The sequence below is a fragment of the Musca autumnalis genome, unplaced genomic scaffold (genome assembly GCF_047663935.1).
Source record: "Musca autumnalis isolate F117 unplaced genomic scaffold, ASM4766393v1 scaffold_1, whole genome shotgun sequence".
Classification (NCBI taxonomy): Eukaryota; Metazoa; Arthropoda; class Insecta; order Diptera; family Muscidae; genus Musca; species Musca autumnalis.
The window spans coordinates 114898217-115474932 of NW_027411644.1; the positions used below are offsets into that span (position 1 = coordinate 114898217).

Here is a 576716-nt window from a genome sequence, read left to right on the forward strand (position 1 = left end):
TTAAAATTTTAGCTAAAATCCTCAATATAACGAAAATTGGGAGGTACTGCTGTCGTACAGCCCGGATTGGGGATCCAATGACTTCATTCCAGCACATCAAGAAAAAAGGCGTGGTCAACGATTTTTGTTGCCTGAAGATGCTGTAAAGCGTTCAAAAACATGTTTTGGAGGTGTCTCAATTGAAGTGGAAAAAGTGCTTCGCCAATAGGTTTGAGCGAACGAGAAAGTGAATAAATCATGGTGGAGACTACTAAAGAAAAGAATAAAATCGTTTTTGATGGTAATTATTCGCGTTTTTATTGTTAGGCCAAATAGTTATCGTTCAGCCCTCGTAATATATAGGTACATCCATATTTCAAATATACATATGTAAGTATATGAAAAATGTATTGATGTAATTACCAATATTAAATGCCATTTCGTTTTTGTGCAATAAAATATTTCCATTCACCTTTTTTAATCAATTATAACTAGACATCGGATTTTTGCATATTTTTGAAAATTATATTGCAAATAATTCCTTTATTAAACAATAGAAGCTGGAGCTTTGTACGTATTATTGATTATTTTCAATATTCCATCGAATTTGTATCACTGGAACGATATAAATTTATATAATAACGAAGTTACAATCGGTTGAAATTTCAAAAATATACAAAAATCCGATGTCTAATTATAACACATCCAATATTAACATTTATTGGATATTTAATTTACTAAAAAGCAGCATTTCGTTAAGAAAACACAAAACACTGATTTATTCACACACTTTACCGTCTTTACTCAACGATTGTGTTCAGAAAACTGAAATAAAATAATTCATACCATTTGTTTTCTTTTCCTCTTCGCTTGCTAGGTTCGTTAGCTGAAACAAACATATAAAAATAATTCTTGGAGAAAAATTCGCAACAATAACAACGCAGGAAACAAATGCGTTTGCCATACACGCCACCAAAGAAAAACAAACTTTTTTACCCTCCCTTCGCTTCTGCGTCTTCTATGGCACCATACACACAGCTCTTTAATGTAAAACAGCGTTCCGCAGCCGCGAGAGCCCTGTTGTTTCTCTTTTCGAAAAAAAGTCGTCACTCCACCTATAAAAAATATGTTGGTACCCAAACAAATACATTGAGATATGTTACAAAATGTTGCAAGCATATATTTGCTTGGACCAGATATAAACCGTGAAAATTGAAAATAAATTTTACACTTGGAAAGCACAAAATAAAAACACTTCTAAACAAATATTTGTAACATATATTTTTTCTGCGTGTAAAAGAAAACGCATATATATTTATCAATAAGTCAGGGTCTCAATAAACTTTCATTGCGAACGAACATCAACTTAGGTCCACATTTTGGTATAACCCACATTCTAGAATCCCACATGTGGTTTATCTCTCACATAATTTACACTTTTACATAATTAACTATAGGATACGTTGAGAAGTTTCTACCCACCGTGTTATATAAAAGATTTAGTTGCTTGCAAAATGAAGCCTAAAACAAACTGCAGTTCAAAAACATTGTACAACTTGTTTGCTTTTCTCATCAATGTTGTTGTTGGTGGTGGCAATGACTGCTTGACTCTACCGTTGCAGCAAAAAAATAATATTTTATGCTGTTGCTGCTGATATTTGTAAAAGTTAAGGTTTTCGTTAGACACTTAACTTCGACTTCTACACCATCTTCAGCAAAAACACAGTCGGTCGGTCTTTGTTCGATTGCAGCAAAGTTTTCGATATTATTTACATTTGCCACTGCAACTGGAAAAGTCACACTACCCCACCAAGAGAAGGAAGAAAAGTTGTACCTTTCCACAAATAACGAAAGAAAAGAAGCAAACAATCTGCACAACGCATTCACATCGGATGCAATAACTTTCTGTGATTTCTCTATGGCCGTAGTTCTATGACGATGCTTGTTGTACCAGGCAGGGATGACTTGGATGCTCTACTAGAGATGTCTGTTGCCTGAGCTGTAATGCTGTGCCGTTCTCCGTTACGACGAGTCTGTTTACCTTACTTGCGATCTAAACAGCATTATTGCTCGTGGTCGTGGTTAAGTGCTTTTGTACTATCTCCACTGGCATTGAGAGTGTGTGGTGGGGGTACAAGTATGAACGTAACATAGAGTACTAAAGCGTAAGCGTATATTCGTACGTACTATCGATGTTCAAGCAAGAGCGTGGTGGTTTTCAGTACGTACTGCTGTTTGATATATAGGGTGAAAGTTTTACTTTTTTTCATTGCGACCGCCGCCGCAGCAGTGTTGTTTGTTGCTGTTGTCATGGTTGGTAAGTACCACTCTGACTTTTGTAGACAAGATCTTTTTTCTTCTTTTTCGTAATACTTCTGTGCATACCAGTCTGATTGACGGTCTGTATGCCTGTTTGTCTTTTGGTGGTTATAACTTTGGGTATCCCACACCAAAACTTCCAAGCAATCTTTATGCGACTGAAGAGGGCTACCTTCATGTGGCTCCCTAGACGAGGTAATACAGTCATAATAATGCCTTTAACTGTTTTTGTTTTGTTGCGCTTACCCAGCAAACACAATGTCGGACGTCCGACGCGTCTGCTCAAAGTCGGAAGTTTATTCCGAGGCGTCTGACCGACTTCGGTCCGAACTCTGTCCGACTAGTCTGACGAACTTTTTCTGTCCTCCCTCTCCCTCTCTGAAGGAAATTTTTCTATTTTCTCTTGTGCCGCTTTGGCAAAATTAAGTGTAAATAAGCAGAGAGAAAAGAATTGTACATGTTTCGCTCGCACATTGTAAATGTGTAATTGTTGATGTGCCGACATTGATGCAGTACGAAGAAAAATTGAGTGCTCGGGTTTTAATTTCTGTATCGGAGAACAAATTTGGTTTATTTTTGTTATTCGTGTTGATGCATGATAGTGTTTAAATGTTATTCATAGAGATCGGTTGCATACATATTTCTTTATTTTTGTGAAGTTAATGAAAGTAAAGATTTTCTTCGTCAAACTTCAACCCTATGTTTTATATTTGCATATGGCCAAAGTTAAGTTTATTAACACTTTTATGTGTATGAACATTTTTTGCATGTGAAGACATGTATTTCCACAGATCGTGTTGGCGAATTTGTTGTTCTCCACAGTTTGTTAATATGACATTAAAACCTTTAATATGTTTATAGTAGATAAACTTTTATAGGATTTGGATATTTCTTAACTAAAACACTTTCGAATTTCATAAGATTTTACTTCCGAATTCGGACCGATAGCTGTCCGAAAGTCGGTAAATACATCAGAAATTTATACGATAGTTCATCAGAGTTCGGACCGAATTCGGTCCGAAAGTCGGCTAAAACATCCGATTTTCATCCGAATTTCGGTCAGAGAACACGTCAACCACGCCATATGACTTTCGGTCAGAGTTCGGACCGAATTCGGATCCGAACTCGGACGTTTCATCCGACTTTCGGACCGAATTCGGTCCGAACTCTGATGTTTTTTCCGATTTTGGTTTGCTGGGTAGTTATGTTTTCAATTGTGTGTGTGGATGTTTGTACGTTTTTGTTTTCATTTGTGTTTTGCGCCTGTGTTGGTAGTTTTTGGTAACATTGATTTGTTTTTGTTTTGTTCGTTGTTTGTTTTTGTATTGGAAATAGAATTTTTCTTTTTATTCTATTCTTTATGACGATGGTGCGAGAGATGAAACCACTGCTGTGCATTGTCTTGGTGAAATGGGTTTTTATGGAAAGCTTCTTTCTTTCTATGCTGTAAAGTAGCTTTGTTTTCTATAACCGTATCGAAATAATCAAACATGGTTTCTGCTATTAAGAATTCAATGGAAATTCCAACAAAAACGGAATCTAAACGAAATGCATTTTTTGGTAATTAAAGTTTGAAACCTCCAAAAATGTTCTGTTGGTTGATAGTGTAAAACGTAGTAGAGCTATTAAAACGAAAACAAAAGACTTAAGACAGCAACTTGTAACGGAGAATTCTTTTTAATTAAAGAATCAATGAGTTGAATTTTTGTGAACATTTTTATAATTCAATTTGTTGTTGTTGTTTGGAAATACTTGTTGCACATCAGGGTGTGACCTGAGCGGTATTGCATGCATTAGCACTCCTCATGTGTAATTGTAATAGGTAGACTTACGTGTTACACTACTGATCAACTCAAAATAGTTGGTTTTAAGATTAGCTCTGCTAGAACCAATGCTCGAACAGTAGTAAGAGATGTACACGGAGGAAAGAAACGGCCTCTCTAACATATGTCCCAAACATATTTACAGCAAATATATATATATATATATATATATATATATTTGCAACGGTCCCAAACATGATATATGTTTGGGTCCCGCAAACAAATATATATTTGGGTGCAAACAAATATATTTTTGGGTGCAAACAAATATAAATACAAACCCAAAAGCCACAAAAAACATACAGACACATTTATAAATGGTGGTGGTTTTTCTTTTATTAGAAATACCAAACACAAAAGCGACAACAGACGCAAACCAATCACATATATTAATTATAAAATATAGAAACATCGTTGTACGCTTCTTGTTAGTTGTGCAATAAAACACATTCTCCTCAAAATTGAAATCATCAACGGGAAATCAGCATCTCGAATCAAAAGATTATATAATATTATACATTATTACATTATATAATAAATATTATATAATAAATATATTACATATGTAATAAATGGGTACATCCATATTTCAAATATATGCATGTATTTGAAAATCGTATTAATGTTATTACCAATATTAAATGCGATTTCTTCTTTATGCAATAAAATATTTCCATTCACCTTTTTGATTCAATTACGATACGAGAGTTATCGTACGCATGGTGCCATAGAGGTTTTTACAGCTTTCGAGCTATTTTTTTCAGGAAGTATTACTTGCCCCTGAAAAAACTTGCACCGCAGTAATGGGGGCGGCTAATACAAGTTGTTACAACAAAAATCAAAGAGATTCGAAAGCAGGCCTTAAACTGAATTTTTCCGTGTGGGAGGTACCTGAATGCGTTGACATATCGCCGGTGTCATGTTTAAGTGTTCCATACGCCATTTTCCCGTTTTGAGATAATCGCATTTTAATGTTTGCGTCACAACTGCTTGGAACTGACTGAAGAAAATATTTATATATGTTTACCTGTTAAGGCGATGATGATTATATGTTTTAATTTTGTTATTTTTCTCTTTCGAGACGAGCTGATTCATCAGAAGTTTTTTGTAAATGAAAAAGAATGTCAGAGAAATTGTCATCACAAACCACTACACTACATGTTTCGCACTTTGGTGAGAAGTGCTCAACAGGTGTATCTTGTGCGGCAATCTGACTATGTCTCTACCCTAAATTTTTCCTTCTATATATCGTCTGCTCCGTCGGAAGAGGTCGTAGATCCCTCTCAATAAATTTTTCAGGAGAAAGAAAAAACATTCCAGCTCTGTCTGTATTAAAGATTTTATTATGGTGGTAAAGGCAGTATTTTTCGTTTATTTATTCCGCTTACGTTACGTTACCTGGTTTCATTGGTGGTAAAGCAAATCTTCGGACGTATCGACTATGTAATGGCTTCTCTGTTCTAGAACTTATCGTTTTTCAAATGCAAATGTGTTTTGTACATTTACGCGCATACTTGGCCACAGAAATGTATTTTCTTCACGACAAACGCTTTTTTGCGCTGCCTCTGAAGTTATGAGTTTTTTTTGATATGTTTACAAGGACGTGGCACAGAGGGGAAATTTGTGTTAAAAGTTGATCAAAAGCCCTAGAAAGCTTATTTATAGTCGGATTGATATAAAATTTTGCACAAATCATATCTTCTGTACAAGGATTAATCCTACAGAAAATAATGAAAATCGGTCCAGATTTGGATGCAGCTTCCATATATATTTGCATCTGATATGAGATAAAAATGCACCAAAATCACGAAATTTTACACATGCAACCTGAACTAGCCTAAAAAAACATTGAACCTATTTTCAAACAAATCGGTACAGATGTATATATAGTCCCATATACATATATTTCATTCCAAATTTTATTTTTTGAAACTTAATTAAATTAATTTTTTCTCAATTCACCTGAGAAAAGCCGTGAATGTTTCTGAATAATGCAAACATATTTGATAGATGTTGGTTTAGTCTGATAAATAAGAGTCCCGGTTATAAGGCGGAACAAAATTTAGAGTGAGTAAACCTTGAAATTCCATAAAAAAATATTTCATATTTTAGTTGAGAAAAATTAGATTTTTTCGGAATGGCGCAAATATGCGCAATTTTTTATGATTGAATCTGATATTTGAGACTCAAGCGCATAAAACATTAGAAGAAACTATGGTCGGGAAACGACGGGGAAATAGACTTTTTCACTATTGAAATTGTAGTAATCTTAAAAATTATCATAAAAATGTTTCATAAAGAGGATATGTATCACCATTATTAAAGAGCAAAGATGTAAAATCAATCTGAAAATTTTAAATGCTAATCTTGTTCGGAGACTGTACAAAAACAATAAATCTTGAAAAATATAAATTTTCGCCAAAATAATGTCAATTTAATGTTCATCTAATTTCTTAGTTTTCGAAAATTTACTTTTTGTTTTCAGTATGGCTGAGTTCAATCGATTGCTGCGTTGGATTGGTTAATCTTACAACGTCGAGGATGGTTATAGCAAATGTAGAAAAGAGTCTGGTTACGGTTTATCAAAATTTTTTTCATAAAATCACTATTTTCATATTTTGAGTTTTGAGCAACTTTAGGCCTATGTTTCCCCTCTGTGCGTGGGTTCAAATCGCAGCCGGGCTCAGCCTGTTTTTTATTTTTTGAAATTTTGCCTGTAAGGGCGAAGATCATTTTTAATGATTTTTTATTACCTAAATGCGTTCAAAAGTTATGGTATATTACAACAATTCGCGAGTTACAATACCCCATACCTCAGTTTCAACATAAGTAAATTTTCTACAAAAAGGCCGATATACCCTCAACCTGTGTGAATTGAAACACTTCTTCCCCACAAAATCTTATGTATTAAAGAGGTTTTCAGAATTTTGGGCGTATCAACTTGTTGACAAAAATATAGATTTGGTTTAAAGCTGAAAAGTTTTGCGGGGAAGATATCAAAAGCAATGGACCGACATAGCCCATTTTGGGAGTGGGTCTTATTATGAGTCATTCCTCTCGATAGACATTGTGCCCACCAGGCTTTTCAGATGATCACCATATATTATAGAAACATTGTCTTGCCCACGCAAAACACTAGGTGTACCTTCCGTAAAAATTGCCAAAGGATCCTCGAATAAAAATGTTAAACATTTGTGTGGGTGTCACCCCAAGGTGTGGACAAAATATTTCGCTCCGTTTACGAGGTAGCGTACCATTTTAGCGGAAGGAGTGGACCTATGAGCACCACCTTCGAATTTCATCAAATATTCGAAGAAATATTACGATATGCAAAGTGTAGACCAACTCAGTATTCGGCTCGAGAGTTGTCCGTTTTTTTCACCTTACGGGTAATTTTCTGAAAGAAGTATGGACTTGCCACTCAAAAACTTGTACCATCGTAATAGGGACCTTAAGTCCAAACGATTCGAGAGGAGGTCCTAAACTGCACTTTTCCAAAATTTTATGTGGGAGGTACTCGAAAGTGTTTTCATATGTATATGTTCCAAATTAGTACACGCAGAAAAATATATGTTAGAAATATGTTTGGATCCAAACAAATATTTGTTTGGGACTGATTGCAAACAAATATATGTTTGGATCCAAACATAATTTGTTTGTGTCCAAACAAATATATGTTTGCAACATTTTGTAACATATCTCAATTTAATATATTTGGGTACCAACATATTTTTTATGTTCGAACATATTTTTTATGGGTGGAGAGGATTTTTGCGAAAGAGAGTAACAACAGGGCTCTCGCAGCTCCGGAAAGCTGGTTTATAATAAAGAGCTGTGTGCAAGGTGTGATGCGTAAAACACGTGTGTTTCGTGCTTTGTTGTTGTTAACCAAAGTAGCAAGCGAAGAGAAAAAGAAAAAATTGGTATTAATTTTGTTGGTCTTTTTCGTCAGTGTTCTAGAGAACATCGCTGAGTAAAGGCGGTAAAATGAGTGTATAAAACAGTGTTTTGTCTTTTCTTAAAGAAATTGTGCTTTTTAGTAAACTAAATATTCAATACATTTTATAATTGAATCAAAAAAGTGAATGGAAATCTTTTATTATAATAATAATGGTTCCACAACCATCCCAGGTGGGACAGGGGAGAAATCTTTTATTGGACAAGGAAAAAATCGCATTTAATGTTGGTAATTACATCAATACATTTTTCCTTTACATACATACATACATATGTATATTTGCAATGTGGATGTACCTATTTATTACATTATATAACCATTAGATTCCAGATGCCGATTTCCCGCTGATGATTTCAACTTTGAAGAAAATGTGTTTTATTTCACAACTAAGAAGAACGATGTTTCTATATAATTTTTTTCTTTTTAAAAGTGCGACTTTTTTTAATTTATTTCATTTAGTTTTCCTTTTATTAAAGTGTGTTATGCATTTCCTTGGAATTTTGTGTGTACCTTTTTGTCTTTGTTGCTTTGCTTTTTTTCTATGCCCTTTAATAAAACACCCCCATTTATAAATGTGTTTACATGTTAGAAATACCCAGTGAGCGCTTGCTGAGAGCAAGTGAGCATACATTTCAATGTATTTCACATTGACATTTACGCTCCCTTGCTCTCAGAAAGCGCCCACTGGTGCATGTGTTTGATTTTTTTGTGGCTTTTGGGTTTGTATTTGTTTGCACCCAAACATATAATTTGTTTGCAGGACCCAAACATATGTTATGTTTGGGACTGCTTGCAAACAAATATATGTTTGCTGCAAAATATGTTTGGGACATATGTTAGAGAGGCCATTTTTTCTGTGAGTAGAAATATCACGATGTGCAAAGTATGGATCAAATCGGTTACTGCCTTCGAGAGTTATCGTGCGCATCATTTCAGCGAAAAGTTTTGAACTTGTGTGGGGGAGGATCCTGTAGAAGTGGACCGATATGGCCTATCCTAGAACTTGATTTAAGTTTCGACAAAATATTACGACTGCCAAATTTTAGACCAAATCAGTTTAGCCGTTGAAGTGTTATCGTGCACATGTTGCACAACGGGATTTTACTCATCTTATCTTAGTTTCGCTTATAGGACAAATGTTTCCTAGATTAAGTAAGTAAACAATTTAAGATGCATTCTGGTAACGGTTAAGGCACTATGAACCCTGAAAAAAAATGATGATCGGACATCTGTCATGTTTAACCGCATTGATATAACAGGTCCAAACATATACGCATGTTATTTGAACTGACAATTTTACGTCGTTTGGGATCGAGGAGGTGCTGCCACAGTTGGCGATGATTGATGTTGCAGATGATATGTGAGAAGCAAAATTATCAGCACTTGGATGTGACGAAAATTTAATGATGATGTTGAAACAGGTGAATGAAACAACATGTCGTTATCAAGCCTAGTAGAGATAAAACCCGTTTTTGTTTCAGGCAAGACAGAAAAACACCGATTTGTTCTAAACTTTTACATCATAATATTATTCAAATATTTATCAAGTCCGAATAAAGGCTTCATAGGCCCACTCCTTCTTATTACATGTACAAGTTTGTAGTTCCTGACATTATTACCCTAAAACTCTTGAACCCCTACAGTCAGCAACTGACATGACTGGTAAGCAAGATAACTTTTGAATGATGTAGGGGACTTTGTCGCAAAAATTTGCCTATCGTTATCTTCCCCACAAAGGTGTAACATTTTGATTTAAGAAAAGTTAAATGCTATAGTTTTTTTTTTTATTTTGTCCAGATACAGATACCCTATACCATGCTGTCGTAAGGGATATTATGAATATTATGTCTTTGTGCGTTTGTATGTAACATGGAAAAGGGAATAATATAGACACGTCAGTCCGTGTATTTTTGTAATCACAGCACAAACACGCTACGCATGCTAATTTACCGAATTATATTGAAATAAGTCGAGATATGGATATATCTCCCATATATAGTTTCGTCCGATTTGAGGTATTTGACACGCTCTGTATGTCCAATTTCAATGACATTTCGAACGGATGGAATTTGGTCTAGAAATAAATGTGCCAAATTATATTGAAATCGGTTCAGATTTGGATAAAGCTCCCATATATATTTTCGGCCAATTTGATATATTTGATGCACTAATTTTGATGAAGCTTAGAAAATATGACGTAATATGGTTTAGAAAAAATTTCTCGGCAGTAGCAAGTAAGATTTGGCTATTGTGCCATTTTATTTAACATTTGATATTGATACATACCTGTTCGGAGAGGTTACTTCCTATTTTTACTGAGGACTGAAAGACAATGGACCTAAAAAGTGAGGTAGGAAATACGTATTTTTGAATTGTCAAGCATAAAGTCGATAAAAAGTTGTCATTAAAACTCATTACGATGGGTCCGCAACGCGGACCAGGGTATGTTAGTTTGTTAATAAATCAAGGAAAATAGTCAATCTAGAGCTTTTCTTACACAAATTATGGATAAAATACAATAAAACATCGAGTTTTTCGCGCTAGATCTTCATTTTTTCCCACTGTGGGTGGGATTGGATTTGTGGCATCTTCGTCGTTTTCTTTAGTGGATACCAACAGTTTGAAAAGTGTTATTTGTTTATCTGTTACCAGAATAACTTGCGCGTCTTTACAGGAGGATGTGCTTGCTTTGGCATCACTTTGATGTTTCACTCTTTGGATGCATTTTTGGATTTCATTCTGGTTTCTTTTTTCACACTCTCGCTTTTCTATTTCACTCTTTTCCTGCTGAAAATGCGTTTCACCTATCTCCTTTTCTCTCGAACGCTACACCACATTCTTCTCTCTTGGGTTGGTATACACGTACATACGTACATATATGTTTTGCGTCTATTTGCACAGAGCGGCAACATTTGCTCACTGTGCTGATATACTATAGGGCCCATGAGTGCTTTCATTAAGATACTGTGGCTATCTATCTAATTTCAGTTTACCGATGTCTGCTCGTAATTTATTTAGTACGCTTAATCGCGGGCATTCCTTAGCTGCAACAAAGTCGATGTTTGCTCTTCGGAACGATCGTACACCTAAAACCGTGATGAATGTCTTCTATCTATCACCACGTGATCAATTTTGTTTCTTGTTTTTATCCTTAACCTTTAGGCCAAAATGGGCTTCATCGAAATGATGGTTTTAGACCCCAAGTATGTTTGGACGAATTTCATTTCCGATAATATGATGTCGATTTTGCAATGTCCGTCCGTCAGTCCGGCTGGCTGGCTGGCTGGAGCGCACAAAAACTCTAGAAAAAATCAACCGATTCGGTCCAAATTTTGGCTTTCATAAGATTTTGTCCCAACTTAGTTTAAGTTTTAAGTATGTTTGGACGAATTTCGTTTCCGATAATATGATGTCGATTTTGCAATGTCCGTCCGTCAGTCCGGCTGGCTGGAGCGCACAAAAACTCTAGAAAAAATCAACCGATTCGGTCCAAATTTTGGCTTTCATAATATTTTGTCCCAACTTAGTTTAAGTTCGAAGATGGGTCATGTCAGTCCACTCCTTCGGTCACCTCTTCCACAAAAGTTCAAAAATGTTCGTTAAAATTGTGCGCACGATATCTCGGTATTTTGGTGATTTCAGGTACAATTTTTGACCAAACTACCTGCAATTTTACATTTAAGTTTCCCAGTGATCACAAAACATTTCCACCAAAAACCTTCAACATAGGTCCATGTTTTGGTATAGTCCCTGTAACGCGGTTTTCTCGTCGGCTGGGGTAACTTCAGTCGCGTCCAGGGCCTCAATTAGGAACCACTAAACCTTACGAAATGAAAAGACCAGTATACTCCCTTTCCTGTGAGCTAAATCGAGATTTATTGATTAAATAATAACTTACAATCTATTTGTGTTTAAATGCGATAAGAATGAATAACATGGGTATATATTTGGATTAATAGTTTGCGTAAGTTTTATGCAGACTCGCTGGGGTTTGGCAGCTGAAGAGGTCGTGTTGAATTAGCGGGTTCTTCTTCGGGGAAAACGCTGTTGTTTGTGTTCGGGTGTGAATGATGTATTCGGTGTTCGGCTGCAGATGATCGGAAAGACGATGTATTCGGTGTTCGGCTGCAGACGATCGGAAGACGATGAATTCAGTGTTCGGCTGCAGATGAGCGGGAAGACGATGTGTTTGGTGTTTGGCTGCAGATGATCGGGAAGACGATGAGCTCGGCTGTTGATGTTCGGGAACACGGCGTTCGGGTGTTAGTCTAGGACTACGGTCTAGTTTCTACAGTGTACTACTATTACTCAAACAGTGGAACAGATGACCCGAAGGCCCTTTAGAACTAAAAACCCCGAAGGTCCATTGCCGAATGGAACAGAACTGAAAACCCTAAGGTCCAGTGCCGAATGGAACAGATGACCTGAAGGCCCTGTAGAACTGAAAACTCCGAAGGTCCAGTGCCGAATGGAACCGATGACCCGAAGACCCTGTAGAACTGAAAAACCCGAAGGTCCAGTGCAATTTATTAGGCACCACAATTTAATGGGTAGATTCCCAAAAGTATTCCCAACTCGGTAACACCAAGGTGTACGTTGGCGGATTTCGAACAGCCTTAAGTTCCAACCCGTGTAGCTAACTCCCAGCAGTAGCCAGCTCGCCATCACCAACCAACTCTGAAATATATGAGTGACTCGAGGTATGAAGTGAATGCGAATTATTCGCCCTAAGCACTGACTACGATGGTTGGAAAAATACACTGGAGTTAAATTTACCAATGTGTGGCCTGTTATACCACTAGTGTCAGGAAGAGACAATGTATGGTGGAGTGTTGTCAAAGCGCTGTTTACCCATGACTGTAAGGGGTTTCTTGGTAGTAGTTGTTGTGTTATGAATGTTATCTATTGTCACGTTACACCCCCATATGACGGTACCTCACGAGTTTTGGTATTTTGAGGATTTAAGCTAAATTTTTTTTAGCGAACTATCTATAATTTGACATTTGAGGTTCCCAGTGGTGACAAGACGTCCCCACCAAATATTATAACGATAGGTCCCTGTTTTGTTATAGCCCCCATATAACGGCTCCTACCAATTTTTGGCATTTTGGGGATTTTAGTTTAAATTTTTAAACGAACTAGCGATAATTTGCCGTTTGATGTTCCTAGCGGTCATAACACCTCTCCTCTCAATACACCTCTGAAAATTGTCAATACAGGTCTATGTTTTTGGTATAAGCCCCCATATAAAGGTACCTCCCGATATTAGGTGTTTTGGGGATTCTATAAAATTTTTTTATCGAACTGCCTGCAGTTTGACATTTGACCAAAAATTGTCAACATAGATCCATGCTTTTTATTGCTCCGATTTTAGGTATTTGGACAATTTCAACCATATGCTTTCACCGAATTATCTGTAATTTGACGTTTGAGTTTCCCAATGGTCACAGAACTTCTCCACCAAAAATTATCAACATTGGTCCATGTTTTGATATAGCCCGATATAAAGTTACTACCCGATTTAAGGTTTTTGAGGAGTATAGCTGCATTTGCACGGAACTATCTGTGATTCGACATTTGAGGTTCTCAGTGGTCACAAAACTTCTCCACCAAAAATGTTCAACATAGATCCACACTTTGATGTAGCCCCATATAAAAGTGCCGGCCGATTTAGATGCATTTTTACCTTATAATATATAATATTTCCACCAAAAATTGTGGACAGGAAAGAAACGAATATTCCGTATTTATTATAAGAATATTTTATGGTGGAGGGTATACAAAGTTTGGCCCGACCGAACTTAACTTTTTTTACAGGTTTTTAATATCGCGGGAAGGAAAACGTTCATGTGTTTCTTCTAAAAGCTCGTAAAATAGTAAGTGGAGACCAGATATTTTAAGCTCCGACCAACTACAAACCCGCAACCAAAGTCTAGCTTCATATCATGGTATGAACCAGGACTGTTCCTTGGTATCTGTCATTCCTTATGTCACCCAATGACGACACTTTACAACAATATGTATTTAGGAAGTGTAGTTTAACCTTACATTGAAGGATTTTAAAATCGAACACAGGTATTCAGTGGCAAAATGTGCCCACTAACTTTTGCACTATGTTGGTGACCAGTGATTTATGGGCATTGTAGAAAGTACATATATCAACTTTTATACTTGATATGCGGATTCTGTACGTCTTAATTTTACACATGGCACATTAGATTGGTATAAAGATCCTTAAGTAATTAGTGATTTAAATAGAAGATATTTGTTATTAACAGCAGAAGGGAGAACTGTTTCCCAAAATTCCCCACCGCTTATATAGGGTGTACATTTACTCCCAAATAACACGTCTGTCAAAACATGAGCAAACTGCAGTGGTTTTCGAGTCTATACGACACAAAAAAATAAACTAAAATTTTTCTGTTGTATATTTAGGTATAATATGGTTCAGATATTGAGGACTTATTTTTATATTTCAAAATGTCATAAAATTTAAATTTGTTTTATTTTATCCCAAACTTAATTTTAGTCACTCCATCGACTGACCTACATCTGTGACATAAAAACTTACTTTCATTTTTCTTTAGAGAACCGCAAGAAACAGGTTTGTCTTTTTTATTAGCACTCTGATTCAAATTTTTGGTTATCACTTATTCAGCTAACAAATCTAACAAATCATATTGACAATAATAGCACCCACTCGTTACTCTGCCAGCTGTTGATGACAATGTTTGAGGAAAAATTCTTATTATTGACAAATTGACAACCAATCTTTGAAATTGTATCTTACAACCTTATTCTATAGAATTTTCCTATTCAAATACATTTCAAATTTATTAAATGTTGAATATGAATAACGGCAATTTTGTAATTAGGACACTCAATCAATCATTGAATTAATCCGTTAATTCTAAAAGAAAGAGGGAAATGCAATGCCATAGAAAATAATGTCATTGAGGGAGTGGTATTTTCTTCCCTAATTTTACCAAGAAGTTATTTGGTTCTATTCAAATAAATGTATCCCAGACATGACCATTCATTGTAGCCGAAATATGGGAACAGCAGATGATGACAAGACACTTCTGTGAGCCACACACAAAATCTCATACGAAAAACTACATCACAGAGTTATGCCAAACGATTGCTTCATCAATAAAAAATGCTGCTGGGGTTATCTGTCCATAAAATCTGACAAAGAATGAAGAATGAAGGGGATGGGCTGCAGGGGAAATAGTAACAAAAAAGAAATGTTATAATATTCATTTATTTGTTTTAAGGAAGTTTATAACAAGAACTGATAACTCTACACTCTCCAAAATGCCTTACCAAAACCAATCAAACCAACAACATCAGCAGCAAAAAATACAACAACAAAACGCTATAAAAAGAAACAAACTCTACCTTTTATTTAGCTCCACACAAACACACACACAGAAATATTGTAGCAAGTCATGCCAAGAGATCGAGTTCGAGATGGTAACGGTGATGGTGATGGCGATGATGACGATGGAGCTACAGATGAAGATGGCCATGCTTGTAGACAAAAATACTATTGTTGTTGTTGCTGCTGTTGTTGCCTGCCAATGCTCAATATGCTTGATGATGATTAATATAGCTGCTATAAAGCGAAATTAAAGATCAGAAGAAAAAGAAAACAACAACTAAAACATTTTCACTTTTTAACAGCAACAACAATAACATTCGACAAAAAAAACATACCAACTTGGGGAAAAAAGACAAGACCAGAATGAAATGAAATGAAAGAAATACTACATAAATTAAGCACCCAACTGAAACAAAAAAAAAACTCCAACTAAAAATAGCAACAAAAATCCGAAATTTAACAATCCATAATACAGAAGAGAATAAAAAGAAAGAATTTCTCATTAGTCGTAAATGAAAAGAATTACACAAATTTATGAAATAAGTTAACAACTTTGCCTTAAAGAAATGGGAAGCAATGTTGTGGTTTTAGGCCAGCTTTGTTAATTATTTTCTAAAGAATTGGAAACGACTTTTGTGGAACTACAACAACAGAAATTAATGGAAACGGAAAGTGACTTTAAAATTTGAATTACAGGTACATACCTGTGAACAGTCAACTAAGTGTGACTAAATCGAAAAAATAAAAATTTCAATAGTATTAATATTTCCAGATTGTTTTTGATTCAAATGTTACTAACTTATGACTATATTAAGATAAATTCTTAACTATGGGGTTCTGGTTTGATGGAATGTACTTAGCCCTATGGGTCATAGAACTACATTTTTACGCTGCAATACTACGACAAACTGCAATACTAACAAGATAAAAAGAAAATGAAACAGTAACAGGAATAGTGGACTTGGATGAACAGATCTTTCCCTAGAAAAAAGTTATATCGTTTTAATTGGAATCATAAGGACTAGCTTCTACAAACATTTTAAAACAATCCTCGAATAGTCTTGAAACTGCACTTGATTACTGTTTAAGATATATATTACGATGTGGAAAGGTTGGACCAATGTCAGTCACTTCGATCAATAGTTTTCGTACCCACTACCAAGCATTTTAACTGGTCACCATAGCACCACTTGACCAAAAATCATTAAAGTTAAAAATTTTGTGCTGCGTTACGTAAAACTATTTTAAAAGTTTTGTTAGTTTATTTTATTTGAAATATTGACCCAAAATAAATGATTGATTTATATAGAGATTGATTTATATACAAGTTTGAAATTTGGAACAGAGTATAAAATATTACAGATCCGCCCGGTATTTTGAAGTTTTTAATTAAACTCTCCAACAGAATTGACGCAATAACTAAAAACTTTTTCAAATTAATCTCTTAGCTCTTATTTGGCATTTTGGGTTCTAATTCCCGCAGAGAGTTGCTAATACAGATCCACGTTTTCGATATCGAAAGCTTTTCAGTATTATTTTTAAAAATATCGTCTGTAATATGGATTTTGGAAATCCTTTTGGTGCAAAATAGATCCACGTTTGATCTATCGCGAGATGTCGAGATCGCGAATATGTCGAATACAGTGTTTTAATGTGGTGGAGGATATAAACAGTTTGTAGTTGAAAAATGGTAAATGGTATATGGCTATCTGCGAAAAACTTTTAGTGCAAAAGCGTTTTGCGGTGCCAACGATAGCTCGAAAACGGATGGGCCCATCTTCGTATATTTTTGTGTGCGTTTTTAAGAACCTAAAAATCTTGTCTTTAAGCCAAACAGAATTTGTATTTCTATCTTACTTGTACTAGTAGATGTTTATGAACTCAATGACATTAAAAACATTCCAAGGATTATGTCCAAAGATTAATCACTTTTGTCGGCACAGCGGAGTGAAACTTATGAAAATTCATAACTTTTGTTTTCCAGAAAACAAGTATAAGTATCAATCGGGTTTGCCGACAGAGATATACACACAGCCTGTGTGAGTTGATACTTCTATCTATAGACATATCGTATACGGGCATAACCTAAAGATTGTGTACTCAGAGAATTTCGAGGCCTTTTCTAGACGTATAAACTTTCCGAAAAAAGATCGCCCACGACATCAAGCATATAGGCCTGATGGACTTAGCCACCCGTGAAACGTAGCATAATGGTTGGATGATGTGTGCGACTTCAGTAGACACCTAATATTTCAATGTACCTCTTAGGTCATAACATCTCAACTCAAAGAGAATTAATTAAACACAAGCTTTCATTTGAAATTTCCAAAAATAAAAATTATTTTAGAGAAAAAACGTAAAAAAAGTTTAAGAGAGCTCAAAAAATTGTATCGGCCCCCTGGCCCCTAACCCTCCCCCCTTGCGTACGCACCATAGGATTTTTTATTTTTTGGAGCATTGACAGAACGCTGTAAACAGAACCACAAAGACTATCTTCGATAAAGATGTCAAAACAATCATTCAACTTCTTTGAAGGGAAAATTTTTAATGCGTTCTGAAGGAGATAGCTAAAGGTTTCGTCCGATATAAAATATATATAAATTCTGCGATATAAATAATGTAAATTGTCCGATATAAAATTGTGCGAACGATAACTCTTGATGGGAGTGACCCATTTGGTCCATACTTTACCCATCCTAATATATCTACCAGATATAGATCAGGTTCAAATATGGACTATATTTGTCAACTACTTCGGGCACAATAAGATCTCTTTTAGATCTGTTCTCAAATCACATTGATTTTAGTTGAAGCATACTTCTTGAGAAGATGGGCAATACCGGTCCACAGCATCCGGTACTTCCCCCCAATACTTAAAAAATTTCACTAAAATGGTATGCACGATATCTCTTGAACGGGGCAAAAAATTTGGTGCAAACATTGGATCTCCTAATATTTTGTCCAAATTTAGTTTAACTTCTGAAATGGCCCATATCGCTCCTCTCTTTACGATACTTCCCTCACATTTGTGTTTAAGTGCAGTTTAGGGTCTGTTCGAAGATCCTTTGGACATGTTTACCGATGCTGTTCGGTGTGGTCCTGTTTAAAGCGATATTATGTTTTCTGTGGACAAGTCCTTGCTTTCTGGTATACTGGCCCAAAAGTTATACGATGACCCACTGATACTGGGCGCGATATCTATCGAAAAGATATGACTCCAGTCGGTCCATTCTTTCTCCTCCCCCGCAACACTTTTGTACTTTATTCCTAATCCACATTTTTGTCGGCAAAAAGGGCCACAAAAATTCTGAAAAGACCTTAATGCATTCGATCTGTCCGTAGATAAAAGTTTCAATTCACATAGGCTAATTGATACTTTTTTACTTGTTTTTTATACCCTATACCACAATGTTTAAAAGGGTATTATAAGTTTGTTTTGGTAAAAATTCATGTAACACCGCGAAATATTCGTCGGAGACCCCCAATGTGGTATACCAATCTTCATATCTCGACGAGATAAAGCGATTTTGAGATGTGTGTCCGTCCGTCAGTCCGTCCGTCCGTCCGTCTGTCCATTATAAATTGTAAACACGCTCCAGGCCGCAATTATGGACCGATCATCACGAAATTTTGTATGGAGGTCAGGTTCAGATCAGAATAGATCCCTATTCTTATTGGTGATGAAATATTTAGCGGGTGAAATGGACCAAAAACATAATATTTATCCAATTTTCTAGCGGCTCTGTAGGTCTCAATAATAGTCCGATCAACGCGTAATTTTAAATAAGGTAAGAGTATATCACAAAGGAGAAGCTTGCAATTGGGATGGCGATAGGATAATATTTAGAGGGTTAAATGGACCAAAACTTTTGTGTGTAAATTGTGAAAATTTTAAATATACAGCTTATATCTTAATTCCTGGAAGTGACATTCCGGACAAGTGAGATATACTTGAAAGTGGAACGCTTGACCTTTCAATTGATGGAGTGCATGATCAGATAACAGAGTTACAGCCTAATATATTCCGTTATTTGTTTGTAGTGTATTAATAAACTCGCTAGAAGTCGCAATTATACATCAATAGTCACGAAATTTTGCAACGGGTAAGAGTATAGGCCGAACAAGATGCCTACAATTTTGAATGATGATCTGATATTCTTTAGCGGGTGAAATGGACCATTACTTTTGTAAGAAATATAAAAATTTTATTTTTGCTCGATATGTTAATTCCTTGAGGACATATATATTTCGCAAAGTAGCCTACATATGGGAAAAAACTACTGACCTATCCTCTGATGTAAATTGCAATAAAGTGTTTGCTATATAACGGCCCTACTGCCTAATATATAATGGGTTCTGTGTAGAGAACCACATTTTTATCCCATGCTACATATTGTCTCTCCAAAGGTGTATGTAACAACTCGAAATATTCGTCCTAGACCCCATATTTGGTACGCCAAAATTCATATCTTGACGAGATAAAGCAATTTAGCGATGTCCATTAAAAATTGTAAACAAGCTTTAGGCCGCAATTATTGACCGATTGTAACGATTTTTTTAAGGAGGTTTGTTTTTGGCCAGAATAGAAATGATAAGTTTTTGGTGATGATCGTGAAATGTTCAGGGAATGAAATGGACCAAAAACAAAATTTTAACCAATTTTGTAACGGCTCTGTAGGTCAAAATAATAACCCGCAAAATTTTGAACAAAGTTTGAGTTTATGATGAAGAAGAAGCGTACAAACCAACGTGAAGATCAGATAATACTTAGCGGGTTAAATTGACTGAAACTTTTGTGTGAAATTGGTAAAAATTTCAATAACGTAGCGGTTAAACAACGGAAGTAGTAGCACTACATAAGTGGGTTTCATTACATTTTAGTTTGTGTGAACTAAATTTTCCTTTCCTGCTACAAAAATGTCTTTGTCATGCTAGATAACTTTTTGGTTTTGGTCATAAGTATTATACATTACATCTGTGACATTTGATAATTATATTTTCACAATCATTGAAAATAAGTTCCGTAGAGAGCGATTGTCTAGGGATAGTGGTATAGAGTATCCCATGGTCGGCTCCATCCGACTATAGACTTTTCTTACTTGTTTTTTTTTTTTTTATTTTAGTTCAGATTACTTCATATTTCAGAATATAACAAGTTCGGCCCGTCAAACTTAAAGTTTTTGCTTGTAGTAGACGTCGTGCTGTAAATAGTGGTAATAATAATTGTTCCAAAAACATCCCAGATGGGACAAGGGATACTTCTCTCATATCAATGAGTGCACCCCGATTCACAATTTATCGCCGAGTCCGGTCTGTCTTAAGACACCACTTGTAGAGAAGATTTACATGGCTGAAATACTCAGGAAATGTCGTCAACATTACTGAGGGGTATTTTTTAATAGTAGTATACATAGGAATAACCTTCTTGGAGTACTGGTTTGGAATTTGCATACTGGACTTCGCAGCTTCCATTGCTAGTGCATGTACATTAGACCCAAAAAAAAAAAATAAAATCCTCACCCTCCAAATTTGTTCAGGTGATCCAAAAATTGTTTGGCGATCGGTAAACATTTACACGTGCCTCCTAATTTATATGAGGACAAAGAGTTACCTTTGTGACGTTTTTATTGTCCAATCGATGAGAAAATGTTAACAGTTCATTATTGTGACTATATAACGTTAACCGATGAATCAAATGAAAAAATTGTGGGCGATCATTTAATAAAAAAATTTTGATTTTTGGGACAGTTTAATGTACATGAGTATTTTGGATAAGGGTTAGATTCTACCATCTAAAGGTTGGGAAATTTCAAAATTCTCAATCCGAATTTTTATACCGTCAAGCTTATGGCTAATGAGGGTATTGTGAAATAGTATATTTCATGCGGACAAAAATGTTCCTCATCCATATAATGGATTTAGATCCCACATCTTTTATGATCAGTTCGCTTTCAGCCAATTTATAATCGATATGGCAATGCCCGACCGTCCGTTTCTCTAGATCACGATAACTCACGAACTAACTAGTAACCGATTAGTTCCAAAATTAATAAATCAAAGTGTGTATTTTTTTTTAAGTTATGGAAAATTAACTATATTCTGACAGCATAGCATATGTCTTATAATTCTTTTTCCGGTTCAGACTCATTTGAACGAACATACGAACGTAACAGTTTTCAAAACAAAATTCGATTTTTAATCCTGTTTTCCTCTGTTCTGGACCATAGATACTAAACCGTTCAAAATTCAAGCCAATCAACAACTTTCTAGGAATGGTATGACATTACGGTCAAATTTTTAGGTACCCATAATCACCGACTTGGGAAAAATGACGAGATATGTTTTTTCTGTGTTTGGTCCTCATAAAAGTTGGAAAATTTTGGCTTAACTGCAGGTTAATGTCACTTCTCAGATCATGGTGAGTTTTAAGACCGTGAGTACTTCAGGAGATATGGGCCCCGAAATTTTCCAAAAATCCTACGGGCACCAACCACACAAAAAATAAGAAAATTAGCTCAAAATTATTGAACATATGTATGTAGTTTAAGGTCAAGGTAAAACGTGTATTCAAGAAATTATCGAAAATTATACTTTAAATCGTGAAATAATCGGATAGTATGGCTAAATTTTTGATAATAATGTTAGTCGCCTCTCACAAAAACAAGAGGCAGAAAAGTAAATTCTTAGTAGATTTCAATTTATTAATAGCAAAGCTTATTCTTAAACTGATTTTCAGGTAAAACAATTAAAGCCAAATACTTCCGTTCCAATGTAATAAGCTATTATCTGTTCCGTTAATGAATGACCACATGCTTACTTATCTATCTTCGAAATAGGTCAGAAGAAAACAGCATCCTAAGAATAACAAAAATTAGGTCAGGCATTCACGAAGCTTTCGTTTTTGACATGATCTCCAAATGCGTTCAGCGGAGTGCCTTCTAAAAGAATTAGAAATCTTTTGAAAAAGAAAAAAAAAACAGAAAACTCAATGGGGGAGGGTAAAACAAAATGCAGTTGAAAATGTTTGTGGGCCGGTTGTGTTGTTGTTCTTGTGTTGGCAGTAATCTCATTAATGCTGAAAAAAACTTTCGATTGTAGGCCTCATTCTTGTTGTCTCTGTTGGTGTTTACACCATTACTGGTTAACATTCACACACACACACACACCGAGTCCCTAAGTAAACTTGATTCATATATTCTTCTCGTGGTGTCAGAGAATGCAGAGGTTAGGTTGCCTATGGGTTGTTGTTACTGCCTGTGTGTGTTAACCAAAAAATCTCTGTATTTTCTTTTCTTATTTATTGGGCCTCCAAAAAAATTGTTCTTTCATTCCACTTCGTTATTAGTTTGGGTAAATATGGAATTAGGTCATGAGTTGAGGAAAACTCTTTCTTTTCTTTTGCTTTTCTTCTTCATCTTCTGGTTCTTTGTGGCAGCAGCACCAGCTGGCTATATGGTGTGCTACGACGGTATAACCGCTAACACTAAATAATGGGCTCAACCCAAGATTCTTAAATTGTAAAATTTAATTTGCCTTAATGTCAGAGTTTTTTTTCTTTTTGGTGTTTTACTCCCCTTGAACTGCATCATGTTCTTGTTGCCTTACTTTTCATTTCGTCGTTAGTCGCCTAAAAAAGCTTTACATATTAAAGGCCAAATTGTTGTTACTATTTATAGTTGTTGCTGTATGACTTTGCAAAGTAATTCATTAAACCGTTGATCTTCAACATTTTCAGCTGTTGTTGCTGCTGCTGCTACAGTAACAAAAAAACACAACAATAGCAAAAACATGGTGTAAATTATTATTAATGATGTACACCTTTGACTTCAAGCCCTTGGTAACAACTCTTGATTTTGTTTTCTGTTTTGCCCGAAGGGAGTGAAGTGTAAGAATTTTTACAACTTTCACAGAGTTAACCGGAAAGAATTTGTTTGTCATTCGTTTCGACCAAGGGAACCGTCAACTACAGGAGAAGATATGATGCTGAATTAACTGTATGAATTAATTTTTAAGTATTTGAACTAAAAATGAATTTAAACGAAAGACTTAAGACGGAAACTTTGAAGAGAAAATAAATCCTTTTCAACTCGACGTTTTTATTCTCTTCACCATGTCTATAGAAATAAAAATCGACATTGATTTCATACCACCAAAAATTTCTTAATCTGTAATAGCAGTACCTCGCGGTGACCTACAGAAACTTTGATATATGCCTTTTTAAGTAGAGACCATTCACAAACTGTCAGATCTGTGTAGAAGTTGTCACATTGCCCTTCTCAATAATCCAACAAAAATTAATTTTTTGTTTTGCCTTATTAAAGCGAAGGTCATTTTTAGAGTGATATTTGAATTAATTTCATCAACCCTTTGCAATGACATTATCATTACGACGAGAGTTTTAACAACGTTTGTTGTGATTTCGAGTCTCCGACAACAACAAGCCTATTTTAAATAATTAATCTTATATATTTAGAAAAAAATGTGTATAAATAAAAACACAAAATTGATCTTTATTGGATCGATGGAATAATAAGATCGGATCTTTCACGACTTCCTTTGCATTGGTTTAAATGCTAATGAAAAGATCGGATCTTTCACGACTTCGTTTGAACCAATGCAAAAGATGCCATGAAATCACGTCATTGCGTGGAACCCCTTCCTTCAAATTTTGCTGGGTTATATCACAAACATTCGAAAATTGTATATTGAAATTATTTTACTTTAATGTTAGTTATTTAATTCCAAACCTTTCCTATAGTCCGACATGGCTGCTAACCCTATTTTTTAATGCTTTATTAAAAATACTAAGGCAACTTTTTTTACCTTTATTTTTATTTGTCCTTCTGTATCAGGAGATTTTTATCATCATCGGAATCGTTGACAAGTTGACGGTGGCTTAGAACGCTAAGACGCCGGCAACTGTGTCACTTGGTTGTCGGAGTCCCAGGTTCGAATCACAGCCTAGCTCATGCTAAAATCATTTTTTGTTTTGCCTTATTAAAGCGAAGGTCATTTTTAGAGTGATATTTGAATTAATTATTTTTCGAGTTGAGCTGTTATAACCTAAGAGGTACATTGACAAATTAGGAATCCACCGAAGCCTCAATGTACCTCTTAGGTTATAAGTTATGGTCATAAGTCAAGACATCCTCCTTTGTGGGGGATAAAGTCCAAAACTCTATTCGCCTCACAGCATCATCTAACATATATATGTTCCCATACACATCCCCGAAGGGAGGCTTATCTCATATCAGTTAGTGCAGGCCGATTCATATTAGTTCAATGATATGTGACTTAGTCCGAACGGCGAGTTTTGCTTGCCTGGAATACTCTGGAAATGTCGCCTACATTACACTTAGCGGTATCTCCCACCGTTGGAAAGTATGATGTCTTTGACCGGCCTGGAAATTGAACCACAGACCTTATGAGTGCAAGGCGGGCGTTCTTACCATAGCACCCACATCATCATCTCCCGCTTCTGGCTGCGATATTTGTCCCGGTCCACACTAGAGTAAATTTCATTAAAAAATTTCATGAAATTAGGTGTTCTTAGGCCGAATTCATCATTACAGCAATTTCATGATTTTTCTCTACTATGGAACTCGATCTAGAGACGCATAATTTCATGTTAAAATTTCAGTGAAATTACTCTAGTGTGGCCCAAGACTTTCAAAGCTTTGATAACCAGCATTACGTTTAGCACAGCCTACGGAGTGATTTTGACGATCTATGCAGTGCGTTGTACACTTATTTCTTATTACCAATATATAATTTGAGGTCTTAGCACCCAACTTTTAAGGACTTCATTGTGATAAAGCCGTTCTCTGTGTGCTACTCAATGTTCCTCTTCCATCGTGATTGGTAGTCAAGAATTACTTCGAGATATTTTGCTTTTCTGTGTAACGTGACAATATGATCACGTACATATTACAAATACTGAAACAACACGTTAGGCAAGGAGGAATTCCATTTCAGTGCCATGTTACAACAATCATTGCCATTGCCTACAACAAATAATTCTCATGTACTTCATAACTCAATTAACTCAAATATTTCACAATTGGAGGTTGATGGTGAGCAGGGAGTTAGCAACATGGGTTGGGACAAAAAGCAGTTCTTAATCCGCCAGAATACACCTCCGTGTCATAGCGTTGAGAATTCTTTTTAAGAATTGCCCATTCATTTGTAGCGGCTGATACATAAACAAGGCTTTCAGGTCAGCTGTTCCACTCACAATTGGGGTCAGTAGTTCCACAGGACCTTCGTGTCTGCTGTTCCGTATCTAGAAATCAGTAGCACATGGTAGAAACTAGACCCTAGCTCACCTTAGCTCTAGATTAACACCCGAACTCTGAATACATCGTGTACCCGAACTTCTACAGCCGGACGCTGAACACATTGTGTTCGTGCTCACGAACATCTATAGCCGAACGTCTAACACACCGTGTTCCCGATCATCTACAGCTTAACGCTCAACACATCGTGTTCCCGAATATATACAACCGAACACTTCGTATTCCCGAACATCTATACCCAAACGCCGTATACATCGTACTTCCGATCTTTTACAGCCGAACGCCGAGCTCATCATGTTCCCGATTATTTACTCCCGAGCATTAAATATCTCGTTTCCCCCACCAACTACCCCTGAACGTCGACCGCTAACAATAGATCACATTTACCGTTTTTCGACAAACTGTCATTCCGAATATCTTCGAACCATCAACCCTCCAGGTTTCCGATTATATACAAACCTTCATGAAGTTCCCGATCATATACAAATCCTTCAGCAACCACCTATCTTACCGAGCCGCTGATTGCTAGCAATAGATCACATTTACTGTTTTTCGACAAACTGTCTTACCGACTATCTTCGAACGATCAACCCTCCAGGTTTCCGATTATATACAAACCTTCATGAAGTTCCCGATCATCTACAAATCGTTCAGCAACCACCTATCTTACAGAGCCGCTGGAGAAAATACATATTGCTTCCGACGAAACCTAATCTATACCCATTGAATACATTCTTATTGCATTTAAACACAAGCAGATTGTAAACTAGTGTTTAATCAATAAAGAATCCGATTTATGCTATTTCTGCTTCTTGTTAAAAGTATGTGTTTAGTTTTTGTCGGATTTACAGCAAGTCCGTATAATTTGGCCCATCTGCACAAAGAGCGTCATGAATGAGCTCAAATTGAATGTTGAAACAAATTTTCCACGTATAAGGATGACTCATAAGCAACGATCCTGTTTTCCAGATCTTCGTTTATTTATAAGAGCCGAAGCAGTTGTAAAAGTACTTCGCCTTGAGGTAAAGGAAATTTTTTCACGTTGCTTTTGACTGCAGTCTTGCCAATATCTTCGGAATCCTTACGACAATCCTTATTGTATCATGAACTTTTAAAATATTGTTACGAATGTAACTGGTAGATTTAAGTTCATTTAGATGAATTTCTGTTAGTTTAAGAATTTGAATTGTAACGTAAATCTTTATTAAGCATTCAGTTTATTTGTATCAGTTTTGCAACAACAACTACTGTATAAAATTTACTACCATCATGAAATTATCTCTTTCACTAACTACTTTGCTATTGTTTTTGTTTGTTTTCATCATTTATTTTTAGTGTAAATCAGTGCCGACCAAGAAGAGTGAAGCCACAAATGTGAATGTATTCAAAACATTGGCAATTTATGACAGTGTGTTAATAAGCTTGCATGCTCTTCCTTTACATTCGGATCGTATGTGTGTGAATTGCCGAAAATCTTCGTAACCACCCAGCAAACCAAAGTTGGAAGAAGCATCCGAGTGCGGATGCGAGTTCGGTTCGAACTCTGACCGAAAGTCATATGGCGTGGTTGACGTGTTCTCTGACCGAAATTCGGATGAAAATCGGAGGTTTTTTCAGACTTTCGGACCGAATTCTGATGAATTATCGTATGAATTTCTGATTTATTAACCAACGTTCGAACAGATATCGGCCCGAATTCGGAAGTAAAATCTTATGAAATTCGGAGGTTTTGGACGACTTTAGGCCCGAATTCGTTCCGAAGTCTGATGAACTATCGTATGAATTTCTTATTTATTTACCAGCATTCGACCAGAATTTGTTTTTATTATTAAAAAATGTTGAAGCTACAAAGTTAATTCATGAAAACTTAAAATCCTTGCATATAAATGTTTGTTTATCTACTATAAACATATTAAAGGCTTTAATATCATCTTAGGCTGTGTTAAATGTTTGTGCGCGACTTGGTACAAAAAACCAACTGTGAGAACAACAAATTCATCAATAGGATCTGTGAAATATATGAAACAATTGTTATTAAGATATGAAAAAACACATGTCTTTACATGCAAAAGTTGATGCACCTAAAAGTATAGAAACTTAAATTTGGCAATATACATACATATATAAAACATGTGACTTTCCACGGAATAGTGTTGAAGTTTGACGAAGAAAATCTTTACTTTCATTAACTTCATAAAAATAAACAAATATGTATACAACCGTTCAATATGAATGATCTTTAAACACTATCATGCATCAACACGCATGACAAAAATAAACCAAAATTTTTCTCCGATACAGAAATAAAACCCAAGCACTCAATTTTTCGTTCGTACTTCAGCAACGTCGGCACATCAACAATTACACATTCTCGCTACAGGAAATCAAATTTGTCCGTAATATGCGAGCGAAATATGTACAATTCCTTTCTCTCCCCTTATTTACACTGAATTTTGCCAAAGCAGCCCAAGAGAAAATAAAAAAAAAATCCCTTCGGAGAGATGGCGGAAGAAGCTAGTCAGACTAGTCGGACAGAGTTCGGACCGAAGTCGGTCAGACGCGTCGGAAAAAACTTCCGACTTTGAGCAGACGCGTCGGACGTCCGACATTGTGTTTGCTGGGCAGCGACTAATGGCTGTTCGGCACTGGTGTAAATAAACCTTCTTCATTGTGACATCATTAATTTTACCCCATTTGTTGTTTACATGCATCCCTTTGTTTGAATGTGTGTATGTATATTTGCGAATCAGCTAGCATGTCGCGGAACATTCTAATTCTACATAAAGAATACTAGAACAATCTGTGAATCGGCGAGCGAGTACAAATACGGGAAAGTATGGGTGTAAATCAGAACGCGAGTGGCATCTAAGAGTAAACTGAATAGAGTAAAGCTGTGTGCTTACTAGAGTTAAGCTGTGTGCTTAGTAGAGAAATATAATCTTGCGTGAAAAAGTAAATAACGTCAATAAATTTTTGTAGAGTCGTAATCTAAACGAACCCTCTTATTAATATTTGGTACAATTCATATCGGGGAATAAAACAACATTTACACAGAGCTAAGTAAAACCTTGATTCGGTAGCATTATGATATTTGGTACAAAAGTATTGATTTAGCGCCAGTTTGAATGGCGAGGGCTATTATTTGCCAACGCGCTTCCACATAATCGGGATAAGGAGTTCCTCCTCCTTATGAGTAAGAAGAATAAGATGAGATGAGTAAGGTAGCGTTCTGGTATATGTTGTGATTACAGTTTTTTTCCTGCCTGTGTTAGATCGGTTTTTGGCGCCTCACGGGTACGTAACTTGGCTGGTACATGGAAGTTGTACTAATCGATATTTACTTCTCAGATCAATCGGAATTTTAACATGATACGAGGGCGGTTCGAAAACTTCTTAGCCTATCAATGAAAGAGAATAGTTAGTTTTTCAAAAATATTTTTATTTTTCAATATAATCTCCTGAAACTTCAATACACTTAGTCCAACGCTTTTCTAGCAACTCTATCCCTTGATTAAAATAGTTTTCCTCAAGGTCTTCAAAATAGTGGTTTACAACTGTAATTGCATCTTCATTTGAGGTAAAACGCTTGCCAGCAAGGAATTTTTTAGATTTGGGAACAAGTTAAAGTCGCTGGGAGCTAAATCAGGAGAATAAGGTGGGTGGTCAAGCAACTCGTACTTTAATTCGTTGATTTTAGCCATTGTTAAAACACTCTTGTGCGCTGGTGCGTTGTCTTGGTGAACAATTGTTTTTTTGTGTTGTAAGCCAGGACGTTTTTCTCGAATTTGTACATTTAATTGATCCAAAAGGTTGTAATAGTACTCTGAATTTATTGTTTTACCCTTTTGCAGATAGTCAATCAATAAAATACCTTTGAAGTCGCAAGAAACCGTTGCCATAAACTTACCAGCCGATTGAATTGTTTTTGCCTTCTTTGGGGCACTTCCTCCAGCTTCAGTCCATTGTTTGGATTGTTCTTTTGTCTCTGGAGTATAGTGGTGGATCCATGTCTCATCAACCGTTATGAAACGACGCTTAAAATCCATTTTATTTCGCTTACAACGATCCAAACAAGCTTGAGAAATTTTCATTCTTATGCGTTTTTGATCGACTGTTAACAAATGCGGCACCCATCTTGCAGAAAGCTTTTTCATCTGTAGTTCTTCATGCAAAATTAAATGGACTCGATCATTTGAGATGCCCATGATATTAGCAATTTCACGCACTTTTATTCGTCGATCATTTAATACCATATCATCCACTTTGGCTACAATTTCTGTTGTTGTTGCTGTTTTTGGACGTCCACTACGTGGTGCATCTTCAATGCTTGTACGACCACGTTTAAATTCAGCAACCCAATTTGTTACTGTTGCATATGAAGAAGCACTTTCACCTAACATATTCACCATATCATTATGAATTTCTTGTCCCGATAAACCTTTTTTATGTAAATATTTAATGACAACACGCATTTCTAATTTTTCCATTGTAAAAAAATTGCGGATGCGTCTTTTTTGAACACCTGTTTCTATATGAAGGAGTTGCCAGATCGAAACAAAATTTAACATGTGTTCATAACAGAGATGGAAGTTTCCAAAACACTTAACTTTTTTCTGTTTATACGGCGCTTTTTGTGCTAGGCTAAGAAGTTTCCGAACTGCCCTCGTAAATCTGATCTCTGGTTGCTTGATCTGGCGACTACCAAGAAAACTTGTGTATTTGGAGGTGTTTTTGTATTGTTCAGAACCATACTTTTTGTAACATAGGCATGACGGGGAATAGGTGTCTGAGTTCGAGTCTCATTTTTAACGGTGGTTAGAATTCCTAAGCTTTCAAGTCCCGGACACATCCTTCAATGGACACATCCTTTCTTCCTGAACAAATCCTTCAAGCCAATGTCAGCGCAGTATTGGGTTAAGTTGCCTATTCGACACGTTATTTTGGATAACTACGGTTTACATAAAATTTCCCATATGTACGGAATTATCATATCATATGTATGAAAGTTATGATTTTTTCCTAGAACGAACCATTGTGTAATTTATATGTGCCTTTTAGGGGGAGTATGCCCATTAGGGTTATGACCTTTTGACCTGTTTTCTCGAAAATGATTTCCTGTAGCGAGAATCAATGAACTTTTGCATATTAATGCCTAAAATAACTTCCCAGCAAATTTTGAAGAAAGGGGTTCCATGCGATGACGTGTTTTCATGGCATCATTTGCATTGGTTCAAACAAAGTCGTGAAAGATCCAACCTTTTCATTAGCATTTGAACTAATGCAAAGGAAGGTGTGAAAGATCCAATCTTTTCATTAGCATTTGAACCTATGCAAAGGAAGTCGTGAAAGATCCGATCTTTTCATCAGCATTTGAACCCATTCCATCGATCCAATAGAGATGAATTTTGTGTTTTTATTTATACACATTTTTCAAAATATGTATATAAGATTAATTATTTAAAATAGGCTTGATGTTGTCGGAGACACGAAATTACAACCAACGTTGTTAAAACTCTCGTCGTTATGATAATGTCATTGCAAAGTGTTGGTGAAAATGATATGTCAAAGCATTGGTGTAAATGACATGGTTTGGATCCAAAAATGAATAGCATCTTTTGGGGTCCACGCTCATATAAAATTCATCGATGAAGATGCTAAAAAGATGACATGCCAGATCACTTGCACCCATGATTGAATGGCATCTTTGGCATCGAACATTTTGCTGGAGTGAAATTTCATTCCATTGAAGTAGTAAAAATGGTCAGGTGCAAACCCTTTTGATTTTTTTAAAACTAGCGGACCCGGCGAACTTCGTCTCGCTATTAAGGAATAAAATTTCATACAAAAACTCAATTTTCGATTTTTCCAATTTTCCGACTTTTCCAGAGAGATTTTTCAAAATTTTCTTCCGTAAAGACCTTCTCCTCGAAAATACGAATAACTGACAAAAAATTTTACAGAAATCGGCCTAGCCGTTCTCATTTTATGAATTACTATACATTTTTTACACCATTTTTATATATATAAGATACTATTAAATGGAAAAAAATGTTCTCAAAAATATTGACTATAATAACTTTTATTCCATTTAAATATGGAAAAAGGTCCCGCATAAACCACTTTTAATTTATATCATATATGAAATAAATTAATATGATATAAACTGATATATATGTAATTATATGATGTTACATTTAGTGAGAAAAAAAAGATTATGCCATTTTGGATATGTCGTGTGGCTCTATAGCTTATTTTCAGTTATATATCTTCCCAGCAAAATGTTCGATGCCAAAGATGACATTCAATCATGGGTGCAAGTGATCTAGCATGTCATCTTTTTAGCATCTTCATCGATGAATTTTATATGAGCGTGGACCCCAAAAGATGACGTTCTTTTCTGGACCCTAAGCATGTCATTTTAACCAATGCGTTGACATGTCATTTCCACCAATGATTTGACATGTCATTTTCACCAATGCTTTGACACGTCATTTTCACCAACCCCTTGGCATGAAATTTTCATGTCTTGTTTGGAAAATGGAAATGCTGTATTGAAATATGGTTTTCATGAAAAACAAAACTCTTTATTAATTCAAACGAATTCATGAAATAACTACAATTAATTTATCAGTTTAGTTTTTCAAAAGTTTACATCCAAAATTGCAATGTAATCACCACCGCTGCAACGCAAAAGATTACTTCCTCCGTTCTCCGCAACTGATATTCTTTCATCTTACAAAAGGTTTTTTTCAATTATCTTCCCATCACCAGTTCAGATTTCAACATGGACTCCAAATGCACTCCTTTAAGTATTTTTATTTCGTAAATTACTTTTATTTTATAATTTTGTTATTTTATAACAACATTTTGGTAATTTATACTCTTTTGTTTAGTGACGGAAATATGTAGGGATCTACAACCCGGCTTGCTTTAGGGATCTCTAAGAACAAAATGTAACGAACGGGGAGGAGAGACTTTTTATGGAAAATACCATTTATCCTTAATTAATTTATTTTTAATTGTTTCTTTCAAAAAGTAGTCTCTTCTTTATTTTCAGATTCTTGTTCCTTTTCGTTTCGGACTTTTTTTTCAAATTCCAAGAAGCGCGATTTGATTGATTTCATTCTATGTCAAATTTAGAACAGACAAGGGAACTTTTAAAATAGCAATGTGTGCAGTCCGATTCTATTTTTAGCTCGATGGTTGGAACTTCATATAATACCAATTGTTTAGAAGTTTTAGTTGTTTGATATACAGGAAATGTAAGACAACATCACGACGACAGTTCTAACAACTTTGGTCTGTTCCAGAAACTGCAAGAATCTACTTATTTTTACTACGATAACAATTTTTCCTTTATGTTATCGGAAAAAATAGTAAAAATTAGTAGATTTTTGCAGTACTGGAACATACCAAAATGAAAATAAACAGGTGTGTAAATAAAAACACAAACATCATCTCTATTGGATCGATGGAATGGGTACAAATGCTGATGAAAAGATCGGATCTTTCACGACTTCCTTTGCATTGGTTCAAATCCTAATGAAAAGATCGGATCTTTCACGACTTCCTTTGAACCAATGCAAAAGATGACATGAAATCACGTCATCGAAAAGAACCCCTTCCGTCAAATTTTGCTGGGTTCTTACAGTGAAATCAAAATTTTGTCTAAAAAGATCAGAAACATTTCCAAATGATTTTGTGCGTGAGCTTATTAATCGAATTACTTTATAATTAAGATTTTATCTAATCTTAGGTAAAAACGCATAAAATATGATACAGGGATGCGTGGTTGTAAAAAAAGTCATAACCCTAATGCACATAGTCAGCCCATCCAGCCAAAATGACCGATGAAAACGTCTATTTTGACAGTGCTAACAAGGAAATGTTATTTTATTCAGAGAAAATAGAAGTGACGTGCACTAATTGATATGAGAGGTGTCTTCCCATATCCCTTCGGGATATTCCTGGCACTGATAACTTCCATGGTTAATTAGAACGAACTACTATATTTGATACCCTATGTAAACGCTTTGAGCCGACATGTGGGCATTATCGCCAAATCCATCTCACTTATCTTTCGTTATCTTAAAGAAACGAAAATACACTACTTAACAAATTGCTTTAGAATATGGCCTAATTTTATGGCCAATAGAAATATTCATGTCGCCTATTGTGACAAAAATTTGAACAAAAAGAAATTACCAAAAATAAATTAAGAAAAAAAATCAGCTAAATAGACAGGCACATGATTTGATTTCAATCAAAGCAATTAGAATTCAAAAGGCAAGTTTTTTTTCTCGTCTTTTCTTTTGATTGACAGCCACAAAAAATAGTTTCATTTCATTTTTTTCATTCAATACAAAAACCACTAACAAGGGCTTGGATGGTGCAAAAGGTATGACCAGACAGCCGAAGAAGGAGGAGGTGAAATGAGACATGCTTAACAGCAAACATGAAATGAAATTGGAAAGTGTTTAAAATAAGAAATGTTTTGTCCAAAAAATGGGCCTCTTTAGTTCTTGATCACCAACGGCAGCTATGCCTATGAAAGCCACCACAAACACACTCAAAACAACCACAATCATCATACACAAGCTATCCTCTTTCTGCTTTTAGGCCTAATAATTTTAACAGAAAAAACCCACACACAAAAGAACAACAAAAATGTACTAAAAGGGGCAGCGGCAGCACCAGCACGTCCAGCACCAGTGGCCATCTGAAATTTAACAACAAATACAACAACAAGAATACCATTGAAAGCTTATTTTCACATACAAGAGATTGGTACGACTGGTCTCACGTAAGCCGACGCGAAAGTCCAACAAAAACTAAAGAAAACACCAACAACAACTACCACACAGTCCAATCCTAAAGTACAAACAGAAAAAATCTTAAAATTCACATACATACATACACACACACTCGTTAGCTCTATCACTCTGACTCAGTTTGCTGGCTAAAATCGAAACATGAAACATTCTGATTGTATAGACAGACGGCCACAAAAGACGACCAAACACCATTACCAAAAATTAGGTCAATTTCTCTGCTAGCCTCGACTGAGCAAGCTCTGTCGGCCAACAACAACTGGTTTCTTGAACAACAAGTCAGAAAGCAAGAAACCTCTTTGGAATACTTAAGCATCCGCGTCCACTTGCACTTTCTTTTTATGCCCCTTTCCACACAGCACACACCTCGCTGTAGCGCACAAGTTCTACCCTTCAAACAGTAATAATAACAATAAACAGAGAGACAGGCAGATAGACACACACATACATAGTCATACATATATAGCACTTTATGTATGGCTTGGACGACTGAGAACCTGAACAGCAAGCAAACAAGTTAACAAGTTTAAGCCGTCTGCGATTCGGTATAACAGCTCAGGTTTTTTTGAATGCGTCACTGTTCTCAGCACACAGCATGGAATATGACGTTGAAAATTCAACTCACTCCACTCTCGTTCGCACACATTCAGAAAGGTGTTTTTTGGTCTTGCTTGAATGAGAGAATTTTCTTTTTAGAATTCTAAAAGAAGAATAAAAGTTTTATTTTTATTGTTACTCAGCAGGGCATTTCGTTTTATACTTCCCACCTTATAAATTTTTTTTGATGGCGGGGAACATTTAATGTTTAGAACATAGCTCGGTATTGCTATTCGCTGTTACGGTTCTGATTTTATTCTAAAGAGTTAAAGTAAATTGAAAATTGTTCGATGGAGTTTAATTAAAATATCCCAAGACGTGGGCCAATATTGACAATTCACAGCAAGAAGGGTTTTCACAACAAATCGGTGGGAATCGTTTAATGAGGGTCGACAGACATCTGCAACCATAAGAAGTATTTAATCAAAGTTTTGGTAACTCAGAAAAATTGGTTTGGGCGGATGAATTCGAAAATTATAAATGAAATATTTCGACTTTTTTTTATGAAAAAAATTAATTATTTTATTCTTAATTCAAAATATTTATGTTTTAATTCGAATAATTCCATATGAATTTCGAATTATTCTACTTGTAATTAGAAAAAAATTATTTCTAATTACAAATCCCTTGAGCTATGGAAAATTCCCTTTACGAGTATTCGGACCCTGTAGATTAATAGAAGAACAAAAACAAATAAGAAAAGCGTTAAGTTCGGCCGGGCCGAACTTTTTATACCCTCCACCACGAACTGTATTGATGTGAATACAAACAATTAGTTTAGTTTCGTTTTATTAAAGGAGTAGTACATGTATCTCAACTGATAATAGTCTTGAGATATCATTTTTCATATCATTTTTCATAATCATTTTTGTTCTTTCCAAAACATGGACCAATATTTACAATTTTCCGAATTGAGCGAAATATATAAAATTGTGCAATACCGACTAGATCTAAACCTGGATATTCTGGATTTGGATAGTTAACAACATCGGGAGCACCGTTCTATGGAGGCTGTATAAAACGTTGACCTGTACCGATAAATTTCTGGAGGAAAGTTTCGTAACTCCAGCGAAGACTAAATACCAAATTTCACTTATTCCCGTTGAATAATGTGGCTAAAACGTTCAAAATACCGAAAATTGGGAGGGACCTTTCTATGGAAACATGGAAACAATACCGGAACATGGAACAATACCGGAAATTTTCAGGTGGAAAGTTTTATACAGCCAACGGACTGTTAAATATCATCCGTTTCGATGGGAACTACGCTTCTGTGGGGGTTATTTGAAGGAAAGGGCTTATACTGATAATTTTCTTCTGCAATATTTTATATACTCATGGCAGTCATATCGGTGGTATATTGAGGCCACAACTTTCAAAATACCTTAAATCGGGAGGTGCAGTACTATGGGGGCTACTTGAGGACGTCGACCTATACCGAAAAATTTCAGGTGGAACGTTTTATACCCTCAACGAAGACTAAGTACCAACTTGCAGCCATTTCGGTGTTATAATGAGGCTAAAAACTTCAATATACCGAAAATTCGGATATACCGTTCTATGGAGGGTACATCAAAACGTAGACAAATTTCTGAGGGAAATTTTTGTAGCCCAGAAAAAGACTAAATACAAAATTTCAGCCACTTCGGTGGAATAATGAGGCTAAAACCTTCAAAATACTGAAAATCGTGCGGTACCGTTTTATGGGAGCTATATGAAGACCTATACCGACCAATTTCAGATGAAAAGTTTTATACGAAGACTATGTACCAAATTTTAGCCATTTCGGTGTTATAATGAGGCTAAACCCTTCAATATACCGAAAATTCGGATATACCGTTCTATGGGGGGTACATCAAAACGTGGACCGATACCGATACATTTCTGGGAGAAAGTTTTGCATCCCAAAGGAGGACGAAATATCAAATTTCAGCCATTTTGGTAGGATAATATAGCTAAAACCTTCAAAAATACCGAAAATTGGGAAATATCGTCCTGTGGGGGCTATATGAGGGCGTGGACCTATACCGACAAATTTCTGGGGGAAAGTTGTATACCCTTAACGAAAACTTACTACCACATTTCAGTCATTTCGGTGGGATATTGGGGTCACAACCTTCGAAATACCGAAAATCAGGATGTATCGTTCTATGGGGGCTATATGAAGACGTGGACCTTTACCGACAAATTTCCGCTGGAAAGTTGTATACCCCCAACGAAGACTAAATACCAAAGTTCAGCCATTTCGGTAGAATATTGTGCCACAACCTTCAAAATACCGAAAATAGGAAATTGTCGTTCTATGGGGCTATATTAAGGCGTGGACCTGTACCGACAAGTTTCTGGCGGAAGTTTTATACCCACAACATATACTAAATACCAAATATCAACCATTTCTGAGGAATATTGAGGCAACAAACTTCAAAACACCGAAAATTGGGAGGTAAGTTTTTTGGGGGCTATATAAAAGCGTGGACCTACATATACAAACAAATTTCATATGGAACGTTAAGTAAGGAGATATCGTCCTATGGGGGCTATATCAAAACGTGGACCTATATAAACATTTTATGATACAAATGTTTCTTAGCCTCTGGAAATACAACCGATTCTGTAGTCAAATGAGACTAATACATTCAAAATATCTTAAAGTGATGCTTAGTACATATGGGCGTAATAGGGGGGCTATACCAAAACGTGGACCTATATAAACAATCTTTGGTAGAAATGTTTTTTAGCCTCGGGAGACACAAGATACCAAATTACAACCAATTCGGTGGTAAAATGGGACAAATATCTTAAAAATTCCTTAATACGACGACGCGTCAGGCGTCACTTTGTATGGGAGCTATACGAAAACGTGGACCTACATAGCCCGCTTTCAATACCAAAAGTCATACGTACATATAATAGATTCTACCAAAATTTCATCCACCTACTTCAATCCGTTCGGACGCTAGAGCGATTTCCACAGGCGGACCTGGCTATATCGATGTAGTGGGGTCTAAAATGATTATTTCGAGTAGTTACAAACGGAATGGCAAACTTAATACCCCCCCCCCATCTTATGGTGGTGGGTATAAAAAGAGAAGAAATGTCGACGATGTAATGCTTAAGTGCTCTATACGCCATTTTCCCATTTTGAGATAATCGTATTTTAATATTTGCGTAACAAGTGGTGACTGAAGAAAATATTTATATTAGTGACATGAATTATTAATAACAGTATATGGAACATCTTTGCAAAAATTTAGAGGAATATCTCTTAGCATACTATTGTTTGGAGGCGTCGATTTGAAGACATAAAATCGTCAAGATCATTTTTTTTACAGTTTGTTCTCGGGTTTTGGTCTTTAAGCCGAAATCGATTAACTTTATCAACTGCTCAGTAGTGCGATTCTCTAACACATTTTTTGAGTTACCGACAAAAATCGGTAAAATTAAAAAGCAAAATTATGAATGAAAAGTTCAAATAAAAGTTGACAACATTCTTGCTATCGGTAGAACTTTACGACTACTTTTTATTCGTCGCTAACTTACCGAAAAACATCGGTAATTACCGAAATTGTAAGCATTTTAATTTTAACGACAATTGTCGCTAACTCTAAAATTGAGTTAGAGAATCGCACTACAGGTCCATAAACAACAAACTATTAAAAAGGAAAACAAGGAAATTTGAACGGTTTGGTATTTACAGACCCAAACTGCAAACAATTAGAAAAAGTCAATTTTTGACCCTGGAGAACCGTTCCTAGAAAGTTTATATTATTAAAGTTCATCTTATGTACATTTTTATACCCTCCACCATATGGAGGTTATAATGAAATTTGTCATTCCGTTTGTAACACATCGAAATATTCGTCGGAGACCCTATAAAGTATATATATTATTGATCAGCATAAAATTCTATGTCGATTTGACCATGTCCGTCTGTCCGTCCGTCAGTCCGTCCGTCTGTCTGTCTGTTGAAATCAAGATACAGCTCGCAATTTTAAAGATAGAGAGTCAAAATTTGGTACAGAAGTTTTTATTACTTGCAGGATGGTTGGTATTGAAAATGGGATATATCGGTCCACGTTTTGATATAGCCCCCATAGAACGGTACCTCCCGATTTTCGGTATTTTTAAGGTTTTAGCTTCATTATCCTACCAAAATGGCTGAAATTTGGTACGTAGTCTTCTTTAGGGGTATACAACTTTCCCCCAGAATTTTGTTGGTATCGGTCCACACCTTCATATAGCCCCCATAGAACGGTACCTCCCGATTTTCGGTATTTTGAAGGTTTTAGCTTCATTATCCTACCAAAATGGCTGAAATTTGGTACGTAGTCTTCTTTAGGGGTATAAAACTTTCCCCCAGAATTTTGTTGGTATCGGTCCACACCTTCATATAGCCCCCATAGAACGGTACCTTCCGATTTTCGGTATTTTAAAGGTTTTAGCTTCATTATCCTACCAAAATGGCTGAAATTTGGTACGTAGTCTTCTTTAGGGGTATAAAACTTTCCCCCAGAATTTTGTTGGTATCGGTCCACACCTTCATATAGCCCCCATAGAACGGTACCTCCCGATTTTCGGTATTTTGAAGGTTTTAGCTTCATTATCACACCGAAATTGCTGAAATTTGGTATTTAGACTTCGTTGGGGGTACTCAAACTCCCCTTTAAATTTTTCGGTATAGGTCCACGACTTCATATAGCCCCATGGAAAGGTACCTCCCGATTTTTCATATTTTGAAGGTTGTGTCTTCAATATTCCACCAAAATGGCTAAAATTTGGTATTTAGTCTTCAATGTGATATAAAACTGTTCGTCAGAAATATGTCTGTACAGGTCCACGCATTCATATTGCCCCATTTCTGACTAACATTCGTCGGTATAGGTCCACGTTTCGATATAGCCCCCATAGAACGGTACCTCCCGATTTTCGTAATACTGAAGATTGTGACGTCAATATCCAACCGAAATGGCTGAAATTCGTTATTTCGTCTTCCAAGAGTTATAAAATATTCCAGAAGAGTACTAGAAGCGTACTTCTTGATTTTCGGTATTTTTTTAAGTTTTAGTCACATTCTCTTACCGAAATATAGGAAATTTGGTATTTAGTCTTCTTTGAGCCTAAAAACGTTCCGTCAGAAATTTGTCGGTATAGATCGACGTTTTGAAATAGCCCATATAGAATGGTGCCTAACATTGTTTCACCGAAATTGCTGAAATTTAGTATTAAGTCTTCTTCATACCCGAAAGGAAACTAATTATTCCATTTTACTTCAATACATCTTGTGGTGGAGGGTATAACAAGTTCGGCCCGGCCGAACTTAACACCGTTTTTACTTGTTTAGTTTTAAATTCTTGAATTCTTGGTCTAGAATTGAAGAAAAATAAAAAAAAACAAATTTTAAAGTGTTTATGCACGCAGAAAAATATATTCTAAATAATATGACTGACTTTCTTTAAAACAAGCCTCAGCCTATGTGAATTGAAACTTTCATATACGGACAGATCGACACAATTGTTGAACTTTCGTGGGGGAGGTACCATAAGTAGAAGACCGATATCGGTCATTTTAGAAATTAAACTAAATTTTGACAAAATATTAGGATATCCAATGTTTGGACCAATCTGGTTCAAGGGATATCGTGCATACCAATTTAGTGCCATTTTTTAAATATTGGAGGGAAGTGCAGGATGTTGTTGCCAATCTTTGAACTGAAACTAAGTTTTGACACCTTTTTGGGCTGAAAAGGCATTCACCGTCGTATTTGAGCAGCGAATGCAAGTTGCTTCAACAGAAATCAAGGTGATTCGAGAGCAGATCTTAAAGTGAACTTGTCCGACATTTTGTGTGGGAGGTTCCCGAAGGAGTGGACAAATATAGTCCATATTCAAACCTGATATACATATGGTAGATATAATAGGATGTGCAAAGTATGGATCAATTCGGTCACTTCCTTCAAGAGTTATCGTGTGCACAATTTTTCCGAATATTTTTGAACTTTTGTTGGGGAGGTAGCTGAAGGAGTGGACCGATATGGCTTATCTTCGAACTTATACTAAGTTTGGACAAAATATTACTAAGGCCAAATTTTGGACCGAATCGGCTCATCCGTTCGAGAGTTATCTTGAGCTCCAACCACTACACAGCGTGTCATAGGGGTATTTTGCAACTTTTTGGCTAATTGCTCAGGAAGTATGGACTTGCCCCCAGATGAAACTTGTACCGTCGTATGGGGGCGGTGAATACAAGTTGCAACTACAAAAATCACAGCGATTCGAGAGCAGGCCCTAAACTGAACTTTTCCGAAATTTTGTGTGGGAGGTCCCCGAAGGAGTGGACCGATTGTGTCCATATTGAAACTTCACCTAAGTCTGGTAGAAATTTCATGATGTGCAAAGTATGGACCAAATCGGTTACTTCCTTCAAGAGGTATTCATGGGGGAGGTACCGGAATGAGTGGGCATAACCCATCTTCCAGCTTAAACTAAGTTTGGACAAAATATTACGAAAGCCAAACTTTGGACCAAATCGGCTCATCCGTTCGAGAGTTATCGTGCGCACCAGCCAGACGGACAGACGGACGGACATTGCTAAATCGACTCCAAAATGTCTAAAACACATTTCGCCCGAACATACTTGGGGTCTAAAACCATTATTTCGATGAGGCACATTTCGCCCGTTGAAAGTGTATATACCCTCGTTAGCATAAATGCTGAGGGTATAAAAAGAAGAATTATATTGGCCAACAGATTCTACTTTGGCTTAAGTAAGCAGTTTAAGAACAAAGCCACATCTCGTCAAGGAAAAATAATGCTTTACAAAACACTGATACTACCCTTGCTGATGTATGGTTCCGAAGCCTGGGTACTTGCGCAAGCAGACAAGGCAGTGCTTGGTGTGTTTGAGAGAAAAATTCTTCGAAGGATCTGTGGACCAATCTGCGTTGACGGTGAATATCGACGTCGTATGACCACGAGCTGTATCTGCTATACAACGACATCCGTATAGATAAACGTATCGAGATGCAACGATTGCGTTGGCTAGGCCATATCATAAGAATGAACGATGATGAACCCGCTAAAAAGGCGTATAAATACGTGCCACATGGCAGGCCTAAGCTTGGATGTAGCAAACAAGTGGATGAAGAGATAAAAAGGCTCGGTATTCCAGAAAGCGAAGCAACAAATATAGAGAATTGGAGATCTTTTCTTAGTTCGGCTAATGGAACAAATGTTCTGTAATGGACCAGCTAAGTAAGTATTATTAGGTATGAAATTTATTTAGTAGACCTCGTATAGTAAAGTTAGCTTTGCTATTCCAATAATACAATATACAAATGGAATAATTCGAATTTCAAATAAAATAACTCAAACAAATGGAATAGTTTGAATTACAAATGGAACAATTCGAATTACGAAAAGAATAATTCGAATTACAAATAGAATAATTTGAAATGGAATAATTTGAATTACTTATGGAATAATTCGAATGATAAATGGGATTATTCGAATTACAAGTAGAATAATTCGAATTACAAACGGAATTCTCGAATTACAAATGAAATGTTACGAGTTACAAATAGAATTCTCGAATTACAATTAAAATAATTCGAATTAAATCTTGGCTGAAGTACTCATAAAATATCGCCTACATTACACCTGGTCAGGGATTGAACCGAAGAACTTCTGAGTACAAAGCGGACGTGCATACCACTGCACGTCATTGGCTTGAGGCTTTCGAGGCATTACATTACTTCATTGTATTGTTATTTGCATGAATTAAACAAATTGGAATTTTCTATTATGATTTGAAAACTTTTCTATCTTGATTGAGACATTTTGTAGCATATAAGGTAAGTGTAAATGTTCTTTACAAACAAATCAAAGCGATAAAGAAATCCACTTATGTATACTCGTATGTTATACACCAAACTCTCGCTTTGCGTTGTTTACGAAGTTGCGTCGTTGCTTAGTTAATACCAATTTTCATTATGTGCATTCGATTTTCGATGTTGCATCGTTTTCAGTTTGAGTGTCTAATTTTTGTATACACTCCACCATAGTATGGAAGATATATTATGTTTGTTTTTCCTTTTGAAACGCTTTGAAATAATCATTTGCGACCCCATAAAGTATATATATTCTTGATTCATAATAGTGGTGAAAATCGAATTTTCAGTGATTGGTATAGAAACGAGTTAAAAAGAATCGGTCTTTAAAAAGAAACAACATCTCCCTTGATGAATAAGTATAGTCCTTTCCTTAAAGGAATTTTGAACAGCCAAAAGCTTAAGCACCTGGGTAGTGGTGTATGGTATCACATGGTCGCCTTAGATGTGAATACCTTCCTCAAAAGTGTGTAGTTGTCACAAAAGCCCCCAAACTTTGTAAGCAAAGATTAAGTTTGAATATATACCACATACGAGTACGCAAAATGCGCATAGTTGCTTCTCATTTATGTAATTTTTATAGTAAAAGTTCTAGCAAAAAGGTTGGCGCTTGTGGTCAAATATTGGAGCTTTTTCTCAGGTGACACCACGTAAGTATGTGTTCACTTTAGGTGAAACAGATCAGGGTCGTTCCTTAGCATCTCACACACCATACTTCACCCAATTCCCTAATCAACCAGAGTGAATACAAATTTTTACCTCTTCCAAAAACAAACACAAAAATAACAATGTATGATTTGAGTGAGTCAAGTAGAGTCATAGAGTAGAGAACCATACACATATAAATAATATATTTTATACCCTTACGTTTATGGCTAAATGCTATTATACAGTTTAGTATGAATGATAAAGTATAAATACGTAAATTGTTTAAGCTTAAAGCCAGATATTATTATACCCTCAGCCTTTAGGCTAAAGAGGGTATTTACACTTTGAGACATAAAAAAATGTGCCTCATCGAAATAATGGTTTTAGACCCCAAGTATGTTTGTACGATATCCGTTTCAGACAATTTTGAGTAGATCTAGCAATGTCTGTCTGGCTGGCTGGTGCGCACGATAACTCTCGAACGGATCAATCGATTCCGTTCAAATTTTGGGTATCAAAATATTTTGTCCAGATTTGATTTAAGTTCGAAGATGGGCCATATAGGTCCACTCCTTCCGGTACCTCCCCCACAAAAGTTCGAAAATGTTCGGAAAATTTCTGCGAACGATAACTCTTGAAGGGAGTAACCGATTTGGTCCATACTTTGCCAATCGTGAAATGTGTACCAGACTTAGATATGGTTTCAATATGGAATCAATCGGTCCACTCCTTCGGATACCTCCCACACAAAATTTCGGAAAAGATCAGTTTAGGACCAGCTCTCGAAGTCCATACTTCCTGAGAAAATAGCCTGAAAGATGCAAAAAGCCCCTATGGCACCGTGTGTAATGGCTGGAGCTAGAGATAACTCTCGAACGGATGAGCCGATTGGGTCCAAAATTTGGCTTTCGTAACATTTTGTCCAAACTTAGTTTAAGTTCGAAAATGGGTTGTATCGGTCCACTCCTTCCGGTACCTCCCCCACAAAAGTTCGAAAATATTCGGAAAATTTGTGCGCACTTGAAGGGAGTAACCGATGTGGTCCATACTGTGCACATCGTGAAATTTCTACCAGACTTAGATGAGGTTCCAATAAGGACTCAATCGGTCCACTCCTTCGGGTACCTCCCACACAAAATTTCGGAAAAGATCAGTTTAGGACCAGCTCTCGAAGTCCATACTTCCTGAGAAAATAGCCTGAAAGATGCAAAAAGCCCCTATGGCACCGTGTGTAATGGCTGGAGCTAGAGATAACTCTCGAAAGCATTTGCCGATTCCGTCCAAAATTTGGCCTTCGTAATATTTTGTCCAAACATAGTTTAAATTCGAAGATAAGCTACTCCTTCAGGTACCTCCCATACTTAACTTCAAAAATGTTCGGAAAATTTGTGCCCACAATAACTCTTGAAGGGAGTGACCGATGTAATCCATACTTTGCACATCCTAATATATTTTCCAGATATAAATCAGGTTCGAATATGGACTATATTTGTCTGCTACCTCGGGTACCTCCCACACAAAATTTCGGAAAAGTTCACTTTAAGACCTGCTCTCGAAACACTTTGATTTTTGTTGAGGCGATTTGCATTCGCTACCTTCATTACGACGCTAAAAATTTTTCAGGGACAAGTCTATATTTCTTGGGAAAACAGCCCGAAAGGTGTAAAAAACCCCTATGTCACCGTGGGGGTCGGAGAGCACGATAGCTCTTGAACTGTTCAACCGATTTGGTCTTCGTCATATTATATCCAAACTTAGTTTCATGGGCAATACCGGTCCACAACTTCTCCCCAATATTTAAAAATGTCACTAAAATGCTAGGACGATATCACCTGAATCGGGCAACCAATTTGGTCCAACCTTTGGACCTCCTAATATTTTGTCAAAATTTAGTTTAACTTCTAAAATGGCCCACATCCGTCCTCCCTAAGGGTACCTCCCCCACAAAAGTTCGAAAATGTTCGGAAAATTTCTGCGAGCGATAACTCTTGAAGGGAGTAACCGATTTGGTCCATACTTTGCCAATCGTGAAATGTGTACCAGACTTAGATATGGTTTCAATATGGAATCAATCGGTCCACTCCTTCGGATACGTCCCACACACAATTTCGGAAAAGTTCAGTTCAGGGCCATCTCTCGAAACGCTTTGATTTTTATTTTAGCAACTTGTATTCACTGCCCTCCATACGACGATACAAGTTTCATCAGGGGCAAGTCCATACTTCCTGAGAAAATAGCCTGAAAAGTGCCAAAAACCCCTATGACACCGTGTGAGTGGTTGGAGCGCAAGATAACTCTCGGCCCAAAATTTGGCCTTAGTAATATTTTTCGAAACATTGTTTAAGTTTGAAGATAAGGCATAGCGGTCCACTCCTTCAGGTACCTCCCCAACAAAAGTTCAAAAATGTTGGGAAAAATTGTTCGTACCGTAACTTTTGAAGGGAGTGGCCAAATTGGTCTATACTTTACACATCCTAATATATCTACCAGATATAGATCAGGTTCAAATATAAACGATATTTGTACACTCCATCCGGTAACTCCCACACAAAATTTCGGATAAGTTCACTTTAAGACCTGATATCGAATCACTTTGATTTTTGTTGAAGCAACTTGCATTCGCTGCCTCAATTACGATGGTGAAAGTTTTTTAGGGGCAAGTCCATACTTCTTGAACAAACAGCCCGAAGAGTGTTACAGAAAATATGATAGAACTGCACTATAACCATCTACAATAACAGGAGTTTGGTAATAATTCGAACGAATTTAAGTTCGAATCGTTTTAGAGAAACAGCAGCCCATTATAGAAATTCAAATAACAATAATGTTTGTAAATAGTAGAGGAACTCATTTTTGATTTAGACCACCGTTTTAAACAGTTTCTAATATACCTTTATAATATTGATTCAGCTCTGCTATTTCCATTATTTAAAACATCAAAAAAAAAAAAAATTCTTTTTATTTTTAGGTTAATTTAAATGCCCTACGGGTAGTCTATGGGTTAAAAGTAATACTAATGGTAATATCGAAAGCATACTTCTAGGCGCTCTCGTGAAATATTTATATACATTTTATGTTTACACAAAATGTTGAAATATGTTGTTTTAACATGAAAATGCAACATGTTTATTCTAATCTACAACTTTGAAAATGTATACAACTAAAAGCAAATTTATAGAAAATAAAGCGTAATAGCACTGGTCAAGAAAATAAAAAGTGAACTGTTTGCTCCGATTTTGTTTGTATCTTGAATTGTTCATGAGTGCCAAATCCGACAAAAGTTTTGTCAGGGTCAACATCTCAACAATGACCACCCAATACTAAATTTCCACACGATCGGAGAAGTGCTTTGAAATGGATTAAGTAATAGCGCCTGATTTCCTTGAGCTGTTGGATCTTTATGTCAGGAAGCATGGACTTGCCCACGAAATACCAAACGATCATCGAACAGCCTTAAAACGACAGGTGGTGTGCAATATATACCTTCTTGAAACTTAATGTACATTTGGTAAATATTTTGCGATGTGCAAAGTTTCGGTTAAATCAGATTTTCAATTCATAGATTATTGTGCACATCAGCAAGGGCGTAGCCATGATCTAAATTAGGGGGGGGGCTAAGTTCTTGTTTTTCGTAATATGCATATATTATAGGTACAAAATGTAGAAACCTTTATTTGGATACTTACCTAATAATTAATTAATACTCGTTGTTATGAAAATATTTTTAATTAAGATAAACAAAAAATGAATTTTATTGGCAAAGGTTTAAGATTTAAAATTAACGGATTCGTGTAATTCATTATATATATATATACTAACAAACGCCTCGGATTTTCTGCAAATTTTTCCTTCTCAATCATCATTCGGTTTTCATTAACAAATTTTTTGTGCACGCTCATCAGGCATAGTCCGGAAATCCTATCCTCTCCAGTTGTGCTCCTCAACCACGTTTAACTCTACGAAGTGTACTAAATGAACGCTCCACAGTCGCTGTTGTACATGGTAAAACACTCAGAATAGAATGTATTTATGTATCGTAGGGAGAAATTAGTTTGTGTCATTAAATAGGTCAATAACTTCAACACCTTTCAAGTCTTGCTCGTACAATTTATTTTTTTCCAGAGATTGTACCAAATAATCAATTCACCTTCGATATTTAGGCCATACATCTGTTAGAAATGCTTAGAGTTATTATGTACCTAGAACATAGAACATTTAATCATATACAATGGGTGCAATCTAGATAATGCAAATGAAAATCGTAGTTGAAACGATGTTGTTAGTGAATCCAGATACGGTAGTGAATCCAGAGCGTCGCCAGTGAATCCATTAGCTGCTGGTGGATTACTTCTGTTCTTCTGTTTTTCAGCTAAACGGGGCAGAGACAATTCTACTCCTAATTCGTTTGAAATCATTCGCGATTTGCCAATCAATTCCTCTGCGATTCCTTCTGCATTTATCCGATCACTTTGAAGCACACACAAAATGTTTTCAATGTACTGACCAACCGCAATGAAGTCTATTGACTTTGTTTGCAAAATGTTTGCTGTAGGTTTCAGCAAAACAGATTATTTTGCAATTGTCGTTAAACCTATGATGAACACTGGTCTTGTAACCGCAGGATAAAACTGGTAAGCTGTCGTTCTTGTGCTAGAGTTTCCCTCTATTGACAGCTTGTCTAAAGCATTGACAATATCAGTAAAATTTTTAAAAAATTTTCTAATGGCTTTGTACTTTTCAGACCATCTTGTTTCACACAAACGGGACGTATTAGGAGCATAATTCCTACGCGTTGTCGATTCTCGGAAAAAGTTAATAAATTGTAGAAACAGTATTTCTTATTTCTGGAACCGCGTTTACGTCATTTACAACAGGATTCAGCTTGTGGCTAGCGCAATCGAAGTATTGTGCGCGAGTATATTTTTTTCTTAAATGGCTTGTACTCCGCCTTCTTCACCTGCCATTGTAGAGCAGCCATCGAAGCCAAATCAATCCGCTGTTCATCAAAAATGTTTCTATTTATGCAGCAATGGTACATGCGTCTTGTGATGTAAGCTCTGTAAATCCTACTAACTCTTCTCTTATTTTACCCTCTGTGTTATCGTAAAAGCGCAAACTAATTGAAAGCTGCTCTTTCCCGGATATATCAGCAGTTTCATCTGCTAATACGGAATAAGCAACTGCTTTTTTACGTCGGATATTATATGACCTTTAATAACTTCCCCGGCAATTTTTATTAACTCATTTTGAATTTGAGGTGAAGTGTAAATTACATTCCGGCGGCATTTTTATACCCTCAGCATTTATGCTAACGAGGGTATATACACTTTCATACGGGCAAAATGTGCCTCATCGAAATAATGGTTTTAGACCCCAAGTACGTTTGGACGAAATCTGTTTCAGACAATTTGCAGTTGATTTAGTCATGTCCGTCGGACTGTCTGTCTGGCTGGCTGGTGCGCACGATAACTCTCGAACGGAAAAGATCAGTTTAGGACCAGCTCTCGAATCGCTTCGGTTTTTGTTGTAGCATCTTGTATTCACGCCCCCCATACGACGGTACAAGTTTTATCTGGGGCAAGTCCATACTTCCTGAGAAAATAGCCTGAAAGATGCAAAAAGCCCCTATGGCACCGTGTGTAATGGTTGGAGCTGATTCGGTCCAAAATTTGGCCTTCGTAATATTTTGTCCAAACATAGTTTAAATTCGAAGATAAGCTACTCCTTCAGGTACCTCCTCTACAAAACTTCAAAAATGTTCGGAAAATTTGTGCCCACGATAACTCTTGAAGGGAGTGACCGATGTAATCCATACTTTGCACATCCTAATATATTTTCCAGATATAGATCAGGTTCGAATATGGACTATATTTGTCTACTACCTCGGGTACCTCCCACACAAAATTTCGGATAAGTTCACTTTAAGACCTATTCTCGAAACACTTTGATTTTTGTTGAGGCGATTTGCATTCGCTACCTTCATTACGACGCTAAAAATTTGTCAGGGACAAGTCTATATTTCTTGGGAAAACAGCCCGAAAGGTGTAAAAAACCCCTATGCCACCTGGGGGTCGGAGAGCACGATAGCTCTTGAACTGTTCAACCGATTTGGTCCAACATTTGGTCTTCGTCATATTATATCCAAACTTAGTTTCATGGGCAATACCGGTCCACAACTTCTCCCCAATATTTAAAAATGTCACTAAAATGCTAGGACGATATCACCTGAATGGGGCAACCAATTTGGTCCAACCTTTGGACCTCCTAACATTTTGTCAAAATTTAGTTTAACTTCTAAAATGGCCCACATCCGTCCTCCCTAAGGGTACCTCCCCCACAAAAGTTCAACATTAGTGCAGTTAATTCCTAATCCATATTTTTGTCGGCAAGTTCAAATGTCCAAAAAGGGCCACAAAATTCCGAAGAGACCTTAAATACATTCGATCTGTCCGTAGGTGAAAGTTTCACTTCACATTGGCTGAGGGTATATATCTGTCGGCAAAGCCGACTGGCACTATTTTACTTGTTCTATATGGGTTTTCAATAGTGTCGCATGTCCTCAGGTTTATTAAATCTAATAGCACGCCTGCATCTTGTTCCTTGCTCCTGAATGGCATATCGTTAGTTCCGCAAAATATAACGCATGAAATAATCGATGACATTATACTTCTAATATCTTCTTTAATTTTTGGTGACAGTTTTGTAATTGCACATCTATAGACACATCGTAAATAAAAGCCTTTGCTGCAACGGATGCAATCAGGTGAAGACTTTCTAGCATTCGTGGATATTTTTATATCTTGAAAAAATGCCGGATCATAAATGAACCCAATACTCCTCGGATAGTTCCAGGTACTGGTGGAAACAATACAGAGTACTTGCAATAGTGTTGGGCAATCTCGTTCATTGAGCGGATCGATCTTTTTCATTCCGTTCACCAAAAAGATCCGGGTTGTTCACTTCGTTCGTTGGCTCTTTTTCGTTCAACAATACATTTGACTGTATTATTTTCTTTTGAAGTCGTTCGTTCTCTGCTGCATATGACTCCGTGGTTCTTTTCACCGAATCGTTCTTTTGAAAATGTTCGTCCACGAACATTTATGTTACTTGCTTGTTTGTGTGCTAATGGGGGTAGTTTTGTTTCTGAACGTAGTGGTGGTGGTTTTGATATGAAAGAACCAGATGAACGAATGATGCAAAAGAAAGATATGATCGAGATGTGTTACTGAATGAGGTGAGTTACTGAGCGAGAGTAGCTCTCTGAATCATTGTGTGTTTTGTGTGGAAATTGTGCTGCCTGCGCTAACGCAGCGTTTGTTTTATAGTTTGGCTGCCAAACCAATGCTGCTAATTTTGTAAGCAGCAATGACTCGGTCATCGGGGATCTAAATGAACGATATAAAAGAATGAGCTGGATACGGATCCGTTCGTTCTTTTCACGGAATCGTTCCTTTGAGCCGGTTCGTTCATGAACGACACAACTCTAACTTGCAAAGAGCACCTTTTAAAAGCTTAGAATAGACTAACCACGGCGCATATTGGTCTAGCCAAGCATAGTTGAATTTTCTTTGTACACTTTATGCATCACTTTGAAGATCATACTTTGCATCAGGAACCCATGGTGGGAGAAGAATATCCCTTCTCTTTTCAGCTGACAGTTGATAACTTCGTCCAACATAACCACGTCATTCTTTATAGTCAGTATGATTTTTTTTTGGCATGTGGGTTAGGCCGTTTTGGCGCTGAACGCCTCATATAAGAGTAACCAAAGAAACAGCTCCTAGAAATGCTTTCTTTGATACCCCATATAATCCGAACAACCGTGTTTTCAAAACTAATAAATTAGCTGTTTTAATAAAATATTAAAAGCAAAAAAAGGTATTAAAAACAAGTGAGAAAGTAGCTGTCAGCTGTGCATCTGACAAAAAAGAATAAACAAGCATAATAATATATCGTATCGTATATAAAATATGTGACAAGTCATTGACATATAGATTCTATCCATTTTAGTATGTGCCAGAATGCACATTATCTTTGGAAGTATGGTCTTACTCTGGAAAATCTATCCGAAAACTTTTGGTTCAGAAAACTTCAAGGCAGTCCTTAAATGGGACTTAAAAATGTAAAAACAAGTAGGTAAGTATCAGTTAGCTGTGCCGACTGAGATATATCTGACGTCTTTATGGGTATTTTTGAGTTTTTGGGCCAATTTCTCACGAATTATGGATTTGCACCCAAAAAATTTTACCTAGTTAAGACGGCCAAATATACAACACGTTGCCAAAAAAATTAAAAAAGGATCCATGACGAGGCCTTAAACTGCACTCTTACCAAACTTTGTGTGAGAGGTAGCCAAGTGTGGTCCGATGTAGTCAGTTTCTTCCTTCGAGGGTTATATAGTCTATATTCCAACGTTATGAAATAACACGAGAGTTTTCACAGCTACAACATTTTCAAGCAAAATGGTGAAACCTAAGAAAACCCTTATAAAAGTGACCTTTAACCTCGATTTATGTAAATATCCCTCCGGCGATTACTTTTGTTTTTTCTCATCTGTGAACATTGTAGTTTTAGAATTCGCAATAACTTTCCAGGTGTAAACACTTTCTATTTAAAGTTAGTTAAGGCGCACCGATTGAAAATGTGTCCCACGGAAATAACGGTTTAAGATCCCAAGGATGTTCGGACGTAATCCCTATTTGAAGTCGACAACTCTCGAACGAATTAACCGATTTGGTCCATGTAATATCTTGTCCCAACTTAGATCAAGTTTAATGATTGGTGTTTAATGACGTTTTGAATTTTTGCAAAAGGTTCCCTTGTGGTCCCTATTACAACAGTTCTTATTTCCGCAGATAGTGACCCAAAAACTCTGTAACAATCTGAAGGGTTTAGAAACCCATTTTGCCGAAACTTCCAAATATACATCAAGTAGATTGTCTATATCGGCAAACAATTTCCCCTTATTTGCAGTTCTAAGGACTTTTATATCGAAGTTCGTCCTTGTGATTCTGATTTCAATTATATAATATAATTTTTGTGAGCAGAAAAAATCCAACGGTGACCAAGTAAAATGGATGTTTGACACGATAACTATCGAAAGGAATGACCCCCCAAAGGCGGACTATGGCGGTGCAATCTTCACGTACCTTCGCTGCAAAGTTTTACACTTATCGATTTTATTAGAAAGACGTCCGCAATTATTTGGAACGTCCAAAATCGTTAGGAAAACAGCCGGAAAGTACCAAAAATTCTTATATTTTACTCGGCATGTTTATACTTCCTTCCCTATAATAGCCAGACAATTCTTAAAACCCCCTAGATACATAATTTTTGGGGAAAAGGAATTCGGTTGTATAGCCGATCTGTGCATAAATAAAAGTCACAACACGAGTATTAATACAGATTTAGGGTATATCTCTGTCGGCAAAGCCGACCGATTCCTTTTTATTAAACGTTTACGATAAACCTGTCATGAAAGCTAATTTCAAGTTTTTATATTTTTAATTTACCTTGGTTTCTAAATTAAAGCCCCTTTGTACCAGGAAATAGTACAGATTTTTTTTTTAATTAATTTCTCGTTGGAATCGAGCTTAATGACCGTTTATTTTTGCAAGTGGAAACGAAAAGCCGAAGATTCGAATCCACACAACCACTACTATGTGACATGTTTCGCCGTTGGTAGAGCGGCTCATCAGACATATCGGCTGTGGAGTGGCTTCTCTGTAATCGGACTTTTCTTTTTTAAATGCAATTTTTGTTTTTTACAACAACAATGCGTATTTGCCCATTTAGTTGTGCTTTTATAAAAAAGGGCTTAGCACTGCCTTTGAAAGTAATGAGTTAGGTTCTGAACGCTAACACGCCGTGACAACACAATTTTACTTGTGTCTTTCAAGGATGTGGTTTTAAACCCCAACCTGGCTCAGCTGATTTTTTTTTTTTATTTGAAAATTTTGCCTATTAGGGCGAAGATCATCTATATATATAAAAATGGTGTAAAAAATGTATAGTAATTCATAAAATGAGAACGGCTAGGCCGATTTCTGTAAAATTTTTTGTCAGTTATTCGTATTTTCGAGGAGAAGGTCTTTACGGAAGAAAATTTTGGAAAATCTCTCTGGAAAAGTCGGAAAATTGGAAAAATCGGAAAAATTGGAAATAGCGAGACGAAGTTCGCCGGGTCCGCTAGTTTTTAATATTAATTTAATTGTATCAGCTATCCCAATAAAAACGCCACCAGTGTTCTATTTGAGAAACACTGCCACTGTTTGTATGGTTGGTTATGGCTGTGACAAGCTACCAACAACATTTTTGTTATGTTGCCTTCGTTGAAATTTAACGACACATAACAGTGGAAAAGGTTTGATTTGTTTTGCAAACACTTTTGCCGGGGTTGTGTGAGTTTCCCAAAGAAAAACTTCTAATTGAAGTTTTTTCTTTGTTCACCGTTGTACTTCTAGCTGACGATTGATGTTTGGGTATAAAAAGTTTTTTTGAAGAGGTCATTGAAAAATAACAAGGGAATCGAAACTAGTCTTCTCTGCCTTACCCCTTAGCGAACAATGCCAAACTTTTTCCAGTAATAAACTAGTTTTTTTATATTAAAACAACAACAATGGAATTAAGTCAGACTATTTTGAAAAAAAACCAAAATTAATTCTAATTAATTTCTCGTTGGAATCGAGCTTAATGACCGTTTATTATTAAAATTTATATTAAAAATGATCTTCGCCGTAATAGGCTAAATTTTCAAAGTACAGATTTTCATTGGTTTTTGGTAAAAAGTACTGTTTCATGAAGTTTTTGTATGATTTCAGTAAAATGATTCTTTATAATATTTTTCTGTTTATCTTGTATTACACCTCGCAGAAAAATATATGTAAGAAATATGTTTGGATCCAAACAAATATTTGTTTGGGACTGGTTGCAAACAAATATATGTTTATACACACCAAACAAATATATGTTTGCAAGATTTTGTAACATATCTAAATTATATTTGTTTGGGTACCAACATATTTTTTTTGTTAGAACATATTTTTTATGGGTGGAGAGAGGTTTTTTGTCAAAGAACGTAACAACAGGGCTCTCGCGGCTACGGAATGCTGTTTTATAATAAAGAGCTGTGTGTATGGTGTAACAGGAGACAATACAATCATAGCAACCGAATAGGATAAAAAAATGATATTATGTTGTTCCTTTTTCTTCACTTTCATAAATACAATCGTAGAGTTAAGAAGGTAAAGTGAGTGAGTGTTTTGTGTTTTTTTTTTTAAGAAGTGGTGATTTCTAGTAAATTCAATGCCCAATAAATTTTATAATTTGAAGTTTTGTAATTGAATCAAAAAGGTGAATGGAAATATTTTATTGGACAAGGAAGAAATCGCATTTAATATTGTTATTACATTAATACATTTTTCATATACATACATACATATCTATATTTGAAATATGAATGTACCCAATAGAAAGTGTCTTCGAGACAACATTGATGAATCGTGCACGACATACCCAATTCGTTCACGACTCTTTGCAGACAGCCCTTTGGGATTGTTGACGACATTTTCACACAAGTGTCCGCCTATTCATGCACGACAACTTGGGCGACAGGGTAAGCGAAGTTGTCGTCGGTGACAATGTACATGACACTGTCTTGCAGATAGTCGTTGATGACAGTTTTAAAGACACTGTCTTGCAGATAGTCGTTGATGACAGTTTTAAAGACACTGTCTTGCAGATAGTCGTTGATGACAACTTTACAGACACTGTCGTGCAATAAGTCGTTGACGACAGTTTTAAAGACACTGTCTTGCAATAAGTCGTTGACGACAGTTTTAAAGACACTGTCATGCAATGAGTCGTTGACGACATAATGCCTTACAATGCCATCTATTTTCTCTTCAGTGATAAATAACCGCAGTTCCTCCAATAAGCCCATTTAAAAAGAAAAGAAACAATTTTTTTGAATATATAATAATGCATATATAATTAAAGTAAATAAAGTAAATTCAAACATTGTATTTTTCAAAGAGTATATAATTAATAATAATTAAAATGATAACATAGTTATAATAAAAATTAAAACAAATAGTAATAATTATAAAATTGGAAATATTTTTCAATTTTTGTTTTCTATTTATCGTAATTTAAAAGTCGGATGGAAGTGCTAGGAACATTTAAGTTTTCTTCCCTCAGCATTGCCAATATATCATCTCCCAAACTTCTAAATACGTTGTGCTTCAAAAAAAATCACTCAATTTATCACGCAGTGTTGGCTGGAATTGGGAACTTTCGTCACAAACAGGCAAATCTTCAAGGAATGGTTCAAACTGGGAATTTTCGTTGTAAACTGGCAAAACTTCAACATTATTATTGTCCTCTGCTTGATAGAAGTCTTTTTGATTAAATTGTTTTCCTCGATGTCTTTTCAAATAATCCAGACTTTTTCGAGAAATTTCTCGCCGCAAAGATCTTTTAGATGTCATAATGAAATGTTGTAAATATTATTTAGTTTTACTTACGTTCTTTTATAATCTGTATATTTATTCACTTTTATTTATATAAACACACGTTTAATATGTATATTCAATAGCTTATTTGAAGGCAAGAACCGAATTGAAAATAACAAAAAAATAGTTTTAATTTTCTATTAATATTGCATAGCATGCTGCTTTCATACAGTTTTGAATTGGAATCGTTTTTTGTTTTGCACGACACATTGCAAGACAATGTCTTGCAAATTGTCACCTATTCGTCATAAAAATGGTAACAAATTTAAAAGTTCGCTTTTTTGTAAAATTTCTTGGGTTCTTTGCCAAGACACACTGCAAGACATTGTCATTCAACTTGTCGTTCATGACAATTTCGGAAATTTCGTTAACGAATCGTGCACGAATATGTCTTCGAAGACTCGATTTTCTAAGGGGTATTTACTCATTATACAGTGGTGTGAAAAATAATAAGGACAGTGTCATTCACAACTTTTGGTCGCTCCTAAAATGTGTAAAATGGAAGAATTTGCGATGGAAATTTGTTTTTGATGGAAATAAGTTTTTATACAAAACAAATATTTTTCGTAAAATCCGTGATTTCTGCTGTGAAAAATAATAAGGACAGTTTTTCGTTTTAGTAAAAAAAATTAATATTATTTTTTTGTGATTCTGTCCTGTAAGTAAAAGTTTAAAATGAATTAATTTCTATTCATTAAATGTTGAATCTACCGGTATTTTTTAGTTTCTCTTTTCAAATATGGGTAAAAAATACGCATTGTTATCACGCTACTCGTGAAATCATTTAATGTTTACATAAAGAAGGAAATTCATACAGAAAAAGCTTCGAATCTTTAAAAACAATGGTGGAGGATGCAGCTAAGTGAACTTCAAAAATAAAAGTCGTAGCAGAAATCCAAAAATTGCACCTGTAATAATAAATGCGTTATTCGATGATTAGAAAATATCCTTTTACCACATCTTTACAAATAAAAAACTACTTAAATATTAATTTTGACGCATCAACAACTCCTAAAACACACTGTGGTGGCCACATTAGAGCTCACAGTGTCAGAAAAGTATCATTTTAATCGAAAAATTATACACTTCCCACGTAGTGGTGTAGGGTATAAAAATATTCAGCAAATAATACAGGTTGCTAGAAATCGCATCGCTTGGTCTAAGAAAAATTGCGTACCATTCTTTGGTCTGATGAAACTAAGAATAATTTTTTTGGTTCCGATAGAGGAGTTTATCAGGGCTGAAGACCTAAAAATCAATAATATAACCCAAAATATAATCTGAAGGCGTCTAAATATGGCAGAGGTAACAGCATGGTGTGGGGCTCATTTTCTTACTATGCTGTGGGGCCTCTATACAGTATTCAAAGTGTTTTTGAAATCGCCAGATTACATTGAAATTTTGAAAAATATAATTCTTCCGTATCCTAAAGGGGGTGTGCCTCTCAAATGAGTCTTCAGCAAGGTTAATGACCCAAAAATGATGGCAAAATGAAAAAAGGTGTTCCAGGATAATTAAGTTAAGTTGTTAGAATGGCCCATACAATCCCTTGATTTGAACCCGATTGAAAAATGTTGTGGAATGAAGTTAAAAAATCAAGCAGTGTCCATCAAATTATGGCGACCTTTGGCAACTTATACAGGTTGCGTAGGACGCGATACCAGTGGAGAAGTGCCAAAATTTGGTAGACTCGATGCCCAGACGATGCGCTTCCGTTTTAGAAAACAAAGGATCGTCTACAAAGTATTAATGACACTGAAACACTTTATCTACCATTATTTAGTAAAAACCTGCATTAATTCCTTTCAAGTTTGGTCCTTATTAAAAGATGTCATGAAGTGTCCTTATTATTTTTCACACACCAAACTACGACAATTCGTATAAAATATAAAAGATAAATAAAATATGGTTACAAGCAATCAAAATATTTGTATAATACTTTTCTTAACATTTTAAGAAAACAATAAATTTTATAAACTAATGTAATTTTAACTTTTTTAGTCAGTTTTCAATGTAATCTTGTTTATGGATTGAAGTGTCCTTATTATTTTTCACACCACTGTATAATCATTTGATTCCAGACGCCGGGATGATGATTTTAACTTTGAGAAAAATGTACCTTAATTCACAACTAAGGAGAAGCGTTCAACGATGTTTCTATATAATTTTTTTCTCTTCAAAAGTGTGGCTTTTTATAAATTATTTCATTTAGTTTTTTATTAAAGTCGGTTATGTATTTCATTGGAATTTTTTATGTACCTATGTATGTGTCTGTTGTTGCTTTTGTTTGGTATTTCTATGCCTTTAAATAAACCACCACCATTTATAAATGTGTGTATATGTTAGAGATAGCCAGTGAGCGCTTACTGAGAGCAAGTGAGCATACCTTTCGATGTGTTTTACATTGAAATTTACGCTCCCTTGCTCTCAGTAAGCGCCCACTGATGCATGTGTTTGTTTTTTTTTGTGGCTTTTGAGTTTGTATTTGGATCTATGCACGAAGGAAAAAAGGCCACTCTAGCATATGTCGCAAGCATATTTTGCAGCAAACATATAATTTGTTTCCACCCAAACATATAATTTGTTTGCACCCAAACATACATATATTTGTTTGCACTCAAACCTACATATATTTGTTTGCAGGACCCAAACATATGTTATGAATGCAAACAAATATATGTTTTCTGCAAAATATGTTTGCGACATTTGCTAGAGAGGCCTTTTTTCCTCCGTGCATATATCCATATAATCTGAAATAATTTTTACGGTAGTATGCAGAATGGATTCCATTGAGAAATATTGTAATTTTTCGAAAGAAGATTAATTATGGCTGTGCATAAGAGTGACCCAAAAACACAAAATTTCTTTTTTTTAAAAACTCTTTGATTGATCTCCATTTGATCCAAAAATCTTGGCGATCGGTTAACATTAACCCGTGCGAACTTAGCGATCTTTGTTTCCATAGTAATTTGTATGGGGCTAAATGTGCATTTCACGAAAATTCTCCAAAGCTGTAATTATGGTCCAATCGATGAAGAAACTTTCTCATTTCATTGTTGTGGCTAAAAACCGATTTCCACAAAAATGTGTGATGATCGGTTAACGATAACCCGAGCCCCCTGACCGATCTTTACTACATAACCACTTCATAATTTTTTGTGGTAAGTATAGTCTCGATAATCAGGACACTCGTTAATCCGGACAACGCGCTAATCCGGACACTAAAATTATTTGCTCTATAGACCCTATAATCCGGACACCGAACAATTTTTTTACCACGATAATCCGGACACTCATATGTATATTTTTACCCTTAAAATTTGCAGTTTGCACATAATTTGATCATTCTAATTACGAATTCCGAGCAACAACGTCGAATCTCGATACCGAAATTAATTGTGGGAAAAATAAGAAATTATCCAAAAATTATATTTAAATATGAGAGAGATGACAACAAGAAAAGAAAATTGTAACTTGAGCTGTTAAGGCCTCGGTGCATAAGAATATACAATACAAATTAAAGAATAATTATTTATTATTTCTTTTATTATACCCTACACCACTATGTGGAAAGGGTATTATAAGTTTGTTTTGGGAAAAATTCATGTAACACCGCGAAATATTCGTCGGAGACCCCCAATGTGGTATACCAATCTTCATATCTCGACGAGATAAAGCGATTTTGAGATGTGTGTCCGTCCGTCCGTGTGTCCGTCTGTCCATTATAAATTGTAATCAAACTCCAGGCCGCAATTATGGACCGATCATCACGAAATTTGGTATGGAGGTCGGTTTCACATCAGAATAGATCGCTATTTTAATTGGTGATAATCGTGAAATATTTAGCGGGTGAAATGGACCAAAAAAATAATTTTTATCCGATTTTGTAGCTGCTCTGTAGGTCGCAATAATAGTCCGATCGCATCGAAATTTTAAATAAGGTAAGAGTATATGACAAAGAAGAAGTTTGCAATTTGAGATGGCGATCAGATAATATTTAGAGGGTTAAATGGACCAAAACATTTGTGTGAAAATTGTGAAAATTTTTAATAAACAGCTTATATCTTTGTTCCTGAAAGACACATTCCCTACTCGTGTGTTATATTTGGAAGACGATCTCTTGGCCTTTCAATTGATGTCAATTATGTTGATATACGTGATCAGATAACAGAGTTACAGCCTAATATATCCAGTTTTTTTGTTTGTAGTGTAATCATAAAACCGCTAGAGGTCGCAATTATAGCTCAATAGTCAAGAGTTTAAATTGAAGAAAATGCCTATAATTTTACATGATGATCTGATATTATTTAGCGGTTAACATACACCATTACTTTTGTATGAAATATATACAAATTTTATTTTTGGTCCATATTTTCATTCCTGGAGGGCATATACCGGCAAAGTAGCCTACATATGGAATAATAACTACTGACCTTTCCCATAACGCAAATTGCAAAAATGTGTCTACTAGATAGCGGGCCTACTGCCTAATATATAATGTGTTTTGTGTAGAGAACCACAATTGTGGTTGTGTGTGTCTCATCGAAATATTGGTTTTAGACCCCAAGTATATTTGGACGAAATTAGTTTCAGACAATTTGGAGTCTAATTAGCGCTGTCCGTTCATCTGTCTCTCTTAATGTCTAACTGGTTGGTGCGCACGATAACTCTCGAACGGATCTACCGATTAGAACCAAATTTTATACAACGTAATATTTTACCCAAACTTTGTTTAAGTTCGAATGTAGGCTATGTCGGTCCACATCTCCCCCAAAAAAGTTCAAAATTGGTTTCGAAAAATTGTGTGAACGATAACTGGCGAAGTAAGCAATCGATTTGCTCCAAACTTTCCATATATTATTATTCCTTCCAGGTATAGATCTGATAAGACTATATCGGTCCACACCTTAGGGTACCTCCCACACAAAATTCGGAAAAGGGAAATTTAAGAGTCCTCTCGAATCGCTTTGAATTTTTTTTAGCAGATTGTTCTTGCGCCGCAAATCCGCAAGTTAACTCTCAAGTGGATTTTCTGATTGGTGGAAACTTTACACATCGTATTATTTCATACAGTCATGTGTCAGGTCGGAATATGGACTATATCGGTCTGTCCTTCGAGTACCTCCCACACAAAATTTGGGAAAAGTGCAGTTTGAGGACCCGTATCGGATATATTATTTTCTTTATTTTGAAGAAGGTTCTTTTTACAGTCCCTTTTCTGGTCCTTTTCCTGGGGTAAGTCATACTTAATGAGATAACAGTCCAGAAGTTCCAAAAACCCCAGCCGGCTCCAACTAAAATTACAAATCTGAACAAACAATTCTCAAATATTTCCAAAAATCAGAATTTAGCTTATTAAAATTGATTTGGTATAGCCCCATATTACGATATCTACAGATTTCACGTATTTTGAAGTAAACTCTTGTTACAAAATAAATATATTTTTAGAGGCTGAAGGTATATCACCGTTAGCGCAGTCTTCTTTAATGTATAATTGAATATGAATAATTTTGGGATTTATAAATTTGCTTGCGTCCAAAATTTTTGAATTTCTATTCATTGCTAGTTATTTCTACCGGTATAAAATATATTTTTGATATCACAATATATGCCCACAATGAACTATTTTCGAAGCATATGTGAGGTACATGGTCACAATTTTCGGACGATAGATCTTAAATAAAGTCGCAATTTTCCCAATTATCAAATATACCAAATTGCATGGTATATACATTTACTTATTTTAGGTTTTTCCAAAAAGGAACCAGATATTCAAACACAATTTGAAGATGTAGCAGGAGGGGCCAATCAATGTGAATTTTCCAATTTTCGATTTAGAAATTTATAATTTATATTTTTTTCCACAAATATCCCAGTAAACACAAGGGAGGCTTCTCTTATATCAATACATTCATATTATGTTATAGATATGTGACCTAGTTTTTATCGCCGAGTCCGAGCGGCGTGTCCTAAGTTGCCACTTGTAGAGACGTTTTTCATGGCTGAAATACTCAGGCCGTGCCACCGTAGACAATTTGATGGGAATCGAACCCGGACATTCAGCGTGCAAGGCGGTTGCACATAGCTAATTCCTACAGGTTGTGGTGTAGGGTACCAAATGGTCGGCCCTGTCCGACTATAGCCTTTGCTTACTTGTTTTTATTATGTCCGAATTGATGCAAAGCAAGAAAGCTAGGCGACGAGACTTTCTAGGTACCGAGGCTTTTAGTGATCGAAAACTCCAAGATGTCTTAAAATTTGATTTTTTTTTCAATTGAAATGCTTGACAAAGTAAATTGTTTCGAAAAGTCCTTTGTTAAAGAAGACAAACTTTTCATACTGGAAAATACATTTTCTAACAATCTTCTTGAGAGTCTTGAGAGGAATATACATATCGCTCATTTACTCAGAGAGTGGCATAATTCAAAATATGCGTTTTTGGAGTTTGATATTTCTGATTTTAAAGATATTAAGACAAAAACTTATAGGTATTGCGTTTATCTCAAAACGGGTTTTTTGTGGAGATGCGACACACTTTGAGTAAATGAACAATATGTTGCCGACATGAACAAATTGCTATAGGATATTGCCAAAAGACGTTAGTCCCAATAAACAATTCAGTATTGTGTTAATGACTAAATGGTTTTGATGATGACAGTGTGGAAAGGAGATAGATAATGATAAAAATGAAAACATATGCGTTTCATTTATGTCGAAACCTGAATACATATTAGAATATATATATTCCCGTATACAAAAGTGTTAAAACTTTTCACATTTATATAAGTAAGAGTAGTAAATTTTTTATGTTTAAAATCAAATTTAAGATAAATTATACATTTATTTTTATTAACTCCTATATCAAATAATATGTTTTCTTCAATAAAAGGTTTTTTATGAGATGATTTAAATATAAAATGATGTATTTAGTTGCTACTCTGTAATCCGGAGAATTCGGTAATCCGGACATCGGGAAAACACATGTTGTTCGGATTATCGAGACTATACTGTATTTATTTTTTATCTGCAACAGTGAACTAGTAATTTTTTTCATTGATTGAAAAATAATTACGGCCTTCAGAGAATTTTCGTGAAAATGTCCCTTTGGCCTCATACAAATTACTAAGGAAACAAAGATCGCTAGAACGGGACGAGTTAACGTTAACCGATCGCCATAAAAATTCATATAAAAGGTTTTTGGATCAAATTGAAAAAAATTAAGGAAGTAGGATTTTGTGCTTTTAATTCATGGTACCGAAAAAATGCTTTTCCTTATGGGGAACGTAGTATCTCACAATTTTGTAAGTAACATCTACCTAATCTACACCATTATTGAGGTCTTTAATTTTTATTGTCAAAGATATTTCTCAGTGAAATTACTTTTTTTCAAAATAAGTGTAATTTTTCTAATTGGTTCACAAGTAGTTTTTCAATGAATTAATAGAATTTAAATTAATTTATCAAATTCAGAAATAACGACATAAGATATTTCGATCAATAACATTTGCTTGACAATGGAAACCGAAATCAATACAGAAAGGAGACATTTCAATAATAGCAACAACAACAACGGGAACAGATACAAATTCTTTTTTCTTTAGTCCAATGTACAATTGGCATTCTTGTGGCACTAGACCCCCTTCTAAATTAATCACTTCCGATATGAGGAAAAACCGATTCACTCGACTATTTTTAAAACGGGCAACGAACATAAAAAATCATTACATCCACCGAAGAATGCTGTGAATGCGGTGCTAAAATTAAATTCCCCCCAAAGACAACAAATCAATTGAACAAAAAAGGTAAAATTTTGTAACAAAAGATAGCGGTGTTCGGCAAGCTGCTGCTTCTTCTTCGTCTTCTTTCACACAGCCAAATTGAATAGCAACAAAAGAACAACAACAACAGCAGCAGCAAAACAGAAATGCAATTAAACAATTGAGATTAACACAAAGAAAAGAAAGGCAGATTACAAAAACCGCAAAGAAGACATTTACAAAGGCACTGCGTCAAGACATTTGTTATTCGAAATTTGTTCTGAAATAAATGGCCAACAAATGCAACATGTGGCATGGACCAACCAAACAAACCAGCCAACAAATCCCACATTACAATGAGTAGAAGGCCTCCCATCATCATCAGCGCATTCAAGTTTCGCAACTACTTTGTGCAACAATTTGTCATATTTGAAGTGACATCGGGAGAATGTGTTCGAAGAAGCATAGACCCGACACATTTATGCTGCGACAGAGCATCAGAACAATCTGCTGTTGCCGAAGAAAAGATGATACATCAGTGATGATATTCATCATTCGCATGGGGAATAGGCCAACCTTGATGTTGATTTATTAACAACTCAACAAATAATTCCCATCGCAAGAATCACGCACACACACGCACATTGATGAAATATTGTTTGTTAGGGTAGACAATATACATACACAAGTAATATAATTGTAATAATGTGTGTATACCAAATATTACACTTATTTATTTTGTAATCATTCAAGAGAATGCATCAGGAATCTACTCCAATCTCCAATCTTTTTTCTATAAAAACACCACTTAAATTTTTTATAACATCAGACTAAAGAGGGTATATATGGAGATTTCTGAGTGAAATCGGGCAGTTTTTCAAACAGTGGTTTTTGATTTCCTTTATTTTTTGCGTAGTGATGCCGCTCACCATCAAAACATTTCAGTATATTTTTATTTTTTTTCTTTTTTTACTAAGAGTTCCAGAGTTAGCACGACTTAAAAATGTCGAATTCTGCACAAACTACACGCAGAGAAGAGATATTGTAGGGGCAATCATATTCTTGGAACAAAATAGTGTATTTTAAAAATCTGAAAATATATATTGTTACTCCAACAATATATATTGTGTCATTATGGTTCCTGACACAAAATATGTGGTTATAGATTTTGTTAGGTTACTTCTCAATAAAAACTCTTAAAATTGTGGAAGTTTGGTTTGAGGAAATAAATAATCTTTATATATAAAACTCAATTGTCGTTTGTTGGTAATTGAATCAGTTGAAAACGGCTGGAGCGATTTGGATAATTTTTTGTGGAAATGTTAGTCATAGTCCAGTTTAGGTTTTTATGCAAAGAAAAATTGGCCACGCCCACTTTTATAAATATGTTGTATCTACGAAACTACTTAACAGATTTTCCTGAAATTTTCAGGGAACGTAGAGTGATGGCCCCCGGTTAAAATAGGCTACATATTTGGTTGAATTTTGGATTGGGCGGGGTACCTCCTCTATGCCCTATTTTTGTAAAAATGCAATATTTGCAACAATTGAATCGATTTTCCTGAAACTTTCAGCGAATGTACAGGGTTGGTCCCCGATTAAAATAGGCTACACATTTTTGGACTTTCGGATCAGGCGGGAGGTACCCGCCTATGCCCTATTTTTGTAAAAATGCAATATTTGCAACAAATACGAATGTATCGGTTTCGGAATTTATTTGCGAGTCAATGGCGATTGTGTCTCCAACCTTACGTACTTAGTTTGGGACTTAAGATCCGACCACGCCCACTTTCTAATTAGGTTATATCTACAAAACTACTGTAGGGATTTTCAAGGAAATCGCGATTAGTCTAAACTTTTAAATCTTTAAATATAAAAATCAAATGTCGTTCGTTGGTCATGGCATCAGTTGAGAACGGCTGGACCGATTTCGATATTTTTTTCTGTAAAATGTGCACCATCACCCGATTTGGGTTTTTATGCAAAGAAAATTTACGACCACTTTTTCAATTTTTATCATTTCTACAAGAACTACTGAACCGATTTTCCTGAAATTTCCATGAAATGTACAAGTATGGCCCTCGCTTAAAATAGGGGGCGGGGTACTTCCCCTTTTTTAAAAATGTTATATTTACAATAATTACGAATGTATCTATTTCGGAAGACCTTACCCACTTTTTTAGAATCTAATGACTTGACCACGCCCACTTTTTAAAATATGTTACATCTGCAAAACTACTGAACCGATTTTCCTGAAAATGTCAGGGAATGTACGGGCATATTTTCTTGAATTTTGAAGGGGGCATATTTAAAAAAACGCCTTACCTTTATGAATAAAAATCAAATGCTGTCATAACCCAACTTAGGTTTTTTGGAAAGAAAAGTTTACCACGCCTACCGAAAACAGGTTACATATTTTATTGAATTCCAGAGGGAGCGTGGTACCTCCCCTATGCGATATTTTTAAAAAACGTTATATTTGCAAAAATTATGCATGTTTCGGATTAAAAATTTACGGATTAATCTACTATCTAGGTACTTCTTTGGGTCCTATAGGCCCGACCATGCCTGTTTTTTTTTAATATGTCATAACCACAAAATTTGCGACAAAAGCTCAATGTTTGCCGTTGTGATGTATATTTTATGAATTTCGGAAGAGGTGGGGTACCTTCCCCATGCCTTTCTGTTAAACGCTATACATATAAGCCAAACGTGTGATTATATCGGTTTCAGCATAAATTTTGGTAGGCAATGAAGTTTTGTGCACCCTAGGTACATATTTGGAGCCAAAATACCGGACCAGGCCTACTTTTTTTTAATATGGTATATCTTAAAAACTTATGATCAAGCCCACTCTTTTCAAAACATTATTTTTCCAAAACTACTGAACCTAATATTCAGAAAATGTTCAGGAATGTCCCGTGGTCCAAAATGCTATATATTTGTAGACGAATTTCGGGGCCTATTACTTTATAATCTCTATATTTGCTAAACTTATGAGTGCATCGGGTTGCAAATTAGTTCCCCGATCAAGAAAAACTATACATTTACAAATTTACTTGAATGGTGAGGATCAACGGTCCATCAGCCATAAAAAGCTGAAACATATAAGTCTCAATAAGCGGGAGAATTCGATTTAACGATTTTTTTAATTTTTATAATTAGATCGCTTTAGGATAAAGACAGGGACATGGACGATAATAAATCCTAAAAAGCATAAATTGGCGAAAAAATCCGACAAAGTCCGTATGAGAAAATAAAGGCTGCAGACAAAAAATTCTTTTCGGTTTGACAATGGAGCGAAAAAGTGAGGTAGAAAATACCTATTTTTGAATTGTCAAGCATAAAATCGATAAAAAGTTGTCATTAAAACTCATTACGACGGGCCAGCAACGCGGACCGGGGTCTGCTAGTAAATATAAAAATATTGATGTTTACAACAAATTTTTCGTTATATCTGTGATTTTCTATAAATGGTGCGGCTCTGATGTAGAGCTGGTAGAAAATCGATAGCACAGTCGATAATATCGATTATTTTTTAAAAATTTAATACCGACAAACAGTTTTGTCTATCGATTTTATAGGAGTAAAAACCCCTATCCTAAAACCTATTGAAATTAAACGGCTTTTTGGTTTTGTAGATGTGAGAAAGTAAGTTTGTAGTCACACGTACAAATTTTTTGGAAAAGTAAATTGTATTTTTGTGTATTTTTATAAAATAAAAGCAATTATTTTTTTCTCTTTTATATTTCTTTGAAGAACTTTTGCAAAATATCAACAAAAGTATAGACATTTCCGCCATTTTTATTTCCAAATTAATGGTTATAACAAATTAGCGATAATATCGATAGCTATCAATTGGTCGAAATGACATATCGAAAATATCTAATGTTGGGAATATCGATAGTTTGCCAGCTCTCAATATTAATTAAAATGCTCCTTTCAGATCCTTAGTTAGATATCTGTATCTGTATCAGTTACCAGGTCCCTTCATCATATATGCCAGAGAATGTGCCTGCGCCACACCCTTAAGTCTGGTGTTTATACCCTGGTAAAATTTTCGGAGTTCGATATCGATAGCTATCGATTGTTCCAAATGAAATATCGAACATATCTATTGTTGGGCATATCAATAGTTTGCCAGATCTCGATACCAATAGATTGATAAAATGCTCCTTCCAGATCATTAGTTGGATATCTGTATCAGTTACCAGGTCCCTTCATCATATATGCCGGAGAATGTGTCTGCGCCACACCCTTAAGTCTGGTGTTTATACTCTGGTTAAATTTTCGGAGTTCGATATCGATAGCTATCGATTGTTCCAAATGAAATATCGAACATATCTATTGTTGGGCATATCGATAGTTTACCAGCTTTCGATACCAATAGATTGATAAAATGCTCCTTGCAGATCATTAGTTGGATATCTGTATCAGTTACCAGGTCCCTTCATCATATACATATGCCGGAGAATGTGCCTGCGCCATACCCTTAAGTCTGGTGTTTATACTCTGGTAAAATTTTCGGACTTCATTCTGACTCCTGAACATCCTTAAATTTCTCACGCTCACGTTCTCCTGCTCTATTATTCAGAAAATACGCTTTTCCTCTTTAATCTTCTTCCGATATTTTTCCTCGGCGCTTTGTGTTGCTACTGACTGCAGGGTTGATCTGTATGCCGCGTTCTTTTCTTCGGTAGCCTGACGACACTCCTGATCGTACCATGGATTTTTAGGTGGTGGTTTTGGCAGCCAAGTATAGATTTTTGAACGGAGTAGGCTTGTGCTATCTTAGGCAGCAACGCTCCTTGGCGACTGCAAGGAAATGTTCCGAATCGATGTTCGCTCCTCGTATCGACAGGATATCCAACACTCCGTCTATCACAACATGATCGATATGGTTTCTGGTTTACTCTGGTTTTACTGGGGACGTGACCTTGTATATGTCTAGTTGTTGGAACCCGGTGCTGCTCTGTACCATTTTTTTGCCGCAGGGACTAAACCGTAGGACCAATTTTAGTATTAAAGTCTCTTAAAAACAATCTTAATGCCATGGTCAAAGCTGCGGCCTTCGGTCGGGGCATGGGCACAGATGAGACTGATAAGACGATAATATCAGTTTTGTACTTACGAAATACATCCGCCAGTGCGGAAAGTTCACCTACTATACAAAGAGTCCTGACATTCTAGGTGGAGTTTCGCAGATCATGGTCCTTTAAAAGTTTGAGAGGGTCGACAACTTTATAAGAACTTGTTTTTCTTTTCTTTGTTTTTCATAGTAGGATTTATCGTTAATATGATTGGGCAGTTCCCCGGGTGACGCCACGGGGAGGTCTGTGTCCAAAGAGGAGATGGATGATGGACCAAAAGGAAAAGAGGGCCCTGGGCTTTGTCATGTTAAAGCCGGTCATGACCGTTATTTGGTATCTCACACCCTCTATGCCACCATAAAGTTTACCATCACCAAAATTTTCTAGACAATTCTTAAAATGCAGTTAAGGTTATATTTTGATCTTTTGAGGGCGAACTAGCCGAAGAAGTTTTCCGATATAGTCAATCATAGAGCTTAATCTAAGGAAATGTTTAAGATTGGACTTACGTTTGTCCCTCCTTAGAATAGTTATTTGTTTATAACTTTTTGGCGATTTTTTTTCCGGATGTATGAGCTTGCCCGCAAACATTTTCATTGTTGTAGTCAGGATTGCAAGAATTACTTTCTGTAAAAATGATGAACAATCTTCATCATTCACACATGTGCCATTAAAGTGCACATACGTATGTGAACTTTTAATTTTCGTGAAGTGGAACCATTAGAAAAGGGGCCAAAATAGACTATCTAGTAGGACCGGATCCATTACATTAAGGTCCACGATGGTCTGTATCTTGGAACTTAATATATGTTTGGAAGAAATATTACAATGTGAAAATGTTGTATTTAATCGATTACTCTATTCGAGATTTATCATGCTCAGCTGACTTTTTATTTATATTAATTCCAAATTTTCGAAATCAAATCGGGTCTTGACATTATTTCCATGAGACACATTTCTCGTTGTATACCATAAAGGCCAGTTTGAAGTTTAACCCCCAGTTTTTGTAAAAACTTTTATTCTTTTCACACGAATTGTCAAATTTTGTAGATCGATTTACTCGCTTTAGCGCAAATGTAGAGCGCTGATTTTTAAATGAGGAATCCTTAACGATATATGGAACGGGTATACGAAAAATTAGATGTGTATGCCATCTGGGGGCTGAGCTATGAATACCTAAATTATTACGAATTTAGACGAACGAACAAAAATAAGTTACAAAAACTGGGGGTTACTCCTGATAAAAATAATTGGTTTTCATTCTGACTCGAGTACAGCCGTAGTTTTTCACTGACACATTTTTTGTGTTCTCTTCCCCTGTCTCATTTTCTCATTCGCACTTTATGTTGCTACTGGCTGCCGGATTGCACCGTTTGTCGCGATTCTTCGATAGACTTTCTACATTAGCGATGATAATACATGTTTTATATGGTGGTTTTTGGTACCCAAATATAAATTTTCTGAAAATTTGGAGGAACATTTTATGGTACTGGAATAAGAACTGTAAACATTTATACAAAGGCACCCCCGTTGTTACACCTGTTCGTAATAAAAACTGCAACCCTGTTCGTACGTATTTTACATCTGTGAGTTAAGACAAATGCTAACAGAATGCCACAAGTGTCTGTTGTTGTTGCTGCTGTTCAAATGGCAACAATTTGCGTTGTTCATTGCGTGTTGTCAACTCTAAAATAAAACAGCCAACGATAGAAGAAAGGCAGAAGAAAAAACAAGCGCAGCAATAACAACAAATGCGCCCAACTATCTACTAACTCTACCGCGCTCTACCGCCAACATCAGCTAATGAACAACAAAATTTCCATTGTTCGCGCCGTGAGGCGATGCACAATGCAAAAAACGACAACATCAAGTGCAAATCGGTCCTTCTAAGGTTCGTTTCTATTTAAAGCTCATTTGTATTTTTTATTGTCTTTGAGAGGCATTTTTCCTTCTTGTTCTTCTTCTTTTCGCCATCACATTGGCGCAAATCTCTCGGTTAAATTGGCTTGCAGTGAGAAATCACACTAATATTGCATTACTTCGGTAAATTTCAACGAACTATACAAATTTATCTTCGTATTTATACGAATTAAAGAGTTCAACAACAGTAACTGAGAGAAAGTGTCCCCCAGATTTGTATTTGTTGCTCACAATTTATATCGAAGTTTGATCGATCGATCGATTTAAAACATTTCATTTCAGCTATTCAACGAAAATGTCATTGTATTGATGTTTTATCAATGATTTTTGTCTTATATGCTCTCATTTAGATGTTCTAATTACTCTTCATCTTTTTGATTACAAAGAGCTAATTTCATTTGCTATTAAAAAATAAAATAAAAATCTGTAGTTAATTACCCTACCTGAGCAACAGCTTTGTGATCGAATTTTATGAATAGTTGAGCTAAATTTATCACTAGGATTCATTTATATTTTCTTTTGGAAAAAATATATTCAAATGACTAATGTTTTTTAGTCATCCGTTAATAAAAATTTATTATCGGATTTAAGGTAGAATTAGACGTGACATAGCCACAACGTCATAACCATAGAAAATCAAAACCCAATTGGTTTCTTATGGTTATGGTTATGGCTTTATGTTAAGTTACTACTAATCGAATACATTGATTACCATAGGTTTGGTTCAATCAGCTGATTGGTTATTCTACCTTTACTTCAATATCTTATGGATGCAACCAAGGTGTAGTTGGGTTCAAAGCAAAAGTAATGTGAAAATATCAACTGTCAAACGTAAACAAGTTGCTTATCCTTAGAAATTTTCACTCAAAAGATATTGCTTGTAGGAATCGGCGAACTGTATATAAACTCATTTCATCATTTCGAAAAGTAGTGATACAAAACCAAGTAAGAAAGGGGTATTTTAGAAAGATCAGACTACGGGATACGCTACATCACTTCTCCAGGACATGACCTTTCGCTCTACGTTCTCGACACATCTGAAAATGTCATCAATGTAAATAGTTCTGGATTCCCAATCCCAATTTCTCCATCCTACGGCAAAACCACGTTATAAACTTTAAACAGTATTTACTAAAATGGCACGCCGAAAATAATATATTGAAAGTATCACCACACAAAAGACTGGGAGAGACTATTAAGGACATACAGAGTTTCTTTTATGTGGCATAAAATATTGATATATTTCAAAGTCTAATCGTAACTTTCGAATTTGGAGTATTTAAAAGGTCACAAGGTCATATTTTTGATTTATGTATGAAAACTAAAGTGTTTGAATGGTCCTTAAGAAAAGGATCGGTTACTGAAAAAACCTTGAATTTGTCCCGTTGTTTCTTCTATTGTTATAGTCACTCACATGTTACACCCTACACCACTACGTGTTCACGCAGTAAGTTTGCGTTTTTGACCATATTTTAGAAACAATAGTAACTACCGACATTTGACTTGGGTTAAACTTTGTTTTTATACCCTACAACACTATGTGTGTAACATGTCGAAATAATGGTCGTAGACCTATACTTATGCATACCAAAATGAATGTCTCGACGAGCTGAATCGATCTGGCTGTTTATGTCCGTACGTCCATCTAAACCTTGTAATTATGCTAACGTTGAACGTTTTGTTCTTATGGAAATATCTCCGCTTCTAGTAGGGGTATTCCAAAAGGAAAGCCCGTCAGTGGAAGAAAAACATCACCTTTACAATAACACTATGCAACACTGAAAATGCAAACAACTTCTAGTGTGCATTTTTTGATAGTACATATATAGACTACAAAAACCCTAGTAGGGTTTTGTCCTGTCAGATCCAGTTCGTATTTTATGGCCGCATCTAAACCGGGCTAAAATTACACTTTTTTGCATTTATCGGGCCTTTATCTCAGAAACGATTAGGAATTTGGTCTTGCTGTCTTAGGCAATATTGTAGCCCTGAACTAGTAGAACTTATCCTTTGAACCGACCATATAGGAAAAACTCCATCAAAATCTATAAAATATTATCTTTTTCTTACTTTTTTGGCTCGAGGTCAGAGAGAAATAAAAACAAAAATTTTGTTTTTATTTTTAAGATTTTTTTATTATTTTGCCAATATTTCGACCATAATCTATGGTCATCATCAGGGCGTTTTGACTTTAAAAGAAAAACAAAGATACAAATATATAAATATTTAGCAAAAATATTTGTACACTGTAGAATAATTACATTTGTTGTTTTCTTTCTTGCACTACATTCCACGTCTCGATCTTGTTCGAGTTCAGAATTCAACTAACTAACTTTTTGATGTTTTTCAATTATGCTTCTGTATATCTGCGCACAGTGTTCGGTGTCCGTTTTGTAATTGATGCGCTTTTCTGCAGGAATATTTATGATATGTAGCATTTCTAACATATATCTCCGTTTATAATTATTTTCCTGCGTTAGGATTTGAACTTCTTTAAAGTTGGGCGTGTGTCCAGTTAAGGAACAGTGAGCTGCTAAAGCAGTTTTTTGTTCCATAGGTTTATTTTTGGCTCTCTGGTCGGATTTATGGCCACTTAGCCTAGTCTTTAGTTTGCTTTTTGTAGTACCAACATATGCCTTGTGGCATATGTTGGACTCGTTACCATTACAGCTGATTTTATAAACAACATTTGATTTGTCGTCACGAGGAATTTTCGATTTTGTCCGGCTGAAGAAATTATTATTGGTGTTATAGTTCTTTAAAGCTAGTTGATATTGGTCCGAATTGTAAAGGTTTGATTTAGAAAAACGTTCAGAAAAGCCAGGGACGTATGTGGACCTTTTATATATTTTTTCTTGTTTTGGTTCTGTATTCTGAATTTTGCTAGACGTTGCATGTTTCAGCAGTTGATTTATTGTTTTGATGGGGAAATCGTTCATCTTCAGGATTCTTCTGACGTCATTTTTGTTTTTTGAATGGAACTTTTTGTCGCTGATTTGAAAGACTCGCCGAATAAAATTTGTTGCGGTATTGATTTTGATGCGACGAGGATGTTTTGAGTAGTAATTGATGAGGCGTCCTGACGCGGTAGGCTTTTGATACCAATCTAATAGCAAAGAGTTACCTTGCCTATGTATCATTGAGTCAAGGTACGGCAAGTTATTGTTAATTTCACATTCCATTGTGAACTTTAGTTGCGTATTGTACGCGTTTAATGCTTTAAGTGTATTGTCTATTTCGTCGTTTTTTATAATGCAAAATATGTCGTCGACATATTTCGTCAATAGTCGTGGTTTCACAGTCAATTTTCCAATTGTTTCATCGAGTAAGTTCTCCATGACTATGTCGGCTATCACCGGCGAAATCGGTGAACCCATCGGCATCCCCTTTCTTTGTTCATATACTTTATCCTTATACAAAAAATATCGTGCGTCTTTGATGCACATAGTCAAAATATCGATGAATAGATTCAAAGGAATGTTGGTATGTTCCTTGATTATATCCCATTTTTCTTTTATAGTGTTGATGGCTAAGTTCACAGGCACACTTGGAAAGAGAGATATGACGTCGAACGATATGAGCATTTCTTCTTTGCCTATGCGTTGATTATTGATCCTGGTTTTGAATTCTATTGCGTCTCTTATGTTGTACTTGGAGTCTTTTGTAAGAACTTTAAGTATTGAAGCTATGTATTTCGACAGTTCATATGTCGGTGAGTTCGTGAAAGAACATATTGGTCGCAAGGGGATTCCTTCTTTATGGATCTTTGGAAGTCCATAGATTTTGGGTGGCACTGAAGTCTTGTTTAATAGCTTGTTTTTTTCAAAGTCGGTTATTATTTTCAAATTGAATAATTGCATTATTAACTTATTGCATTTATCTTGAAGTCTTGTTGTTGGATCTTTGTTAATTCGTCTGTATGTGTATAAATCCGAAAGTATTGCATTCATTTTCGCTTCATATTCACTCTTTAGCATAGCTACTGTCTTACTACCCTTGTCTGAGTTCAGAATTAGAATATGTTTATTTTCCCTCAGGTATTTCGTTGTCTGTCCCACTGTGTCTATGGTGTAGCGATCTCTTTTGTCCACGCCCAACTTTAAAGAAGTTCAAATCCTAACGCAGGAAAATAATTATAAACGGAGATATATGTTAGAAATGCTACATATCATAAATATTCCTGCAGAAAAGCGCATCAATTACAAAACGGACACCGAACACTGTGCGCAGATATACAGAAGCATAATTGAAAAACATCAAAAAGTTAGTTAGTTGAATTCTGAACTCGAACAAGATCGAGACGTGGAATGTAGTGCAAGAAAGAAAACAACAAATGTAATTATTCTACAGTGTACAAATATTTTTGCTAAATATTTATATATTTGTATCTTTGTTTTTCTTTTAAAGTCAAAACGCCCTGATGATGACCATAGATTATGGTCGAAATATTGGCAAAATAATAAAAAAATCTTAAAAATAAAAACAAAATTTTTGTTTTTATTTCTCTCTGACCTCGAGCCAAAAAAGTAAGAAAAAGATAATAAAAGTCCAAAGGTCAACAATAATTATTACAAGAATCTATAAAATATAGAAAATTGTACATAATTGCTGATATTCTGGTCAGTATCGGCTAAACTATTGGGAGTTGAACCAAGTAACCTTTTGCAAAAACCTTCCAAATAATGTTCTCAACAATTCTTTAGAACATTCTGAAACTCTAAAATGCTTACTTCATGTTGTTTCAGCAGTATTTTGTATCATATCTTTTACAACACGTATTTCAAACACAGTTCACACCAACAGTTTATTCTCGCATTTCGGATTTCACTACATTATTGACATTTTTATTAAATGGTCGTTGAAAAATGTGCTGAAAACAACGGCATAGAGGCATTTTACAATGACATGTTCTGAAGAGTTGTGTATTACATCCCAGGGAATATTTTTGCAAAAGAAAATATTCAGAAAAAATTAACGGTTTTGGAGATACGGTGTGAAATGTATAAAAATTGAGGAATTTTTGCTTATATTTTGAAATTTGAGGCAATAAATGTAGTTTTTCGAGTTCATTATTTCTCCAAATATTTTATTCCTGTTCTTATCTACAAATTTGCTTCAGAGGTCAGAAGAAGATTCGCATTGGTTTCTTTCTGAGTTTCTTTCAAAACTCAATATTTAAGCAGGTTTAGATGGGGCCATAAAATCCGAGCTGGATCTGACACAACAAACCCCAACTAGGGTTTCTTGTCGTTTGAGTCTGTACTTTCAAAAAAATCCTCAGTTCGAATTGTTTGCACAAGATCACCTTAAAAATGTTGCACAGTGTAATGCAAAATAGATTCGTGTACATCCCACTTTTCCATTTTTTGGTTTGAATTGTATTGACGAATATTCCAGGTTTTGTCAATAAAAGTGACCTACATAATATGTATATTATACATATTAATGAAGACATTATGAACTATAAATTGGGAAAAGTTGTAAAATTCCACAATTTGTAATTTGTGGAATTTTATTAATTATTTTGGTTTAAGTAGCCCTACGTCATTTGGTACAAAAGCCAGGCTGATAACTTTTGTATCTCCATAAAAGAAATGTTTATCAGTGAAAAGCTTATACACAGGGGTAGTGGTGTAGGGTATCACATAGTCGGTCCGTCCCTACTATAGCCTTTGCTTACTTGTTTTTTTTTTAAGTTTGTCGATGTACCTACCAACAACTAGCATTAATGTTATAAGGATATAAAAAAAAACATATTTAATATGGAAATGGTGAAAACTGAAAATTTTGTTGTACTAATACCTATTTTAATTTGTATTTATTTTTATTTGGTACTTTTCGTACACCTGGGTATAAGCTTCAAAACATTACCTTCTTATATCAACCCTATATACCAAGCGGGATTCTCATTTCCAGCTCTATAGCTTCGTTCCCGTACTTTTTAATAGTAAAACTCGTAAAAGAGAGAACTGCAAAACATTTGTTCTCAAACACAAGTTTTTTTTAAATAGTTCGGGAACAGAAAAATGGAAAATACGTCAAAAAACTGGAACAAATGTCAAAGTCGGCGTATCAGCCAATCAGACGCCGGCAACCATGATATTATTTTTTTTACTCGCCCAAATTTGTCGGGTAAAAAGTTTTTAAAGAGAGCGTCATTCAGCGCCATTTTTGTTTAAAGAGAAGTGAACATTTTACAACTTTTTTGTGTACGGGAACGGTTTCTCGGGTAAAATGTGTAAAAGTCGTAAAAATTGTAAAAACTTTTCAGTTCTGGAACAAAGCTTATATGTTCCCCCAAAATCAATATTTAGTATTTTATATATAAATACATACATACGTACAAATTCCCGAAGCCTTTGCACATTTTTTTAAAATTCCAGCTAACCCCTTTCAACGATAACAAATTGCACCAAATTCTGTAACATTTAGTACATTTCATAGTATGTATTTCCATATCTTAACCCACACACCAGCAACGATTCTAAGTACAAATTTTAAAATTCCAGCTCTGTTACTACACCCGATACCAAATTAAAAAAGATTAAATTAAAAATATTAATTCCACATCTCAGGATTCCAGCTCTATTTGTTCGTCCAATATCAAATTGTACAATTTAGTACTTTTCGTACACATAAGTACGATTTTCCTTTACTTCAACTTCAACAGTAAACTTAATTCCAAATAACAGGAGTCCATGACCAAAAAGAATAGTTCCTCAATAGTCGAACTGTCAACAATATGATCACACGAAATCATATTATCGCAAAAAGGCTGTGTGTGTCAAGTGTGCAGGTAACCATGAAACCAAAATGTGCCAACGGAAAAATTAGGCTGATGACTAGACATCGGATTTTGCATATTTGCATATTTTTTATTAATAAAGACACGAAAATTCTGATTGGACCAAAATTCGTTTTGAAGAAAACTGAATGCAATGACAGGCTCATATTTTTAATTTTTTTGCATATTTTGCATATGCACAAAATATGCAAAAAATATGCAAAATATGCAAAAAATATGCAAAATATGCAAAAAATATGCAAAATATGCAAAAAATATGCAAAATATGCAACTAATTTTTTTGACGAAAATCGTCAAATTAAATTTGGAAAGTCATCAAAAAGTGTTCTAAATTAAGTTTATTGTCGTTAAACGTCGATTTCTTAGCAGATTATTATGTTATTAATTATTATTCCGCCACAGCAATAAATCTTGACTAAAAGACTTAGGAAATTTTCTATAACCCAGCCTTCTTGGTACAACATAAGTTGCTTTCTAATACAAATTTGTCCAAAAACGCAATCAGAAATGTCAAAATGAACGTATCCAAATATGTTGATAGTTTCTGCTCGGCCAAATTGTCTGACAGAATAACAAATGAGCTAGAAATTAAGACTAAGGGCCATTATTATATGTGTTCTTTAACTATCTGATGGATTTGAAAACGCAAAATAAACCAATTTGGAGGCATTAAAAATATAATTTTCACATTGAAAGTTAATGCTAAGAAGCTCCTTCTTGAAATTCAACCATCACTTTTAACTTTAAGTTAAGCGGAACGCTCTAAATCTGTTCGGTAAATCCAAAATATAACAAAAGAAGACTTGTAATAATGGGGGTAAGACAATATTGAATATAACATAAAATCTTTCATATTTTACTAAAAACATATAACATATAAAAACATATACAGGGCAATCATGAATATTTCCCTCCGAATTTTCCGCACGGAAAATAATTTTAGAAAGTGAAACAATCAATATTTGTTAAAAGTTGAAAGCTACTAGATTCGCTTCATGATGGCATATTCTAGTCGAATCGACAAAAATATTCCCTTTTTGCCCAAAAAATATGGAAACAAATTGTGATATTTGGGAAAGGAAACAATTTATGCACGGAATTTTTATTCATGATTGCACTGATAACTATATTTTAATACCCTAAGGGTATTATGTCTTAGTGAATGAGTTTGCAACATGCAAAAAGAAACGAAATAGATTCACAGTTCCTTTTGATTATCTGCATAGATTCGCACTTATCCATCTGGCCAGGTCTTTTTCAAAACAAAGTACAGGTCACATTTATAGACCAATTCGCATAAAAATTGGAGATTTTTTGGCCCTAGGGCGAACCCTGTTTATTTTGGTAAGAATCGATTCAGATTTGGATATTGCACCCATATACACAGTATAATCTCGATAATCCCTACACCACAGGTTTCGGCGGTGTCCGAATTATCAAATTGTCCGGATTAACGAATAGTAAAGAAAATAAATTATTTTCTATGATTAAATAACTCGTGGTAGTTATATAATACTCTACGTGCTCTAAGTGTTAAAAATAGTGAGATTTTTCTATACGACAAGCCGGACATTTTTATTGGCATTGCCCGTATTTGTTCCTTTCCTTTCCTTGAAATCTTTGCCTTTTAGGTGTATAGTGCCTTTGGCAACTTTAATGACAATATTGCGGCGAAAATTTTTCTTAATATATTTATTTATATCCTAGACAACAAGGTGTTATATCCTTGTACTCGACAATTTTTTCTAAATGTTTCTGAAAAAATTTTTACAGCAACTCCTCCATTAAACAACTTTCCAAATTCGAAACATTTGTAATAATTAGTTCAAATTATCAAGTACACGGTCAGGTATAAATTAATTAATTGTATAATTTCTTTTCGACTGTGTTATCAAAATTGTTTTCCTGTAGCAGGAATGAAAGAACTATATTTTTTTAGCATTCCAAATGCTTTTCTAGCAGAAATATGTGAGTGGTTTTGCCACATTAAAGATAATTCCAAGGGTTTGATTTATTACTACTACCAAGCTATTGTGTGGTTTTTCTGAGTGATGTCATTTTGCACTAATCATTTGGTGTTCTTCACATCAATTTTATCTACATCCCACTTTAAATAGAATTTGTTGTTTTTAAAAATTTTAAGCTGAAATTATTTTACAACAATAAAATAATACACATCTCAACAAAACTGCCAAAAGTGAATCTAAAAATAATGCATTACTTTTCGCAGAGGAGTGAACATTTCCCAATTCTGCATTAAGCGGTTGTATGCTTACAATATGCATATACAATTATGTATTTTTAGTGCATTAAACTAAAACCATGTCATCAATATTAAAGCGGCAGTTACAGCATTTTTCCAAAGAAGCTTTTTAACCACAAATATAGGACTAAACACTATAAAATATATTCGAATCTAATATGTGGATATTCAAAACGTATACTTCCAATTATAGTTATATTCCAGAACCTGGAATCGTAAATGGTACTTTAGTACTTTTTCCCATTTTGCGCTAAAAAACGAACCCTTTTTCCAAAAACTAGAAAAAATTGCGCTTTTATCTAAACAAAAATAGCGATGACTAACTCTAGCTCCTTTGTTTTTCTGCTAGACAATTTTCACCATATTTGGACATGTTGATTTTGACATTTCTGACTGAGTTTTTGAAATTTTTCCATTATCTATCTACATTTGTATAGGAAGCAAATTATGTTGTAATAGGAATGCTGGGTTATTTGACATTTTCTCACCTTGTGAAAACTGATTAAAGTCTTGTTAGTCTAGATTTATTGCTGTGGCGGAATATCTGGAGAGTCTCAATAACATAATAATCTGCAAACAACTATGTTAAACGTCAAAAAACTTAATTTAGAATGCTTTTTTGATGATTTTCAAAATTTAATTGACGATTTTTGTCAAAAAAACCCTTGCATATTTAGCATATTTTTTGCATATTTTGCATATTTTTTGCATATATTTTGCATATTTTTTGCATATATTTTGCATATTTTTTGCATATATTTTGCATATTTTTTGCATATTTTTTGCATATTTTTGATATGACCCCAAATATCGAAAAATTGACCCTCAAAACGCCTAGATACAAAATTTGAGTCCAATCGGATAAGAAATAAAAAACATGCTAAAATCCGATGTCTACTGATGACGTAAAATGTGCAATGGTAACCATCCGGTAATTTGCAAAGGATTTCAGTGTATAAACAGATATACAGTCAACATTATCCCACTCTTAGGAGAAACCAAAAAAGCCAACAGAATGAACCTGAATCTATTTCCAATCCATCGCAACGCACTGAAAATATTTCATATTCAAATGCAGCCAGAAGTACAATTAAAACTCAACATCAAAATACGGAAAATCAATCATATACACCTACAAAAGTGACTGAAATTCATTCCATGCTGAATAGCCTCAACACGATAATGCAACAAATGACAAAACTCATTGTAAGCATCACTCAAAAAATTTCCGATATTTAAAGGGAGTTACTAAAAATAGTTTTCCGGAATGCAAACGGCTTATCGCAGCATTCCTTAGAATTGAACAATTTTCTTTTATCCAATCAAGTTGATATATTACTGATATCAGAGACACATTTTTCCATTCCAAAGTACAGATTTTACCACGTCATGCATCCAAGTAGACGTGGTGGATCTGGAATCTTAATAAATGAATCCATAAATTATCACCAAGGCACGCCATACAGGCTACTAACATTATTGTGCAAAGTCTGCATGGTCCACTTACAGTGTCTTCACTATACAACCTTTCAAGACATAATATAAAGAGGAACAATCTATTAGTTACTTCAAAACTCTTGGGAATAAATTCATAGCATGCGGAGATTATAACGCAAAACACACACAATGGGGATCGCGACTTACCACCCCAAAGGGTAGGCATTTTAACTGACCCTTTGGCATTGCATTTTAACTAACCCTTTGGGGTAGAATAGGAGGCAGTCCAAAGCACGTGTTTTGATACAGGCATTCTGCGGAAATTGTGCAAGCCATTACAAAATATGCCAGAACAAATAAAATGCATTATTTGTGTAAAACAAAAATATTAAGAACTTTATTACATTAACACAAATTATGAAAATTCTCCATTGAATTCAATCGCAAACATGTGTGTTTCCTCCGCTCTCCATTTGTTCCAAGCTGAACTGTTTTTGCTTCATTTGCTAAATGCGTTGTCTTCCCATCACCAGTTAAGATTTCGACATGTACTCCAACAGCACTCCATTCGGAAATTTTCTTCTCTTGAGTTACCGGAAAAATGTTCACAAATGAAATATTATTTAGATTGTATTAACAAATGTTTGAAAATGTTAACACGCTTATCTCTTATTGGAAAATGTATGCCGCTGCCTGTAGAGATGTACAAACTGATTTATGTACATGTAGGGATCTCTAACAACTGCTAATAATATGTAGTGAACGGAGTGCCTATTTCACGACTCCGTTTGGACTGCATCCTGCTGTTAAATTGTGAGGAATTGGAGTGCCTTTTTCACGACTCCGCTGAACTGCATCCGGATGTTGTTAAAATGTGACAAGTGGATGTGATTCTTTGGATTGCCTTTTTCACGACTCCGGTTGAACTGCATAAAAACATGCCGTGACAGAACTAGTCCACATTGCACTACTTCCAATTTATTTTGCTGGGTTGTACAATGCCATAACAGATCTAAATCTAAGAACTATTTCACCTCACTCTCCCACTTTCTGGCCCACTGACCTTAACAAAGCTCCTGATCTTATTGATTTTTGTATCTCAAAGGGGATCCCGTTATCATAAGAAACTTGCTTCACTACTCATGACTTGTCTTCTGATCACTCACCCGTTTTCTTAACGTTGCATTCAAAACACATCATGAATGATGAAAAATGTAAATTACATAACAAAAAATTCAATTGGCATTACTTTCGATTCCAAATACGTAATTCTGTCAATCTTAAAGTATCTCTGAAAACCGAGAATGAAATCACAGAGGGTGTCGAACACTTAGCGCAAGTTATACAGAGCGCTTCATGGAACTCAACCCCTAAATTAAGCTTCCAAAACCCCCCATCTGTACCAAATCTAGTGCGGAAAAACATACCTGAAAAAAGAAAAGCCCGAAAGCGATGGCAACAGGCTAAATCTCCTGAGGACAAAACACCGGTCCTACGAAGTCTACAGATTATTCTCTATGGAAGATAACAAAAAAGGTTAAACATCAGACCAAAACAAATTATCTAATTCGTAAATCAGACAACAGTTAGACCAAAAGTAATTCAGAAAAGGCCACTACATTTTCCTGGATACGACCTGATTACTCCTAAGATTCTGAATGAACTCCCGCAAGAAGGTATAAATCTGATTACTTATATCTTCAACGCATGTTTAACTCGTAATTTTGTTCCGCCACAATGGAAAGTGGCACAAATTTCTATGATTCAGAAACCTGGTAAACCGGCCGATAAAGTGAAATCATATCGGCCTATAAGTTTATTACCAATTCTTTCAAAAGTCCTAGAATCACTGTTCCTTAAAAGATTAATGCCCATTATAGATGCCAAAAATCTAATTCCTCCCAATCAATTTGGGTTCCGAAAAAAACCACGGAACGATTGAGCAGATTCATCGCTTAGTTGAAACGATAAACGATGCATTTGAATCAAAGAAATAATGTACCTCTGCGTTTCTAGACATCTCACAAGTATTTGTTTGCTTTTCTAATGTTATTCATGTTGCAAAATTTTAATATAAACACAATTTTTTTAATAAAGCGTAATTTTTATACATTGAGTGCTTTATTCAAAATCCAGTGAAGATTTGCTAGCTTGGCCGACTTGTCCGATTACAGAGGCTGCGGTACGGAGACTTTTGTTTTGGAATGAGTTGTCCTATCTATATTGGAATTTGATATATGTTTTTAAGAACAATTTTATCCAAATCGGTTCGATTGTTATCATGAGCACGGGTCATAGACTGATTTATGGTAATTACCTCAGGATTTATGCACTTGCCAAAAATATACCATGGTAAAAGATGGTAGGATACACAACAGAATTTTAACTCGTTGTTGGAGGTATACGAAGGAGTGAGCCGATTTAGTTTATATTTAAAGCTGAGTTTTGTCTTGAAGGGAAAAATGTTTAATTTCTGAGGGGGAGGTACACGAAGGAGTAGACCAATAAGTCCCACTTTGCACTTCATCTAAGTTTTGACAACATATTACGATTTGGGACTTAACATCCATACACACGGACAGGGCTAAGTCTACTCCAAATTATCTGAAACGGATTTAGTGCAAACAAACTTAATTCCAACTCCATTACTTCGAATCTTCATAGTCGATTTGTTTCCTACCAACTATTTTTCGCAAAGCCTCATTTTGGAATGACATCCTCTTTTGGGAACAATATTTCATAGAGAAGCCCTAAAATCGTTCACGAAATCGGCACTAAGTTAGCGTGAAGTAAGGTTTTTGATTTGATACCGATTTCGTATCCCTATAAAGGACTTATTGCAGCTTGTTTAATATAAGCTCAGGGATAAAAACACTGTTTATGGAATTTCCAAAATACAAGATAGGTTGTGTAAACTTTAATAAATGTTTTCTGCTTGCACCCAATTTATAAGAAAACAAGTAAGAAATCCCTGGACAATCTCTCCACGGAACTTCTTTTCAATGATTGTGAAAATTTAATTATCAAATATCAGAGATGTAATGAATAATACTTATGACCAAAACCAAAAAGTTATCTAGCATGACAAAGACATTTTTGTAGCAGGAAAGGAAAATTTAGTTCACACAAACTAAAATGTAATGAAACCCACTTATGTAGTACTACTACTTCAGTTGTTTAACCGCTACGTTATTGCAATTTTTACCAATTTCACACAAAAGTTTCAGTCCATTTAACCCGCTAAGTATTATCTGATCTTCACGTTGGTTTGTACGCTTCTTCTTCATCATAAACTCAAACTTTGTTTAAAATTTTGCGGGTTATTATTTTGACCTACAGAGGCGCTACAAAATTGGTTAAAATTTTGTTTTTGGTCCATTTCATCCCCTGGACATTTTACGATCATCACCAAAAACTAATCATTTCTATTCTGGCCCGAACAAAACCTCCTTAAAAAATTCGTTACAATCGGTCCATAATTGCGGCTGTAAGCTTGTTTACAACTTTTAATGGACGGACACACATCGCTAAATCGCTTTATCTCGTCGAGATATGAATTTTGGCATACAAAATAAGGGGTCTAGGACGAATATTTCGTGGTGTTACATAAACTTTTTAAAAATGTGGTTCTCTACACAGAACCCATTATATTAGGCAGTAGGCCCGTTATCTAGCAAACACTTTATTGCAATTTACATCAGAGGAAAGGTCAGTAGTTTTTTTTCCATGTGTAGGCTACTTTGCGAAATATATATGTCCTCAAGGAATTAAAATATCGACCAAAAATAAATTTTTTTTATTTTTCATACAAAAGTAATGGTCCATTTCACCCGCTAAAGAATATCAGATCATCATTCAAAATTGTAGGCATCTTTTTCGACCTATGTTCTTACCCGGTGCAAAATATCTTGACTATTGATGTATAATTGCGACTTCTAGCGAGTTTATTATTACACTACAAACAAATAACGGAATATATTAGGCTGTAACTCTGTTATCTGATCATGCACACCAACATAATTGGCATCAATTGAAAGGTCAAGCGTTCCACTTTCAAGTATATCTCACTTGTCCGGAATGTCACTTCCAGGAATTAAGATATAAGCTGTATATCCGATAACATAAAGGAAAAAGTTGTTATCGTAGTAAAAAGTAGTAGCTTCTTGCAAGTTCTGGAACATGCATTTTGAGTTTTTGTTGGTGTCCAAATATAAAAACAAATATTACTTTGTACTCATTACAAAAAAAAAAAAAAAATCAAAAATATTTTTATGAATATGTTTGATGAAGGATGTAAAATTTTTTATCGCCAAAAAATTTTAATCATAGATTCATGTGATTTAAGATTAGAAACGAAATACTGATTTCGATATACTTTAAATACGAGAATATTGAATATCAAAATATACTGTGTGTAGGGTATGTCATGCCTTTTGTCCCATTAGCATGTTGAACATATTTGGATCGGTTGCAATTATTGGCGTTAACTAATTTAATCAATTATTTTCGTTCGTTTAAAAATACAAACACACAAACACTGCAATTCATATCGGCGACAACGACAATGAGATAGAGAATTTTGGCTATTGTTTGCCTATGATGGTCGTTGTGATGGTCATGTGTGTTTTTTGAATTGAAAATTGTCAATGTGTATGTGTTAAATCAAATGAGAATTTTCTTTAATTAAATTAAAGTATGTGTGATAAAGATACTAAAGGGGAAATGGCGATGTATTGGTGTCCGCAATGTGAAAATGTATTGTTTATTTTGAGAATTAATTGCGCGTAGAGGTAAATGGCCAAGAATAAAACGGCTCTTATAAAGGCTAAACATCTTTAGAGTGAATCTATTTGTTGTTGAGTGTAGACGGCAACAAGGATCCTTATTCCAACGATCGATTCTAACAGAAAGCAAAGAATTTCTTAAACACATTTCCTTTTTTCTGTTGGCCGAAAAGGTGGATATCAACAAAGAAATTTAAAAGGATTAATTCGAGTGTGGTGAAAAGGATATTACAAGAAAATAAAATAAAGATAAATGGACTGAAAAAAAAACAAAAAATGTGAAAAAATAAGAAAGTGAACAAATCGAAAAAAGCTATATTTAAACAAAATTAGATTAAAAATAATTTATTTGGGACTATTAACATTTATAGCCAATACAAAGTGATCTATTGAGAACTTTGAACTTTACAAAATGTGTATCAAATTACTTAAGTGTTTTAATGGAATGTGTCTTATGCAACCAGCCAACAAATTGATAATAATTTGAACATAACCTATGACAAGATTATGTGGAAGGAAATTACAAAGAATTTAAAATCAAAAAATTAAAAATCAATTACAACCGAAAAAAAGTTGAGAAAAATATTGTACAAAATATTGGATAATAAAAAAAGTAATTTTTAAATCACATCGGATGCTTTGGAATACCAACCAAACTACATTGGCCTTTGATAATTTTGTTCCAATCATTTTACAGTTAATTTAAAAATATTTTGAAATTATAATATTTCTTTCACGGGTAAAGTTTTGAAAAAAAATCGTTCATTTAAAATGATGAAAGGGAAAAACAAAGATTCAATCTTAAACTTTTGTCAATTAAAAAGTTTTTTACATTAAAATTAAAACTGAATGATTTTTTGCAACATTTGAAAATTTATTAAAAAAATACTTTAAATCAAATTGATGACATGTAATTGGATAAAAAAATATATTTCCTAAAAATATTATATAAGACTACACAAGCGAATCTCCTTGAAATTTGATACACATTTTGAAGAAATAGTAGTTCAACATTATAGATTTTAGACTGAAGAAGTTATTATTAAAATACCCGGCGCAAAACCAAAAATATTGATATTCTTTTTATTTCAAAATTGTTAAAATATATTTATGTTGTCGGGCACCATAGAATGGTCACTTAGTTTACTCTCCAAATTTGATTCCTGTGACCATAATATTCTGAATTCGTATATAATAGGATACAATTTAGTCTCAATATCAATGTCCATCCGGCAGTATTTTCTGGGTCTAATTAATATGTTTCATTGGTACAAATTCTGTAACAAAATCTAATACAAGAAAGCCGCTGAATCATATCAAAATTATTGATATTGGAAAATAAAACCACTGTGCTGAAATTTTAATGAGTAGAAATCGTTAGAAAAGGAATTATAATCTTGAAAACGATACATGGAATACATGATAATGCTAGAATTTAGAATCATATTTTTTGATGGAATTTACCTCATTAAATACCCCACTTAAAGGGAGCTAAAGAAAATATTTAATTAACATCGGCAAAAATTTTAGCAAACCCCCTCAAAATGTCACTAATAAGCTCGAAGTAAAAAAACTAGCCAATTTCGGTACAAATAGGTACAAATAGGCCAATATACCTCACTATCAATCCCAAATTTATTGAAGCATTTAAGAAAATCAAAAACTGTCAAACATAAATATATCATTCACAATAATTGTATTGGGGTTTGTGTCAAAGATAAGTCTGATCATGTATTGGCAACGCGTAAAGAACAGATTTGCATTAGCGCTCTTTGCCATCATAATTGCTCTATGTTAGATTATTTGAGGGTATATTTTTATAAATTTAACTTCAAATAGATCAAAGTGATGATGATTATCTCGATAATAAACTCAAGTGTAAACGTCTTACTTCTATTATCATGACAAATATAACAATAATGTAAACGTACTATAAACTGATAAATACCAACAACTACCTTTTCACCACACCGTCAAATCGTTTCTAAACTTATCTTAATCATAATAATTTTCTCTCTTTCACTCTCCCACTCTTTTTCACCCCGAAATATGCAGACACTCTAAACTACTGCCAAAATGTGTGATGATGATGCTGGTGCTTTGGTCATTGACAACGGTTCGGGTATGTGCAAAGCTGGCTTCGCCGGTGATGATGCTCCCCGTGCTGTATTCCCCTCAATTGTTGGCCGTCCCCGTCATCAAGGTGTAATGGTCGGTATGGGTCAAAAGGATTCCTATGTTGGTGATGAAGCTCAGAGCAAACGTGGTATTCTCACACTGAAATATCCCATTGAACACGGTATCATCACCAATTGGGATGATATGGAAAAGATCTGGCATCACACCTTCTACAATGAGTTGCGTGTTGCCCCCGAAGAACATCCAGTATTATTGACTGAGGCCCCATTGAATCCCAAGGCCAATCGTGAGAAGATGACTCAAATTATGTTTGAGACCTTCAACTCGCCAGCAATGTATGTTGCCATCCAGGCTGTATTGTCTCTCTATGCTTCCGGTCGTACCACTGGTATTGTCTTGGACTCTGGTGATGGTGTTTCCCACACTGTACCCATCTATGAAGGTTTTGCCTTGCCACATGCCATCCTCCGTTTGGACTTGGCTGGCCGTGATTTGACCGACTACTTGATGAAGATCTTGACTGAACGTGGCTACTCTTTCACCACCACTGCTGAACGTGAAATCGTCCGTGATATCAAGGAAAAGTTGTGCTATGTCGCTTTGGACTTTGAACAGGAAATGGCCACTGCTGCTGCCTCCACCTCATTGGAGAAGTCCTATGAATTGCCCGACGGTCAAGTCATCACCATTGGCAATGAACGTTTCCGTTGCCCAGAAGCCCTCTTCCAACCCTCATTCTTGGGCATGGAATCTAGCGGTATCCACGAGACTGTCTACAACTCCATCATGAAGTGCGATGTCGACATCCGTAAGGACTTGTATGCCAACTCTGTATTGTCCGGTGGTACCACCATGTACCCTGGTATTGCTGATCGTATGCAAAAGGAAATCACTGCCTTGGCCCCATCCACCATTAAGATTAAGATCATTGCTCCACCTGAAAGAAAGTACTCCGTATGGATCGGTGGTTCCATCTTGGCTTCATTGTCCACTTTCCAACAGATGTGGATCTCGAAGCAAGAATACGATGAATCCGGCCCTGGCATTGTTCACCGCAAGTGCTTCTAAGTCTTTTCGCCCGCAAAAGATTTCGACAAGCTCGCCTAGCCAAGACCACAACCTCAATAAGTTTATTTATACGCTATTAATATTATTATTATTTATATATTTCAATAACATCAAGAATAATAACAACAACATCAGTAACAACTACAACACCAACAACAACATTCAACCACCATCTAAACCAACAACAACAAGAAAAAGAACAACAGCACACATCCACTTAATCTTTTTTAGTTTTATTTTAATGGGGAAATCTATCCCAAACCAATACCAAAAAACCAAAACAACAACAAGAAGAACAACAACAAAGCACCAACATCAGTTACAAATTTTAACGAAATTTAACATTTTTTACTTTTAACCACAAAAATGTTTTCATTTGCTTTTTTAATAACGAAGATCCCCCACCAAGATTGGTTCAACCACAACAAGGTGTGTGGGGAAGTTGTGTCTGCAGCCTCACATACTTAGCCATGGCTAACTCCACTGTCCAGCGGTGGTGTCGGTTTCAGTGGTCATTTATTGGCTGGACATGATAACCCCTAGCCCTTGTCTTCGTCGTTGATCCAACCCCAAGCGGGGGATGAGTTGTCTAAAGTGTTTCATTTTAATTAAGGAGATTTTACATGTTTTTATTTTTTTCATAAACTATTTTGAATACTTAAGAAGATCATCTTTGGAGAAATAACTAAAACAAAACCAACAAAAAATCTAAATAAATAAAATAAAAAAGACATAAAACAAGTGCAAATTGTGATTGCTTTAATCGAATGAAGACAAGAAAGAAAAAACCTAAAAAGACAAAAAAAAAATATTTAAATGTTATTTTTTTACTGCGAAGAAACTTCCTTTTTCCCATTGGCAAATTTTCTGTTTTAATAATTTTTTTCGTGATGAACTTAAATTCATTATTTAGTTTTAAGTGAAACTATTTTGTTTCTGTTTTTGTAAATGTTAATTTTCTATTAAATTAATTAATTTAAAATAACAATTGAATTTGTTAAAACTTTTGCTTATTGGGATGAGGAAGTTTGGTGGTTTAGTTCTTCACAAATATGAATATATTTAGGGTGGGCAATGTAATTCATATTCCAATTCTTATTGTGTCTCCTCTCCTAACAATGGCGGAAATGAATTTGAGTATTTGACAAAACTATATTGAATTCCTTTGGAATGATTGTCCCATTTTTATTAATTTTATTGTAAAATGTTTTCCACTTGAGTATCTTTGTTTTCCACTTCGTTTCACATTTCATTTATTTCTGACTATCAGTAATTTTCATTTATATTCAGGTATCCCTTTTAGACCCGATATGATTATACCCTCAGGATTTATGTTAACAAGGGTATATACCCTTTTATGCGGGCAAAATGTGCCTCACCAAAATTATGGTTTTAAACCCCAAGTATTTTTGGACGAAATCCGTTTCAGACAATTTGGAATAAATTTAATCATGTCCGTCCGTCTGTCTGTTTGGCTGGTACGGATCAACCGATTCGAACAAAATTTTGTACTTCTTAATATTTTGCCTAAGCTTAGTTTAAGTTTGAAGATGGTCCACCATATCGGTCCACTCCTCCAGGTACCTCACCCAAAAAAGTCCGGAAAAATTGTGGGCACCATAACTCTTGAAGGGAGTAATCGATTTGGTGCATACTTTGCACATCGTCAAATTTTTACCGGCCATAGATGAGGTTTCAACTCATTCGGGTACCTCTCACACAAAATTTCGGATAAGTTCAGTTTAGGATCTGCTCTCGAATCTCTTTGATTTTTTTTTGTAAAAACTATCATTTGTGGCCCCCATTACGATGGTACAAGTTTTTTCATGGGCAAGTCCATACTTCCTGAGAAAATAGCCTGAAAGTTGTAAGAAACCCTGTGACACCATTGTAGTGGTTGTAGCGCAGGATAACTCTCAAACGGATCTGCCGATTCGGTCCAAATTTTAGCCATCGTAATAATTTTTCCGAACTTAGTTTAACTTCGAAGATGAGCCATATCGGTCCACTCTTTCAAGTACTTCGCCCACAAAAATTCAAAACTTTTCACTAAAATTGTGTGGACGGTGACTCTCGAAGTAACCGATTTGGTCTATACTTTGCACATTGTTCGAATATGGACTGTATACTAGGCCGGGGCGATTTGAAAACCTTAATGAACCCTTCGCGTTTCTGATAACTGGGATTGAACTGAGCAAAAAAGTCTACTGGACCATATGTCTGCAATGAAAATCGAGCCTCCAGATTTTGACTTTAAGTTTTTTATCTAAGTTTTGTTGACATCTTGGCATATAACAGCCAAACCATTGAGATTTTCGAGCCAACACAAAGACAAAAATTGCAACCAAGACAGTAATTAAGAACTCTCTAATACATCGCAAAAGCATTGGAACGCTTTTTCAGGTAGTTTTTGTCTTTAGAAGGTGCAAACTTCTCGGAAAATGTCCATAAATGACACTGTGCTACAAAAGTTGACCAGAAAAATATTCAAGCGTTCTGATACAAAATTCCATCGTGTTGGGATCCATGCAGAACGAAAATGCCTTTAGTTCGTTTGGGCGCTTCGTTTTATTTTTTTATAACGGTAAAAGTAGTGAAAATCTGGGTTTCTTACATTTTCAAATTTAAACGGGCACCCCTGACCGTCATAAATATTTTAAAAATGCATAGTTATTGCCATTTTAAAAATTGAGTACCTCGTCAACTGACTAGGGATATACATAGCATCACTTTCTGAGTCGATTTATGCATGTCCGTCCGTCCGCTCGCAACATACAGGTCGCATTTGTTGACCGATTTCGCTGAAAATTGGGGAATAAAATTTTTTTGCCGTTCGAAGTTCGAAGATGGGCTATATCGGTCCAAGTTTTGGTATAGCCCCCATATAACGGTACCTCCGATTTAAGGTATTTTAAGGATCTTAGCCGCATTTGTTGCCCAAACCAGCTGAAATTTTACATTTGAGGTTCCCAATGGCCGCGAAATTGCTCCACTAAAAATTGTCAAGATAGGTCCGCGGTTCGGTATAGTCCCCATATAACGATACCTCCCGATTTAAGGTATTTTATGGATCTTAGCCACATTTTTTGCCCAAACTAGCTGAAATTTTACATTTGAGGTTCTCAATGACCGCGAAATTGCTCCACTAAAAATTGTCAAGAGGTCCACAGTTCGGTATAGTCCCCATATAACGATACCTCCCGATTTAAGGTATTTGAGGGATCTTAGCCACATTTTTTGCTTGAACTAGCTGAAATTTTACATATGTGGTTCCCAGTGGCCACGAAATTTCGCCACTTAAATTGAGCCAAATTATATCGAAATCGGTTCAGATTTGGATATAGCTCCCATATATATGTTCGCCCGATTTCACGTATTTGCTGCACCAAACACGCTATATACGTCCGATTTTGATGAAATTTGGAATGTTTAACTGAATTCGGTCTAGAAATAAGTGTGCCAAATTATATCGAAATCCGTTCAGATTTGGATATAGCTCCCATATATATTTTCGGCCGATTTCACGTATTTTCTGTACCAAACACGCTATATATTTCCGATGTCGATGAAATTTGGAATGTGTGACCGAATTCAGTCTAGAAATAAATGTGCCAAATTATATCGAAATCGGTTCAGATTTGGATATAGCACCCATATATATTTGCGGCCGATTTCGTGTATTTTCAGCTCCAAACACGATATATAAGTCCGATTTCAATGATATTTGGAATGTGTGACTGAATTCGGTCTGGAAATAAATGTGCCAAATTATATCAAAATCGGTTAAGATCTGGATATAGCTCCGATTTATATTTTACATATTCACAGTGGTGTAGGGTATTATATAGTCGGCCTCGCCCGACTTTGATCCTTTCCTTACTGGTTTTATATTATTTTTAGAGGTATGTACGGACTCGAATACGAATAGATATGGAATTATAGCTGGCAAACCATCAATATTCCCAAAATTAGATATTTTCGATATAATATTGTAAAATATCGATTGCTATCGATATTATCGTTAAGTTGTCAACACCATTAATTTGGAGATGAAAATGGCGGAAATGTCAATGCTTTTCTGACATTTTGCACAAGTAGTTCACAGAAATGTAAATGAGAATAAACAATTGTTTTTATTTTATAAAAATATTAAAAAAATGCATTTTACTTTTCCGAAAAATGTGTACGTGTAACTACGGACTTACTTTCTCACACACAAAAAACCAAAAAGCAGCGAAATTTCTATTTATTTCAATGAATTTTAGGTTGCGGATTTTTGTTCCGATAATATCGATAGGCAAAACTATCTACCGATATTTAATTTTTATAAAATAATCGATTTTATTGATAGTGCCATCGATTTTTGCCAGCTCTATATGGAATGTTGTTAGCGATTTATGCATAGATTTTCTCATAAAAACAAATAAGACATTTTTAAACATTTTATCTTATATGAGAATAAAAACCGCTATAACTTTTGCGAGCATCGAGCAATTTTGTGAACCCGAACGGGTTCACCTCTATAGCCTCTATAACAAAATTCGTAGATGTGGTCGCAAAAAATTTTAAATTTTTTCAAATGGAATACTAAATACCATTGCAGTGCGTTACAAACCGAAAAAACAAATTAATATACCCTCCATACTATGGTGGAAGATATAAAAATATAGTTTTACTTTATCAATGAAACTTTTTTTCTTGCTGAATTGCAATATGTATGTATTTTATAAAGATTGATCTCACCGGAAATAAAGAAAACAACAAATGTCTGCAGTATGCCTTAAAGTATACTACACAAATTTTGTTATTCAAATTGTTTTTGAGCACGGAAATCCATAAAACAAAACGACATGTTGAAATGTTAAACTACAATTTCGATACTGTCAATATTTTCAACCCATAGTTGGTGGCCGCAGGGTTTTTGCAGTTTTAGGCTAATTATCTCAGTGAGTATGGGCTTACCCTTGATATAAATTATACTGTCGTTATATGAACCGCGAGTACTACCTGTTGTAAAAATTGCAAAAATGATTTAATTGTGAAAGAAATATTACTATACGCAAAGGTTAGACTATCGACTAATCATTGCTTCCGATAGTTATCGTGCCAATCAGGCACTTTAGTTGGTCACCGTGGATTAGAGATTTTAAACCATTATCTCAGGAATCATGGACTTGTTCACGAGAAGTACTCTCGGTAAAAAATACAAACGATCCCCTACCAGCCCTTAAACTGTACTTAAACAAAATAGTTAATTTTTGTGAGTGAGATAACTTCCGTGTGGAGTTATTTTTTTTTCTTTTCTCTCCCATCGGACGCCTCCCCAGGTGGTGGATAGGGGAACGCTGATCAGATATGGCGGGTACCGCAAAAATAAAATATGCGGGGCGAACCAAAAGAAAAAAAAAACGCAGCGTCTGATCAACAGTTGGCGGCGGCAAACAGCGTCTGAACTCCAGGAGGAGCGGCTGAATATGTAGAAGGAAAACTATAAACCTTCCAGATGGCAAGGGGAACCCGCTGAAGTACCTCTCTCCCTAAAAACTATACAATTATCTATTATGAATGATGAAATAAATACACGGCCCTTAGTCTCCGGCAACACAAGGGTGCTAAGAATCCCCGGAGGTAAAAAACAACATTTAAGAATTGCTACATGGAATGTAAGGAGTCTCTATGAAGCAGGAAAACTAGCCAACACTATTATGGAAATGAACAGATTAAACATCGATATACTCCGAATAAGTGAGACCTGGTGGCCACAAAGCGGCGAATTTAGCTCCCAAAACATGAAAATATACTTCTCTGGCAACTCCAGCGAAAATCACAGAAACGGTGTCGGGATTATAGTAAAAAGTAACATAGCGCAATGCGTTAAGGGTTCTATCTTCAAATCGGATCGGACTATGCTACTTAAAATTAAATGTAAACCAATTGACATGAACATAATCCAAGTATACGCACCTACTGCGGACAAAGGTAATCATGAAATTGAAGCTTTTTACGAGGAAATTGAAGACTTACTAATAATGACAAAGAGGCACGAAATTACAATAATTCAAGGCGATTTTAACGCTAAAATAGGAGCAGAAAAGTGCCAAGGCGTAACAGGAAACTATGGCCTAGGCGAAAGAAATGACAGGGGCGATAGACTAATTCAGTTCTGTCAAGAACATAAAATGATGGTAACAAACACAATGTTCTGCCTTCCCCCAAGACGACTATATACATGGAAATCGCCACAGGATAGAAGGGACAATATTGTGAGAAACCAAATAGATTTTATATTAATTAATGCCAGATTCGGATCCTCGATTAAGAAATGCTCAACATATCCAGGCGCTGATGTTCCTTCAGATCACAATCTTCTGATGATGCAGTTGCGCACAAAAATTGTTGCAAATAGAAAAAAGAATATCCGTCGTAAACTCAATGTGGCAAAACTTGAAAATACCACCTTGAAAGCAAATCTTCGAGATAATATAAATCTAGAACTAAGAAATATAAATACTGAAAACATTGACGACTTCTGGAACGCACTAAGGACTACACTCAAACCCCTAGCAGATAATACACAGAAGGAATGGATGACACAGGATATTCTCAACATGATGGAAGAGAGACGAAAACATAAAAACAAGAACTTTGAACTGTATTGGGAACTAAACTGGGAAATCCAAGTCGCTATACGCATGGCAAAAAACAATCATATAAATAAGCAATGTCAGGAGATTCATAGATTAAAAAGCCTTCACGACGACTTTAATCTCCATAAAAAGTTAAAAGAAATGGCTGGTGTATACCGCAAAACTCATTCAAAAGTACTATATAATGATAATAATGATCCTGTGTTTGATACAGAAGAAAAGAAGAATATTTGGAGAGATTATATAAAACAAACTTTTACAGATAAAAATCGAACAACTTTTGAACAACGGACTCAACAATCTCTTACAGGAAATCCCATCAGTCGAAGAGAAGTTGAAACAGCAATAAACACTCTGAGAGATAGGAAAGCTTGTGGCCCTTACGAGATTCCTTCGGAAATCCTTAAATTAATAGAAGACGAAAACATCGAACTTTTAACAAAATTATTTAACCATGTATATGATACAGGTCGATACCCACAAGACTGGTTAAAATCTACATTTATTACCATTCCGAAAAAATGCAACGCAAAATATTGTAACGAACACAGACTTATAAGTCTCATGAGCCATGCCCTAAAAATTTTTCTACGGATAATTCACTCCAGAATATACTCAAAGTGCGAAAAAGCCATGGGAACATCTCAGTTTGGATTTAAGGAAGGTATGGGACCTCGAGAAGCACTTTTTTCGGTACAAACATTGGTCCAGAAATGTAAAAACGCACAAAAAGACGTATTTCTATGCTTTATAGATTACGAAAAAGCTTTTGATACAGTGTTACACGATAAGTTGATTGACATCCTCATCTCCATTGGCCTAGACCAGAAAGAAGTGCATTGTATCAAAAGTCTATATTGGCATCAAAGTGCACAAATAAAAGTGGACGGGGAAATGACAGATAGAATTGACATATCTAAGGGAGTAAGACAAGGGTGCATATTGTCACCTTTGCTATTCAATATCTACTCAGAAAAAATTTTTCATGAATCCATAAACAAAATCCCAATCGGCATTCATATAAACGGAACATTTCTGAACAACATAAGATATGCTGATGATACAACCTTACTGGCGCATATCATATCTGGACTCCAGAACCTTGTGAATAAACTCGCAATACACAGCGAAAAATACGGTCTGGTTATAAGCAAGAAGAATGAACACAATAATACAACATTGAGAATTCACAATACTTATGTTGACAGAGTCAAAAGTTTCAAATACCTCGGAGTTACAATAACTGAACAGTGGCAGTCCTAGCAAGAAATAAGGTGCAGAATTGAACAGGCCAGAGAAGCATTTTCAAAATATAAGAGAGTACTTACGAGTCATGACATTAATCTTGAAATAAAGAATCGTTTTATCAAAACATATGTCTGGTCAGTGTTATTATATGCAACGGAAGTATGGACAATTAAAAGTGCTGATATAAGAAGACTGGAAGCTTTTGAGATATGGATTTACAGGAGAGTACTCAAAATCCCCTGGACAGCCCATATGACAAATACCGATGTACTGAGAATGATGCACTGCGAAAGAGAACTAATCTCAGTTATAAAAAGACGAAAGACTGCGTACCTGGGGCATATAATGCGAAATCAAAAATATAAATTGCTACAAAATATAATCCACATAAATATAGAAGGAAGACCTGTTAGAGGAAGGAAGGAGACAACATGGATGGATAATATTACAGAATGGACGGGCATCCGAGATACTACAACCCTATTATCAAAGGCTAGAGATAGAAATGCATTTGCAGACATACTAAGCAATCTTTAAACAAATATTGTATATATACGTATTTATAAAAACAAATCTATTTATAATTGTATTGGTCGCTAACATTCGGAAAACGAATTGACAAATAAAGAAGAAAGAAGAAGAGATACGTTTGGAGAAAGTCTACGATGTGCAAAGCTTCGACCAAATTAGATACTCAATTCGTATGGTTTTGTGCTTATCAGTCATTTGAGTTGGTGCCGGCAAGTCTTATTTATAGCTTTTAGAAGTATGGACTTGCTCCCGACAAAAATTGTACCTGCTGCAGGACTCCATGCCGATTCAACACCGCAGTCATGCCAAACATTTTAAAAGTTTGTGTGAATATATATAGTCCATATTCGAATCTGATATCTGTCTGGAGGAAATCTTACGCGCGACAAGTTTGGATACAATCGGTTACTCCCTTCGAGAGTTTCCGTGCGCCCATTTTAGTGAAAAATTTTTTGGGGGTATCCCAAACTAAGTTTGGACAAAATAATACGAGAATCAAATTTTCGACAAAATCGGTTGATCCTTACCAGAGTTATCGTGCGCTCCAGCCAGAAAGACAGACGCATATTGGCTAAATCGACTCAAAATTGTCTGAAACGGATTTATATTTATAAATATTTCACTATTTGAAAATATTTTTATCTTATCATTGACTCCACAAATCAATGATTTTGTTAAACTATTTAAATCGCCACAATACACAAATTCTCCAACATCTGTCTTATTTGCGCCTATGCGACGACTGAAGATAAAGGGGCCAACGTTATATTCTACGAGCGCCTAGACAGAACATATTTATAACCGCTGGCCACTCTGTGATATCATGATTGTCTTGGAGATTTGAATGTCAGGTGAAAATACCAAGATGTCAATTCCAGAAATCAGAATTTCCAGACATTTTGAGAAAGAAAAAATGAAGCCTATGACGCGAAGGTCCGAGCTATAACATTCATGTTATTTGCAAAAATGAGAAGAAAAATGATATTATTCTAATTTGTTTGTTTTATGGTTAAAAGAAAAATTTGAAGAAAACAATGTAAGATTTCTTTATCTTTTTCGTCAAAATTTAATGCAATAATAAAGATATTCCGTTGCATCCAATTTTTGCTTTATAGTTTACCTATCGCCGAACATTTTTAGGTAGTTTTATTAAATCACAAGGACTTCCAATTGTGACATAAAATTAAAATAAAGTTAAAGTAAATATTACAACACTTGAAACGCATTTTTTAAATACTGTTCGTACAACTTTAATTCGATTTTCAACAAAATCAGCCGTATCTCACCCTTACACATCAAAAGCGAGCCACATTTTTGAGGCATTATTATTAACAGCTTGCTGTCTTCAGAAGGTGAAATATTCATGTAAAAAATAAACCAACTTTAGTACATTTAGTACTTTTCGTAGCCATAAAGAAGTTATTTGCAATGCCATTTCAGCCATCAGCAACCCTCATAACAACAATTTCAACAATACTCACCCTAACTCCAAAAAAAAAAAAATTGAGTACCATTTAGTAATTTCGTATACTTATGGTACGTATTTCGACAACCACATATCTCAACCATACACTTACATTAATACAAAATAAACAAGTAAAAAGTCGTTATGTTCGGCCGGGCCGAACTTTTTATACCCTCCACCATAAAATAGTCTTAATTAAAATGGAATAATTAGGGTCCTTTTACAATTTTAGGTGGAAAAACTTTTCGACAAATAATAGACTCCTACTGCCTCCCACTATTGCTTAAATTACACTGTGAACACAAATGTTGGGGCAGAGATAATTCCTTTTGGAGATGAAAGCCCTTGGTGTGTATATTAAAAACCCCGAAGGACAGATGCGCCGTGAGTCGAACTTCCGCGTTATGGCGTGATGAAGTTTTTGCAAGAGACCCTGTAAGCCATCATGAACAAGCATTATATCTTTGTTTGTTGTTTTTGTAGAGCACTTAAGCAACAGTGATATAACGCTAATTCCTGATGGCCCACAGGGTCTCTAACAAAAATTGCATCACGCCATAAGGCTCACGGCGGATCTGTCTGTAATAAAATTCTTCTTGGGGAAGAAAGGCCTTGGTTTTTTCCCCAAGAGGAATTTTCCGTGCCCCATACTTTCACCTCCATTTTGTTGCACAGTGTTATCTAATCTACTCTAAAAAAATGTGTTCAGCTAGGTGAAAGGTACCACCTACGGGGCTATATCAAAGAGTCAACCTATCTTTAAATTTTTTGGCGGAAAAATTTTATAGCTGCAGGGAACTTCAAGAGTCAAATTGAGGGTAGTTTCATCAAAACAATGTAGACCCTCAAAAATGGACCCATGTTGACGAATTTTAGTGAAAAAATTTCGTGACCACTGAAAATTCCCGAAAGTCGGGAGGTACAGTTATATAGGGGGATATACCAAAACATGGACCTATATTGACGATTATTTTTGAATAGACAAAATTGTAGCTAAAATTCTCAAAATACCGAGCATTACAGTTAGTTCGGTTAAAAATTGCAGCTAAAATTCTCAAAATACCGAAAATCGGGAGATACCGTTATATGGGGGCTATACCAAAACATGGACCTATGTTGACGATGTTTCGTTGGAGATGTTTTATGACCACTGAGAACCTCAAATGGCAAATTACAGCAATTTCGGTTAAAACTGTAGCTAAAATTCTCAAAATACCGAAAATTGGGAGGTACTGTTATATGGGGGCTATACCAAAACATGGACCTATGTTGACGATGTTTGGTGGAGATGTTTCATGACCACTGAGAACCTCAAATGTCAAATTGCAGATAGTTCGGTTAAAAATTGTGGCTAAAATTCTCAAAATACCGAAAATCGGGAGGTACCGATATATGGGGGCTATACCAAAACATGGTCCTTTGTTGACGATGTTTCGTGGAGATGTTTCATGGCCACTGAGAACCTCAAATGTCAAATTGAAGATAGTTCGGTTAAAAATTGTGGCTAAAATTCTCAAAATACCAAAAATCGGGAGGTACCGTTATATGGGGACTATACCAAAACATGGACCTATGCCCATATCCTTTGGGATATAAGTTTGTTGATCACTAAGAACCCTAAGTGCCAAATTATAGCTAATTCGGTCTGCAAATGTGGCGAAGAACGTCAAAATACCTCAAATCCGCAGGTACCGTTATATGGGGGCTATACCAAAGAGTGGACCGATATAGCCCATCTTCGAACTTGACCTGCCTATGGAAAAAAATACCCTCGGGTGCAAAATTTCAGCACTCTATCTCAATTATTGCGGACGCTAGAGTGATTACAACAGACGGACAGACAGACGGACATGTCTAGATCGTCTTAGAATTTTATCCTGATCAAGAATATATATACTTTATAGGGTCGCAAATGATTAGTTCGATGTGTTACAAACAGAATGACAAACTTAATATACCCTCCATACTATGGTGGATGGTATAAAAACAGTAATCTTTATTTCAGGATTCCAGCGCTATCCGTTCACCAAAATCCAAATTATACCAAATTTAGTACTTTTCGTACTCATAAGTACGTATTTCCAAAACTTCCTCAATCCTACGCTCCAACTGTAATCTTAATTCAGGATACCCGTTCACCTAAAATCAAAATTGCACCAAATTTAGTACCATTTAGTACTTTTCGTAACCATAAGTACGAATTTTCAAAACTTCCTCAATCCTACAGGCCAACAGAAATCATAATTTCAAACTTCAGAATTCGATCACAATCTATTCACCCAAATCCAAGTTGTACCAAATTTAGTACCATTTAGTACTTTTCGTAAACATAAGTACGAATTTCCACAATTGCCTTAATCCTACACTTCGGCAGTAATCTTAATTTCAAATCTCAGAATTACATCTCTATTCGTTCACCTAAATCCCAATTGTAGCAAATTTAGTACCATTTAGTACTTCCCGTACCCACAAATACGAATTTCCGAAACTATCTTAATCCTAAACTCGAAAAGTAATTTTGATTTAAAATTTCAGAATTCCAGCTATATTCGTTCATCCAAATTTTACCAAATTTAGTACCATTTAGTACTTTTCGTACACATTAGTACGAATTTCCAAAACTATGAATAAAATTACCCTTTTTGGATACGGGGCAAGTTAAAATATGAGCAATTTTAGTCCATATTTTGGTAAATCTTTCATATATTGTGACAGCATAATTTTTGATATTTGATCCGATCTATTTATTTAATTAAAGATGACACATCCAAAACGTGTTTTAATACGCGATATTTGCGAAACCTATTTTTCGAAATTTGAGGAGTATCGTATCCGCCGGCCTAATTGAAAGATTTGGACGCACCATGGCTTAGTAGATTCAGATTGCAAAAAAAAAAAAACTAAATTCACGCGGGTTTCCAGGGTAATCGTATGATGGTTGCAAAATTTTAACTAAAAAATAGCGTTTTTTTAATTTACGCACAAAAATTTCTAATGTGGGAGGGGATTGCTCTGATCCTATGAAGGTTACACTCTTATGTTACGAGTAAACATGCAAAATTGCATAATCGCGAGTACTACAATCACATATTAGGCTTTTAGACAAATCCAGTTGTTCGTCCAAAATAGAGACAAAATTCTAAAAACACGATATTTTAGTTTTCAGTCCATAGAGGCTGATGTAGTGAATATATTAAAAACCATACATTAGGAATTTCGTCTTTTAGAATTAAGATCTACATTATGCTGAAATTTAATTAATTTAATATTAATTAAAAAACTCTTGTTTTTCAACGCATTTTTCATATTTTTTACATTAATTCCACCACAGATTCCGCTCAAATTATTATTTTAAAAAATCCCTCTGTGAATTGTGCTAAAACAGTTGATTTTACAGAAATGTATGGTATAGTACAATTTTTCGCGACTTACAATACCCCATTTCTCAGTTGAGACATATTGATTACAAAGTTCCTCAATCTCGTATCATAAAAAATGCGATTTTGACTTTTTATATCAAACGATTGCTATTTTTGTGTTTTATTACTGCAACCACTTACTATCTCAATATGTTGCCGCGGTTCTCTAAATATTAATAAAATATATTCTGGTATCTCATTCACTCCTATTTTCATAATTGCCTTTAACTCGTTTCTTAATACCTGAGCATATACACTCCGGTTCATCTGAATAGAACCAACCAATATTTGCCTACAAATACCGTTATATCTGACGAAAGGAGAGGAATTGTAAATTATAATTTTGTGGATATGTAGAGTATATAGTAGCCGATATTTTCAATACCTAACATGTTTCACATATGCGTTATAACGGTACTTTTTAATCGCTTTATGAAAAAATGTCAAAATATTAGCATTTTTTAATGGTTCACCAGGATAGAACCAGCCTAAGAATTTACACAAATCCTTTGTTAGATGTGGTAAACTTTAACAAAAAACTATTTATAATTATAAATAAATGCCGTTAGTGTTGATTGCCAACAAATATTGTGCAAAAATGTTATTAGGGTCTTGAAATTTGATGAAAATCGAGGCTTAGAGCTCCAAGACATATTTTTATGAAGAAATCGGTAGAAATAATGTATAAAGACAAAATTTTATACTGAATTATGTTCAAAATTTTCTATACTACAATAAAATTACAAAAAAAGTCACATTTGATAGGTTTATGAGTCCGAAACAGAGGGAATATGGTAAAGATAATTCAAAATTCTACCTTTCCAATCCAAAAACTGACATTTTATCTCAGGAAAGTGAATACAAATCGATGGGTTCTACCCAGTTTCGTTGGCTGTGGACATCTACAGGTCCAAAAAATAAAGAAAATTCCACCGCCGAACGCTTCATGTCAACTTCAGGGCTTTGATTTAGAAGATATCACATGACATGGAAAGCACAGAAACATAGGCGCTCTTTTTTGTGTAATAACGATTCAGAAATATTTTTTCGGTACTTATGCTATGAGGAAAATATGTGTGAACATCATAACCATCAAAATTAAACCCTTTCTTTTCGAAAAAATTACCGTCTGCCTTCCCCTATCGCTAAGCTGTTTCTTCACATCAAATGTCTTAGAACCTTTTGAAATTCCAAGGACTTGATTGTGACATGGAGCGTTCGGCGGTGGAATTTTCTTTATTTTTTGGACCTGCAGATGCCTACAACCAACGAAACTAGGTGGAACCCATCGATTTGCATTCACTTCCTGAGCTAAAATATCAAATTTTGGATTGGAAAGGTAGAATTTTGAGTTATCTTTACCATATTTCCTCTGTTTCGGACTCATAAACCTATCAAATGTGACTTTTTTATAATTTTATTGCAGTATAGAAAATTTTGAACATAATTCAGTATAACATTTTGTCTTTATAAATTGTTTCTACCGATTTCTTCATAAAAATATGTTTTGGAGCTCTAAGCTTCGATTTTCATCAAATTTCAAGACCCTAATACAAATTTTTGCACAATATTTGTTGGCAATCAACACTATCGGCATTTATTTATAATTATAAATAGTTTTTTGTTAAAGTTTACAACATCTAACAAAGGATTTGTGTAAATTCTTAGGCTGGTTCTATCCTGGTGAACCATTAAAAAATGCTAATATTTTGACATTTTTTCATAAAGCGAGTAAAAAGTACCGTTATAACGCATATGTGAAACATGTTAGGTATTGAAAATATCGGCTACTATATACTCTACATGTCCACAAAATTATAATTTACAATTCCTCTCCTATCGTCAGATATAACGGTATTTGTAGACAAATGTTGGTTGGTTCTATTCAGATGAACCGGAGTGTATGTCTGGCTGACAATCAATGCCCAGGCGAAACGGCGGAAGCTAGGATCTTGAAATTTTGAGTAAGGGTTAGTCTTGGGTGTAGGTGATCGATTTGGATGGGTTTTGGAAAATTCGTAGTAAACAGGTTACAGAAAGTACTTAATTGTACTAACATTTTTACTATTTGAGTGACTTATTGGTAATCAACGTCGAGGCGAAACGGGTAAATCTAAAATCTTGAAACTCTGAATGAGGGTTCCTAGGTGTGTTGTAAGAGAAAAGTACTTAAATGTACAAAAAATTGTACCTTTCGTATTAAGCGAACTAGAAGAGCTAGAATTCTGAGCGGCAAATTGGCGGAATGCAAGATAGTTGAAATAAATAGTTGAAATGCGAATATTAAGTTTAGGACAAGTATTAAGATTCAAGATTGTTATGGTAATATAGGTTGAGATATTTTGTTTATGGAAGGAAGTGTTTAGAAAGTACTATTAGAAACATAAGTAAAGTCATAAAGAGAGCTTCGAAAATCAATATGAACATTTTTTACCAATCAAAACTAAAAGAACTTCAGCACAATCCAAAGAAATGTTGGAAGTTCTTAAACGAACACCGCGGAAGGGCTACTCGTTCAGAAATAAAGTTGATGAATGATGCTGGTGAAAATGTAACAAGTACTGAAATGTGTGAAATGTTCAATAACTTCTTTGCAGATATTCCAATAATATTAAAAGGAAACATTCAGCTTTGCCCTGGTGATAATATAAATTTATTAAATACTGTAAAAGCGAGAAGAGAAAAGACAACCTTTCGGTTCGGTTGAGGATTCAATTCTAATTTTATTAAAATAAAATGAAACTTAAGAGCTACTTAAACTAATCTATCTTAGCCTACACGCAGACATACAATCTTTTTTATCTATTTAGCCAGCACACAAGGAGGGTTGTTTTGTCCCTACATTGTGTGCCTTCTACCTACTGAGCGTATCGTTATCTTCGTGTGTGGCCTTTATGACATTCTTTCTTATCAGTGCTCACACACATAGATTTACGATGGCTCGGAATTCATCATACATATTTAAAATAGATTAATAATTGCCGTCTGCGCCAGCGCATAAGAGTGCTGCATTGAAAACATATGGTATTTTATGGCACTGGGAAATTGATAATATGCAATATTTATTTTTAATGGTTTGATTTTCCCAGTGCCCTAACCTCACCCAAAGACATGTACAAAGTTATTTGTACAAATACATTAACTAAAGTTCAAACGTCATTTAATTTTTGTACAACTAATGAGGAGGAAGTTTCAGAAATAATTTCCAAAATGCCAACAAATAAAAGTCCTGGTCACGATAATATAAGCATAAAGATGTTAAAAGTATGTAGGAATTCAGTTGTGCCAAAAATGGTAACAGAGAAATGCATGCAATGTTGACAGTTTTAGACCCATTGCATTGTTATCGATTTTTGATAAGATCTTTGAAAAAGTCACTACATACTTAGAGGAGTGTAATCTGTTATATAAGTTTCAGTTCGGATTTAAAAAAGGTAGCGGTACTCAGGAAGCGATAGTGAATATAGTTAATACAATATGCGATGGGTTGGACAATGGTTTTGGGGGAGTAGCTGGAGTTTTCTATGATCTATCAAAGGCTTTTGATATGGTAGATCATGAACTGATACTGCAAAAACTTCAGTTCTATGGAATCGTTGGTAATGGGTATAGACTCATAGAAAACTATTTGCGAAACAGGCAACAATTTGTTCAAGTGAACAATTGTTGTAGTGGTATGAAACCCATTCAATATGGAGTTCCCCAAGGTAATGTCTTGGGCCCATTATTGTTCACAATTTATTTAAATGATATTGCAAATATAAATTTGTACGGTAAACTTATAATGTATGCTGACGATTTGAGCTTATTTTATCCTTATTGCCATGATGCAATTTTAAAAGATCAGATTGAAGAAGATGCGCATGCAATTCATAAGTTTGCTAGAATAAATGGATTAGTCATAAACTCCGAAAAAAACTAAAATTTTGCGTTTTAGACCCCGCATTGTTAGTGCTCAAAAGGTGTTTTGACGTTTCTATTGGTGGGGAAAATGTAGTTGAGAGCAGTTGCCCAAAATACTTAGGAATCAATTTTCAGAGTAATCTATCATGGAACTCTCATTTACAGCATATAAAATCCAAAGTAGCTCCAGCCATTGGTTTTCTTTATAAATTTAAGTATAAATTCGATGAAAAACCTAAGTTGTTGTTTCAAGCAGGCTTTAGATCTGGCTATTCCACAGTTGATAATGTCTTTAACTTGGTGTCGATTGTAAATCTCAAGTTCGATGAAGGTAAAAAGGTATATGCATTCTTCGTGGATTTTAAGGCGGCATTTGATACTATACCAAGACAACGTCTTATCTACAAATTACACAGTCTGGGCTTGTCAACAAAAACTGTTAACTTTATAGAAAATGTATACATGTACACAAAATCTGCGGTGTGGACTGGTAGAGAAATGTCGGAACATTTTGAAACCAAATATGGTGTTAAACAAGGCTGTTTGCTGTCGCCAATTTTATTCTCGCTATATCTAAACGATCTGCATGAATTTCTCGAAGGAGGTATTTACCTAGATGACATAAACATACGTGTATTAATGTACGCAGACGATATTGTGTTATTGGCTGATGATGTCGACACTATGCAAAAAATGATAAACAATCTGGCAAAATACAGTGATATGTGGGGAATGATAGTGAACCAAACAAAGTCAGAAATCATGGTGTTCAGAAAGGGAGGCAGATTGGCGGAAAGCGAAAAATGGACTTACAATGGAGAATTGCTCAGGATTGTAAATGAATATCAATACCTTGGTATGACACTAACACCTAGACTTTCTTTCACGAAACATATAGAACGGAAAAACAATGCATCCAAAACATGCGTAAATATATCGTGGAAAGATTTCATTGGGAAAACGAACATATCGTTACATGCAAAATGGAAAATGTTTTTGGCAGTCTGTAGATCGATACAAAGTTATGGAGCTCAAATATGGGGAAATGGTTATTTTGAAGAAGTTGAAAAGTTATACCGATTTTTTATAAAACGAATACTAAGATTGCCCGAACATACACCCAATTATGTTTTGGCCCTAGAAACTGGTTACGATGAAGGTTACTTTTACACATACACTCTCCATTTAAAATATGTAGCAAAGTGTTTGTTTGATATGGGAGAACATCGATTACCACACAAACTTTCTTTAAAAATCAAAGAGAAAAATATATGTTGGTATAAGGATTTTAATTCAAAGCTTTTAGAAAATGCTGTACAAGTGGAGAATGTGATGGACAACAAAAGAACGTGGTATGACGCTTGTAGTAAATTGCTAGATACTATCCAATACAAAAATGTGAACAATAACATCTTCAAAGCCCAAAATAGTGCCCAAAGGATATATAGCAGTCTCAATCATACTCTTGGACCTGTCTATTGTAGCAAAGGCTACAATCAAAATCAAATATCATTGATTATGCGCGCAAGAGCAGATCTCTTATATTTAAATGGGACAATGTTTAGAACTTTAAACCAAAGAATTTGTTCATTATGCAACCTGAATGAAGATGAGACAATAGAACATTTCCTCGGAAGGTGCCCAGTCCTTAAAAGATTGAGAATAAAATATTTCCAGAAAAGCGAATTAAGCCGGATAGAAATAATAACTCAATTAAATGGTGGTGAAGATATTTCCTGGTTTTCTTTATATAATTTTTTAAAGGAAGCATTAAATTATAGACAATTTTTAGTAAAACAATTTAATTATTGATTGAATTATAAAACTCAAATTTCCGGCAGACGGTTCACATGAACCATGCTGTAACCATCTTTAATTTTATTCAAATATAAATTTTCTAGTGTAAGAAACATTTTGTAACGTTTATGAAAAAATAAAGATGAAATACATACATACATACATACAAGTTGTTGTTATACAATGCACTGATTCATAGTCACTTTAATTACTTACCTATGGTTTATGCACACAAAACGAGTTGTGATTTGAAATCCCTACAGCGAACTCAAAACAAAGCTCTCCGTATGGTCTACAATATTCCGCAAAGGTTTTCCTCATCATTGTTGTAGAAAAATGTATCAAGAACTATTTTACCTATTCACGGCCTTTAAAAATTTCAAATGCTAATGTACGTATATAAATCATTAAAAACAAGTAAAAAAAGTATCAGTCGGCTTTGCCGACAGAGATATACCCCCAGCCTATGTTAATTGAAACTGTGAGCCAAATTTTGGACCAAATCCGTTGACCACTTCGAATGCTATAGTGCGCGCCAGCCACTACACATGGTGTTATAGGGATTTTTACAACTTTCGGGCTATTTTCTCAGGAAGTATTTACTTGCTCCTGAAAAAATTGTACCATCGTAAGTGGGTCAGTGAATGGAAGTTGCTTCAACAAAACTCAAAGTGATTCGAGAGCAGGTCTTAAAGTGAACTTATCCGAAAGGAGTGGACAAATATAGTCCATATTCGAACCTGATATATATTAGGATGTGTAAAGTATGGACTAAATCGGTCACTCCCTTTAAGAGTTGTCGTACGCACAATTTTTCCGAACATTTTTGAACTTTTTGTGGAGGAGGTACCTGAAGGAGTGGACCGATATGGCTTATCTTCGAACATAAACTAAGTTTGCACAAAATATTGCGAAGGCCAAATCTTGGACCGAATCGGCAGATCCGTCGGAGAGTTATGCTGCGCTCCAACAACTATACACGGTATCATATGGTTTTTTTGCACCTTTTAGGCTATTTTGTCAAGAAGTATGGGCTTGCCCCTGAGAAACTTGTACCGTCGTATGGAGGGCCGTGAAGACAAGTGGCTACACCAAAAATCAAAACGTTTCGAGAGCAGGTCCTAAACTGAACTTTTCCAAAATCTTGTGTGGGAGGTACCCGAATGTGTGGACCGAAGGAGTCCATATTGGAACCTCATCTAAGTTTGGTAGAAATTTCACTATGTATGTAGGTATGGACCAATTCGTTTACTCCCTTCAAGATTTATCGTGCGCACAAATTTTCCGAACATTTTCGAACTTTTGTGGGTTCCGGAAGGAGTCGATCGATATAACACAAAAAAAAAATTTTAAGGAAAATTCTCTTATTTGAAGACAAAATTTTGATGTATTCAATAAACTCACAAAAATATATGAAGACTGAACACCAAATTTCTGTAATTTTATGGATAATGTGGCTAAAACCTTAAAAACCCTAAAATTGGGCGGTACCGTTCCACGGGAGTTATATCAAAACGTGAACCAATAGCAACAATTCTCTATAAAAATATTTCGCAAGACCTGACGAAGACTAAATACCAAATATTAGCTACATTGGTTGTTTAATGTGGCTAAAACCTTGAAAATACCGAAAATCGGGCGATACCGTTCTATTGGAGCTATATCAAAACGTGGACCTATGTACATAATTTTTACGTGGACCGACCTTCCCAATTTTTTGCTCTCGACATTGTCAGTGAACTATAAGTATTTATACCAAAATCTGCCAAAGCACAGTGTTGCCGCGTGGACAAAAATCAAAAAATGTGATGTTAACTTTTACATATCTTTATGTTTTTCTCTTACAGTAAACACATCCGATACAAGGCATCTGAAAGAATTTTGTCGATATGTGCATCCATAATGAAGTTATAGCTCTTTAAATATGAAAAATATTTCCCAGATATTCTAAGGGGATAATCATATGAAAATTAGACGACTTTTAAAATAACATTTGCTGAATTTTTTTTGATAATACTAAAAGTTTTGGATGGGTATTTGATGAGTGGGCTATAAATATAACGTTTTAGTACAAAAAGTCGACATGAACTGCACATGGGCAATGTACCGTTATCAAGAAATCAACATTTAAATTTGATAAAAAAATCAAAATTCTTAATATTTAGTAGAGCAGATCTTTTGATTGCCACCTATTGCCACCTTGGCTCCTGTTTTCCGTTAATTGGACATCTCTTCCAAATCAAAATGTGTACAAAGATTCTGCCCATCCCTGCAACCTTCTGAGATATATCGGTTCAGATTTTATATAGCCCCCATATATATCTCTTCCCGATTTTGATACAACTCGTTCAATTTTGATCGAATAGCCTTGAAATATTTCGATACCCAAAATTTGAACCGAATCAATTGATCCGTTCGAGAGTTATCGTGTCAAAGTGTAAATACCCTCTTTATATATACTGAGGGTATAAAAATCGGTTATCATGTCATATCCTTCAATCAAACTCAGACAGGTTTCAACACCAGGAATAGCTCGAATTTGCATGTTAAAAGGCGTAGGCTTGAAACTACCAAGCAAATTTGAAAATGGGATATATCGGTCCACGTTTTGATATAGCCCCCATAGAACGGTACCTCCCGATTTTCGGTATTTTTAAGGTTTTAGCTTCATTATCCTGCCAAAATGGCTAAAATTTGGTACGTAGTCTTCTTTAGGTGTATAAAACTTTCCCCCAGAATTTTGTCGGTATCGGTCCACACCTTCATATAGCCCCCATAGAACGGTACCTCCCGATTTTCGGTATTTTTAAGGTTTTAGCTTCATTATCCTACCAAAATGGCTGAAATTTGGTACGTAGTCTTCTTTAGGGGTATAAAACCTTCCCCCAGAATTTTGTCGGTATCGGTCCACACTTTTATATAGCCCCCATAGAACGGTACCTCCCGATTTTCGGTATATTTAAGGTTTTAGCTTCATTATCCTACCAAAATGGCTGAAATTTGGTACGTAGTCTTCTTTAGGGGTATAAAACTTTCCCCCAGAATTTTGTCGGTATCGGTCCACACTTTTATATAGCCCCCATAGAACGGTACCTCCCGATTTTCGGTATATTTAAGGTTTTAGCTTCATTATCCTACCAAAATGGCTGAAATTTGGTACGTAGTCTTCTTTAGGGGTATAAAACTTTCCCCCAGAATTTTGTCGGTATCGGTCCACACCTTTATATAGCCCCCATAGAACGGTACCTCCCGATTTTCGGTATTTTCAAGGTTTTAGCTTCATTATCACACCGAAATGGCTGAAATTTGGTACTTAGTATACGTTGGTGGTATAAAACTTCCCCCAGAACTTTGTCGGTATAGGTCCACGCCTTCATATAGCCCCCATAGAACGGTACCTCCCGATTTTTTAATACTGAAGATTGTGACGTCAATATCCAACAGAAATGGCTGAAATTCGTTATTTCGTCTTCCAAGAGTTATTAAATATTCCAGAAGAGTATTATCAGTATAGGTCCACATCTTCCTATATTCCCATAGAAGCGTACTTCTTGACTTTCGGTATTTTTTAAGTTTTAGTCACATTCTCTTACCGAAATATAGGAAATTTGTCTTCTTTAGTTTTAGTCTTCTTTGAGCCTAAAAACTTTCCATCAGAAATTTGTCGGTATAGATCGACATTTTGAAATAGCCCCCATAGAATGGTGCCTGACATTGTTTTACCAAAATTGCTGAAATTTAGTATTAAGTCTTCTTCATACACGAAAGGAAACTAATTATTCCATTTTACTTCAATACAACTTGTGGTGGAGGGTATAACAAGTTCGGCCCGGCCGAACTTAACGCCGTTCTTACTTGTTTCATTTATTTTTTATAAATAACTTTTAATACATTTTGAAATAGTATATTATGCACATAGTAGAACGCCCCAATAATGTCCAAGTGGCGCTGGGGCAATATTATATCAATTGTTACATACTTATGAATGCTAAAATAAATAAAATAAAAAAAGTGATTTGGAAAGGTGGATATTTCGGAAACTTTAGAAGATAGGAAATCGCCGACCAAAAATTCTAAAAGGCATACGCGAAAACCATGGAAACCACCTATATCTCAAAAAGGTAAAAAAATCACGTATGGAACTCTTAAGCATGACACCGACGAACTATCTAATATAAAATCCCCGTTATGGTATAGCGAATGTAACCAAAAATGGCTACTTCCTTCCTAAAAAACTAAATAAAACAATTCGAGTCCTTGGCTTTCCTTTTTCACTTGCAAAGAATTTTCGATCATCAAGCTAAACTCTAAACGAGAAAATCATTAAAAAATGATCTTCGCCCAAACATGCAAACTTTCAAGAAAAAAATAAAAACAGGCTGAGCCCGGCTCGGATTTGAATCCGCGTCCTTGAAAACATATGAAAAAATTTTGTCACTGCGTGTTAGCGTTCAAAGCCAAACTCATAACTCCAAAGACAGCACAAAAAAAGCGTTTGTCATGAAGAAATACAATTCTACTGCCAAATATCCGTGAAATGTATAAAAACACATTTGCATTTGAAAAACCAAAAGTTCTAGGACAGAGAAGCCATCCCACAGTCGATACGTCTGAAGAGCCACTCAACTAATAGCGAAACCAGGTCACGTAATTTGGTGACTATATGGGTTCGAGTCCTTGGCTTTCCTTTTTCACTTGCAAAGAATTTTCGATCATCATGCTAAATGCTAAACGAGAAAATTAATAAAAAATGATCTTCGCCCAAACAGGCAAAATTTCAAAAAAAAAAAAAAAATAATAATAATAATAATAATAATAATAAATAAATAAAACACAATTCGGAATTAATTTTTTCTTCATTTCAAATAAAAATTTGAACATTTTTTTTATTATTACAATGTTATCGAATGGTTATGTAAATAGTTTTACAATATATGTATATGTAAGTATGTGTGTGGGTGTATATGAACAATCTTTACAATTATGCTTGTGTAGATGGTGAATACATTTAATTGTGTGTTTTGTGAATGTTTAACTACAAATTAAAAAATATTTTACATGGTTTAATAAGAAAGGTTAGCCAAAGCTTTATATCAATTTAAATTTTTTCATTCGAGTATGCCTAATACTTCAAAACAATATAAACAAACTGTGTATATGTGTGTGGTGTTTGAATAATATGTCAAACAATTTTAAAAACAATCGAATTCAATGATTTTTAAAATTGTTTTAAGAGCATTTGTATGGAAGAAATTGGTGAGATTTGCATTGAAACAATCAGTTTATCATATTCACAACTCGATTATGTGGAGAAAACTTAACTCTTCATTCATTTTTCGCGTTTTTTATAAAATGCTCAAAAAATGCATTGTAAACAAACCCACTTGTTGCTTTTATTTTGAAGTTTTAGGAATTCAAGAAAAACAAGGGTTCTATAGATTTTTTTCATTTAAATCTACCTCTTTACTTATACCATGATATTTTATTATCATAAATTTACACAGAATGACATAGTAGCAGAATTTGTTTATTCTTTCATTTTTTTAGGTTGAAATTATTCGCAATTTTTTATTTTGTTGTTTCTAAAGAACATAAATATACATTTAAAGATTTTTTCTATAATTGTTTAAATATATGTATAATATTTTTTTTTTTTTAATATAAATTAAACTAAATTAAAAAAGAATTGATAAAATAATAATTACATTTTTATAGAGGTTAGGAGGAAAAAATACGTCAAATAAATTTGTTATTGTTAACATGCATATTGTTACTCTAGGAGAGAGTAGTGTGAATAATAATTCCAAATAACAAATCTATTTGCAGAAATTAAAGGAAAGTCAGAAAAATTATTATAAATTTGAATAGTAATGTTGACATAGACACATCATCTTAGATTGGGCCACCATTGCTCTTGAGATTTTAGATTTTCACGTTATTTCTATGAGTATTATAGTACAGGGCAGGCAGCTATATATGTTTTCGAGTTTTAAGAGATTTTCATGTTAATATAACAAAACTTAGCTCGAAGTACTTATTTAAGGCAGGGTAGGGTAGGGTGAGGGCATGGTTGGTCATTATTAAAATAGGCAGTTATAGGGGGATGTGGAAATAGAGATTTTCGTTTGAAGTGGTGGCCGAATTTGTCGTCTATGTCAAGTTAATAATTTTAAGGATTTTTTGGGGGGTTTTATGTACAATTGAACAACTAGTCTAAAAAGTATGGCAATTTGTGTGTGTGTTTTTTTTCATTAATGAATTTTTAGTTTTAGCCAAAAATAGAAATAATTTTGTGTTTTTTTTTTTTGTAATTTTAAAAAATGAAATTAAAAGGAAAATTGTACTTTTTTTCTTAATATGGCAGTTATTTTCCATAAAAAATATTTACTATTTGGTTTAAGAAAATTATCTTAGAAACCAATAAAATTCATATTCTTGGGTTGAGGCTAGTTACAAAATAAAATACTTCGTTATTTGTTTTTGTTTGCTTAAAAACCACATGCTTGTAGATAATACAGGGTATTCCAAAATCTATGGATAAAAATGAAATTTGATAGCAATTAAGCAGATGGAATATTATAAAAAAACGTGTCTCATACAAAATGAATTATAAAATAATTAAAAAAAATTTGATTATTAAAAAAAAATAGTTTCTCTCCTGGGTTCAAAGAAGCTAATGATTCTATATGGTTTATGTGGGTAATCCCTTCATAGACTCGCCCGCTACTATTCTGACGAATGATACTTTAAGACAATTCTAATATGAGTTCTAGGCGTCAAGGTGCCAGAAATTGAACGCATTTGCTTCCGATGCCTCTTCATAGACACGCCAGTATCTATTCCGACGTACGATACTTTAAGACAAGTCTAAGGTGTGTGTGCTGCTGTGTATTTATCGAACAAACCAATTCTGTTGAACGATTCCCTAAAATGAGTAACTGAACTAGTTCTGTCATGGTCATTTCCTTTACAATAAAGAAAGATGGACTCGATTTTACTGAAACGATGAAAATTAAAAAAAAAAACAGAAGGACCTATTAAACTGTAGTAGCGAATACCATTAGTTCATCCAAAAGGTTATTCATAGTGAACTAATTCTTTTCAGACTATACTCGGAAACTGGTTGAAATAATAAGGTTGTCAAAGGCTGTCAAAATTTCTGTCATTGTGCATTAATTGTATGAAAACGTAAATAAACACTTTGATAGCTTGAAAGGTTTTCTTGGCGAACAAAAGCGAACTAAAAAAGAGCACTAAGAACCATTTTTCAAAATGAACTAGTTCCTTAGTCTCGTTCCATTCTATGTATCATTACAAATAACTTACAGCTCAATCGTTTTTCATTTACAAGACTCTTTGGTCTGTTATTTTCATGTAAAAAGAATTGGAATTTGATAAAAAACACACATTTTATCCGGTTGAGCGAAGTAAACTAAAGGAACTAGTTAGTCGAAAAAGTTTCATGTCGTTCTCATCGCTCTTCTCAGGAAATTTTTTCTCATATAGAGGTGTTCGTCAAGAGTTCAATGCCAAATTAGGCGCTCGTATCAAGAGTGTTCAAAATGAAAGAGTTATTAAATTGAAATGAAGCTCTGACAGAATCTGGCAAATAAACCAAAATAAAGAGAAAACTCCACATGACTGTGAAATTAAAGGAAGGAATCAAAGGTTAAATATGTAGGAAAGGAATTGGATATAGTTCTAATAGTTCCTTGTTTGCGGTATTTCTTTTGAACTAGTAAAAACAAAACGTAAGCAAGACTCTCAATTTCAGATGATGGAGACGTTTTCGAAAATTTAAAGACCGTTTTTTTCTGTAAAACCACTTTCCTCCTGAGCTATGTTGCTGCTAAACGAATGAAACGAGTTACATTTTTTTTAATTCTATAACCGAAACCATCATTGCTTTACCATACCTTTCCTTTTTTGTCCATATATTTTGGAAAACCCTGTGTCATTTATTATTAGTTTTTTTTTTTAATTTTTTACTTTGATTTTTTTTTTGAGCACAGATATGATTAAATTGTTAGTAATAATCTGAAATAGTTTTATTTTTTCATTTTTTTATAGTTGTAATACTATAAACGTGTGTGGCGGCAAGGTGGCGAGGATTTTAAAATATTTCCTACATTACCTCAAATTTATTAACCTTGCTAGCTGAGAAGCCAAAAAGCTTATCCATTTCTTTTAGTTTCAACTATCAATTAGAAATATTTTTCTTTTTTTTCTACTAAACTTAAAATAATAAAATGGGATTTTTCGTTTTGATTTTAAATAATATTTGGGTTCGGCCATTTTCAACCTAACCTCAACTAATTCAAAAGTAAAATGGTAATAATAATAGTAGTAATAGTATTACATATAATAATTGTATATAAATATATAAAAGCTGATAAAATTCAACTTTAGTGGTATTAAAAAAATACAAAATAAATAAAATTTGTGTAATGATGGGCTTTGCCAGGAAACTCACTGCCATAGCCCCTCAACCTGTGAGGGTGCCGGAAAGTTGTCAAGGCAAAATCCATATTTGTTTTAACTCTTTTACTTGTTGTTATAATTCCTTATCTCCCAGAGACAGGAAATTTGTCGAGAAAGACTTGAATTGATTTTTTTGAGACTAAATTTTGTGAAATGTGAAAGTTTTAGTGTTTGGTTTTTTTTGGGTGATAGGGATTTAAAGATTTTTTAGGGATGACTAATGTGATGGCATTTGATTTTTTTGTTGTTTTTTGGATGGGATAAGTGGGTTAGGGATAATTTGTCGTTTGTATTTTGTTTTTGGTAAGGATTCATGGTAGTCTTGTCGCTGGTGGCCGAGATTTTGTTATTCTCCAGCACTTTTTTGCAAATCATTTGGGATTTGTTTTTTTGTTATTTTTATATCGATTGGGTGTCTGTGTGTTTTTCTTGGTATTTTGTTTGTTTAAATCCCCAAAAAGAAGTTCCTAATTCTGTTTTTGTTTCCAAGGATTGTGTGTTCTTTGTTTCGTGTTATTCTTTGTGTTAAATTCGTCATCGTTTCTTTCTATCCTCAAAAATAACCAATAGGAACTCTTTGTTGTATCAAGGAATAAATGCATAAAATACAAATTTCGATTTCTTTCGTTTCGGACCTCATGGGCACCAACCACAGAGAGGCCAGTACCCAATATCAGGAAGTAAATCGAAAACAGTTGTGTTTTGTTTTTAGCACCAACAGCATTGCAGTTACAGAAACTGCCCACAAAAAAGAAAGGGGGGCTGAGTTGTCCCATTGCCAACTGCAGCCTCACACATCCAGAAATAGAGGTGCTTCATTGGCTATTCGACAACCACCACAATAGCCGCCACACAAAGCTCGCCGAGAATGTATGGAATTCTGAAAAGAAAGAAGAAATAAAGGATAATTAGGTTAATGTGATTGAATGCTCGATAGAGGTAGGATATATAAGAAAGGTTGGGAAGGTGTTCTCTAAAAATAGTAGGCATAAATGTAGTTAAAAGTAAATCATGGCGGCTAACAGTGTTCCATAACAGGCTACTGTCAACACTATTCGTTGAACTCAATGGATGAACAAAGTGATCGCCCGAAGTGGTATAAATAGTGGCATAAAGTTAGGGCGGATCCTGAGCGTCATCCTATCCTCAAAACGAACATTAGAAATGCCAGTGTAATAATCATACAACTGATTAATACATGAACATGAGAAAGAGCGCTTCGAAAGCTACCTCGAAAATATCGAGGTAAACTCGAAAATCTATGGGATGGTGAAGAGAGCTGCTGGCCTTTCAGGCAGCCCATCAAAGGAATCATCAACAACGATGGAGTGGTTATCTCGAATAATTCACATGAGGTAGAAATCCTGGCAGATCATATGCGGAATATTCACTAGTCCCTAGCAATGATGGATACCTCTTTTCGCAATCAGGTTAGCATTGCTGTGGAACGAACGAATCAAAAATGGCGCGTCGATAGTTAAATTTAGAAACGAGCTAAAAGCAAATGCATCCATAGCGGTTGATGGAACTACAGTATATTCTCGATAATCCGGACACTCGTTAATCCGGACAACGCGGTAATCCGGACACTAAATTTTTTTCCATTGTAGACTCGGTAATCCGGACATCTCATATTTTTCTTACCTCGATAATCCGGACATCAATATTTTTTTCCTATCTTGAGCAATAGATTCTTATTTATTCCATTGTAGTTTTCATTCTTAGCAATAGCAATTGGTATATAAATAAGAAAAATTAAGTTTTTCAACCTTTTCGGTCCAATTCTCGTCTTTCTGGCTAGCCACTGGGAATTAACTATTTGAATCTGTCGAATGGTTTTTCTACCGAGCTAAAAGCAAATGCATCCTTAGCAAGTGATGGATCCCTATGGGAAAACAACCACGTGTACCAGTTGCCCTATTTTATATTTTGATCTTGACTGGTGATCTTGAAAGGTAGGTACCCACGTTAATCATGACATTTCTGTCATATTTAACATACTAACATACTGACTGACATACTGACATTGGTTATTTCCCGATAACCTGAAAAGAAGTAGTAGGGGTACTGATATCGAAACTGAGTTGATTCTCGTCTGCGTGGAAGTTATACCATTTAGGAAATTGTGCGAATATTTCCTGCTTCGACACATCAACCGGAGATTCTGAGAGACTGTCAGATGGGATTTCAAGATAAACATCCAACAACCCAAGCTCTGGCAGATTTTTCCACGACAAAATCGACCATTCTGGTGAGCCTGGATTTCGCGTATGGCAGTGTGACATTTTATACAAAATACAATCGTTTGGCTTCGATTGTCGAACTAGACTCATAGTAGAATTTTTTTCTTCATCGAGCCTTCCGAGTGACAGTGGATGTCCAAACAAAGACCCGCCTAAAGGATCGCTACTGGGACCAGTCCTGTATACCTTGTTCATAAGCGATATACCAGGGCCACCTGAAGGAGGAATTATTCTCTACTTCCCCGATGATATTCTACTAGCAATGCAAGGATGCTTTCGGAGCATAGTGGAAATAAGTCTGAATGCATACATGGATGCACTTGATAATTACTTCAACAAATGGGGACTCAACCTCAATATTGGTAAATGCGAATCTGTGGTTTTTAAATGAAAATCCAAGAGTACAGGAAAAAGTTTCCACGGGATTATAACGACCATCAATATTGGTAATAAAATAATAGGATAGGATGAAAAATGCATTCAACTTCTTGGAAAAAATCCAACCTGTGGATAATAGGATGTTGGAACAATTTCTGAAATGCAACGAGGAACTTCCCACCATACTCAGAAGGAAACACCTGCCCCCTTGCAGCTTTATTAATGTTGTGTGATGAAGGAATGCTGTACGACCAGGTTCTGGCTCTGAGCCTGTGCCATATATAACTATTACACTGTGTGATAAGACGACGAATCAACACAAGTTGGAATGGATGTCCTCCACTTTAGCGTCTTAGTCCGCCTTAGACCACTTAGCGTCCAAACAAATATCAGCTATATACATACGTACGTACATATAATTCTCTACTTACCGATGGTGATTCCTTTATAATCACATGAGTGCCGTACGGCTCCCATATTACACCATGTCGTATCCGAAAACCAGTTTGTGCTAAATTTATGGAGAAATCACCTTGCGGACACATCTTTCGACGATTATAACAATCACCCGCTGAACCATACGCTTGTGGTATACCCAATGTGTCGGCAAATGTAAAATCATCCACAATAACTTGTAGCTTGAAAATGTCGATGCGTATCTTACGGAATGATGTACGACCCGATTGTAATGATTGTTCTAAATATTCCCATTTCCGTGATTCGGGTGGACATTGATCGGGATTTCGGGTTTTTTGATTATAATAAATAGAATAATTCTCCGTGGAATTTAGCGTAACATATTCTTTGGGTGATGTTGAGGCCATGTCATGACAATAGATCCGCTTCGGTTTGGATCGAACATAAATCGTGTATTCACCATCTTCATTGGTATTGTGGAAGCGTCGCAAATCATAGCAGGATGATGGATAACAGTAGGATGGTGGTCGACATTTCTCCTTGATGACTTTCTCTTTGGTGGGACAGGCGATACGTTGACGTCGTGAGTCATAGCAGAAGATGCGTTTGCGTCGATAGCCTTCACAGTTGCACTAAGGGAAATGTGAAAAAAAACAAAGTGCGTATTATTAAAATTGTTTACATTTTCGAAATGTTTTTTAACTATTTACAGTATTGCCAGATTGAAAATACTACAACTAAAACAAAAATTACTTAAATAAAATTTCTAAAAATCTAAAACCAAAGTACTAAAATTTATATTTACAAAGAAAACAAGAAAGACATTTGGGTGGGGGAGTTCTAAATCAGCTAATTTACAAACAGCCTGAGGATCACTACGAAACATGCAATGAGATGCCTAGCATGGAACGTACTTGCAACCCTAATTCTTTTGCATGGAACATCATTCCAACCGAAAATTTTTGTGGAATTTAAATCTGGCAAAACTGATCTTTGGGCTTTGGCAACAATTATTGTTTGTTTTTTCTCTCTTTTTTTTGGGTAAGGTTATCATGGGTTGTACCGAAAACAAAATATCTTACTTTTGACAGTGTAGTGTATTCCCGTTTAACACAATTATTACAGATCTTCTTTTCGGGCGGTTTCTTGGAAGCATCACAGTAGACATGATTTATTGGATTGCCAACTATCGACTCACAATACACCGATCGTGATTGATATTCTTCACTGCAATCGGCCGGACATTGAGACCAATTGGACACGGACCATTTACAGCTAACCTTACACGGTTTGTGGGTACGTTTGGGTTTGGGCATACGCAAATGCCGACAATAACTTGGATCGATAAATTCTCGACGTCTTGGCGTTCCCTTTATTTCTGGTTTATAGACGCGAGCACAATGCATTTCCTTTTGCCGTGTACCATTGCCACATTGTACCGAACACTGTGTAATAATAGTTGTGTGATAATAGTTTTGAGATTTGAGAATTATAATGGATGATATTGAAAAAGAATGAAATGAAATATGGAATACAAGAGGAAGAGGAGAAACAAAAACATAGGGATGCAAAAAAGATTAGTTTATTTGTAATTTCTGTAGTTACCGTTTTGTTGTAATTTTTTTCTTTTTCGATGCGGGGGAGAGGCATTGCAACTCCATGAAAGTACTTACCGGTGACCAATTCGAAACGTATTTAATGGTACAACATTTTCTTCGTGTAATCGGTTTCTTGTCACTGCTGCAACCAATACCTTGAGGATGGCGACAAACAACTGTGCGATTCTTTTCACATTTATCATCGCATTCTCCCCAATCAGATGTGGCCCAATTGTTCGGCACCATGCGTGGAGATTTCTGGAAATAAATAAAAAACAATAATAATTTTTAAATGTTTTGCTGAGAGGAATATTAAGAAAAATGGGTTCTGTGGCATTCTGTTAAAGGTTTGTTGTAAAGATTAGTTGGTTTTCCTAGAAAGCGAGAGATTATTGATAGAAGACCAATTAGCTTCTGCTATAGCTTGGAATGGATGTACTAAATGTCAGAACCAAGATATATTTACCAGGTCACGCAAGTAGCACAACAACAACTCTATTTTGATCAAAAGTTCTTCTAGATGTCAAAATCTTTGTTTACGTTTTTATACAATTTATTCACAATAACAAAAGAATTTAACAGCAAAAATTAATCAATATATGGCAGATGGAGCACTGGAAAACCAGGGAATTATTAGGAAGTAGAGCGCTTAAAAAGTGTGTGAATGTGAACTACATTTCCCAATATCAGTCATATTTAATTATTTGTAAGAAAACCCATTGAGTAACAAAGTGCATTCTAATCCTGTAAGAGCTCAAGTTGCTGAAAGTTGTGGACTTAGACCACAAGTCATACACTGGTAGTATGTAACCGTGATTTTGCCCACATTAAGTTATTTTGGACTTGACTGGTGTCAGACACTTGGGATAAGGATAAGAGCTGCGTCAATTTGAATTGCCGTGGAAAGCAGAATCACCACCACGCTGCCTTGGACGTGATCCTGGATCTCCATCCTCTTGATATCATGGTCCAGTCCATTAATCTAACACATATATCAGCTTAACGATAGCTGTAGCGTCTTTCAAGCAGTTGTTCTTCCTATCATGGCAGCAGCAGAGTTAGTTGGAGGACTTGAAACCAGGCTCTCAAGTTATGGACCATAAACTCACGAGGTATCCTTGATTGCGGGCTATGTATGATATATGAAATATCGATAATTTTTGCTGGGTTTCTAACCCAAGATGAACTAGATCGGGGTGGCTCTAAATCGATAGATTAACCGATTGATGAATCTGTTAGACAACTACATTAGCAATTTTTGTTAGATCTACATTAAAAAGGTACACGGCAGGTGGTTAATGGAACCTGGATGTCCAAACCAATCTACAATTTCCCTGCGTCGAACCAACCTTGTACGTCTACGAAGGCAAGCAAGGTTAGTGGGACGCCCAGTTCATCATAGGATCCCTGCTTTTGTAACCCGAAGCATGGTTGTTGCCAAATGATCGGAGGGTTGCGGTCATTGACAGTCATTCCAATGGATAACCTCTTCCCAGACGATGTACACCAGAGCAACATACGTTCCCGTGTGATATGGTAACTTCAGTATAGGTATCTCCTCTTACGGCGGAAGCTGTAAGTGTTAGCTCTGGCAGATAAATCGTCATAATAGCAAAACTGCTATTGCGAAACTCCTGCAAATCCTCTCGGTCTTAGAAATCGAACTTTTAGGATTTTTATCTATATTAAAATTAGATGAGTAAGCTAAGCGGCCAGACCTGTACTGTGTTCTCAGCCTTAAATGGGGATAGTTACTAAAAACCAATGTTTAATCCTTCAATAAAATTACAGAACAGGTGACATTATCACAGTACTGATGGATGGAGGACGCACCAGAGGAGGAGGTCCTCCCGCCAACGTGACTAACTGTGTGTTCTATAAAAAAAATATCCATTTTTCGATTCTTACCAAAGGAAATCGCTATGGATAAAAGACGTCACAAAATGAATTTTTAGAAGATTGAAAACCTCTCAAGGAACCCCCAAAGTGGTCTGCTATAGATGAAAGACCTTCCAAAGAGGTATTCTATTGGTAGATTTACTTCCAAAGGATTCTTCTTCAGGGTGAATACTATCGAAGTCGTCTAAAGTTAAATGGCATCCAAACTACGCTATTTATAGATAGGACACCTTCCAACGTAGAACTAAGTGGAGAACATAATTATAAACGGGGTTTGGAAACTATGCCTCCTAAAGATGTCTTCTATATTTAATAGACCTCCTGTTTATCTCAAGGGGGTTTCTATGGGTCTTTAGGATCCCCAATTTTTCTCTATAGATGAAAGGGATTTTCTATTTAAAGAAGAACCCCAAAGGGATTTTATTTAGATATAACACTTGCATTCGAAGTCCTATAAAGATAGAAGACCTTCAAAGGAGGCTATTTATAGATAGAAAACCTCCCAGAGAAGAACTAATTGGAGAACATAACTTCTATGATGTATTCAGTATTAAGAAGAATTCCTATTTATTCCAAAAGAATTTTCTATGGGTCTTTGGGATCATCAAAAGGCTCTTCTATAGATGAAAGACCTTACATAGGGATCTTTAATTTCCAAACTTCCAAAATTGATTTTCTTTACATAGAAAACACTATAAATTTACAAAAAAAAAAAACACTATAAATATGGAAGACTTTAAAAGAGGCTTTTTAAAGATAGAAAACCCAAATGAGAATTTAGTGGAGAACATAACTTCTAATGGGATCTTCTATAGAAAAGATAACTCTCAAAAAGGTTTTCTATCTTTAGAAAACCTTCTGTCCATCCCAATGAGTTTTAAATGCAGAAAAGGCCGCAGAAAGGGACCTTCAGCATAGAAAATCTTCCATAGGGGTCTCCTATAGACAGAAAACATTTCAAATTGGTCTATTATATAGAAAATGCCTCCTTTATGGTACTTCTTGAGAGAAAAGGCCTTTAAAGGGTTCTTCTAAGGAGAAAAGGCATATTAACGGATCGAAGATCCTTAAGGACTCGGCACAATGATTCCGTTGAGTGCCGCTTTACAACAACCACATGCAAAAAGTGTATGTGATACCAAGTATTCATGTGGTTGTTGTTACTAACGCGTAAAACGACACTCAACAGAACCATTGTGCCGAGGCCTTTAAGGTATTGTACTAAAAGAATAGCTTGTGCACAGCATCCTAAAAGTATGCTATTGGCAGTGGAATTCATTGACACTAACATCTTAATGCAGGAAGATATAAAAAAGTGTTTCTATTAAAGAAAGATGGACTAAATCAATTCTTTTCCATATAAAAGGCACATTGGGAGCGATCTTTTTTGTATAGAAGATATAATATCTTATGGCTGGAATGACTCCAAAGTAAAGACAAGTGAAACACTGCCAACAGCGAAGCACAGTGTTCGACAATCTCTCGTTCATTGATGGGATCGATCTTTTTCATTCCGTTTACCAAAAATGAACCGGGTCGTTCGTTTCGTTCTTTGGCTCATTTTCGTCCAATATTACATAGTCGACTATCATGTTCTTGTGAATATCGTTCATGCTTCCTCTTCTCATCACCAATAGTCACTAGTCGTTTTGTCAGTCTTAAAGGTAAGAAAATAAATGTTTCGTACATCCATTTTAGAAACAATTATTTTTGAAAATAATGTATTATTTTAAAAAATAATAATGTATTAAAAAACGATCGACGCCAATATACATATTTTTATTTTCAAATTCGCCAACGGAATGTTGTTAAGAGGTTGTTTACACTATCTATCAATGTCATATGTGCTGCAATTTTCCATTGTTAGACAGTCGCTAATATTTGCAATATTGGGGATTTTCCTTACGCCATTTACTTTTTGCGTCCACTCCAGCAAAAAAGCAGTGAAATTACGTCTCCACATTGCATGCATGGGTAGATATGGAATGTTTTTATTTCGTGTCATATGACATTGATCGCTTGTGTAAACTACCTCTAACGACAAGGAACGAAATGATTTTATGGTTCATTTTTCTATGGTTCATTCATCCCTCATTTTTGTGATGTTAGAGGAAGATTCATTTCAAGGAATCGATCCTGTGAACCAGTCCGCGCATGAACGACACAACTATAATGAATATATTTGAGACAATACTATGCCAAAGATAACAAGTCTCTGTGGACTGATTATTTTTCTTATAGGGCAAATTTATTCACATTTTGAGCTTCGAAGCGTCTATCCTCCTTTTAGCTTCTAAGGAATGCAATACGAAAATATTGAAAAGCATAATGTATAAGTTTGATAAGTTCCAACTCAACTTCCCGAGCTAAGTCGATCACGGATGCTGATTGACATCATCAGGCATCTCCTCTGCACGTTCCCTCTGCGGACACCGTAGAGCGCTGATGCCAACGAGCGTTGGTTGTTGATTTTTCTCTTATTGGAATTGTAATTGTAGTAGTATAAATCGACTAAAATCTTCTGCGATCACAGCAATACTCTGTGATTGCAAGAAACTTTGCGTTCACTTGTCGCCAACTTTCATAGAGTACACTTGTCGTGTACTAACAAAACGTCTTCGCGTTTACTTAACGGCCTCTGTCGCCACCCCAGATTACAATTGGTAATCTTTGTTGTTACCAACAGGCCTATGTCGCCACCCCAGATTACAAGGTCATCTTTGTTGTTGTTTGAAAAGAAGAAAATCAATAAACAGCAATCATTTATTATAATTAAACTGATACTGTTTTTTATTTGAAAATTTTGCCTTTTTAGGCGAAGATCATTTTTAGTATTACTTTTTAATTAATTTCTCGTTGTTTGTTGTTTTATTTTATTCTTTTCACTGTTCATTATTCGTTTACTGAGCTATCGTTAAAGAAAAATCTATGGATTTCCCCTCCCTCACCTAAACACATAGTATTAAATTTAAATTCCCTCCGTACTTACATGTGAAACTTCTGGCGGTGTGTATGTTTGACATGGATCCATGTTACAAATTGATGTGGTTTCATGTAAAATAGCTTTCGTTTTCGCATTACAATATTCGTCATGGACAAAGGAATTATTGAAATAACAGGAAACACTGCGTGTACGAACGCCATAACCACAGGAACGTGAACACTAGAGAAATTTCCATGATAAGTATTAAAGTTATATTATTAAGAAGGGTGATTAAAATACTTACCGGCATCCAGTCCGTGTATTTCCAACAACCTTCCCGGCATTCTTCATGCGTCTTAATATCATAAATTGCGGCACAATATTTTAAATCAACAATATTCGAACGGCCAAATTCGGTAAAGCTTTGTATGCAATGATATGTCTTCTCTCGTGTACCCAATTGGCCACACTGAGCTGAACATTCCGAAATGCCAGTTAGATTTAAACTGAAAACAATAGATTAGGACATTTTATTTCAATTCCAGTCTTCTCAATAAAATTAATGTTATGATGGAAAATTTATATGGTATATGTACATATATACTAGGATTTATTATCTTTAAAAAAAGGCTCTCGATTTATTGGACGTAAAATGTATGAAAACATCTGTCAAATAAATTCAAATAATGAAATAATTCGAAATTCAATTGGAATTCCCAAATTGCAAGTGAAATGTTTCGAAGTACAACTGGTGTATTGTTAACATACACTTATCATGATTAGCGTTAGTTTTAACCTCATATTTGTCAGACTTATGTCATGTTTACATTAGAGCTTTTCGCTGAGGATTTATTTGACGTATGCAACGAAGTTGACAATTTATATCCATAGGAGATTCACTAAATCCACTTATATGTAAACGTATTATATGTTTGCATTACAGTTCAATATCACGATAATCGTTTTATCGTGATCAATCATTTAACGTCAAATTAAATTAAAATAGATCATTGAAACACGATATTGAGCGCTCTTGTAAATTATTTTTAAAGTAACAATTTCACTTTAAATAGCATTTAAATCAAACAGTTTTAAATTAAATGCGTAATTTAAGTTGTTATTTCCATTGAATGTATGACGTATTTGAGCACAAATTCTTGTTTTAGGTGTCATTGTAAATTAGTTTTTATGGTAACTTACGTTAAAACACAATCCGTATTACAGGCCTTGTATTCAGTTGGCGGCTTAGCTTCAAAATCACACAATTGCGGTGCCACCTGTACACCTTGTGTTGTACTTATACACACTGGTGTTCGATGCATTCTGCCTTGACACAACGAGTCGCATATACTCCATTGCTGCATTTCCCAACGATACATTTCAACATCTTGTTCCACAAAGTTCGACGACCTGTCCACCGTGTATGAATAAGTCAATAGAAGGGTATCATTGTCACGTTGATTATGTGAGGTTAGAGATATAAGCTACAAGAAAAGTAAGGACACAAACCATTCAAGTGGTTATTTGTTGCAAATAAGATTTAGATTTGGGTTATGTTTACCTCAACTCTTAAATCCCTTTTCAGTTTTTTGGTGTAGGTTGTATTGACCCTTTCAATGGTACTGTTCGATCCATTGTATTCGTATGCCACGCCAGCATAGTAGCTAATATTGTGATAGGCCGTTAGCAACTGATCACCGTTCATCAATGATCTTCCCTGATCATCTCGCAGGACAATGTAGTTTTCATCATGATTACCGGGTTGTTCAATCACAATATTGGAAGCACCTGAAAGGGAGAATAAAAAACGATAAAAAATAAAAATAAATTTTATAAAAATAAATTAAAAACTAAACGACAAATGTATGTGGTTATATTACCTGATAACATTACCAAGTAACTCATGTTCACAATTAAATTTTATCTGTCAACTATCAGATGAGGAGCCTCAACAGCCAACAAAATCTACTAGTAGCTAAACAAATATTCATTCATAGCTCTTCGTAATTTGTTGGTATCTAATTTGTGTTACTTATCAGATACACCTAGATGAACATACATATGTAGTTAAACATTGTTGGATATTCATAGTTACCCACGTAGTAGTTATGAACTAACAGCACGCTACAATGTTTACAATAAGGTAAGGGCCATAAATTGACAAGAAGGGGGTAATGTACTCCACACCTTTAAACAAATAATGTTCTATGACAAGCACCCAGTTGATCCACCAACGAGAAATTCTGCGGTCATATCACCATAATTGGCATCGCGTTATCACCACTGATTTGTTTTGCATGGCGCTTAAATTGTTTATTTTGATAGTCAGATTTTTAGTTTATTTTTATTTTTTTAATTTGATTATATTTTTATTGGCGCCTTTTTGTAGTTGTTACACGTTCCGAGTAGAGGCCCCCTCAAATCAGATAAAGGCAGTGCCAATCAAATCGCTGGCGATGTAATGCTGAACAATTTAGCTTAATTATTTAAATTGAGATTCAATTATTCAACTTAGTGCTGTCTTCTGATATTACACGGAAGGGTCGTGGGGTGAAATTTACATATGTACATACTGATTCATGGAAATAAATTAAATATTTTTTTATAATAAATCGAATGACAATATAATCCATTAATTAATCTCAAATAAAATTTTCCAATAATTTTCCATTGTTGGTTTATAGTTTAGATTGAAACAAGAAGTTTAGATTGCAGATTGAAGAAAAAAAATGTTCGGCCACCTTAAAATATATTGAAACCAGATTTCAGCCAATTAAGTAGGACAATAAAACACTGAAAATGTCGTAAATCGGATGGTAACGTTTTATGGGGCTCTATCAGAATATGTAACTGTATAGAAAAATTTCTAGGGGAAAGATTTGTATCCCCAGCTAAAACTAAATACCAAATTTCGGTGGTATAATGAGGTTAAAACATTCAAAATACCGAAAATCCGGACGTACCTGCATCTGCTGCCGTATTTTATAGCCTCAACGAAGTCCAAATTTCAGGCATTTCCATATGATAAAGAGGCTAAAACCTTGAAAGAAGAACGGAATGTTCCGTTCTAAGGGGTTTAATGAAAACCGAGAACCATTCTCTGCGGAAATATGTGATATCTTCAACGAAGACTAAATAAAAACTTTCAGCTATCTCGGTTGTACAACGTGGCTAAAACCTTCACACGGTGCTCTTGAACCAACTTTAAATGAAAGGAGCTTACACCTGGGAAGTTTTTGCGGATTCTGATAGTACAATGTTCATAAAAAAAAAAACAAACAAAAAATCGCCGGACCGCTTTTTAAATAAATCGCGGTCCAAGTTCACATTTTTAGGGCCTCACGATTTTGCTTGGAAACCGCAGGCTCTATAGAAATGGGATTGGAGAAAATATTGTAGCTGTGAAAATTCTCTACTAGATTTTTCTTTATGATATTTTCGTAGGTTTTACCGTTTTTGAGATATAGAAGTTTAAAGTGGGACAATTTACTGACTGTATCGCCCCCATATAAAACAATGTCATGACTGCAATTCCCCAACTTAAACTGATATATCTCAAAAATTATACAACCTAGGAAAAAAATTACAAAAGCCAATCTTGTAGAGAATTTTCACAGCTATAAGATTTTCTCTAGTCCCTTTTCGATAAGACTTGCCGTTTTCAAACAAATCGTGAAAACCTAACAAACAACCCTAAGAATGTAACCTAAACTTCTATATCTCAAAAATGGTAAAACCTAGGAACAAATCATAACGGTCAAGCCTCTAGAGAATTTTCACAACTACAACATTTTCTTTAGTCCCAAATCGATAGGACTTGTGAAGTTTGACCGCGATTTATTTTAAAATCCCTCCAGCTATTTTTTCTTGTTTTTTGATTATTCTCATCTATGAACATTGTAGTTTCAGAATTCGCAAAAATGTCCCAGGTGTAAGCTACTTTCATTTAATGTTAGTTCAAAAGCACCGTGTTCAAACATGCCATATATGGAAGCTATAAAATGCCAACCTTTACCGACAAATTTTTAGAAGAAAGTTCTGTAGCCCCAATCGAAGACAAAAAAAGAAGAAATTTCGGCTATTTCGTGGGATAATGAGGGCATCTGTGAACAGCCAGCACAACTGCATCAGTGTAAATGCTACACAAGCTTGCCTGATAGGATCGTTAATCTAGAGCAGCGTCAGGCACCATACTTTTCTATTGCATACTTTACGGAGCGTCATTGTGTGAGTGCATGCTTTTTCAATGGGTTGAATTGTGTGTGTGCAGAGAGCAACGTTAAATGAGCGCCAACGGGCGCCTAATCGCCTGACGCTGATCTAGAGGTTCCCTTTTAAACCTTTGAACCTCTCTCTAAATCATGAAGATCTCTCTTGACATGTGTGGATGGGGAAAGCCTGAATATTCTTCAACTACGAAGCGTTAATATTTGCATATCACACTAGCACCAACCGCCCTATTGCTTTATAAGAGGGCAACAAGGCTTGAGCTACTTCCTACTTCTTATCTTATTCAGATTCAAGAACTGTACTAAGTCAGCTGTGCAGATATTTAATCTGTAACACATCTCATCGTCACAATAGGACCCGACACCAATATGGTAAAATTATCCGCATACCTTATGATCTAAATGCCGTCTGGAGGATGTGGAATTTCAAAAAGATAGTCCATATTTAAATTAGGCCATTTTCTTTGCTGCAATTGTCAGTTTGTCGTCGAGAGAGGGTGTTGAGAGGCAAAGGGTTACCAATTGCCTCACCTCTCTCTCTCTCTCTCTCTTTCAAACTGACAATTGCAGCAAGGATAATAGCCTAACAGTTTCGGAGATATCAACACACCTTGGGGGAACTACCTGTTTCACTCTACGTACCTTGGACTTCTTATTTCTGAATTCCTCTATGTCTTCGGATAGCTTGGCCTTGGCCATAATGATTGTTCGGTCGCACGAACTGTTCTGATTTAGTCCTCGTCTGAACAAATTGTATGTATGTATATGGCATGTAATGCTGGTGTGGCACCTTTTTCCGGAATCCTTTAGGCAACTGCGTAATATTTTTTCATCAAGTCGAGTAGTAGTGCCCATAGAATCTTCGCTACTGGCTACAGAATGGAACAATTAAACAGTGCTGGCATTCTTGCTAGTTTCAGTAGGAGAACCACCCCTTTGCATTGCTTTAGGTGATAAAGTCACTATTCCGCTTATGCACGCCTACTATCCTATTGAATTCAAGTATAAGTTCCCAATCTCTTGTTTTCTCAAGGTTCTTAGGACGAGGCTCATCACGCTCATTTGATCAATTCCACGCAGCGGGTTTTGTCGTACCGGATTGACCCGAAGCCATAGTGTTTAGGCTAGTGGCTGCCAACGTAGGGTTCTATACTGCTACAACAACAACGGCGCTCGTTTGATAGTCGCGTCGTCTGTGCTTGGAAATTTTGTCTTATTTCTGATATTCGACCTATAGGTATGTAGAGAACGGCTACATTAGTGATGAGGTCATGGAAATTCCTCTCTATTATCCGAGGATATGAGGGAATGGGCAGCTCTTTGAGGCGCTGTTGGGCAAATTCTCTGAACCCTTTTAAATTAGATTTTTCGTGGTAAAGAAAAGTACCGCGGTCAGTGGTTATGAAGTCGGGTGGTCTGTTAACGGAGACGATAATAAAGCGGTGGTCTGAGTCATGTGGAATAACGGCTCGTCCGGAGTCATGACCAACCGTTATTGCAAACGGTTGGTCATTTATTAGACCAGGTGATGTCTTGCGAGCTGTGACAATCTCCCCTCAGAGTCGTCTTCGTTCAAAATGTGAAGCTATCAATTTGTTCGGCCATTGCCTAGGATGGAATGCCAAAGGATATGATGAGTATTGAAGTGGCTTCCAAAAGCGATTTATTATCATGAGTAGAGCACAACTTTGTATCGGTGGTGTGTAGGATAACAAGAGGCTGCTTCGCAACGGATGTGCATTTGCCAGCACCAATTTTTTGGTGCTATATAAAAATCATCAAAGAGAAAGCTGTAGATCTTCGATAAATTCACAACTTTCCTTTGGATGACTTTTATGTAGCATCGGAAAAATCGGTGCGGGCAGATACACCCCAGTGGCTAAGCTGTCCCATGTTATCCTACATATAAAGGAACTCTACCTCGGCAGTCCCACACTTTACTGTTACATCCATACATTCCATATATGGGTCACTAGAGATAAGTTCAAGCGTGATAGGTCCGTACCAGACCGATTGGTATATACATAAGTAAGACAAGTTCTCCTCCTTAGCTTTGTGTACGATCGATCCGCAAAACGTTACAACCATTGCAACTTTGGAAGTTAGAGGTGATGGTGGTCTTGGTTTCCTGGATCGCGACGACCGTAACGTTTCTAATAAAATCTACAATTTCGCTGACTCTTTTGTATTTGCAGTAATGATGCATTTCTGGGGCGCCGAACAACAACATGTAGTGTAAGATGCTGTCTTTTTTTTTGTTGTTTCACAGACTGTGGAAGTGACTCGTATATCGACAATGGTGATGAACCCGTCAACGAACTTGCAGATACGCTTGGAGATGTTTTGGAGCAGCAACATAACTCCTATCGCAGTAGTCCTGTGGACGGTTAAGGCCAGAGCAGCCTCGGAAATGCACACATTCCCTACATCATTACATCTCTCCGATGTTGACATGTGATGGATGAGGTTGTGGCAAACAGATCTGATCTATGGGGCCCGGGGATCTTGCATCATGCAACGGACCAAAAGAGCTTGAAGGAGTCATTTAGGGATAAAGGGTAACATGTGGCAGCTTGTGTGCTATGCTTTCGCCATCGCTGATGTTATGAATGCTACACATAGGGATCGTCAAAGAGAAAGTTGTAGATCTTCGATATCTTCACAACATTTCCTTGGATGATCTTTATGTAGCATCAATAAAATGGGCGATGGCGAAACAGAGTAAAGCTGTTCCATCCCAGCAAACCAAATGTCGGATGTCCGACATATCGAAACAATTTCGGAAGCAAAATCGTTCAGATTTCGTTCCGACTTCGGAGAAAATGTCGGAAGTAAATTTCCCTTCGAATTTGCTAATGTTTTTCTTCCGATTTCGTTACGAATTTGGATCGACATGTCAGAAACAAATTTCCCTTCGCACAACAACCACCTTTTGTATATATCTAACCCAGCTAGCATTTGGAAGATTGTTTTTTCAAAAATCACATTGCGGAGTCTTTTTAGAGTCCTTTTGGTGATCAAAAACTAATTACTAAGGGACTCGAAAGTGACTCCCTGTAATGATTAAAAAGAGTTCAATTTAAAATACAACAACAAATGTGTAGCAATCATAAATAAATCATTGAGGCGTTTAAAATGTGACTATTTTTTCGTTATTTATTGTCACATTTTGATCATCGGAAGATTGAAAAATGCTTAATCAAAAAATGGTCATGCAGGTGTTTGAAAAGTGATTATAATTATGTACCTTCTGATCATATTTTGAAGAGATAGGTGATTAAAAACTGATTGTTTTGTTTTAGTTGTCTAAGCATTATGGTTTGGTTGTAAATAATTATCATATACACTTTCTACAAAACTTTGATATAAATGTAACGTATAATATTAAGAGTAAAGACAAACACATGTTCAGGTTTTGCCAAGGGAAATGAAGAAGCAACATAAAGGATAATTAAAAGTCATGACAAAGCAGAAAAGACAACAAAACATAGGAAAGAAACAAAAAGCAAAGAAGAATAAAAAAAAAATTCTTTTAATTTTCGTCTAATAAAAAGACTCATGAATAACTCCCTAAAGACTCATAAACGATTATAAATATGACTCAAAAACGACTAGAGAAAGAGTCCTAAATTAATCAACAAATCACCAATAAATTATTAAAATACGACTTGAAAAAAGACTTTATATACCACAAGAAAATGGGCAAAAATGACTCAAAACTAATGCAGAGGAAGACTCATTTGTGATTTGTTTAGAAGAGTCGCCTGAGGTTACGTTTTCCTCCCGACAAAGGAGACATTTATGATCAGAAAATGAGCTCGTATTCCAGGATTTTAATCGTGCAGTCGGATCAAAAAGACTCGAATTTGATTAAAAATTTAAAAAAAAAAACTGGCTGGGAACAAGCAACATTTTAGTTTGTTGTCGAAAAACAAAATGGTTGGTTATAAAATTCGCATATACATTTTTTAAATATTTTAAATATAAATGCAACATATAATAATTCAAGCTAGTGCTGATAAACTCAACATATTCGTACACAACAAGGCAAATTTATAGAAGGTAAATGCATGAATTACAACAACTAACAAATTTACAAAAACAACATTGTTGGTATTGAAAATTAATTGTCAAAGATAAATATTGAATAATAGGGTCGTTCCAAAAATACATTTTGAAAATCCTCTAAAATAGAACAAATTTGAATCAAAATGTAAATGTAAAGCATTCAGAACTCTCGTAGGTAATTTTTATTACACGTTTACGATAAAAATAAGTACTTTATGGTAGCAAATTTCGAAGTTTCAAATTTCATGAGTAGACCCTATTACATTTTGAAAACTAAATTTACAAAAAAAGTAAGAATACAGCTGATTGTCACTTCTTCCTTGTATAAATATGCCTTGGTACACAAAGTTTACATTGTTCTACCATAACTACAAAATGATAACAACAGTGAAAATCTTAGATATTTTTGAAAATTATAATCTTCCAATAAAAAACATAACAAAGAAAATTTATCAATAAAAAAGAGGTATCAGAGAAAAATTTTCTTCGATAATCATACGAAATAATTCCAAAATTGTTCAGAAATCTTTACGAAAGTTCGGAAGGTACCTCAGATTTTCATACGACATTATTCCGAAATCGTTCAAAAATCTGTACGAAAATTCGGAGGAAGAAATTAGAATTCCGAATTTCCCAAGGATTTTCTTCCGATTTTGTTGCGAATTCTGACCGAAATCGATCCGATTTCGCTCCGACATTTTGTTCCGAAATTATGTAAACCACTTCATACAACTTTCGTTAAGATATCGTTACGATTTCAGATCAGATATCGGACGTAACGTCCGAAATTTGTTCCGATTTCGTTACGATATCGGTACGATTGGTTTGCTGGAATGTTACCAAAAAAAAAATACGAATACAAACACATGAGCCAATCCGGTGCATAGAAATGGCAGTCGGGGGATAAACTATTTCGTAATGGGATTTTTGGTAGGTTGTGTTCTCAACCGTATGGATGTCGACTTCTGGCGGTTGTTTCATAACTAGTTACATGCTCTTGTCAAATAATACGGTATGTAAATCCCTTATTTCGTAATGCATATTTTACCGGGTAAGGACTTATATCCATGTTCTACTGTAGGCGATCTTTCGTCTTTTAGAGGAAGCATATTTCAAATAGTGATGATACCTAAAAACTAATTTAACGACTTATTTTTATTAGTTTTTTATTGCAATATTTTTATTCGCAAAGATTTATTAGACATTCGAACATTCGTCTTCACCTTAGCTAATTATTTATTAATGCTAAGAAATATGCAATGTTCTATTATGCTCGTGGTATTAGACAGAGAAGGAGAAGGTGTTCTATAGAATCCGCTTAAAATTGGATTCTAATGACAAGCACGCATTATGGAACACACCTCAAATGAAATAAAGTGTTAACTACAAACGGTTGTTGTACAGAATGTTTAATGGCTGATAATCTCCTGCTATTGAATAATTTAACACTCGAATCGTTTTCCGATGACTATGACAAAAAATAATGTAATTAAATATTAATTGTGTGTGTTTTTTATTTTGATATGAATGTTGGTAATTCACATTGAGGAATATTAAGAAGATGTGATGCACTTGGAAAAATAAAAAGAAGTACTTCTTATGAATTTATTAGGTGGAATGGAGGGATTATTTTGAGGTATGTAATGTAGACAATTTGTTTGTTCCCGTATCCAAAAACTTGTAGAAATTTCCAAGTTTATAATGGAAAAATGGCAAAATTTTCGAAAATACTATATGGATTCTTGAAGGCTTACAGAACGTAACAGGAAGATGAACATATGTATACACACATAAGTATACGTGTGTATACATATGTTCATCTTCCTGTTACAACTTCCTGTGTTTTGAAGTTTAACTTGAGTATTTTGTCACGTTTTCATACATTCCATTCATTATTCCCTAGTTTCCTTTTAATTATTTTATAAGTGTAAAAATTGCAATTGCAAAAAAATGGTCGGTACTAAAAATAAACACCTCACATCAAAGTTAATTAATAAAACTTTTCACGTCAATCACATCCCGTACCTCATGTAAGCTATTAAATCATTTTTACTGACATTTACTATTTTCCACATCTCCCTCATACCCTATCCTATAAACTGTGTTGTTATTGTAGTCCATTCCATGCTACACAAATTTGTAATGTAAACTATGTTTTTGTGTCGATTGATTCGAAATCAAAATTACATTTGAAATGCAACTGATGTCTTATTTCCCGGCGCTGTTGACAGCATATCAATGATCGACACGGTGACATGAATGCACGATGAAAAACATTGATTGACTCAAATCAAGTCATTAATCATTAATACGAGTTGTAATAAAAAAACCAACAACAAATCGACTCAAATCAAAAAGCAAAACAAAACAATTAAGAAATCTTAATTTAGATAGGTGCGTAATCCGTCCGTCGTACGCACTTATGTTGAATGCAATATAAAATGTTCACACACACACACACACACAGTAAAACACCTTCCTTAGAATATTATCGCGTGTTTCTGTGCGAATATTAGTCACTAGAATCACCCACTAATTAATCATAACTCACCTTTGGGTATTGTCGTAACATGATAAAAATATGACTTGGTCTTTGGCACTTTCAATAAATCAGAGACATAAAAACGTCCGCTAATATCTTGACATGTGTCATTGCGTCCTTCACAAACACCGCATTTATCTGAAACAGAGAAAGAAGAAAATATATTATTAATTTATCAATGTTAGTGTGACATATGAAAATAGGATCATAGCAAACTATATAAAAAGCTGGATGACTGTACCTTTGTACCGAAGAATATACGTTTCAGGTGTATCCTCAACAAATTATGAAAATAAATACGATGAGATCAAATTGGAAAAATAGAATAATATATTTCTATATTTGGGGATGTGGGGTGTGCTACATCTTAACGAAGACTTAAATTTCCATATAGCGATATTATAACCTCCAAAACAATCTGCTCAAGATATGGCTGACCTCTTGAAAATAACCTGATCCATTATATGGGGTTTATACTTAATTCCTGTTTAATTGGATTTTTCGTGTTTCAGTTCCGTATTTAGAAGATGTGATGCACTTCGGTCTTATAGTACTATGCCAGCAAGTTTGGGAGCTGCATGAGTCGAATAACCCATTACAAAGTAATTAAACAAGCTACCTTCCACATTATTTATTGCAAGGTAATGAGTAACTGTTGCACAAAATGTCTGTGTCCGACTACAAAATTAACAATCGGTTACAACAACAAATGGGGGGTTTGGACACGGAGGAATCTTTGAATTGTTTTTATCTTGAAAGCAGTAATCCGAACTCTGGAAGTAATCCGAAGCTTATTATACATAGCCCCATCCACGACTACAGTGATAGGTGTTATGTTGCTGAGCTAGATTAAAATCATCGTCGTCGTCGGAAAACGAAATACCATCGCATTCTCCTCAACAGCAACAAACGAGACACCATAAACCTCATTTTGTTGTTCACCACGCCGGAAATGCATCATTCCTGAAGTTTAACTGCAAGATTTTGCAAGAATATTGAGTTTCTCTCACCCCAAAAACGCAATTTTCTTAAACGAAAATTTTGCGCGTGTGACAACTGAATTAAGGCCGCGGCACATACGGTCCGTTGAGCGTCGCGTTATAATAACCACATGAAAATTGCAAGAACAAACTAGGCATCACTTACACATTTTTCTTGTGGTTGTTGTTTTCAACGCGCAACGCGTCACACAACGGATCGTATGCACTTGGCCCCTTAGCTCCTCTCGTTCATTTCATTCAGTGGCTCATATCGTTTCGTTTGAACGAAAAAGAGCCAACAAACGAAGTGAACGACCCGGATCTTTTTGGTGAACGGAATGAAAAAAAGATCGATCCGCTCAATGAACAAGATTGCCCAACACTAGAATAGTTGTGCCCTGCTTTATATACCTGATATTAGTTCGCTTTCGGAAGGCAATATCCATATGCTGCTTGAAGAATTTAATGCTCATCATGAACTTTGGCAATCCGCCCTGGCCAGGTAGTTACAGTGACGGGCAAACAAATGATAGTTGAACATATTGCACTGTGAACGAAGACGCTCCAACGAGGATAAGAGGAGATTGCCACTTCTCCCCAAACATCACCATTGTGGCATCCGGTTTAATATATGACTTGTTCCGTTATTCCCCATGACTCAGACCACCGCCCTAATATCGTCTCCGTTAATATACCACCCGACTTTATAACCTCTGTCCGCCGTACTTTTCTAAACCATAGAAAAGTCGATTAGCAAGGGTTCAGAGAATTTACCAGTTACCGCTTCAGAGTGCTGCGCATTCCCTCAGATCCACGGGTGGCTGAGAGAATTTCGCGGAACATCAACGCAGCTGCAGCCGCTCATTATACCAATTATACTAAATTTCGCAGCAGATGCGACGGAAGTAACAAATGAGCGTGATGTGCTTCGTCGTACGAACCCTGAAGACCCATGCGTTAGAGAACTTAAGATTGAATTCGACAGCTAGTTGGCAAGAACAAGCGGAAAAATTGGCTAGGACACCTGAATCAATGCAACTGTGGTTTAGTATTGAGCAAATCTTGGACAACGGTTAAATCACTTTCGAATTTGGGAAAGAAAATTGACAAAATGGCTTTTACTTTCAATGGCTTTTACTTTAAGCGACAATTTATGGATCGCCCAGAGAGTGATGGGGCGGAGAGGGGTGTGTTACGTTATATAAGAGCCCTCTCAGCCCAGGGGGATTCCACAACAATACTATACGAGAGCAATGTTGCAGATATCATCCGAAAAGGCAAAATCATCTAAAGCGTTAGGACCAAACGGAATCTCACGGTTGTTAAGCAACTGGATGAACCGGGAGTTGAGTATTTGTCCTCAATTTGTCGTTAGTCCCCCATATTGTACCAGAAACCTGAAAAGTTGGCATGGTGGTTCCTTCACTAAAGCCAGAGGATGCCGTCGGTTTTTATAATCAGTGTGATAGATTAAATATTTACATAGCTGACTTAGAACAGTTTTTTCATCTGAAGAATATGAAAATGTCCCCACGATACGCTGCACCTATTTAACTGTCCAGCTAAACCCATTCACATGTCTCCCCATTCGTAATGAACGCAATCTTGATTTAAGACTACTACTTTCATGGAACAAGTTCAAGTGCTCTTTTGAGTGAATCTTGTTCAATTGAGAGCTGGTTTCCGAAATTCGTGAAAACTTGGGGAGCTAGTAAGTACTGACATTTCAATCTGAAGTGAGGCACGTGAATACGAGCAGATTGTTACAGTTCCATAGGGATTTTTTTCAGTGAATCAATCACCTTATCAAAATGCAGTCAGCTAAACCGCTAAGTTTGGTGACCGTTCAGATGACAGCCCATCACCTCCTGCTTGCGTATGTCAGAGAATTTTATTCGATCCTCTGTCACGATTTCGTGCACTTTTACAGAAAGATAACTATTTGAAAGATAACGACCATGACTGAACTAGTTCAGTTACACTTTTCACTGAATCTTGTTCAATTGAGCATGTTCCCGAGCTTAACAAAACCATTGTATACTCTTAAGATAAACAACACGAAGTGGCACTTCTATTATCCTTTAACCCATACCAACGCCTCCTTCATTAAATCATTTCCAAAAAAATCCCTAACATCCCTCGTACAATACAATATATATTTTAAGATAGTAAAAATACCCGTGCATATGAACGGGTGGTTTGGTGCTACCGATGATAATGATGATGAGACATTTCATTATTTGTTATGATTGTGAGTGACATTGACATATACATATCCGTCATCACTGCGCGCTGTGCTTTGCGCTGAATAGCACTGCATTAGTACCGGTCCCAGATGAGCACATGTACCAAGTTAGTTGGTGGTGCTGTGGTTCGTCATGAATCATTTGGTTGGTTGGCTGCGGGCGGTTGATGTGCCTCATATGTCGGCTGTTTTCCGCACAGATAAAGATATAGAGGAGCAGTGTTGTTGGCATTTGAACACTTTAGATTTTGTGTTTTTGTATTTTGCTCTAAATGCTAATTTTAGCTGCACTTTCAAGTAATTTCGTTTGCTGTTGTTGTTTTTTTGTTTCTATCTATTTCTACTCACCCAATTTGGCTATGGAATTGAGTTCGTTGTCACAGCCAGCCGGCCGGCAAACACCATTAATGCATTTATCGAATGTATCAAAGGAACATGTGGTACCATCGATGACTTTCTCAGCCAAACGGAAATAGCCGGTATTGCGATTTTCACCACGGCAATATAAATTGCATTTATCATGGGATGATACTGAAAAGAGAGAGAGAGAGGGAAAGAAGAAAGAGATGATGCAAAATTAAAATATATTGTATGGAATAAGGAAATTGATTGGGATTTTTAAATTGCTAGTATATGTTTGTACAGTACAGTAACCACGAAAAGTATAGCGGGAAAGCACATGCCTGTTTATATTCAAGTAGCAAGCTGATTACCTGATTTTATGTTAGTTCTGATGGCGATTAGCTTTGTCATGGACGCAGTTTTGATATGGAAACTGTACTGTATTGTAATGTGACACTGTACAAACAAAACCACTTATGTATTCCACTACTAACTATTGTAATTAAGATCGCATCTGTTTTACTTACATCCATATTTCGGTATCCATTTGGTATCCGGTGCAATACCCTTAATACCAAAACGCCGACCATTCATTTGATAGCATTGCTGCTCCCGAGCATCCATTGTACCCGGAGGACAATTTTGTGTATTACACGAACGATATTTCTTCCTTGCTCCGGTGCAATATTTACCACCATTTTTGGGCACTGGATTATTACATTCACGTTGACTTTCTTGTACACCACCACCACATGTTAAACTGCACGGACTCCATGAACTCCAAGGTCCCCAACCACCGTGAACGGGCTGCGGTTGATAACCTTCACGCGGTACACATTCTCCCTTCATACACCAAAATCGATTATCATTGCAAGGTGTACCATCGGCCCATGGCAAGAGACTGGAACGACAATTTGTATGGCTATAATGGGATTTACACCACAGACGTTTGCAATCGGCTTCATGGGGACAAAATACAGATTCATTGCCGTGTATAAGTTGGCATTGTTGATCAAGAGAATATATCTGTCCCGGTTGTAGGGTATTATAATTGGGCACATATTTTGTAGGTGTGTCTTCAAGGCAGGAGGTATCTTCTTTTCTGTTGCCGAGGGGAAGAAAATGAGATTTAGAGTTACATATGTAAATTTATGCTGCATTTGTCACTCAACTTACTCAAAAAATTCCGAGACATAATGGCGTGAACAATCCGACCATGACCATGGATGAATATCACGTTCCATAACACTGGACATAATGTGACGACGTCTCTTCACGCCTGGTCTATTGAATTGTTTGCAACGATAGTCATCGTCGTGTGGCATATTTAAACTGAAATTTAAACAAATAGATAAAAAAAAGTTAGAATTAAGCTGAAAACACATACAACATTTGAGTAAAGTTTTGTGTCGTTTTGGCCGTTTTTACACTGTTGGGTATGATGCCGAAAAATTCAAATTCATTTGAAATATATGCCGGCAAACACATCAACGCCGGACTTTGATGTCGACGTCGCCCTGTTGTTGTTGTTTTTTTGTCAACGCCCAACGCAAAACTTTACTCAAACATTGTATGTGCTTTCAGCTTAACTCATTTGGGCTGAGAGTAAAATAGCTCAACTTACATGTGACCCAATTCATGGGCAATGGTAAAAGCGGCCGGTAAACCATTATCCTGAACAATGGAACAGGATTTCCGGCGACAAACTGTGCCAAGTTCAGCCAGACCCAATGTATCACATTTGGTTTCTCGATCTTTGCGACAAATCTTATCTCTGCAAGCCAAACGAAACCACAAAAACAATATAAAAATTTACAACTGGTCACCCTGACCCAGAATGGTTAATAACAAAAACCACATGTCCGCAGACATGCCACACACACTCACGCACACAATTCATATTTTTTCTGAAGGTTGTAATAAATAAAATCTCATACCGTTTTTTTGTGGACCTCACTTACCTTGTTATTAGCATCGCTGTATCATAGTGATAACCATTTGTGGCTACATGAGAACAAAACGACTCCAAGACACTTTGATTTGATGAACCGGATTTTCGCCGTCTCTTAAAATCGGTTAATACCAAAATATTGGCAACTGAAATTTTAATGGGATTACCAATGCTGGCATCGGCAAACACATTCGACACAATCGATATCAGTGTCAGAATATATGGCGTCAGATCATCTTTGTGGAATTCCTTCATTGTGCCATCAACAGCCACCAAGAGTTCAATGGTATATTGATTGCCTTCGTAATTGCGTTTCTTACGTTTCAACTTGGGCATATTGCTCTGCTTGTCGATTTCACCCAAATCGATGTCAAGAGCGGAGACAGTATGTCTGGCATTGCGACGTGAATGCCGCCAGACTTTGTGTAAGATTTCAGATGTGGCTGGCGAGGCATTGGGATTGTTTGAATCGTTTAGCGATTGATTGTTCACCGGTTGTATGAGCAAAGAACCGAAACTTGTTTTAATATAACCCGTCTAGAAGTCAAGAACGAAACAAAAACAAAACAATTATAATTAATAATCTGCATCAGCAGCAGCAATCAGAGCTGCCATAATCATGTGAAGTTATATGAAGAAGAAATATAAAAAAAAAAAACATAAAATAAAAAATAATTATTTTTTGCAATATTGTTATTACTTTCTTATTTCTTAGCGGCCGGAAAAAAAAACTAAATTTATTAACAAAACAATATCAATAGGAAAACAAATATTTAAACATTTTAAAGAGTAGAATATGAAATAAATTTGCAGTCGCATAGGGACCATTTTAATAATATACAATTTTTTATATAGATTTAAATTAAAATTAGAATTTGTTTTATATAATTTTTGAATAATTTTCGAAATTAATATAATACGCAATTGAATGTAATTCAAATTATGAATGGAAATTATAATTTTAAATTAAAAATAATTAATAACCCTTTCGGCCTCACCACTTACCATGCCATGACATAACGATACAGCCACCGCTGATTGATCATCACCTTCCACATGACCCTTATAGTAGCAGCCCAAATAGTGTCCCTCTTGAAGATCCATTTCTTCGCTGCGATTATTTAAAATGTTAATGACCTGTTTTTGATAGAACAATAGAAGTTAGGAAAAAAGAAGAATTAGACAATTAAACACTTAAAAATTAATAACAATTTATTTTGTTTGAATTAATTAAAATTCATTAATGAATAGACAGGCTGGCCATTGAGTCTGTTCGGTTGGGTCATTCATCATTTAGTTAGTGTCAGGTTTCATTTTATTCAAAATTATAAAAGATTTAGCTTCCATGCAAATGGGGGCTACGCTGCTATAACAATGAATTCATGAGGTGTTTTATAAATTTAAACATTTTAATTAATAGCTCAGGCTTTAAGTACTAAATAGAAATTAAATGGCGTATCTATCTTCTAAGAGATGAGACTGTTGATATATTAAGATGTGCATTTATAAGAAAGTAGAAATAAAAGAGATCGAGGCGAACATTTTATACCCTACTGCTTGGGTAAAAATAAAGTCACTTGTTCTCCCACCTGATCAAATTTAGGAAATCCCCATAGTGCACTTAACGTAAACTGCTCAAAACAAAAAGTCGACGTTTCTACTTCTTTTAGCGTGTATTTACACTGGGATATAAAACAAGTGTTTTATGCAAATATGAGATTTATTTAAAGTATATTCTATGAAACTGAAAACTTGAATGAGGCCTTTTAACTGAACTATTTTGCTGTAGACATGAGCGGGCCTAACAACTAACCACACACTGGTAGTATGATCACCATATATTTTAGAATATGTAACCATGCTATGAATGTTATTATAACCAAAAATGTCTTATGATGTCTACGAACATGTCATTAATAGTGAAATTTTTTCAACGTAATTTTTCATTTGAAAATTTTACCTATTAGGTTGAAGATCATTTTGACATTAATTTTAATTAATTTCTCGTAGGACTCTAGCTTAATGTCCTACGATTTTTGCAAGTGAAAAAGGAAAGCCGAAGATTGGAACCCACACAACCACCATTATGTTATCGGTTTCGCTGTTGGTAGCGCTCATCAGACATATCGGCTGTGGAGTGGCTTTTCTGTCGACGAACTTTTCATTTCTCAAATGCAAGTTGTTTTTTGCAGTGATGAGCTTTTTTCTCATTCAACCTGTATGGCATCCACGACAAACGAATCTTCGGCTGTCCCTTTTCACTTGGAAACATTTTAGGCCATTAAGCTCGACTCCAACGAGAAATTAATTAAAATTAATTTTTTTATTGAACTAAAATTTCATATAATATAGGTTTTGTTGTCATTCTGTTAAATAGGTTGTGTTATGTGGAAATCAGTTACTCTTACTTTTCTGAAGAGTTGTTTCTTTATCATTTTAAATAAATTTTATGCATTAACTTACCCTAAATGTTTCTGGCGGGATAAATGAGGTATCTTGATGTAATACCAAATGCAAGCGTTTACCAAATGCAGTGAAAATATATTCCGGATGTGGATCCCAGATTTGACTAGATTTACTACGAAAAGTACCCGTACCACTAAATGCGGAAAAATAATCTGTAACGAGAGTAATAACAGTTAAAGTTAAAAGCAATTAGTTTTCCACTATTTTTTAATACCAAAAATATATATGGTTGGTTATTATATCAAAAAAGTGTCATTTATTTCCTTGTTTTCAAATTGTGCCCTCTATTTTTACTCTTGATATGAAATGAAAACAAAACCGAAACAAAATATGACCCCCTTCGAAACAATATTTTTTTTTAATTAATTTAATATTTGGAAATTTGACATGCAAAACTTTTTAGCAGCTTATTATTTAGTTAGACTTAGGGAACATCAATAGTTTTATTCATTTAATACTTACCATTATTATTGCTATTATCTAAATTGCGTTTCGATTCGTATAACAAATCTTCAGCATTCAATGTAAAATTGTGAAACTTTTTTGGTGTCACAAAATCACTGGTATATTCATCAGGTATACTATGGCTAATATCTTCGATGTCATTTTCTATATCATTTGATAAATCTGAAATGAGAAACAAATATAAAAATTATTTAAAAACAAGTAAGTACGTATCAGTCAGCTGTGCTGACGAATAAATACCCTCAGCAATTGACCAAGAAAAAAAAACAAAACCAAACCAAACACAATAATTATGCTGTATATAAAATATATTGATTTAATATCACGAGTTCGCTTTGAAATCTGTAGGTACCGTAACGTGGGCTTATACGAAATCATTGACATATACCAAACATTTTTGGCAACCAAACTTCCTCATAAAGAACTCAAAATATTAAAGTATGTTAAAATAAGTTTGAAAGAAATTTTTGAAAAAGTTTTAGAATTATCTTGCACAATATCCGACAGGGTTTTGAAGCTTTTGGGCTATTATCTTAGGAAGTATTGACTAACTCCGGAACAAAATGTACCATTGTAAATGAGGCCGCCCCAACAATCTACTGAAAATGAGTCAAAACGATGCGAGAGGAGCTCTTAAACTTCACTTTATCCGAATTTTGTGTGGGAGGTACCCGAAGGAGTGGACCGATATAGTCTATATTTCAATCCCATACTGGACTGGATGAAATAATGCGATGTGCAAAGCCTGCATCAATCAAAAACTCCCTGCGAAGATTATCATGCGGATTTGCCATTTTGGTTGGTGCCGTCAGGGTTTCTTGGAGCTTTTAGGCGAATATTTCAGGAATTATTGACTTACTACGGCAAGGAATTGTACCGTCGTAAAGCGAGCCACAAAAAAACTTACTGAAAAAATTTTCAAAACGATCCGTGAGAAGCTCTTAAACTTCACGTTATCCGTATTTTGTGTGGGAGGTACTCAAAGGAGTGGACCGATACAACCCATGACTGGATAAAATAATACAATGTGCAAAGCCTGCACCAATCAGAAATTCCCTGCGAGGATTATCTTGCGGATTTGCCATTTTGGTTGGTGCCGCCAGGGTTTCTTGGAGCTATTAGGCCAATATCTCAGGAAGTATGGACTTTCGCAAGAAAAAAATTGTACCGTCATAAAGGGAGCCGCAAGAAAAACTTACTGAAAAAAATTACAAAACCATCCGAGAGGAGCCCTTAAACTTCACTTTATCCGAATTATATGTGGGAGGTACCCGAAGAAGTGGACAGATATAGTTCATATTCGAACCAGATCTATATCTGGAAGGAATAATACGATGTGCAAAGTTTTGACCAAATCGATTGCTCCCTTCGAGATTTATCGTTCAGACCATTTTACAGAAAAATGTTGAACTTTTGTGGGGGAGGTACCAGAAGGAGTGGACCGATATGGCCCATCTTCGAACTTAAACTAAGTTTGGACAAAATATTACGATACCCCATTTGGTTCGAATCGGTTGAACTGTTCGAGAGTTATCGTGCGCACAAGCCAGACAGACATTTATCGTATTAAAGTGTATATACCCTTCTAGGCTAAAGGCTGAGGTTACAAAAATTATAATTTAAAAGAATGGTCTGCCGAACATAACACCATGAAATCAAATCAGAAGCCCTAGATTATCTATTCATTTGGAGGAACTGTATTTTCAATGGAACCAACCATTTTAGTTCTAAACTACGGGAAGTTTGCTGGGCAGTCAGTCGTTTCTGTTCATTTGTTCGAAGTAGTTACATCGTTCACGGTTACCTTAAGATCTGTCGGTTGTTATAGCTCCTATGGTATTTTAGTAAATCTTTCGATGGACGTAAAGATTTTTAGATTTAAAATGACTTAAAATTTCCTAATCGTGAGAAAGTGGATATAAACCTTCTGCGCGTATGAGACTATAACCTCAGTTATAGAAGCAGTTAAGATAAACCTCTTTACTAGACCACATGTTTCCCGAATGATATATGGACTTATGCGGAGTCAATCTTCTTTGTATGTCTCTGTCGGGCTCTCAAAATAATAGCAAGCCCTTCGTCATGGAACTTAATGCAGGACATGGACATAAGCCAAGTGGTTGTCGTGTTGGTTGGCATATCTCTTTAACACCAAAACTAAGCAAAGTTCGTGTTGAACGCATGTAAAATCACTCACCCAGTATTCTAAAAAGATGACAGACAGCTCAAATTTTACTTGTTTTTTCGTTTAATAATGGTTAAATACGAAAATTTATGCGAATATCAGATGTCGTAATAAAGAGTATATAAACCGTCTGTACTTATGAAATTGAGGCTATAAAAGAAACAGCTAAGGGGACATTTATACATAACCGGAATTTGCAAACCCTATGGGTTTCAAATGTCAATTCCGTTGCGTGTATGTCAACTAAATCCTTACAAATAAGGTTAACCCGACAAAAAGCTATAGTATAAACAGGTTATAAGATAAACCGCTTTACTAGACCACATATTTTCCATGAGATATATTGACTTATGCGGAATTATAGAAGATCATGTATGTGTCTGTCGGACTCTCAAACAACAAAAACAAATAAATAAATATTGTTGTACTTACCATCACCGATACCCCAGGATTCTTCATCACCCTCAAATGTTGTTTGATTACTATAGGAGGTAATATCGGTTATATCGTATAGTCTATCGACTGTATCTATTATTGTATCACCACCATCACCACCTCCATCATCATCATTTATTCTATCTATTATTGTCGTCGGTGTCGTCGTCGTGGTATGGGTATTTATTGTCGCTGTTGTTGTCGTCGTCGTCGTTGTTGTTCTTCCCTCACTTCTTGAGGGATTTGTTATTGCTATGCTAGTGGCTGTTGTTGTTGTTGACCAATTACTAACAGAATTTATGTGTGGAGGTCTGGTGGTGATTTTCTCCTTGACCGGCAGTGAAAAAAATATTATCAAACCAAGGAGTATAAATAGGCAGGTGGTGAGTATGAGAAATGCATTGTGTTTCCAATGGGTCGACATGTTGCTGCATTTATTGCGGTAAAACCACCATTCACAGGTTTTCTTAATGACCAACTGAAAGAAAAGAAGACGAAAAAAGAAATGGAGAATTAAATTTTGTGAGGCAAATTGTGTTTAAAGATTATGGATATGGAATGTAGATTCTCGGAAGGCGGGAATAATTAACAAATATAAATTAAAATATTTTGCAACACTTTTAGTTCGTTTTGAAAAACATTACTCTCTGTAACAGAAAGTAATGATGAAGTTTAAGCCATTGGGGTAATACTCCAGACTTAAAAACAACCAAATGAGATTGAAACTTCAACCAAACAAAATAAACAAAATATAATAAATTTATAAATAAATAAGTAAATAAATAATAAATAAATATAATAGTATAAATAAAAAACTATATTCACTTTAGCAGTTTTGTCGAGTTGTGTTTTACTTATTTTTTGTAAAGTAATTCAGCTTAATTTCAAAATCAAACGTTATCATAAGGTTCTGAGTTCGTCCTATTATGAGTGCTCCATGCATCTAAAGATAATATCATTAGAAATCGAGCAAAATCAACGCTGGCACAGTCGATAGTTACAGTTAAATGCCACAGACAAAACTATATGTTTTTTTATTCATTGTATCAAAAAAGTGTCATTTATTTCCTTGTTTTCAAATTGTGCCCTCTATTTTTGCTCTCGATATGAAATGAAAACAAAACCGAAACAAAATATGACGCCCTTAGAAAGAATTTTTTTTTTTTAATTTAATATTTGGGAATATGTCATGCAACTATAGAAAGAGCTAAAAAGTTTTAACATTTTTAACATTTTATTCATTGTATGAATATATTTGTAGTCCGCTCAAAATAGACATTGAAATAGCAAAAATTCCCACAAAGCTGAATTTTAGTGGAGAGCTAGGGTTTGCCATTAGAAGCAACGTCCTAAAAGTCCCCATCGATCCCATGTGTGCAAAACAAAATATTCGGGGTCAAAGGTCAAATTTTAAAGGGTTTTTAAGTTTTCGGATTTATTTTTTGAAAACGGTTGTTCTAATCAAAAAGTGACTAAAGTAAATATTGTAGACAGAAAAATTATCTATAAGCTTGACCTTTATATTTTTTTCCTAGAAGGAACCATTCTTGAGATATAGCTGTTCTAAAAAACACATGATTTTTATGCACTTATAAGGGAAATATGCAATTATTTAGAAGAACCGGCTAATATAAGCGAAGTAATCGGGTCTGTCCCCAAAAAAATATACATTTTATTGAAGAGAGAAATTGTAGCTATCTTCTAAAAAAATTCCAACAAAATCGGAGCGTGTTTAGTAGAGTTATTCAATGTTAGAGTAATTTTATGCAAAAATAGCCCATTTAACCCACATGTATAATCGAAAGTCCAACGGGAACGACCCCAACGAAAACTCTCCGATTTTTTTTTTTCAAGTTTTGTCCGAAGGTAGGGTCTGTTGCGCTGATTACGGAAATGTATAATTTTCAACGGTTGCAGATCCGGTTCACCGGTTATTCGACCCTAACAACACTCTTGTAGACAATTATTGAATCTACAACTTTTACTTTAGCCGACTTTTGCTAAGTCTTACCGTTTTTGAGAAAAATTAAAAAAACTGAATAATGCCTCCAAAAATGACTTTTGACCCCGAATATTTTGTTTTGCACACATGGGATCGATGGGGACTTTTAGGACGTTGCTTCTAATGGCCAACCCCAGCTCTCCACTAAAATTCAGCTTTGTGGGAATTTTTGCTATTTCCCCCTTATACGCATGTCTATTTTGACCGGACTATTTGAGTGGTCTTGGGTTTCGTTATTTAATTATAAATAAATTTTAATTATTTATAAGGTTATATTTCTTTTCAACATGCCATGTATACCACCTGATTTAACGTATTCTGAAGCATTTAATCAAAATTATTTCTTTACGTTTTTTTTTGGTATAAAAGTCGTGAACCGTTTGTACAAAATGTCAATTGCAATTCTTTCACTCGGTTAACTGAAACGTTTTATAGATATTATCGAATACCGAAATGTTCTTTAACACTCCCGCGTTTGGGACCTTGAATTTTCAATTTAAAATTTAACACACTAACCACTACTCTATGCCAGCTCATGTAAAGAACTAAAATTATTACTTCATTATTTGTGAAATATTATTTTGCCTCCAACCAACTAAAATCCTCATAATTCAATTGACTTCATTTTAAATTCTTATCACTCTTAAGTAATTATAATTTGTAACTTTGTACATAATTTGAATATGCTGTCAAGGGCCGGGCAGTCGGCCGACCGACTGCCGACACCTTAAACTCTTTTATGTCTGATCCGTAGTGGAACGTGTGAAAATTTCTTAAAACAACACCAAACACGACGTCATGGAACTTAATGCGGAACATGGATGGACATGAGCCAAGTGGTGGTTGGCATGTTCGTTGGTTGGTATGTCACTTTAACACCAAAACTAAGCAAAGTGCGTGTCAACGCATGTAAAATCACTCACCCAGTATTCTAATAAGATGACAGACAGCTCAAGTTTTACTTGTTCTTTGATTTAATGATGGTTAACTATTTATGTGAATAGCTGATGTCGTACAATAGAAGCGATCATGGAGTATAGTTTGAAGTAAACACATTTTAAGTTGTTTACAAGTTGCCATTTTTTAGAGATTTTACAAGGTGTTAATAACAATTTGCATATATGGGTGTTTCCATAAGGGACGAAGGGAAACATATGTTGCGGTACGTTGAATGAATAGTGAATTTAATAGGAAGTAAACAGGTTTATTATAATCCTTAGCAAAAATACATAAAACTTCTCATTTTAGATCTGATCGTTTACCATAGTGCGTGCTTGGTTTTAGTTCTTTATAACCGTTTTGCCTTTGCCTTCTCCTAAATGTTTTGAAATATTGAATGCATTTATCAACTAACTACTACATTGCCAAGTAATGTGAATAGTCTGAAAGATGGTGCTGCTGATGATTAGTTCGTGCAGATTTTTACACTCAACACTCACGCTTGAAATTAGGAAATAAAAACGTGTGCGTTAAAAATGAAAATGTTAATTAAGTGAAAATGATATTTGCATAATTGTGAATAATATAATGAAATGAAACGAACGATGGGTGGTCCATGGTTAGTCGGAGGTTTACAACGCATGTCTATGAAGTTTTTATACATATCCATCATAGACAACTCTAGAAGAGAGAGGTAGCGTAAATATTTAAAACTTCCTAGGATGATGTGAGTTAAAAAACTGCATCATATATTTGAAGTGTCATCTTCGATATAAAACGGTCGGATACATATTAACTCGAGACTAATGCCAGTTAGGCCCGTAGTATGATGTAAGGGCTGTGACTGATTCATATCACTGACTAACTGAAATAAGTTGCTTTACAGATTCTTTTTGATCTAGAGTTTATATAATAGTAATTTCCCGATTTCTCTACATATCGCTCATTTACTCAAAGAGTGCCATAAATAAAAAAAATTGCTTTTCTGAGTTAGCAATTTCTATTTTTTCAACGTTTTCCCACCAGTTTTTGTAAAATTTTTTATTGTTCTTACACGAATTGTCAAATTTTGTAGAACGATTTACTCGCTTTAGCGCAAATGTAGAGCGCTGATTTTTAAATGAGGAATTATTAACGATATATAGAACAGGTATACGTAAAATTAGATTTGTATGACTTCTGGGGCTGGGCTATGAATGCCTAAATTATTACGCATATAGACGAATGAACGACGAGTTACAGGTTATTTACTAAAGTTTTTTTAGTTTATAAAGCACTTAAGTACTTCAAATCATGCTTGATCCTGCACAGAAATTTCGCACTGATATCTGGCTAGCTCTTTGCAGAATATGGTCCAAGTAGTTATTTAATTATTTTCTGTAATAATCTTTTTAAGTTGGCTAGTCAAATTTAAATCGACAAACTTAAAATGTGTTTTTCTCGAAACTGGATTTTTTGAGATATGTCACTCTTTGAATAAATGAGCGAAATATTCAGTTTCGGCAAAAGTCAAATAAAAATTTGGAGTGCGATGAAATTTATAAATTCATCTCAACAATTCTAAAAGTAACATCATATATTTCAGGCTATTTGTCGTATTTTAGTGACCATAGAATAACTACTTATTTCGAGTGACATGTCCTTGTTCAAAGAATGCTTTAGTAGATTGATTTACCTGGAAAATTCCTGGACTTATGACAGTCGCTTCTTCATCCCTAGTAGACAACAATATAGGCATTTTTGGAACTTTTGTGATCGTCTTGCTAATGATGAACTTTTGCAGATGAGCTACCAATGTAGCCCATCTTGAAAGTGGATCAAATTTTGGGTGCTATTTCATTTCAGTTGGTCGCAGTATGATTTTAAAAGCATCTGGATTGTTATGAAGGAGAAATTTTACTATGTGCAGTATGTAGGCTAAATCAATACTCAATTCGTAAGTTATCGTGCTCATCAATCATTTCAGTAGGTGCTACCAGGATTTGGTTACGTTTTGGGACATTATCACAGGAAGTGTGGACTTGCCCCCGAAAAAAATTGTACCGTCGTAAAAGGGACCATGGGCACAACATGTTCCAAATCCCTACGTTGGTACCATATGGTACCACTTGTAAAGCTTGAACATATTTATATTAATATTAGTATTTTTCAAACTAACTGTAAAGGAATCCCGCTGTCGATTTGTTCTTACGTTTCGGTCATTCAAGTTCCACTTCATGCCCTAAAAGCACGATAAAGGGAAAATTAAAAAAAAAAATCTAAAATCTTCCGCAGGGATTGGGTTAATTGTTTTGTCTGGAAGGTACCGGAAGGAACCCGGAACTCCAACCTGACCTATAGATGGAAAAAATATTTTGATGTGCAAAGACTGAACCAAGTATTTTAATCTCTTCGAGAGTTATCGTGAGCACAATTTAAACGAAAAAAAAAATGAATTTTGTGTGTGAGGTAACCGAAGTAGTTTACCGATATGGCTCGTCGTCGTACTTGATCTAAATTTGAACCAAATATTACGAGGTAAAATGTTTGGACCAAAACGGTTGATCCGTTCGAGAGTTATCGTTCGCACCAGCCAGATAGACCGGAATACAGCCTGACGGATGGATGCACAGGGATTAACTGACTCCAAATTGTCTGAAAGAGATTTCATCCAAAGAAACATGGGGCTTAAAACCATTAATGCGATGAGGGACATTTCTGATGTTATCAAAGTTAGGGCGACTAAAATTTTTTTTGTAACTTATATATGCATTTTATGGTTAACGATAACCCATTATACAACGAAAACATTTTCGCGAAAATTTTCCACTCGTAAAGGACGCAATTATGGTCTAATCGATGAAAAAACTTTGTCAGTTCATTGTTGTGGATTAAATTGGATCGGATCTTCATATAGCTATGTAGGGCCAAAAATCGACCAAATATGCATATTGGAACTACAAAAACTCCGATCCCATTTTGAAACATATTTGTAGGATTCGTTTTTTAGCCACAACAATGAAGTGATCCAAAATCTTAGTTCCTCTTACCGTGTTCTTATCTTAAAATCCATTAAAGTGAACGATTAAACATATGCCGCGCAACCAGCCCCCAATAAGTAACTTACACCTAAAAAACGAAGAAATAGAAGAATAGACAATCCCATAAGGAGACGCAGTGCTTTACAGTCAATATAAAATTAGGAAAGGGAAAGCAGTTGAAAAACATATCCTGAACATAGCATTTAAATTGTCCAGGGCTAGTTGAACTAAAAAAATTAAAGTTTCCTTTGTGAATCATGATATCTATGGACAGATCTAATATCTAATAAGATCCCCAAAATGTGTGTATTTCGGAGGTTTCTCAGAATTTTGTGGCCTAGTATGAGCGTATGAACTTGCCGATTAAAAATATCGAGACTTTTTGCCTATTTAGTTTAACGATTGTGTACGTTCCGAATAAATGCTTACCTTTGCTAATAAATTTGATTTCGATTAAGTAGCTCTATTTTGAAAGTATATCAGACCAGAACAGGATTACCAGGAGTACTTTCGGTAAAAATTTCAAAACTATGTCTTGACAGCCCTTTGTTTGGGAGACGTACATTTAGAAGAAATTTTACGGGGTGCAAAGTCTCGGTTAAATCGGATACTCATTTTGTAAGTTATTCTGCTTATCAGTCATTATACCCTCAGCATTTATGCTAACGAGGGTATATTCACTTTCATACGGGCAAAATGTGCCTCATCGAAATAACGGTTTTAGACCTCGAGTATGTTTGGACGAAATATGTTTCAGACAATTTGGAGTCGATTGAGCAATGTCCGTCTGGAGCGCACGATAACTCTCGAACGGATGAACCGATTCGGTTAAAGTTTTGGCTTTCGTAATATTTTGACCAAACTTACTTTAAGTTCGGAAGATGTGCTATATCGGTCCACTCCTTCTGGTACCTTCCTGAGAAAATAGTCTGAAAGTTGCAAAGAACGGCTATGAGAACTTGTGAGGTGGTTGGAGCGCATGATAACTCTCGAACGGATCTGCCGATTCGGTCCAAAATTTGGATTTAGTAATATTTTGTCCAAACATAGTTTATTTTTGAAGATAAGCCATATCGGTCCACTCCTTCAGGTACTTCCCCCACAAAAGTTCAAAAATGTTCGGAAAATTTTTCGTACGGTAACTCTTGAAAGTAGTGGCCGAATTGATCCATACTTTACACATCTTAATATATCTTCCAGATATAGATCAGGTTCAAATTTGGACTATATTTGTCTACTCCATCCGGTACCCCCCACACAAAATTTCGGATAAGTTCACTTTAAGACCTGATATCGAATCACTTTGATTTTTGTTGAAGCAACTTGCATTCGCTGCCTCATTTACTATGGTAAAAGTTTTTTCAGAGGCAAGTCCATACTTCTTGAGCAAACAGCCCGAAGGGTGTAAAAACACCATATGTAGTGGTTGGAGATCCATTCTTTTTAGTATCTCCTTCGCAAAACGTTTGATCTTTAATCCTAATCAACATTTTTTGTCGGTCAAACGCGAAAAATGTTTAAAACCCCCTAAATACATACATTTTTTGGGGAAAATTGTTCTAATATACACAGGCGTAGGGTATATATCTGTCGGCAAAGCCGACTGATACTTTTTTACTTGTTTTTATTTCTGTTAACCGCGTTTTTTTCAGCTGCCGATCCATTTTCTTAGTATGGACTTACTCATGAAAAAAACTTGGCCAAATTTTGAACCGAATCGGTTAATCCATTCGAGAGATATCGTGAGCTTCAGCCAGCCAGACGACCGTCGCACGGTGGTCGAAAGCACTGATCAAGCGGCGCGAAATTAATAACTTGCAAACGAATTGAGATACGTCACTGAAATTTTGCACAAACTCAGCTTGTACCTGTGGGTAATAATGGGCCAAATATGAACAAGTAAAAAAGCATTAAGTTCGGCCGGGCCGAACTTTTCATACCCTCCACCATAAAATATTCATTCCTGTACCCAACTTAAAGTGAGTACGTTAAAATGTCAGATAATGTACATACATAAAATGCTTCATTCGGGAGGCCCTTTTTATGGTGCCTATATCTAACTGTTGACAATTTTTGGTGGGCTAGAAATTGGGAGGTACTGTTATATAGGGGTTATAATAAAACATGGGCCTATGTTGACAGTTTTTGATGGGAGCCTTTAATGTCAAATAACTCCTAATTCGGTTAAAAAGAATCCTCAAAATATCGAAAATCGGTACATAACGTGGGAACTTCAAATGTCATTAACAGCTAGTTCGGAGGTATCTGGGCTATACGAAAATATGAACTTAAATGAACAATTTTTGTTGCAGAATTTTTGTTGACTTTTAAATTTCAAATTACAGAAAGTTCGTCCAAAAAATAAAGTTAAGGTACGGAAAATCGGGAGGTTTGTTTTGGTGCTATACAAAAACATGGACCTACGTTCGGTTAAACATTTTAAGTAAAATCCTCAAAGTACCGAAAATAGGGAAGTATCGTTATATTGGGGCTATGTTGAAAATTGTTGATGCAGATGTGTGGTGACCACTACAACCTTCAAATATTAAATTACAGTTAGTTCTGTTAAAAATTGTAGATAAAATTGCCAAATTACTTGAAATTGGGAGGTACCGTTACATGGGAGCTATATCCGAACATGGATCTATGTTGACAATTTTTGATGGAGATGTGTTGTGACCACTAAGAACTTCAAATGTCAAATTACTGCTTGTTCGGTTTAATATTGTAGCTAAAATCATCAAATTACTGAAAATCGGGAGGTACCGTTATATGGCTTTCTTGACAATTTTTGGTGGAGAGGTGCGGTGACCACTAAGAATTTCAAATGTCAAATGTTCAAATTACAGATAATTCGGTTAAAACTTGTTGGTAAGATTCTCAAAATACCTGAAATCGGGCGGTAACGTTATATGGGGGCTATTCCAAAACATGGACCTATGTCCACTAGTTATATAAGTTTATTGACATTTAAGAACCTTAAATGTCAATTGATAGCTAAATCGGTCTGAAAATGTAGATAAAAACGTCAAAATGCCGTAAATCGGGGGTACCGTTATATGGGGGCTATACCAAAACTTGGACCTAGGTCCACAACTTTTGTTATATAAGTTTAGTTACACTTAAGAACCCTAAATGTCAAATTATAGCTATATCGGTCTGAAAATGTAGCTAAAAACGTCAAAATACCGTAAATCGGGGGGTACCGTTATATGGGGGCTATACCAAAACGTGGACCTATGTCCACAAGTTTTGTCACATAAGGTTATTGACATTTAAGAACTTCAAATATCAAATTATAGCTAAATCGGTCTGAAAATGTAGCCAAACCCGTCAAAATACCGTAAATCGGGGGGTACCGTTATATGGGGGCTATACCAATACGTGGACCTATGTCCACAACTTTTGTTATATAAGTTTATTGACTTTTAAGAACCCTAAATGTCAAATTATAGCTAAATCGGTCTGAAAATGTAGCTAAACCCGTCAAAATACCGTAAATCGGGAGGTACCGTTATATGGGGGCTATACCAATACGTGGACCTATGTCCACAACTTTTGTTGTATAAGTTTATTGACTTTTAAAAACCCCAAATGTCAAATTATAGCTACATCGGTCTGATAATGTAGCTAAAAACGTCAAAATACCGTATATCGGGGGGTACCGTTATATGGGGGCTATACCAAAACGTGGACCTATGTCCACAACTTTTGTTATATAAGTTTACTGATACTTAAGAACCCTAAATTTCAAATTATAGCTAAATCGGTCTAAAAATGTAGCTAAAATCGTCAAAATACCGCAAATCGGGGGGTACCGTTATATGGGGGCTATACCAAAACGTGGACCTATGTCCACAAGTTTTGTTATATGTGTTTGTTGACACTTAAGAACCCTAAATGTCAAATTATAGCCAAATCGGTCTGAAAATGTAGCTAAAAACGTCAAAATACCGTAAATCGGGGGGTACCGTTATATGGGGGCTATACCAAAACGTGGACCGATATAGCCCATCATCGAACTTGACCTGCCTGCAAACAAAAGACGCATTTTCCCAAAATTTCAGCGTCCTATCTCTATTTTTGTGGATGCTAGAGTGATTACCACAGACGGACGGACGGACGAACGGACGGACGGACGGACGGACGTGCTCAGATCGACTTAGAATTTTACCCTGATCAAGAATATATATACTTTATAGGGTCGCAAATGAGTATTTCAATGCGTTACAAACGGAAAAACAAACTTAATATACCCTCCATACTATGGTGGAGGGTATAAAAATATCGGCTAATGTTTTGGTATAGCCCCCATATAACGGTATCTTCCGATTTTCGGTATTTGGAGGATTTAAGCCACAATTTCGTAGCAAATTAGCTGTAATTTAGTACTTAGGGTCCCTAGTGGTCACAAAATATTTCCACCAAAATTATGGACATAGGTGTACGTTTTGATATAGCCCCCATGTAACCTTACCTCCCAATTTAAGGTATTTTGAATATCATGACCACATGTTTAAACCAACTTGGCTGTAATTTTGCATTCCGTGTTCTCACTGCGTATAAAATCTTCTTACAAAACATTTTCAATACGGATTTATTTTTCGATGTAGCCCCTTTTATGGTATCCCCGATTCGTTGAATTTTTACTTGTCATAGTGTCTAGTTGCAAACATTTCTCAAGATAGGTCCATATTTTGATTTAGCTCCCATACAAATGCACAGCTAAATTTGTATGAATTTCGTGCAAAATCCCTTTTTATAAAAGTGCAGTCATCAAAAGATTTGCAAATATTTGCAGCCCTAATGTGGTTATTCCGTATCCAGAGAGTCCAATTCCATTCCCCTAAAAATAATCGAACCCAAGTTCGGCCAAATTTACAAGATGCACTCTATGGAACAAGCGCGTACAGCCCATAAAAACACTAAAAAAATAAATTTTTTGAAAATGTATTGTTATATAAATAAGTACCTCCAGACCCCAAACACATTTTTATAATTTATATCACACCCTCTGCTAACAATTAAAAATAAATCTTGTCCAGTTTCATTACGAATTTTTTTAACATTTAAACAAATATGAAGTTAATTTTTTGCTGATGCAACAAAAACTCTTTTATTTGATAGTGAATAACTGAGTAAATATTTACAACAACAAAAATGGAAAAACAAAATCTTTGTCTGCAAAGTGTCTGTAATCGATACAATGGAAAATATTTCGCAATTTTATAGTTCGATTTTTGATTTTCGCGCCGCTAGATCATTGGTTTCGACCAGTGTGCGTCGGGCAGACATGGCTTTATAGACACCAAATTTCCTGATGCAGATTTTGTCGAAATATAGTTGAGGTTTAAAACGAAATCTACGAGAGGGATGCAAGCATATATTTAAAAGATTTGCAATATATAAATGTATCTAAGGGCGTATAATTTATGATGTTACTCATACAGCACCGCTACCCACTGTTGGCAAGGACTGAATCTCAGAAGATAGCATTGTCAATAAATAATAAATCAGCAAAAGCCAATGGGTTATCAACCAAAATGTTTATCCTGTGGGGACACAATAATGATATGTATTCCTACCTCAGTTAGTTAAAGCAACATATCTAGCTATAGAGATGAATACCCGATGAATGTAATCTGAGTTTTTTATGCCGCGTCTTTGAAATGGAAGATAATCCAGAAACAGAAGCAGAGACAGACATATTTCGCCAAAGATATTTAAGCCATGTATGAATTTTGTATCCTCGAAAAGTTCAAGGTGACAGACAGGTTGTAAGCATATGAAAATGGATTTTTAACTCAATCTCCTAATAATTATATATTTCCACAATTATTTTCTCTAATAGTCGGAGACTTTGTAAATTTACAATAAAAAATGTATTATTGACCAATTTCAAACGTTTCCCGTAGCTACATATTGAATGAAAGAAGATTAAATAAAATACGACAGCTCATGGCTTACACAAACAATTTACATTGTATTATTTGTTCGATTCAGGCAAAAAGTACAAAAGTGAAAGTGATTAAATAAATTTAATCGGTTCATATTTAAATGCAAAACAAGTGCAATTGAATAAATGTAAATAGTCCCCGTGAAAATAACACAATATTTATAAAAAGTCGGGGTGACACCGTGGTGCAACGGTATGCACACTCGCCGTGCACGATGAATTTTCAACGGTGGCAAAGTGTAACGTTTGGCGACATTTTCTGAGTATTTCAGCCATGTAAAATTTCTCAAGAGGTGGTGTCTTAAGATACGCAGTTCGGGCGCTCCGGTAAACAGTAGGTCCCATGTTATTGCGCTAATATGAATCAGGGCCCACTAATTGATATGGGAGAAATATCCTTTATACTTTTTCGGATATATGGGGAACAATTATATTATTGTAATAGGCTAGTTCTGTAACAGAATGTAATAGACTAGTTCTGTAGTAGTAGTAGTAGTATTTTTTGAGTTACCGACAAAAATCAGTAAAATTGAAATGTTTATATTTTCGATAATTAACGATATTATTCGGTAAGTTAGCGACCAATAAAAAGTAGACGTAAAGTTCTACCGATAACAACAGTGTTGTCAAATTTCACTTGCACTTTTCATTCATAATTTTCTGTTTTAATGTTACCGATTTTTGTCGGTAACTTAAAAAATGAGATGGAGAATCGCACTACTGGAACGAAACAGTTCCAATGAACTGTTCCGGACAAGAAACTATTGGAACTTGCCATGTAACTATATTAAGGAACTAATTTCTTTTGGGAAAAGGAAGTAGAAAGATCGCTCCGATCAGGGAACTAGATTATCCCACTGTAAAATGTAATATACTTATTACTTCTTAAAATATATACATACATCGTGAAATTTCTTTTTATAGTCATAGGCCGCAAGATTCTTTTGAATTCCTTTGAAATCGAGTAGTATTGAAATGTTTTTACCATTGCTAAATTTAATATTAAGTTACAAGTCTTTAAACGATGCCGTTTCCAAATTACCTTTTCCAATTCCCAAATTACCAATAACAAAAGGCAAGTATGTTTGTTTGTTTGTATGTACTTCGCAAGGCATTCCATTTGAAATTCCTTTGCTTCTTCTTGGTATTGTTTTAACACTTAATAATTATAAAAATGATCGGTAATACTCTTCATTGTTCTTAAACAATTTTATTATATTGTTAATTTGTTTGTTTAAATATGCACGTGTGGATTTCTAACCCACCGGTAGCCCTTTTTTATGGCAGCTATTTCCATGTTATTATTTCGGTTTTATTTCCTTCTTGACACATAGTTTGCACACTGTAAACATGTAAATGAGGGTTTAATTATTTTTACTTAAGAGCAGTGCCGTGATTACATTTGTTTTGTTATTATAAAAAAATCGTATTTTCTTGGTGTTGTTGTTTTTCTATTATACGGTGGCTGCTGTTTAGTTTCATGACTCGGCGTGATTCCATTTAATTGGTTGTCAAAGACACATTAAAAAAGACAACAAGCAGCAGCAACTAAACATTTTGTTATTAAATATTAATTGTTGTTTAGTGTGGTACATTGGTGTTTTTGTTGCCGTTTTTTTCTTTGTTTTTGTTTGTCTATGTAACTGGCCGCCAAACACATGCCTCCATATAGACAACATTTAATTTAATTGTAATTGCCTGGGAATATTTTTGCTAGAATTTCACACCTTGGAAAAAATGCCGCCAGTGGGGGCAAAACCACCGCATTCAGCCACCACTACTATTGCTGCCGCTGGCATTCTCCCTCCATCCATCCATCCACATGGTGGTATTTTGAAATGTCTGCTTGTTATTTTTGCTGTTGGTTAATGAAAACATTTATTCAGTGACACCTAGATAAACTGTTTTAATTTATTTTAAATAGTTAAACGGGACCATGCTAAGTGATTTTATTAACCCAAAAGAATTTAATTTGGTAATTTTGTTTTGCCGTAATTATGTGGAAAGTGGGAAAAAGAATTGTTGTATTTGTTTTTTTTTTTCTAGAGCGATAAACAAATTTTGCAATAAAAGTAAATTTTTTTGTTGAGAATAAACATGTGAGAATTAGCATAAAACCATAGATAATATGTTGACGGTTTTATTATAAAGGAATTTTACACCAATAGGAAAACAAACAAACGAAAAATATATGAAAAATATATGTTTCAGAAGCAATGGAATTTAAATGCCGTATATTTTTTTCTAAAATTGTATTGAACGGACAGGATATCGTACAAAGATACTTGGGATCCAAAACCATAATTTCTATGATGTATGTTTTTGATAGATAGTATCTTAAGACTGAACTTAGCCTTCTGTCTATAGCCTAATTTATAAAAAACGATTCTAAAGCAGTCCTTAAACTACACTTTCGCGAAAAGTTTTGAGTTACGTGTGGACGTAACCTGAAGTCGTGGACCTACATGGAGTCTTAGCCCACCAGCAAACCACACGGAACGAGTTAAGAATTACACATCTCTGTCCGTCTTTCTTATTGGCTAGTCACCAGTCAGCCAAATTGCCAGAAATGAATTTGTCTTAATATGCGTTTTAATGTTTGATCACCTTTTTTTGTAAGACTTCCAATAATATTATCATCATGAATCTAAGGGGCGTATTAGTAATAACGTTAGTCATACGTCACCAAAGATTTTATGCTGTGTGAGTTATTTTGCTATAATTTTGTATTCCAATTTTTATACCCTCAGCATTTATGCTAACCAGGGTATATACACTTTCATACGGGCAAAATGTGCCTCATCAAAATAATGGTTTTAGACCCCAAGTATGTTTAGACGAAATCCGTTTCAGACAATTTGGAGTTGATTGAACTATGTCCGTCTGTCTTTCTCTCTCTCTCTCTCTGGCTGGATGGAGGGCACGATAGCTCTCGAACCGATCAACCGATTCAGTCCAAAATTTGGCTTTCGTAATATTTTATCCAAACTTAGTTTAAGTTCGAAGATGGGTTATATCGGTCATCTCCATCCGGTACCTCCCCCAAAAAAGTTCGAAAATGTTCGGAAAATTTATGCGCATGATAACTCTTGAAGGGGGTAACGGATTTGGGGCCTACTTTGGACATCGTAAAATTTCTGCCAGACTTTAATGAGGTTCCAATATGGACTCAATCGGTCCACTCCTTCGGGTACCTTCCACACAATATTTCGGAAAAGTTCACTCTAGGATCTGCCCTCGAATCGCTTTGATTTTTGTTGTAGCAACTTGTATTCACTGTCCCCCATACGACTGTACAAGTTTCATCAGGGGCAAGTTCATACTTCCTGAGAAAAAAACCCCTATGGCACCATACATATGTAGTGGTTAGAGAGCACGATAACTCTCGAACGGATCTGCCGATTTGGTCTAAAATTTGCCTTCGTAATATTTTGTCCAATCTTAGTTTAAGTTCAAAGATAAGCCATATCGGTCCACTCCTTCAGGTACCTCCCCCATGCTTTACCCATCCTAATTTATGTATCAGATAAAGATCAGGTTCGAGTATGGATGGGTACCTCACACACAAAATTTCGGATAAGTTGACTGTAAGACCTCCTCTCAAATCACTTTGGTTTTTGTTGAAGCATCTTGCATTCGCTGCCTCCATTGCATCGGTAAAAGTTTTTCAGGGTCAAGTCCATTTTTCTTGAGGAAACAGCAAAGGTGTAAAAACCGTCTATAGCACCATATGTAGTGGATGGAGAGCACGAAAACTCTAGAATTGATCAACCGATTCTGTTCAAAATATGGCCTTTATCCAAACTTAGTCTCAGTTTGAAGATGGGCAATACCGATTCACAACTTCCAGAACTTTCCCCCAATATTTAAAAAATGTCACTAAAATGGTGCACGCGATATCTCTTGAAAGGGGCAACAAATTTTGTCCAAACTTTGGATCTCCTAATATTTTGTTCAAATTTAGTTCAACTTCTAAAATGGCCCATATCGGTCCTCTCCTTAGAGAACATCCCCACCAAAGTTCAACATCTGTGTCTAATTTCAGTTTAGGGTCTGTTCGAAGGTCCTTTGGAAATGTACACCGATGCTGTTCGTTGTGGTCCTGTTTACAGTGATATTTTTTCCGTGGACAATTACATGCTTTCTGGCATACTGGTCCAAAAGTTATACGATGACCCACAGAAATGACTAGTGGGCGCGATATCTATCGAAAAGATATGACTCCAAAAAATAATATCCACTTCCATAATGGACTATGTCGGTCCATTCCTTCCTAATCTACATTTTTGTGGGAATCCTTTTTATTTTCTTCCGTTGACAATTCCATGCTTTCTGGCATACTGGTCCAAAAGTTATACGATGACCCACTGAAATGACTAGTGGGCGCAAAATCTATCGAAAAAATATGAGTCCCAAAATAATATCCACTTCCATAATGGACTATGTTGGTCTATTCCTTCCTTATCCACATTTTTGTGGGCAAGTTCAATCTCCAAAAAGGGCACAAAATTCTGAAAAGACCCCAAATACATTCGATTTGTCCGTATATGAAATTTTAAATTCACATAGGCTAAGCTGACTGATACTTTTTTACTTGTTTTTTTTTAATTTTTATGTAATATTTTTTAAAATATATTCTACGTTTGAATTACTAGTGAATGCTATATAGGACCATCAAAGAGGAAGATAAAAAAGCAATAAATATTTTATTATATATGTATGTATATAATTCTTATGTGTCCGCGTTTTAGTTTTTGTATAACCTCAGTGCATTTTTTGAAGCATCACAATTTTATTATTCCGGAAATACAAAATTCTCAAAGGAAGAACGCATTAAAACCCACTTCAAATGTCATATTCAAATTCAGTTTAATCATCATAAATCCATAAAAAATCCGGTCATAATCCAATTAAATAATCCATTTAAACTCGGTTAGTTTTACCAAATTAAGTAGATCACAGCAAAAGAGAGGTAATTCCTTGTTACCAAATCCAGAATGAAGTAAAACAAAAAAACTACACAGAGCATTTCGAGACCATAAACAATTCAAATGTGGACATAATAAACGCCTACACAAAAAAAAACAGCAACAGCATTTCTCAACCAAATCAGAGAATGCAAATCAAACAAAACGTCAAACACGTTTCCAAATGCAAATTCAAATGCAATTTGTAATTAATATCTCTCGTTGTTGGTTTAAAGTCAAAAAATAAATATTTTTATATTTGATTATAATTCTAATGAATTGTTTTATATTTTTCTAACGAAATGTTGCATGCAAATGCAAATTTATAAATAACAAATGATGATGGTCGTGGTGGCATCATGAAATCTATATTTACTTAACGAGAATTGAAAATAAATTCCAATGGAGATTTGTAAATGCTTTTGTTTCACATCCAGCTCCCACACCTTACAATGAACGAAGGCTTCCGTAGGAATAATAACAAATCGTATGTATTTTTATTTATATGGGAAAATAAATAAAATCACAAACAAGCAAACAAACTTGACTCTAAAGAGATTTAAGTATTACAAAATAATTAACACCTTAACAATGAAAACAAACAAATAAAAACCGATAGACAGATGGGCGTACCAAAATAATGGATGGATGGCTGGATGGACGACAGCAAGCAACAGCCACACGTTCGAGTAACTTAAAATAATGAATGAATGACTTATCAGCCAGGCATGTTAACTTGTAAGTGAATGGAGGTGAATAAAAAAAACACAATAATATTTTGTGTTCAAATATTGCAAATTGACAATTTAAAATATTTTTTTGTACGTAGTTAAAAAAGTTGTCGTAGACTCTTCCTAGTCGGCTTTGTGGTACACTAAAGACGGTTTAATTTGCAATTAAAAAATGTTCTGAAAGGACGCTAGACTTTCTATGGAACATATAGGTGTTTAACTTGAAAGAAAAACTGGCAGAATAGATGATATATAGAAATTTTCTCGGTTTGTGTTTAGCACTAGACTAGAATGCCGCAGAAACTCTGACGAAACACTGATCAATAGGAAATCTGTTTGTCTTTTTAAGCTAATGATATACAGTTAGTCGGCAATAGATTCTTCTACTAGATTAGAATATCTTCTGGGAAAATATAACAAAAAAGACAAAGAAAATGATGAAGATAAATGGCCACACCCGACGTTGTAGTCTCCTTTGAATCCGATCGGCCGTAACAAATGTCCATGTGGAACAACTTTTTGGTTTTAAAACGACATTATATGAAAAACTTTACAAATTCCTACCCATATTGTAATTACCATTGTAGGGCATCCGTTGTTTTAGGCTAGCTGTTGTCAATTTTTGTTTACCAAAAAAATAAATAAATAAATAAAAAAAATGCCGACATGTCTGAAGGAATGTTCAATGTTTTGACTTTACAACTTTATGATTTCACAAAACACATAACAACAACAGCAACAAATGGACATAAAGAATTTACAGCTGCAGATAGAAATCTTAACACTGGAAATGATGGCGAGTACATTTTTCAAATGTTTCGGTTTGTTGTAGCTTTGACAGGCGTACAGAGTGCCTATCAATTAAGCAAAATCTCTACCAAATCGAAGAGACACTGTTTAACAAACTTTGCGATAAAACAAATAGAATCTAGCGGGCTTGCCGACATTTAAATACACTAAGCCAATGAGTGTAAAAAATAAATAAAAACAAGTAAAAGAGGACTTTAATCGGACCGGGCTGGCCATGTAATGCCCTACACCACACCCCTTGGGCGTTAGTTTTCGGCTGAATTTATTTATATAATTGTGAAGTCTGCCTTGCTCCTTCGGAAATGTTGTGGGAAAAAATGTATGAATGATTGCGACGCGTTATGTATTATTTTAATTAATTTTCTTCAAAAAAATTTAGAAATTTGTATTAAGAAAAAAATAATTAGAATAAGCTCTTGCTGACGTCAACCGATTCCATCAATGAAAGTGGTCAACATTTGGAGGTATTACATTATTTCTAATTAAAAGTAGCATAAAAACCTCAGAAACCCGTACAGCATTGTAATTTGCATTAATATTAAAACTGGGAATTCCTCTATCATGATTTCAATTTTTTAACAATTTTTAGCGTGGAGGGTAAATGTAGTTATTTACAAGCAAACCAAGTCCATAAACGAACAACCCACTTATATGTTACCAAAAATTAAAATTGGATATTTTTCCCACAAAGGTTATGGTCAATTACACACGCTAAATACTATCCGATTATTATCAAAAATTATTGGCACTATCCTTGACGAAAATTCTTACCTCGTGCAAAAATTTGTGAGTATAGAACTGAAACCGCCACCTCTAGCGTAATTATGGTTACACTTTACACAATAAAAACTGAGGGATCCCTGTATATACTGGACTGTAATTGGCATCAATGGAAAGGTCTAGAGTTCCTCTTCTAAATATAACTTACGGGAGTGGAACATATCTCCCACGAATAAAGATATAGTCATTACACTAAAAGTTCTATCAATTTCCACATTAAACCCGCTAAATATTATTTGTTTATCATCCCAGCAAAAAAAGTCCTCCCAAAATCATGGGTTTTGTAAGGGATTTTTAGCAGCCGTAACTACTCACAAACCCCCTTTCTTCCCCATTATTTTTACAAACCCCCTTTCTTCACCATTATTTTTACAAATAGTTATTCTGTGGGCACTAGAAGTTGAAAAGTAAGGTGAAAAAAATTATATTTTTAGAACAGTTGATGAGAGAATTTGATTTTAATTTCATCACACTTCTTACTTTTATTGTACTTTTTTTTTATTTCGCTGTCTGCCCGAGTTGAACCCACGAATCCTCTGGTTTCTAGCCAAAGACACTATACACTGTGCCACGCACACGAATATTAAGGGTTGCTTAAGAACTTAAATGTTCGTAGCACATGTGCACCACGAACTGTTAGTTTTTAGTTAACAAAAAATCGCGTGCCGACGGTGAGCGTTGAACACACAACTTTAGGATAAATAGTGAGGAGTAAAGTAAGTAGGTTTGCCTTGTAAATTTTATAAGAAGTAACGCATTACTTTTCAAATTACTTGTAATGCGAAAAGAAGCTTGTTTACATTACTTTGTAATGGGTTACGTAATAACTAACGGATCCGAATTTTTGCTGGAATATTAAATTGCAAGTTAATTCTTTGCTACAAACCCAAGCTTTACTAAAAACTTCTCTCCGATCAGACTATAATTGCCACCTATAGAGCACAGTCGACCAAGAAGAGGGCACACAAAATTCTCAATATTTGCAACTTTTGACAGTGTGTTAGTAACGTTGTATGCACGCATGCTGCAAAACAAAAACAAATCAAAACATTTGTGTGCTCTTTCGTTGCGTTCGGGTCGTGTGTGTGTAAATTGCCGAAAAATTTCGTAACTTTAACAATATCAAAGCACGACATTGCTATAGAGCCGCTACAATTCTATCCACTAAATATTTTGCGATCATCACCAATAACAATAAGGGTCTATTCTGGTCTGAACCCGACCTCCATACAAAATTTCGTGACGGCCGCTCCATAATTGCGGCCTGGAGTTTGATTAAAATTTTTAATGGATGGACGGACGGACACTTATCTCAAATTTGATTTATCTCGTCGAGATATGAATTTTGTTATACCACATGGGGAGTCTACGATGAATATTTCGCAGTGTTACATGAATTTTAGGAAAAACAAACTTATAATACCCTTTCCACATCGTGATGTAGTGTATAATATATAAATAATAACTGGAGTGTTCGGCCTACATATACTATGAAGAGAATCACAAGGACTATCTTCGATGAAAATTTCAGCTCTTGAACTACACATTAGCAAAAATGTCGATCTTTTATCTAGAAGGTGTTGTCCGATATAGTCCATCATCTGCTAGAGTTGGCAAACTATCGATAGACCGACTATCTTCGCTTGTATTGGTCTCCAAATCAATTATTTATTTTTTTTTTAATATTTTGCGACAAAATATGATATGATGGCCGACATAAACTTTGTATTCCGACAATATTCAAAACGGTAGTTGATAGTTTGCTCTAATTCGTACCACCAGTCATTTTTGTTCAAAGTAGGATTTTTAGAACTTCTGGGCAATTATGCGAGAAAGCAGGCACTGGCCCACGATAAACGCTATATCGCTTTTAACAAGACCATGAGGCGTACCTTCGCTAAAAATTTCAGAATTATCCTCGAAAAGCCTTTACACTATACTTAGGAGAATTTTTTTATTTTTTTTCCTCTTTTGTGGGGGAGGTACTCAAAGGAGTGGACCAATGTGGTCTACCTCAAACTTGATTTAAGTATGGAAAAAATATTACGAGGTGCAAAGTTAGATCTAAATCGCCTCCAAACTATCTGAAATGGACTTCGTCCGAATATACGTGGGGTCCAAAAGCAAATGATTGGACAGAAGACATTTTAATGTATTCCCTACAAGACAGAAGACTATTTAAGACTAGACAGAAGAATTTTAAGGTCTTCTATAATAACAGAAGACCATATATGGTATTCAATAGTAGACAGAAGACCTTTTCCCATGAAAGTCTATTTTAGGTGTTCTATAGTAGACACAAGTACTTTTAGGTTCATACCTAGTAAACAGAAGACCTTTTGTGATCTTCCCTAACAGACAGAAGACCTTTTAAGGACTTCTATACCAGACAGAAGAACAGAAGACATTTCAATGTCTTCTCTAGTAGAAAGAATACTTTATAATGTCTTTTGTACCAGACAGAAGACGTTTGAAGGTCTTCTATAGCAGACAAAAAACATTTAAAGGTCTTCTATACCAGACAGAAGACCTTTCAAGGTAGCTGATAGAAGGCCTTTAAGGTCTTCGCTAGTAGACAGAAGACATTTTAAAGTCTTCTCTAGTAGATAGAAGACCTTTTTTACTAGACCTCTTAAGGTCCTCTGTAGGAGAAATATGAACAAATATTAGTAAATAGAAGAAGTTTTAAGGTCAGGAGAACTTTTAAGATAAAATAACTGTTAAGGTATTTTATATTGGACTGAAGACCTTTACGGTCTTCGCTAGTAGACAGAATGAAGATTTTTATTAGACCTCTTAAGGTCTTCTATAGTAAAAGGAAAATCTCTTTAGGTCTTCTCTAGTAGACAGAAGTAATTCTAAGGTCATCTACATTAGACAGAAGAGAAATAGGTGAACACAGGATAGTGAATGGGGCTACTGGTATAAGAAAAACTACTAAAATTAGGGAATAGTTTTAAAAATCAAAAAGTTCCTTAGATCTGGAATGTGAAGGTCTAAATGCAGTGAGTTGTATGCTAAAATATCTCATCTCCACCCAGCAAAATTGCTATTACCAAATTATAGGTTTGTATAGTAGTTTTTCGTAGCCGTAACTCCTTACAAATCAACTTGCTAACTCATTATTTTAACAAGGACATGTCACCCGACATGTACTCAACCGGAATTGAGCATGTGATCTGCTTGGGATGTTACGAACATCAAGGGTTATTTCGGATTTTTGTTAAGAACTCGTTTGCCAAGGGTGAGAGTTGCCTTTTCCAGCACCGTACTCATTACTTAGTCATAAGTGAAATTAGTTCTTTGGCCTTGTATCTTTTGATTTAGCTTAATTACATTATTTTGTAATGGGTTATTTGGCTCATGTGGCTCTCAAATATATTTCTTGGCTAAGCTGGATGAATGGCTAATGACATTTTAACCGAATTGACTGCAGACAAGGATAAGATATTTTTGTATGAGCAGCAAAAAAGGACACACTATCGATGCTAATCCATGACAGAAATATTCCATTATATTTATTGTTGTCTTATTAGGACGAAGGTCATTATTTATTATATTTATGAAAGCCTTTTTCTTATCATTGAGAAATGATTCGAGACAGGTGACTATGTTGACTTGATAAGTAGAAAGCTTCAAAAATACTTCATATCTGCAATTTTGCAATTATGTTTGTAAAAATAGAAGTTATCAAACTCAGCCTTTGTCTTCTTGCCATTCACATCCGATATGCCTGATGAGCTGAATTAAACCACCAGCGAAACGATCGTAGTATATTGGTTGGGTGTGTGGGACTTCGCTAGAATTCACTTTTTCAATACAAAACTCGTTAGTTCATGTTAGCTCGATTAATTCAATTAATTTAAATATTCCATTATATTATAAAGAACAATAGCTGATGGCCTTAGCTGCTAATGTTATAATTGTTTTTCCATATTTATTATATATATTCAATATATGATAAATTCAAAAAAAAAAAAAAAAAATAAATAAATAAATAAATAAATAAATAAATAAATAAATAAATAAATAAATAAATAAATAAATAAATAAATAAATAAATAAATAAATAAATAAATAAATAAATAAATAAATAAATAAATAAATAAATAAATAAATAAATAAATAAATAAATAAATAAATAAATAAATAAATAAATAAATAAATAAATAAATAAATAAATAAATAAATAAATAAATAAATAAATAAATAAATAAATAAATAAATAAATAAATAAATAAATAAATAAATAAATAAATAAATAAATAATAAAGAACATATTTGTCATTTCTAATTTTATAGAACTTAAATCAAGCCCTTGAATACATTCCTTCTGCTTGGGGGAAGATAATGAGAAATTTTTCCAGAGCGCCTATAAGGGACACACAACAGATGCCCAATCATGATATGAAAAATATGCCGGTCTATTTTAATGTCTAAATTGAGGAGGTGGATCGTTTTGGACCAAATGAATCCGACAAGTTCAAATGAGTCACATATAATAGTTATGGGAACACTGCTGAATTACAATTTGACCATCACTGGTCAAAATAGTCACAATCCAATTCGTGTTTTATGACCTATAGACGTTATGTCATGTGGTCTGTTGAATAGATTGCAACTGCATTTTTTAATGATTCCTTGTGATGGATGGCTAGATCGAATTTTAAGTTTAGAGTAAGCTATTACAACGCAACTCTAAATTTCTTATTCAATTTGATAAACATTTGTAAAACAGTGCCAATGTAAGTGTGTAAGTGATGTCTGTGTGTTAAGATGTTAAAATGTGATATATTCAGTTTTTATTTATTTTTTGTTCATTCAGGTAACGGCGGCAGCTGCACGAGATTCCAATAAAAAAGCGACTCGCCATTCACAAAAAATCTTTGGCTGAGGCATTGCTTGCTCGCCTACGAAACACCTCAGACAGTGTGTCGACTCTGGTATTAAGACAAATATTTAACAGCAGCAACAACAACAATAACAAAAACAAATGTTTGTATACCGCTTAAGACTTAAATAAACAACAACAAGAATAATGGCCATAACAATATTAGCCAAATCTGTGCATTAAAAATAAAATATTGACATTTTTAACATAAATTTGTAAGAGCAACAAAAAAATAGTAGCAAAAAAGATAATCATCACCAATACAAATGCAAAATATCTATGGAACAGGTTTCTTCGATTGGTAATTAGGCTAATAAATTTTGATAGACAAGGCATTTGCAAGGCAAGAAATACATATACATATATTTAGAACTTTGCGGCATCTTTAAGCAATTCTAATTAGTGGTGGGTTGTTAAGTGAAATTGTTAATTAGACACATGTCCATATATTGGAAATTTAATAAATTTCAAACTAATTAATCCAAGTCATAATCATAACACTATATGGGCTTGGTGTTGTTGTTGTTGCTACTACTAAGTGATTAGAAAATTTAAGTTTTTTTTGTTAAATTTTGTTCATATATTTTTGCTTTGTGAAATATCTTTTTTTTTTTGGTTTTCATTCTTCTTATTGAAGCATAATTTATACGAAATGTTAAAAAAAGACGATGCCGCCTCAATAATATATTCAGTTTTTGAATCACATATTTGGCATTATGGTCTTTTGTTGTGGAATACACGTTGCGGGCTGACCTATTAAGGGGAATTTGCTTTAGCATTGATCAGATGTTAAGCTCAAATGTGTTTGCCATCTGATCAACGTCAAGCAATTTGTATGTTTTGAAAGAAGATTTTGAGTTTATTTCGTGGAATTCATTAAGCAAAAAATGTGGTTAAAATTGTGAAGTTATACCAAAATAAATGGTAGTTGTGATGGTTCAGAGGTGGATTAGTTCTAAAGAGGACTCTTAATGGAACTTAAAAAAAAATTAAAAACAAAAAGTGAGAACGACATGTGTTTAGGAAGACATTCTTAAGAAATTTAGTGTAAATATATCGGCTGATAAAGCTTTTGCTACCCAAAATATATCAAATGGCTATCATAGTTAAAATTGCACAGAAGATCATTAAAATCGGTATAAACTATCCAATGCTGCTGCACCATCTGTGGCAACTAAAACCTATGGATATTTCTCATGTGCTGAATTTACTGTCATCAGATTAGCAACAATGTCACATATTTTTGTTTAATGACAATAGACATTTGCACAAACTAAACCGCAAAAGATCATCGCAGTCGGGTATATGATAATCATGCACAATAATATCCATGTGTTGAACAATTATGCGCACAATTTCTGCTAATAAGGTATTTAACAAAAAATACAACTAAATTGGTATTAAAAAAATTATTTATTCAACAGCTCCATTATCCGCCCCATCAAAGTGGATTGCCATTAAAGCGTAGCATAAAAAATTGTAACATGCCAACAACGCTGTTTAAAGCTCCGCTCAACAAAAAAATCACTGAAGCGTTAAAAACAAACAAACTATTTTTGTGGTTGTTAACATTTATTTAATTGCATGCCAGACACAATGTTAACATAATTGTTGTTAATTAAAACGTTAAAACAAAACAAGGCGGCTAATAAAAACTTTATTTAAATTGCCAGTTGGGCTTGTACACACAAACATACATATTTTACGCAGCCCTTTTAAGGGTGACACGTTCTTTGGGTGGCCGTTTCAGTATAGACCAAATATGTGATTTGTCTATATGATATTTTACAAAAATGTTTGTTGTTCCTCTTTTTCCGTTTTGTATTCTGCTTTATTATTTTTTATATGTTTGTTTTCGTTGTCACATTACTACGTTGGTGGTAAAACGTAACACATTCGTTTCCATTCATGAAAATTCCTTTGAAAATTATGAATATTCTTCTTCGCCAATTTATTTCTGTTTGCCAATAAATAATAAGAACGTTCTTAGCGTCATCGGTGCTTTAATGCGGAAATATGTCTCTTTGTATTCTTTTACATATAAACGTGTATTTCGGGGAATATCAATAAAATCTTTGAGGGGGTAGAGAAGGGCGATCTTTGTGATTGTTTGATCGGAATGTTTTGATTTTGGTAAAAGTTTATAAATATGTTTGGTGACACATATGTATGTAAACATGTGAGAGATAAGTGAAAGGACAGCATCATTTCATTTTTATTTTTTAAATATATTGTTATTTTTTAAATATTGTAAAATATACAGTTTTGTTTAAAATGACATATCGCTTTAGGAGCATAATTTGTATTATTGGTTTATTTTTGAAACAACCTCCTTTTGTACATTAACCCAGCAAAATGTTTGTAGCCAAAGAAGTAGTTGAATAATGAGTGCAAGTGATTTCGGACTACACCTTTTTACGTGAAAGAAGTCATGATATTTACAAGGGCTGGGTGCAGTGAGGATACTGTCTAATTTGTATCTTAAGCATACTGTTTGCATTAGTTCTTTGAAGTGAAGTCCATGGAATGTATTTTGAATCGATTTTTCGGTTCATTTAAAAATTGATTCGCAAGCAAGCATTTTGACGATATGGAAGAAGGAGGATTTTCACTGATTTGAAGACAATCGGGGTCATTTGAAAAAATTACTTAAAAGTGTTGTGGTAACTTTTTATAAATATTTATGGCCTGTTCCTGTGCTGCTAGTGTTTGGCGATTTTTTTGCCAAATGGCAATTTTGCATTTTTGTTTGTCTCAATTTACATTGGGCGAGTTTCTCTGCGGCAATTTTTCTTGTTCCCTTTTAAAATTGCCTCCTGGGTCTACACACGGAATTCTTTTCCGGCAAGTCTTTTTTTCAAAATAATGAAAGTAAAGTCAAACATGGAAAATATAAAAGGAATTTGCCTGAAAATTGCCAGTACGATCATTTTTTTTCCAATTCCATTCCCAAGTCCCAATCTACATTGGGAAGTTTACTTGCGGCAAGTCTCTGTTCGCTGGAGAGACACGTAAGGGAAGGAAATTGGAAAAAATGGTGAATAACATCTAAAATTGACTGCTTCCTAGCTGCACCATGCCCTTATAAAAATCATGTCTTCTTTCACGTAAAAAGACATAGTCACTTGCACTCATGATTCAACTACTTTTTTGGCTACAAACAAAGACGTAGTCCAACATTTCTTGCTCTCATGATTACACTGTGCAACACTGGAAATGCAAACAACTTCTAATGGGAATTTTCTGAAAGTACATATTGAGACTACAAAAACCTTAATTGGGTCTTGTGTTCTTAGATCGGGTTTAGATTTTATGGCCTCATCTAAACCGACCTAAAATGAGCCTTTTTTCCAGTGATCGGACCTTTATCTCCGAAACTAATAAGAATTTTGCTTTGCAGTCTTCAGCAATATTGTAGCCCTAAAGTAGTATAAATTATGTGTCAAACAGATGAAATAGGAAAAGCTGCGTCTAGCGCATCAAACTCGTTAAAATATAGAAAAGTTTACATAATTTCTGAAATTCTGGTCAGTAACAACTAAACTGTTGGGAGTAGAAACAAGTAAACATTCTAAAAATTTTCCAAATAATGTGACCATCAATTCTTCAGAACATTCTGAAACTCTAAAATGGTTATTTCACGTTGTTCAAGGGGTATTTCATAACATACCTTTTACAAAACTTATTTCAAACAATGTTCACACAGGCTGTTTATTCTAATGTTGGGGATTTCAATGAATTATAGAAATATTTACCAAATTGTTGTTGAAAAATTTTGCTATAAACAAGGCGATAGAGGCATTTTACAACAACATAATGTTCTGAAGAGTTGTGTATTACATTCCAGAGAATATTTTCCCCAAAGGTAACATTAAGAAGAATTTAACATTTTGGGAGATACGCTGCGAAATATACACAAATTATAGAATTTTTAGATATATTATAAAATTTGAGTCAATAAATACAGTATTTCGAATTCACTATTCCTCCAAATATTTTCTTCTTGCTCTTATCTACAAGTTTGCTGCAGATGTCAAGAAAAGATTCAGAGATACAGCCACGGTTTGTTTCAAAAATTCAATCTTTAACCATATTTAGATGAGGCCATAAAAACCGAACCCGATCTAAGAAAACAAAACCCAAATATGGTTTTTGCCTATTGGTCCTCTACTTTCATAAAATTCTGGACAGAAGTTGTTTGCACGCGATTGGCTCCAAAATGTTGCACAGTGTTATCTATTTGGATTCAAACATTTTGCTGAGTAATTAAAATAACATAAAATAAATTGTTTTTTGTGTTCTGAAGAATTTTATATGCAAAAAGTTATTATGCATGTAAACATTGCTAAAATGTGAAAATTTTATGAAATGGATTCAAATCGGACATTGTCAAAATGTGAAGAACGGAATATATTTTTCATGACTCTGCATGGACGGCAAGCAAAGAGTGATATATAAACCTGTTATTTTGTAATAAATGTTTTTACTGGGAGTTTGACGAATAAAGTACAACCGTGGAATAACTTTTTACGGGACATCAAATCATCATCATATTTTCATGAATAATTTTTGAGTTTGTGTCAGTGGCCGATTTTGCAAAAAAAAAAACCTGGCCAAAAATCGGAAAAATTTATAAATTTACACTTAATTAAATGTCCTTCAAAAGAGCCAACTACCATTAGTTATAAAAGAAAAATTATATTTTTGTCAGTAATTTGGTTTAACAGCATGTCAAAGTGAAGTTCATTGGAATTCTTCTCGCAATATTTCGTAATCTCACATTTTAGTGGAGTTTTTAAACAATACATATTGGTAAAATTTAGAATTTAGATAAAAACAACTTCGGAAAATATTTAGATCTTATAGGATTACATTTTTACGCAGGTTTTCAACGATGTTGAAAAAGAACCAAATGACCTTTAATGATCCACACGAGGGTTAATTTTTATAACAAAAATATTCCTCGCATTCTTGTCAGTAATGTTGTGAAATAAACTGTATGCCTAAAATACAAGGACTCCAAGGAATGTTAACTCAGATATTTAAGATATTTCAAAAATGTAGAAATGGTGAAAACTTGTCTCTCCACATTAGTTTCATGGTGTTTGGCAAACTTGATTTCGATATTTCCTGGGTATGAAATGCAAATAGAGATTTCATTTCTTTGGTGACTTATAGTGAAATTTACCCTCAGCCTTTAAGCTAACGAGGGTATATACAATTTGATACGACCAACAAATGTGCCTTATCGAAATAATGATTTTAGACCCCAAGTATGTTTGGACGAAATCCGTTTCAGAGAATTTGGAGTCGATTTAGCCATGTAACCTGAATCCCGACCCTGAATATATCAGATTCGAATATTATTTATTAATAAATTGATAGTATTTCAATAACACTGTAATATATCGCTCGTTTTATCAAATAGTGACACATCTCAAAAAATCCAGTTTCGAGAAAAACGCGTTTTAGGTTGGAGATGGAAATCTGATTTCCCAACTTTAAAAGGCTATTACAGAAAAAAATAAAACAACTACAACAACAAGATTAAGCATGATTGGAAGTGTTTTAGTGCCCCATAAACTCAAAAAACTGTTTTGTTAATTTATGGCACACTTATAGTAAAGGAGCTGTAACCAGCGTTGCCGACAGTTTTTGATCAGAAATCGTCAAAAAAATCGTCAAATCGTCAACAATATTTGAAAAATCGTCAAAAATCGTCAACATGGTCCAAAACTCGGTTTGGTTACCGTTTAATGCGATTTTTCGCTGCTATTTTTGTGAATGCGACTGACAACATAAGATATACAATCCACAGCAATAAATCTAACCCAATATCACTTAAATACTGCTATAAAAACAGCTTTTAGAAGATGATAGTTTTCCTATGGTTATCGAGATTGAAGCAATGCAGCATGGTAAAGCTGGGTACACATTGTCATTTTAAATGGTAGCATAGCTCAAATATCGCTTGCTGGAAAGTGTGACCGTCCATGTTTGTCCGTACACGTACATTTTAGTTGTTGGGCAGTCGAAACTCGATAAAAATTTTCATTCAAAACTGGCTGACAGCTTAAAGAGGGCATTTGTAGGAAGTTAATAAAGCTGGGCTCATATTTTTTATAACAAAATATATATAAGTAATATTTTATCTCGAAAACTTTTTAAGGAAGATTTTCCTCTATTACCAAAACTAAACGAAAATTTTCAGCTCATGTAATTTGAATGTGGGGCAAACACTATGAAATAACTGTGCCTAGATATGCCAGAAAACATTAAAAAGCTCAAAAATCGAGTTTGGAACATTGCTTCCTTAAAATCCTTCGTGCAACTTTGGTCAAAATGTAGTTATCGTCTTTTATTTCATGCATTTCTGGCTTAGGTGAAAAATAGTCATTTTGGACCATAAAATCGTCAAATCGTCATTTTTCAATTTTGGGCCAAAAAATCGTCAAAATGACGATAAGTCAGCAAATTCGGCAACACTGGCTGTAACTCGTTGAGTTTTAGAGATATCAGCATGAAAATTTGACACAAGACAAAGTAAAGGTCGTTGAAAAAATAGAAATTGCTAACTCAGAAAACACATTTTTTGAGTTATGCCATTTTTTGAATAAATAAACGATATCATCTATACTTGGCTTGGCGTAGCAGGAATGCTGTTTACCAATTTATACAAATATAAAAATATTTTGTTAATTCTCTTTTGAGTCATTTTTAATTGAAGTAATTCAGTGTTTGTTTTCTGTAATTTACACAGCTCCCAAGATATAAATATAGAAAAGAATATGAACTATACCGGTCCACTCCTTCGGAAAATTATAGTTTAACAGCTCTTCTCGAATTGTTTTGAATTTTTTTAACAAAAACTCAAAAAAGAACTAAAAACTTATTTTCTTTAGGCCCAAGGCTCCGTCGTCACAGCTGACTGATACATTCTTACTTGTTCTCGTTGACATCATTCTCCTCAAAAAAAGTTTTGTGGGAAATTTTTGCATAAACTCAGATAAAGTATGACTTTAACTCTAAAAGGTGTTTTTAATTTCTACATATTCCTGGAATTTAAATAAGATATAGAATTTTGTTGTATTCAAGGACCTAAAGGAACATTTTGTGGTGAATAAGTTTGTAAAATATTTTTTAATGATGCTTGGAAAAGGGACTAAAAGAAGGGACTAAATATGAAATCAACGACCCAAAAACATACGATTAAGTACCCAAGGTTGGATTAAAATCCATTTAATATTATTATTATTACACTATGCAACACTGAAAACGCAAACAACTTCTAATATGCATTTTTTGAAAGTACATATGGAGACTACAAAAACCCTAGTAGGGTTTTGTCCCGTCAGATCCAGTTCGGATTTTATGGCCTCAACTAAACCGGCCTAAAACTACAGTTTTTTGGATTTATCCGGTCTTTATCTCAGAAACGATTTGGATTTTGGCCTTGCTGTCTTTGGCAATATTGTAGCCTTAAGTTAGTCGAACTTATCTTTGGAACAGGCCACGTAAGAAAAACTCCATCTAGGACATCAAAATCGATAAAATATACAAAATTTTATTATTATTATTATTATTATTATTGTTATTATTACTATTATTATTATTATTATTATTATTATTATTATTATTATTATTATTATTATTATTATTATTATTATTATTATTATTATTATTATTATTATTTTTTTATTTTTTCTTTGTGTGGACTGTGTGAATTGGGCCTGTCAGTGAAACAAGTAGATCCACAAAAGAAATTTTACCCTAGAAACTTTCGAAACATCTTTTGTCACTTACGAAAACGTTATTACTTTAAACGTTTTAAATTTAAAATTAGGTTTAAAAAGTAATAAAATCTCAATAAAATTCTCAGAACCAAAAATAAAAAATTTTGGGAAAAAGGTCTGCTTATACGAAGTCTGTGATTTCATGCCACATTTTAACGAAAAGTAATAGTGAATAATTCAAGAATGTTCCTTCTCCGTCGATGTCCATAAAAAAGCATGGAATGTCGATAGGGAATCTTATGAAAAGAAATTATGCACACCAAAATGTTAGTTGTTTCATAAATAGCAGAGGTAAAAAAAAAATTGTTTGGGGTTTGCTTCATTGGTTTATGTTACAGGCTGAGGCTTGATCTCCGGCGACAAAATCGCCCAAGTCTCTCATATATGCCTAGATATACACCAATTTTGAAACTCTGCTGTGAAAATCAGCAAGTTCAAAGACCTACAGCACTTATTGCTGTATGTTCTCCAAATGTTATACATATTTATAGGAGAGCCACATATTTCATAGATAAAGAATTGACGCTTTGTGTAAAAAAGGGCGGCATGCTGATGTTGAATTAAAACTTTGAAAAATCATAAATCCCATTAAAATTATAAACTTTTTACTCAGTTAATTCTGTCGAAATGTCATTATTGAAGAAAAAGTGTGTCTATATTTAATCAACCACTTTTCGTATACTTTTTAAAGTAGTTTTTATAGATTTATGAAGAGGTGAAATTGGGTTCTCATTTGGGCCCCACCTGCAGAAAATTTGTTAAACTTTTAATAAAGGTTGTTCTGTTTTAACTATCGCAGGCAGAGTTTATTAAAGCCGGTAAATCTGACACCTAATTTCTGAATTATTTAATTTGTTATAATATATTTGAATGAATCAGATTAAATATCTTGATTTAGTTAGACACCCGCATGGCAAATTAAGCTGCCTATTTAGAGGCTCTTCTTGCTAATTTTTCTATTCTGTCTTTTTTTAAATTTGTGAAATTTACGACCAAATATTCTGTTCTGTACTAAGATTCTGCAGATCGACATCTTTTACAAATAGTTTTCAATAAGCATTCACTATTTATCATGCACTGTTTCAGTTTTTACTCACATTTATTTACGGATGATATCCTTTGCGGGAAAACACTTGTTGCACGTTTTCAATTTAAAAAAATACTGGAATACAGGTAAGGGTGGGACCTTAGTTTTATAGTTAGTTTTGTACTTCTTCGCACTTTCGCACCCCTTTTTTTCGAATTAAAATAATTTTTCAATTTAAGAAACAGATCACAATATCACTAATAACAAAAATGATAACCATTAAAATGTTCTTCGTAATGAATTGAAATATTCGTTTTCAAATGAATTTCTAGTGACACATACGAATTTGGGATTTTTGTTTCACATTCAATTTTATTTTTGTTGTTGTTTTATTAATTCATAAAAATTATGCAAATTGGTGTTTGATACTTTGTTTTTAATCGGAAATTCAAATACGCATGACTCAATGCAACGATTTTTTTTATCACAGATTACTTTTTTTTAATAATTTTTCTAAGGTACTCGCACAGAATCACAAAGTTATTTGTTTTCTTTTTATTTTGTGGTAATTTTGAAAGCGTCTTATTGGCACAATTTTGTTGTATTTTTTTATGTAACGACCTGTTTAGTTAAACCTTTAATGATGAATGTAATAATTGCACTTGTATTCAAAATTCTATAACGTTGGCATCGATATTGCATGCATCCGTTCGTTGTTGAAGATTTCTGACATAATTCTTATACAATTTAATTTAATTTCCTTTACTTTTTTTCTTCTCTTTTGCAAATTCTGTAACATGTAATGCGAGAATGCAATGTACGTGCAGTTTTAGTAAATTATTTATTAAATTACCAACCGCATAAGTTGGGGAAAAAACCAAAACACACCACTTGAAATAAATTTAGTGTATAGCTGACCGTCTAGTAGTGAGACAAACGAACGAAAACAGACATTAGAGCGCATAATAATTAAATGCTTTCTCACATGGAATGGATATTTGGTATAAATTTCGCCAATGTCTAATAACGGTCACATCAATTTTCTTCTGAAAATGTGGAACAAGGCTATGCGCTCACACAGATGAACATATAACGCACGACCACCGTATTATGTGCGAGTGACCACTACCGCCGGATTTGAAACGCACGTCTTTACTGTGCAAAGATTTCACAGTGGACTGCAGCCATATGGGAAACAGGGTAAATATTTAAATGTAGACACCGCAGCACACACCGGACACCAGACAACGAACACGGTAAGAACGGACCAAGAGCTAAGCAGCAGAGCAGAGTAGAGTAGAACAGACAGGTACACAGTATCTTCTCGTACTGAACACAGCCACCAAACACTCCACACAATGTTGGGGAATGTTTTCGGAAAATTGAACATCAATTAAAGAGTCCAGCGATAGACATAACCTTTGCAAACATAAACAAATTTTCAGGTAATGAAAATTGGGAGAAACAATTTGTTTGGAAATAATGTTCAAATTGCGAAAAAAGCTAATTAAGGTGAGTTCTCTTTATCTCTCAACTGTTTCTCTTTTCTGTTATTTTACAGAGGAAAATGGACATCGATTTTGGCTGCAATTAATTTCACCGGCCATAAAATTCCGAAATTACTAATCCGTTTCAAAATTCCCCTTTTTGAAAAACATTTCTTGAGAATTGTTTTTCAATTTTTTTTGTTTATTTTCTTCTACCAAAAGTGCATTTTCTCCTCACCCTGAAAAATGCAAAACAATTTGTGTAAAATTTTATATTTCTTCAAAATTGTTTTGTTTTTCTCAAAAACGTATCAAAACAAACTTTGGTCAGAATTTATGGCCACCACATCTGGTGATTCACTTCTTGGGAAGTGTTTTCATTTCGTAAAGCCTAAATTTCCATTGGCCGCCGATGACAGGTGAGATATGTTACAGCCATTTGGGATTGTGATTGTGTTTTGGTGAAAGAGTGTCAATGAACATTTGGGATGGAAATGTGATTTCTTTGAAAGACTTAAGAAAAGTGCCAATGAATGTTTTCAGGGAAAACAATAGATCAAAACATCCTCGGCAACATGTCGACCTCATATGAGATAATCACAACCATCTTCAGTATGGATAAATGTTACAAAAGGTTATCAAATGCTGCTGAGATCAGAATATGGCAAACAGAACGACGTAGAATGATCCTGACAACTATCCACCGTACCGCAGCATTGGGGAATACTAGTGCAACGCAATGGACTAATTTTCAGTCATGTTCCTTGTGATGTTCCAAGATCACCAAAAGTACAAAAAACTCCTTACGGCCACAATTTTTAGTACAGTTATTTGTTTTTCAAACTGAGGGAGAGATAGGTGAGCACCTTCTTTCAGCGATAAATTGGTGAGAGAAAAATTGCCGAATAAAAATCTAGGCTAATTTGTTTTATTGAACAGTTCCCAGTCCATGATTTTTTTCTTTTTCCAAACAACGACCTTCAATTCTGCATTGTATCCCAATTTATCCACATGTCATTCTTAGGCAAGAAACACAAAACTAGCCCAAAATTGCGTTCAACTAAGATCTATGGCATGTGTAACCTTGAAAAGAAAATATACAAACATTTTGTATATTAAACAAAAACTAAACATAAATCTTATAAGAAGAAAAAAAACTATAGACATAATAAAAAAGAGTGAGTGAATAAAAAACAATATGAAGAGAAATGCGAAATTTCACTTTATCAAATGTTGATAATTTACAAAATCAAGAGAAGAAAATACACACGAAAAAGGAATAGAAAGAAATTTATATGTTATGGTCAGTTTGTATCCATTTTGGCATCTGCCGACGACCATCTGAGCTACTTTAAATTTTCCAATGGGTGATTTTGAAACTAAAAACACACACTTTGGAAAGAAATCGAAACAAAAAACATATGAAAACTATTTGAAATCACAATCCTTAACCATGACTGACTCATTGCGATCATTTGTATATAAAAAAACATTCAACAGCAATAAAATCAAAAAGAATCTAATCGAAACAAATCGAAATCGAGCATACAAAATTAGTTTAGATGGTAATCAATGGGCGGTCTCAGGAAAATTGCGATGCGTGTCAAAGCCAAGCAGTGAAGCATGTGTGTGTGTGTGGGGCTAAAGAAAGCGTTTACTTGTGGTCATTGCAAAAAAGCAAAACAAAATAAATAAACAAATGTTGTTAGTTTTAGTTATTTATGGAATTTATTGCAATTGGTTTAAATAAAATAACTTAAATTATTGAATTTAATAATTTTTCTTCAACATTTTGCAAAGCAAAACAAAATAATAAAAATTTCTATTTAAAAAGTTTAGATTAAATTTAACCTCTGAGAAAATAAAAACATATAAATGTTATTTTAAATTAAGTTCACGCATATACGAGTATGTTTATTTTTAATTCAAATTAAGATGTCAGTTATCATTCGCCCCCGCATGTGGTATGTTCAACAAGCGTTTATTAATGTTCATCATTCATACGCACCCTGGTATAAAAGAGAACACTTTAGTTCTAGCGATTTGAATACAGTATAATTTCGATAATCCGGACACCACATGTTTCCGCGGTGTCCGGATTATCGAATTGTCCGGATTACCTAGTAAATACCGAGACTTTTACTAGATAATAAAATGACATATAAGGCAAACAAATGCATATTAAGCCAATATCACGGCTTGTCCCCATTTCAGGAAGGGGAGCAGCTTCCCTGGTTACCAAATTTATTTCTTATATTCCTCCAGCGTAATTTAGGTAACATTTGCTTATTATATATGTATATGGTATAAACCAAAAATGTTTTATTTTTGGTATTTCGATCCACACAGGCTGAGGATATATCTCTGTCGGCAAAGCCGACTGATACTTTTTTACTTGTTATTCTTGTTTTACACAAACAATAAATTCTTTTTGTTTTGTTTTTCAAAATAGTGAGGTTAATCCCATAGCCGTTGTTTTAGTATTTTACTAAAACAACTTTAATTTATTAGTGGGAAAAAATTGGCGATGTTTACCAAGGGGTAAGGCAGGGAAGACTATAGTTTGAGATCTTCATCAGTTTCCTTGCTTCTTTTTAATAAAATATTAAAACAACGACTATTGGATTAGGCCTGACTATTTTGAAAAGCGAATTCAAAATCGTTCGAATTACTACCAAACTCCTGTTGTTGTATACAATTTTTGTTTGATTGAAAACAAAAATGAATCAAATATTTTCCACAAAACAAAAGTTCGGTATTAGTTCGAACGAATTTATATTCGAATCGTCTTAGTGAAACAGGTCATAAGCTATAAATCCCAACGCTTTAAATGATATAAAGATTTCTAGGTAAAGTATCCTTGTCATACATTATATGCTCCAAAGGACTTTTTATACCCTCCACCATAGTATCGAGGGTATATTAAGTTTGTTTTTCCGTTTGTAACGCATTGAAATAATCATTTGCGACCCTATAAAGTATATATATTCTTGATCAGGGTAAAATTCTGAGTCGACCTGTGCTCGTCCGTCCATCCGTCTGTGGTAATCACTCTAGCATCCACAAAAATGGAGATAGGACGCTGAAATTTTGGGAAAATGCGTCTTTTGTTGGCAGGCAGGTCAAATTCGATGATGGGCTATATCCGTCCACGCTTTGGTATAGCCCCCATATAACGGTACCCCCCGATTTATGGTATTTTGACGTTTTTAGCTACATTTTCAGACCGATTTAGCTATAATTTGATATTTAGGGTTCTTAAGTGTCAATAAACTTATATAACAAAACTTGTGGACATAGGGCCACGTTTTGGTATAGCCCTCATATAACGGTACCCCCCGATTTACGGTATTTTGACGTTTTTAGCTACATTTTCAGACCGATTTAGCTATAATTTGAAATTTAGGGTTCTTAAGTGTCAATAAACTTATATAGCAAAACTAGTGGACATAGATCAATGTTTTGGAATAGCCCCCATATAACGTTACCGCCCGATTTCAGGTATTTTGACGATTTAAGTCGCATTTCTAGACCGAATTAGCTATAATTTGATATTAAGGGTTCTTAGTGACCAAAAAACTTATATTCGAAAAAATTATGAACATAGGTACATGTTTTGGTATAGCCACATATAACAGTACCTCCTGATTTTCGGTATTTTGAGATTTTTACCTACAAATTTTAACCGAATTAGCTGTAATTTGAATATTTGACATTTGAAGTTCTTAGTGGTCACCACACCTCTCCACCAAAATTGTCTGAAATTTTGGGAAAATGCATATTTTGTTTGCAGGCAGGTCAAGTTCGATTATGGGCTATATCGGTCCACGTTTTGGTATACCCCCATATAACGGTACCCCCGATTTACGGTATTTTGACGTTTTTAGCTACATTTTCAGATCGATTAAGCTATAATTGGCATTTAGGGTTCTTAAGTGTAAATAAACTTATATAACAAAAGTTGTGAATATAGGTCCACGTTTTGGTATAGCCCCCATACCCCCCGTACCCCCGATTTATGGCATTTTTACGTTTTTAGTTACATTTACAGACCGATTTAGCTATAAATTGACATATACGGTTCTTAAATGTCAATAAACTTATATAACTAGTGGACATAGGTCCATGTTTTGGAATATCCCCCATATAACGTTACCGCTAGATTTCAGGTATTTTGACGTTTAAATTCACATTTCTAGACCCAATTAGCTATAACTTGATATTTAGAATTCTTAGTGACCAAAAAACTTATATTCGAAATAATTATGAACATAGGTAAATTTTTTTTAACGCTTTTTTACTTCTTCATTAATCGGATAGCTAATGAACTAATTCCTTTAGAGGAAAGGAACACGCAGTATCGATTTTTCATGCAACTATGCTACCCAACTCTAAGTTTTAAATACTATTGCTAATCATAGCCAGTCTTTAATGGTTGAACGATGGGAAAGCATTTGACAGATTCAGTTAGTTAATTCCATATTGACTGCATAACTGAGTCAACAGTGGATAGCCAGAAAGTTGAGATTTGGACCGAAAACTTCACTTTTTTATTTATACACCAATTGTTATTGCACCATGGCACATATTTAAATTTTCCAAATGTTATAGAACTGCAGTCCAGGGGCTGGACTTTTTTTTTTGATGAATAATTGGAATAAAAAATATTTTCTTTATAAAAGTTTTCATTTGACATTTATTTCCTTTATAAATGATTTGATTTCAAATTTTCATGGAACAGGAATTTCTTAATATTTTTGTATTTAAAAATTCCAGTTTTTTCGTTTGTCTGTAATGATACTTAATCAAAAATTTCCTCATTTTCTTATTACATAAATTTCATTTTTGTATTTGTACAAAATGACCACCGCAACAAAAAATAATTTGTATACGTCAAGCTGTGAATATTAAACCCGCTCATAGTATTGAAAATTAAGACTAGCCAAACAATAGGGGATAATGTGATTAACTTAAGGGGTGGTGGTCATTTCAATTTTTTGTTAACAAAAGTTAAATTTAAAGTATATCGAATATTTAATGTAAGTTCCCGCTGTGGTTGTTTGGTGGAATTCTATTTCAAAGCAATTTTTCACAACATTTTTCAATTTGAAGCATTTTTTAAATATTTAAAAATATTTTAATGTTCAAATACCTTTAAAAATGCACAGGATTCTATAATATACTAGAAATAGAGTAAAATAATTGCCAACTGAACAATAAATTGTAGCATATTGGTTGGATGTATGTGGACTTCGCTTCACATCACTTTTTCAATACAAACTCCTTAGCTCATGATAGCTCAATTAGTTCATTCAAATAAAATCCAAAGAGTTTGTTACCCAGCAAATAAATTGAAAGACGCGAAATGTAGACTTGTACTTCTACGGCATGCTCTGAAGTAGTTGAAACGGAATCGTGAAAATGGCACTCGATTCCTTACATTTTGTTGCATTGTGATTCCATCTATCGGAAGACTTCCATTACGAGCATTTTAACAAACTCCGGATGATATTTTATTAACATTTGAGTTGTGATAGCCCTAAAAGTAGATCCCTACAAGTAGCGACGTCATTTCTTCCAAAAATATAAAAAATACAAACCAAAGTTCCTAACGTTTTTGTGGTAACTAACGAAAAGAAAATTTCCTAATGGAACTGTTCCCGTAACCATAAAAAATCCCTTTAGCAGATGAAGCGAATTTAGTTCAGCTTGGATTAAATGGAAAGCAGAGGAACCACACTCATTTGCGATTAAATTGAATGGAGATTTTTTATACTTTGTGTTAATGTAATACAGCTCTTAATATTATTTATTTAAACAATTCATAAAGACATTTAATTTATTCTGGGATAGTTTTTCAATGGCTTGCAAATTCACTGAATAGGTTAGTTCGAGAAGTGGGGCGATGCAAAATTGTCACATGTCACATGTATGAACATTCATTTAAACCAGAGTAGGTTTGTTTTGCGCTCTAAATGGATTTTTATCTAAATTTTTATTAGCATATCTTTTAGGAATTTATTGCCCTTAACAAAATGCCTTATGTTATTATAGAGGTTTCTCTGATTCCAGTGGGGTATAAATTATGCAATATATAAGCCCACTAGACCTATATAATGAATAGTTGTATCCTACGTGCAGCATTGCTGGCTGCTACAGTCGAGATCCACAAGTTGCGGATAGTTGAAAATTTTGTAGATATACAGAGTACCTGCATTGCAATCGCGGACATTTCAGTGGTAAAGAGTCTTAGCTGGATAATTGGGATCCATTGGTTTTCCAGATAAATATTAATTGTCGGGCGGCAGACCGACGGACATCTTTTTATCGGCTTAGAATTTTATGCTGATCGCGAATTTATCTTATGTTGGAGGGTATAATTTTTTTGTCTTTGCTATTATCTGATCAAAAATGTACCGCATCAAAATAATAGTTGTAGACCCCGAGCATGTTAGGACGAAATACGTTTCCAACAAATTATAATTCTCTAACGGATCAACCCTTTCCAGTACATCCCAGGAAATGTTGTCTAAAAAATGTTGTTTCCAGGCAAAGATCAGACGCGAATATGGACTTTATTGGCCCACGTACTTCCCACATAAAATTGCATAATATTTTATGTTATAGTGCAAGGGACAAAGGAAAACCGACGATTAGAACCCACAAACTTATAAGATTAGCTTTGCTGTTAGTAGGCAGCTCTTCAGACATATCGGCTGTGGAAGTGGCTTCTCTGTCATAGAACTTTGATTTCCAAATGTAATGCGTTCTTACAGCGACGCACATTGGTTCAAAATCGTTCCTGGTCAAACTTTTAACTTTTGAACGGATATACACCTTTTTCATATGTTCGAAACATTTCGAAATTCGAAACATTTTAGTTGTAATTCGGAACATTTCATTTGTAATTCGAGAATTCTATTCGTAATTCGAATTATTCCATTTGTAATTCGAATTATTCTATTTGAATTTCGAATCATTCTATTTGTAATTCGAATTATTCCATTTGTAATTCGAATTATTTCATTTGTAATTCGAATTATTTCATTTGAAATTACAAAGGAAATCATTCGAATTGCAAATTGAATAATTCGAATTACAAATGGAATAATTCGAATTTCAAATGGAATAATTCGAATTACAAATGGAATAATTCGAATTTCAAATGGAATAATTCGAATTACATATGGAATAATTCAAATTTCAAATGGAATAATTCGAATTGCAAATGGAATATTTCGAATTACAAATGGAATAATTCGAATTACAAATGGAATAATTCGAATTACAAATGGAATTCTAGAATTACAAATGGAATTCTCGAATTACAAATGAAATTTTACGAATTACAAATAGAATTCTCGAATTACAATTAAAATAATTCGAATTACATCTGAAAAAGGTGTAGATATTTTCATAGAGATACTTTTTTTTGTTCGACAGATAACAAAATCAGCTTTCCAATGTATTAGAAACATTTAAATTCTGTCTAGAAATTGCAGAAGAATTCAAGGTCAAAGTTAAAATTTTGAGTTTTTTTCGTAGCTTGCATCAAAATATAAGCGCTTCAGAGTTTTTCATATGCTCCAATCAATTACACAAATAAAAAACCATAAAATTAAAAAAATATATAAAAAATAATTGTAAAAAAATTCATTTTTTTTTCAAAAAATTTGAAATTTGTTAGACTGTTAAGAAAAAATACTCCTTCGATTTTCATAAAACTCATGTAACTGATATAAAAGCTCATACATTAAGAAAATGTAAAGTTTAGGAGGGTTGGCATTTTTTATTTGGGATGATGACTTCTATTTTGTTTTTCAAAATAGTCAGTCTTAATCCCATAGTCGTTGTTTTAATATTTTATTAAAACAACTTTAATTTATTAGTGGAAAAAATTGGCGATGTTTGCCAAGGGGTACGACAGGGAAGACTATAGTTCTAGATTTCGCCACAGATCTTCATCTGAAGCTATAGTCTTCCCTGCCTTACCCCTTAGTAAACATCGCCAATATTCTCCCACTAATAAATTAAAGTTGTTTTAATAAAATATTAAAACAACTACAATGGGATTAAGCCTAACTACTTTGCAAAAAAATTATATGGCAAACGGTATGAAACAACACACATTTTTACCCATGTCATTTTAATAAATTTAAAAAAGTGTTAAACGGACGGAACGGGCCTTGTACAAAGGTATATATGAAAGAAAGAGGACAATCTCAGGAATAATTCTGCGAAAACCAAACCGTGTTCCAGGCTGTTCAGTATAAATTCTAGTACATTTGGAATTTCACTAAAATTTAGTACTTGAGGATAAAAAATATCGCACTTCTTGTAAACGCTACTGTAACAATGTGCAACATTTTTAAGGTGATCTTGTGTAAACAATTCGAACCCAAGATTTTTTGAAAGTACAGACCCAAACGACAAGAAACCCTAGTTTGGTTTTGTTGTGTCAGATCCAGCTCGGATTTTATGGCCCCATCTAAACATAGTTAAATATTGAGTTTTTAAAGAAATTCGGGGCTATATCTCTGAAACCAATGCAAATCTTCTTCTGACCTCTGAAGCAAATTTGTAGATAAGGACAAGAATACAATATTTGGAGAAATAATGAACTCGAAAAACTACATTTATTGCCTCAAATTTCAAAATATATGCAAAAATTTCACAATTTTTATACATTTCGCACCGTATCTCCAAAACCGTTAATTTTTTCTGAATATTTTCTTTTGGAAAAATATTCCCTGGAATGTTATACACAACTCTACAGAACATGTCATTGTTGTAAAATGCCTCTTTGCCGTTGTTTTCAGTACATTTTTCAACGACGATTTAATAAAAATGTCAATAATGTAGTGAAATTCAAAATGCGAGAAAAAACTGTTGGTGAACTATGTTTGAAATAGGTGTTGTAAAAGATATGATGCAAAATACCGCTGAAACAACATGAAGTAAGCATTTTAGAGTTTCAGAATATTCTAAAGAATTATTGAGAACTTTATTTGGAAGATTTTTGCAAAAGTTTACTTGGTTCAACTCCCAATAGTTTAGCCGACACTGACCAGAATTTCAGCAATTATGTAAAATTTACTATATTTTATAGATTTTGATGCCCTAGATGGAGTTTTTCTTATGTGGTTTTTTCAAAAGAAAAGTTTTACTAGTTTAGGGCTACAATATTGTTACGGACAGCAAGGCCAAATTCTTATTCGTTTCTGAGATAAAGGCCTGATAAATTCAAAAATGTGTAGATTTAGATGAGGCCACAAAATCCGAACTGGATCTGACAGGACAAAACCCTATTAGGGTTTTTATAGTCTAAATATTTACTTTCAAAAAATGCATACTAGAAGTTGTTTGCATTTTCAGTGTTGCATAGTGTAATTTATTGAAACGGTTCTTAAAGGACACAATACTACCTTAACAAAAAAAAAATCGTTTTTAGGAGCATGCCCACACCTTTCAATATTTAGACTTAATTTGTTTGGTTTCCTTAGAACGAACAAGGTAAAGTAAATACTATAACAAACACAATTCAACAACAACCACAAAGAAATTTGTTTTTGATATGAAGAAGTTTTTATGGGAAATAGTTTTTGTTCTGATGAATAAATTTTTTCTTCAAAAAATATATATCCCTAATATACATCGAATATAGAAATAAATATATAAAATGTCGTATGGAATTTGACTCTAACCTTTACAGCCCAGTTCAGTCAGCTGGGTATTGCTGCTACCTTTTATTGTTCTACCATGAGTTTCAATATATTTACTATCGAATCGCAAACAGAAATTGACAATTGGCAAAAATTCGGAGATTTGGCCAGTAGTGCGATTCTCTAACTCATTTTTTGAGTTACCGACTAAAATCGGTAAAATTAAAATGCTTATAAATTCGGTAATTTACGATATTTTTGGTAGGTTAGCGACGAATAAAAAATAGTCGTAACGTTCTACCGATAGTAATAATGCTGTCAACTTTTATTAAACTTTTCATTCATAATTTTTTAATGTTACTCAAAAAATGAGGTAGAGAATCGCACTACTGTAAAATCGATTCCTGAACCATTGTGCCACGGATATGTGTCCGAAGTTATTTACGCTGGAAACTTTAAAAAATTATGTTATCACCTACGGATCTGATATTTGTTTTCAAAATTAAGTGTCTGCTCTTAGCGCATTTACGTCCAACACTCCTGTTTATTTTTTGTACATTCACAGGCTAAGGGTATATCTCTGTCGGCAGAGCTAACTGATCATCTTTATTCGTTTTTTTTTACGTTCAAAATATGTGAAAAATATAGAAACTGTATATATGCGATGCATTGGCAGTATAACAACATTATGTTCTGTTGTTGTATACAGCTTTCGGATTCAGCGATAAGACTTAATACTTATTTAATTGGGCTAATGTGTGGAGATGTTGGTATGAGATGGACTTATTCCCTGTGATAAACGCTAATAGATTATTTCCTCTACCTGCAGACAGCTTCGGATATATACAACAAGTTAACTTATGTGTACAACAAATTTACATTATTCGTTTAGAGTGGTTTGGCTATTATTATTCTTCAACATTCCTTTCAAATATACAGAATTCATCATAGATTACCACAATAAAAATCAATAATAAACACCGCCTATAACATCTATAATCTATTCTCTTCATCGGTCTTCTCCATTAAATTACAAATTTTATTTACCCATCTTCCCATCAAACTGCCATAAATCACTCTTGGGAAACTTTAAATCTTCTTGACAAATGAACCCCACCACTTCGGTCATGTCATAAAAGTGTAAAATTCGTTCAATTTCTCCAAGAATGTTCTTTGCTTCCATCCTGCTTCTTCTGACTAATAAACAATGAGCAAACAAATTATTTTGCAAAATTGTTGAACTTTGTAACACTTTGTTGCGGTAGCGGTGAAACATTAGACAAATATTTTCACCCGTTGAGAGTGATAAGCTAAAAGTGACTCGATCGATTCGCATAAATTCCAAAAGCACCATGCCAAAGTAAAAATGGCATGCTGGGCGCACCACCACCAGCACCACAGAATGTTTATAGAACAGTTTGCAGAAAGTAGAAAAACGAAATTGAGTACATCAAATTGTTGTCTGTCCGTATGAAAATGGGATTGGTTGTAGTTTTTTGCTTCTTCTTCTTTTTAATGTTAGTTATTGATTGTTTATTTTCTATTTGAAGAGAAAAGAAATAAAAAAAGAAAAACTTTTAAACAAACCATTTTAAATGTTGTTGTTGGCAATGTGAATGTTGCAGGCCCAAAAGCAGAAGGTGTGCTCCTACTGTTGTTGTTACTACTGCTCGTGCTCGAACAGCCACCTAGTAGGGCAATTGCTTGGTCGTCTTTCTGCTGTTTTGATGAATTTTAAGATGCCACAAAATCCAAGAAGAGCTGCTACAAAACGTGCATGTGCGCTGTTGGGAAATTTATGGAGTAAATAAAAAGTTGTTGTTGTTGTTTTCGTTTACACACTCAACACTACTTGTACAACATATCAGGCGAACTAAAGAACTTGCTACACTTTCACAATTAAATGTTGTGCGAATTTTCACAGTCAGTGCAATGGATTATTTATGGCAAATTTAGTTGTTCAATTCAATTTCGAGCGAAAAAAGGTTATAAACCGCAGAGAAGTGGAAACACTCAACTCTTAAGAATTTCACACCGAACCGAGGGGCTGCTTGTTGGTTAAATGATTTTTGTGGGATCTTTTTATTTTTGGCTCGCAAGAATTATATGGACACGGAACCCGCCAAGAAGTTAAGGCAAATGTGGAGGTGTATATTTTTTGATTTTCTTCGTGTTTTTGCTGTTGTTGTTGTGATTTTTGCTGTTAATAAACACTTTAAATAATAATTTGTGAATTATTGGCATGATATACGGCACAAGCATGCGGGAATTTAAGAACACAACAATTCATGCCAAGAGTTGTTCTTTTTGGGGAAATTGTTTTCTTGTTTTTCTTCTAAACGCCACCCGTAACCGTAAACGAAAATAAATAAGTACACATTATGCAATATTTTGTTTTAATTGTTCCGTTTTTCAAATGATTTGTTTATTTATTTGTATTGCATTTCATCGTTCCGTTTCATTGTTGGCAGCTGCTGGTTGCCTGGCATCGAAGCGAGCGAGCATTCACATCAAACATTTGATTGGTAACAAATCAATTGGTCAATTTCCCCCCAAAAAGCATTTTAAATCTTTTCACACGCACAGCCGCACTTTTTTCCAATTTCCATTTTTTTATTTTGATTGGAATCACAAAAAATTGTCCGTTTATCGTTTGTTTAGTATCACACATCAAGCTGGGGTAAGTAGCACGCGACAACAATTCAACATCTGAAATCTTTTTCGTTTGCAGCACACACAAAACCGTATTTTCGTATCACGATACCAGAATGCCACAGAAATCAGACGTTTACATGCGATCGTATTAAATTGAAAACTGAAGTAATGATTATTAACATTGACAGTGAACACAACGTAGCGAGCATCCACAACAAAGCAGTGTCAAGCAGCAGCATGAACGCAGCAACTGTTGCGCCAAACAACGGCGGAACAAGAATTCAGACATTAAGCGAAAATGCAGGAGAACAGAAACGGCCGGCCAGCCAGCCAAACAAAGAAGAAGACAATGTCTCAACTGCAACGACGTCGAAGAAAAGGCTGCATAAATACAGTAGTTTTAGAGAGGATTTTTGCAAAGAAGAAGCTTTGGTTAGTGGATTTTGTTGCAATGCGGAATTTCGAGTTCTAAAAATTGGAAAATTCTTCAGCACCGACAAATTCGCATGTAAGGCGCAGCAATCCGTTTTTTCACAGCTTTTAAAAGAGATTGCTATGCAAAGATTAACTATACATATAGTACATGTGGTCCCAACTACAAGGATATCTTTTTTATAGTCAGGTCCAAAATTTCTGAGATAATTACCCGAAATCCCTAAACTGATTTCGTTCGAACTTCGTTAAGTCATTTTTTGCCCAAAGTTTAAGTATCTACATACATATATATGTACGTCATCTGCATCTAGTACTTACCTCAAAAAAAAAAATCCTTACAAAAGTTTCAAATTTGTTTGGTTAGGTGCAGATTACGATCTTTTTGTTGATAGTTTTGGAATTTTCACCACACGTAGAACTTGCGATCCTGACTATAAATATATATTGTTTCCCACGGACAAGTCCGTACTTCCTGATATAATAACACGAAAACTTTTAAAACTCCTACAGTCATCAACTAAAATGGCGGTTGAGCATGACAGCAGTCGAAGTGAGTACCCGAATCGGTACAAACATCGAAATTATTATGATAATTTATATTGAAACTGAAAGATCGACTGAAACTTAAAAATATCGCAAATATGGCGATACCAAATTTCAGTTAATTCGGTTAGATTATTTCGTTGCATCTAAAAAATGCAGCAATTCGTGTGGTACCGGTTTTTCCTGTCTGGATAATTCTCTGCCGGAATATTTTATACCACCAACGAAGACTAATAGCAAATTCTACTTCGGTTAGTAAGTGGCTAAAAAAATCCCAGACTCGAATGGTATGGTTCTGAGGGGGACATTTCAAAACGAAAACCTATACCGACAATTCTACTTCGGTTAGTAAGTGGCTAAAAAAATCCCAGACTCGAATGGTATGGTTCTGAGGGGGACATTTCAAAACGAAAACCTATACCGACAATTTTTTCAACGAAATCTAAATACCAAATGTAACCGATTTCGGTAGGATAATCCGGCTAAAATCATGAAAATACCGTAAATCGGGCAGTTTCAAAACGTTATCCTGTTCCGACCATTTTCTGTGGGAAGTCCACATACCAAATTCCGAGAATTTCTGTGAGATATTGAAACTAAGTCCTTTAAAATATTGAAAATTGGGAGTTACCGTTCTATAGGGGCTATAGAAAAACGTGGACCTGTACCGTCAATTCTCAGCCGAAATGTTTAAGATCCCTAAGAGAGACTAAATACCAAATGTTAGCCATTTCGGGTAAAAAATCAGGAGGTACCCTTCTATGAAGAGGAAAAAATAGGGAAAAGTTTTGTAACCCCAAAGAAGACTCAATACCAATTTTCAGCCATTTCAGTGTGATAATGAGGCTTAAACTATTGAAATTGTGAAAATCGTGAGGTATCGTACTTCAAGGGCTACATGAAAAAGTGGACCTATACCGATAATTCTTTGCAGGAAAGTTTTGTACCCCCTAAGAAGATTAAAAACTTAATTTCAACCATTTTGGTGTGATAATGAGGCTAAAACCTTGCAAATACCGAGAATGAGGAGGTACCGTTCTATAGGGGCTATATCAAACGTGGTCCTGTAGAGAACATTTTCTACAGGAATGTTTTATACCCCCAACAAAACCCTTATACCAAATTTCAGCCATTTCAGAGTGATAATGAGGCTAACGAACTTCGGGTGGTACCGTTCTATGGGGCTATATGAAAACATGGACCTGTAACGAAAGTTCGCAGGCGGAATATTGCATACCTTTCAGCTATTTTGTTGGATAACGTGACTGAAATCTTCCAAATACCGAAAATCGAGAGGTAATTTCTGTGGGGCCTATGTGAAAATATGGGGACATTGTCATGTTTTATATCCCCAAACGAAGACCAAATTCCATCCATTTCGGTGAAATAACGAGGCTTACACCTACAAAATTCCCCAAATCCGAAGTACCGCTTTTGGGTGGCTGTATCAAAACATAAACATATTAAACATAATTCGCTAGTCTGGACTAGTCCCGTATAGTTCTGAATTTTTTTCCATACTTAGGTATCAGGGGCTTTAAGCAAAGAACTGATGGTATCAGGACCAGAAGAACGAAGTCTGAAGATTCCACATAAGAATGAAACAAAAAATATATACCCGGTGTAGAGAAGTAAAGCGATCAATTACCAGATATAGATAAAATACCTTAGAGGTCCTGCAAAGCTATTCTCGACAGAGAATATCGGGCATAACGACCCCATGATCTGGAAACTGGAAATAACTCGGTTTAAAAATCCAACCAGTGGTCCCTTCTTTGGTAACGCAGATGGTACAGGGGAGTGTGTAATCACATCTTTTTACATCACAGATCTTTACGATCTTGTCGGGAGCACTTTTACTTACAAATAGTTTGCCATTCGCCAGTCTCAGAGCGAAAGAAGGGAATAAACTTTGCTCCTCACATTGGGAAATCTAGCTGAATAGAACTTATTTTACTCTCATAATTATCTGATATTCGAATTTCGAATGTTTGAATTGCTTCCTGCGGCTTAGATCTGTGAGCCCTGTGTGGGCAAACACTCTCTAAGACAGCTACAGATGTGCTAGCAAACGCATAAAATTCACCGTCATACATTTATCATCATGCCTTATTTACTTATTGGGCATTGTCGGGCCCATGTGTATGCGTCTGAATCCACCAGGGTCGCAATAATTACTTTTTATCGTTCTTAGAGGCAAACACGATTTGGCCCAACAGAATATGTGTGACTCACACTTTACATTATCAGCGTTCTTAGACATAAAGAGGGCCACGGTATGCCTGCAGTAACTTTAAATGAACGGTGCTTATACCTGGAAAGTTTTTGCGGATTCTGAAATTATAATGTTCATAGATGAAAAAAATAAAAACATAAAAAATCAACGGACGGATTTTTAAATAAATCGCGGTCAAATTTCGCATTTTTAGGAGTTTTTAGATTTTCATGATTATGCTTGGAAGCCGCAAGTCTTATGCAAATGGGACTAAAGAAAATGTTGTATAAGTGAAAATTCTCTACAAGATTGACGTTTATGAGAAATATAAGTTGAAGTTGGGACAATGAACTGACTGTATCGCCTCCATACAAAACAATGTCATGCACGGTGCACCTTAACTAACTTTAAATGGAAACCGCTTACACCTGGAAAGTTTTTGCGTATTCTGTGTTGTCACAATTGTTACAGCTTCTAGTGATAACCGAGATACTCAAAGACTTTAATCGGATCCCAACAATTGGTCTCATTGAAACTGTCTAGGCGTAAAGACGGCAAAAACAGAGCATGTCATTTGCACCAGCAAAAGAAAGATTGTCGATTTTCTCCTTCCTGCTTTTGACCGAGTGGAGTTAAGTCTTTCTCTGGAAGCTTAGTACCTTGGAATAGAAACTCTGAAGAACGGTCATAATTGCAGTTTACTCCCGCAAGAACTCGAAAATTCTAAAGAGACGGTGGTCGACGATTGGTTTCGCTGCTCCCGTGCAATATGCACATCTTCAACGTTATGCCTTATTTACTTTCCTAAAATTGGGCATCGTCTGGTCCATGGTGGGGGTGTGGGTGGTTTAAGAATAAGTCCACAATAACGGCAGCAATTAATTTAATCGTGCTTATAGCCATCAAGATCGAGACGAGTCAGATATTAATTAAGGCTCACTGGAAAAACACTACCTGGCCTGACAGTTGGAAAATTCAGCAACCTGAGAACGTGGAACGAAATCTTGTCGAAAGTAAAAAATTTAAAAGTCCAAATATAAATAATCACTGTATCCCACTGTTCAATATCTCTGACATCACAGAAGAGACAACAGAGTAACCTTTAAGCAGAGAGAACATATGGGAGGAAAAATTCTGCTAACTGCACACATGAATGTTGCACGGCAAATGTATCTACAGGCGATCTGCTGCTCATACCTACTGCTGGATCTGTTTGGCCGAGCAAAAGAAGAAGAGCCATTGAAGACAATAAAAACAAGCAGAGTGAAGTATGTTGTAAACGATTGTGTGTAAATGAGTGCAGTAACAAAAACAAAAACAAACGATGATGATGTTCGTTACAAGTAAGAAACAAAATATAAACGATATTCGCAAAGGAGAAAAAGTAAAAAACTTAATTTACGCTCCATATTATGGTGAAGAGTACAAAAAAAGTTACAAATACAATTTGTTCTTATACGCCTCGGGGACCGACCTACCATACGACATACGACAAATAATGTAAAAAACAATACAGAAATGAATGCCTGTTGTACACTCATAAAGAAGACAATGAACAAGATAATGTAAATCATACTGATCGTCATTATCATACTGATCATCATCATTATTGTTTTACAGAAGACTACCGGCTTATGGATTCAATCCATCCATTGGATTGTAGCTGTCGTTTAAGAGTTGAATGACAGACAACAACAAAACAAAAAGAAAAATACCATCTTTCAATATGACAATGAAAAACAAACTAAATGAAACAATGGCCTGCTACAACCCGCACAATAAACGACAGAAGCAGATGCATTTGCAAAAAATTTAAAACGCCTAAGAGGAAAAACCAATACAATAGACTATATGCGTATTTTTTATAGGGAATTTTCTGTTGCGAATATTAAAAAGAAGCGTTTTTGGAAAAAATCAATATTGTCGGAAGTTAATAAAAATTACCACAGAAAAATAATTATATTCCTATTGCCATATCTTGGTTTGGCAATGAATTCGTTTAATATTTAAAATCTTCCAATAATTATTTCTGTAATTTTTTCATTAAATATTTTTTCATCTGCGAAAAGCAACAAATTAAAAAGCAACATTAAAATTTTTTCGATTTGATATACAGAATTAAATTTGTTGTTCCGCCTGTTTCTGGTGGTATCGTTGGCTTAAAAAAGACAATCTTCAGGAAATGTGAGTTAACATTGCGAACTAAAGACCTTCTTTGTTCTAAACAATGTACACATTGATGCATTTAAAATCAAAAAATCGATTTATGTTAAACATTTTAATTGAAAAGATATTTTCATCACAGAAAAACCCCAAACTTGCTCGCCTTCTCATCAATCCAGACACTACGGAGCTGACCAATCCAAGCCAGACGCCATCGTGTCTATTGTCATTATGTCGAATGCCGACTTATACAATCCAATGTGAAAGAACTTAACGATTTTCCGATTGTCAACATAGTGGCCACCAACCACTCCAACTCAACCATTCAATTACCACCCACTCGATACTCGTTGTAAGTGAGAAAATATTTTATTCACCGACAAGCCGAAACTGAACTTCAACCACCAACTAATTCCACCCCATTGTCGGGAGTTGGTTATCTCATCAAAGTTCTCAAGCTGTCGCAAAGCACCCATATCATGCCCGAAGTGTGGAAAATGGACATTGTGGTCCAGACAAGGATGCCAGCAAAGTAGCATGGTACTACAATACAGCTACAGGCCATTTCCCCTAATATCAGTCGACGACTAAACCAGAAAAAGTCGTGCGATAGGACAGTGTATGTGGTCCTTGACTTATCAAAAGCCTATGTTACAATCAAGCACACCGAGCCGACTACCCTCCGGCCAAATTTAAAACTTTAGTTATTCCATCACATTTGTGGACGCCAGTCGCAAGTGGAATTGAAGAACAAGTATACCGCTCAGCTTAATGTTGGCGACATGTCCTGAATATTTCAGCCATGTTAAACTTCTTTAGAAGCGGCTTCTTAAGACACACCGTTCGGACTCTGCAATAAAGTATTGACACCATATCAATAATATAATATCAATCGGGCTGCACTTATTTATATGAAAAAAATCTCCCTTGCCCCTTGAGTCGCACTAAACAGTGTAGTCACGTTTCCGCGCATGCCACAACGATATGTGATATGCTGAGATATAGGCACAAAGCCCTGAGTTCGTATCCAGCAGCACTTGGGAGCAGATGGAGACACCTTGCTGAAGACATATAACGTGAAAGATTTGCCTATGGTAAGCTATGAATCGTCAGTTTGGTCTGTGAATATAAGTGCAACGAGATTAAATAATATGCAATCCTGTCAGAATGCCACCCTGAGAACAGCAACAGTGTGACTCGCCATGTCATCAATGCATGAGAAGATGAATATTTTTCAAATACGGCAACACAATGGAATGCGCTCGTTGCAGTATCGGAGTATCTATCGCAGCTGAAGAAAATCAGTTGCCACGGCAAACCAGAGTAGTTTTGGCTCAACTACGTTCGGGATGCGGTACAGGCCTGACCTTTCTATTTACTATAAAAAATTTGAATTTTAAAAATAAATAAATGAATTTTAGAAATAAATAGGGTAGGTATCATCAGCAGTGGGCCTAATTGTTCCATTCCAGTATATGGGAATCCTCTAGCAGACACAATCGCAATGACTTCCCGCCATTAAATGAACGGCATAGTCCATCTTGGAACTGTATTTTATTTTGGTAGTTATTTCTTTTGGCCAACACCGTAGAAATTTTTAGCGCTTTGTGTCATTATGTCAGGAAGAATGGGCTTTAAAATTATGTCGCTGTTATCAGAATCGCAAGGATAACATTTCAAAACAATCCTCGAACAGCCCTTAAATGTACCATCTTTGATTTAACCACCCTTGAAACGTAGCATAATGGTTGAATGTGTGGGACTTCGGTGGATTCCTAATTTTTCAATGTACCTCTTAGGTCAAAACAGCTCAACTGGAAAGAGAATTAATTCGAAATTAATGTTTGAGAGAAATATTACGAAAATATTTGTCACCGCAGTAATTGTTAGAGCTTTTAGACTACGAAGCATGGACTTGCCCACTAAAACATTTTATGACTGTATTCTCGCCAAAAAATTTCCAACCATACTGAAACTGTACTCTATCGAAAATTGTGAACTTTAGTATCAGTCAGCTGTGCAGACGGAGATATAGCCTCAGCCACTGACAAAAAATGGGCCAAATATGGGGCTATACCAAATCATTGACATATACCAAACATTTTAAGTAACCAAACTTCTTCATAAGGGAATCGAAATATTAAATTACGTTCAACTAAGTTTGGAAGAAATTGTTGAAAAGGTTGTAGAGTGAAAAAATAATCAAAACGATGCGAGAGGAGCTCTTAAACTTCACTTTATCCGAATTTTTTGTGGGAGGTTGCCGAAAGAGTTGACCAATATAGTCCAGATTCGAACCTGATCTATATCAGGAAGAAATAGTACAATGTGCAAAGTTTGGGCCAAATCGATTGCTCGCTTCGAGAGTTATCGTTCACACCATTTTAAAGAAAAATTTTGAACTTTTGTGGGTAGGTATCTGAAGGAGTAGACCGATATGACCCAACTTCGAACTTTAACTAAGATTGGACAAAATATTACTATACCCAATATTTGGTTTGAACCGGTGATCCGTTCGAGAGTTATCGTGCGCACCAGCCAGACAGACGGTCAGACAGACGTAGGGACATGGCTCAATCGTTTCCAAATTGTCTGAAACGAATTTCGTCAAAACATACTTGGGGTCTATAACCGTTATTTCGATAAGGCACATTTTTTGTCGTATCAAAGTGTATATACCCTTTCTAGCCTAAAGGCTAAGGGTATAAAAAGGTTCACGCACAAATCGATTTTAAAAAAATATTTCTTTGAACAATTGTATGGGATGAAAAAAAAATGTTTTTCTCACAAATTATTTCCTATTGCACGAATGAATAAACTTAAGCCTATTAATAACTAAAATAGCGTTTATTTCATTTAAATATTGAAAAAACTTTGAAAAAAATTTTGATTTTTTTATTAAAACATAATATTTTTGGAGAAAGCGTACCGGCATTTTTATGATACTCAGAATTAAAGAAAAAAAAAAAATCACGGCCGCCTACTGCAAACAATTTCAAAACCTTGAAGGCACATACTAAAACTGCATCCTAAAACTGAAATTTTGTGTGGAGGCTAGCAGAAGGAGTGGAGCGATATAGTCCATATTCAAACCTTATTATGCCTGCAAAAATATTAAAATGCCCAATATTGGATAAAATCAATTGCCGCTTTGAGAATTATCATGTGCACCATTTTAGCGAAAATGTTTAAACTGCTGTGCTGGAGGTGCTCGAAGGAATAGATCGAACGAAGTCCACAACTTGGATTAAATCCCTTCGAGACTAGTCGTGTGTATCTATATGCCTTTTATTTCTTTGTCTCCTTCCTTCAATACTATGAACAATGTATCTACAATTCCAGCATTGAACAAAACATGGCTAATGTTACCACATCATTATCATCCTCTTAGGATTATATTAAAACCACATGTTGTTGGTGGTGCTGGTGCAGCATTATAACAATGAAAGGGAGAGATCTTCTTGGCTGCGCAACAGCAACACCACCGCCAACAACAACAGAGTAAATAAAAATGAATGGCATGTTGAAGTCTTGTAAAACATCATTAAATGTTTGATTGGTTTACATGGCGGTTTAGATAGGCGACAGTGAAACTAACCCATGCGGTCATGGTGTAGAATCTTAATACAAATCTTGAAAACTGGTATGTAATGGTGTGTGTATTAAAGCTAGAATGATGGTCCATAAAAACTGTGATTCTTCTTACTTAAATGGTTATTGGTTTTTTCGTTTTCTCTTCGTCTTCTATCACAATTGAAGTTTCTTTTGTTCAATTAAGGCATACTTTTCCAATGGCTGGCCATAGATTCCGCAAGACCATTTAACAAATGTTTTACAGACTCCATGGCCGCCGTCGTCTGGACAATAACAATCGACAACGTCTCACAAGACTTATTGTAAAGAAGTCCACGATCGGTATGGTTCTTTTTTTGTGAAGTTAATGGTAAACGAAAAATGCAATTCAATTGATTGTTACAACAACCATAGATATCATCCGCCAACTACAACTTTAAATCGTCGTTCAATGCACTTGTCATCTAAATTCCAGTTTCTCTTCTTTGTGAAGTCCTTTTATCGGAATTGTTGTTAATCGATGGGGTTAATGGTTACTTTAACATCTGAAGCAAATCATTTCGATTTTAGAGTTAGTTCCCCATGCCAGCCACCATGCTGCCAAGTTTATAGCCGAGAAATGAGAAGTAGAAGATGCACTTTACACAGCAATTCTAAATTAATGGTTATGTTTTATGGCATTAAACACTTGGGGGCAAAAGTGAAGCTAACATTTAGATTTAAGGTTAGATTGGTAATTTTGAATGTTTCAGCATTCATATAAAATTATTATTTATTTAAACATAAACAAATATCAACTGACTACGGTTTATATTATCTCAAAATAAGTGTAGTTAATTAAAGTGTATTTTATGGTTTCCTAACTATGGATTCTATATAATAAATGTAAATTCCACGATTATTGCCCTGATAATCTGTGGAAAATATTAATTATAATAATATTATATAAACATAAAACAATTTGTCCCTCACTGTAATTTTTTTAAGAATCCCCTGAGGGGAAAAAATTTTTTTTCTGCCTGCATGTCCATGCCGATTCTTTATGAATATATATGGATAGTGACTTTAAAAGTTTTTTGTCTGTCTTAATGGCCGTTATTTTGGCATTGCTTTTACACGATATTCCGTTAAGTGCCTAAAAGAGGCGGGTGTTTCTTAAGTTGCTTTTACCGACTGCATCGTCGTCTTCAATGCACTTCACGTCTGATTTATTGATGTGAAAACTAACGGTGATTTTTAGGACAATAAAGGCAGTCAGTCGAGAGAAACAAACCGTTGTCGTTTTCATACGTTATTCTTTTCAGCCGACAGAACATGCTTATGGGGCTTACGAATTGCCTGATTTATGACTTGCAAGTACAAGTTTATTATGTCTTCTTATAAGTGGTAAGAAGAAAAAACTTGTTTCGCTTTTAAATAACAGAATAATAATTTTTAGGCTGAAATTCTTCGAAATAAATGTTTTTATTCAGATGCAAAAATTTGCATGTGACCAACGCCCAAAGATTTCATTCTCTGTTAAATAACAAGTCTTGATTTCTTGTGGAAGATGAGAGACAATGTGAATTGAAACAAAAAAGTATAAGCTTGGGTCAAATATTTTTTGTAATTTTAAAACAAAAAATATCACGATGGCACCAATTGTGTAATAAATGCTATGTTTGCAACCAAAAAACTTACCTAACAATTTTGCATTTTAATATAATTAAAGGTCTATGTACCGCATACATACCTGCAAGTAAAAAAGAGAAAAAAATCAAAATTAAAGCAAGTTCCCAGTATAATATTTTATTCTTCTTCTTTATTTGCCAATTCGGTTTTCGAATTATAGGCGACCAAAACAGTATTACAAAAATTAATTATATGCTTAAGATATTATAATTTCATATGTTTTTCAGGATCTCTGCAAAGGCATCCCTGTCTTTAGCATCACTTAGAAGTTTTACAGAATCCCGAATTCCAGTCCATGCTTGGATATTGTCTAGCCATATAGTTTCTTTTCTTCGTCTTTCCGTATATTTTATTAAAAAAGTAAATAACTAAATAAAACTTTGCACTATAGGTTAAACGGGACATTTTATTGGCCAAAAGTCTTAAAGTTAAAAAAAAGTATTTGGTTTAACTCAAAATAGCGTTTTAAGCTAAGGGAAGAAAAATGGAACAATGTGGACCAAAAAATTAACTCTTTTTGGACCAAATAGCTAACAAGTGCTGTACAAATAAATTGTATATTTTTGGGTCAGTCATATTTCGGGTCGCTGGGAAAATTCAGAAAGGCAAAGGGAAAGGTAAAAGAGTTATTCTCCATATATAAGCTATTTAGCAGAAATGTGTCCTCCATAAATTAAACTTTGCCGACAGAGAAACTTTCACTTATTGACAATATACCTCTGCTACACAACGCAGATCCTTTTCCCCAATAATTATGTATTCGAGGGGGGTTTTCAGATATTGCGGTCCTTTTTGGACAAATAAACTTGCAGAGAGAAATATATTTGGATAAAAGCTCAAAAGTGTTGCGGAGGAGGTACCTGAAGGAATTCATCGGCATTGTCCATTTTGGAAGTGGATGTTATTTTGGGAGTCATTTATTTATGATAGATAGCGCGCCGTCCAGTCACACCAGTTAGTCAGCGTATAATTTAGAACTTTTAGACCACTGTGTCAGAAAGCATGGACTTGACCACTAAAAACATAAAATGGCTGTAAAAAGGACCACAAGGAGTGAAAGAAGAAGAACAAAGCGCGATGAGTTTCTACATAAGATTACATAAAATCTTAATTATCAGAGGATTCGTTGAAAAAACCTCACGCAAAAATGATTTTAAAATTCCAACTTATTAGAACTATGGGCAATTTTTTGAAGTCACTGTAAGCAGATATATAATTGAAAATAAACTTTAGAGTCACATGAGATAACCAAACTGAAATAAAACTTGTTTCTCACTAATTTTCTTTAATTCTGAGAATCATGAAAATGTCGTAAACGCTTTTTTTTTCAAATATATAATTTTTTAACAAAAAAGAAAACATTCAACAATAGTTCAAAGTGGTTTGAGCATGACTTTTTTCAATATTTGAATGGAATGAACATTATTTTAGTTATTACTAGGCTTAAGTTTATTCATTCGTGCAAAATGAAATGATTTTTGAAAAAAAAGTCGCCCTTCTCCGAACATAAACTAAGTTTTGACAAAATATTACGAAGGCAAAATTTTGGACCAAATCGGTTCATCCATTAGAAAGTTCTAGTGCGCTGCCGCCAGACAGACGGGCGGACATTGCTAAATCGACTCCAAATTGTCTGAAACGGATTTCGTCCAAACATACTTGGGGTCTAAAACTGTTATTTCGCAGAGGCACATGAGAGTATAAAAATGGTAAAACTTAGGAAAAAGTCATAAAGGTCAATCTTGTAGAGAATTTTTAAAGATACAACAGTTTCTCTAATCCTATTTCGAAAGGTTTGCGGTTTCCATGCAATATCCTGAAAACTAAAAAAAAACCTAAAAATGTGACCGAGATTTTTTTAAAAATCTCTACGGCGTTTTTTTTTTAATTAATTCTCTTTCGAGTTGAGCTGTTATACCTAAGAATAATTAGGAGTCTACCGAAGTCCCACGCACCAACCATTACGCTACGTTTAACGGATGGTTAAGCAGATCTTCAAGTGTATTATATGTTGTTTTTGTGGCAGACGAAGGCAAAGCAACTAGTATATATATCGCACTTCATTAGATAAATGCATATGCGAAATTATGTCAGTTAATTGAGACTCCAAAATTTTCCTATAGTCCTGCTTGGTAATCCCATTTTTCAATGTTCACAAATACTATGGTAAATTTTATTCCTACCTCCTATATTGTCGTAAATAGTCGTAGACTATCCCCGCATTTTCACATAAAATATCAGGAATCTATGACTTATCCTGATGACGTTATTTTAGTTTATAGTACTAAAATACGTAATTTTTCAAAGTCCGATCTGGGTTATCAATATTTTCTGTATAGATATTCACCAAACATATTTAAAAAACAGTTTGGATCGAGCACACGTAATCTTCTGAAAGAATTTATTATCAAAAAACTTCAATAAATTATATATTTTGTGACCGAAAAATAACGAAAATGTGAATAAAAACGGTAGAATATGGTCCTAAATCATATATAAAAAGCGAAAGCTTCTGGCGATTTTAAATATTATAGCTACAAATTTCTTTTGTTCTTTTGTTTGATTTGGAACATTTCTTCTTTTAATACAACCCCCAAAAAGTGAGGTATTTTAGGAGATTTTGACTCAGTATGGCATAAATTTTAATTAAGAGTCTAAAATTTTAACAAATAATTTCTACCTATAATATCTAATTTTGTAACGTCATTTTCTTAACGAAGTATTTTACTTAGATATCTAGTTTGTTCTGGCACTTGCAGTGAAATTTTTTGTAGAATATTTCTTCTTTTAACACCTTTCGTCTAGAACTAAATTTCATGTTACTTTCATGCATCAACTCGAGAAAGAACAAAACAAATTTATTCAAAAATATTTGGGTGTTTTGTTGGCAAATTTGATGTATATACAGTCAACCAAAAAAGTCTACATACACCCTATAAATCTCGGGTTTTAAGGGTAACGAAGCAGTTTTATGAAAATCCAAGTACATAGTTCTATCTCAGATCCCTAGTAAACAATATTACATACATGAAAAATATATTCCATAATACGAATAACGGTAAATTCAATAAAAATTAAAAAATTAATAGGGAAAAAGTGTGCATACACCCAATGAAATATAGAGATTACCGTAAAATTTATGGAATAAGCAATACAAATTTTACATTTTACTGCTTTATCGAATGTCTTTGGTTGTCTATGACATATTTTAGACAAAATAGGAACATATTTCTGGAATAATTGCCGTTATTTAAGGTCAGACTTCGCGTATAAGTTGTTAAAGCGGACCCTTGCAGATTTCTTTGAGTTTTTGAGGTTGTTACTTTATAAAACCCCAAAAAATACAGTGGGACTGATAATTTTGAGATCCTAGAGCGCTTTGAAGTTGTCCTTGTAAACATTATATGCTCCTGAACTTCGCTAAATATACTAATTCCTGAGTTTTCTCATAAATTTTATAGTTTTTACAACATTCCAAGGGCCAAATTACATGCAGAAGTCTTCGAATTACCTTGTAATAAGGTCCGGTACAATCCTCGAGCATCCATTGAATCAGCAATGCAAAAGATTCCGACATTTATAGCGCTTCAAGTGACCCTAACGATCATAATACGAGAGCATACTAGTTAACAGTGTAAATTTCATACAAATTTCATGCATTCTTTGGTGGTGCTTTTATTTTGATGCTTTGGAAACATTAGGAGCGGGTTTGTAGAATAATGTTGTACATTACTGATTGAGTTAAGGTCCAAAAATGTATTACAAGGTAATTCCAAGGTTCTTGCGTGTAATTTGACCCTTGGAATGCTGTGAAAACTATAAAATTTATGAAAAACTCAGGAATTCGCATATTTAGCGAAGCTCAGGAGCATATATTATCCATACGAACAGCTTCAAAGCGCTCTAGGATCTTAAAATAATTAGTCCCACTGTATTTCCTGGGGTTTCATAAACTACCAGACTAAAAAACTCAAAGAAATCTGCAAGGGTCCGCCTTAACGAGCTATACGCGAAGTCTGACCTTAAATAACGTCAATTAATCCACAAATATGTTCCTATTTGGTCTAAAATATATCATAGACAACCAGAGACATTCGATAAAGCAATAAAATGTAAAATTTGTATTGCTTATTCCATAGATTTTACGGTAATCTTAATATTTCATTGGGTGTATGTACACTTTTTCCCTATTAATTTTTTAATTTTTATAGAATTTACCGTTATTCGTATTATGGAATATATTTTTGTTGTATGTAATATTGTTTATTAGGGATATGAAATAGAACTACGTACTTGGATTTTCATAAAAATGCTTCCTTACCCTTAAAACTCGAGATTTATAGGGTGTATGTAGACTTTTTTGGTTAACTGTATTTGCTTCATATATATTGCAAATACATATTCCATTTATTCGGCGAATTATACTGAAATTTGATGGAGATTATTTTTGTCTTTAAAGTCTTGTATCTAGAATGAAGTTTTGTGGGGCAAAACTTAATAAACTCAGATAAAGAACAACATTAACCCTAAAATGTGATTTTACTTTTGGCAGATTCCTGACGTTTAAGTACGATTTAGAGCTTTGGGGTATTTGGTGACCTATAGTAAAATTTTATGACAAATAATTTTGTAGAACATTTTGATCTGATACGATCACATTTTAAAGGAGTTTTTAAACGTTTTTGAAAAAAGGGACCAAAAAGACCCCTTCAGTGACTCGCATGAGGGATAATTTTTTTCATAAAAAAATACCCCGCATTGTTGTCAGTAATATTGCCAAGGAAACTTTATACCTAAAATGCAAGGATTCAAAGGAATCTGATGTAGAATATTTCAAAACCTGTAGAAATGGGCGGAACTTACCACGCCTATTTAAGTTACTTCCCGACGTAAACTTTCAAAACGCCGATATACGTGTCTTCTTTTTTTTCGGTCCTCTTTCATAATCTGTGCGGGGTTTCTTGTAATTTTGAAAAAAGTTCGATTTTGTTGTACAGTGTAATTAATAGACAAAATTCCATTCATTCGTGCAACAGGAAATATTTTTTTGAGAATTTTTTTTCATATCATAGTATTTTTAATTTTTTTCAAAGTGGTTTGTGCGTAACATTTTTATTACAGTGTTTAATTTAACTTACTTTGGCGTCCGTTTAGTTCAAATCAAGAAAATGAGTTTTCCACACCGTTGCAGTTGACCAATCGAACTAAAACTTTGCACAGTTTTCAGATTTGAAAGACAATACATGAATATGAATCCAAATCAAGATGTGTCCATTTTTTCCTGTCGCCCCAATATAGCGGTACCACCCGCTTTCAGGTATTTTGAAGATTTTATCTTAATGTGTAGCCCGAATTGGATGTCACTTGGCATTTGGAGTTCCAAATGGTAAAGAAACTTCCCCACCAAAAATGTTGGACATAAGCCAAGGTTTTGGTATAACCGTACCCCCCGATTTCAAATATTTTAAAGATTTTATCTACATTTTAGCCCCGAATTGGCTGAAACTTGGCATTTTGAGTTTGAGTCCACAATTTTTGGTGGGGAAATTTCTGTACTATTACCCCACCAAAAATTGTGCACAGAAGTTCAAATTTTGGCTTTCGGCCTAAATTGAATGGAATTTGGTTGTGGGGTTCTCAGTGGTTACAAAAAATTAACAAAATGCACTTAAAACTAGAAAATAATTTTTCTGTTAGCCTTAATAAGTATATTTTTCTTCATGATTGAAACTCTCAAATAAAACGCTTGCATTTAAAAAAAAAATGATGACAAAATTAAAGGGCAAGCGTTTTATTTGTAAGATTCCATCTTAAAGAAGAATATACTTATTATGGCTAAGTGAAATTCTTTTATGTGCATTTATAAATAAAACACTGTAACTTAATTTTTTAAATTATTTTTTATTTCATACCTAAAGAAAATAAGCGTTATTTTAGTCATTAATAGGCAAAAATTCATCCATTCTCGCTACAGGAAATCATTTTTGAGAAAAAAGGTCAAAAAGTCATAACCCTATTGTTTATTCATTCTCTGTGTTAGATTATAATACCAGCTCTGATAGTGAAACATAAATAACCACAATCCCAAAGCAATGCAATAAAAATCACAAATATCAAATGACATGAAAGAAAAGGCATTAAATACTGGTAATTGATTGTAAAAATATTAGAGGGTATTTTTTATTTATGTACAAGTACGGTACAGTATCGATTTCACAGATATGCGGTAGGTAGGTGTATTTTTCATTCATGACAAGTGAGATTATATTTTTTTCTTTCAGAGGATATTCATCGCTTTTTCATTGCCTTGTTTGCGTTTATGTTCGGATCTTGGACATTTATTGAATGCTACAGTGTCAGGGTTAACAGAGAAAATATTAACGATGCCTTGTTTACGATTTAATAAATATGCAATTTGTGTCATTCATGCATAATTAAAATATTCTGTGGAGGGGAGATAAGAAGTGAAATTTACAGGGAAATTAAGAAAAATAAAAATAAACGAATTGATGGAAATTAAATACAAGGCAATACAAATGAAATAAAAGAGATTTACAGGGAAATTAAAAGATGCAAATTAAATAAATGGTAGGTATACAATGCCGTTAAGTTTCCCTAAAGAATTGTTTAACCCACTCCCTTGAAACATATAAATAAATGTTACTTGTCTTGCACGTCAGCATGCCCCATCAATATCTTAGTCAAATAATTTATTAAATACAACAAACAATTAACTAAACCTGGTGTTATGACTTCTGGCCTCAGCACTGATATTAATCAATTAACTTAACACCATATCATTAAGGAAGGGGGCAACAATTTAATAGAAAAATCATTCAATCAATCAATTTATCTCCTCTTGCTTACCAACTCAAAATGACTGGCATTTATCCATCTACATCTAGTGGCGCGGGAAAAAAATTGATCGTTTTTCCTCACAAATTAAAACATCTAAACCCATAATTTGTTGTTGTTTTTTCTAAATGGTATCATTCAATGCAGCCATGACTTTGTGCTCTCCCCTAAAGTGTAACCAGAGGCGTCGTTAACTTAATTAACAATGCGAAATTGTATATCATTATTATTGTTGTTGTTGCCTGCAACAACAAGTAATTGCAGGGCTACACCTCCTGATAAGCCAGCCAGCACCAGTGAGCCACCAGTCAGCCAACCATCCAGCTTCATACATTCATAAATATAACTGTTGCTATTGCTAACGTCTGTTTGTTTGCGGTGTCTTGGGTACGGAAAATGCCCCCCACTGGCAATCGGCCGATTTTAATTACTGCATCTAACATTGTTGCTGTTGCTGGTAAATATTTATTTACCGCATCACTGCTGATTTAATGCGACAAATTAAAAAAGATTACAATGATTATAACACTTCCAGTGAATAATGATTTCGTTTGCTGTGTTTGTTTTTTTTTTCTATTATATTACACTGTGCAACACTGAAAATGCAAACAACTTCTAATGGGCATTTTCTGAAAGTACATATTGAGACTACAAAAACCTTAATTTGGTTTGGTGTTCTTAGATCGGGTTTAGATTTTATGGCCTCATCTAAACCTGCCTAAAATGAGCCTTTTTTCCAGTGATCGGACCTTCATCTCCGAAACTAATAAGAATTTTGCTTTGCAGTCTTCAGCAATATTGTAGCCCTAAAGTAGTAGAACTTATGTGTCAAACAGATGAACTAGGAAAAGCTGCATATAGCGCATCAAACTCGTTAAAATATATAAAAGTTTACATAATTTTTGAAATTCTGGTCAGTAACAACTATACTGTTAGGAGTTGAAACAAGTAACCATTCCAAAAATGTTCCAAATAATGTGACCATCAATTCTTCAGAACATTCTGAAACTCTAAAATGGGGTTTTCACGTTGTTTAAGGGGTATTTCATAACATACCTTTTACAAAACTTATTTTAAACAATGTTCGCACAGCCTGTTTATTCTCATGTTGGGGATTTCAATGAATTATTGAAATATTAACCAAATTGTTGTTGAAAAATTTGCTATAAACAAGGCGATAGAGGCATTTTACAAAAATATAATGTTCTGAAGAGTTGTGTATTACATTCCAGAGAATATTTTCCCAAAAGGTAACAATAAGAAGAATTTAACATTTTGGGAGATATGCTGCGAAATATACACAAATTATAGAATTTTTAGATATATTATAAAATTTGAGCAATAAATGCAATTTTTCGTGTTCACTATTCCTCCAAATATTTTCTTCTTGCTCTTATCTACAAGTTTGCTGCAGATGTCAAAACAAGATTCGTATTGGTTTCAAAGATACAGCCCTGATTTTTTTTAAAAATTAGATTTTTAACCATGTTTAGATGAGGCCATAAAAACCGAACCCGATCTAAGAAAACAAAACCCAAATATGGTTTTTGCCTATTGGTCCTCTACTTTCATAAAATTCTGGACAGAAGTTGTTTGCACGCGATTGGCTCAAAAATGTTGCACAGTGTTATTGTTTTACTTTTAACAGATTGTGATAATTTAATGTATTTCGGAAAGCTGAGTTATAGACACGTTAAATAGGTCGAGTTGTTTTTAAACATACATAGTTATGTGTTGTAACCTTATACGCGTGTCATTTTGGATAATTTGGATATTCTAATACTTTGCCAAATTTTGATTTAGTACAATCAATATCGGTCCACTCCTTCAGGTACCTCACGCATACAAATTCAACATTTTTCGCAAAGATGGTCCGCCCGTTAACTCTAAACTCTTTTTGAGATAGTGACCAAAAGCTATAAAAAATCCGGATCCAACAAAAATGACTGACGAGCGCGGCTACCGGTTCGATGCAACGGATTGACTCGGAGGGTCTTCGACCTTCCGATAATCGTCTCCGTTAACAGACTGACTTCATAACATCAGCAAAACGTTTATTGTATTGAAAAAAGTTCACGCACAAATCGATTTAATTTTTTTTTGTGAAAAATGTATGAATTGAAAAAAATCTCGATAACTATTCAAAATAAGCTCTAAAATGTATCCGTGAACTGAGCTCAATTTGTACCTAAACTAAAGATTGTTTTAATTATATAGTCCATCTACCATGTAAGTTTGGAAGCACTATTAGGATGTAAAAAGTCTGGGCTAAATCGGGTACTCGCTTCGAGAGTTTTCTTCGAGAGTTATGCTTACAATTTTGCGGTAAAGCGAAAACTTCAGTTTCAGAAATACCTTTTTATATAATTTTAAATAATATTTTTCTTCAAGTAAGTCAGTTAGTTAAGAAATGTTCGGAAAGCTAAGCAACGATTTGCTTCTTTAGAGTCTTAAAATGACAACAGGAATATTTTAAGTTTTGTCGCTCTACGCAACCATTTTGCAAAGAATTAAGCGCAATTGCATTTACAGTTATTTAATAACAAAAATTTCAATTCAACTTATTTTTTTATAAAATATTAAATAATATTATGACTTCATCTGTATTTTTGAATAACAATCAAATATTAAATTTATTAAAAATAATTTCTGTTATCTTGACAAATGCAACCTTTTATACATTTTTATTTTCTTGTAGACTCTCTCTCAAACAAGTTTAGAATAAAATGTTACTCGTACAAGTCATTCTTCATAAAAGTGGTAAACTCTTAAATATACTGTTGATTATAAATTATGTTAACAAACTACAAAACGCTTTACTGTATATCACATAAATATTGTTACACTTGTCGTTGCTGAAAATTAAGTACGAAAAAACACGACTATGCTATCGATTTCTGTTAGCTGCTATGATATAAATTATAATTTATTGCTTCCTTATAGCATGATTAAACTGTTGTAATTTGTATTAATTACACACGCTCACTCATTCATTTGTATTAATAAGAAATTATTCCCATCTAATTGTGTGTAAGCGAGTTTGAGCTTGTGCCACTTTAATAGCCCGGTAATGTCTTATTTTTTCCTATTGCAGAAAGAAATATTATTCCTAATATTTCTACGCAAAATGCATTAATAATGTACACTTTATTTACACAAATTACAACAATGTTGTACTGCTATGAATTAGATTGAAATGATTTATTAGCTGAAAACATTTTCAACATATTCAAAATATTTATTTTGAAATGTAAAAATATTTGTTTATAAATACATCATAAATAAGAAATATAACACAGCGAAACAAATTTTGAAAATTTTCTAACACGATAAGAAACACTAACAAATAAGTAAAAAAGATTTACAAATAGAAAACCCACGTGTTGATGGATATCCTTTTTTAAAGCTTTTTATTCGAGAGAAAATCCTTGTAAATAGCTCACTTATACTGCCTGCCCTTATGTATTAATCGGAATCATGGGTACTTACGCAGGCAAATAATCCAGCTTTTCGAGTGGAGTGTTGAAATAAGTGTTCTTCAAGAGATCTGAGTTGGCGCTGAATGTTGGCACCACAAGCTAAAACGGCTATATAGCCACATTAATATATTTAAACTTATCAAGTTGCATTGGCTTCGTCATGTCCTGAGAACGAATGAACATGTCCTACTAGAAAGGGATATATATATTACTTCTTCTCTCCCTCTCAAGAACCGAAGTGGACATCGTTTTGGCCCAGAAACCCTATTTAAACTAAAATAAGGTATGGACTATTCTACGAGTATTCGTCGAACGGAGAAAATGCAGGAACATTTTTGTAGCAAAAAAAAAAACATTATTCTTATTCAAGTCTAGAATTACAGTGGTGGTGATACGACAGTAATGTGACACTGTGGAGGTACTCGAAGGAGTTTACCGATTGAGTCCATATTGGAACCTGATCTAAGTCTGGTAGAAATTTCATAATGTGCAAAGTATGGACCAAATCGGCTACTCCCTTCAAGAGTTATCGTACGCACAAATTTTCCGAACATTTTCGAACTTTTGTGGGGGAGGTACCGGAAGGAGTGGACCGATATAATCCATCTTTGGACTTGAACTAAGTTTGGACAAAATATTACGAAAGCCAAATTTTGGACCGAATCGGCAGATCCGTTCGAGAGTTATCTTGCGCTCCAACCACTACACACGGTGTCATAGGGTTTTTTGTAACTTTCAGGCTATTTTCTCAGGAAGTATGGACTTGCCCCTAATGAAACTTACAGCATCGTATAGAGGACAGCGAATACAACTTGCGTAAACAAAAATAAAAGCGATTCGAGACCAGGTCCTAAACTGAACTTTTCGAAATTTTGTGTGGGAGGTACCCGAAGGAGTGGACCGATTGAGTCCATATTGGAACCTCATATAAGTTTGGTAGAAATTACACGATGCGCAAAGTATAGATCAATTCGGTTATTCCCTACAAGAGTTATCGTGCGCACAAGTTTTGCGATAATTTTTGAACATTTGTGGGGGAGGTACCTGAAGGAGTGGACCTATATGGCCCATCTTCGAACTTAAATAGTATCTGGACAAAATATTTCGATACCCAAAATTTGAACCGAACCAATTGATCCGTTCGAGAGTTATCGTGCGCACCAGCCTGCCAGACAGACGGACGGACATTGCTAGATCAACTCAAAATTGTCTGAAACGGATATCGTACAAACATACTTGGGGTCTAAAACCATTATTTCGATGAGGCACATTTTTGGTCGTATTAAAGTTTTAGCCTAAAGGCTGAGGGTATAAAAAGGTTTCTACATTATTCATGACCTGACTAGTTATTCACGCCATGGTTATTTAGAACGGAAATCAACTGAAATAGCTCTACACGAAGTTGTGGGTTATATAGATCTAAGGAGTTATTTATAATGTGAAACTCGAATCCATCCACTTTTCTTTAAAGCGATGAAGTGTTCCTTCTACTCTAACGGATTGGATTGATAAAATGCTAATATTCAGGCTCATCAATTCAAACATTGCGGAGTCGGTCACTGGAGCAGGTATGAGTTTTACCACCAGGGAAGGTTCAGTAAGGAAGTCAATTTTTCCTCGACAAACGCCACAAGTTCTATTTTAAGCGAACCACAAGAATAAGGTAGGACGGACCTGAATTTAACGTATCAGTCACCAGAAGCACTTAAAATTAGGAATTTTATCACCTTTCTGGTGGTGAGCGGGATACTTATGGAACTAGAGTTGTCGTGGATACGTAGTCATTTTAAAAAGTGGGAGAATTTTATAAACGTTATCTGACCGAAGGCAACATAACGAACATAACGACCTTGGTATTAATTCCCGTAAAACGGAATTGAAACCATTTAGCAGGAAAAACAATATTGCTGGTTGGTCCCGGCAATACTGCACTATCGACTAACATAGAAAAGGAAAAATGGGGAACGCATGATGAGAGGGGTTGGGTCTCAATCTACATGTAAAACATTGGCGGTATAGGACAGTCGTCTGTCCATTTTTTACCTACGGATGTCTTGTCTGGTAGAATGCCTTAATAAATAATTAGATCCTACCTATTATGCAATCGAAAATTTAACTGCATAGAACTGCATAATGTCTCATCACTGGAATAGTGAAAATCACTCTTCAGGCGACCTTAAATGTTGTACTGAATATTCATCTTCAGGTGTAGCATCAGGTAGCCAGGAGTGCTTTGAGGCTCATACATACATACATATATTCCCACAAACATCCCCGAATGAACAAGGAAGACTTCTCTCAGAGGGGCTCAGAGAGCTGAATAAGTGTAGCGGGTCACGCTTTGGACATGCAGACGTTGTACTACGAATAGATAGCCAGTTATGGCTAAATTACATAGTCCCCTTATGTGATAACATTTCGTAACCTCTGGACTTTGACACATCAGATCTGTTTTCAGGTGGAAGTTTTTGCAGTGTTTAAAGCTTTAGAGCTGTTAGTGGAAATGACGGGTTTTGCATGTAGAATGATTACGGTGTACGGGGATAGCCAGGCTGCTACAAAAGCACTAGGGTCATTCGCCATTAAATCTAAGTCCATAAGGGTCTTTACTGGCCTCTGTCGTATAAGCAAGCTATGGCAAACAAGTAGGAGGACAACAGAATTGAGTACTGCAGGCTCTGTGAAGACGTGGAAGAGACTGAAAAGATTGAGCACTTTCTAAGCCGATGAACCAAAGACACAGGCTATCTATAAGTTCTTGTCCATAGAACCCACGGCCCATCTAAGTTCGATAATATATAATTTTTCCTTGTATTTTCTCTCATCTCTCTCTCTCTTTTTAGCTTTGTTCCTTTACTTTTTAATAGAAAATGTAGCAAAAGAGAGAACTGTTAACATTGCTTTCACGTAACAAGTTTTTCACAAAAGTAAAGGAACGGAAAAATAGTAGATCTGACAACAATGTAAAAAAACAAACATGGCTGCTTAAAAAATAACAACAAACAAAAATAAATTTGACTGTTGTTATACCCTACACCACTATGTGGGGAGGGTATTATAAGTTGGTTTTGCCCAAAAAGTTTGTAACGCTTCGAAATAATGGTCGTAGACCCATACTTATATATACCAAAATGAATGTCTCGACGAGCTGAGTCGATCTGGCTATGTGTGTCCGTCCGTCAGTCCGTCCGTCCGTCCGTCTGTCCGTCTGTCCATTCAAACCTTGTAATCACGCTACAGGTCGCAATTTTGATCGGATCGTCACGAAATTTTGCATGTTGATGGCGGTCCCGGAGCGGAAGAAGCCTATTGATTTTGGTGTTGGTCGGATAATATTTAGGGGTCGGAAAGGGCAAAAAACTTAGGTGGATAAAAAGACAACGTTTTTTTCCAAAGCGAATATCTCAGCTTCTATATGGGGTATACCAAAAGCAAAATCTGACAATTAAAGTAGAAAATATCACCTTTCTAATGATGTAAAGTAGGTGCTCGTAGGTGATCAAACAACGAAGATATCACAATAGTACCAAATAAAACACCAATTTTCATTTTTGCGATTTTAATTATATTGACGAATATCACAGCTTAAGTGATAAACTTTCCAAAAGCAAAGCCTGACTATGAAAGTAGAAGATCCCGTCTTTACAATGATGCAAACTAGGTCGGCGTAGGTAACCAAATGACGGAGATATCGCAATAGTCGTTAATACATCCCATTTATCCATTTTTTTGGAAATCACGCTACAGGTCGCAATTTTGATCGGATCGTCACGAAAATTTGAGGGTTAATAGGGGTCTCACAGACGAAGAAACCTATTGATTTTGGTGATGGTCCGATAATATTTAGGGGTCGGAATGGGCAAACACTTATTTGGAGAAAAGTCAACATTTTATTTCAAAGCCAATATCTCTGTTTCTTTAAGAGGTATATCAAAGGCAAAACTAGGCAAGGAAAGTAGAAAATATCACCTTTACAACGGTGTAAAGTAGGTTGTCGTAGCTGTTCAAACAACGGAGATATCGCAATAGTCGGTAATGCATCCCATTTTCTGATTTGTTTGTAATCACGCTACAGGTCGCAATTTTGATCGGATCGTCCCAAAATGTTGGGGGTTAATGGGGGTCCCACAGAGGAAGAAGCCTACTGATTTTAATGATGGTCGGATAATATTCAGGGGTCGGAATGGGCAAAAACTTATTTGGAGAAAAGGTCTACGTTTTATTTCAAAGCCAATATCTCTGTTTCTTGAAGAGGTATATCAAAAGCAAAACCTGGCAAGGAATGTAGAAAATATCGCCTTTACAACGATGTAAAGTAGGTTGTCGTAGCTGCTCAAACAACGGAGATATCGCAATAGTCGGTAATGCATCCCATTTTCTGATTTGTTTGTAATCACGCTACAGGTCGCAATTTTGATCGGATCGTCACGAATTTTTTGGGAGTGGATGCGGGTCCCACAGAGGAAGAAGCCAATTTAGTTTGGTGATGGTCGGATAATATTCAGGAGTCGGAATAAGCGAAAAGCTTATGTGGAGGAAAGTCAACGTTTTTTTCTTATGCGAATATCTCCGCTTCTGGTTGGAGTATTCCAAAAGGAATACCCGTCAATGGAAGAAGAAAAGATCTCGTTTATATTGATGCAAAGTATGTTGGCGTAAGTGAGCAAACCGAGATATTGCAAAATTCAGTAATAAACCCAATTTTTCCATTTTTTGTAATCACGCTTCAAGTTGGAATTTTGATCGGATAGTGACAACATTTTGGGGGTAGATAGGGGCCCCACAGAGGAAGAAGCCTATTTTGGTGATAGTCGGATAATATTTAGGGGTCAGAATGGGGAAAAACTCATTTGGAGACAAATTCAAAGTTTTATTCTTTGTGAATATATCGGCTTCTAGTAGTATTATTGCAACGGCAAAACCTGTCAATGGAAGAAGAAAATATTACCTTTACATTGGTGTAAAGCAGGTTGACGAAGGTGGTCAAACAAGGGAGATACCACAATAGTCGGTAATGCATCCAATTCTTCAATTTTTTGCAATCAAGCTACAGGTCGTAATTTTGATCGGATGGTCACGAAATTTTGGTTGCTTATGGGGGTCCCAGAGAGAAAGAGGCATATTATTTTTGGTGGTAGTCGGATTATATTCCCTAAAAGAAATGTTTACGAGTGAAAAGCTTATGCACAGGGGTAGTGGTGTAGGGTGTCACATGGTCGGCCCCATCCCGACTATAGCCTTTGCTCACTTGTTTTTTATTTTTTTACATTTTTATTGTTTAAATTTTTTATTTCTTTTTATTTTGCTTTGTCAAATCATCAGTTTGACAGATTTTCCACTTTTTACACCACGAAAATTTGTAGAGCAGAAAGTAGTAAAGGAGAAAGCCATTTTGGCTTTCAAGTTTTACTACTTTTTGGGTTTAGGGAACGCTTTCCGAGCTAAAAACGGTAAAATTGGTAAAACTTTAACGTAAAGGAACAAAGCATTTATGTATCTCCCTTTGTTTTTAGGATAAACACAGTGGACAGGTCACAGAGGGGAACAAATTTCTGTAATAGTGAAATCTACGTATCGTACAACTTAAACTAAGGACCCAAAAAATCTGAAAATCAAAGTAATGGATTAGAATTGTTAGCAATTTACTTTTATTCTAGCTTTTTGGACAACTGTTCTGCATCGTACCACCACCAAATATCCCAGCAGATTGTTCGATGCCAAATATGGCATCTAAGCATGGGTGACTTCGAAACATTCCAATCCAACGATGATCACCGATGATCGTAGTGTACTGTAGCACAACGGTTGCCGGTAATCAACCCCTCAGGAAGATAAGTGATGTGGTACAATATACAATGTTGAGTATATTTACTTATTTACTTATTTCCTTTTTATACTTTTATTTATTATTGCTTTTTAATATTAAATTAAATTCAATTTCCTTATTCATGCTTTTACATATTTCCCGTTTTTTTTTAATTTAAAAACAAAAATGTGAATGAGTTTCTCGACTCTCAAACGTTTAAAAACTCGTAATTTAAATGATTAAGACAATAATGTATATATCAACATTGCCATATATTTATTTTTTATGTCAGGCAACAAAGTGTTTTTCTTTGTTTTTTCATACATACATACTGGTATGCATACATTACATATATATTATATATGTACCCATGTGTTTCTATAAAATGTAAATTTGCATTATTCTTTACACGATCACATATGTTTAGAAATCAACAAATAAATAGCATACCTCAATACGTAACGTCGTTTTATTTGTGTGATCAAGACGCCAGAATACTCTCACGCGACGTTGGCACTTAGCTCTAGCTACATAGCTATTTCCCAACCAACGACCAAACCAAATGCTGTTATGTGTTTGTATGTCCGTGTCTGTTTTTAATCGCATCCATCCAAACGAACAACTAACTAATTGACAGTTATGATGAAAATTAATGAAAACATGTTGTTGAATGTGAACAATCCATTGGAATTATTATCAAATGCAAGTGTATGGCTGGCACTTGTCTCAGGTTGTCAGTGCGCCACCATAGACGTCACACACATCCATACGAGTACACAAAACAATGCCATGTGCCTTGTAAGGTGGTGCTGTTAAGACATAATTTATTGTTTTAAATGTTTTTGTTTTTATTATTTATTTTTTAATTCTATAATTCTAATAAGTAATGGTTTTAATGTAACTTGTTTAACCAATTCCTCACAATTGTAGCAAAGACACAGAAAGTTTCACAAAATATCTTCCGCAAAAACAATTGACTGCACAGCAATTGGCCATTGAACGTGTATATGAACATAAATGATTTAAATAAAATTGTACAACATGACAGTTTGCATTGCATTGTCATTTTATGCCATGGTTTTAAAAGATTATTGAACAATTCTGCTCACAGCTCACGACGCATGTTGGGATGATGCACAGGAATTAATGAAAAATGGCATTTATCATAGAAGTAAGCGGAAGCAAATCCAACTTTGACAATTGAAAATGTGTATTGATAATTTTTTTCTAAGACAATTAAAATGAATTTAATTGATGCTTTAACATAAAGGAAATATTTTCAATTATACCAATTAATAATAAATTTGAGGAAAATAGAAATAAAATAATTGTGATTAACATAGACTTCATTATTTTGATCGTCTGAGACTACCTCGAGCAATGAATTAAAAAATATATAAAAAACATAAATGTTAAAATAAACATTGCCGATATTTGGGGAAGACAGAGAGTCTGGGAGGAAATAAAATTTTTCAATTATTTCTTTAACAACGAATGGAGAAATTTACGTTCTTGACAATATTAAGTCTGTCTGGTTACTTTCCCAGCAAGAATTGTCCAGCAAGAACTTTCTCAGAGAGTAAGGGGTTTTTATTCTCTTTTGCTAGAAAATTGTAAAAAGTAAACAGACACCTTCCCAGCAAAAACCAGCAAGCAATCAGCTGACTTGCCAAAACAGAACAATTTGTCCGCCAACAAAGGAAGCAAACACGTTGTATTTTATTAAAAATAAAAAAGAAAATGAAACAAAAAAATATTTTTCCACTTTACAAATTTGTTCTCCATAAAACAATACAATTATACTATGTTATTTCCACAATAAAATTGTTTTTAATGTTCACAAACATAAATCAACAAAAAACTAAAAACGGCTGATTGTTTTCAGGAAGAAGAAGAGCTTGCAAGTGCTTGCTAGAAGAAATTTGTCCAGCAAGAATTTGCAAGCTCTCAGTGAAAGAACTGTCAAAATGTCTCTCTCGAATCGCTCTCTTTTACTGGTTTTTTGTGTTTACAGACGACTTCCAGCAACAATTGGTGCAAATTGTTACAAATTTTAGGGTAACCAGACACAGCTATTGTCATTTGAGGTTCTCTGTGGTCACGAAACTTCTCCACCAAAAATCCAGCTAGCTGTAATTTGACATTTGAAGTTTTCAGTGGTCGAAGGTGATCTATGTATGTTTAGACAAAATATTACGACTTCCAAAATTTGGATCAAATTGGATGATCCATTCGAGAGTTTTCTTGCGCTACAAACAGTCAGGCAGACCGACGTATATGACTAAATCGACTCCAAATTGTCTGAAACGGATTTCGTCTAAACATACTTGACGTCCAACACCATTATTTGGACAATACACATTTTTGATCGTATTATAGTGTATGTACCCCCGTTGTCCTGAAAGGTTTAATAAAGGACTTTTACATAGAGAATTGCTTAAAGTAGTAATTTTCTTTTTCCATTTTTCATGCTAAGGTATTTGTGTTGCTTGCCGTAAGGCAGTAGAGTTTGTGTGTAAAACTAATGGTAATAGTTTTGTGTCCGCTGCTAATTGCGTAAGCAGCAGTAGTGTCGGCTATCAGGGAATTAGAAGCATTAAATATATTCTTGGTTACCATGTGGCGGTTTCTATACATCGCTATTCGGTAATAGCGTTTGATCACGAAACTAAAGCAAACTAGGGTTCTGATTTCAAATCCCGACAACAGTAATTTCTTTAAATTTTATTTTTGTCCATGAGAAACCAGACTATAAAACTTAGGGTTTCCAGTTCACAACATGGAAACAAACTTTTTATTATATGAGCGCTTAGAAGAAACATATGACCGTTGTCCTGGCCATGGCATTAAAATTATTCTAGGCGATTTTAATGCCAAAACAGGAAGGGAAAATATCTTTGGCCCAACAGTCGGAAAATTCAGTCTCCACAGTCAAGCATCTGACAATGGTATAAGGCTGATAGACTCCGCAGCGGCAAAAAACATGTTTGTTAGCAGCACCAGATTTCATCATCTCGACATAAATAAGGGCACCTGGCTGTCTCCAGATCAGAAAACAAGAAATCAATTTGATCACGTTGTGATAGATGGAGCGTGTTGGATGTGCGTTCGTTCGGAGGAGTAAACATAGACTCGAATCACTACCTTGTTGCAGCAAAGGTACGCATCCGGTTAAACGTAGCAAACAAAGTACGAACAGACACAACACGAAAGTTAGACATCGGTAAACTGCAATCACAACAGATAGCCACAGCATATTCCACTAAACTCTTTAAATTGCTTAATCAAAGCACTCCTCGTCCCGATAACATATCAGGACAATGACAAAACATTGTCCACTCCATGCAATCAGCCGTAAAATCAGTACTTGGATACCAGAGACCTCTACCAAGCAATCCAGGAGTGTCGTGCTGCTACCGAAGAGAAAAATGCGGCATATAGGGCTACTTTACAATCAGTAGCCACGCATAGCGCACGAGAGAGGTATCGAGAGAAAAGGAGAGAGGAGAAACGTCTTTTCCGCAGGAAAAAGAGAGAGATGGAAAAGCGGGAGTGTGAAAAAATCGAGATGTACAGGAACCAGAATGAAGTCCGAAAATTCCACCAAAGAGTCAAGCATCAAACTGATGGCTCTGGTACAGGCACATTCTCCTGTAGAGAACAGCAAGGTAATTTAGTAACTGATACAGATAGTGTGCTCAGGTTATGGAAAGAACATTTTTCAAAACTGTTGGTATCCAATAGCAGCGAAGACGACGAAGATACCACAGACCCAATCCCAGAAGATGGTATTGAATGTATACCGCCCAGCCAAGATGAGATAAAGACAGCAATAAACCGGCTGAAGAATAATAAGGCAGCAGGAGCCGATGGTTTACCAGCCGAGCTGTTCAAGACCGGAGGCGACACGCTGATAAGGTGTATTCATACGCTAGTTAGCACAATCTGGCAGGAAGAACGAGTACCCGACGATTGGAACCTGAGTATCCTGTGCCCCGTCCACAAGAAAGGAGATAAGACTGTTTGCTCTAACTATAGGGGCATAAGCCTACTCCCTAATGCCTACAAGATCATGTCAGCCATATTGTGCGAACGACTAAAGCCTATAGTCAACGAGATAATTGGACCATACCAATGCGGCTTTAGACCTGGCAAGTCCACCATTGACCAGATATTTACCCTGTGGCAAATCCTGGAGATGCAGATCGAAACCTACCACCTTTTTGTCGATTACAAAGCAGCATTCGACAGTCCCCTCCGATCAAAGGTATTCCACGCAATGTCTGAATTTGGTATCCCCGCAAAGCTCATCCGGCTTTGTAAGATGACTTTAACTGATACTAGGTCCTCAGTTAAAATTGGAAAGAACCTCTCCGAAGAATTTTGTACCAAAAGAGGTTTCAGACAAGGAGACAGCCTTTCGTGTGACCTATTCAACATTTTGCTGGAAAAGGTAATACGAGATGCAAATGTCAAAAGAAATGGCACAATTTCCACCAATAGCCACATGTTACTTGCATATGCTGATGACATAGACATCATGGGACGATCAGTAAAGGAAGTAACTGATACCTTTAGGAAGGTCGAAGCAGAATCTGCGAAAATGGGGCTGGCGGTAAACGGCGAAAAGACCAAATTGATGGTGTCGACGCGCAAAGCGTCCATAGAGCTCGGACCACTGTGGAAGTTGGTACCTACAATTCTGAGGTAGTTAAAGACTTCGTCTACCTCGGCACTGCCATAAACACAACAAACAACATCAGTTGTGAAATAAGAAGAAGAATTGTATTGGCCAACAGATGCTACTATGGTCTAAGTAAGCAATTTAAAAACAAAGCCACATCTCGTCAAACAAAAATAACACTATACAAAACGCTGATACTACCCGTGCCAATGTATGGCTCCGAAGCATGTGTACTTGCGCAAGCAGATAAGGCAGTGCTTGGTGTGTTTGAGAGGAAAATTCTTCGAAAGATCTACGGGCCGATTTGCGTTGACGGTGAATATCGACGTCGTATGAACCACGAGCTATATAAGCTATACAAAGACATGAATATAGTTAAACGTATCGAGATGCAACGATTGCGTTGGCTAGGCCATATCATGAGAATGAGCGATGATGAACCCGCTAAAAAGGCGTATGAATACATGCCCCATGGCGGTGCACGCAGAATAGGCAGGCCTAAGCTTCGATGGAGCAAACAAGTGGATGATGAAATGGAAAGGCGCGGTATTCCAAAAAGTCAAGCGAAAATAAGAGAGGAATGGAGATCTTTTCTTAGTTCGGTCTATGGAACAAATGTTCTGTAATGGGCCAACTAAGTAAGTAAGTAAGATTTAACTTGCTATTATTGCCAGTGTACGTTGATATATGTGGTTATCGGTACGCAAATTTTTTGTCCACCATTTCAGCTACATCCCCACAAAAATTTTTAAAATATATGTATTTTTTCTTAATCTGAAGATTTTATACACATTACAAAAATGATTTTACTGTAATCGGGCACATTTGGTTCTCAGTGATCTCCTCATTAACCACATATAATGTAGACAGTTTGACTATGTATTCAATTGTATGTTTTAACTCACGCATATTTGGCAAAAGAACCAAACATTATGTATATCCGTTTCTTACCTGTAAAAAAGTAAAAAAAAACAAACAATAAATTAGCAAAATGTTAAAAAATAAATTTTTAAAAAAACTAAAATATGGTAAATTTGAATTTTGGCCATTAACAGTAAGACAAAAACTTTTCGCTTTAATGAAACAGAAAAACTTTGAACCATTCGCAATGAGTCAGCTACACTTTTTTTTTGTTGTCTAGGCGGCACATTTCAAAAACAAGAACTTGTCAACTTCGACAAATTGATGAAAAGACAGACATTATGTCAGCGACATGTCATAATTTTTCGAATTTACAACAACAACAAGACGAACACACATTAACGATTCAAGAAAACAAAAAAAAAAATAGATTTAAATGTATAAATAGCTTTGCGCTTATTTTTACTAGTTCGGTGCGGTTTGATTTCAGAATAGTTTGATATACAATGGTCAGCGGGTTTCTTTTTTATTTAGTTTTTGTTGAGGGAATAAAAACTAAATCAAAGAAGAGGAAGAGAAAAAGTAAATTTAATAAATAATGAGACGACACCTCAAACATGAACGTGTGCGACAGAAAACTATTTATACAACGACCACAACATATTGTTGTGTACAACAAGTCTCTGCTGTAAAAAAAACAACGCATGTTCTATAAAATGTGAACATCAATTAAATTTTGTTGTTGAATGAATGTTTACATGCTGTTGTTGTTGCCTTAGCAAAGTGCGTATTCAGTTTGTTTTACTATGTTGCATTTCATTAATGACGAGTTTAATTAACAATCAAATAAAAAAGAGCCAAAAAAAACGCTTTAACCAAAGCCCACAATGAATTGTTGTTGTTTTCAGTTTTCTTGTTGTGTTGCGTACATTATTTCACCTGTATAAGTCAAGTTAGGTATGGGCTAAGCATCACTAGTTGTCGGCCGCATGCCGGAAAGATCTATGACTTTGCTTTGAAAAACGAAAAAACCGTTGGCGGCACGGCTTTTTTTGGCCTATAGCATTTGCCATTAATTTGCACAATCGGACACATTTTATTTGTGGTGAAATGAGTTTTAATTGCCGCTGACTAATTCAAATTAGACAACATAAAAAAGAAAATAGAATAGCCTTGATATGCAAAAGAAATACATAGTTCATTCAAGATGATGATTCAAGCAAAAAAGTGTATCGGACCACAGGTATGCGATGCCCAGTCATGCGAATTCTAAGTCTAATTGAATTTTTGCACATATAATTTTGGCCAACATTTAGTGATATTATATGACAAATAATTGTGCTATAATCTTTCCAGATTGATTTATAGCGACTTTTTCAGAAATTTGTCACTTGCTGGGAATTAGGAAAGACATGAGCAATAGATGGATGGAAAGACACATATTGTTCAAGTGAATCAGTTTGTAGTTATATGTAAAATATATATATAGTTAATTTGAACTTGTATGATATACATATACACACACGCTTATAAGGCTAACAAAATATATATTTTGGACTATATACAGGACTATCATTTTGATTATTTTTATGAATATATAATTTTCAGAACTATGAGAGCGGAAATTGCGATTGTTTTATTCAGTATTTCTTATAGACTATTAGATCCATCTTTCCATCTTTGTGTAAACGATTTTCTGCTTTCCTCGAATACAAGTGTGACGAAGAATATTTAGACCTGACCGAACCTCGCACAATGTCACGACAGCGGCCAAAAACGGTCAAAAGCAAATAGTCCAGTCAAAATAGACATTGAAATAGCAAAAATTCCCACATACCTGAATTGTGGTGTGGCTGAATTTGAAACAATGTCCTAAAAGTCTCCATCAATCCCATGTGTGCAAAAGCAGTTATTCTGGGTCAAAGGTCAAAATTTAGGAATTTTTTAGGTTATGGGATTTTTTCTTGAAAAAGTGTGGGTATAGTCAAAAATTGACTAGAGCAAATATTATCCTAATAATTTTTCCAAGAAAGAACCATTCTTGAGGTATAGCGGTTCTAAAAACACATCATTTATATGCATTTATAAGGGAAATACGCACATATTTAGGTGAAATGCCTAAAATAAAAAAATTGCAGCAAAATCGGATTGTGTAGTAGAGTTATTCCATTTTAGAGTCATATTATGCAAAAATAGCCCATTCAACCCACATGTGTAATCGAAAGCCCAACAGGATGGGGTCCGAATTGAATTAATGTTAAAAGGTAGGGTTTGTTGCGCTGATTACACAAATGTGCAACTTTCATGGGTGGCGGATCCGGTTAGCCGGTTATTCGACCCAAAACCAGATTTAAAACCGGGTTATACCTGGTTCTACAGAACCGATTACAAAGTGGGTATCGTTTGAAAGTTTATGGAAATACCTAACACATTGCGTTGTTATTTTAACCGGTCGGCCTCATGATGTTCTTACGCGACTTACTTCTTCACACGTGTAATTTGATCTTATATCGCGATATCTAAACAAGTCATAAAGATTATTCTTTCACTTTAGTCGATTTTTGATAGGTCTTACCGTTTTTGAGAAAAATCAAAAAACTGAATAAGGCCTCCAAAAAATTACCTTTGACCTGGAATAACTTCGTTTGCACACATGGGGGATCGATGGGAACCTTTAGGACGTTACTTCTAATGGCAAACCCTAACTTTACACCAAAATTCAGCATTGTTGTTGTTTTAACAGTGTTTTATTATTATGTTTGTATGTTCGCTCTCCTGTTCAATCTGGCTCTGGGTCTATCTCCAGTTCTAGGAGAGTGACTACTCCGATGGGATGTAACCACAGATCCACTGGAGTTAGATGAGTAGGTTTGGCGGGGCAGTTAAATAGGTGCTTAGTATCGTGCCTGCCCATGCCGCATAGTTGGCAGATGTCTTGCACGGTGCGACCGATTCCCGCCCAATAGGAATTTAGGCGACTGCAATATCCCGAGCGTAATTGAGCCAAAACTACTCTGGTTTGTCGTGGCAGCTGACGCTATTCAGCTGCGATAGATGGGGGATGTACTCCGATGACTGCATTCACACAATAATTGTTTATGGTCTTAGTATCTGTGTCCGTGTGAATGATGTTCAAACCTGCCTGATATGCCTGTTGATCTAGAGGTTCTCTCCTATATTGTTGGACCGCCGTCTCTAGAGGATGAATATCCTTCTTGATATGCCAGCAGATGATGATTGGGATGGATCTCACGGTAACACCCGAGCAAGTACTGCATCGATAGCATCTCATTATGTTGTCGAAGAATCATTGCCTCCTCATGTAGGTGGTCCACTGTAGATTTGAGGAGGCACCCTGTTGCTGTTCTCAATGCGGTGTTCTGTCAAATTTGGATCTTATCCAAATTCGGGGACCAAACTGGCCAACAAGGTTTCTTTATCTGCACTCCAAGTGCTGCCGGCTAGGGATTTGGGGACCTTGTTCCTACATTTCAGTTTATCGCAGATAGCTGTGGCATGCGAGGACGACGTGAAAGTGGTTTCGAATGTGACCCCTAGAATTTTGGGGCAGTTTGTGGTCGGAATTCTGCTACCATCGACCCTGATATTCAACTCTAATCTATACTGCGCCGTCCCTGTGGTGAACAGAGTGGCCGTCGCTTTAGTGGCGGATATCTGAATATTCGTCACGTGGAAAAAGGTGGTAAGATCGGTTAAATAGGAGTTCAGTCTCTCACAGATGTCATCAGGGAAGGTACCTGACGCCAGGATCGTACGTTACGATCTCAATGCCGTCTGAAGAGGGCGGAATGCAGGAAAGGTAGAGGTTAAATAGTTCCGGAGATATCACCCCTCCTTGGGGAACTTCCTGTTTCACTCTACGGAGCTTGGATGTCTTGTTCCTGAATTCCACATACGACTGGCGACCACACATATAGTTGATTATCCAACGTTTCAGAGTTGTCCGGAGGGTTGTCTGCTCGATGTCCTCGAACAGTGTGGAGTGCCTGACAGTATCAAAGGCTTTTGATAAATCAAGCGCCACCATCACTGTTCTATCACACGGCCGCTCCAGGTTGAGTCCTCGACAAATATATGTGGGGATGGCGTGCAGCGCTAATTCAGCATTGTGGGAATTTTTGCTATTTCCCCCTTATTTGTCATTTTCAGCGACCACCTTATTAAGGGCTTTTTGCGGTGTCGACTAAAGCTCGAAAACGAATACACCGATCTCCATTAATTTTTGTGGACTTATTAAGTACCTAATAACCTTGTCCTTAAACGATGGAATTTTAAAAATATTTTTTTTTTACAGAAATGGTGGACAGTAGGCATTTCGATTCTTAACAAAAAATCTTTTTTTAGGAATATTCTCTTATTTAAATACAAAATGTTGATGTACTCAATAAACCCACATAAATATATGAAGACTGAACACCAAATTTCAGTCATTTCGGGTGTATAACGGGGCTAAAACCTTAAAAATACCGAAAATCGGGAGATACCAATCCATGGGTGCTTTATAAAAACGTGGACCAATACCAACAATTCACTGTGGGAATATTTCTCAGAGCTTGCGATACTAAGTACAAAATATCAGCTACTTCGGTTGGATAATTTGGCTAAAACCTTTAAAAACCCGAAAATCGGGCGATACCATTCTATGGGGGCTATATCAAAACTTTGACCGATGGCCATAATTTTTATCAGAAAAGTTTTTTTCCTTTAGGAACCCTCAATGCAAAAATTCAGCGAATTTGATCGATAAAGTTAGATAAAATCTTCAAAAAACCGAAAATCGGAAGGTATCGTTATATGGGGTCTATATCAAAACGTGACCTGTGTCCATTTATCCGGAATGTTTTTTTTGTAAACTGGGAAACATTCACCTAAAAATTCAGCAAAGCTGGTCTGTAAATTTAGCGAAAATATTCGATATATCGAAAATTGGGAAGTGCTGCTATATAGGGGCTATACCAGCCAGCAACATGTGCTTGTATCAAAATTCATCCATCTACGACAACTCCTTAATTTTTTAGCCACTGTTCATATAAACTTGCGATTCTTTCCATACCAGAGTACGTTGCACTACTTTGGTGGGCGTGTTCTTAGTCATAATATGGCGGATAGGACCACGCCAGTAGATGCGTACGGATATACTTTCAGCCTTCAGAGGCTAACGATTGATATGAGCAAAATGTGTCTCATCAAAATAATGGTTTTAGAACACTTCTCCTGTCGGTGTGTGTCAAATTGCTCACTCACACAATTGAAAAAGAGAGCTTTTGTTTTTGAAATGAAAATTTTCAATACACACATTTTTTTCATTACACAAGACAACCCAACAAACCAACATTACTCGAACAAAACATCATATTTGAATTATAAATTCTTGTGCAGCCACTGGAGAATAAACGAATGTGTATGCTAATTATTAGCTTATCCGTGTAATTGTAGAATGTATTTATATGAATTGCTTTTTTAAATTTTATAAAATCAGACTGAATGGTATGTTGGGAAACTATCAAAATGTTTGTGTTTCAAAACCAACACAATAACAAAATGTGTTTGTATGTGTGTGAGCAGGCCTATTTTAGAACCCAAATAAGTTTGGACGAAATACGCTTCCCATAACTCACGATAACTCTCGAACAGAGCTGCCAATTTTGTTCAAACTTTGCCACCGGTAATATTTTATCCTAACTTAGATCAAGTTCGACGATGGACCGTATCGCTCCACTTCTTCGGATACCTCCCCAACAAATGTTTAAAAGTGTTCAATAAAATGGTAAGCACGAAAACTCTCAAAGGGGTAACCTATTTGGTCTGAATATTGGATATCGGTCCACTCCTTCAGATATCATCCACACAAAATTTCAAATATGTTCGCAAAAGTGCAGAATAAAAACATGTTTCGGATCGTTTTAATTTTTTAGGGCCTTTTACCACGTACAACTTTTTAGGAGGCGCGTTCGTACATCCAGAGACAATCACAAAAAAACTCTTAAAAACCCTGCTCGCATCAACTAATATGACTCATTAGCACGATAACTTTAGAATTGAGTAACCGATCTGTTCGAAATTTGGCACATCGTAAAATTTCTTGCCAAAGTCCCAAGTAATTTCAATGTCGAGTAATTTCCTCACAAACGTTTAAACTAACACATAATAACAGATCCGAAGAGGTGAGCGTGTTATTTTACCCGGCAGTTTATAAATCAGCCGAGAGTTTTAGAGCGAAGAGAAGTGCATTACACCATATAAGAGCCCTCTCAGCTAAAGAGGTAACATCACAATTAACGATACTGCAGATGATTCGAAACCTGCAATCATCCAATGTGTTGAGTCCACTCGAATCTCAATCGTAATGCTTAATCAACTGGATAAAACCGGAGTTTGGTATTTGACAATTGTCCTCAATTTAGCGTGAGCCACACACATTGTACAAGGAGCCTGTCAAACAGCGTAACCAGGTAGAGGTGAATTGTACAGATCGATTTCCCCCTTCGAATGAAGTGAAGATTCTAGACGCACTCCTTCTCCCCATGATGAAAATCTGTTTCTCATTTGCCGTACATCAGCATGGATTCCGGAAAGTACACAGTACCATTATAGAATTACTCGCCATATCCACACATATCAGTTGAGGACTAAACATGATCATTGAGCTATCAAAAGACGTTCAATGCCGTCAAGCAATTCAAGCTTCCCTTCCGCCGTGTTTGAAACGTTGACTATCCGCTACATATGTGGACACCAGTCGTTTGCGGAATCCAGAAATAAGAAGTCGAAGACCAGCGGAGTGAAAAAGGGTCTTGGCGTCGGGACTTTCGCTGATGAAGTAGGTGATAGATTAAATGTCTTCATAGGTAATTTAGGACAGTTCTTCCATCTCTGGAATGTGAAAATATCCGCCAAAAAGATGTTGTATTACCTGATTGGGAGTTATCTCCGTGAGATTCCCCGCCACAATTTAGTTCCACCACACAGATTTTCATGGCCTAGGGAGTTTGACGGCAAAAACGAGAAGCTCTTAATCAATGAGCCTATCAAGCAGCCATGGAAAGCATTCACCCACACAATCTGCTAAAAATTATTGACCCTTTTGGTTCCTTCTAGAAATCTTAAAAAATCCACCATTATTAGCCTCTAAAAATCTTTAAAAATTCCACTATTTTGGCTTCACAAAATCTTTAAAAAAACCACCATTATTGGCTTGAAAATGTTGTTAAAAAATCCGCGCTTATTGACCATTCTGTTTCCTATTCTTGCTCCTAAATATCTTTAAAAATCGACGCATATTGACTTTCTTTGGTTGCTCCTAAAAATCGTTAAAAAATCCAAGCTATTGACATCTTTGTTCTTTTCTCAAAAAATCCAGGCATAGTGACTTCTTTTGGTTGCTCCTAAAAATCGTTTAAAAAATTCGCTCTTATTGACCTGTTTGGTTGCTCCTAAAAATCTTTAAAAAATCCAAGCATATTGACCTCTTTGGTTGCTCCTAAAAATTTTTAAAAAAATCCCCGACTATTGGCTTACAATCTTTAAAAACCCACGTTTATTGGCTTCTTTGGTGGCTTCAAAAATCTTTAAAAATCCACGCCTATTGAGTTCTGTGGTTGCCCAAAAATCTTTAAAAATGTCCACGCTTTGGTTGCTCCTAAAAATCTGTATTGTCTCTTGAGGTTATTTCAAAAATATTTAAGAAAGCTGGCCTCTTTGAGTCCTTTTCAAATCTCTAAAAATATCCACGCTTTTACTCCTCTTTGAGGTCGTCTACTAAGATCAACATGGAGACTTCTATTTTCTATGATGGCAATGAATTTTTTTAGGTAATGTATGATCTATGTTGGTGCAGATCGCACATCTCCAATGTGTGAGAAACGATAATTACAGCAACAAGAAAAAACATGGGGTCCTCACCTGAAGTAAATTATGTAAAACCGTCTTGACCCCTAAAGTTCATCATCAAAAGGTCTTACAAAAGATCACGAATTTTATAATAAAACAACTTTAATAACAATGAAAATAACTTTGTTAACACAATTTATGTATTTATTTTAGAGGAGATCTTATTGTAATGCCACCCAATAAACCTACTGGCCTACCAAACAACAATAATTGAAAACAATAAAGAAGGCTTTTTACACCCTGGCTGGACCAACTCAATAATACACCCCGCCCTATTTTTTTGTAAGTCATAAAAAAAAATTATTAAAAATATCAACCAACAGAAACAAAAGAGAGATAAGACAACAATCAAAATTAATTAAAAGTTCCAAATTATAAAAAATGCATTACTCTCTGACCGCAAGCATGTCTCTAAAAGACCTTTTTTAATGGGGCAATTGTTCCGTTTTCTTGCGCTGTTTTTGTTTTGCTAAATAAAAACAAAATATTTTGGTTAATGGGTCACCATCATCTGTTCACGTTGTGATTATAAACACTTGTTTGGTGGAAGGGAAGGGATGGAGGGAGATTGAATGCAGAATGTGCTTAAAAAATAAACACAAATTATTTCGCTGTAAAGAAGAGAGGGGGGAATTAAAATTTTGCAAGAACAACAATGTGAAAATTATTATTTGACACTTGTAAAATAAATGGCTGGATGCTTACGAAAATTATGTCATTTTTGTCTAGTTACAGAACAATGTCAGAAGAATTTATTGTGACAGGCGGTCGTTATAAAAAAAAAACTATAACATAAAAAATTGCACATATTGTTTTTATTGGCGCAACTAAAAATATCTACACAATAACAGATGAAAAGTGAAAAAGACAACAACTATGTTTAATATGTGGGTCTGTGCAATTGAAATTTTTTTTAACGAGGGGCTTATGTAGAGTTTTAAATATGTATTCAAAATTAACATAGAATTTTGAAAATCTATAAAACGACCATCGGGTCTTCCGATGAAGCAAAAGAAGTTGCTGCCGGATTCCTCCACAAGTTTTGGGGGTAAGGGAATGATTCATTAATTAGGGGTTTTTGACAACTTTGCCAATGACAATTCTAAAAATCTTGGTTTCAAACCAATATGAAAAAATGAAAGAAAGCCGGGAAACATTTTAATGTTCAAGGACCATGGTTCTCTTAAGGTCCTCTAAAATCTCTGCTTGTGATAGTCTATATCGTCACCATAAATGCCGGAAGACGTAACCCACAAAAATAAAACTTTACAGGAGAAGCAAAAAACGTTATAAAATGAAAACGGTGTTATAAAATATCGAAAATTTTTGTATCGTGTTTTAAGACAGAGAAGAAATATATTTTTGGAAAAAAATTTAATTTTTTTCCAGAATGTTAGAAGCTGTATGGGTTACGTCTTTTGGCACTGTATTTTTCTGAAATGCCAAAAGACGTAACCTACAATTTATTGAGTATACATGTAAAACAAACTAGTATAAATGAAAAATTATAATCAAATTAGAACTGGCCTACGCGGTTAAACGAACTTTAAACTAGCAATCTGAAGGTGTTGGGTTCAATTCCCAGCTTTAAGGGTGATATTTCAATGGACCGCAATTAGGTGAACTGTCTATTCCAACCAGTACTACAATTACTTATAATTTCAAGTGTATTAGACGATATTTAAAACAGCAGATCCAGAATATTATATTTATTATGGTATTTATCGTAAGTCAATTTATCGACAAAATATAGTTAATATAAATTAAGTGATGTGAAACAATTAAAATTTAACTTTTAATTCTCATAAGGAATGTTGCCATAAACGTAATGACAATCACTTGGAATTAAGTGTTTTAAGTCTAGTAGGTGCTGAAATTTCTTTTTTAAAACTTTAAGCCTCTGTGCGTACATCTGCTGCTCCAAAATCTCTGGAAATTGTGTCTGGTAGAGTCTGGTAGATATCTTTTAACCAGTTTTAAAATAGATTATACCGCTAAGATCAAACGCCAATATTTGCAGTTTATTGAATCTCCTGTCTATTTGCATAAGTAGACAACACAGAAAAGTTGCGTTTTTCTCTGTACCTATTTGAATATCATTAAAATCAGTTGAATTTATCCAATCTCAAGCCATTATATATGTTATACCACGGGTAGATAAGAACATTTTCGGCAAACTTACACTATAATCGTAGTTGTCTTTATAAAACATCTTTGTGTTAGACCGACGAGAATTTCGATTTACGTGACAAGTCTTATGGCCCGAAAACGTTTATATGTTTTCGGGCCAATGTCTCATAAGACTTGTCACGTACATCAGTTAGTCCCAATTTACATTAGGCGAGTTTACTTGCGGCAATTGTCAGTTTGATGGAGAGAGAGGTGAGGTATATGGTAACCCTTTGCCTCTCAACACCCTCTCTCACCAACAAACTGACAATTGCCGCAAGTAAACTCGCCTAATGTAAATTGGGACTTATTGTTGCCCTTTGTATTGCATTGCCTTCAAAATAACCACTTAATTTTGTCCGTTTACTTCATATTGTTTTAATGTTTTTTGCTGTTCTTTCGAGGTTTATTTAAATCAGGGCATAGGTCGGTCTTCGGACATCATCTTCAATTAGACACTTCCATCACTTTTTTATTAAAACTTTCGACATTTTACCATACCTGGGTTTTGGCTATGACATACGTATAATGGGGAAATATCAAAAATTCCCACAAATCAGAATTTTGGTGCAAAAAGTTATTCGGGTTACATAAACCGCCTAAAGTAAAAGTTGTAGATTTAAAAATTAGCAACAAGAATGGTCTGTACAATTTTTAAAACGGAATCACCATTCATGAGATACCGTCACCTCAGAGTTAAATTAAACATATGGAGAAATAAGACGCATATAAGGCGAACCGGTTAAAATAAACACAACATGTGATAGGTATTTCTATAAGCGTCCAAACGACACACACTTTATAGTAATAGGTTCAGTAGAACCGGGTCTAACCCGTTTTTGAACTTTCGGGACTAGTAACCGGATCCGCCCCAAAGGAAATTATACATTTCCGTAATCCGCTCAATATACCCCCTCTGGCATTATAATTGCTGCTAAAATCAAAGACTAAATTGTTTGTACCGCTGTTTAATTTTCAAATAATGTGGGTTACGCCTTTTGTGTTTTATGAAAATTACAGCATGCTGTTACGTCTTTTGGCAGTTCTTGAATAGGATCGCTATTTTTAAACGTAGAATTTTAAAATTTTACCAGAGCATGTATTTTAGCTTAATGTATCAGATTCCACCAAAAAACGAATTTCGATTTTCATGTCGGTTACGTCATCCGGCATTTATGGTGACGATATGTATGTCATATGGCCTAATTGTGAAATCACCCCTTTTATGAATCCATTTATATGTAAAAACTAGCATGTTCTTCTCCTCCACATTCTTTCATGAGCCTTACGTATGCACTTACGTACAGTGGGGCAATTATGTGGAAGGGGTTGATTCTTGGGGTTGTACTGAGCAAAAAAGACCACTATACGTCTGCGGTGAAAGTCAAACTTCTACATTTTTAAGGTGCAGTTTTTTTCCCTTTTTTTATGGGAAACTGGCAAATTTTGTAAACTGTTTGAAAACAACCTGTATGGTTGCTCGGTAAGATATTAAGAAAAACTACGCACATTGGCCTATATGGTTGCCCTCAAGAATATTTAAAAAATCCACGCTTATTGTCCCATATGGTTGCCCTCAAGAATATTTAAAAAATCCACGCTTATTGACCTCTATGGTTGCCCGCAAGAATATTTAAAAAATCCACGCTTATTGACCTCTATGGTTGCCCGCAAGAATATTTAAAAAATCCACGCTTATTGACCTCTATGGTTGCCCGCAAGAATATTTAAAAAATCCACGCTTTTTGACCTCTATGGTTGCCCGCAAGAATATTTAAAAAATCCACGCTTATTGACCTCTACACATATTTTAAAAATCCATGCTATTAACCTCTTTGGTTGCTCCTAAAATCTTAGAAAGTCCACGCTTATTGCTTTTTCAGTTGCTCGTAAAAATATTAAAAAAATACACGCCAATTGACCTCTTTGGTTTATCCTAAAAATCTTTAACAAATCCACTTTTATTGACCTCTTTGGTTGCTCCTAAAAATCGTTGAAAAATCCAACCTTCTTGACTCTTTTGGTTGCTCGCAAAAACATTAAAAAACCCACGCTAATTGACCTGTTTGGTTGCTTGGAAAAATATTTCAAAATATTTATTGACGTCTTTGGGTGATCCTCAAAATCCACGGTTAGTGACCTCTTTCGTTGCTCCTAAAATCTTAAAAAATTTACCCTCATTGACTATTTGGTTGCTTCTAATTTTTTTTTGAAAAATCTACGCTTATTGACCTCTTTCGTTGCTCATAAAATCTTAAAAACATCTAAGCTTATTGACCTTTTGGTTGCTCCCAAAAATCTTTAAAAAAGATTTTCGCTTACTGACCTCCTTGGTACCTCCTCAAAATCATTTAAAAACATCCACTCTTATTGACCTCTTTGATTGTTTCTAATTTTTTTTTTAAATCCACGCTAATTGACTTCTTTGATTTTTCTAAATTTTTTTAAAAATCCACGCTAATTGACCTCTTTAATTTGTTCTTAAAATTTTTAAAAAATCCACGCCACTTCACCTCTTTGGTTGCTCCTAAAAATCTTTAAAAAAAATCCACGCTTATTGATCTCTTTGGTTGCTCCTAAAAATCTTTAAAAAATCCACGTTTATTGAAATCTTTCGTTGCAAATCTTTAAAAAAGATTCTTGCTTCCTGCCCTTTTTGGTTTGTTCCAAAACTCTTTAAAAAAGGTCCTTATTTCCTGACCTCACTGGTCATTTAAAAAAAATCCACAATTATTTACCTCTTTTTTCTAAATATCTTAAAAAAACACTCTTATTGATCATTTTGATTTGTTCTAAAATCTTAATAAATACACGCTTATTGATATCTTTCGTTGCTCCTACAAATCCTTTTCGACGTGCAGATTTTTTTTTTTTGGGGAAATTGATTTGTAAACTTTTTGAAATGATGACTTGTTTTAAAAAGAAAGGTTGTAGCTATTGTTTTCGGATATAATTTCTCTGAATATTTATAAAATATCAAAAAAAAAACTGACAATGTTTGAAGATTTTTCGTAGTGGACTTTTTTCTCTAAGCGATCCCAAGAATCAGAAAGACAAATCGCTCCACCCTAGTGTACATATATACAACTTCATTTGTGATTATTTTCTTTATAACTTCATGTGATGAAAAATCTACTATACACTTCCTTAATTGAAATGTCAATGTAATAACGTTTTGTCAATTGTTTATTCCTTTGTTCATTTAACTTGTTTTGTTTTACAAAAAAAAAGTATTTAACAATTAACATAAATGTTAACATCTTTCATTCATCTTTACAACAACACACAAAACAATTAATTGTATGTTCATGGTCAAATCGGGGAAATTTAATCATCAATCTTAATGTAGAGTCCGCTTGTGGTTATCCCTTTTTGGAAAGAGATTGTACGATGAAATGTCAATCGAGATCATTGTAATCAAGATGTTGTCCACAATGATCACAACGACGATGATGATGACGACGATAATGGCAGTGACGTGGTTGATTTTGATGTTGTTGACACTGACAATGGACATTGACAATGACTAAAAACCAATGCTGAATGATCTGCATGCTGCCCATCCATCGTTCATTTTTATTTGTCGGATTCGGTTGACTGGTTGTCTGTCACTTGAACATTTGATGTTCTTACTGATTAGGCCTTTAAAAAAACGCAAACGAATATTGCCGCTATACATTACTCTCGTGGGTTGTTCCTTTATTTTGCCATTTTGCTGGTCATTTACATTTGTTTGCCTGCTTTTGCTAATATTCAGTCCAGTGCGTGGCATTCACATAGTTGTCTAAAGATGATCAGTTTCCATCCTCTAGAGAATAGTGCGTTTTTGTTGTTAGGCGTTGCTTTTTTGTTTTAGTTTTTGTTGTGGCGCCACATCAATCATCGTTGTAACAGCGCAAAACATTCTTTGCTGCTGAGACATTTTCATGTGCTTAAAATCATATCTCACTTTTGGTGGTGTCCATGTCATGGCGTATGACAACAAGCGTTGAACAAAGTATTCCATATGCCCCGCAAATTCATTGGCTGGATGGGTGGGTAGTTGGCTAAATTAAGAAAAGCAAAATTGTATGCACAGAATTTGCATTGCATTGTTTTTTATTGTTGTTGTTCCTTTTTTAAATATTATCTGGAGAGATTTGCTTTCATTCGTTTAGTGTGCGAGGGGTCTAGCAAATGGTGTAACAATTTGGAATGAGTTGAGACCAATGAGGAGTATCGACATTAGGAGAGTTCACCATAATTCTTTTTCTCTAGTAATGCTTTTTTAAATGTGGGTTACTTACAGATGTATCACCGTGATACAGCGGTGTCAAAAAACATATCAGCAGGCGACATATCCTGAGTATTACGTCCATGTAAAGATTCTAATTGACCTCTTGCTTATTGACCTCTATGGTTTCTCCTTTTTGGTTGCTTCTAAAAATCTTAAAAAAAACAAATTTATTGACCCCTACAGTTCTTTTTACAATACACTTTAATTGACCTCTTCGGTTGTCTCTAATAATCCCTCTTTGGTTCCTCTTAAAATCTTTAAAAATATCAACGCCTATTGACCTCTTTGGTCCTTTCTAAAAATATTTAAAAAATACACGATAATTGACCTCTTTGGTTCGTCTTAAAACCTTTAAAAAAACACCAGGCGTAAAGACCTCTTTGGTTGCTTCTAAAAATATTTAAAATTAAAAGATCCAACCATGCCAAGCTATTCGAGGACATAGTAGTCTAAGAGCTGCAGAGTAAAACAGGGAGTTCTCTAAGGCCAGGTGATATCTTCGGAAACTTTCGGAAATACACACCGTCTAGACCGCACAGGTATTGTAATGTATGCGGATTATAATACGATCTGGACCTCAGGTCCTATCGTCGATGACATATATGATAGGCAAAATATTTACATAGCTGACTTAGTACAGTTTTTATACCCTCCACCATAGTATGGAGGGTATATTAAGTTTGTTTTTCCGTTTGTAACGCATTGAAATACTCATTTGCGACCCTATAAAGTATATATATTCTTGATCAGGGTAAAATTCTGAGTCGATCTGTGCACGTCCGTCCGTCCGTCCGTCTGTGGTAATCACTCTAGCATCCACAAAAATGGAGATAGAACGCTGAAATTTTGGGAAAATGCGTCTTTTGTTTGCAGGCAGGTCAAGTTCGATGATGGGCTATATCGGTCCACGTTTTGGTATAGCCCCCATATAACGGTACCCCCCGATTTACGGTATTTTGACGTTTTTAGCTACATTTTCAAACCGATGTAGCTATAATTTGACATTTAGGGTTCCTAAGGGCCAATAAACTTATATAACAAAAGTTGTGGACACAGGTCCACGTTTTGGTATAGCCCCCATATAACGGTACCCCCCGATTTACGGTATTTTGACGTTTTTAGCTACATTTTCAAACCGATGTAGCTATAATTTGACATTTAGGGTTCCTAGGGGCCAATAAACTTATATAACAAAAGTTGTGGACATAGGTCCACGTTTTGGTATAGCCCCCATATAACGGTACCCCCGATTTACGGTATTTTGCCGTTTTTAGCTAAATTTTCAGACCGATTTAGCTATAATTTGACATTTAGGGTTCTTAAGGGTCAGTAAACTTATATAACAAAAGTTGTCGACATAGGTCCACGTTTTGGTATAGCCCCCATATAACGATACCCCCCGATTTACGATATTTTGCCGTTTTTAGCTACATTTTCAGACCGATTTAGCTATAATTTGACGTTTGGGGTTCTTAAGTGTCAATAAACCTATATAACAGAAGTTTTGGATATATGTCCACGTTTTGGTATAGCCCCCATATAACGGTACCCCCCGATTTACGGTATTTTGACGTTTTTAGCTACATTTTCGAACCGATGTAGCTATAATTTGACATTTAGGGTTCCTAAAGCCCAATTAACTTATATAACAAAAGTTGTGGACATAGGTCCACGTTTTGGTATAGCTATAATTTGACATTTAGGGTTCTTAAGTGTCAATAAACTTATATAGCAAAAGTTGTGGACATAGGTCCACGTTTTGGTATAGCCCCCATATAACGGTACCCCACGATTTACGGTATTTTGACGTTTTTAGCTACATTTTCAGACTGATTTAGCTATAATTTGACATTAGGGGTTCTTAAGTGTCAATAAACCTATATAACAGAAGTTGTGGACATAGGTCCACGTTTTGGTATAGCCCCCATATAACGGTACCCCTCGATTTACGGTATTTTGACGTTTTTAGCTAAATTTTCAGACCGATTTAGCTATAAATTGACATTCAGGGTTCTTAAGTGTCAATAAACTTATATAACAAAACTAGTGGACGTAGATCAATGTTTTGGAATAGCCCCTATATAACGTTACCACCCGATTTCAGGTATTTTGACGATTTATGTCGCATTTCTAGACCGAATTAAGTATAATTTGATATTTAGGGTTCTTAGTGACCAAACAACATAGGTACATAGGTACATGTTTTGGTATAGCTCCATATAACGGTATCTCCTGATTTTCGGTATTTTGAGATTTTTAGCTACATTTTCAGACCGATGTAGCTATAATTTGACATTTAGGGTTCTTAAATGTCAATAAACTTATATAACTAGTGGACATAGGTCCATGTTTTGGAATAGCCCCCATATAACGCTACCGCCCGATTTCAGGTATTTTGACGTTTAAATTCACATTTCTAGACCGAATTAGCTATAATTTGATATTTAGGGTTCTTAGTGACCAAAAAACTTATATTCGAAATAATTGTGAACGTAGGTCCGAGTTTTGGCAATTTTAGCTACAATTTTCAATCGAACTAACTGTAATTTGACATTTGAAGGTTGTAGTGGTCACCACACATCTGCATCAACAATTTTCAACATAGCCCCAATATAACGATACTTCCCGATTTTCGGTGCTTTGAGGATTTTACTTAAAATGTTTACCCACGTAGGTTCATGTTTTGGTATAGCCCCAAAACAAACCTCCCGATTTTCCGTACCTTAGCTTTATTTTTTGGACGAACTTTCTGTAATTTGAAATTTAAAAGCCAACAAAAATTCTGCAACAAAAAGTGTTCATTTAAGTTCATATTTTCGTATAGCCCACATACCTCCAAACTAGCTGTTAATGACATTTGAAGTTCCCACGTTATGTACCGATTTTCGGTATTTTGAGGATTCTAGCTAAAATTTTTAACCGAATTAGGAGTTATTTGACATTAAAGGCTCCCATCGAAAACTGTCAACATAGGTTCATGTTTTATTATAACCCCTATATAACGATACCTCCCAATTTCTCGCGCACCAAAAATTGTCAACATACATAGTTAGATATAGGCACCATAAAGCGCCTCCCGAATGAAACACTTTTTAACGTACCCACTTAAAGTTGGGGACAGGAATGAAAACTAATTATTCCATTTTAGTTCAGAATAGTTTATGGTGGAGGGTATGAAAAGTTCGGCCCGGCCGAACTTAACGCTTTTTTACTTGTTTTTTCTGAGAAATATATATCAGCCACTAAATCGACGATCCACCACTAAATCCACTATCCTACAGTTCATAACCTGGACGGCTGAAATGAGGCTTCTACTAACACCTCAAGGTTCTACGCGCAAGCCACAACTGTTTGCCGGCAGCACTTTGGTGCTGACAAAGACACCTTGTACAAACTTCTTACAAAACAATAGGCCGGTTTGTGGTAAGCTATGTGGTATGCAAATGTTAACTGTGCGCTGTGGACGAATATTCCATCCTGTCAAAATACTGACTTGAGGATCATGAACCTGTCGACCATTTTTATGAGGAGCCGGTTAATCATCTCAACGAGATGTTATCGATTTAGTACCTGCTTGGGTGTTAACCCTGCCACTATCTAGAAGACATGCTTCTCGCACCCAGGCACATGATCACATGATCTAGACGCAGCAAACTATTCGTACCGACTTCGTAACGAAATCGGAACAAAATTCGGACGATACGTCCGATATCTGTAGTGGGATTCTGTAACTCATTTTTGCTGTTATCGATAATTGTCGGTAAAATTAAAATGCTTATAATTTCGATAATTAACGAAATTTTTCGGTAAGTTTACGATGAATAAAAAGTAGTCGGTAGACTCTACCGATACAAACAGCGATGCCAATTTTTCTTTATGTTTTTAGTCATAATTTTGCGATTTAATTTTACCGATTTTTGTCGGTAACAGCAAAAATGTGTTACAGAATCCCACTACTGATCCGAAATCGTAACGATATCTTAACGAAAGTGGCATGAAGTGGTTGACATAATTTCGGAACGAAATGTCGGAGCGACATCGGATCGATTTCGGTCCGATTTCGTAACGAAATCTGAAGAAAATCCTTGGGAAATTCGGAAAGGAAATTTCTTTCCGACATTCGTTCCGAAATCGGAAGGAAATCGGTACAAAGTCTGAACTATTTCCTCTCCGAAAAATCGTTTAGAAATCGGAACGAAATCTGAACGACTTTGCTTCCGAAATTGTTCAGACGTGTCGGACATCAGACATTTGGTTTGCTGGGAAGCTACAAATGAGAACCACTACATCGACGAACCTATCAAGCAGGCTTGGATAGCATTAACACTGATTCAGTTGCACAGGCAGTACAAATATGAAGTGTGAATGACGTACTAGGAGATCACTCTCCGTCTGTTGGAACAGAACAACCCCAGCTGGCAAGGCAAACACAACAGGTTTTAGCCCAACTAATATTCGGTTCGTATTGGGCCCGAGTTAATAGTCCGTGTGGATTGCGACCGAGCGCTGCATTTGTTTAATTGTTCGGCGAAACCCACTCACCTTTCTCCCGACTTTTTATGAACCCAGCCAAAATCTTGATACAGAGGAACTAGATAGTTGACACGATATGCGTACGAACATATTTACGTTGCCCTAACAATTGGTAAGTACGATAACATACGAGGAGTATTTGATTTGACCGAATACACATCGAAAAAATTCTTCTAAACGTAAATCAAGTTCCAAAAAAATTAAAAAAACAAACGACGGATGCTGACGGCAAGGCAATTGGCGGCGGCTTTGGCACTGTAGAGGCACATTTTCCAACCACACTAGTCGACTTTTCACTTCTATTACGACTCCCTACCAGAGCTCCAAAATGCTTGCTCAATTACGAGTAGATAGTGAAACTAGCTCGAATTGTTACTTCCAGGATATTTGGCTGATTCGGTCCACGTTTTGATATAGCCCCCATTGAGAGGTACCAATTTTCGGTTTCTTGAAAGTGGTGGCCTCAATATCAAACCGAAATGGATGAAATTTGGCATTTAGACTTTGTTGGGAGTATCAAACATTCCACTTAAAATGTATCGGTATAGTTTTACTTTTTCATATAGCCTTCAAAAACCGTCCCTGCCGACTTTCGGTATTTTGAAGGTTTTAGCGTCATTATCAAACCGAAATGACTGAAATTTTTTATGTAGTCTTCATTGTGGTATAAAACATTCCAGAAGATGTTTTCATATAGCCCCCCAAATTTTCGAACCGAGATTGCTGTTGTCATTGGATACAAGTTCAATCAAAGAACAATGTGAACCAAATTCGCTCTTTAAAAGGGGGTTTCTACATTTTTCGTCCCGATCGATATTAACGCCATTCTTACTTGTTTTTTTAGTACAACCACTGTCCGAGAGTATGTATTTAGCTGTCGATTGATTCGTTTTTACTTGTTCCCTATGCTATTAATAAAAATAAAATATCAAAAATGTTGCTTTGATAAAAAAAAACTATTTTTAAATCTGGCGTGATATGAGTCATACGTCTCTTTCTGTTTAATGCCGAAAACTTAATGAAAATGCTCACCGGCGATAAAAGTATAAAAATAAAAAATTTTCCACTTTTCACAGTGACAAAGTTCAAATGATTATTTTGACGTTAAGATGGACAGAGTTCACCAAATAGACAACACATCACTGCAAAATTGTCATCATTTTTTTGGCAATGATCCGCCATTTTATATCTTTATATATAATATATATACCCACATCTAATCGTGTGATTAATGGGCGATAATCATTTTTTTCCTTATCCAATTATTAAGTCAATCACAATTTGTTTGCCATTCTTTTTGTGAATTGTTTTTTATTTTTATTATTTTTTTAAGAAAGAAATTTCCAACTGACATTATAAATCATTCTCACTTATATTAGTTGTAGAAAATTTCTAAACTTTTTTTGCACAGAATATATTTAATTTTTTCAGTTTATGTTTCTTATATAGGTACATACATATATGCAATTTGTTTTCATAAAAATAGAAAATCGATTTTAGTAATTTGCTTAAACAGTGGAACGAAAAATTTTGAAGTGAAATATTTTTCGCTTTAAAATGCAATTTTTGTCTTTCTTCGATATTCATTCTTAAAAAATTTCACTGTGAATCCAATACACAAAACATGTTGTGGCATAGGAAATTTATGACGCTACTGGATTTCTCTTGTTTGTGTTTCCTTTGCCAAAAGGGTGTGTTCTTTTTCTGTGTTTAGTTTAAATGTTGGCCTTCTATAAATTTTCATTTAGTTTTCTTGTTTTTTTTTTTTTTTGATATTCGATTTTTTTGCAACAACATTCTTGTTGTTATTTTTATTCCCTTGGGTTCTGTATTTTTTGGAGGCAGAAAAATTTTCTCATAGCTTTCCTCGAATTGCAAAACTATGTCAGCAACTATTTCTAAATGTTTTCACTTTATATTTTTCGGTTTTGCTATTTATTTGGGATTGTGGCTAAAAATAAAAATGTTTCTTAATTTTTTCTTATTATTTGGTAAAATTAAAATATTTGAGGAGTAATTGAAATTTATGACCCCAATAAATAACAGAGGATATTCGTTTTTTTTTAAACAGAAGTTAAAGAACTAATAAAAAATCATAGTATTTCTATTTTAATAAACCCAAGGAATTTCTAATCAAAACAATTGTTTAAAAATAGAACGAAGTGAAAGAAACATATTAATTGGAAGTAGGGTGTGTTTGTATCTTATTTGTTTGGAAATTAGATATGTATATCTAAATCTTCGATACGGAACAAATATTCGAGCAGTGAATCATTGCCAATGTTGCATAAGTGTACTTCTAGAGGTCTGCGAACTCAGAAATTGTATGTTTAGGGTGATGGTGATAGTAAAATATAAAACAAGTTAGAACGGCGTTAAGTTCTGCCGGGCCGAACTTGTTATACGCTCCACCACGAATTGTATTGAAGTAAAATGGAACAATTAGTATCCCTTTGTTTAGGAAGCAGACTAAATACCAAATTTCAGCAATTTCGGTAAAACAATGTGGCTAACCTTCAAAATACTGAAATTCGGGAGGTACCTTTCTCTGTGAGCTATATCAAAACGCAAGTTAAATACCCCCAATGAAGACTTAATACCAATATTCAGACCTTTCAAAAGAATGTTGAGGTTACAACCTTCAAAACACCGAAAATATGGAGGTACCATCCTATGGGGGCTATATGAAGGCGTGGACCTGTACTGAAAAATTGAATGCTGAAAGTTTTATTTCCAAACCAAGGCTTAATACCAAATTTCAGTCATTTCAGCGGATTATTGTGGCTACAGCCTTCAATATACCGAAAATTGGGAGGTACCGTTCTATGGGGGCTATATGAAGGCGTGGACCTATACCGACAAATTTTATATGGAAAGTTTTATACCCCATACGAAGACGAAATACCAAACTTCAGTCATTTCGGTGGATTATTGTGGCCACAGCCTTCAAAATACCGAAAATCGGGAGTTACCGTTCTATGGGGGCTATATGAAAGGGTGGACCTTCGCCAGCAATAGAAACTTCTATACCAAATGACAAAGCTCTACCTTTAAAATTGCGAGCTGTATCTTGATTTCAACAGACGGACGGACAGACGGACATGGTTATAACGACATAGCTTTTTATCCTGATCAAGAATATATATACTTTATAGGATATCCGATGAATATTTCGATGTGTTACAAACGGAATGACAAATTTAATTATATCCTCCATATCACGGTGGAGGGTATAAAAAAATTTAAGATGTGCAAAAATGATTAATGATACCCTCATATTTGGAAGTAATGATTATGCAAAATTAAGTGTTCAACTTTTGCGGATGACAGAATTTTAGTTAGTGACCGTATGATTTTTTGGAGTTTTCGGAACATTATGGACTTGCACATAGACTTGCCCTTGACTTGCAATCTGAATTACCAGAACTAACTTTGATGATAATTTCAAAACAATCCGCAAAAACGACACTTAAGCGAAAATGTTGGAATTTTGGAAAGTGTTATCCAATATAGCCCATCAGTTGTTATATATCTTCGTTTATCATTACAGTTATCTGGTTCTAGCTACTATGTGTCCAGATTCAAAAATTCCACAACCAGAGCTGGTGGGTTTAGCTGGACAGCTAGACAAATACACCGTCCCGTGCAGTCCCAATCCACCTGCAGGGCGGCCACATCATCCGGATCTTAACAGGCCTAAACCGTTCCTTTTTGCCTCCAAGTACGGCATTCAAACTGTACCTACACAATGTACTGTCTGCGCAACTCCATCAGTGTGAATGCTATTCAAGCCTACCTGATAGGCTTATTTATCTAGATGTTCCCACTTACACCTTTTATCTCTCCAGATCGTGACGTGTCTGGGTGGCTCGCTTACAATCACTCGAACACTTGGGGTTCGTGCGATGGAATTCATCACGCTCATTAGCTAGACCCATCGTCTCTGCTGAGAAATTTGGTTTGATCGAACAGCAGGTATATAGTGAGCGGCTGCAGCTGTGATGCTGTCCCGAACAATTCTCTCAGCTACCGAGGATCTGAGTTAATGAGCAGCTCTCGAAGCAGTTATTGGTAAATTCTTTAAACCAACGGTGGGCAAATTGCGAGAGACTCATGTATTTTTTACACTTTTGTGTATGAGGCCGAGCATTTCTGCCCAACAGTGCTTTAAACACTTATCCGCCAAATTGTCCATAGTTCAGTTGTTATGAAGTTGGGGGTATGTTAAGCAAGACGATTCCAGGATCGCGACCATGATGTTTCTCCAGCTCATAAATTCTACAATTTCACTGACTTTGTTACGGACACCGTTGCAATTGCAGGAACAATACATTTTCGATGCGCTGAATAACAGCTTGTGGTGTTGCGTTTGTTGTTGTTGGAGAGACAGAAGTGGTATCTCGTACTCCGACAACGAAGTTACAGATACGCTGTGAGATGATATGGCGCAGTAACATAGCTCCTATCGCAGTAGTACTGGAGACGGCTAAGGCCAGAGCAGCTAATCCCTACATCCATTTCATCTTACCGATATTGATATGTGAATGCGGATCTGGCAAACGGAACAAATCCATGACCCGGGTTTGTTCTCTATCCCAACACGGACCAAAAGCTCGGGATATAATACCGCTCGCATGGTGAAAAAATATACAAACACATAATTGTTGAGGGGACTGTTCCTGGTCGAAGATATCTCCGAGTCAATCCGTTGCATATAACCGGTAGTCGTTGGATTGTAGGGCTCATCAGTCATTTTAGTCGGTGCCGCTAGTGTTTGTGACCATTATCTGAGGAAGTATGGACTTGCCCCCTAAAAAACTGTGCCAAGGACAACGTTCTCAAAAAAAATCTAAACGAGACTTGTCCTTAAAGAAAAGTTTTGATTTTTTTTGTTGGAAGGTGTTGAACGACATAGCCCATATTTAAGCCGGCTCTATGTCTGGAAGAAATATTATGAAGTGAAAGATTATGAAACTTGGAACGAAAACGGTTACTCCAGTCGAGAGTTATCTTATTTTAGCAAAAAATTGTAAAACATTGATCCAAGTTGGAACAAAATATTACGATGAGCAATTTGAGGCTGACATCCGAAACGTCAGTTGCTTTGAATTCGTGCATGAAACTAGGAGTTCTTAGATCGAGTTCCATACTAGAGTAATTTTATGAAATCGCAGTAGTGGGGAACTCGATCTAAGAACCCCTAGTTTCATGCACGAATGCAAAGCAACTGACGTTTCGGAAGTCAGCCCGACATTAATTTGACATTTAGATTTATTCGTAGAGGAAATCTGCCGAACGAATGTACTATTCCAGAACTACAAGAATCTACTAATTTTTACAATTTTTTCGATATTATAATAATATTATAATTGTTCCAAAAACATCGCAAAAGGACGAGGGAGACTTTACTCTTATCAATTAGTGCACCCCAATTCGTATTGGCTCAATGATATAGGACATACTTTTTATTGCCGAGTCCGAAAGGCGTGTCTTAAGAAACCACTTGTAGATAAGTTTTTCATGATTTACATATTCAAGAAATATCGCCACCGTTGAAATTGAGATGATGTCTGCCCTGGTAATCTAGCTGGACCTTTAGCGTGCAAGGTGGGTGTGCATACAATTGCACCGCGGTGGCACCCGATATTGTAAAGAAAAAATTGTTATCGTAGTAAAAATGTGTAAATTCCTGTAGGTTCTGGAACAGAACAAAATTGTGTATACACTTGTTCGTAATTGATAAACATTGTAATCGGAAGTCTTAGTACAATTTAACGGATATATGTTTCTGTAGGTTATATGTCTAAGTCAGAATTTTCCATTTGCATTATATTCTCAGAAAATCAAACATAGAACCATAATAAACATCCATTTTGAAAGTATGATTTGCGACATAAAATTAAATTTGTGATAAAAATAACATCTGAGTCATCTTGCTTACTCAATAGGAAAGAGCAAAATGTATGGATTTCTTAATGGGCCTGTTATAATCATGCAAAGCAATACAATTGAAACCTTAAATTCGTTTCTTTATTTTATTTTATTTCCCTAGATATTTGCCAATATTGTGTCTCAATTTGTCAGTTTATGTGAACATATGCAAAACTATGACACAAAAAAAAAAATAGATTCAACATTTGTTTGGTCAACCAACCAACCATACCACCAACCGGGAATAGAAACATCGAAACTAAACTACAACAAAATGCAAATCATATTCATGCTATTCGCCAATGTGCAATGTTCACATAAATGAGCGGGCATTAATCTTTGTTCAGTGTCTACAACTGCGGCAATTATTAATTAATTGGCAATCATAAAACAATCATTGTTCATGTCCAATTCTCAGAGGGTGAGGAACAACTACCAACCAACTGCAAGCGATAGAGAAAAAGAGAGATAGTAGGGTGAATGACAGAAACAAATTCGTTAACAAGGAACAGTGCCGCTGATCGTAGACTATGATTGTTAATATAAAAAAAAAAAAACATTTTGAACATATTTCCGGGATGTTGGCGGCTATTTCTAAACCTTTAAATCAGTTCCTTGACAAAATAGAGTCAGTTTGGATCGACTTTTTCTGTTATTCTTTTTGTCACAATTTTGTGTTAATATTTTTTTTTAAACTAAAATTAATGATTTTTGGTGTTACTGTTTTGTTGCAGTAGGTGTTAATTGTTTCATATTTTTTTCTAAGGCAACAATAAAATTTTGCGATTTTTGCGCTTATTTGGCAATACAAAACTGCACTGCAGCAAAAATATAAATGTTGTTCAAACGCTTGGGGATTTCCTTCTTTCTTCCCTGTTGGTCATACAAACCACATTATGGGTGTATGTTTTTGGGTGATTTATACCGTACATTGAATATGATTTTATGGTTTATTGTTGTTCTTTTTTTATTTTATTACTTTTCGACACTTTTGATTGATACTTATTTGATGCATATTTTTGGCATATATCATTCCAATAAAAAAACTGAATTGTTTTGCTTTTTTCCTTTGAATTTTGTTTTAAAGGAAGAAAACGTGCTTTCGATTGGCATTGGAATTGGTAACATGTATAAATATGACAAGTTGTTTGCATTTCATTTTCAATTTGTCAGTCTATGCGACAAAAGACATAAAAATATTCCACTCCTACGAGAACAACAATTTATAATTTATAGCATTTCACGAAATATTCACATGGGGAAATTGTCTCGACGGTATTTTTATGTGTGTTCTATATGTATAGAAATATATAAAAACGCCTATTTTCTAGATAATGTATATTTTTGCTGAGTGGATTAAATTTGGACAATATATTTCAACAAGTTTCATTCATTGGCAAAATATTGCTATAATTAAAGCTATTAAGAAATATAAGCACCCAAATTCGAAACACATCATCTGCGGATCTACATATGAATGTTAAAGGCATTAAAAATCACGCCTAAGAATACTTATACTATAAGATTCTTAGTATGTTTGTGAACAGGACCTATAGGTGCCTGAAAGTAAGGTTAGAGGCATTTTTGAAAACAAACAAGTTAGAATTGGACGGCACCGATCATGCTGCTGGTGCTCACAATTCATTTTAAAAATTTGATTTGTATAAGTATTTTAAATAATTTAAGAAAATATGTGAAATTACATTTTAAAAATTAAAAGAACCGCTTTCAGCTCATATGAATTGAATACCAAGGAATTTGGAAATTGGATGATTTTACAAAACATTTCCACTGCTGCGTAAACTTTCAAACCCTCAGACTTTAGGTAAAAGAGAATATATACACTTTGAAACGATCAAAGTAACGATTTTAACCCCCAATTATATTTGGTTCGTCCATTTGGACGTCTGGCAAACTTAGATGATGTATGAAGATGGGTCATATTGGTCTACTTCTTCTGGGCCCTCGCCCGCAAAAGTCAAAAATTATTCGCTGAAACGATAAATGTCGAGGGGATCAACCTATTGGTTCAAACTTTGATCATCGTAATAGTTCTTCCGGACTTAGATCACTAGTGGGATTCTCTAATTCAGTTTTTGAGTTACCGACAAAACTCGGTCAAATTAAAACGCAAAATTATAAATGAAAAGTTCAAATAAAAGTTGAGAGCACTCTTGCTATCGGTAGAACTTTACGGCAATTTTTGTGGCCGAAAAATATCGTTAATTACCGAAGCTATAAGCATTTTAATTTTACCGATTTGTGTCGATAACGAAATTAATTATATCGATCCAATCCTTCGGATACTTCGCATAAAAAAATTAAAGTTTTCGCACAAGTGTAATATCGAATAGATTTAAAATTTTTACAGCAGGTGTCCTCGGTCTTTATTACGTCGGTATAATTTCTTCGGACGGAAGCCCATACTTTGTAAGGTCCACCGGTATCTACGACTTTCATGTATTTTCCAGGAAAAATTGGATATATTACTGACTAAAGCGATTTCGCCGTTGTTTGACAAACTACGCCATCCTATTTTAGATCATTGTAAATATGATAATTCTTTTGCTGATTCTTTGGGAATACCCCTACCAGAACCGGAGATATTTGCTTAAGAATTAAACTTTGAGTTTTTTTACATAAGCTTTTGCCCATTCAGTCTCCTTAATATTATCCGACCATCACCAATAATAAGCTTCTTCCTCTCTGGGACCCTCAGAAACCCCAAGATTTCGTGACGATCCGATCAAAATTGCGAGCTGTGGCGTGATTACATAAAAATGGAAAAATGGGATGTATTGCAAAATTTCCGTTGTTTGACCACCTACGCCATCCCACTTTACATCATTCTAAAGGTGATTTTAGGGTGCCACCGTGGTGCAATGGTATGCACACCCGCTTTGCACGCTAAAGGTCGTGGGTTCGATCCCCAGGCCAGGCAACATCAAATTTTCAACGGTGGCAAAATACACCTCGGTGATGTTGGCGACTTTTCCTGAGTATTTCAGGCATGTAAAACTTCTCTACAAGTGGTGTATTAGGACTCGCCGTTCGGACTCGGCAATAAACAGTAGGTCCCATATCATTGAGCTAATATGAATCGGGGTGTACTCATTGATATGAGAGAAGTCTCCCTTGTCCCATCTGGGATGTTTGTGGAACAATTATATATAAAGGTGATATATTTACTTTTATTGCCAGGTTTTGCTTTTCGTATAAAAGCGGAGATATTCGCTTTGTAATAAGAAGTTGACTTTTTACTCCAAACAAGTTTTTCTGCCCATTCCCTGAACATTATCCGATCATTACCAAAGTCAATACGCTTCTGATTTTATCTTGACAGAGATATTCGCATAATCTAAAATGTTGAATTTTTCTCCGCATACGTTTTTTGCCTAGTCCAACTCCTGAGTAATATCCGACCATCACCAAAATCAACTTTGGCAGGATGGATTAGGAAATATTGCGATATCTCCGCTGTTTGATCACTTACGTCAACATACTTTACATCGTTGTAAAGGTTATATTTTCCAAGCCGATAGCTATAGCTGCTAGTGTTTTTTATACCCTACTTCAGACTGTGGTAAGGGGTATTATGTCGTTGTACATTTTTATGTAAAATGCATGAGGACACGAGATGGGTCTATCTCGGTCTATCTATCTCAATTCCTTTTGGGGATATGTGGAAATACATGTTCGTCCGTCCATTCGCAACGTTCAAGTCGTATTTATTTTCCGATTCAGCTGAAAATTGGGGAATATAATTTTTTTAGTCATAGGAAGAACGTTGTTGCTTTTTATGAAAATCGGTTCAGATTTGGATATAGCTCCCATATATATTTTCGCCCGATTTCACGTATTTGCTGCACTGCACAATCTATATATCCGATTTCGATGAAATTTGGAACGTGTGACTGAATTCGATCATTAAAGTTTTTTCTTTGTTCATAAAAAGTTTTTTGTTGAAGAAGTTATTGAAAAATAACTTCAGTGAAGAATATCCACAAACAAGAAACAAGGGAACTGATGAGATCCTGTGGCGAGGATCGAAACTAGCCTTCCCTGCCTTACCCCTTTGCGAACAATGCCAAACTTTTCCACTAATAAATTAGATGTTGTAAAATATTAAAACAACAACAATGGGATTAAGCCAGACTATTTTCAAAAAAAAAGAAAAAAAAAATTGTAACAGCTATCCTAATAAAAAAACCACCAATGTTCTAAGGTAATCTGTAAAATTTGAGTAGGATAACAGAGAAGTGTAACAACATTAAATATAAAATATAAAAATTTTCAAAGTTTACCTAAGATAAAGTTTATCATGTGAAAAAATGAAAAAAAAAAATACAAAAATTGCCTCGAATAAAGTAATATTTGTAAATGTTCTGTAGTAGAATTTAACATGACAAATTTATATGTATTTATTTGAAGTATTATATTAAAAAATTACAATCAAATTTTATACGCAAATAGCACTACCAACTGAGGTTATCGGCTTATACAAGTTTATATTAATCGCGTTTCTTCCTCTAAATGCCACGCTTTAGCAAACTTTATTTATAATAGGGTAAATTTCCACTTGTGATACAACCATGCGTATAAGTACCGTCATAACTCACACACCACATGGAACCTGATTCACACAATAATTTAGTTAATTTGATGTTTCCCATTAAAAAACAGCAATTGGTGCAATTGCAAAAAATTTACTTTTAATTGAATCGGTCATTAAACAATGACCCCACTCTGTCTGGCAGACATATAAATTAAAGCAACAACATAGGTGGTGGTGGTGCTGATCATTAATATTCTTTTAATTGGTATCATTTATTATAACTGACTAACAATAACTACAACAACAAAAAACAATACAACATGGTCAACAACGAACCGATTGCAATAAACATTGATTAATATTTTCAAATGAAAAAATAGCACTATTTATGCAAATTTCCGACATTTAAATCAAAATAACAATGCCACTGTTTGCAACACCCCCAACCATACAACAATGAAGCTGGTAGGTTATTAATGGTCATTAAATTGATCTTGCTGGATGGCTGGCTAATAAGGAAGACAATCACCACCATTAGTTGGCTAACGAAACAAAAGAAAACTAGTTGCAAGTTTGTTTCTTTCGTTTTACTGTTTAATATAATAATGATTAGATATATCCCTATAGAAGTTTTGTAGATTTTGTTTTGTTAATGGTAAAATCGATTTTCATTGTTGTATTATTTTATATTGGTGTTTAAGTGTTGTTATTTTTAATAACTTTTTTATTGGCTTTTAATTATGCCAACATACGTCAACGGCTACTGTTTCCCCCTGATTTTCTTGTTGTATATCGAGCTACAGTTTATATCTATTTCAAAAAAAAAAAACAATAATATAATAAATATTTATTATTTTCTAAATTTGTCTAAAAACCATTGGAATGTCTGCTACCAAATTTGGGTGGCACAAAGGCGCCGTTTTGTTAACCCACCTTTCGGCTTGACAGACAAAACAAAACATTAACAAAAGTTGGAGACAGTCTTTCAAATAATTTGTCCATTGACACTGCTGAAAACTTTGAAATTCAAAATTCCTCAATTGATTTGTGTTTGAATTGCTATATTTCCCATTTTCGTTTAACAAGAACAATAAATGATGAACATTTGCTTGATATTTTGGTTGGGATTATGTGTTGAATATTTAATTAATCTTTCATTCTTTTGCACCATTGTATTTGAATCGGCGATTGGTTTTTAATGTGATAACAATTTGTGTAATTGTTAAACAATTGTTAATTGATTAAAATTGAATGTTTTGAAGAATTCAATAAGTTTTGTTATCGTGTTTTGATCAGTTATCCGTAAGTAAATAGATAAGTTTTTGTATTCTTTGCAATGTTGTGTGAACAAATCAATTATTTATTGGGTTAGAAATTATAAAGAAATGGGAAACGGATCGCGGCTTAAAAGTGGGAAGCCGATATTATTTCTAAAAGCAGGAGAGTGCTTTTTTGCCAATACAGTATTACCCCTACGTACCTAGCATTGATGTCTCCTTTGTTTTTGCCTCGATGGTATTTAGGGTATGCATTTTAATAAAAAAATTTATTCTTTTTTTGTTACCAGCTAATGTGCACTAGAGCGATGAATTTATGGTTTCTTAATTATAAAAAATATATTTATATAAAATATTTATATAATAATTCCATTTAAAATTAATTTCATTATTAATTTAATTTAATAATTTTAATTTTAAATTTGCTACTATTTCAATTATATAAAATAAATAATTAATATTAATTTTAAAAAATGTTTTTCAAAATAGTCAGGCTTAATCCCATAGTCGTTGTTTTAATATTTTATTAAAACAACTGTAATTTATTAGTGGGAAAAAATTTGCGATGTTTACCAAGGGGTAAGGCAGGGAATATTATAGTTTCTGATCTCGCCACAGATCTTCATCAGTTCCCTTGTTTCTTGTTCTTAAACAAGAAACTTTTTATACCCAAGTGTCAATTGCTAGCTCAAATAGATACGTGCGCAAAGAAACACTTTGATCGAGAATTTCTTTGGCACTACCTAAACTCTAGCAACTTCACTTGCAAACAAAACCAAATCTTTCCCACTGCTATGCGTTCGTCGATATAATTAATAACTACTAACATAACTAATTTGTTGGTATTGTATACTACAGCAAAAAACAACATTTTGACAGTGCCCGGTCTCACAATTAGGAGGGTTGGCGTCTTTTTGTTCGACGACTTCTATTTTGTTTTTCAAAATAGTCAGGCTTAATCCCATAGTCGTTGTTTTAATATTTTATTAAAACATCTTTAATTTATTAGTAGTATGCAATACCAACAAATTAGTTATGTGTTTTTTCGTCGAGAATCGACGAACGCATAGCAGTGGGAAAGATTTGGGTTTGTTTGCAAGTGAAGTTGCTAGAGTTTAGGTAGTGCCAAAGAAATTCTCGATCAGAGTGTTTCTTTGCGCACGTATCTATTTGAGCTAGCAATTGGCACTCGGGTATAAAAAGTTTCTTGTTGAAAAAAAAAAGAAACAAGGGAACTGATGAAGATCTGTGGCGAGATCTGAAACTATAGTATTCCCTGCCTTACCCCTTGGTAAACATCGCCAATTTTTTCCATCTAATAAATTACAGTTGTTTTAATAAAATATTAAAACAACGACTATGGGATTAAGCCTGACTATTTTGAAAAACAAAATAGAAGTCGTCATCCCAAACCAAAAAAACGCCAACCCTCCTGATTTTAAATAATAATGAAAACATAATTAATATTTATTATAAATATTATACTAATTCCAATAATTAGAAAAAAATATAAAAATGTGATTAACAAATTAATTATAATTATATTTATATAATAATATTCATAAGATTTATAACTAATATCATATATTTATATTAATATTAACAGGCTGATTTTAATTGTTAAAATATTTTTATTATTAATTATTATGATAACGTTTCTAGTTATAATTATGTAGTTACATATAATTATTTAAATTTCATATTTACAATTATTAAAAATAAATTAATATAAAAGGGTAATCTTCTAATATATAAAAGGCAATGTGTGTATGTTAGTATGTTTGTATGTTCCGAATAGACTCAAAAACGGCTGAATAGATTTTCTTGAAAATTTCAGATAATGTACTGGAAACACCGGTGGTGAAAATAGGCTATATATTTTTTTGAATGGTCGTCGCGGAAGTGAAATATAGCGGTCATCCCAAATTATTCAAAAATGTATTATTTCAAATAATATACCTAATTTTAGTAAGCGTGACTACAAAACCGCTATAACACTGGCTTCAATATGTGGGATAACGCGGTCAACGCCATAGTTTGGAATACAGTAAAATACCGATAACATGAGATGTCACTATATAGAAATTCCGAAAAATCGATTGGGAAATCTTAGGAAATCGTAACCTATTTTTTTATCCCGCTTAGTGTAGCGACCGGTGGTCCTCCCCACAAATTGTTTAAGAAAACCGCGAAATTCAAGATACTTTTTAACATATTGTTTACAAATTGTTTGCATTGCTATGGTAATTACTGTCTTGACCCTAAATGGTCGTTGCGGAAGTGAAATATCGCGTTCATCCCAAAATTTTCAAAATGTTTTATTTCAATTAATTAAAACGGTCGTAAGCTGTTTTTTACTGCCAAGAGTAGTGACCGGTGGTCCTCCCCACAATGTTTTTAAGAAAATCAGAAATCTTTGATATTTTTGAACGTATTGTTTTCCCTGAATGATCGCGGTCATCACAAAGTTTTCAAAAATGTATTATTTCAATTAATATACATAATTTTAGTAAGCGTGACACAAAAATGATATGAACACTAGCTTGAACAAGTGGGATAGCGCGGTCGTGAGCTATTTTAATATGGCTAAGTGTAGTGACCGGAGGTTCTCCTTCAATTTTTTTAAAGTCCATGATATTTTTGAACGTGTTGTTTACAGATTGTTTGCAATACTACTGTAATTACCGTCTTGACCCTGAATGGTCTTCGCGGAAGTGAAATATCGCGGTCATCACAAAATGTTCAAACATTTATTAAATCAGATAATATACATAATTTTGCGAGCCTAAAAAATGCTATAAACGCTGAACAAACAATAAGTGGGATAGTGCGATCAACTCCACATTTTGGAATACAGTAAAATCCCGATAACTTGAGATGTCACTATCCAGAGGTTAAATCCACCAAAAATAGCGAAAATCAGGTGCCACCCTTCTATGGGAGCTATATCAAAACGAGGACGTATACTGAAAATTCTCTGCAAGACTGTTTACGACCCCCAAAAGTGACTGTATCTCCAAACTATCGAAAATCGGGAGGTACTGCTTTATGGGAGCTATATCAAAACGTGAACCTATAACTGTTGCATACCGAGCGCAAATAAAAAGGCGTGTCTTTCGGTCGATCCGAATATTTATGCTCTCCTCTTTAAATTACATTAAAACCAAATTTTAGCCATTTCGGTATGATAATGATGTTAAATCCTCAAAAATCCTCTATGGGAGCTATATCGAAACGTGGACCTATACTGACAATTCTCTGCAGTAATAATTACGGCCCCAACCGAGACCAACAATCCAATATATAGCAATGTTAATTGACATGCACCGATCATTATATGTGGGTCACAAAGTACTTTAAACTGTCAAGTTATGGTGAAGGGTATAATAAAAGAGATTTTATATCTTAAATTTGGGGGATACCATTACATGGAATTTATGTCAAAACATTGATTTATATTATGAAGTTTCTAGAGGGATGCCTAATTATGGCTGTATCAATACTGGATAGATAACTAAAGTTTACTCGGAGAACCCAAACAACGGGCCAGCAACGCGGACCGGGTCAGCTAGTATAAATATAAATACTAAAAAAGATATAATAAATAATTATAACTAGTAATAATTATGAAATTAAAATATTGTATAAAAATATATAATTATGTCTTAATAAAAATGCAATTATGATAAATAAATAACTATTAAAATTATATAATAATATTTACAATTATTATTAACATTAAAATTAAAATTTCTATAGTAATAATAATATAACGTCAATGTATATTAATATAATAATTAGTATTAGTAAAAATTTTATTTAGACATTTTTAATTTTTCTATATATATAAACAAGTAAGAACAGACTATAGTCGGACGGGGCCGACCATGTGATACCCTATACCACTATCCCTGTGCACTAGCTTTCCGGGCTAGCTTTTGATAAATGATAACTTTTATTTAAATGTATACACAAAAGTTTTGATCAATTTAACCCGCTAAATATTATCCGATCATACCGTTGACTTGCACGCTACTTCTTCATCTCAAACCAAAACTACGTTTAAAATTTCGCGCCGATCGGACTATTATTGCGACCTACAGAGCGGCTACAAAATCGAGCAAAAATTTTGTTTTTGGTCCATTTCATCCCTTTAACATTTCACGATCATCGCCAAAAACTAATCAGTTCTATTCTGGTCCAAACCCGACCTCCATACTAAATTTCGTGACAATCGGTCCATAATTGCGGCCTCTAGCTTGATTACAATTTTTAATGGACGGACAGACGGACGGACGGACACACATCGCTAAATCGCTTTATCTCGTCGAGATATGAAGTTTGGTATACCACATGAGGGGTCTACGACGAATATTTCGCGGCGTTACATGAATTTTTGGGAAAACAAACTTATTATACCCTTTTCCACATTGTGGTATAGGGTATAATAAAAGAGTAGTGAGGTGAGTGACTGACTGACTGATTCATCAGCGCCCAGACAAAACCGCTGAAGCTAAAAACTTGAAATTTTGGGTGTAGGTTGCTGTTGGTGTGTAGGGGTGAGATAAGGCTGGGTTTTTGGAAATTCGACCTAGAAGTGTACGAAAAGTACTAAAAGGTACTAAATATGGTACCCTTTGTATTAGACAAACGGTAAGAGCTAGAATTCTAAAAATTAGGGTAACTGATGGAGAGCTAGAAAGATGTACCAAAGGGTTTTTGGAGTAGCAATGAAAGGTTTTTGGAAATTCGAACTGTAAGAGTACGAAAAGTACTAAATGGTACTAAATTTAGTACAATTTTGATTTGGGTGAACGAATTGAGCTGGAATACAGACATTTGGAATGAGGGTCACTGATGAAGAGTAACAATGAAAGGTTTTTGTAAATTCGAACTATAAGGGTACGAAAAATACTAAATGGTACTAAATTTAGTATAATTTGGATTTGGGTGAACGGATGGAGCTAGAATCCTGAAATTTGAAATAAGGGTCACTGGTGGAGAGTAACAAAGAAAGGTTTTTGGAAATTCGAACTATAAGTGCACGAAAAGTTCTAAATGGTACTAAACTTAATACAATTTGGATTTGGGTGAACGGATTGAGCTGGAATCCTGAAATTTGTAATGAGGGTCACTGATGGAGAGTAGCAAAGAAAGGTTTTTAGAAATTCGAACCATAAGTGCACGAAAAGTACTAAATGGTACTAAATTTAGTACAATTCGGATTTGGGTGAACGGATAGAGCTGGAATCCTGAAATTTGGAATGAGGATCACTGATGAAGAGTAAAACTGAAAGGTTTGTGGAATTCGAACTATAAGTATACGAACAGTAATAAATGGTACTAAATTTAGTACAATTTGGGTTTGGGTGAACGAATTGAGCTGGAATCCTGAAATTTGGAATGAAGGTCACTGATGGAGAGTAAAAATAAAGGTTTTTGGAGTTCGAACTATAAGTGTACGAAAAGTAATAAATGGTAGTAAATTTAGTACAATTTGGGTTTGGGTGAACGAATAGAGCTGGAGTCCTGAAATTTGGAATGAGGATCACTGATCAAGAGTAAAAATTAAAGGTTTTTTGGAGTTCGAACTATAAGTGTACGAAAAGTACTAAATGGTACTAAATTTAGTACAACTTGGGTTTGGGTGAACGAATAGAGCTGGAATCCTGAAATTTGGAATGAAGGTCACTGATGGCGAGTAAAAAAGAAAGGTTTTTGGAAATTCGAATTAAAAGTATACGAAAAATACTAAATGGTACTAAATTTAGTACAATTTGGATTTGGGTGAACGGATAGAGCTGGAGTCCTGAAATTTGGAATGAGGGTCACTTGTGAAGAGTAACAAACATGTACCAAAGGTTGAAAAGTCCTAAACGGTAGTATGATTTGGATTTGAAGAGCTGGAATCCTGAAATTTGGAATTAAGATTACTGTTGGAATATAGAATTGAGATATGGAGGAAGCTTTGTAAAATCGTACTAATGTGCACGAAGCAGTACTAAATGGTACGGAATTCGCTACAATTTGTATTTGCGTGAACAGAATACTGTTGAAGTGTAGGATTTGGAAATTCGTACTTATGGAAAAGTGCTAAATGGAGCTACATTGGATATAAATTGGGTTTAGGTGAACGGATAGAGCTGAGATATGAAAGTACATTTTGGAAAATCGTGTACGAAAAGTGCTAAATGGTACAAAATGTTGTACCTTTTGGTATTTGCTATATGGTATAGAATTTTGTACAATTTGTGATTTTGTATACCCTTTACAAACTGGAATTTTGAAATTCGGTATTAGATAAGCAATTGGTGTTTAGAGTGCGGGTAGGGAGGAGGTTTTGAAAATTCGTACTTATTTATACAAAAAGTACTAAATATTACTATAATGGGTTTTAGGAGAACAGATAAAACTGGAAAAGTGAATTGGGGTTAGGATACATGTTGAATATAAGGAAGTAATTTTTGAAACGTTTACCTATGTCTACGAAAAGTTGGGTAACATGTTGGTACCAAACCCATTTTGGTATTGTGTAAACAGTTAAGGTACTAAATTAGGTGTTGGGTGTAGGAACAAAGCTGGGATTATATAATTTGAAAATACGCTATTTGTACAAAAAATACGAAATGGAAAAACCTTTGTTAAGAATGTAACTCTAAAATTCGAGACAAAGTTCTGAGTTTGAAAAATTGTACTGAATATTGTTCCATTGATTTGATGTTAACGCCAAGGCGTTTCTAAATTATGTACTGAAATTAAGTAGTCAAACGTGAAGTATCTTTTCAAAAAATGTTTTTTGTTCTGACCGCTTTGGTATGTTAATTTAAAAACGTGGTCCAATGCGACAATTTTGTTTACAAGAAGTTATTTACCCTGATAATAAAAAAGCCTAAATTGAAATGCATCCAAAAAATTTTCCGTTATATACGGTTGACATATCCGTGCACATTAAGTACAATTTTTTTTAAAAAAAGGTTTTCTAACCTTTCATGCCACAAATTCCTAATTTCGGTTGGAAAATGTGGAGAAGATCTTCAAAATACTCTAAATCTTCAAACTATCTCTTCTAATAAACGTGGATTGAAGTGGACAGTTTTTTAAATTAAACTTTTATATCCTCTGAGTATTCAAGGTCCAAATTTAAAGAAAATTGGAGAATATAGATTTGTTCTTCTTTTAAAATACACTAAGTCGAGAGGTACCGTTATATGGTAAAGCTAAACATTGCATTAAAAATGTGCGTGATTGTTGTTGTGAAGGGGTGAGATAAAGTTTAGTGTTTGGAAATTCGTACTGGAAGGGAATGCTGTGTTAGTGAAGGGTTAAAACCAGGAGTCAAATCTGAAATTTTCAATATGATACTTAGTTTTGGAAATTCGAAATAAATAATATGGTAGTTGTGTAACGATGCGATACGGCAGATTTTTTTTGTAAATTCTGACTACAATCGAAAAATATATTGGTAATAAAAATAGGTCTTAGTACAACAGAATCTCCAGTATTCACCATTCCCGTATTAAATATTGTTTATATATTTTGTTCGCTTTCCGCATACGAAGTAGCGGGCATTTGCTAGTATTTGTATAAAAATATTCATAATTATTATAATTAATATTAATCCATATCGTATATTTATATTAATATTAACAGACCAATTATATTACTATTAATAATATTATTAAATTAATTATTAATATTAATTATTAATTAATAATATTAAGATTAATTAATAATATTAATTAATTATTAATAATAATATTAATAATAATTATATAATTGGCCTGTTAATATTAATGTAAGTATAAGTTGATATTAATATTAATTAAAATTATTATAAATAGTATTTTTTAATCATATTTTTATATTTTTTATAATTATAATAATTTATATTAATATTAATTAAGGATTAATTTTAATAGTGATTATAAATATTATTACTATATATAAATATATCTATAATTAACATTTTTTATAATTATTATTTTAATTGTTAATATTATTATCCGATTCCCTAACATATACCTATTGTGCCAAATACGAGTGTTACTTTGGATCTCCAAATGTCCATCAATCCATTTTAAAAACAAGTAAGCAAAGACTATAGTTGGACGGGGCCGACCATGTGATACCCTACGCCACTACCCCTGGAAATTAGCTTTCAGCAAATCAAAATTCATTTATGGAACAAATAAACTTATTTTAAGAAATAACTTTGTGGATTCTGTCACCTTATCACATCAAGCTTAAATAATAATATAATAATTGTTCCACAAACATCCCATAAAGGACAAAGGAGACTTCTCTCATATCAATGAGTACACCCCGATTCATATTTCCTGATATGGGGACCTACAGTTTATCGCCGAGTCCGAAAGACGTGCCCAAAGCCACCACATTAAGAGAAGTTTTACATGACTGAAATACTCAGAAAAGGTCGCCAACATTACAGAGGGGTATTTTGCCACCCTTTGAAGTTACCTGGCCGGGGAATCGTTCAACGGTGGCAAAATACCTCTTAGTAATGTTGACGATATTTGCTGAGTATTTCAGCCATGAAAAACTTTTCTACAAGTGGTGTCTTAGGGCACGCCGTTCGGACTTGGCGGTAAATTGTTGTATGTATAAATCCAAAAATTGTACGCCAGGAGGAGGTCAGTGGGTGCCATCACCTTCACCAAAATTAATATTTCAAAAAAACTTTAACGGTAGTAACACCGATTACATTTTGAAAAAAAGTGGCGAACCGACCCCATGCTGCAATATATCGCACCTGTTCAGCAAAAAGTTAGTAACTCAAATTTTCTATTTTTCAGTAGAGACAAAAACTGTTGGTACATAAGTAGTAGTATGACAAGTGAAATACCGGTATTTTTGGCGAAAGAATAGAACCCATTTTATATTAGGCAGTAGCCCCGTTATCTATCAAACTCATTATTGCAATATGTATCTGTGGAAAGGTCAGTCGCTTTTTTTCATATGTAGGCTACTTTGGCGGTATATGCCCTCCAGAAATCAAAATATGGACCAAATATAAAATGTTTATATTTTTCATACAAAAGTAATGGTCCAAAATTATAGGCATCTTCTTTCTCCTAAAGTCTTACATCGTGCAAAATTTCGTGACTATTGAGTTATAATTGCGACCTCTAGCGTTTTAATTATTATACTACAAACAAATAATTGGCATCAATAGAAAGGTCAAAAGTTTATTTTCCAAGTATAGCTTACTTAGCCGGAATATGTCTTTCAAGAATAAAAATATAAGCTGTATATTAAAAGTTTTCACAATTTTTACACAAAAGTTGTGGTGCATTTAACCCTCTTAATATTATCCGATCGCCATCTCAAATTGCAAGCTTCTTCTTCGTCATATACCCTTACCTTGTTTAAAATTTCGAGTTGATCTGGCTATTATTGCGACCTACAGAGCCGCAACAAAATTAGACAAAAATTATGTTTTTGGTCCATTTCACCCGCTAAATATTTCACGACCATCGCCTATAAAAATAGGGATATATTCTGGTCTGAACCCGACCTCCATACAAAATTTCGTGACGATCGGTCTATAATTGCGGCCTGGATTTTGATTACAATTTATAATGGACAGACGGAAGGACACACATCTCAAAATCGCTTTATCTCGTCGAGATATGAAGATTGGTATACCACATTGGGGGTCTCCGACGAATATTTCGCGGTGTTACATGAATTTTTACCAAAACAAACTTATAATACCCTTTCCACATAGTTGTGTAGGGTATAAATATAATTTTTATGAATACTAATATTAATGCATGGTTTGTTCCTTTACAACAATTTTAATATAAACAATTGTGGATAAAAACACTTTCTCCACAAGTGGGTTAACACAAGTTTATTTTTCTTCTAAACATGCCAAATCCGTTTCTAATACACATTTTACTTCATGCCTTGTTTTAAATACATTTTATAAAATAAGTTTTCTTAAATTTGACGTATGATTTGCATTTTTAATAAATTGATTGTTGAAGGAAATAAAAAAGATTTCAAAAAACCATCGAAAACGTCTTAAAAAATAGAACATTTAACAAGTCGCTACTAACCTAATTTCGGGAAGCGTTGAGTGACATCAGCTGTCAGTGAGTGATGTGTTTAATAAAAGATTTATGACTAAAAATAATGGCCAAGGCAAACTTGTAAAAAATAATGCAAAATAACCTACCTTTAAAACTTTATAAAAGGGAAGTTGCAAATATTACAGTGTCCTTGCAGAACGCTGCTTTTGAAAAGGATCTGTTCACTTTTTTATTAGAACAATATAGATAAATTGAATTATTAGTTGTCCGATTGTGTTGAATTCGAGAGGTTTGTGAATTTCTTTTTTGTTTATAACAAGGAGACGTATTGAACGCTTTTCATTTCGTTCAGTTGCCAATACAATATCCAACATTGAGAATTATAAACAAATCTGTCGGCGTGTGTAGTGTCAGAATATGGTAAGTTGTTCGTTTATTTATTTCTACTATTTGTTTCTTGTTGTTCTTGTTGTAGTGAAAAATTAAAATTATTTTTAATTTTATTTTTTTCGGCTAATATAAATAAATTTAATATTATGCAATTTTTTGTGGTGTTTTTATTTTTGTTGCTTTCACTTGCTATTTAAGTGGTTAAAGAAAGATTGGGCACTAGGGGTGGTCTTTCACTTTTTATTTCGCTTGTTTTGTTTTTTTTTTTTTTGGTAAATAATTTCTGATTTTTAATGATTCGTTAAAATTTGGTGGCGTCTGCTGGGATTTGTTGTTTTTATATCGCCGGCAATTTTGTTTTAATTCGATTTATTTGCTAAAGCCAAAATGACACTTCCGCCCAGGCATCCGACAACAGTGACACGAAAACGAAAGGAAGTGTTTTTTGTTAATTCACTATTTATGCCAAGTACCGGTATTTGGCTGTTTTTTACTCTTTCGTTTCGTTTGTAAAATTTTACTTTTCTTTAAAAAAGCTTCAACATATTTCGTTAAAATGCGTTGTCGTAAAGCGTGCGCGAATTTTACCAGATTGTCGCTGTCGCCGAGCTAGAGCGATTATCGAAAGAAGACTGACCATAGTGATCGTTGAGAATAGATTTTGTTTGCGAAATTTTTTGATTTTTGGCTGAATTCATTTTCAAACAAACGCCGCTGAGTGGTGAGGAATGAACATTGTGCTTGGGCGGCCAGCCATATGCTCTTCCTCACACTGTCCATACACGCATGTACATACATATATCGCAAGCAATTGAGAGGCATTTGTTTATTTTGTAAAAGAGAAATATCGATCATTGCAACAACTAACATTTCCTGGAAAACCCTTTAGTGTCTACAACCAGAATGCAGCAAGTCCTTGCATTAAACATGCAGAACAAAATTCTGATATAAGCAACATTGCTTATAATACAGTAGCTACTTTGGCAGCAAAACGTTAACGTTTAACGTTCTCTGCACGCTTCAATAAATGGCGTAGACGACGCCACTTTTTGGCCGCCACCCAAAAATAGAAAAAGTTTTTTTTCTATTTTTTGAGAAATTTTGTTTAGAACGTGCGTTTTGTTCGAACATTAGTTTTAGTGTTTGTTTAGTTTTGTGTTTTTTTTTTCATCGTTGGCTATTCATTCCCTTTACCCCTTTTCTTCATTTCATATTTTTCTTTGGCTTCGTTCGTGTGCTAAACATGATGTGCGAAATTATTTTATGTTCTGTTTTCCTTTAACCTATTCTCCTCTCCGCCTTACCACTTTTTCTATGTGTCTTTCTCGCCAACATAAATATTGTGTGGTTGGTCCCCTCTGGATTTTCGTTTGTTTTTCTGTTTTTGTTTTGCAATTGAATCTTTTAATATTGGCATAAATTAATGAAAATTGCATTTTGGGTGTTCGTGAATTTATAGGAAAAAAATACCAAAATAAAAAATAATAAAAAATATTTTTAACCACAAATCATATGTACGAGGGCTGTTATGAAAGTGAGTAAAATTTTATTTTTTTGAAGTAGCACCTGTTATTGCTTCTCGAGTCTTCGGAAAGCAACTGCAATTGCATTGCAAGATTTTGTGTTTTTGATGCTTAAATAAACATTTTAAAATGTAAATAAACAAGTAAAAAAGTATCAGTTGGCTTTGCCGACAGAGATATACCCTCAGCCTATGTAAATTGAAACTTTCATCTACGGACAGATCTTTTCAGAATTTTTGGGTCTTTTCAGAATTTTTGAACATTTGAACTTACAGACAAAAATGTGGATTAGGATTAAAGTTCAAAAGTGTTGCGTAGAGGATACTTGAAGGAATGGACCGACATAGTCCATTATGAAAGTGGATCTTATTTTGGGAGTCATATATTTTCGATAGATATCGCACCCACTAGTCATTTCAGTGGGTCATCGTATTACATTTGGACCAGTATGCCAGGAAGTATGGACTTGTCCACGGAAAACAAAATATCGTTGTAAACAGGACCACAACGAATAGCATCGGTATACATTTCCAAAGGATCTTCGAACAGACCCTAAACTGCACTTAAACAAAAATTTTGAGCTTCTGGGAAGGAGTTACCCTAAGTTACCTCTATTTTAAGAGTTAAACTAAATTTGGACAAAATATTAGGAGATCGAAAGTATGTACCAAATTTGTTCAAGATATGTCGTGCATACCATTTAAGTGACATTTTTTAAATATTCGGGGGAAATACCTGGGACCATTATTGCCTATCTTCGAACTGGAAGTATGACAAAATATGAGGAAGGCCAAATTTTGGAACAAATCGTTTAGTTCGAGAGTTATCGTGCTCTCCAGCCACTACATATGGTGTCATATGGTTTTTTAAACCTTTCGGGATGTTTTTTTAAGAAGTATGGACTTGCCCCTGTAAAAACTTTTACCGTCGTAATTGAGGCAGCGAATGCAAGTTGCTTCCGAAAAATCAAAGTGATTCGAGAGCAGGTCTTAAAGTGAACTTATTCGTAATTTTGTGTGGGAGGTACCAAAAAGAGTGGACAAATATAGTTCATATTCGAACCTGACCTATATCTGGTACATATATTAGGATTGTAAAGTATGGACCAAATCGGTCACTCCCTTCAAGAGTTATCGTTTGAACAATTTTTCCGAACATTTTTGAACTTTTGTGGGGGAGGTACCTGAAGGAGTGGACCGATATGGCTTATGTTCGAACTTAAACTATGTTTGGACAAAATATTACGAAGGCCAGATTTTTTTACCAAATCGGCATCAGTACACACGGTGTCATAGAGGTTTTTGCATCTTTCAGGCTATTTTCTCAGGAAATATGGGCTTGCCCCTAATGAGACATGTACCGTCGTAAGCGGGGCAGTGAATACAAGTTGCTACAACAAAAATCAAAGAGATTCGAGAGAGAGGTCCTAAACGGAATTTTTCCGAAATTTAGTGTGAGAGGTACTCGAAGAAGTGGACCGATTGAGTCCATACTAAAACCTCATCTAAGTGTGGTAGAAATTTCACGATCTGCATAGTATGGACCAAATCGCTTACTCCCTTCAAGAGTTATCGTGCGCACAAATTTTCCGAACATTTAGGAACTTTTGTGGGGGAGTTAGTTTGGACAAAATATTACGAAAGCCAAATTTTGGACCAAATCGGTTAATCTGTTCGAAAGTTATCGTGACGAGACAGACGGACGGACATTGCTAAATAGACCCCAACTTGTCTGAAACGGATTTCGGCCAAACATACTTGGGGTCTAAAACCATTGTTCCGATGAGGCTCATTTTGCCCGCATGAAAGTGTTATACCCTCGTTAGCATAAATGCTGAGGGTATAAAAATTGAGAATTTTTTCTCAATTTGGGAAGTTTTTCTCATACCATATAATCTTATATACGAAATCTCCTTTTTATACGCCGAACTGTGGTTCAGAATCGTTTTTCCTGATCGAAACTCTGTAGCTTTTGATTTTTTGTTGGACAGATAACGATCAAATTCGATCTAGTAGTTGCAGTGGTATTCAGGGTCAAAATTGAAATTTTGAATTTTTTGTGTTTTTGAGTTTTTCATATATTGTAACTAATTAAAAGAGGTCAAGCACTATAAACAAATCATAAAAATACAAAAAATTAAACAAAAAACTTAAAAACAATTTTTCAAAATAATTTTTCTCAAAAAATTTAAGATTTGTTTAAAAATTTAAAAATACTCCTTGAGTTGTCATAAAACTCTTATAAGAACGCATGTATTAGAAAATGTTTAAGTGGGTAAAAAAGATATAATTAATATAGGAAACGGTATGGAAAAACGCACATTCTTACCCATTTAATTTCAATAAATTTATAAAAGTTTTAAACGGACGGAACGGGACGGGTACAAAAGTATATTTCGGCTAAAAGAGGCCACTCTTTTAGGCATAATTTTACGAAAACCGGACATTGTTCCATGTTGTTCCCTAAAAGTTCTAGTCCACTGAAATTGGAATTTCACTAAAATTTAGTATCTGAGGAAAAATAAATAGGCTCACGTTGTGTAAACGCTACAGTAATTTGTTAAAACGTTTCTTTAAGACAACAATCCCACCTACCTATCAAACACAAAAAAAAAATGAACACAATATCTGTTATAGTTTCCGAGGAATAGCTATTTCTTTCTGCAGAAATTGGCAAAAATTACGTAATTTCCAAAATTGGGAAACAAATTTCGACTTTAGCAGTACGCCATGCCACACCTTCTAATATTTGAACGAAATTGTTGGTTTTCTTAGTTGCAATATGCTTACTATCTATTCTAATATAAAAATTACCGATCAGTGACTACAAATAAATTCGGGTCTTGGCCGGGAAAATCGATTTCTGAACCACTTTAAGCCGTATAATTTCAATCGGTTCGTAAGTCATGTTCAAAGCTTCGCTTCATTTCATGTCCTGTGAAATCGCATACAGTTCCATTATTAAATCCAAGTATGTAGGTATGTATTAAGTAAAAGTCCCAATTCTGTTCTCCACCCTAGCGCCGACACATCACGTCCACCTCGCACACACTAATTCAGACATGTATGACGTTTCTAAGGTGATGTCGTAGTTATGTTGGACATTTCGTTCGAATTCGTTAAATTATTAACCACTATGAAGGGAAATTTCTCTACATCTCACTTCATAAGGATATTCTTGAGATGCACCAAAATTTCCATACGTGTCAAAATAACTCACCCTTGAATTGAATATACATATGTACATACATATATTTTCGAGTTCATACCTGAAAGTAAAAGAAGAAGACAAATTTATTAAGCTATGTTGTTCCTCCACAGCAATTTGATTTTATATGTATGTAAATATTAATTTAAACAACAATAAACATTAAAATTATATAAATTGCGCATTAATATTTAAAGGCGAAAACAACACAATGTGTGCATGCATGGCATTCAATTTAGTCTAGGATACATTATGTTGAGCGAAAATCCATTACGCGCTATTGCTAAAAACATGACCTTGATATTCAAGCTAATATCTGTTGCAATAATATTGAAGGTTAACAAGGAAATCTGAAAGGAAACAAACTGTCATCACATGCCATCACATGGAGAGTGCGTTCGTTCGTTTATTTGGAAAATAGAAAAAGGCCACAAAAGACGCAATTGGTGTGTAGCACTGCATTGCTTTCCTATTGTGTGTGTGTGGTGTGATCTGGAATTATTAGTGCAATAATTGCAATAATTGCTAATTAGAAGTGCCATAAAAACAGCAGCTACTAATGACTTGCAGCTAAAGAGGGGCTGATGTGAATTTTCAACACTTGTTTATGTTATCGCTATTAGTTTGATTAATGTATTAATGTACATATGTATTAACGCTTAGATTTTATATATGTACATAGCGAGATGGATTAAGCATAGATGTATAAATTTCCCTGTTTTCCGTTAGGGTTTTCAGTATTTTTAGTCGACCCTATGGGATCTCCTTTTTTTATTCTTAGCTAATAGCCTAACGAGAGTATATGTCCTTTTATAAAAACAAATTTTTGCCTGATTGAATTTTAGACCTTAAGTCCCAAATCCTGTTCAGCATTTTTGGAGTCTATTTGGTCCTGTCGGTCCGTCAGTCTGATTGCTGTCCATGATAATCCTCGAAGGGGGTAACCGATTTTGTTCACACTTTGAACATCGTAATATTTCTTTCAAACATAGATCAGGATATAACCTACACTCGATCGATCCATTCCTCGTTTTGAACATTTTACAACAGGTAGTGCATCCAGCTCTACATCGATGGCATTCCATTTTTTTTTGCAACTCCACACGTGGACAATATTTTGGTGTCTCAGTGGAAAGGAAATATCTTTATCAAGGTTATTGACGAAGATCCACATTTATTCGGAACGACAAGAATGGTCCCATTTTGTTGCCTCATATAAAAACTGCGATTTCAGTCAAAAATTTCTACGAAATTTGTTGGTGGATAACTCATTAATAGGTGCAACTGTGGTGCAATGGTATGCACACTCGCTCTGAACGCTGGGTGCAAGGATTCGATTCCCAAGCCAGGCAACATCAAATTGTCCACGGTGGCCGGTATATCCTGAGTAGCTCAGCATGTAAAACTTTTCTAGACACGTAGTTCTAACCCCGAAATAAAGCGTAGGTACCACATCATTGATCGAATATGAATCGTAGTTCACTCATTGATATGGAGAAATCTACCTTGTCTCTTCTGGGATGTTTGTGGAAAAATGTGCATGTATAAATTTTTTTTTTAATAAATTATAGATAGAAGTCAGGAGTAGGTTCGGTGTGTTCGTAGGGTGTGTAGCTGGCTTCGTTATAGACATCCCACTCGGTGAGGGAGGGAGGGAGGGAGGGAAGTGGATAGAGCAGACAAGGAAAGATGAATATGAAATTAATTAAAAAGACCCGCCGCAAATATATTCCATATTTGTTATGTCTTATTCAACTTATATTGAGGTCTAGAGGCTTTACACTCATCCTGTACTAAAATAATTACGAGTTCAGTATTGTGGGAATGGAAGTGCATGAAACATGTCTATTGGACAAAATGTATGAAGGGTTCTCCGTGGACTATATATTGAAAGCCAATTACAAATTTGTTTCGCTGCCTTCACCAAAATTGTTTTGCTTGTTGCTAAACAAGAGAAGAAAATAATGAAGAAAAATGAATTTTTGTGAGTCAAAAACTGCTTAAATCCGCTATATGTAGCACACTCACTTGCATTTTTTCTCTATCATCAACAAAGTATAATTTCACATATGTTTGGACGGACTGGCAGGCTGGAGCGCATGATAACTCTCGAACGGATCAACCGATATGGTCAAAGTTTTGGATTTCGTAAAATGGTAGTAATCGATTCGATCTAAACTTTGCACATCGCAATATTTCTTCTAGAAATATATCGAACCCAAAATTGATTATATCGGTCCAGCCCTTCAAATAAAATTACTTCCAAACGTATAACAAGTTCCAAGAGAAAATATGTGCCAACATCTTCATGTACGTCCCTCACAAAATTCAACATAAGTCCAGCTTAAGACTGTTCGAGGATCCTTTGGGCTTTTTTTGACATTTGTAGTCTACTAACTACAACTAAAATGGCTTGTGTGCGCAGTAGCTATCATCCAAACAGGCCACAACATTCTAAAAACTCCCTGAATACATAATTTTTGGGGGAAAATATTTTGGTTGTGTAGCCGGTATTCGATCTGTCGCAAATTCACACGGGCTGAGGGCACATATCCTTTCGGCAAAGGCGATTTATACTTTTTTGACTTATTTTTCAGAAATCAAAATTTAGTTCGTTTACAAGTTATTATAAATATAAAACGCTTTTAAGCACAAGTGGTTTGTTTAAGAATCGATTTTTATTTTTCAAAACTAGGCTTTAAGAAATGTTTGAATTCTAGTTACAATAAGTTGCAAGGCCTGAGTCCAGTAAAGTTTTTAATGACATAGAGTACAAAAACTTCTCACGGTTCGCCTTAACTAAACATAAATGAAAGGTGCTTACCCCTGGGATGTTTTAGCGGATTCTGTAACTACAATGTTCATAGATGAGAAAAATAAAACAAGCAAAAAAAATAAATCGCTGGAGGAATTTTCAAATAAATCGCGGTCAAAGTTCACATTTTTTGGGTTATTTTAGGTTTTCACGATTTTTCGTGGGAACGACAAGTCCTATCGAAATGGAACTGAAAAAAATGTTGTAGAGGATTTTCACTGCTACAACATTTTCCTTAGTTGCCTTTCGATAGGACTTACGCTTCCCAGCAAAATCCTGAAAATCTAAAATGAACCTAAAAATGTGAACTTTGACTGCGATTTATTTAAAAATCCTACCAGCGATTTTCCCAGGTGTAAGCCGTTTTCAACTAACGTTAGTTAAGGACACCGTACATGACATTGTTTTATAAGGAGGCAATACAGTCAGTGCATTGTCCCAATTTGAACTTCAATATCTCAAAAATGGTAAAACTTGGGAAGAAGTAGTAAAGGCGAATCTTGTAGAGAATTTTTACTTAAAAGACCCCTAAAGATGTGAACTTTGACCGCGATTTATTTAAAAACCCATCCACCGATTTTTTCTTGTTTTTGGATTTTTCTCATCTATGAACATTGTAGTTTCAGAAACCGCAAAAACTTCCCAAGTGTAAGCACCTTCCAATTAAAGTTGGGTAAGGCGTTCTTTAACATTATACCAAAAGTAAAGAATGCAGCCGGAACAACAATTATGAAAATTTTCGACTTATATTATTTACTTAGCGACTTAGCTAGAGTTTGCCAATTGGTTTCTGTGATATTTGTTCGATCATGCTGTGGCTTAGTCCAAACAAGAGTTTTGTAGTCTCAAACTGTACTCTTAGAAGGATTTGGAGTCTATGAATCGTAGTCTGTATCGTCCGTTTTTAAATTTCTAAAGTGTTTAATTGGATTACACAGACTCTATCACTTTTGGTAAAAGATCAAATTTGGCGTTATTATGGCACTAAAGAATAGTTTATTCTTAGGTTATCGAGTTATTCTCCTTTTTAAAGGTAATTAGTTTATAGAAGTCATATCGGTATCTCGATATGAAATTAAAAAATGAGGCGTTATGTTCGGGTCGAACTATACCCCTATACCCTATAACTCCTGTATAACTCAATTCGTCCTACTCGCGAATATAGTTAAGTAGGGATTTGATTAAAACGTGAATATATTTTAACCACTTTCTGCATGGAGGCTCTTTAACAAAAAGAAATCCCAAAATCTTCCAGCAAAATTTGAAGGAAGGGGTTCAATGCGATGACGTGATTTCATGGCATCTTTTGCATTGGCTCAAACGATGTCGTGAATGATCCGATCTTTTCATTAGCATTTGAACCAATGCAAAGGAAGTCGTGAAAGATCCGATCTTTTCATCAGCATTTGAACCCATGCAAAGGAAGTCGTGAAAGATCCGATCTTTTCGTCAGCATTTGAACGCATTCCATCGATCCAATAGAGATGAATTTTGTGCTTTTATTTAAACAATTTTTTCTAAATATATAAGATTACTTATTTACAATAGGCTTGATGTTGTCGGAGACTCGAAATCAAAACCAACGTTGTTAAAACTCTTTTCGTAATGATAATGCCATTGCAAAGGATTGGTGAAAATTATATGCCGAAGCATTGGTGTAAATGACATGCTTTGGATCCAATTCATAGATGAAGATGGTAAAAAGATGACATGCCAGCTCACTTGCACCCATGATTGAATGACATCTTTAGCATCGAACATTTTGCTGGGCTGTATTAGATTAAGAGCTTTGAAATACTGAAAATCTTGCGATAGCAGAAATAATGGCAATTCTCTGTACTTTGAGAATTCTGGGATATACCATAACGTGGACCTATAGTTTTTAATCATATAGGTCCAAAATATTGATAACGGGGCGGAACTTTTATAGGGCGACTATACCAAACTTGGTTTCAATTTGAATTCTAAATATCCGAGGACTTATATATAATACTCTGTAAAAAGTTAAAATTGTATCCGAAGTATTGTCAGCTTTCTCTACTGAATTTATATACTTTGTGCCAATATTTCATATAAAATCAACAGCAAAACCTTAAAAACGCTTTACGTAACGCTACACACCATTTTATATTTTCATGATTTTTGGTCAAGTTGTTCAGTTATTCGCGGTACACACCAGCTCACGTTGTCGAACAATAAGTGAAAAGGGCTAGGTTATCGAAAATTGGTCTGTTCTGCAACCGCTCATTCCGTCAGTTAATTTGGCCTGAGGAATGTTTTAGTGAGAATTGCTTGCACAGTAATTAGCTTGGACAGGTTCGAATTATTACTTAGCAAAGGCGGTGACTTTTTGAAGACCCAAGAGTAAGGGAACTTACTCTTGAATTCAACTGTCCTGTAGGTGAGCACAAACCAGAAAAAGTGGCTAAACCACCTGAAGCTATGCAACATTGGTATAGGATTAAGTAAATTGTGGGCAACACTTTCGAATATGGGAAAGTAGAGCGATAGAACGGAATTTACCTTTAACAGCGTGATAGTGAGAGATCTGAAGAGGTGCGCGGGTTATTTAATCGGCACTTTCTAGAGCACCCAGAGAGTGATAGGCCGAAAAGTAATGTGCAACGCTGTATAAGAACCCTCTTAGCCGAGTTGTCGCCACCCCAATTTACGATGAGTAATGTCGCGGATATCATCCCAAGAGGTGGGCCCACACGGAACATTATAGATATAAGCAAAGGTGAATCGTATAGGCCGATTTCCCTCCAGTAGCGAAGATCCTGAGGCTCTACTTCTCCCCAAGAGGAGAGGCTGTTTCGCGATTGCCAAACTCTAGAACAGCTTTACACGCCATATCCACACATTTCAATAGAGGACTGAACTTCACCATTTTCAGAAGTAATTCGAATTATTTTAGACATTTCATTTGTAATTGGAGAATTCCATTTGTAATTCATAGCACATCAATTGTAATTCGAAAACTCAATTTGTAATTTGGAGCATTTCAATTGTAATTCAAAAATTCCATTTGTAATTCCAAATATTAAATTTGTAGTTTGAATTTGTCCATTTGAAATTGAAATTGTTCCAATTGTGATTCGAATTATTTAATTTGTAATTCGAGACATTTTATTTGTAATTCGAGACATTTTATTTGTAATTCGAAAAACCAATTATAAAACCTTTGCAACTACAAAATTTGTAATTGTTTTATTTCGAATTTCAAATGATAAATGCGAATTACAAATGTAATAATTTGAATTTCAAATGAAATAATTAAAATTTTCTTTGTAAATTTCTATGTAACGAATTACAAATGGAGTAATTCGAATTAAAAAGGGAATTTTGGAATTACAATTGAAATGCTTCGAATTACAAACGGAATTCTCGAATTACAAGTGAATGTTCCCAAAAACAATTAGTTTTTGAATTACCATTGAAATGTTTCGAATTACAGTTAAAATGATTCGAATTACTTCTGAAAATGGTGTAGAACAGCTTGTGCTCTTAACCCATCGATGGTCTTCTATACCATCTTCCATGCCAAGCATGGACATATAGAAGGCTTCGCTCCATTTGTGAGAATGATTGCTCGATCGTGGCGTTGGCGTGACATATGCCATATTTGACTTAGTTCTTATTCCATGTAAAGAATATGAAAATCTACGCCGCTAAGTAACTGCTGAAATAAGGCACCTCCTAAACATATTGGGCGATAATATATTGGGGGTAACGTCCAATATCATGTTTAAGTCGTTCGCGCTACATCCGCACTAATTGCGCGCTCCAACCACAATCTTCTAGACAAGCTTCCTCCATCTAGGCGTGTCAGGAGAAATCTTTATGATCTAGAGAGATCCAAAGCGCAAACGAGAACCTCTAGATTAACGACCCTATGAGACAAGCCTGTTTAGCATTAACACAGGAAGTCTACATGTATAGTGTGAATGTCGACTTTGAGGCCCCAACTATCGCTCTAGAAGAACACAAGTTACCAAGGCAAATACAAGTGTGTATATTGTGATAGCACGATACGCTGCCTATGTTTAACTGTCCAGAAAAGCCCAATCACCAGTCTCCTGATTCTTTATTGCTGCGTCAGTCCAGTAGTGTAAGTCTGTAAGTTGTCGATTAGTCCTACCGATTGCAATAGTGTGGTCAATTTCTATCGAAAGTTTCATTCATAATTTGGCTTGTTTATTTTAACCATTTTGGTCGGTAACCTAAAAATGAGTTACACAATTCCCCTAAGGTTGCCGAATTTCTGAATCTGAAAAGCCACACTGAATGTAATATGGCAGCACTTCAGTTTTTATCGATGGTTAAACCTACCTACGTAACGTTGATAATATTTACTGAGCATTTCAGTCATGTAAAAGTTTTCGATATATCATCAACTGCTATGTATGACAAGCTGTCCAGAGGACTCGGCTGCAAGATGGATCCGTATAATCGATAAAATAGAATCAGGCTGCAGTATTTAATATGATATGAAATGTCTGCTTATTGCATATAAGTGCATAATTGATACAGTAGAAATATTTCCAGTTTTATATATTCCTTTAGATATAACTTTTAAAACTATCGCTTCAGCATCAAGAAGCTTTGACCCCATTATCTTTTTAAAATATCATGTCAAAACTGTATACATACTGTCAGAAATAATAATTTCAAATTTAAATTCCTAGCGGATTAGACCATTGTTACCCTCGCTTACTCTCCCTCGTAACACATGTCACAACTGGATCTGCATATTAAAGAATTCATTCCAAGAACTAATGCAAATTTATGTCAATAAAACCGTCAATTGTGACCCTAAAGCAATATTTCTACTACAAATATTTTTAATGAGTGCTGCTGTAGACCAAATGGAAATTAAATCTAACCACAAACAATTGTCATAAATAATCATAAATAAATTAGACGAGAGAAAACGCAAAAAGAAGGAAAAAGAAAAAAAAAAACATCAGCCAACCAAAGTCAATACGGCAGACATTCCAACAATAATCACCCAGTAGACAAAACTAAATGACAAGACAAAAAAAATCATACAAAGCATAGAAAAAATATTTAAGCAATTTTAGATAAATTTATAGCATCATAAATAAGGTTTCTTGAAATGGGCATAAAAACAAGCTAGGAGACAATACTACACTCCCCCCCCACCAAATAATGCTTGGTTGCATAGTTTTCTTCTTTGCATTGTTGTTGGTATTGCAAAGAATGGCAATGCCAATGGACATGTGAGCGTGTAAGTATTCTCTGGCGAAATGTTAGTTATACGATCTGTCGTCACCGACTTTGCAAAAACCACCGCCAAATAACGTCATTTATCATCAGCGTATACGTGTTATTTCATCTTTATGATACACATACGCACTTGGGGTTACGCACACAAAGCCAGGCATACATAAATGTTTTGTTATTGTTGTATTTTAAAGTGTGGACAGAGTACTGCCTGATAACCCCCCAAACTGTTCTATGCGCTGCATTTTATTATTTTTATTATTATATTGTTTGTGTTTTTTTCAGTAGCTGGCTTGCTTCAACAACCGGCTAGTCAGCCACTGACAAGGGCGTGACCCAGTAAAGTAAATAAATATAAAATGGTCGTACCCCCATTGTTAAGATGATTATGTCACCCCCTGGGTTTTTGTGTTCGGACTATAAGAAATGTTCCGGCTCAGCTAGTAGTAGTAGCAATAATGGGCGGCTAAGGGGTATATTTTTGCATCTAAGGTTATTCAAATTAAAATGCATCTGGCAAAGTCTATACAATGGCCAAAGTTTGTTGTTTTTATCTGTATTAATAAATTTAATTTCATAGTCATAATGAAGTCAATAAATTTTAAATGATTTGCTGCTAGTTATGGAGAATAACAGCAGCAGGAGCAGTCGTGTTAATCATTAATTATTTTATTAACCCCGAACATAAAGACATCTCAAGTTAAAACAATTTGCCAAATGGGAGATTTTTCTGTGACCAAATGCTTGGATAATTTGCTTTTATTGCCACAGCTGAGATCAGAGCTTATAATATAGAGGTATTTTAAATGCCGGATTATTGACATAATTGGGCCAATCAGATTGAATGCTTTTTATGGTCATTAAGTGAACAACAAACTGCCATGACTTCACAATCGGCTTCTTGATCATTTGATAGATCAGTTTTTATCCTTCTAACAAATCGAAAAAAAAACTTATTGATATTTCATCGAAGATGAGACTGGAAAATCATTGTGATGAACATGTCCCCAAAAAAGGATAACAATGACAAGTCTTAAAAATTTTGTTCATTGCTGTGCATGAATAAAAATTAATACTCAATGTCATAAAAATTAATGTAAATATCAAATTATGGTAATCTTAACAATCAAACAAGCCAATAACATTAAATATTAACATGAAATTTTGTGAATAAATATGTCATTTATTTTGACACTCTTGAAAAGGAAGAACATTTCAAAATACATTATTTTTCAAACACCAAAAATATATTTTTTTTTGCAAATTGCTTTAGTTGGCAAATCACAAATTGCGACATACTGAAATATTTGCAAAGTGACAAAATGTCACTTTAAAAGTGAGTGAATGTTGAATGGACAAAAATAGGCAAACAGTATCGTAGCAACAAATATGAAAAAAAATATAAAACCTTTGTGTAAGGAAATCAGCGTTGCAGTGAAACAATTATTTAATAACAAAAAAAGCTAAAGACATTTAAGTCGACAACAAGGTGCTCTATTGAACAAAATTTTGGACTGGAAATCAGAATGCAAGTACGTTAAATGGCTATAGGTCTGTTTGATCATTCGACTAGTTTTTTCTCCATCCTTTCTTGTCCTGTAAATTACACTCTCTCCATTTTCCTCGTCTCTACTTGGCGATCTGTCTATAACAATGGCAGCTGTGTATACTATAACCTACTCCCAACTTATTACAATAATAAATACGTTAATAGGGATCAGCCGGCTTTGCCGACAGAAATAAAAATTCAATCTGCAACATAAAAAAGCAATAAACCCAATATGGTAAATTTTTCCGAACGGAAGTCTTTAAATATTGATTTTGAACTATACCAATATTTTACTTATACCAACAATTTGTGCCACAAAACTGGTTGCAAGAATTGACGTAAAGCTCGATTATTGTCGCATATTTTTTTGCTTTTGTTTTTTTTTTTTTTTTTTTTTGGAATATCCTTATTGTATTATCTGTTATCCCTCGTTCAACAATATAAAGGTTCATTTCGCCTATGTTTCGATTAAGGGGCTGTAGCCATTTATTGAGCAACCAAAAACAAATTTTTCATAATTTTTTAAAAGAAACTAATCATCTAATCATCTTGAGCTCGTTTTGTGATTTTTTTTTTTTTTTTTTTTTTGAAAAATATTGCATAATTTTGTGACAAATGCAAGCCTACGAAACACTGTTTTTATTAAAGCAGTTTGCGGTGACCAAAATGAATAAACCGATCAGCATATGTAGTGGGATTATTAAGAACCGAATAATTTTATCCTTTAGCAAAACAAAATTAAAAATGCCAATCTACAAAAAAAGCAAAGAAGTATCAATCGGCTTGGTCGACAGAGATATACCATCAGCCTCGGACCTAAAGAAAAGAAGAAGTAATACGTCTGACGTCTATACAATACGATGTACAAAGTTTGGACCAATTCGGTTAATCCCTTCGAGGATTATCTTACATACTACCCACTTTACTTGGTGCCAGCAGCCTTTTTTGGAACCTTTGGACCATTATCTCAAGAAGTAAGGACTTGCCCCTGAAAAAAACATGTACATTCGTAATGGGGATAGCGACAAAAGCCAAAGGCATTCGAAGTCCAAATTTCCGATTCGGCTGATCCGTCCGAGAGTTATCGTGCGCTCCACACGGTGTGCCTTAACCAAATTTAAATGGAAGGTGCTTACACCTGGGAAGTTTTTGCAGATTCTGAAACTACAATGCTCATAGATGAGAAATATCAATAAACAAAAAAATCGCCGGAGGGATTTTTAAATAAATCGCGATTTAAGTTCACATTTTTAGGGGTTCTTTAGGTTTTCACGACTTTGCTTGGAAACCGCGAGACCTATGTAAATGAGCCTAAAGAAAATGTTGTAGCTGTGAAAATTCTCCACCAGATTGACCTTACTGATATTTTCGTCGGTTTTACCGTTTTAGAGATACAGAAGTTCAAGTTGAGACAATGCACTGACTGTATCGCCCCTTTATAAAACAATATCATGAAGGGTGCGCCTTAACTAACTTTTAATGAAAAACGCTTACACAGGGGACGTTTTTGTGAATTCTGAAACAGCAATGTTCATAGATGAGAAAAATCTCAAAACTAGAAAAAATTGATGTAGGGATTTTTAAATAAATCGCGGTAAAAATTCACATTTTTAGGTGTTTTTTATGTTTTCACGATTTTGCTTGGAAACCGCAAGTCCTATCGGAATGGGACTAAAGAAAATGTTGTAGCTGTGAAAATTCTCTATAAGACTGACCTTTAGGTCTTTTCGTAGGTTTTTCCATTTTTGAGATATAGAGGTTCAATTCAAATTTTTAGGTTTTTATCTTAAGTCTTCAAGATTTTGCTTGAAAACCGCAAGTCATGCCAAAATGGGACTGAAGATAATTTTGTAGCTGTGAAAATTCTGTACAAGGTTGGCTGATTTATTTTTTCTTAGGTTGTACAATTTTTGAGATATATACGTTTAAGGTGGGAAATTGCAGTCATAACATTGTTTTATAAGAAGACTTGTCCCAATTTGAATTGTCCCAATTTGAACTTCTATATCTCAAAAACGGTAAATCCTACGAAAATATCATAAAAGTCTATCATGTGGAAAATATTCACAGCTACAATATTTTCTTTAGGCCCATTTACATAGGACTGGCGGTTTCCAAGCAAAATCGTGAAAACCTAAAGAACTCCTAAAAATGTGAAATTAAATCGCGATTTATTTGAAAATCCCTCCGGCGAATTTTTTTATTTCTTGATATTTCTCATCTATGAGCATTGTAGTTTCAGAATCTGCAAAAACTTCCCAGGTGTAAGCACCTTCCATTTAAAATTAGTTAAGGCGCACCGTGTCCAGCCACTACACATGGTGTCATAGGGGTATTTTAAACTATTTTCTCGGGAAGTATGGACTTTCTACTGAAAAAACATGTACTGCCGTAATGGAGAAAGTATAGACTTTCTATAGTCCATATTACAACCTTATCTATGTCCTGTAGAAATATTACGACACGAAAAGTTTGGACCAAATCGGTTACTCCGTTCAAGAATAATCGTGGGCACAATTTTTCCGAACATTTGCAAACTTTTGTGGGGGAGGTACCAGAAGGAGTGGACCGATATTACCCATGTTCGAGCTTAAACTAAGTTTGGACAAAATATTACGAAAGCCAAATTTTGGACCGAATCGGTTGATCCGTTTGAGAGTTATCGTGCGCACCAGCCAGCCAGACGGACGGACATGGCTAAATCAACTCCAAATTGTCTGAAACACATTTCGTCCAAACATACTTGGGGTCACATTTTGCCCGTATGAAAGTGTATATACCCTCGTTAGCATAAATGCTGAGGGTATAAAAATATATATTTAAAAACATTAAAAGAAAAGAACCGTAGACTTTTGAGTTGACTACAAAGCTGTGGACAAAATCACCACAAAAAATCAAAAAGTATCAGCCGGTTGAGCAGAGAGAAATGTACTCCCTATTTCAGTAATAAATCCGAATATATTTTACTAGTGTAAGAAGAGTATTGCTGCATTAACCGATTGCGGAAAGTGAATAGCAATAGCAATTTTAATGGAATAGTGTTGGACTAACTGTTCAAGTACCTATGATCCCTGGATATGCTAGCCAAATGTTTTCTAACAGAAATTACAACGGTCATCGCTAATGCTAACTAACACCACAACTGGGTTAACTACATATGTCAGAACTCAGGGGTATATATTTAAAACTTGATGAGAAAATTAAATTAAATTTGCGACTGACCTTGAACAAAAAAATGTTCAAACTATTGAAAGATGTGGACGTGACGACATACGTAATTCTTGCAAATTTTTGGAAAAGAAATATATCGTCTGCTCCGTCGGAAAAGGTCGTAAGTCCCTCTCAATAAATTTTTCAGGAGGAAGAAAAAACATTCCAGCGCTTTCTGTATTACAGATTTTATTAGTGTGGTAAAGGCAGTATTCTTCGTTTATTTATTCCGCTTCAATACCTGTACTTTGTTTGACAATATTCCGTCGCGTTTGGGAGATAATTGGATGTCTTTGGACTTACGACCTTTTCCTTGTACAGTTTGGTATTTTTGTAGGGACTTACGACCTTTTCCTACAATTTACGGACGTTTTTAAATAAAATATTTATACTTTACAAAACAATGTAGAAAGGGTATTATAAGTTTGTTTTGTCCAATATTCGTGTAACATTGCGAAGTATTCGTCGTAGACCCCCTCCCCTTGCCATTTTTTCATATATTGACGAGATAAAACGATCTAGCTATGTGTGTCCGTCCATCCATTTACAATTGTAATAAAACACCAGGCCTCAATTTTGGACCGATCGTCACGAAATTTTGTGGAGAGGACGGGTTCTGACCAGAAGTGACCCCATTAGATGTTGGTTATGATCGACAGGTGTGAAATGGACCAAACCCACAATTTTTACCCGACTTTGTAGCTGTCCTGTAGATCGCAGTAATATTCCGATCGGAGCGAAATTTTATGAATGATTTGAGTTTAAGACAATGAATAAGCTTGCAATTTAACATGGTGATGAGATAATTATTAGCGGGTTTAATGGACCAAAACTTTTGGGTGAAATCTTATATATAAAAGACAATGTTTGTATGTTCCGCATAGACTCAAAAACGACTGAACCGATTTTTTTTGAAAATTTCAGAGAATATGCAAGGAACAACCGAGTTGAAATAGGCTTTATATTTTTTGGAAATTCGGAGGGCCGGGGCCGGCCCTATTTTTTAAAAAACGCTTTTTTGCAAAAGTTATGAAAGTATCGGTCAGAAAATTAATTTGCGATGCAACGGTTGTTGAATCTCCGACCATAAGTACTTATTCCATGTAATTTTCAGATTATTTACAGGGATGTACCTTGGTGGAAGTAGGCTATATATTTTGTTGAATTTCGGAAGAGCGGGTTAAACCTGTGCCCTATTTTTTTTTTAAATGCGCTATTTATATAAAACTTTCGAACGATTCCGTTTCCCCAATCCTGGGTACATATTTTAGCAATAATACCCGACCACTTTTTTAAATACGCTACAAATCAATGGATATACCAGATGTTATGCATAACGAAGCATTGGTCTTATTGGAAAGCAAGTGTTTAGATTAGAAGGCAACATATCGATAGCTATAGTTTCATCAGGTATATAAGATACATTATAGGAAGGTGGACACCAACATTTCTGAAGATTTTTATACCCTCCACCATAATATGGAGGGTATAATTAAATTCGTCATTCAGTTTGTAATATATCGATATATTCAGCGGAGACCCTATAAATTATATATATTCTTGATCAGAGTAAAATTCTAAGTCGGTATAACCATGACCGTTTGTCCGTCTATTCAAATTAAGATACAGCTCACAATTTTTAAGATAGATCTTCGTGATATGGTATAGAAGTTTCTATTACTTCTAGGATGTTTGGTACCTCCCGATTTCCGGTATTTTGAAGGTGTGTCCTCAATATTCCTCTTTGTTTGGGGTATACAACTTTCTCCCATGAATTTGTCTATATAGGTCCACGCCTTCATATAGCCAAACAGAACGATGCCTCCCGAATTTCGGTATATTGAAGGTTAGCCACAAAATATAATTGACATAAGAAAGGGTAACATAAACTGTTTCAAGGGCCAGCAACGTGGACCGGTTCGGCTAATATTTAATATAAGACATGACACGTTGTACTTATGACCTTGTATTTTTGCCTTACGACCTTTTTCCTTCAATTAAATTTCATGATTATTTCCGTTAATGTACGTGGTTTCTTAGCTACATTGTAATCGCAAATAGTGTTCTTTTTTGTCTTCCCAAGTATTTCTGCCCAAATCCCTGCATGTTTTGTTTTTGTCTGCAAACCATGTAGAACCTTCAGCATGTAATGTCTTCCTGCGTTTAGAAAGTTTATCATATGAGCTTTCAGAATCATCGTGAAAACCATAGGGAACTAGACCTATGACACCATCGTCTAATTCCATTCCAAATTCATACTGATCTTTGTTAGCAAAACGCATGATGTATTCTTAGTTTAATAACATTTCAATCAATTAATATTTTAGAATCATTTAATAAGATAAAAATTGCACTAACCCGTCCGTTAGAAAAAATTGCTTTATTGAATTCAGAATGCAAACTCATCTCGTTATGTGAATAAATGCCCCTAGAGAAACTACAAATTACCAGTTGATAAAGTTTAGTAAGATATACGACAGTAAAAACAGTAAAAATTTTGATTTTTTTTACAAATTTTTCAATATATGAGGTATTTGAACACATACAGCATTCCAATTTGTATCAATTAAAAGGCCAGAAGTCCATCTTTCATAATCAATTCGTTTATAGGGGAAAATAGATTTCAAATGTACATTTTCGTTGCAATATAGAAATTATCACATTTTTGTTCAAAAGTTTGGTCCACAGGCTCCGCCAAATATCATCCGATTATCATCCAAAGGTGTAGGCTAGTTCTTTACATTGTACCCCAACCATGGATGACGTTAAACATTATATCTGAACTGCATTCGCTGTAGTATTCTTTTAAAGTGTACATTTTCCTGTGGACTTACGACCTTTTCGTACCGACAAGGGCAGAACATATAGAAAAACGCGACATACAACCATTTTCTTGGTATCATACGACGTGTTTTGACTTGTACTATCATTCTGTAACAAAAACGCGGTTTCCAAAAAAAGTGGACTTACGACCTTTTCCGACGGAGCAGACGATATATTTTTTTAGTTGGTACGAAACTTTTTTTAGAAATTTATTTTTTCATATGAAAAGTCTCACCTGCCTAAAATAACATTCAATCCATCAACCGCACAAAACACTTTGATTTTTTTTAAAAAAATACTATGAAATGAAAAAAAAAAAGAAAAAAAACAACTTTTACTTTTTATGATATATGAAATAAAGTTATATATAATATAAAGTGATATATGTAATAATATAACGATAACTTACAGTGACTTCAAAAGTTTTTTCAAAAGTTCTGAAAAATAAAAACTTTAAAAGTTTTCTGTGCGGAAGCTTTTATCTAATCACTTTAAAATTAAGATTTTATGTAATTTTAGGTAAAAACTCATCAAAATGTCATAAAGTCATAACCCAAAATAAGATCCACTTCCATAATGGCCTTTGTCGCTCCATTCCTTTAAGTAACTCCTGTGCAACACTATTGAATTTTAAACCTAATTCACATTTTTGTCGGCAAGTTCAAATGTCTAAAAAGGACTACAAAATTCTAAATAGGCCGTAAAAACCTTCGATCTGTCCGTAGATGAAAGTTTCAATTCACATAGGCTGAGTGTATATCTCTGTCGGCAAAGCCGACTGATACCTTTTTACTTGTTTTACAAGAAATCAACCAAAGCTTTTTTAGAAATTTATTTATTTTTTTTTTCATATGAAAGGTCACACTTTGAACTACTTCTGGATTTTATTTTTTGTGAAAAAATATTTTATAGTTTTCTGACAAATAAAAGCGGTGCCCACAGTAGCTCAAAAACGAAATAAATTATGAAGCACATAATAATCTTTTGATTGTAACGAAAAAAATGGACAGTTTTTCACTATAAACCAGCGATTTTTTTAATCTCTCGCTTAAGGACGAGATTTTTAAGAATGTAATAATCCCACAAAAACAAATGAAGATCGGATCATCCGTTTTCGAGCTACAGTTGGTACCGCTTCCAAAATTTCATATCCAGAAAACGGCGTTTACAACTTCGATGTTATATACAAATCACAATTAATTTTTCTCGTCCTTCGCTCATATCAATTTAGTTCCGATCGACTTCGATATTTATGGAATGCAAGTGGCTAAAAGCCCTTCATCATGAATGTTACATTCATAAAAATTCAAGGTACGGTTAGGAATGTAGTAAGAGTATTTTATTAATAAAAACCAAGGGATTGGAACCAATTTATTCAAATATGTGTATTACCAAAAAAAGTTTTCGGAATTTTTGAATTGTGGCTTTAAAAGTCTCAAAAAAGTGTCTAAAATTTGAAGCAAATGTAAAAATTATACTGTCGTAGTATAAGCCGCGAAGACCACCCGTTGTAAACTTTTCAAAACAATCAGATCCATGTTCTTAAACTGCACATTTTCGAAAAATGTTGAAACTTTGTGAGTGGAACGATATAGCCCATTTTCGAACCTAAATTAATTTAGAGAGAAATACTGCGATCAACCAGTGATGTACGGAGGGTATTTTCGCTCAATGATATGGGACCTACTTTTTATTGCCGAATTCAAACGACGCACAGTGGTTTCAGTCATTGGCCAAAAATAAAAAAAAAACTGAATGTCAAATTTTTGGTACAACATTCGGCAACTCTGATTGCTATGACATGAAACTTTCCAAAAGTGTATTTGTATTTGTTTCATTCCGAAGGTACTTCTCTAGAATAGATTCAAAAGTCAGAAGATGTGACTTGAAATGTATTGCAGTGAATACAACTTAAAATTTAAGTGCAAATACAAATCGTCAAAATATCTTGAAATAAATTCGTATTGAAAAATAATTTAACGTATTTGTTAAGAAAAGGCAATAGCTTAATTTTTATCCAAAATATTGTTCTTACGTGTTGGGGAATTGTAGTTAGCTGTATGTTTTCTTAGTAAACTTTGTAATACCAATTCGATCATATACTTATATTAGACCTATGGGAATATCTTTCTAATATAGTTCATGGATTAAAGATCTAGTGCCTGGTGGGTCATAGACTTAAGCTGCCCCAGAATAAGGTTTCTGTGAATATATTAGGATATAACTCTGTTACCTGACCACGTACATTAATATAATTGGCATCAATGGAAAGGTCAAGAGGTCTTCTTCCAAATATGACTTACGTGGCGGTAAAAGCTTTCCAGGAAGAACGTTATAAGATCTATATTAATAAAAAATAATGAAAAAAATTAGCTGCAGTGTTTTATTTATAAATGCAATAAAAACTAGTCAATAATATTTCGCTTATCATCAATAAGTATATTCTTCTTCACCCAAAGTCATGTACTACTATGAAAAATACGAACAAAGCCATCTTATATTGATCAATCTCACAATCGTTGTAGCCAATCGGAATGTCAGGATTGTTAATGGGCAAAGGATAGTTTATACAAAAGCGGAAGTGCATGGAAAGCTGAAGGCCAAAATTAACGCCCTAATTAAAATAGTAGATATAAGGGTTACGGCTTTTTAACCTTTTTCTCAAAAAACATTTCCTGTAACGGAAATGAATGAAATTTCACCTATTAATGACTAAAATAACTTTTATTCTATTTAAGTATTACAAAAAAGGTCGCGCACAAACTATTTTGAAAAAACTCTGAAAATGATGATACTATGAAATAATTTTTAATTATTTCCTATTGAACAAATGAATGATCTTTTGCCTATTATTGCTATAATAACATTTACCTCGAATTGGGTTTAATGGTTGGGTCCGTTGAACTTCAATGCAAAACGAAACACATGTTTGTGTGAAGAATTTTTTAATCGGCTCCAAAAAATAGTTTTTAGATTTTTTATGTAAATGGCATTATTATTAGAATATAAAAAACATAAAAATCAATATATTTACGAAAAACCTAACTAAAAATGTTACTAATTCATTCCTATGATGCTTACCTAAATAATTGCACGTGCGTTTGTTTCAATTTGAAATACAGGTATTTTGTTTTTGTTTTGAGAAACGCACACGCAATAATTTAGATAAGCCCCATTATAATTATTTTTTTCTTAAACTATCGTCACATTATGCGAATAATTAATTTAAGTCTATTTCTCTGAGATTTTTTTATTTATTTATTTTTTTTTATTGAATTATTTTTTTGGTTTTGCCGCTGTAATTTTCGTCTGAAATATAACAAGTACTTTGGTTGTAGTTTGCATAGTTTCTTATATTTGAGAGACATTTAAAACTTTTTTTCTGCGGTGACATTATTAGACGCAGGTGATTCTTCCTTTAATGTATGTTCCGAGGCAATGGGAAATAAATAATCATCACTAATTGTTTCATTATGTGATTTTTTACGAGATTAAAAGCCACATACATATATGGTTTTTTTTTAACGAAAATCGAAACAAAATCTATTATTTTTTGTTACCGCAAACCGAAACAACGCAAATCGAGGTATTAGTGTATTCCATATAAATATTGAAAAAGGTCCCGCACAAACCACTTTTTATTGATATGAAATATAAATTAAAATTATACATGATATAAAATGATATATATCGTCACCATAAATGCCCGAAGTCGTATCTCCAAAAAAGTCAAAATTAGTTTTTTGATTGAATCTAATACATTAGACTAAAATGCATGCTCTTGCAAAATTTCAAGCTTCTACGTTAAAAAATAACGATCCTATTCAAGAAAAGGCATTTCGGAAAATGTCATAACATTGCAGATTTTGTTGTAATGACGGATACCAAAACCAAGTTTTTCCGCGGTTTCGATTTCACTACTTACTCCCATTCGTATATTATTGATAGTATTCCATATACTCGCCTTCATAAAATAAATATTCCATAAAACGGTTTTTCATTTTATAACGTTTTTAGCTTCTCCTGAGAAATTATTATCATGTTAGTTACGACTTTTGGCATTTATAATGACGATATGTAATAATATGATGATAATTTAATCGTGTTGCTCCAAAGCTTTTTTTCACTTATATATCTGCTTATAGAGACTACAAAGGTTTGTCAAAAAAGCTCATATAGAAAATTTTTCAAATGACTTTGTGCGTGAGATTTCTTTATAGAATCACCTTATACAGTCGAAATCGCTTATTACGTCGGCCAAGGGACCGACGGAATTTGTCGCTATAACCGATGTGTCGTTATAAGCGATACGGCTATAAAGGGCCCCAGAGATTTGGGACTTTTGGATATCGTCGTTATAACCGATATGACGCTATAAACGACGACGTTATAAGCGATTTCGACTGTAATTAAGATTATATCTAATCTTAGGTAAAAGCTCATCAAAGTATGATAAAGGGATACGAAGATGTAAAAAAGTCATAACCCTAGTAGACATATTTTAAATGTTTAAGAAAATTGTAGCTTCGCCAAATATTTACCATTTATAACCAGTTTGGAATCTGCTTTCAAAAACCGTTTATAACCAGTTAAAGTTTTTAGGCTCACGGACTTTTAGCTAATGAGGGTTTTCAAATATGCGCCTAACAGAAATAATGGTTTTAGACGCTTGGATGACGAAATCGTTCTCAGAAAATTTGGAGTTGATTTAGCTCTGCCCGCCTCTCCGTCGGTCGGTATGATAGCCTGCCTGGCTGGTGGGCATGATAACTCTAGAACGAATTAACCGATTTGGTCTTCGGTCCAATCCTTCCGGTATCCAGCTTTTCTAGCCTAGGGATTGCTGGACCCTAGCTGCTTTCGGCCATAATATCCCAAAACTCAAAATAAAAATATTACTGTGACCAACTACAATGACTGCTTGGTACGACAACTATCGATTCCCAAAATTCCATATTTCAGAGTTCTAGTTTCAAACTTTTTTCTAACACAGTATTTAGTACCTTTAAGTATCGCACATCAAGACATCAAACGTGACCGACATTTTAAATTTCCGAATTCCAAATTTTCTAATTTGCAATATACCATGCTACAGCATTCAATATCTATCAGTGTCAACTTCGATTTTTCAAAAATTCGTTATTATATCATCGCCAAACAGCTACAGTGGCTAACATTCCGAATTTCAGAATTCGAGCGTTTCGTTAAATACAATAACACAGCATGTAGTACGAGGGCGGTTCGGAAACTTCTTAGCCTATCAATGAAAGAGAATAGTTAGTTTTTTAAAAATATTTTTATTTTTCAATATAATCTCCTGAAACTTCAATACACTTAGTCCAATGTTTTTCTAGCAATTCTATCCCTTGATTAAAATAGTTTTACTCAAGGTCTTCAAAATAGTGGTTTACAACTGTAATTGCATCTTCATTTGAGGTAAAACGCTTGCCAGCAAGGATTTTTTAGATTTGGGAACAACTAAAAGTCACTGGGACCTAAATCAGGAGAATAAGGTGGGTGGTCAAGCAACTTGTACTTTAATTCGTTGATTTTAGCCATTGTTAAAACACTCTTGTGCGCTGGTGCGTTGTCTTGATGAAAAATTATTTTTTTGTGTTGTAAGCCAGGACGTTTTTTTCGAATTTGTACATTTAATTGATCCAAAAGGTTGCAATAGTACTCTGAATTTATTGTTTTACCCTTTTGCAGATAGTCAATAAAATACCTTTGAAGTACCAAAAACCCGTTGCCATAACCTTACCAGCCGATTGAATTGTTTTTGCCTTCTTTGGGGCACTTCCTCCAGCTTCAGTCCATTGTTTGGATTGTTCTTTTGTCTCTGGAATATAGTGGTGTATCCATGCCTCATCAACAGTTATGAAACGACGCTTAAAATCCATTTTATTTCGCTTAAAACGATCCAAACAAGCTTGAGAAATGTTCATTCTTATGCGTTTTTGACCGACTGTTAACAAATGCGGCATCCATCTTGCAGAAAGCTTTTTCATCTTTAGTTCTTCATGCAACATTAAATGGACTCGATCATTTGAGATGCCCATGATATTAGCAATTTCACGCACTTTTATTCGTCGATCAATTAATACCATATCATGCACTTTGGCTACAATTTCTGTTGTTGTTGCTGTTTTTGGACGTCCACTACGTGGTTCATCTTCAATGCTTGTACGACCACGTTTAAATTCAGCAACCCAATTTGTAACTGTTGCATATGAAGGAGCACTTTCACCTAACACATTCACCATATCATTATGAATTTCTTGTCCCGATAAACCTTTTTTATGTAAATATTTAATGACAGCACGCATTTCTAATTTTTCCATTGTAAAAAAATTGCGGAGGCGTCTTTTTTTAACACCTGTTTCTATATGAAGGAGTTGCCAGATCGAAACAAAATTTAACATATGTTCATAACAGAGATGGAAGTTTCCAAAACACTTAACTTTTTTCTGTTTGTACCGCGTTTTTTGTGCTAGGCTAAGAAGTTTCCGAACTGCCCTTGTAGTTTTTAGTATACTTTTAGTTCATTGCCATTTCGATAGGACTTGCAATTTTGAAAATCTAAAAATCTTAAAATTGTTATCTTTGGCATCGATTTATTTAAAAATCCCTGCGGCGCTTTTTTGTTTTCTTGATTTTTCTCATCTATGAACATTGATGTTTCAGAATCCGCAAAAACTTCCCAGATGTGAGCACTTTTCATTTAAAGTTAGTTAAGGTGCACCGTGTGTTCCAAACACAACAGTAAATTTACCATTCTAACAATTTAATTTAATTAAAATAATCTTTAGTTAAAAATATTTTCGCAATAAAAAAGTATTTCCAAACACAAAAATGTCTGTAAGACTTTCATCTTTTACCCTTCTTCCCTTATAAATTTTTCTATGTGTGATTCGTGGCCGGAAATAATACTTTTACCCTTAAATAGATGCAAAGTCCAGGGAGAGAGGTTTATGCTTTGCAAATTTTTCTTAAACTAAAAATTATGAAAGGTGGCTGGATTTCCATCGAGATTTTAGGCTTTCACCATCTGACAGATACAATGACCGGCTACTCGTTTAATGTTCTTTCGCCTTAAATCATTGCCGGACAGAGGAGTTATGTCCAAGCACCACTCTGCTTCTAAAATGGTGCTTTCATAAGGCCTATTAATTATTTTTAAGAAAAAATCTTGATATCTTATAATAAAAAAGGGCTATTAATTTATTTTAAGAAAATAATTTCACGTTGCCATATTATATCTCTTACCTGATCATATTCCTCTGGTTTTTTATCCGCAGGCTGGCAACGCCTTTGATAATATTCCAAAATTAAACGTTTACCGCTTTTCATTTTTGTCATGATGCCAGTGGTTCTGCTATAACTGATGCTCTTGCAGAAATTTTAAGTTTCTTGCACTTTGCGTTTTTTATGTTATTTTCAATTATTTTGTATAATTAATCATTTATATTATTTCATTTTAAGACACTTCACTTGTACTTTTTTGTGTGTGTGTTTTTTTTCGAAAAATTTTCATTAATAATTTGTTTAATACATTGCTATTTAAATATTCGCACATCAATCAATCAAAATACTATTTTGCACCTTTCGAAATGAAGAAACGAACCGGATCAATTTAAATATGCAAAGAAAGAACATACATTTTTAAACAATTCCCCCACCCACAACCAAAAACAACCCAAGAGCAACGTCACACTCATTTAAAACAAACACAGCAAAAACAAAAATCCAGGAACTAAACAAAGGCAACGTACAGAAGTTCAATGGCCGTTACAGATATTGGGTAGGCAACAACAACAACCACGCCAAAGGAATTTGCAAATTTTTTTCATTCTTTCTCTTTGTCAGTTGGATGGGTTGAATTTGACTTGACGTAGATACGTTAAGACAGACAAGCGGGCCATCATCACTCAAATGTTTTAACATGAAACATAATGAAAATATTTGCCAATTCCCAAAAAACCAACGAAGAAAACTCAGACAAAGATTCAAATAAAAAATCTTGTTTCAGGGATTCCATACTTTTCTTCTTTTTCTTCAATTGTTGCTAAGGTCTTTGCCTGGCGCTTAGATTCGCTTAGGTCTTCACAAATGTCTTGCATATTTTGTTGATTTTTTGATTTTGTGTTTATTTGCCTTGAAATCTTTCGGACACAGGTGACTGATTTTCAGCGTGTTTAAGTGGAATAATTTGGATAATGTTGTTGGTATCCAGAACGATATTTTTAAGAATCACAAATTATGTTATGCCCAAGAAAACAAGAATAAGAACAGAAACATAGAAACGAACTGCAACACCATGGTAAACAGTCAAAGACAAGCCCAACACTTCACCAACATTTTATTTCACTACAATTATTTCGAAAGAACATCACACAATATTCGCCAAATTTTTAGCATTGTAGTAACCGTTTTTTTATAACTTATGCTGCGGTCTTATTGTTACGAGTTATAAAATACTACTGCTGCTGGTGCATGACAGCAAAAGTCCTCCAGTCGCAAAAATTATGATTATCCCCACCAGCAGCGGCACTCTCGTTTAGCGTATAGCCCAAAATAAAAGAGAAAGAGAATACAAGCAGCGCAAGCGGCAAAAGCTTAACAAAGACGCTTGTACTGTGCATTACCGTAAGCTGGCTGCAATGACAACACGAATACAGTGTCGCTTTTGCGGGAGTGCTTATGCCCAAAAATAAACGCAAGAATTATGCGACAGAAAACCCGTACATGTATGACCGACGATGAGTTGCTTGCTCAACTAAATTTTATGATTTGTCATGCTGTTTTTTTTTTTTTTTTTTTTTGAGAAGTCCATAAATGGATTTTCGATGCTCGTATTGTATTTTATTCTTATGATATATTATTTATTCTTTGTGGTCCAACCTATGATCGGAAAAGAAAACCCCTCCATGATGACTTAGTTGATGACTAATATTTTGACCATTTTTATTGTTACATGGATTTTACAAATGTGAATTCCCGGGGGCTTGGGTAATCTGAAAGAAAGGTTGCTTCTATAGACCCTTTCCAAAAGAAGGTGTGCTTCTATAGACCCCTTCTCCAAGAAAGAAGAAAAGTGTGATTCTATAGAACCTTTTTGAAGCAAAGGGTGCTTCTATAGCCCCTTTCTGAAACAAAGGGTCCATCTACAGACCCTTTCTGAAATATAGAGTGCTTCTATAACCCTTTCCGAAATACAGGGTGCTTCTATAAACCCTTTCCAAAATACATGGTGCTTCTATAGACCCTCTCTGAACCGAGAGTGCCGGTGCAAATCATAATTTTTGTGACTGGAGGAAATTTTCTGCCATGCACCAGCAGCAGTAGTATTTTATAACTCGTAATAATAAGACCTCAGCTTAAGTTATAAGGCCCGCACAAATAAAAAACGGTTACTACCCTTCTGTAAGAAAGGGTGCTTCTGTAGACCCTTTTTAAGGAAATGTGGTTTCCATAGACCCTTTCTGAAACAAAGGGTGCTTCGATAGACCCCTTCTAAAACAAAGGGTGCTTCTATAGAACCTTTCTGAAACAAAGGGTGCTTTTATAGACCCTTCTCGAAAAAAGAGGGTGCTTCTATATACCCTTTCTGAAACAAAGGGTGCTTCTATAGACACTTTCTTAAACAAAGGGTGCTTTTATAAACCCTTCTTGAAAAAAGAGGGTGCTTTTATAAACCCTTCTTGAAAAAAGAGGGTGCTTCTATATACCCTTCTCGAAAAAAGAGGGTGCTTCTATATACCCTTTCTAAAACAAAGGGTGCTTCTATAGACACTTTCTGAAACAAAGGGTGCTTCTATAGACCCTTTCTAAAACAAAGGGTGCTTCTATAAACACTTTATAAAACAAAGGTTGCTTCTATAGACCTTTTCTGAAAAAAGGGTGCTTCTATAAACGCTTTCTGAAACAAAGGGTGCTTCTATAAACCCTTTCTGAAACAAAGGTTGCTTCTATAAACCCTTTATGAAACAAAGGTTGCTTCTATAGACCTTTTCTGAAAAAAGGGTGCTTCTATAGACCCTTTTCTGAAAAAAGGGTGCTTCTAAAGACATTTTCTGAAAAAAGGGTGCTTCTATAGACCCTTTTTGAAACAAAGGGTGCTTCTATAGACCTTTTCTGAAAAAGGAGTGCTTCAATAGGTCCTTTCTGAAAGAAAGTGTGCTTCTTTAGACCCTTTCCGAAAGATAGGGTGGTTCTGTCGACACTTTCTGAAAGGAAATGGTGCTTCTATAGACCCTTTCTGAAAAAAGGTTGCTGAAACAAAGGTTGCTTCTATAAACCCTTTATGAAACAAAGGTTGCTTCTATAGACCTTTTCTGAAAAAAGGGTGCTTCTATAGACCCTTTTTGAAACAAAGGGTGCTTCTATAGACCTTTTCTGAAAAAATGGTGCTTCTATAGACCCTTTTTGAAACAAAGGGTGCTTCTATAGATCTTTTCTGAAAAAAGAGTGCTTCTATAGGTCCTTTCTGAAAGAAAGTGTGCTTCTTTCGACCCTTTCCGAAAGATAGGGTGGTTCTGTCGACACTTTCTGAAAGGAAAGGGTGCTTCTATAGACCCTTTCTGAAACAAAGGTTGCTGCTAAGAAGCTTTCCGAAGGAAGGTGTGCTTCTATAGACGCTTTCCTAAAGAATGTGTGTCTCTATAGACGCTTTCCGGAAAAAAATGTGCTTCTAATTCTACCTCGACACTTGCTGATGACATGCTAACACTCGATCCATCCTAAGATCTAACATATATCGTCCGCTTCAGTTAATTCCAACATCTACAGTCCAGATCTATTTTTGACTCAGTCTTGCCCACATGAATTGCCCCAAAAGGCCCCTCTGTTACACAAAGGCCTTCAAATAACTCCCAGTTATGATTAGTGATCACATGGAGAGGTTGTTTCTGTTGTTGGTGGATGCGACATGTTGCAGTGTCGACAGCAGACAAGCAAGAAGCAAAAAGTGAACTGTAACCAAACAGGCAGACAGCCGACCGAAGAAATCTTCCATTCATAGGCATTATCATCAAACAAGAAGACAACAACAAACATAACAACAACAGGAGTAAAGACAAGAATAAAGAACAAGCAAACCATTTGTTTTTGTTGTTGTGTTTTGTTGGTTGGTTGGTTGGTTTGACCGAAGATCAAAGCACCACCTCTCATCATTAACGTGGAGGAGAATGTGATGGAAAGCGGCAATGTTTTAGCAGGGTAAAGAAGCATATTTTCAACTACAAAAACTAAACTGGATGGGTACTATTATCCAGTTATGCACAGTGGGCATACACATACATATTTTTAGATAAATAACACTATGGGGCGTTATCATACGCTCAGCCTATCGGTGAACGAGGTCATACACACTTCGATACGATCAAACATGTGCCTCAACGCTCGATCTTGGCGTCGCGTGCTCAGAGATGGTCTGTATGATGATTTTTTAGGTTTTCGACTGTCATTCATTTGTAAACGTCATAGAAAACGTATAAAAAGTAATAATCGTTATAATCTTCAAACAATTTCTGTTACCATCGTATTTTTCACCTAAAACTAATTCTGCAAGCCTGTCTTTGTTATTGAAGAGCCTCCGTACCTTTTTTGAAAATAAAACCATATTTTTATTAATATTTTAATTTTTGAAATAACTGCAATAAATGAACAATAACATGGATTACGCATTACGATTACTACAATATATTCTGAACACTACCACTACATTACGTATCATTTTTTATAATGAAAAATATCGATTTTTAGGATATAAAATTCGATTGTTTATTCTGTCAATAACCTTGGTTTTTGGCTAGGTTTACGACGTTTCAGACGGATGTAATATACGTCTAAAATGTATGTCAGATACGTCATAATTTCCGACAGATCATCTAGGCGGTTGCTATCGACTATGACTTATGTGATAGTTTAAATGTCTACGAACTCGCCGATAAAAAGGAGGTCCCATATCAATGAGCCATAAGTGTTTACATAGCTGAACTGGTGCACTTTTTCCATCTGAGGAATACGAACATATCCACCGCTAAATTCACTGCCACCATGTTCTCCAACTGTATGACTTAAATGAGGCTGCCTCTGAACATATTGATCGATGATGTCCCTATACCGACTACTAACTACCCAAGATGTTGACTGTAACGTTGCGAAGCATGTTTAAGTCGTCCCCGCAAGCCATTTGCTATTTGCGACAATCTCAGAAGTTTGAAAAAGGTTTCCAACATGAGTGTTTTTATCCCATATAAAATCCGTACGACGCAGCTCCGATCCGAATTGAAGGCACGATACCCAACATATGCCCTGCATGTGGATTGGGCCCGCACGATACGCTGCATTTGTTCAACTGCCCAGGTGTAACCACTCATTTGTCTCCTGATTTTTTATGGACGCAGTCAGTCTAGGTTGCAGAATTTTTGAATCTGGCACCAAGGAACCAGATAACTGTAAAAGATATACGAACGAATATATTTGTGTCGCTACAACAAATCGTGCTCCTCAATAAATTACAAAATAGGTTTTGAGATGTGGCCGAAATCTTACTTATTTCAAAATAAAAACATACATGAAGTTCCCCGAACGAATATGTCGGACAACGCCTTTGGGCGCCTCCTTGGCAAAGTTACAATACTAAGGGTTTTCGAGAATGGTTTCGATGCTTCCTAGGCACGATTACTATCGAATTGAATGATTCCCAAAATTACATACACCTCCAAGATGGACTATGTACATCCCAATATGTTGGACCACTCCTTCATACATCTCTCTTAGGGTGTTTTCAGAAATTTGTGGACCTTTTTGAACGATTTGGATTAAAGCTTAAGCTGTGTACATCCCAATATGTAAGACCACTCCTTCATACATCTCTCTTAGGATGTTTTCAGAATTTTGTGGACCTTTTTGGACGATTTGGATTAAAGCTTAGGAAGTGTTACTTAGGAGGTACCTGAAGGAATGTACCGACATAGTCCGTTTTGGAAGTGGATCTTATTTTAGGAGACATTCTTTTCAATAGACATCGCTCCCACCAGTCATTTTAGTTGGTCACCGTATAATTTAGAGTTTTTAAACCATAGTATCAGGAAGTGTAGACTTGCCCACGAAAAACATAATATTGATGTAAAAAGGGCAACAAGGAGTGCCTTTGGTAAAATTTTCCAAAAGATCCTAGAACAGACCTTAAACTGCACAAATATGTAGAACTTTTGTGAGGGAAGAAGGGAGTGGGCCGATATCGGGCCATTTTCGAACTTAAACTAACTTTTTGACAACATTTCGGACCATATTAGTTGCTCCGTTCAAAAGATATTGCGCGTATCGAAGATTTTTAAACTTTTGTGGGGGTGGTACCGCAGTAAGTGGAGCGATAAACACCCTCTTCGATTTTTGTTTATGATTCGCAGAAACATTACGATATGCAGCTACGCAAGGTGGCCATAGTGGTTTTTTACAGCTTTCTGGCCATTTTCTCAGGAAGTATTGACTTGCGATCTGAAAAAAGTTGCACCATGGTAATAAGGGCCCCGGAAACAGCCTGCTGCAAAAACAAAATCAAAGCAATTCGAGAGCACGCCCTAAACAGCAGTTTTCCGAAATTTTGTGTGAGATGTACCCGAATGAGTGGACCGATATAATCCATATAAGAACCTGATATTAAATCAATTTTTTTAAACAAACAAGTAAAAAAGTTTTAGTCGACATTGCCGATAGAGATATACCCTCAGCCTCGGACCTAAAGAAAAGGACCAAACACAATACTTCTAACGTCTATATAATACGATGTACAACGTTTGGACCAAATCTTTAATTGGTGCCGGCAGGCATTTTTAGACCTTTTGGTTCATTACCTCGGGATGTATGGACTTGCACTCTAAAAAACTTATACCGTCGTAATGAGGGCGGCGATTACAAATTGTTACACAAAAATCAAATTTGCGAAATTTGGTGCGGGAAGTACCCGAAGGTGTGGTAGAAATATTAGGATGTGCAAAGTATGGACCAAATCGGTTACTGCTTTCGAGAGTTATCGTGTACACAATTTTTTGAAAAAATGTTGAACTTATGTGGGAGAAGTACCTGAGTGAGTGGACCGATATGGGCCATCTTCGTCTCAGTTTGGACAAAATAATACGAAGGCCACATTTTAAACCGAATCGGTTGATCCGTTCGAGAGTTATCGTGCGCTCCAGCTACTACACATGTTGCCGTAGGGCTTTTTACAGCTCTCGGGCAATTTTTTAGAAAATATGGACCTGACTCTGAAACACTTGTACCTTCATAATGGAGGCAGCGAATACAAGTTGTTGCAAAAAGAAGCAAAGCGATCCGAGAGCAGGCCTTTTGCCAAATTTTGTGTGGAAGGTATGCGAAAGAGTGGACATATATAGACCCTAATCGAGCCTGATGTATGACTGGTAGAGATATTACGATGTGAGAAGTATGGACCAAATCGGTTACTGCCTTCGTGTGTTATCCTGTGTACCATTTTTGCAAAAAAATTAACTTTTGTGGGAGATGTACCCGAGGGAGTGGACCGATGTGGGTCATCTTCGAACTTAAGATAAGTTTGTGCAAAATATTACGAAGTGCAGAATTTGGTTCGAATCGGTAGATCTATTCGAGAGTTAGCGTGCGCATCAGTCAGCCAGACAGGCATACAGGCAGACGGACCGCGCTAAATCGACTCAAATTTGTCTGAAACGGATTTCGTCCAAACATACTTGGGGTCTTATTTCGATCAGGAAAATATTCCCTCATAGTATTGGCGTGGTACTTTCTTGTTTTTTTTTTTTTTTTTGTTTTAGCCCCAGTGTACTTCTTTTTATGGCCTCATGTAAGATCTATGACACACTCACGCTCTGTACCACAACTTGCACATCCTGCACACCTCAACACCCATCTATGTTTCTTGATACCACTGTTAATGACAAAGAAAATAGTCTTGCTTATTTCCATCAATCCACCACTTATGAACATTCTTGAGCTCCTACACGTCCACACACACTCTTAAAGGAGTTTATATACATGTGGCTGACTGGATACATCACAAACTGACATTGGTAATTTTTTCCAGATGCCTTTCAAACAGGCAAACCCCCACGTAAGGAGAAGATTGGCTTGGTAACAAAGCCAAGTTCGCCGTTGCTTTGCTTTTTCTCAGTAATTCGCAAAATGAGTTGTGACTGTTGGGTGGGTTTGATTTAAATGTTCGTGGACGTAACACAACAGTCTAGTAGCCAAAAGAGGACCACCGACCGACAACTGTAAGATAGTTTTTTTGAGAGATCTTTTCTTATTTCTACTCCAGTTACCAGTTTGTTTAAACTGAAATATGATTTCAATACTTGGCAAAGAAATGCAAATCATTTATTTATTTTTTTATCACTTCACTCGCGAACAAACAAACGAACGAAAAAAAAACGTTCAAAACGGAGGTGACAGTAGTAAAGTTTGTATACACTTCCATGCAAATAAAGGAACACGTTCCGTTGATGGTTATCCGTTTTTTGCGATTTTTTACATAAAGTTTTTTGTGTTTTTTCCGCCCGATTCGAAGTTGAACGTTAATCATACTAGACGCGTGTGTTCTGTGCTCAAGCTCTGCATGATCTGTTGCTATTCATCTGTCAGTTGTCTTGCGTTGGAGTTAATGATGCTCCTTCGTAGACAAACAGCAACAACAACAAACAACACAAAATGTTGTGCTAAGAAGAAACAACAAACAACCAAACTGAGCGACAGACACAACAGCGGCGACGACAACATCAGCACCAACAAATTGCAGAGGCTGTTGTCTAGTTCAGTTGTTCGCTGTAGCTTAGTGGCCGCACTCAGCACCGAGTGCCCTCCACCATTCATATTTGGTAACAGACGAACAAACAAGTCATAACTCTTCCTTGGCTTCCTCAACTTCTTCCGCTGCCATGCTGACAGATCATCTACAACTTCTTGGACTTGCGAATGATGATTATGATGAATTTTTATTTGTTGTTGTTGTTGCTAGCCTGTCATTGGGGATGTTTGTTATTTGTTCTCTCCTTAAGATCAAGATAAACATGTGTGTGCACTGTTTGCAGATGACGATGATGATGGCGCGATGATGACTATGGGGTGATGGCACGAGTGTAATACTCTACGCCATGGACGATATGGTTTCAGCCCACTTTGGTCACGCCGTCATTATCATCCATACAACCACAGCAACAACAACAATGTTTTTGTGTTTTACTCCCGCATATCATTTGTTTGTTTTTTCAATTTTCACAACAGCATATAAACAGCTGTCACTACTATTTGTTTTAATTTCATGTTGCTGTTGTTATTGTAATTGCTGTAATTGCTACTACTGCTGCAGCAGATTCCAACTACTACTATGTACTGGTGGCATCATTCTAATGAATTTGTTAATGAAATGTTGAAAATGAAATTAACAATTAAGACCATCATCGTCAACAACAATAACAAGAAAATCTAGACGATTAAGAAATTATGTTTCATAGATTGACGAAGACAAGTGAAAAATCCGTTACGTGGAGACGAGCACAAATATTGCCAGCAAAATTAATATTTAAAGCGGCCAGGATTTTATTATTTATAGAAGTACAAGACAACGACCTATTGTACCATGACCTTTATTTTTTCAGTTTTACTGTTTTTATCTGTGCCCTTTTTTATTACACCGCGTGTAATTTTTGACTTCAGTGCTGATTCTTCTTCACTCACTATCTTTCTTATCTCGTCAATAAAACTTCTCAATGCATTGTTGGGTCCTAAGTGCTTGGGAATCTTACCGTTACATTTACTCTATCCACCTTATCACTCCTCTACCTTGATTTTGTATAGAATATTAGTTCTTATTTCAGATTAATTTTCCAACCCCACTTAACGAACTACTACCTCCATCCTTAAAACCAACATCTTTGGTGTAAATAAAAGGGATTGCTCCCCAAGGTGTAACGAAATAACTGCTAATAACACCATGTTGCTCCCCGAACAAGTATTTCCGTTTCCAACACCAAAGGGGGGTCGAGTGCTGGAGTTACACCGGGTACTAGCGAAGTTGACTTGTTGCGGTGTCAATGCCTTGGTTCGGCCATTCGTTCGCTTCCTGCTATTAGTTTGCTTTCGCAATTCGTTCCCTTCATGCGATCAGTTAACATTAACCCGTTCCCCTGGACCAATCTTTGTTTCCATAGTAATTTGTATAGGACCAAAGGTGATTTTTTACCAAACTGCTTTAAATGCCGCAATTATTGTCCAATCGTTGAGAAAACTTTACCAGTTTATTAGACTGGCTATAAACCTAATCCCTAGTGGCTAAACCAACACGGAATATTATTTTTAGACCCCAAGTATGTTTGGACGAAATTCACTTCAGACAATATGGAGTCGATTAAGTCATGTCCGTCCGTTCGGATCGCACGATAACTCTCGAATGGATCAACCTATTCGGTCCAAAATTTGGCTTCAGTAATATTTGTCCAAACTTTCGAAGATGGCCATATCGGTCAACTCCCTCGGATACCTCCCTCAAAATGGTTTAACATTTTTTGAAAAACTGAAAAAATCGAAGCGATTAGGTCCCTACTTGCACATCGTGATATTTCTTCCAGACCCCAAGCTGGGGGTACCACATTACCCTTCAACAGCCAACGAGCAGTGAATCATGTGAAAGAGGTTCTTGTGGATAGCTATAAAACCGCCTGCCAACTTAGTAACCCAGACAGAAGATGTCAACCGGTTTGGTGACCGAAAGATCTAGAAAATCTTAGAAGGATTAGCAGAAAACTTTACAACAAAGCCAATAAGACGCAGTTGTCCACAGATTGGGAGAACATAGATGGAGTAAAGGACGTAACCAGATTTCATAGGGTCCTCTCAAAGAACACCAAATCCATCGAGGATGACATAAGTCGCCCAAAAATAGCTTGGGCAATAAACACATTCAAGCCGTTTTAGCTACCCTGTCTAGACGGCATTTTTCCTGCAATGCTACAAAATACACTGAAGGTATTGATACCACATCTGGATCACATTTTTAGAGCTTGTCTGTGTCTATCGCTCACTACGGTTTTATGTAGGGATGTCGCTGTATACACATCTCCAATGCGTGGAAGTCAAGCCACTCACTTCCCAAATCAGCCTTTCTTTATATTGAAAACCTTAGAAAGGCTGCTGGACCTTGGAAATAGGACCGGGATTTTAAGTACTGCTATAAGCAGTGCTCAACATGACTATATCAAAGGTAAATCGCTGGAGACTGCACTGAATGATGTCGAAGGTCTTATCGAGAGGAATATGGAAGGCTCAACGTATACGTTAGCAACCTTTCTTGACTAGAAGTTGATTTTAATAACTTTAAGCTTCAATCAATCCATAATGCACTCTCTAACATAGGTGTTTCCTCTACACTGATCAATTGGATTGACGGAATGCTCAGAGGTACACCACAAGGTGGAGTTTGATCGGCAGTGCTGTGGCTTTTGGTGATAAACTACGAATAGAAACGATAGCTTATGCTTACAACGTGGAAGTTCCCACAAACTCTATAGAAACTCATACAAGGAGTGTTAGTCAAACGATCGAGATGGGCACATGATATTGGTTTTGTAGTGAAGGCATCTAAGACAGAGTTGGTTCTGTTTACGAACAAAGAAAAAAAGTCAAAACTTTCACCCTAATCACCCTAGAGCTCTGTTTAGAAGCCAAGTACCTCGACAAAAGAAAAAGGAATGTCGAAGAACATGTCAAAAGAGGTCTAATAGACCTATATTCATGCAAGAACTTCTTTGCTAAAAGTTTGGGACTGAAACCACAGTTTATCCATTGGATCTTCACGATCATAGTACGTCCTATTCTTACCCAGCAAAAAGTTTGCCTCCAAAGAGGCAGTTAAATCATACGAGTATGTACAAGTGATCTGGAAGTGCATCAAATTATGCATTTTCACTCATGATTTTAACAAGAGCGTGACTACTGAAAGTGCAATGGTATGCACGCCCGCCTTGCACCCAGAAGGTCGGTGGTTCGATTCCCCGGCCAAGCAACATCAAACATTTTTCAACGGTGGCAAAATACCCCTCAGTAATGTTGGCGACATTTCCTGAGTATTTCAGCCTTGAAAAACTTCTCCCCAAGTGGTGTCTTAAGACACGCCGTTCGGACTCGGCGATAAACAGTAGGTCCCATATCATTGAGCTAAATATGAATCGGGGTGCACTCATTGATATGAGAGAAGTCTCCCTTGTCTCGTATGGGATGTTGTGGAACAATGTTTTTTTTTTTGTTGTTTTTGTGACTACTGAAAGATGCACTCCATTGCACTGCATTTTAACTGACCCTTTGGCACTGCATTTTAACTGACTCTCTGGCATTGCATTTTAACTGACCCTTTGGCATTGCATTTTAACTAACCCTTTGGGGGTAGAATAGGATGAATTGAATTGCAACCATGCGTGTTTCCTCCGCTCTCCATTTAATCCAAGCTGAACTGTTCTTGCTTCACCTGCTAAATGGGTTTGATATTGTCTTCCCATCACCAGTTAAGATTTCGACATGTACTCCAACAGCACTCCATTGGGAAATTTTCTTACCGAAAAAATGTTCGCAAATTAAATATTTTTATTAACACATTTTTGGAAATGTTAACACGCTTATCTCTTTTTGGAGAATGTATGCCGCTGCCTGTAGAGATGTACAAACTGATTTATGTACTTGTAGGGATCTTTAACAACTGGTAATAAAATGTAGCGAACGGAGTGCCGTTTTCACGACTCCGTTTGGAATGCATCCGGATGCTGTTAAAATGTGACAAGTGGATGTGATTCTTTGGATTGCATCCTAATGCAGTTAAAATGTGAGGAATGGAGTGCGTTTTTCACCACTCCGTTTGAGCTGCATCTAAACATGCCGTGAAAGAACTAGTCCACATTGCACTACTTCCAATTTATTTTGCTGGGTACTTAAGGTTCTCTGATGTGGTGGAATACTTTGAGTAGGATATAGTTTCTTCATAAATTAATCAATGTCGAGAAAGCGGTCTCACTACTAATCACCGGTTCCATGAAAAGGACTCCACAGGGTGTCTTAAATGTACTACTTCACCTTCACCCGCTGAATCTTGTAGTATAGTAGCTGGCAGTTAAGAGTGCTATCCTACTCGAGGAGATAAATTCATGGAACAACTCCAAGTATGGTCACGCTGCAAGTTAACGACGATCGGGACTACCAATGGGATCGGACGTAATCAATGATTATATATCACCACAACTACAATTCGACGAGATTAATGTACAAAGACTCCAAAAAATGCCCACTTCTATCCGATATGGGTACCTATGCCTTCAATTTACGGCTCTAATACAGGCTGAACGAAAACAGCAGAGTTGTTAATATGGAAAGGGACAAAGCTATATGTATATGTATATGTATATATAGTCAAGCGGCACTTAAATCACTTAGATCCCACTCTATCAAGTCTACAGCTGCTTTGGATTGCAAGAACACCTTAGAAGCGCTAACATCAATCGTTACCTTGTGTTGGTTCCCGGGTCATTGCTGCACCGAAGGAAAGAGAATGCGTATGAACTGGCGCGTTCCGGAACGGAGTCAATCGATTAAGTCGACAACTCAATCATTTCTTGAGGCGATATTTGGCACAACATACCAAGCTGTAAGGTATACAAGGCAACCTGGCCCATCCTCTCTAAGCTAAGAACTACATCTCTGCTCTCCATGAGGAAGTCCGACCTGAAATTACGGGAGGAATAATAACGGGTCACTGCAGAATAAGAGCAATATCCTGCAAATGGGAAAGATATGATACTACAGAGACAATCAAGCACTGCTAATCATGGCTGACCATACACGCAGTAAAATATATGTTAGAAATATGTTTGGATCTAAACAAATTTATGTTTGGGACTGGTTTCAAACAAATATATGTTTGCAACATTTTGTAACATATCTAAACTTTATTTGTTTGGGTACCCACATATTTGTTTGTTAGAACATATTTTTTATGGGTGGAGAGAGGATTTTTGTCAAAGAGAGGGCTCTCGCGGCTGCGGAATGCTGTTTTATAATAAAGAGTTGTGTGTATGGTGTAAAAGAAGACGCAGAAGCGAAGACGGGAGGGTAACACAAGTTTGTTTTTTGCTTTGGTAGTGTGTATTCGGTATGCGGCCAAACGTGTGTGTTTCGTGCTTTGTTGTTGCGATTTTTTTTTTCTTCTTTTTTTAATTGAATTAATTGAAATATCATTACCTAAGGAGTTTGTATTGAAAAAGTGATATCTAGCGAAGTCCACACACATCCAACCAATATGCTACGATTGTTTCGCTGGTGGTTTAATTCAGCTCATCAGGCATATAAGATGTGGTGCTGAGTTTGAAAACTTGTATATAAACTAAACTTATTGCAAATTTACAGTTGTGAATTATTTTTGAAGCCTTTTTACTATCAAGTCAGCCTAGTGTCTCTGGTCTTCATAGAATCCTTCTTTAATACACACACATATATAATCGAAGGTGTTTTTCCTTCATGAATTGTAATGCCATCCAGTTCGGAAGTTTGAAGTTTCGGATGTGGCTTAGAACGCTATGACGTCGGCAACATTGTCTGTTTGTATCCTTATTACAATCTTCAGTTTTCTAAATACAATCGTTGAGTAAAGACGGTAAAGTGTGTGAATAAATCAGTGTTTTGTGTTTTCTTAAAGAAATTGTGTTTTTTAATTTTGGAAGTTATATACTCGTAATTGAATCAAAAATGTGAATGGAAATATTTTATTGGACTAAAAAGAAACCGCATTTAATATTGGTAGTAACATTAACACAATTTGATATGGATGTACCTATTTATTACATTATGTAATACTTTTATTCCAGATGCCGATTTCCCGTTGATGATTTGAGGAGAATGCGTTTTATTTCACAAGTGTAACACTTTTTCTTGTATTTGGAATTTTTTATGTACCCATGCGTCTGTTTTTGTTTTTAGCATTTCTAATAAAAGAAAAGCAACCACCATTCATAAATATGTGTATGTGTGTGTTTTTTGTGGCTTTCGGGTTTGTATTTATATTTCATCCAAACAAATATTTGTTTGCAGGACCCAAACATATGTTATGTTTGAGACTGTTGCAAACTTATATATGTTTACTGCAAAATATTTTTGGGACATACGTTAGAGAGGCCACTTTTTTTAAAAAATTTCGGAAAAGAGCAGTTTAAGGCCTCCGCAAAACGTTGTGCTAACGACGTGTAACAGATTGTTCTCGGGGCCACTAATACTACGATACAAGTTTTTTCAGGGGCAAGTCGTACTTCTTCGTACCAGATATTGCGCTTTTTCCAAACTTTGCATATCGTTTTATTTCTGCGAATCTTAGATAAAGTTCGAAAATGGTGCTTATCGTTCCACTCCTCCCGGTACCTCCCACAAAAAGTTCTAAATGGATCTCATACCATTTGGTCCAAATTTATAACATAATAACATAATGGTCCAAAAGCTGTAACTTATACGGTTACAAACCGAGAGAAATGTCTCCCAAAATAAGATTCGAATTCAAAATGGAGTATGTCGGTCCATTCCTTGAGGTACATGCTTCGCAACGCTTTTAAGTTTTAATCAAAATCCGTCTTTTTGTCGGAAGTTCATACTTCCAAAAAGGCCCAAAAATTCTGAAAACCCGCCAAATACATAATTTTTGGGAAAGGGTGTTGTGTAGCCGATATTAAATCCGTGCTCAGATACAATTTTCAATTCACGCAGGCTAAGGGTATATCTCTGTCGAAAAAAACGACTGATACTTGTTTTTCAACTACTGCTTCAGCAACGGTTTTTCAAACATTGAAAAGGCATAATTTTACAACTACCGGGCAAATGATAAAACAAATGGGAAATTAATGGAACGGTTTGGGGCAAGCAGTAAATTCCATTGAGTCGCTCAGGTTGCATGATAAAGAAAATAAAATACAAAGAAAATAATTTAAAATACGAAGAAAATAAATATCATGGAAGATTTATAGAATCTACGAACAGACCCTATGAAATTAATTTCGAGTTTCTTAAGCTCTTCTAAATCACATTTCGTAATATATGTACATATGTATGTATATACATATGTATATCAATTAACACAAAATATTCTATCCACCCAATTTCCATATCAAATTTTTTTCACCATTCTTGGAATTGCTTAATTTGTATGAAATTAATTGCTAATTGCAATAAAATGACAATTTCACAATTCAATACCCTCGAAACTGACACATGACTTATTAGATTTTTCAATATTGTTCGGTTATTTTTTTAGGGTTCCACATTTATGACATGGGTATTGTTGTTGTTGGTGGTTGTGGTAGTGGTTTTGATTCTACTAAAGGCAATGTTAGATGTTGACAAGAAATAAATTTGCATTATTTCGGTTAATTGAGCAAGACGACAAGACGCGACAAAGCCAAAGTCAAGATTGAATTTGGCAGGCGCAACTGTTGTTTTTGGGGTTTAAAGGTGTAGGAGGCCATTAAAAAAAAAACAAAAGCAAGATTGTGCTGAATTTCTGCTCTATTGCATAATGATACTGCACCTTTTATTGCGCCATTAAACAAATCGAATTTCGTTAATTGATTTTGATTTCGATGCGGTCTAATCCATTTAAAATATTTCAATGCCACAAATTCAGTACCGCACCGAAATACACACCCGAATAAAAGTGGCACGGAGACGTAGAGTCATCACTCTGCGGCCACCATGAAGCTGAGCCTTGCAATTCGCGGAAATTGTCACTCACAAAAAAATTGTTTGTAAGCGAAAGGAAGAAGTAGAGGATAATGACCATGTTGATCATCAAACTTCTAGTAAAAGCAAGTTACTGAATGAATGACCGAGGGCTTATTTTGTAAGAATGTTTTCATTTGGTGTTATATACATACATACATGCACTTCCATGCCATGATGGGCATATATTTTATTTTCATTGGCTTATGTTTATTTTTTGTTTGTTTTGGTAAAAGTTGTACTATTTTTAAAATGACCTAATTTTGAAATAAATTTTTGGCATTTTGAAAATATTTTTTTCTATTTTTTGCTTATTTTAAACGAACGGCCCCTATTATACGGACAATGCTTAAAGCAAATAATTCTGCCCCATTTTCAGTTCATTTGTTTTGCTGGCGTATATGAATGCGAACCGGATGATGCTTATGCCGACGATGATATCAACCATTTGGCTAGCCATCAATGTAAGTGGGTAAAAATCACTTAGCACTGATTTAAACTTTGACCATAAAAATTTTTGTGTCATTTTTTATGCTTCAAAATATTGCAATAAAAATTTATTTCCCAATAAGATTTTTTAAGTACCAAAATGACCTTTACTTTTTTTATGGCCAATTAATAACATGGCATACTAAAATGTAGCACATCTGAGCATGGTTCTTCAGAAGTTATAGTTGGGACGAACGTCCAAATATAATGAATAACAAAAGAAATAAAAGCATTTATCAAAATTTCCATACGAAATGGAAATATAAATTGCCATAAGTTAAGGACACGAATGCATAGCCCACACTACACAACTCAAATTTCACCTTCGCGTAGTATACACTACTGTTAGTTAATAGCCCAGGCTACATATTATAGTCCTAGTCCATAGTCCATGGTACATTATAGTCCTATAAAACATCGTGGCCACAAATGTCATCATAGAACACGATCTCTTTCATAAGAACGATTTAAAAAACTTGGTCTATAAGTAAGTTTTGGTTTAAAAGTGTGTAATACATCGTAATAATTGCCCTAGATCCATGTCCGTCAGTCTGAGAAAAGCAGAATTGGTGGACCTACAGATCACTAATTGTAATTTTAAATAAATTTGTAGTTGTCAGTAGGGTAAATATCACAAACATTGGGCATAATTATTCCACTAACGAACACAATATGAGCGGAGTTGTTGAAACCTTTGGGCTATTATTGGTAGAAGCATGGTGAATAAAACTATATCGCTGTAATAGAGACCACAAGAGTGAACTAAAATGTGCCGCGCGTTCACCCATAAGAACGTTAAAAACTTGGGTTTGGGAGTCGGGTTAGTAACTCTCCCCTAGAAAAACAGCCTACTATGAAAAAACGAAAGAAAAGAAAAACAAACCCCTCTAAAGTTGACGATCCCCGCAGGTGCATTTTACGCATTGGCAGATGTACTTGAAAAGTACACGGCCGACATTACTGCCATACAGGAAATACGATGGATTGGGAAAGTCGTCACAACAACATCTAAAGGAGACGCATTGTATTATAGCTGCCATGGTTGCGGATTTGTGTTTGGTCGGAGGTTAACACATCTGGTCTCAAGCTTCACCCCAGTGAATGAAAGACTCGCTGTAATTCGATTAAAAGCAACATTCTTCAACATTAGCTTTATTTGCGCTCATGCTCCCACTGAAGACAAGGACGAACAGACCAAAGATATATTTTACGAGCACTTAGAAGAAACTTAGGGACGTTTCCCTGCCCATAACATTAAAATTATTCTAGGAGATTTTATAGCCAAAATTGGAGAGGAGAATATCTTTGACCCAACAGTCGGGAACTTCAGTCTCCACAGTGAAACATCTGACAATGGTATGAGGCTGATAGACTTTGCAGCTGCAAAAAACATGATAGTTAGCAGTACCAGATTTAAGCATTTCGATATTCATAAGGGCACCTGGCTGTCTTTAGATCAAATTGATCATGTTGTGATAGATGGAAGACATTCATTGAGCGTGTTGGATGTACGATCGTTCCGAGGAGCAAACATAGATTCGTACCCGTCTAAACGTTGCAAATAAAGCACGAACAGATACAACGCGGAAGTTGGACATCGGTAAGCTGCAATCACAACAGATAGCCACAGCATATTCCACTCAACTAGCCCAATTGCTTAATGAAAGCAGTTCGTCCCGATAACATATCAGCACAATGGCAAAATATTGCCCACTCCATGCAAGCAGCCGCAAAATCCATACTTGGATACGGCTACCGAAGAGAAAAATGCGGCATATAGTGCTACTCTACAATCAGTAACAACGCGTAACGCACGCAAGAGGTATCGGGAGAAAAGGAGAGAGGGAAACGTCTTTTCCGCAGGAAAAAGAGAGAAATCTAAAGACGGGAGTGTGAAAAAATCGAGATGTACACGAGCCAGAATGAAGACCGAAAGCTCTACCAAAGAGTAAAACATCAAACTGATGGCTTTCGTACAGGGCACATCCTCCTGTAGAGACCCGCAAGGTAATTTGGTAACTGATGCAGATAGTGTGCTGAGGATATGGAAAGAACATTTTTCCAAACTGTTGGTATCCGATAGCAGCGAAGACGGCGAAGATACCACAGATCCAATCCCAGAGGATGGTATTGTATGTATACCGCCCGGCCAAGATGAGGTAAAGACAGCAATAAATCGGTTGAAGAGTAATAAGTAGACTGCGGAATCCTATGCAAATGCATATATGGTTAGGATGGTCGTAGAGAAAATCTGATTAGATAGAAACTCGTTTTATTACAAAATAAAACGAATTAGACCTAGAAATTTTTGCATATTTTGCATATCGTGCATATTTTGACATACTTGTACATATCTGCATAAAATGAGCATATGCAAAACCATATGCAAAAATATATTCAAGGATTTGTGATCTAAATATCCCACCGAAATGGCTGAAATTTGGTATTAAGTCTTCGTTAGGAGTATGCAACTTTACAACTGAAATCTGTCCGCATAGGTCCATGTCTTCGTATAGCCCCCATAGACCGGTATCTACCGATATTCTTTATTTTGAAAGTTGTAGCCTCAATATCCCACCGAAATGACTGAAAATTGGTATCTAGTCTTCGTTGGGGGTATAAAACACTCCACCTGAAATTTCTCGATATTGGTCCACGTCTTTATATAGCCCCCATAGAATGGGACCTTCCGATATTCGGTATTTTGAAGGTTGTGGCCTCAATATCCCACCGAAATGACTGAAATTTGGTATTTAGTTTTCCTTGGGGGTATAAAACTTTCCACCTGAAATTTCTCGATATTGGTCCACGTTTTCATATAGCCCCCATAGAATGGTACCTCCCTATTTTCGGTATTTTGAAGGTTATGGCCTCAATATCCCACCGAAATGACTGAAATTTGGCATTTTGTCTTCGCTCTGGGGGTAAAACTTTCCACCTGAAATTTGTCGGTATAGGTCCACGTCTTCATATAGCCCCCCATATAACGGTACCTCCGGATTTTTGGTATTTTGAAGGTTGTGGCCTCAATATCCCTCCGAAATGGCTGAAATTTGGTATTAAGTCTTCCTTGGGGGTAAAAAACTTTCCACCTAAAATTTGTCGGTTTAGGTTCAGGCCTTCACATAGCCCCCATAGAGCGATACCCCCCGATTTTCGGTATTTTGAAGGTTGTGGCTGTGGTTATGCATTTCTCTATTTTATTGACTTGTCTGAAGAGAATTTTAAACAGAAAAATTGTACACACAAACATTTTTGTACCTATTATTGAAATATTTGTTGCATAATTTTGCATATGTCATACACAGAAAAAAACTGTAGCCATTTGATAAAGAAATTCAAAGATTCAACCAAAAATTTATCGATTTTCCGGCAATAAAAAAAAATTGTCATATTGACAAAATTCGATAAAATTTTTTGATCACAAAGCAAAAATACATTTTGATAAAATAAAATTGTAATATTGATTAAAATATTTATCGATTTTTTTATTTTGAACTGATAAAACATTTCACATGACAATAATATTTATCAAAATATTCCACATTTTGATTGATAAAAACAAAATATTTTCTTGATTAAAAAAATTGTTGAATGCATTCCAATAAAAAAATATTCATATTTACAATTATTTTGTTGTTTTTTTGTTAAATACAAAACCAAAAGCCACAAAAAAAGATACATACACACATTTATAAATGGTCGTGGTTATTTATTTAATTGAAATGCCAAGTACAAAAGCAACACCAGACGCATAGGTACATAAAAAATAACAGATGAAAGAAAGAACAACGGAATGGAATAATTAATAACAGAAGTACATAATTATTTAGTGCCACACATTAATTTTAATATAAGAAAACAAATAAATCACTTTTAAATATAAAATACAGGGAACATCATTGAACGTTGTGAAATAAAACACATTCTTCTGCCACATTGAAAATCATCAGCGGAAAATGGGTATCTGTAATGTGAGAAATAGTACATCCATATATATTTCAAATATATAAAATGTTTTGATGTTATTACCAATATCACATGCGGTTGCTTCTTTGTCCAATAAAATATTCGGCATAAGTTGAGTTTAGGGCCCGGTCTCGGATCTTGATGATATATATACCACAGATAGCCCTTGGGTTCCTGAATATAACGATATAAATTTTGTCTTGCAGAATTCCATACTTCCCGAGATATGAGCCTCTGAAATTCTGAAAATTCCCTTGTTAAAGTAAGAAAAAAATTTAAATTAAAAAAAATGTTGTTCCCGTGCCCTAGATTGGCTCCTGTCCATAGGAGAAAGTCTTAAATCGCCGGCCGAAGGCCAATTAGAAAAAACCATACAATTAAAAAAAAAAAAATCGGGACCGTGGGGCTTTACATGGGTATGAGAAATGTCTTTGGTGATTGTGGAACTTTGAAGGCCCATAACTCTGGAAGTATGGACTTGTGCAAGACAATATTTATATCGTTAGATTCAGGAATCCAAGGGCTATGTGTGGTATATATATCATCAAGATCCGGGACCGGGCCCTAAACTCAACTTGTTCCAAATATTCTTATTATACTTTTTCATATTCGTGAATTCAATTATAAAATGTATTGGGCATTTAATTTACTTGAAAGGCACCTTTACTTTAAGAAAACACACAAACATTGATTATTTCTGCACTACCGATCCACACAGATCTGCCTTCCTTAACCACAAACAGAACAAAACATGAGAACTCGTACCGTTTTTTTTTCTTTCCCTCTTCGTTTTTTAGGTTCATAAAAATCAGCAACAAAAAACAGTAACAAACTTACATACAAGCCTTCACCCGAACACAAATAAATAAACAAGCCAAATGCCACACAAACCCTCCATCCCTTCATGCCGCAAAAATTCCATGACCATGCTTTAAAATATACATAGCAACGATACTCACATCTCAAGAAAAAAAAACACAGCACATTATTGTAGCACTCTCTTTATGTCCTAATATTGTTGTTTCTCTCGCTCTTGAGAGCGAGAACATGCGACAAACGTTGAAAACCATTTTAACTACAGAAATTTATTAATTTATTAAAACAAATTTCAATAAATTATTTGTTTGAAATCGTTTATTGATCGCTTTCTAGTAAAATTTTCATGTTTGATAAACATTTTCCCTATATATTCGTAATATTTTATCGCCATTCGACAAAAATATGGTGATAAAGCTTTTAATCAAAATTGTCAGGGTGGCTTTTTTCGATTGCAATGTAATCAGAAGCCAAAAATATGCCCAGTCTCAAAATTTGACATCAATCGGAAAAAATAGGGGTTGCATAAAATTCCGCTGTCTAGTAATAAGGCACCAGGAACCGAGCTGTTCAAAACCGGAGGCGACACGCTCATAAGGTGTATGTATCAGCTAGTTAGCATCATCTTGCAGGAAGAACGTGTATTCGACGATTGGAACCTGAGTATCCTGTGCCCCGTCCATAAGAAGGGAGATAAGACTGTGTGCTCCAATTACAGGGGCATAAGTCTGCTCCCTATTGCATATAAGATAGTATCTGGCATATTGTGTGAGAGACTAAAGCCTATGGTCAATGAAATTATTGGACCCTATCAGTGCGGCTTTAGACCTGGCAAATCCACCATTGACCAGATATTTACCTTGAGACAAATCCTGGAAAAGACCCAAGAAATGCAGATCGACCCCTTCCATTTTTTCGTCGATTATAAAGCAGCCTTCGACAGCCCTATACGTTCAAAAGTGTTCGAAGCCATGTCTGATTTTGGTATTCCTGCAAAGCTCATTTAATTTGTAGAATGACATTAACTGATACTCGGCCCTCAGTTAAAATAGGAAAGAACCTATGCGAAGAATTTATTACCAAAAGACGTTTCAGACAAGGAGACGGCCTGTCGTGTCATCTCTTCAACATCCTACTGGAAAAGGTCATACGAGACGCGAAGGTCAAAAGAAGTGGAACAATATACACGAACAGCCATATGTTACTTGCTTATACCGACGACATTGACATCATGGGTCGATCGGTAAAGCAAGTAACTGACACCTTTGCAAAAGTCGAAAGGGGATCTGCTAAAGTGGGTCTGGCAGTAAACGGCGAGAAAACCAAGTTGATGTGTCGTCGCGCAAAGCGTCCATAGAGATTGGGCCAATTGTTGATTGGTTCCTATAATTTTGAGGTAGTAAATGACTTCGTCTACCTCGGCAACGCCGTAAGCACAACCAACAACATCAATTGTGAAATACGAAGAAGAATAGTGTTGGCCAACAAGTGCTACTTCGGGACAAAAACAACGCTTTACAAAACACTGATACTACCCGTGCTGATGTATGGTTCCGAAGCTTGGGTACTTGCGTAAGCAGACAAGGCAGTGCTTGGTGTGTTTGAGAGAAAAATTCTTCGAAAGATCTATGGACCGATCTGCGTTGACGGTGAATATCGACGTCGTATGAACCACTAGCTGTATCTGCTATACAACAACATCAGTATAGATAAACGTATCAAGATGCAACGAATGCGTTGCCTAGGTCATATCATAAGAATGAGCGATGATGAACCCGCTAAAAAGGCGTATAAATACGTGCCACGGTGCACGCAGAATAAGCAGGCCTACGCTTAGATGGAGCAAACAAGTGGATGAAGAGATGAAAAGGAAGCAGTAAACAGAGAGAGTTGGAGATCATTTCTTAGTTTGGCTTGTGAAACAAATGTTCTGTAATGGGTCAACTAAGTAAGTAATAGACCACAAGACCATCTGCTGTAAATCCCTGAACGTTCTGCACATTTGTGCGGAAGGATCATGAAAGAGTAGCCTAAATATTGACATATTTTGGAATCCATACCTCGGTAAGTATTTTCCCCCTGAGAACAAATTGTACTTTTGTAGGCATGATCATAAAAAATATAATCTATTCAATGGGTGTTTTAGTTTATTCGACCTTTTTATTGTTAATAAAAGAAGTGTGTTTTCGAGCTTGAGGCCTTTGTTGTTGTATTTATTTAATTTCCAATATTTCGAAATTCTGTGAATTTCATCCTCAGGGAAATGTTGTGTAAATACTAAAAAATAATAAAAACTTAAAAAACTACTGTAGCGTTCCTACTCCAGGAACGCTACAGTATCCGAGAATTGGCATTAAACTGAATTCCGCAGGAAAAAGAGAGAAATCTAAAGACGGGAGTGTGAAAAAATCGAGATGTACACGAGCCAAACTGATGGCTTTCTTACAGGGCACATCCTCCTGTAGATACCAGCAAGGTAATTTGGTAACTGATGCAGATAGTGCGCTGAGGATATGGAAAGAACATTTTCCAAACTGTTGGTATCCGATAGCAGCGAAGACGGCGAAGATACCACAGATCCAATCCCAGAAGATGGTATTGAATGTATACCGCCCGGCCAAGATGAGGTAAAGACATTAATAAATCGGCTGACGAGTAATAAGGCAGCAGGAACCAAGCTGTTCAGAACCGGAGGCGACACGCTCATAAGGTGTATGCATCAGCTAGTTAGCATCATCTAGCATGAAGAACGAGTATTCGACGATTGGAACCGGAGTATCCTGTGCTCCGTCCACAAGAAGGGAAATAAGACTGTGTGCTCCAATTACAGGGGCATAAGTCTGCTCCCTATTGCATATAAGATAGTATCTGGCATATTGTGTGAGAGACTAAAGCCTATGGTCAAAGAAATTATTGGCAAATCCACCATTGACCAGATATTTACCTTGAGACAAATCCTGGAAAAGACCCAAGAAGTGCAGATCAAAACCTTCCATCTTTTCATCAATTATAAAGCAGCCTTCGACAGTCCTATACGTTCAAAGGTGTTCCAAGCCATGTCTGATTTAGGTATTGTTGCAAAGCTCATTCGGCTTTGTAGAATGACACTAACTGATACGCGGTCCTCAGTTAAAATAGGAAGGAACCTCCCTCCGAAGAATTTATTACCAAAAGAGGTTTCAGACAAGGAGATGGTCTGTCGTGTGATCTCTTCAACATCCTGCTGGAAAAGGTCATACGAGACGCGAAGGTCAAAAGAAGTGGAACAATATACACTTGCTTATGCCGACGACATTGACATCATGGGTGGACCGGTGAAGGAAGTAACTGACACCTTTGCAAAAGTCGAAAGGGAATCTGCTAAAGTCGGTCTGGCAGCAAACGGCGAGAAAACCAAGCTGATGGTGTCGTCGCGCAATACGTCCATAGAGATCGGCCCAACTGTTGACGTTACTATAATTTTGAGGTAGTAAAGGACTTCGTCTACCTCGGCACCGCCGTAAACACAACCAACAACATCAGTTGTGAAATACGAAGAAGCATAGTGTTGGCCAACATATGCTACTTCGGGACAAAAACAACGCTTTACAAAACACTGATACTACCCGTGCTTATGTATGGTTCCGAAGCCTGGGTACTTGCGCGAGCAGACAATGCAGTGCTTGGTGTGTTTGAGAGAAAAATTCTTCGAAAGATCTATGGATCAATCTACGTTGACGGTGAATATCGACGTCGTATGAACCACGAGCTGTATCTGCTATACAACAACATCAGTATAGATAAACGTATCGAGATGCAACGAATGCGTTTCCTAGGCCATATCATAAGAATGAGCGATGATGAACCCGCTAAAAAGGCGTATAAATACGTGCCACACGGCGCTGCACGCAGAATAAGCAGGCCTAAGCTTAGATGGAGCAACAAAGTGGATGAAGAGATGAAAAGGAAGCAGTAAACAGAGAGAGTTGGAGATCATTTCTTAGTTTGGCTTATGAAACAAATGTCCTGTAATGGGCCAAATAAGTAAGTAAGAGACCACAAGACCATCTGCTGTAAATCCCTGAACGTTCTGCACATTTGTGCGGAAGGATCATGAAAGAGTAGCCTAAATATTGACATATTTTGGAATCCATACCTCGGTAAGTATTTTCCCCCTGAGAACAAATTATATGATCATAAGAAATGTAAGCTATTCAAATTTACCACGATCCGAGAATTGGCATTAAACTGAATTAAAGAGCAAAAGTGTTGAATTTTTGTAAAGAAATAACCTGAACTAATGGAGCGACATATTCCATCTTGATTTTCGATATAAGTTGGGGTGTCACTCTTTTCGAGGCTTTAAGAGTTTTCAGATCATTATGCCAAGACACATGAACTTAACAAAGTAAAAAATCAGCAAGACAAAGACAAACCTTCGGTAAAAATTTACGAAAGAACAGCCCATAAACTGCACTTATTCAAGATTTGTTGAGCTGCCTGAAGAAATGGATAGATATTAACCGTCATAGAAATTTATGTAAGAAAATTTAGGATGAAATATAAGGATGCCAAAGTTTCCACGGCGGCGCACAGTGGGAAAAAATACCGATCTAGCGTGCATAAAATCAAAAAATGAACTTGGGAGAAAGTATGAAACATTAGTACAGTATTAAACTAGAGGGTTGTCTGTACTTAACGGCATATATAATAATTAGAATTAAAAAGCCGGAACAGAATAATGGTACAATTAATACAGATATTTTTACAGTGTGCACGATGATGTTTTTTTAATTTTCAACTTGTGATAAAATCCTTAAAAGTTAAAAAAGCATGTGGTCCTGACGAGATTCCATCGGAAATACTAAAGTTAATAGAGGGAGGTAACATTAATATCCTGAGATCAACGTTTATAACGATCCCAAAGAAAAACCAACCGAAACACTGCAGTGACTATAGACTTATCAGCTTAATGAGCCATGCTTTGAAGATTTTTCTAAAAATAATTAATGGGCGAATATATGAGAAGTGTGAGAAAGTTATGGGTGTATCCCAATTTGGTTTTAAAGAAGGCATGGGAACACGAGAAGCTCTTTCATCCCTACAAATCCTAGTCCAAAAATGCAAAACTGTTCAAAAAGATGTATACATATGCTTTATCGATTACGAGAAGGCTTTTGACACAGTACAACATGATAAATTGATAGAGGTTCTAACGTCAATTGGTATTGGACAGAATGAAATTCGATGCATAAAAAGCTTGTATTGGCACCAGACTGCACATGTGGATGTAAATGGAGAATGTACAGAAGACATAATAATATCTAAAGGTGTGAGACAGGGATGCATATTATCCCCCCTATTGTTCAATGTCTACTCCGAAAGAATATTCCAAGAATCAATCAACGATATCAAAAAAGGAATTCTTATAAATTGTACTTTTCTCAACAATATTAGATATGCAGACGACACAACCATACTAGCTGATAGCTTTGCAGGACTCCAATACCTACTACATAGACTGGCAGCACACAGTGAAAGCTATGGTTTAAAGATAAACATTAGAAAGACTAAGTATATGGTTATTTCCAAAGAGAGTATGGGCAATCAAACGCCTTTAAAAATAAAAAATATCGACGTGGAAAGAGTACATAGTTTTAAATACCTTGGTGCCACAATAAATGACAAGTGGAGCATTTCAAACGAAATAAGAAGCAGAATTGAAATGGCGAGAGAAGCTTTCATAAAATACAAGAACATTTTTGTGAGTCATGATATCAATATAAAGTCAAAATTAAGATATCTGAAAACATATGTATGGTCAGTTTTGCTATATGGAGTCGAAATGTGGACCCTGAAGGCAGCCGACATGAAGAAGCTTGAAGCTTTCGAGTTTTGGACCTACAGACGAATTCTAAAAATACCATGGACCAAGTTTGTAACGTACAATGAAGTGCTGCAAAGAATACATCAAGAAAAAGAGCTTATACGTACAATAAAGAAACGAAAAACTGCATATCTTGGACACATCATGCGAAACAAAAAATACAAACTACTCCAAAACATTATCCGATGCAAAATAGAGGGAAGACAGTCCAGGGGAAGAAAAGAGAAATCTTGGATAAATAATATTCAGGAATGGACCGGTATAAATGATGTTGCAACTCTACTCAGCGAGTGCAGAAATCGACAATCTTTTGCTGAAATAATCAACAACTTATAAACACATATATGTACCGAATATACTGTAATACATTTTATGTAACTGCATTGATCACCATAAATTCGTAAAACGAATAGGCAAATAAAGAAGAAGATAGAGTTTTATAAGCCATAATTAAAAGAGGGGTAAAGTATAAAATCGGGTAAGAAGGGATCGACGTATTTTTTTTCTATTTTTTATATATCTTTAGACTTTAATGCCAATCATGAGTTTTGACATTCGGAACATGGCAATAAACTAGCGTTGGGTGAGCAGATTGATATCTCTACGTTTTGAACGGTTAATGAGGACGCCTCTACTAAATTTAGCGGAGAGTGTCACAGTACGTCAGATATAACCATGATGTCACCTGGTCTGACAAATGACGTCGCCTGGCAACAAGCCCCTTCTCTTGGGTCAAACAATCTCCCCATAATAGTTTCCATCAGCAGACCACCCGATTTCATCACCTCTGAACGCTGCACTTTCATTGATCATGCTAACGCTAATTGGCTCAGTTTCAAAGAGATCACCAACCACCACTTCAGAGAACTGCTCAACCCTTCTGATGTTCGGGTAGCAGAAAGGACGTGACTGATATCACCACGATACGTTACGTCACGTCATATCATCACTGCTGCAGCCTGCTCTATACCGAAGCGAGACCAAAATACCTGAAGTGAGATCAAATTTCCCAGCAGAGGTTGCGAAATTAGGAAATTAATGTGATGAGCTTGGTCCAGATGACACTGCATATTAATAAGTTGGCTGGTGAAAAAGGAGGAAGAAAGGAGAGGAGTGGGAGGAATATCCAAAATCCGCAATTAAATCTACGGCCACTTTGTTCATCACAGAATTCCGACCACTAACTACCCCTAGATTTTAGGGATCACATTCGACAGCATGTTCATATCGTCCGCATGCCACAGCTATCTGCGCCAAGCTAAGATGTAGCAACGAGTTCCTCAAGACCCTATCCGGCAGCACTTAGGGTACAGATAAAGAAACCTTGTTGACCACATATAGCATGATCGGTCTGTCTGTGGTAAAATGTGTGCGGCGCCAGTGTGGTCCGCGAATATAAGTGCAACGCGATGAAAAAATTTTCAAATCTCTCAGGCATGTCGGGAGAGTTCTTCATTATCTAGAAAGAGATGATAAATTTTATAAGAGAGATCGGCAACTTGATATGGTTGCAGGTTTGAATAACATTCACATACATATGTATATACAATCGCAGATGCATACACAACTGTCGTGCGAGTACATCTACCATCTGTCGCAGCTGTAGAACGATAACTGCCATGACAAACCAGGGTAGTTTTGGCTCAACTACGCTCGGGATGGTGCAGCCGTATAATTCCTATAGGGCAAGGATTAAAGACACCATGCAAAACATCTGTCCCATCAATAATTTAAGTTGGTTCCAGCAGTGTTTTTGGTGCTTTTGGTCCATTATCGTCAGAAGTATTGACCTAACAATCCACCCCACAAAAAAAAATTGTTGGAAAAGTTTGTTAGTGAATTAAACCAGATTTTTACCCGAACCAGATTCTCGACCTTTTACCTGTCGCTTTATCAATATTGTGACAAACTGAAGGCATTCATCCAGGATGTTGGACGTTCAATAGAATCAAGGAGCGAAATCGATTCCACCATTTCCTTATAGCAACCAAGCAGTTCTCACCAAGAGTGGTAAACGGGATACTCAGGGGATTTAACAAACTAGGAACTGGGATAGTTTCCTACTCAGATGACGTAGTCCTTTTAATAAGCGGGAGATTTTCGTCTACGTTGTCTGACCTAACGCAAGATGCTTCAGTAAAATTCAATCGTTGGGCATGCTATAACGGCTTAAATGTGAATACAGCCAAAACAGAGTTGGCACAAGCTAACGGCCTATACTAGATAGTGTTCATCTAAGCCTTTCTGCGGCGTCTAAGACCACATATAATACACAGTGAGTGTATGACAGTGGTATGTCCCATCTTAACCTATGGATGTCTGGTGGCATGCCCTAAATAATAATTCAAACCTATTCAAGCCAACTATTGCGCATCAGGTTGCATCAATTCTCATTATTGTATCATCAAAAAGTACTCCTCAGGCGGCCTCAAATGATGTACTGTATATTCAGTACATAGTGCAAAATATGAATGTAGCGTGGCTCACGACTTGGGCATGCAAATGTTCTACAACGGATAGGCAGCCAGGTTGGGTTGAGTGACAGTGGGGGAAATTGATTAAATTCCAATCCGAAATAGTCTATCCTTTTCACGAAATGTTCTGCACAAACCACTTTGATTTTTATTTTAAATTCTATGAAATAAAAAAAATTCTCAAAAAATTATTTCCTGTTGCACGATTCGATTTTGCCTATTAATGACTAAAATAACTTTTATTCCATTTAAATTTTAAAAAGGTCCCGCACAAGCCACTTTTGATTTTTATGATATATGAAATAAATTTATATATAATATAAAATGATATATATGTTATATTACGATGATAAAATTAGTTAGAAACAAACAATTATGTCATTTTGGTTATGTCGTGTGCCCATATACCTTGTTTCAGTTAAATATCTGCTTACAGTGACTTAAAAAAATGGTCAAAAGTTCTGAGAAATAAAAACTTTAAAAGCTTTTTATCGAATCACTTTATAATTAAGATTTTATGCAATCTTAGCTGAAAACTCATCAAAATATCATACAGGGATACGGGGTTGTAAAAAGTCATAACTCTGATGTACACGGCCAAGCAACATCCAATTTTTAACGCTGGTAAAATACCCCTCAGTGATGTTGGCGACATCACTGGGTGTCTTTAGGACACGCCGTTTGGACTCGGCGATAAACAGTAGGTCCCATATCATTGAGCTGATATGAATCGGAGTGCACTTATTGATCTGAGAGAAGTCTACCTTGTCCCTTACGGGATGTTTATGGAACAATTGTATATATTTTTAGAACAGTTGAGGTGAAATTTGTTTTCAATTTCAACAAGTTATATTTTGAGAAAACCACAAGAATTTGGCAGGTCGAACCTAGATATAAGTTATTGAAATCAATCCGGTCGGTAATCTTTGGTCGTAGAATTGCATACCTAGTTCTCACTTAGCAAGCCACATATCAGCATTGCTGTAGGGGTTATTACTGATTACTGTCGTATGAGATCTATGGCAAACAAACGCAAGGTCAACAACATTGAGTATTGAGTACGACCGAGCACCTCCTCTGCCGATATAACAACTAAAGTTTCGCATCCTACACCCTGACCTATCATTGTTTGTAAGTACTAACGGCTACGGTGATGTCACTTTCGATGCAGTACAAACGAAGTCGACCTAAACAGTTATTTATACCAACAACCTTCGTAAGGGAATCATTACTGAATCTGAAAACTTTACGGGAATTATATTAAAAATATTAGAACATATAAAATTGTCGGTAAACAAATGTCATGCCAACATTTTGTAGATTTCCGTCCAATGTGCCTATGTGCACGTTACCTATGTTAAATATATTTATGTGTGTATAAAATCAACTGATTTTGTTGTATTATTTTATATTTCCTAAATTCATAAAGTAACGGAAATGATATTTTTTTAATTCTTGGCTGGAATGTGGCGAACATAGTAAACGTTATATAAATTCGAAGTGTTATTTTATTAATTTGTTTTTTTTTTCGTTTATTGTTTTGTTTTTAGATGTAAAAGAAAAACAAACAAACGAACATCAAAGCTTTTATGAGGCGCCATCATAAATCCTTCAGAAGCCAAAACCAAAAGAACACCAAACTGAAGTCATACCACAACAAACACATAAATAAAAGGGGAACGTCACCGTCTCATCAACATGTTTTTTTTTTCTTTATTTAAGAGAACATATAAATGTTTGGGGCTAAGAAACAAATATAACAAACAAAAAAGGGAAGTGATATTTCTTGGTGTGAATATTTTTCACCAAATATTCCATTCATGTCATAGGGATTAAAAAAAAAAACATTGGCTGGCACTGTAGACATCTGTTTCGGATGGGGGATTAATAACATTTTTTTTTGTATTTACAAATGAAGGGGATAAACATTGGAAATGAATATTTAAAATACATTTTGGTATAAAAAACACTTCGTGGCTAATTTTGAAATATATTTAAAATGTAATAAATCGAGCGAGAACTGAATTCTTGGACTTTCATATATATTATTTAATGAAGCATAAATAATCGAAATATTAAAACGAAAAAGCCTTCATTTACCCAGTTACACAGACTTGTGGGGAAACATAAATAGTAAAACATAAAATGTAAAATTACAACAAAAATATGTTCTGACAAAAATTCATATCGTTTTTCTTCCAAAACAAAAAAATTGATCTCGAATGTATAGAAAATCCATACACATTAATTACTGAAGATTTCCGGCATTTACACAGCCAAAAGGCAGATTGTCTGATCATACAACATGTTTAGGCCAACAACAACTGCAATAAGCAGTCTTGGAGGCATTCTTAGCAGCCCATCATCTGACACAGGGTGAGTGTGTGTTCTTTTTATACCCTCCACCATAATATGGGGGTATAATTAAATATGTCATTCCGTTTGTAACACACCGAAATTTTTAAGATAGTAATTTGCAATTTTGTTTAGATGTTTCTATTACTCCTAGGATGTTTGGTATTGCAAATGGCCTATATCGGTCCACGTTTTGATATAGCCCCCATAGAACGGTACCACCCAGTTTCGGTATTTTGAAGGTTTTAGCCTCATTATCATACCGAAATGCTTGCAATTTGGTACTTAGTCTTCGTTAGGGTATACAAATTTCCCCCAGAAATTTGTCGGTATAGGTTCAGGCCTTCATATAGCACCCATAGAACGGTACCTCCCGATTTTCGGTATTTTGAAGGTTTAGCCACATTATCTTACCGAAATATCGAAAATTCGGTATTTAGTCTGCTTTAAAACTAAAAACTTTCCGCCGGAAATTTGTCGGTATAGATCGACGTTTTTATATAGCCCCCATAGAACAGTACCATCCGAATTTCGGTATTTTGAAGTTTAGCCATATTGTTTTATCGAAATCACTGAAATTTTCGTATTTAGTCTTCTTCATAAACGAAAGGAAACGAAGTGCTTCAGTTTACTTCAATACAACTCGTGATGGAGGGTATAACAAGTTCGGCCCGGCCGAACTTCCACCATCACCAACATCCATTCGGTCCGTTCACAACATCTTTCCCAAAATGATTTAATTTTCAATAAGAAGCTTACAAGGTTGGAACACCACACACATTAGTGCAGATTCGGCTTGTTTCCTTATGAAATTATAATATTAATATTTCGATTTTGTTCAAAATGTATTAAAAGAGACAGTGGCGTAGGTCTTAATTCATAAAAGGAAAATCCCTTGTTGTGGAGAATCTTTGACGCCAAATACTATGTACGAAAACTACGCGTCACCGCATCATGCTATCAAATGATGATCACCGGTCACCGGCCAGCCGCATGACACACATCAGTAGACAAATGTTGTAATGAACACTATGCGGAACTAAATGAAAGTTTTAGATGTTTCAACTTTCGAAACAATAGAAACTCAAATTACGATTAAGTTTTTAATGACAAATGAAAATAAGAATACGTATACGGAAATATGTATGAATGAATGCCCGTGTTGATATGCCATTTTAGCGGAGGCATTATTATTCATGCTGATAAAATGACCTAGCCAATGTAATACAGCGATAATTGTAACTAAAGTTGATGCACCTCATGATTCATTAGAAGACCATTTTTTTCGACACGATGGGTAGGCTCATTCACATTATTTTAGACTTGGAAAATTAACCATTAACAATTGATGTAAAGTGACATCAAATTCTGAACAGACTCAAGAGAAGCGGATCAATACTCAATACCCTATCTTGTCTATTACGACACTGCTTTCGATAGCGCTATAGGGTCAAATGTGTGTATCCCAGCAATGCTCATGCAACTGACTCCGCAAGATTCAATTAGTTTATGTCATATTCTCCGAAAACATTCCGGTAGAACAACCCGTTTATATTTTTAGCTCGAACGGTCAGTCGACATTTCAAGAAAAATTTAAGCTAACTTTGCACTCAGTGGTCCAAGACTCGTACCGGTGGCATCTCTAGACGAAGGATTGGGGGATGCAGTTTTTCATACTATTTTACTCTTATCTATGAATATCGCTTTTGTAGCCCGATAAGAGCTAAATAGTGTTACGGTCTGCAGAAGAGTTAGACTATAACAAAATTCTGGAATAGAGAAAAACAGTTATGACGAGGCCAGTATCGGTGGGTTTTTCAAACTGTCGTTATCCAACGATCGTATGGAAACATTCTTCCTTGGTGGGTAAACAAATAAAAACCTGAGACAGAGAATTCTGATCAAATCAAAAAATTTACGATGCAGGGCCCAGTTCCTGTCGTTATACAAAAATCGGAGGAAGGGTTTTTCCAAAGTAAAAAGTACCTTCCCTACTAGCAAATACTTTGAGGAGGAGACAGAGGGATTGTTCAATCTCGATTCAATCTTCAGAGATGTTTGGTATTGCAAATGAGCTATATCGGTTCACGTTTTGATAGAGGTCCCATAAAACAGTTCCACCCGATTTTCGGTATTTTGAAGGTTTTAGCCTCATTATCACACCCAAATGGCTGAAATTTGGTAGTCTTCGTTGGGGATATAAAACTTTCTCCCAAAAATTTGTCGGTATAGGTCCACGCCTTCATATTGCCCCCATATAACGGTAACTCCCGAGAGAGCGTGGAGAGAGAAAAGTTCTTCCTTTGCCGAGAGAACCTTCCAACAATTACATGCGTCCATAAATCGTCGGACTTCACAACAACTAGCCGCCGCTCTTTTCTGAACCATAGGAAAACTAATTGGCATAGGTCTACGGAATTTACCGTTCAGGTAGCTGCCCAGTCTCTCAGATTCTTGGTTAGCTGATAGAACTGATAGTTATATACCTGCCATTTTTAAGTATGGTTACGGTACTAGTAAACGGGCGTTATGAGCTTCGTCCTAATAGTTATAGAACCTCGTCTTGAAGTCAAAAGTCAAATAGGCGAGCACAAGAGGTAAAAAGTGGATGAACCAACTAAAGGAAAACAAGTCTTAACTGTTGCCCAAGGTTAATTCCAGTTCGTTTCCTGGAAGTAATAAACTTTCAGTTCACAGAGAAACCCGATAGCGACAGGCGGTAAAGAATTGTAATGTTGGAAATATTAAAAATATAACAAGAATCTCTATTTTTAAATCTAATTTAAAAGTATATTTAACTAGTAATACCGATATGATTCTATTGTGAACAATTTTATTTTTTCAGTAACATACTCACATCACTCTTATTGTATTAGAAATAAATTTATGATTTAAAACTTTAGAAAGCCCCAAAAAAGCCCACGAGGCGCTTGGGCATAAGAATTTAAATTGTAACTATTTTATTTGTAATAAATGAATTCTATAAAAAAAATGTCATTCAAAATTCAAAAGTTTGCAGTCCCGTAAAGTTCTACTCTTCCCTTTGATTAGAAGAAATTTGCAAGTTCCCCAACAATGCTTCCGTAAAATTCACAGTACTACAAGGACATGTCCATGTATATCCTTTGAGTACTAAACTAGAAAATGCAGTGCGATTGAGCAGCGCTAGTAACTGTTAAAGGCCTTCAATATATTCAACCATTGCAAGCCGTGCGAGGATCTAGAGAACTCTTCCGCTCCTCATTCTTGTTTTAACATTGGAAATCGTAATATTCAAAATTGTCAAAACACAGTTCCAAGGACAGGATGCCGCCAGTGGCCAATCTTTATTATTAGTCGAGGATTTATTAATTCTTGTACCGCTTTTGGGTGATATCGCCAACACCACCACTTATTATCTTCTCATCTTTGTTTATTTTACCCTCAGCCCTAAGGCTTTGATATGACAAACATGTGCCGAAATAATGGTTTTAGACCCCAACATCTCATTTAGACTAGCCATAAATCCTCGACTGGATTTAATAAATCCAGTTCATTGCATTTAGATATACATTTGGAGGTTTTAAATGACAGTCAGCTGATTTTTGTTCATAGCACCATTACCAAGGTAGATGCAACAGCCCATCTGATCGAATTTGAAACGTCAAAACAAGATTATTGTTTAATATTGAAAATGTTAGCACATTATGCCACTAATGCTAACTAATGAGCAAATAAAGAATTATTTTATCGTTTAGACATCGTAAATATTAGTCTTGGTTGATTAAAATCAACTTTGTAAATCAAAGCAAATTTAATTCGTTCACCTTGTTTACAAATGTTGACATTTTAAATGGTTTTTGTTGTAGCAATTCACCGATGTATCAACCTTGTTTATTGTGTCAGCTTGCAACTTTTTGTATTTTCTAGCAACATGTTGAAAAAAACAGAGTTGTATACGAGTATCTATGCCGGATTAAAAAAAAGACACTCAATACGAGGATTTATTTTTGTATGGGAAATCTGGTAGTGTTTGACCAGATTTAGCAAATAGAACCTGTTAATGTGCTAATGATGTCATATCTAAAGGGCCTACAAGTCTGTTTGGAAGAAATCAGTTTCAGAAAATTTTTAGTCGATTAGTCAAAGTTTGAAGATGGGCCCTATCGTGCACAAAAGTTCAAAATTTTTCGCTAAAATGGTGTGCACGATAACTCTCGAAGGGAGTAACCGATTGGGTAAGTCCATATTTCCTGAGAAAATGCCCCAAACACTTTAAAAACGGCCACCATATGTAGTGGCTTATGCGCACGACAACTTTGCAAACTTTACATATCGTAATATTTCTGCAGATAGTTGCTAAAATTCGAAGATGGTACTTATCGGTCCACTGCTTCCCGGACCTCCCCACTAAAGTCCGAAAATATTCGTTTAAATGATACGTGCGATATTTCTTAAACGGAGCTAGAGATTAGGTCGGCACTATGGATCTCGAAATATTTTGTCCAAGCTTAGTTTAAGTTCGATCGTATATCTGTCCAATCCCTTGGTACCTCCCTCAAAAAAGTTCAATATGTTTGTTTATGTGCATCCTTTGTAAATTTTCATACATGTTCGTTGTTGACGCTTCCATACAAAAGTGGACAAAATAGACCTAGGTTGATGATTTTTTGCACAAGTATTTATGATGTCATAGGAATGAAAAATTTCAACTTTAGTCCATATCGGTTCAGATTTGGATATAGCCCCCATATATCTTTCCCCGATTTTGCTATAACTCGGTCAATTTTGATCGAATTTAATATGTGTTATTTCCTTAGCACCCTGAGTACCTTTACCGATTTTAAAAAAATCGGTGCAGATTTGGATATAGCACTAAAAAGGGATCTGCGTTTCCATAGTAAAATTCTCTAAAATCCGCATTTATGATCCAATAGATGAAATTTTCTTATCAGTTCAATATGGTGGCTATAACAAGAATCCTACAAAAAATTGTAAAAATGGGATCAGATTTCGGTATACACGGTGCGCCTTAACTAATTTTAAATGGAAGGTGCTTACACCTGGGAAGTTTTTGCAGATCCTAAAACTACAATGCTCATAGATGAGAAATATCAAGAAATAAAAAAATCGCCGGAGGGATTTTCAAATAAATTGCGATTTAAGTTTACATTTTTAGGGGTTCTTTAGGTTTTCACGATTATTCTTGGAAACCGCAAGTCCTGTGTAAATGGGCCTAAAAAAATGTTGTAGATGTGAAAATTCTCCACAAGGTTGACCTTTACGATACTTTCGTAGGTTTTATCGTTTTTGAGCAGGGTTTCGGAGTGGAGGTATTTTTGGCTCGACTCCGACTCCGGGTCGACGCCGAGAGTGAATTCCTATACCACTAACAAGGAATAATATGCGCACAAATTTTTAACTTTTTCCTATATTTTGGCCCACATAGGCTAAGACCATGTTTATATTATAGCCTTTTCCAGGGTTAACCTTTTGTGAGGATTTATTTTAAATATAACAAGTTTGTTAAATCCGGTTATATATAAACATACTATAATGTGTTAGATTTCCTAACATATTCCTTAAAAAGGGCATTCGTTTGAATACATTCGAACATATCAATACTGTTTCTCCGAATTTACCGAAATACATAAATATACGGGTTTTTTTTTGAGAAAGTAGCTGGTAAAACTGATAAAGGACAATGAAAACGTGACAATGTCGATTTCTTGGATATTGGAAACCTACATATTATTTTCGGTAAACATTTAATTTTGTTTTACTTTTTGAGTTCAAGAACAAAAAGGACATGGAAGAACTGAGCTAGAAGGACAGGATATTTGATAGAATGTTCCTCACTCCATTTAACTGAAAACATATCATCTAAAAATGATGAAACAATATCTCCAAACAGAGATATAAAACTATTTTCTCAATGATTGATGGGGGTCAACCAAAAAAAAAAAAAAATCATTATGTTATAACTCAGAAATGGTATCCTTTGGGGTTCTCAATTGGGGCTTCCCAAAAGGTTTTTTTCTCCCCCAGATCTTAACTTCCATTTTGTGTCACAGGGTCCACAATGTCTTTAATAGAAGATAAGGATGACTTCTCATATTTTCAAAAATGTAAATAATCAATTGGATCAACAAAATAGGGATGAATAGACTACACTTCAAAGGATAATAAATATCCTGTGAATTGTCCTTTAACTTAGTATAATATATAACTTGCGTATATATAGTTTCTTATAGATTTCTTTTAAAATAAATAATGATTTAAAAAAAGTTATTGTGCCAAATTTAATGTTATATTTCTATAATGTGAAAAAATTTTGCCCGGAGTCGAAGTCGAGTTATTTTTTTGACTCAGACTCCGACTCCAGCAAAATTGCTCGACTCCGACTCGTAGACTCCGACTCCGAAACCCTGTTTTTAAAATATTGAAGTTCAAATTGAGACAATTCACTGACTGTATCGCCTCCTTATAAAACAATGTCATTACTGCAATTTCCCAAAGTAAACTTATATATCTTGAAAATGGTACAACCTAGGAAAAATAAATCATCTAATCTTGCAGAGAGTTTTCACAGCTTCAACATATCCTTTAGTCCCATTTTGATATGACTTGCGGTTTCCAAGCAAAATCGTGAAGACTTAAGATAAAAACCTAAACATTTTAACTGAACCTCTATATCTCAATAAAAAAACCTAAAGGACAGTCTTGTAGAGAATTTTCACAGCTACAACATTTTCTGTAGACTCATTTCGATACGACTTGCGGTTTCCAAGCAAAATCGTGAAAACCTAAAAAACCCTAAAATAGTGAATTTTGATCGCGATTTATTTAAAAATCCCTCCGGCGATTTTTTCTGTTTTTTTTTTCTAATCTATAAACATTGCAGTTTCAGAATCCGCGAAATCTTCCTATGTGTAAGCGGTTTTTATCAAAAGATAGTTAAGGCGCACTGAGCATGATATTGTTTTATAAGGAGGCGATACAGTCAGTGCATTGTCTCAATTTGAACTTCCATATCTCAAAAACAGGAAAACCTACTAAAATATCATAAAGGTCAATCTTGTGGAGAATTTTCACAGCTACAACATTTTCTTTAGGCCCATTTACATAGGACTGAACTTAAATCGCGATTAATTTGAAAATCCCTCCGGGGATTTTTTTGTTTCCTGATATTTCTCATCTATGAGCATTTAGTTTTAGAATCTGCAAAAACTTCCCAGGTGTAAGCACCTTCCATTTAAATTTGGTTAAGGCACACCGTGTTTAGCTATATTGGGCCAAAAATACCTAAAATCGACCCATCGGAACTATACCAAAATCTGATCCGATTTTCACAATTTTTGTAGGAAACACAGATCCCTCGGTTAACGTTAACCGATCACCATACAATTTCATATACATATAAGTTTTTTGGGTCAAATGGAAAAAATTAGGGGGTAGGCCACTCAAAAAACTTTTTCGTTTTTTCGGCCGCCCTAATGTTCATACAAGGGGGCACACAATTTTGAAAGTCCCATGAATTCATAATTTTTGGGGAAAATGACTTTGGTTGTATCTATAGATGAACGTTTTAGTTTACACAGGCTGAGGACATATCTCACACCACCGGTTGGTGCAGCCGCTTTCAATCACCTTTGTTCCCATAAAGCTCAAGTGCCGTTGTAACATAGGTACGAAGGGGATAGTCAAAAAAATCTTCTTATCTTTTTTGCTATGTAATAATTATTTTATTATTTATTTATGACCAACTATCCTGTATGTTGGTTAAATAGCCCATTATTTTTAAGATTTTGCGGGGTTAACATTTTCTGAGTGTTAGTCGGACTAGGCATGAACTGTTTGATGTGAGAGAAGTCCCACAGCATCGTCTTCGATATGTTCGTAGGAAATATTATTTTAAAACAACGACGCCTCTGTCTACCATCTCTAAAAAATTATAAAAAATTCTCTGAAAATTCCATGTTTTCAAAACGATATTTCGAAATACCAAAATACCATTGGTCACAGATGCAAACATACATCCAGCCATTGATTGCTAATGCTCTCCGTGATCCCCACACTTATTTATGTATTTGTTGTTGTTGTGGTTTTCAAAAGAAATTATTTTATTTAAAATGAAATTGAATTTGATGTTTAGTTATTTTTTTCTCTGTTAATGAAATTAATCCCCACGCCAATGAACGAGCGAGCGAATGACCGCCCAAAATTTATGATAGATGGATTTAACACTTGTGTTTCATTTCATTTAGCTGGCTGGCTGGCTGGCTGACTGGCTTTACCATCATCATCTCAGACTTCATCTGTCATTGGGTATTAACAATTAAGAGCTATTAAAAACAAAATCCATCGACATTGAGCATTGAACATCTGTAGCACTGCGAAAGAGAGAAGACCAGAGATAAATTCTCACATTTCAATGCTATCGAGGCAGTTCGAACGCATTTTGATCTGCAAACGGCTGCCATGGAGAGACGAAAAATTCTGATGAAGAACCTTAATTACTAATTGCGATCCGATGATGATGTTGATAATGCATGGATGGACTGACAATTGATTTATTTATGTTGAAGAAAATTCCGCTCATTTGCTTATAAGTGATATCATACACTGGATTTTGGGTAATGGATACGGTACCAAAAAATGAAACTTACTTGAAGATAGTTTTTTTTGCCGGCTTATTTTGAAATAAAAGCAACAGCTGCTTTTTAATGTCGATTTAGTCAGAAACATTCTTGGCGAGCAAAAGGTTTATTTTTCCAAAATTCGAAAGAAAAGTTGTTCACATGCAACCGTTACGTACCTAAAAGAAAAATAAAAATAGAAATTTATAAATATCATCTTCAGTTATGGGTAAATATTGTTTATTTAAGAAGCATACGATTTTTAACTAAGTAATTGTTTTGTATAATAAAAAAATAATTCTAATTTGGTTTTAACATCATTCTCTTTATAAAGCCATGAAACCCTTTTCCATTACCAATTTTTTATTGGAATTATTCTACTCGCCAAACGAGTGCTCAGTGCGATCAAGCCTCAAAAGTAAGCCGAAAAAAAATCGGTATTAATTTGTCGTCTGCCCCTTAAAGGTCTGTGGCATTAGAAAATCTGTAATTGACAATTTCCCACAAATGGCCTAGACTATCGAATTTTTGTTTCAACTCTTAAACGTTTAAGTGCCTCTATAGACAAAACGGCTTAAACAAGAAAAAAAAACAAAAACGTTATGTATGTTAAATACACGTAGGTGGCCATTGAGTAAAGGCGAAAATTAATGGGTGATACTTAAAGATGGAGTGGTGGTTGGTACTTGATACTGGCAGGCCACATTTTGTTGTTGGTGCCGTTGTACCTTTTTTGCAAGAGCTGAAAATAAAACCTCTTTGCCAGCTCATTTGCAATCATCAATTGAAAACAAGTTTTTCTTGAGTTTTTGTAGCAGACCCTCGATTAATTGTAAGCAATGAATATGTTTTCTAAACGCTTGGTGGTAATGGGTGACTGTGTTTTTGGAAGGTTTTTGGGTTTGTAATGATTCCTCACGTGGAGACTATGGTGTGGATGTGATTTTTCGTTTGGTTCGTGTGACCAAACCAAATTATCCAAACAACCGGTGAGTGAGTGGTACATGCTGGCTGAGAGCTAAAGTTCTTTCCATAAACATGATCATCAATAAGCCAATATACCAACCCGGTGTTAAACAGCATGCAATTTGACCCAATTCATTTATCTTAATTGTTTATTGAGAATGGTGGCTGTATTGATTTTTCTCAGTGTGGTTGGCAATAAAACATGGAGGTTTGTTTCATTTCCCATACTGGAAGTATATTGCATTATTTATTTATATGGGAGTTAATTTACATTTAAATGTAGGTATACGTACGATAAGTCTCTTTTTCTATTGAAAACACTAAAAACATGCAACGACTTTTGAATTTGGAAGAGTTGTATGCCACCTGAGTAAAAAGTATAAGTCAGTTTAGATGTTTGAGATTTCCCAGACTTTTGAAAAATCACAAAAGTTGTCAGATTTCTGTCGCAAATATGGCATCGACCTGAGTGCAGATCCGCAGCGGTGGCAGTAGGGACTTTTTAGATCTTTCGGAATCCTTATTTGTAAAAATCTGCACAAAACAAAAATAAATAATCAGTCGAATCAGAATTAAATACTCTAAACCTATGACTGTACAATAAAAAGACAATAGCTGGAGTGCTGGTCCTATATGTAAATGAGGAGATGCATAATTGTAATTAAAAGTAAATAAAGAGTTTTCTTAGGTGACAACCGATGTTTTGGAACTACTCAGCGAACATTTGAAGGCGTTTTTGAGGAAAGTTTGTAAAAAGAGAGCCTAAATTTTCACTGCTAGGAATAATCAACACAGCCATTCCTTTGGATAATTATCGTGCCAGCCATCCATCTTAGTTGGCAATCGTAGAATTTTTAGAGGTATTGGGTCCATATGTCAGGAAGCATGTACTTGTCCACGAAAAATATATTGTTGAAATAAAAATTGTAAAAGCTACCTTCGAAGAAAATTTCAAAGCAATTCTCGAACAGCTCTTAGAATGCAATCAAGAGAAAATTTGGAACTTTTCGGAGGGAGGTATAACAAAGAGTTAAACCATATACATTGTTAGAGATGGCAAATGGGTAAATAACTATTAATATGGGTAAATATGATAAATACCCTACAGCAACTTTAACACTCGATATGAAATATATAATATGTTAAGACCGCATATTTAAACCGCTTTTTTGTACACATATTTGATTTTCTATATGACAAAAAGCAAAATGTTAATTCAAATACCCAACAAAAAAAGCCTAATAGGCAAAATTTTCAAATAAAGAAAAAAAAAAATTTGCCCGGGAAGGTACTTATGTTAAGAATCCAATCTATACATATAGTCCGTCTTCGAACTTGATTTAAGTTTGAGAGAAATATTACGATATTCTGTTTGAACGGATAGAGATATCTTCATAATTCTTTTTTGTTCGACAGATATTAAAATCAGCTATCCGATGCTTTAAAAACACTCGATTTCGGTGTAGAAGTTGCAAAGGAAATCAAGGTCAAAGGTAAAAAATTTTAGTTTTTTCATATATTGCATCATAATATGAGTGATTTTGAGTTTTTCATATGTTCTAACTATTTAAAAAGGTCAAACAGCAAAAAACAAACCAAAAAATTCTATTTTTTTCAATTTTTTTTTCAAATATTTAATTTTTTCCAAAATTAAAAAAATACTTCTTGGGTTTTCATGAAACTCATATAACTCTTATAAAAATTAATATATTCAAAAAAAAATTCCATTTGAGTAAAAAAACTATAATTTATATGAGAAACGGTATGGAAAAACCACACATTTTTACCCATGTAATTTCAAAAAAAATTTTAAATTTAAACGGACGGAACAGGACGGGTACTAAAGTATAAATGGGATAAAAGAGGATAATTTCGGACATTATTCTGTGACAACGGAACATTATTCCAAGGTGTTCCCTAAAAGTTCTAGTTCGCCAAATTTTGAATTTCACTAAAAAATAGCTCACTTCTGAGGAAAAATAAAATAGCTCCTTCTTGTAAACGCTACGGTAATTTATTGAAACGGTTCTTAAAGACAACAAACCCTCTAATACATAATTATTGGGGAAAAGGATTTTGGTTGCGTTGCCTGTATTCAATTATATATTGTCAATAGATGAAAGTTATAATTCACACAGGCTGAAGGTATATCTCCGTTGGCAAAGCCACTTTTGGGTTCAAATAAATTTCACTTTCTGAGTCGATTTATGCATGTCCGTCTGTTCGCAACGTACAGGTTGCATATTTTGTCCGATTCAGCTGAAAATTGTGGAATATAATTTTTTGAACCATAGGAAGAACGCTATTGCCTTTGGTGAAAATCGGTTCAGATTTAAATATATCTCCCATATACAGTGCCGGGCAAAAGAAAATCACCCCGTCAGTACATTTTTTAAAATGATAGGTAGACAAGGTTGTACATTTTTTTGTATTTTTCTATTTATTTATTTATATTTTTATTATTGAAAAGACACAAACTTAAGGAATTCTGAATTTAATAAGAAGTTAAAATTCAAAAAAAACATTTTAAGTCGCAAATATAAGTGGACAAAACTAAAGCACCCCCAATTTAAGGAACAAACAAAAAAAAACTAGTGAAATAAATATTTCATTGCGTATCCTTTATACTGGATGACACACGCACATCTTGTAGGCATAGAGGATATTAAATTATTAATTGTTTTTTGGCGACATTGCTTCCCAGGCTACTTTTGCGGCTCCAAATACATATTCTTTGGTTTTGCAATTGTTTTCAGGTTGATCTTTGAGTTAACGATCTCCCACAAATCTCAATCGAGAGCTAAGATCAGGACATTGGGCAAGTCAATGGAGAACTTTTGTCGATTTGTTTGGAATCACTCCTTAACCACTCGTAATTTTCCAGGAATCTCTTCTTCAGCATAAGGCAACATCACGCCTTTTAATACGTTACGATATTTGAAACGAACCATAATTCCATTAATTTTATAAATTGGTTCAATCCCTTGTCCCGAGAAAAAATCCCAAACTGTTACATTCCGCCTCCATGTTTTACAGTGCCTTTGCAATATTTAGGATTTAACGGTTGCCCATTTGATCCACGTATTATGCCATCTGAATCCTTTAAATTAAACTTAGATTCATCAGAAAACAGCACAGTCATCAATTTTGGACGCTACAGTGCAGATGGGTTTTGCGAGTTCAAGTTTGGCTTTTTCATTTTTGTCGATATAAAAGGTTTTTTTTTGCTGAATAAGCCGGCATCTAACGCTCTTCTGTAAATCGTTCTTTTGCTAATTTTTAAATCCTGATTTGTATTTGACCAGAAGATGCTGTAGCATCATTTTTGAATGAATATGAACAACATCGGGTAATGTTTTGGTACAGCCCCTATATAGCAAAACCTCCCAATTTTCGGAATTTTGAGTATTTAAGCCAAAAAAAAAAACTGTTCACCAAAAATTGTGGACCTTGGTCCACGTTTGGGTATATAATTATGAGTAGAGTTGTATAGTTCATGAACGAACTAGTTCAATTGAACGATTCATTGAAAGGAGCGTATGAACTAGATCAGTGGATATAGTTCATTATAGTTCATTGAGCGCCGACCGAAAGATCCACGAAGAACGATCAACGAACGAACGATTCACAATCTAGTTCAGCATGTCATTCACACATGAATAAAGTGACGCCGTCTTCTGTGTTAAGTGATGCCTTCGTAATGTAAAGATTTTGTTTATGTTTTGGATCAATGTGAAGTGGCAACCACCATTGTAATAAAATTAATAATAAATGTGCTAAATTATATTGAAATCGGTTCAGATTTATATTTTCGAACGCTATATATGTCCGATTTCGATGAAATGTAGAAAGTGTGGCTAAATTAGGAATGAATGGAATGAATTAGAAATAAATGTGCCAAATTATATCGAAATCGGTTCAGATTTGGATATAGCTCCCATATACATATATGTTACATATTCACAGTGGTGCAGGGTATCATATAGTCTGCCCGTCCGATTTCTTTACTGGTTTTTAATTGTAATGATGATTATCCCAGGTTAGTAGCATTTCACCAACGGTGGCCAATATCAATGTACACCTTCTGAGCTTTAAATTGCGTTACCAAAAGTGGTCAAGAAGAAAAAGGCCGAATAGGAAATGGTTTTCGCTTAACCAAAATTTTCAAATGTTGTTGTCGTTGTCCCTTGTAGCCTGACATTCGACTAATAATCGTGTTAATAATAGTCAAACTTTTCCATAATGTCAGCTATTGGGGCCAAAAACCTGTTATAGAGATTATTTTCTTATAGGGACGTTCGTTATAAAGACTTCACCATCTTTTAAAAACCGGTTACCCGAAACAAATAACAGGTTTTTTTGTTAACCGAAAATTGCGATTTTGATGAAAACTGGTTTTGGTTTTTAAGGAAATACTGGGTAACCGGTAAATCAGTTTCGGGTTTGGACACCCTAATGCCTTGTTCATACCGACGCACACTGGTCGAAACCACTGATCTAGCGGCGCGAAAGTCAAAAAATCGTACTATAAAATTGCGAAATATTTTCCATTGCATTGATTACAGACACTTTGCAGACAGAGATTTTTTTTTTCATTTTTGTTGTTGTAAATATTCACTCAGTTATTCACTATCAAATACAAGAGTTTTTGTTGCATCAAATTTTAAACAATTGTAGCAAAAAAATTAATTTCATATTTGTTTAAATGTTAAATAAATTCGTAATGAAACTGGACAAGTTTTATTTTTAATTAATAGCAGAGGGTGTGATTTAAATTATAAAAATTAGTTTGGGGCGTGCAGGTACTTAGTTATATAGCAATAAATTTAAAAAAATCATTTTTTGTGTTTTTATGGGTTGTACGCGTTTGTTCCATAGAGTGCATCTTGTAAACTTGGCCGAACTTGGGTTCGGTTATTTTGTGGGGAATGAAATTGGACTCTCTCGATACGGAATAACAACATAAGGGCTGCAAATATTTGCAAATCTTTTGATGACTGCACTTTTAAAATAAGGGATTTTGCATGAAATTCATACAAATTTAGATGTGCATTTGTATGGGAGCTAAATCAAAATATGGACCTATCTTGAGAAATGTTTGCAAGGAGGAGTTCTACACCCGGAGACACTATAATACCATATTATAGCTAAATATGTTATTAAATATGGGATAGCAAGTAAAAATTCAACGAATCGGGAGTACCATAAAAGGGGCTACATCGAAACATAAATCCGTATTGAAAATGATTTGTAAGAAGATTTTATACGCAGTGAGAACACGGAATGCAAAATTACAGCCAAGTTGGTTTAAAAATGTGGTCATGATATTCAAAATACCTTAAATTGGGATGTACGGTTACATGGGGGCTATATCAAAACGTACACCTATGTCCATAATTTTTGGTGGAAATATTTTGTGACCACTAGGAACCCTAAGTAAATCCTCAAAATACCGAAAATCGGAAGTTACCGTTATATGGGGGCTATACCAAAACATTAGCCGATATTGTTTATATTTGGCCCATTATTACCCACAGTTACAAGCCTGTGCAAAATTTCAGTGACGTATCTCAATTCGTTTGTAAGTTATTAATTTCGCGCGGCTAGATCAGTGCTTTCGACCACCGTGCGACGGTTCGACACCCAATTACAATTTAATTACTTGATACAAAATTTTGTGAGCGAACAACGTAATTCAAACACTGGTATGAACATGGCATAAACCTTCCCTATTTATGGAATTTTTTTCTGCTTCTGTTGGATGATTTACTAACATTTTTTATTTTTATATATCTTGCCAAAAACAATTTTAGAGTTATTTGAACTAAGGAAGGGCAATAGGTTTTTATTTTGGTATATCCGAGGATACTAAACGTTTAAAGGCCAAAAGACATTTTCCTCCTTACATCCTTTTTTGAAAGTGTAATTCAATTGCTGTCTGTAGGGTATTGGTAAAGCCTATCCCTCACGAAAAATAACAAGGTAAAAACATTTTGGACCACACTTCGTGTTAACCCTTCTTTTTGGCCTTTAACACACATACTCGTATGTATGAAAAAATCAAGAAATCCACACAACATGAACCCAAAGTTCACATGTGGAAGTTTCAAGTTTCTTGTTGCACATAAAAATGTCATTTCATGTGGAAATAAAAATTGAAATCGTGTCCCAATACAATTTGCATCTGACCCATGACTGCAATGGATATTCGGTTTAAGAATTAAAAATTGAACAAAAAATTTGACCAACCTTTGAATTGTTGCCACTAGAAGTGTGGACGGTAATAGTATCCATTACGATTTCAATTACGCTGTAATTTTCTTATCAACTTTTTTTCAGACGTGAAACTAAAAAGTCAGATTTTTACAGCACCAACAAATCCACACCTAAATATTTTTCTTATTTGTCCACAAAACTAAACCGGTAGCAAAGATTTGCTGCAAAATAATTATTTCTTTTTATTGCGGTTTGAGATTTCAATCGAAATAGTTGACTATTTTATGGCGAGGTTGAAAAAAATATCCGCTATTTTATTGAAAGCAGTGGCAATTTAATTGTCATTAATTGTCAGCTTAAGATAAGAACCATTTAAAGTCGATCACTCATTCCAATTTGAATGTAAACGCGATTGAATTCAGAGCGGACCAATAAAAATACCAGTCACCAATCTGTGGCTACATTGTATTGAAATCTATTGAAATTGAAATCATTTGTTTGTTTAAATTTTTGTGGCATATTGCAGAAATCACAGTTCGAATTGTGGGTGGAGGTGGTTGTAATTAACGAAAGTGTTACGACAACTTGGCTTTCTTTTTTCTTTTTGTGGATTAGCGTCGTTACACATGGTGGCTGTAGGTAGATAAACACCTGACGATGAAGACTTTGTGAACTATTTGGAAACGTGTTGTTATTGCATTTAGAGAAAATTGTAAAGACACAAGTCGCAAATATCGGTTACTTTTAAAGAAGATAATTCTGTGTGTTTAGTGGAGCTTAAATATGAAAAAATTAGAAAACGTGTTTTGGTGTAAAAATGGTCACACAGAGTAAATGATTCGGAGAAATGGGGAAAATACTATGAGGATTAAAAAAAGAAACATGTGCCAAATCACAAGAAATAAGAATGTAAAACACACGTAACAGAAAGTAAATGCCACAAAAACATATATCCCCTCTTCTCTCCCATTTTGACTTAACCTCACTGCACAAATAACTGACGTTTTCATGTGATGATGCAAATTTCATAACCATATTTTCCCAGACCAATCGCATCTAGCGTACCTAGTGTGTCGCTTTCTATTCAATTCGATAATACACACTTTTTGTTATTGGTATTAAATAATTTACTTTTGCAACACTTGTTGATACAAAAAGCATCTGCATTTATCTTACAATGTCTAAATATTAACACACCATATATCTACATTGTATGTAAGTATGGTTGTGTTTACAATATTATTGAATATAATGTAAATATTTACATAGTTTGGCATCAATAATCCGAATTGAAGATGTCAGTACTCTTCACAGAGACAGGCTGCGGTTGAAAACGTTTTTGTTACACTGACCGATATATTATTTTGAGATAATTGCAGAGCAAATCCATTTGTTGTTCTGTATACAAGTGGCGGCGATCTGTTGGTGCGTGTGTGTGTGTGTACGTTTGAATGTTTGAGGCTGGCAGAATAAATAATATACCAATACATTGTTGATTTTATACTCAAGAAAAAATGATGGTAAAAATTACAAGTCGATCGGAACAACATTTACTGCGATATGGCAGTCGAAGTGGATGAAATACCGCTCGTGTTTTTTATGTCAAAAAAAAAAACCTTAAGTGCGTGATTTACGAAATGGCATTTGATGTTCTGGCCAGAAATTGGACCGCAGACATTTCGAGTTCAGGCGGGCGTGCTTAGCACTGCACCACGGTTGCGTTGGGCTTATTAAGTTTATAAAATTTTTGTCTGCATCTGAAATCAATCTCAGCCCACTGAAATCAGCGTGTCTTACGACACCACTTATAGAGAAGTTTTACATGGCTGGAACATTTCCTCTACATTTCCCACATTTGGAAACTATGTTTTTGTCCGGCTTGGGAATCGAACCGCAGACCTTCTGAGTACAAAGGCGTAAGCATGTCCGCCTTGCACTCAGAAGGTCTGCGATTGAAAACTTTGCACCACGATGGCACCCCAATATGCGTTGCCGACAGTTTTTGATCGGAAATCGTCAAAAATTCGTCAACAACATTTGGAGAATCGTCAATAATCGTCAACGTGTTCCATAACTAGGTTTGGTTACCGTTTAATGCGATTTTATTCTCTGGCAACATAAGATATAAAACCCACAGCAATAAATCTAACCCAATCTCACTTAAATACCGCTATAAAAACACCTTTCACAAGGTGATAGTTTTCCCTATGGTTATCGAGTTTGCAATAATACAGCAAGGTAATGTTGGGTACACATTGCCAGCTTTGAATGACAGCTTAGCTCAAATATCGCTTACTTGACAGTGTTACCGTCCACGTTTGTCGATATACGTAAATTTTGGGTGTTGGGCAGTCGTAAATCGATAAAAACTGTCATTCAAAAACCGCTTAAAGAGGGCAGTAGTAGAAAGTTAAGAAACCTGGGCTCATAAATTGTTTTCACAACGAAATGTATATCAAGCTTTTTGTAGAAAATTAACTTATGTTGAAACTGAGGTATGGGGTATTGTAGCTCGCGATCAGTTTTACTATACCATAACTTTTGACCGCATTTCGGCAAAATAAACTGTTTTATCCCGATTCACCGAGGGGTTTCTTAAAATAATAATTTGAGCGGAAGCTGTGGTGATACTAATGTAAAAAATCGGAAAAAAATCGTTGAAATAAACGAGTTTCATTATGTTATTTTCCAATTAGTGGTTGGACAACACAATGTAGAGCTTAATGCTCAAAGGAGAAGTTAAAGAGCACACTTCAGAGTTGAAGTTTCTAATGTATGATTTTTTAATATATCCACTGTATCTACCTCAAACGGATGCTGACATTTTGAAACCTGAAAAATGGGTTTTTTTTTTTCAATTTTTGCTCTAATCGGGACGCGCAGCTGGATATCCCTAAAAGCTTACGATTGGATTGTAGTACTCGCGATTTCGCATTTTTTTAGTGTATAACATGAGGGTGTAGCCCTCACAGGATCACAGTAATCTGCGCCTAAACACGAAATTTTTGTGCGTAAATTTTTCTCAAAAACCTATTTTTTGGTTTAAAATTTACAAACGTCATTCGATTTCCGTGGAAACCCGCGTAAATTTAGTTTTTTTACGTTCTAAATCTAACAAGCCACGACGCGTAAAAATCCACCCACTAGATCGGCGGATATGATACCCCTCAAATTTCGAAAATTTGCAAAAAATTATTTTGAAAATATCTCATATTAAAACGCGTTTTTGATGTGGCAGTTCTACTTAAATAAATAGATCGATACGCGTGTTTAAACTGCGCGAAAACAAATATTTAAAAACTATCGCTAATCCAGAGATATAATAGATTTTTTCTAAAAATTGAGTGCGATGCTACATCCACGGTTCTTGATGGATCGCATTGAAACGGCATAGAAGGATGTATTTTTTAATGGTGATTATTGAAATCGGATGCGCATAAAATGTAAATGAACTTCGCGGAAATTATGACCATTTTACTGTATTTTGCACCCTTAAATGCAGCAGATGCTACATCGTGGCCGCCAAATAGAATTTGACAAACTGTACATCAAATAAGAGGGATTGATTCGCTGTGTTGAAAAATCGGATGCGCATCATGTCATTTTTATAATTACGCGGTTTATATGCGTCTCAAATGTTGTAATATTCAATATAACATTATTTTAACGTTCTGCCACAATTGGAATTCCTTGTGATTTAATATAAGGTTCTAATAATATTCGCCAATAGGAAAACTATAAACTATGAAAAATTTGTTACAACGGAATATCATCATTATTGCGTGAAATTTTGACGAAAATGCCGAAGAACTCAAACATTTTTTCTCCAACTTTTCCTATAAAACCATAAAAAAATAAAATTAGAATAATATGATTTTAATTTTTTCGTAATATTTTCTTCGTATTTTTGCAAATAACATGAATACTATAGCTCCAACCTTCACAACTTAGGTTTCATTTTATTCCTCTAAATGTCTGGATGCTGTTATAATTTTTTTTATATATTTTTCGTAACTATGAACGCTATTGTTTCAAAAATATGTTTGTAAATACGTGAAATTATTTAACAAATTTGATTTTTCGCGAATCCATTGAGACTTTGCGATTATTTTTTGCATCATCGCAAAGGGTACGAATTCAGTTCCCGATAATAGGATATAACAGCTAACTATATTAAGCAGCGATTTTTTTAGAATTTTTTCTAATTATCATAATTAAAACGGTCATATCTTTTGCGCGCAACGATCAAAGTTAGTAACGAAAACAGATTTGGAATGCTGATTCTTTTTCTTAATCTATGTACCAAAAAACATGATGTAGTATCAAAAAAATTTTTTGATTTTTTTGAAATGGAAAAGACAATTTTAGACATTTTTCCTGATATATGGTAATATTCAAAAATGTTTTACAATCGTTGAAGTTGAGGTTCACCATTTAATAAGTCGCGAACTATCAATATATTTTATACAATATGAATATATTTATATTAATTGAAGTCTTTTAGACGGGGTCGCATAAAATGAACCATAACAAATAATTTATGTGGAAGCTGTGTTGGTGGTAATATTAAAAAATGGGTAAAAATGTGTTGAAGTTTACAAGTTTTTTTGTGTTCTTTCTTGATTTCTGGTCAAACCACTGAAAATTCAGACCTGAGCTCAAAGAAAGAATTGGAGAATACCCCTTGGGCAACATGGTTCTAATGTATGACTTTTCGATATATACACTGCATCCCCCTAAAATCGATGCTGACATTTTGAAGTTTTGAAATCTGGGTTTTTTGAATTTTTCTTATAATTGGAGGGCGCAACCAGATAATGACCTAAACTATGTATTGGATTGTAGAACACGTGATTCCACGTCGTTTGATGTATATCTCATGAGTGTGCTTCATACAGTTCCCTAGTAATAGGAGTCCCAAGTCGAAATTTCGGTGCGTAAATTTTCTTTAAAAACCTATTTTTTGGCTTCAAAATTTACAACTGTGGCTCAGGTACCCTTGAACCCCGCGTGATTTTAGTTTTTTTACGCGCCGGTTCTAATGAACCCTTCCGCTTTCAAATCCATCCACTAAAACGGCGGTTACAGATACCTAGAAGGTAGGAAATTCTGCAAAATTGTATTTTGATGATTCCGCGCATTGAACCGCGATTTTCTTTGGTTATTTTTACATAAATGGAATCCTTTATACGGGATTATATTATTTTCCAAAACCGTGTGGCATAAATTACCGAGATTCTGGAGTAATATTCGTATTTCGTATAAAATAGAATTTGGTAGCACATCCGCGGTTCTTGACGAATTTGTTTAAAATTTGTTATAATGACGTATTTTTTATAGGCAGTCACTGAACAGTAAGATGCAGCTGACGGCACACTTTGGCCGCTGAATGAAAAGTGGAAAAATCGCTACATATTGATAGATATGCACTCGCTGTATCTGAAAAACGCATGCGCCTTAACTGATTTTAAAGAATTCGCGAATTATACGTTTTTTAAGTTTTATGTTTTTTCTTTGGTTGTAAATTCAATATTACTTTCTATTTCATAATCCTATTGTTTATCAAAGTAAGCAAATACACTTTCGGGTTTGTCATCGCATTTTCCCTGAAGAAGTTTCAGCGAAGTCCGTCAGTCCTTGCATCGAAATTTAGCGAAATAGTAGAATAACTCCCAAAAATGTTTTTTCTATTTTTCGTATTAAACAAAAAAATATATTTTTGTAATAATATTCCAACAATAAGTTTTCGTCTTTTGTCTTTTGTTGTGTATAAATCCTATCGTTAAAATTTTGGTCTCATATTTTTCTACGCGTTGTCTAGAATCTGTACGTATTTTTAATTTATTTTTTTCGAGTTTTATTTGGACTCTAAATTAGAATAAATTAAATTTACTCCAAGACTGTTTCAGTATTTCTTGATTTTCCGCGCAAATAGAAATATACACTCCGGTTCATCTGAATAGAACCAGCCAATATTTGTCTACAAATACCGTTATATCTGACGAAAGGAGAGGAATTGTAAATTATAATTTTGTGGACATATAGAGTATATAGTAGCCGATATTTTCAATACCTAACATGTTTCACATATGCGTTATAACGGTACTTTTTACTCGCTTTATTAAAAAATGTCAAAATATTATCATGTTTTAATGGTTCACCAGGATAGAACCACCCTAAGAATTTACACAAATCCTTTGTTAGATGTGGTAAACTTTAACAAAAAACTATTTATAATTATAAATAAATGCCGTGAGTGTTAATTGCTATCAAATATTGTGCAAAAAATTGTATTAGGGTCTTGAAATTTGACGAAAATCGATGCTTGGAGCTCCACAAAATATTTTTATGACGAAATCGGTAGTAACAATTTATAAAGACAAAATTTTATACTGAATTATGTTCAAAATTTTCAAGACTACAATAAAATTACAAAAAAGTCACATTTGATAGGTTTATGAGTCCGATACAGAGGAAATATGGTAAAGATAATTCAAAATTCTACCTTTCCAATCCAATATTTGATATTTTATCTCAGGAAAGTGAATGCAAATCGATGGGTTTCACCCAGTTTCGTTGGCTGTGAACACCTACAGGTCAAAAAAATAAAGAAAATTCCACCGCCGAACGCTCCATGTCACCATCAAGTCCTTGGAATTTCAAAAGGTTCTAAGTCATTTGATGTGAAGAAACAGCTTAGCGATAGGGGAAGGCAGACGTTAATTTTTTCGAAAGGAAGGTGTTTAATTTTGATGGTTATGATGTTCACACATCTTTTACTATAGTATAAGTACCGAAAAAATATTTCTGATCCGTCATTACACAAAAAAGAGCGCCTTTGTTTCTGTGCTTTCCATGTCATGCGATATCTTCTAAATCAAAGCCCTTGATGTTGACGTGAAGCGTTCGGCGGTGGGATTTTCTTTATTTTTTGGACCTGTAGATGTTCACAGCCAACGAAACTGGGTGAAACCCATCGATTTGCATTCACTTTCCTGAAATAAAATATCAAATTTTGGATTGGAAAGGTAGAATTTTGAATTATCTTTACCATATTTTCTCTGTTTCGGACTCATAAACCTATCAAATGTGACTTTTTTGTAATTTTATTGTAGTCTTGAAAGTTTTGAACATAATTCAGTATAAAATTTTGTCTTTATAAATTGTTTCTACCGATTTCGTCATAAAAATATTTTTTGGAGCTCCAAGCATCGATTTTCATCAAATTTTAAGACCCTAATACAAATTTTTGCACAATATTTGATAGCAATTTACACTCACGGCATTTATTTATAATTATAAATAGTTTTTTGTTAAAATTTACCACATCTAACAAAGGATTTGTGTAAATTCTTAGGGTGGTTCTATCCTGGTGAACCATTAAAACGTGATAATATTTTGACATTTTTTAATAAAGCGAGTAAAAAGTACCGTTATAACGCATATGTGAAACATGTTAGGTATTGAAAATATCGGCTACTATATACTCTACATGTCCACAAAATTATAATGTACAATTCCTCTCCTTTCGTCAGATATAACGGTATTTGTAGACAAATATTGGCTGGTTCTATTCAGATGAACCGGAGTGTATTTAGTAAATATTTAGGCATCTACGGATAGAAATTAAATGCTGTTAACGCTTTATATATACATTTTCTTATTGCAGCAAAAATGGAATTTTTAAATATTTGTTCTTTATAAGGGAATAAAACCCTCCATAACTTTGGAGCGCAGCATCCAATTTTGTGAACGCGAACAGATTTGAAACCACGACTTTTTTCTTAATCTATGTTCCAAAAATTGCTGATGTGCTCGCCAAAAAAATTTTAACATTTCTTCCAATGGAATTGCAAAAGAAATTTGAAATTTACCATATAATTCCTATTTTATCTCGAAAACTTTTCAAGGACGATTTTCATCCATTAACAATCCCAAACGAACATTTTCAGCTGATGTATTTCGAAGGCGAGGAAAAACCTATTAAAATACCCGTATTCCAGATATGTGTCTAAATATAGTCAATCCGTCTGGAAATTGCTATAGAATATTAAAAAAGCTCATAAAATCGAGTTTGGAACATTGTTTTCCTTAAAGTTTTTCGTGAAATTTTGGTCAAAATGTAGTTATCGCCTTTTATCTCACGCCTTTCTGGCTTACGTGAAAAATCGTCATATCATCATTTTTCACTTTTGGTCCAAAAAATCGTCAAAATGACGATAAATCGTCTAATTCGGTAACACTGACCCCAATTTCTCCCAGGAAAAAATTCCATTACCAATTGGCCACTAGTAGCGGGATTCTCTAACGCATTTTTTGGTTAAATTAAATGCTTACAGTTTTGGTAATTAACTAATTTTGTCGGTATGTTAGCAATCAAAATAAATTTGTCGCTAAGTCCTACCTATAGCAACAGTGTTGCCAAATTTTACCCGTACTTTTCATTCCTAATTTTACATTTTAATTTTTCCGATTTTTGTCGGTAACCAAAAAAATGCGCTAGAGAATCCCACTATTGAAGTTGAAAAATAAGCTAAAAAATATTTGTTCTATTTTTAGAACAGTTGCGGTGAATTTGTATTCAATTTCAACACACTCCACATTTTTATACCCTCACGCGGTGCGCCTTAACTAACTTCAAATGAAAGATGTTTACAATAGGGAAGTTTTTGTGGATTCTGATACTAGAATGTTCCAAACAAAATCGTGAAAACCTAGAAAACCTTAAAAATGTGAACTTTGACCGCAATTTATTTAAAAATCCCTCCTGCGTTTTTTTCTCATCTATGAACATTGTAGTATCAGAATCCGCCAAAAATTTCCAGGTGTAAGCACCTTTCATTTAAAGTTAGTTAAGGCGCACCGTGCTTAGTCTTTAAGCCAACGAGGGTATATCGACTTTGATACGAAAAAATGTGACTAATCTAAATAATGGTTTTAGACCCAAGAATGTTTGGACGAAATCTTTTTCAGACAATTCGGAGTCGAGTTTATGCTCGAAGATCGTACCCCTTCGGGTACCTCCCATACAAAAGTTCAAAATTTTTCGCTAAAATGGTGCACACGATAACTCTCGAAGGGAGTAACCATACTTTGCACATCGTAATATTTGTACCAGACGTAGATCACGTTCGAATATGGACTATATATGGAGATCGACTCTTTGGGGTGCCTCCCACACAAAATTTCGGAAAAGTGCATTTTAAGGCCTCTTCTCAAATCGCTTTGATTTTTTGCAGCAGATTGTCCTCGAAGGCCCTATTACCTCGTTAAAGATTTTTCGGGAGCAAGTCCATACTTCTTGTGAAAATGGCTCAAAAGCTGTAAAGAAACTGCATGCCGCAGGCACCATTTGTAGTAACGCACGACAATTCTAGAATCGGATACTGCGTTGGTACTAACGTTGCATATTGCTATATTTCTTCGATTCTTAGATAAAGTTCGAAGTTATCGCTTATCGGCCCACTCCTTCCGATACCTCCCCCACAAATGTCCAAAATTATTCGCTAAAATGGTACTCGTGATATCTCTTAAAATATGCAACCGATTTGGTCCAAACCTTGGATTGTGTAATATATTGTCCAAACATAGTTAATATTCGAAGATGGACCATATAGGTCCACTCTTTCGAGTACATCCTTTACAAAAGTTGCACACTTTTTAAGATCTATTCGAGGATCCAGTGGAAATATTTACCAAAGGTACTCCTTTTGGTCCTGTTTATAGCGGTAGTATGTTTTTTGGGGGCATGTCCATGCTTCCTGATATAATGAACCAAATGTTTTAAATTATTCGTCGACCACCTGAAATGACTGTGGGCGCGATATCTGCAGAAAGGAATGACTCCCAAAATAAGATCCACTTCCAAAAAGGAAAATGTGGTCTATTCCTTTAGGTACCTCTTCCTCAACACCTTTGAGCTTCAATCCAAATTAATATTTTTGTCGAACAGTTCATAGGTCAAAAAAGGTCACACAATTCTAAAAATCCCCTGAATATAATTCACACATTCTGAGGGTATATCTCTATCGGTATAGCCGACAAATTTTTACTTGTAACTGTGTTCTTTGCTGGACTCGGATTTGTAACCAAATGCGCACTAAAAACTCTTCCTAATGTAGCTAACAAACAAATTGTTTGCCGACGGTGGGCGTTGAACACAAAACCTAATCCTCGGTTTTGTACTCGGCAGAATACCGGACGAAGAACAGGGTGCCTCCTCATGACACCAGTGGACCATCTTCATACATGAGGAAAAAATGTACCAGTTAATTTCTGTGGTTAAACAATTTACAATTTACAAAAATTTTTGAAAATCGGGTCAGATGCTATTGATAGCTATATAGCACGTGTTAACATATTCCGATTGTACTCAAACTTTGGCAATCTTAAAATCTTAACAAAACTAAACAATTTACGGGTGTGCCGCATAAAAATCCGGTATCGAATTTTTTCCTTTGATTTAAAACCAGCTACTTACACTAGCAAACCACACGCCCATCGAAAATGAGATCTGTGGCGCAAATTGCAATGGATTGGCCATATATTGAGAAGAATGGAATGGAATCCACAGGGTTACATGAAGCCTGACAGGCCCAAGAACACATGGATTCGTATGGTTAAAAACGAATGTCAATCTCGTAACATGACATGGAACTAAATAAAGGCATTAGCAAATATCCGACCTATATGGGGAGAGTTTCTTGACGCCTTGTGTTCATTATAAACTTTTGCATTATTTTTTACTGTTTTATTAAAAAGTATTAAAAGAAATAATTTTATATAAAGGAATTAAAAAATACATTCCCCAAAATGTTTAGTTTGAATTATTTTATTTCCTCGAGTGTATCCGTTTATGGTCTGACACTGAGGTGATATTAGACAATAATTTAGTTGTTCAATTGTGCCGATATATTTTTTCTGTTTTGTTATTTCAATTATTGTTATTATTATGTGAAATTAACATTAAAGGCTTTTTTCGAACTGTTTTAGGATAAATTTGGGTCATTAACAAATCAAACAACAGCCAACCGGCTTGCCATCCAAGCAACTACACAGCCAGTCTGCCAGCCAGTCAGCCAACCACTCGAAGAGGGAACCAAAAATAAACTGACAGCATTGAATTTAAATATAACCTGTAATGGAATCGTAATGATCTTGGATTTTTTTTCTTTTTTTTGCAAATCGAAAATAAGACAAAAACCATGACGACGGCCTAAGAGACATAGATATCGGCAGAGTGAAAAAAATTGACGAGGGCTTGCAGTCATCGACAATAGAAACACGTGCAGAAACATATTTTAAAGCAAACGCCGATTTTTAAGGTAAAACAAATACCAAAAAAAAAACATCACATCAATGCTCCTCTGATGATGATGAAGATGGGGAAGGAATTGAATATTGAATTGCCGGCATTGCCTGCCAAATGGTGTTGATGGAAATGTATGATACAATCATCGACGTCGATATGGCAAACAATAGCTTTGAAGGGGAAGGAAGGTGTTGTGGTAAGGTTGTATTGTTTGCTTAAACAAATGACGTTTAAATTACTCTCAGCCAGCCAGCACCAGCCGATCGAGAAAATAAAACCATGAATGGCATCAAGTGCTGCTTAGCTAGCTGGCGTCTAATGGCGGGATGAATGAACACAACAAGCGTACCAATAGCTAAATAATACAAATACAGACCATGACTGTGAAGCCCGTGTGGAACGAGGAGCATAACACGAAGCATAACAATGACATGCCATAATAATGCTGATGATGATGATAATTAATTGTTTACGTTTACTTTAATGCTTATCTTAATGTTTAAAAGGGTATTTTTCAGCCATTCATGTTTTATTATTGACAATTTACCATTTGATTTACCATCCACCAGCTATATAAGATGTGAAGTTTGAGATTTTTGGTAAGAAAATAGAAGCGATATTTATATTCTCAGCCATTATGTTATGTTGACAGTGGTATCAAATATTCTTCTAATTTGATAAAAGTAACAGTTACTCAACAGTTGGAACCACGAAAATGGAGTCTATGGACGACTAAAAGTTATGGTTAACGAAATACCAATGCTGTTTCAGATCTGATAATTTCACTATCGTCAGGATGGGTCAAACATTGCGATCATTGGAGAAAACGTCCGTGAAGATGTCTCCTGACGCGTCTGAGTGGAGGAAACCTGTCCACTAGAAAGTGGCAGGGGTGCTGTTATGAAGAGGCACCCTGTTGCAGTCCTCAGGTCGGCATTCTGGCTGGTTTGAAAATTCCGCAACTGCGTAGAGCTAAAATTTGCATACCTCACTGGCGACAAATAGCTTACCACAGGCCGGACTATTGCTTTATAAGTGGTCAACAAGGTTTCTTTGTCAGCACTCTAAATGCTGCAGTCCAGCGTCTTGAGAACCTTTTTGCTACTTTTGATCGTGTCACAAATAATTGTGGCTTACGCGGACGACTAAAACATGCTGTCTAGAGGTATATAGAGTAGTTAGTGGTCCGAAATATGACACCATCAACCAATATGTCCAGACGGCCATGTACAGAATGGTGTGGCACAGGATTTAGAGGCGGATATATTCATATTCTTCAGATGGAAGAACTGCACTAAGTCAGCTAATTAGACATTTAACCTATCACATATATCATCAACGGTAGGACCCGACGACGAGTTCGTACATTCATTAGCATACAGTGAGATGTCTATGCCGTCTGGAGAGAGTTCCGGACCTACGGGTCTTGGACTTCTTATATCTAAATTCCACAAACGACTGACCCCCACACATAATAGTTGATTAGCCATTGATTCAAACACGGTTGGAGGGGAAGTCTTCTCTATATTCGCGAACACCTTGTTCGATTGTACGGCCTGTTCTAGTTCAATACTCGCAGATATGCGGAGGGGAGGAGGCCTCTAGAATTTTCGCTATTGGGAGGTCGGCTTGTCTCCAGTAGCGAGAACAAACAGCCAACTTTCTAGGCATCACACAGTGAGAAATATGAGCACTTTAGCGGAACTTTACTAATAACTTTTAAATGAAAGGGCGCAGATTCCTAAAATTTTGCAAAAATGTCTCTTATATTAGTGGATAGTGTTTGGCTAAAATTGGGCCACATAGGCCCGCGGTTTCGCGTATCGTTCATGTAACGCCGGCTGTTGTTTTTACGTTTTACATTAATTTTTCAATCGATTTTGCTGCAATTTGGTATATTCAGTTTTTAGCGAATAGAAAACTTATGTACAAAATATTTTCAATATAGATTCGCGTTTAGGTATAGCCGCCATTGAACGGTACCGGTAGATGGGACCTATTTTAAACGTTTCAGACACATTCTCCAATGTATTTGGTTGTATTTTTGCATTCTATGTTCTTCGTAGATAGAAAACCAGTGTGCGATATATTAACATCGTAGAAACGCGTTTTTGGTATAGCCCCCATATAACGGGTTCCTTCATGTTAGGTATTTTAAATGTTGAAGACAAAAATTGCAACAGATTTTGATTCAAATGTAAATTTTAAGATATTAGCGAATAAAGATCCTCCTCACATAAAATCTGTCAACTTCTGGGTGAAGCCCCACAACCCTACACATCCATTAAGGAGTAAAATGTCAAAAATTTTTTCTTTTCATTTGTAGCTATAATGTTTATTGGTCTATTTAGCAGGTCTCTACCATTAATTTTATTAATAATGTCTCTCAGTTCAGTTAATAATGTCTCAAGTTCAGGTTGGAACTGCATTATAATTTTTAACGTATATTGGTACTTGTACCACAGCATCCAAAAATGTTGCACTATATATAAATCACCAACATTTAAAGGTCTAAACTATGAAAAATTGCGAGAGGATTCTTAATTTAACAGAAATCATAATTTGTTAGAATTAGTGAGTCCAGTTCTTCAAAACACAGTCAATAATGGCGTTCATTGCTGCGTTTACCTTCCATTTTACCTTAATGCAATTAAATGAAATTTCCGAAGTCATTTAAAAAAACTTGAATTTCTCCGAAGACCGCACGTTTCCGCAGCTGTTTTATGGCTTTGCGAACAGAGGAGACCCAAAATTTCAGATCATATATATCTTAACACGGAAATGTACGGAACTCACACTTGAAATATCCACGGGAAATAAAAAAATAATTTTGAAAACTTTAAAAAAACACTTCTTTCTTATTAAAATTGCATGAAAACAATAAGAATTTTTTTCATTTTTTAAAGAGTAAAATATCATAAATGTTTTGTAAAATATTAAGAAAACTTACCATTTGTCCGCGCCACGCTATTTTTTTAATGAATCCAAATTATATTTCTTAGAAAACCAAATTTTGAAACAAAAGTGCAACTTTAGGTGCATTTTTAAGTCGTTTCGCGGAGTAAATCGCCAAACTGAGGATGGATCATTTGCAGTGGAGTACTTAGCTAACGAATTCAATACAAATTTAATTAATTTTATGTACTTCAAAATTCCTTAAAGTTCCACTAAACTTCCCATATTTCGCACTGTGCATCGGGTACAATATGGGCGGTTTACAATATATTATTGATATTTGTTAAATTTTCTGTTGCTTAAGCATTACCACCGAGATTCCGTGTATAGAGCTTTGGGTGATCTCGAGTAAAGGATGAAATCTGCAACATCGCTCAACGTAAGTTGTGGTGGTACATCTTCGCTACACACTCCTCTCAGCCCTATCAATCAGAGGTACCTCTTCGGAAATTGGCACTGTCACCCCGGTGAAAGTAACAGCCTTTCTATCATCCTTCTTTCCCGGATTCCTGAGCGATTTAACCGTTTCCCACTAGGTTTATGACTTTTTTACAACCTCGCATTCCTGTATCATATTTTGATGAGCTTTTATCTATAGATCAAATTTTATCTTATAAAAAAGTCAAAATACTCCACTCAAGCAATCGAAGTCAAAATTAGTTTTTTGATTGAATCTAATACATAGGAATAAAATACATGCTCTTGCAAAATTTCAAACTTCTACGTTAAAAAAAATAAAGATCCTATTCAAGAAAATGCATTTCGGAAAATGGGATAACATTGCAGCTTTTTTTGTAATGACGGATTCCAAAACTAAGCGTTTCCGCGGTTTTGGTTTCATTCCTTACTCCCATTCATATATGATTGATAACGTCCCATATACTCGCCTTCATAAGATTAATATTCCATAAAACAGTTTTACATTTTATAAAGTTTTTTGCTTCTCCTGCAAAATTATTATTTTGTTAGTTACGCCTTTTGGCATTTATGGAGACGATATATAACTTAAAACAACCTTTAAAACCACAAGACATAACCAAAATGACATAACCTTTTGTTTCTCACCAATTTTATCGCCATATCATATATATCATTTACCCCCAGTTTATGTATTTCGAAACGAAAATGTGTGCGCATGAAAGACACCCAAACTTTAGTTTTTGAAATATTCCCCTCATACCAATTGCGGATATTATTCGAATGTTCGGCACAACTTTCGAAAACGATATCACATTCGAAGAATTGGCAAATGTTTTTCGGGTGTACACAAGCACGTTGTTCTTTTGTTCGTCAAAAGTTTAAAAACGATGTCATTTTCGAACATTTGGCGAATGTTTTTTCTTCACAAGAAAAAATGTTACGAGAAACATTTTTTTACTTCGGATTTTTTTTTTTAGTTTTAAAAAATAATTGTATGTAGTTCGTATAAAATTCCCATTTGCTTTTTTCAAATATTTTCGATATAAATGCTAGGTATAATATAAACCCAACATATGGCTAGGTTACAAATACAAGACAACAATGTTTATAAACAGTAACACACATTGGATCGCAAACATTACAAAGAAGAAAAAGGTACATAACAGAACTATCAAGAGACGTCAGATAAAGTTAAACATGTCATGTCCGCCATAAATGCTTTTTCGGCACTATCGTAAAAACTATCATCTTTCATTCGCTAATAATATTATTAACGATATTCGAATTCGAAGGTTTTGCTGCCACAAACTGAGCGACGATGAATCGTTTTCAATTCGTTCTCGTGTATCGTTTTCGAACAAAATATCCGCAAAACTATCGAAAAACATTCGAAAACGAATCGTTTGCGATAGCAATGGTATGGGGGGTTATTTCATTTGCTTTTGCTTCAAAACAAAAAACAAATTTGAAATACACACTCAAATTTGGTAGTTTTTCTTCCGCATTCGTTTTCGTATCGACATACATAAACAGGCCCTTAATATCAAAAGTTCATTCATTTGCTACAGAAAATCGTCAACATGTCATAACCCTATTGCACACAATTCTGCACCAATGTTGCATTGCATCAAGTGGTCTAGCCACTTTTCAGCTTATATTCTCCTACTAGCCAGATGACTTCAAGAGTAATTTCCTAACTCTACGTTTTTCACTACGAAGATCAATCATCATGCACAGTTGCTAGTCCCGTCGCCTCTGCTGGCAAATTTGGTATAAAATTAAGTATTCGATCAGCAGGTATCAAAAAATTCTCTCAGCTATCTGAGGATCTGAATCTCTCTGAAGCGGTGTTTGATAAATTCTCTGAACCCTTGTCAATCAGATTATCCTTGGTTCATTGGTTCAGAAAAGTAGGGCTGTCAAAAGTTATGAAGTATGGTTGTCTGTCCCGATGATCGGAAGATAGGAAATAACCAGCACACGTTATTTATCAGACCACAATAGTAATGACTGAAGAGCTATGACAAACTCCTATTATCCTCGTAGCAGCGTCTTTTTTGGAACTACTAACCGCCTAATTTTTTTATAGCCAAAAGCTTATATATGAAATTTTTGGCGATCGGTTAACGTTTGTAAGGGATCAAAGGATCATTTTCACCACAATTCTCTAAAAGCCGCACTTATGGTCCAATCGATGATAAATTTAATTGTTGTCCTAAACAACTTGTGAAAATCGTATCAGATATTAATATAAATCCGTTAGGTTTTTTGGGCCCTACATAACTATATCGAAATCTGATCCGATTTTCACAATTCGTTTAGGATTTGTTTTTTACCCTTTCTCAGATGTAAGTCGAATTATATTAATTGTAGTTCGAGAATTCTATTTGTAATTCGTAACATTTCATTTCTCATTCAAGATTTCCATTTGTAATTCGAATTATTCCATTTGTAATTAGAATTATTACATTTGAAATTCAAATTATTCCATTTGAAATTCGAATTATTCCATTTGTAATTCGAATTATTCCATTTGTAATTCGAAACATTCAATTTGTAATTAGAATTATTACATTTTAAATTTGAATTATTCCGATTGTAATTCAAGTTATTCCATTAATTAATTTGAAATTCGAATTAGTCCGTTTGATATTCGAATCATTTCATTTGTAATTTGAATTATTCCATTTGTAATTCGAATTATTTCATTCGTAATTCGAATCATTTTATTTGTAATTCGAAAAAAAAACAGGAAATCTAATGACGTTTGTAAATTTTAAACCAAAAAAATAGGTTTTGGAGACAAATTTACGCACAAAAATTTCGTGTTTGGGCGCAGATTACTGTGATCCTGTGAGGGCTACACCCTCATGTTATACATTAAAAAATGCGAAATCGCGAGTACTACAATCAAATAATAAGCTTTTAGGGAAATCCAGCTGCGCGTCCCGATTGGAGCAAGCATTCAAAAAACCCTATTTTTCAGGATTCAAAATGTCAGCATCCGTTTGAGGTAGATACAGTGGATATATTAAAAATCATACATTAGAAACTGCAACTCTGAAGTGTACTCTTTAACTTCTCCTTTGAGCATTAAGCTCTACATTGTGTTGTAAAACCACTAATTGGAAAATAACATAATGAAACTCGTTTTCTTCAACGATTTTTTCCGATTTTTTTACATTAGTACGACCACAGCTTCCGCTCAAATTATTATTTTAAGAAACCCCTCGGTGAATCGGGCTAAAACAGTTTATTTTACCGAAATGCGGTCAAAAGTTATGGTATAGTAAAACTGATCGCGAGTTACAACACCCCATACCTCAGTTTCAACATAAGTTAATTTTCTACAAAAAGCTCTTCTCCCACTATATCTACATATACATATATCAAGTATATGTAGATATAGTGGGAGAAGAGCGGTATTCCAAATTCGAGAAATAAAGCAACAAATAGAGAGGAATGGAAATCTTTTCTTAGTTCGGCCTATAGGACAAATCTTTTGTAGAGGGCCAACTAATTAAGTAAAATATAGAGGGTAGCGCGAATTAAATAAACATGCGAGGGAAATTCAGTGCATTTGGATGAAATCTGAAAGCAAATGTCCGTGTCCCTGGAATGGCAATGCAAACCTTGTAGGATCCTTGTTAAAGTTCTTTGGTATCAAGTCCATATGCTCCCATGCTCTAATCAAAGTGAACATTGACCATCGGAAAGTTAAGCGTTCGTGAGCAATATCAAATATGACAACGCCGATTGACAAGGACATCGACAATAGGGATACGTAAAATCGATTTCGGTTAATCGATTATTAGTAAAATTTCTAAAAGTCATAGTCGACTATTGACTGTGCCAAAGCCGAATAATCGATTATTCTTAATCGCCTTTCGAAAGACGGAATCAAATATTATTCGTAGTCGACTATTATTCGTTATCGACTATTTGTCGTAGTTGGCTATTGGGTGTGCCAAATCCGCGAAATTGTCGCCGCTTTTTATAAATATGTATATACATTACGGATCGCATGAAAGAAAATGGTCGATTATATTCGATTATAATCGGTTTTCGGCTGTTAGCGAATAATAGAAATTCGAGATTTGGAATGCTCTCAAACAATCGACTAACCGAAAATCGAGTTTTAAGTTTTTCGCCGAATAATCGAAAAACCGATTATTGCATTTCACTGCGTATCCCTAATTGACAATGGTCTCAAGTCCTCCTCCTTATTTAAGAAAGAGTCTGAGAAGAATATGGGAACGATAAAATGTATGAGTTTAGGCGTTAGACTAGAAACTCAACGTTTAACGAATTCGTAAAAATAACTCCATCGTTCCTCCCGATTTTTATACCCTCAGCCTGTAAACCCTCTATAAACTTTGATACTACCAAACATGTTTTGAAGAAATCTGTTTCAGACAATTTGGAGTTGATTTAGCCCTGTCCGTGGCTATATATCTCTGTCGGCACTGATACTTTTTTACTTGTATTTGGACAAAACCTTTCGAATTATTGGGCACCTTCACACAAGTTTTTTTTTCGATTTCGGCATCAGAAACTTGCGCAGTGTTTCGTTCCGAATTCTGAAAAAGTAAAAAAAATGTTAGTTGGGAAGTAATAAGTTCCTTCTAACCATTACTTCTTCACATTGATACTAATTCAGAGCAAAATGTAAATATATTTATAACTCTATGTATGTATTTTGGAATAACCTCCCCTCCCTCCTTAAATAAATATATTTATATATGTATGTATTTTGGAATGTCCTCCCCTCACGTCTTTACTAGCTAACTTAAAATGACGTTTAATATTAATATTTCATTGGGCTTTTTGCTGATGAGATCGTGGTAGATTTTGTGGTTATTGACATGGGGGTAGCATCAATAGTTACATTTGAGCAAATGTTGGTGGTTTTATCTTAAATAAATGATGATTTATAATGGTTAACATTATTTGTCTATATCTTTTAACTCCCTTAACTTGATGTTGACACTGATTGTGATGCAGATGACTTTCAAAGCTTTTTCGCAAACGCAAATGCATGTGGGTATTTTTTAACTAGTTTCCTATTCAATACTGCTGCTAACTTAACTACCGCAAACAAATGACTGTCCTTCCGCTCAAATACCATTTGTTTAATTTTTTGCATGGTAATGCTTAATGCTGGAAACGTTTGTTTTTTACAATTTAATTTTGCTTAAATTGTTTATTGATATTGAAAACAGAAAAAAAGCAAACAAATACATTTTTAATAAGCCACCAACAATAGCCGCTTTTGTTGTATGTCGTCGCTATTGAATTGTGACCATAAATATTTAGACAAGCAAATGCAAGATTTAAATCTCTGCAATGGAAATACAAAAACGCAACAACAACAAACAAAACAAACAAACATTATTAAATCTATTGAATTGAAATAAAGGTTGTAAATGTCAATGCTGAATGTGTTTGGGTTTAGCTGGCGGCCGGTAGGTATGTCTTTTCAATTCTGTGCCACGGTCTGAACAATAAAACGTAGAGCCCGGCTTGCAATTGGTCTACTGTTTATGAGTTGTAGCTCTAAGGGGAATTTGTAATAAAAGGGATTTCCCACATAGGGACCCTAAGTGGAATTTGTTTTTCATGTAAATGTATTTTGTATTGAATCGTTTTTCATGTTTAACCCAATTATTATATTTTTTCCACAAAAGATCGTGTTCTCGTGCTGATTTATTTATTTCATTAAGAACAAATCGAAACAATTCATTATTTACAGATAATAATATTAACAAAACAGGGAAATAGAACATAAATTTTAACACAGTTTTGTTTTTTCTTGAAAATGTCATTGCCTATCAATATTTAAATGATTTATTTACCATAAATGTAGGTTATTGTACAATAGATATTTATTTATTGCTATTTTCCGGATTGTTTTGACCTTTCATGTGCCGGTGGGAGCCATCGCCTTGTTAAACAAATACAACATCCACATTTTCTACGATGGTAAAACCAATTTTAGCTATGTTGGCTCACATTTCTTGAGTATTTGAGTCATGTAAAAGTGGTGTCGTATTATATTGGCACGAAAGACGTCATATTTTATTGAGCTCAAAATAGGATCGAACTGCACTCATTGATATAACTGAAGTATTCCATGACCACTATCTTCGAGTAATTTCATTGAAATTAAAAGAAAATGTAAAGCAGATGGGCCGGGACCCACAGTAACCGGCTGGTACAGCACGCAGAGAAAAAATATTTTTCGCTTTTGTTGGAACAATAATATCTACTTTTGTTCCAAGAATTCATTTTTTTGTTCAAGCATTGCAATTGCAAATCTAAAAATACCATATTTTGCTCCAATCATACGAAACAAAAACAACTTGCGAAATTCCTCAATATTGTTAAAATCATTAAGAATACCTATGATAAGAACTATCATAATCTAGAATTTTCACAAAAACTATTGTCAGCCCAGAACACCTGTTACTGATAATTTTGATTTGATCGAATACAATTCTCATATACACTTTCCACATAGCATTGGAAAAGAAAAGACAAATTACGAACAAAAACACTTCTCAGATTGTGGTGTAACTTAACTATCAAAACACAAAGAAGAATGAGAAAGATGGAACCAATAAAATAAGAACAATGATGAAATAAAAAAAGATAAGAGGAACTCTGACAAACAAAACTCACCAAAATAGTTTTTTTCAACACGGCATCGAATACCGAGAGAAGGGAATAAAATTGTCGAAGAAAAGAGAATAATATTGTCCAGGGGACAAAAACTATTGTTGGATATGACAAAAACAATTATTTTAATTAACAGGAACTATTATACATACGGAATCTAACAATGTCTTTTAAATACATATTTTACTCCTCGAATATTGTTGGATCAATCCTATTTTTTCTCTGCGTGTAGGGTTTTGCTATGCAGACTTATGACTTCCCATTTAGCACGGTGAATGAGGACGGCCCCACGAGGATTCCTTTTCTTAAATTGAACATGCCATCGAAGATTACGCCCAAAATTTTGGGGTAGTTAATGGTGAGAATATGTCCACCATCGACCAATATGCTCAGTCTGAACATTACTTCAGCCGCCTAAGTGGCGAACAGTGTGGTGGTGGATTTATTCCTCAGATGGAATAGTTGTTGTTTAGTGTCACGACTATGACACGCCCCCTTCTCTACTCGAGATCGATAAGTTGTTAGACGAGTATAAAAGAATCAAATTGCTAGAACACTTGAGAGTTGCAACGTTGCGTTCAACCGTTTAATCGCCTTTAAATACCGGAAGGAGGTACGACCGCGAAACAGTAATATTTGCAGACGATGTTGTGGCAGCTACACACAAGGGCATCTCTCATTTTAACAGGCGGATTGTGGAGCAACCCTAAAGTAATAGAGCGAAGAGTTTCGCGTCGCATTAGAACTCTTCCAGCCGAAGAAGGACCACCACCATTCTCAAGTGTTAAAGTTGCACAAGTCATTCGGAAAGCTAAAACATTCAAAGGATCCGCTACTGAAACCCGGGAAAGATGCTAGTAAAGTAGAATCCTACAGGCCGATCTCTCTTCTCTCGATAGTAGCAAATACATTCGTGGCCGAACCGTAGAGCAAGTTAACAAATTGCCGATCATTAACCCTTTGCGGCCCGATGTTGCCTGTGGGCAATTTTGCATGTTTATGTATGCGAATTTCCCACACCTGCACTATATGGGTATCGGTAGGTTGATTTCAGAAAAATAAAAAAATGGAAATTACGTTTAAATAAATCGCTAGATTGGTGAAGTTATGCTTGTTTGACTATAAGGAGTCGAGTAAAAATTTGGACATGATATATTTTAGTGATTTTATAAAAAGCCGTTATATGTCAAACGAATTGAATAATTGCAGCCAACTTTTTTTGAAAAATGTTACTGAGATGTTTATCTAATAAAATAATAAAAGCAAGCATACAATTTACAGCTCCAATCAGTAGATATAATTTTTTTGAAATTTGGAAGTTGCCTATGGGCAACATTGGGCCATTGTGGTAATAAAGTTGTTACATTATTGGAAGTCGAAATTGCTGGTTAGTGGTATTCAATAGAATACAAAGGGTCATTGAGACATTCGAGCTTGGGGAAATTGTTGTATTTATATTATTATTCGAAGATTGGACTTGAATATTAAAAGGAAATTTACACATTTTTTTAATACATATTACGTATTAGGAAGTTGTAAGATATCAAGCGTATATTTGTTCAGATATCGATGATGACAATTTTACGTATTGAATGAAGGTCAAATTTATAATTATACATTTTAAAATATTTTTCAAACGCTTCTACTTTGAAAAATGTCAGTATGAGCATTTCAAATTATATGAACACCACCATATACGTCAAAATTGGCTAATTCGTGAACAATATATGATATAGACCAATTTTTCATTCCCTTTCCATCAATTTTCCTCTGGAATTAAAGAAACTCATCAGTTAATGCTTTTCCACATCATAATACTAAAAAATGTAACGATAACACAAAGACTTAAGAAGCAAACTTTGTTAATTTTTATAGCCACAATGGCCCAATGTTGCCCACAGGCAACATTTGGTAACTCCTTAACCACGATGAATTTTAAGGAATTTGTTCGTAGAGGACGTATGAACTCGCCGACAAAAAATATATATTTGGATTTGGGTCACTATGTCAGGAAGCATGGACTTACCTACGAAAAAATATAGCTGTAAACAGAACCACAAAAAGTAGCATCGATATAAATTTGCAAAAGATCTTCGAGCAGACCTCAAACTGCACTTAATCAAAAATGTTGAACTTTTGTGGGAGAGGTACCCTAAGGAGAAGACCGAAAATTGTCCATATTTGCGAAGTTAAACTAAAGTTGGAAAAAATGTTAGGAGATCTAAAGGACCAAATCGATTGTTCCGTTCAAGAGATATCGCTCGTACCTTTTAGCGAATCTTTTTTATACTTTAGGGGAAAGGTACCGTAAGGACCGATATGGCCCAGCTTCGAACTTAAACTAAGTTTGGACAAAATATTGCGAACGCCAAATTTCGGACCGAATCGGCTAATCCTTTCCAAAATTATCACTTGCTCCTGCCAATACACATGACGCCGCACAGTGGTCCAAATCACTGATCTAACGGCGCGAAATTAATAACTTGGAAACGAATTGAGATATCTTTCTGAAATTTTGCACAAACGTTGTATGTGTCCGTGGGTAATAATGGACTAAATATGAACAACATCGGCTAATATTTTAGTATAGCCCCCATATAACGGTACCTCCTGATATTCGGTATTTTGAGGATTTAAGCCACCATTTCCTTCCAAATTAGTTGTAATTTGGTAATTGGGGTTTCTAGTGGTCACTAAACCTTTCCACTAAAACTTGTGGACATAGGTCCACGTTTGGGTATAGGCCCCTTTTAAGGTACCTCCCGATTTTCAGTATTTTGGGGGTTTAAAGCTACATTTTCCGGTCAAATTAGGTGTCATTTGGTATTTGAGGTTCCCAGTGGACACAAACATTCTCCACCAAAAATTGTGGACATAGGCCTACGTTTTGATATTGTCCCCATATAACGGTACCTCCCAATATTCGGTATTGTTATGATTTTGTCTACATTTTCAGACCAAATAAGCTGAATTTTGGAATAGGAAGTTCTCGTTGGTTATACATCTTCTCCACCAAAAATTGTGACCATAGGTCTACATTTTGATATAGCCCCCATATAACTGTACCGACAGATTTTGGCTATTTTGAGGATTTAGGCTATTTTTCAAGACCATTTATCAGCAAGATTTGCAGCTATTTGCAGCTAAATTGGGGTCATTCGGAATCTAGGAAGTCCAAATTAATTAGTAAAACCAAAATTGGACTGGATCTTAGAGGACCTTTGTAGTTACGCTCCATTCAACAAAAGTATATTGCTCTAAAAACATAAAAAAATAATAATTTTTGAAAATTTATTTCTAAAAACCATGTAATTTCAGCCCCAAACATTTTTTTTAAATTTAACTTACACTCTCCTCTATCAATAAAAAATAAACTTTGTTTAGTTTTATTACGAATTTATTTAACAATTAAACAAATAAGAAATCAGGTTTTTAGCAACAATTTTGTTAAAATCTGATGCATCAACATTTCTTGCACTTGACAGTGAATAACTGAGTGAATATTTACAACAACAAAAAAAGTAAAAACAAATTTTTAGTCAGCAGTCGATACAATGGAAAACATTTCGCAATTTTATACTTTGATTTTTTGACTTTCGCGCCGCTAGATCAATGGTTTGGACCAGTGTGCGCCGTAAGGTTTTTTTACACGAAGTGTAGACTCGTCCCTGAAAAAACTAATACCGTAATAATTGGGGCAGCGAATGCCAAAGCGATTCGAGAGCAGTTCTTAAAATGCCCTTTTCTGAAATTGTGTGTGGTACTTATCCGAAGAAATGGACTGACATAGTGCATACTCAAACCTGATCTATGTCTCGTAGAAATATTACGAAGTGAAAAGTATGGACAAAATCGGTTAGTCTCTTCGGGAGTTATCGTGCGCATAATTTTGGCAAAAAAATTTAGAACGTTTGTGGGGGAGGTACCCAAGTGAGTGGACCGATAAGGCCCATCTACGAACTTGATCGAAGTTTGGACAAAATATTATTAGAGCCAAATTTGAACGAGATCGGTTGATCCGTTCCAGAGTTATCGTGCGCACCAACCAGCCAGCCAGACTGATGGAGGGACATGGCTTTATTGACTTCGAATTGTCTGAAACAAATTTCGTCCAAACATACTTGAGGTCTAAAACCAATATATCGATGAAGCACATTTTTGGTATTATCAAAGTGTATCGTTAGTATCGTTAGCATAAAGGCTGAGGGTATAAAAACAAGTCATGTATAGACAGCGGAATCCTATGCAAATGCATATATGGTTAGGATGGTCGTAGAGAACATCTGATTAGACAGAAACTCGTTTTATCGCAAAATAAAAGGAATTAGGCCCAGAAATTTTTGCATATTTGAAATGAACGAAATTTGGTATTTAGTCTTCCTTGAGGGTATAAAACTTTCGACCTGAAATTTGTGGGTGTAGATCTCCGTCTTCATATAGCTCCCATACAACATTACCTCACGATTTCCGGTATTTTGAAGCCTGTGCCCTCAGTATCCTACTGAAATGGCTGAAATTTAGTATTAAGTCTTCGTTGGGGGTATAAAACTTTCCACTTGAAATTTGTCGGTATAGGTCCACGTTATCATATAGCCCCTACAGAACGGTACATCCCGATTTCCGGTATTTTGGTGGTTGTGGCCTCAATATCCCTCCGAAATGGCTCACATTTGGTATTAAGTCTTCGTTTGGGGTATTAAAATAACTCTCGAAGACAGTAACCTAGTTGATCCATAATTCGAACATTGTAATATCTCTATGTGACATAGATCAGGTTCGAATATTATATATATAATTCCACTCCTTCGGGTACCTCCCATACAAAATTTCGGAATAGTGCAGTTTAAGACCTCCTCTAGAATCTATTAGATTTTTTGTTGCAACAATTTGTATTCGCTTTACAAGCTTTTTCAGTGATAAGTCCATTCTTCCTGAGAAAATGTCTCGAAAGCTGTAAAAAATCCTATTGCACCATATGTAGGTGCTGGAGCGCATGATAAATCCCGATAGATTAGACGATTTGATTCAAAAATGGTCTATATCTGTCTATATCGAAAATGGTCTATATCGGTCTTCGCCTTATAATACCTACCCCCAAAAAGATTAACATATTTCTTTATGTGCAGTTTAGGATCCGTTGGAAGATCCTCTGGAAATTTATACCGAAGCTAATCCTTGTGATCCTGTTTACAGCGATATTATGTAGTGGCCCAAATGCTCTAAATTATACGGTGACGAACTGAAACGGCTGGTGGACGCGATGTCGATATCGAACATAAATGAGTAACAAGAATAAGATCCACTTCCAAAATGGTACCTCCTCCGCAACACTTTTGAGTTTTAATTCAAATCCATATTTTTGTTGGCAAATTCATACGTCCAAAAAATTTCAGAAAATTAAGAAAATCCTCCAAATACATAATTTTAAGGAAAAGGATATTGGTTGTGTTGCCGCTTTTCGATCTGTCCGTAGATGAACATTTCAACTCACACAGGCTAAGGGTATGTATAGATCTGCCGACAAAGCCGACTGACACTTTTTTACTAGTTTTACCTAATTTAGGCATTTGGGATATACGTGGTCATAAATATCTCCACCTAAAATTGTGGAGAGGATAGAAACAATTATTTTATTTGAGTTCAGGATGTTTTAGGGTGGAGGGTATAAAAAACTCGGACCGGAAGAACTCAACGATTTTTTACTTGTTCAGATTTGTAGATCTTGCGGGGATTAACACAAGAATGTGTCTTTCGGGAAGTTAATATCCATCCCGTAGTTGAAAACTTGTATTTCGCAAAACGACTTTGAATATTATGTTACAGACTGTAAAAGCAGAGTTCATTTATTAAATTCTCATACACTTCGAATTTCTAAGGTAAGTGAAGTCCCTCCCCTATCTAATAAAAACGGTTCTATCAAAATAAATGTTTTCATGTTATTGACAATCTCATAAACTTAATCAAGCGCACGCAAATTCACAACATCGATTGTTAATTGAAATAAAGTCCCAAAGAAGACGAATCTGTCAAAACATATCACATTTGATTTGTAGTAGTTGTACATTTGTTCAGTGTTACTGTTGTTGTTTTTTGGCTTGATAAAAAACAACAACATCATGAATAGACGACGATGAATGAATGAATGAATTTCTTCGACATTCAATCGTTTGTTTACCGCACGGAAAAACTGTTTGTCATTTATGCTATGTGACAATAAAGTTTAGATTTCACTGAGATACATTTCAATGCGCATGGAAAGTAAGCGGACCAACCTCCTCCCTTCCTCGTAGGTTGTTCTCGTTTCTCATTGTTGTGACAGACATATTGTCTGTTAACGACAATTTGTTAGATCTGTTTTGGGGGTATCAATATTTGTTAAATTTATTAGAATTTTGTTTAGCAGAAATGTGAAAATACCGACCGATACGATCAATTTCATTGACAGACATTTCAATTTGTATTAATTACAGAAGTACACAAAAGTCATACTCATGACATTGAGTGTACGTAAAAGTGCATGACATTGGAAATCACTCGTACCACTCTCGATCTAGACATGAGATTCACGGAACATTAGGCATTTGACTGGTTAAAACTCTTGCAATGGAAAATCACTTCAATTTGATAACCACATAAAGGAAAGCCGATAAATATTAATGAACACCCACATTTTATTAAATAATTTCATAATTATTTTTACTACAAAATGTTTGTAATTCCCTACCAACACAATCTATCCTCGCACCCTCGCCACTTTCCCCCAAATTTTATTTTGCCAATCTTTATATTTAATGATAATAAATTTTAATTTTTATTAGCATTTTTAATTTGGGGATAATTTTAATTTGTTCCTTTCATTAAGATAGAAAACCATATGTTTTTTTACAGTTGCTGTTGTTGTTATTGTTGGCTTGTGTCTTTTAATTGTAATTTGGCATTAAATAACCATTTTTGTTGTTTCCATTTTTTTTCGATTTTTCCCATTTCCTAGCCATGATAGAAGTGAAATGGAATGGAAACATAAAATGATGGCGTATGCCAGAATTAAAAGTTTTCAAAAAGAATATGGGAACATTGACCTTGATTCTAGTTTATGGTTCCATAGCCAACAAACAGATGCGAATAATTGCCAAGAGTTTTTATTTCTTTTATTTTTTTAGTTTTTTTTTTTTTTTTTTTTGTTATTTTGTGCTATATTGATTTTTTCCTATTAATTTTAGATCGAAAGAAGACACAGAGTCTGTTCAGATATTTGTACATATACATAAATACATTTGTAGACGTCAAACCTACATATGTTATACATATTCATTAATAGTTCAAAATATAAAAAAAATATGTATGTGTGCCTTTATAGTCCTAAATTTGTGTTGTTGACACAAGTGACCTTGCAAATTTCGAAAAAAAACTAATAATATTTATTTCAACATGAATTATTTGTTTTTAATTGTCATTCGAATTTTCTTTTTATCTATTAGGAATAGGTGTTGGCAAAATTTCGGACTCATAAATATCGGTAACATAAAAAAAAAAAGAAAATTACACTGTGACACAAAATGGAACTCAAAGTCTGGGGTCTGGGAGATTTCTTTTGGAAATGAGTATACAGTAAAAATGAAAAATATATGGAAAAAATGCATGGATTGGTATGTATTAGGAATATGCGCCTGACCATTTCAAAGCTAAGGAAACCGCTCGATGGGAACAGGTTTGGCGCAAACACTGAAATTATTGATCAGGAATTCCTATTTTATGGACCTCCAGAATCGTGTGTTTTGGAAAATATGTTTTAATGCTTAAGATTGCTTCAAATAATGGAACTTTAAAATATATGGCTGACACGTTTTCGCTCTATCGAGAAAAATTAAAAAAAATATATGGAAAAAATGCTTGGATTGGAATGTATTAGGAATTTGCGCCCGACCATTTCAAAGCTAAGGAAATCGCTCGATGAGAAGAGGCGAAGTTATTGATCAGGAATTCCTATTTTATGGACCTCGAGAATCGTGTGTTTTGGAAAATATGTTCTAATGCTTAAGATGGCTTCAAATAATAGAACTTTAAAATAGAAAATATTATTTTGCACTTATATGCACCAAATGCATCGTTACAGCCTGGGTTTCGAGTCGGAGCCGGAGTCGATCAATTTTGCTGGAGTCGGAGTCTGAGTCGAAAAAAATAACTCGACTCCGACTCCGGGCAAATTTTTTCTATATTTATTTATTTTATCCTTTTATGAAAAATATATGAGCAAGAAGTTTTGTTGGCCCGTTTATTTATATTATAAGCTATGTACGCACAAAATATACTGTTTTACTGTATATCTTTTAAATTCGGCACAGAATTCTAATCAAACCTAATTGTTTTAGTTTCACATATTGTTTCTTACATATAATATAATTGTTCCACAAACATCCCAGATGGGACAAGGGAGACTTCTCTCATATCAATGAGTGCACCCCGATTCATATTAGCTCAATGATATGGAACCTACTGTTTATCGCCGAGTCCGAACGGCGTGTCTTAAGACACCACTTGTAGAGAAGTTTTACATGGCTGAAATACTCAGGAAATGGAATAGGAAAACAATTTATTCATTTAAAGTGGTGTTGAAAACTACCCTCGGAGTCGACTCCAGAGTCGAAGTCGAACTAACAATGGCTCGACTTCGAAACCCTGGTTACAGCCCATGTTTTTGGTGCGGCTTTCGTGGATTAAAATTATCTCCAAATGTTTTGTAATTTTCTGATTCTGTAAAACCTAATCCAATTCTTATCCAATTGTATAAAAGAGACGGGCATATAATTCCTCGTCATAGGTTCTTAACTTATTACATAGTTTATTCATTCAATATCAGTGGTACTAAATAGATTTACTGATTTCCCGGGAAATATGATTTTGTTTCCCGGGAAAATCCCGTAGCCAAAAAAACCGAGAATTCCCGGGAATTCCCGGTGCGGGATTTCCCTACCCAAAATCCTAGTCAAATATGACCATGAAAACGCGACTTAATCGATTAGTTGTCAATGATAGTTGTTCCCAAAATTTTCTGAGCGACATTTTTGCAGAACATTTCAAAGCTGAAAAACGTCATCTTGTGTTACTTTTATAGCGGTTCTTAAAACAAGGGACGAAAAGGACATTAAAGGAAGCGAGTTAGAAGGTCGAAGTGCTCACGAAAATAATCCTCAATCGATTTGACACACGACATGTCATTTCATAAAATAGCTAAAGCAACAGTTAACAAAGATATAACGCGAATTTCCGATGCCTTACAGGGCCATAACTCGGAAGTTCGACTCACGGCGGATCTGCCCTTCGGGATTCTTAATATACTCACCAAGGGCAAGATTTTCAACTCCATTTTGTGTCACAGTGTATGTAGACACACATATTTCGTCGGTGTCATGCTTAAGTGTTCCAAACGCCATTTGCCTGTTTTGATATAATCGCATTTTAATGTTTGCGTCACAACTGATTGGAACTGATACTGGATGTATAAAACTGTGGTTAGGCCCATCCTATGGATCTTTTGTCTAGTGGACACTCTAGGCCTTAAATCAACATCCAGCAAAATAGACAAGGTGCAGAGAGCAGACTCGATTTTAATAAGGGGAGCCGTAAGAACCCATCCACAAGCAGCTCTGAATGCAATGCTGAACCTCCGGCCTTAGGGACTCTACATTAAATGTCAGGCACCACGTGATGTTCTTAGGCTGCAGGACAGAATCTTTGGCCCAACCGTACCAATGGGCTTGGATGTATTCTAAAGTAGTTAGGAGAAGACTTCCAAGTGGACCATCGTGGGAAATCTGGTGATTATATATTAACAGTCTTGACATTTTAAGATGTAGATTTCGTTAACCCAAGTAGAGATGACTGGAACCGAAGTAACAATCCTAAAACAGAACTTCAGCTGTAAAATACTTTAAATTTCCCTCAAATAGATTGAATAATGTGGAATTTCATATACATACTTAACATTAGTGAATAGATCTCATTGAAATTATTTATTTACAAGTTTAAATCAAAAATTCGAAATTCTTTAAATGTGTCTCACTGCTTATCAGTGTGTCACAATGTCAATTGACAATACAGTAAATATGCTACTATCCCAGTCTGAAAATTAAATTTGACATTAACGACATTCAAATGTCAATGTCTGCTCTAAAACAATTTCTTACCAGAAAAAAACATTAAATTTTAAAACAAAATTTTATAGAATTATTATACGCAACGAAATCGTATTAAATACAAACAAATAATAATAATTATGATTATTAATTGAGCTAATATGCTCGGCAACAATCGACAATCGCACTTATTATTTGGGAAATCCATTTGTGAATAATTAAAACTGATACGAGATGCGTTTTTGTTAGAATTATAAACCACAGGGTGAATGAAGTTCATATAGTTAACAGATTTAAAATAATTTGTGAGACTGACAAAAAACAAACTAAATTATATATTTAGTTTATAATATGTATTAATAATATTTGGGGAATATTATCAATGTTTTCTAATGGAATTCTATGTTCTAAGTAACAACCCCAAATACCCGCGCACCAAGGAAACACATCATTTTACTTTTAGTAGATAATAATCTTACCCCCATAAAAATTAGAATTCTTGACTAAAAATTCTCAATTTAAAATTTTAATTATTTTTATTTCATTTCTCACTTCATTAACATTTGCCAGAAATAAATTACCATTGAACTATTTTAAAAAAAGAAAAGTCGTAAAATATTTAATGAAGGCAATAACATTGGCTTAGTGGATGAATAAACAAGTGCCATTTAGATTAAGACGAGTTAAAAATTAAAAACGCCCGCTTCGAAATTGCTGTACCTGCAGAGGAAAGTATATAATATTTATACCCTCCGTCATACAATGAAGGGTGTATTAAATAAATGTAGGGTCTGAAAGAATTGAAGTAAGTGGATAAAATTTTGATCAAATATATAGTAGGACTGTAGAACTTTTGGTATTGAAAATAGACTATAAATAGACGTGGGCATACGTTTTGGTATAGCCTCCATATAAAGTGACGGGTCGATGCTTTAAGGAATTTTAAAGGTGTTCGTCTCATTTGACCACTGAATTGTTTGGTTGTTTGGTATTTTGTGTTTCCAGAGTTTAAAAAATATTTCTACCAAAAATTGTTATATATGTAGGTCCATACCGAATCATATAACGCGACGTCTTACGGCCAGACAATATCACATTTTCAACTGTGGCAAAAATACCCCTCAATATTTTAGCCATCTAACAATTATCTACAATTGGTTTCTTAATAGAATCCGTTTGGACTCGGCTATAAAAAGTAGGTTCCATATCATTGACCTAATATGAATCAAGGTGCACTTATTGATATGAGAGAAGTGTACCTTTTCCCTTCGGGGATGTTTGTGAGAACATATCGCTCATTTACTCAAAGAGTGCGTTTTCTGAGTTAGCAATTTCTATTTTTTCTACGACACCTACTTTATATTGTGTCAAATTTTTCATAAAACTCAAGGAGTTACACGAGTTTAGCATAAATCAACAAACAAGTTTTGTTTGTGAAGCACTAAAACACGTCAAATCTGCTTGCTCTTGCACAGAAATTTAGCACTGTTATCTTTTTCAATCGCCAACTTAAAACGTGTTTTTCCGAAACTGAATTTTGTGAGATGTTTCACTCTTTGATTAAATGTGCGATATGTACATATGCATATTTCATTTGTATTGTATATGCATCATTTTGTATACACATGTATGTATGTATACATATGTAAAATATTGGATGACGTGGGGAATGTAAGATACCAAGCAACGGTCCTGGATGGTTTTAACATTTCAAAGCTCAGAACCTATCTTGGTCTCTCTTTCATCTCAAGTAGACACTAACACTGGACAAAGTTTTAACTTTTGTATAAAAAATGACAATTGCTGGACGTTGTGACCCCTCTGGATACATGGGTGGAGCAGACTTAAGATATACTCAGGTAGGGAAGAGATATTTTTGAAGCGAACATATTCTTAGAACAAAATAGGGTACACTAGCGGTCATCTGAATAGGTTTGAATTTTTTTCTTTTTATATGTTAAGGTATCTTCTGATGTGTTCGTATTACAGACCCATACTATTTACTTTTTGAGAGTCCTATACTATGCCAACATTCCCAAGAAAAACTTGACGGTGTTGCCATATTTTCGGAAAATATCCCAATTGTAATAAAAAATGTACAAAAAAGTGTCCAATTTTTGCGATCATCAGAATAGGTTTGAATCAAATAAAATTTAAAAATTGTACTACCCATGCAAATATTGCGCAGTTTTTTGATATAGTTTATTAAAATGGAACATTCTGATAAATCTTACAACAAAGTTGTCCCGCTTTATTAGGAACGTGGGTTCAATTCTCAACCTGGAAAAGTTGCCAAGAACTTTCAGATAAAATCAAGAAATGTTCCAACAAAAACGTTTTATAAACCTGCTTAAAATGACTTTTTGATTTCGTTAGATCTCTTCTGACCTCCGAAAATTGTCTGAAAGCAAATACGAAGTGTAGCCATATTATTATGATCGATAAATTAGAAAGGTCATTGAAAATAGTTGGTATTTTAGTTCAAGTTTCATGTTTTAACTATCCTTGCAGTACAAATTTAAGTATTATCATGCTCACAAATCCACCATAATTGACCACATGTATCATAAATGTTCGAAAATTGGTCTGGAAGAATGTTTCTTCGACGACAATAAAGTAGAAAATTGTAATTCATATTTAAGTCAGGGTTAGTAACCCACCCCATTAAAATTATGTTGGCGATTTGAGTGCCAAAATTGCCAGACGGAAAATTCAGTATCTTCCCAATGAAATATCTGACAATGGAATGAGGCAGAAAACATGGAGGTTACCAGCACCTGATTTAGCATCTAGACATTAATAAGGGTACGAGGCTGTTACCAGATCAAGCAACTAAAAACCAAATTGACCACGTTGTGAGCAAACAAACATTGACTCGGATCAACGCCAAAGGTACGTATCCGAGTGATCGTAGCAAATAAAGTACAGACACAACACGGAAATTGGATAATGGTAAACTGCAATAACAACAGAAATGGGAAACGAAAGAAATGGGCTATGGCAAACATTTCAAATTATCCAAGTCGCTCCAGCCGTTCTCATATTATTTCATTCAATTCATTTTATTATAAAACAAGTAAGAAAAGTCTATAGTCGGACGGAGCCGACCATGGGATACCCTATACCACTAAACTTTTGGAGAGACATAAACTTTTGGAGAGACAATATGTAGCATGGGATAAAAATGTGGTTCTCTACACAGAACCCATTATATATTAGGCGGTAGGCCCTTTATCTAGCAAACACTTTATTACAATTTACTTCAGAGGAAAGGTCAGTAGTTTTTTCCCATATGTAGGCTACTTTGCGAAATATATATGTCCTCAAGGAATTAAAATATCGACCAAAAATAAAATTTTTATATTTTTCATACAAAAGTAATGGTCCATTTCACCCGCTAAAGAATATCAGATCATCATTCAAAATTGTAGGCATCTTTTTTGACCTATACTCTTACCCGGTGCAAAATTTCGTGACTATTGATGTATAATTGCGACTTCTAGCGAGTTTATTATTACGCTACAAACAAATAACGGAATATATTAGGCTGTAACTCAGTTATCTGATCATGCACACCAACATAATTGACATCAATTGAAAGGTCAAGCGTTCCACTTTCAAGTATATTTCACTTGTCCGGAATGTCACTTCCAGGAATTAAGATATAAGCTGTATATTAAAAATTTTCACAATTTTCACACAAAAGTTTTGGTCCATTTAACCCTCTAAATATTATCCGATCGCCATCTCAAATTGCAAGCTTCTCCTTTGTGATATACTCTTACCTTATTTAAAATTACGCGTTGATCGGACTATTATTGAGACCTACAGAGCCGCTAGAAAATTTGATAAATATTATGTTTTTGGTCCATTTCACCCGCTAAATATTTCACGATCATCACCAATAAGAATAGGGATCTATTCTGATCTGAATTCGACCTCCATACAAAATTTCGTGCCGATCGGTCCATAATTGCGGCCTGGAGCGTGTTTACAATTTATAATGGACAGACGGACGGACGGACGGACAGACACACATCTCAAAATCGCTTTATCTCGTCGAGATATGAAGATTGGTATACCACATTAGGGGTCTCCGAAGAATATTTCGCGGTGTTACATGAATTTTTACCAAAACAAACTTATAATACCCTTTTCCACATTGTGGTATAGGGTATAAAAAGGTTCCGCACAAACCACTTTGATTTTTTTTTAAATAATACTTTGAAACAAAAACAAGTACAAAAGTATCAGTCGACATTGCACAGTGGATCCACCCATTGGCCAAAAATAAAAAATGAATGTCAAAATTTTGGTACAACATCTGGCAAATCTGACAGCTATGACATGGACCTTTTTAAAAATATATTAGTTTTTGTTTCATTCGAACGCGATCTTCTTAAGAATAGCTTCAAAAGTCGGAACATTTGACTAATATTTTTTGTTGTGAGTACAACCTATATTTTAACTGCAAGTAAATATGTTCAAAATATCGCGAAACTAATACGGATTGCAAAATATTATTGTGGATTTTGAAGGAGGAGGTAATAGCTTAATTTTCATTAAAAAATAGTGTTTTAGCGTGTTGTGGAATTCTAGTTAGCTGCATATTTTCTTAGTGTATTTTGTAATGCCAATTCGATCACATACTTAAATTTGACATAAGGTTTTAGTCATGTACCCACCAGTGCCCACCTCGGGAATAATTTTCCAACGTAGGTCATGGGTTTAAGATTATTCAGGATTAAAATCAGCTGCCATCTAGTGCCAGACTATAAATGGTGGGTCGCTGACTGAAGCTGCCCTAGAAAAGGGTTTCTATGGATATATTGGCGTATAACTCTGTTATCTGAACACGTACATTAGCATAATTGGCATCTGTGGAAAGATGAAGAAATCTTCTTACAAATATGTCTTATGTTGGCGGTACCTGCCTTCCAGGAAGAACGCTATAGGATCTATATTAAAAATTTTACCAATTTTTCAGACAAAAATGTTGATTTTTTAATCCGCTAAATTGGTTGGATTTTATGTTGTTTTGGAGATGGTTTTGTTTCCCCAAGAATATTTTTGCATCATAGGATAACCTTTGTTCATGTCATTTTGTATTAACAGCATACAACAATTCTTGCAGTATACCCCCTCCAGAGGGGAAAGGGGGGAGAATGTTACGCTTGTGGTTTCTTAAAACACTCTTCGCACCAGCACAAAGCTGTAACCGGCGCATGGGATTGATTTTTACACTCTAAATATTTTTGGCCACTTTCTCCATACAAGTGGATCCACTGTGCATTGCCGACAGAGCTGGCCTGTGTGAATTGAAATACTTTTTTTCCATTTTTTCCAAAACAATATGGATAGTATTACAGCGCAAAAATTTGCGGGGATATCGATAGATAGGGCTTTTTTTAAACTGAGTTTCGACAATATTTAGAGTACCATTTTAGCGAATATTTTCGAACTTTTGTGGGGGAGGTATCGGAAGGTCCACTCCGAAGAAATAGTACGATATCCAAAGTGTGGACGAACGCAGTATTCGGTTCGAGCACTCCAGTCGCTGCATATGGTGCCATAGGGGGTTTTTACAACTTTCGGGCTTTTTTCTCAAGAAGTATGGAATTGCCCTGGAAACTTTTACTAGTTTCTAATAGTTTAGCTGAAACTGGCCAGAATTTCAGCAATTATGTAACATTTTCTATATTTTATCGATTTCGATGTCCTAGATGGAGTTTTTCTTATCTGATCTGTTCAAAAGATAAGTTCTACTAGTTTAGGGATACAATATTACCAAATACAGCAAAGCCATTTGGCCCGATAAATGCAAAAAACTGTAGTTTTAGCCCGGTTTAGATGAGGCCATAAAATCCGAACTGAATCTAACAGGACAAAACCCTACTAGGGTGTTTGTAGTCTCAATATGTACTTTCAAAAAATGCATATAAGAAGTTGTTTGCATTTTCAGTGTTGCATAGTGATATTGAAAATGGCCCCGCACAAATTTAGTTTTTTTTTTAATTTTTATGATACATGAAATAAAGTTATACATAAAGTGATATATATCTAATAATATGGCGATAAAATTAGTGCAAAAACAAATGATTATGTCATTTTTGTTATGCCGTGTGTCCTTATGGCTTGTTCCTAGCTAAATATCTACTTACAGTGACTTCAAACATTTTTCAAAAGTTCTGAAAAATAAAAACTTGAAAAGCGTTTTGTGCGGAAGCTTTTTTATCTAATCACTCATGTAATCATAGCATGTAATCGTAGGTTAAAAGTCATAACCCTAATGTACAAGCCAATCTGCGTTGACAGTGAATTTCGACGTTGTGTGAACAACGACCTGTACGGGAAATACAAAGGCATCGGCATAGATTGCGTTGGCCCGGCCATGTAATGAGAAATACTAAAAAGGCATATAAATATGGATCGCGTGACGATACAACCACATTCAAAAAATTCAAGGGACAAACGTTCATTCATTCTCGCTACAGGAAATCATGTTTGAGAAAAAAGGTCAAAAAGGCATAACCCGAGTTTATATTACACTGCACCACGATGGCTTATAGAATATGTGAAATACAGTTTTTTCATAACCGCTAGGTGTTTACCATCTTTTGACGATCACTATACATACGGTGCATACATACTATATGCACATTTTTTCAGGATGAACAAATTTATTGCTGTCAACAATAAGTTCCAATCGATTCAATCAAAACGTAAAAAAATGAATTATGGTCACGAAGTGTGACGGCGTTACAAATGTAACAATGGTCGAAAATCTGTTTTTATAAATTTGGAAAGCCAAGACATTTTTTAAAACAATCACAACAAAAGGTTTTATTCTCAATTTCAATGCAAAGAATAAAGAATGTGTGAAGGACTGTCCGCTAAAGAAACGAGGAAATTATAATAAGCTATGCATTCATTGCATTCTATGTCAATGATTAATGATAACGAAGCCTGTTTTGTATGCAAACATGACATGAATGACAATTGCAGAATTTTAAATACAGTATTTTTGACATCTTATGTTAAAATTCATTTTAACTAAACAATCGAATATCATATTTTAAATTTGAATTAAATTTTTCTTGGTATCATGGAATGTGAAACTAATAGCACAATACGCATTGCTCATTGTAGTTTCTGTTCTTCGTGTGGACAATCAAAGGCATCCACCTAGGAAAAGTGTATGTGGCCATGCTGACCATACCCAATTATTGCCCATGGAATTTCAAATGTGTATTTAAAAATTTTAAAAACAAATCCAAATTCTACTCCATAACTGACAATAGATATAAATATGAATGACTTTTGATTCATCTTACCCCCATAAAAGATTTAACCGCCCAGTTTTGGGTTTGCATGTGTGCAACTAACTGCAATTTCTAGTTCTACCATTTAATCTGACATTTTGATTATGTTCTTATTTATTATCGCTGTTCGTCATTCTCGTTAACTTATTAATTCATCTCGAAAGAAAACAAGCGCTTAGCTTAATTATCCAAATTTAGAGAAGACATATTTGGTACAAGTTTAAATTGAAATCTGTGAAATTATTTTATATAAATCGAAAACAAGATTGATTGGTATTTTTTCTTATAAACATGTTGTTTTAGATAGGAATTAATCAATTCTAAAATTTATAATCAAACAAATATTTAACATAAAAAAGTTAAGTCTAAATTAATTAACAACTTACTCAGAAATATTTTCTAGAAACGCGCAACCAGATATTCTTAGAATGGTATCTTACCTGGAAAAAGAAAAAAAAATACCATAAACATATTATTCTAAGAATTAAAAAATATATGTGAAATATAAATTGGTATAATGTTAAGACTTGACGCTTATGACTAAATGACATAAGAAAGTTTCAGACGAAAAAATCAATTCAACCTTTGGAAATGAAATGCTTCGACCAATGACAGATCCCTTCCTTAAAAATTCTGATATGTCAAACGAATGGTTAATTGGAAAGGAGTTTGCCCTAAAACTATTACTTCGAAGAGTCACATTTTGTCATAAGGAAAAACGAAATTGATTCGAAATTCTATAGACAAAGCAAAAGTTCAACGCGGTTGGAAATCTATTCTAAGTTCGATTGTAGAACAAATGTTCTGTTAGGATCCATTTTGAAAAGTAACAAGTAAAGAATCGTTAAATTCTGAACTAAAATAGAATAATACGTTATTTTTTCTCGTCTACAAATTAAGGTTGTGATATTTCATGACCACGGATACCCCAATGAAATAAAAATGTAACTAAAAATGTTTTCAATCGGGCGGCACCTTTATATGTGGCCTATATCAGATCATGGACCTGTGTTGACAATTTTTTGGTGGAAAAGTTTTTTGACCTCTGGGAAGTTCAAATGTAAAATGACCGTTAGTTCGGTGAACAAATGTAGTTGAACTCCTCAAAACACCTAAAGTCGGGAGGTACCATTATATGGTGGCAATTCCAAAACGTTGGAAGATATAGTCCATCTTCGTACTTGACCTGCCTATGGGAAAAAGATACCAGGATGCAAAAATATAGCGTTGTAGCTCCATTATTGTGGACCATAGAGTGTCGCAAATGATTATTTCAATGCGTTACAAACGGAAAAACGAATTTAATATACCATCCATTCTATGCACAGGAAAAAAAGCCACTCCGGAAATTTTGGTTAAAAGCTTTATCACCATATTTTTGTCGAATGGCGATAAAATATTACGCATATATTGGGAAAATGTTTATCAAACATGAAAATGTTACAAGAAAGCGATCGATACACGATTTAAAACAAATAATTTATTGCAATTTGTTTATGGTTATTAATAAATGTCTTTTGTTAAAATGTTTTTCAACGTCTGTCGCTTGTCGATTGAAAAAAATGCGTTCAACAATTTCTATAATTAATAACATATTTTGTTATGTGAAATATTTTATCCGTTCAAAAAAAAAATGGATAAATATTTTAGTCAATATGACAATTTTATTTTATCAAGTTGTAGTGATCAAATAATTTGATCAAATTTGGTCAATATGACAATTTTTTTATTGCAGGAAAATCGATAAATTTTTGATTGAATCTTTGAATCTTTTTATCAAATGGCTAAATTTTTTTTGTGTCGTGGGGGATATAGGAACGAAGTGACACTAAGATACCAACGGTATTTTCGTCTTCCATGGACTCCAACAAAACCGAACTAATACATCAAAACAACTGCAAATTGTTTCACCTTTTTTATAACAGCGTTATGTAGTGATCCGAGCCGATGTTTGCTGCTCGGATTGATCGTACATGCAGTCGATGAATGTCTCCTATTCTATCATAAAGTAAATAATTTTTTTATCTGGTTACAGCCTTTTGCTCTTATGAATTTAAAGATGCTTAAATCTTGTGCTGCTTACTACCATCTTTTTGCCTATGCGGGCATGGAGGCTGAATATCCCGACCGAGGGCCAAAGGTATTCTTCTTCCAATTTTAATGACACTGGCAGAACGCCGGTCATATGTTTATTTTTCTAGCCGCTTGTAAAATGCATTTTTGGTCTGCTTATCCTAGTCTCATGTGGGACATTGGAGCAAATAAGGCTGATGTGAAAAAATTTTGCTATTATCCAAATAGCAGCAAGGCGTAAAGCTAGAGACCAGATGTTTAGCCTCCGACTAGCTACAAATCCACAACCAAACCCATGATTATATAAAGCCAGCTGTAATACAGTGTATACTGGGTGCAGATTTGTAGATTATGGTCTTTACAAAATTAGCGATAATCGTGACCGTTAGAGCGGTTTATCTTTCGTTTTCTTTGTTTTTATACCCTACACCACTATGTGGGGAGGGTATTATAAGTTGGTTTTGACCAAAAAGTTTGTAACGCATTGAAACAATTGTCGTAGACCCATACTTATAAGTACCAAAATTAATGTCTAGACGAGCTGAGTCGACTTGGCTATGTGTGTCCCTCTCTCCGCCTGTCCGTCTCTCCATTTAAACGTTGTAATCATGCTACAGGCCGCAATTTTGATCGGATCGTCACCAAATTTTAGATGTTGATGGGGGTGATGGTGTGATAATATTTAGGGGTCGGAATGTGTAAAAAACTTATGTGGAGAACATTCAACGTTTAATTCATGTGCGAATATCTCCGCTTCTAATAGGCGTATTCTATGGAAGAAGAAAAGATTTCCTTTACATTGTTGCAAAATAGGGTGGCATAGGTGGTCAAACAACGGAGATATCGCAAAAGTCGGTAATGCATCCCATTACACTGTGCAACATTTTTGAGCCAATCGCGTGCAAACAACTTCTGTCCAGAATTTTATGAAAGTAGAGGACCAATAGACAAAAACCATATTTGGGTTTTGTTTTCTTAGATCGGGTTCGGTTTTTATGGCCTCATCTAAACATGGTTAAAGATCGAATTTTTAAAACAAATTGGGGCTGTATCTCTGAAACCAATACGAATCTTGTTTTGACATCAGCAGCAAACTTGTAGAGAAGAGCAAGAAGAAAATATTTGGAGGAATAGTGAACTCGAAAAACTGCATTTATTGCCTCAAATTTTATAATATATCTAAAAATTCTATAATTTGTGTATATTTCGCAGCGTATCTCCCAAAATGTTAAATTCTTCTTAATGTTACCTATTGGAAAATATTCTCTGGAATGTAATATACAACTCTTCAGAACATTATATTGTTGTAAAATGCCTCAATCGCCTGTTTATAGCAAATTTTTCAACAACAATTTGGTAAATATTTCAATAATTCATTGAAATACCCAACATGAGAATAAACAGCCTGTGTGAACATTGTTTGAAATAAGTTTTGTAAAAGGTATGTTATGAAATACCCCTTAAACAACGTGAAATAACAATTTTAGAGTTTCAGAATGTTCTAAAGAATTGATGGCCATATTATTTGGAACATTTTTAGAATGGTTACTTGTTTCAACTGCCTATAGTTTAGTTGTTACTGACCAGAATTTCAGAAATTATGTAAAATTTCTATATTTTAACGAGTTTGATGCGCTAGATGCAGCTTTTCCTAGTTCATCTGCTTGACGCATAAGTTCTACTACTTTAGGGCTACAATATTGCTGAAGACTGCAAAGCAAAATTCTTATTAGTTGCGGAGATAAAGGTCCGATCACTGGAAAAAAGGCTCATTTTAGGTCGGTTTAGATGAGGCCATAAAATCTAAACCCGATCTAAGAACACAAATCCCAATTAAGGTTTTTGTAGTCTCAATATGTACTTTCAGAAAATACCCATTAGAAGTTGTTTGCATTTCCAGTGTTGCACAGTGTTATTATACCCTCAGCATTTATGCTAAAGAGGGTATATACACTTTCATACGGGCAAAATGTGCCTCATGGAAATAATGGTCTTAGACACGAAGTATGGTTGGACGAAATCCGTTTCAGACAATTTTGAGTCGATTTAGCAATGTCTGTCTATATAACTGGATGGTGCGACGATAACTCTCGAACGAATGAACCGAGTTGGTCCAAAATTTGGCCTTCGTAATATTTTGTCCAAACTTAGTTTAAGTTCGAAGATGGGCCATATCGGCCCACTCCTTCAGGTACCTCCCCCACACAAAAGTTCGAAAATGTTCGGAAAAGTTGCGCAAACGATAACTTCTACTAGACTTAGATGAGGTTCCAATATGGACTCAATCGGTTTATTCCTTCGGGTAACTCCCACACAAAATTTGGGAAAAGTTCAGTTTAGGACCTGCTCTGGAATTGCTTTGATTTTTGTTGCTATAACTTGCATTCACTGTCCATTATACACGGTACAACTTTCATCAGCGCCAAGTCCATACTTCCTGAAAAATAGCCTGAAACGTGGAAAACCCCCTATAACACCATGTATAGTGTTTGGAGCGCAATATAACCCTCGAACGGATCTGCCGATTGGGTCCAACATTTGGGCTTCGCAATATTTTGTCCAAACTTAGTTTAAATTCGAAGACAAGCCACATCGGTCCACTCCTTCGGATACCTCCCCCACAAAAGTTAAAAAATGTTCAGAAAAATTGTGCACACGATAACTCTTGAAGGGGGTGAAAAGATTTGGTGCATATTTTACACATCCTAATATATCAGGTTCGAGTATGGACTATATTTGTCCACTCCTTCGGGTAACTCCCACGCAAAGTTTCGGATAAGTTCAGTTTAAGACCTGCTCCCGAATCACTTTGATTTCTGTTGAAGCAACGATAACTTTCGAACTGATCAACCTATAACTCTCAAACTGATCAACCGATTTGGTTCAAAATTTGGCCCGCTTCATATTTTGTCCAAACTTAGTTTCAGTCCAATAATTGGCAATACTGGTCCACAACTTCCAGTACTTCCCCCCAATATTTGAAAAATGTGACAAAAATGGTATGCACGATATCTCTTGAACGGGGCAACCAATTTGGTCCAAACTTTGGATCTCCTAATATTTTGTCCAAATATAGTTTAACTTCTAAGATGAAGTTTCATTTAAACAGGCTGAGGGTATATGTATCTCTGACAGCAAAGCCGACTGATACTTTTTTACTTGTTATTGGAGAAGTTTTTGACCGCTGTTCAGGTGTCAAATTACAGCTAGTTGGTTGAAAATTGTAGCTAAAATCCTCAAAATACCGAAAATCGGAGGTACCGTTATGTGGGGGCTATACCAAAACGTGGACCTATCTTGACAATTGTTTGTGGAGAAGTTTTTTGGTCATTAAAAACATCAAATGCCAAATTTCAGGTAATTTGGTTAGAAAATGTAGCTAAAAGCCTTAAAATACTTTAAATCGGGAGGTACAGTTATATGGGGGGCTATGCGAAAACTTGGACCTATATCCACCATATAGCTAAAATCTTCAAAATACCTTAAATCGGGTGGAACCGTTATATGGGGGCTTTACCAAAAAGTGGACCTATATAGACCATCTTCGAACTTGGCCTGCATATGGAAATAATACAAAATTTTAGCGTTCTCTCTAAGTTATTGTGATTATAGAGTGATTACAACAGACGAACAGACAGACATGAGTAGATCGTCTTGGAATTCTTTGTCCACTGGAGATATAAGAGGCGCCAGGCTAAATCCTCTTCTTTGACATATTAAAGCCGCTAATGGTCGTTCCTTTCTATTTTTTACACCCCTATGTCACCCTTGAAGAATTATCTTAATATTTTTTGACGTCGATCAAACAAACGGCGACCTAAGTAATTAAATAAATATCATAAATAATTGAATAAATATTCAATTTAGTAGTTGATTGAAACCATAAACTCTATTTAATTTCTTAATTTATACAAAAATGCGTCGTTTCTTCACTTTTCTAATGTTCGTTTCAAAACCTTCCTTGATGCATTAATCATGGGTTACATAAAATGTCTAAACTATCATTTATGTTTTATGAGCCACCAAAGAAACAAAAAAAAAAATAAATAAATAAAACAAAATTATAGATTACTAAGAAAATCTCAAATTTGATCAATAATCATAAAAATTAGCTAAAAACATGATTGCCCATTATGATAATAGCTACAACGTGCCAATTGGATGTTATGGTCAACATCAAAGTAACTTAAATGACCCCATGGGCCTTATTAAGATCATCCATCATAGAATCGATTTCCATAATAAATACATTATAGGAATGATGATGGCGATGATGAAGAATAAACAGCACGCCCCAACAATGGATGTGACCTGAACCAGGGTTTCTGTTTTATTTCATATTGGAAATTAACACAGAAATGTTGCCTCTTCCTCGTTTGAGTTTTTTTATTTTTAATTCTGGTTATGTTGACGACGGCATACGAAAAAGATGAAAGAAACGAACATTCATGTTTATATGTTGGCACAACAGACAGAACAAAACGTTCAATAAATACAACAACATACCTGAATTAACAACAAACATTGATTAGGTGTCAAAGAAATTAATTTCAAAGACCGCCTTTTTTAAATTCTAATCGAAGAGGCAAAAGATAATATTTGATTTGATACAGTGTTCGGTCAAGGTATTACGACTACGCACAGTGGATCCACTTGTATGGAGAAAGTGGCCAAAAATATTTAGAGTGTAAAAATCAAGCCAATGCGCCAGTTACTGCTTTGTGCTGCTGCGAAAAGTGTTTTAAGAAACCACGAGCGTAACATTCTCCCCCTTTCCCCTCTGGAGGGGGTATACGGTAAGAATTGTTTTGTGCTGTTAATACAAAATGACATGAACAAAGGTCCAGATTATCTGATAGTGCAAAAATAGGCTTGGGGAAACAAAACAATCTCCAAAACAACATAAAATCAAACCAATTTAGTGGATTAAAAAAATCAAATTTTTTGTCTGAAAATTGGTAACATTTTTAATATAGACCTTATAGCGTTCTTCCTGGAAGGCAACGTAAGACAAATTTGGAAGAAGATTTCTTCATCTTGCCATATATGCCAATTATGTTAATGTACGTGGTCAGATAACAGAGTTATACGCTAATATATCCATAGAAACCCTATTCTAGGGCAGCTTTAGTCAGCGACCCACCATTTATAGTCTGGCACTAGATGCCAGCTGATTTTAATACTGAATAATCTTAAACCAATGACCTACTTTGGAAAATTATTCCCGAGGTGGGCACTGGTGGGCATCATGACTAAAACCTTAGGTCAAATTTAAGTATATGATCGAATTGGCATTACTAAATACACTAAAAATATGCAGCTAACTAGAATTCCACAAAACGCTAAAACACTATTTTTAATGAAAACTAAGCTATTACCTCCTCCTTCAAAATCCACTATAATATTTTGCCATAGGTATTAGTTTCGCGATATTTTGAATATATTTACTTGCACTTAAAATATAGGTTGTACTCACAACAAAAAATATTAGTCAAATGTTCCGACTTTTGAAGCTATTCTTAAGAAGATCGCGTTCGAATTAAACAAAAACTAATATATTTTTAAAAAGGTTCATGTCATAGCAGTCAGAGTTGCCAGATGTCGTACCAACATTTTGACATTCTTTTTTTTATTTTTGGCCAATGGGTGGATCCACTGTGCTACGGCATGGAGATCACTAAGGAATTCTTACTTGGAGGTTTCTAAATTAGGCAACAAGTACAAATAAGAAAAGTGAGAAATGTTGCTACCCTAACTAAGCTCTTGTCCATGTTGACAAATTTTTACAACGAGATCTTCTTAGCACTATGTAACAAAAATATATGCCTAAAACACCAAAATTTATCAAAATAATCTTATTGAGAGTGTCATTATAGTTTCCTAACCAAATACTGTTATCTCCACAACACAGTTCATTTACGGGTATATATTCGCATATGTATATAGTAATTTGTATGTACCTGTAGCAGGAACATTTTGCTTTGAAGCTTTTTCATTAAGAAAAAATAAATAAATCGATATTAACGTCAATAGTAGATAATAGGCGTTACAAGTTTTATACGAAAATCCATTGACTCCCACCAGTGCTGTTGTTGTTTCTCACACATACAAGCACACTTCACCATTTTTGGCAAAAATACTTCAAACAAACAAAATTATGATACAAACAAACTATAATTCATTCAACAAAATATCGATAAAATATTTTAAATTTATTTTCTAGATAATTCGGGGATGTTTGAGAAGGGGATATTTGTTTCTAGTTTGTGGTTTCAATGTTTTTAATTTCCACCCTAAAAACAATATTTTGAAATTTAAATTAGATGGTCGATGGATCGGCAGGCCTTAGCGTAACACAATAGGTTGTTCATCCATCCAGCCATCTGTCTAATCTGTAGTGGTTTATACGCTTATCCACCCCACTGTTTTGTTTCTTTTTTTAGTACAAAAGTGTCGATCGGTAGCATAAATATTTATGGGTTTCTTCTTCTTCTGTTTTTTTTTTTTTTTTTGTTTTCTTGTCTTTGCCGTCCAGTAGTATACGGATTCGAATTTTGCATATATTGGAATTTCTATTGTTTTTTTATTTGGGTTTAATTTAAAATTTTGTATCGATTTGTTTTATCGATTCAAACCGAATTTGCCGACTTCGAGTTAGAGTTGGTGTTTTATGGAATTCCGTACGAGTCTCAAGTGTCGCATATTTTAGATGAGTTTGCCTTGAGTATAGTTTTGGTGTTAATTAATATTAAATTTATGCAAATGTTCTGTTTTTTTATTTAAGAATAAAACAAGTGTCCCTGTTATGTTTTGTTTGGATTATTTTGGTGTTGAAGGGGTGTGGGATACGTATTGACAACATTTATGAAAATATTAAAAATTAAGTCCGATTGAGGTGCACGGTGCTCTTGAAACAATTTTAAATGGAAGGTGCTTACACCTCGGAAGTTTTTGCAGATTCGGAAACTACAATGTTTATTGATGAGAAAAATCAAAAAACAAAAAAAAAATCGCCGGAGCGCTTTTTAAATAAATCACAACTTCAGTTGATATTTTTAGTGGTTGTTTAGGTTTTCACGATTTTCCTTAGAAACCGCAAGTCCTATCAAAATGGGACTGAAGAAAATGTTGTAGCTATGAAAATTCTCTACAAGATTGTCCTCTAGGGTATTCTCGTCGGTTTTACCTTTTTTGAGATATAGAAGTTCAAATTGGGTCAATTCAAATTCAATTCTGTATCGCCCCCTTATAAAAAAATGTCATGACTGCAAATTCCCAAATTAAACTTATATATCTAAAAAAATTTTACTACTTAGGATAACTTACTTAAGCCAGTCTTGTAGAGAATTTTCACAGCTTTAAGATTTACTCAGGGCCCATATCGATAAGACTTACCGTATTCAAGCAAAATCGCGAAATCATAACAAAAAACCCTAAAAATGTAAACTGAGCTTCTTTATCTCAAAAATGGTACAGGCTGAGAACAAATGATAAACGTCACTACTCTAGAGAATTTTCACAGCTACAACATTCTCTTTAGCTTCATTTAAATTAGACTTGCGGTTTCCAAGCAAAATCGTGAAAACCTAAAAAACACCTAAAAATGTGAATTTTGACCGCGATTTATTTAAAAATCCCTACAGCGATTTTTTCTTGTTTTTGGATTTTTCTCATCTATGAACACTGCTGTTTCAGAATTCACAAAAACTTTCCCTGAGTAAGCGGTTTTCATCAAAAGTTAGTTAAGGCGCACCCTTCTCGACATTATCTTATAAGGGGGCGATACAGTCAGTGCATTGTCCCAATTTGAACTTCTATAACTCAAAAATGGTAACAACTACGAAAATACCATAAAGGTCGATCTTGTAAAGAATTTTCATAGCTACGACATTTTCTATAGACCCATTTAGATAGGACTCGCGGTTTCTAAGCAAAATCGTTAAAACCTAAACAACCCTTAAAAATGTCAACTTAAATCGCGATTTAGTTTTTTGATTTTTATCATCTATGAACATTGTAGTTTCAGAATCCGCAAAAACTTCCAAGGTGTAAGCACCTTCCATTTAAAATTGTTTCAAGAGCACCGTGGGTGATGTTAGTTTCGCATTTTAAAAACTAACTAGTGGATGAAAGACTTGCTACAATTCTAATAAATGCTGAATTCTTCAATATCTGCTCCCATGCCTCCATTGAAGACAAGGACGAGCAGACCAAAAATAAATTTAAGAAGCGCTTAGACAGGACATAGCGTTCATATACTCAAAGAGTGACACATCTCAAAAAAAACAGTTTCGGGAAAAACGCGTTTAATGTACCACACTGCCAAGTTGATATTGCGAACAGTAAGCCTATGGTAAATCAAATAATTGAGAAATTTTAATGGGGCTTTAGACCAGAGAAATCCATCCATTGACCAGTCATTTACCTTGCGTTCTTTCTGTCGTTCTTCATGGTTTAATTCAATCGGTCAACTAGTTTTTCTTCTTGATTTTTTTATACGAGCCTCAGCCTTACACTAACGCCTTATCGAAATAATAGTTTTAGACCCAAATATGTTTGGACGAAATTCATTTCAGACAATTTGGAGTAGCCATATCCGTCCGTATGTCTGTCTGGCTGGCTGGCTGGTGCGCACCATAACTTTCGAACGGATAAACCGATTCGAACCAAATTTTACACTTTGGAGTATTTTACCCCACTCCTTCGAGTACCTCCACCACAAAAGTTCAAAATTTTTCTTAAAAATCGTGTTAACTGTGTTAGCTGGTTGTTCTTGCAGCCCCCTTCACGACGGTTCAATTTTTTTCGGCGGCAAGTCCATACCTCCTAAGATAATGGTCTTAAAGCTTCAGGAAACAGTGACTACACCAACTAAAATGTCAAATCTTCGATAACTCTCGAACTTATCAACCGATTCGAACCAAATTTTGCACTTTGTAATATTTTGCTCAAAATTGGTATAAGTTAGAAGATGGACTATATCGGTCCACTCCTTCGTATACCTCTATTTTTTTTTTTTTTGTTTTTTTGTAAAATAGTATGAACGATATCTCTTGAAGGGAGCAATCGATTTGGTCCAAACATTGTACATCGTATTATTCATTACACATATAGACCGTGGAACGAATTCGGGCCATATCGGTACACTACTTCGGTTACCTACTACTACGGGTACACAAAATTCGGAAAAAGTAAAGTTTAAGAGCTCCTCTTGGATCGTTTTGAATTTTTTCAGCAGGTTGATCTTGACGACTTTTCTTTTTTTTTTTGGGTAATACCATACTTCCTAAGATAATGGCCTTAAAGATCCAAGAAACCCTAGCGGCACCAACTAAAATGCCAAATCCGGAAAAAAATTTGATTGGTCCAAACTATGCACTTAGTATTATTTCGTCCTGTCATGTATCAGATTCGAATGTAGACTATAGCGATCCACTCCTTCAGATACATTCTAAAATAATAGTATTTTAATAGCTTCCCTTGGATCGTTTTTTATACCCTCCCTTCATCGTAATATGGAGGGTATAATTAAATTTGTCATTCCGTTTGTAACACATCGAAATATTCGTCTGAGACCCTATAATATATATATATATATATATATATATATATATGGTAACATGGGGCGCCTTCGCCACGTTTTTGTTCAAAATGTTCTCATACCGACACCGTTAAAGTTTTTTCAAATATAATTTTTGGTACAAATATTAGCATATCTTGACTATAAGTTTTGATATATAAATGGTTATAATTTTGTTTTTAAAATATTATTTTTGAGAATTTGCAAAAAGTGTAAAAAGTGGCGAAGCCTCCCCACCCATGGGGCAGCTTCGCCATCGATATTGAACATTCTCCAACGGACTCTAAAACTGTAATTTACCATACTTCTTCCTTAAATATCAAAATTATGCAAACAAGGAACATGTTTTCTATTGAATAATCAAAAATTATTTTAAAATTCACAAAAAGTAACCGATTCTAGTGGTTAATTGAAGTAGGTGCCTTGAATTTAGGTACAAAAATCATAATATAACTAAAACAAGATACATTTAGGATAATATTTGATTTTAACTTTATATTATAGTGTGGTATATCTATGGTATAAAGAATTTAAGTTAAACACGACAAATTTCTAACATTAACCCACCACGTCCCTATCATGGCGTAGGCGCCCCACCCCTTACATAGTTCATAATATTAATATATTGACATTTGCAATTGCTTTTTTCATGCGAATTATTGGGATTTATATTCTTCAGTAGTTGTTTTCTTACGGTATAAAATGTGTTTTTGATATCACAAAAGGCAAAGAAGATATCCCAAAAAATACCTAGCATAATTATTTTTTCCAATACTCTCAAAACACAAAACCGCGTGCGTCCGCTATCGTACCTATGACACAACTGCCAACTTTTGGGAGATGATAGATCTTCATTAAACTCACAATTTTGCTTTTAACGGATTTTTTCTAGCACTTGTATTTTGCGAGAAAATCGGCGCTGGCGTAGCCGCCCCAGTGGCGAAGGCGCCCCATGTTACCATATATATATATATATATATATATATATATATATATATATATTCTTGATCAGGGTAAAATTCTAAGTTGATAGACGGACAGACGACCGTCTGTTGAAACTATCTTGATTTCTTTGTAATTTGGTATATAAGTTCTATTCTATTACTCCTAGGATGTTTGATATTGCAAATGGGCTATATCGGCGCACGTTTTAATATAGCCCCCATAGAACAGTATCTTCCGATTTTCGGTATTTTGAAGGTTGTGGCCACAATAATCCACCGAAATGGCTGAAATATGGCATTTGGTCTTCATTTGGTTTATTAAACTTTACATTTGAATGTTGTCGGTATAGGCCCATGTTTTGATATAGCCCCCATAGAACGGTACCACCTGATTTTCGGTATTTTGAAGGTTTTAGTCTCATTATAACACCAAAATAATGGAAAAAGTGCTACTTAGTCTTCGGTTGGGGTACAAAACTTTCCCCCAGAAATTTGTCGGTGTATGTCCACGCCTTCATATAGCCCCCATAGAAGGTTACCTCCAGATTTTTGGTATTTTGAAGGTTGTGGCCACAATAATCCACCGAAATGGCTGAAATTTGGCATTTGGTCTTCATTTGGTGCAATTAACTTTCCATATGATATTTGTCGGTACAGGTCCACTTTTTGATATAGCCCCCATAGAACGGTACCACCCAATTTTCGGTATTTTGAAGGTTTTAGCCTCATTATAACCGAAATAGCGGAAATTTGGTAATTAGTCTTCGATGGGGGTACAAAACTTTCCCCCAGAAATTTGTCGGTATAGGTCCACGCCTTCATATAGGTATAGGTCCGATATAGATTTAGATATAAGCCTCGTGGAACGATACCTCCCGATTTTCGTAATTGTGAAGGTTGTGTCGTCAATATTCTACCGAAAGACTGAGATTTGTTATTTAGTCTTCCAAGGGGTTTAAAAATTATTCCAGAAGAGAGTTATCAGTATAGGTCTGCGGGTTCCTACATCCCCCACAAAAGCGATATTCGGTATTTTAAAGGTTTTGCCGAAATATCGGAAAATTGGTATTTAGTCTTCTTTGAGTCTAACAACTTTCCGCCAGAAATTTGTAGGTATAGATCGACGATTTGATATAGCCGGTACCTCCCGAATTTCGGTATTTTGAAAGTTAGCCACAATGTTTTGCCGAACTTGCTGAAATTTGGTATTTAGCCTTCCTCATAAACGAAAGAAAACTAATTGTTCCAGGCCGAACTTAACGCCGTTTTTGCCTGTTTTTTTTCAACAATTTCTTGCGGGCCCTGTCACGAAGGCGCTTTTTCTGGTGGAGGCAAGTTTATGCTTCCTGCCCCAAAAGCTCCAAAAAAAAGCCTGCCGGCACCAACTAATCTGGGACGTACGTAAGGTTACACTTGAAGGGGGGACCCAATTTGGTCCAAACGTTGCACATTGCATTATTTTTTACAGACTGTGATTGTGTCCGAATATTGACTAAATCGGACCAGACTTTAGCGTACCTCCCACACAATGTTGGAAAGAGTGCCCCAGTTACGGCAGTACATTTTTTCGGGGGCAAGTGCATAGTTCCTGAGAAATTGGCCCATTGGTCCAAAAACTAAAAAAACCATATAGACGTCAGAAGTATTGTGTTTACTTCTTTTCCTTACGTCCTAGACTGAGGGTATATCTCTGTCGACACAGCTGACTGAAACTTTCATACTTGCTTCTTCTATTTACTTAATGAAATGATGGCCAAAGAACCATTTTTTCGAATAAACCACATGCAAAGAATCTTTAAAATGTGTCTCCCTAAATCACAGTGTAGGGTTCAGAAGATATTTTTCTCTAGTTTCCCTTAACAACTCGAATAACGTTATCCCGTTACGCTACCGTAAGGAAGTGATCACCAATGCATTACAGACACTCTGGTGACTAATATTTTGTTTTTACATTGTTGTTGTTGTAAATATTGGTAACCTCAATATACCGAATATCAGGAGGTACCGTTATATGGGGGATATACCAAAATATTAGCCGATGTTGCTCATTTTTAGTCCATTATTACCCACGGACACATACCACGTTTGTGCAAAATTTCAGAAAGATATCTCCATTCGCTTGCAAGTAATTAATATCGCGCTAGATCAGTGATTTTGACCATTGTGCATTGTTCTAAACACAAAAAAACATATAGACGTCAGTAGTATTGTGTTTACTTCTTTTCCTTAAGTCCTAGACTGAGGGTATCTCTCTGTCGACACAGCTGACTGAAACTTTCATATTTGCTTCATCTATTTACTTAATGAAATGATGGCCAAAGAACCATTTTTTCGAATAAACCACATGCAAAGAATCTTTAAAATGTGTCTCCCTAAATCACAGTGTAGGGTTCAGAAGATATTTTTCTCTAGTTTCCCTTAACAACTCGAATAACGTTATCCCGATTTAACGCTTCCTAAGTGTTTCAACTTTCCCGCCCGGTGCATACGAAAACAAATAAGGCAAAACCTACTGCTGGCTTTAAATTACTACAAACAAATTAAATATAAAATGCGAATGTTTTCCTAATTCAATTGATTTGAATATCACCCAACGTGATATTGCCGATATTATCGTATATCAATAAAATGAACATAAATTCAATTCCAATTTCGTTTGATGTTTTATTGTTCGGCTGTGATGCAATGTCATTTCTTTTTCATCACGTTTTCAATTAACTTCAATTGTCCTTGCTCAAGTGGTTGCAGCAGGCCGGTCGGCAGGCAAAGCAAAGTTTGTTCAACTCTGAAAGTCAAAATTGAAAAGAACCGCCTTTTACCCAATAAGTTTTGAAGAAAATTAATTTTAATTGTCAGGATACAATAAATTGCGATTTAAGCACGAGCAGGCAGCCACCGCCTTGCGTAGATGTATAGATGATGACAATGACCTTGGGCAATACAACAATGTCGGGTTGTCATCCCAAACACAGAGAACAGCAAAACCATTTAAGTGATTATTTTATGATTTATATGGGGTCTCAAGTTCCCTAGCTGCAGTTGCAAATAAATATAAACGATTCGCAAAAGAAAAATAATTAAAGTTTTTAAAATGAAATACACAGTATAATTCCCATATTTCGTAATAAAGAATATCCAGGATACGATTTCAAGTATGTAAAATAAGAAGAAACGGGGCCAAGAGTATCTTCGAAATCTCAGATCTACGGACTGAGAAGTATTTTTTCTTGCATCGATTACTGATGCAGAGTTGCCTCAACATATTTTAAGAACAAAATTTGAATAAGGACTAACGATTTATTGAAATATTCCTATTGCCCGAGTAACAATTATTCACATTCTTCTACAAATGTGTGTATTTTGTTTCATAATACAATTCTCTATTCAATTCAAATTTCGACATAGTGGGTGAACGCTAATCATATGTATATAATTAAAAGCTTTGTAATTCATAAACATTTAGATCCACTATAGCTTATCAGAGTTCCACTGTATCCAATTTCAACGAGGCTACGCCCATTTTTTATGATGGGTGTAGTAGCATCACTTTAAAAAACAACTGTTTTATGTCAACAAAATCGAAATTTCCAATGTTTTATGATGGCATCTAACAAAAGCAAGGTCCCGGATTGAATTTCACAGAAATCAAGTCAATGAACGCATAAAATTTCATTTTTTTTCTCTTTTTATATTTTGTTTTGAATTTGTTTCATTTAAATTGTCTATTGAAACTTATTTATCACTGAAATATATAGACAAGAAGTGACAGAGAGAGAGAGAGGTGTGGCGTTGGAACTCAAGTGATTTGTTTATTTTTTGTGCAATAAATAAATAAATATTTATTTTCGGCACATGGTGATTTCTTCATAGTCGATTTGTAAGGCAGTTTAGGAAGAGTATGTTTTATAATAGGCTCTTGGAATTCTTGCAACATGTTTTGAGGGGTTATTAATGGGAAGCTTTTATGTATTATTCACTGATTCGACATTTGGTATAACAAATTGTTTTTATTTTCATTTGTTAAGTGCCTGAGTATTACAAGCATTTCTTGTTTTTAGTTTTATGCACTCAAATACATACATAAATATAAATGTTCATTTGGCCAGTGATCCTTTCAAGCATCCATTCTTCTATGCGGTTTATTTGTCTAAGCAATATATCGACCAATTTCTGGCCACTATAATATAGAGTGTGTTTTTTATTAAAAAATAATAAATAAATAAAATTATGTATGTGAACATGTCTGAGAAGGAAATTTCGAATACAATCAGCCCTGAAATAGGCAATTCGAAAATTAGATTTTTTTAAATATTGCATATTTTTCTGGGTCATCGAAAATACATACTTCAAGAAAATTATAAATAAATCAACAAGGCCTTTTTATACCCTCCACCATAGTATGGAGGGTATATTAAGTTTGTCATTCCGTTTGTAACACATCGAACTAATCATTTGCGACCCTATAAAGTATATATATTCTTGATCAGGATAAAATTCTAAGACGATCTAGCCATGTCCGTCTGTCCGTCTGTTGTAATCACTCTAGCGTCCGCAATAATTGAGATAGAGTGCTGACCCGAGGGTATTTTTTCCATAGGCAGGTCAAGTTCGAAGATGGGCTATATCGGTCCACTCTTTGGTATAGCCCCCATATAACGGTACCTCCGGATTTGAGGTATTTTGACGTTCTTCGCCACATTCGCAAACCGAATTAGCTATAATTTGGCACTTAGGGTTCCTAGTGATCAAAAAACTTATATCCCAAACGATATGGACATAGGTCCATGTTTTGGTATAGTCCCCATATAACGGCACCTCCCGATTTTCGGTATTTTGAGGTTTTTAGCCACAATTTTTAACTTTGAGGTTCTCAGTAGTCATGAAACATCTCCACGAAACATCGTCAACATAGGTCCATGTTTTGGTATAGCCCCCATATATCGGTACCTCCCGATTTTCGGTATTTTGAGAATTTTAGCTACAATTTTTAACCGAACTAGCTGTAATTTGCCATTTGAGGTTCTCAGTGGTCAAGAAACATCTCCACCAAACATCGCCAATATAGGTCCATGTTTTGGTATGGCCCCCTTATAATCGTACCTTTCGATTTTCGGTATTTTGAGCATTTTAGTTACAATTTTTAACCGAACTAGCTGTAATTTGACATTTGAGGTTCCCAGTGGTCATGAAACATCTCCACTAAACATCGTCAACATAGGTCAATGTTTTGGTATAGCCCCCATATATCGGTACCTCCCGATTTTCGGTATTTTGAGAATTTTAGCTAAAATTTTTAACCGAACTAGCTGTAATTTGCCATTTGAGGTTCTCAGCGGTCATGAAACATCTCCACCAAACATCGTCAACATAGGTCCATGTCTTGGTATAGTCCCCATATAACGGTACCTCCCGATTTTCGGTATTTTGAGAACATTAGCTGAAATTTTTAACCGAACTAGCTGTAATGATCGGTATTTTGAGAATTTTAGCTACAATTTTGTTTATTCAAAAATAATAGTCAATATAGGTCCATGTTTTGGTATATCCCCCCATATAACTGTACCTTCCGATTTTCGGGAATTTTCAGTTTTCACGAAATTTCTTCACTAAATTCGTCAACATGGGTCCATTTTTGAGGGTATACATTGTTTTGATGAAACTACCCTCAATTTGACTCTTGTAGTTCCTTGCAGCTATAAAACTTTTCCGCCAAAAAATTTAAAGATAGGTTGACTCTTTATAGCCCCGTACGTTGTACCTTTCACCTAGCTGAACACATTTTTTTTAGATTAGATAACACTGTGCAACAAAATGGAGGTGAAAGTCTGGGGCACGGAAAATTCCTTTTGGGGAAGAAAGGCCTTGGTGAGTATATTTTGAACCCCGGAGGACAGATCGCCGTGAGTCGAACTTCCGCGTTATGGCGTGATGAAATTTTTGTTAGAGACCCTGTGGGCCATCAGGAATTAGCGTTATATCTCTGTTCACTGTTGCTTAAGTGCTCTACAAAAACAACAAACAAAGATATAATGCTAATTCATGATGGCTTACAGTGTCTCTTGCAACAACTTCATCACGATATAACGCGGAAGTTCGACTCACGGCGCATCTGTCCTTCGGGGTTTTTGATATACACACACCAAGGGCTTTCATCTCCAAAAGGAATTATCTCTGCCTCAACATTTGTGTTCACAGTGTTATTTAAGCAATAGTGGGAGGCAGTAGGATTCTATCCATTGTCGAAAAGTTGTTCCACCTAAAATTGTAAAAGGACCCTAATTATTCCATTTTAATTAAGGCTATTTTATGGTGGAGGGTATAAAAAGTTCGGCCCGGCCGAACTTAACGACTTTTTACTTGTTCATTTTATTTTGCATTTTAAACTAGGTTTCGATTGTGCTATGGATCTGAAATTTCTGGTAGCTTAATGAAAAAAGGATTAACAGAATAGGAGATATAAGGATTTTTTCACATACATATCACATTCGGAACACATGAGTCTGGCCACCCAGTTTTTAGGGAAAAAATTCGGAATTTTTGCATTAGATTAGATTTATTCCAACATTATTTGACAAAATGAATACCCCTTTATGAAATGTGTCGCATACTACCCCACCATCGGTCACTTTCGCGCGATTTCTATTTTCGTTTTTGATCCGTTTAGTTGATTAGTTTCTGATAAAGAATGTTTCTGAACAAAGAATTGTAGCTTATGTATCAACATTTAATAAAACTATGGTAATAAAGTGTTTGTAACAACAGGCCTTTATATTTTGAGTAAATAAGGTTTAGTTGTTTTTGAATTTAAAAGGACAACATTTTTCCCACAATTTTGACCACAACTGCATGCAAAGATGACAGGATTTCCGCAATGCTATTTATTCTGCAGGAGAATATGACATATATGACATACAACCTGACAAAGCAGATTTTCCTAGACCTCCTGCAAAGATGCTACGCGGCGAAGTGATGTCTACACCTACGTGTCCTGATGTCTACAGCAAGAATAAGAGACACGTTTGAGTTGCATTCACTCGAAAACTAACAAAAAAAATAAGAGTAAACTGCTAAAGCTAAAGCCACTCAACTGTTCACCGGAACCAGAACTATACAACTGACCAGAACCGCACATTTTTCGGCGGTGGAAAATCTCTTCAGTAAATACTAATTTTTTTCTCTTAGTGGTTCGTAGAATTTACATATTAACGAATTGAGAAATTTTTTCATAACGTCGATTACAGCACAGTGTTGTTGCAAAATGTTTTAAGAACAAATAAATCAAATTTATAAATTTTCTCGTTGGAGTTGAGCTGAATGATCGACGATTTTTTTTTTTTTGTTGCAGGGGAAAAGGCATTGCCGAAGATTCGAACACACACAACCACCAAATAGCTCATAAGACAAATCGGCCTTGGAATGGCTTCTCTGACAATACTTCGAAACTTATGCTTATACCGAAGTTATTGTAATTAAGAGACTAAGCTTACCATTAAACTTCGCTTTTTAAAATGCATTGTGCTTTTGCAGTGATGAGCTTTTTTCCCATTCAATTCCCACGAAAAACACTTTTTAGCGCAGCCCTTGGAAGTTAGAACTCCAAAGAATCTTCGATCATTTAGTTCCACTCCAACGAGAAAATGAATAAAAATGATCATTAACTAATCTTCGCCCTAACAGGCAAAATTTCAAATAAATTTCTTTTAATTGATAAAAGAACAAGTCAAAAAGTTTCAGTCGGCTTTGCCGGCAGCGATATATCCTCAGCCTGTGTGAATTCAAACTTCAATCTATGAACACATCGAATACCGAATCAGAATTGGTTTGTGGCACTTTTTGGACGTATGAATTTGTCGACAAAAGTATCTAAACTTATCGGGTATTTATCTCAACGATTCCGAATAAATGATAATAAATTTGATTCGGATTAAAGCCCTAAAGTTGGGCCATTTCTCACGAAGTATGGATTCGCCCCTTAAAAACTTGTACCACCGTAATAGGGTGCCGAGGACTATAATTGGCCTTAAATTGCACTTTTTCGATTTTTTTAAGAATTTTTCGATAACCACACCAAGCACTGCACTATCTGCTTGCACAAGTACCAAGTTTTCGAGCCATACATCAGCGCGGGTAGTATCAGTGTTTTGTAAAGTGTTAGTTATGTTTTACGATATGTGGTTTTGTTTTCTAACTGCTTACTTAGGCCCAAGTAGCTTATTTTTGTCCGTATTATTCTTCCTATTTCACAACTGATGTTGTTTGTTGCATTTATGGCGGTGCCGTGGTAGAGGAAGTCTTAAGGATGCATTGCGCTTCGATACCAAATTTTCTTGCGACAGTTTTAAATGCATCTGTTACGTCTTTTACTGATCGTCCAATGATGTCAAAATCGTCGGCATAAGCAATTAATATGTGCATGTGCGAATGTTGACTCCATTGCCAGACATTAACTTTAATATACATAAATGTGGGTCTACGGACAATATCTCGATGTGTTTCTCAATAAAGATCCAAAACCATCTTTTAACACCCTCCTTACATTGTGGCGTACGTTACAAGGAGATGTACTTAGCTTACAAAAATATCGTATTTTAAACTGTGTAAAGCATTGCACGCATTGTTGTTTTTGAATCTTTGAACCGGATGTTAAGGTCTGAAAAACGATTTAATAACCACCAATAATCTCTAACAACTCAAAAAGTATCAGTCAGCTTTGCTGACCGATATATACCCTCAGCCTGTGACTGTAAAAAAATTAATTACCTGTTTCACTTAGACTATTCGAATTAAAATTCGGTTCGAATTTCTACTAAACTTTAAAAAAAATTGTATTAATTTTTGTTTTAATTCAAACACAAATTGTTTCCAATAACAGGAATTTGGTAATAATTCGAACTAATTTGAATTTGAATCGGTTTAGGGAAACTGGCCGTGAATAGCATTTTTGTAGGTGAAAAATAAGTTTTAGAAGTTTTCAGCTTAAATTCTTACACGTTTATGGAGCAGGTACCATGACAAGTCGGCCTAATTTTTCCACTGTACACTAGGGTTATGACTTTTTTACAACCTCATATCCCTGTTCGTATTTTGTTGAGTTTTTACCTAAGATTAGAAAAAATCTTAATTATAAGGTGTTTCGATAAAAAAACTCTCACACAAAGTAATTTGAAAATGTTTCTATATTTGCTTTTTTGACAAAATTTTGAAGTCGCTGTAAGCAGATAAACAACTTTGGAGCTACACGGCATAACCAACATGGCATAATCTTTGATTTCTCACTATATTTATCATCATATCATTACATATGTATTTATTATTTTATATTATATATAATTTTATTTCATATATCATATCAACTAAAAGTGGTTTGTGTGGGACCTTTAAAAATGGAATAAAATTTGTTATAATCAATAATAGCCAAAAGGTCAAATCCAAAAGTCATAACCCTAGTGTACACAGAATGAAATTATAGCATAGTAACGACTACTAAAAACTTTATTGCAAGAGATGTATTACACCTTATAGTCTCTCTTGGAAATTGATTTGGGAAGAACGTTGCCGACAGTTTTTGATCGGAAATCGTCAAATCATCAATAAAATTTGGAAAATCGTCAACATAGTCCAAAATTAGGTTTGGTTTTGTTTAATACGAATTTTTTGCTAATAGTTATGACAGTATAACGAACTACATAACATAACATATAACCCACAGCAGTAAATCTAACTAACAGCTTGTTTTTGTAAAAAGTTTTTGCCCATTCGTTCGTCGATTTCATGAACGAAGACACAATTTGGTTTTCATAGCGATTGACGTTTGAATTCGCGTGAAAACAAATGAAAGCTTTTTATTTTCGTAATTTTTTTGGTATTCGTAACAAAATGAGACGAACGAATACGTCCAAAATAAACGAATGGAGAAGACCCATCGTTTTGAATAAAAATTAAAAAAATTGAGTAAAAAAGGGCACAAAACACACGAAAACTGGAGGAGAATTTTATTTATTTCCACAGAACCACACGCGTATATGTATGTATTTCCGTTTCTTCATATTATCACAATTATTTTTGGACAAATTTGTTTACATTTTTCTTATTTTTTGTTTGTGGTCTGTTTATCAGGGTTGCAAAATGCAAAATTCACAAAATAAGTATTATGGAAACCCTGAAATATAAAAGCTTTTCTGAAATAGACGAAAGCTTTTAGATAAAAACGAATGGTTCGTAAAATTTTGCAAGAACCAAATTTTGAACGTATACGTTTTAGTACGAACGATTCGTGTGACAGGCAAGCATTTTTACAAAAACAGGCTGTTAATCTCTCGTGAATACCGCCATAAAAACTTTCACCAAATGAGAGTTTTCCCTACGGTTATCGAGTTTGCAATAATGTAGCAAGGTAAATACACTGCCTGTTTTGAATGATAGCTTTGCTCACATATCACCTGATTGACAGTTTGTCGGTCATCCACGAATATTATGGTTGTTGGAAATCGGAAAAATTGTCATTCAAAGCTGACTGACTAACTGCTCTCTTAAAGGCGGCAGAAAGCTAGACGCCTACATTTTTCAGAACAAGATAGACGATTTTCATCTAAATATAACAAATCTGACTGGAAATTGCTTTGAACATTAAAAAAGCTTTTAAAATCGAGTTTGCAACATAGTTTTCCTTAAATTCGTTCGTATTTCATGCAGTTTTGGCTTACATGAACAATCGTCATTTCAGGCCATAAAATCGTTATTTTCCAATTTTGGGCCAAAAAATCGTCAAAATCGGCAACACTGTTTGGGAAACATTCCTTTTTATAATTACCGTGCCAAACGATCATTTTAATTGGTCACCGTAGACTTCTTTTGAAAAGAAAAGTTTTAAAAAATTATGAGAAAGGCACCCAAAGGCGTTGTCCGCTAAAGAGCAAAATATTACGATATGAGAAGGTAGAATTTAATGTCAGTCATTGAAGCATCGACTTACCTACGAAACACATGATAAGGCTGTAAACAGAACTACACGGAGCACCTTCGATTACAATTTCAAAATAATCCTTGAAGAGCACTTAAACTGCTCTTTTGTGAGCATTTTAAATTTTTTGAGAGACGTACACGAAGTTGTTGTCCGATATAGAACTTATTGGAACGTGATTTACGTTTGGAAGAAATTTTACGATGTGTAAAGCTTTTGGGTCATTATCTCAGGAAGTATGGACTTGCCCCCGATTGTACAGCCGTAAATAGGGCCGCGAGAACAACCTGTTACAAAAAAATCAAAACTATCCGAGAGGTGGTCTTAAACTGAACTTTTATACAATTTTGTGTGGGAGGTACCAGAAGGAGTGGATTGACTGTATGGACAAAATATGTATTACAAATACCCAATTCGGTTTATCCGCCTGAGTGTTCTCATGCGCTCCAGCCAGCCGTACAAACGGACAGAAAATGTTAAAAATAATGACACTATTATAATAAAATATTCTTATGTCAACTTAATATTTGAATAATAATAGTTGACCACAGTATGGCTCAATTAAGTAAAAATTAAATAAAGACAAAGATGAAAAAGTACAAAGAAAGATGCGACAAATATTCGAGATCCATTCAAGATATTGAATGTCACTCTTAATTCGTTTGTTGTTGTTGTCTTGGTTTCGTGTGTTTACTGGGCCTTCTTGCTCGTTTTGGCTAATTAATTATAAAATATATTTTTATGGTCATAAATCAAACGGCTCGTTTTTGTCTACGAAGTTAGTTTGGACTTGTCTTTGTTGACATGAAACACGTTGTGTTTTGTCATATTTTGTTTACTTAAATTAAAATTCAAAATTGTGTTTTTTAAACGTTCAAACAAAACGAGAAAGAGCATAAAATAAAATCTACAGCTAAAACGGCAGGAGGTAAATGTTGAATATGCATCTTCAAAAAAATACCATTTTGCAATAATTTTGGATTAATTTTATGGTTGTTTTATAATTTTTAGTATGGAAATGAAGTTGTGTATTTATGCATATGTGGACTAGGATCGACCAGATGCACTGAACGGGGTGATTTTAGTTATGTAGATAAAGTATACCATCTACGTAGATTAAATCTCCACGGGTAAATTTCAAAGATTATTCTAATAAATACAAAAATAAGTGTTTCTTTTATTTATTTTATGAAAATCCGTTCTACGTTTTGAGAATCATATGCATTTTTTACATACGTTGTTATTCGCACCAGTAACCGAAAAAATTCTTTAAAATGCCTTGCTCTGGGCAATTTAATTGAGCTTGCATAATTTTTTTTTGCCCAAGATTCATTAAAAATACATGTTCGTGCTGTTATTTTTTGTCGGTAAATGTGTTAAATAAAGTCAAACAAAACTCTGTTTTTTGGCAAGTTGCTAATTAACCACGAAATGTATTTATCGTCTCGATAATTAGCCAATAAAATAAAGAAGCCAATAAACTGGCACACAGTAACCGGTTTATGGTGGAGAATTTTTTTTTTAATTTTTTTCCGCAACCGCCCCCTTTTCAGGGGCAAAAGTAAAGAAACAGAATCAAAATCAAAAAATCAAAACAGGAAAACAAGGCATGATTGACGATTTTTTTCTTTTTGTATTTAAAGCACAACAAGTGTTTGGGATTTTTGTTGTTTTTGATTTTGCATTACCTGTCCTTACTTAACAATTTATTTATTGAGATGGTTTTACATTTATATTGAATGCTTATTTTTTCTTTTAGGATGCGAGGAGAGCCAAGGATTCATAATATGAAGAAGTATTTTAAAGGTTGCGAAATATAGTTCGTAAAACCTATCCAATATCTGCACCACAGGGCTTGTCTTATGTATCAACATTTTATTATTTTATAAATAGCCAATATCACACTTCATTTTGAATATTATAATTTACACTTTAATAGCTTTATTTCAACTTGTGTTCGAAATTGTTGTAATGATTTACGGCATCGTTTCTTATCTGCATTAATATCGCATAGATGCTGGTTGGTGCTTGAACAGGTTTGTTAATAAAAATATTTTTGGCCGAACTGTCAGATTTGTTTGCCGTCTTAAAAAGCGATACAAACAAAAAACGCTATAGAAATGTTAATAAATTAAGCTGTTATCTTAACTTGACATAAAACGTTCATTCAAACTGCAAGCCAGGCATGGTTCCCATAGCATTTGTTATGGATATGCAAAAAAATAAGAGCAATAGATATTGCACAAAATCGGATTAAATATTTTGGAATTTGCAACATTAACAAAAACAAGATTTGACAAATAATTAATACATAACCTCATTCTGTTCAAGATTTGCATCACACATATATTATTATGTTTTTCTTTTTTCAAAATGAAAAATAGCATAATAAATTATAACTCCATATATTTATTATCTCTTAATTTCACGCTTCAAACACACACACACACATTTCTGTTTATACACATTTATATTAGAGACATGTGTAAACAAGTTGATGGCAACACCAGTTTCTTATTACCTTTACCAAATATTGTTTTATTTAATTTTTTGCTGGTCTAAATTATGCTTAACTTAGCATTACCTCTTTCCGCCCAATTTTAAGGGTCTTCGTATCAGTTTTTTTTCGTTACTTCACTTTGACTTTGATATATGCAGAAAATTTTCCATTTCTCACATGCTTGTCTCACAAGAAGACGGGAGGGCGGGCAACGAACGACAACACAAAAATTGCCTATGTCAGGAGAACTAAACGTATTCAATTCGATATACCTACACACAGTGTTTAGAACTACATATATACAGAATAAACAAAGTAAACACACACGACCTTGAATTTGGTCATCCTCCGTTAGCAGTTTGAATTTCAACTCTATGAAGACCAACTTCCGTGAATTTTGTCATGTTGAAAGAAACTTTTACTGAATTCAAAGGGGGTGTGAGTGAACTTTTTAAGAGTGGGAATGGAATCAAGTAAAAACTAAATAATTGCAACATTTATTAAAAATTCGAATAAACTGAAAAACAATTATACATATAAACAAGTAAAAACGCGTTAAGTTCATTTAAGGCATTTTTAAGGATTTTTTAGGTTTTCACGATTTTTCCTTGGAAATTAAAAGTCCTATCGAAATGGGATAAAAAAGTGTTGTAGTTATGAGAATTTTCTACAATTGGTATGGTATTTTTGTAGGTTTTACCGTTTTTGTGATATAGAAGTTCAAATTGGACAATGCACAGACTGTATCGTCTCCTTATAAAACAGTGTCATTACTGCAATTTCTCAACTTAAACTTATATATCTCAAATATGGTACAACCTAGGAAAAAGATACAAAAGCCAATCTTGTATAGAATTTTCATAACTACAATATTTTATTTAGTCTTATTCCTATGGAACTTACGGGTTTCAAGCAAAATCCTAAGACTTGAAAAAAAATCCAAATGATTGATCTGAACGTCTATATCTCACAAACAGTAAACCCTACAAAAATATTATGCAGGTCAATCTTGTACAGAATTTTCGCTGCTACAATATTTTCTTTATTCTTGTTTCGATAGGACTTGCGGTTTCCAAGCAAAATCGTGAAAGCCTAGAAAACCAAAAATTGTGAACTTTGACCGCGATTTATTTTAAAAAAAAACCTCCAGCGATTTTTTTTTATTTTTCTTACATATGAACATTGCTGTTTCAAAATCCGCAAAAACTTCACAGCTGGCTGTAAGGGGTTTTCACTTAAAGTTAGTTGAGGAGCACCATGTATGAACTTGAACTTCTATATCTCAATAACGGTAAAACGAATAAAACGAAAATATCATAAAGGTCAATCTTGTAGAGAATTTTCATAGCCAAAACACTTTCTTTAGTCCGATTTCGATAGGACTTGCGGTTCCCAAGCAAAGTTGTGAAAACCTAAAAACGCCTAAAATGTCAACTTGAATCGCGATTTATTTAAAAAGCGCTCCGTTTTTTTTTTTGTTTTTTTTTTATTTTTCTCATCTATGAACATTGTAGTTTCAGAATCCTCAAAAACTTCCCAGGTGTAAGCACCTCCCATTTAAAGTTGCTTCAAGAGCACCGTGAGTATCAGTCTCCTACGCTTCGTATTGACAGTATTCTGAAGAAGTAAAAAAGTATCAGTCGGCTTTGCCGACAGTGATATACCTTCAGCCCATTCAAGAGATATCGTGCATAGCATTTTAGTGGATTTTTTTTAAATATTGGGGGAAAGTATCGGAAGTTGTGGACCGGTATTGCCTATCTCCGAACTGAAACTAAGTATGGACAAAGTTTGAAGACAGCCAAAATGTGAATTGAACCAAATTGGTCGATCAGTTCGTGCTCTCCAGCCACTACATACGGTGCCATAGGGGCTTTTTACACCTTTCGGGCTGTTTTTTCAAGAAGTATGGATTTGCCCGTGAAAAAACGTTTACCGTCGTAAATGCGAATGGAAGTTGCTTCAACAAAAATCGAAGTGATTTGAGAGCAGGTCTTAAAGTGAACTTATACGAAATTTTACCCCCAAGAAGTGGAAAAATATAGTCCATTTTCGAACCTGATCTATATCTGGTAGATATATTAGGACGTGTAAAGTATGGTCCAAATCAGTCACTCTCCTCAAGAGTTATCGTGCGCACAATGTTTCCGAACATTTTTGAACTTTTGTGGGGGAGGTACCTAAAGGAGTGCACCGATATGGCTTATCTTCGAACTTAAACTAAGTTTGGACAAAATATTACAAAGGCCAAATTTTGGACCGAATAGGCAGATCCGTTCGAGAGTTATACACGGCATTATAGGGTTTTCTTGTAACTTTCAGGCTATTTCCTCAGGAGGTATGGACTTGCCCCAGATGAAATTTGTACCATCGTGTGAATGGCAGTAATTACAAGTTGTTACAACAAAAATCAAAGCGATTCGAGAGCAGGTCCTAAACTGAACTTTTCCGAAATTTTGTGTGGGAGGTACCCGAAGGAGTGGACCGCTTGCGTCCATATTGGAACCATATCTAAGTCTGGTAGAAATTTCACGACGAGCAAAGTATGTACCCACTTGGTTGCTGCCTTAAGGAGTTATCGTGCGCACAAATTTTCCGAAAATTTTCGAACTTTTGTGGGCGAGGTACAGAAAGGAGTGGACCGATATAACCCATCTTCGAACTTAAACTAAGTTTGGACAAAATATTGTGAAAGCCAAATTTTCGACCGAGTTGGTTGATCCGTTCGAGAGATTTTTAGTGCGCTCAAGCCAGACAGACAGACAAAACAAAAAACATTATATTTTCTAAAATGATGAGAAATTCAGTTATAGTTTTTTTGTGGGGGTTTTCAGACATAAACCACTATAACATAGTCATTTGTTAACCGATTTAAAACAATAATAGCTTATTCAAAAGATATTATTTACCCCTTTAAGAGGAAGAAGGATCAAAAGAAATCGGTTGTGGAAAAAATAAGATATGCCCTTTTAAATTTGAAAATATAAGAAACTCAGATTTTCACTACTTTTACTGTTATAAAAAAATAAAACGAAGTGACCCAAACGAAGTAAAGGCATTTTCGTTCTCCATGGATCCCAACACGATGGAATTTTGCATCGGAACGCTTGAATATTTTTCTGGTCAAATTTTGTAGCACAATGTCATTTATCGACATTTTCCGAAAAGTTTGCACATTCTTAAGCCCAAAACTGCCTGAAGGAGCGTTCCAATGCTTTTGCAATGTATTAGAGAATTTTCAACTACTGTCTTGGCTACAATTTTTGTCTTTGTGTTGGATCGAAAATCTCAATGGTTTGGCTGTTATATGCCAAAATATCCAAAAAACGTCAATAAAAAACTTAAAGTTAAAATCAGGAGGCTCGATTTTCACGGTAGATATATGGTCCAGAGGACTTTTTTGCTCAGTTCAATCCCAGGAATCGGAAACGCGAAGGGCTCATTAAGGTTTTTTTCTTTCCACACAAATCGCCCCACCTTAATATGTACCCTAGTTAGCATAAATGCTGAGGGTATAAAAAAACTTTTGTATCCACATTTTGCGCTGTGGGTGGAATCCAAATCTAGCGGGGAAAAATTAATAACTCCTAAACTAATTAAGGTAAGCGGCTATAATTTGGTACATATGTTACTTATATATATGCGTGTTATTACACTGAATATGGCTAATAGAGCTCACCGTTACAGCATATTGTCCACATACCTGTACCTCCGCATATAAAATATTTTGTGTATTTAGACCACATTTCAATGTCAATTTTACTGCAATTTGGTGTACACAAAACACCTAAAATTATTCAAATAGGTTCGCGTTTATACAGATTTTTAATATCCGAAAATTTTTTCCCCAGCGTTTTAAAAAACCTAAGGCGCCGTGGGCTTTATTCACCATGGAGTTTATATGCAATCTAAAAGCTAAGCAGTGATCCAATAAAATACCCCAGTCCTTAAATGATTCGACGGTTTCCAGTTCGTTATTATCGAAATAATATTTAGTCTGTAGAGCCCGTAACCGAAATAATGAAATATGTTTACATTTTGGTATGTTAAACTCGATTAAATTAATTTGACACCATTTAAAAAATTATCCAAATCAGTTTGAAGGAATATTGGAAACCTGAAATGACAAGGTTTCAGTGAGAAGTTTTTTCTAAAAGTTTCGGTATAGCGCTCAGTTTGGCAATTCCTCTATAATTACTGCCAGATTTAAATAAAGTTATTATAAAGGATTCCTTTCATAAAGGTGGTAAGTATCCTAGATTTACTAAACTCTTAATAATTTTGGAAAGCGTAAAGGAGCAGTGCTTAAGTATATTTGCCGGTATTCTATCCGGACCAGTAGGCTTATTCTGTAACTTTTAACAACTATCAATATTGTTTAAATTTCTTTTGTTATTGTAATAAAAACAAAACAAACAAATGAAATTGTTGTAAAATTAACAATGAGTAAAATTGTTAAAAAGTTACAGAATAGGCCTACTGGGTATCTATTCTGTACCTTTTTAACAACTTTACTTAATGTTTATTATACCCTCAGCCTTTAGGCTAAAGAGGGTATTTACACTTTGATACGACCAAAAATGTGCCTCATCGAAATAATGGTTTTAGACCCCAAGTATGTTTGTACGATATCCGTTTCAGACAATTTTGAGTAGATCTAGCAATGTCCGTCCGTCTGTCTGTCTGTCGGTCTGGCTGGCTGGTGCGCACGATAACTCTCGAACGGATCAATCGATTCGGTTCAAATTTTGGGTATCGAAATATTTTGTCCAGATTCGATTTAAGTTCGAAGATGCGCCATATAGGTCCACTCCTTCAGGTACCTCCACCACAAATGTTCAAAAATTGTCGCAAAATTTGTGCGCACGATAACTCTTGTAGGGAATAACCGATTTGCACATCGTGTAATTTCTACCAAACTTAGATTAGGTTCCAATATGGACTCAATCGGTCCACTCCTTCGGGTACCTCCCACACAAAATTTCGGAAAAGTTCAGTTTAGAACCTGGTCTCGAATCGCTTTGATTTTTGTTTACGCAAGTTGTATTCGCTGTCCTCTATACGACGCTGTAAGTTTCATTAGGGGCAAGTCCATACTTCCTGAGAAAATAGCCTGAAAGTTACAAAAACCCTATGACACCGTGTGTAGTGGTTTGAGCGCAAGATAACTCTCGAACGGATCTGCCGATTCGGTCCAAAATTTGGCTTTCGTAATATTTTGTCCAAACTTAGCTCAAGTTCAAAGATGGATTATATCGGTCCACTCCTTCCGGTACCTCCCCCACAGAAGTTCGAAAATGTTCGGAAATTTTGTGCGTACGATAACTCTTGAAGGGAGTAACCGATTTGGTCCATACTTTGCACATTATGAAATTTCTACCAGACTTAGATGAGGTTCCAATATGGACTCAATCGGTAAACTCCTTCGAGTACCTCCCACACAAAATTTCGGAAAAGTTCTGTTTAGGACCTGCTCTCGAATCGCCTTGTTTTTTGTTATACCATCTTGTATTCACTGCCCCCTATACGAAGGTACAAGTTTCCTCAGGGGCATGTCCATACTTCCTGAAAAAATAGCCTGAAAGTTGAAAAACAAACCCTATGACACCATTTTTATGGGTGGAAACGCATGATAATTCTCGAACGGAAATGCCGGTTCCGGCCAAAATTTGGCCTTCGTAATATTGTTTCCAGACTTAGTTTAAGTTCGTAGATAAGCCATATCGGTCCACTCCTTCAGGTACCTACCCCACAAAAGTTCAAAAATATTCGGAAAAATTGTGGGCACGTTAACTCTTGATGGGAGTGACCGATTTGGTCCATGCTTTACAGATTCTCATAATATCTACCAGATATAGATCAGGTTCGAATATGGACTATATTTGTCCACTCCATCCCGTACCTCCCACACAAAATTTTGGATAAGTTCACTTTAAGACCTGCTATTGAATAACTATGATTTTTGTTGAAGCAACTTACATTCGCTGCCTCAATTACGATGGTAAAAGTTGTTTCAGGGGCAAGTCCATACTTCTTGAGAAAACAGCCCGAAGGGTGAAAAAACCCCTATGGCACCCCCATGGTCTATGTCGGTCCATTTTTGAACTTTAATCCTAATCAACATTTTTGTCGGTGAAAAAAAGTGTTTCAATTTGCACAGGCTGAGGGTATATCTCTGTCGGCAAAGCCGACTGATACTTTTTTACTTGTTTTACAACAATTTCATTTGTTTGTTTTGTAGTTGTTACAAAAACAAAAGAAATTTTAACAACTTTTCAATCGATAAAAGTTACAGAATAGGCCTACTGGATTGTATGCATTTTTTATGGTCTTCAAAATTTTGAAAACTGTATTTGTGATAAAAGTTGAGTGGCAAAGAAATCGTCAAACTAATTGAGATGTCATCATCTGCTACTTCAGAGCCAAATTTAAAGGAACTAGGATATGTACTGGATCAACGTTTTGAATTTAAATAATTATAAAAGGATTTCGGACTATGTTTTAATTTTTCCTTCGGTTTTGTGATATAAACATTGTTTGATATTCCATTTTCTGTGTTACATTCAGATCCAGCAATAGTATAATTAGAGAAGTCAATGGAGGCACCAGATTTCTTACATTTTTTAAACAATTTATTTTTCTTATTTTTCAATTTTCAAGATTGGATTTCGAAGGTGGGCCGGACGAACGTTGCGGTAAAATTTTGGGAACAGATTTTAAAATACAATCATGAAGAGTAGAATTAAATTTACATATTTGGGTAACAAAATCGTTGTTCATCGAAAAATTTGTATCACTGTAGATATAAGGACAAGGATAGAGGAAGCTACCATAAGAATTGCTTCGATAAACCTTATTGGAACTTGATGTACGTTCATAAAAAATTACCATGTACACAGTTTCGCCAATTCCTAAGTTTTCGTGCTCATGACTGATGCCGGCAGGGTTAGTAATAGGGGCCTTGAGGATAACCTGCAGTAAATATTTTTCTAAACGATTAGAGATTGCGTGTGGGAGGTACCAGAAGGAGTGGAACTATATAGTCCATATTTCAATTTGGAACAAATCGGCTACTTCCATTCGAGAGTTAGGAAGGGTACACAGCAAAATGTTTGAACTTTTAATGGGGGAGGTACCCGAAGGAACGGGCGGATATGGCGTAATGCTGGCTTAAATTTCCTGAGTATTTTCAGTCATATCAAACTTCCCTGCAAATGGTGTTCTTAGTAACGCCGCTCATGAGCGAAATATAGAATTGGGATGCACTCATTGATACAAGAGAAGTCGCTCCTGTCCTTTATACATATTTATCATAGATTTAATTGAATTTTGATACTGATTATGGGGACCAATGACTTCTGGGTAAACTAATCCCAGCAAAATGTTCGATGCCAAAGATGACATTCAATCATGGGTGCAAGTGATCTAGCATGTCATCTTTTTAGCATCTTCATCGATGAATTTTATATGAGCGTGGGCCCCAAAAGATGACGTTCTTTTCTGGATCCTAAGCATGTCATTTTAACCAATGCGTTGACATGTCATTTCCACCAATGCTTTGGCATGTCATTTCCACCAATGATTTGACATGTCATTTTCACCAATGCTTTGACACGTCATTTTCACCCATGCTTTGACATGTCATTTTAACCAATGCTTTGGTATGTCATTTTCACCAACCCCTTGGCATGAAATTTTCATGTATTGTTTGGAAAATGGAAATGCTGTATTGAAATATGGTTTTCATGAAAAGCAAAACACTTTATTAATTCAAACGAATTCATGAAATAACTACAATTAATTTATCAGTTTTGTTTTTCAAAAGTTTACATCCAAAATTGCAATGTAATCACCACCGCTGCAACGCAAAAGATTACTTCCTCCGTTCTCCGCAACTGATATTCTTTCATCTTACAAAAGGTTTTTTCAATTATCTTCCCATCACCAGTTCAGATTTCGACATGGACTCCAAATGCACTCCTTTAAGTATTTTTATTTCGTAAATTACTTTTATTTTATAATTTTGTTATTTTATAACAACATTTTGGTAATTTATACTCTTTTGTTTAGTGACGGAAATATGTAGGGATCTACAACCCGGCTTGCTTTAGGGATCTCTAAGAACAAAATGTAACGAACGGGGAGGAGAGACTTTTTATGGAAAATACCATTTATTCTTAATTAATTTATTTTTAATTGTTTCTTTCCAAAAGTAGTTTCTTCTTTATTTTCAGATTCTTGTTCCTTTTCGTTTCGGACTTTTTTTTCAAATTCCAAGAAGCGAGATTTGATTGATTTCATTCTATGTCAGATTTAGAACAGACAAGGGAACTTTTAAAATAGCAATGTGTGCAGTCCGATTCTATTTTTAGCTCGATGGTTGGGACTTCATATAATACCAATTGTTTAGAAGTTTTAGTTGTTTGATATGCAGGAAATGTAAAACAACATCACGACGACAGTTCTAACAACTTTGGTCTGTTCCAGAAACTGCAAGAATCTACTTATTTTTACTACGATAACAATTTTTCCTTTATGTTATCGGAAAAAAATAGTAAAAATTAGTAGATTTTTGCAGTACTGGAACATACCAAAATGAAAATAAACAGGTGTGTAAATAAAAACACAAACATCATCTCTATTGGATCGATGGAATGGGTACAAATGCTGATGAAAAGATCGGATCTTTCACGACTTCCTTTGTATTGGTTAAAATCCTAATGAAAAGATCGGATCTTCCACGACTTCCTTTGAACCAATGCAAAAGATGACATGAAATCACGTCATCGCAAAGAACCCCTTCCGTCAAATTTTGCTGGGATATTATAACTTCGTCTAAAATATAATCTTTTCTGAGTAAAATGACTTTTCAAAGATTTTAGAAGAATTTCTAAACTTTTTTGAAATTGTATTCACATTCGTCGATGCAGTACCTTATTGAGTTGGAAAATGCTTCTACAACCTTCATTATGCCTGAGTTCGGTTTGTACACAAGAATTTTTAACTAACTTTTTTCCATTCCACAGAGAAATAGAAATACTTATCTAAAGATAAAATCTTTAAAATATGCAATACTGGGAGCTACCGTTATATGGGAGCTACACGATAACGTGATCCGACCAATAATTGAACTTACCCCCAGTTTATGTATTTCGAAACGAAAATGTGTGCGCATGAAAGACACCCAAACTTTAGTTTTTGAAATATTATTTCATTTGCTTTTGCTTCAAAACAAAAAAAAACAAATTTGAAATACACACTCAAATTTGGTAGTTTTTCTTCCGCATTCGTTTTCTTATCGACATACATAAACAGGCCCTTAAACTAAGTTTGGAAAAATATGTTCAAGAGTTACCGTGCGCTCAGACCACTAGTGGAATTCTGCAACCCATTTTTCGAGTTACCAACAAAAATCGGTAAAATTAAAAGGCATTTTAAAATGAGTTACAGAATCCCACTACAGGTAGTCCGACGAGCCTAAATTTACTTCGAGGATGCACATTTTCAATCGTACCAAAGCGTACATGCCCCTTTATTCAAAAGGCTGAGGGTGTAAAAACAAACGTTAAAGAGCGGAATATTTAAAATTCTACTTTAACTTTTACTGAAATCCGACTGTGACAACTCACTGATTAATACTTGGCTTTTATTATACCCTCCACCATATGGAGGGTATAATTAAATTTGTCATTCCGATTGTAACACATCGAAATATTCGTCGGAGACCCTATAAAGTATATATATTATTGATCAGCATAAAATTCTATGTCTATTTGACCATGTCCGTCTGTCCGTCCGTCCGTCTGTCTGTCTGTTGAAATCAAGATACAGCTCACAATTTTAAAGATAGAGAGTCAAAATTTGGTACAGAAGTTTTTATTACATGCAGGATGGTTGGTATTGAAAATGGGGTATATCGGTCCACGTTTTGATATAGCCCCCATAGAACGGTACCTCCCGATTTTCGGTATTTTTAAGGTTTTAGCTTCATTATCCTACCAAAATGGCTGAAATGTGGTACGTAGTCTTCTTTAGGGGTATGAAACTTTCCCCCAGAATTTTGTCGGTATCGGTCCACACCTTCATATAGTCCCCATAGAACGGTACCTCCCGATTTTCGGTATTTCGAAGGTTTTAGCTTCATTATCCTACCAAAATGGCTGAAATTTGGTACGTAGTCTTCTTTAGGGGTACAAAACTCCCCCCCCCCTGAATTTTGTCGGTATCGGTCCACACCTTCATATAGCCCCCATATAACGGTACCTTCCGATTTTAGGTATTTTGAAGGTTTTAGCTTCATTATCCTACCAAAATGGCTGAAATTTGGTACGTAGTCTTCTTTAGGGGTATAAAACTATCCCCCAGAATTTTGTCGGTATCGGTCCACACCTTCATATAGCCCCCATAAAACGGTTCCTCCCGATTTTCGGTATTTTGAAGGTTTTAGCTTCATTATCACACCGAAATGGCTGAAATTTGGCACTTAGTCTACGTTGATAGCATAAAACTTTTCCCCAGAACTTTGTCGGTGTCGGTTCAAGCCTTCATATAGCCCCCATGGAAAGGTACCTCCCGATTTTCGGTATTTTGAAGGTTGTGTCTTCAATATTCCACCAAAATGGCTGAAATTTGAAATTTCGCCAGAAATATGTCTGTACAGGTCCACGCTTTCATATTGCCCCATTTCTGACTAAAATTCGTCGGTATAGGTCCACGTTTCGATATAGCCCCCATAGAACGGTACCTCCGGATTTTCGTAATACTGAAGATTGTTACGTCAATATAAAACCGAAATGGCTGAAATTCGTTATTTCGTCTTCCAAGAGTTATAAAATATTCCAGAAGAGTATTATCAGTATAGGTACACGTCTTCCTATATCCCCATAGAAGCTTACTTCTTGATTTTCGGCATTTTTTTAGTTTTAGCCACATTCACTTACCGAAATATAGGAAATTTGGTATTTAGTCTTCTTTGAGCCTAAAAACTTTTCGTCAGAAATTTGTCGGTATAGATCGACGTTTTGAAATAGCCTCCATAGAATGGTGCCTCACATTGTTTTACGGAAATTGCTGAAATTTACTATTATGTCTTCTTCATACACGAAAGGAAACTAATTATTCCATTTTACTTCAATACAACTTGTGGTGGAGGGTATAACAAGTTCGGTCCGGCCGAACTTAACGCCGTTCTTACTTGTTTTGAAATGATTTTTAAATTAAATAGCACTATTATCGATTGCCAAAAATTGTACATAATATTTCATGCGTTTTTAAGTTGCTTTGTTTCCGAAATGCAACTATCTACTCATTGTGTAAGAAGTAAGGGGTTTGCGTGAATTACAACAACTAACAATTTTACAATAACATCACTGTTTTATGAAAATCAAATTGTCAATGACAATATTTGAATACTAGGGTCTTTCAAAAAAAAATTTGATGAATTTACAGGAAATAAATAGAAAGATTAAAAATTTAATGTTAATTGGCTTCGATTTTACGCTAGACATAACTTGATACTTTCTATATTTATATATAGAACAGATTAGAAACATATTTATCAAAATTGGAATTTTCTGGATAAAAGTGAAAAACCAACCATGAAAAAGTAAAAAACCAACTGATTGTCCCTTACACCTTGCACGGTGCTCTTGAATCAAATTTAAATGGAAGGTGCTTACACCTGGGAAGTTTTGCGGATTCTGAAACTAGAATGTTCATAGATGAGAAAAATCAAAAAAAAAAAACAAAAAATCGCCGAAGCGCTTTTTAAATAAATCGCGATTCAAGTTGACATTTTTAGAGGTTGTTTAGCTTTTTGCGATTTTGCTTGGAAACCGCAAGTCCTATCAAAATGGAAATGAAGAAAATGTTGTAGCTATGAAAATTTTCTACAAGATTGTCCTTTACGTAGGTTCTACCATTTTTGAGATATTGAAGTTCAAATTGGGACAATGCACTGACTGTATCGCATCATGTATCATCTATAAACATTGTTGTTTCAGAATCCGCAAAAACTTTCCAGGTGTAAGCACCTTCCATTTAAATTTGATTCAAGAGCACCGTGCTTATTTATTACATTTAAAAATATCATATTTTGCAGTTTCTAGAACAGAGCAAGTATTACAATATTCAAATAGGTAGAACCATTTCCAAGGTTTTATTCGAATATAAATGGTTTTAAAATATTTTGAGTACTATATGTGTCCATGGTATCCCCTTAATATCTCCAAATAATATACCACAACACAAGAAATCATTTTTGTCATTTTATTTACGACTCATGCCGCTTTAAACTGTGCGATTCCAAGAACCTTAACATTTCGCACATGCATGACTCTTAACTTTTGTTTGTAACTAACATGCGATCTTATCACCACATTAAAACAACTTCAACTGGTAAGTGGTAAGCAGCTTTCAATTTCATTTGAATATCGAACGCTACCACATCTTAACTGATTTTGCAAATATTTATCGCAGCTATTAGCTGACTGTTGGATTCTTCCCAGTGTTTGCGGTTTTTTGCTTTATAATTAACACTGTCATTGAACCGTCACCGATGCAGAGATACACAAGCTGATGATGATTATCTCTTTGTGTTTACAATGACGGCAGTGGTAGTGGCTGTGAGGTTGTGGGGATGGTGGGAAACAATTATTCTGCAGATATTAAAGACGTCACTTTCTTCATGGAAATTACTATTTACGCTACGCATTGTGGTATTGATAAGGAGATATCACAACACGTGTGGGAATGCTAGGGGGAGTTAAGAAGCTTATAGTGGCAACGGGTTGCCATATTTCAAAGATATGTGTTTTGGTTTTTATTTTTTTATTATTACTTTTTTCATTTTATATTAATTTTTTTTTGTTTGACGATCGATTAACAGTTTTAGTTAGTTAGTTTTTTTCGACTTGAAACAAATTGTCATTAAAGTGTCAAATTTCCAGAAAGAAAATAAATGTACAAATGATGAAAACCAAATCCATATCGCAACACACCTAATTTAACCGGCAAAACTGTTTAGGTCCGATTTATTGGCGACAAAAAAAAAAAACAACCGCAAAAATAACAGACAGAGAGATACTCACAGCCTTACTTACACATGTGCAAAAAAAGCATACGTCACATACTGCCAAAATATCATACAGCGTTTAGCCGCTTGCTTGCTTGTTTGCGGTGAGCGTGGTGGAGTAGTAAAATTATAGTGTTTGTAGTTTGTTTAGTATTATTGTAGTCATTGGGGTTGTTGCTGTTGTTTTTATATCGTACGAATATTTATTTTTTATTTTACTTTTTTCTACTCTGTTTACCCCATGATTTTTTATGACTGCTTCTTCCCTCTTTTTGTTACTTGCATTTTGCTTTTGAACGTTATGACGATTTTTTCTGTGACTTAACATTTTGGGAATAACTGGGGAAGAGAAAAAATAGCAAAGAGTAGCGTCAAATTGAAAATGTTTCTCAAAGAACTCCAAGTGTTGAATTAGTCGAGAAATTTGTCCGCTCTTGAGAAAGTGTTATTGAGACCTATCGCTACTTGTCTTCAGGTTGCCGATTATGAAATGCCCAGCTGAAGAAACGCTCGTCGACAGTTCTGAGGAACTGGTAGAGTTATTTTGGAACAATTGACCGAGTTCCTGTGACCTTGGATTGAATTTCTAATATCACTTCCTTCCACCCATAAAAAATATTTTTCACGAACATTCCCAAAGGAAAAGAGGAGACTTCTCTCATATCAATGAATGCAGCTCTATTCCACATTTAACTCAATAAAATGGGACCACCTTCTTATCGCCAAGTCCTCCTTCGGAGTACCACTATCCACCGCAAAAAATTTACATTGAAATTATTTTCTTGGCGAATGCAATTCCAAAACTGGAAAGGGAAATGTCTTTGACCCATTTTTCAGAAAATTATATATCTACAGTGTCCCATACGAGGCTCTAAATACACAAGAAACCAAATCGATCGATCGATTGTGGTAGTTGGAACACACTCAGAGAGTATGTTGGCTGTATGGTCAATCTGGGGAGCAAATAGTTTGGAATAACGAAGGTGTGTGTCAGCCCGAGGGTTCGCCTACTGGGCTCGTTTCCACCGACGGATATGGGGGTGGACCGTCATACTACTCCGCTCAGAACAGCGAAATCTTTTCTGGTAAGTCCTGCTTGGAGAATAGTATGATCAATTGACTCTAAAAACCGGATAAAGAATCTATAGTGTTCACCTAAAACACAAAAAACAGAACTGGAAGACGGCTGGTACAAGTAATCTGCCTCTATCCCACAGAAAGATTTGTGTCATCTGTGGTCAACGGTACACACAAACACAAACTATATGCGAAATAAGGGGGGAGGAAATAGTAAAGCTCAGCGGAAGTTCATGTTGGCCCTACCATCTGAGACTAGAAACGACAACCCCACAACGGTTGTGTTCCAGTCTCACTTCCAGTCTCCTCACTAAAGAGAGTAGCTTTCAGAGACTCAACGACCACAGTTTAAGATCAAAGACACTATCCCGAAGAGCAGAAGACTGCACAGGAAAAAAAGCCACCCAGAAAATTTTGATTAAAAGCTTTATTACCATATTTTTGTCGAATGGCGATAAAATATTACGAATATATAGGGAAAATGCCAATGGGGGAATACTCCACTCAAACAATCGAAAATATAGGGAAAATGTTTATCAAACATGAAAATGTTACTAAAAAGCGATCAATAAACGATTTCAAACAAATAATTTATTGAAATTTGTTTATGGTTATTAATAAAATTCTGTAGTTAAAATGATTTTCAACGTTTGTAGCATGTTCTCGCTCTCAAGAGCGAGAGAAACAACATTTTTAGGGCATAAAGAGAGCGCTACAACAATGTGCTGTGTTTTTTTTCTTGAGATGTGAGTGTCGTTGCTATGTATATTTCAAAGCATGGTCATGGAATTTTTGCGGCATGAAGGGATGGAGCGTTTGTGTGGCATTTGGCTTGTTTATTTATTTGTGCTCGGGTGAAGGCTTGTATGTAAGTTTGTTACTGTTTTTTGTTGCTGATTTTTATGAACCTAACAAACGAAGAGGGAAAGAAAAAAACGGTACGAGTTCTCATGTTTTTTTCTGCTTGGTGGTTTAGGAAGGCAGATAACATTTTTTAACCATCAGTTTGGTTTATTTTGGCAGTTCCTTTAAATCAGTCGTTGTATGTGGATCGGTAGTGCATAAATCTGTGTTTGTGTGTTTTCTTAAAGTAAATGTGCTTTTCAAGAAAATTAAATGGCCAATACATATTATAAATGATTTCACGAATATGAAAAAGGATAATAAGAATATTTTATTGGACAAAGAAGCAACCGCATGTGATATTGGTAATAACATCAAAACATTTTATATATTTCAAATATATATGGATGTACTATTTCTCACATTACAGATACCCATTTTCCGCTGATGATTTTCAATGTGGCAGAAGAATGTGTTTTATTTCACAACGTTCAATGATGTTCCCTGTATTTTATATTTAAAAGTGATTTATTTGTTTTCTTATATTAAAATTAATGTGTGGCACTAAATAATTATGTACTTCTGTTATTAATTATTCCATTCCGTTTTTCTTTCTTTCATCTGTTATTTTTTATGTACCTATGCGTCTGGTGTTGCTATTGTACTTGGCATTTTAATTAAATAAAAAAAAAACCACGACCATTTATAAATGTGTGTATGTATCATTTTTTGTGGCTTTTGGGTTTGTATTTAACAAAAAAAAACAACAAAATAATTGTAAATATGAATATTTTTTTATTGATTGGAAAAAATGCATTCAACAATTTTTTAATCAAGAAAATATTTTGTTTTTTCAAGCAAAATGTGGAATATTTTGATAAATATTTTTGTCAATATGTGAAATGTTTTATCAGTTCTGAATAAAAAAATCGATAAATATTTTAATCAATATTACAATTTTATTTTATCAACATGTATTTTTACTTTGTGATCAAAAAATTTTATCGAATTTTGTCAATATGACAATTTTTTTATTGCCGGAAAATCGATAAATTTTTGGTTGAATCTTTGAATTTCTTTATCAAATGGCTACAAATTTTTTTTCTGTGTGCGAAACCATCAAAGAAGAAAAAGTGCTTCTAACCTTCAATTGCCCGGAGTAAATCTCGCAAAGACCCACGCAAAGGAGACTCTCTCGAGAATCCTTTAGAAGTGGGCCGCTATTGAATCTTCTGGATAGACTGGGGATTCTGAAGGGAAATGGGACTACTTTTCAGTATAATTGTCAACCAAAGTCAAAAGGCGATACAGGGACCATCTGTCTTATGCGGTGATCGACAACATGCGGTGATCGGCACCAAAAAAGGGGGTCTGACAGGCCACATAAGGACCACAAAGGAAGCATTGAGAAAATGTTCAACGACAAACTATTAGACAAAACTCTACAAAGACGTGGACATGTCTAAGGGAAACTGCTAACGAACCACTTGGGCCCACATGCAAACTTTTCTGCTCTTGGGGAAATTGTAACTCTATGGGAAGGGGGCAAAATTAAGGTAGTGGAAGGATGGAATCCCTCGCCATACCAAAGCGGAGTTGTACGTTAAGGGATATGGCTGCAAACTGGAGTCGGAGCGCAGGCCCGTAGTCTTTAGCAATCAAAACCAGATCTTGGATATGAAGAGATGGGAGATCTTCCACGAGGATGCCAAATATTACAGCCAGGAGGTTAAACTTTTAGCGACACCCATGTGGGAGCCGCAACCATCAGCGATTGCCAAAAAGCTCATTTACTGGTCGACCTATGATTGAGGTCATGCTATGAACTATAGCCCGGATGGAGAAAATCAATAAAGGTAGTATAGGTTCCGTTATATTACAAAATGTAGAACTATGTCCATAATATTTTTGTGTAGAAGTTTTTTGACTACTTTAAACCTTAAATGTCAAATTACATTCGGTTTGGGTCGAAAATGTCGATAAAAAATCAAAATAGCTGAACTCGGTCGGTTATATGAGGACGATTTTAAAACGTGGACGAACGGATATGGCTTTATCGATGTAGAATGGGGTGCTGATCAAGATCTTTGGACAAGCAGTTACAAACAGTATGATAAAATTAATATACCTTACTTTATATAGTGTTGGGTATAACTAGGGCAAAATAATTGTGAATGCAAAGCTATGCGGATATACACAGAAATGGTAACAAACCAAGGATCTATTCTTCTTTTATTTGCCCCTCCGTTGTTCGGATATAAGAGATCATACATTAAATAGTTTTACAATAAAAGAATTACATTTCAATTCACATTTTTTTATTTATATTGTCGGCAGTTCTCTATTTTTGGCCGTCCTGAACAAGTTCCTTTCATTGTCATAGCCAGTCCAGTCCTGAATATTCTTTAGCCAGGAGAGTTCTCTTCCTCATATGCTGGATTTTTTAGAGCTTTTGGGCCATTGTATTCAAAATATTAAAATTGGGATAGCTTAGCGCCTTTGCTCTGAATATCTTCATTAATACAGGTCAATTTTATTGAAACGCATTTAAGTGCATCGTCAGTACAACTCAAATAAAAAAATGGAAAAGTTGGATGTACGCCAGCCATCAATAGGCTTCTTTCTCTGTGAGGCCCCCATCAACCCCAAAAATTTCGTGAGGATCCGACTAAAATTCAGACCTGTAGTGTGATTGCACACAATGGAAAACTTGATGCATTACCGACTATTGCGATATCTCTGTTTTTTGACAACCTACTTCACATTGTTGTAAAGGTGATATTTTCTACATTCTTTGCCAGGTTTTGCTTTCGACATACATCATACAGAAGAGAGATATTCGATTTGAAATAAAACGTTTGCCTTTTCTCCAAATAAGTTTTTTTCAAAACTCCGTCCCCCGAATAATATCCGACCATTACCAAAATCAATAGGTTTTTTCTCTGTGGGACCCCCATTAACACCCAAAATTTCGTGGCGATCCAATCAAAATTACGACGTGTAGCGTGATTACAAAAAAAATAAAACATGGGATGTATTACCGACTATTGCGATATCTCCGTTATTTGACCACCTTCGCCATCATTGCAAATATGGGATTTTCTACTTTCATAGTCAGACTTTGCTTTTGGAAGGTCCCCCACCAAAGCTGTGATATTCGTCATTATTATTAAAATCGCAAAAATGAAAACTTGTGTTCTATTAGCGGCTTTTGCGATATCTTCGTTGTTTGACCACCTACAACAACCTACGTAACATCGTTGCAAAACTGATATTTTCTACTTTCATTAGCAGGTCTTGCTTTTGATACATCCCATATAGAAGCGGAGATATTAGCCTTGAAATAAAATATTGACTTTTTCTAAAAATAAGATTTTGCCCATGCCGACCCCTGAATATTAGCCGACCGTCGCCAATAGGCGTCTTCCTCTGCGGGACCTTCATCAACACACAAAATTTGGTGACGATCGGATTAAAATTGCGACCTGTAGCGTGATTACAAGGTTTAGATGGACAGAAGGACGGACGGACGCACATAGCCAGATCGACTCAGCTCGTCGAGACATTAATTTTGGTATATATATGTATGGGTCTACGACCATTATTTCGATGCGTTACAAACTTTTTGACCAAATCAACTCATATACCCTACCCACATAGTGGTGTAGGGCATAAAAAGTCAAGTACAAGCAAACATTTGCGAACGATCTTCGAACAGCCCATAAACTGCACTTTTGCTAAAAATTTTGAACTTCTGTGGGGAAGGTACCCGAAGATGTTTTCCAATATAACCCTTCAAAGAACTTGATGTACATTTGGAAGAATTTTAAGATGTGAAAACTTTCGGCCCAATCGTGTACTCAGTTTGTATGTTTTAGTTTACATCAGCCACTTGATTTGATGACAGTTTCTAAGGGAGGAAGGACTCGCCCACGAAAAAAAAAATTAGTGCAAAAAATTTCATGACGATGCGAGAAGAGTGCACTTGTAACAAAACATTTTAAATTATGTGGGAGAGGTACCCAAAGAAGTGGACCGATGTAATCCATATTGGAAGCGGATATATGCATGCCTGAAAGAAATATTAGATGTGCAAAGTTTGGACCAAATCGTGTTATCGAGAGTTATCGTGAGCACCGTCTTAGAGAAAATTTTTGAACTTTTGTGGGGGAGGTACCCTCATTAGTCTATAGGTTGAGGGTATAAACGTTATGTCTTTGGATCGTATACTGGCCAATTTTCGTTGTCTCTTCTTTTCAAGCAATTTAATTGTTTTCGGTGACTGCCCGAAACAAAGTACCCTCATGAAACAAAGTACCCTTCTAATCACACGAAATACGGAGAAATGCCGTGGCTCCATGGATACACCAACGCCGAAAACGAATATCCATAAGTCGATGTAATTGTCGATACCGATACGATCAAATAGGAGATTTGTCTTACGAGCTGTTGAAATTGGATCAGACAGTCCACTACTTATCACCAGTAACAATAGGAAGCAAAAATAACTTCTTTTTGCAGAGCTCATGCAACATTTCTGACATTCCCCAGCCCAAAGTTTTAACATAGCTATCTTGGAAATAATGAATTACAATAGCCCACTAATATGTGGAAATTATGCCATATGTTTTCAAAATCGACAATACGTGTTCTGATTGCATCTAAACTTAAAATTTTCCAAAATTTTCGATTTAGAATGTTTTGTTATTTAGCGCTACCGCTGTACATGTGAGTTCTCATACACACAAATGTACATATGTAGCAAAAAAAAACACATACTTACATACATAGGTATGTATGTCTGTATGAATGTATTTCGAAATTTGCAACACTGCCGAATTTTTGGTTTTTTTTTTCGATGATCAGCATAAATGGCTGAATTGAATTTCTGTGCAGTAGAGCGTTAAGAAGACAAGACAAGGGGAACGAACGAACTAGCAACAACAAAATTCAAACTGCCGTCATAACAGCAATAAATGCAAACAACTAATAATAAAAAATCATAGTTGTTATTTTTTTCTTTTTGGTTTGAACGTTTCACATCTAACCAGGAAAGGCATAAAATAACAAAAACCAAAAAAAAAAAAAAACAGCTAGCCGCAATAAAAAATACTCTTCCATGGAGTCTTAGCATGAGACAAGATCAGTAGATAAATATGTACATTAGCAGCGTTATCAGTTGTTGCAATCACCATGGCCCATCTTCGTACAACCAATATGTACTTATCTAGTTTGTTCTAGATGCGTGGGTAAAGTTCTATTTTGGGGGAATAATCAAGGTCATACGACAAATGACAGATGTTCTATTTTTCAGTTGAGTATGTTGAATAAATATGGGGGGAGGGGAAAGGGGACCTAAATATCAATGGGTCATAAATGTGGGAGAGAAGGAAAATGTGTGTCAGACAACCATGTTCTTTGGCCATAAACAAAGTATTAGGTTGGTGAATGAAATACTTTTCAAACACTTCTTCGTGCTTGTGCACTAAAGTATTTATCACGGACATATGTTTGAGGCGGAGACACATAGACATCTGACATTCGTGCTTAAATCATTTCGAGCCACATTTGACCTTTGTTTTTTATTCTTTTGTTAGTGTGGTAAATTGAGAAAGTTAAAAAAGAATGCCAAACCTAAAAGGTTGGTTTTATACGTAACGAAAAATCAGTGATAACAAAATCAAATTCCGTTGCCATCCTGGCTTATAAATCCAAATGATACAAGGCTTTCAAAGTGATGGTATACAGAACTGACCCTACAAAATATATTAATATCAAAATCCTCCAAAAACTATTACTAAAGTCTCCAAAAACTATGACTAAAATCAACATGGCTATGCTGGAAACTTGGAAACTATGACGTATTGTTGTTCTAAATATTATCTCTTGCATTAATCATACGTCATGTCAACTACCTTGACAGAAACATAAACAGTTTGTGATGCTCATGTGTGTACTTACATACGGTATACCTTTTTGAAAATCAATAAATTTTAATTATGCCACAGAAATATTTAATAACATGCAAATGCGGTTTATGGCGAATATATTAAAATTATAATAGCATGGTATCATAAAACTGTTTACGATTTGTCTCACATATGCTTGTATGTATGCTGTGGACAAATATGGATTTACAATAATGTTGTAGCATTTAGTGATGTTATTGAGTTAAATTTTAAAGGTTCCGATGTTTTGTTTAATGGACAAGTGGTATAGCATATAATAATCTACTCCTACATCATAGCCTGTCCTTAAAGAGCAAGGTTAAATCGGCTCCAAATTGTCTAAGATGGATTTTGTGTATAAGTTCGAAACCAATTACTTTGATGAGATCTTACAAAACACGTTAGCCATAATACTGTATGCATATAAGCTGATAGACTACGAGATGAACTTCATCCACTGTGCTAGAAGTTTTATCAATTCGAAAAGCGAATAATTGTACCAAGATATACTACAGACTAAATGTAGGAAAACTTGAAGCTTCATGTATTAATTTGTGTGTAAAAACAAAATTAGCTTTCCCAATAAAAAACGACGCCACCAATGTTCGATGTAAAAATAATATTTTTGTGGTAAAAAGTTTTTTACACCGGAACTACGGTGTCCACGAAAACGGGTTAAAAAACGGTTTTCCGTTAACCGAAATTTTAAAAACCGGTTTTGTAAAATAGGTACAAATTTGCTCATAATTGATAAATATTTGATTAAAATTTGCTGCACATTTTAATATAGTATTTATCAATTATGAGCAATTTTGTACCTATTTTACAAAACCGGGGTAAATTAAGTATAACGACTTCGTTATTATAAAAATATCTTATAATTATTAATTATTTATTATTATCTTATAATTATTTATGAAGTATGACAGATGAGATATCAATATCGAGAGGAGTCAGACAAGGATGTATTTTATCTCCACTCCTATTTAATATATACTCAGAGAGAATTTTCCAAGAATCCACTACAAATATCCGGGAAGGAATACAAATAAACGGCACCTTTATAAACAACATTAGATATGCAGATGATACTACTATAATCGCTGATAGTATATCAGGACTCCAAAAATTAGTAACCCAACTCACCTTATGTAGCGAATCATATGGACTAAAAATTAATACTAACAAAACAAAGCTAATGATTGTTAGTAAGAAAAATCAACATAATGAAGCTAAATTAAAAATAAATAATGCATATGTCGAGAGAGTACATACCTTCAAATACCTGGGTGTACTTATTAATGACCAATGGGATTGCTCGAAGGAAATACGATGTCGGATAGAGATGGCAAGAGATGCATTTTTTAAATATAAGAAAATCCTTGTCAATCATGATATAAACATCGAAACAAAAGCAAGGTTTATAAAATGCTACATCTGGTCAGTTCTACTGTATGCCGTGGAGACGTGGACTATTAAAGCTGCTGATATACGACGATTGGAAGCCTTCGAAATGTGGGTCTACCGCAGAGTTTTAAAAATACCATGGACTGCGCACGTGACAAATGCCGAAGTATTGACAAGAATGAATCAAAGAAGAGAACTCATAGCTACAATCAAAAAACGAAAAACCTCATATCTGGGACACATCATGAGAAATGTAAAATATATATTATTACAAAAAATCCTGAAAGCAACAGTTGAAGGTCGGCGTACCAGAGGCCGAAAAGAGATGACCTGGCTAAAGAACATAGAAGAATGGACAAAATATAATAATTCGGCAAACCTTCTAAATGCGGCAAGAAATAGAAACACTTTTGAGATAATTGTTAATAATTTATAAATATATAGTACTAAATAATATCAAATTTAATATGTATATAAATAAGTAAATGAAATGTACCTCGATATGTATTGTATTGTATGGTCGCTTACATTCGAAAATCGAATTAGCAAATAAAGAAGAAGATAATTATTTATTATTATCTCATAATATCCCTGTTATTTGACATTAAGCCTTGAAGTGGGGACAACAAAATTAAGACTGAAATTGTGTAAAAGCCCTTACATATATCAAATTGTGTACCAAAAGAATTAAGTTGAAGTCTGGATTCTCCCTCATGCGTTGAGAACCTCAAATTATCGTGCCGGAATCAAACATGCATTCTGTTATCGTTATCCTTTACAACCTTAAATTCGACAAGTTCTTAGTTTACTAATTTAAAAACGTATGAGTAACTTCATTCAAACTACCGTTTTATATTACGTATACACAGTTTTTTCATAGGTCGTTCAATTGAACTAGATTGGTAAGTTACCTTTTGTCGGTATCGGCATCGTTTTTAATCTTTTGGGTTGGAAGTACTGACTTGCCCCAAATAGAATGGGCAGCATTGACAACCTGCCGTAAAAAATCTTAAAAGATCCGAGAAATTTTCTTAACCTCTCATTTTGCTAACATTTTTGAGATGTTGTTTGGGAGGTACCCGAAAGAGTGGTCTTATCCAAAGTTAAACGGTTACTTACTTTGAGTGTTATCGTGCACACAACTTTAGCGAAAATTTTTTTATTCACACCAGTACAGGTTGCATCTATTATCCTATCTGAATGAAATGTAATGGTTTTTAAGTAAAGGAACGTTTTTCGAGTAAAAAGTGGTAAAGGGCTCTGCACCTTGAACAGAAATTTTGATGAAATTTGGAAAATGTGGCCGAATTTGGTCTAGAAAAAATTCCCCTAAATTATAATGAAATCGTGGTGGTGTAGAGTGCCATACAGTCGTCCCTGACCGATCCTTCCTTACTGGTTGATCATATCAAAGTATCCTCCTTAGCATTAAGTCTGAGGGTATAATTGCTAGTGACAGTTTTTAAATTAAGCCGTTTTCAGGAGAGATCAATTTTGCTTTAGGTTAAAGCCTTAAAGACAGAAACTCTGTTTCCTATCAACTCATCAAATAAAATCGGTTAACATCCTTAATTTGTTAACATCAATGTTTAATCGGTTAACATCAATGTTAAAAAAATGTGACTTATTCAATTTTCCAAATAACGGCTGAACATTGTTCAGCTTGTCTCTGTGTCCTATCAATACAAGACAAGAGACAACGAAAAAAGTGAATAAGATAAGTGTATGAGTTCGAATCGCACACATGTGATTTTTAACGAAATCGAAAACAAATCAAATTAAATTTAAAAATCAATAAATATCAAACTATAAATGTTATTGGTAATTTCATTCCGCAGACAATTCTTCTTCACTTTGCATGCAGATCGTAACAAAAACAAAACATGATGTTGCTGAGTCAAGCCTCTGCAACAGAACGACCTCCAAGTAAATTTAAAAGGAAAAATACCAGAAATTAAACAACAATAAAAACAACAACTTACCTGTTTCTCAACCAATGGCCTTCGATAGATGAAATCCTTTTTGGCCGAATACAATTCGGGTGGTATGCCTTTAAAGGAATACCGCAGCACACTGTCTTCATCCTCTGAGCCATAGGCATTGGCCGTTGAAATATCACCATGTCGTAGTGCAACCGATTCTGTTGATTCGGCATTTGGATTTTCATTGGATGTTGAGGGTAGAAAACTAAACGACTCCGTTGCCACCGGACAATCGCTGAGTGTGTGTTCACAGGAGTGGCAACAGCTACGATGTTGATGTGAAGAATATGAAGACCATGATTCCGATGTATTTGAACGTAATGTGGCTGAGGCACTGGTCGATGGCTGTTGGCAATAGCCCTGACAACAACAGGGCACCGATTCAATAACATCCACTGTCGAGGTGGAAGAGGGTGCCCTAGTGTGCCCGGTGCGACTCATGGGAGCCAATAAACTTTCCGCCTCTGTTGTCATCGTCAAAACGCACGTGCTAGCCTTATCTTATTACAAACTACCCGTTTAGATGTTGGATGAACCGATCGATAGATGGGTGGGTGTTTGACAGTTGATAAAAGGGCTGGCGGGTTTGACGTGTTGACGGTAGACGACAATACACCCAAGCTCACCACAGCCGTGGGTGTGTATGTGTGTGTTATTAGCCAAGTTTGCAGAGGAATTCCTAATTTTGCAAATTGTGTTTGGCCGTAGGGTGTAATTATTATGCTAGGCCCGTCCGTCACTCTCGTCGCGTAGTAAAGCTGACGGGGGCATTGATTCAATAATGGTTTCAGTTTGATTTTGAATTTGTTAGAGGTTGATTGCTGATCGCCGTTGTTGTTGTTATTGGTTGTCGCCGCTTGTTACGAAGTTAAGTTGTAGGTTTTGATTGATTTTTCACTTTTTCTGGCATATGGACTGTGTTTTGTTGTTAATAATTATTTCCGTTTACTGCTTAGCTAATAAGTGACACAACTACAATCACTGCCACTGCGGCATGGAAGCTTTTGCTTTCATTGAAGAAATTGCCAAATTTGTGTTTAATTGAAATTTGATATTCTTGAACTGTTACTTAAGACACATTTTTGGAACAATTCATGTTTTTATCTAAAAGAGATTAAATAAGGTTATGTAAAATAAATTTTAAAGGTTTTGTTTCCATATTTCACTTCGTCGCTTAAGTTTACTGTTTGGTCCACACACGCACACATTTGATTGATGATTTATGTTGAGATTTTGGTTGCAATCAATTTTTGCTTTATTTTGTGATTTTGTTCTGTTTCGTGTTGTTTTTTTTCTTGCTAACAATCTCCAGTGACATATCACACGCACCACTTTCATTCACTTTTCATGTAAAAAATCACAATGTGTTGCGATTAAATTGATCGATGATATCGCATTTGAAATTGGGCAGAGCTGTAGCGCAAAATCGTTTCTGTTGTTTTTTTTCGGTTTTTGTTAAGAGCCCAACTAATTTTCGTACACTTCAGTCGACATTCGGTTAAGGTCACCACCACCATGTCATTAGGCTTTGTTTATATTGGCCGGTATTTGTCAAAGAGTTTCAAGTTTTAATTTCGTGTTTTTTCTTTTCGTTTTCTTCACAATAAATGACCATTTTTTTCTTTGATAAAAATACTACACTGGCAGAAATTAAATCCGAATTATTTAAAATATAGTTCGATTAAGAACCATGAATGAATAATTTCTTCAAAATAATTAAATCAGAAAAGACTAAATGCCCGGTTAAATGTTCCCATAATTTTGAAAGAAAATCGGAGAGAGCCTATCTGGGTTGTTTATCTATAGCCATGACTATCTGTAAGGAGAGTTTTTGAAAAATATCAAAATTTGGGCCGTAAATAAATAAATAAATAAATAAGTAAATAAATAAATAAATACATAAATAAATAAATAAATAAATAAATAAATAAATAAATAAATAAATAAATAAATAAATAAATAAATAAATAAATAAATAAATAAATAAATAAATAAATAAATAAATAAATAAATAAATAAATAAATAAATAAATAAATAAATAAATAAATAAATAAATAAATAAATAAATAAATAAATAAATAAATAAATAAATAAATAAATAAATAAATAAATAAATAAATAAATAAATAAATAAATAAATAAATAAATAAATAAATAAATAAATAAATAAATAAATAAATAAATAAATAAATAAATAAATAAATAAATAAATAAATAAATAAATAAATAATTAATTAATTAATTTATTAAAATATAAATTAATTAAAATATAAATCAAATATATTAATTAAATAAAATAAATTAAAATGAATTAAATTATTAAAATAAAAATAAATAATAATAATAATTGTTCCACAAACAGATGGGACAAGGGAGACTTCTCTCATATCAATGAGTGCATCCCGATTCATATTAGCTCAATGATATGGGACCTACTGTTTACTACCGAACGGCGCGTCCTAAGACACCACTTGTAGAGAAGTTTTACATCGCTGAAATACTCAGGAAATGTTGCCAATATCACTGAGGGGTATTTTGTCACCGTTGAAAATTTGATGTTGCCTGGCCTGGGAATGGAACCCACGACCTTTAGCGTGCAAGGGTGTACATACCATTGCACCACGGTGGCACCCATAAAAAATTAAATAAATTAACGTGAAATAAATTAAAGCAAAATAAAAAATAACATAAAATGAAATAAAATAAAAGAAAATTTAAATAAAATAAAAGTGAACAAATACCAAAATATAGCGGATTTGTTCCTCGGGGCTATATCAAAACGTTCACCGATTTAACCTATTTTCAGTACCAAACATGCAAGCGGTAACACAAAGCATAGTACAAAAAAATACACTATCCTGGATATTTTAAACAGGTGGATGATATAATATCAATAATTTTATGCAACTGAATATCAGAGTAAGTTTTTAAATTTTATTTCAAAAGACCCCGTGAACGGCAATTTGAGTCTTTAGGAAGTAACATTTGATTTCGAATCTTCAAAAGCATAGTAGTGAGCAATACCAGACAAAGACAACTCAACATACGCCGAAGAAAAAAGCAGAAGATCTGCGCTTTTGGAAATCAATTCTTAGTTCAACTTATAAAATAAATATTATGTGTAGGGCCCATACATTAACTGTTCAAAATGTTTTTTTGCTGTCTTGGATTTAAGGGTGGACAAGAGAAGGCGTATTCTAATTTCGCAGGGTGAATACCGATATGTTGGCATCGTAATTGGATAGTCAGAACTGTGTATGGTACATAGTATAACACCACTTACAGACAACTCGCGCTGAGGTATTTAAGGATCGTTGCAAATATTTGGTCTAATGTTGATTTGCTAACGATTGCACCACAGGATTTCGGAATCGAGGTATTTTTGGCTCGACTCCGACTCCAAACCCATGGTCACAACTAGAAGAACGTTCACACATATTAAATATAAGAACTTGGCTTAAGGGTCAGGTAAGTAACCTAACCCGGGAACAAATATTACTATGGAAAAACGAAATAAAGGCATTCTATGATCTGTTTCTTCTTTACTATTTTGTTTATATTCTCACAAAATAAAATCAACAAAATTAGCCACTATCCGGTCATAGACCCACTTTTCTGAAGAAATTGGGATTTAAAAGATAAATATTTACTTAAATAAAATGAAGATAAAGAAAAAAGTCGAGCTAAGTTCCTCATTCTTATTGCTGTTTTTGGTATTTTTTGCTTGCGATCTTTACCGATGCATAAATCTTTGTCACTAATCAATTTGTTGTTGTCTATTTATTTTTAAATAGTAATTTTTTGCTAGTTTTTTTTTTTTTCGTTTACAACGCTGCTCCGCCGACAATGTTTACACAAATACTTTTGTTAAACTTTCAAACATGTGCCATTCAAAGACATTGACATTAACCGCTAATTTATTTGAAAGAAACAAAAAACACAACAATTTTTGCTGCTTTGCGCCAATATTCCACGGTTGGGGGCCGGACTTGGGTGGGGGTTTCACGGCATGCTTGATTTTTTCACTAAGGTTTTTTGTTCAGTTTTGTTTGCTTTTTTGTTGCTGCCATAGTTTATAAGCGTTTAGGCAGTTTCAATGATTTTTGCAGTTTTTTGTTGTTGTTGGGTTTTTGTTGCTGTAGGTTTTTTGGCGTTGCTTTTAAGCTTCAAATAAATCGAACAGTAAACTGAAGTGAAGCGAAGCGAAACGAAACAAAACATATCGAATTAGACGTCATTTGACTTTGGTGTTTATTTAATTTATTGTTTTTTGTTTTTAATTTTTGTTAATGCAGAACCACAAAAATAAACATTTAATTATAAACTTTTCATTAAAAATAAAAGAACACGAACGAACACACAGTCACACGCACACTAGAACACTTTCAAAGTGTTAAACGTTTTTTAAATAGATTAGCTTTGTTTTTCTTATTTTTATTGTTGTTGTTTTGGTGGGGAGACATTATTATTTTTTCCAATGAATTGCAATAAAAATATGTTTATTAGATTTTATTTTTTTTTTATTTTTTATTATAATAACTTTTTAATATATTTTTGTTGTCTTTATTTTTAATTTCAAAATAAACAAAAAACGCATGACAATTTTTGTCTGTATTATTTTTCAAACACATTGGCGTAGGTTAGTTTTGCATAAGAAATTATATGTTCTCCTTGTTCGTATAATGTATAATATAATGTACATATACATACATATATAATCTCACACAACTCGTTTATAACGACCTCGCTTATTGCAGATATTTGCATATTAAAGGGACATTTGAAGATAATTTGGAAAATATACCGGAGGAGTAATATTCTTGGCAAAATTTTCAATGAAACCAGAAAATAAATATTATAAAATAAAATAAATATAAATATTAAATTAATATTTCAGCCCTATTTTATAGAGCCCAGTAGGCTTATTCTGTAACTTTTAACAACTGTCGCTATTGTTGAAATTTCTTTTGTTTTTGTAACAACAACAAAACAAACAAATAAGTTTGTTGTAAAATAAACAACTTTCAACACTAAATAACAAACCATTATATTTTCCAATAAAATCTCAGAATGGACAAGGGTAAAATTCTTTTAATTTTTAAGAGCGCATCCCGATTCGTTAAGAGGCTTATAGTCGAATTACGAACAAAGTATAACATCACTCCCAGAAGACTTTCACATGTCTGAAATGCTCCGAAAAAATGTAGTCAATATTATGCTGAGGTGTTCAATGATCGTTGCAAATACATGATGTAATGCTGACTTTGCTAACCATTTCACCAGAGTCACACACCGAAAGCACGTTCACACACATTCACGATAAGAACTTGGTTTTGGGGGTAACCAACCCTAGGAATAAATATTATTCTGGAAAAACGAAACAAATACTAAATGTTTAGCTCTGTGGACAATGACAAAATGTTGGTCATTTAAAGAAAGAAGGCATGTAAAGAAAGATCTTCATTTTTACAAAATAGAAAAGTAGAAATAGAATCTCTAGATCCACAGGATTATCAGGCAGGTTTGAGTTCATACTGTTGCTGTCGCCGACGCTATAAGAGCCTATCTAATGAATATAGTCTTCATGACGCACCATTCGTGGCAGTGGAAGAACAACAGCTGCCTGGACAAACCAGAATTGTTTTGACCCAAACCTGAATTGTTTTGTGTTTAAAATATTGAAACTGTTCCAAAAAATTCAGTTTTGCATTGTTTTTGTCCATTAAAAATTTGGTCGAATGAGTTATAAGCCCGTATTATAACGATTTACATGGCTAATCGGTGTAAAATGAACATAAAATAAAATGAACAAAAAAATCCTTTCACGAATAATGGAGGTTTGCGGATAATCGATTCCCGGATAATCAAGGTTCGACTGTATAATGATTATATCGTTTTTCCTGGAAGACATATTTCGCCCACTTGAGTTATATTTGGTAGACTAACTGCTTACTTTTCCACTAATATCAATTAGAGGTCGTACAATGTGCACAAAGTAAGAGTGTTGTTCAAGGAAGATGCCAATAATTTTGGATAATGATTGGATAAAATTTAGTAGGTGAAACTGACCATAACATTTGTGGGAAAAATATACAAATTTAATTTTTGGTCCACATTTTAATTTCTGGTGAAAATATTACGACAAATTACGAAAACAAAATTTGAAAGACAACTCTTGACCTATCCTTTGATGCAAATTACATAAATGTAGTGAAATGCGAAAAGAGCATTAAAAACAGAAAACAAAAATTTTTTCCTCGAGCTCCGAGATATTTGGAACGATACAAAGCATAATCACGGAAAAGGAAATTAAGTAAGTTGTCGGAAATTTCGATAATGTTGGTTAAAAAATATATGAGTTATTCAATTTGTGTCCTAACTTTTTGGGTTTTTTATTAATATTTTGTATTTCTTAACATTGGCAACACCAAGCGAATGATTGTTATTAATTAAAAATATCATGATAAAAATTATACGCACTGGGGTTTCAATGTGAAAAAACTAATAAATGTTCACTCAATCCAATATCTTTTAAGCCTAAGTGTAGAAGGTGTTACCCAAATGAACGAGTCACCATAGTCAATCTTAAAACTTGACATGACTTTGGGAATTACTCTTTTCAATAATTATCGTGACCAACAGCCATTTTAGTTGGTCACCATAGTCGTTTTTACAGCTTTCGAGCCATTATGCCAAGAAGCATGGGCGTGCCCACAAAAATATTGTTCTTATCAGGACCACAAGAACTACCATTGGTAAAAACATTACAAGGATCCTAACTTAAACTGCACTTAATTGTATACTCAATTCGAAAGTTATCATGCTCACCCATAATTTGATTGCGCCAAATCGGTTACTCCCTTCGAGAGTTATCGTCTTAACCAGCCGGCCATACAGACCGACAAACATGTCTAAATCGATTTCAAATTGTCTGAAAGGAATTTGAAATGAATGTAAAGTCTAAAACCATTATTTCAATGAGGATCATTTATGTATGTACCCTCTGTGTCTATGGGATAGAGAGTATAATAGAAGCAAATTACATATATAAAATCAAAATCTTGGTATTATCCGCATGTAAAGGTTAGTTCACCATTAGATACGGATTATAGATGTATTTAAAAAGGTTATTTAGCTTTGCCGACATAAACGTACCCTCAGCCTACGTGAACTGAAACTAGTATCTATGGTCAGATCGAATACCGCTTACGCTACCAAAATAATTTTCCCCAATAATTATGTCTTTAGGGAGTTTTTTTTTGGAATAAGCTCAAAAGTGTTGTATATATATTTCGGAAGTGAATTTTATTTTGGGAGTCATTCTTTTCAATGGATATCGCGATATCGAACTGTATGTAAGATTCGCAGAAATATTACAATGTTCAAATGAAGACATAGGCCTGAATTCGCTTTCCTTACTAAACGGACCTTGCCCACAACTTTATTTTGGTTCTTAACCAACCGGCAAACATCGTTAACTATCGTAATCATTAGCCTGTTACCAAACTACCGTTGTTGTAGGAAATCTTTGATTGAAAATAAAAGCAACTCAAGTATTTTTCAAAAAACAGAAGTTTGGTGGTAGTTCAAACGAATTTGTATTTGAATCGTCTTAGTGAAACAGGCCATTAAAATTTAAGAAAAATCAAATTATCGAATATATGCCGGACTACCCTGTTACACATACAAATTGACCTCAGAATATTTTTATACCCTACACCATAATTTGGGTGGTATAATTTTATTTGTCAGTCCGCTTGTAACACATCAAAATATTCGTCGAAGACCCTATAAAGTACACATATTCTTGACCAGCATAAAATTCTAAGTCTGTCTGTCTGTATGCTGAAATAAAGATACAGCTCGTAATATTCAAGACAGAGCTTCATAATTCGTTACTACAAATAGGTTATGTTTGGTATTACAAATAGGTTATATCGGTCTATTTTTTGTACCTCCCGGTATTTTGAAGATTGAAGCCTCAATATTCAACCGAAATGGCTGAAATTTGGTGCTTAGTTTTCGCTGGGGTTATAAGAGTTTCCAACAGAAATCTGTCGGAATAGATCCACGTATTCATACAGTCGCAATTGAACGGTCTTTCCCGATTTTCGTATTTTGAAGCTTTCAAACCGAAATGACTGAAATTGGGCATTTAGTCTTTGATGGGGGTACAAAACATTACAATAGGTACAAAACATCCCATGTAAAAAATCAGACAGTATAGCTCCACGTTTTGGCGTAGCCCTCATATAAGAAATGTTGTATTCCGACAATATAGAAAACCTACTCGCAAAAAACTATCCATATATATGTATGTATAAAGTTTTTAGTCTAGCAACCATAAACCGGTATTGCCAAATTTTATGTATTTCGAGGAATATATTTTTTGTCAAATTTTCGAATCAAAATTGCTGTAATTAGGTATTGCGTTTGTCAGAGGATACAAATACTCAATTTCAAAAACGATGTGAGGTCTTTTAAAGTATTTTGCTTAATTTTCCTTATGAAGTGGACGATTTCAGAAACTCAATCGGTAGGATTCCTCCACGTTGAAAAATATCAATATAAAGTGATCTTCATCAATTTAATTCAATACAAATCGTGGTGGAGTGTATAAAAAGTTTGGCCCCGTAGAACTTTACGCCTTTTTATACCCCCAGCATTTATGCTAACGAGAGTATAAACACTTTCATACGGGCAAAATGTGCCTCATCGAAACAATGGTTTTAGACCCCAAGTATGTTTAGCTGAAATGTGTTTCAGACAATTTGGGGTCGATTGAGCAATGTCCGTCCGTCTGTCTGGCTGGAGCGCATGATAACCCTCGAACGGATCAACCGATTCGATCCAAAATTTGGCTTTCGGAATATTTTGTCCAAACTTAGTTTAAGTTAGAAGATGGATAATATCGGTCCACTCCTTCCGGTACCTCCCCCACAAAAGTTCGGAAAATTTGTACGTACGATAACTCTTGAAAGGAGTAACCGATTTGGTCAATACTTTGCAAATCGTGAAATGTCTACCAGACTTAAATGAGGTTGCAATATGAACTCAATAGGTCCACTCCTTCGGGTACCTCCCACACAAAATTTGGGATAAGTTCAGTTTAGGACCTGCTAGCGAATTACTTTGATTTTTGTTTTAGCAACTTGTATTCACTGCTCCCCATACGTCGGTGCAAGTTTCATCAGGCGCAAGTCCACACTACCTAAGAAAATAGCCTGAAATTTGCAAAAAAAAAACCCCTATGACACCGTGTGAGGTGGTTGGAGCGCAAGATAACTCTCGAACGGATCTGCCGATTACGTCCAAAATTTAACCTTAGTAATATTTTGTCCAAACATAGTTTAAGTTCGAAGATAAGCAATATCGGTCCACTCCTTCAGGTACCTCTCCCACAAAAGTTCAAAATTGTTCGTACGGTAACTCTTGAAGGGTGTGACCGATGTTATCCATACTTTGCACATCCTAATATATCTACCAGATATAGATCAGGTTCGAATATGGACTATATTTGTGTACTCCTTCTGGAACCTCTCACACAAAATTTCGGATAAGTTCACTTTAACACCTGCTCTCGTAGCGATTTGCATTCGCTACCTCCATTACGAGGTAAACTTTTTTTCAGGGGCAAGTCCATATTTCTTGGGAAAACAGCCGGAAAGGTGGAAAAAAAACCCTATGTCACCACATGTGGCGGTTGGAGAGCACGATAACTCTCGAACTGTTTAACCGATTTGGACCAACATTTGGTCTTCGTCATATTATATCCAAACTTAGTTTCATGGGCCAATACCAGTCCACAACTATCCCCAATATTTAAAAAATGTCACTAAAATGGTAGGACGATATCACTTGAATGGGGCAACCAATTTGGTCCAAACTTTGGATCTCTTAATGTTTTGTCAACATTTAGTTTAACTTCTAAGCGTACCTCCCACACAAAAGTTCAACATTTTTATCTTAGTGCAGTTAATTCCTAATCCAAAATTCTGAAGAGACCTTAAATCCAATCGACCTATCCGTAGGTGAAAGTTTCACTTCACATTGGCTGAGGGTATATATCTGTCGGCACTTTTTTACTTGTTTACTTGGTATTCTTAAGTCGGGTTTGAATAGTTTGAAGCATAGTTTGAAGCTTAGGAGTGAATATTACACCCTAAACCGAGTAAAATGTTGATATATATTACTGCGAGCGAATATATAAATAATTTTAACTGCACTTTATTATGCAAAATATAAAATTTGTTGATAGGTCTTAATTAATTCGGTTTTAAGTGTTTTAGGAAGACAAACTTATATACGTATTTCAAACATGACATTTGCACTGTTACATACATACATATGTTCCACCACAACCCCGAACGGACAAGGGAGACTTCTCTCATATCAATGAGTGCACGCCGATTCATATTAGCTCAATGATATGGGACCTACTGTTTATCGCCGAGTCCGAACGGCGTGTCTTAAGACACCACTTTGTAGAGAAGTTTTGCATGGCTGAAATACTCAGGAAATGTCGCCAACATTACTGAGGAGTATTTTGCCACCGTTGAAAATTTTGATGTTGCTTGGCCTGGGATTCGAACCACTGACCTTCTGAGTACAAGGCGGTCGTGCTAACCATTGCACCACGGTGGCCCCCATTTGCACTGTTAGGTTTATTGAAAATAATTCAGGTGGACCTAATGTTTTAGGATTTTGAACTCAGGGCTGTACCGGATGTAGATATGTTGACCGTTTTCAGGGGCACAATTTGGGAAAGCACAGGATTTTCAAATTTTTATAATATTGAATAAAATGTTTATTATTATTACTTTAAGATTTAAAACGTTTAAAAATATCGTATATTCTTGTTGCGATATTATAGAATTTGAATATGTTTTCATAACATCAAAACTAACTAAATTAATCTGTTGAAGGCACAAACACTGCCTAAACCAAACGCCAAAAATTCGGTATTTTCTTTCCATTTATTTGGTTGTGATTGAAACGTAAATGGCATATATTCATGTTTTAACCATTTTTTCAAGTGTTGGTTTTTAAGCCCAACAGGTTGCAGGTCGTTATAAACGAATAGGAAATTTCATATTGTAAAACATTAAAAATATTATTTTTTAAATTTTTATTTTATTCATAATTTTTTTTTAATCACCTCTTTATTCAAAAATAATTTTATTTTTATTCTTTTTTGAATAATTTCCACTTAACACAAAAATATTCAATTTTGAAATAATTATCATAATTTTTTGTAGTGACAAATTAAAAATTTTTCAATATTTTCATTGCAAATTCTTTCACAATTTGCAACAGCGATTACTTTGATCAACACGAATTTACACTTCTTCGAAAACCAAAAAACGACACTGCCACACTTTTTTAGTAAACTTTAAAAATCGACCATTATTTTCTGTTGTTTTTTAATTTATTTTATTATTAACAAAATTTGTTTAGAGCACACTTTTGTTGTTATTGTTGCTATATTTTATTGAATTTCTTTCGTTTGCTGTTACAAAAAACACTATATTTCTTCTTTTTTGTTAATTTGAGTTATGTGTTATGGCTGGCGTTGAATTTTTGAGCGCTTGTCGTTCGTTGCCTCATAAACACGCGTCCAATACTGCTCTATGGGTCTGGTCTGATGTCTGTCGTTTCAGACTTTATTATTTTTTGTGTTTTTTGCTGTTGCTGTTTTTTTTATTTTTTCATTTTTGTCTTGATCATCAGTTGGCGGCTTTTAGAGTATTTGGTAGTATTGCCAGAGCTCTCTGTGTTAAATTGTGATGTATGTTTGCATAGATCTGCTGCTCTACACAAGTTTGTCGGTGTGTGTGTATGTGTCTGATTGTGTGTGCAGGGTTTCTATCTTCTACTCAGCAACTAAATAATTTGTATCGGTACCACTTCTCTACAAAAACAACAGCAGCAACATTTTCATTTCATGCAGACAGACGACAACAACCATAAAATGAGCCAATTTGTATCTGTTTGCGAACCGGCAAAACGCGTAACCAAACGCTCTACCAGTAACTACTGAGCAAAGCAAATCTAAGCGCAGCACGACATTAAACAAATGACAAACACAATTCCCCATAAAATCCGCCAGCAAAAAAAGAGAATTTAATTTTTTTCTTTCGTTAATAAATTAAAATCTGTAAAATTAAACTCACACACACATTAAAATATGTGAACTCATAAGTAATTTCTTATGCTATTTTGCATTCTCAGTGGCTCTCTCTAAGCCTCAGATACTCTCAATTTATTTCTAAACACAGCTTGGCGCACATAAAATTTTATTTTATTGCTCCACTCTTCAAATTTGCCCCTAATCACGCTCTGTGAAGAGAGAATAAGCCAACAAAACGCACTCCCACAATCACCACTTTGCCAATAGTACCGATAAAACACGTGAGCTTAAAATTGGAGCCCCTAAAATGAAAAGAGCAAAACTTTTGAGTTTTGCACAACAACACAGCACGCTTAGAATAATGGAGAACCTCCGTACTACTATGTATTGTTGTTGTTGTGTCTTAGATCGTTTGCCGCATTACTTCCTTCTCCCATTGTTACTTTTGGTTAGACAGTCAGTTAGCCACTTGGGAAGGCAAGTGTTGTGTATAGACCACACACCACAAAGGTTAAGTACAGATAGTAGTTATGTCAAGCAAAAGAGCAAGACCTTAACCGATCATGTGATATAAATTCTAATGTGTCTGAGTATTGTCTGAGAACTTTGCTATAATATCGTTGCCAGATTATGAAACAATTGAGTATTCGATTTGGCCGAAACTTTTCAAATCGTGCAAATATAGATCAAGTTCTAGGAAGGTGGGTATCAAAACTTTCCTAAGGTAGTCCATACTTCCTCACACTAACAAATCCTACGTTGGCCAACTAAAATTTCTAGAGTATCATTCCTTCAGGTATCTCATCCACAACATGTTAACCCATTTGCCCTTAAATTCATGTTGATATAGAGATTCTCTGGATCTCTCTCTATGCGGAGGGTCTCCGTCCATAAGTTAGAGACACAAATGACTAGGTCGATAACACCCAAGCAGGTACTGTATTGAGCCACGGAAATGATCTTCGACTCCTCATGTAAATGATCAATTGACGACTTGAGAGGTAACCCTGTTGCAGTTTTCGGAGCAGCATTTTGGCTGGTTTGGAAATTTATCCACCGCATGATGGATGGTGCAGCATGGTTTAACACAGACCAGCCCATCGCGTTACCACACCTAAAAACGAACAGGAACACGGTTCTTAAGTAGTTAGGCGGCAGCACTTGGGGCACAGATAAGGAAACATTGTTGACTAGATATCTTTTCTTCTCTGCGCCACAAGTGCTGCCGACAAGCGACATGAGAACCTTGTTCCTTCTCGCTTACAGTTGTGCTATTCTCTGATGAACTGAATGTGTGGTGGGAATTCCTCCGTCAACCTGTAGCGATATTTGGACCAAGCGCCTTTATTGTGCAATGAAAGACATGGAGTTCCAGAGAGGTAGAGGTTGAACAATTACGGAGTTATCACCCACTCCACATATGACTGTTACTTTAGAATCCTCAAGCAGGATGGTGTGGCATACCGTATGGAATGTCTTCGACAAATCTTGTGACATGAAAACCGTCCTGTCACACGTCCTATTCTGGGGGTGTCCTCTGCTTACATGTATGGTTATGACATAAAGGGCAGTTGTTCTGCTATGCTGCTTCCGGAAACCATGTTGGTGATCGCAAATTTGGTCACTTCTTCTAAGCCTCGATAGAAATAAGATCTCAAGTGTCTATACTACTAGCATCTTTCTGAGGTGCAATTCTGCATAGTTTCCAGTCTTAGGGATCATTTGGGTTTCTGAAGCGATTGATTGTTCTTAAAATTTACAAAAATGCGACATTCAGAGGATATAAAGTCAGCTGGTCAATCAATGGATGTGATTGTAGGAAGGAGGTCGGATCCAAACGACATGATGAGTAGTTGATCACACATTCGTTCGGGATGAGTGGTGAAGTCCCCATACCATACCATACGGTTATTATATTCCAAAAGAAAATATTCCTACTGAGAACTTATCCTTTGGATATATCCCCGACAAAAGGTCATCATGTTTGTGCTTGAAGGCCTGGGTACATAAGCTGCCTCGCCTGCTTGCCTTGCTTGCTGCTGATAAAAGAATAAAAAAGAAAAGGGCAACCTAGTTCGAAATTGGCTCGCCCTTCTTTATTCTTTTATTTTTGTTATATCAGAAATTAAGTAGGGAAGCAAGGCAAGCAGGCGAGGCAGCTTAAGACTTAGTACACAGGCATTAAATCCTTTGCACGCTACTTCTTGAATTGTATTAATTTTATTACTGCAGATAGTTGTTGTGATTGGAATTTTTTGGAAATGCATACTTCCTGAGATATGAGCACAAATTTTCGCAAACAGCTACTTACCAACCACAATGGTGGTTTTGTAACAAAAATGGGGAAATATGAATAATTCACATAACCGATATTGAATTTATCAACACATATTTCTTCTGGCCCCACCCTGACAAAAATTAACAATTTCTGTGCAGGTACTAAAATTAGCGGGAACCCTACCCTCGTTTATTTTTTATAGTTTTTTATAGCCAGGATACTTTTGTCTTCGGTCCGATTTCAGTGTACTTTAAACAGCGTCGTTACGTATTATGAGAAATAATTCTCATTCACTCTATATCTCAGGTCACTTAAGTATTTCAGTGCATGATGAAATGAAGCGTACTACTGCGCTGGGTTCGCTACATGGGTTGGATTATTTCTATTGGGGCTGAAGCTGTTTTATATTTCTTCTGATCCCGCACGTGCAAAAGTCAACAGTTTCTGTACAGGTACTAAAATTAGTACGTACACTTCCTTCATTTAGGTTTCTATAGTATAGCCCGGCCGACCTTTACGCTGCTTTTACTTGTTTCATAGGGCGACTGCAGTCTCTATATAACTGTTTGGACAGATTTCCGTGCAGTTCAAAAAGTGTCGTTTCTACTCATGAGGAATAATACTGATTCACTTTTTATCTCAAGTCACTGAATTATTTCTGAGAAAATAGTCCGAAAGCTTTAAAAAACTCCTTTAGTACCATGTGCAGCGGTTGGAGCGCACGATAACTCTCAAAAGGATCAGCCGATTCGGACCAAAATTTTGACCAAACTTAGTTTAAGTTCGAAGATAATCCACTCCTTCAGGTAACTCCTCCACAAAAGTTCAAAACTTTTCGATAAAATGGTGCGCACGATAACTCTCGAAGGCATTAACTGATTTGGTCCATACTTTTCATATCGTAATATTTCTACGGAACATAGATCAAGCGAGAACTTGTATTCGTTGCCCCCATTACGACAGTGCACGTTTTATCAGGGCAAGTCCATACTTCCCGAAAAAATTGTCCGAAAGCTGTAAAAAATCCCTAAGGCACCGTGTGTAGTGGCTGGACCGCACAATAACGGATCAGCAGAATCGGTCCAAAATTGACATTCGAATCCCTTTGATTTTTTGTAACAACTCGTATTCGCTTTCCCCATTACAACGGTACATGTTCCTTCAGGGGCAAGTCCTTACTAGTTATGATAATGGCCCAAAAGTTCCAGAAAAGCCTGCCAGCAACAACTCAACTGGATAGTACGTAAGATAACTCTCGAAGGGAGAACCCGACTTGGTCCAAACATTGTACATCGTCTTATATAGACTTCAGAAGTATTGTGTGTTACTTTTTTCCTTAGGTCCGAGGCTAAGAGTATATCTCTGACACTTTTTTACTTGTTAGCAGTGAGTTTCCTACAAGGGTCGGAATACTTCTTAAGGACATAAAATACTCTAGATCCGCCATTTTTTTTTTTTTTTTTTTTTTTGGAATGCATCCCATCAAGTTTTGATGGCCAACACATTCACACAGGGACTTCGATTCGGTATGTCGGTTCGCAATTACACTGAGACTTCGTTTCACTCATCCACAGGGACATCCTTCGCTGTTCTACTGGGCCTTCGGATGGCTATTTCACAGAGACTTCTTTTCGCTGTTCCGTATCTCAAAACCAATAGAACCTAGTAGCTCAGTACTAGCAGCTGCTACACCCTACCGCCGAATATAACGAGTTTCCGGCCCTCTAAACCCGAACGCCAAATATATCGAATTCCCACGTTGTGCGCCATATCCAATGAGGAATAGCATACAAAGCTAACAACTACAGTATACAGTCCATTCACCGTTGGGGGATTTCGTTAAAGTTGTGATACTTATCCCTATCCTCTAACTAATCTCAGCGGAATCCCAGAAACTTGAGAACATCTATGTACATACGTACATATCGCAAGATCTACATTTTTCACTATACTCGTCAATCTCAAAATTGTCTACAAGCATAACCAACTTTGGTTTTTATAGAGAGAAAAATTTACACGCCCACTTTTTTAAATATGTCATATCTATAAAACTACTGAACCAATTTTCCTGAAATTTTCAGGGAATGTACGGAGGTGGCCCCGTTGAAAATATGCTTTTGTTGAAATTCGGAGGGAACGGTGTACCTCTGATATGTCATATTAAACCCCCTATATTTGCAATAATAACGAATGTATCGGTTTCAAAATTAATTTACGAGACAATGGTGGTTCTGTCTCCGACCTAACATACGTATTTGGTACCCAAAGGCTTGGCCACGCCCACTCTTTAAAATATGTTACATCTACCAAACTACTGAAGTGATTTTTCTAAAATTTTTAGGGAATGTACAGGAATGGCCCCCGGTGAAAATATGATGCATATTTCCCCCTATGCCATATTTAAAAAACACTATAACTTTATAAAAAAATCAGATGTTGTTCGTTGGTAATTGCATCAGTTGAGAACGGCTGGACCAATTTGGGTAATTCTGTTTTTTAAATGTTCATCATAGCCCAACTTGGGGTTTTATGGAAAGAGACATTGACCACGCCTACTTTTTTAAATATGTTATATCTACAAAACTAACGAACCGATTTCCCTGAAAATTTTAGGGAATGTACAGGGATGGGGCAACGCGCACTCGGGTCTGCTAGTATTTAATAAAAAAACACCCGATTTAAACTCCGCAAAAACGGAAAATACTAGACTTTTCATTCCGTAAGATTTATGGAGACTCCGGAAGCGATTGAATTTTCTCCAGCCGGCTACAAATCCACATTACATTATAGTCCTACTTTCCTAATGCTGCCGGAATATTTGCAGTGTTTCCAAAAAAACTCCCATCCCTGTTGTTCAATGAGAGAATAGCAGAAACAGACTAAACTAAGCTTAACCAAAGTATAAGCATGCGACAAACATAGAAAATACATAAAGAAATATTCTTTATATTTTGCCTCTCAAATCTACACAGATAGCTCTGCTAGAGTATTCACCATGACGCTAAATCTCAATATCACTCTCGCTTTTTTTTGCTTCTACTTCAAAGAAATAAATAAGTAGACTCTTTTTTCAGACAAGACACCAAAGAGTTGTCTTCTCTTAACCGCATGATAAGGGTTATAAATCGCTTAAAATAAATGAATACCTTCAGCTAATGTGATGATCTTTTACCCAGTGGTGCTTTTGATATTCAGCCAAAATCATTGGGTAATTGTATGGCATGCTGTCGAGATAGCTGCACTGTTGTTGGCGGCGGCATAAAGCCACTTTTAAAAGATAAATTCGAAAAATTAAAATAATAATCTTTTTATTTCATTGTTTTATGTCATAATGGACGTCATAACAAAATAAAACATCATACAATGTGATACTAAGTTTCTGTATACCAATTAGAATAGTGTATTCTTCTGTTTTTTGTTGTTGTTGTGAATAATATACAAGTGTATTTATATTATGAGTACTTTAACGATAATCTACAGTAGGTTGTACCGAGAATAATGCAAAAAAATTAAAAAATAAAAAAGAGAAGATAAAACGGTATGGGAACATTATCCACATAAACTTTTTCTCTAAAAATTTAAGGAATATGTTCTGCCAGGAGGAGTAAGCCTTTAGACCTTTAATGTCCTATAACCTGGCTGTAGTTAGTGGTATTTTTACATTTTTTACAGACCTACAATAAGCCTTCAATAGCCTAGGTATATTTTATCAGAAACATTAAAAATTATTGATAAAAATTTAAATATAAGTGATATCGGTAATGTTTAGAAACAGCTTTACTATTTTCGCCCCCTTACCTGTGGTTAACGCTATTAACTGAAAATCTTGGTTTAGTTTTTTTTTCCCGAGAATTCATTTGTCTTTAATTTGAATTGTGAATATTTTCAATATCCAACTCAGCCCTACTTACTCACTCATAAACAAACACGCGTATCCGATTTTCTCGTAAATAAAGAAACAAGATAAGCTCTGCTCTGATAAGGCGCAGTTCAGGTCATGATGTTATGAAGAGTAGAGTTTATCTTATCTTCAGCAGCATCGTACGCTATCAGTAACGTTGTCAGCATCAACAGAGTGTATGAGAATGACAACGATGCCAACACCCACCACAATACCTTCGACGAAGCTTATTTATGCGGTGAAAGTAACTCCATAACAAATGTTCTCAATTTGTTTTTTGGTAACTTATGACAGATATATATTTTTTTATTCCCGATAAGAGTTCATGGGAATTATATGCCTGTCATAAGAATAACTTATTTGCTTGAAGCTAAAATCAGGAGATTTCTTTAAAACAGACCCCAGTTAGTTGTCGTCGTCTTCATCATCAGAATACAAGACCCCAGCCTAGTCCCCCCAACAGCAACCGCACATGCTGCAACGTGTTGCGACCAATCCACTATAATTACAATGAGCTCCGAGGTAAGGCAGATCAAATGGTAGACTTCATGAGTCTGGAGAATATCATAATTGCGGGGATGCAGGAAACCAAGCTCAACAACAACTGCATCTTATGTCCTTTGGGGGATAAACCGTCGGTCGGAACTGATAAGCATTTTTTCAGGCAGGATGTCTTAGAAGAAGGGGTCTTGGAGGAGAAAACGACACCTCCCACGTCCACAACCACCAAGAATAGTAAGGACAGATAACGGGAAGATAGGCTTACCTTTAAAAGGGTCATTATCTACTGCAACAAATGTATCGGCAGGAACCCCAACGGATATAACTTAGGCGGAATTCCGGGAAATCGGACTGAAGCTTCGGTTTGTAAGTCGGTTTGAGCTGCAAATACACTCACATTGAGAAGCTCTTGCTTTCGCTCAACCAGATTCCGGTGTGATGAATGCAACGGTTCCAGGTAAGAACGGAAAACCGGGCTGCCCTAGTCCATTGCGGACATCATTGGTGTCTGCGGTAGGGTCGGGCAACTCGGCACCTTCGTTCCCGAAGGCATCGAAACGGTCGCAACCCACGAAGGTGACCCCCGTATCAAAGTCCGTGCATCAAAAGGGTCAATCGCAGACCAAGCTGTCATGTAGGGCGTCGCCTTTTGTGGCTGTTTTGTAGGCGAAAGCCGCCAAATCTGCAGGGGAAAAGAAGAGCGGAGATCCAATAGTTTAGTTAACTGGCACACTGCAAAATCGGCGTCTCCTAAAAAGTCTTGCCCTTCTGGGAACGGTGGTGATGAAAGTAGAAGGTACGTTTGTGCATACCTAGCCTAGCCACATGGCTTCCCCATGCACCAACTGATGCGAGCGACTGACGGACTATCAACCCCAAAGTGGGCCAGTGGAAAATAGAAGACGTCTTCGCAGAAGGACTACGTAAAGAGGGTCGGTAACCACACTCGGCCTCAAACGCAAAGGTGACCGCTCACCAGGTAAAAACGCCTGCAAATACAGCCAAAGCTGAATCCCCACACGCTAAGGTGGAAGAGGAATACGGAGGAGCGCTCCAAGAGAGGTCTAACTGCAATTAATTCCTGTAAGAACTTCGTAGGAAAAAGTTTGTAATACCATGGCTGTATAGGACAGTGGTCTGCCCTATAGCTGTCTCGTCTGGTAACAGGCCCTGAAAAATAATTCCAACCTGTCCAAGTTAGCTACTGTGCAACGAGCTGCGTCAGTTCTTATTACTAGAGAAGCAGAAAGGGCCCCTCAGGCAGCATTGAATGCTATACTGGATACATACTCAGTATCCGTCGGACGTCTAAACCCAAGATCTTAATAAAGAAATTAACAAGCTACTATCTACCCATATCCGAAAACATAAAAATAACCTTCGGCGATGCAACGCAATTCGTTGAGCAGCCATCTACGCTAGATCGTGATAGAAGGAGACTACGCCGAGCTTCGCGTATCCTTAGGTCAGGTATCGACCCAGCCACCATCACAACGGAAAATGTGATTATAAGTAGAAAGACTAACAAGAGCTCTACAGCTTGGCTACTTAACGGTGCAACCAATCTTGCCCACAAATTCGACCTATGCCATAACATATTTGAGGTCCCCGACATGTGCAAAATAGTCCAGATAAGCTGGTTCACATAGGAAGCTCATATCGCCCAATTACACTACTATGACCAGTCATGAAAGTCCTTTTGGCCATACTCCTGCCTTACTTCACTGGGCACTTCCACTAGTCCAAGCACCAACTTCATAGCTGGAAGATGCACTACTGCAGCCCTCAAATGGATTTACCACATGATTAACAGAAGGACTACATGCGGTCAAAAAACGTAACAACAGGCCTCTCGTTTATTTTTAGTAAATTAAATACTCAATACATTTTATAATTGGAAATTTTAAAATCGAATCCAAAAAAGAGAATGTAAATTTTTTATTGGAGAGCCCAAAAGCCACAAAAAAACTGACACATACACCAGTCAGTTGGCGCTTTCTAAGAGCAAGTGAGCATACACATTGAAATTAGGATATTACATTGAAATTTACGCTCCCTTGCTCTCAGTAAGCGCCCACTGACTGGTGTATGTGCCTGTTTTTTTATGGCTTTTGGGTTTGTATTTACATAATATCTAAACAAACATTTGTTTGCACCCAAACAAATATTTGTTTCCACACGAACATATATTTGTTTGCACCCAAACATAAATTTGTTTGCACCTAAACATAAATTTGTTTGCACCCAAACAAATATTTGTTTGCAGGACCCAAACATATGTTATGTTAGGGACTGTTATGAACATATATATGTTTGGGACATATGTTTCTCCCGTGTAGGAGAAAGACAAATATACTACATGCAAAGCAATAGCAGAAAGGACGTTCCGGGATATCATCACTGCTGAAGCTGCTTTTGAATACTCGAAATGAAACCCAATTTCACAGCATAGGCGTCGGATCTAGCAAATGAGCCTTGTCAAGCCAACCCCAGTAATCCCAGAGATAGGGAGCTGACGATGGAAGTTAACAGATTGGTCACGAAATCAATAAGTGGCTAGAACATATTGCAATATTGGAGCCGGAATAAGTAAATTGTGGGCAACGGTTAAGTCCCTCTCGAACCCGAAGTTATTTTAATCGACAACTCGTAGAGGACCCCCGAAAAGACAGGGCCAAGAGAACTACGCAGCATTATATCCCTTACTGCCGACTATAACAATTGACAATGGATGACGTTGCAAATGCCATTAGGAACGCTAAATTATCCCAAGCGTTGGGCCCAAACGGAATCCCTATGGTAATGTTCAAACAGCGTGTTGAGCCAGGAGTTGAGTATCTTACTTACTCAACCTGTCGCAAGCCAACACCATTGTTTGTCTGGAAAATGGGAAGGGTAGTCCCACTATTGAAGTCAAGCAATTATGCCAGCAAAGGTAATCGTACAGAAGGATTTCGCAAAAACTCTTGGGTTTTTGCTCAATCATCAGCATGGGTTTTGTAAGCAACACAGCACTGCAAGCCATTTCCACACATATAAGTCAGGAACTCAACCAGAACAAGCCGCGCAATATGACAACACTGGCGCCCAACGTATCAAAAACCATTGATACTGACAAGTACACCATACTGTTTGAGGACATCGAACAGAAGCTTAAATTATTCAAATATATGTGTGGACGCCAATCGTACGTGGAATTCTGAAGTAAGAAGTCGAAGTCCAGTACAGCGAAACTAGGAGTTCCCCAAAGTGTGTGATATCTCAGGAACTTTTTATCCTATACCTCCTATTTAACCAATTTTATAACTTTTGCCCTGTGAGGAATATTCAAATATCTGCCACGAAATTTATAGATGAACGGAGACATCCCATGGACGGCGGAGATTAGGACAGAAAGCTGAGATGCAGAATCTTCTTCTCTTCACTGATGGTCCCGGCTAGGGACTTGAAGTACAAGATCTTCAAGTCCCTAGCCGGGACCATTAGTGAAAAGAAGAAGATTCTTGCTCGGATGTACTGTGAGATTCATCCTAATCACCATATGGGGGATTGGACCCCCGGTAATCACCTTTCGAAGGATCATCATGATCCACAGAGAAAGGTTCAATGTTACAAGGGAGTGACCTTGATCAGCAACCCTATCAGATATGTTTAAATTGCATTCTAATAGTCGATGCAGGTTCTATAAGCAACTATCGTATCAAATCGGTAATAGAAGTATAGTCCCTATCTATCGCAGCTAAAGAACGTCAGCTACCACAGCAAACCAGGATAGTTTTGGCTCAAGTAAATTCGGAGTGGTGCAGTCGCCTCAATTCCTACAGAGCACGGATTGATAACACCGTGCAAGACATATGCTCAGCATACGATACAAGCCCGCCCGACATATTGCAGCCTTTTTGCTGTATCAACATTCAGTAAGCATTGGTAGCATTTTCGAGTAACCAAAAATAGTCCACATAATTATAAGATAGACACATAACCTTAGAAAGGGAGTTTGACGGGTTTCTTGAGAGGACAAAAAATGTCCCTTTATTTGGCCTATATTTTTCATGGAATCTGGAACAATCTTCCAATACAAATTTTGCTAGTATTGCTGAAAAACGTTCATCGACAACCAACAAAACAGATGACTCAAAATATCTAACAAGGGTTTGAATTGAATGAATTATGGTTGGTCATAAAACTAACAACAGCTGACTGAGTGCCTAGCTTAAAAATTTGCCTAGAAATAAATTCCCAGTATTTAATTACAGTCCCGGCAGTCAGTCACCCATTAGTTAATCAATTAATTAAAATAGATGATTTAATAAAAAGTTGGTGGCATATTCCTATGTTTATTTTTGGCACGAAGAAGACATGCATACACAGATATATAAGTACATCATCAGAAGTGGGGGTGAATGTGCTGCTGTATTATTAAGTATCTTTCAGTATAATTAATAGAAAACTATAAAAATTAATTAATAGCGAAGCAAAAAGAAAAAATAAGGCTAACTTAGTATTTTAAATAAATTTGAAAAAGACATAAAACGCAAACGATCAACGCAAGCTCAAGGGAGATCCATAGACAAATGAAGATCTCCACCACGAAATTAAAGCGAAGGAATAACAATTGGCACATGTGTTTAACATTTTTGTTTTTGCTGTTATTTTTTCACTTCATTAAATTATGATTTATGAATGAGGGTGAAGGCTTTCTAAGCGTGATGTGGGTGTTCTAAATTTATCACATAATAGGCCGTTAAATTTGACCACACGCATGGCGAGAAAATTGCAAAAATAACCCTTAAAGCGAACACAGGCAGAAAACAAATGAGCATGAAAGTAAAAGAAAAGTAAAGCTAAAGAGTTATAGCATATGTATAAATGTGAATTTGTGTGTGGAGATGTATTTTTTGTAAGTTGCACAACGTTAATATTACATCTGGTGTGGAACAAGGGAGCTTCACAATAAAAGTAGCACTGTGTCTGGGTGGCCACAATAAAAACTCCTCATGATAACCTAATACTACATATTTGGACAAATACCTTTCAAAAGAAAAGGTCTGAGATCAATTATGCAAATAGGAAATAATACAACTCTAAAAATCGTGACTAAATCCTATAGGATCATCATTATAAAGATATGGGGTCGAAATATATAGTGAGAAGCTTGAATCAAAAAAAAAAAAAAAAAAAAAAAAAACGCAGCATCTTCCAAGAAGAAATTCTGGCTTTTTCGTTAGCCGGCAGGAAGCTTGCCCCTCGAATTTTAACTTACCGAATAGATGACAGATGGCGTTCACACCGATGCAGTTGTGCAGGCAAATCAAAGATATACTGTGAATGTCGTGCTCGCAGGCTATTGCAGAAGAAGAAAGCCAGCTGCAAACTCAATTAACATCTGGACAGTGCAGCCACATAAATTCGTATTGGGTCCAAAATTGGAAGCACGATCCCCAACACATGGACTCGATATGGACGCAGCCAATCCAGGTTGCGAAGCGCAGGCTCTTCTATGTCCCATATATTTCCCACCTATCAAACATTGACGCAACAAATGTTTTTTTCGATGAATTTAAAAATCTATTCTTAGTTTGGCTTTTGGAATAGCATACATTTGTTGTACTTCTATTCCTCTTTAAAAGTCTTGAGCAAAAGTAATCTATAAAGCTGTAAATGGCCAAAGATATTTAATTACCATTAAACTTTTACGCGTAGCAATGACAAATACTCTGTCAAACACTTTTGTTCGAGTTTAAACGAGCTATGGAAGTACACACCCTTTCACACAATTAGCGATCTTTTTCTGACTTAAACAGTGTGGGAATTATGTACGAATTTAAATGAAGTATGAAGAGATGATTGAATGAATACCACGCCCCGAGGACACATTTATTCGGTGAAACCATGAGGATGAGCATTAGAAATACGCTACAAAATAAAACAATTAAATGAATGAAAGATTAAATACGTTTGAAATGTCAAGCAGCTTATTGAAGGGCAAGAAATAAATGAAGGAAAGTAAGAAAATACAAATATTATTTTTTGCATTTATATGTATGTCGGATGAAATACGAGGTATAGCTGTTGAATGTAATGGATGAGCAGATTAAAAAACAGTGGGTGTGAATGCAATGCTCATCCTTAGCAGAGGTTATGTGCCACATGGGCCTGTACTACTGGTCCATTTCAATTGCAAATGGAATAAAATAGGGTACAAAGAAAAAAAAATACTGTATTTTGGGAATAGTGTTCATAAAGTTTTTCCAAGGTTTAAATTTCTGCATTTCAATAAAGCCTTTCATAAAGCAACAAAAAATAAAAATACTGGTTTCTTCTGAAAAAAAAAACAATTTTGGAGAGTTGTTTTGTTTTTATTGACTAACAACCACCACACACCACCAACCAAACCAGAGACAACTTTAGCTGTGTTTTATTAATGCTTTTATTTTGTATTATTAGCTTCGTTCCTTTACTTTTTTAATGGTAAAAAGGTAAAAGAGAAAAGTGTCAAAATTTCTCAAAATTGCTCTCTCATGAACATTTTTACTAGAAAAGTAAAGGAACGGAAAAATGGTAGATCTGGTATCAATGTCAAAAAGAAACATAAAAAATCAATTTTCGTTTTTTATTTCACAGTTTTTAATTTAGTTTTGTCAGCGTTCGACTTTTTCTTCTCTTTTCGTCCGTTCGTCCATTTTTTTCTTCATTGTGAAATAATCGTCAAACAAAAGTCGAAAAATCAGTTCTACCATTTTTGACCTGAGAAATTTTGTTGGTAGCCTGTAGTAGAAGAGAAAGGCATATGTGCTCTCTCTCCTCTCCCACTCTCTTAAAAATTGCTGCCAGTTTTACCACTTTTTGGGGTTAAGGAACGCTTTGCAGGTTAAAAATGGTAATCTCAGGTAAGTAGAGGAACACAGCTATTGTAATACTTCTTGTGAGTAGAGCAGAACAACATGGTAGAATAAGAAAAGGTAGCAGCAATACACAGCTGACTGAACTGGGTTGTAACGTTAGTGTCAAATTTCATATGACATTTTATACATTTATTTCTATTTCGATGTACATTAGGGACATATATTTTTTGAGAAAAAAAATATATATCATTCGGAAGAAACAATTTCCCAGAAAGACTTCTTCATATCAGTGATATGTAACCTCCTCAAAGTTCGAACGATAAGCCGCGCAGTAAATCACCGCTTGTAGAGGCGATACAACGTTTGTTAATATGTGAGGTATTTTGTTAAAATTTTAAAAATAAAGCCCTAATAAACATGTGCTTCTTTGATTTCTAAAACAAAACATTGAAACAGCTTCTCCTTTTTCTATGAATTTCCAGCGACCCCAAACTTTTCTGCATGAATTCTACTTTCTGCGAGAATTTATGCATATAGTGGAATGATGTGATTATTAGTTTTTTAAATTCCAATAATTTATAGACATTTCCTTGTTTTTTTTTACAAATACAACTGGCAGTAACGTTACAAACAAAAACAAATTCCTTTGTGGTTGTTGTTCGAGTTGTATTTGTTGTAGTATTTACTTTACCTTATATTTGTTCTACCCAAGGCATATTTATACAAGGTAGAAGTGACAATCAGCTGAATTCTTACTTTTTTTGTAAATTTAGTTATGAAAATGTAATAGGGTCTACTCATGCAATTTGAAACTTCGAAATTTTCTACCATAAAATATAATATAATAATATAGAACGACCCCATTATTCAATATTTTCTTTGACATTAAATTTTCTATAACAACAATGTTGTTTTTGTAAATTTGTTAGTTGTTGTAATTCATGCATTTACCTTATATGAATATGCCTTGGTTCTACCATGGCAGAACAATATGAACCATATGTACATACATGTTGAATATATCAGCACTAGGTGAGATATTAGATGTTGGCTTTATATTAAAGAAATTAAAAAAATTGTAGATGGAACTATATCGTACAGCCAATCACTTTGTTTTTCGACACCAAACGCACTGTAGTTGTTTGGTTTGTCAGTTAACTACCCACAAACCAATCGTACCGACATCGTAACGAAATCAGAACAACATTCGGACGCTACGTCCGTTGTCGGATCCGAAGTCGTAACGATATCTTAATGTTTGACATAATTTCTGAACGACATCGGAAGAAAATCCCTGGGAAATTCGGAAAGGGAATTTTTTCTTCCGAATCTTCGTACAGATTTCTGCACGATTTCGGAATAATGTCGTATGAAAATCGGATATGCCTTGCAAATCTTCATAAATATTTCTGTACGATTTCGATGTCATAGGAAGATCGTTATGATGTTATGTTTTTTTTTTGGAGGATTGTAATTTCAAACGTTATTATTTCGTAGTTATAGCATAGACAAAGAAAAGAATAGACACTAAAAGCTTTCATTTTCTGTTCCTAACAGATGACGCACAAGGTGATGTTGGGGCTAGTCGTCTGACTCACGGCAAACTAGGGCTAGTGAAATAACTCGTTTTTTTACAATTTGGCGGCTATTTTTGTAAAATTTTCGACCTAATCGAGTACTCTACAAGTCAAATTAACTAAATTGCCCTTTTCGGTTAATAATAACTTCATAAATGTTTATATTTTTATACATATTACCTTGAGTGAAGAGAATAGCTTTTACTCAACCCGTAAACAACTGTCTAAGACATCTATTGCTTCAATTTTTTTCGAACATAAGAGCTGAGAAACATTTGTAATCTATACGATTCATTAGTCTATGGTTAGTCCCAATTTACATTAGGCGAGTTTACTTGCGGCAATTGTCAGTTTGATGGAGAGAGAGGTGAGGCATATGGTAACCCTTTGCCTCTCAGCCCCCTCTCTCACCCACAAACTGACAATTGCCGCAAGTAAACTCGCCTAATGTAAATTGGGACTTATAGTAGAACAAAGTAAACATTAGCTGTGTTCCTTTACTTACCTGAGGTTACCATTTTTTTGACATTTTTCTCTTTTACCACCCTTACCATTAAAAAAGTAAAGGAACAATGCTATTGTGTACGAATATGTTGAGTCTATCAGCACTAGCTTGAATTATTATATGTTGCATTTATATTTAAAATATTTTAAGATTGTATATGCGAATTTTATAACCAACCACATTGTTTTTCGACAACGAACTCAAATGAAATTAAGCGCTTGCTGTTAGATACATCGTTGTTGTGCAAAGGGAAATTTCTTTCCCACATTTCGCTCCGAATTCGTACCAAAATCGGAAGAACAACATTGGTATATTCGAAGGAAAATTTACTTCCGACATTCTCTCCGAAATTGGAACGAAATCTAAACGAATTCCCCTACGAAAGATCGTAAAGAAATCGGAACGAAATCTAAACGATTTTGCTTCCGAAATTGTTTAGATGTGTCGGAAATCCGACATTTGGTTTGCTTGGTTGTTACAGTGTCAATGTGATGGTGAGGCGATGAGACCATTCAAAAGAAAACGAGAACATAGTTGAGAGCATTTTCCAAACAACAGAGGAAATATTGGGAATATAGGGAAAACTAGGAAAGTGACTTTGCATCTCACTTTCATGTTTTTGAAAAAAAAAATAGTGCTTTCGGAGGATATAAGAAACTGCACATGTATCTCATGTGAGGTACCGACCGGTAAAGTATGAATCACGAACGAAAATATGTAAAAATTCTTGAAATATTTTTTTCTGTGTATATCATTCGTACCTCTGGATGACTTAAAATCTTCTCGCTTACAGTAATGGATAATTTAATAGGGTTACTCTTATTTATTTTTATTAAACTGCAAAGTTGGTCCTTTTTGCATGTGTTCTCCCAAAATTATTTTGATTTGTTAAAATCTTTTGAAAGCCTTAGTTTCCTTTGATTAAAAAATCAAAAAATGTTGCGAACCCTTGATTTCGAGTGGATAAAATATAAGTGCAGAACAGGTGACCCAAATTCTCATACTTAAAATCTCTACCCTAACCTCGTACATCTTCCACCTATGGTGTCAATAAGTTTTCAAATAACCTACAGGCCTTATCTCTTTAAGCATCTAGCTAGCTATTCATTCATTCAAAATGATGCTTCGCATAACAACGAGTATATTTGAAGTTTCCAAACACTTAGCCATTCGCTAATCCCTTCATCGATCTTTATCAGACCCATCCATCCGTCCATTCATCAAAGAAAATCGATCGATCAATCAGTCAATCCAGCTATGTATACGTACAAGCTATTTATATACTACATATCAGCTAAAAATTGAATGAGTCTGTCCAGCCGTCGTCTGTCTGTCCAACGGTTCATTATCGATTTGGTCTGTCATCCGGCTAAGCAATTCATCACACACGCGCTACTCGATCCATGCTTATGATGCCACGCTATGGTACGCATTTCAAGTGGCTTGATTAGTCTTGGCGTGGCCCACCAGAAGGCGCGTGGATTGTATCATCATTGGTATCGTGGTCGTCGTCGTCGCTCTCGGTCAGCATCTAAGATGCGCGAAAAGTCTGTGTATACACCTCTTAAGCATGCCTGCGCTTATTTTACGTACATTTTTCATCTATTCGCTGTCTGCCAATGGTCGTTCAAGCAATGAAGCGGTGGTGGGGTTTTTTGTTTTGGTCCATAATTAAAAACATTCAAATTATTTAAAGGCGAAAATATGAAATGAATTAAACGCTTTTAGTCCATTCTCTTCGGGCACAGCAGCAGCAACTTAAATGTTCTGTTTAATATTAAAGAAACTGACATAATTTTTTAAGTGGCCGGCCATAAGGAAATGGTTGTTGCAAGCTACAAACATATGTACATATGTTATGTACCGGTTCATGTTGGTACAGAAAACAAATCCGCTACATTTGTCATTCAAAAATACATGTGGAATTTCTGAGTGAAATCGGATACTTTTTCAAGATGAGGTTTTTGATTTCCTTTATTTTTTGCTGTGGCGATGCTGCTCATCAGCAAAATATTTTCAGATTTTTTTGACTAACGGTTCCAGAGATATCGCGCCTTTAAAAACTCAAATTCTGTAAAAACTATGTGCAAAGAAATACACATAACTTCTAAAATATTGGTCCAACTAGAAAAAAAATTTGTAGTTTTTGTTGTTTCATCAGCTAAAATCAATTTTTATCAATGATTGTACTCTTCGATTTTTTTTTTTTGTATTAAACTACCATTAATTACAAAAATTTCAAGTCATATCTGGTAGTGGAATTCGAATGATTACTATTTTTTCTTAATTTTATAAAATTTGTTAATATATATTTTCCTTTATACCAGGTTGAAAAATTTGTTATTTTACCAAAAAAATAACATTTTTTAACATTTCTTTTGTATTTTTATTTGAGAATTTATCTTAAGCATCTAGCTGTCATTGTACCAGCCGAACCATAAACTAACTAAATTGATGATCAGAAAACTACAGCTTGTGAATTATATGAATGGGCATCCGAGCCGAATAATTTACCAAATATTAAAGTGATATTTTCACCAGAAGACCACGTAAAAAAGCATCAGTCGGCTTTGCCGACAGAGATATACCCTCAGCCTATGTGAATTGAATCTTTCATCTACGGTCAGATCGAATGTATTTAGGGTCTTTTCAGTATTTTGTGGCCTTTTTGGACATTTGAATTTGCCGAAGAGTATATGGATTAGTCAATTATGGAAGTGGATCTTATTTTGGGAGTCACATTTCGATAGAAATCGCGCCCATTAGTCATTTCAGGGGGTCATCGTATATACTTTTGGACCGGTATACCAGGAAGCATGGACTTGTCCACGGATAACATAATACAGCTGTAAACAGGACATCAGTATACATTTTTAAAGGATCTTCGTACAGACCCTAAACTGCACTTTGACATAAATTTTGAACTTTTGTGGGTACCCTAAGGTACGTCCATTTTATAAGTTAAACTAAATTTGGACAAAATATTAAGAGATCTAAAGTTTGGATATAATTTGTTCAAGAGATATCGTGCATACCATTTAAGTGACATTTCTTAAATATTTGGGGGAAGTATCGGAAGTTGTTCACCGGCATTACCTATCTTCGAACTGAAACTATGACAAAACATGACGAAGGCCAAATTTTGGACCAGTTCGAGAGTTATCGTGCTCTCCAGCTACTACATATGGTGCCATATGGGGGTTTTACACATTTCGGGCTGTTTTCCCAAGAAGTATGGACTTGCCCTTGAAAAAACATTTACCGTCGTAAATGAGGCAGCGAATACAAGTTGCCTCAACAAAAACCAACGCGATTCGAGAGCAGGTCTTAAAGTGAACTCATCCGTAATTTTGTGTGATAGGAACTCGAGGGAGTGGACAAATATAGTCTATATTCGAACCTCATCTATATCTGGCAGATATATTAGGAAGTGTAAAGTATGGACCAAATCGGTCACTCCCTTCGTACGAACAATTTTTCCGAACATTTTTGAAGGTAGGAGGTACCTGAAAGAGTGGACCGATATGGCTTATCTTCGAACTTAAACTATGTTTGGACAAACTGTTACGAAGGCCAAATTTTGGACCAAATCGGTTGATCCATTCGGTAGTTATCTTGCGCTCCAACCACTACACACGGTGTCATAGGGTTTTTTACACCTTTCAGGCTAAGGACGTATGGACTTGCCCCCCTGATGAAACTTGTACCATCCAGGGTTTAAAATGCTAACGCAATATTAGGAAAAGCACCGGATATTTGCAGCTTTGCCTGCTATAATTTCTTCGAAATATGTTTAGCAACAATGAACAACGGCAACATGTAGCAACAAATTTCACAAAATATTGCTAGCGATGCTGACGCTATTTGATATTGTCGCTTTAATAAAATAGCATCGGGCACGCATACTCATATTTTGCAGCACACATGATCAACACATATCAGAAAAGAGAATAAGCAACAAAGTTTCAACGGTTTAGCCATGTTTTCAGCAAACAATTGTTTTTGATATCAGGGTTACCAGTGTAATGCATTAAAATTCACGATATAATTATTTCCACTTTTTCGTTCAAAGGACATGTGAATTTTTGGTGAAGCTGTTCAATATATGGTAAAGCTGTTATGCCTAACGCAAAAAAGATTAGGCGTAAAAAACGAAATAAGCAAAAATGTACAAAACTAAATACATATGTGTTCAGTTGCTTATTTAGCCGTGTGTGTCAATATTGTGTAGCAGTTGAAGTGTACAGCTAGTGCTAATGTTTTTAGATGCTGGCGTAAAATCGTATGGGCGACAGTGAATACAAGTTGTTACAACAAAAATCAAAGAGATTCGAGAGCAGGTCCTAAACTGAACTTTTCCGCACATTTTCGAACTTTTGTGGGGGGAGGTACCGGAAGGAGTGGACCGATATAACCCATCTGCTAACTTAAACTAAGTTTGGACAAAATATTACGAAAGCCAAATGTTAGACCAAATCGATTCATCCATTCGAGAGTTATCGTGTGCACCTGTCAGACAGACAGATGGAAAGAAGGACGCACATTGCTAAATCGACTCCAAATTGACTGAAATGGATTTCGTCCAAACACAATTGGGGTCTAAAACCCTTATTTCGATGAGGCAAATTTTGCCCGTATGAAAGTGTATATACCCTCGTTAGCATAAATGCTGAGGGTATAAAAACTTCAATGAAAAACTTGTATGCAATCGGTACGGAAACTTTTTTAACGGTAGGGGAAAAGTGATAACGCATTTCGTAATATTTTTCATGCTCTATACGGCTATGTGGTGGTATTTTTGATATTTGCAAAAAATGTAGAAAAGTTATAATCCTGATGTACATACATACTCCCATCTTCTTATCAAAGATAGATACAATCACCTTCTTTATATTTGCCAAAAACCTATGAAGGTTTGGCAAACACACCTAACTACTCACTTCTTCCACGTCGGCGGGTTCTTCTAGACCGGATTAACCACAAATGCCTGCTCCGTATTCTTTTGGTCCGTGCCGGAACAGAGGAAGCCCAGGACCAATTTGGATGTGCTCGGATTATCACATCCGCATCCATCACATTATCCATCCACCAAATGCATTATTTTTGCATCTTAATTGCAAAGGACTTCTAGGTAAGATCGAGGAAATAGTGAATTTATGAGTCGGTGCAGTAAACCGAGCTCAACTACAAATGCAACCGCTTCAACAAACCAAGCTGAGCTGCAATTGTTGCTAATCGTACTCTGGGAACATCATCAGACGGATAGAGAAAGAATCATGGTGGAGTTCTCGCATTTACCATCCAGCGAGACGTCAGACATACCTTGGCATCTCCACACTTTCCTTATAATCCATCCCATTCCAGAGATGCAGAAATTCAATTCGCCAATGTGCCACCCAAACAAGGGGATTGCAAAGTTATTCTAGGCAACTACAACGCTTTGGGTAGCAATTTTGTTACATATCCTGACTGCTGGAAATGCTGCATTCGTATCTCGTGGTGTGCTTTTTGCGAGTTAGATGAATCCGACTTTGCCGCAATCTATGTGGATTTATCTACAAGATTTATATTCAGATTTTCTAACTTTCCGGACATTTCCCTAGTCGGCCCAACGCTCCATCCTATCACATCCTGGAAAACAAAGATTAAATTAAATTCAGATCCTATTACAAAACTGGTCTCTGTAGAGAAACCCAGCGATTTCGTTGAGTCCGACCAACGTACCTTCATGAATTATAATAAATACAGCTAGCATGGTTTAACATAATTCATTGAGGAGACCCTGCGTCAAATTGCCGCTAACCTCATGCACCAGCAAGGGTGAGAAAATATTCAGGGAAACAGCGGCTAAGCGTTTTATTCCAGCGAGCAGAAATCCTCTTATGAGACCATATTTCCCATCCAGAGTGGCACAGCAACTCCATACCGAAAACCCAGCATATGAGCAAATTGAGCAGCTGAGCTTTGGTCCACAATAAATATTTTGTTTGGTTCCAAACTTCATAAACATCTCCAAAAAGTGTGCTACACAGCACTGCCGTCAATTTATGGAATATCCATTTTCGTAGCTAGCCGTTATCCGGAGATGCAAGATCTCAGAAGAGGTCTGCAACCAGTCTCCTTCATAGCCAGTGAAGTTGATACAGCCATCTCCAAATCTAAACCGTCCAAAGCCCTTGGCACAGATGGCGTCTGCGCATTGCTCATGTTAAAAAAGCTCGGTGCAAAAAGCTTGAGTTCTATAATTGTCGATTACACAGTTGTTGATTCCGGAAATCTGGAAGGTGGCCAGAGTTATTCCGGTTCTGAAACCCGACAGATCCCCTACCAATGGAGTATCCATCCTAACGCCTGATGCAAAAGATTCTTTGACCTGCAGCAAATGTTTTATAAACCTTCTGGCTCCCATCCCTGGAAGAGCAGGAGATAACGATCAATATTGTGAATGACCTAAATCAGTGCTTTTGACCTTTACAAGGCGTTTGATCATTCAATTCTTATTTCCTACATCATGAATTTAATTTAATTTATTTCAGTCTATAGAACAAAGTATTCCTTATAGACTATGATGCTTAAACTAAACATTTGTTTAAATCTAAATATGTATATTCACCACATTACAATTTTGGAAATGCAAAACTCTATAAATACAGTATTTATTTGAAAATTTATGTTAGTATCATTTATGTAGCGAAACGCTCTAATTAATGGGATATGGATGGCATAGTTTACGCGATGAATTGGAATGTTAAAAATATTAATATACCTGATCTGCCTCGCAGATATAATGGAATGTGTGAAAGTAATTTATCAGAATCTATTGTATTGTTAATCAAGTCGAAGACAAAAAGAGCAGACTGCATTAGCCGACGATGCTCAAGGGTTTGCAGACCCAAAAGTAAACATTTAGAATCTTATGTGTGATAACCGGATATAGGAAAAAATCTTAGAGCGTCATTCACAAACTGTCGTTGGACTCTTTCTACGCGTGACGTATGGATTTTGCTGGGCGGATCCCAAATAATGGTCGCATATTCGACCTTAGGAAGAACAAAAGCATTAAAAAGAGTTGTTAGGGTATGAAAATCGGAAAAATCTTTGCCGTTCCTTTTTAGAAAAGATAGCGACATTCCAGCATCAAAAATTATACCAAGGCCTCGAATTGTACCAACAGTTTTCAGAGTATATTCTACCAAATAGAAATTACATTGAATAGGCTGATAAGATTTGAAGAATTCTACCCTTCCAAATGATGTCACGCGATTACCTCAAGCAAGCCGAATGTATGAGAGTAGCTGTCAAGGTGTGGCACAGGTCAGGTAGGTATACACCACGTCAATTAATAGCTGTACTCATCGTTATAAGCCCAACATTTGCCCGCTTTTGGAAGGTCATAACAGTCTCCTTTTAAGGGACTTTAGTGTTCATCTCGAGTTGAGGCATTCGATCATTGGGGATGGCCAACGGGTATAGCACTGGCTGAGCAGATTGCTGGTTCTACTTTTTGCACGATCAACGAAGACGACCCCGGCATAATTAGCAAAAAGTATCAATATTTAAAGACAAAACTATCGTGTCACCTGGTCTGACAAATGATGTCACCTGGCGACACGTAGTTCGTTCTGAGACATCCTCCGAAGTGAACCCACATTTCCCAGCAGATGCGGCGGGATTAGCAAATGAACATCATTAGCCTCCTATAACAAACTATAGTGACTCCAGAGTAAGGGAGCTGATAATAGAATTTTATAAATTGATCGACTAGATCATCTCTCAAGATTTTCACATGGGAAGTAGAAAGATAGGACCCCGATGACTGATACGAAGAGGAGCGCAATCGAACATTTGTCGAGCACCCCGAGTATGACAGGGCAAAGAGAGGAGTACTACATTCGACACATTAGATATCTTTCCACCGAGGATGAATTAGCATTGGGCCCTGAGGTATCTCTTTGCTGAAACAGCTGGATTTGCCTGGAATAGAGTGTCTCACCAATGTTCTCAACCTGTCGCTAGGGATCGTTTTGGAATTTTCAACGCAGGTAATCCTTATGTTCTGATTACAAAGATATAGCTTTTTTCGTAGACTGGTCAGGGTTTGTACCGCAGACCTTCTGAGTGCAAGTGCTTACCACGGTGGCTCTTCCGGAACTTCCTCCACAAATATTTGCTCTGAAATCCAGTTTAAGGAAACTTCTTGGATCGTGTTGTACAATGATTTCTTCTGGGACGAACCAATATTTCCCAAGTTATGGGCCTAGAAAAGTTAAGTCCAGTTAGTTAAGTCCTCGAAAAGTAAAGTTAAGTCGAATTGAAGTTAAGTTCAGGTTTTACTGCAGGTAGTCTTTCTTTTACAACGGAATAATTTGATTCTCTTTACTTCTCATCGTCCAGGAACTAACCTCACCAGCAAAAGTGGATCGATATAATTTCATGAGTTTTTATACCATTGTTTTTCATCGAGATCAGCCAGAAATTGACAGATCGACCATAGCCAACATGATCAATATTCTCCTCTTTTTGGCGGAACTTCTGAGGTCTTTAAATGCCTAAAAATACGTGGAATCAATAGATGCCGTTATCGTTACAAGGGAGCTATACCAAGATGTCTGATGATATGGTCCATCATCTAAGTTTGGTAGAAATGTTCAATTTTTGAAAGCTATGATGCACAAATTGCATATTTGGGACATCTGATGCGAAATGAAAAGTATAAACTCCTGCAAACCATCATAAAGGGCAATGTAGAAGGAAAAAGAGGAAGAGGCAGGAGAGAATTGAACTGGCTGAAAAACATACAAGATTGGACAGGCTGCCATGATGAAAGAAGCATGATTTCGGCGGCAAAAAATAGAGAGCTGTTTATACCTGTATAATATAAAATAGCATAACACATTTATAATAATATTGTATGATCGCTTATATCCGGATAACGGATTTGCAAATAAAGAAGAAGATGATGCACACAAGCCTAATAAACAGAGGGACGGACATGGTTACATTAAGGCTGAGGCTGGTATAAACATGTAAGCTAACATTACGCTGAGGGTTTGTTGTCGCTTTTTATAATGTTCGATGATTTCTAACTGGTAATCGAACCCACCCATTCAGGTTTCATGTCGACCACTGTACCACGATGGAACCCATTGTCCTCCGTGCTCATAATAATTTTTAAGCTAGCAACATAATGAACCCTCTTCTTATATGGTTTCCTACAATCTGCTGCACTCTGTAGATGATTGCCATAGCTATAGCGTATCTGAAATACTTCACCATTCACCAAAAAATATCCATAAAAATGAATTACAAATGTACAAAACAAAACAGAAAACATACCGTGAACATTAGAATCCGCCACCACTTTTTTGGTAGTAATTCACCAGCAGCTGCCGAAAATAGACATTAATGGACGCACAGCTTGCTACGCTTATCCCTGTAGCAATTACTCGCACTTTCAACAATTTTTTGTTTTTAATTTTACAGAAAATCATTAAATGTTCGGAAGACGCAGAATACGAAAACATGATATATTTATTGTATGCGTTGTGTAGATTTGCAGTGAGTGGAATCTTAGGATAAACAACACCAACAACAGCATCAACATGAACTATGAAAACAGAAAGAAACACAAAAAGATTATTGCCTGTAAATATTTGAATGTTTTTGAAATAAATAAATTTTATTGCCGTGCACTTTATGCAGTAAATATTGCTGTTGTTTGTTGTTTTTGTTGTTATTTCTGGCCTTTTGCATTTTTTGTCTGGCATTTTAATTTTGCCCAGACGCAGTGATTACCAGAAGACTACAATTTAAGTCGACCATAACCAAGGCAATCATCATCATAAGCGTTGTAGTCGTCTTTAGTCAACTCAAATCCGGCAAAGAGTTTGTCATTTGGATTTGGATTTTCAGTTATATGTATGAGACTTTTCATAACTTATTAGACAGCATGTTGAGTCATCTAGGCAATGGATTGGTTTGTGATTCTAAGGTTACATTTATAAATGTCAAATGTATTAAGGTGGAGTAATTATCAAGAGCGCTAAATTAAAGGTAAACTTCGTAGGTTTGGTTGGTGAACGTGTTTAACTATATGCCCTTCATAGCCTCCATTATTTTGATACATATTACCGTTTTAAAAAACCCACCACTCGTGCAATGATTGTTATTCCGTTATGATCTATTGGCAATTATATTCAGCCCGGTGATTTTAAAAATCGCAAAAGGATTCCCAGACCTTGTTCGATTGTCTCAGAGAGATCGCGAAGGAAGAGACGGCAAGCCTCAGGAAGGTTCTTGAATATAATTGTTGTAGCAACGCAAATAAAGGGTGTTTTTTTAAGCCCGATAGAACTTGAAATTGTAAAAAATAACACAAAAAATTAAATTGTAATCAAATTTTTTTTTATTCGAAAGATCAATACGTGACATTAATATTTGAAAATGATTTCGGGCATATGGGCACCGCGGCTGTTCTTGACGAAGTGCATTCTGGACGTCCAATTTTTGCCCACTTTTTCGAGCACTGCTGGCCGTATGTCACGAATAACACGAACAATGCTGGCCTCCAACGCATCAATTGTTGCTGGTTTATCAGCATAAACCAGTGACTTCACGTAGCCCCACAGGAATAATCGAGAGGTGTCAAATCGCACGACCTTGGAGGCCAATTGACAGGTCCACTTCTCGAAATCAACTTATCGCCAAATGTTGATTTCAATAAGTCGATGGTTGCGTTCGCCGTATGGCACGTAGCGCCATCCTGTTGAAACCACATCTCCTCCGGATCAATGTCATCCATATTTTCAAACAAAAAATCATTGATCATGGTGCGGTAACGATCTCCATTGACCGTAACGCGAGCTCCGGCCTCATTTTTGAAGAAATAAGGTCCGATGATGCCACCAGCGTGAAAACCGCACCATACGGTGCATTTTTCTGGATGTAATGGAGTCTGTAGGGTCTCTTGTGGATTGGTCTCACTCCATATGCGGCAATTTTGCTTATTATCAAACCCGTTAAGCCAAAAATGCGCCTCATCTCTGAACACAATTTTGCGATAAAACAACGGGTCATTTGCCAACTGCTCTTGCGCGAATCGACGACTGATTTTCAAAGTAAATTTGGATAATTTCGTAGCGTTGTTCAAGCGTGAGTCTATTCATGATGATTTGTCAGAGTATACTGAAACAAATAAAAAAAAAGTTTCATCAAAATTTAATTTTTTGTGTTACTTTTTACAATTTAAAGTTCTATCTAGCTTAAAAAAAAACACCCTATACGTTCGTGTATTATCTCAGTTCTCTGGTTTCTCTGTATCCAAACTTAAAAAGTCTGCAACCTGGACTGGTTGCGTCCATAAGGAATCAGTGAGTGGAGTTAGCTGGACATCTAAACAAATGCAGCGTATCGCGTGTTTGCCTTGGCAGCTGACGTTTTTCTGCTGCGATGTGTGGAGGGAGTTCTCCAAGTACTGCATTTCACTGTATCTCCCACTACCTGCATCAGTGTGAATGCTAGCCTGTCTGATAGGCTTGTTGGCCACATACCAGGGTTTTGGAGCTTTTACCGTTGTGAATAAGGCCGCTAAAACAACCTACTGAAAAAAAATCAAAACGATGCGAGAGGAGCTCTTAAACTTAAAGAATTGTTTACACAGTTCCACAAGGGTTCTGTCGTGCATACTAACTTTTGCGATATAAATTTTGGGCTTTTTGGAATATGAACCGTAAATTTTCAAATGAATGCAAATATTGCGCACTTTCCTTTTTATCAACGAAGACAACCTTCGTGTCTATCAAATAAAACAAATTGTTTGTTTTTTAATTCATTTCTCGTTAAAGACGAGCTTACTGACCAAGATGCTTTTTGAAAAAGGAAAGCCGACGATACGAACCCACACAATCACCATTGTGTGACATGACATGTTTCGCCTTTGGTTTAGAAAGGCTCCTCAGACACATCGACTGTGGGGCGGCTTCGCTATCATCTAACTTTTTTCCTCTTTCAAATGCAAGTTGTTTTTTTACAAAGTTGAATTTTTTGTTCAAATCTTTGTATGGCTTTCATGAAAAACGCTTAGCGTAGCCTTTGAAAGTTATGAGTTTGGTTCTGAACACTAACACGCCGTGACAACACTTTTTTCCATGTGTTTATCAAGGACGTGGGTTCGAACCCCAGCCTGGCTTAAGCTGATTTTTTTATTTTATTTGAAAATTTTGCCTGTACCCGAAGGAGTAGACCGATTGAGTCCATATTGGAATCTAAGTCTGGAAGAAATTTCACGATGTGCCAAGTATGGACCAAATAGGTTAGGTCCCGCATAAACCACTTTTAATTGATATGTCATATAGAATAAATTATATATGATATAAAATGATATGTATGTAATGATCTGATGATAAATTTAGTGATAAACAAAAGTTTATGCCATTTTGGTTATATCGTGTGGCTCCAAAGTTTTTTTTTCAGTAACATACTTCACTGCTACCCTCATCGATGGGTCAACAGAGTCAAGTTCAATCGAGATAGATCTGTATTGGGCAGATTACTCCGATTCTTGTACTACCCCTCCGCAAAAATTTGTAACCATCGCAACATTGTAAGCTGCAGTGGACGGTAAGCTTGGTTCCCTCGATCCCGGCGAGCATAATGTTCCTCTGACTCATAAAATTCACATTTCGTTGACCTTGTTGCGGAGACCGTTGCAAATTAATTGCTTGAACGATAAGGAACGACGATAGATGCTGCGTTTGTTGTTGACGAAACTGCGGGGGGTTCCAATTCCATTACATCTCACCGATACTGGCATGTGGTGGCAAATAGAACAGATTCATGTTATGGGGTTCATCTCTATCCCGCACGGACTAAAATAGCATGGACCAGAAATTAACAAAACCACATAATTGAAAATTTTGCCTGTTAGGGCGAAGATCAGTTGAGTTGAAACACATATTTGTTGACGACCCCTGATCGAAGATTCCTCCGAGACAGTCCGATGCATTACACCGACCGCCGTGGGATTGTACGAAGTTTTACATAGTTTTGCTTCTTCCAAGATGTCACCCGAATCGGCTTAACAATTAACATTAGAGTCGTCGGTATTCAACTTGGTTTTGTAACCCATTAATAGTAATCCATTATTTGAACTCAAAAAACTGATCAACCATAGGGGATGAAAGACACAAAAAACTGACCTGACCGGTTTTAACTTGGCAAAGCCCAGGACATATCTTGGTCCCTCTTTCATCTCAAGGGGACACTGAGCTGTCACCCGAGGAGCTGCCTGTAACACCCGCTAAAAATAGTGAGCAAATATGTGCCCCATTGACCAGATATATATTTACTTTGCGGCAAATCCTGGGAAAGACCCAAGTAATGCAGATCAACACTTACAATAAATTCTCGATTATCATTTGCGCTCAAAGCTCATTAGACACTAAATGATACACGGATCTCAGTTAAAATAGGAAACTAAAGAGACATCAGACGAGGAGACAGTATTTCCTGTGAACTATTCAACATTCTGCTGGAAAAGGTTATACGAGATGGCATAATAATGTTACTTGCTTATGCCGACGACATTGACATCATGGGTAAAAGAAGTAACTGATACCTTTAAAAAAGTCGAAAGAGAATGTGAAAATGTGTGGCAGTAAACGGCGACAAGATTAAGTCGATGGTATCGACGAGAAAATCGTCCACAGAACTCGGACCAACTGTGAAAGTTGGTACCTGTAATTTTAAGGTAGTTAAAGACTTCGTCTACTTTAGCATCGCCCTAAACACAACAAACAGCATCAGTCAAAGCCGCATCTCGTCAAACAAAAATAAAACTTTATCGGCTATACAACGACTGATGTATTAAAACGTATCGAGATACCAGATTAACATAAAAATGAGCGATACGATAAATACGAGCCATGCAAAACTAGAAGTCCAAGGCTCCAATGGTAACAAGTGGAAGACGAAATAAATAAAAATAGGTAAAAAAAACTTTTTAAGTTAAACGGTTTTATGTTAAACATACATTGCAATGTTTAAGATAAATGTACTAAAAACCAAAAAATAATAAAAAAGATACAGTCGTGGGAATTATAAACATATGCATAGACTAGACTAAAATAAAACCGTGGGGCACGTCAATTGTCTACAAATTATCGACTTAATGTGCGATAGAAGAATCGTTTAATTCGTCGTTAGGCAGTTGGCACGCAGACGGAGAGGAAATTACTTACTATTTTCTTGCTCATGGAAATTCCAATAGTTATACACTCCATGTAAATAAAAGATATGTTTCAACTAGTTTATCGTTGGACATTCACACTGCTGGCTGGCGAGGAATCGTTTCACTGCTCGTAGTTTGTCTTTAATCGACAAAGTACTACTCGCTCACCACTATGAAACCCTTAAACTCGCTTATAATCGAGTTTGCTAGCTTGTTTCCACATTCTAGCCCTACTTATCACACGTCCATCGTTGTCGGTTGAACAACTGCCTAATTATAGTGTAACATTACAAAGCAAACATTTTAATCAACGATTGTAGACAATTGACGTGCCCCACGGTTTTATTTTAGTCTAGTCTATGCATATGTTTATAATTCCCACGACTGTATCTATTTTATTATCTTTTGGTTTTTAGTACATTTATCTTAAACATTGCAATGTATGTTTAACATAAAACCGTTTAACTTAAAAAGTTTTTTTACCTATTTTTATTTTCTAGTTTTTATTTCGCATTCTGTTTAATTCATTTAGTGCTTCATTATTGCAAGGTTTCTTGCCCGTTAGTTTATTGCAGTCCAACTCCTCTATACGTAGTCCCTGCAAAGATCTTACTCTACTAAGAGCCACGTAGGCTTGACCTTCTTCAAACAGTTTCGCACCTAAGTATACGACTGCTTGATCCACAGTGCTGGCTTGCATTTTATGTATTGTAGAAGCCCATGATAGTATTAAAGGCAACACACATCTGTGTGTATAGCTCCCGTTGTTTTGTTAACCTGGCTTCATATTCTTCAGGCGTTTCTGACGCTATCATCTCTGCGTATCGCTCACGATGCTTTGTTAACCTGGCTTCATATTCTTCAGGCGTTTCTGACGCCGTCATTTGTGTATATCGCTGACGTTGCTTTTTAACCTGGCCTCATATTGCTCAGGTGTTTTTGACGCTAATTGTTCCCGTCGTTTCTGTAATCGACTATTTCTATCACCTTCACTTCACTTCACTACGTTGTGTTGCAGTTTCTGCTTTATTTGTGTTTGTATTTTTTATATATTTTGTTACCATTTTGTTCCCACGAGTAATGGACATTTAAATGGTCGACCCCCCAGAGGTCCATTAAAGGGGCAAGGCTATGTACAACAAGATGCGCCTGAGTCTTGCGGGGAAAACGCTAACGACATATCATTTTTATCCACCCTAATGCCATACAGTTCTCGGCGCGTTTTAACCTTTCACCTTAACTTGGGTGGTGTACCGCTAACGACGTATCATTTTTAGCCACCCTAACGCCACACAGTCCTCAACACGATAAAAAATCTTGACTTGTGTGGTGGATTCAGGCTGGATTAATCAGATACCTAAATTACAGATTCAATTTCTAAATTTAAATCTTAATTATACGCCATTTAGTGGCTGCGCCCATCTTAAATTTTGAGGTTGTATAGTGCACTGTATTCTTCTTGTCAAGCCCTTTTATTTGATACCCATATTGGTGGGATTGATAAAAAAATTGTTATCAGCCATTTGGTAGCGGCGGCCATCTTAGATTTCAATTTTGCATAGTAAATTGTATTCTACTTGTATAGACCTTTCATTTGATACCCATGTTGATGGGATTGATAAAACCTAAGTTATCCGCCATTTTGTAGGGGCCGCCATCTTGGATTTTAATTTTATATAGTACATTGTATTATACTGGTTGAGCACTTTCATTTGATACCCATATTGATGGGATTGATAAAACCTACGTTATCAGCCATTTTGTAGAGGCGGCCATCTTGAATTTATAAAGATAATGAATAAACATAATTGTATTGTCACCAAAATCCAAAGTGTATACAAAATTTCAGATTAATCGGTTGACAGGAAGAGGGTGAAATTTGAATTACTAAATTTGACCCAAGAATAAATAATAAAACAAACGGGGTGAGCTAAATAAAACCATTTAAAAACACGATATTCCAAAGTGGGAACGCAAAGCAAAATGAGAGGTGAGTGGAGATCTTTACTTAGTTCGGTCTTTGGCACAAATATTCTGTAGAGGGCCACCTATGTAAATAAGCAAGTAAGATCAGCGGTCATTGAAGGAGTGGAGTAATCAGCATCAACAGCTATCTATGTAGTTTATGAAGCATGAGGCCTATCTCTCCATATTCCTAGAGCACCTAATATCTGCTGCAACAAAGTTTGAGTCAACTAGAAAAAAACATGATCAATCGCTAGGATCCACCTCATAAAAATGTATTCACTTGGAATAAAGTCATTTAAAGACTACCTTGGTGTTGACAGTTCAAGAGAAAGGGAACCAATATTCCTTGCAAATTTCTTGTAAGGAATTTTTGGGATTAAATTTTTACCATATTGTAGTAAATTTTGGAATATCCGTTTTCTTATTAAATTATTTAAGAATAAGTCAACAAAGGCAGCAATAAACTTTGATAGCTTTACTTTTTGGCTTGATATGTGAACATGTTAATTTTTAATCCTATTTCCAACTATAAGTGGAATGACCGACGTGCTAATTGACAATTTTCGCTTATGTAACAAATGTCTTTTGATGCGTTGAAATATACAACATGGCCATATTGAATGGACAGAAACGAAGGTGCATGTCCAAAAGAGTTTAAGATTAATAACAAGTCATAACATTTGCATACCCTACACCACTACAAATGTTTTAAAAAATGAGGGAACCGTAAGAACGTTTAGAATATATACATCAGTCTAAAGGTTTTTTTTCAATATTTTTCCATTTGACTAAAGCACATTAATTGGGTGAAATATCTAAAATAGATTCTTCTCAGGTTGTACTTATTGTATAATATTCTTCCACATAGAGAACTAGAGTCTAATGAAATGTTTCCGAAAAACATTATGATTTTAATTTAATTAATTTTCGTAGCCAATCATTTGTAGCTTGTTATGATATTCGTATCAAATCCACCCATTGTAAATTCAAATAAGACATGCAATTTTCAATTGCATTTTGCAAAGATTTATGACGAAGATATTAATCTTTATGTGAGGAAATTGTACACATTGCGAACAATTACAAACATAATTCGACACGCAATTTCCTCCGCAACTAATCTGTATTTAATGGGAATTGTATGCATCGATTCGAAAAGAGTCATTTATTATTTCATATTTGAAGATACAAAAATGCATTTTATATTTAGTGTTTCGATTATGTGTAACTTTAAGGTTTTCAATATATTGTTGTATTATATATGTATGTATGTAGAATAGAAGTATTCTAGCCATTTCACATAGGTTTCAATCAGGAAAGTTTTGGCCAAAACCCTATTTTTGAAGTTTCGAAATTTTATTTTTTTTTTTGCACAGAATAATAAAAAACACATCAAGTCATCTGAAAATAATTAGTTTTTGTAAATAACGTTAGTATTCGTTGATTGGCGCAGTACCAAAGTTGTTGACCTTTTTGGGCGTTTGAACTTGCCGACAAAAATATACAAATTTGGATTAAAGCTCAAAAGCTTTTCGAAGGAATGGATCGACATAGCTCATTTTGGAAGTGGATCTTTTCGATAGATATTGCGCCCACCAGTCATTTCCGTTAGTCACCGTATAACTTAGAGCTTTTGCACCACTGTGTCAAGAAGCATAGACTTGCCAATGAAAACCATAATATTGCTGTAAACAGGACCACAAGGAGAAGCAACGGTATAAATTCCCACAGAAATATTTAACATTTGTGGGGTAGGTACCCTAAGATCGGAAAATTTTCGAAGTTAAACCAAATTTGGAAAAAAATATAAGGATATCCAAAGTTTGGACTAAATTGTTTGCACTTTTGGGGGAAGTACCTAAAGGTGTGTAACGATATTTCCCATCATCGAACTTAAAATAAGTTTGGACAAAATATGACGAAGACTACATTTTGTACAAAATCGGTAGATCAGTTCGAAAGTTATCCTGCGCTCCAGCCACTCCACATAGTGCCAAAGGGTTTTTTACAACTTTCGAGCGATTTACTCAAAAGTATGACAAAAGAGAGAACAGGTGTTAAATTTTGAGAGTACATAACACTGTGTGTGACTCCACAGTGTGATAGAACACCAAAAATGAGAAGACCCGTGTCTCGCCGTTTTTCCCTAACTCATCAACTTTCGCGGTTATATGCCTCCAAAAGTTTGATGCTTTGATGTAAAAAGGGTCATTTAGTCAGGACTCTATCTTCCAAACCGTTAGGAAATTTGAATTTATCTCGGAGGCAAAGTTGTAGCTCTTGTCTTAAAGAACAAAAATTGTGGACACATATAATCCATCATCATCATCCATCAAGCTTCATCTGCAAGGTCAAAATCGCCATGGTCAAATTTTTTTTAAAGGTTTTCTTAAGTTTTTTGGTGTTCTATCACACTGTGGAATATGGTTAATAATTTTCGTGTTGCACAGTGTAATCGAACATAAATTAAGCGTGGACAAAATATTACGCAGGCCAAATTTTGGTTCAAAACGGTGCATCCGTTCGAGAGTTATCGTGCACTCCAGCCGGATATTGTTAAATCGACATAAAATTGTCTGAAACGCATTTCTTGCAAACATAAGACTATTATTTCGATAAGGCACATTTTGGCCGTATGAAAGTGTATAAGACCCAAGAGATGCAGATCGACACATTTCACCTTTTTGTCGATTATAAAGCAGCATTCGACAGTCCCCTCCGATCAAAGGTAATCCACGCAATGTCTGAGTTTGGTATCCCCGCAAAGCTCATCCGGCTTTGTAAGATGACATTAACTGATACTAGGTCCTCAGTTAAAATTGGAAAGAAATGGCACAATTTACACCAATAGCCACATGTTACTTGCCTATGCTGATGATATAGACATCATGGGACGATCAGTAAAGGAAGTAACTGATACGTTTATGAAGGTCGAAGCAGAATCTGCGAAAGTGGGTCTGGCGGTAAACGGCGAAAAGACCAAATTGATGGTGTCGACGCGCAAAGCGTCCATAGAGCTCGGACCAACCGTGGAAGTTGGTACCTACAATTTTGAGGTAGTTAAAGACTTCGTCTACCTCGGCACTGCCATAAACACAACAAACAACATCAGTTGTGAAATAAGAAGAAGAATTGTATTGGCCAACAGATGCTACTATGGTCTACGTAAGCAATTTAAAAACAAAGCCACATCCCGTCAAACAAAAATAACACTATACAAAACGCTGATACTACCCGTGCTAATGTATGGCTCCGAAGCATGGGTACTTGCGCAAGCAGATAAGGCAGTGCTTGGTGTGTTTGAGAGGAAAATTCTTCGAAAGATCTACGGGCCGATTTGCGTTGACGGTGAATATCGACGTCGTATGAACCACGAGCTATATAAGCTATACAAAGAAATGAATATAGTTAAACGTATCGAGATGCAACGATTGCGTTGGCTAGGCCATATCATGAGAATGAGCGATGATGAACCCGCTAAAAAGGCGTATGAATACATGCCACATGCCGTGCACGCAGAATCGGCAGGCCTAAGCTTCGATGGAGCATACAAGTGGATGAAGAAATGAAAAGACGCGGTATTCCAAAAAGTCAAGCGAAAAACAGAGAGGAATGAAGATCTTTTCTTAGTTCGGTCTATGGAACAAATGTTCTGTAATGGGCCAACTAAGTAAGTAAGTAAGAAAGTGTATATGAGGAATTACCAAAATTTTTTAGCTTTCCATAAAAAAATTTAAAAAAAAAATTTAAAGCTACATGAAAGATTTTTGGTACATAGATTGGGAAAAAATTCCGATTCTCAAATCTGTTCGAGATACTAATTTTGGTTGTTGCGCGCAAAAGTTATGGTGGTTATAATTCTGATAATAAGAAATAAATCTTAAAACAACGCTACTCATTATATTGCGAAACATTGTTAATTAAGGGCTTTCTACGTACTATATGATTACTGAGGTCCCATAACATTAGTGAAAAAGTTGTAAATTTTCGCGTAAATTAAGAAAGAATTAAAAAATTTAGTGTGCAACAATCTGTATAACGCTTATAATTTGCACAAAGAGCATACACTATTTATGCGCATCCGATTTCACTACCAACCGTGGAAAAATACATCGATCTAATCCTATTTCGATCAAATCCATTAAGAACCGTGGATGTAGCATCACACACTATTTTTGGGATAAATTGGATAAAGCTCCCATGCCGCTAAATTTTTTAAACCGCTGCTTTCGCAAAACCGCGGGTGATGTGCCAGTTTCTTCATTGACAAGGAAACGATCCACAGAAAATGCGACTAAATCCGCGATATTTTCAAAAACGTTTTTCGCACATTTTTCGCTTTTTGCAGTTGCTGTTTTGCAGTTAAAATTTTGTTTTTGGTCCACTTCATCCCCTGAACATTTCACGATCATCACCAAAAACTAATCATTTCTATTCTGGCCCGAACCCAACCTCCTTAAAAAATGCGTTACAATCGGTCCATAAGTGCGGCCTTAAGCTTGTTTATAATTTTTTATCGACTGACACACATCTCTAAATCGCTTTATCTCGTCGAGATATGAATTTTGGCATACCAAATAAGGGGTCTAGGACGAATATTTCGTGGTGTTACATAAACTTTTGGAGAGACAATATGAAGCATGGGATAAAAATGTGGTTCTCTACACAGAACCCATTATATATTAGGCAGTAGGCCAGTTATCTAGCAAATAATTTATTGCAATTTACATCAGAGGAAAGGTCAGTAGTTTTTTTCCATATGTAGGCTACCTTGCGAAATATGTATGTCCTCAAAGAATTAAAATATCGACCAAAATAAAATTGTTATATTTTTCATACAAAAGTAATGGTCCATTTCACCCGCTAAAAAATATCAGATCATCATTCAAAAGTGTAGGCATCTTTTTCGACCTATACTCTTACCCGGAGCAAAATTTCGTGACTATTGATGTATAATTGCGACTTCTAGCGAGTTTATTATTACACTACAAACAAATAACGGAATATATTAGGCTGTAACTCTGTTATCTGATCATGCACACCAACATAATTGGCATCAATTGAAAGGTCAAGTGTTCCACTTTCAAGTATATCTCACTTGTCCGGAATGTCACTTTCAGGAATTAAGATATAAGCTGTATATTAAAAATTTTCACAATTTTCACACAAAAGTTTTGGTCCATTTAACCCTCTAAATATTATCCGATCGCCATCACAAATTGCAAGCTTCTCCTTTGTGATATACTCTTACCTTATTTAAAATTACGCGTTGATCGGACTATTATTGAGACCTACAGAGCCGCTAGAAAATTGGATAAATATTATGTTTTTGGTCCATTTCACCCGCTAAATATTTCACGATCATCACCAATAAGAATAGGGATCTATTCTGATCTGAACCCGACCTCCATACAAAATTTCGTGACAATCGGTCCATAATTGCGCCCTGGAGCGTGTTTACAATTTATAATGGACAGACGGACGGACGGACGGACACACATCTCAAAATCGCTTTATCTCGTCGAGATATGAAGATTGGTATACCACATTGGGGGTCTCCGACGAATATTTCGCGGTGTTACATGAATTTTTACCAAAACAAACTTATAATACCCTGTTCCACATTGTGGTATAGGGTATAAATACGAAAAACACCTAAAATCCGGCTTCAAAATGTCAGCATCCATAAAAGGTAGAAGCAGTGGAAATTTCGAAAAGTGATACATTAGAAGTGTAATCTTCATTTTTTATTCTTCTACTTTTACTTTGGACATATGTCCGTCATTTGAACGGTTTAATCAGCAATCAAATAGTAACGTAAAAAACCTCGTTATCTTCAACGTTTTTTTCCTATTTTTATTCATTTACGTGGTCATAACTTCCACGCATATTAAATTATTTTGCCAAATTTTTGAGCTTTGTGCAAAAACACTTGAATTGATCTAGCCGTAGTCATAGTTACTGGTAAATTGCAATAGTTCGCGTATTATAATAGTGCAAAACTTGGCTTCATGGAAACTAATTTTTTTTATATTCACTCATATATACTCGTTAGTCTAAAGACTGAGGGTATAATAACATTTATTATTTACTAGATGAACCCGGTGCGCTTTGCTGCCCCGACTACGATAAAATATAATTGAATGCCATAATTATATTAACGTTTTTAATATTTTAACGAATAAATATAGGAGATATGAAGGCGTTATATACCTATTCAGGGTTGTTATGGAGCTACTATGGTATTTTTGTATGTTTCAGGAGGTAACACTCCTCCGAAAGCCTTTCCGCCTATAAGTATTCCTACTGATTTAGATATATCATAATAAAACATAAATCTTAAGAAGTCTCTCAAAGATATGATACTTAATAGCTGTAGCCTTGGTCAATTCCTTCCCAACTATAAGTACTTGTGTAAATAATGATGACTTCTACTTCTACTAAGTCTTCAAAATTTCATTGAAATTGAACATACATACGTAACAAAAACATGAAATCGACCGAAAATATATATGGGAGCTATATTCCTATATGAACCGATCTCGATATAATTTGTCAAATTTATTTTTAGACCAAATTCCGTCTCACATTCCAAATTTCATTGAAATTGAACATACATAGCGTGGTTTGTGCATAAGATACAGAAAATCAGCCGAAAATATATATGGGTGCTATATTCAAATCTGAACCGATTTCGATATAATTTGTCCCATTTATTTCTAGAACGATTTCCGTCAAGCTTTCCAAATTTCAGTGAAATTGGACATATATAGTGTGTCCAAATCTGAACCGGTCTCGATATAATTTGGCACATTTATTTTTGGAACAAATTCCGTCACACATCCCAAATTTCAGCGACATTGGACACATATAGCGTGTTTGATGCATCAAATACAGAAAATCGGCCGAAAATATATATATAGGAGCAATATCCAAATCTGAACCGATTTCGATATAATTTGGCACATTTATGTCTAGACCAAATCCCGTTAAGCATTCCAAATTTCAGCGAAATTGGACATATATAGCGAGTTTGGTGCATAAAATACAGGAAATCGGCTGAAAATATATATGGGAGCTATATAAAAATCTGAACCGATTTCGATATAATTCGGCACATTTATGTCTAGACCAAATTCCGTTACACATTCCAAATTTCAGCGAAATTGGACATATCTAGCGTGTTTGGTGCATCAAATGCGGAAAATCGGCCGAAAATATATATGGGAGCTACATCCAAATCTAAACCGATTTAGATATAGTTTGGTACATGTATTTCTAGACCAAGTTCAGTCACACGTTCCAAATTTTATTGAAATTGGATATAAATAGCGCGTTTGGTGCCTCAAATACATGAAATCGGCAGAAAATATATATAGGAGCTATATCCAAATCTGAACCGATTTCGATATAAATTGGCACATATATTTCTAGGCTAATATCCATCACACATTCTAAATTTCAGCGAAATTGGACATATATAGCGTGTTTGGTGGATAAAATAATGAAATCGGCCGAAAATATATGTATATGGGAGCTATATCCAAATCTGAACCGATTTTGATATAATTTGGCACGTTTATTTCCAGACCAAGTTCCGTCACACATTCCAAATTTCATTGAAGTTTGACATAAATAGCATGTTTGGTACATAAAATAAGGGAAATCGGTCGAAAATTTATGTATGTGGGAGCTATATCCAAATCTGAACCGATTTGAATATAATTTTATAAATTTATTTCTACATCAAATTCCGTCACACATACAAAATTTGGAGATTGTATTTGTAACAGTTCTAAAGATATTTGCATACAAAATTTAAATTTTTTGGAGGTACCTCCGGTTTTGATGCTATATCTCCAGATCAACGCTAAATTTCAAAAAATCATATAGCCTATTTTCATTCCAAGCCATGTAGCAATGTACCCTTTACATTTCAGTAAGATCTGTTCAGCGGTTTTCGAGTCTATAAGGCACAAACAAACAAACAGACAAACAAATTTCAATTTTATATATCAGCAAAAATGTCTAAAATCGTCTTTTCCATTTCAAAAAAATCAAAAAAAAAAAATTGATACTACATCTATGATTTTTGGTACATAGATTAAGAAAAAAATCGTCATTCCAAATCTGTTTTCGTTACCAACTTTGATTGTTGCGCGCAAAAGATATGACCGTTTTAATTATGCTAATTAGAAAAAATTCTAAAAAAATCGCGGCTTAATATAGTAAGCTGTTATATCCAATTGTCGTTAACTGAATTCGCACCCTTTGAGAATATGCAAAAAAAAAAATCAAAAAGTTTCAATGGATTCGCGAAAAATTAAATTTGTTAAATAATTTCACGTATTTACAAACATATTTTTGAAACAATAGCGCTTATACTTACAAAAAAATATATAAAAAAATTATAGCAGCATCCAGACATTGTGAGGAATAAAATGAAACCTAAGTCGTGAAGTTTGGAGCTATAGTATTCGTGTTATTTGCAAAAAAACAATGAAAATGTGACGAAAAAAAAATAAAAATTATGTTATTCTAATTTTATTTTTTTATGGTTTTATAGGAAATGTTGAAGAAAAAATGATTGAGTTCTTCGTCATTTTCGTCCAAATTTTACGCAATAATGAAGATATTCCGTTGCAACAACTTTTTCACTTATAGTTTTCCTATTGGCGAATATTTTTAGAACATTATATTAAATCACAAGGAATTCCAATTGTGGAATAACATTAAAATAATGTTATTTGAATATTACAACATTTGAAACGCATAGAAACCGCGTAGTAGTGGAAATCACAAGATGCGCATCCGATTTTCCAAAACAGCGAGTCAATCCCTCTTATTTGATATACACTTTGTGAAATTCCATTTGACGACCACGATGTAGCATCAGTTGCATGTTAGGGTGCAAAAAACAGTAAAATGCCCATAATTTCCACGAAGTACATTTGCATTTTATGCGCATCCGATTTCAATGATCACCATTAAAAAATACATCATCCTATGTCATTTCAATGCGATCCATCAAGAACCGTGGATGTAGCATCGCACTCAGTTTTTAGAAAAAATCTATTATATCTCCGGATTCGCGAACGTTTTTCAATATCTGTTTTCGCACATTTTAAATATGCGTTTCGCTCTATTTATCTAAGTAGGAATAACACATCTAAAACGCGTCTAAATACGCGATATTTTCAAAAATATTTTTTGCATATTTTCGAAATTTGAGGGGTATCATATCCGCCGATCTAGTGGATGGATATAGACGCGCAAAGGCTTGTTAGATTCAGAACGTAAAAAAACTAAATTCACGCCGGTTTCCACTGAAATCGAAAGGCATTTGTAAATTTTGAATCCAAAAAACTGGTTTAAAAAAAAAATACGCACAAAAATTTCGACTTTAAACTGAGATTGTTGTGAACCTTTGAAGGCTACACGCCCGAGTTATACATCAAAAAATGCGTAATCACGAGTACTACAATCTCATAATCCGTTTTTAAACGAGTACAGTTGCGCGTTCCGATTAGAGCAAAAATTCAAAAAACCCAATTTTTCAGTCTTCAAAATGTCAGCATCCGTTTGAGATTGATGCGGTGGTTATATTAAAAACTCATACATTAGAAACTTCATCTCTGAAGTGTATTCTTTAACTTCTTCTTTGAACATTATACTCTACATTGTATTGTAAAGCCACTAATTGAAAATTGACTTAAAAAAACTCGTTTCCTTCAACGATTTTTTTCTATTTTTTTACATTAATATGACCACAGCTTCCGCTCAAATTATAATTTTAAGAAATCCATCGATGAATCGTGCTAAAACAGTTTATTTTACCTAAATGCGTTCAAAAGTTATGGTATATTACAACAATTCGCGAGATACAATACCCCATACCTCAGTTTCATCAGAAGTAAATTTTCTACAAAAAGGCCGATATTTATATTATTCTCCCCCATAATTTTAAACATTTTTGACTAAGTGCAGTTCAAGGCATGTTCGAGAATAGTTTTTGGTAAAAAAGACTCCCAGACTTAGAAAAAGAAGATGGCCAATTTCTTAAGATAAAGTGGACATGTTACTTATTTCATTAAATATATTCATAGAGGAAATCTATAATAGCGTACCCAATCCCATGGCAGAGGTTTCTTACGTACAGGATTGACCCGAAACCATAGTTTTTCGGCCAGCGGCTGCCAACCCAGTTCAAACCTATGATTCTACGTAGCTTTTATGCTGCTACAAGAACACCATATTATCATACTACCTGTAAACAGAAGTTTACCTGTGAAAGCAGATGAGACGATTCTGTGAGGGTTGAGAGAAAAATTCCTCTCTAAGTTCAATTAGTCATTTTTACTTCAAAATATGTGTCAGTTAAAATAGCCCAGAAGACGAAGTGCTTGCAAGTCTATCCCACGTTAGGTTTCAAAATACAAAGTTCTTTTATATCAGCTACTTGCATATGTAAATTACATGTTGTTTTAGTATTTCGATGGTGAGTCTAAACTAAATACATACTAAACATCTATCCATAAAATATCCAAAATGTCCTAATAAACAATAATATTCACATAAAATTTTCAACAATGATCCTATCAGCCAACCATTTGTTGTCTATTGTACTTGAAAATGCTTGCATTTGGGTAACGTTGATATCATCTAAAACCTCAAAATCATCAGCATCATCTTGAAACCACAAAAATAGATTTGTCTGTATTTCGTTTGATTTCATGAAACTGTAAAACCGCATAAATATCTTAATTTGATTCATGTGAAATCAGCTTAGATAATTATTTTATTAGGGTGGATGTTGGGTAAAATATTGTAATATGTTTAAATAACAAAACTTTGGACAAATTGGCACCTATTAATTGTAGCAAAAAACCATTTATCACAAGCTTTTAACCTGAAACAAGGGGGAGACTTATCTGATGTTATTGTGGGTAACCGCAATTTCGGCTCAGTGACAATTGTTTAGACATTTTTCTGTACATTTTACTCGTCTCTCCGTTCTTTTTTTTGTAAGTCATGCACTTCCGATTATATGGTCTCCCATGAACCATGCAGAGGCAGAGTTATAACCTTTGTCATAGAGGACAAAAAAACCATAAAACTTCGTCTTCAAGATAAAATTGTCAAGGTCTTTCCATAGATTCCAGATCATTTTCAAAAAAAAAAATACTGAAAAGTTAGCTAAAACCTTCAAATGTAAATCGGAACAACGATATAAGTAGCTGTCGGAATAAAACAACAACAAAATTGCATTCAGAACTTAGGGTTAGTTTACACTATATGTAAATGTCATATGAAATGATATTTTCCATCATTATATAGTCGTTAATAGGTGCAATATTGGGAATTTTCCTTACGCCATTTACTTTGCGCATCCACACCAGGAAAAATGTAATAAAATTACGTCTCCACATTGCCCGCGTGGGTAGATATGGAATGTTTTTATTTCGTGTCATATGACATTGATAGATAGTGTAAACTACCTCTTACCAAAATATTACAATATTTTGCTTTCGTTGGAATAATATATTTCATCGATCATTAACATAACTTATTTCATTGCTAATAAAAGTAGTTTGCCTACCCTAATATACAATCATAAACCCATAATCATACACATTGAATGATTGAATAGGGGAAACTCATAAAAGAAATAAAACAGAACTACCATTAAAATATGTTTTGTTTTTCTAATGCACTTCAGGGAGCATTGAAATTTAATGAACTCTTCCATGATTTTTGTTTGACCAACAGCTACTGATGCTGATACAGGGTCATTTGTTATGGCTACTATTTGAGCAATTAATAGATTCTAATGAATTCTGCGTAATTTTTAAGAGATTGTTTCTATTATAGTTAATGAATTTGAAACATAAAGTTTTTGTGTGTGTTTTTTTTTTTTCTTGAGAACTGCGCGGTAATTGAAACATTTTTCTGTAAGCAAGAACGGTATTGAACTTGAAGGGGTATAGGAGGGCGGTTCGGAAACTTCTTAGCCTATCAATAAAAGAGAATAGTTAGTTTTTCAAAAATATTTTTATTTTTATACCCTCCACCATAGGATGGGGGTATATTAAGTTTGTCACTACGTTTGTAACTACTCGAAATAATCATTGTAGACCCCACAAAGTATATATATTCTTGACCATCGATATAGCCAGGTCCGTCCGTCTGTCCGACTGTGGAAATCACTCTAGCGTCCGAACGGATTGACGTAGGTTGATGAAATTTTGGGAAAATATGTTATATTTACGTAGGACTTTTGGTATTGAAAGTGGGCTATGTAGGTCCACGCTTTCGGATAGCCCCCATACAAAATGACGCGTGACGCGTCGTCGTTTTAAGGAATTTTTAAGATATTTGGCCATTTTACAACCGAATTGGTTGTAATTTGGTACTTTGTGTCTCCAGAGGCCAAAAAATATTCCTACCAAAGTTGGGTTATATAGGTCCACGTTTTGGTATAGCCCCCACATAAGGCCCCTTATAAAGTACGCGTCATTTTAATATATTTTGAATGTATTAGACCCATTTGACCAAAGAATCGGTTGTAGCTTTGTATTTTGTGTTTCCAGAGGCTATGAAACATTTCTACCATAAAATGTTTATATAGGTCCACGTGTTGATATAACCCCCATAATACAATATCTCCCGATTTTCGATATTTTGAACGTTTTAGCCTCATTATCACACCGAGATGGCTGAAATTTGGTATTTAGTCTTCTTTAGGCGTATAAAACTTTCCCCCAGAAATTTGTAGGTATAGGTACATCATATAGCTCCCATAGAACGGTACCTTCCGAATTTCGGTATTTTGAAGGTTGTGGCCACATTAATCCACCGAAATGGCTGAAATTTGTGGTGGAGGGTATAAAAAGTCCGGCCCGACCGAACTTAACGCTTTTCTTACTTGTTCAATATAATCTCCTGAAACTTCAATACACTTAGTCCAACGCTTTTCTAGCAATTCTATCCCTTGATTAAAATAGTTTTCCTCAAGGTCTTCAAAATAGTGGTTTACAACTGTAATTGCCTCTTCATTTGAGGTAAAACGCTTGCCAGCAAGGATTTTTTTTTTTTAGATTTGGGAACAAGTAAAAATCACTGGGAGCTAAATCAGGAGAATAAGGAGGTTGGTCAAGCAACTCGTACCTTAATTCGTTGATTTTAGCCAACGCTGGTGCGTTGTCTTGATGAAAAAATATTTTTTTGTGTTGTAAGCCAGGACACACACGAATTTGTACATTTAATTGATCCAAAAGGTTGCAAGAGTACTCTGAATTTATTGTTTTACCCTTTTGCAGATAGTCAATCAATAAAATACCTTTGAAGTCCCAAAAAACCGTTGCCATAACCGTACCAGCCGATTGAATTGTTTTTGCCTTCTTTGGGGCACGTCCTCCAGCTTCAGTCCATTGTTTGGATTGTTCTTTTGTCTCTGGAGTACAGTGTTGGATCCATGTCTCATCAACAGTTATGAAACGACGCTTAAAATCCATTTTATTTCGCTTAAAACGATCCAAACAAGCTTGAGAAATGTTCATTCTTATGCGTTTTTGATCGACTGTTAACAAATGCGGCACCCATCTTGCAGAAAGCTTTTTCATCTGTAGTTCTTCATGCAAAATTAAATGGACTCGATCATTTGAGATGCCCATGATATTAGCAATTTCACGCACTTTGGCTACAATTTATGTTTTTATTTATTATTGTCTTTTTAGGACAAAGGCCATTATTTATGAAGTTTTTAATGCTGTTGTTGTTGCTGTTTTTGAACGTCCACTACGTGGTTCATCTTCAATGGCTGTACGACCACGTTTAAATTCAGCAACCCAATTTTTTACTGTTGCATATGAAGGAACACTTTCACCTAACACATTCACCATATCATTATGAATTTCTTGTCCCGATAAACCTTTTTTATGTAAATATTTAGTGACAGCCCGCATTTCTAATTTTTCCATTGTAAAAAAATTGTGGATGCGTCTTTTTTGAACACCTGTTTCTATATGAAGGAGTTGCCAGATCGAAACAAAATTTAACATGTGTTCATAACAGAGATGGAAGTTTCCAAAACACTTAACCTTTTTCTGTTTATACCGCGCTTTTTGTACTAGGCTAAGAAGTTTCCGAACTGCCCTCGTAATGCATTTTTGAATCTGCTACATTAAACTGTATCTGTGTAATTGTGTTGTTGGATCTGTTAGGTAAACTGTATGAGGATGATGAATTGTTGAATTTTGCTCAGGTATCAGGTACATGCTAAAACTGCAATGATGGTGTGAAGATGGCGTTATAGTAGTTTTGTTGTATGTCAAACACATGGTGGATCCAGAAATGATGTTTATTCACACTCAGTAGGTACTGATGATGCACTATTTATTAGAGGTTTCATGTACTTCAGAAGCATTGAAGTTGATATGTAGTGTTCAATTTGCATGATGATGCACTATTATCGGCGTCATGTACTTCAGGAAGCATTGAATTTGATATGTAATGTTCAATTTTTCTACAGGAATGAACCGTCGTCTTATAGGGCCATCTGTTGCAAGAATTACGAAACACCTTTTGATTATGTTGTTGTCGTCATCAGCTGTTGATGGTAGAGAGTGGTCGTGTTATATGGCCATTGAGTTGGGCGCCAATAAAAATTCTGGTGTCGATTGTATAGGAAAACAAAAACGAGGAATTATGTTGACTGCCGGATGGGCAAATTGTCTCATGGTGATCTTATCTGATAGTTACGTAAAGTGTTAGAATGGAGATCACCCCTTGTGATCTTATCTGATGGTTTTGTAACGCGTTAGATTGTAGATCACAAACTGAGCGACTTTATTGAATTTTCTTCTGTTTATGTACTGATTATGAGAAGCGACTAACACGTCTAGGACAGAGTTATATATTTTAGTAGTAATACATTTTGTCACTTAACTTTAAAATTCAATGAATCAATCAGAATGGGAAATTGGAATATTTAGAAAATCACATTAGGCCTGTTCGATTACTTCGCAAGTAAAAACTATTTGCAAGTTCTTGCAACTATTTGCAAGTACTTCTCATATCTCTTTTACTGAATAAGTTTGTTATCGAACAGCATTTTGTAAAATTTGTAAAAATTTGTACAAACTTTTGAGTTATCGTACAGACTTATTGACAAATATACAAAAGTGTTAGTATTGAAATATAGATGGCGTTGAAACTGTAGCTATTAAAATGTTGATTGCTTCAATTTGATATTCCTGAACTGTCACTTCTCTAACCTACCGGAAATAAAGCTAAAGGATGTATATTTTATTCCAAAAGATACATCTTTGCAATCAGGGACTACTAATTGCCAGCCATAACTTTTCCCTGTGACAATGTATCGATGTAAAGTTGTCAAGTATTAATATTTATTACCGCATTGTAAGTTAACAGAATTTCAATGATTTACTTTTAATTCATTTTCTATTAAAATAATCGATAACAGTCGGATCTTACACAAACGAACTTAACCACCCAATGAAAATGTCTAAGAATATCATATATTTGATCTCTTGTGGCGAGCTTTCACTATAAATTCAAATGATTTTTTTTTTCATTCATGTCGTTAATTATTCCATTTCATTTGATACCATAGTACCGATTGCATAAAACTTAGATTTGATGTAATATTCGATTGCATAGCTTAGATAGTTAATGTATGTTTGCTTAGCAATCGCTAGCTCTGTTGTAGAATCTAATTACATGTTAATGCTGCCACTGACAATCGCCGTTTTGCATTCATTTCCATTATAATTTAAAAAAAATGTTTTTGCTTTTATCTAAAATCGTGCCAATTTGTAATGGAATCGATGTCAACCGACAATGCAATGATATGTTAATTTATGCGAACATCTTGTGCTGGAACACCCATCATTGATTCATGTGAACTTACGAGTACATAGCTGTTTTGTGGGAATAACTAAATAATGTTGCTTTAATCCCTTCACCATAATATCGACGCCTCCAAACAATAGTATGCTAAGTCGACTTAGCATGTTTTCAAGTTCTTTACATTTTTATATTTAATGTCCTTTAACTTAAATTCTGTCAAATGTTGGTAATAATCGGACAATCAGAACAGAAGTTATAAACAAATATTTACTTAGCATAGTACTGAAGGTCAAAAAAATTTCCACACTTTGAGAGCTTCTCCTGCAAAACTCACTTTTTAGACTTAACATACTATTATTTGGAGGTGTCGATATGGAAGTTATAATTAAATTTGTCAACGAAATATTCGTCGGAGACCCTATTTATTATATAAAACTGAAATGACGTTCGTACGTTAATCAAAATCTTAATCTTTACTAATTGTTAAAACTATGGCAAACGTCACAAAACTGAGTTCTTGCAGTTATTGCACATGCTTTGTAAAAATACACTAAAAAGCAAACCTTTGCAACATCTATCTAATGTATCAGTATTCTACCTGATTTTTATTTTGTGTGTATTCTGCTTTTCAAATACGAATCAGTGACGTTTTGGATTGCAATACTTCGCATTTTGAGAGCTTTGTCTAATTTTCAATACACTGGCGGACTGGTGGACATCGACTTGGCATTTTATGCAGATTAGAAATATGTATACTAGGGTCATACAATTTTTGTATTTTTTACAAAACACCTAGTGCATGCAAGTTTTTCGTTGCAGTTATTTCTTTTATTTTGTCATTACGAAAGTCGTTCTTGAAAAATCCATTACAGAACATTTGTTCCATAGACCGAACTAAGAAAAGATCTCCATTCCTCTCTGTTTTTCGCTTGACTTTTTGGAATACCGCGCCTTTTCATTTCTTCATCCACTTGTATGCTCCATCGAAGCTTAGGCCTGTCGATTCTGCGTGCACCGCCATGTGGCAAAAGCGTATGAATGCTTTTTTAGCGGGTTCATCATCGATCATTCTCATGATATGGCCTAGCCAACGCAATCGTTGCATCTCGATACGTTTAACTATATTCATGTCTTTGTATAGCTTATATAGCTCGTGGTTCATACGACGTCGATATTCACCGTCAACGCAAATCGGCCCGTAGATCTGCCTTATCTGCTTGCGCAAGTACCCATGCTTCGGAGCCATACATTATCACGGGTAGTATCAGCGTTTTGTATAGTGTTATTTTTGTTTGACGAGATGTGGCTTTGTTTTTAAATTGCTTACTTAGACCATAGTAGCATCTGTTGGCCAATACAATTCTTCTTCTTATTTCACAACTGACGTTGTTTGTTGTGTTTATGGCAGTGCCGAGGTAGACGAAGTCTTTAACTACCTCAAAATTGTAGGTACCAACCTCCACAGTTAATCCGAGCTCTATGGACGCTTTGCGCGTCGACACCATCAATTTGGTCTTTTCGCCGTTTACCGCCAGACCCACCTTCGCAGATTCTGCTTCGACCTTCCTAAAGGTATCAGTTACTTCCTCCACTGATCGTCCCATGATGTCTATGTCATCAGCATAGGCAAGTAACATGTGGCTATTGGTGTAAATTGTGTCATTTCTTTTGACATTTGCATCTCATATTACCTTTTCCAGCAAAATGTTGAATAGGTCACACGAAAGGCTGTCTCCTTGTCTGAAACCTCTTTTGGTACAAAATTCTTCGGAGAGGTTCTTTCCAATTTTAACTGAGGACCTAGTATCAGTTAAAGTCATCTTACAAAGCCGGATGAGCTTTGCGGGGATACCAAATTCAGACATTGCGTGGAATACCTTTGATCGGAGGGGACTGTCGAATGCTGCTTTATAATCGACAAAAAGGTGAAATGTGTCGATCTGCATCTCTTGGGTCTTCTCTAGGATTTGCCGCAGGGTAAATATCTGGTCAATGGTGGACTTGCCAGGTCTAAAGCCACATTGGTATGGTCCAATTATTTCGTTGACCATTGACTTTAGTCGTTCCCACAATATCCCTGACACTATCTTATAGGCAATAGGGATAGTTGGAGCATACAGCCTTATCTCCTTTCTTGTAGACGGGACATAGGATGCTCAGGTTCCAATCGTCGGGTACGCGTTCTTCCTGCCAGATGGTGCTAACTAGCTGATGCATACACCTTATCAGCGCGTCGCCTCCGGTTTTAAACAGCTCGGCTGGTAAGCCATCGGCTCCTGCTGCTTTATTATTCTTCAGCCGGTTGATTGCTGTTTTTACCTCATCTTGGCCGGGCGGTATACATTCTATACCATCTTCTGGGATTGGATCTGTGGTATCATCGTCTTCGCTACTATTGGATACCAGCAGATTGGAGAAATATTCCTTCCATATCCTGAGCACGCTATCTGTATCTGTTACCAGATTACCTTGCTGGTCTCTACAGGAGGATGTGCCTGTACCAAAGCCATCTGTTTGATGCTTCACTCTTTGGTAGAATTTTCGGACTTCATTCTGGCTCCTGTACATCTCGATTTTTTCACACTCCCGCTTTTCCATTTCTCTCTTTTTCTTGCGGAAAAGACGTTTCTCTTCTCTCCTTTTCTCCCTGTATCTCTCTCGTGCGCTACGCGTTGCTACTGATTGTAAAGTAGCTCTATATTCCGCATTTTTCTCTTCGGTAGCAGCACGACACTCCTGGTCATACCATGAATTCCTTTGTGGAGGTCTCTGGTATCCAAGTATGGATTTTGCGGCTGTTTGCATGGAGTGGGCAATATGCTGCCATTGTGTTGTTATGTTATCGGGACAAGGAGTGCTCGCGTTAAGCAATTGGGCTAGTTGAGTGGAATATGAATTATTGAATTTTAATATAATTTTTAATACCAACCATTCCACACAAGTCTATGTATGTTGAACTTTGTAACAAAACGCGTTTATTTTAACTTATAACTAATACGAGTATATCGTCAACATAAATGCCAAAGACGTAATTAAAAAAAAAAAACAATTTTACAGAAGAAGCGGTTTTATAGAATATCAATCTTATGAGGGCGAGCATTTTGGATATTATCAATTATAGCCCAGTCAAAATATATGTGCTTATAAGGGGAAATAGCAAAAATTCCCACATAGCTGAATTTTGGTGGAGAGCTAGGGTTTACCATTAGATGCAACGTCTTAAAAGTCCCCATCGATCACATGTGTGCAAAAAAGTTCATTTATTACAACAATATCAGAATTTCATGAATATAATCGGTATTTTTAAATGTAGAATTTAGATTTTTGAATTTTGCAACAGCATGTATTCTAGCGTTATGTATCAGATTCATTAAAAACGAATTCTGATCTTTTTTGAGCTACGTCTTTCGGCATTTATTGTGACGATATATAAAATTCTCCTTATCAATCATCAATCATGGCAGAGTGTTCGAACAAAAACATACTCCTCCGAAACGGCTTGACCGAATTTGATAAATTTGATTTTTTACGTAGAGTCTGCAGATATGAGGTCTGTCATTAATAGTTTTGGAAGTAGAATACTGCGCTCGCATCGGTTTTTTGAAAACTTACTATTTTTTGGGACTACAAAAACGCCAGAACATTGATTTCAATACTTGGAATAACTCATATATTATATTTTTGAATACAGTAAAATATCTATAATTCCAACTATTAGTCCATATTTACATTAAGCAATTTCCTTGCGACAATTGTCAGTTTGTCGGTGAGAGAATATGTTGAGAGGCAAAGGGTTACCATATTCCTCACCCCTCTCTAAGTCATACTGACAATTGACGCAAGGAAAAATGGACTTTCTTAAAAGTATTTTTTATGAATTACTGAGATTTTTCCGAATTAACAATATGAATGAATTATGAATTTTGAAGATTTCCTGTCTAAAACCTGGAAATACCATTGCTTGAGAGTTATGACAAAACGTGGAAAAAGGTATAATTATGGTCACTTCAGTTTGAAAATTCTACTGAAAAATTAAACAAATAACATCTAGAAGTATCAATACTTGCAATTTTCAGGTAGGATTTGAATACTGAAAAAGCTCGGCCGAGAGACAGAGATAGTTTACCAGAAGAACACAAACAACGGGCCTGCAACGCGGTCTCTCAAACATGCCATGTTCAGCCGCATCTGCTTTCGCAAATATCCATGCTTCAGATCCATACATAAGTACGGGTAGTATCAGTGTCTGGTAGAGCGTAATTTTTGTTCGACGAGCGGTAGTTTAGCTTTTGAACTGTTTACTTAGACCAATAAACTTCGTCTTATCGCCATTATTTTTTCAAAAAGTGCCTGTTGCGGTTCGCGTTGATCGGCCTATTATGTCTATATCATCTGCGTAGTCCAGTAACATTATTGGCCTGTTCCCGTACTTTATAAAGTGGTAAAAGTCGTAAAACTTGTGAAAGTCGTAAACGACTTTCATATAAATTTTGTGTACGGGAACGCAAAATGAGTAAAAGTGGTAAAAATTGTAAAAACTTTTTAGTTCTGGAACAGAGCTTATATCTTTATTGTATACAATTTTTGTCTCAGGTCGTACACATATATTCTCATCTTGTATGACCTAATCCAGTAGAATGTTAAATAGGTCACACGATAGACTATCACCTTGTCTGAAAACTCGTTTTGTGTTAAAAGTTTTGGAGTGATTCTTTCCTATTTAAACTTCTGATCTTGTGTCATGTGTCTAACTTCTGGCAATGTGATTCTGCATAATCAAATTAGTTTTGCAGACATGGAACACCTTTGTTCTAAGTGGGCTGTCGAAAGCGGCCTTATAATCGACGAAAAGGTGGTATGTGTGTTCTGTCTTTCATTAGTCTTTTCCAATATTTGGCGCAGTGTGAAAATTTAGTCAATTGTCGATTTCAAAAACCGCATTGGTAAGACCCGATGATTTTATTGACTATATGTTTTAGATGTCCACACAGTATTCCCGACAGTGCTTTGTATGCGATGGGTAGGAGACGTATCCCTCTGTAATTTTCACAAACCGTCTTGTCTCCTTTCTTGTGTACGTGACATAGTAGGCTGAGGTTGGTATGAAAGCATACCCAAATACCCTGCCAAATTTCGCTAATTAACTGATCAACATTTCGCCAACAGCTGCTGATACTTTATTGTTTGACTAGGAGGTAGACATTGAACGTCGTCGCTTGCGATTGGTTCTAGGGTATCTTCATCGCCATCCATATTCGATACTAAGAGCTTCATGAAATGCTCCTTCCAGATCCTCAGTATGCTACCAGATTCCCATCATCATATTTGCGGGAGAATGTGCCTGCACAATACCCTTCAGTCGGGTGTTTTACACTCTGGTACAATTTTCGGACTTAATTTTGATTTTTGAACATCTCGAGTGTCTCACGCTCACGTTTTCTCGATATTTCTGTTTTCTTCTGAAAATTCGCTTCAATCGATAATTTTCCTTCGTGCTTTGTGTTGCTACTGAATGCAGGGTTGCACTGTATGTCGCGTTCTTTACTTCAGTAGCCCTACGACACTCCTGACCGTACGATAGCATTTCTGGTGGTGGTTTTTGGTACCCAAGTATAGATTTTGCGACAGTTTCTTTGCCACTGCGCTTCCACATTATCGAAGCAAGGAGTTCCGTCTTCCAGCATGTGTGTCAGGTGTGCGGAATACGCTTGTGCTATCTGTTGTGTTTGTAGCTTCTCGAGGTCCAAGTATCCGTACTGTGTTAGGTTGCACTTTTGCCGCAACATTAAGACCAGTACGTACCTTGCTCCGATACGCCCAGCCCTATATAAGTATACCAAAATCCGATCCAATTTTCACAAATTTTTGTAGGATTCGCTTTTTAGCCAAAACAATGAACAACAAAATGTACCTTTGACCCCATACAAATTTTTATGGAAATAAAGATCGTCCGGGTGGGAAGGGTTAATCTTAACCGATCGCCATACATTTTCATATATGTATACGGGTTTTGAATCGAATGGAAACAATTAGGGGCTGTGACCTCAAAAAAAAAATTGTAAATGCATTGTCTAAATGAATAGCTCATTGATATTAAACCTTGTTTAATAGAAAGCGATATTTATGAGTTAGTGTGGCGGAAGAACTTAGTACTTTCATAAACAAATGGAAACTAATTGTTATACATATATACTTCAATACAACTCGTGATGCAGGGTATAAAAAGTTCAGTCCGGCCGAATTTAAGGCCTTTCTTACTTGCTTTTCATTAATACCGTTTTGAATGCCCTAGCTAGGGAAAGAAACAACAAGTGCGCAAAGGCTACAGTCCGAACGGGGCCGACAATGTGATGCCCTACACCACTACCCCTGTTCATAAGCTTTTCAGCTTTTTTCGGGGAAACATTTCTTTAAGAGGATATTGTTCGAGCTTCATCAAACCCAATTAGCCACCAAAATTTTTTGCTTTTCGTATAAAAGCGGAGATATTCGCTTTGTAATAATTTGACTTTTTACTCCAAACACGTTTTTTGCCCATTTCGACCCCTGAATATTATCCGACCATCACCGAAGTCAATAGGCTTCTTCCCCTTCGGGACTAATAAACAAATTTGTTTAAGTTCCTCAGCTCATATTTTTATACCCTCAGCATTTATGCTAAGTGTATATACACTCATACGGGCAAAATGTGCCTCATGGAAATAATGGTTTTAGACCCCAAGTATGTTTGGACGAAATGTGTTTCAGACAATTTGGAGTCGATTTAGCAATGTCCGTACGTCTGTCTGTCTGTCTGTCTGTCTGGCTGGCTGGTGCGCACGATAACTCTCGAACGGATGAACCGATTTGGTCCAAAATTTGGCTTTCGCAATATTTTGTCCAAACCTAGTTTAAGTTCGAAGATCTGTTATATCGGTCCACTCCTTCCGGTACCTCCCCCACAAAAGTTCGAAAATGTTCGGAAAATTTGTGCGCACGATAACTCTTGAAGGGAGAAACCGATTTGGTCCATACTTTGTTCATCGTGAAATTTCTACCAAACTTAGATGAGGTTCCAATATGGACTCAATCGGTAAACTCCTTCGAGTACCTCCCACACAAAATTTTGGAAAAGTTCAGTTTAGGACCTGCTCCCGAATCGTTTTGATTTTTGTTTTAGCAACTTGTATTCACTGCCCGTCATACGACGGTACAAGTTTCATCAGGGGCAAGTCCATACTTTCTGAGAAAATGGCCCGAAAGGTGCAAAAAGACCCTATGACACTTTGTGTAGTGGTTGGAGCGCAAGGTAACTCTCGAACGGATCTGTCGATTCGGTCCAAAATTTGGCCTTCGTAATATTTTATCAAAGCATAGTTTAAATTCGAAGATGGGCTATATCGGTCCACTCCTTCAGGTACCTCCCCCACAAAACTTCAAAATTTTCGGAAAGATTTTGCGCACGAAGACTCTTGAAGGGAGTGACCGATGTAATCTATACTTTGCACATCCTAATATATCTACCAGATATAGATCATGTTACAATATGTACTATATTTGTCTACTCCTTCTGGTACCTCTCACATAAAATTTCGGATAAGTTCACTTTAAGACCTGCTCTCGAATCACTTAGATTTTTGTTGAAGGGATTTGAATTCGCTACCTCCATTACGACGGTAAAAGTTTTTTCAGGGGCAAGTCCACATTTCTTGGGAAAACAGCCCGAAAGGTCTAAAAAACCCCTATGTCACCATATGTGGCGGTCGGAGAGCACGATAACTCTCGAACTGTTCAACCGATTTGGTCCAACATTTGGTCTTCGTCATATTATATCCAAACTTAGTTTCATGGGCAATACCGGTCCACAACTTTCGGTACTTCTCCCCAATATTTTAAAAATATCACTAAAATGCTAGGACGATATCACTTGAATGGGGCAACCAATTTGGTCCAAACTTTGGATCTCCTAATATTTTATCAAAATTTAGTTTAACTTCCAAAATGGCCCGTATCGGTCCCCCCTAAGGGTGCCCGCACTACAAAAGTTCAACATTTGTGTCTTAGTGCAGTTAATTCCTATTCGAATGTACAAAAAGGGCCACAAAATTCTGAAGATACCTTAAAACATTCGATCTGTCCGGAGGTGAAAGTTTCGCTTCACATTGGCTGAGGATATATATCTGTCGGCAAAGCCGACTGACACTTTGTTACTTGTTTTAGAATCATTTATATCATCCACATATATTTTAGAATTTTCTTTGTTGCTTACATACATACGTAATCCGACCTTGAACTTCTTCGCTTCAACAGTTCCGCTAAATGAAATATGTCATAAGAAATTACAGTCTTTGAATGGATTATAAATATACAGATGCTCCTCAAAGTTCTTTGAAATACTACGACTTAAATATTCATTTTATTTGTCACTATTAAAAAGGGATTGTTGCTGGCGTCTGAATGTGGCAGTCGTGCTTCAAAGATTGTCTCGCTTCGTTTGCTTACCAGAAATGACACGTTTTACAACATCAATCAATGCTAATGAACTGTGTTGTTTGTTATAGACGACATCAGATGTTTCGCATCTGCATCACAAAATATGAGAGGAGGAAATGTTTGTTTTTTTGTCTAATTGCATAGATTTGTAGCTGAAACTTCCAGTTGTCCGGTTGGATTAAAACATTGTTTGGTGCGAGAAATATGAATAAAAACCGCAATTTCACACCACCATTAATTTGTAAGCACTTAGAATAAAAATCAATTGCTATTGCGGTTTTATGTCCAGAATCAGAACTCTACATCAGATGAAATTAGATAAGATGTTCATACCCAGTTCAGACATAATAATACCATTACGATGCAACAGAGACAAAGAAATATATGTAACTAAATGCGCTCCTCTTAATCCAACTTGAACATCAAACGAAATTGTAACATTTTATGAATCTCTAATAATTACAGAAATATGTATATACATATGTGCTAGCTTGTGCCCGCTACTTCGTTAGCAAAAAGTTCTTATTTATAGAAAAGAGGATGCAAACAGAATTTTATTTAGCCCCCTTTTATACCCCCGTTTTATTAACCCCAGAATTCTTGAAGTAAAATTTGAAAAACTTATTTAAATAACAGAATTCGATTCTTAAATTTGTTCGAATTACTATCAAACTCCATTAATTGGAGTAGTTTGAATTTCAAGATCCCTATTTTCATGTTAACCTATTACACTTACACCCAGAGAAAAAATTACACCATACATGTAGACTTGTATAGTTCATGAACGAACTAGTTCAATTGTACGATTCATAGAACAGAGCGTATGAACTAGATCTGTCGATATAGTTCATTATAATTCAATAGCTCAGTGAACGCCGACCGAAAGATCCATGAAGAACGATCAACCCACGAACAATTCACAATCTAGTTCAGCATGTCATTCACATATGAATAAAGTGACGCTGTCTTCTGTGCTAAGTGATGCCTTCGTAGTGTAATGAGTTTTGTTTATGGTTTGGATCAATGTGAAGTGTCAAGTTAAATGAAATTCTAATTACAATTTTTTCCGAAGGACGTTTTTTCTAAACTTAATGCTAAATTAATCTTTCTTCTTGAATGGAATAAAAATATCTAAATATCCAACTACATTTTGTTATGTGTATTCATCGAAATTCGACGACACATAGCAGTGGGAAAAGGTTTGGTTTGTTTCGCAAACACTTTCATCGGAGTTGTGTTAGGTTGCCAAAGAAAAACTTCCATTGAAGTTTTTTCTTTATTCACCTTTATACTTCGAGCTAACGATTGATGTTTGGGTATAAAAAGTTTCTTGTTGAAGAAGTTATTGAAAAATAACTTCGGTGGAGAATATCCACAAACAAGAAACAAGGGAACTGATGAGTGGCGTGGATCGAAACTAGTCTTCCCTGCCTTACCCCTTACCAGACTATTTTGAAAAAAAAAAAATGTAATATGTTTATACCCTCAGCATTTATGCTAACGAGGGTATATGGTAACATGGGGCACTTCGCCATATAAAATAACAATAATGGGATTAAGCCAGACTATTTTGAAAAAAAATGTAATTTGTTTATACCCTCAGGGTATAACGAGGGTATGCGGTAACATGGGGCACTTCGCCACGTTTTTGTTCAAAATGTTCTCATATCGACATCATTAAAGTTTTTTCAAATATTATTTTTGGTAAAAATTTTAGCATCTCTTGACTATAAGTTTTAATATATAAATGGTTATAATTTTGTTTTTAAAATATTGTTTTTGAGAATTTAAGAAATGTCTAAAAAGTGGCGAAGCCTCCCCATCCATGGGACATTCACCACAGAACTCTAAAACATTAATTCCCCATACTTTTTCCTTATTAGTCCGGCCAAAATAGACATTGAAATAGCAAAAATTCCCACAGAGCTGAATTTTGGTGGAGGGCTAGGGTTTGCCATTAGAAGCAACGTCCTAAAAGTCCCCATCGATCCCATGTGTGCAAAAAAAATTATTCGGGGTCAAAGGTCAAATTTTAAGGGTTTTTTAGGTTTTCGGATTTATTTTTTGAAAACGGTTGATCTAATCAAAAAGTGACTAGAGTAAATATTGTAGACAGGAAAATTATCTACAAGTTTGACTTTTATAATTTTTTTTCCTAGGAGGAACCATTCTTGAGATATTGCTGTTCTAAAAAACACATGTTTTTATGCACTTATAAGGGAAATATGCACATATTCAGACGAACCGGCTAAAATAAACGAAGTAATCGGGTCTGTCCCCCAAAAAATATATATTTTCTTGAAGAGCGAAATTATAGCTATCTTCTAAAAAAATCCAACAAAATCGGAGCGTGTTTGGTAGAGTTATTCAATGTTAGAGTCATTTTATGCAAAAATAGCCCGTTTAACCCACATATATAATCGAAAGCCCAACGGGAACGACCCCAACGAAAACTCTCCGATTTTTTTCAAGTTTTTTTGGAAGGTAGGGTTTGTTGCACTGATTACGGAAATGTGTAATTTTCAACGGTTGCGGATCGGGTTCGACGGTTATTCGACCCGAAAGACCAAATTTAAAAACCGGGTTAGACCCGGTTCTACTGAACCGATTACTGCAAAGTGGATATCGTTTGAAAGCTTACGGAAGTATCTAAAACATAGTGTCGTTACTTTAACCGGTTCGCCTCATAATGTACTTACGCGACTAATTCTTTATTTGACTTTTAGATCGCGATATCTCGAAAATGGTAAGTCTTTTTTAAGAATCATAAAGACCATTCTTGTAGACAATTATTGAATCTACAACTTTTACTTTAGCCAGCTTTTGCTAAGTCTTACCGTTTTTGAGAAAAATTAAAAAAAAAACTGAATAATGCCTCCAAAAATGACCTTTGACCCCGAATAACTTGCTTTGCACACATGGGATCGATGGGGACTTTTAGGACGTTGCTTCTAATGGCTAACCCTAGCTCTCCACCAAAATTCAGCTTTGTGGGAATTTTTGCTATTTCCCCCTTATACGCATGTCTACTTTGACCGGACTATATATATCGACATTATGCAAAGAAGCAAGACAAAAAGAAACCGATTCTAACAGTTAATAAGATACGTTTAGCATAACATTTTTATAGTGTGGTATAACTATGACATAAAGAATTTAAGTTAAACATGGCAAATTTCTGACATTAACCCACCAAACGCTTTTCGTGGCATAGGCGCCCCACCACTTACACATTTCATAATATGAATATATTAACATTTGTAAATGTTTTTTTTTTTCATGCAAATTATTGGGGTTTCTATTCTTCAGTAGTTGTCTTCTATCGTTGTAAAATATGTTTTTGATATCATAAAAGGTGAAGAAGATATCACAAAACATACCTACCACAAAAACAAAAATGTGGAGGCACATCCGCGGTTCTTGAAGAATCTATTTGAAATATGTGTATTTTTACGTATGTTTGATGGGTGCTACTGAAACTGGATGCGTATCAAAATCGTGTGTACTTTGCGCGACTTTTATCCACTTTAACGTTTTTTTCATTGTGTGATGCAACTGGCGGCACACTTTGGCCGCTGAGTGAAGGAAACATCGAAATATGCATAACTATTAAAAGAGATTGATTCGCTATATCCGATGCATCCGGATGCGCATCAATTGAGTTTAACTAATTCGCTAATAATAGGCTTTTTAATTTTCCCATTTTTTGAATGACTGTAATTTCACTATATGGTTGCCACCGTGGTGCAATCGTATGAACACCCGCCTTGCACGCAGAAGGTCGTAGGTACGATTCCCAGGCCAGTCAATATCAAATTTGCAACGGTGACAAAATACCCCTCAGTAATGTTAGCGACATTTCCTGACTATTTCAGCCATGTAAAACTTTTCTACAAGTGGTGTCGTAGAACACGCCGCACAATGTCGTGAGTTCATATTAACTGTGGCCAAAAATAGAAGGAGTTGTCGTAGGTGCATCAATTTTGGTACACGTACCTATTATTGACTTACAATCTTCAGGACAAAAAAATGGGTTGGTCGGTCTACGTTTTGATATAGCCCCCATAGAACCGTACCTCCCGATTTTCGGTATTTTGAATGTTTTAGACACAATGACCAACCGAAAGTATTCAAATTTTGTGGTTAGTCTTCGGCAGAGGTATCAAACATTCCAACAGAGAATTGTGGGCTTAGGTCCACGTTTTTATATAGCCCCCATACAACGGTACCTCCCGATTATCGGTATTTTGAAGATTTTAGCCTCATTATTACACCGAAATTGCTGAAATTTGGTATTTAGTCTTCGTAGGGGGCATTATACCTTCACCTTGAAATTTGTCAGCATAGGTCCACTCCTTCATATAGCCCCCATAGGACGGTACCCCCCGATTTTCGGTATTTTGGAGGTTTTAGCCTGATTATCACACTGAAATGGCATGAAATTGATATTAAGTCTCCGTTGGGGGATTTTTAACCTTCCACCAGAAATATGTAGGTATAGGTCCTCGTCTTCCTATAGCCCCCATAGAACCGTGCCTCCTCATTTTCGGTATTTTGAGTGTTGTGGCCTCAATATCCACCCGATATGACTGAAATTTGGTGTTTAGTCTTCATATTGTTTGTGAGCATATTGAATATATCAAACTCTTGTCTTTATATATGAGAAATTTCCTTTAAATTTTTTTTGACCGATTAGTGGTCGATAACGGTCAATTTTTTGTAAAAAATAGAATTTTGATTTTCGCTGTTCACAATTTTTTTTTAAATCGATATTTTTAAAATTCGCTCGTTTTAAAGCAAGATTATTAGGTACTTAATAAGCCCACAAAAATATATGATGATCGGTTCATTCGATTTCGCGCTATAGCCAACACCGCAAAACGATTTGTTAAAAGTGGGGGTATCCTCTCAGTGAGGTGGTCGCTGAAAAAGAGAAATGACACATTCGTCTGCAAACCTCTGCAGCTGGGACCTTTATATATTTGAAGTACTCACTTTTAACTACTCATGCAGCAAAAAATATCGATATACACTTTTATACAATTTTTTCCCACTCCACTCAATTTAAAACCTTAAAACCTAACCTAAGTAATACATGTTTGGGTAAATGTAAACACCATATGATTAATATTTACATGCAAACAAAAGTGTAGTCAAGTTTATTACATCCCAAAAGAACTTATGAACCATTTTTGCAGCGACCGTTACTTTTAAAGTTTAAATATTAACGCATAATATAATTTATTAATTTTAGAAAAAAAAAAACACAAAAATACGTATTAACTAAAATTGTCGTATTTAAATCCTCATATAGCAAAAACTACTTCACGTATCAGTACCAAAATATCACTCCCCATCAATAAATTTGTTCAACGAAGTATTTAGTTTTTACCATTTTTGGCCACGGTCGTGACACTGTGCGCAGTTCGGATTCAGCGGTAAACTGTAGGTCCAATATCATTGAGCTAATATGAATCGGGGTTGCACTCATTGATATGAGAGAAGTCTCCCGTATGGGATGTTGTGGGCAATGTTTTGTTTTTTATACCCTACACCACTATGTAGAAAGGGTATTATAAGTTTGTTTTGGTAAAAATTCATGTAACACCGCGAAATATTCGTCGGAGACCCCCAATGTGGTATACCAATCTTCATATCTCGACGAGATAAAGCGATTTTGAGATGTGTGTCCGTCCGTCCGTCCGTCTGTCCATTATAAGTTGTAAACACGCTCCAGGCCGCAATTATGTAGCGATCGTCACGAAATTTTGTATGGAGTTCTCGACCTCCATAGATCCCTATTCTTATTGGTGATGATCGAGAAATATTTAGCGGGTGAAATGGACCAAAAACAACAATTTTATCCGAGTTTGTAGCGTTTCTGTAGGTTGCAATAATAGTCCGATCACCTCGAAATTTTAAATAATGTAAGATTACATGACAGAGAAGAAGCTTGCAATTTGAGGCGGTGATCGGATGATGTTTAGAGGGTTAAATGGACAACAACTTTTGTGTGAAAATTGTGAAATTTTTTAATATACCGGTTATATCTTTATTCCTGGATCACACATTCCGCCCACGTAAAAAATATTTAGATGGCCAACTCCTGCCCTTTCCATTGATGCCAATTATGTTGATTTATATAATCATATAATAGAGTTACAGCCTAATATATCCAGTTTTTTGCTTGTAGTGTAATCATAAGCGTACTACAGGTCGCCACAATAGCTCAATAGTCACGAAATTTTGGACGGGGTAAAGGTTTAGGTCGAAGAAGATGCCTACAATTTTGGATGATGATCTGATATTATTTAGCGGGTGAAATGGACCATTACTTTTGTATGATAAATAAAAACATTTTATTTTTGGTCCATATTTGAATTCCTGGAGGGCATATACCGGCTAGGTCGCCTATATATGGAAAAATAACTACTGATCTTTCCTCTGATGAAAATTGCAATAATATGTGTGCTTGATAACGGACCTACTACCTAAGATATAATGAGTTTTGTGAAGAGAACCACATCTTCCTCCCATGCTACAAATTGTCTCTATCATGACAGACAAATTCCCAGTTTTTGCATATTGCGTGGAACCCTATCGTATTACCTGTCCAATTGTCCAAAATTTAAAGATGTAGCAGAAAGGGCTAAATAATGCCAATTTTCAAATTTAAGAATATTTATTATAATGTACAATATATAATTGTTCCACAAACATCCCAGTAGGGACAAGGGAGCCTTCTCTCATACCAATGAGTGCACCCCGATTAATATTAGCTCAATGATATGTAGACGACGGAATTTTATGCAAATCCTATTTTTGTAAAATTTTCACCTTTTTGGCTTTCGATTAAATTCCAATCGAAATATATGACATATGCAAAATGTATAAATTATGCATATGCAAATAATATTTTTTGCATATGGAAAATTTATGTATTTCGTATGCAACATATATTTCAATAATATCTTCTAAAATGTTTATGTGTAATTTTTTCTGTTTGAAATTCACTTCAGACAAGTCAATCAAATAAAGAAATCTTTAACCAGTGCCAAAATGTCGAAAATGGGGAGCTATTGTTCTATGAAAGCTATAAACCTTCCGCCTATTCGGTGGGATATTTAGGACAGAAAGTCTTGCATATAGTTTAGCAAATATGCAAAAAAATAGGTCCAGACTAAATGCCCGATGGCAAAATACCTCCCATGTAAAACTGTTCTACAGATGGTATCTGCCTTTCGGACTCGGAGATAAACAGTAGGCCCCATATTATTGCTGTAATATGAATCGTGGTGCAATCCCTGTCCCTTCTGGAATGTTTGTGAACAATTATTATATTGTTATTTAAACTTATTGTGATAAGGTTGCAGACTCCAAAAAGTTATTTCTTACAATGAGTTTATTTGTGCATAAGGAATTTTGATTTGCTGAAAGCTAATTCGCAGGGTAGTGGTGTAGGGTATCGTATGGTCGGCCCTGTCCGACTATAGCCTTTGCTTACTTGTTTTTTTTTTTTTGTTTTTATAATTTCAATATTACTCTTAATTTCCTATCCTTATAAGTTATCACAGTTAGCAGTATACATTATTTTTTGTATGGTATTTTAGCGAAATAGTTGGGGAACTCCCAAATATTTTTTTATAATTTTTCGAATCAAACCAAAGAATATATTTGCTACGATATTTTCCAACAATAAGTTTTTCTCTTTTTTTGTAACTATAATATGCAATTTATTTACCCAATCGCTATAAATTTGGTTTCATATCTTTCCACACATTGTCTATATTCCGCATATATTTTTTAATTTATTTTTGAGGGTTTGTGCGGGCTCTGGGACAGGATAATTTGGATTCACTTCAAATATGTTTTATTATTTGTATGTATTATTTGTATATGTTTTAATATTTTGTTTTTCAAAATAGTCAGGCTTAATCCCATAGTAGCTGTTTTAATATTTTATTAAAACAACTTTAATTTATTTGTGGGAAAAATTGGCGATGTTTACCAAGGGGTAAGGCAGGGAAGACTATAGTTTCAGATCTCGCCACAGATCTTCATCAGTTTTTCAACATAAACTTTTTATACACAAGTGTCAATTGCTCGCTCAAATAGATACGTGAGCAAAGAAACACTCTGATCGAGAATTTCTTTGGCACTACCTAAACTCGAGGAACTTCACTTGCAAACAAAACCAAATCTTTTCCACTGCTATGCGTTCATCTATTCTCGACGAAAAAACATATAACTAATTTGTTGGTATTGCATATTACAGCATTAAACAACATTTCGACGGTGCCCGGTCTCACAATTAGGAGGGTTGGCGTTTTTTTATTTGGGATGACGACTTCTATTTTGTTTTTCAAAACAGTCAGGCTTAATCCCACTTTGAAAAACAAAATAGAAGTCGTCACCACAAATAAAAAACACCAACCCTCCTAATTGTGACACCGGTCACCGTCGAAATGTTGTTCAAAATAGTCAGGCTTAATCCCATAGTCGCTGTTTTAATATTTTATTAAAACTACTTTAATTTATTAGAAGGGAAAAATGGCGATGTTTACCAAGGGGTAAGGTAGGGAAGACTATAGATTATAGACAGAGTTGGTGTTTTTTATTTGGGATGACGACTTCTATTTTGTTTTTCAAAACAGTCAGGCTTAATCCCACGTTGAAAAACAAAATAGAAGTCGTCACCACAAATAAAAAACACCAACCCTCCTAATTGTGACACCGGTCACCGTCGAAATGTTGTTTATTGCTGTAGTGTGCACAATACCAACAAATGGCGTTACGAAATAAGTCCCCAATGAAATAAGTCCCCAAATTGAAAATGAAATAAGTCCCCAAATTTGGGGAGTTATTTCATAATGAAATAAGTCCCCAAAAATTTAAACGAAATAACTCCCCAACGAAGTGAAATAACTCCCCAAAATAAAATGAAATAACTCCCCAAAAACTTTCATCGATTGTTATGTTTTTTGTTCGTATGCAACAAAAATAGTAATTGATAACATATACAGTTATACAACATCAATTTAGATACAAATTTTCTAGGCAACAAGGCCACTTGAAGACGTTATTTTGTTCTGCAATTGAGTTATTTTTCAAAGATTTTATTTTCATCTGAAAAACAAACTTTTCGAATATCCTCTTGGAAAATATCTACTTTTGCTACCACATTTTGCACATGCTGTTCCTCTTATATATTATCCAAGTTAAACAGATTTTCACCGTTATCTTACCGTTTTCCAATAACTCTGTTGACTTATCTATTTTACTGTCTTTCATAGGAATATGCTGTCTTTTTTAAATAAAGATACATATTCAATGCTTTGAAATATTAAGAATTTGAATGTAAATTGTTTTGTTGTGAAAATAGGTTGATATTTTGGTATGAAACAAAAATTCGCGCGAATTTTTCACAACAAAACAATTTACGATCAAATACGATGAATCGTAGTACGAGTAGTTGTTTGTGGGAAAAAGGACCTGTCTTAGTTTCAAGTTAAAAATTCGCGCGAATTTTTAACTTGATACCAAGACACGCCCTTTTTCCCACAAACATCGAAAATCATCGAAAACGATTTACTTTCACAATCATATTTCCCTATGCTTTTAGTTATATATATTCATTCTAATGATTAAGCTTCATATTTTTTTTTTGTTAAAAAAAACTTTCCATCTTCCACATTCACTCTTGATTTGCAACCTTTTATGCTGCAAATGCAGGTGTTGTGTATAAATCATTTTTGGAATATATAATACCTTCGAACTTTTTTTCTCAGCGGCAATAATTTCGACTTCCATACTCATCAGTAGACGCTCTTCAAAAAACTACTTGATAAGCAATAACTACATGAGAAAGCACAACGGCGGCGTGGTAAGTCTATGTGGATATAATTTGCAATTTCTAAATAATTTGCAATTTTAGAAAAATGAAATAAGTCCCCAAATAACTTTTTGGGGATTTATTTCATTTCTAAATTTGGGGAGTTATTTCATAATGACATAAGTCCCCAAATTTTTGTATGAAATAAATACCCAGAAAAATAAAATAAATCCCCAAAAATTTAAATTATAGTTGTTGTAGTTTTGTGTATAAAATTTTGGGGGCTTATTTCATTTTCAGTTTGGGGGGTTATTTCATTGGGGACTTATTTCGTAACGCCCCAACAAATTAGTTATGTGTTTATTCGTTGAGAATCAACAAACGCATAGTAGTGGGAAAGATTTGGTTTTGTTTGCAAGTAAGGTGCTCGAGTTTAGGTATTGCCAAAGAAATTCTCGATCAGAGTTTTTCTTTGCGCACGTATCAATTTAAGTGAGCAATTGACCCTTTGGTATAAAAAGTTTCTTGTTGAAAAACAAGAAACAAGGGAACTAATGAAGATCTGTGGCGAGATCTGAAACTATAGTCTTCCCTGCCTTACCCGGTCGAAACAAACAAGAATTTAATTTATCACCAGAAGCCAGAGCAGAGGTGAGAGAGAGGTTTGCCTCTGTTAACAGCTTTCATCACGGAAGTCTCTCCTATGCACGAGTGGATGATTCTACTTTTCAGCATCTCATAAATATCCTTCCCACAAGGATAGTGGAAATTCATGTGTTGCTGAGAGCAGTATGGATGGATTCAAGCTTTTCTATGTAGAGAAAGAGGAGTTGAAGTTCTAATTCTCCATGTTCTTTTCGAGGTGTCCATACACCTCATGTAGAGCGGTTTCAACGTCTAGTTGATAGTGCTGGCTCAGACGCATTCCGAAGCATTGACGGTATTATACCAACCAGTCCTGGTAATTTGTAAAGTAGTCCGGTCAAAATAGACATGCGTATAAGGGGGAAATAGCAAAAATTCCCACAAAGCTGAATTTTGGTGGAGAGCTAGGGTTGGCCATTAGAAGCAACGTCCTAAAAGTCCCCATCGATCCCATGTGTGCAAAACAAGTTATTCGGGGTCAAAGGTCATTTTTGGAGGCATTATTCAGTTTTTTTAATTTTTCTCAAAAACGGTAAGATTTAGCAAAAGCCGTCTAAAATAAAAGTTGTAGATTTAATAATTGTCTACAAGATTGGTCTTAATGATTTTTAAAAAAGACTTACCATTTTCGAGATATCGCGATCTAAAGGTCAAATAAAAAATTAGCCGCGTAAGTACATTATGAGGCGAACCGGTTAAAGTAATGACACTATGTGTTAGATACTTTCATAAGCTTTCAAACGATATCCACTTTGCAGTAATCGATTCAGTAGAACCGGGTCTAACCCGGTTTTTAAATTTGGCCTTTCGGATCGAATAACCGGCGAACCGGATCCGCAACCGTTGAAAAGTATACATTTCCGTAATCAGCACAACAAACCCTACCTTCTGAGAAAACTTGAAAAAAATCGGAGAGTTTTCGTTTGGGTCGTTCCCGTTGGGCTTACAATTACACATGTGGGTTAAATGGGCTATTTTTGCATAAAATGACTCTAACATTGAATCACTCTACTAAACACGCTCCGATTTTGTTGGAATTTTTTTAAAATATAGCTATAATTTCGCTCTTTAAGAAAATATATATTTTTTGGGGGACAGACCCGGTTACTTCGCTCATTTTAGCCGGTTCGTATGAAGATGTCCATATTTCCCTTATAAGTGCATAAAAATCATGTGTTTTTTAGAACAGCTATATCTCAAGAATGGTTCCTTCTTGGGAAAAATTATAAGGATCAAACTTGTAGATAATTTTTCTGTCTACAATATTTACTTTAGTCACTTTTTGATTAGATCAACCGTTTTCAAAAAATAAATCCGAAAACCTAAAAACCATTAAAATTTGACCTTTGACCCCGAATAACTTTTTTTGCACACATGGGATCGATGGGGACTTTTAGAACGTTGCTTCTAATGGCAAACCCTAGCTCTCCACCAAATTTCAGCCTTGTGGTAATTTTTGCTATTTCAATGTCTATTTTGACCGGACTAAAGCTGAAAGCTTTTAATCACACTTTGTTTTGAGAGTCTAGTTAATCTGTCTATCAGCTGTTCATCTACTGTTTAAGGCAACAAGTTACAATCACACCCGGGCCGTGAAAATCCGCACAACCGGGAACCTGAACCACTGATAGCAGATACACGGTCTCTAATCCAGAGTTAGTCCAGAAACCTCTGGATTTTGGATCCTTAGATAGTAGATAGCCCGAACTCCTCTAAAAAGACTTAAGAATTCTCCAGTTTCCTGTCTGAAGATCTGCGTTATTTTTCTCGACTAACTTCAATATTTGTTCCAGCTCCATACTGAAGTCGCCATAGCACATGGTATCTCATTGACAGCTGTACGAGTAAGCTGCCAGTTTGCTTCCTCCCCAAAGCGAGTCGACGTCCTTAACTGCCTCTTCAGATTCCTTATTCTCACAGCGAGTTGTATTGACGCCCTTGTACAGAGCAGCCTGGCCAAGCCACACATTTTCCTGGTCAACCACTTCCGAAATTAGAATGTCCCTAAGGTGACTTACCAACAGCAACTAATAACAATGCGCCCATTGAGATCAGCCAGATTTCATCCTAGACAATTCGTCGAGCAGTGCTGTCGACATGTCTTGCGTTAGACGAGTGTAGATTCTGCAAAGAGCTGAATTTCGCCCTAGCCTTGTTCGCAGACGTACAAAGTTTCGAAGAAGATACACTTATTGAATAGGTTTTGGTCTTTCCAGTAGTGATCTTCTCACTAACCTTCCTCGTCGCCGAAGCATATGATGCATACGAATGTACCCGCTGTGACAGAGACAACTTCTTCGCGGCAGGAAGCTGTTCCTCATCGTCTTCACAACCACAGGTTGGAATTTTGGATTGGTCGAGTGAGGACCGGCGACCTTTGAAGCAATAGACGCTGCCACAGACCCAACATAGCTCCGCCTACACGCGTTTCCACCTGAGTTGGTTTCTCTTTGCTCATCAGCTGACTCACTTCCATCGTCCTTTTGCGAGGTTTTGGAGTTGAGGCAGATGAGGAGTCAAGTGAAATTTTACCGGACGATTTGGACACCTTTTTTGACTTTTGTTCTGTTTTCTTGATATAAACATTTCATTTAAACACAGAACATTTTTATAAAGCATCCTTACATTAGACAGATATTATTCCGAATTTATTTGACACGTGGCGTTAACATTTCCCTACATATGTATTTAAATAAGCAGTTCAAAAATGGAAACAAGCGAAATAAAATAACAAATAAACCAATCGTTACCTACAGATCGTAGAAAAGCAAACAACATGACTCGATGAATGTTTTACATTATATTTTTTTAAATAAATGTATTATTCTTAAAAATTCCGAAAATTCTTTATTTTATCAAACCACCCATTGTGAGACATTGTAATTAAAAAATAAAACTATTTGCAGAATAAATACATAAAAATAAAATACAGTGGTCCGAATCGTAAACAATTGATGTTGCATAATTTAATTTCGTGCGGACATTTTTTCTATGTCAATGTCAGACATGACTTGCTAAACCATTGGCCATACAGATCTGCCAAAATCAACGGGATAGTTGACAAGAAATGATTCTCTGGAGCCTTTTCCATGATGACAAAGACATAGTTCATGATGTGGCTAAAAAACAAATCCTACAAAATTTTTGAAAATCGACTCGAATATTAATGTAAGGAGGGCCCAAATTACCTATAATTGATCAAATATGCATATTGGATCAACATCAAAATCTGACATGATTTACATAAATTTTTACAGTATTCGTTTTTAGCCACAGTAAACCGCCTTGACCACCAGACAAAGGCTATAGTACAACGTGCGCTTATGTCCACAACTTTTGGCGGAGAAGTTTATTGACCACTAGGAATCCTAAATGCCAAATTAGAGCTAATTCGTGATCTAATAATACCATTACATGGACCTCTGCCCAGAATTGTTGGTAAAAAAGTTTTTTGACCACTAGGAACCATTAATGCCAAATATGAAAATATCACTATGAAAATCTACATAAAAACCTCAAAATACCTGAAACAAATTCAGAAAAATAATGTATATGGGGATTTCTGAGTGAAATCGGACACAAAGGTATAAAGGGAAAATTGAATTGACAAATTTTAAAAAATTCAGGAAAAATAGTAATCGCCCGCATCCCATTACCGCATAGGACTTAAAATTTATGTAATTGAACGTAGTTTAGTACAACAAAAAATTTAAAGAAAATCGAAGGGGTCGAACATCTTTAAAACATCTTTTAACATCTTTTAAATATAAAATCGAAAAAATAGCATCCAAGCCCACTGTGCAAATTTGTTTGCTATTTTTATACCCACAGCCTTTACACGGTGCTCTTGAAACAATTTTAAATGGAAGGTGCTTACACCTCGGAAATTTTTGCGGATTCTGAAACTACAATGTTTATAGATGAGAACAATCAAAAAACAAAAAAATCGCCGGAGCGCTTTTTAAATAAATCGCGATTTAAGTTGACATTTTTAGGGTTTGTTTAGGTTTTCGCGATTTTGCTTAGAAACCACATTTCGTATCGAAATGGGACTAAAGCAAATGTTGTAGATATGAAAATTCTCTACAAGATAGACCTTTATGATATTCTCGTCGGTTTTACCGTTTTTGAGATATAGAAGTTCAAATTGGGACAATTCAAATTCAATTCAATTCTGTATCGCCCAATTATAAAACAATGTCATGACTGCAAATTCCCAACTTAAACTTTTATATCTAAAAAAATGTTACAACTAAGGATAAGTTACTTAAGCCAGTCTTGTAGAGAATTTTCACAGCTTTAAGATTTTCTCAGGTCACATGTCGATACGACTTACCGAATTCAAGCAAATTCGCGAAACCCTAACAAAAAAAAACTAAAAATGTAAACTGAGCTTCCTTATCTCAAAAATGGTACAAGCTGGGAACAAATGACAAAGTCAACCCTATAGAGCATTTTGACAGCTACAACATTTTCTTTAGCTCCATTTCGATTGGACTTGCGGTTTTCAAGCAAAATCGTAAAAACCTAAAAAACACCTGAAAATGTGCATTATGACCGCGATTTATTTAAAAATCCCTACAGCGAATTTTTCTTGTTTTTGGATTTTTCTCATCTATGAACACGGCTGATTCAGAATTCACAAAAACTTTCCCTGTGTAAGCGGTTTTCATCAAAAGTTAGTTAAGGCGCACCCTACATGACATTGTTTTATAAGGGGGCGATACAGTCAGTGCATTGTCCCAAGTTGAACTTCTATATCTCAAAAATGGTAAAAACTACGAAAATACCATAAAGGTCGATCTTTTAGTCCCACTTTGATACGAAATGCGGTTTCTAAGCAAAATCGCGAACACTTAAACAACCCCTAAAAATGTCAACTTAAATCGCGATTTATTTAAAAAGCGCTCCGGCGATTTTTTTTGTTTTTTGATTATTCTCATCTATGAACATTGTAGTTTCAGAATCCGCAAAAACTTCCGAGGTGTAAGCACCTTCCATTTAAAATTGTTTCAAGAGCACCGTGTTTAGGCTAAGGAGGGTATATGGGCAAAACTGCCAATTATTTCATTTTCCATTTCCAAAAAATTGAATTTTTTCTTTTCGCGCTACATCAACGATTTTTGGTACATAGGTTAAGAAAAAATTCCCCAGTACAAATCCGCTCGCGAGCAAATTTTTGGTTGTTGCGGACAAAAGTTATCGCGGTTTTACTTCTGCTTTAAAGAAAAAATTATTATAAAAACGCTAATTATTTTATTGAGCACAATTGTCACTAAAAAGTTATCACGAAGTGACGTCATTAAGTAAATTGCATAATATTTGTAAAATGTTTCTCAGCATTCGCGGAATTTACAAAAAATTTACAAAATTTCAAATGTAATCCGAATTTTTTGAAAAAATAGGTCCATTTACCCGTCAAAAATGACAAAAAAAGTAACAGTTTCAAATAAAGACTTCACGGGGAATCAAATGAGGCCAAACTTATAATTATCGGGATAGTAGTTAGGATATTATAGCCAAAACAATCACATATTTGTGTTACAAAAAACTAATTTTGGTTTGGAATAATAGTTTTCACATGTATTCTAGAGTAGAAAATATTGGAAAAATTCTATAGGAGTACTTCTTTTATATTTCTTGAAACTCCCAAGAAAATGGGCGGATTTTGCTTTATCTACATTCACATAGAAGGTTTCTCATTGAGGAAAGTTATCGGGTTGTTGAAATAAATCATTAAACTTCTTTAAAGGAAATAGAGTTCAAATAAACCGCTTTAACTTATATGCATTATTAAAATATGTGTAAATCGCGTCATTATCAAAATCGTTGTGTCCGCATGTGATTTTCATGTACAGCAAGACCATATCTTTTAATTTGTATATATTTTTCGAAATATAATTTGGACGCTAAGATGTAGCATCGGCTGCATCTTAGCATTAAAAACCTATAAAACATCGCTAATTTGCGCAAAGTTCATACAATTTCGTTCCGCATCCGGTTTTAGTGTCACTATGAAAATCTGCATCGATATATATCTATTTCAAGGCAATCAGTCAAGAACCGTGGATGTAGCATCACACACTATTTTTGGGAAAAAATTAATGTAGTTCCCTTATCAGTGAAGTTTTTAAATCTCTGTTTCCGCAAAAAGAAAGATGCTGCACTAGTTTTTTCAAAGTAGTGCAAGCGGCCGACAGAATACGCGATAAAATGCGCGATATTTTCAAAAACAATATTAGGTGATTTTCCTACCTTGGAATTTCTCCTATCTCGCGTTTTAGTAGATGGATTTTAACGAATAATGATTTATTAGATCCGCAACGTAAAAATCCAAAATTTGCAATCATGCACGAGTAAATCGAATGCCAATTGTGCAAATTAGACCCGAAATATATGATTTTTAGAAATTTGTTCGCACAAAATTTTCGTATTTGGATACAGATTTCTCTGAAGCTGTGTAGGCTACATTCACGACATATATATCAAATAAAATAGAATCGTGAGTTTTTCATTCCTATATATGATTTTTTGAAAAACCTGCTTGCGGAACGAAATTATAAGAAAAATTAAAAAAACACTTAAAATCTGGCTTCAAAATGTCAGCATCATTTAATGGTAGACGCAGATCAAATTTTGAAAAGTTATACATTGGTGGGATGATCCTTATTTAGTTGGCTTCTACTTTCACTTTGACAGGAAAATCAGGAAAACTGTGGTTTAATCACAAATCGAGAGAAAACAAAAAAAGTCACGTTGGCTTCAACCCATTTTTACCCATTTTTTAACATAAATATAGCCACAGCTTCCACGCAAATCAACTTTGAAGGCCAATATTTTTTGCCAACTCTAAAAATATTTCATTTTATCCAAAAGCATTTAAATTGTACAATATACAACCACTATTCGCGAGTTATAAAGGGGTAAACCTTGGCTTCAACGATGTTAAATTTTCAATAATATTGCCCATATACACTTTGATACGATGAAAATGTGCCTCATCGAAATAATGGTTTTAGACCCCAAGTATGTTTGGACGAAATGTGTTTCAGACAATTTGGAGTCGATCTAGCCATGTCCGTCCGTCTGTCTGTCTGTCTGTCCTGCTGGCTGGAGCGCACGATAACTCTCGAACAGATGAACCGATTCGGTTCAAATTTTGGCTTTCGTAATATTTTGCCCAAACTTAGTTTAAGTTCGAAGATAGGCTATATCCACTCCACTCCTTCCGGTACCTCCCCCACAAAAATTCGAAAAAGTTCGGAAAATTTGTGCGCACGATAACTCTTTAAGGGGGTAACCGATTTGGTTCATACTTTGCACATTATGAAATTTCTACCAGACTAAGATGAGGTTCCAATATGGACTCAATAGGTCTACTCCTTCGGGTACCTCCCACACAAAATTTCGGATAAGTTCAGTTTAGGGCCTACTCTCGAATCGCTTTGGTTTTTCTTTTAGCAACTTGTATTCACTGCCCCCCATACGACGGTACAAGTTTCAGCAGGGGCAAGTCCAAACTTCCTGAGAAAATAGCTTGAAAGTTTCACAAAACCCCTATGACACCGTGTGGGGTGGTTGGAGCGCAAGATAACTCTCCAACGGATCTGCTGATTGGGTCCAAATTTTGGCCTTAGTAATATTTTGTTCAAACATAGTTTAAGTTCGAAGATAAGCCATATCGGTCCACTCCTTCAGGTACCTCCCTCACAAAATTTCAAAAATGTTCGGAAAAATTACACTGTGCAACATTTTTAAGGTGATCTTGTCCAAACAATTTGAACTGAGGATTTTTTGAAAATACAGACCCAAACGACAAGAAACCCTAGTTGGGTTTTGTTGTGTCAGATCCAGCTCGGATTTTATGGCCCCATCTAAACCTGGTTAAATATTGAGTTTTGAAAGAAATTCAGGGCTATATCTCTGAAACCAATGCGAATCTTCTTCTAACCTCTGAAGCAAATTTGTAGATAAGAACAAGAATAAAATATTTGGAGAAATAATGAATTCGAAAAACTACATTTATTGCCTCAAATTTCAAAATATATGCAAAAATTCCTCAATTTTTATACATTTCACACCGTATATCCACAACCGAATTTTTTCTGAATACTTTCTTTCGCAAAAATATTCCCTGGAATGTAATACACAACTCTTCAGAACATGTCATTGTTGTAAATGCCCATTTAATAAAAATGTCAATAATGTAGTGAAATCCGAAATGCGAGAATAAACTGTTGGTGTGAACTGTGTTTGAAATACGTGTTGTAAAAGATATGATGCAAAATACCGCTGAAAGAACATGAAGTAAGCATTATGGAGTTTCAGAATGTTCTAAAGAATTGTCGAAAACATTATTTGGAAGCTTTTGGCAAAAGGTTACCCAATAATTTAGCCGATACTGACCAGAATATCAGCAATTATGTAAAATTTTCTACATTTTGTAGATTTTGATGCCCTAGATGGAGTTTTTCCTATATGGTCTGCTCAAAGGATAAGTTCTACTAGTTCAGGGCTACAATATTGCCTAAGACAGCAAGGCCAAATTCCTAATCGTTTCTGAGATGAAGGCCCGATAAATGCAAAAAAGTGTAATTTTAGCCCGGTTTAGATGCGGCCATAAAATACGAACTGGATCTGACAGGACAAAACCCTACTAGGGTTTTTGTAGTCTAAATATGTACTATCAAAAAATGCACACTAGAAGTTGTTTGCATTTTCAGTGTTGCATAGTGTTATTCGTACGGTAACTTTTGAAGGGAGTGGCCGAATTGGTCCATACTTAACACATCTTAATATATCTACCAGATATAGATCAGGTCCAAATATGGACTATATTTGTCCACTTCATCCAGTACCTCCCAAACAAAATTTCGGATAAGTTCACTTTAAGACCTGCTATGGAATCACTTTTATTTTTGTTGAAGCAACTTGCATTCGCTGCCTCAATTATGATGGTAAAAGTTTTTTCAGGGGCAAAACCACACTTCTTAAGCAGACAGTCCAAAGGGAGTAAAACCCCCCTATGGCAACGTATGTAGTGGCTGGAGATCGACTTCCATAATGGTCAATGTCGATCCATTCTTTTAAGTAATTCCCCCGCAAAACTTCTGCTCTTTAATCTAATCAACATATTTGTCGGTTCATGCATTCAAAATTTTTAAAACCCTCTAAATACCTACGTTTTATGGGAAAAAATTGTTTCAATATACACAGGCTGAGGGTATATCTCTGTCGGCCAAGCCGACTGATACTTTTTTTACTTGTTTATTTAATAGTTGATAAAACAACAAAACATACAATTTTTTTTTTTTTCAAATTGGACCAATATTAAAGAAGTTATGAGTATTTCTTTGCGTGTAGTTTTTACAGAATTTGACTTTTTCAAGGCGCGATATCTCTGGAACCGTTAGTCAAAAAATCTAAAAATATACTAAAATGTTTTGCTAATGAGCAGCATCACCACAGCAAAAAATAAAGGAAATCAAAAACCTCATCTTGAAAAAGTGTCCGATTTCACTCAGTAATCCCCATATAGAATCTTCAAAGTAACTGGAATCGGTTGGTACCTTTCGTTATACGGTGTCTATACCATGACTACTGCTTTTGGCGAAACGGTTTTTGTTACTACGAACCTTAAATGCAAAATTATAGCGAATTATGTAAAAAACTTGAAAATTCCTGAAATACCTGCAATTTGGTAAATACGTTTTTTGACGTCTGCGATCCTAAATGCCAAATTATAGCTAATTCGCTCTGAAAATGTGTCAAAAAACGTTAAAATACCTGACATCGGTACCATCATATAGGGGTTAACCCAAAACATGGATGGACTACTAGGAACCCGCCAAATTATAGATAAACAGGTTTGAAAATTTAGCTATACTATTTTTGTCAAGATATCTCAAATTGGGATGAGACGTTATATGGGCCTATTCCAAAATATGGACCTATGTCCGTAATTATACGCTTCACCGTAATATGGAGGGTATTATTAAATTTGTCATTCCGTTTGTAACACATCAAAATATTCATCGGAGACCCTATAAAGTAGGTATATTCTTGATCAGGGTAAAATTCTAAGTCGATATAACCATGTCCGTTCATCCGTCTTTTGAAATTAAAATACAGCTCGCAATTTTTACCATAGAGCTTTGTAATTTGGTATAGAAGTTTCTATTACTCCTAGGATGTTTAGTGTTGCTAATGGTCTATATCGGTCCACGTTTTGATACATCCCCCATAGAACGGTACCACCCGACTTTCGGTATTTTGAAGGTTTAAGCTTCATTACCTCCCGATTTTCGGTATTTTAAAAGTTGTGGCCTCAAAATTCCTCCGAAATGGCTGAAATTTGGTATTTAGTCTTCGATGAGGGATATACAACCTTCCCTCAGAAATTTGTTGATATAGGTCCAAGGCTTCGTATTGCCGCCATAGAACGGTACCTCCAGATTTTCGGTGTTTTGATTGTTGTGGCCTCACTATTTCTCCGAAATGGCTGAAATTTGATATTTAGTCTTCATTTGGGATATAAAACTTTCCATATGTCGATATAGGTCCTCACCTTCATAAAGCCCCCCATAGAACGGTACCTCCCGATTTTCCGTATTTTGAAGGTTGTGTCCTCAGTATTCCTCCAAAATTGCTGAAATTTGGTGCTCGTATTTAGTCATCATTTGGGGTATAAAACTTTCCATATGAATTTTATCGGTATACAGTATCGGCCAAAACTAAAGCACCCCCTCAGTAAATTTTTTTTAAATGATAATTTTTTTATGAAAACTAAATTATAAATTTATTTTTTATTTTTCTTTTTATTTATTTATATCTTTATAATTGAAAAATACAAAAATAAGGAGATCAGAATTTAATAAACAAAAGTTAAAATTAAAAAAATATTTTAGGTCGCAAATATAAGCGGACAAAACTAAAGCACCCCCCCATTTGAGGTACAGCAAAAACTATGGAAATCAATATTTCGTTGCTTATCCTCTATTCTGGATGACACAATCACATCTTTTAGGCATAAAGGATACTAAATTATTAATTATTGCAGGCGAAATAATCGGTTTTCGGAAAATTTAACTTAAATCCTCAAAATACTGAAAATCGGAAGGCACCGTTATATGGAGGCTATACCCAAACGTGGACCCAGGTCCACGATTTTTGATGGATATGTTTTGTGACCACTAAGAACCCTAAGTACCAAATTACAGCTAATTTAGTAGGAAAATGTGGCTTAAATATCCGAAATACCGAAGATCGGAAGGTACCGCTATAAGGGGGCTATACCAAAACATTAGCCGATATTGTTCATATTCATCCAAAAATGATGCTACAGCATCCACTAGTCAAATACAATACGCTAACGTTTAAAAATTAGCAAAAGAACGAATTGCAGAAGAACGATAGACGCCGGCTTATTCAGTCGACGACCAGCAAAAAAAAACCTTTCATATCGGCTTTAAAATGAAGGAGCCAGACTGGCATTCGCCAAGACCCATTTGAACTGTTTTCCGATGAATCTATGTTTAATTTAAAATATTCAGATGGTAAAAGGCTTGGACCAAATGGGCAACCGTTAAATCCTAAATATTGCAAAGACGCTGTAAAACATGGAGGCGGAAGGTTTTTGCTGGTCGTCGACTGAATAAGCCGGCGTCTATCGTTCTTCTGCAATTCGTTATTTTGCTAATTTTTAAACGTTAGCGTATTGTATTTGACTAGTGGATGCTGTAGCATCATTTTTGGATGAATATGAACAATATCGGCTAATGTTTTGGTATAGCCCCCTTATAGCGGTACCTTCCGATCTTCGGTATTTCGGATATTTAAGCCACATTTTCCTACTAAATTAGCTGTAATTTGGTACTTAGGGTTCTTAGTGGTCACAAAACATATCCACCAAAAATCGTGGACTTGGGTCCACGTTTGGGTATAGCCTCCATATAACGGTGCCTTCCGATTTTCAGTATTTTGAGGATTTAAGTTAAATTTTCCGAAAACCGATTATTTCGCCTGCAATAATTAATAATTTAGTATCCTTTATGCCTAAAAGATGTGATTGTGTCATCCAGAATAGAGGATAAGCAACGAAATATTGATTTCAATAGTTTTTGCTGTACCTCAAATGGGGGGGTGCTTTAGTTTTGTCCGCTTATATTTGCGACCTAAAATGTTTTTTGAATTTTAACTTTTGTTTATTAAATTCTGATCTCCTTATTTCTGTATTTTTCAATTATAAAGATATAAATAAATAAAAAGAAAAATAAAAAATAAATTTATAATTTAGTTTTCATAAAAAAATTATCATTTAAAAAAAATTTACTGAGGGGGTGCTTTAGTTTTGGCCGATACTGTAGGTCGACGCCTTCATATAGCCCCCATAGAAGTGTAACTCCGGATTTCCGGTATTATGAAGTTTGTGATATCAATATTCCACCGAAATGGCTAAAATTTGGTATTTAGTCTTCCATGTGATTATAAAATATTCCAGAAGTTAATTATCAGTATAGGTCTACGTCTTGATTTTCGGTATTTTGAAGGTTTTAACTACATTATCATACCGAAATATCAGAAATTTGGTATTTAGCCTTTTTTAAGTCTAAAAACTTTTCGTCAGAAATCTGTCGGTACAGATCGACTTTTGATATAGCCCCCATAGAACGGTACCTCCTGAATTTCAGTATTTTGAAGGTTAGCCACATTGTTTTACCGAAATTGCTTAAAAACCAAACAAACATAACAAAAGAAAACTAATTGTTCCATTCATTACAATTCGTGGTGGAGAATATAACAAGCTGTCCATAATTAAGTTTTTTGACTTCTTGGAACTCTGAATGCCACATTGCTACTTCGGTCTGACAATGTGTCTAAAATTGTCAAAATACAGCAAATATGGCGGTACCATTATATGGGGGCTATACCAATACGTGGACCGATATATCCCATATGCCTTCAAACAAAAAACGGATCTTTTCAAAATTACAGCGTCCTATCTCTATTTTTGTGGATGCTAGAGTGATTACCATCGACAGACGGACGGACATGCATAGATCGACAGAGAATTTTACCCTGATCAAAAATATATAACTTATAGGGTGCAAATGATTATTTCAATCCGTTAGAAACGGAAAAACAATCTTAATATACCTTCCATACAATGACGGAGGTTATTAAAAAACAAAGAAAAGGAAATATCCCCATGATCTTTGAATAATCCGTATAAAAGAAAAGTTCTTAAACATGAGTCTCATTTGCGACCACGAGCGCCTTGAGAGTGCGTATAAACGCTACCCTGGCCATGACATACATTTGATTCCTACAATTGGGAAGAAAAATATATGGTCTGCAATTTCAGTCTTAATGAGGTAATATCCGACAACGGCAAGAGGCTGATCGATTTTGCGGCGACACAAGACGAGGTAGTGAACAGCACAAGGTTGCAACATCTCGACATACAGTAGGCCATGCGGATTTCCCCTGATGGAAAAAAACAGAGACCAAATTGATAATGTTTGTGATAGTCGAGGATCGAACATTGATTCGAATCATTACCTTGTAGTAACATAAGTACGCACTCGTCTTAATATTGCGTACTGATGCTGAATGTTTGGGAGCTGCAAAAATAACAGAGAGCACAAGCCTACTCTGCTTAATTTGCCAACATGTTTGAAGACTCAGAAGGTCTGAGATTCAATCCCTGACAATAACATCAACATTTCCGGCGGTATTTTCTCGGTAATGTAGAAGGGCAGTGGCAAAGAATATCCAATTGCCGGAAAAACTGCAACATAAAATTCCATGGTACGATTAGAAGTATCGCAAAGCAACTCGAGGCGACAAGGAAAGGTATCGGGAGAAGAAGCTAAAGATCAGGAAAAACGTAAATGTAAGAAACAGGAGCCAAAATGAAGTCGTACCACAGTGTAAAACACCAGACTGATGACTATGAACAGACACATTTCTTCGGCAAAGATGATACAAATAGCATACTGAGGATCTAAACTAAAGAGGCATAAGTCTGCTACCCATCGCATGGAAAGTGCTGCCGAGAGTATTGTGTAGACGGCCATAGGTTTTGGTTCCCATAGGCTTTGGTCAGTGGAATATTCGGATTTGAGACTTGGAAAATTTACAATAGATCAACTATTTACTCTACCCCAAATCCTACTGTAGACCCATGAAAAACAGATCGACAAATACCACCAGTTCGTCGACTATAAGGACGCCTTCGACAGCCAAATAAGGCCACAGCACAGTGGATCCACTTGTATGGAGAAAATGGCCAAAAATATTTAGAATTTAAAAATCAAGCCAATGCGCCGGTTACAGCTTTGTGCTGCTGCGAAGAGTGTTTTAAGAAACCACGAGCGTAACATTCTCTTCCCTTTCCCCTCTGAAGGGGGTATACGGTAAGCATTCTTTTATGCTATTAATACAAAATGACATAAGCAAAGGTCTCGATTATCTTATGATGCAAAAATACGCTTGGGGAAACAAAACAATCTCCAAAACAACATAAAATCCAACCAATTTAGCGGATTAAAAAAATCGAAATTTTTGTCTTAAAATTGGTAAAATTTTTAATATAGATCTTTTAGGGATCATCCTGCAAGACATGTACCGCCAACGTAAGACAAATTTGGAAGAAGATTTCTTCATCTTGCCACTGATGCCAATTATGTTAATGTACGTGGTCAGATAACAGAGTTATACGCTAACATATCCATAGAAACCCTATTCTAGGGCAGCTTTAGTCAGCGACCCACCATTTATATACATAAAAGGCCGATCAAAGCAAGCCGTAACAGCCACTTTTGGAAAAAAAGTAAACAATGGAGTCTACCAAAGTTGGTTGGTAGTAAACTGCGGTAAAAAAATTTTATGGAAATTAAAAGTAGAAAAGTACAATTTTGAAATATTTACCTCCGCACAGTCAGAAATAACAACAACGACATCAATTTTGAAATCAAGATAAGAATAATATTGGCCAACAGATTCTTCTTTCGTGTAAATAAACAGTAACAGTTACCCGCACTTATGTATGGATCCAAAGCATGGGTACTTCCGAAAGCAGATGTAAGAGACTTGGTGTGTTTGAGAGAAAACTTTTTCGAAAGATTTATGGACCAATATGCGTTGGCTGTGAATCCGAGGTCGTATGACCCACGAGTTGTATCCACCTACCAATATCAATATAGTAAAACGTATCAAGCTACAACGATTGCGTTGGCTGGGTCATGTCAAGAGGATGAATGAATATGCCTCCACAAGAAAGGCAAAACTCCGATGGAAATACCAAGTTGAAAACGATATCACAAAACATGGCTTAAAAACTTGGAAAAGTAAAGTAGAAGACCGGCGCGTTATTCTGACAAGGCGTTTGAGCAGACAATAGCAAAGTTACAAACCATTTTCACCAATACATTCATACTTTTCTTTATACATATTTAAAAATGTATAAATGTATTGGTGAACAGGTGTGTATTTTTACTATTGTCTGTCCAAAAATGTCATTTGCAAACGCCGGTTTAGTAAAGTTTATGAAAAAAATGTTATGTATAGAATGGAAAGCCATCTAAGAAAGTAAATATTATTGGTTTTATTTTCGTTGGTAGAAAATATCGACTGGTATTAAGATTAGAACAAACTGACATTAGACCTATAAGAGGAAGAACAAAACATCGATGCAGACTCAGTTGAAGCGTATTAGCTTAAAAATCCTTGGTTTTTGACTTCACGAAGCAAATATTAAAGCCCCTAAAAATGGAACTACATGTCTATGTCAAATTGCAATTATAAACATACATACATTGTTTCCAAATGTATAAAATCACCACCACCTTGCATTTGCTTCAGTATATCATTTATAAGTCATTAATGCAATCTCAAGTGATTTTGTGTGCTTGTGTGCCGGATGTAAAAAAAAAAAAACTTTTAAAATAATTTCTTTTAAAATTCTAACACATGTTATTTCTCCTCAAAAACATGCAACTGCTTCTATTGTCTATTTCTAGTTTTTAAAAATCAGTGGCCATTAAACATATTCTGGGCAGACATAGATGTCTACGGTTTGGAGTGCGCTGACTAATGCCAATGAATAATATTGGATGGATTTTGTCTGAAATTATGATAATATTGGAAAATCAAGATAATACTATAAATGCGGGTTTTAGTGAATTTTTGTGAAAATGCACCTTTGGATCCATACGGGTTAACGTTAACCGATCGCCATAGAATTTGATATATAAGGTTTTTGGATCAAATGGAAAAAATAGGGGGTCGGCGTTTCAAAAAAAAAAAAAAAATTTGTCGTTTTTTGGGCCGCCCTAACATTTTCGGATACCTCCCGCACAAATATCGACATTTCGCTTTAAAGCAATTTAAGGGCTGTCTAAAAAGTGTTTTGAAATTTTGTGTATTTGATTTGTCCATAGATATTTCAATCCACACAGGCTGAGGGTATATCTCTGTGGGCAAATCCGACCAATACTCTTTTACTTGTTAAGTGTAGCTTTTAGACTTCTTATAAGAAAGTCCGGTCACAAGTCCAACATCTTTGAATTGTCGCCGTATGTCCTTCAAAGTCAATCAGATAGTAGGATCACTTTGGCGACAGGCTTATTACAGAGTGTTAAAATTAAAGTCGATTTTATGTTTAAGGAGGTATCATATGCCAACTTTACATCTGTCCAAGGGTAAAAGAACTGCTGGTGGCCGTGGACGCCTTTAAAGAAAAAAATTTGCTGTGTGTCATATTTTATTGGGCCTTATGACTAAAATTACTATTGACTTTATGACCGTTGCGAGTTATGCCAGGGCGTCGATAACTTTTAATCGACCACCTTTTTCCTGTTGGCACGGCTCTCCATGGCAATAATGAATAAAAAAACATTGCTATTATATTCAAAAACATTGACATCCAAACACTAATACTGTCATCGGTCAGCAACCATGAAATCTCCATTGACAACTGTTGTCCAATGGATTCCAATTGCACTTGAAAAAGTATTGCATACTGGTTTAGTGGCACATTTCACTGAAGTCAGCAAAATGTGTCTGTGTCCGCCGTTTGATAACAACAACACAATATTGAATATTAAATACCTACTCCAGCGAAAGACAATTGTGTCTGCATGACATTCTAGTTGTCAATGGATGGATAGATGTACGGATAGTGAGTGGCTACCATTAATTTCCATTCTAGGAATTTAAGTAAAAGTTGGTGGGACCATTAAACAAAATGTCTATCAGACATTTGGGTTAATGGAGAATTCTCGACAGAATTAGGGTTTGTCGCGACAATAAAAATTCCTCAGGTAATGTCATTTGTTAAATTGTTGCAGGTTTAATGAATATTATACACCTTATACACTTTAGTATGAATGTACTTAGAGGGGTACAGTGAACCCCCTAGCCATTTGATAACAAAGGCATAAGTGATGTGATATGGGTGGAACAACTTATATCTTTGAGGTTTCACTGTACTTTATTTGTTAGCGCCAAAAGTTTGAATTACCAAGCCGTGTTTGTGTGTATTAAGTTTGTTTTCAAAATTTATGAACTTAAACTTATAGTTGGGTGAGAAAATATCAAAAAACATGTTGAGGTTTACCCGACACCTACTTGGCATACAATTCATTGAAAATTTCCGTTGAACATTAGCAACGCTAACATTGAATAACAAATATAATCGATCTTACATACATACACTGGCCAGTACACATATGGAATCTGCAGTAAAACCCTCGCAATGGAATTAACAGGATAATCTAAATTGGAAATTCTCTATGTAATTCAAACAATTAATCAAAAATATACATTTTCACAATCAAGCAAAAATTTAAACCGATTTAGCCATGCACGTCTGTTATATGAAATTTTCTTCTCAATGAACTTCTTTGGTAGAAATACAACACGTTCCGAGAAGTGACCGTAAACTGGAATAAAGTACAAATGTGTTGAACTTTTTACGGAGGATCTAATTTTGGGAGATATGTATTTTAATAGTTATGGTGCCATCCAGCCGTTGTAGTTTGTCACCGTAATATATTTAGAGGTTTCAGACCATTATATCGTGAAGCATTTATTTGTCGACGAAAAACTTTATCTCGCTGTAAGCAGGATGGTGCCCAAAGTGTTGTTCTATAAAGACCTTGTTGTTTTTGTAACATTGTTTATTATTGTGTTCGTGTGTTTGTTCTTCTGGTAAATCTGGCTCTGGGTCTATCTCCAGTTCCAGGAAAGTGGCTGCTTCGATAGTATGTAACCACAGATCTACTGAAGTTAGATGAGTAGGTTTGACAGGGCAGTTAAAAAGATGCTGTGTGTGTTGTGCCGCATACTGGGCAGATGTTTTGCACGGTGCTATCGATACTTACCCTTGGACCTTGTTTTTATATTTCAGTTTGTCACAAATAGCTGAGGCATGCGCGGACGACGTGAACGAAGTGTCAAATTTGACCCCTAGAATTTTGGGGCAGTTTGAGGCCCGAATTTTGCTACCATCGACAACGACATTCAACTCTCTTCTATACTGCACCGTCCATGTGGTGAACAGAGTGGCCGTAGATTTACTGATGGAACGTTGTTTCCGCTACCCGAACATCAGAACTCTGGTGAACTCTCTGAAACCCGGCCAATCAGCTTTCTTATGATTGACGGTGGTCTGCTAATGGAGACAATTATTGGGAGATGGTCTGATCCAAAAGAAATGACGCGTTGCCAGGTAACCTCATTTGTCAGACCAGGTGATACGATGGTTACGCCTGTCTAACTGTGACACTCTCCTCTAATTCTGTTAGGGGTGTCTTCATTGACCGAGCAAAACGTAGAGCTATCAATCTGCTCAGTCAGCGCTGTACTCCTCTGGTTGTTTCCGAGGGCCGAATGCCACATCTCATAATGCGCATTAAAGTCCCCCAAGACCAGACGAATGTGACCTTTCAAAGGCTTGCAAATGTTAAGCCTGTAATCTGAGATACAGCTATTTCTCGGCGGAATGTATACGTTCAGCAACTCTATCTCGGCAGTACCACACATCTCGGCAGTACCGTACATTCCATGTACAGGGCATTGGAGTCAGGCTCAGGCGATATAGCTGTTTATTGAACAGACTGGTGCAAAAGGAAAGCTAATCCCCCACCTCCACTTCTGGTGCGATCCTTGTTTAATACTTTGTAACCATCCCAACGCTCTAAACTGTAGTTGTCGTTCAGCTTGGTTTACTGCACTGCCGCGACCTTGATCATCTTCCGATTCATAAATTACACTATTTCATCGATATTACCTCGGAGTCCATTGCAATTAAATTGCAAAAAAGATGCATTTTCTGGGATTGGAACATCAACGGCTTGAGTTAAAAAATGCGCGCGCGGTTGCTGTTGAGGGGACTGGGGGGAGTTTCGTAATCTGACGATGAAGGATTTTCGTAATCTGACGACGACTCACTGGGGGCTGTGTTCGCGCAGCATGCAGAAACATAGTCCCTGTCGTAATCCCTCGCGTGGACTAGTCCAGAGCAATCCCTAAGATGCCCCCACTCCTGACATCTATTGCATCTCACCGAATATTGTATATTGGTGTTGATGCGGATGTGCCGAGCACAAGTATATTGGTCCTGGGTTTTCCTCTGTCCCGGTACGGACCAAAAGAATCCGGATCAGACATTCCGGGATATGCTGCTCCAAACATAGAAAAACGCAATATACCGAAAATTGGGAGTTACCATTATATGGGGGCTATACTAAAACATGAACCTATATTGACAAGTTTTGTTGGAGATGTTTTGTGGCCACTGGTAACCTCAAACATTAAACTACAGGTAGTTCGTTCCAAAAGTGTTACCAAAATCCTAAAAATACCGAAAACCGGAAGTTACCGTTATATGGGGGTTATACTAAAATATGGACCTATATTGACAATATTTGGTGGAGATGTTTTGTAACCACTGGAAACCTCAAATGTAAAATTACAGGTAGTTCGGTTCAAAAGTCTTGCTAAAATCAGCAAAATACCGAAAATACTTCCCAATTGCTGATTTTAGCAAGACTTTTAATGGTGGCTATACTAAAGACCATTATATGGGGGCTTTACTAAAACATGGACATATGTTCATAAGTTTTGGTGGAGATATTTAGTGGCCATTGATAACCTTAAATGATAAATAACTGCTAGTTCGGTTGAAAATTTTAGCTAAAATCCTCAAAATACCGAAAATCGAAAGAAGCCGTTATATGGAGACTATAATGAAACATGGGCCGGTATAGCCCATCTTCGAACTTTACCTGCCTATAGAAAAAAGATACTCGGGTGCAAAACTATATCGCTTTAGCTCAATTTTTACGGGCGCTAGAGTGATTACAACAGACGGACATACGTACATGGCTAGATCGGCTCAGAATTTTATCCTGATCAAGAATATATATATACTTTATAGGTTCCAATGATTATTTCAATGCTTTACAAACGGAAAAGCAAACTTAACAGACTCTCCATACTATGGTTGAGGGATACCAACAGTTGGAAAATGCTCTTTAATCTGAGCACACTATCTGTTCCTGCACCAAAGCCATCAGTTTTATGTTTCCCTTTAAAGGGTGTTAAAGGCAGCTCCCCAAGCGAAACCACGGGGAGGGCAGTAACCACTTGAGATGAAAGAGGGGCCAATATAAGTTCTGGGCTTTGTAATGTTAAAGCCTGTCAGAGTCGTTGTTTGGTATCATTAATCCCCTACGTTTATTTAAGCAATAAATCACAAAACTTAATTTAAACCAGATTGATGAACAATGATATTCTAAGAAGTCGTCATCACGTACAGACATAATTAAATACATATGTACATCCATGCATATTCGTGTATTACTCACTTGGCAATCTAAATTTGAGTGTAATATTTTGGAGGTTTTTATTACCCTCTTCAAATTTATTTGGTGAATAATTTACCCGAACTACGCTACAATACACATCATTATGCGCTCATTATCCGCTGACAAATATGGAGTGAACATTTCGGTTCGGGTTATTAAGTTTGGAACATTTGTTTCAAAATCTTGTCGTAATAATTTTGGAGCGTTTCTGATCATTTGATTGGCAGTGTTTAAGTTGATGTTGTTTCAATTTACGATCTCGAATTGTTCAATTTTTTGGTGTTATACGATTTTTCACAAAGCCGTTGTGGTTGTCAGTTGTTAATTATACCCTACACCACTATGTGGGGAGGGTATTATAAGTTGGTTTTGGCCAAAAAGTTTGTAACGCATCGAAATAATGGTCGCAGACCCATACTTATATATACCAAAATGAATGTCTCGACGAGCTGAGTCGATCTGGCTATGTGTGTCCGTCCGTCAGTCCGTCCGTCCGTCCGTCTGTCCGTCTGTCCGTCTGTCCATCTAAACCTTGTAATCACGCTACTGGTCGCAATTTTGATCGGATCGTCACAAAATTTTGTATGTTGATAGGGGTCCCGGAGGGGAAGAAGCCTATTGATTTTGGTGATGATCGGATAATATTTAGGGGTCGGAAAGGGCAAAAAACTTAGGTGGATAAAATGACAAAGTTTTTTTCCAAAGCGAATATCTCAGCTTCTATATGGGGTATACCAAAAGCAAAACCTGACAATGAAAGTAGAAAATATCACCTTTCTAATGATGTAAAGCAGGTGCTCGTAGGTGATCAAACAACGAAGATATCACAATAGTAGCAAATAAAACCCCAATTTTCATTTTTGCGATTTTAATTTTATTGACGAATATCACAGCTTTGGTTGAAAACTTTCCAAAAGCAAAGTCTGACTCTGAAAGTAGAAGATCCCGTCTTTACAATGATGCAAACTAGGTCGGCGTAGGTAACCAAATAACGGAGATATCGTAATAGTCGGTAATACATCCCATTTTTCTATTTTTTTGGAAATCACGCTACAGGTCGCAATTTTGATCGGATCGTCACGAAAATTTGAGGGTTAATGGGGGTCTCATAGATGAAGAAGCCTATTGATTTTGGTGATGGTCGGATAATAATTAGGGGTCGGACTGGGCAAACACTTATTTGGAGAAAAGTCAACATTTTATTTTAAAGCCAATATCTCTATTTCTTTAAGAGGTATATCAAAAGCAAAACCTGGCAAGGAAAGTAGAAAATATCACCTTTAAAACGATGCAAAGGTTGTCGTAGGTGGTCAAATAGCAGAGATATGGCAATAGTCGATAATACATCCCATTTTCCGATTTTTTTGTAATCACGCTACAGGTCGCAATTTTGATCGGATCGTCACGAAATTTTGGGGGTTAATGGGGGTCCCAAAGAGAAAGAAGCCTATTGATTTTGATGTTGGTCGGATAATATTCAGGGGTCGGAATGGGCAAACACTTAGTTGGAGAAAGGTCAACGTTTTATTTCAAGGCCAATATCTCTGTTTCTTTAAGAGGTATATCTAAAGCAAAACCTGGCAAGGAAAGTAGAAAATATCACCTTTACAAGGATCTAAAGCAGGTTGTCGTAGGTGGTCAAATAGCAGAGATATGGCAATAGTAGATAATGCATCCCATTTTCCGATTTTTTTGTAATCACGCTACAGGTCGCAATTTTGATCGGATCGTCACGAATTTTTTGGGAGTTGATGCGGGTCCCACAGAGGAAGAAGCCTATTTAGTTTGGTGATGGTCGGATAATATTCAGGAGTCGGACTAAGCGAAAAGCTTATGTGGAGAAAAGTCAACGTTTTTTATGCGAATATCTCCGCTTCTGGTTGGAGTATTCCAAAAGGAATACCCGTCAATGGAAGAAGAAAACATCTCGTTTATATTGATGGAAAATATGTTGGCGTAAGTGAGCAAACCGAGATATTGCAAAATTCAAAAATATACCCAATATTTCCATTTTTTGTAATCACGTTACAAGTTGGAATTTTGATCGGATAGTGACGAAATTTTTGGGGGTAGATGGGGGCCCCGCAGAGGAAGAAGCCTATTGATTTTGGTGATAGTCGGATAATATTTAGGGGTCGGAATGGGGAAAAACTCATTTGGAGACAAATTCAAAGTTTTATTCTTTGTGAATATATCGGCTTCTAGTAGGGGTATTCCAACGGCAAAGCCTGCCAATGGAAGAAGAAGAAAATATTACCTTTACATTGGTGTAAAGCAGGTTGGCGAAGGTGGTCAAACAAGGGAGATACCACAATAGTCGGTAATGCATCCAATTCCTCCATTTTTTGCAATCAAGCTACAGGTCGTAATTTTGATCGGATGGTCACGAAATTTTGGTTGCTTATGGGGGTCCCAGAGAGAAAGAGGCATATTAATTTTGGTGGTAGTCGGATTATATTCCCTAAAAGAAATGTTTACCAGTGAAAAGTTTATGCACAGGCGTAGTGGTGTAGGGTATCACATGGTCGGCCCCGTCCCGACTATAGCCTTTGCTCAATTGTTATATGTACAGTTGTTTTATGCGAACTTTGTATGCTGTATCCCAACATCATGGAAGTACACAGGGGATGCCTGAGCTGCAAAATACGAAGGTAAGTTATTGTGTAGAAAACCAGTTATTTAGTAACAAATTGTTTATTCTTTCAATTTTACTTACAGATGACAACGACCAATGGTATCATTAATGTGTTTAGATAATAACTAAGGAATCAAAAATGACGTATTGTATCCATGGTCAAAACTTATTGCAATAAAATGAATTAAACATATTTAGCGTTGACTTAATTTTTATGCATTGTGTGAGTATGAAATGACTTCATAAAATAAATGAAATTTTACGTTACATCAATGAAATGTATCATTGATTTTGAGCCAACGTAAGGCTTCATTGCATTAATGAAAGTATTTCTTTACATTAATGAAAGTATTTCATTACACTAATGAAAATATTTCATTGCATTAATGAAAGTATTTCATTGTATTAATGAAGAGGTTTCATTGTACTAATGAAGAGGTTTCATTGCATCAATGAAAAAGTTTCATTTCATTAATGAAGATATTTCATTGCATCAATGAAGAAGTTTCATTGCAATAATGAACAAATTCGTTAATTTTACTTCAATGAAACTCAATGAAACTTTTTTCGTTTATTCAATGAAGCTCTACGTTGGCTCAAAATCAATGACAAATTTCATTGATGGAACGTAAGATTTCTTTTATATTATGAAGCTTTCTCTTTCAGTGCAGTGCAATGTAGACTACTTCTATCACGGCATGTTTTGATGCAGTTCAAACGGAGTCATGAAAAAGGCACTCCATTCCTCACATTTTAACCGCTTTTGGATGCAATCCAAAGAATCACATCCATTTGCAGTTAAAATGTAGTGCCAAGGGTCAGTTAAAATGCAGTGCCAAAGAGTTAGTTAAAATGCAGTGCTATGGAGTGCATATATCAGTAGTCACGCTCTTGTAAAAATCATGAGTGAAAATGCATAATTGGATGCACTTCCAGATTACTTGTACATATAATTTAACTGCATCTTTGGAGGCAAACATTTTGCTGGGTAACGACATCAGTTTTGTAATCAAGAGAAGAATAATATTGGTCAACAGATGTTACTTTAGTCTAAGTAAGCAGTTTAAAAGCAAAACCACGTCACGTCAAACAAAACATACACTGTACCAGACACTGATACTGCTCGTATTTTAGTCCGGTCAAAATAGACATTGAAATAGCAAAAATTCCCACAAAGCTGAATTTTGGTGGAGAGCTAGAGTTTGCCATTTGAAGCAACGTCCTAAAAGTCCCCATCGATCCCATGTGTGCAAAAAAAAATATTCGGGGTCAAAGGTCAAATTTTAAGGGTTTTTTGGTTGTCGGATTTTTTTTTTGATAAAGGTTGATCTAATCAAAAAGTGACTAAAGTCAATATTGTAGACAGAAAAATTATCTACAAGTTTGTCCTTTATAATTTTTTCCTAGAAGGAACCATTCTTGAGATATAGCTGTTCTAAAAAACACATGATTTTTATGCACTTATAAGGGAAATATGCACATATTCAGACGAACCGGCTAAAATAAGCGAAGTAATCGGGTCTGTCCCCCAAAAATATATATATATTTTCTTGAAGAGCGAGATTATAGCTATCTTCTAAAAAAAATTCCAACAAAATCGGAGCTTGTTTAGTAGAGTTATTCAATGTTAGAGTCATTTTATGCAAAAATAGCCCATTGAACCCACATGTGTAATCGAAAGCCCAAAGGGAACGACCACAACAAAAACTCTCCGATTTTTTTTCAAATTTTGTTCGAAGGTAAGGTTCGCCGGTTATTCGACCCGAAAGGCCAAATTTAAAAACCGGGTTAGACCCGGATCTACTGAACCGATTCCTGCAAAGTGGATATCGTCTGAAAGCTTACGGAAGTATCTACCACATAGTGTCGTTACTTTAACCGGTTCGCCTCATAATGTACTTACGCGGCTAATTTTTTATTTGACCTTTAGATCGCGATATCTCGAAAATGGTAAGTATTTTTTAAGTATCATAAAGACCACTCTTGTAGACAATTATTGAATCTACAACTTTTACTTTAGCCGGCTTTTGCTAAGTCTTACCGTTTTTGAGAAAAAGTAAAAAAACTGAGTAATGCCTCCAAAAATGACCTTTGACCCCGAATAACTTGTTTTTTTTATACAAATAATAACAAAAAGAATTTCAAATAATTACGAATTTCAGTTATTGCGATCGCATAATTGATTGACAGACGTTGTAATTGTAGCTGATGTTTGATGAACAAAAGAGTTGACGTGAAATCTTGAAATCTATATTAAATCTGGGAATAAATATTTCACACACACACATATTTCAGTGGAAGTGGCCCGATTTCTAGAACTTTTCAGGAACAATAACAAATAACATATACTTACCTCCCTACCTACCTACTTACTTACTTATTTACTTACTTACTTATTTCTTCAAAAATTTTCGAAGATAACAGCTGAAAACCTTTTGTAGTCTATGTATTCATTAGTCTATTGTTCATACGACGTCGGTATTCACTGTCAAGGCATATTGGTTCATAAAACTTTCGAAGAATTTTTCTCTCAAACATACACAAATCCAAGCACATCTGCTTTCGCAAGTACCCATGCCTCAGATCTATACATAAATGGTCCGGTCAAAATAGACATGCGTATAAGGGGGAAATAGCAAAAATTCCCACAAAGCTGAATTTTGGTGGAGAGCTAGGGTTAGCCATTAAAAGCAACGTCCTAAAAGTCCCCATCGATCCCATGTGTGCAAAACAAGTTATTCGGGGTCAAAGGTCATTTTTGGAGGCATTACTCAGTTTTTTTACTTTTTCTCAAAAACGGTAAGACTTAGCAAAAGCCGGCTAAAGTAAAAGTTGTAGATTCAATAATTGTCTACAAGAGTGGTCTTTATGATACTTAAAAAATACTTACCATTTTCGAGATATCGCGATCTAAAGGTCAAATAAAAAATTAGCCGCGTAAGTACATTATGAGGCGAACCGGTTAAAGTAACGACACTATGTGGTAGATACTTCCGTAAGCTTTCAGACGATATCCACTTTGCAGGAATCGGTTCAGTAGATCCGGGTCTAACCCGGTTTTTAAATTTGGCCTTTCGGGTCGAATAACCGGCGAACCTTACCTTCGAACAAAATTTGAAAAAAAATCGGAGAGTTTTTGTTGTGGTCGTTCCCTTTGGGCTTTCGATTACACATGTGGGTTCAATGGGCTATTTTTGCATAAAATGACTAACATTGAATAACTCTACTAAACAAGCTCCGATTTTGTTGGAATTTTTTTTAGAAGATAGCTATAATCTCGCTCTTCAAGAAAATATATATATATTTTTGGGGGACAGACCCGATTACTTCGCTTATTTTAGCCGGTTCGTCTGAATATGTGCATATTTCCCTTATAAGTGCATAAAAATCATGTGTTTTTTAGAACAGCTATATCTCAAGAATGGTTCCTTCTAGGAAAAAATTATAAAGGACAAACTTGTAGATAATTTTTCTGTCTACAATATTGACTTTAGTCACTTTTTGATTAGATCAACCTTTATCAAAAAAAAAATCCGACAACCAAAAAACCCTTAAAATTTGACCTTTGACCCCGAATATTTTTTTTTGCACACATGGGATCGATGGGGACTTTTAGGACGTTGCTTCAAATGGCAAACTCTAGCTCTCCACCAAAATTCAGCTTTGTGGGAATTTTTGCTATTTCAATGTCTATTTTGACCGGACTAAAATACGAGCAGTATCAGTGTCTGGTACAGTGTATGTTTTGTTTGACGTGACGTGGTTTTGCTTTTAAACTGCTTACTTAGACTAAAGTAACATCTGTTGACCAATATTATTCTTCTCTTGATTACAAAACTGATGTCGTTACCCAGCAAAATGTTTGCCTCCAAAGATGCAGTTAAATTATATGTACAAGTAATCTGGAAGTGCATCCAATTATGCATTTTCACTCATGATTTTTACAAGAGCGTGACTACTGATATATGCACTCCATAGCACTGCATTTTAACTAACTCTTTGGCACTGCATTTTAACTGACCCTTGGCACTACATTTTAACTGCAAATGGATGTGATTCTTTGGATTGCATCCAAAAGCGGTTAAAATGTGAGGAATGGAGTGCCTTTTTCATGACTCCGTTTGAACTGCATCAAAACATGCCGTGATAGAAGTAGTCTACATTGCACTGCACTGAAAGAGAAAGCTTCATAATATAAAAGAAATCTTACGTTCCATCAATGAAATTTGTCATTGATTTTGAGCCAACGTAGAGCTTCATTGAATAAACGAAAAAAGTTTCATTGAGTTTCATTGAAGTAAAATTAACGAATTTGTTCATTATTGCAATGAAACTTCTTCATTGATGCAATGAAATATCTTCATTAATGAAATGAAACTTTTTCATTGATGCAATGAAACCTCTTCATTAGTACAATGAAACCTCTTCATTAATACAATGAAATACTTTCATTAATGCAATGAAATATTTTCATTAGTGTAATGAAATACTTTCATTAATGTAAAGAAATACTTTCATTAATGCAATGAAGCCTTACGTTGGCTCAAAATCAATGATACATTTCATTGATGTAACGTAAAATTTCATTTATTTTATGAAGTCATTTCATACTCACACAATGCATAAAAATTAAGTCAACGCTAAATATGTTTAATTCATTTTATTGCAATAAGTTTTGACCATGGATACAATACGTCATTTTTGATTCCTTAGTTATTATCTAAACACATTAATGATACCATTGGTCGTTGTCATCTGTAAGTAAAATTGAAAGAATAAACAATTTGTTACTAAATAACTGGTTTTCTACACAATAACTTACCTTCGTATTTTGCAGCTCAGGCATCCCCTGTGTACTTCCATGATGTTGGGATACAGCATACAAAGTTCGCATAAAACAACTGTACATATAACAATTGAGCAAAGGCTATAGTCGGGACGGGGCCGACCATGTGATACCCTACACCACTACGCCTGTGCATAAACTTTTCACTGGTAAACATTTCTTTTAGGGAATATAATCCGACTACCACCAAAATTAATATGCCTCTTTCTCTCTGGGACCCCCATAAGCAACCAAAATTTCGTGACCATCCGATCAAAATTACGACCTGTAGCTTGATTGCAAAAAATGGAGGAATTGGATGCATTACCGACTATTGTGGTATCTCCCTTGTTTGACCACCTTCGCCAACCTGCTTTACACCAATGTAAAGGTAATATTTTCTTCTTCTTCCATTGGCAGGCTTTGCCGTTGGAATACCCCTACTAGAAGCCGATATATTCACAAAGAATAAAACTTTGAATTTGTCTCCAAATGAGTTTTTCCCCATTCCGACCCCTAAATATTATCCGACTATCACCAAAATCAATAGGCTTCTTCCTCTGCGGGGCCCCCATCTACCCCCAAAAATTTCGTCACTATCCGATCAAAATTCCAACTTGTAACGTGATTACAAAAAATGGAAATATTGGGTATATTTTTGAATTTTGCAATATCTCGGTTTGCTCACTTACGCCAACATATTTTCCATCAATATAAACGAGATGTTTTCTTCTTCCATTGACGGGTATTCCTTTTGGAATACTCCAACCAGAAGCGGAGATATTCGCATAAAAAACGTTGACTTTTCTCCACATAAGCTTTTCGCTTAGTCCGACTCCTGAATATTATCCGACCATCACCAAACTAAATAGGCTTCTTCCTCTGTGGGACCCGCATCAACTCCCAAAAAATTCGTGACGATCCGATCAAAATTGCGACCTGTAGCGTGATTACAAAAAAATCGGAAAATGGGATGCATTATCTACTATTGCCATATCTCTGCTATTTGACCACCTACGACAACCTGCTTTAGATCCTTGTAAAGGTGATATTTTCTACTTTCCTTGCCAGGTTTTGCTTTAGATATACCTCTTAAAGAAACAGAGATATTGGCCTTGAAATAAAACGTTGACCTTTCTCCAACTAAGTGTTTGCCCATTCCGACCCCTGAATATTATCCGACCAACATCAAAATCAATAGGCTTCTTTCTCTTTGGGACCCCCATTAACCCCCAAAATTTCGTGACGATCCGATCAAAATTGCGACCTGTAGCGTGATTACAAAAAAATCGGAAAATGGGATGTATTATCGACTATTGCCATATCTCTGCTATTTGACCACCTACGACAACCTTTGCATCGTTTTAAAGGTGATATTTTCTACTTTCCTTGCCAGGTTTTGCTTTTGATATACCTCTTAAAGAAATAGAGATATTGGCTTTAAAATAAAATGTTGACTTTTCTCCAAATAAGTGTTTGCCCAGTCCGACCCCTAATTATTATCCGACCATCACCAAAATCAATAGGCTTCTTCATCTATGAGACCCCCATTAACCCTCAAATTTTCGTGACGATCCGATCAAAATTGCGACCTGTAGCGTGATTTCCAAAAAAATAGAAAAATGGGATGTATTACCGACTATTACGATATCTCCGTTATTTGGTTACCTACGCCGACCTAGTTTGCATCATTGTAAAGACGGGATCTTCTACTTTCAGAGTCAGACTTTGCTTTTGGAAAGTTTTCAACCAAAGCTGTGATATTCGTCAATAAAATTAAAATCGCAAAAATGAAAATTGGGGTTTTATTTGCTACTATTGTGATATCTTCGTTGTTTGATCACCTACGAGCACCTGCTTTACATCATTAGAAAGGTGATATTTTCTACTTTCATTGTCAGGTTTTGCTTTTGGTATACCCCATATAGAAGCTGAGACATTCGCTTTGGAAAAAAACTTTGTCATTTTATCCACCTAAGTTTTTTGCCCTTTCCGACCCCTAAATATTATCCGATCATCACCAAAATCAATAGGCTTCTTCCCCTCCGGGACCCCTATCAACATACAAAATTTTGTGACGATCCGATCAAAATTGCGACCAGTAGCGTGATTACAAGGTTTAGATGGACAGACGGACAGACGGACAGACGGACGGACGGACGGACTGACGGACGGACACACATAGCCAGATCGACTCAGCTCGTCGAGACATTCATTTTGGTATATATAAGTATGGGTCTGCGACCATTATTTCGATGCGTTACAAACTTTTTGGCCAAAACCAACTTATAATACCCTCCCCACATAGTGGTGTAGGGTATAAAAACTACATGAAAGAGTTTTAGTTTAATATTTGTATTTTCTTTTCACATTAAACACTTCATACCTACTTTCAACGAAGTTTATGATCCTATTGGGCGTTGTCACCATTAAGTAAAATTGAAAATCATAAAAACTGTTAGTAATTTATTTGTCTTTATTTGTCGCTGGACACCAAACTCTTGGCATTTTCTCCTTCATTCCATTCTTCTTTAGATTTTCTATTGCTTGCATCTACTACAAAGAGAAAAACCAAATAAATGTAAATTCACTTATATAAACAAATGAATACATAAAACTTAATAGAAATAGTTTGTCCAATATTTACATATGTACTTACTTTTCTAAGTTAAAAACACGAATCGTAAAATTTTTATTCATCCGCACTTGGCGGCGTTATAATGTCAACTAAAACAATTTTGTTGACAATTTGCTGATCAACTTTTTGGCAGACAGGGTTGTTTTGCTTAATCTTGTTTTCTGCTTGTTAAACGCACACACGCACATTCACACCGCACAGCTGGAATTTACTTCATAACAACAATGAAATACATAACAAGGAACGATACCCAAGTAGAAAAAATGAGACAAACATTTTTATGAGAATGAATATGTATATCAAAGCCAATCGCTAGTAAAGCAAGGAATTTTTGTACAGTTACGCTTTTATAGACGCATCTGCTAATATTCGTACATACATATGTATGTTATTCTATACACACATATGTATGTACTTGGCAGATTTATAAATGTGTTCTGTTTATGATTGTGGAAAATTTAAAACATTTGTTTAATAAAGAAAAATAATTAGAAGAAAAATGATAATATAAGGGTCATAATATAGATAAGATTTCAGACCCTTTTTTCATTCCGCAAAATAGTATTGGGAACTTCAGAAATGTTTCAATTATTTAATGAAACTCTTGCATTTATTTAATGAAAATGTTTCATTTATTCAATGAAACTGTTCCATTTATTCAATGAAACTGTTTCATTTATTTAATGAAACTATTTCATTTATTTAATGAAACTATATCATTAATTTTTAGAGCCAACTAAAAACATCAAATATATCCAATTTTCCACCATTTTCTTAAAAGATGTTTGAATACTATTTTTTTAAGCACATCCTATTTAGCATAGTTTCAATACTCACATGTTTTTTTAAATTTAAAGAAATTAGAAGTTACATTACATCAATGAAATACGTTTCATTTATTCAATGAAACCAAAAATCATTAAATTTTAGTTAACGTAAGGTTTCATAGCATTAACTAAACATTTCATTGTATTAATGTTACATTTCATAGCATCAATGAAAAATAATCAATGAAACCCGTTCATTGATACAACGAAGCATTTTTCTTTCAGTGTGCTTCCAATTTATTTTGCTGGGTAGTTTTATTTATGGTGGTGCCGAGGCAAATAAAGTCATTTACTGCATCAAAATTATAACATCCACAGTGGGTTCGAATTTACTGGACATCTTGGGTGTTGATACCATAAATATTTCACACACATATATTTCAGTGGAAGTGGCCCGATTTCTAGAACTTTTCAGGAACAATAACAAATAACATATACTTACCTCCCTACCTACCTACTTACTTACTTATTTACTTACTTACTTACTTACTTACTTACTTACTTACTTACTTACTTACTTACTTACTTTCTTACTTACTTTCTTACTTACTTACTTACTTACTTACTTACTTACTTACTTACTTACTTACTTACTTACTTACTTACTTACTTACTTACTTACTTACTTACTTACTTACTTACTTACTTACTTACTTACTTACTTACTTACTTACTTACTTACATACTTACTTACTTACTTATTTCTTCAAAAATTTTCGAAGATAACAGCTGAAAACCTTTTGTAGTCTATGTATTCATTAGTCTATTGTTCATACGACGTCGGTATTCACTGTCAAGGCATATTGGTTCATAAAACTTTCGAAGAATTTTTCTCTCAAACATACACAAATCCAAGCACATCTGCAAGTACCCATGCCTCAGATCCACCGACGTAGCCAGGGGAAATGATTTTCGTTCCCATAGGATATTAGCTTATGTTACACATTTTTTAATTTTTGAGTACAATTTTGATTTGTTTTAAATTTTTCAAGAAATATGTAAAGTATTTGGAGGAAGTTTTAAATAGAATTATATAACTAAATTGGTATAGTTATTGTCCAACATATTTGAAAGTATAAAATAAAATAAAATAAAATAAAATAAAATAAAATAATGAACACTATAGGCTGTTTGAAAAATTTTCTGCATAGTTGTTGTTAAGTTTTAAAGTATTGTTTAAGCGTTTAATGGTAATTTTACGCTGACTGTAAGTGTTACCGAGTTCAGAACAAAATTTATTGAACGTTTGTAGCTTATTACCTCCAATACTTTGGTTTATAAACAACATCCAGAAAAAAGATTCTTGCGATCTTTTGTTTTTGAAATGTTTGATAAGAGCAACTATTTTAAACATCATAACAATTACAATTCCACCGAAATTTTGGGGATGAAAGCCTTTGGTGAGTATATTAAGATTCCCGAAGGACACATCCGCCGTGAGTCGAATTATCGCTCAGAAAATTGTGGGTACGAATCTCATTGACAACTAATCGATTTTGTCGCGTTTTCATGGTCATTTTTGACATTTACCCTGTTTTGGCTCAGAAACTATGTTTTGTGTTTTTGTATATTCTGTATATTCGAACCACCAATAAATAACGAATAAACAAAAACCAAAATATAGTCTTTTTCTGAACACTACCCGATTGTGTCAATGTCAAAAAATAACCATGAAAACGCGACAAAATCGTACCTAAAATTTTCTGAGCGACATTTATGCAGAACATTTCGAAGCTGAAAAATGTCATGTCAAATGTCATAATTTTATAGCAGTTCTTAAAATAAGGAACGAAAAGGACATCGAAGGAAGCGATTTAGAAGGTCAACAATTTTGACTTACATTTTGACTTTTAACTTAAAATGCTCTACGAAAATAATCCTCATTCGATTTGACTGAAGTCATGGCATCTCATAAGTAAGCTAAAACTATAGTTAACAAAGATATAACGCTAATTTCAGATGCATTTTATCCCAAAAAAAAAATATTTCTGCCCAAGATTTTCACCTCCATTTTCTTCCACAGTGTTCTTTATTATGTTTGCAATTTGCAAAAAAAAACTATATCAACAATTTTTTATGATATAATTTCTATTCCACTGCAGCGTCGTCCGATGAGATTATTTGAAACTAGTCTTTTCCTACAAATTAGTAAATGTCTATTGTACAAAAAAGGAATTTTCTGTCGTATTTTAATGTTTTGTTGGACCTTTGGAATGTTAATAAAATCAAAAAAATTATTGAGATAGATGTCAATGTTTATATTTTATTTATTGCATATTATTTCCAATAATTATTTCCAAGAATTTTTCTGTCGATTACTCTTTGAATTGTATTTTGGGAAGTACTTTCAATGGATGCACATTTTTAGAGTTTATCGTTTTATCATGTTACGAAGGAGGTACCTGAAGAAATGGACCGGACCGACATGGTTAATTTTGGAAGTAGACCTTATTTTGAGAGTCATTCCTTTTTAAAGATATTGCGCCCAACAGTCATTTCAGTGCGTCACAGTATAATTTTCAGTTTTTTTAAATAAATATGGACTTGCCCACCAAAAACATAATACCACTCTAAACACAAGGAATACCGACCTTAAACTGCATTAAACAACTATTTTGAAGGTTTGTAGGGATGTACCCATTTTCGAGCTAAAACTAAGTTTGGACAAAATATTACCAAAACCAAAGTTTGGGGCAAATCTGTTGCTCCGTTCAAGAAAAATCGCACATATCACTGTAGCTAAAATTCTTGAATTTTGGGGGGGGGGGATACTTGAGTAGACCGAAAATCACCATCTACGAACTTTGTATAAGGCTCGCAGAAATATTGCTATAAACAGTGTTTGGACCAAAGCACCAGCCATTACACATGATGGCCGTAGGTGTTCCTTACAGCTTTCGAGCCATTTTCTCTGGAAGTATGGACTTGTCCCTGACAAAAATTTGTATTGTAGTAATAGGGGCCTCTAGTATGCATTTTTTGAAAGTACATATTTAGACTACAAAAGCCCTAGTAGAGTTTTGTCCTGTCATATCCAGTTAGGATTTTATGGCTTCATCTAAACCGGGTTAAGTCTACACTTGTTTGCATTTATCAGGCCTTTATCTCAGAAACGAATAGGAATAGTGCCTTGCTGTTTTTAGTAATATTGTAGCCCTAAACTAGTAGAACTTATCTTTTGAAAAAAAAACTATAAAATATAGAAAATTTTACATAATTGCTGAAATTCTGGTCAGTGTCGGCTAAACTATTGGAAGTTGAACCAAGTAACCTTTTGCAAAAATCATCCAAATAAAGTTCTCTACAATATTATAGAACATTCTGAAACTGTAAAATGCTTACTTCATGTTGTTTCAGCGGTATTTTGCATCATATCTTTTACAACACGTACATATTTCAAACACAGTTCAAACCAACAGTTTATTCTCGCATTTCGGATTTCACTACATCTGACATTTTTATTAAATCGTCGTTGAAAAATGTACTGAAAAAAACGGCATAGAGGCATTTTACAACAATGACATGTTCTGAAGAGTTGTGTATTACATTCCAGAAAATATTTTTCCAAAATAAAATATTCAGAAAAAAATAACAGTTTTGAAGATATCGCACGAAATGTATAAAAATTCATTATTTCTCCAAATATTTTATTCTTGTCCTTATCTTCAGAGGTCAGAAGAAGATTCGCATTGGTTTCAGAGATATAGCCCCGAATTTATTTAAAAACTTTAAACTTAAAACTTTTTTAACCATGTTTAGATGGGGCCATAAAATCCGAGCTGGATCTGACACAACAAAACCCAACTAGGGTTTCTTGTCGTTTGGGTCTGTACTTTCAAAAAATCCTCAGCTCGAATTGTTTGCACCTTAAAAATGTTGCACAGTGTTATTGCAAAAAAGCAAAGCGTTTCCAGAGAGGTCTTTTTATTTATTATTTTATTTATTTCATATTTTTAATTAATGACTACTGAGGTCTTAATCTTACACAGGTATTATTGGCAGATGCAAGATTGGGCGACATAAATCTGCATAAATTAATTCTCTACTAATCCCATTCTCCTTCCCTAAATTACTTAATAACATTGGAGAGGAAATATGAAGTCGTGGTTTTGAACTTTTGCGATGTAGTAAACAAAGGAAAGGTCCTCAACATTCCATGTAAACAACAAAATTAAGTGTTAAGATAAATTTAAGGTTTTCCGATTGTATACTCTTTCTTTTGGTCTTACCGAAGTGATATCACTGAATTATATAACATTCACTGTAGTTGTGAGTTATTTGATGAATGATACACCCAAAAGTATATGTGATTATTAATATATCAATTGTTTTGAACATATATTATATATTGTCAAAAAAGTTCTGAAAACGAGGAGAAATTGTCCAAGAAGTATTACGTCATTTTAATTAAGAAATATTAATGAAATTTATTTCATCAGTAATATAAGTATAAAATTAGGTTTACATCATTGCTAAATAAGGAATTTTCGCTAACATGAACTTTCAAAATTTGGTCAGGTGGGCCCCCCCCGAAATGAAATTCTGGCTACGTCCCTGCTCAGATCTATACATAAATACGAGCAGTATCAGTGTCTGGTACAGTGTATGTTTTGTTTGACGTGACGTGGTTTTGCTTTTAAACTGCTTACTTAGACCAAAGTAACATCTGTTGACCAATATTATTCTTCTCTTGATTACAAAACTGATGTCGTTACCCAGCAAAATGTTTGCCTCCAAAGATGCAGTTAAATTATATGTACAAGTAATCTGGAAGTGCATCCAATTATGCATTTTCACTCATGATTTTTACAAGAGCGTGACTACTGATATATGCACTCCATAGCACTGCATTTTAACTAACTCTTTGGCACTGCATTTTAACTGACCCTTGGCACTACATTTTAACTGCAAATGGATGTGATTCTTTGGATTGCATCCAAAAGCGGTTAAAATGTGAGGAATGGGGTGCCTTTTTCATGACTCCGTTTGAACTGCATCAAAACATGCCGTGATAGAAGTAGTCTACATTGCACTGCTTCCAATTTATTTTGCTGGGTAGTTTTATTTATGGTGGTGCCGAGGCAAATAAAGACATTTACTGCATCAAAATTATAACATCCACAGTGGGTTCGAATTTACTGGACATCTTGGGTGTTGATACCATAAACTTAATCTTTTCATATTTGACTGCCAGATCCACTTTTGCAGAGTCTTTTTCAATTTTTGCACAGGTGGCTGTTGCTGCTTGCATTGATCGCCTTATTATGTCAATATCATCAGCGTAGGCTAGAGTACTATTTTTATTCGCATGGTTTGGAACACCTTGGATCTAATTGGACTGTCGAAGGCGGCCATATAGTCGATGAACAGGTGTTTGTGTCGATCTATCTTTCTATCTCCAGTATTTGGCGCAGTGCACACTGGTCGAACCCCCTTATCTATCGGCGCGAAAGTAAAAAAATCGAACTATAAAATTGCGTAATATTTTGCGTTGTATCGATTACAGGCACTCTGTTGACTAATATTTTGTTATACCCTCCACCATAGGATGGGGGTATATTAAGTTTGTCACTACGTTTGTAACTACTCGAAATAATCATTGTAGACCCCACAGACTATAAATATTCTTGATCAGCGTGCAATTCTACATCGATATAGCCATGTCCGCCCGTCTGTCCGTCTGTGGAAATCACTCTAGCGTCCGAACGGATTGACGTAAGTGAATGAATGGATTTTGGGAAAATCTATTATTTGTACGTAGGACTTTTGGTATTAAAAGCGGGCAATGTAGGTCCACGCTTTCGTATAGCCCCCATACAAAATGACGCGTGACGCGTCGTCGTTTTAAGGAATGTTTAACATGTTTGTCCAATTTTACCACCGTTTGTAACTTTGTATTTTGTGTCTCCAGAGGCCAAAAAACATTCCTACCAAAGTTGGATTATATATGTCCACGTTTTGGTATAGCCCCCATATAACGCCCCATATAAAGTACGCGTCATTTTAATATATTTGGAATGTATTAGTCCCATTGGACAACAGAATCGGTTGTAACTTTGTATTTTGTGTTTCCAGAGGCTAAGAAATATTTCTACCATAAAATGTTTATATAGGTCCAAGTTTTGATATAGCCCCCATAGGACGATATCTTCCGATTTTCGGTATTTTGAAGGGTTTGGCCTCATTATCACACCGAGATGGCTGAAATATGGTATTTAGTCTTCATTGGGGGTATAGAACCTTCCCCCAGAAATTTTTAGGTATAGGTCCACGCCATCATATAGCCCCCATAGAACGGTACCTTCCGATTTTCGGTATTTTGAAGGTTGTGGCCACATTAATCCACCGAAATGGCTGAAATTTGTGGTGGAGGGTATAAAAAGTTCGGCCCGACCGAACTTAACGCTTTTCCTACTTGTTTTTCATTTGTTGTTGTTGTAAATATTCTCTCATCTATTCACTATCCAATTCAAGAAACTTTGCTGGGTCAGATTTTATGAAATTTGTTGCATAATATCTAACTTCATATTCGCTTAATTGTTAAAAAAATCTTAATAAAACTAAACATAGATTATTTGTATACCCTCCACCATAAGATGGGGGTTATATTAAGTTTGTCATTCCGTTTGTAACTACTCGAAATAATCATTGTAGACCCCACAAACTATATATATTCTTGATCAGCGTGCAATTCTACATCGATATAGCCAGCCCGTCCGTATGTCTGTCTGTCCGTCCGTCTGTGGAAATCACTCTAGCGTCCGAACGGATTGAAGTAGGTGAATGAAATTTTGGTAAAATCTATTATATGTACGTAGAACTTTTGGTATTGAAAGCGGGCTATGTAGGTCCACGTTTTCGTATAGCCCCCATACAAAGTGACGCGTCGTAGTTTTATGGAATTTTTAAGATATTTTTCCCATTTGACCACCGAATCGGTTGTAATTTAGTATTATGTATTTTCAGAGGGTAAAACAATTTTGGTATAGTCCCCATAGGACGATACCTCCCGATTTTCGGTATTTTTAAGGTTTTAGCCTCATTATAACACCGAAATGGCTGAAATTTGGTATTTAGTCTTCGTTGGGGGTACAAAACTTTCCCCAAAAAATGTTTAGGTATAGGTCCACGCCCTCATATAGCCCCCTAAGAACGGTTCCTCCAGATTTTCAGTATTTTGAAGGTTGTGGCCACATTAATCCACCGAAATGGCTGAAATTTGGTATTTGGTCTTCATTTGGGGTACTACGCGTTCCATATGAAATTTGTTTGTATAGGTCCACGCCTTTATATAGCCCCCACAGAACTTACCTCCCGATTTTCGGTGTTTTGAAGGTCGTGGCCTCAATATTCCCCAGAAATGGCTGATATTTTGTATTTTGTCTTCATTGGGGGTATAAAACTTTCTCCCAGAAACTTGTCGATACAGGTCCACGCCTTAGTATAGCCCCCATAGAACGGTACGTGCTGATTTTCGGTATTTTGAAGCTTGTGACCTCAATATCTCACCGAAGTGACTGAAATTTGGTAGTTAGTCTTCGTTAAGGGTATACAACTTTCCACCTGAAATTTGTCGGTATATTTTTGGAATTCACATCAATACAGTTCGTTGTGGAGGGTATAAAAACGCTTTTCTTACTTGTTAATTAATAGGGGAGGGTGTAAATTAATAGAAAAACAATTTTTTTGGGGCCTGAAGCTACAAAATTATATAGCAACAAATTTTCAAAAATTATTAAGTATGTTTGTACGATATCCGTTTCAGACAATTTTGAGTAGATCTAGCAATGTCCGTCCGTCTGTCTGTCTGTCCGTCTGTCTGTCTGTCTGTCCGTCTGTCTGTCTGGCTGGTGCGCACGATAACTCTCGAACGGATCAATCGATTCGGTTCAAATTTTGGGCATCGATTTATTTTGTCCAGATTCGATTTAATTTCGAAGATGGGCCATATAGGTCCACTCCTTCAGGTACCTCCCCCACAAATGTTCAAAAATTGTCGCAAAACTTGTGCGCACGGTAACTCTTGTAGGGAATAACCGATTTGGTCCATACTTTGCACATCGTGTAATTTCTACCAAAATTAGATGAGGTTTCAATATGGACTCAATCGGTCCACTCCTTCGGGTACCTCCCACACAAAATTTCGGAAAAGTTCAGTTTAGGACCTGGTCTCGAATCGCTTTGATTTTTGTTTACGCAAGTTGTATTCGCTGTCCTCTATACGACGCTGTAAGTTTCATTAGGGGCAAGTCCATACTTCCTCAGGAAATAGCCTGAAAGTTACAAAAAGCCCTATGACACCGTGTGTAATGGTTGGAGCGCAAGATAACCCTCGAACGGATGTGCCGATTCGGTCCAAAATTTGGCTTTCGTAATATTTTGTCCAAACTTAGTTCAAGTTCAAAGATGGATTATATCGGTCCACTCCTTCCGGTACCTCCCCCACAAAAGTTCGAAAATGTTCGGAAAATTTGTGCGTACGATAACTCTTGAAGAAAGTTACCGATTTGGTCATTACTTTGCACATTATGAAATTTCTACCAGACTTAGATGAGGTTGCAATATGGACTCAATCGGTAAACTCCTTCGAGTACCTCCGACACAAAATTTCGGAAAAGTTCAGTTTAGGACCTGCTTACGAATCGCCTTGGTTTTTGTTGTAACATCTTGTATTCACTGTCCCCTATACGAAGGTACAAGTTTTCTCAGGGGCAAGTCCATACTTCCTGAAAAATAGCCTGAAAGTTGAAAAACAAACCCTATGACACCATGTTTATGGGTGGAAGCGCAAGATAATTCTCGAACGGATATGCCGATTCCGGCCAAAATTTGGCCTTCGTAATATTGTTTCCAAACTTAGTTTAAGTTCGTAGATAAGCTATATCGTTCCACTCCTTCAGTTACCTACGCCACAAAAATTCCAAAATATTCGGAAAAATTGTGCGCACGATAACTCTTGATGGGAGTGACCGATTTGGTTCATATTTTACACATTCTCATAATATCTACCAGATATAGATCAGGTTCGAATATGGACTATATTTGTCCACTCCATCCCGTACCTCCCACACAAAATTTTGGATAAGTTCACTTTAAGACCTGCTATTGAATCACTTTGATTTTTGTTGAAGCAACTTACATTCGCTGCCTCAATTAAGATGGTAAAAGTTATTTCAGGGGCAAGTCCATACTTCTTGAGAAAACAGCCCGAAGGGTGTAAAAACACCCTATGGCACCCCCATGGTCTATGTCGGTCCATTCCTTTAAGTACCTTTTCCGCAACAATTTTGAACTTTAATCCTAATCAACATTTTTGTCGGTTCATACGACCAACATTTTGAAACCCCCTAACTACATAAGTTTTTTGTGAAAAAAGTGTTTCAATTTGCCCATGCTGAGGGTATATCTCTGTCGGCAAAGCCGACTGATACTTTTTTACTTGTTTTTCTTGTGTTTTTTAGTGTAATATACTTTTTGTAAATGGAGCGTAACTACAAAACTTCTCTAATGTTCAGTCCCATTCTTTTTCGACAAATTTAATTAGACTTCCTAGTTTCACTGTTGGCTGTAAATAGCCACAAATCTTACTGATAAATGCATGCAAAATGTAGCTTAAATTCTCAAAATACCAAAAATCGGGCGGTACAGTTATATGGGGGATATATCACAACGTTGACCTATGTCCACAGTTTTGGTGTAGAATATTTGTGTCCACTGGGAATTCCAAATACCAAATTACATCTAATTTGGGCGGCAAATGTAACTTAAATCTCACAAAATACTGAAAATCGTGAGGTACCTAAAAAGGGTCTATACTCAAATTGCAAATAATTTGAAAGGAAAGGATTGTTTAAATCCTCAAAATGCCGAATATCATGAGGTACCGTTATGTCTGGGGTATACCAAAATATTAGCCGATGTTGTTCATATTTAGTCCATTATTACCCACGGACACGTACTATGTTTGTGCAAAATTTCACAAACATATGTATATCCATTCGTTTGCAGTGTGAAGATTTGATCAATTGTTGATTTATCAGGTCGACAACCGCATTGTTATGACCCGATTACTTAAATTGATAATAGGTTTTAGACGTTCACACAGCACAATTGTTCAGAACTTTTGAACGGATAGAGGCCTTTTCATAATTCTTTTTTTATTCGACAGATAACACCATTAGCATTCCGATGAATAAAAAGTGGTCAAATTCGATAGAGGTGCAGAGGAATTCAAGTTTGTTTTGAGTTTTTTTTTTACTATTTTTCATCAAAATATAAGTGTTATTGTGTTTTTTCCTATATGTTAAAAATTTTCAAAAAATTTAAAATTTATTCAAAAATTAAAAAAATACAAAATCATTCGTCGCTCAGTTTGTGGCAGGAAAACCTTCGAATTCGAATGTCGTTAATAATATTATTAGCGAATGAAAGATGATAGTTTTAACGATAGTGCCGAAAAAGCATTTTTGGCGGAGTTTCGATTCAATGACATGTTTAACTTTATCTGACGTCTCTTGTCTTTTCTGTTATGTACCTTTTCTTCTTTGTAATGTTTGCGATTCAATGCGTGTAACAGTTTATAAACATTGTTGTCTTGTATTTGTAACCAAGCTACATATACTTATAAGTAGCATTTATATCGAAAATATTTGAAAAAAGCAAATGGGAATTTTTCACGACTACATAAAATTATTTTTTAAAACGTAAAAAATTTCCGAAGTAAAAAAATGTTTCCCGAAACAATTTTTCTCGTGAAGAAAAAACATTCGCAAAATGTTCGAAAATGATATCGTTTTTAAACTTTTGACGAACAAAAGAACAACGTGCTTGTGTACACCCGAAAAACATTTGCCAGTCCTTCGACAGTGATATCGGTTTCGAAAGTTGTGCCGGACATTCGAATAATATCCGCACTTGGTATGGGGGGGACGTCTCCTTTCTTGTGTACGGGACATAGTAGACTGAGGTTCCAATCGTTGAGTATGCTTTCTTCCTGCCAAATTTTGCTAATTTACTGATGCAGCGTTCGCCACCGGTCTTGAACAATTCGGCGGAAAGCCCATCAGCTCCTGCTACTTTATTGTTCTTCAGCCGATTACTTGTTGTCATGACCTCGCATGGCTAGGTGGTAAACATTCAATGTCGTCGTTTGCGATTGGTTGCGGCATATCTTTCTCCTACTTGTGTGTTGGGTATGTTCGTAATTAATTTGCTATCTATCGAGTCAATGATTGCTCCTCGAATCGACCGTACATCCAGCACGCTAGATGAATGTCTTCCAGCTATCCCAAGGTGATCAATTTACTTATTTACTTCCAATTTTGGTATTAAAATGTCTTAAGGCTGGGAATCGGTCATATGTTTATTTATGTATGGAAAGAAAAAAAACCATAATGGACGCGTCGCGATTCTGATTCCTTGGATTGTACTGAGCAAAGAAGTCCACTGAACCATATGTCGTCATCTGTTAAGGTTTTCCAATCGCCCCGGCCCACAGTGCGAAATTTGGGAATTGTAGTGGAACTTTAAGGGATTTTCAAAGTATATGAAATTTAATAAACTTTTATTGAATTCGTTAGCTAAGTACTCCACTGCAAATGGTCCATACTCAGTTTGCCGATTTACTCCACCAAACGACTTAAAAATGCACTTAAAGTTGCACTTTTGTTTAATAATTTTTTTTGTAAGAAATGTATTTTTGATTCATTAAAAAAATGGATTGGCGCCGACAAATGGTAAGTCAGTATGCCATGATTTATTTTTCTTAATATTTTACAAAACAATTATGATATTTTACACTTAAAAAAATGCAGAAAACCCTTATTGTTTTCGTGCAATTTTAGTCAGAAAGAAGTGATTTTTTGAAGTTTTCAAATTTATAATTTTTTATTTTCCGTGGACATTTCAAAAGTGAGTTCCGTACATTCACGTGTTAAGATAAATATAATCTGAAAGATTGGATTCTCTTCTGTTCGGAAAGCTATAAAACTGTTGCGGTATCGCGCGGTCTTTGGAGATATTCAAGATTATCTAAAAAGACTTCGGGAATTTCATTCAGTTGCATTTTCCAAAAGTGGAAGGTAAAATGGACTCACTAATTCTAACAATGATAATGTCTGTAAAATTAAGGAATCTCTCGCAATTTTTCATAGTTTTGACCTCAATATGTTGGTGATTTACATATGGTGCAACATTTTTAGATGCTGCGGTGCAAATACCAAAATACGTTAAAAATTGTAATGCAGTGCAGACCTGAACTTGATCTAAAAGACATTATTAACAAAATTAATGGTACAAACCTGCTGAATGGACCAATAAACATTATAGATACAAATGAAAACAAAAAATATTGACATTTTACTCCTTAATAGATGTGTAGGGTCCCTGCAAAATTTTATGGAAGTGGTTCCATGAGATGCCATGATTTCACTGGATCTTTTGCATTGGTTTAAATGAAGCTGTGAAAGATCCGATCTTTTCATCAGCATTTGAACCCATTCAAAGGAAGTCGTGAAAGATCCGATCTTTTCAATAGCATTTGATCCCATTCAAATGAAGTCGTGAAAGATCAGATATTTTCATCAGCATTTAAACCCATTTTATCGATCCAATAGAGTTGCAGTTTTTTTTTTTTTTGTAAATACATGTAAATGTTCTTTTATTTATCTAAATAAGTTTAAAGCTATATAAGATTTATTATGCTAGGAAATTCCAATCATTGAGCTAAAAATATAGTCGGACTGAACTCTTTGGTATTATAAAAGTTTCCTTACCTGGTCTAGAGAACCCTGCTCTACAAAACCTTATATGCAAATCGATTTGTAGATTCCTACAAAACAAAAAAGAGTATTCATTTACAAGTGTTGTAAAATAAAATCACGAAATAGTAATTTGCAGTTGGAGTCCATGTCGAAATCTGCACTGGTGATGGAAAGTAAAAAACCTTTTGTAAGAGGAATCAAAATCAGTTGCGGATGAGGTTAACTCTGTTGCGAGCAGTGGCGGTGCTAAAACTCCAACAGCTGGACGATCGGAAGTCGAGTATCTCACTAAAGATCTCAACATGTCGCTAGCACCCACATCGTTCCCGAAGTCTGCAAATTTCCCAGCTAATGAACCCTGGCAAGTATGCCAGCAAATGTGAATTGTACAGACCGATTTCGATGTGGTCGCCCGTAGCAAAGACTTTTGGGGCTTTAATCCTCTCCAGTTGCCGCATGGGATCCGTAAGCAGCACAACAACTGCGCTGTACGCCATCTCCACACATATTAGTCGAGGACCTAATCAGAGCCAGCCGTGCGATAGAATTGTGATGATGGCGCTTTTCTTATCAAAACCCTTTGATACTGTCAAGCACTCCACGCCGTTTGAGGTCATCAAGTTTGAAACGTTGGATTATATTATAAAATTATATGTGTGGATGCCAGTCGTACGTAGAATTTAGGATCAAGAAGTCCAAGATCCGTAGAGTGAAACAGGGAGTTGTACAAGGTGGGGGTGATATTTCCGGAACTGTCTAACCTATACCTCTCCTGAATTGCAACCCCTGCAGTCGGCATTGAGATCGTAAATTCCTATAGGGCAAGGATTGATGACACCGTGCATAACATCTGCCTATCATGCAGCACAGACCCGCACGACACGCTGCACCTTTTCAACTGCTCTACCAAACCTACTAACAAATTTAAGTATGTAGCTTTGTGGTTACAAACCATCGAAATTCTTACAACTGACATACAAACATTACAACAACAAACTGCAAATATGGATGTAATCTTTTTGATGATAGTTAAATAATAGTTATTCCACAAATTCCTATGAATTAATAAAAAATCATGAAAATCATATTTCAATACAGCATTTTCCATTTTCCGAACAAGACGTGAAAATTTCATGCCAAAGGGTTGGTGAAAATGACATGCTAAACATTAGTGAAAATGCTATTCTAGGCAATCGGTTAAGATGACATGCCAATGGATTGGTATAGATGTCATGCCAAAGAATTGTTGATGATGTCATTCCACCGAGTGAGCAAAGATGACATGCATAGGATCTGAAAATGAATTGCATCTTTTGGGGGTCACGCTCTTGTAAAAAGTATGAGTGAAGATGCTAAAAAAATGACATTCCATTTCACTTGCACCCACTCTTGAATAGCATCTTTGGCATCGAACATTTTGCTGGGGTTGTGGGGCTTCACCCAGAAGTGGACATATGTTGACTAGGGTTATGACTTTTTGAAATTTTTTCTCAAAAATGATTTCCTGTAGCAGGGATGAATGAACTTATGAATGAATAAATATAAGCCTACTAATAACTATAATAATGTTTATTTCAAATATTGAAAAAGGTCATGCACAAACCACTTTGAAAAAATTTTAGATTATTGTTTTTTGTTAACAAATTATATCTATATATATACTAGCTGAACCCGGTGCGCTTTGCTGCGCCGACTACGATAAAATATAATGGAATGGCAGAATTATTTTAACGTTTTTAATATTTTAACGAATAAATAAAGGAGATATGATGGCGTTATATACCTATTCAGGGTTGTTATGGAGCTACTATGGTATTTTTGTATGTTTCAGGAGGTAACACTCCTCCGAAAGCCTTTCCGCCTATAAGTATTCCTAATGATTTAGATATATCATAATAAAACATAAATCTTAAGAAGTCTCTCAAAGACATGATACTTAATAGCTGTAGCCTTGATCAATTCCTTCCCGACTATAAGTACTTCTATAAATAATGATGACTTTTACTGACTGCTAAGTCTTCAAAATTTCATTGAAATTGAACATACGTAACAAAAACATGAAATCGACCTAAAATATATATGAGTAGCTACATATATTCCTATATGAACAGCTCTCGATATACATAATTTGTCAAATTTATTTTTAGACCAAATCCCGTCTCACATTCACATTTTGTGCATAAAATACAGAAAATCAGCCGAAAATATATATAGGAGCTATATTCTGTCTATTATCTCATTTATTTCTAGAACGAATTGCGTCACGCTTTCCAAATTTCAGTGAAATTGGACATATGTAGTGTGTCCAAATCTGAACCGGTCTCGATATAATTTGGCACATTTATATTTGGAACAAATTTCGTCAGACATCCCAAATTTCAGCGACATTGGACATATATAGCGTGTTTAGAGCATCAAATACAGAAAATCGGCCTAAAATATAGATAGGAGCAATATCCAATTTCGATATGATTTAGACCAAATCCCGTTACGCATTCCAAATTTCACCGAAATTGGACATAAATAGCGAGTTTGGTTCATAAAATACAGGAAATCGGCCGAAAATATATACAGGAGCTATATCCAAATCTGAACCGATTTCGATATAATTTGGCACATTTATTTCTAGACCTAGTTCTGTAACACATTCCAAATTTCAGCGACATTGGACATATATAGCGTGCTTGGTGCATAAAATACAGAAAATCGGCCGAAAATATATATGGGAGCTATATTCAAATCTGAACCGATCTCTATATAAGTAAGCACTTTTATTGCTGGAACAAATTCCGTCAGACCCTCAAAATTTCAGCGAAATTAAACATATACAGCGTGTTTGGTGCATAAAATATGGAAAATCGGCCGAAAATATATATTGGAGCTATATCCAAATCTGAACCGTTTTCGATATAATTCGGCACATTTATGCCTAGACCAAATTCCGTTACATATTCCAAATTTCAGCCAAATTGGACGTATATAGCGTGTTTGGTGCATCAAATGCGGAAAATCGGCCGAAAATATATATGGGAGCTATATCCAAATCTGAACCGATTTCGATATAATTCGGCACATTTATGTCTAGACCAAATTCCGTTACACATTTCAAATTTCAGCAAAATTGGACATATATAGCGTGCTTGGTGCATAAAATACAGGAAATCGGCGAAAATATATATGGGAGCTATATACAAATCTGAACCAATCTCAATATAATCTGGCATATTTATTTCTAGAATAAGTTTCGTGAGAATTTCAAAATTTCAGCGAAATTGGACATATGTAGCTTGTTTGGTGCATCAAATAAGGAAGTCGGCCGAAAATATATGTGTATGGGAGCTATATCCAAATCTGAACTGATTTTGATATAATTTGGCACGTTTATTTCCAGACCAAGTTCCGTCATACATTCCAAATTTCATCGAAATTGGACATAAATAGCATGTTTGGTACTTAAAATAAGGAAATCGGCCGAAAATATATGCATGTGGGAGCTATACCGAAATCTGAACCGATTTGAATATAATTTGGTAAATTTATTTCTACATCAAATTCCGTCACGCATACAAAATTTGGAGATTGTATCTGTAATAGTTCTAAAGATATTTGCATACAAAATCTAATTTTTTTTTGAGGTACTGTCACGATCCACCCTTCTGGTTCTATCCCCTCCAGAGTTCGCTACCTTCTGGCCCCGGCCGTGCTGAGTCTGGGGCAGTTCTTTTCCTTTGGGGTATAGATTCGGATGCGTTCACACAAAAGTAAAGTTTATAAGGTAGCTTTCATTGAGTATGTGTGAGTGAGTATATGTATATGTGTGTGAGTGAGTATAAATGTCTATAGGTGTGTGGGTGTATGTGTATATGTGTGTGAGAGAGTATACGTGTATATAGGTGTGTGTGTGGAATGATGTTAATCGAAGTTGAGTAACTTAAGATGTAATTGTGTTACTCCGGGTTCACTACCCACCCAACAGCTGACAGCCCATTTAATGCCAGCCCACGCATGTACCTCTTAAAAGAACACCTTCTCCTTTCGTGACATACGAAAAAACCTCTAATGATTCATATTAAAAATCATAACAGTTATATTTAATTAATAATTAATTATTTATGATTAGGATAACAATAGGAAATGAAGGTTTAAGATAAGGATACAAAAATTCTTGTACTAGTATTTTATATAAAATAAATTAAAACGTGCAATATTGATTATTGAGATATTATTGATCAAGATCAGATCAAAGTAGCTTTTCAGTTGAATATTTGTTTAATAAGATATCAATAAACTAAGATCTTGATGTGAATATCTTTCGATATATGTATGTTTATGATTAATGTGTGATAATGTTTCGTGGTTGAATATGGAATGAACAAAAATTTGATGTGGACTTACCAAAAAGAAATCCCACGCAGTCTCCAGGCCTGATGACGGAGGATCTTGTTGCCATTTTGTTACTAAAGATTTCAATAGTAATTCATTTCATATACCACGTTTAATCAGATGATGTGTTATATGTGTAAAAACTTATGGTAATAATTATATTTTGCTAAGATGATGTTGATCCTTTCGTAGATTTTTTTTCTTTAATCGGGACAATTATTCGAAACTCCAATCGTTATTCCCGGTATTTGTAGGAAAATTAACATCCGAAATGTTGTTTGAAATGTTGCTTTTTATGTATGTTCTAATTTATGCACACATTACAGCTTCAAAGATTTCAGGAGGATTTTCTTTTAACAACGTAACTCCAGGTTAATCTTACGAAACGGTCAAAGGATTCGTTCTTCTAATTATCTTCTCAATCAGTTTCAGGTTATTCAAATTATTCTCACAGTTTTCAAATTATAAAATTGTCGATTTCAATTTCCTTCAGGATAATTTAACGTAAATTAAAGTAACTTCAGGTAAATCCTTCAAAATGGTAAAAGGAAATCGCTCTTGAAAGGTCCTTTTTACGGTTTCAGGATAACCAGAATATTCCCCAAATTTTTATATTAGAAAATTTTTAAATTTATTTTGATATGTTTGGCAGAGCTTTATTGGGTGTCTATCGAGTAATGAATCCCATATCCAAAATTTTTTTATTTATATATTTTAAATTTTACGAAACAGTTTTTTATTCAGCCTACTTTTTCAACAAAACTTCCTATGTCCCCTGAATAGACATATGATGTACAGTCCTAATGAAACGTAATGTGAATCACAGAAGCGTTGAGTTTTGTGCGCGGCTTAGTTTCATCCCAAGTCACAGTACCTCCGGTTTTGATGCTATATCTCCAGATCAAGGCGAAATTTCAAAAAATTATATAGCCTATTTTCATTCCAGGCCATGTAGCAATGTACCCTAAACATTTCAGTAAGGTATGTTCAGCGGTTTTCGAGTCTATAAAGGTAGGGTCACATTAGGCAAATATTTGCCGAAAAATGACAAATATTTGTTTGCTTCAATCTGACCAGCAAATATTTTTCAAGGGCAAACAAGAAAACAGCTGATTTTGGGGAAACAAAACCATTTGCCAGCAAATAAAAAATGTTCCAGTTTGCCCATAATGTGAACACTCTTGAGCAAATATTTTTCACTCTTTTGTGCAAATATTTATTTGGTCTTACAAAAGTTTTGTAGGAGCAAACAAGGGCAAATATCTGCTGAAACACATTGTTGTCACCTATTAAAAAAGGATATTATGAATATAAAAAAGTTAACATTACTTGTAAATATATAATACAAAGCGAATATTTAATGAATAAACAAATAAACAATTGAAAGGTGAGGGATTTATATATGTATGTAGGTGTGTGTGTATTCTCTGATACTGAATGATGCCCAAAATCAATTTTTCCGAATTCTCTGGACCAAACTTGATAACATTTTAGGTGTAGATTTGTTAGGTATAGGAATAGGCGAGCTGTTTTTTATAACGGAAAATAGAAGAGGCAAAACGCGAAATTTTAGAGATTAATTGTGGAATCTATCGTTGATGGATGTCTTGGAAGTAGAATACCGCTATCCAAACCTATTTTGGAAATCCTCATAATTAGAGAAAATATTTCTAAATTTAGTCAGTGGGACTGCAAAAAAATCCATGAACATTGATTTCAATGCTTGCATTACAATTAAATAATTATTTTGGTTATTATTGTACTACTTCGTGGATTTATTTTTTAGTGTCTATTGTCTTCAAGAAGTCGGCCAATTTTTACAAAAAAAAAAAACTACATCTGTAGCACGGTGCGCCTCAACCAAATTTAAATGGTAGGTGCTTACACCTGGGAAGTTTCGTGGATTCTGAAACGCGTTGCCGTTTAAAGTTCATATCTTTTGGGGTTTTTTAGGTTTTTCATTTTGCTTGGAAACAGCAAGTCCTATCGAAATGGGACTAAAGAATGGAAATTCTCTTCAAGGATTTTTCTTGAAGTCTTATAGAAATTGGACTAGAGATAATCTTATAGCTGTGAATATTCTCTACAACTTTTGTAATTTTTTCCTAGATTGTAATATTTCTTGAGATATATAACTTTAAATTGTGACATTGCAGTTACAAGCAGTCGATGGAGTCAGTGCATTGTCCCAATTTGAACTTCTATATCTCAAACATTGTAAACAATAGAAAAAAGTCATAATGGTCAATCGTGTATAGAATTTTCAATGCTACAACATTTTCACTTGCGGTTTCCAAGTCAAATCTTGAACGCCTATAAAGACCCGAAAAATGTGAACTTTGACCGCGAGATATTTAATTATCGTTTAGGCGATTTTTTGTTTTTTGATTTTTCATTGAACATTGTAGTTTCAAAATCCGAAACAAATTCCCAGGTGTACTCGTAAGCACTTTCCATTCCAAATAGATTCAGGCGCACCGTGTTATCTGTCAATTTTAATAAATTAACACAAAAAATCCTTTTTTGGTTTTGAAAACATTACATTGTAAACTAAAAATTAAAAGCTGTTAATAAAAATAATTTTCCAAAGCACAATGTCAATGTGCCATCATATACATATGTACATACATTCGCAACAATACGCAAATAAACTCATTCCGACAAGGCACTCATTGCCAAACAGATGGTATTTTATTCCTATTCTCCACAGTCCAAATAAATTTATGTTTGTCGACAGTTTGCTCAAACAGTTTTTGGGTGAAAATATTTTTCCAAATGTGAACACATGGCTAACATGTTTGCCCGTTGCGTTATTTGTCACTGTTTGAGCAAACAAAATAGGCCAAATATTTGCCTCTAATGTGAACGCAAACAAAAATTTGCATGAAATTCACATTTGTTTGGGCAAATATGAGGAAACAAATTTAGAGCAAATATTTGCCTAATGTGACCTTACCTTAAGGCACAAACAAACAAAAAGACAAACAAATTTCAATTTTATATATATCTATATACTATATATATATATATATATATATATATATATATATATATATATATATATATATATAAAATTCTCCTGTCACGGTGTTCGGCTTTGAACTCCTCCGAATTTGACCGAATTTGATTAAATTTTGTATGTGGAGTTTGTAGGTCTGAGAATAGGTTTTTAACTACTTTTTATAGTGGTCAGTGAAGTGACCAGGGTACCTCCCACACAAATTTTTTTAACAAAACGTGAAATCGAAGATATTTTTCAACCTATTGTTTAAAAATTGTTTGCAATGCTATGGTAATTATTGTTCTGACCCTGAATGGTCATCGCGGAAGTGAAATATCGTGGTCCACAATTTTTTTTCAAAAATATATAATTGCAGATAATATCCTTAATGTTAGTACGCGTGTCTTTAAAAGCGCTATAAACACTGGCTTCAATAAGTTAGACATTGCGGTCAACTTCACAATTTTCACAGTAAAATTCCTATAATTTGAAATGGCACTTGACCAAAACTCCAAAACAATCGATTGGGACATCAGCCAAAGTTCTTCAAAATATCGATATAACAGCTTTCAATGCAAATTCCCATAGATAACGGGAAGTAGTGGTCTCGGGTGACCTCCCACACAGCTGTTTTGACCGGGACGTGAAATTTCAGATATTATTATTGGCAAACATGACATAATTGTGGTCTACATCATTGGTTGGTGTGTTGGTAGTAGAAATCCGTTGCAGAAAAAAGTTGTAGTTGTAGAAAAATGTTATAGTTGTAAATGTTTATACCGGGACCTCAAAAACGGGCCAGCAACGGGGACCGGGTCAGCTAGTCTTTAAATAAAAGCGTTTACGACATTTTTACGATTCTCAGAATTGAAGAAAATTGGTGAGAAATAAACGTTATGTCAGTTTAATTATCTCATGTGACTCTAAAGTTTATTTTCAATTGTATATCTGCTTACAGTGACTTCAAAAAATTGTCCATAATTTTGATAAATTCATGCGTGAGGTTTTTTCACCGAATCACCTTATAATTATGATTTTATGTAATCTTATGGCAAAACTCATTACGCTATGATACAGGGATATGAGGTTGTAAAAAGGTCATAACCCTAATGTTGACAGCTCTTGTGTGAGGAGGTTTTTTATTCGCTAACATCTTAAAATTTACATTTGCATCAAAATCGGCTGCAATTTATGTCTTTAACCTTTAAAATACCCAATATGAGGGAACCCGGCCCATATGCCATATGCTTTTCCAAAACGCGAACCTATATTGAAAATATTTTGTACATAAGTTTTCTATCCGCTGAAAACTCAATATACCAATTTGCATCAAAATCGATTGAAAAATGAATGTAAAACGTAAAAACGGCAGCCAACGTTACATGAGCGCTACAGGAAACCGCGGGTCTATGGGGCCCAATTTGAGCCCCACACTGTCCACTAATATAAGAAACATTTGTGCAAAATTTTAGGAATCTTCACCGTTTCCTTTAAAAGTTATTAGTAAAGTTCCGCTAAAGTGCTCATATTTTGCACTGTGCGGCCTAGTGTATACACTTTAATACAACAACAAAATGCGGCTGGAACATGATAACTTTCGAATGGGTCAACAAATTCGGTCCAAATATTCTGTCCAAAATGAAATCAAGTTCGAAAATGGGCTATGTTGGTCCAATCACTCGAGTATCTCCACACAAACGTTCAAAAATTTTCGCAAAAATGGTGAGCACGATATCTCTAGAACGAAGTAACCGGCTTGGTCCATACTTTGCACATGGTAATGTTTCTACGAGACATAGGTAACTATTACGACTGTACTATTTTTTAGGGCCAAGTTCATGCATCGTGAAACAATGGCCTGAAACTGTTAAAAAAAACTCTTCGGCCACCATGTGTAGTATCTGGTGAGCACGACAACATTCGAACGAGTTGGTCCATGCTTTGCATATCGTAATATTTCTGTGAATATTAGATAAATTTCGAAGATGATGCTTATTGGACCACTCCTTCCGATACCTCCACCACAAAAATTAAAAAATGTTTGCTTAAATTGTATTCGCGATATCTCTTGAACGGAGCAACCGTTTTGGTCGAGACTTTGGATCTCGTAATATTTTGTTCAAAATGGCCCATTTTTGGTCCACTCATCATGAAAAATTCAAATGTTGTGTAGCGTTACGTAAAGCTATTTCAAGGGGTTATGGCCACTTATAATGGCATCACAAAAGCCATTTTCATGCACTTTTTATAAGAAATCTATTAAACCTTGAGTTAACTTCTAATTTTTTTTTTTTTGAAAAATCTTTCTGATAAATGCCCGGCTATAAAGCACTGTTTTTACTAAAGCAGTTTGCGGTACCCACTGTAGTTTGAAAAAGAATAAACCGATCAGCACATATTTTTGTGGGATCATTACGAACCTAATAATCTTGCCACTATCAAAACGGAATTAAAAAAATCAATTTTTAAAAGTTTTGAACAGTTAAAATCAAAATTTCGATTTTAACAAAAAAAAAAAAAAAACACTGTAAAAAATTGATATTTTTTCGGACTCCGTCAGCAGTTTTTAAAGACTCTCTCGGTTAAGCACATGATTTATGTGTATAATAATCCCACAAAAACATATAAAGACCGGAGCATCCGTTTTCGATTTATAGTGGGCACCGCTTTCAAAAAGTGCTACTTCGAGGAAAAGACGTTTTTAGTTTCTGTGCTACATACAAAACACAATAAATGTTTCCCTTCGATAAATGTTTGTCCGATGACTGGAAATTTTGGCACATATTCTCTATTCTAGATGTACTTTAAAATGAGCCAACAAATTGCGATTTTTCGAATTTTATATGAAATCTTGGTACAAAGTATAAAAATTCAATAGAAAGAATTCATAATATTTATTTAGAATTGAAAATGGACAATATCGGGCCACGTTCAGTAAAGTCGCCATGTAAAACTAACGCCCCGTTTTCAGTATATTGAAATTTTTAATCATACAAGCCCACGTTATAGTATATCGCAAAATTTTACAACCACAAATAATTGCCGTTTCGATGATCTTAGCCTAATTTTTAAGAATATCGGCTGCCTTTGTCTTTGATATGTTTCCAAATGGAAACATTATGAAAAATTTAACAGTTTTGAAGATATGGTTCGAAATTTATATAAATTATGGAATTTTTAGAGATATTATAAAATTTGAGACAATAAATGTAGTTTTTCCAGTTCATTAGTTGTCCAAATATTTTATTCTGACCCTTATCTACAAATTTGCTTCAGACGTCAGAAGATGATTAGCATTGGTTTCAGAGATATAGCCCCGAGTTCCTTTAAAAACTCAATATTTAACAATGTTTAGATGGGGCCATAAAGTCCAAGCTGGATCTGACTCAACAAAACGCAACTAGGGCTTTTGTATTTTGGGTCTGTACTTTCACAAAATCCTGACTTCAAATTGATTGTACAAGATTACCTTAAAAATGTTGCACAGTGAACCCCACTTAATTACTCGCTAATAAAAAGCTAATTAATTTTTGAAATGGATCTTATTTTGAGAGACACTCCTCTCGATAGTTACCACGCCCATAAGCTATCTTAGTTGGTCATCGTAGTATTTAGAGCTTTGTCAGGAAGCATGAACTTGTCCACGAAGATAGGATATCGCTGTAAACAAGACTACAAAATGTCCAAAGGATCCTCGAACAGTCTTTAAACTGCAGTTATATTAGACTTGTATGAGGGACCTGAAGATGTTGTCCAAACATATTCTCTTGGAACTTTATGTACTTTTGGAAGTAATTTTGCTAGTGGACCGAGATAGTACAAATTAGGTTCGATTTCAGACCGAATCGGTTAGTCCCTTAGACCATTTTAGTGAAAAATTTTCAACTTTTATGGCGGAGGTAATTATGACTTAAATTTAATTTGGACAAAACTTTACGAGATTCATAACTTGGACCAAATTGGTTGATCCGTTCGAGAGTTATCATGACTTCCAACCTGCCAGACAAACAGAGCTACAAACGGACGGACGGTGGTAAGTACTTCCATCTTGTCTGAAACGAATATCGTCAATCATATGTATGTGGAGTCAAAAACACATTATTTTGATGAGACCTATTGGTATCGTATCCTAGTGTATATAATCTCGTAACCTTAAAGTCTGAGGCTACAATTATACTTCCGTGATGATAAGGAAAAAAATCAAGTGATCATACTGTTTAGCTGGAAATTTATCTAAAATACACGGTGCGCCTTAACTAATTTTAAATGGAAGATGCTTACACCTTCAGATTTTTGCAGATTCTGAAACTACAATGCTCGTAGATGAGAAATATCAAGAAACGAAAAAAAATCGGCGGAGTGATTTTCAAATAAATCGCGATTTAATTTCACATTTTTAGGGGTTCTTTAGGTTTTAACGATTTTGCTTGGAAACCGCGAGTTCTATGTAAATGGGCCTAGCTGTGAAAATTCTCCACAAGATTGACCTTTATGCTATTTTCGTAGGTTTTACCGTTTTGGAGATATTGCAGTTCAAATTGAGGCAATGCACTGACTGTATCGCCTCCTTATAAAACAAAGTCATTACTGCAATTTCCCAAATTAAACTTATATATCTTGAAAATGGTACAACTTAGGAAAAAATAAATCATCCAATCTTGTAGAGAATTTTTACAGCTTCAACATTTTCTTAAGTCCCATTTTGATATGACTTGCGGGTTTCAAGCAAAATCTTGAAGACTTAAGATAAAAACCTAAAAATTTGAACTGAACCTCTATATCTCAAAAATGGTAAAACCTACGAATAAACCTAAAAATCAGTCTTGTAGAGAATTCACAGCTACAACATTTTCTTTAGACTCATTTCGATACGACTTGCGGTTTCCAAGCAAAATCGTGAAAACCTAAAAAAACCCTAAAATTGTGAATTTTTTCGCGATTTATTTCAAAACCCCTCCGACGTTTTTTTTTCTTTTTTTATTTTTCTTATCTATGAACATTGCTGTTTCCGCGAAATCTTCCCATGTGTAAGCGGTTTTCATCAAAAGTTAGTTAAGGCGCAGTGAGCATGATATTGTTTTATAAGGAGGCGATACAATCAGTACATTGTCTCAATTTGAACTTCTATATCTCAAAAACGGTAAAACCTACGAAAATATCATAAAGGTAAACCTTGTGGAGAATTTTCACAGCTACAACATATTTTTAAGTCCCATTTACATGGGACTCGCGGTTTCCAAGCAAAATCGTGAAAACCTAAAGAACCCCTACAAATGTGAACATAAATCGCGATTTATTTGAAAATCCCTACGGATTTTCTTTTTACGGCCCCCTGGGCCCCGCCCCTGCGTACGTCCCTGGGTATCCCTTCTGTTTACAGCGATATTATGGTTTTTGTGAGCAAGTCTATGTTTTCTGATATAATCATCCGAAAGCTCGAAATCATACGGAGATCAATTAAAATCACTGGTGGCGCGATATCTATCGATAGAAATTACTTCTAAAACAATATACACTTCCAAAATACGTCGTTCCATTTCTTCAGGTTACCTCCTCCGCAACACTTTTGAACTTTAATCCAAATCCATATTTTTGTTTGCAAGTTCATACGTGCATAACATACATACATTTTGTGGGAAAGGGTTTTCAGTGTGTTCCCGGTATTTGATCCATCCATAGAAGGAAGTTGTAATCACACAGACGAACTGATTCTTTTTACTTGTTTTCTCGTAAAATATATCTTTGGCCTGTTTGTCCTTTATTTGGTTGGGGAATGAGTATAGATTAGACTGAACTGTTGTAAGTCTTTCATTTAACCCGCAACCAAGCTCATGCTTTATTACATGGCAGCAGTAGTACAGATCGTCAACTGTAGGTGTTGTTGTGACGCCTTTCCCATACCATCGTATTTGGTGTATGGCAGTAATACCAGCCTTGTACCTTGCAATTACATCTGCCGGAAAGTAAACTGTTACTTCTCTATATAGATTAAGAACATTCCACTTATACATTCGCCGATCATAGCTAGCGGGTGTCGTTGAGTTTAGAGGGGTTTATTTGTGTTTTTTTTTTACAGGAGGAATTTTTATAAGAATGAAACACTGCGGCCAACCCATACTATGGTATCTTCTTATTTGAGGAATTTTGAAGCTTTGGCTATATGTTTTGAAAAAATTAGATTTACGTTAGCATTGAAGGTTTTTCTGTAATTTGAAAACAGATATCGATGGAGTCTCATTTGATTTTTATTGGATGAACGTGGGTTTGGAAGTTTGGGGAGCACCAAACAAGCTTTGCAGTCACCCAATAAATCGGTTATCCATTGTCCGCAACCTGAGTGCGCACTTTCTATGTTTCCGCAAAGGACTCATTTTCACTTTGCTCCATGATGATAGATATGGCTCACACTGTTCCACCAATTATGCAAATGTCGTATGCTACCCATATCATTGAGCTGAACACAAAATCGGACTGTACCCAGTGGTGTTAGAGAAGATACCTATTTTAAAGTCTTTCTTAATTAGCTGACTACTAAAACTGTCAGAATTATAGCTTCATTGCTTTTGTCATTACATTATCCAATGGCTGCTTTAATTGTCTTGTAATTTGTAACAAGAATAAATATTTAAAATACCCGGAGCTCTCTTTTATGCAAACATACTTGGAATTTAATAACCCTCAAATTTCACCCTGACCATAAATGTCATCAGCAACGGTCGAAGATTCGGTCACCATATGGAAATCATTATTCAAGATCACGAAGAACCACAATTTAAGAACTTTAAGTATGACAAAAACTCAACATTTAATGAATGAAATAATTGAACGGCAACAACAACTACAACAATTATTAGAAACAAAAATACCAAATGATGGCTATTTTCATTTTACACTTCAGATTATTGGATTTTGAAAGACAAGATATACGCACGCACAGACAGTCAGACAGCAAGACGACTGACTGTCAAGTCTTTTTTTCAAAAGTAGCACTTGGCTGTCAGACTTTTGTTATGGACATGTTCTCTGCGTTAAAAGCAAATTCCAAAATGTTTCGCAAAATTAAAAAAAAAAAATGAAACACCCGAAACACAAAAAAAATATCAAATGTTTATTTTCCCCCAGACATTATCTTTATGTACCGATCACCAAATACTGCTGAGGCGTCTAAGAGACATGCAAACATAAATAAGCCAAATTGTTAACAAGGGGTACATATTTACATCCATCCATCTAGCCATCCAACGGTGGTACAGCTCAAAGATACATTGTGTGTGACAACATTTGAAGCCGTTAGTCCCCGTTTTTATTTGGCCAGAATGTAAAGTATGACGCATTGCATTTTGTTGTTGTTACCGCATAGACTAATTAACGTATAGACGAACAAATCCTCTCAGTAAGTATGTTCGAATTGAGTCTGTTTAATATGCACTCAATTTTTAAAATGACAATAACTATAACTCAGCTCCTAAACAATACTCACCAAATCGGCTTTCCAGAAAGACTAATCAATGAGGAAGAATTAGAATCGATAATAAAATCTATGAAAGACAAAAAGGCACCGGGCTAAGAGGCAACAATAAACAACTGTTATTGAAGCTGTTTAATAGGTCATTTAGATATAGCATCATTAGCCGGATTTAGCCCATTATCAGGTTTTATTTGCTAAATCCAGCCAAAATCTACCAAATTTCCCATACAAAAATAAATCCTCCTATTGAGTGGATTTGTTTTAAATCTGGCATAAATCCTCGTATACAACTCTGTTTTTTGCAACATGTTGCTGGAAAATACAAAAAGTTGCAAGCTGGTACAAGAAACAAGGTAGAAGCATCGGTGAATTGCTAAACTAAAAATAATTTAAATTTTAAAAATTTGTAAACAAGGCGAAAAATATAAATTTGTTTTGATGTACAAAGTTGATTTTAATCAACCAAGACAAATATTTACGATGTCTAAACGATAAAATAATTCGTTTATTTATTTTATATGGGCAAACTGCTATAAAATAATTCTTTATTTGCTCTTTAGTTAGCATTAGTAGCATAATGTGCTAACATTTTCAATATTAAACAATAAATTTGTAACTTGACGTATGTTTTTTGAGACGAATTCAATTTACAAAAAATTCTTTTGACGTTTCAAATTCGATCAAATGGGCTGATGCATCTACCTTGGTAATTGTGCTATGAACGAACATCAGCTGACTGCCATTTAAATCCTCCAAAATGTATATCTAAATGCAATGAGATTTGCACTGGATTTATTAAATCCAGTCGAGGATTTATGGCTAGTCTAAATGAACTATAACCAAATTTATATTACAGGGGAATATCCGCAAAATTGGTTTATACCAATACCCAAGAAAAATAATGCGAAGGCGTGTGGTGACTTCAGATTAATTAGTTTAATGAGTCATGCCCTGAAAATATTTCTAAAAATAATACATAGAAGAATATACCCACTATGTGAGGCACATATGAGCCAGACGCAATTTGGATTCAATGAAGGCATGGGAACTCGTGAAGCATTACTTGGACTGAACGTATTAATACAAAAATGTCGCGAAGTTCAAAAGGACGTATTTCTGCTTCGTGGATTATGAGAAGGCGTTTGATACGGTGAAGCATGACAAACTGATTAATATCTTAACTTCTATTGGGCTGGACGATGGGATATAAGATGCATCAAAAATTTATATTGGAATCAGTTATCAAATATTAAAGTGGATGATGAGACAACTGACAATGTTCAAATTTCAAAGGGAGTAAGACAAGGATGCGTTCTGTCTCCCCTTTTATTCAATATATATTCAGAACAAATATTTGCAGAATCCATAGCTAAAAAGAACATTGGTATTGCTGTAAACAACACGCTTATTAATAACATTCGTTACGCCGACGACACAACATTATTAGCAAGTAGTTTTGCGGGGCTACAACGATTATTGGATGCACTCACGAAAACAAGTCGACGCCTCCAAATAATAGTATGCTAAGTCGACTTAGCATGTTTTCAAGTTCTTTACATTTTTATATTTAACGTCCTTTAACTTAAATTCTGTCAAATTTTGGTAATGATCGGACAATCCGAACAGAAGTTATTAACAAATATTTACTTAGCATAGTACTGAAGGTCAAAGAAATTTCCAAACTTTTAGAGCTTGTCCTGCAAAACTCGCTTTTCAGAATTAGCAAACTATTATTTGGAGTTGTCGAACGTCTTTTAACTTAAATTCTATCTAATTTTGGTAATGATCGGTCAATCCGAACAGAAGTTATAAACAAATATTGACTTAGCATAGTACTGAAGTTCAAAAAAATTTCCAAACTTTGAGAGCTTCTCCTGCAAAACTCACTTTTTAGACTTAGCATACTATTATTTGGAGGTGTCGAAGTGAGGTATATGGATTACGTATTAACATAAAAAGAACCAAATTTATGATTGTAAGCAGAAAGAATGTGGAAACAAATGCACCTATGTTAATAAATAATACGGAAATAGAAAGAGTAAAAACATTTAAATACCTTGGTGTCCAGATTAACGATGAGTGGGATATGTCGAAAGAAATAAAGTGCAGAATTGAAATGGCACGAAATTAATTCGTTAAATACAAAAAATGCCGAACTTCAAGTTACACGTACGATAAAGACCAGAAAAACATCCTATTTGGGTCATTTAATGAGAAATGAAAAATATAAGCTTCTCCAAACCATTATTCAAACTAATATTGAAGGAAAAAGACCCAGAGGAAGGAAAGAAACAACATGGATAAATAACATTAAAGAATGGACGGGTCTGCAAGAAGAACGAAGTCTTCTGAATGCCGCCAGAAACCGAAGCCTTTTGATAATTGAATAAAACATGTCATTTAATTGTATAATAATATTAACAATTAGTTAAGTTAAATGTGGTAACACTAAATTGTAATTGTATGATCGCTAACGTCCGAATACGGATTAGCAAATAAAGAAGAAGAATATACATTTTTAAACTATTTATTCCGGTAAAATACAATATTTGGGTAGTCTTTGGCCGGATCTATGTATATCCTCATATAAAACAAGTAAAAAAGTATCAGTCGGCTTTGCTGACAGAGATATACCCTCAGCCTGTATAAATTGAAAAAAATGTTTTCCCCAAAAAACGTATGTATTTAGGGGACTTTAAAAATGTTGGGCGTTTGAACCAAAAAAAAGTTGATTACGATTAAAGATCAAAAGTTTTAAAGAGGAGATATTAATAATGGATCTCCATAGGGGGTTTTTAAACCCTTCGGACTGTTTGCTCAAGAAGTATGGACTTGCCCCTGAAAAAACTTTTACCATCATAATTGAGGCAGCGAATGCAAGTTGCTTCAACAAAAATCAAAGTGATTCGATAGCTGATCTTAAAGTGAACTTATCCGAAATTTTGTGTGAGAGGTACCGGATGGAGTGGACAAATATAGTCCATATTTGAACCTGATCTATATCTAGTAAACATATTAGGATGTTTAAAGTATGGACCAATTCTGCCACTCCCTTCCAGAGTTACCGTACGAACAAATTTTCCGAACATTTTTGAACTTTTGTGGGGGAGGTAACTGAAGGAGTGGACCGATATGACTTATCTTCGAATTTAAACTATGTTTGGACAAAATATTACTAAGGCCAAATTTTGGAACGAATCGGCAGATCCGTTCGAGAGTTATCTCGCGCTCCGCTCCAACCACCTCACACGGTGTCATAGGGGGTTTTTGCAACTTTCAGGCTATTTTCTCGGGAAGTATGGACTTGCCCCTGAAAAAACTTTTACCATCATAATTGAGGCAGTGAATACAAGTTGCTAAAACAAAAATCAAAGCGATTCGAGAGATGGCCCTAAACTGAACTTTTCCGAAATTTTGTGTGGGAGGTACCCGAAGGAGTGGACCGATTGAGTCCATATTGAAACCTTATCTACGTCTGCTATACACTTCACGATGGGCAAAGCATGGACCAAATCGGTTACTCCCTTCAAGAGTTATCGTGCGCACAAATTTTCCGAACATTTTCGAACTTTTGTGGGTGAGGTACCGGAGTGGACCGATATAGCCCATCTTCGAACTTAAACTAAGTTTGGGCAAAATATTACGAAAGCCAAAATTTGAACCGAATTGGTGCATCCGTTCGAGAGTTATCGTGCGCACCAGCCAGACAGACAGACGGACGGACATTGCTAAATCGACTCCAAATTGTCTGAAACAATTTTCGTCCAAACATACTTGGGGTCTAAAACCATTATTTCGATGAGGCACATTTTGCCCGTATGAAAGTGTATATACCCTCGTTAGCATAAATGCTGAGGGTATAAATATGGGACAAAATCTTGCAATTAACCCGCAAAAATTGTCTTCGAAAAATGTTAAGTTATTTGGTTTGAGTCAAAACGCCGCATATAACATGATGACTTCTTCGTCTACACATTAATTAGTCTATGGTTACCGTTTCATTATTTAACATACATACACATGTATTTACAAACGTTTATGTGACGTATTTTTATGAGGGTTATTACTATCTTACATTTATTGTTAAAATTCTAATCTTTCGTACCACACATCAAATATATGTCTGTGTTGTTATAACGCTAAGTAAATATATGTCAAATGTATCACGATGCTCAGAATTTTTATTATTTCTTAAAATGTTTAATGGTTAATTTAAATATTTGTTAAGTAAATATTTGATCGCTTCCATTTTTTTTATTTAGAAAGTCATTGTCCCATTTTTCCCAAGACCACAGTAACATTGGTAAGTTGTGCAACAGTGTTGGCAAGTTGTGGCAACCTTATTCCAAAAATACTTATTATTTTTACAACTGTTCGTTCTGTTTAGTACACCTCACTTCCAAAGATCTATTGGAAAATTACTTTAAATTAATTTAAAATTCTAATTTGTCGCAACACTGTACATGCAATGTACTGAATGATACCATAGCATAGACTAATGAAAAGATAGACGACGGAATGCTCTCACCGAGTATGTTCGAATTGAGTATGCTGAAAACGCAACTCAAAATAAAATGCCAAAAAATACAAACTATAAAAATATTTTGTTCTGGCAAAAGGCTACATGGGGTTAGTTTTTGATGGGAACAATGTCCTCAGACAAAAATATCCAAGAAAATATTGCCATTTTCCCCAAAAAACGTCTTCGAACTTTTTTGAGTTTTCGTGTTTGAGTAGCTTGACGGCGCAAAATTGAGTATTCCGTCGTCTATCTTTTCATTAGTCTATGCTATCTTTTCATTAGTCTATGCTATCTTTTCATTAGTCTATGTCTACACAGGCTGTGAGCGATAACCAATTTACGCTCACATAGAGCACATGGGCTCTCTTGTGAGTCACAATGCATTCCACTGGTCTATACCATAGACAAAGACTAATGAAAAGATAGCATAGACTAAT

General features: G+C 35.3%; 2 protein-coding genes and 1 long non-coding RNA gene across 11 annotated transcripts; 2 read left to right on the forward strand and 1 right to left on the reverse strand.

Annotated features, from left to right (window-relative positions):
- The first annotated feature begins 85908 nt into the window (after positions 1–85908).
- Positions 85909–90242, forward strand: Act88F (Actin 88F). Its single transcript, XM_073963187.1, has 2 exons — positions 85909–86460; positions 88343–90242. Exon 2 carries the CDS (start codon positions 88364–88366, stop codon positions 89492–89494), a length of 1131 nt encoding a protein of 376 aa, XP_073819288.1. The 5' UTR covers positions 85909–86460; positions 88343–88363; the 3' UTR covers positions 89495–90242.
- Positions 90243–117277: 27035 nt separating this feature from the next.
- AdamTS-A (ADAM metallopeptidase with thrombospondin type 1 motif A) lies at positions 117278–445633 on the reverse strand. Of its 9 annotated transcripts, none has more exons than XM_073963190.1 (20): positions 445500–445633; positions 433595–434698; positions 148349–148829; positions 145729–145893; positions 145264–145418; positions 143806–143937; positions 142811–143337; positions 142474–142623; positions 142026–142181; positions 141377–141951; positions 140856–141038; positions 137292–137420; positions 128005–128231; positions 127644–127927; positions 126748–126949; positions 126510–126683; positions 121697–121879; positions 121106–121468; positions 120038–120655; positions 117278–117865 (listed from the first exon to the last, which is right to left on the reverse strand). In XM_073963190.1, the coding sequence occupies exons 2-20, from the start codon at positions 434066–434068 to the stop codon at positions 117776–117778; spliced, it is 5268 nt and encodes a 1755-aa protein (XP_073819291.1). In that variant the 5' UTR covers positions 434069–434698; positions 445500–445633; the 3' UTR covers positions 117278–117775. The 9 variants fall into 9 exon arrangements, with proteins under 9 accessions (XP_073819291.1, XP_073819290.1, XP_073819289.1 ...); XM_073963189.1 differs by lacking the exon at positions 445500–445633 and adding an exon at positions 444919–445380; XM_073963188.1 differs by lacking the exon at positions 445500–445633 and adding an exon at positions 444754–445248.
- Positions 310566–326569, forward strand: LOC141390281 (uncharacterized). Its single transcript, XR_012409314.1, has 4 exons — positions 310566–314578; positions 314758–315116; positions 320367–322677; positions 324187–326569. It is a non-coding gene; the product is annotated as an uncharacterized lncRNA (long non-coding RNA).
- Positions 445634–576716: the final 131083 nt, after the last annotated feature.

Excerpts from the sequence above, each read along its gene's own strand:
- Act88F (XM_073963187.1), top strand. The coding sequence starts at position 88,364 with ATGTGTGATGATGATGCTGGTGCTTTGGTCATTGACAACGGTTCGGGT.
- AdamTS-A (XM_073963190.1), bottom strand. The coding sequence starts at position 434,068 with ATGACAACAGAGGCGGAAAGTTTATTGGCTCCCATGAGTCGCACCGGG. Across the intron at positions 143,338-143,805 it reads TATCGTTATGTCATGGCATG|ACGGGTTATATTAAAACAAG; the intron begins GTAAGTGGTGAG and ends CTTGACTTCTAG. Across the intron at positions 142,182-142,473 it reads GCCCATGAATTGGGTCACAT|TTTAAATATGCCACACGACG; the intron begins GTAAGTTGAGCT and ends TTTAAATTTCAG.